Source organism: Pseudophryne corroboree, unplaced genomic scaffold (assembly GCF_028390025.1).
Source record: "Pseudophryne corroboree isolate aPseCor3 unplaced genomic scaffold, aPseCor3.hap2 scaffold_350, whole genome shotgun sequence".
NCBI classification, from domain to species: domain Eukaryota; kingdom Metazoa; phylum Chordata; class Amphibia; order Anura; family Myobatrachidae; genus Pseudophryne; species Pseudophryne corroboree.
In genome coordinates, this window is record NW_026970011.1 from 170459 (window position 1) to 661705 (window position 491247).

General features: G+C 44.1%; 285 non-coding genes and 51 pseudogenes across 285 annotated transcripts; 152 read left to right on the plus strand and 184 right to left on the minus strand.

The window, feature by feature from the left end:
• Positions 1-100239: 100239 nt before the first annotated feature.
• Positions 100240-100418, minus strand: LOC135020692 (U1 spliceosomal RNA; annotated as a pseudogene).
• Positions 100419-103147: 2729 nt separating this feature from the next.
• LOC135020438 (U1 spliceosomal RNA) lies at positions 103148-103311 on the plus strand. The gene has a single exon (XR_010217866.1). It is a non-coding gene; the product is annotated as a U1 spliceosomal RNA (small nuclear RNA).
• Positions 103312-103463: 152 nt separating this feature from the next.
• LOC135020557 (U1 spliceosomal RNA) lies at positions 103464-103626 on the plus strand. The gene has a single exon (XR_010217971.1). It is a non-coding gene; the product is annotated as a U1 spliceosomal RNA (small nuclear RNA).
• A 9857-nt stretch (positions 103627-113483) lies between these two features.
• LOC135020410 (U1 spliceosomal RNA) lies at positions 113484-113647 on the minus strand. The gene has a single exon (XR_010217838.1). It is a non-coding gene; the product is annotated as a U1 spliceosomal RNA (small nuclear RNA).
• A 654-nt stretch (positions 113648-114301) lies between these two features.
• LOC135020574 (U1 spliceosomal RNA) lies at positions 114302-114464 on the minus strand. The gene has a single exon (XR_010217987.1). It is a non-coding gene; the product is annotated as a U1 spliceosomal RNA (small nuclear RNA).
• Positions 114465-114616: 152 nt separating this feature from the next.
• LOC135020478 (U1 spliceosomal RNA) lies at positions 114617-114780 on the minus strand. Its single transcript, XR_010217903.1, has one exon. It is a non-coding gene; the product is annotated as a U1 spliceosomal RNA (small nuclear RNA).
• Positions 114781-115454: 674 nt separating this feature from the next.
• Positions 115455-115617, minus strand: LOC135020669 (U1 spliceosomal RNA). Its single transcript, XR_010218040.1, has one exon. It is a non-coding gene; the product is annotated as a U1 spliceosomal RNA (small nuclear RNA).
• Positions 115618-115769: 152 nt separating this feature from the next.
• Positions 115770-115933, minus strand: LOC135020437 (U1 spliceosomal RNA). The gene has a single exon (XR_010217865.1). It is a non-coding gene; the product is annotated as a U1 spliceosomal RNA (small nuclear RNA).
• Positions 115934-116624: 691 nt separating this feature from the next.
• LOC135020551 (U1 spliceosomal RNA) lies at positions 116625-116766 on the minus strand (annotated as a pseudogene).
• A 152-nt stretch (positions 116767-116918) lies between these two features.
• On the minus strand, positions 116919-117082 carry LOC135020758 (U1 spliceosomal RNA). The gene has a single exon (XR_010218111.1). It is a non-coding gene; the product is annotated as a U1 spliceosomal RNA (small nuclear RNA).
• Positions 117083-123845: 6763 nt separating this feature from the next.
• On the minus strand, positions 123846-123961 carry LOC135020739 (U5 spliceosomal RNA). The gene has a single exon (XR_010218093.1). It is a non-coding gene; the product is annotated as a U5 spliceosomal RNA (small nuclear RNA).
• Positions 123962-124236: 275 nt separating this feature from the next.
• Positions 124237-124352, minus strand: LOC135020730 (U5 spliceosomal RNA). Its single transcript, XR_010218083.1, has one exon. It is a non-coding gene; the product is annotated as a U5 spliceosomal RNA (small nuclear RNA).
• A 274-nt stretch (positions 124353-124626) lies between these two features.
• On the minus strand, positions 124627-124742 carry LOC135020717 (U5 spliceosomal RNA). Its single transcript, XR_010218071.1, has one exon. It is a non-coding gene; the product is annotated as a U5 spliceosomal RNA (small nuclear RNA).
• A 286-nt stretch (positions 124743-125028) lies between these two features.
• LOC135020706 (U5 spliceosomal RNA) lies at positions 125029-125144 on the minus strand. Its single transcript, XR_010218060.1, has one exon. It is a non-coding gene; the product is annotated as a U5 spliceosomal RNA (small nuclear RNA).
• Positions 125145-125414: 270 nt separating this feature from the next.
• On the minus strand, positions 125415-125530 carry LOC135020719 (U5 spliceosomal RNA). The gene has a single exon (XR_010218073.1). It is a non-coding gene; the product is annotated as a U5 spliceosomal RNA (small nuclear RNA).
• Positions 125531-125674: 144 nt separating this feature from the next.
• On the plus strand, positions 125675-125837 carry LOC135020569 (U1 spliceosomal RNA). The gene has a single exon (XR_010217982.1). It is a non-coding gene; the product is annotated as a U1 spliceosomal RNA (small nuclear RNA).
• A 671-nt stretch (positions 125838-126508) lies between these two features.
• Positions 126509-126672, plus strand: LOC135020411 (U1 spliceosomal RNA). Its single transcript, XR_010217839.1, has one exon. It is a non-coding gene; the product is annotated as a U1 spliceosomal RNA (small nuclear RNA).
• Positions 126673-126824: 152 nt separating this feature from the next.
• Positions 126825-126987, plus strand: LOC135020666 (U1 spliceosomal RNA). The gene has a single exon (XR_010218039.1). It is a non-coding gene; the product is annotated as a U1 spliceosomal RNA (small nuclear RNA).
• A 615-nt stretch (positions 126988-127602) lies between these two features.
• LOC135020368 (U1 spliceosomal RNA) lies at positions 127603-127766 on the plus strand. Its single transcript, XR_010217798.1, has one exon. It is a non-coding gene; the product is annotated as a U1 spliceosomal RNA (small nuclear RNA).
• Positions 127767-127918: 152 nt separating this feature from the next.
• LOC135020597 (U1 spliceosomal RNA) lies at positions 127919-128061 on the plus strand (annotated as a pseudogene).
• A 447-nt stretch (positions 128062-128508) lies between these two features.
• Positions 128509-128671, minus strand: LOC135020538 (U1 spliceosomal RNA). The gene has a single exon (XR_010217962.1). It is a non-coding gene; the product is annotated as a U1 spliceosomal RNA (small nuclear RNA).
• Positions 128672-128823: 152 nt separating this feature from the next.
• On the minus strand, positions 128824-128987 carry LOC135020412 (U1 spliceosomal RNA). The gene has a single exon (XR_010217840.1). It is a non-coding gene; the product is annotated as a U1 spliceosomal RNA (small nuclear RNA).
• A 698-nt stretch (positions 128988-129685) lies between these two features.
• LOC135020613 (U1 spliceosomal RNA) lies at positions 129686-129821 on the minus strand (annotated as a pseudogene).
• Positions 129822-129973: 152 nt separating this feature from the next.
• Positions 129974-130137, minus strand: LOC135020464 (U1 spliceosomal RNA). The gene has a single exon (XR_010217892.1). It is a non-coding gene; the product is annotated as a U1 spliceosomal RNA (small nuclear RNA).
• Positions 130138-133376: 3239 nt separating this feature from the next.
• LOC135020472 (U1 spliceosomal RNA) lies at positions 133377-133540 on the minus strand. The gene has a single exon (XR_010217898.1). It is a non-coding gene; the product is annotated as a U1 spliceosomal RNA (small nuclear RNA).
• Positions 133541-134210: 670 nt separating this feature from the next.
• On the minus strand, positions 134211-134373 carry LOC135020685 (U1 spliceosomal RNA). Its single transcript, XR_010218048.1, has one exon. It is a non-coding gene; the product is annotated as a U1 spliceosomal RNA (small nuclear RNA).
• A 152-nt stretch (positions 134374-134525) lies between these two features.
• Positions 134526-134689, minus strand: LOC135020432 (U1 spliceosomal RNA). Its single transcript, XR_010217860.1, has one exon. It is a non-coding gene; the product is annotated as a U1 spliceosomal RNA (small nuclear RNA).
• Positions 134690-135384: 695 nt separating this feature from the next.
• LOC135020653 (U1 spliceosomal RNA) lies at positions 135385-135526 on the minus strand (annotated as a pseudogene).
• Positions 135527-135678: 152 nt separating this feature from the next.
• On the minus strand, positions 135679-135842 carry LOC135020402 (U1 spliceosomal RNA). Its single transcript, XR_010217830.1, has one exon. It is a non-coding gene; the product is annotated as a U1 spliceosomal RNA (small nuclear RNA).
• A 692-nt stretch (positions 135843-136534) lies between these two features.
• On the minus strand, positions 136535-136676 carry LOC135020589 (U1 spliceosomal RNA; annotated as a pseudogene).
• A 152-nt stretch (positions 136677-136828) lies between these two features.
• Positions 136829-136992, minus strand: LOC135020396 (U1 spliceosomal RNA). The gene has a single exon (XR_010217825.1). It is a non-coding gene; the product is annotated as a U1 spliceosomal RNA (small nuclear RNA).
• A 615-nt stretch (positions 136993-137607) lies between these two features.
• On the minus strand, positions 137608-137770 carry LOC135020635 (U1 spliceosomal RNA). The gene has a single exon (XR_010218021.1). It is a non-coding gene; the product is annotated as a U1 spliceosomal RNA (small nuclear RNA).
• A 152-nt stretch (positions 137771-137922) lies between these two features.
• On the minus strand, positions 137923-138086 carry LOC135020496 (U1 spliceosomal RNA). Its single transcript, XR_010217921.1, has one exon. It is a non-coding gene; the product is annotated as a U1 spliceosomal RNA (small nuclear RNA).
• A 694-nt stretch (positions 138087-138780) lies between these two features.
• LOC135020670 (U1 spliceosomal RNA) lies at positions 138781-138922 on the minus strand (annotated as a pseudogene).
• Positions 138923-139074: 152 nt separating this feature from the next.
• LOC135020378 (U1 spliceosomal RNA) lies at positions 139075-139238 on the minus strand. Its single transcript, XR_010217807.1, has one exon. It is a non-coding gene; the product is annotated as a U1 spliceosomal RNA (small nuclear RNA).
• A 671-nt stretch (positions 139239-139909) lies between these two features.
• On the minus strand, positions 139910-140072 carry LOC135020634 (U1 spliceosomal RNA). Its single transcript, XR_010218020.1, has one exon. It is a non-coding gene; the product is annotated as a U1 spliceosomal RNA (small nuclear RNA).
• A 152-nt stretch (positions 140073-140224) lies between these two features.
• On the minus strand, positions 140225-140388 carry LOC135020413 (U1 spliceosomal RNA). Its single transcript, XR_010217841.1, has one exon. It is a non-coding gene; the product is annotated as a U1 spliceosomal RNA (small nuclear RNA).
• A 671-nt stretch (positions 140389-141059) lies between these two features.
• LOC135020571 (U1 spliceosomal RNA) lies at positions 141060-141222 on the minus strand. The gene has a single exon (XR_010217984.1). It is a non-coding gene; the product is annotated as a U1 spliceosomal RNA (small nuclear RNA).
• A 144-nt stretch (positions 141223-141366) lies between these two features.
• On the plus strand, positions 141367-141482 carry LOC135020720 (U5 spliceosomal RNA). Its single transcript, XR_010218074.1, has one exon. It is a non-coding gene; the product is annotated as a U5 spliceosomal RNA (small nuclear RNA).
• A 286-nt stretch (positions 141483-141768) lies between these two features.
• LOC135020715 (U5 spliceosomal RNA) lies at positions 141769-141884 on the plus strand. Its single transcript, XR_010218069.1, has one exon. It is a non-coding gene; the product is annotated as a U5 spliceosomal RNA (small nuclear RNA).
• A 274-nt stretch (positions 141885-142158) lies between these two features.
• Positions 142159-142274, plus strand: LOC135020731 (U5 spliceosomal RNA). Its single transcript, XR_010218084.1, has one exon. It is a non-coding gene; the product is annotated as a U5 spliceosomal RNA (small nuclear RNA).
• Positions 142275-142549: 275 nt separating this feature from the next.
• Positions 142550-142665, plus strand: LOC135020740 (U5 spliceosomal RNA). Its single transcript, XR_010218094.1, has one exon. It is a non-coding gene; the product is annotated as a U5 spliceosomal RNA (small nuclear RNA).
• Positions 142666-147903: 5238 nt separating this feature from the next.
• Positions 147904-148019, minus strand: LOC135020721 (U5 spliceosomal RNA). Its single transcript, XR_010218075.1, has one exon. It is a non-coding gene; the product is annotated as a U5 spliceosomal RNA (small nuclear RNA).
• A 286-nt stretch (positions 148020-148305) lies between these two features.
• Positions 148306-148421, minus strand: LOC135020725 (U5 spliceosomal RNA). The gene has a single exon (XR_010218079.1). It is a non-coding gene; the product is annotated as a U5 spliceosomal RNA (small nuclear RNA).
• Positions 148422-148691: 270 nt separating this feature from the next.
• LOC135020712 (U5 spliceosomal RNA) lies at positions 148692-148807 on the minus strand. Its single transcript, XR_010218066.1, has one exon. It is a non-coding gene; the product is annotated as a U5 spliceosomal RNA (small nuclear RNA).
• A 144-nt stretch (positions 148808-148951) lies between these two features.
• LOC135020659 (U1 spliceosomal RNA) lies at positions 148952-149114 on the plus strand. The gene has a single exon (XR_010218034.1). It is a non-coding gene; the product is annotated as a U1 spliceosomal RNA (small nuclear RNA).
• Positions 149115-149785: 671 nt separating this feature from the next.
• On the plus strand, positions 149786-149949 carry LOC135020414 (U1 spliceosomal RNA). The gene has a single exon (XR_010217842.1). It is a non-coding gene; the product is annotated as a U1 spliceosomal RNA (small nuclear RNA).
• A 152-nt stretch (positions 149950-150101) lies between these two features.
• On the plus strand, positions 150102-150264 carry LOC135020637 (U1 spliceosomal RNA). The gene has a single exon (XR_010218022.1). It is a non-coding gene; the product is annotated as a U1 spliceosomal RNA (small nuclear RNA).
• A 671-nt stretch (positions 150265-150935) lies between these two features.
• On the plus strand, positions 150936-151099 carry LOC135020379 (U1 spliceosomal RNA). Its single transcript, XR_010217808.1, has one exon. It is a non-coding gene; the product is annotated as a U1 spliceosomal RNA (small nuclear RNA).
• A 152-nt stretch (positions 151100-151251) lies between these two features.
• Positions 151252-151414, plus strand: LOC135020626 (U1 spliceosomal RNA). The gene has a single exon (XR_010218014.1). It is a non-coding gene; the product is annotated as a U1 spliceosomal RNA (small nuclear RNA).
• Positions 151415-152085: 671 nt separating this feature from the next.
• Positions 152086-152249, plus strand: LOC135020556 (U1 spliceosomal RNA). Its single transcript, XR_010217970.1, has one exon. It is a non-coding gene; the product is annotated as a U1 spliceosomal RNA (small nuclear RNA).
• A 152-nt stretch (positions 152250-152401) lies between these two features.
• On the plus strand, positions 152402-152564 carry LOC135020584 (U1 spliceosomal RNA). Its single transcript, XR_010217995.1, has one exon. It is a non-coding gene; the product is annotated as a U1 spliceosomal RNA (small nuclear RNA).
• Positions 152565-153179: 615 nt separating this feature from the next.
• On the plus strand, positions 153180-153343 carry LOC135020369 (U1 spliceosomal RNA). Its single transcript, XR_010217799.1, has one exon. It is a non-coding gene; the product is annotated as a U1 spliceosomal RNA (small nuclear RNA).
• Positions 153344-153495: 152 nt separating this feature from the next.
• Positions 153496-153637, plus strand: LOC135020590 (U1 spliceosomal RNA; annotated as a pseudogene).
• A 386-nt stretch (positions 153638-154023) lies between these two features.
• LOC135020365 (U1 spliceosomal RNA) lies at positions 154024-154187 on the minus strand. Its single transcript, XR_010217795.1, has one exon. It is a non-coding gene; the product is annotated as a U1 spliceosomal RNA (small nuclear RNA).
• Positions 154188-154882: 695 nt separating this feature from the next.
• On the minus strand, positions 154883-155024 carry LOC135020654 (U1 spliceosomal RNA; annotated as a pseudogene).
• Positions 155025-155176: 152 nt separating this feature from the next.
• On the minus strand, positions 155177-155340 carry LOC135020759 (U1 spliceosomal RNA). Its single transcript, XR_010218112.1, has one exon. It is a non-coding gene; the product is annotated as a U1 spliceosomal RNA (small nuclear RNA).
• A 692-nt stretch (positions 155341-156032) lies between these two features.
• LOC135020658 (U1 spliceosomal RNA) lies at positions 156033-156174 on the minus strand (annotated as a pseudogene).
• A 152-nt stretch (positions 156175-156326) lies between these two features.
• Positions 156327-156490, minus strand: LOC135020395 (U1 spliceosomal RNA). The gene has a single exon (XR_010217824.1). It is a non-coding gene; the product is annotated as a U1 spliceosomal RNA (small nuclear RNA).
• A 688-nt stretch (positions 156491-157178) lies between these two features.
• LOC135020655 (U1 spliceosomal RNA) lies at positions 157179-157320 on the minus strand (annotated as a pseudogene).
• A 152-nt stretch (positions 157321-157472) lies between these two features.
• On the minus strand, positions 157473-157636 carry LOC135020760 (U1 spliceosomal RNA). Its single transcript, XR_010218113.1, has one exon. It is a non-coding gene; the product is annotated as a U1 spliceosomal RNA (small nuclear RNA).
• A 692-nt stretch (positions 157637-158328) lies between these two features.
• Positions 158329-158470, minus strand: LOC135020591 (U1 spliceosomal RNA; annotated as a pseudogene).
• A 152-nt stretch (positions 158471-158622) lies between these two features.
• On the minus strand, positions 158623-158786 carry LOC135020370 (U1 spliceosomal RNA). Its single transcript, XR_010217800.1, has one exon. It is a non-coding gene; the product is annotated as a U1 spliceosomal RNA (small nuclear RNA).
• A 615-nt stretch (positions 158787-159401) lies between these two features.
• Positions 159402-159564, minus strand: LOC135020625 (U1 spliceosomal RNA). Its single transcript, XR_010218013.1, has one exon. It is a non-coding gene; the product is annotated as a U1 spliceosomal RNA (small nuclear RNA).
• A 152-nt stretch (positions 159565-159716) lies between these two features.
• Positions 159717-159880, minus strand: LOC135020541 (U1 spliceosomal RNA). The gene has a single exon (XR_010217965.1). It is a non-coding gene; the product is annotated as a U1 spliceosomal RNA (small nuclear RNA).
• Positions 159881-160551: 671 nt separating this feature from the next.
• On the minus strand, positions 160552-160714 carry LOC135020627 (U1 spliceosomal RNA). The gene has a single exon (XR_010218015.1). It is a non-coding gene; the product is annotated as a U1 spliceosomal RNA (small nuclear RNA).
• A 152-nt stretch (positions 160715-160866) lies between these two features.
• On the minus strand, positions 160867-161030 carry LOC135020380 (U1 spliceosomal RNA). Its single transcript, XR_010217809.1, has one exon. It is a non-coding gene; the product is annotated as a U1 spliceosomal RNA (small nuclear RNA).
• Positions 161031-161701: 671 nt separating this feature from the next.
• Positions 161702-161864, minus strand: LOC135020639 (U1 spliceosomal RNA). The gene has a single exon (XR_010218023.1). It is a non-coding gene; the product is annotated as a U1 spliceosomal RNA (small nuclear RNA).
• Positions 161865-162016: 152 nt separating this feature from the next.
• LOC135020415 (U1 spliceosomal RNA) lies at positions 162017-162180 on the minus strand. Its single transcript, XR_010217843.1, has one exon. It is a non-coding gene; the product is annotated as a U1 spliceosomal RNA (small nuclear RNA).
• A 671-nt stretch (positions 162181-162851) lies between these two features.
• LOC135020624 (U1 spliceosomal RNA) lies at positions 162852-163014 on the minus strand. Its single transcript, XR_010218012.1, has one exon. It is a non-coding gene; the product is annotated as a U1 spliceosomal RNA (small nuclear RNA).
• A 144-nt stretch (positions 163015-163158) lies between these two features.
• On the plus strand, positions 163159-163274 carry LOC135020713 (U5 spliceosomal RNA). Its single transcript, XR_010218067.1, has one exon. It is a non-coding gene; the product is annotated as a U5 spliceosomal RNA (small nuclear RNA).
• A 270-nt stretch (positions 163275-163544) lies between these two features.
• Positions 163545-163660, plus strand: LOC135020727 (U5 spliceosomal RNA). The gene has a single exon (XR_010218081.1). It is a non-coding gene; the product is annotated as a U5 spliceosomal RNA (small nuclear RNA).
• Positions 163661-163946: 286 nt separating this feature from the next.
• Positions 163947-164062, plus strand: LOC135020723 (U5 spliceosomal RNA). Its single transcript, XR_010218077.1, has one exon. It is a non-coding gene; the product is annotated as a U5 spliceosomal RNA (small nuclear RNA).
• A 274-nt stretch (positions 164063-164336) lies between these two features.
• On the plus strand, positions 164337-164452 carry LOC135020732 (U5 spliceosomal RNA). Its single transcript, XR_010218085.1, has one exon. It is a non-coding gene; the product is annotated as a U5 spliceosomal RNA (small nuclear RNA).
• Positions 164453-164727: 275 nt separating this feature from the next.
• LOC135020744 (U5 spliceosomal RNA) lies at positions 164728-164842 on the plus strand. The gene has a single exon (XR_010218098.1). It is a non-coding gene; the product is annotated as a U5 spliceosomal RNA (small nuclear RNA).
• A 19155-nt stretch (positions 164843-183997) lies between these two features.
• LOC135020694 (U1 spliceosomal RNA) lies at positions 183998-184176 on the minus strand (annotated as a pseudogene).
• A 2389-nt stretch (positions 184177-186565) lies between these two features.
• On the plus strand, positions 186566-186721 carry LOC135020700 (U1 spliceosomal RNA). The gene has a single exon (XR_010218054.1). It is a non-coding gene; the product is annotated as a U1 spliceosomal RNA (small nuclear RNA).
• Positions 186722-187395: 674 nt separating this feature from the next.
• Positions 187396-187559, plus strand: LOC135020485 (U1 spliceosomal RNA). Its single transcript, XR_010217910.1, has one exon. It is a non-coding gene; the product is annotated as a U1 spliceosomal RNA (small nuclear RNA).
• Positions 187560-187711: 152 nt separating this feature from the next.
• On the plus strand, positions 187712-187874 carry LOC135020587 (U1 spliceosomal RNA). The gene has a single exon (XR_010217998.1). It is a non-coding gene; the product is annotated as a U1 spliceosomal RNA (small nuclear RNA).
• Positions 187875-191178: 3304 nt separating this feature from the next.
• LOC135020409 (U1 spliceosomal RNA) lies at positions 191179-191342 on the minus strand. The gene has a single exon (XR_010217837.1). It is a non-coding gene; the product is annotated as a U1 spliceosomal RNA (small nuclear RNA).
• A 691-nt stretch (positions 191343-192033) lies between these two features.
• On the minus strand, positions 192034-192175 carry LOC135020552 (U1 spliceosomal RNA; annotated as a pseudogene).
• Positions 192176-192327: 152 nt separating this feature from the next.
• On the minus strand, positions 192328-192491 carry LOC135020357 (U1 spliceosomal RNA). Its single transcript, XR_010217787.1, has one exon. It is a non-coding gene; the product is annotated as a U1 spliceosomal RNA (small nuclear RNA).
• Positions 192492-193436: 945 nt separating this feature from the next.
• On the plus strand, positions 193437-193600 carry LOC135020459 (U1 spliceosomal RNA). The gene has a single exon (XR_010217887.1). It is a non-coding gene; the product is annotated as a U1 spliceosomal RNA (small nuclear RNA).
• Positions 193601-193752: 152 nt separating this feature from the next.
• LOC135020507 (U1 spliceosomal RNA) lies at positions 193753-193915 on the plus strand. The gene has a single exon (XR_010217932.1). It is a non-coding gene; the product is annotated as a U1 spliceosomal RNA (small nuclear RNA).
• Positions 193916-194589: 674 nt separating this feature from the next.
• LOC135020384 (U1 spliceosomal RNA) lies at positions 194590-194753 on the plus strand. The gene has a single exon (XR_010217813.1). It is a non-coding gene; the product is annotated as a U1 spliceosomal RNA (small nuclear RNA).
• Positions 194754-194905: 152 nt separating this feature from the next.
• Positions 194906-195068, plus strand: LOC135020517 (U1 spliceosomal RNA). Its single transcript, XR_010217942.1, has one exon. It is a non-coding gene; the product is annotated as a U1 spliceosomal RNA (small nuclear RNA).
• A 673-nt stretch (positions 195069-195741) lies between these two features.
• Positions 195742-195905, plus strand: LOC135020479 (U1 spliceosomal RNA). Its single transcript, XR_010217904.1, has one exon. It is a non-coding gene; the product is annotated as a U1 spliceosomal RNA (small nuclear RNA).
• Positions 195906-196057: 152 nt separating this feature from the next.
• Positions 196058-196193, plus strand: LOC135020614 (U1 spliceosomal RNA; annotated as a pseudogene).
• Positions 196194-196894: 701 nt separating this feature from the next.
• On the plus strand, positions 196895-197058 carry LOC135020420 (U1 spliceosomal RNA). Its single transcript, XR_010217848.1, has one exon. It is a non-coding gene; the product is annotated as a U1 spliceosomal RNA (small nuclear RNA).
• A 151-nt stretch (positions 197059-197209) lies between these two features.
• Positions 197210-197372, plus strand: LOC135020567 (U1 spliceosomal RNA). The gene has a single exon (XR_010217980.1). It is a non-coding gene; the product is annotated as a U1 spliceosomal RNA (small nuclear RNA).
• A 674-nt stretch (positions 197373-198046) lies between these two features.
• Positions 198047-198210, plus strand: LOC135020443 (U1 spliceosomal RNA). The gene has a single exon (XR_010217871.1). It is a non-coding gene; the product is annotated as a U1 spliceosomal RNA (small nuclear RNA).
• Positions 198211-198352: 142 nt separating this feature from the next.
• On the plus strand, positions 198353-198515 carry LOC135020508 (U1 spliceosomal RNA). Its single transcript, XR_010217933.1, has one exon. It is a non-coding gene; the product is annotated as a U1 spliceosomal RNA (small nuclear RNA).
• Positions 198516-199190: 675 nt separating this feature from the next.
• Positions 199191-199354, plus strand: LOC135020374 (U1 spliceosomal RNA). Its single transcript, XR_010217803.1, has one exon. It is a non-coding gene; the product is annotated as a U1 spliceosomal RNA (small nuclear RNA).
• A 152-nt stretch (positions 199355-199506) lies between these two features.
• LOC135020532 (U1 spliceosomal RNA) lies at positions 199507-199669 on the plus strand. The gene has a single exon (XR_010217956.1). It is a non-coding gene; the product is annotated as a U1 spliceosomal RNA (small nuclear RNA).
• A 674-nt stretch (positions 199670-200343) lies between these two features.
• On the plus strand, positions 200344-200507 carry LOC135020482 (U1 spliceosomal RNA). The gene has a single exon (XR_010217907.1). It is a non-coding gene; the product is annotated as a U1 spliceosomal RNA (small nuclear RNA).
• Positions 200508-200649: 142 nt separating this feature from the next.
• LOC135020509 (U1 spliceosomal RNA) lies at positions 200650-200812 on the plus strand. Its single transcript, XR_010217934.1, has one exon. It is a non-coding gene; the product is annotated as a U1 spliceosomal RNA (small nuclear RNA).
• Positions 200813-201487: 675 nt separating this feature from the next.
• LOC135020385 (U1 spliceosomal RNA) lies at positions 201488-201651 on the plus strand. Its single transcript, XR_010217814.1, has one exon. It is a non-coding gene; the product is annotated as a U1 spliceosomal RNA (small nuclear RNA).
• Positions 201652-201803: 152 nt separating this feature from the next.
• On the plus strand, positions 201804-201966 carry LOC135020586 (U1 spliceosomal RNA). The gene has a single exon (XR_010217997.1). It is a non-coding gene; the product is annotated as a U1 spliceosomal RNA (small nuclear RNA).
• Positions 201967-205028: 3062 nt separating this feature from the next.
• LOC135020741 (U5 spliceosomal RNA) lies at positions 205029-205144 on the minus strand. The gene has a single exon (XR_010218095.1). It is a non-coding gene; the product is annotated as a U5 spliceosomal RNA (small nuclear RNA).
• Positions 205145-205419: 275 nt separating this feature from the next.
• Positions 205420-205535, minus strand: LOC135020737 (U5 spliceosomal RNA). Its single transcript, XR_010218091.1, has one exon. It is a non-coding gene; the product is annotated as a U5 spliceosomal RNA (small nuclear RNA).
• Positions 205536-205813: 278 nt separating this feature from the next.
• On the minus strand, positions 205814-205929 carry LOC135020716 (U5 spliceosomal RNA). The gene has a single exon (XR_010218070.1). It is a non-coding gene; the product is annotated as a U5 spliceosomal RNA (small nuclear RNA).
• Positions 205930-206215: 286 nt separating this feature from the next.
• On the minus strand, positions 206216-206331 carry LOC135020707 (U5 spliceosomal RNA). Its single transcript, XR_010218061.1, has one exon. It is a non-coding gene; the product is annotated as a U5 spliceosomal RNA (small nuclear RNA).
• Positions 206332-206601: 270 nt separating this feature from the next.
• LOC135020726 (U5 spliceosomal RNA) lies at positions 206602-206717 on the minus strand. Its single transcript, XR_010218080.1, has one exon. It is a non-coding gene; the product is annotated as a U5 spliceosomal RNA (small nuclear RNA).
• Positions 206718-206861: 144 nt separating this feature from the next.
• Positions 206862-207024, plus strand: LOC135020572 (U1 spliceosomal RNA). Its single transcript, XR_010217985.1, has one exon. It is a non-coding gene; the product is annotated as a U1 spliceosomal RNA (small nuclear RNA).
• A 671-nt stretch (positions 207025-207695) lies between these two features.
• On the plus strand, positions 207696-207859 carry LOC135020750 (U1 spliceosomal RNA). The gene has a single exon (XR_010218104.1). It is a non-coding gene; the product is annotated as a U1 spliceosomal RNA (small nuclear RNA).
• Positions 207860-208011: 152 nt separating this feature from the next.
• Positions 208012-208153, plus strand: LOC135020592 (U1 spliceosomal RNA; annotated as a pseudogene).
• Positions 208154-208848: 695 nt separating this feature from the next.
• Positions 208849-209012, plus strand: LOC135020404 (U1 spliceosomal RNA). The gene has a single exon (XR_010217832.1). It is a non-coding gene; the product is annotated as a U1 spliceosomal RNA (small nuclear RNA).
• A 152-nt stretch (positions 209013-209164) lies between these two features.
• On the plus strand, positions 209165-209327 carry LOC135020691 (U1 spliceosomal RNA). The gene has a single exon (XR_010218051.1). It is a non-coding gene; the product is annotated as a U1 spliceosomal RNA (small nuclear RNA).
• A 670-nt stretch (positions 209328-209997) lies between these two features.
• LOC135020617 (U1 spliceosomal RNA) lies at positions 209998-210161 on the plus strand. The gene has a single exon (XR_010218009.1). It is a non-coding gene; the product is annotated as a U1 spliceosomal RNA (small nuclear RNA).
• Positions 210162-213400: 3239 nt separating this feature from the next.
• LOC135020490 (U1 spliceosomal RNA) lies at positions 213401-213564 on the plus strand. Its single transcript, XR_010217915.1, has one exon. It is a non-coding gene; the product is annotated as a U1 spliceosomal RNA (small nuclear RNA).
• A 152-nt stretch (positions 213565-213716) lies between these two features.
• LOC135020615 (U1 spliceosomal RNA) lies at positions 213717-213852 on the plus strand (annotated as a pseudogene).
• A 698-nt stretch (positions 213853-214550) lies between these two features.
• LOC135020481 (U1 spliceosomal RNA) lies at positions 214551-214714 on the plus strand. Its single transcript, XR_010217906.1, has one exon. It is a non-coding gene; the product is annotated as a U1 spliceosomal RNA (small nuclear RNA).
• A 152-nt stretch (positions 214715-214866) lies between these two features.
• LOC135020502 (U1 spliceosomal RNA) lies at positions 214867-215029 on the plus strand. Its single transcript, XR_010217927.1, has one exon. It is a non-coding gene; the product is annotated as a U1 spliceosomal RNA (small nuclear RNA).
• A 674-nt stretch (positions 215030-215703) lies between these two features.
• Positions 215704-215867, plus strand: LOC135020663 (U1 spliceosomal RNA). The gene has a single exon (XR_010218038.1). It is a non-coding gene; the product is annotated as a U1 spliceosomal RNA (small nuclear RNA).
• A 152-nt stretch (positions 215868-216019) lies between these two features.
• On the plus strand, positions 216020-216182 carry LOC135020526 (U1 spliceosomal RNA). The gene has a single exon (XR_010217950.1). It is a non-coding gene; the product is annotated as a U1 spliceosomal RNA (small nuclear RNA).
• Positions 216183-216856: 674 nt separating this feature from the next.
• LOC135020466 (U1 spliceosomal RNA) lies at positions 216857-217020 on the plus strand. Its single transcript, XR_010217894.1, has one exon. It is a non-coding gene; the product is annotated as a U1 spliceosomal RNA (small nuclear RNA).
• A 152-nt stretch (positions 217021-217172) lies between these two features.
• Positions 217173-217308, plus strand: LOC135020616 (U1 spliceosomal RNA; annotated as a pseudogene).
• Positions 217309-218006: 698 nt separating this feature from the next.
• Positions 218007-218170, plus strand: LOC135020448 (U1 spliceosomal RNA). Its single transcript, XR_010217876.1, has one exon. It is a non-coding gene; the product is annotated as a U1 spliceosomal RNA (small nuclear RNA).
• A 152-nt stretch (positions 218171-218322) lies between these two features.
• On the plus strand, positions 218323-218485 carry LOC135020650 (U1 spliceosomal RNA). Its single transcript, XR_010218032.1, has one exon. It is a non-coding gene; the product is annotated as a U1 spliceosomal RNA (small nuclear RNA).
• Positions 218486-219159: 674 nt separating this feature from the next.
• Positions 219160-219323, plus strand: LOC135020675 (U1 spliceosomal RNA). The gene has a single exon (XR_010218041.1). It is a non-coding gene; the product is annotated as a U1 spliceosomal RNA (small nuclear RNA).
• Positions 219324-219475: 152 nt separating this feature from the next.
• LOC135020573 (U1 spliceosomal RNA) lies at positions 219476-219638 on the plus strand. The gene has a single exon (XR_010217986.1). It is a non-coding gene; the product is annotated as a U1 spliceosomal RNA (small nuclear RNA).
• Positions 219639-220312: 674 nt separating this feature from the next.
• On the plus strand, positions 220313-220476 carry LOC135020467 (U1 spliceosomal RNA). Its single transcript, XR_010217895.1, has one exon. It is a non-coding gene; the product is annotated as a U1 spliceosomal RNA (small nuclear RNA).
• A 151-nt stretch (positions 220477-220627) lies between these two features.
• Positions 220628-220790, plus strand: LOC135020560 (U1 spliceosomal RNA). Its single transcript, XR_010217974.1, has one exon. It is a non-coding gene; the product is annotated as a U1 spliceosomal RNA (small nuclear RNA).
• A 674-nt stretch (positions 220791-221464) lies between these two features.
• Positions 221465-221628, plus strand: LOC135020444 (U1 spliceosomal RNA). The gene has a single exon (XR_010217872.1). It is a non-coding gene; the product is annotated as a U1 spliceosomal RNA (small nuclear RNA).
• Positions 221629-221770: 142 nt separating this feature from the next.
• On the plus strand, positions 221771-221933 carry LOC135020510 (U1 spliceosomal RNA). Its single transcript, XR_010217935.1, has one exon. It is a non-coding gene; the product is annotated as a U1 spliceosomal RNA (small nuclear RNA).
• A 674-nt stretch (positions 221934-222607) lies between these two features.
• On the plus strand, positions 222608-222771 carry LOC135020416 (U1 spliceosomal RNA). The gene has a single exon (XR_010217844.1). It is a non-coding gene; the product is annotated as a U1 spliceosomal RNA (small nuclear RNA).
• A 152-nt stretch (positions 222772-222923) lies between these two features.
• On the plus strand, positions 222924-223086 carry LOC135020641 (U1 spliceosomal RNA). Its single transcript, XR_010218025.1, has one exon. It is a non-coding gene; the product is annotated as a U1 spliceosomal RNA (small nuclear RNA).
• A 671-nt stretch (positions 223087-223757) lies between these two features.
• LOC135020381 (U1 spliceosomal RNA) lies at positions 223758-223921 on the plus strand. The gene has a single exon (XR_010217810.1). It is a non-coding gene; the product is annotated as a U1 spliceosomal RNA (small nuclear RNA).
• A 152-nt stretch (positions 223922-224073) lies between these two features.
• Positions 224074-224236, plus strand: LOC135020629 (U1 spliceosomal RNA). The gene has a single exon (XR_010218017.1). It is a non-coding gene; the product is annotated as a U1 spliceosomal RNA (small nuclear RNA).
• A 671-nt stretch (positions 224237-224907) lies between these two features.
• On the plus strand, positions 224908-225071 carry LOC135020497 (U1 spliceosomal RNA). Its single transcript, XR_010217922.1, has one exon. It is a non-coding gene; the product is annotated as a U1 spliceosomal RNA (small nuclear RNA).
• Positions 225072-225223: 152 nt separating this feature from the next.
• Positions 225224-225386, plus strand: LOC135020683 (U1 spliceosomal RNA). Its single transcript, XR_010218046.1, has one exon. It is a non-coding gene; the product is annotated as a U1 spliceosomal RNA (small nuclear RNA).
• A 615-nt stretch (positions 225387-226001) lies between these two features.
• Positions 226002-226165, plus strand: LOC135020371 (U1 spliceosomal RNA). The gene has a single exon (XR_010217801.1). It is a non-coding gene; the product is annotated as a U1 spliceosomal RNA (small nuclear RNA).
• A 152-nt stretch (positions 226166-226317) lies between these two features.
• On the plus strand, positions 226318-226459 carry LOC135020593 (U1 spliceosomal RNA; annotated as a pseudogene).
• Positions 226460-227154: 695 nt separating this feature from the next.
• On the plus strand, positions 227155-227318 carry LOC135020405 (U1 spliceosomal RNA). The gene has a single exon (XR_010217833.1). It is a non-coding gene; the product is annotated as a U1 spliceosomal RNA (small nuclear RNA).
• A 152-nt stretch (positions 227319-227470) lies between these two features.
• LOC135020679 (U1 spliceosomal RNA) lies at positions 227471-227633 on the plus strand. Its single transcript, XR_010218044.1, has one exon. It is a non-coding gene; the product is annotated as a U1 spliceosomal RNA (small nuclear RNA).
• A 670-nt stretch (positions 227634-228303) lies between these two features.
• LOC135020628 (U1 spliceosomal RNA) lies at positions 228304-228467 on the plus strand. Its single transcript, XR_010218016.1, has one exon. It is a non-coding gene; the product is annotated as a U1 spliceosomal RNA (small nuclear RNA).
• Positions 228468-231706: 3239 nt separating this feature from the next.
• Positions 231707-231870, plus strand: LOC135020501 (U1 spliceosomal RNA). The gene has a single exon (XR_010217926.1). It is a non-coding gene; the product is annotated as a U1 spliceosomal RNA (small nuclear RNA).
• A 152-nt stretch (positions 231871-232022) lies between these two features.
• Positions 232023-232158, plus strand: LOC135020664 (U1 spliceosomal RNA; annotated as a pseudogene).
• A 698-nt stretch (positions 232159-232856) lies between these two features.
• LOC135020417 (U1 spliceosomal RNA) lies at positions 232857-233020 on the plus strand. Its single transcript, XR_010217845.1, has one exon. It is a non-coding gene; the product is annotated as a U1 spliceosomal RNA (small nuclear RNA).
• A 152-nt stretch (positions 233021-233172) lies between these two features.
• On the plus strand, positions 233173-233335 carry LOC135020503 (U1 spliceosomal RNA). Its single transcript, XR_010217928.1, has one exon. It is a non-coding gene; the product is annotated as a U1 spliceosomal RNA (small nuclear RNA).
• Positions 233336-234009: 674 nt separating this feature from the next.
• On the plus strand, positions 234010-234173 carry LOC135020452 (U1 spliceosomal RNA). Its single transcript, XR_010217880.1, has one exon. It is a non-coding gene; the product is annotated as a U1 spliceosomal RNA (small nuclear RNA).
• Positions 234174-234325: 152 nt separating this feature from the next.
• Positions 234326-234488, plus strand: LOC135020566 (U1 spliceosomal RNA). The gene has a single exon (XR_010217979.1). It is a non-coding gene; the product is annotated as a U1 spliceosomal RNA (small nuclear RNA).
• Positions 234489-235162: 674 nt separating this feature from the next.
• LOC135020468 (U1 spliceosomal RNA) lies at positions 235163-235326 on the plus strand. The gene has a single exon (XR_010217896.1). It is a non-coding gene; the product is annotated as a U1 spliceosomal RNA (small nuclear RNA).
• Positions 235327-235478: 152 nt separating this feature from the next.
• Positions 235479-235629, plus strand: LOC135020599 (U1 spliceosomal RNA; annotated as a pseudogene).
• A 24531-nt stretch (positions 235630-260160) lies between these two features.
• LOC135020358 (U1 spliceosomal RNA) lies at positions 260161-260324 on the plus strand. Its single transcript, XR_010217788.1, has one exon. It is a non-coding gene; the product is annotated as a U1 spliceosomal RNA (small nuclear RNA).
• A 152-nt stretch (positions 260325-260476) lies between these two features.
• LOC135020553 (U1 spliceosomal RNA) lies at positions 260477-260618 on the plus strand (annotated as a pseudogene).
• Positions 260619-261309: 691 nt separating this feature from the next.
• On the plus strand, positions 261310-261473 carry LOC135020431 (U1 spliceosomal RNA). Its single transcript, XR_010217859.1, has one exon. It is a non-coding gene; the product is annotated as a U1 spliceosomal RNA (small nuclear RNA).
• Positions 261474-264779: 3306 nt separating this feature from the next.
• On the minus strand, positions 264780-264942 carry LOC135020544 (U1 spliceosomal RNA). Its single transcript, XR_010217967.1, has one exon. It is a non-coding gene; the product is annotated as a U1 spliceosomal RNA (small nuclear RNA).
• A 152-nt stretch (positions 264943-265094) lies between these two features.
• On the minus strand, positions 265095-265258 carry LOC135020494 (U1 spliceosomal RNA). The gene has a single exon (XR_010217919.1). It is a non-coding gene; the product is annotated as a U1 spliceosomal RNA (small nuclear RNA).
• Positions 265259-265932: 674 nt separating this feature from the next.
• On the minus strand, positions 265933-266088 carry LOC135020701 (U1 spliceosomal RNA). The gene has a single exon (XR_010218055.1). It is a non-coding gene; the product is annotated as a U1 spliceosomal RNA (small nuclear RNA).
• A 2389-nt stretch (positions 266089-268477) lies between these two features.
• On the plus strand, positions 268478-268656 carry LOC135020695 (U1 spliceosomal RNA; annotated as a pseudogene).
• Positions 268657-270734: 2078 nt separating this feature from the next.
• LOC135020688 (U1 spliceosomal RNA) lies at positions 270735-270898 on the plus strand. The gene has a single exon (XR_010218049.1). It is a non-coding gene; the product is annotated as a U1 spliceosomal RNA (small nuclear RNA).
• Positions 270899-271050: 152 nt separating this feature from the next.
• Positions 271051-271213, plus strand: LOC135020527 (U1 spliceosomal RNA). Its single transcript, XR_010217951.1, has one exon. It is a non-coding gene; the product is annotated as a U1 spliceosomal RNA (small nuclear RNA).
• Positions 271214-271887: 674 nt separating this feature from the next.
• Positions 271888-272051, plus strand: LOC135020476 (U1 spliceosomal RNA). The gene has a single exon (XR_010217902.1). It is a non-coding gene; the product is annotated as a U1 spliceosomal RNA (small nuclear RNA).
• Positions 272052-272203: 152 nt separating this feature from the next.
• LOC135020533 (U1 spliceosomal RNA) lies at positions 272204-272366 on the plus strand. Its single transcript, XR_010217957.1, has one exon. It is a non-coding gene; the product is annotated as a U1 spliceosomal RNA (small nuclear RNA).
• Positions 272367-273040: 674 nt separating this feature from the next.
• Positions 273041-273204, plus strand: LOC135020469 (U1 spliceosomal RNA). The gene has a single exon (XR_010217897.1). It is a non-coding gene; the product is annotated as a U1 spliceosomal RNA (small nuclear RNA).
• A 152-nt stretch (positions 273205-273356) lies between these two features.
• LOC135020660 (U1 spliceosomal RNA) lies at positions 273357-273519 on the plus strand. Its single transcript, XR_010218035.1, has one exon. It is a non-coding gene; the product is annotated as a U1 spliceosomal RNA (small nuclear RNA).
• An 828-nt stretch (positions 273520-274347) lies between these two features.
• On the minus strand, positions 274348-274510 carry LOC135020645 (U1 spliceosomal RNA). Its single transcript, XR_010218030.1, has one exon. It is a non-coding gene; the product is annotated as a U1 spliceosomal RNA (small nuclear RNA).
• Positions 274511-274662: 152 nt separating this feature from the next.
• LOC135020696 (U1 spliceosomal RNA) lies at positions 274663-274795 on the minus strand (annotated as a pseudogene).
• A 183-nt stretch (positions 274796-274978) lies between these two features.
• On the plus strand, positions 274979-275141 carry LOC135020511 (U1 spliceosomal RNA). The gene has a single exon (XR_010217936.1). It is a non-coding gene; the product is annotated as a U1 spliceosomal RNA (small nuclear RNA).
• Positions 275142-275969: 828 nt separating this feature from the next.
• LOC135020561 (U1 spliceosomal RNA) lies at positions 275970-276132 on the minus strand. The gene has a single exon (XR_010217975.1). It is a non-coding gene; the product is annotated as a U1 spliceosomal RNA (small nuclear RNA).
• Positions 276133-276284: 152 nt separating this feature from the next.
• Positions 276285-276448, minus strand: LOC135020699 (U1 spliceosomal RNA). Its single transcript, XR_010218053.1, has one exon. It is a non-coding gene; the product is annotated as a U1 spliceosomal RNA (small nuclear RNA).
• A 674-nt stretch (positions 276449-277122) lies between these two features.
• On the minus strand, positions 277123-277285 carry LOC135020578 (U1 spliceosomal RNA). Its single transcript, XR_010217991.1, has one exon. It is a non-coding gene; the product is annotated as a U1 spliceosomal RNA (small nuclear RNA).
• A 152-nt stretch (positions 277286-277437) lies between these two features.
• On the minus strand, positions 277438-277601 carry LOC135020386 (U1 spliceosomal RNA). The gene has a single exon (XR_010217815.1). It is a non-coding gene; the product is annotated as a U1 spliceosomal RNA (small nuclear RNA).
• A 674-nt stretch (positions 277602-278275) lies between these two features.
• On the minus strand, positions 278276-278438 carry LOC135020603 (U1 spliceosomal RNA). The gene has a single exon (XR_010218003.1). It is a non-coding gene; the product is annotated as a U1 spliceosomal RNA (small nuclear RNA).
• A 152-nt stretch (positions 278439-278590) lies between these two features.
• LOC135020460 (U1 spliceosomal RNA) lies at positions 278591-278754 on the minus strand. Its single transcript, XR_010217888.1, has one exon. It is a non-coding gene; the product is annotated as a U1 spliceosomal RNA (small nuclear RNA).
• A 701-nt stretch (positions 278755-279455) lies between these two features.
• LOC135020672 (U1 spliceosomal RNA) lies at positions 279456-279591 on the minus strand (annotated as a pseudogene).
• A 152-nt stretch (positions 279592-279743) lies between these two features.
• On the minus strand, positions 279744-279907 carry LOC135020512 (U1 spliceosomal RNA). Its single transcript, XR_010217937.1, has one exon. It is a non-coding gene; the product is annotated as a U1 spliceosomal RNA (small nuclear RNA).
• Positions 279908-280579: 672 nt separating this feature from the next.
• On the minus strand, positions 280580-280742 carry LOC135020518 (U1 spliceosomal RNA). The gene has a single exon (XR_010217943.1). It is a non-coding gene; the product is annotated as a U1 spliceosomal RNA (small nuclear RNA).
• Positions 280743-280894: 152 nt separating this feature from the next.
• LOC135020445 (U1 spliceosomal RNA) lies at positions 280895-281058 on the minus strand. The gene has a single exon (XR_010217873.1). It is a non-coding gene; the product is annotated as a U1 spliceosomal RNA (small nuclear RNA).
• A 674-nt stretch (positions 281059-281732) lies between these two features.
• LOC135020488 (U1 spliceosomal RNA) lies at positions 281733-281895 on the minus strand. Its single transcript, XR_010217913.1, has one exon. It is a non-coding gene; the product is annotated as a U1 spliceosomal RNA (small nuclear RNA).
• Positions 281896-282047: 152 nt separating this feature from the next.
• LOC135020711 (U1 spliceosomal RNA) lies at positions 282048-282211 on the minus strand. Its single transcript, XR_010218065.1, has one exon. It is a non-coding gene; the product is annotated as a U1 spliceosomal RNA (small nuclear RNA).
• A 673-nt stretch (positions 282212-282884) lies between these two features.
• On the minus strand, positions 282885-283047 carry LOC135020579 (U1 spliceosomal RNA). Its single transcript, XR_010217992.1, has one exon. It is a non-coding gene; the product is annotated as a U1 spliceosomal RNA (small nuclear RNA).
• A 152-nt stretch (positions 283048-283199) lies between these two features.
• Positions 283200-283363, minus strand: LOC135020387 (U1 spliceosomal RNA). Its single transcript, XR_010217816.1, has one exon. It is a non-coding gene; the product is annotated as a U1 spliceosomal RNA (small nuclear RNA).
• Positions 283364-284037: 674 nt separating this feature from the next.
• Positions 284038-284200, minus strand: LOC135020604 (U1 spliceosomal RNA). The gene has a single exon (XR_010218004.1). It is a non-coding gene; the product is annotated as a U1 spliceosomal RNA (small nuclear RNA).
• Positions 284201-284352: 152 nt separating this feature from the next.
• LOC135020461 (U1 spliceosomal RNA) lies at positions 284353-284516 on the minus strand. Its single transcript, XR_010217889.1, has one exon. It is a non-coding gene; the product is annotated as a U1 spliceosomal RNA (small nuclear RNA).
• Positions 284517-285217: 701 nt separating this feature from the next.
• LOC135020673 (U1 spliceosomal RNA) lies at positions 285218-285353 on the minus strand (annotated as a pseudogene).
• A 152-nt stretch (positions 285354-285505) lies between these two features.
• LOC135020524 (U1 spliceosomal RNA) lies at positions 285506-285669 on the minus strand. Its single transcript, XR_010217948.1, has one exon. It is a non-coding gene; the product is annotated as a U1 spliceosomal RNA (small nuclear RNA).
• A 672-nt stretch (positions 285670-286341) lies between these two features.
• Positions 286342-286504, minus strand: LOC135020519 (U1 spliceosomal RNA). Its single transcript, XR_010217944.1, has one exon. It is a non-coding gene; the product is annotated as a U1 spliceosomal RNA (small nuclear RNA).
• Positions 286505-286656: 152 nt separating this feature from the next.
• Positions 286657-286820, minus strand: LOC135020446 (U1 spliceosomal RNA). The gene has a single exon (XR_010217874.1). It is a non-coding gene; the product is annotated as a U1 spliceosomal RNA (small nuclear RNA).
• A 674-nt stretch (positions 286821-287494) lies between these two features.
• On the minus strand, positions 287495-287657 carry LOC135020489 (U1 spliceosomal RNA). Its single transcript, XR_010217914.1, has one exon. It is a non-coding gene; the product is annotated as a U1 spliceosomal RNA (small nuclear RNA).
• A 152-nt stretch (positions 287658-287809) lies between these two features.
• Positions 287810-287973, minus strand: LOC135020722 (U1 spliceosomal RNA). Its single transcript, XR_010218076.1, has one exon. It is a non-coding gene; the product is annotated as a U1 spliceosomal RNA (small nuclear RNA).
• A 673-nt stretch (positions 287974-288646) lies between these two features.
• Positions 288647-288809, minus strand: LOC135020580 (U1 spliceosomal RNA). The gene has a single exon (XR_010217993.1). It is a non-coding gene; the product is annotated as a U1 spliceosomal RNA (small nuclear RNA).
• Positions 288810-288961: 152 nt separating this feature from the next.
• Positions 288962-289125, minus strand: LOC135020389 (U1 spliceosomal RNA). The gene has a single exon (XR_010217817.1). It is a non-coding gene; the product is annotated as a U1 spliceosomal RNA (small nuclear RNA).
• A 674-nt stretch (positions 289126-289799) lies between these two features.
• On the minus strand, positions 289800-289962 carry LOC135020606 (U1 spliceosomal RNA). The gene has a single exon (XR_010218006.1). It is a non-coding gene; the product is annotated as a U1 spliceosomal RNA (small nuclear RNA).
• A 152-nt stretch (positions 289963-290114) lies between these two features.
• LOC135020462 (U1 spliceosomal RNA) lies at positions 290115-290278 on the minus strand. Its single transcript, XR_010217890.1, has one exon. It is a non-coding gene; the product is annotated as a U1 spliceosomal RNA (small nuclear RNA).
• Positions 290279-290979: 701 nt separating this feature from the next.
• Positions 290980-291115, minus strand: LOC135020674 (U1 spliceosomal RNA; annotated as a pseudogene).
• Positions 291116-291267: 152 nt separating this feature from the next.
• LOC135020535 (U1 spliceosomal RNA) lies at positions 291268-291431 on the minus strand. Its single transcript, XR_010217959.1, has one exon. It is a non-coding gene; the product is annotated as a U1 spliceosomal RNA (small nuclear RNA).
• A 672-nt stretch (positions 291432-292103) lies between these two features.
• LOC135020520 (U1 spliceosomal RNA) lies at positions 292104-292266 on the minus strand. Its single transcript, XR_010217945.1, has one exon. It is a non-coding gene; the product is annotated as a U1 spliceosomal RNA (small nuclear RNA).
• Positions 292267-292418: 152 nt separating this feature from the next.
• Positions 292419-292582, minus strand: LOC135020447 (U1 spliceosomal RNA). The gene has a single exon (XR_010217875.1). It is a non-coding gene; the product is annotated as a U1 spliceosomal RNA (small nuclear RNA).
• A 674-nt stretch (positions 292583-293256) lies between these two features.
• On the minus strand, positions 293257-293419 carry LOC135020491 (U1 spliceosomal RNA). Its single transcript, XR_010217916.1, has one exon. It is a non-coding gene; the product is annotated as a U1 spliceosomal RNA (small nuclear RNA).
• A 152-nt stretch (positions 293420-293571) lies between these two features.
• Positions 293572-293735, minus strand: LOC135020433 (U1 spliceosomal RNA). The gene has a single exon (XR_010217861.1). It is a non-coding gene; the product is annotated as a U1 spliceosomal RNA (small nuclear RNA).
• Positions 293736-294433: 698 nt separating this feature from the next.
• LOC135020608 (U1 spliceosomal RNA) lies at positions 294434-294569 on the minus strand (annotated as a pseudogene).
• A 152-nt stretch (positions 294570-294721) lies between these two features.
• LOC135020546 (U1 spliceosomal RNA) lies at positions 294722-294885 on the minus strand. Its single transcript, XR_010217969.1, has one exon. It is a non-coding gene; the product is annotated as a U1 spliceosomal RNA (small nuclear RNA).
• Positions 294886-296769: 1884 nt separating this feature from the next.
• On the minus strand, positions 296770-296933 carry LOC135020690 (U1 spliceosomal RNA). Its single transcript, XR_010218050.1, has one exon. It is a non-coding gene; the product is annotated as a U1 spliceosomal RNA (small nuclear RNA).
• Positions 296934-297085: 152 nt separating this feature from the next.
• On the minus strand, positions 297086-297249 carry LOC135020392 (U1 spliceosomal RNA). Its single transcript, XR_010217820.1, has one exon. It is a non-coding gene; the product is annotated as a U1 spliceosomal RNA (small nuclear RNA).
• A 670-nt stretch (positions 297250-297919) lies between these two features.
• Positions 297920-298083, minus strand: LOC135020595 (U1 spliceosomal RNA). The gene has a single exon (XR_010218001.1). It is a non-coding gene; the product is annotated as a U1 spliceosomal RNA (small nuclear RNA).
• A 152-nt stretch (positions 298084-298235) lies between these two features.
• On the minus strand, positions 298236-298399 carry LOC135020439 (U1 spliceosomal RNA). The gene has a single exon (XR_010217867.1). It is a non-coding gene; the product is annotated as a U1 spliceosomal RNA (small nuclear RNA).
• A 692-nt stretch (positions 298400-299091) lies between these two features.
• LOC135020636 (U1 spliceosomal RNA) lies at positions 299092-299234 on the minus strand (annotated as a pseudogene).
• A 1777-nt stretch (positions 299235-301011) lies between these two features.
• On the plus strand, positions 301012-301175 carry LOC135020480 (U1 spliceosomal RNA). Its single transcript, XR_010217905.1, has one exon. It is a non-coding gene; the product is annotated as a U1 spliceosomal RNA (small nuclear RNA).
• Positions 301176-301327: 152 nt separating this feature from the next.
• On the plus strand, positions 301328-301490 carry LOC135020513 (U1 spliceosomal RNA). The gene has a single exon (XR_010217938.1). It is a non-coding gene; the product is annotated as a U1 spliceosomal RNA (small nuclear RNA).
• A 674-nt stretch (positions 301491-302164) lies between these two features.
• Positions 302165-302328, plus strand: LOC135020755 (U1 spliceosomal RNA). The gene has a single exon (XR_010218108.1). It is a non-coding gene; the product is annotated as a U1 spliceosomal RNA (small nuclear RNA).
• A 152-nt stretch (positions 302329-302480) lies between these two features.
• On the plus strand, positions 302481-302643 carry LOC135020534 (U1 spliceosomal RNA). The gene has a single exon (XR_010217958.1). It is a non-coding gene; the product is annotated as a U1 spliceosomal RNA (small nuclear RNA).
• A 674-nt stretch (positions 302644-303317) lies between these two features.
• On the plus strand, positions 303318-303481 carry LOC135020473 (U1 spliceosomal RNA). Its single transcript, XR_010217899.1, has one exon. It is a non-coding gene; the product is annotated as a U1 spliceosomal RNA (small nuclear RNA).
• A 152-nt stretch (positions 303482-303633) lies between these two features.
• LOC135020661 (U1 spliceosomal RNA) lies at positions 303634-303796 on the plus strand. The gene has a single exon (XR_010218036.1). It is a non-coding gene; the product is annotated as a U1 spliceosomal RNA (small nuclear RNA).
• An 828-nt stretch (positions 303797-304624) lies between these two features.
• LOC135020563 (U1 spliceosomal RNA) lies at positions 304625-304787 on the minus strand. Its single transcript, XR_010217977.1, has one exon. It is a non-coding gene; the product is annotated as a U1 spliceosomal RNA (small nuclear RNA).
• A 152-nt stretch (positions 304788-304939) lies between these two features.
• On the minus strand, positions 304940-305072 carry LOC135020697 (U1 spliceosomal RNA; annotated as a pseudogene).
• A 183-nt stretch (positions 305073-305255) lies between these two features.
• On the plus strand, positions 305256-305418 carry LOC135020514 (U1 spliceosomal RNA). The gene has a single exon (XR_010217939.1). It is a non-coding gene; the product is annotated as a U1 spliceosomal RNA (small nuclear RNA).
• Positions 305419-306246: 828 nt separating this feature from the next.
• On the minus strand, positions 306247-306409 carry LOC135020562 (U1 spliceosomal RNA). Its single transcript, XR_010217976.1, has one exon. It is a non-coding gene; the product is annotated as a U1 spliceosomal RNA (small nuclear RNA).
• Positions 306410-306561: 152 nt separating this feature from the next.
• Positions 306562-306725, minus strand: LOC135020734 (U1 spliceosomal RNA). The gene has a single exon (XR_010218088.1). It is a non-coding gene; the product is annotated as a U1 spliceosomal RNA (small nuclear RNA).
• Positions 306726-307399: 674 nt separating this feature from the next.
• On the minus strand, positions 307400-307562 carry LOC135020492 (U1 spliceosomal RNA). Its single transcript, XR_010217917.1, has one exon. It is a non-coding gene; the product is annotated as a U1 spliceosomal RNA (small nuclear RNA).
• Positions 307563-307714: 152 nt separating this feature from the next.
• On the minus strand, positions 307715-307878 carry LOC135020745 (U1 spliceosomal RNA). Its single transcript, XR_010218099.1, has one exon. It is a non-coding gene; the product is annotated as a U1 spliceosomal RNA (small nuclear RNA).
• Positions 307879-308552: 674 nt separating this feature from the next.
• Positions 308553-308715, minus strand: LOC135020493 (U1 spliceosomal RNA). Its single transcript, XR_010217918.1, has one exon. It is a non-coding gene; the product is annotated as a U1 spliceosomal RNA (small nuclear RNA).
• Positions 308716-308867: 152 nt separating this feature from the next.
• Positions 308868-309031, minus strand: LOC135020390 (U1 spliceosomal RNA). Its single transcript, XR_010217818.1, has one exon. It is a non-coding gene; the product is annotated as a U1 spliceosomal RNA (small nuclear RNA).
• A 674-nt stretch (positions 309032-309705) lies between these two features.
• Positions 309706-309868, minus strand: LOC135020607 (U1 spliceosomal RNA). The gene has a single exon (XR_010218007.1). It is a non-coding gene; the product is annotated as a U1 spliceosomal RNA (small nuclear RNA).
• A 152-nt stretch (positions 309869-310020) lies between these two features.
• LOC135020463 (U1 spliceosomal RNA) lies at positions 310021-310184 on the minus strand. The gene has a single exon (XR_010217891.1). It is a non-coding gene; the product is annotated as a U1 spliceosomal RNA (small nuclear RNA).
• Positions 310185-310885: 701 nt separating this feature from the next.
• LOC135020676 (U1 spliceosomal RNA) lies at positions 310886-311021 on the minus strand (annotated as a pseudogene).
• A 152-nt stretch (positions 311022-311173) lies between these two features.
• On the minus strand, positions 311174-311337 carry LOC135020558 (U1 spliceosomal RNA). Its single transcript, XR_010217972.1, has one exon. It is a non-coding gene; the product is annotated as a U1 spliceosomal RNA (small nuclear RNA).
• Positions 311338-312009: 672 nt separating this feature from the next.
• Positions 312010-312172, minus strand: LOC135020521 (U1 spliceosomal RNA). Its single transcript, XR_010217946.1, has one exon. It is a non-coding gene; the product is annotated as a U1 spliceosomal RNA (small nuclear RNA).
• Positions 312173-312324: 152 nt separating this feature from the next.
• Positions 312325-312488, minus strand: LOC135020391 (U1 spliceosomal RNA). The gene has a single exon (XR_010217819.1). It is a non-coding gene; the product is annotated as a U1 spliceosomal RNA (small nuclear RNA).
• Positions 312489-313162: 674 nt separating this feature from the next.
• Positions 313163-313325, minus strand: LOC135020515 (U1 spliceosomal RNA). The gene has a single exon (XR_010217940.1). It is a non-coding gene; the product is annotated as a U1 spliceosomal RNA (small nuclear RNA).
• Positions 313326-313477: 152 nt separating this feature from the next.
• LOC135020434 (U1 spliceosomal RNA) lies at positions 313478-313641 on the minus strand. The gene has a single exon (XR_010217862.1). It is a non-coding gene; the product is annotated as a U1 spliceosomal RNA (small nuclear RNA).
• Positions 313642-314339: 698 nt separating this feature from the next.
• On the minus strand, positions 314340-314475 carry LOC135020609 (U1 spliceosomal RNA; annotated as a pseudogene).
• Positions 314476-314627: 152 nt separating this feature from the next.
• Positions 314628-314791, minus strand: LOC135020570 (U1 spliceosomal RNA). Its single transcript, XR_010217983.1, has one exon. It is a non-coding gene; the product is annotated as a U1 spliceosomal RNA (small nuclear RNA).
• Positions 314792-316675: 1884 nt separating this feature from the next.
• On the minus strand, positions 316676-316839 carry LOC135020662 (U1 spliceosomal RNA). The gene has a single exon (XR_010218037.1). It is a non-coding gene; the product is annotated as a U1 spliceosomal RNA (small nuclear RNA).
• Positions 316840-316991: 152 nt separating this feature from the next.
• On the minus strand, positions 316992-317155 carry LOC135020440 (U1 spliceosomal RNA). Its single transcript, XR_010217868.1, has one exon. It is a non-coding gene; the product is annotated as a U1 spliceosomal RNA (small nuclear RNA).
• Positions 317156-317847: 692 nt separating this feature from the next.
• On the minus strand, positions 317848-317990 carry LOC135020667 (U1 spliceosomal RNA; annotated as a pseudogene).
• Positions 317991-321761: 3771 nt separating this feature from the next.
• On the plus strand, positions 321762-321940 carry LOC135020686 (U1 spliceosomal RNA; annotated as a pseudogene).
• Positions 321941-328999: 7059 nt separating this feature from the next.
• LOC135020536 (U1 spliceosomal RNA) lies at positions 329000-329162 on the plus strand. The gene has a single exon (XR_010217960.1). It is a non-coding gene; the product is annotated as a U1 spliceosomal RNA (small nuclear RNA).
• A 2095-nt stretch (positions 329163-331257) lies between these two features.
• On the minus strand, positions 331258-331436 carry LOC135020687 (U1 spliceosomal RNA; annotated as a pseudogene).
• A 1782-nt stretch (positions 331437-333218) lies between these two features.
• Positions 333219-333334, minus strand: LOC135020742 (U5 spliceosomal RNA). Its single transcript, XR_010218096.1, has one exon. It is a non-coding gene; the product is annotated as a U5 spliceosomal RNA (small nuclear RNA).
• Positions 333335-333609: 275 nt separating this feature from the next.
• LOC135020733 (U5 spliceosomal RNA) lies at positions 333610-333725 on the minus strand. The gene has a single exon (XR_010218086.1). It is a non-coding gene; the product is annotated as a U5 spliceosomal RNA (small nuclear RNA).
• A 274-nt stretch (positions 333726-333999) lies between these two features.
• Positions 334000-334115, minus strand: LOC135020718 (U5 spliceosomal RNA). The gene has a single exon (XR_010218072.1). It is a non-coding gene; the product is annotated as a U5 spliceosomal RNA (small nuclear RNA).
• Positions 334116-334401: 286 nt separating this feature from the next.
• Positions 334402-334517, minus strand: LOC135020708 (U5 spliceosomal RNA). The gene has a single exon (XR_010218062.1). It is a non-coding gene; the product is annotated as a U5 spliceosomal RNA (small nuclear RNA).
• A 144-nt stretch (positions 334518-334661) lies between these two features.
• On the plus strand, positions 334662-334824 carry LOC135020647 (U1 spliceosomal RNA). Its single transcript, XR_010218031.1, has one exon. It is a non-coding gene; the product is annotated as a U1 spliceosomal RNA (small nuclear RNA).
• A 671-nt stretch (positions 334825-335495) lies between these two features.
• On the plus strand, positions 335496-335659 carry LOC135020418 (U1 spliceosomal RNA). Its single transcript, XR_010217846.1, has one exon. It is a non-coding gene; the product is annotated as a U1 spliceosomal RNA (small nuclear RNA).
• A 152-nt stretch (positions 335660-335811) lies between these two features.
• LOC135020642 (U1 spliceosomal RNA) lies at positions 335812-335974 on the plus strand. Its single transcript, XR_010218026.1, has one exon. It is a non-coding gene; the product is annotated as a U1 spliceosomal RNA (small nuclear RNA).
• A 671-nt stretch (positions 335975-336645) lies between these two features.
• LOC135020382 (U1 spliceosomal RNA) lies at positions 336646-336809 on the plus strand. The gene has a single exon (XR_010217811.1). It is a non-coding gene; the product is annotated as a U1 spliceosomal RNA (small nuclear RNA).
• A 152-nt stretch (positions 336810-336961) lies between these two features.
• On the plus strand, positions 336962-337124 carry LOC135020630 (U1 spliceosomal RNA). The gene has a single exon (XR_010218018.1). It is a non-coding gene; the product is annotated as a U1 spliceosomal RNA (small nuclear RNA).
• Positions 337125-337739: 615 nt separating this feature from the next.
• On the plus strand, positions 337740-337903 carry LOC135020373 (U1 spliceosomal RNA). The gene has a single exon (XR_010217802.1). It is a non-coding gene; the product is annotated as a U1 spliceosomal RNA (small nuclear RNA).
• Positions 337904-338055: 152 nt separating this feature from the next.
• LOC135020598 (U1 spliceosomal RNA) lies at positions 338056-338198 on the plus strand (annotated as a pseudogene).
• A 447-nt stretch (positions 338199-338645) lies between these two features.
• On the minus strand, positions 338646-338808 carry LOC135020539 (U1 spliceosomal RNA). Its single transcript, XR_010217963.1, has one exon. It is a non-coding gene; the product is annotated as a U1 spliceosomal RNA (small nuclear RNA).
• Positions 338809-338960: 152 nt separating this feature from the next.
• Positions 338961-339124, minus strand: LOC135020419 (U1 spliceosomal RNA). The gene has a single exon (XR_010217847.1). It is a non-coding gene; the product is annotated as a U1 spliceosomal RNA (small nuclear RNA).
• A 698-nt stretch (positions 339125-339822) lies between these two features.
• On the minus strand, positions 339823-339958 carry LOC135020618 (U1 spliceosomal RNA; annotated as a pseudogene).
• A 152-nt stretch (positions 339959-340110) lies between these two features.
• Positions 340111-340274, minus strand: LOC135020582 (U1 spliceosomal RNA). Its single transcript, XR_010217994.1, has one exon. It is a non-coding gene; the product is annotated as a U1 spliceosomal RNA (small nuclear RNA).
• A 3241-nt stretch (positions 340275-343515) lies between these two features.
• LOC135020359 (U1 spliceosomal RNA) lies at positions 343516-343679 on the minus strand. The gene has a single exon (XR_010217789.1). It is a non-coding gene; the product is annotated as a U1 spliceosomal RNA (small nuclear RNA).
• A 695-nt stretch (positions 343680-344374) lies between these two features.
• LOC135020671 (U1 spliceosomal RNA) lies at positions 344375-344516 on the minus strand (annotated as a pseudogene).
• A 152-nt stretch (positions 344517-344668) lies between these two features.
• On the minus strand, positions 344669-344832 carry LOC135020375 (U1 spliceosomal RNA). Its single transcript, XR_010217804.1, has one exon. It is a non-coding gene; the product is annotated as a U1 spliceosomal RNA (small nuclear RNA).
• A 615-nt stretch (positions 344833-345447) lies between these two features.
• LOC135020585 (U1 spliceosomal RNA) lies at positions 345448-345610 on the minus strand. The gene has a single exon (XR_010217996.1). It is a non-coding gene; the product is annotated as a U1 spliceosomal RNA (small nuclear RNA).
• Positions 345611-345762: 152 nt separating this feature from the next.
• Positions 345763-345926, minus strand: LOC135020487 (U1 spliceosomal RNA). The gene has a single exon (XR_010217912.1). It is a non-coding gene; the product is annotated as a U1 spliceosomal RNA (small nuclear RNA).
• A 671-nt stretch (positions 345927-346597) lies between these two features.
• On the minus strand, positions 346598-346760 carry LOC135020643 (U1 spliceosomal RNA). Its single transcript, XR_010218027.1, has one exon. It is a non-coding gene; the product is annotated as a U1 spliceosomal RNA (small nuclear RNA).
• A 152-nt stretch (positions 346761-346912) lies between these two features.
• On the minus strand, positions 346913-347076 carry LOC135020421 (U1 spliceosomal RNA). Its single transcript, XR_010217849.1, has one exon. It is a non-coding gene; the product is annotated as a U1 spliceosomal RNA (small nuclear RNA).
• A 671-nt stretch (positions 347077-347747) lies between these two features.
• Positions 347748-347911, minus strand: LOC135020703 (U1 spliceosomal RNA). The gene has a single exon (XR_010218057.1). It is a non-coding gene; the product is annotated as a U1 spliceosomal RNA (small nuclear RNA).
• Positions 347912-360639: 12728 nt separating this feature from the next.
• Positions 360640-360755, plus strand: LOC135020714 (U5 spliceosomal RNA). Its single transcript, XR_010218068.1, has one exon. It is a non-coding gene; the product is annotated as a U5 spliceosomal RNA (small nuclear RNA).
• Positions 360756-361025: 270 nt separating this feature from the next.
• Positions 361026-361141, plus strand: LOC135020709 (U5 spliceosomal RNA). Its single transcript, XR_010218063.1, has one exon. It is a non-coding gene; the product is annotated as a U5 spliceosomal RNA (small nuclear RNA).
• Positions 361142-361427: 286 nt separating this feature from the next.
• LOC135020724 (U5 spliceosomal RNA) lies at positions 361428-361543 on the plus strand. Its single transcript, XR_010218078.1, has one exon. It is a non-coding gene; the product is annotated as a U5 spliceosomal RNA (small nuclear RNA).
• A 274-nt stretch (positions 361544-361817) lies between these two features.
• LOC135020735 (U5 spliceosomal RNA) lies at positions 361818-361933 on the plus strand. The gene has a single exon (XR_010218089.1). It is a non-coding gene; the product is annotated as a U5 spliceosomal RNA (small nuclear RNA).
• Positions 361934-362208: 275 nt separating this feature from the next.
• LOC135020743 (U5 spliceosomal RNA) lies at positions 362209-362324 on the plus strand. Its single transcript, XR_010218097.1, has one exon. It is a non-coding gene; the product is annotated as a U5 spliceosomal RNA (small nuclear RNA).
• A 3679-nt stretch (positions 362325-366003) lies between these two features.
• LOC135020633 (U1 spliceosomal RNA) lies at positions 366004-366145 on the plus strand (annotated as a pseudogene).
• Positions 366146-366838: 693 nt separating this feature from the next.
• LOC135020360 (U1 spliceosomal RNA) lies at positions 366839-367002 on the plus strand. Its single transcript, XR_010217790.1, has one exon. It is a non-coding gene; the product is annotated as a U1 spliceosomal RNA (small nuclear RNA).
• A 152-nt stretch (positions 367003-367154) lies between these two features.
• Positions 367155-367296, plus strand: LOC135020646 (U1 spliceosomal RNA; annotated as a pseudogene).
• A 692-nt stretch (positions 367297-367988) lies between these two features.
• On the plus strand, positions 367989-368152 carry LOC135020361 (U1 spliceosomal RNA). Its single transcript, XR_010217791.1, has one exon. It is a non-coding gene; the product is annotated as a U1 spliceosomal RNA (small nuclear RNA).
• A 152-nt stretch (positions 368153-368304) lies between these two features.
• On the plus strand, positions 368305-368467 carry LOC135020540 (U1 spliceosomal RNA). The gene has a single exon (XR_010217964.1). It is a non-coding gene; the product is annotated as a U1 spliceosomal RNA (small nuclear RNA).
• A 670-nt stretch (positions 368468-369137) lies between these two features.
• LOC135020425 (U1 spliceosomal RNA) lies at positions 369138-369301 on the plus strand. The gene has a single exon (XR_010217853.1). It is a non-coding gene; the product is annotated as a U1 spliceosomal RNA (small nuclear RNA).
• Positions 369302-372607: 3306 nt separating this feature from the next.
• On the minus strand, positions 372608-372770 carry LOC135020545 (U1 spliceosomal RNA). The gene has a single exon (XR_010217968.1). It is a non-coding gene; the product is annotated as a U1 spliceosomal RNA (small nuclear RNA).
• Positions 372771-372922: 152 nt separating this feature from the next.
• LOC135020486 (U1 spliceosomal RNA) lies at positions 372923-373086 on the minus strand. The gene has a single exon (XR_010217911.1). It is a non-coding gene; the product is annotated as a U1 spliceosomal RNA (small nuclear RNA).
• Positions 373087-373760: 674 nt separating this feature from the next.
• LOC135020702 (U1 spliceosomal RNA) lies at positions 373761-373916 on the minus strand. Its single transcript, XR_010218056.1, has one exon. It is a non-coding gene; the product is annotated as a U1 spliceosomal RNA (small nuclear RNA).
• Positions 373917-373964: 48 nt separating this feature from the next.
• On the plus strand, positions 373965-374106 carry LOC135020554 (U1 spliceosomal RNA; annotated as a pseudogene).
• Positions 374107-376405: 2299 nt separating this feature from the next.
• On the plus strand, positions 376406-376569 carry LOC135020454 (U1 spliceosomal RNA). Its single transcript, XR_010217882.1, has one exon. It is a non-coding gene; the product is annotated as a U1 spliceosomal RNA (small nuclear RNA).
• Positions 376570-376721: 152 nt separating this feature from the next.
• Positions 376722-376856, plus strand: LOC135020601 (U1 spliceosomal RNA; annotated as a pseudogene).
• A 701-nt stretch (positions 376857-377557) lies between these two features.
• LOC135020393 (U1 spliceosomal RNA) lies at positions 377558-377721 on the plus strand. The gene has a single exon (XR_010217821.1). It is a non-coding gene; the product is annotated as a U1 spliceosomal RNA (small nuclear RNA).
• Positions 377722-377873: 152 nt separating this feature from the next.
• Positions 377874-378008, plus strand: LOC135020651 (U1 spliceosomal RNA; annotated as a pseudogene).
• A 697-nt stretch (positions 378009-378705) lies between these two features.
• Positions 378706-378869, plus strand: LOC135020400 (U1 spliceosomal RNA). The gene has a single exon (XR_010217828.1). It is a non-coding gene; the product is annotated as a U1 spliceosomal RNA (small nuclear RNA).
• Positions 378870-379829: 960 nt separating this feature from the next.
• On the plus strand, positions 379830-379993 carry LOC135020366 (U1 spliceosomal RNA). The gene has a single exon (XR_010217796.1). It is a non-coding gene; the product is annotated as a U1 spliceosomal RNA (small nuclear RNA).
• Positions 379994-394467: 14474 nt separating this feature from the next.
• LOC135020746 (U5 spliceosomal RNA) lies at positions 394468-394580 on the plus strand. Its single transcript, XR_010218100.1, has one exon. It is a non-coding gene; the product is annotated as a U5 spliceosomal RNA (small nuclear RNA).
• Positions 394581-399573: 4993 nt separating this feature from the next.
• On the minus strand, positions 399574-399686 carry LOC135020747 (U5 spliceosomal RNA). The gene has a single exon (XR_010218101.1). It is a non-coding gene; the product is annotated as a U5 spliceosomal RNA (small nuclear RNA).
• A 14479-nt stretch (positions 399687-414165) lies between these two features.
• On the minus strand, positions 414166-414329 carry LOC135020367 (U1 spliceosomal RNA). The gene has a single exon (XR_010217797.1). It is a non-coding gene; the product is annotated as a U1 spliceosomal RNA (small nuclear RNA).
• A 975-nt stretch (positions 414330-415304) lies between these two features.
• Positions 415305-415468, minus strand: LOC135020401 (U1 spliceosomal RNA). The gene has a single exon (XR_010217829.1). It is a non-coding gene; the product is annotated as a U1 spliceosomal RNA (small nuclear RNA).
• A 671-nt stretch (positions 415469-416139) lies between these two features.
• On the minus strand, positions 416140-416302 carry LOC135020576 (U1 spliceosomal RNA). Its single transcript, XR_010217989.1, has one exon. It is a non-coding gene; the product is annotated as a U1 spliceosomal RNA (small nuclear RNA).
• Positions 416303-416454: 152 nt separating this feature from the next.
• LOC135020435 (U1 spliceosomal RNA) lies at positions 416455-416618 on the minus strand. The gene has a single exon (XR_010217863.1). It is a non-coding gene; the product is annotated as a U1 spliceosomal RNA (small nuclear RNA).
• Positions 416619-417289: 671 nt separating this feature from the next.
• LOC135020577 (U1 spliceosomal RNA) lies at positions 417290-417452 on the minus strand. Its single transcript, XR_010217990.1, has one exon. It is a non-coding gene; the product is annotated as a U1 spliceosomal RNA (small nuclear RNA).
• Positions 417453-417604: 152 nt separating this feature from the next.
• Positions 417605-417768, minus strand: LOC135020394 (U1 spliceosomal RNA). Its single transcript, XR_010217823.1, has one exon. It is a non-coding gene; the product is annotated as a U1 spliceosomal RNA (small nuclear RNA).
• A 701-nt stretch (positions 417769-418469) lies between these two features.
• On the minus strand, positions 418470-418604 carry LOC135020602 (U1 spliceosomal RNA; annotated as a pseudogene).
• A 153-nt stretch (positions 418605-418757) lies between these two features.
• Positions 418758-418921, minus strand: LOC135020455 (U1 spliceosomal RNA). The gene has a single exon (XR_010217883.1). It is a non-coding gene; the product is annotated as a U1 spliceosomal RNA (small nuclear RNA).
• Positions 418922-419595: 674 nt separating this feature from the next.
• LOC135020499 (U1 spliceosomal RNA) lies at positions 419596-419758 on the minus strand. The gene has a single exon (XR_010217924.1). It is a non-coding gene; the product is annotated as a U1 spliceosomal RNA (small nuclear RNA).
• Positions 419759-419910: 152 nt separating this feature from the next.
• Positions 419911-420074, minus strand: LOC135020442 (U1 spliceosomal RNA). The gene has a single exon (XR_010217870.1). It is a non-coding gene; the product is annotated as a U1 spliceosomal RNA (small nuclear RNA).
• A 674-nt stretch (positions 420075-420748) lies between these two features.
• On the minus strand, positions 420749-420911 carry LOC135020504 (U1 spliceosomal RNA). The gene has a single exon (XR_010217929.1). It is a non-coding gene; the product is annotated as a U1 spliceosomal RNA (small nuclear RNA).
• A 152-nt stretch (positions 420912-421063) lies between these two features.
• On the minus strand, positions 421064-421227 carry LOC135020422 (U1 spliceosomal RNA). The gene has a single exon (XR_010217850.1). It is a non-coding gene; the product is annotated as a U1 spliceosomal RNA (small nuclear RNA).
• Positions 421228-421925: 698 nt separating this feature from the next.
• On the minus strand, positions 421926-422061 carry LOC135020619 (U1 spliceosomal RNA; annotated as a pseudogene).
• Positions 422062-422213: 152 nt separating this feature from the next.
• LOC135020594 (U1 spliceosomal RNA) lies at positions 422214-422377 on the minus strand. Its single transcript, XR_010218000.1, has one exon. It is a non-coding gene; the product is annotated as a U1 spliceosomal RNA (small nuclear RNA).
• A 3239-nt stretch (positions 422378-425616) lies between these two features.
• On the minus strand, positions 425617-425780 carry LOC135020640 (U1 spliceosomal RNA). The gene has a single exon (XR_010218024.1). It is a non-coding gene; the product is annotated as a U1 spliceosomal RNA (small nuclear RNA).
• A 670-nt stretch (positions 425781-426450) lies between these two features.
• Positions 426451-426613, minus strand: LOC135020680 (U1 spliceosomal RNA). The gene has a single exon (XR_010218045.1). It is a non-coding gene; the product is annotated as a U1 spliceosomal RNA (small nuclear RNA).
• A 152-nt stretch (positions 426614-426765) lies between these two features.
• On the minus strand, positions 426766-426929 carry LOC135020406 (U1 spliceosomal RNA). Its single transcript, XR_010217834.1, has one exon. It is a non-coding gene; the product is annotated as a U1 spliceosomal RNA (small nuclear RNA).
• A 695-nt stretch (positions 426930-427624) lies between these two features.
• Positions 427625-427766, minus strand: LOC135020648 (U1 spliceosomal RNA; annotated as a pseudogene).
• A 152-nt stretch (positions 427767-427918) lies between these two features.
• On the minus strand, positions 427919-428082 carry LOC135020362 (U1 spliceosomal RNA). Its single transcript, XR_010217792.1, has one exon. It is a non-coding gene; the product is annotated as a U1 spliceosomal RNA (small nuclear RNA).
• A 615-nt stretch (positions 428083-428697) lies between these two features.
• On the minus strand, positions 428698-428860 carry LOC135020684 (U1 spliceosomal RNA). Its single transcript, XR_010218047.1, has one exon. It is a non-coding gene; the product is annotated as a U1 spliceosomal RNA (small nuclear RNA).
• A 151-nt stretch (positions 428861-429011) lies between these two features.
• On the minus strand, positions 429012-429175 carry LOC135020498 (U1 spliceosomal RNA). Its single transcript, XR_010217923.1, has one exon. It is a non-coding gene; the product is annotated as a U1 spliceosomal RNA (small nuclear RNA).
• A 671-nt stretch (positions 429176-429846) lies between these two features.
• On the minus strand, positions 429847-430009 carry LOC135020631 (U1 spliceosomal RNA). Its single transcript, XR_010218019.1, has one exon. It is a non-coding gene; the product is annotated as a U1 spliceosomal RNA (small nuclear RNA).
• A 152-nt stretch (positions 430010-430161) lies between these two features.
• On the minus strand, positions 430162-430325 carry LOC135020383 (U1 spliceosomal RNA). Its single transcript, XR_010217812.1, has one exon. It is a non-coding gene; the product is annotated as a U1 spliceosomal RNA (small nuclear RNA).
• Positions 430326-430996: 671 nt separating this feature from the next.
• Positions 430997-431159, minus strand: LOC135020644 (U1 spliceosomal RNA). Its single transcript, XR_010218029.1, has one exon. It is a non-coding gene; the product is annotated as a U1 spliceosomal RNA (small nuclear RNA).
• A 152-nt stretch (positions 431160-431311) lies between these two features.
• Positions 431312-431475, minus strand: LOC135020423 (U1 spliceosomal RNA). Its single transcript, XR_010217851.1, has one exon. It is a non-coding gene; the product is annotated as a U1 spliceosomal RNA (small nuclear RNA).
• A 674-nt stretch (positions 431476-432149) lies between these two features.
• On the minus strand, positions 432150-432312 carry LOC135020516 (U1 spliceosomal RNA). Its single transcript, XR_010217941.1, has one exon. It is a non-coding gene; the product is annotated as a U1 spliceosomal RNA (small nuclear RNA).
• Positions 432313-432454: 142 nt separating this feature from the next.
• On the minus strand, positions 432455-432618 carry LOC135020436 (U1 spliceosomal RNA). The gene has a single exon (XR_010217864.1). It is a non-coding gene; the product is annotated as a U1 spliceosomal RNA (small nuclear RNA).
• Positions 432619-433292: 674 nt separating this feature from the next.
• Positions 433293-433455, minus strand: LOC135020528 (U1 spliceosomal RNA). The gene has a single exon (XR_010217952.1). It is a non-coding gene; the product is annotated as a U1 spliceosomal RNA (small nuclear RNA).
• A 152-nt stretch (positions 433456-433607) lies between these two features.
• On the minus strand, positions 433608-433771 carry LOC135020428 (U1 spliceosomal RNA). The gene has a single exon (XR_010217856.1). It is a non-coding gene; the product is annotated as a U1 spliceosomal RNA (small nuclear RNA).
• Positions 433772-434445: 674 nt separating this feature from the next.
• Positions 434446-434608, minus strand: LOC135020495 (U1 spliceosomal RNA). Its single transcript, XR_010217920.1, has one exon. It is a non-coding gene; the product is annotated as a U1 spliceosomal RNA (small nuclear RNA).
• A 152-nt stretch (positions 434609-434760) lies between these two features.
• LOC135020449 (U1 spliceosomal RNA) lies at positions 434761-434924 on the minus strand. The gene has a single exon (XR_010217877.1). It is a non-coding gene; the product is annotated as a U1 spliceosomal RNA (small nuclear RNA).
• A 671-nt stretch (positions 434925-435595) lies between these two features.
• LOC135020564 (U1 spliceosomal RNA) lies at positions 435596-435758 on the minus strand. The gene has a single exon (XR_010217978.1). It is a non-coding gene; the product is annotated as a U1 spliceosomal RNA (small nuclear RNA).
• A 152-nt stretch (positions 435759-435910) lies between these two features.
• LOC135020483 (U1 spliceosomal RNA) lies at positions 435911-436074 on the minus strand. The gene has a single exon (XR_010217908.1). It is a non-coding gene; the product is annotated as a U1 spliceosomal RNA (small nuclear RNA).
• A 674-nt stretch (positions 436075-436748) lies between these two features.
• Positions 436749-436911, minus strand: LOC135020529 (U1 spliceosomal RNA). The gene has a single exon (XR_010217953.1). It is a non-coding gene; the product is annotated as a U1 spliceosomal RNA (small nuclear RNA).
• Positions 436912-437063: 152 nt separating this feature from the next.
• On the minus strand, positions 437064-437227 carry LOC135020748 (U1 spliceosomal RNA). The gene has a single exon (XR_010218102.1). It is a non-coding gene; the product is annotated as a U1 spliceosomal RNA (small nuclear RNA).
• Positions 437228-437900: 673 nt separating this feature from the next.
• LOC135020505 (U1 spliceosomal RNA) lies at positions 437901-438063 on the minus strand. The gene has a single exon (XR_010217930.1). It is a non-coding gene; the product is annotated as a U1 spliceosomal RNA (small nuclear RNA).
• A 152-nt stretch (positions 438064-438215) lies between these two features.
• On the minus strand, positions 438216-438379 carry LOC135020424 (U1 spliceosomal RNA). The gene has a single exon (XR_010217852.1). It is a non-coding gene; the product is annotated as a U1 spliceosomal RNA (small nuclear RNA).
• A 698-nt stretch (positions 438380-439077) lies between these two features.
• On the minus strand, positions 439078-439213 carry LOC135020620 (U1 spliceosomal RNA; annotated as a pseudogene).
• A 152-nt stretch (positions 439214-439365) lies between these two features.
• On the minus strand, positions 439366-439529 carry LOC135020605 (U1 spliceosomal RNA). Its single transcript, XR_010218005.1, has one exon. It is a non-coding gene; the product is annotated as a U1 spliceosomal RNA (small nuclear RNA).
• A 3206-nt stretch (positions 439530-442735) lies between these two features.
• Positions 442736-442899, plus strand: LOC135020458 (U1 spliceosomal RNA). Its single transcript, XR_010217886.1, has one exon. It is a non-coding gene; the product is annotated as a U1 spliceosomal RNA (small nuclear RNA).
• A 152-nt stretch (positions 442900-443051) lies between these two features.
• LOC135020623 (U1 spliceosomal RNA) lies at positions 443052-443214 on the plus strand. The gene has a single exon (XR_010218011.1). It is a non-coding gene; the product is annotated as a U1 spliceosomal RNA (small nuclear RNA).
• A 35462-nt stretch (positions 443215-478676) lies between these two features.
• On the plus strand, positions 478677-478840 carry LOC135020376 (U1 spliceosomal RNA). The gene has a single exon (XR_010217805.1). It is a non-coding gene; the product is annotated as a U1 spliceosomal RNA (small nuclear RNA).
• A 152-nt stretch (positions 478841-478992) lies between these two features.
• On the plus strand, positions 478993-479134 carry LOC135020657 (U1 spliceosomal RNA; annotated as a pseudogene).
• Positions 479135-479826: 692 nt separating this feature from the next.
• Positions 479827-479990, plus strand: LOC135020363 (U1 spliceosomal RNA). Its single transcript, XR_010217793.1, has one exon. It is a non-coding gene; the product is annotated as a U1 spliceosomal RNA (small nuclear RNA).
• Positions 479991-480142: 152 nt separating this feature from the next.
• On the plus strand, positions 480143-480284 carry LOC135020656 (U1 spliceosomal RNA; annotated as a pseudogene).
• A 695-nt stretch (positions 480285-480979) lies between these two features.
• Positions 480980-481143, plus strand: LOC135020407 (U1 spliceosomal RNA). Its single transcript, XR_010217835.1, has one exon. It is a non-coding gene; the product is annotated as a U1 spliceosomal RNA (small nuclear RNA).
• A 152-nt stretch (positions 481144-481295) lies between these two features.
• On the plus strand, positions 481296-481458 carry LOC135020677 (U1 spliceosomal RNA). The gene has a single exon (XR_010218042.1). It is a non-coding gene; the product is annotated as a U1 spliceosomal RNA (small nuclear RNA).
• A 670-nt stretch (positions 481459-482128) lies between these two features.
• LOC135020588 (U1 spliceosomal RNA) lies at positions 482129-482292 on the plus strand. The gene has a single exon (XR_010217999.1). It is a non-coding gene; the product is annotated as a U1 spliceosomal RNA (small nuclear RNA).
• Positions 482293-484991: 2699 nt separating this feature from the next.
• On the plus strand, positions 484992-485155 carry LOC135020364 (U1 spliceosomal RNA). Its single transcript, XR_010217794.1, has one exon. It is a non-coding gene; the product is annotated as a U1 spliceosomal RNA (small nuclear RNA).
• A 152-nt stretch (positions 485156-485307) lies between these two features.
• LOC135020621 (U1 spliceosomal RNA) lies at positions 485308-485443 on the plus strand (annotated as a pseudogene).
• A 698-nt stretch (positions 485444-486141) lies between these two features.
• LOC135020749 (U1 spliceosomal RNA) lies at positions 486142-486305 on the plus strand. The gene has a single exon (XR_010218103.1). It is a non-coding gene; the product is annotated as a U1 spliceosomal RNA (small nuclear RNA).
• A 152-nt stretch (positions 486306-486457) lies between these two features.
• LOC135020537 (U1 spliceosomal RNA) lies at positions 486458-486620 on the plus strand. The gene has a single exon (XR_010217961.1). It is a non-coding gene; the product is annotated as a U1 spliceosomal RNA (small nuclear RNA).
• A 674-nt stretch (positions 486621-487294) lies between these two features.
• On the plus strand, positions 487295-487458 carry LOC135020474 (U1 spliceosomal RNA). Its single transcript, XR_010217900.1, has one exon. It is a non-coding gene; the product is annotated as a U1 spliceosomal RNA (small nuclear RNA).
• A 152-nt stretch (positions 487459-487610) lies between these two features.
• On the plus strand, positions 487611-487746 carry LOC135020689 (U1 spliceosomal RNA; annotated as a pseudogene).
• A 698-nt stretch (positions 487747-488444) lies between these two features.
• LOC135020450 (U1 spliceosomal RNA) lies at positions 488445-488608 on the plus strand. The gene has a single exon (XR_010217878.1). It is a non-coding gene; the product is annotated as a U1 spliceosomal RNA (small nuclear RNA).
• Positions 488609-488760: 152 nt separating this feature from the next.
• On the plus strand, positions 488761-488923 carry LOC135020610 (U1 spliceosomal RNA). Its single transcript, XR_010218008.1, has one exon. It is a non-coding gene; the product is annotated as a U1 spliceosomal RNA (small nuclear RNA).
• A 674-nt stretch (positions 488924-489597) lies between these two features.
• LOC135020427 (U1 spliceosomal RNA) lies at positions 489598-489761 on the plus strand. The gene has a single exon (XR_010217855.1). It is a non-coding gene; the product is annotated as a U1 spliceosomal RNA (small nuclear RNA).
• Positions 489762-489913: 152 nt separating this feature from the next.
• Positions 489914-490076, plus strand: LOC135020530 (U1 spliceosomal RNA). Its single transcript, XR_010217954.1, has one exon. It is a non-coding gene; the product is annotated as a U1 spliceosomal RNA (small nuclear RNA).
• Positions 490077-490750: 674 nt separating this feature from the next.
• LOC135020475 (U1 spliceosomal RNA) lies at positions 490751-490914 on the plus strand. The gene has a single exon (XR_010217901.1). It is a non-coding gene; the product is annotated as a U1 spliceosomal RNA (small nuclear RNA).
• Positions 490915-491066: 152 nt separating this feature from the next.
• On the plus strand, positions 491067-491229 carry LOC135020596 (U1 spliceosomal RNA). Its single transcript, XR_010218002.1, has one exon. It is a non-coding gene; the product is annotated as a U1 spliceosomal RNA (small nuclear RNA).
• Positions 491230-491247: the final 18 nt, after the last annotated feature.

Sequence of the window (491247 nt, forward strand, 5' to 3'; positions counted from 1 at the left end):
TACAGCATTTCCTTGCCGATATCTCTCTTTTGCAAAGAGATAGGCATTGGAAAATTCAGGGCTATAACGTGTAGATGAAGCACTAACAGGAGGCTTTAAAATTTTCATTCTAGTGTCTTTCGTTTGGGAGAAAAATGCAAAGGTACAATACAGCTTTTCCTTGCCGATATCTCTCTTTTGCAAAGAGCTAGGCATTGGAAAATTCAGGGCTATACCGCGTAGATGAAGCACTAACAGGAGGCTTTTAAATTTTCATTCTAGTGTCTTTCGTTTGGGAGAAAAATGCAAAGGTACAATACAGCTTTTCCTTGCCAATATCTCTCTTTTGCAAAGAGCTAGGCATTGGAAAATTCAGGGCTATAACGTGTAGATGAAGCACTAACAGGAGGCTTTAAAATTTTCATTCTAGTGTCTTTCGTTTGGGAGAAAAATGCAAAAGTACAATGCAGCTTTTCCTTGCCGATATCTCTCTTTTGCAAAGAGATAGGCATTGGAAAATTCAGGGCTATAACGTGTAGATGAAGCACTAATAGGAGGCTTTAAAATTTTCATTCTAGTGTCTTTCGTTTGGGAGAAAAAAGCAAAGGTACAATACAGCTTTTCCTTGCCGATATCTCTCTTTTGCAAAGAGATAGGCATTGGAAAATTCAGGGCTATATCGTGTAGATGAAGCACTAACAGGAAGCTTTAAAATTTTCATTCTAGTGTCTTTCGTTTGGGAGAAAAATGCAAAGGTACAATACAGCTTTTCCTTGCCAATATCTCTCTTTTGCAAAGAGCTAGGCATTGGAAAATTCAGGGCTATAACGTGTAGATGAAGCACTAACAGGAGGCTTTAAAATTTTCATTCTAGTGTCTTTCGTTTGGGAGAAAAATGCAAAAGTACAATGCAGCTTTTCCTTGCCGATATCTCTCTTTTGCAAAGAGATAGGCATTGGAAAACGCAGGGCTATAACGTGTAGATGAAGCACTAACAGGAGGCTTTAAAATTTTCATTCTAGTGTCTTTCGTTTGGGAGAAAAATGCAAAGGTACAATACAGCATTTCCTTGCCGATATCTCTCTTTTGCAAAGAGATAGGCATTGGAAAATTCAGGGCTATAACGTGTAGATGAAGCACTAACAGGAGGCTTTAAAATTTTCATTCTAGTGTCTTTCGTTTGGGAGAAAAATGCAAAGGTACAATACAGCTTTTCCTTGCCGATATCTCTCTTTTGCAAAGAGATAGGCATTGGAAAATTCAGGGCTATAACGTGTAGATGAAGCACTAATAGGAGGCTTTAGAATTTTCATTCTAGTGTCCTTCGTTTGGGAGAAAAATGCAAAGGTACAATACAGCTTTTCCTTGCCGATATCTCTCTTTTGCAAAGAGATAGGCATTGGAAAATTCAGGGCTATAACGTGTAGATGAAGCACTAACAGGAGGCTTTAAAATTTTCATTCTAGTGTCTTTCGTTTGGGAGAAAAATGCAAAGGTACAATACAGTTTTTCCTTGCCGATATCTCTCTTTTGCAAAGAGATAGGCATTGGAAAATTCAGGGCTATAACGTGTAGATGAAGCACTAACAGGAGGCTTTAAAATTTTCATTCTAGTGTCTTTCGTTTGGGAGAAAAATGCAAAGGTACAATACAGCTTTTCCTTGCCAATATCTCTCTTTTGCAAAGAGCTAGGCATTGGAAAATTCAGGGCAATAACGTGTAGATGAAGCACTAATAGGAGGCTTTAGAATTTTCATTCTAGTGTCCTTCGTTTGGGAGAAAAATGCAAAGGTACAATACAGCTTTTCCTTGCCGATATCTCTCTTTTGCAAAGAGATAGGCATTGGAAAATTCAGGGCTATAACGTGTAGATGAAGCACTAACAGGAGGCTTTAAAATTTTCATTCTAGTGTCTTTCGTTTGGGAGAAAAATGCAAAGGTACAATACAGTTTTTCCTTGCCGATATCTCTCTTTTGCAAAGAGATAGGCATTGGAAAATTCAGGGCTATAACGTGTAGATGAAGCACTAACAGGAGGCTTTAAAATTTTCATTCTAGTGTCTTTCGTTTGGGAGAAAAATGCAAAGGTACAATACAGCTTTTCCTTGCCAATATCTCTCTTTTGCAAAGAGCTAGGCATTGGAAAATTCAGGGCAATAACGTGTAGATGAAGCACTAACAGGAGGCTTTAAAATTTTCATTCTAGTGTCTTTCGTTTGGGAGAAAAATGCAAAAGTACAATGCAGCTTTTCCTTGCCGATATCTCTCTTTTGCAAAGAGATAGGCATTGGAAAATGCAGGGCTATAACGTGTAGATGAAGCACTAACAGGAGGCTTTAAAATTTTCATTCTAGTGTCTTTCGTTTGGGAGAAAAATGCAAAGGTACAATACAGCATTTCCTTGCCGATATCTCTCTTTTGCAAAGAGATAGGCATTGGAAAATTCAGGGCTATAACGTGTAGATGAAGCACTAACAGGAGGCTTTAAAATTTTCATTCTAGTGTCTTTCGTTTGGGAGAAAAATGCAAAGGTACAATACAGCTTTTCCTTGCCGATATCTCTCTTTTGCAAAGAGCTAGGCATTGGAAAATTCAGGGCTATACCGCGTAGATGAAGCACTAACAGGAGGCTTTTAAATTTTCATTCTAGTGTCTTTCGTTTGGGAGAAAAATGCAAAGGTACAATACAGCTTTTCCTTGCCAATATCTCTCTTTTGCAAAGAGCTAGGCATTGGAAAATTCAGGGCTATAACGTGTAGATGAAGCACTAACAGGAGGCTTTAAAATTTTCATTCTAGTGTCTTTCGTTTGGGAGAAAAATGCAAAAGTACAATGCAGCTTTTCCTTGCCGATATCTCTCTTTTGCAAAGAGATAGGCATTGGAAAATTCAGGGCTATAACGTGTAGATGAAGCACTAATAGGAGGCTTTAAAATTTTCATTCTAGTGTCTTTCGTTTGGGAGAAAAAAGCAAAGGTACAATACAGCTTTTCCTTGCCGATATCTCTCTTTTGCAAAGAGATAGGCATTGGAAAATTCAGGGCTATATCGTGTAGATGAAGCACTAACAGGAGGCTTTAAAATTTTCATTCTAGTGTCTTTCGTTTGGGAGAAAAATGCAAAGGTACAATACAGCTTTTCCTTGCCAATATCTCTCTTTTGCAAAGAGCTAGGCATTGGAAAATTCAGGGCTATACCGCGTAGATGAAGCACTAACAGGAGGCTTTTAAATTTTCATTCTAGTGTCTTTCGTTTGGGAGAAAAATGCAAAGGTACAATACAGCTTTTCCTTGCCAATATCTCTCTTTTGCAAAGAGCTAGGCATTGGAAAATTCAGGGCTATAACGTGTAGATGAAGCACTAACAGGAGGCTTTAAAATTTTCATTCTAGTGTCTTTCGTTTGGGAGAAAAATGCAAAAGTACAATGCAGCTTTTCCTTGCCGATATCTCTCTTTTGCAAAGAGATAGGCATTGGAAAATTCAGGGCTATAACGTGTAGATGAAGCACTAATAGGAGGCTTTAAAATTTTCATTCTAGTGTCTTTCGTTTGGGAGAAAAAAGCAAAGGTACAATACAGCTTTTCCTTGCCGATATCTCTCTTTTGCAAAGAGCTAGGCATTGGAAAATTCAGGGCAATAACGTGTAGATGAAGCACTAACAGGAGGCTTTAAAATTTTCATTCTAGTGTCTTTCGTTTGGGAGAAAAATGCAAAAGTACAATGCAGCTTTTCCTTGCCGATATCTCTCTTTTGCAAAGAGATAGGCATTGGAAAATGCAGGGCTATAACGTGTAGATGAAGCACTAACAGGAGGCTTTAAAATTTTCATTCTAGTGTCATTCGTTTGGGAGAAAAATGCAAAGGTACAATACAGCATTTCCTTGCCGATATCTCTCTTTTGCAAAGAGATAGGCATTGGAAAATTCAGGGCTATAACGTGTAGATGAAGCACTAACAGGAGGCTTCAACATTTTCATTCTAGTGTCTTTCGTTTGGGAGAAAAATGCAAAGGTACAATACAGCTTTTCCTTGCCGATATCTCTCTTTTGCAAAGAGCTAGGCATTGGAAAATTCAGGGCTATACCGTGTAGATGAAGCACTAACAGGAGGCTTTTAAATTTTCATTCTAGTGTCTTTCGTTTGGGAGAAAAATGCAAAGGTACAATACAGCTTTTCCTTGCCAATATCTCTCTTTTGCAAAGAGCTAGGCATTGGAAAATTCAGGGCTATAACGTGTAGATGAAGCACTAACAGGAGGCTTTAAAATTTTCATTCTAGTGTCTTTCGTTTGGGAGAAAAATGCAAAGGTACAATACAGCTTTTCCTTGCCGATATCTCTCTTTTGCAAAGAGCTAGGCATTGGAAAATTCAGGGCTATAACGTGTAGATGAAGCACTAACAGTAGGCTTTAAAATTTTCATTCTAGTGTCTTTCGTTTGGGAGAAAAATGCAAAGGTACAATACAGCTTTTCCTTGCCGATATCTCTCTTTTGCAAAGAAATAGGCATTGGAAAATTCAGGGCTATAACGTGTAGATGAAGCACTAACAGGAGGCTTTAAAATTTTCATTCTAGTGTCCTTCGTTTGGGAGAAAAATGCAAAGGTACAATACAGCTTTTCCTTGCCGATATCTCTCTTTTGCAAAGAGATAGGCATTGGAAAATTCAGGGCTATATCGTGTAGATGAAGCACTAACAGGAGGCTTTAAAATTTTCATTCTAGTGTCCTTCGTTTGGGAGAAAAATGCAAAGGAACAATACAGCTTTTCCTTGCCGATATCTCTCTTTTGCAAAGAGATAGGCATTGGAAAATTCAGGGCTATATCGTGTAGATGAAGCACTAACAGGAGGCTTTAAAATTTTCATTCTAGTGTCTTTCGTTTGGGAGAAAAATGCAAAGGTACAATACAGCTTTTCCTTGCCAATATCTCTCTTTTGCAAAGAGCTAGGCATTGGAAAATTCAGGGCAATAACGTGTAGATGAAGCACTAACAGGAGGCTTTAAAATTTTCATTCTAGTGTCTTTCGTTTGGGAGAAAAATGCAAAGGTACAATACAGCTTTTCCTTGCCGATATCTCTCTTTTGCAAAGAGCTAGGCATTGGAAAATTCAGGGCTATACCGCGTAGATGAAGCACTAACAGGAGGCTTTTAAATTTTCATTCTAGTGTCTTTCGTTTGGGAGAAAAATGCAAAGGTACAATACAGCTTTTCCTTGCCAATATCTCTCTTTTGCAAAGAGCTAGGCATTGGAAAATTCAGGGCTATAACGTGTAGATGAAGCACTAACAGGAGGCTTTAAAATTTTCATTCTAGTGTCTTTCGTTTGGGAGAAAAATGCAAAAGTACAATGCAGCTTTTCCTTGCCGATATCTCTCTTTTGCAAAGAGATAGGCATTGGAAAATTCAGGGCTATAACGTGTAGATGAAGCACTAATAGGAGGCTTTAAAATTTTCATTCTAGTGTCTTTCGTTTGGGAGAAAAAAGCAAAGGTACAATACAGCTTTTCCTTGCCGATATCTCTCTTTTGCAAAGAGATAGGCATTGGAAAATTCAGGGCTATATCGTGTAGATGAAGCACTAACAGGAGGCTTTAAAATTTTCATTCTAGTGTCTTTCGTTTGGGAGAAAAATGCAAAGGTACAATACAGCTTTTCCTTGCCAATATCTCTCTTTTGCAAAGAGCTAGGCATTGGAAAATTCAGGGCTATACCGCGTAGATGAAGCACTAACAGGAGGCTTTTAAATTTTCATTCTAGTGTCTTTCGTTTGGGAGAAAAATGCAAAGGTACAATACAGCTTTTCCTTGCCAATATCTCTCTTTTGCAAAGAGCTAGGCATTGGAAAATTCAGGGCTATAACGTGTAGATGAAGCACTAACAGGAGGCTTTAAAATTTTCATTCTAGTGTCTTTCGTTTGGGAGAAAAATGCAAAAGTACAATGCAGCTTTTCCTTGCCGATATCTCTCTTTTGCAAAGAGATAGGCATTGGAAAATTCAGGGCTATAACGTGTAGATGAAGCACTAATAGGAGGCTTTAAAATTTTCATTCTAGTGTCTTTCGTTTGGGAGAAAAAAGCAAAGGTACAATACAGCTTTTCCTTGCCGATATCTCTCTTTTGCAAAGAGCTAGGCATTGGAAAATTCAGGGCAATAACGTGTAGATGAAGCACTAACAGGAGGCTTTAAAATTTTCATTCTAGTGTCTTTCGTTTGGGAGAAAAATGCAAAAGTACAATGCAGCTTTTCCTTGCCGATATCTCTCTTTTGCAAAGAGATAGGCATTGGAAAATGCAGGGCTATAACGTGTAGATGAAGCACTAACAGGAGGCTTTAAAATTTTCATTCTAGTGTCTTTCGTTTGGGAGAAAAATGCAAAGGTACAATACAGCATTTCCTTGCCGATATCTCTCTTTTGCAAAGAGATAGGCATTGGAAAATTCAGGGCTATAACGTGTAGATGAAGCACTAACAGGAGGCTTTTAAATTTTCATTCTAGTGTCTTTCGTTTGGGAGAAAAATGCAAAGGTACAATACAGCTTTTCCTTGCCAATATCTCTCTTTTGCAAAGAGCTAGGCATTGGAAAATTCAGGGCTATAACGTGTAGATGAAGCACTAACAGGAGGCTTTAAAATTTTCATTCTAGTGTCTTTCGTTTGGGAGAAAAATGCAAAGGTACAATACAGCTTTTCCTTGCCGATATCTCTCTTTTGCAAAGAGCTAGGCATTGGAAAATTCAGGGCTATAACGTGTAGATGAAGCACTAACAGTAGGCTTTAAAATTTTCATTCTAGTGTCTTTCGTTTGGGAGAAAAATGCAAAGGTACAATACAGCTTTTCCTTGCCGATATCTCTCTTTTGCAAAGAAATAGGCATTGGAAAATTCAGGGCTATAACGTGTAGATGAAGCACTAACAGGAGGCTTTAAAATTTTCATTCTAGTGTCCTTCGTTTGGGAGAAAAATGCAAAGGTACAATACAGCTTTTCCTTGCCGATATCTCTCTTTTGCAAAGAGATAGGCATTGGAAAATTCAGGGCTATATCGTGTAGATGAAGCACTAACAGGAGGCTTTAAAATTTTCATTCTAGTGTCCTTCGTTTGGGAGAAAAATGCAAAGGAACAATACAGCTTTTCCTTGCCGATATCTCTCTTTTGCAAAGAGATAGGCATTGGAAAATTCAGGGCTATATCGTGTAGATGAAGCACTAACAGGAGGCTTTAAAATTTTCATTCTAGTGTCTTTCGTTTGGGAGAAAAATGCAAAGGTACAATACAGCTTTTCCTTGCCAATATCTCTCTTTTGCAAAGAGCTAGGCATTGGAAAATTCAGGGCTATACCGCGTAGATGAAGCACTAACAGGAGGCTTTTAAATTTTCATTCTAGTGTCTTTCGTTTGGGAGAAAAATGCAAAGGTACAATACAGCTTTTCCTTGCCAATATCTCTCTTTTGCAAAGAGCTAGGCATTGGAAAATTCAGGGCTATAACGTGTAGATGAAGCACTAACAGGAGGCTTTAAAATTTTCATTCTAGTGTCTTTCGTTTGGGAGAAAAATGCAAAAGTACAATGCAGCTTTTCCTTGCCGATATCTCTCTTTTGCAAAGAGATAGGCATTGGAAAATTCAGGGCTATAACGTGTAGATGAAGCACTAATAGGAGGCTTTAAAATTTTCATTCTAGTGTCTTTCGTTTGGGAGAAAAAAGCAAAGGTACAATACAGCTTTTCCTTGCCGATATCTCTCTTTTGCAAAGAGCTAGGCATTGGAAAATTCAGGGCAATAACGTGTAGATGAAGCACTAACAGGAGGCTTTAAAATTTTCATTCTAGTGTCTTTCGTTTGGGAGAAAAATGCAAAAGTACAATGCAGCTTTTCCTTGCCGATATCTCTCTTTTGCAAAGAGATAGGCATTGGAAAATGCAGGGCTATAACGTGTAGATGAAGCACTAACAGGAGGCTTTAAAATTTTCATTCTAGTGTCTTTCGTTTGGGAGAAAAATGCAAAGGTACAATACAGCATTTCCTTGCCGATATCTCTCTTTTGCAAAGAGATAGGCATTGGAAAATTCAGGGCTATAACGTGTAGATGAAGCACTAACAGGAGGCTTCAACATTTTCATTCTAGTGTCTTTCGTTTGGGAGAAAAATGCAAAGGTACAATACAGCTTTTCCTTGCCGATATCTCTCTTTTGCAAAGAGCTAGGCATTGGAAAATTCAGGGCTATACCGTGTAGATGAAGCACTAACAGGAGGCTTTTAAATTTTCATTCTAGTGTCTTTCGTTTGGGAGAAAAATGCAAAGGTACAATACAGCTTTTCCTTGCCAATATCTCTCTTTTGCAAAGAGCTAGGCATTGGAAAATTCAGGGCTATAACGTGTAGATGAAGCACTAACAGGAGGCTTTAAAATTTTCATTCTAGTGTCTTTCGTTTGGGAGAAAAATGCAAAGGTACAATACAGCTTTTCCTTGCCGATATCTCTCTTTTGCAAAGAGCTAGGCATTGGAAAATTCAGGGCTATAACGTGTAGATGAAGCACTAACAGTAGGCTTTAAAATTTTCATTCTAGTGTCTTTCGTTTGGGAGAAAAATGCAAAGGTACAATACAGCTTTTCCTTGCCGATATCTCTCTTTTGCAAAGAAATAGGCATTGGAAAATTCAGGGCTATAACGTGTAGATGAAGCACTAACAGGAGGCTTTAAAATTTTCATTCTAGTGTCCTTCGTTTGGGAGAAAAATGCAAAGGTACAATACAGCTTTTCCTTGCCGATATCTCTCTTTTGCAAAGAGATAGGCATTGGAAAATTCAGGGCTATATCGTGTAGATGAAGCACTAACAGGAGGCTTTAAAATTTTCATTCTAGTGTCCTTCGTTTGGGAGAAAAATGCAAAGGAACAATACAGCTTTTCCTTGCCGATATCTCTCTTTTGCAAAGAGATAGGCATTGGAAAATTCAGGGCTATATCGTGTAGATGAAGCACTAACAGGAGGCTTTAAAATTTTCATTCTAGTGTCTTTCGTTTGGGAGAAAAATGCAAAGGTACAATACAGCTTTTCCTTGCCAATATCTCTCTTTTGCAAAGAGCTAGGCATTGGAAAATTCAGGGCTATACCGCGTAGATGAAGCACTAACAGGAGGCTTTTAAATTTTCATTCTAGTGTCTTTCGTTTGGGAGAAAAATGCAAAGGTACAATACAGCTTTTCCTTGCCAATATCTCTCTTTTGCAAAGAGCTAGGCATTGGAAAATTCAGGGCTATAACGTGTAGATGAAGCACTAACAGGAGGCTTTAAAATTTTCATTCTAGTGTCTTTCGTTTGGGAGAAAAATGCAAAAGTACAATGCAGCTTTTCCTTGCCGATATCTCTCTTTTGCAAAGAGATAGGCATTGGAAAATTCAGGGCTATAACGTGTAGATGAAGCACTAATAGGAGGCTTTAAAATTTTCATTCTAGTGTCTTTCGTTTGGGAGAAAAAAGCAAAGGTACAATACAGCTTTTCCTTGCCGATATCTCTCTTTTGCAAAGAGCTAGGCATTGGAAAATTCAGGGCAATAACGTGTAGATGAAGCACTAACAGGAGGCTTTAAAATTTTCATTCTAGTGTCTTTCGTTTGGGAGAAAAATGCAAAAGTACAATGCAGCTTTTCCTTGCCGATATCTCTCTTTTGCAAAGAGATAGGCATTGGAAAATGCAGGGCTATAACGTGTAGATGAAGCACTAACAGGAGGCTTTAAAATTTTCATTCTAGTGTCTTTCGTTTGGGAGAAAAATGCAAAGGTACAATACAGCATTTCCTTGCCGATATCTCTCTTTTGCAAAGAGATAGGCATTGGAAAATTCAGGGCTATAACGTGTAGATGAAGCACTAACAGGAGGCTTTAACATTTTCATTCTAGTGTCTTTCGTTTGGGAGAAAAATGCAAAGGTACAATACAGCTTTTCCTTGCCGATATCTCTCTTTTGCAAAGAGCTAGGCATTGGAAAATTCAGGGCTATACCGTGTAGATGAAGCACTAACAGGAGGCTTTTAAATTTTCATTCTAGTGTCTTTCGTTTGGGAGAAAAATGCAAAGGTACAATACAGCTTTTCCTTGCCAATATCTCTCTTTTGCAAAGAGCTAGGCATTGGAAAATTCAGGGCTATAACGTGTAGATGAAGCACTAACAGGAGGCTTTAAAATTTTCATTCTAGTGTCTTTCGTTTGGGAGAAAAATGCAAAGGTACAATACAGCTTTTCCTTGCCGATATCTCTCTTTTGCAAAGAGCTAGGCATTGGAAAATTCAGGGCTATAACGTGTAGATGAAGCACTAACAGTAGGCTTTAAAATTTTCATTCTAGTGTCTTTCGTTTGGGAGAAAAATGCAAAGGTACAATACAGCTTTTCCTTGCCGATATCTCTCTTTTGCAAAGAAATAGGCATTGGAAAATTCAGGGCTATAACGTGTAGATGAAGCACTAACAGGAGGCTTTAAAATTTTCATTCTAGTGTCCTTCGTTTGGGAGAAAAATGCAAAGGTACAATACAGCTTTTCCTTGCCGATATCTCTCTTTTGCAAAGAGATAGGCATTGGAAAATTCAGGGCTATATCGTGTAGATGAAGCACTAACAGGAAGCTTTAAAATTTTCATTCTAGTGTCTTTCGTTTGGGAGAAAAATGCAAAGGTACAATACAGCTTTTCCTTGCCAATATCTCTCTTTTGCAAAGAGCTAGGCATTGGAAAATTCAGGGCTATAACGTGTAGATGAAGCACTAACAGGAGGCTTTAAAATTTTCATTCTAGTGTCTTTCGTTTGGGAGAAAAATGCAAAAGTACAATGCAGCTTTTCCTTGCCGATATCTCTCTTTTGCAAAGAGATAGGCATTGGAAAATGCAGGGCTATAACGTGTAGATGAAGCACTAACAGGAGGCTTTAAAAATTTTCATTCTAGTGTCTTTCGTTTGGGAGAAAAATGCAAAGGTACAATACAGCATTTCCTTGCCGATATCTCTCTTTTGCAAAGAGATAGGCATTGGAAAATTCAGGGCTATAACGTGTAGATGAAGCACTAACAGGAGGCTTTAAAATTTTCATTCTAGTGTCTTTCGTTTGGGAGAAAAATGCAAAGGTACAATACAGCTTTTCCTTGCCGATATCTCTCTTTTGCAAAGAGATAGGCATTGGAAAATTCAGGGCTATAACGTGTAGATGAAGCACTAACAGGAGGCTTTAACATTTTCATTCTAGTGTACTTCGTTTGGGAGAAAAATGCAAAGGTACAATACAGCTTTTCCTTGCCGATATCTCTCTTTTGCAAAGAGATAGGCATTGGAAAATTCAGGGCTATAACGTGTAGATGAAGCACTAATAGGAGGCTTTAGAATTTTCATTCTAGTGTCCTTCGTTTGGGAGAAAAATGCAAAGGTACAATACAGCTTTTCCTTGCCGATATCTCTCTTTTGCAAAGAGATAGGCATTGGAAAATTCAGGGCTATAACGTGTAGATGAAGCACTAACAGGAGGCTTTAAAATTTTCATTCTAGTGTCTTTCGTTTGGGAGAAAAATGCAAAGGTACAATACAGTTTTTCCTTGCCGATATCTCTCTTTTGCAAAGAGATAGGCATTGGAAAATTCAGGGCTATAACGTGTAGATGAAGCACTAACAGGAGGCTTTAAAATTTTCATTCTAGTGTCTTTCGTTTGGGAGAAAAATGCAAAGGTACAATACAGCTTTTCCTTGCCAATATCTCTCTTTTGCAAAGAGCTAGGCATTGGAAAATTCAGGGCAATAACGTGTAGATGAAGCACTAACAGGAGGCTTTAAAATTTTCATTCTAGTGTCTTTCGTTTGGGAGAAAAATGCAAAAGTACAATGCAGCTTTTCCTTGCCGATATCTCTCTTTTGCAAAGAGATAGGCATTGGAAAATGCAGGGCTATAACGTGTAGATGAAGCACTAACAGGAGGCTTTAAAATTTTCATTCTAGTGTCTTTCGTTTGGGAGAAAAATGCAAAGGTACAATACAGCATTTCCTTGCCGATATCTCTCTTTTGCAAAGAGATAGGCATTGGAAAATTCAGGGCTATAACGTGTAGATGAAGCACTAACAGGAGGCTTTAAAATTTTCATTCTAGTGTCTTTCGTTTGGGAGAAAAATGCAAAGGTACAATACAGCTTTTCCTTGCCGATATCTCTCTTTTGCAAAGAGCTAGGCATTGGAAAATTCAGGGCTATACCGCGTAGATGAAGCACTAACAGGAGGCTTTTAAATTTTCATTCTAGTGTCTTTCGTTTGGGAGAAAAATGCAAAGGTACAATACAGCTTTTCCTTGCCAATATCTCTCTTTTGCAAAGAGCTAGGCATTGGAAAATTCAGGGCTATAACGTGTAGATGAAGCACTAACAGGAGGCTTTAAAATTTTCATTCTAGTGTCTTTCGTTTGGGAGAAAAATGCAAAAGTACAATGCAGCTTTTCCTTGCCGATATCTCTCTTTTGCAAAGAGATAGGCATTGGAAAATTCAGGGCTATAACGTGTAGATGAAGCACTAATAGGAGGCTTTAAAATTTTCATTCTAGTGTCTTTCGTTTGGGAGAAAAAAGCAAAGGTACAATACAGCTTTTCCTTGCCGATATCTCTCTTTTGCAAAGAGATAGGCATTGGAAAATTCAGGGCTATAACGTGTAGATGAAGCACTAACAGGAGGCTTTAAAATTTTCATTCTAGTGTCTTTCGTTTGGGAGAAAAATGCAAAGGTACAATACAGCTTTACCTTGCCGATATCTCTCTTTTGCAAAGAGCTAGGCATTGGAAAATTCAGGGCTATAACGTGTAGATGAAGCACTAACAGTAGGCTTTAAAATTTTCATTCTAGTGTCTTTCGTTTGGGAGAAAAATGCAAAGGTACAATACAGCTTTTCCTTGCCGATATCTCTCTTTTGCAAAGAAATAGGCATTGGAAAATTCAGGGCTATAACGTGTAGATGAAGCACTAACAGGAGGCTTTAAAATTTTCATTCTAGTGTCCTTCGTTTGGGAGAAAAATGCAAAGGAACAATACAGCTTTTCCTTGCCGATATCTCTCTTTTGCAAAGAGATAGGCATTGGAAAATTCAGGGCTATATCGTGTAGATGAAGCACTAACAGGAGGCTTTAAAATTTTCATTCTAGTGTCTTTCGTTTGGGAGAAAAATGCAAAGGTACAATACAGCTTTTCCTTGCCAATATCTCTCATTTGCAAAGAGCTAGGCATTGGAAAATTCAGGGCTATACCGCGTAGATGAAGCACTAACAGGAGGCTTTTAAATTTTCATTCTAGTGTCTTTCGTTTGGGAGAAAAATGCAAAGGTACAATACAGCTTTTCCTTGCCAATATCTCTCTTTTGCAAAGAGCTAGGCATTGGAAAATTCAGGGCTATAACGTGTAGATGAAGCACTAACAGGAGGCTTTAAAATTTTCATTCTAGTGTCTTTCGTTTGGGAGAAAAATGCAAAAGTACAATGCAGCTTTTCCTTGCCGATATCTCTCTTTTGCAAAGAGATAGGCATTGGAAAATTCAGGGCTATAACGTGTAGATGAAGCACTAATAGGAGGCTTTAAAATTTTCATTCTAGTGTCTTTCGTTTGGGAGAAAAAAGCAAAGGTACAATACAGCTTTTCCTTGCCGATATCTCTCTTTTGCAAAGAGATAGGCATTGGAAAATTCAGGGCTATAACGTGTAGATGAAGCACTAACAGGAGGCTTTAAAATTTTCATTCTAGTGTCTTTCGTTTGGGAGAAAAATGCAAAGGTACAATACAGCTTTTCCTTGCCGATATCTCTCTTTTGCAAAGAGCTAGGCATTGGAAAATTCAGGGCTATAACGTGTAGATGAAGCACTAACAGTAGGCTTTAAAATTTTCATTCTAGTGTCTTTCGTTTGGGAGAAAAATGCAAAGGTACAATACAGCTTTTCCTTGCCGATATCTCTCTTTTGCAAAGAAATAGGCATTGGAAAATTCAGGGCTATAACGTGTAGATGAAGCACTAACAGGAGGCTTTAAAATTTTCATTCTAGTGTCCTTCGTTTGGGAGAAAAATGCAAAGGAACAATACAGCTTTTCCTTGCCGATATCTCTCTTTTGCAAAGAGATAGGCATTGGAAAATTCAGGGCTATATCGTGTAGATGAAGCACTAACAGGAGGCTTTAAAATTTTCATTCTAGTGTCTTTCGTTTGGGAGAAAAATGCAAAGGTACAATACAGCTTTTCCTTGCCAATATCTCTCTTTTGCAAAGAGCTAGGCATTGGAAAATTCAGGGCTATACCGCGTAGATGAAGCACTAACAGGAGGCTTTTAAATTTTCATTCTAGTGTCTTTCGTTTGGGAGAAAAATGCAAAGGTACAATACAGCTTTTCCTTGCCAATATCTCTCTTTTGCAAAGAGCTAGGCATTGGAAAATTCAGGGCTATAACGTGTAGATGAAGCACTAACAGGAGGCTTTAAAATTTTCATTCTAGTGTCTTTCGTTTGGGAGAAAAATGCAAAAGTACAATGCAGCTTTTCCTTGCCGATATCTCTCTTTTGCAAAGAGATAGGCATTGGAAAATTCAGGGCTATAACGTGTAGATGAAGCACTAATAGGAGGCTTTAAAATTTTCATTCTAGTGTCTTTCGTTTGGGAGAAAAAAGCAAAGGTACAATACAGCTTTTCCTTGCCAATATCTCTCTTTTGCAAAGAGCTAGGCATTGGAAAATTCAGGGCTATACCGCGTAGATGAAGCACTAACAGGAGGTTTTTAAATTTTCATTCTAGTGTCTTTCGTTTGGGAGAAAAATGCAAAGGTACAATACAGCTTTTCCTTGCCAATATCTCTCTTTTGCAAAGAGCTAGGCATTGGAAAATTCAGGGCTATAACGTGTAGATGAAGCACTAACAGGAGGCTTTAAAATTTTCATTCTAGTGTCTTTCGTTTGGGAGAAAAATGCAAAAGTACAATGCAGCTTTTCCTTGCCGATATCTCTCTTTTGCAAAGAGATATGCATTGGAAAATTCAGGGCTATAACGTGTAGATGAAGCACTAATAGGAGGCTTTAAAATTTTCATTCTAGTGTCTTTCGTTTGGGAGAAAAAAGCAAAGGTACAATACAGCTTTTCCTTGCCGATATCTCTCTTTTGCAAAGAGATAGGCATTGGAAAATTCAGGGCTATAACGTGTAGATGAAGCACTAACAGGAGGCTTTAAAATTTTCATTCTAGTGTCTTTCGTTTGGGAGAAAAATGCAAAGGTACAATACAGCTTTTCCTTGCCGATATCTCTCTTTTGCAAAGAGCTAGGCATTGGAAAATTCAGGGCTATAACGTGTAGATGAAGCACTAACAGTAGGCTTTAAAATTTTCATTCTAGTGTCTTTCGTTTGGGAGAAAAATGCAAAGGAACAATACAGCTTTTCCTTGCCGATATCTCTCTTTTGCAAAGAGATAGGCATTGGAAAATTCAGGGCTATATCGTGTAGATGAAGCACTAACAGGAGGCTTTAAAATTTTCATTCTAGTGTCTTTCGTTTGGGAGAAAAATGCAAAGGTACAATACAGCTTTTCCTTGCCAATATCTCTCTTTTGCAAAGAGCTAGGCATTGGAAAATTCAGGGCTATAACGTGTAGATGAAGCACTAGCAGGAGGCTTTAAAATTTTCATTCTAGTGTCTTTCGTTTGGGAGAAAAATGCAAAAGTACAATGCAGCTTTTCCTTGCCGATATCTCTCTTTTGCAAAGAGATAGGCATTGGAAAATGCAGGGCTATAACGTGGAGATGAAGCACTAACAGGAGGCTTTAAAATTTTCATTCTAGTGTCTTTCGTTTGGGAGAAAAATGCAAAGGTACAATACAGCATTTCCTTGCCGATATCTCTCTTTTGCAAAGAGCTAGGCATTGGAAAATTCAGGGCTATAACGTGTAGATGAAGCACTAACAGGAGGCTTTAAAATTTTCATTCTAGTGTCTTTCGTTTGGGAGAAAAATGCAAAGGTACAATACAGCTTTTCCTTGCCGATATCTCTCTTTTGCAAAGAGATAGGCATTGGAAAATTCAGGGCTATAACGTGTAGATGAAGCACTAACAGGAGGCTTTAACATTTTCATTCTAGTGTACTTCGTTTGGGAGAAAAATGCAAAGGTACAATACAGCTTTTCCTTGCGGATATCTCTCTTTTGCAAAGAGCTAGGCATTGGAAAATTCAGGGCTATAACGTGTAGATGAAGCACTAATAGGAGGCTTTAAAATTTTCATTCTAGTGTCCTTCGTTTGGGAGAAAAATGCAAAGGTACAATACAGCTTTTCCTTGCCGATATCTCTCTTTTGCAAAGAGATAGGCATTGGAAAATGCAGGGCTATAACGTGTAGATGAAGCACTAACAGGAGGCTTTAAAATTTTCATTCTAGTGTCTTTCGTTTGGGAGAAAAATGCAAAGGTACAATACAGCATTTCCTTGCCGATATCTCTCTTTTGCAAAGAGATAGGCATTGGAAAATTCAGGGCTATAACGTGTAGATGAAGCACTAACAGGAGGCTTTAAAATTTTCATTCTAGTGTCTTTCGTTTGGGAGAAAAATGCAAAGTTACAATACAGCTTTTCCTTGCCGATATCTCTCTTTTGCAAAGAGCTAGGCATTGGAAAATTCAGGGCTATAACGTGTAGATGAAGCACTAACAGGAGGCTTTAAAATTTTCATTCTAGTGTCTTTCGTTTGGGAGAAAAATGCAAAGGTACAATACAGCTTTTCCTTGCCGATATCTCTCTTTTGCAAAGAGATAGGCATTGGAAAATTCAGGGCTATAACGTGTAGATGAAGCACTAACAGTAGGCTTTAACATTTTCATTCTAGTGTCTTTCGTTTGGGAGAAAAATGCAAAGGTACAATACAGCTTTTCCTTGCCGATATCTCTCTTTTGCAAAGAGATAGGCATTGGAAAATGCAGGGCTATAACGTGTAGATGAAGCACTAACAGGAGGCTTTACAATTTTCATTCTAGTGTCTTTCGTTTGGGAGAAAAATGCAAAAGTACAATACAGCTTTTCCTTGCCGATATCTCTCTTTTGCAAAGAGATAGGCATTGGAAAATTCAGGGCTATAACGTGTAGATGAAGCACTAACAGGAGGCTTTAAAATTTTCATTCTAGTGTCTTTCGTTTGGGAGAAAAATGCAAAGGTACAATACAGCTTTTCCTTGTCGATATCTCTCTTTTGCAAAGAGCTAGGCATTGGAAAATTCAGGGCTATAACGTGTAGATGAAGCACTAACAGTAGGATTTAAAATTTTCATTCTAGTGTCTTTCGTTTGGGAGAAAAATGCAAAGGTACAATACAGCTTTTCCTTGCCGATATCTCTCTTTTGCAAAGAGATAGGCATTGGAAAATTCAGGGCTATAACGTGTAGATGAAGCACTAATAGGAGGCTTTAAAATTTTCATTCTAGTGTCCTTCGTTTGGGAGAAAAATGCAAAGGTACAATACAGCTTTTCCTTGCCGATATCTCTCTTTTGCAAAGAGATAGGCATTGGAAAATTCAGGGCTATAACGTGTAGATGAAGCACTAACAGGAGGCTTTAAAATTTTCATTCTAGTGTCTTTCGTTTGGGAGAAAAATGCAAAGGTGCCATACAGCTTTTCCTTGCCGATATCTCTCTTTTGCAAAGAGCTAGGCATTGGAAAATTCAGGGCTATAACGTGTAGATGAAGCACTAACAGTAGGTTTTAACATTTTCATTCTAGTGTCTTTCGTTTGGGAGAAAAATGCAAAGGCACAATACAGCTTATCCTTGCCGATATCTCTCTTTTGCAAAGAGATAGGCATTGGAAAATTCAGGGCTATAACGTGTAGATGAAGCACTAACAGGAGGCTTTAAAATTTTCATTCTAGTGTCTTTCGTTTGGGAGAAAAATGCAAAAGTACAATGCAGCTTTTCCTTGCCGATATCTCTCTTTTGCAAAGAGATAGGCATTGGAAAATTCAGGGCTATAACGTGTAGATGAAGCACTAACAGGAGGCTTTAAAATTTTCATTCTAGTGTCTTTCGTTTGGGAGAAAAATGCAAAGGTGCCATACAGCTTTTCCTTGCCGATATCTCTCTTTTGCAAAGAGCTAGGCATTGGAAAATTCAGTGCTATAACGTGTAGATGAAGCACTAACAGTAGGTTTTAACATTTTCATTCTAGTGTCTTTCGTTTGGGAGAAAAATGCAAAGGCACAATACAGCTTTTCCTTGCCGATATCTCTCTTTTGCAAAGAGATAGGCATTGGAAAATTCAGGGCTATAACGTGTAGATGAAGCACTAACAGGAGGCTTTAAAATTTTCATTCTAGTGTCTTTCGTTTGGGAGAAAAATGCAAAAGTACAATGCAGCTTTTCCTTGCCGATATCTCTCTTTTGCAAAGAGATAGGCATTGGAAAATGCAGGGCTATAACGTGTAGATGAAGCACTAACAGGAGGCTTTAAAATTTTCATTCTAGTGTCTTTCGTTTGGGAGAAAAATGCAAAGGTACAATACAGCTTTTCCTTGCCGATATCTCTCTTTTGCAAAGAGCTAGGCATTGGAAAATTCAGGGCTATAACGTGTAGATGAAGCACTAACAGTAGGCTTTAAAATTTTCATTCTAGTGTCTTTCGTTTGGGAGAAAAATGCAAAGGTACAATACAGCTTTTCCTTGCCGATATCTCTCTTTTGCAAAGAGCTAGGCATTGGAAAATGCAGGGCTATAACGTGCAGATGAAGCACTAACAGTAGGATTTAAAATTTTCATTCTAGTATCTTTCGTTTGGGAGAAAAATGCAAAGGTACAATACAGCTTTTCCTTGCCGATATCTCTCTTTTGCAAAGAGATAGGCATTGGAAAATTCAGGGCTATAACGTGTAGATGAAGCACTAACAGGAGGCTTTAAAATTTTCATTCTAGTGTCTTTCGTTTGGGAGAAAAATGCAAAGGTACAATACAGTTTTTCCTTGCCGATATCTCTCTTTTGCAAAGAGATAGGCATTGGAAAATTCAGGGCTATAACGTGTAGATGAAGCACTAATAGGAGGCTTTAAAATTTTCATTCTAGTGTCCTTCGTTTGGGAGAAAAATGCAAAGGTACAATACAGCTTTTCCTTGCTGATATCTCTCTTTTGCAAAGAGATAGGCATTGGAAAATTCAGGGCTATAACGTGTAGATGAAGCACTAACAGTAGGCTTTAAAATTTTCATTCTAGTGTCTTTCGTTTGGGAGAAAAATGCAAAGGTACAATACAGCTTTTCCTTGCCGATATCTCTCTTTTGCAAAGAGATAGGCATTGGAAAATTCAGGGCTATAACGTGTAGATGAAGCACTAACAGGAGGCTTTAAATTTTTCATTCTAGTGTCCTTCGTTTGGGAGAAAAATGCAAAGGTACAATACAGCTTTTCCTTGCCGATATCTCTCTTTTGCAAAGAGATAGGCATTGGAAAATGCAGGGCTATAACGTGTAGATGAAGCACTAACAGGAGGCTTTAAAATTTTCATTCTAGTGTCTTTCGTTTGGGAGAAAAATGCAAAGGTACAATACAGCTTTTCCTTGCCGATATCTCTCTTTTGCAAAGAGATAGGCATTGGAAAATTCAGGGCTATAACGTGTAGATGAAGAACTAACAGGAGGCTTTAACATTTTCATTCTAGTGTACTTCGTTTGGGAGAAAAATGCAAAGGTACAATACAGCTTTTCCTTGCCGATATCTCTCTTTTGCAAAGAGATAGGCATTGGAAAATTCAGGGCTATAACGTGTAGATGAAGCACTAATAGGAGGTTTTAAAATTTTCATTCTAGTGTCCTTCGTTTGGGAGAAAAATGCAAAGGTACAATACAGCTTTTCCTTGCCGATATCTCTCTTTTGCAAAGAGATAGGCATTGGAAAATTCAGGGCTATAACGTGTAGATGAAGCACTAACAGGAGGCTTTAAAATTTTCATTCTAGTGTCTTTCGTTTGGGAGAAAAATGCAAAAGTACAATGCAGCTTTTCCTTGCCGATATCTCTCTTTTGCAAAGAGATAGGCATTGGAAAATTCAGGGCTATAACGTGTAGATGAAGCACTAATAGGAGGCTTTAAAATTTTCATTCTAGTGTCTTTCGTTTGGGAGAAAAAAGCAAAGGTACAATACAGCTTTTCCTTGCCAATATCTCTCTTTTGCAAAGAGCTAGGCATTGGAAAATTCAGGGCTATACCGCGTAGATGAAGCACTAACAGGAGGCTTTTAAATTTTCATTCTAGTGTCTTTCGTTTGGGAGAAAAATGCAAAGGTACAATACAGCTTTTCCTTGCTGATATCTCTCTTTTGCAAAGAGATAGGCATTGGAAAATTCAGGGCTATAACGTGTAGATGAAGCACTAATAGGAGGCTTTAAAATTTTCATTCTAGTGTCCTTCGTTTGGGAGAAAAATGCAAAGGTACAATACAGCTTTTCCTTGCTGATATCTCTCTTTTGCAAAGAGATAGGCATTGGAAAATTCAGGGCTATAACGTGTAGATGAAGCACTAACAGTAGGCTTTAAAATTTTCATTCTAGTGTCTTTCGTTTGGGAGAAAAATGCAAAGGTACAATACAGCTTTTCCTTGCCGATATCTCTCTTTTGCAAAGAGATAGGCATTGGAAAATTCAGGGCTATAACGTGTAGATGAAGCACTAACAGGAGGCTTTAAATTTTTCATTCTAGTGTCCTTCGTTTGGGAGAAAAATGCAAAGGTACAATACAGCTTTTCCTTGCCGATATCTCTCTTTTGCAAAGAGATAGGCATTGGAAAATTCAGGGCTATAACGTGTAGATGAAGCACTAACAGGAGGCTTTAACATTTTCATTCTAGTGTACTTCGTTTGGGAGAAAAATGCAAAGGTACAATACAGCTTTTCCTTGCCGATATCTCTCTTTTGCAAAGAGATAGGCATTGGAAAATTCAGGGCTATAACGTGTAGATGAAGCACTAATAGGAGGTTTTAAAATTTTCATTCTAGTGTCCTTCGTTTGGGAGAAAAATGCAAAGGTACAATACAGCTTTTCCTTGCCGATATCTCTCTTTTGCAAAGAGATAGGCATTGGAAAATTCAGGGCTATAACGTGTAGATGAAGCACTAACAGGAGGCTTTAAAATTTTCATTCTAGTGTCTTTCGTTTGGGAGAAAAATGCAAAGGTACAATACAGCTTTTCCTTGCCGATATCTCTCTTTTGCAAAGAGATAGGCATTGGAAAATTCAGGGCTATAACGTGTAGATGAAGCACTAACAGTAGGCTTTAACATTTTCATTCTAGTGTCTTTCGTTTGGGAGAAAAATGCAAAGGTACAATACAGCTTTTCCTTGCCGATATCTCTCTTTTGCAAAGAGATAGGCATTGGAAAATGCAGGGCTATAACGTGTAGATGAAGCACTAACAGGAGGCTTTACAATTTTCATTCTAGTGACTTTCGTTTGGGAGAAAAATGCAAAGGTACAATACAGCTTTTCCTTGCCGATATCTCTCTTTTGCAAAGAGATAGGCATTGGAAAATTCAGGGCTATAACGTGTAGATGAAGCACTAACAGGAGGCTTTAACATTTTCATTCTAGTGTACTTCGTTTGGGAGAAAAATGCAAAGGTACAATACAGCTTTTCCTTGCCGATATCTCTCTTTTGCAAAGAGATAGGCATTGGAAAATTCAGGGCTATAACGTGTAGATGAAGCACTAATAGGAGGTTTTAAAATTTTCATTCTAGTGTCCTTCGTTTGGGAGAAAAATGCAAAGGTACAATACAGCTTTTCCTTGCCGATATCTCTCTTTTGCAAAGAGATAGGCATTGGAAAATTCAGGGCTATAACGTGTAGATGAAGCACTAACAGGAGGCTTTAAAATTTTCATTCTAGTGTCTTTCGTTTGGGAGAAAAATGCAAAGGTACAATACAGCTTTTCCTTGCCGATATCTCTCTTTTGCAAAGAGATAGGCATTGGAAAATTCAGGGCTATAACGTGTAGATGAAGCACTAACAGTAGGCTTTAACATTTTCATTCTAGTGTCTTTCGTTTGGGAGAAAAATGCAAAGGTACAATACAGCTTTTCCTTGCCGATATCTCTCTTTTGCAAAGAGATAGGCATTGGAAAATGCAGGGCTATAACGTGTAGATGAAGCACTAACAGGAGGCTTTACAATTTTCATTCTAGTGACTTTCGTTTGGGAGAAAAATGCAAAAGTACAATGCAACTTTTCCTTGCCGATATCTCTCTTTTGCAAAGAGATAGGCATTGGAAAATGCAGGGCTATAACGTGTAGATGAAGCACTAACAGGAGGCTTTAAAATTTTCATTCTAGTGTCTTTCGTTTGGGAGAAAAATGCAAAGGTACAATACAGCATTTCCTTGCCGATATCTCTCTTTTGCAAAGAGATAGGCATTGGAAAATTCAGGGCTATAACGTGTAGATGAAGCACTAACAGGAGGCTTTAACATTTTCATTCTAGTGTACTTCGTTTGGGAGAAAAATGCAAAGGTACAATACAGCTTTTCCTTGCCGATATCTCTCTTTTGCAAAGAGATAGGCATTGGAAAATTCAGGGCTATAACGTGTAGATGAAGCACTAATAGGAGGTTTTAAAATTTTCATTCTAGTGTCCTTCGTTTGGGAGAAAAATGCAAAGGTACAATACAGCTTTTCCTTGCCGATATCTCTCTTTTGCAAAGAGATAGGCATTGGAAAATTCAGGGCTATAACGTGTAGATGAAGCACTAACAGGAGGCTTTAAAATTTTCATTCTAGTGTCTTTCGTTTGGGAGAAAAATGCAAAGGTACAATACAGCTTTTCCTTGCCGATATCTCTCTTTTGCAAAGAGCTAGGCATTGGAAAATTCAGGGCTATAACGTGTAGATGAAGCACTAACAGGAGGCTTTAAAATTTTCATTCTAGTGTCTTTCGTTTGGGAGAAAAATGCAAAGGTACAATACAGCTTTTCCTTGCCGATATCTCTCTTTTGCAAAGAGATAGGCATTGGAAAATTCAGGGCTATAACGTGTAGATGAAGCACTAACAGTAGGCTTTAACATTTTCATTCTAGTGTCTTTCGTTTGGGAGAAAAATGCAAAGGTACAAAACAGCTTTTCCTTGCCGATATCTCTCTTTTGCAAAGAGATAGGCATTGGAAAATGCAGGGCTATAACGTGTAGATGAAGCACTAACAGGAGGCTTTACAATTTTCATTCTAGTGTCCTTCGTTTGGGAGAAAAATGCAAAGGTACAATACAGCTTTTCCTTGCCGATATCTCTCTTTTGCAAAGAGATAGGCATTGGAAAATTCAGGGCTATAACGTGTAGATGAAGCACTAACAGGAGGCTTTAAAATTTTCATTCTAGTGTCTTTCGTTTGGGAGAAAAATGCAAAGGTACAATACAGCTTTTCCTTGCCGATATCTCTCTTTTGCAAAGAGCTAGGCATTGGAAAATTCAGGGCTATAACGTGTAGATGAAGCACTAACAGGAGGCTTTAAAATTTTCATTCTAGTGTCTTTCGTTTGGGAGAAAAATGCAAAGGTACAATACAGCTTTTCCTTGCCGATATCTCTCTTTTGCAAAGAGATAGGCATTGGAAAATTCAGGGCTATAACGTGTAGATGAAGCACTAACAGTAGGCTTTAACATTTTCATTCTAGTGTCTTTCGTTTGGGAGAAAAATGCAAAGGTACAATACAGCTTTTCCTTGCCGATATCTCTCTTTTGCAAAGAGATAGGCATTGGAAAATGCAGGGCTATAACGTGTAGATGAAGCACTAACAGGAGGCTTTACAATTTTCATTCTAGTGTCTTTCGTTTGGGAGAAAAATGCAAAAGTACAATGCAACTTTTCCTTGCCGATATCTCTCTTTTGCAAAGAGATAGGCATTGGAAAAAACAGGGCTATAACGTGTAGATGAAGCACTAACAGGAGGCTTTAAAATTTTCATTCTAGTGTCTTTCGTTTGGGAGAAAAATGCAAAGGTACAATACAGCATTTCCTTGCCGATATCTCTCTTTTGCAAAGAGATAGGCATTGGAAAATTCAGGGCTATTACGTGTAGATGAAGCACTAACAGGAGGCTTTAAAATTTTCATTCTAGTGTCCTTCGTTTGGGAGAAAAATGCAAAGGTACAATACAGCTTTTCCTTGCCGATATCTCTCTTTTGCAAAGAGATAGGCATTGGAAAATTCAGGGCTATAACGTGTAGATGAAGCACTAACAGGAGGCTTTAAAATTTTCATTCTAGTGTCTTTCGTTTGGGAGAAATATGCAAAGGTACAATACAGCTTTTCCTTGCCGATATCTCTCTTTTGCAAAGAGCTAGGCATTGGAAAATTCAGGGCTATAACGTGTAGATGAAGCACTAACAGTAGGATTTAAAATTTTCATTCTAGTGTCTTTCGTTTGGGAGAAAAATGCAAAGGTACAATACAGCTTTTCCTTGCCGATATCTCTCTTTTGCAAAGAGATAGGCATTGGAAAATTCAGGGCTATAACGTGTAGATGAAGCACTAACAGGAGGCTTTAAAATTTTCATTCTAGTGTCTTTCGTTTGGGAGAAAAATGCAAAGGTACAATACAGTTTTTCCTTGCCGATATCTCTCTTTTGCAAAGAGATAGGCATTGGAAAATTCAGGGCTATAACGTGTAGATGAAGCACTAATAGGAGGCTTTAAAATTTTCATTCTAGTGTCCTTCGTTTGGGAGAAAAATGCAAAGGTACAATACAGCTTTTCCTTGCCGATATCTCTCTTTTGCAAAGAGATAGGCATTGGAAAATTCAGGGCTATAACGTGTAGATGAAGCACTAACAGTAGGCTTTAACATTTTCATTCTAGTGTCTTTCGTTTGGGAGAAAAATGCAAAGGCACAATACAGCTTTTCCTTGTCGATATCTCTCTTTTGCAAAGAGATAGGCATTGGAAAATGCAGGGCTATAACGTGTAGATGAAGCACTAACAGGAGGCTTTAAAATTTTCATTCTAGTGTCTTTCATTTGGGAGAAAAATGCAAAAGTACAATACACTTTTCCTTGCCGATATCTCTCTTTTGCAAAGAGATAGGCATTGGAAAATTCAGGGCTATAACGTGTAGATGAAGCACTAACAGGAGGCTTTAAAATTTTCATTCTAGTGTCTTTCGTTTGGGAGAAAAATGCAAAGGTACAATACAGCTTTTCCTTGCCGATATCTCTCTTTTGCAAAGAGATAGGCATTGGAAAATTCAGGACTATAACGTGTAGATGAAGCACTAACAGGAGGCTTTACAATTTTCATCCTAGTGTCTTTCGTTTGGGAGAAAAATGCAAAGGTACAATACAGTTTTTCCTTGCCGATATCTCTCTTTTGCAAAGAGATAGGCATTGGAAAATTCAGGGCTATAACGTGTAGATGAAGCACTAATAGGAGGCTTTAAAATTTTCATTCTAGTGTCCTTCGTTTGGGAGAAAAATGCAAAGGTACAATACAGCTTTTCCTTGCCGATATCTCTCTTTTGCAAAGAGATAGGCATTGGAAAATTCAGGGCTATAACGTGTAGATGAAGCACTAACAGGAGGCTTTAAAATTTTCATTCTAGTGTCTTTCGTTTGGGAGAAAAATGCAAAGGTACAATACAGCTTTTCCTTGCCGATATATCTCTTTTGCAAAGAGATAGGCATTGGAAAATTCAGGGCTATAACGTGTAGATGAAGCACTAACAGTAGGCTTTAACATTTTCATTCTAGTGTCTTTCGTTTGGGAAAAAAATGCAAAGGTACAATACAGCTTTTCCTTGCCGATATCTCTCTTTTGCAAAGAGCTAGGCATTGGAAAATTCAGGGCTATAACGTGTAGATGAAGCACTAACAGTAGGATTTAAAATTTTCATTCTAGTATCTTTCGTTTGGGAGAAAAATGCAAAGGTACAATACAGCTTTTCCTTGCCGATATCTCTCTTTTGCAAAGAGATAGGCATTGGAAAATTCAGGGCTATAACGTGTAGATGAAGCACTAACAGGAGGCTTTAAAATTTTCATTCTAGTGTCTTTCGTTTGGGAGAAAAATGCAAAGGTACAATACAGTTTTTCCTTGCCGATACTGTATCTCTCTTTTGCAAAGAGATAGGCATTGGAAAATTCAGGGCTATAACGTGTAGATGAAGCACTAATAGGAGGCTTTAAAATTTTCATTCTAGTGTCCTTCGTTTGGGAGAAAAATGCAAAGGTACAATACAGCTTTTCCTTGCCGATATCTCTCTTTTGCAAAGAGATAGGCATTGGAAAATTCAGGGCTATAACGTGTAGATGAAGCACTAACAGGAGGCTTTAAAATTTTCATTCTAGTGTCTTTCGTTTGGGAGAAAAATGCAAAGGTACAATACAGCTTTTCCTTGCCGATATCTCTCTTTTGCAAAGAGCTAGGCATTGGAAAATTCAGGGCTATAACGTGTAGATGAAGCACTAACAGTAGGCTTTAACATTTTCATTCTAGTGTCTTTCGTTTGGGAGAAAAATGCAAAGGCACAATACAGCTTTTCCTTGCCGATATCTCTCTTTTGCAAAGAGATAGGCATTGGAAAATTCAGGGCTATAACGTGTAGATGAAGCACTAACAGGAGGCTTTAAAATTTTCATTCTAGTGTCTTTCGTTTGGGAGAAAAATGCAAAAGTACAATGCAGCTTTTCCTTGCCGATATCTCTCTTTTGCAAAGAGATAGGCATTGGAAAATGCAGGGCTATAACGTGTAGATGAAGCACTAACAGGAGGCTTTAAAATTTTCATTCTAGTGTCTTTCGTTTGGGAGAAAAATGCAAAAGTACAATACACTTTTCCTTGCCGATATCTCTCTTTTGCAAAGAGATAGGCATTGGAAAATTCAGGGCTATAACGTGTAGATGAAGCACTAACAGGAGGCTTTAAAATTTTCATTCTAGTGTCTTTCTTTTGGGAGAAAAATGCAAAGGTACAATACAGCTTTTCCTTGCCGATATCTCTCTTTTGCAAAGAGATAGGCATTGGAAAATTCAGGGCTATAACGTGTAGATGAAGCACTAACAGGAGGCTTTAAAATTTTCATTCTAGTGTCTTTCGTTTGGGAGAAAAATGCAAAGGTACAATACAGCTTTTCCTTGCCGATATCTCTCTTTTGCAAAGAGATAGGCATTGGAAAATTCAGGGCTATAACGTGTAGATGAAGCACTAACAGTAGGCTTTAACATTTTCATTCTAGTGTCTTTCGTTTGGGAGAAAAATGCAAAGGTACAATACAGCTTTTCCTTGCCGATATCTCTCTTTTGCAAAGAGATAGGCATTGGAAAATTCAGGGCTATAACGTGTAGATGAAGCACTAACAGGAGGCTTTAAAATTTTCATTCTAGTGTCTTTCGTTTGGGAGAAAAATGCAAAAGTACAATGCAGCTTTTCCTTGCCGATATCTCTCTTTTGCAAAGAGATAGGCATTGGAAAATGCAGTGCTATAACGTGTAGATGAAGCACTAACAGGAGGCTTTAAAATTTTCATTCTAGTGTCTTTCGTTTGGGAGAAAAATGCAAAGGTACAATACAGCATTTCCTTGCCGATATCTCTCTTTTGCAAAGAGATAGGCATTGGAAAATTCAGGGCTATAACGTGTAGATGAAGCACTAATAGGAGGCTTTAAAATTTTCATTCTAGTGTCCTTCGTTTGGGAGAAAAATGCAAAGGTACAATACAGCTTTTCCTTGCCGATATCTCTCTTTTGAAAAGAGATAGGCATTGGAAAATTCAGGGCTATAACGTGTAGATGAAGCACTAACAGGAGGCTTTAAAATTTTCATTCTAGTGTCTTTCGTTTGGGAGAAAAATGCAAAGGTACAATACAGCTTTTCCTTGCCGATATCTCTCTTTTGCAAAGAGCTAGGCATTGGAAAATTCAGGGCTATAACGTGTAGATGAAGCACTAACAGTAGGATTTAAAATTTTCATTCTAGTATCTTTCGTTTGGGAGAAAAATGCAAAGGTACAATACAGCTTTTCCTTGCCGATATCTCTCTTTTGCAAAGAGATAGGCATTGGAAAATTCAGGGCTATAACGTGTAGATGAAGCACTAACAGGAGGCTTTAAAATTTTCATTCTAGTGTCTTTCGTTTGGGAGAAAAATGCAAAGGTACAATACAGTTTTTCCTTGCCGATACTGTATCTCTCTTTTGCAAAGAGATAGGCATTGGAAAATTCAGGGCTATAACGTGTAGATGAAGCACTAATAGGAGGCTTTAAAATTTTCATTCTAGTGTCCTTCGTTTGGGAGAAAAATGCAAAGGTACAATACAGCTTTTCCTTGCCGATATCTCTCTTTTGCAAAGAGATAGGCATTGGAAAATTCAGGGCTATAACGTGTAGATGAAGCACTAACAGGAGGCTTTAAAATTTTCATTCTAGTGTCTTTCGTTTGGGAGAAAAATGCAAAGGTACAATACAGCTTTTCCTTGCCGATATCTCTCTTTTGCAAAGAGCTAGGCATTGGAAAATTCAGGGCTATAACGTGTAGATGAAGCACTAACAGTAGGCTTTAACATTTTCATTCTAGTGTCTTTCGTTTGGGAGAAAAATGCAAAGGCACAATACAGCTTTTCCTTGCCGATATCTCTCTTTTGCAAAGAGATAGGCATTGGAAAATTCAGGGCTATAACGTGTAGATGAAGCACTAACAGGAGGCTTTAAAATTTTCATTCTAGTGTCTTTCGTTTGGGAGAAAAATGCAAAAGTACAATGCAGCTTTTCCTTGCCGATATCTCTCTTTTGCAAAGAGATAGGCATTGGAAAATGCAGGGCTATAACGTGTAGATGAAGCACTAACAGGAGGCTTTAAAATTTTCATTCTAGTGTCTTTCGTTTGGGAGAAAAATGCAAAAGTACAATACACTTTTCCTTGCCGATATCTCTCTTTTGCAAAGAGATAGGCATTGGAAAATTCAGGGCTATAACGTGTAGATGAAGCACTAACAGGAGGCTTTAAAATTTTCATTCTAGTGTCTTTCTTTTGGGAGAAAAATGCAAAGGTACAATACAGCTTTTCCTTGCCGATATCTCTCTTTTGCAAAGAGATAGGCATTGGAAAATTCAGGGCTATAACGTGTAGATGAAGCACTAACAGGAGGCTTTAAAATTTTCATTCTAGTGTCTTTCGTTTGGGAGAAAAATGCAAAGGTACAATACAGCTTTTCCTTGCCGATATCTCTCTTTTGCAAAGAGATAGGCATTGGAAAATTCAGGGCTATAACGTGTAGATGAAGCACTAACAGTAGGCTTTAACATTTTCATTCTAGTGTCTTTCGTTTGGGAGAAAAATGCAAAGGTACAATACAGCTTTTCCTTGCCGATATCTCTCTTTTGCAAAGAGATAGGCATTGGAAAATTCAGGGCTATAACGTGTAGATGAAGCACTAACAGGAGGCTTTAAAATTTTCATTCTAGTGTCTTTCGTTTGGGAGAAAAATGCAAAAGTACAATGCAGCTTTTCCTTGCCGATATCTCTCTTTTGCAAAGAGATAGGCATTGGAAAATGCAGTGCTATAACGTGTAGATGAAGCACTAACAGGAGGCTTTAAAATTTTCATTCTAGTGTCTTTCGTTTGGGAGAAAAATGCAAAGGTACAATACAGCATTTCCTTGCCGATATCTCTCTTTTGCAAAGAGATAGGCATTGGAAAATTCAGGGCTATAACGTGTAGATGAAGCACTAATAGGAGGCTTTAAAATTTTCATTCTAGTGTCCTTCGTTTGGGAGAAAAATGCAAAGGTACAATACAGCTTTTCCTTGCCGATATCTCTCTTTTGAAAAGAGATAGGCATTGGAAAATTCAGGGCTATAACGTGTAGATGAAGCACTAACAGGAGGCTTTAAAATTTTCATTCTAGTGTCTTTCGTTTGGGAGAAAAATGCAAAAGTACAATGCAGCTTTTCCTTGCCGATATCTCTCTTTTGCAAAGAGATAGGCATTGGAAAATTCAGGGCTATAACGTGTAGATGAAGCACTAACAGGAGGCTTTAAAATTTTCATTCTAGTGTCTTTCGTTTGGGAGAAAAATGCAAAAGTACAATGCAGCTTTTCCTTGCCGATATCTCTCTTTTGCAAAGAGATAGGCATTGGAAAATTCAGGGCTATAACGTGTAGATGAAGCACTAATAGGAGGCTTTAAAATTTTCATTCTAGTGTCCTTCGTTTGGGAGAACAATGCAAAGGTACAATACATCTTTTCCTTGCCGATATCTCTCTTTTGAAAAGAGATAGGCATTGGAAAATTCAGGGCTATAACGTGTAGATGAAGCACTAACAGGAGGCTTTAAAATTTTCATTCTAGTGTCTTTCGTTTGGGAGAAAAATGCAAAGGTACAATACAGCTTTTCCTTGCCGATATCTCTCTTTTGCAAAGAGATAGGCATTGGAAAATTCAGGGCTATAACGTGTAGATGAAGCACTAACAGTAGGCTTTAACATTTTCATTCTAGTGTCTTTCGTTTGGGAGAAAAATGCAAAGGTACAATACAGCTTTTCCTTGCCGATATCTCTCTTTTGCAAAGAGATAGGCATTGGAAAATTCAGGGCTATAACGTGTAGATGAAGCACTAACAGGAGGCTTTAAAATTTTCATTCTAGTGTCTTTCGTTTGGGAGAAAAATGCAAAAGTACAATGCAGCTTTTCCTTGCCGATATCTCTCTTTTGCAAAGAGATAGGCATTGGAAAATGCAGTGCTATAACGTGTAGATGAAGCACTAACAGGAGGCTTTAAAATTTTCATTCTAGTGTCTTTCGTTTGGGAGAAAAATGCAAAGGTACAATACAGCATTTCCTTGCCGATATCTCTCTTTTGCAAAGAGATAGGCATTGGAAAATTCAGGGCTATAACGTGTAGATGAAGCACTAATAGGAGGCTTTAAAATTTTCATTCTAGTGTCCTTCGTTTGGGAGAAAAATGCAAAGGTACAATACAGCTTTTCCTTGCCGATATCTCTCTTTTGAAAAGAGATAGGCATTGGAAAATTCAGGGCTATAACGTGTAGATGAAGCACTAACAGGAGGCTTTAAAATTTTCATTCTAGTGTCTTTCGTTTGGGAGAAAAATGCAAAAGTACAATGCAGCTTTTCCTTGCCGATATCTCTCTTTTGCAAAGAGCTAGGCATTGGAAAATTCAGGGCTATAACGTGTAGATGAAGCACTAACAGGAGGCTTTAAAATTTTCATTCTAGTGTCTTTCGTTTGGGAGAAAAATGCAAAAGTACAATGCAGCTTTTCCTTGCCGATATCTCTCTTTTGCAAAGAGATAGGCATTGGAAAATTCAGGGCTATAACGTGTAGATGAAGCACTAATAGGAGGCTTTAAAATTTTCATTCTAGTGTCCTTCGTTTGGGAGAACAATGCAAAGGTACAATACATCTTTTCCTTGCCGATATCTCTCTTTTGAAAAGAGATAGGCATTGGAAAATTCAGGGCTATAACGTGTAGATGAAGCACTAACAGGAGGCTTTAAAATTTTCATTCTAGTGTCTTTCGTTTGGGAGAAAAATGCAAAGGTACAATACAGCTTTTCCTTGCCGATATCTCTCTTTTGCAAAGAGCTAGGCATTGGAAAATTCAGGGCTGTAACGTGTAGATGAAGCACTAACAGTAGGCTTTAACATTTTCATTCTAGTGTCTTTCGTTTGGGAGAAAAATGCAAAGGCACAATACAGCTTTTCCTTGCCGATATCTCTCTTTTGCAAAGAGATAGGCATTGGAAAATTCAGGGCTATAACGTGTAGATGAAGCACTAACAGGAGGCTTTAAAATTTTCATTCTAGTGTCTTTCGTTTGGGAGAAAAATGCAAAAGTACAATGCAGCTTTTCCTTGCCGATATCTCTCTTTTGCAAAGAGATAGGCATTGGAAAATGCAGGGCTATAACGTGTAGATGAAGCACTAACAGGAGGCTTTAAAATTTTCATTCTAGTGTCTTTCGTTTGGGAGAAAAATGCAAAAGTACAATACACTTTTCCTTGCCGATATCTCTCTTTTGCAAAGAGATAGGCATTGGAAAATTCAGGGCTATAACGTGTAGATGAAGCACTAACAGGAGGCTTTAAAATTTTCATTCTAGTGTCTTTCGTTTGGGAGAAAAATGCAAAGGTACAATACAGCTTTTCCTTGCCGATATCTCTCTTTTGCAAAGAGATAGGCATTGGAAAATTCAGGGCTATAACGTGTAGATGAAGCACTAACAGGAGGCTTTAAAATTTTCATTCTAGTGTCTTTCGTTTGGGAGAAAAATGCAAAAGTACAATACACTTTTCCTTGCCGATATCTCTCTTTTGCAAAGAGATAGGCATTGGAAAATTCAGGGCTATAACGTGTAGATGAAGCACTAACAGGAGGCTTTAAAATTTTCATTCTAGTGTCTTTCGTTTGGGAGAAAAATGCAAAGGTACAATACAGCTTTTCCTTGCCGATATCTCTCTTTTGCAAAGAGATAGGCATTGGAAAATGCAGGGCTATAACGTGTAGATGAAGCACTAACAGGAGGCTTTAAAATTTTCATTCTAGTGTCTTTCGTTTGGGAGAAAAATGCAAAAGTACAATACACTTTTCCTTGCCGATATCTCTCTTTTGCAAAGAGATAGGCATTGGAAAATTCAGGGCTATAACGTGTAGATGAAGCACTAACAGGAGGCTTTAAAATTTTCATTCTAGTGTCTTTCGTTTGGGAGAAAAATGCAAAGGTACAATACAGCTTTTCCTTGCCGATATCTCTCTTTTGCAAAGAGATAGGCATTGGAAAATTCAGGGCTATAACGTGTAGATGAAGCACTAATAGGAGGCTTTAAAATTTTCATTCTAGTGTCTTTCGTTTGGGAGAAAAATGCAAAGGTACAATACAGTTTTTCCTTGCCGATATCTCTCTTTTGCAAAGAGATAGGCATTGGAAAATTCAGGGCTATAACGTGTAGATGAAGCACTAATAGGAGGCTTTAAAATTTTCATCCTAGTGTCTTTCGTTTGGGAGAAAAATGCAAAGGTACAATACAGCTTTTCCTTGCCGATATCTCTCTTTTGCAAAGAGATAGGCATTGGAAAATTCAGGGCTATAACGTGTAGATGAAGCACTAACAGGAGGCTTTAAAATTTTCATTCTAGTGTCTTTCTTTTGGGAGAAAAATGCAAAGGTACAATACGGCTTTTCCTTGCCGATATCTCTCTTTTGCAAAGAGATGGGCATTGGAAAATTCAGGGCTATAACGTGTAGATGAAGCACTAACAGGAGGCTTTAAAATTTTCATTCTAGTGTCTTTCGTTTGGGAGAAAAATGCAAAAGTACAATGCAGCTTTTCCTTGCCGATATCTCTCTTTTGCAAAGAGATAGGCATTGGAAAATGCAGGGCTATAACGTGTAGATGAAGCACTAACAGGAGGCTTTAAAATTTTCATTCTAGTGTCTTTCGTTTGGGAGAAAAATGCAAAAGTACAATACACTTTTCCTTGCCGATATCTCTCTTTTGCAAAGAGATAGGCATTGGAAAATTCAGGGCTATAACGTGTAGATGAAGCACTAACAGGAGGCTTTAAAATTTTCATTCTAGTGTCTTTCGTTTGGGAGAAAAATGCAAAAGTACAATGCAGCTTTTCCTTGCCGATATCTCTCTTTTGCAAAGAGATAGGCATTGGAAAATTCAGGGCTATAACGTGTAGATGAAGCACTAATAGGAGGCTTTAAAATTTTCATTCTAGTGTCCTTCGTTTGGGAGAACAATGCAAAGGTACAATACATCTTTTCCTTGCCGATATCTCTCTTTTGAAAAGAGATAGGCATTGGAAAATTCAGGGCTATAACGTGTAGATGAAGCACTAACAGGAGGCTTTAAAATTTTCATTCTAGTGTCTTTCGTTTGGGAGAAAAATGCAAAGGTACAATACAGCTTTTCCTTGCCGATATCTCTCTTTTGCAAAGAGCTAGGCATTGGAAAATTCAGGGCTGTAACGTGTAGATGAAGCACTAACAGTAGGCTTTAACATTTTCATTCTAGTGTCTTTCGTTTGGGAGAAAAATGCAAAGGCACAATACAGCTTTTCCTTGCCGATATCTCTCTTTTGCAAAGAGATAGGCATTGGAAAATTCAGGGCTATAACGTGTAGATGAAGCACTAACAGGAGGCTTTAAAATTTTCATTCTAGTGTCTTTCGTTTGGGAGAAAAATGCAAAAGTACAATGCAGCTTTTCCTTGCCGATATCTCTCTTTTGCAAAGAGATAGGCATTGGAAAATGCAGGGCTATAACGTGTAGATGAAGCACTAACAGGAGGCTTTAAAATTTTCATTCTAGTGTCTTTCGTTTGGGAGAAAAATGCAAAAGTACAATACACTTTTCCTTGCCGATATCTCTCTTTTGCAAAGAGATAGGCATTGGAAAATTCAGGGCTATAACGTGTAGATGAAGCACTAACAGGAGGCTTTAAAATTTTCATTCTAGTGTCTTTCGTTTGGGAGAAAAATGCAAAGGTACAATACAGCTTTTCCTTGCCGATATCTCTCTTTTGCAAAGAGATAGGCATTGGAAAATTCAGGGCTATAACGTGTAGATGAAGCACTAATAGGAGGCTTTAAAATTTTCATTCTAGTGTCTTTCGTTTGGGAGAAAAATGCAAAGGTACAATACAGTTTTTCCTTGCCGATATCTCTCTTTTGCAAAGAGATAGGCATTGGAAAATTCAGGGCTATAACGTGTAGATGAAGCACTAATAGGAGGCTTTAAAATTTTCATCCTAGTGTCTTTCGTTTGGGAGAAAAATGCAAAGGTACAATACAGCTTTTCCTTGCCGATATCTCTCTTTTGCAAAGAGATAGGCATTGGAAAATTCAGGGCTATAACGTGTAGATGAAGCACTAACAGGAGGCTTTAAAATTTTCATTCTAGTGTCTTTCTTTTGGGAGAAAAATGCAAAGGTACAATACGGCTTTTCCTTGCCGATATCTCTCTTTTGCAAAGAGATGGGCATTGGAAAATTCAGGGCTATAACGTGTAGATGAAGCACTAACAGGAGGCTTTAAAATTTTCATTCTAGTGTCTTTCGTTTGGGAGAAAAATGCAAAAGTACAATGCAGCTTTTCCTTGCCGATATCTCTCTTTTGCAAAGAGATAGGCATTGGAAAATGCAGGGCTATAACGTGTAGATGAAGCACTAACAGGAGGCTTTAAAATTTTCATTCTAGTGTCTTTCGTTTGGGAGAAAAATGCAAAAGTACAATACACTTTTCCTTGCCGATATCTCTCTTTTGCAAAGAGATAGGCATTGGAAAATTCAGGGCTATAACGTGTAGATGAAGCACTAATAGGAGGCTTTAAAATTTTCATCCTAGTGTCTTTCGTTTGGGAGAAAAATGCAAAGGTACAATACAGTTTTTCCTTGCCGATATCTCTCTTTTGCAAAGAGATAGGCATTGGAAAATTCAGGGCTATAACGTGTAGATGAAGCACTAATAGGAGGCTTTAAAATTTTCATTCTAGTGTCCTTCGTTTGGGAGAAAAATGCAAAGGTACAATACAGCTTTTCCTTGCCGATATCTCTCTTTTGCAAAGAGATAGGCATTGGAAAATTCAGGGCTATAACGTGTAGATGAAGCACTAACAGGAGGCTTTAAAATTTTCATTCTAGTGTCTTTCGTTTGGGAGAAAAATGCAAAGGTACAATACAGCTTTTCCTTGCCGATATCTCTCTTTTGCAAAGAGATAGGCATTGGAAAATGCAGTGCTATAACGTGTAGATGAAGCACTAACAGGAGGCTTTAAAATTTTCATTCTAGTGTCTTTCGTTTGGGAGAAAAATGCAAAAGTACAATACACTTTCCCTTGCCGATATCTCTCTTTTGCAAAGAGATAGGCATTGGAAAATTCAGGGCTATAACGTGTAGATGAAGCACTAATAGGAGGCTTTAAAATTTTCATTCTAGTGTCCTTCGTTTGGGAAAAAAATGCAAAGGTACAATACAGCTTTTCCTTGCCGATATCTCTCTTTTGAAAAGAGATAGGCATTGGAAAATTCAGGGCTATAACGTGTAGATGAAGCACTAACAGGAGGCTTTAAAATTTTCATTCTAGTGTCTTTCGTTTGGGAGAAAAATGCAAAGGTACAATACAGCTTTTCCTTGCCGATATCTCTCTTTTGCAAAGAGCTAGGCATTGGAAAATTCAGGGCTATAACGTGTAGATGAAGCACTAACAGTAGGCTTTAAAATTTTCATTCTAGTGTCTTTCGTTTGGGAGAAAAATACAAAGGTACAATACAGCTTTTCCTTGCCGATATCTCTCTTTTGCAAAGAGATAGGCATTGGAAAATTCAGGGCTATAACGTGTAGATGAAGCACTAACAGGAGGCTTTAAAATTTTCATTCTAGTATCTTTCGTTTGGGAGAAAAATGCAAAAGTACAATGCAGCTTTTCCTTGCCGATATCTCTCTTTTGCAAAGAGATAGGCATTGGAAAATGCAGGGCTATAACGTGTAGATGAAGCACTAACAGGAGGCTTTAAAATTTTCATTCTAGTGTCTTTCGTTTGGGAGAAAAATGCAAAAGTACAATGCAGCTTTTCCTTGCCGATATCTCTCTTTTGCAAAGAGATAGGCATTGGAAAATGCAGGGCTATAACGTGTAGATGAAGCACTAACAGGAGGCTTTAAAATTTTCATTCTAGTGTCTTTCGTTTGGGAGAAAAATGCAAAGGTACAATACAGCATTTCCTTGCCGATATCTCTCTTTTGCAAAGAGATAGGCATTGGAAAATTCAGGGCTATTACGTGTAGATGAAGCACTAACAGGAGGCTTTAAAATTTTCATTCTAGTGTCCTTCGTTTGGGAGAAAAATGCAAAGGTACAATACAGCTATTCCTTGCCGATATCTCTCTTTTGCAAAGAGATAGGCATTGGAAAATTCAGGGCTATAACGTGTAGATGAAGCACTAACAGGAGGCTTTAAAATTTTCATTCTAGTGTCTTTCGTTTGGGAGAAAAATGCAAAGGTACAATACAGCTTTTCCTTGCCGATATCTCTCTTTTGCAAAAAGCTAGGCATTGGAAAATTCAGGGCTATAACGTGTAGATGAAGCACTAACAGGAGGCTTTAAAATTTTCATTCTAGTGTCCTTCGTTTGGGAGAAAAATGCAAAGGTACAATACAGCTTTTCCTTGCCGATATCTCTCTTTTGAAAAGAGATAGGCATTGGAAAATTCAGGGCTATAACGTGTAGATGAAGCACTAACAGGAGGCTTTAAAATTTTCATTCTAGTGTCTTTCGTTTGGGAGAAAAATGCAAAGGTACAATACAGCTTTTCCTTGCCGATATCTCTCTTTTGCAAAGAGCTAGGCATTGGAAAATTCAGGGCTATAACGTGTAGATGAAGCACTAACAGTAGGCTTTAAAATTTTCATTCTAGTGTCTTTCGTTTGGGAGAAAAATACAAAGGTACAATACAGCTTTTCCTTGCCGATATCTCTCTTTTGCAAAGAGATAGGCATTGGAAAATTCAGGGCTATAACGTGTAGATGAAGCACTAACAGGAGGCTTTAAAATTTTCATTCTAGTATCTTTCGTTTGGGAGAAAAATGCAAAAGTACAATGCAGCTTTTCCTTGCCGATATCTCTCTTTTGCAAAGAGATAGGCATTGGAAAATGCAGGGCTATAACGTGTAGATGAAGCACTAACAGGAGGCTTTAAAATTTTCATTCTAGTGTCTTTCGTTTGGGAGAAAAATGCAAAAGTACAATGCAGCTTTTCCTTGCCGATATCTCTCTTTTGCAAAGAGATAGGCATTGGAAAATGCAGGGCTATAACGTGTAGATGAAGCACTAACAGGAGGCTTTAAAATTTTCATTCTAGTGTCTTTCGTTTGGGAGAAAAATGCAAAGGTACAATACAGCATTTCCTTGCCGATATCTCTCTTTTGCAAAGAGATAGGCATTGGAAAATTCAGGGCTATTACGTGTAGATGAAGCACTAACAGGAGGCTTTAAAATTTTCATTCTAGTGTCCTTCGTTTGGGAGAAAAATGCAAAGGTACAATACAGCTATTCCTTGCCGATATCTCTCTTTTGCAAAGAGATAGGCATTGGAAAATTCAGGGCTATAACGTGTAGATGAAGCACTAACAGGAGGCTTTAAAATTTTCATTCTAGTGTCTTTCGTTTGGGAGAAAAATGCAAAGGTACAATACAGCTTTTCCTTGCCGATATCTCTCTTTTGCAAAAAGCTAGGCATTGGAAAATTCAGGGCTATAACGTGTAGATGAAGCACTAACAGTAGGCTTTAAAATTTTCATTCTAGTGTCTTTCGTTTGGGAGAAAAATGCAAAGGTACAATACAGCTTTTCCTTGCCGATATCTCTCTTTTGCAAAGAGATAGGCATTGGAAAATTCAGGGCTATAACGTGTAGATGAAGCACTAACAGGAGGCTTTAAAATTTTCATTCTAGTGTCTTTCGTTTGGGAGAAAAATGCAAAGGTACAATACAGTATTTCCTTGCCGATATCTCTCTTTTGCAAAGAGATAGGCATTGGAAAATTCAGGGCTATAACGTGTAGATGAAGCACTAATAGGAGGCTTTAAAATTTTCATTCTAGTGTCCTTCGTTTGGGAGAAAAATGCAAAGGTACAATACAGCTTTTCCTTGCCGATATCTCTCTTTTGCAAAGAGATAGGCATTGGAAAATTCAGGGCTATAACGTGTAGATGAAGCACTAACAGGAGGCTTTAAAATTTTCATTCTAGTGTCTTTCGTTTGGGAGAAAAATGCAAAGGTACAATACAGTATTTCCTTGCCGATATCTCTCTTTTGCAAAGAGATAGGCATTGGAAAATTCAGGGCTATAACGTGTAGATGAAGCACTAACAGGAGGCTTTAAAATTTTCATTCTAGTGTCTTTCGTTTGGGAGAAAAATGCAAAGGTACAATACAGCTTTTCCTTGCCGATATCTCTCTTTTGCAAAAAGCTAGGCATTGGAAAATTCAGGGCTATAACGTGTAGATGAAGCACTAACAGTAGGCTTTAAAATTTTCATTCTAGTGTCTTTCGTTTGGGAGAAAAATGCAAAGGTACAATACAGCTTTTCCTTGCCGATATCTCTCTTTTGCAAAGAGATAGGCATTGGAAAATTCAGGGCTATAACGTGTAGATGAAGCACTAACAGGAGGCTTTAAAATTTTCATTCTAGTGTCTTTCGTTTGGGAGAAAAATGCAAAGGTACAATACAGTATTTCCTTGCCGATATCTCTCTTTTGCAAAGAGATAGGCATTGGAAAATTCAGGGCTATAACGTGTAGATGAAGCACTAATAGGAGGCTTTAAAATTTTCATTCTAGTGTCCTTCGTTTGGGAGAAAAATGCAAAGGTACAATACAGCTTTTCCTTGCCGATATCTCTCTTTTGCAAAGAGATAGGCATTGGAAAATTCAGGGCTATAACGTGTAGATGAAGCACTAACAGGAGGCTTTAAAATTTTCATTCTAGTGTCTTTCGTTTGGGAGAAAAATGCAAAGGTACAATACAGTATTTCCTTGCCGATATCTCTCTTTTGCAAAGAGATAGGCATTGGAAAATTCAGGGCTATAACGTGTAGATGAAGCACTAATAGGAGGCTTTAACATTTTCATTCTAGTGTCCTTCGTTTGGGAGAAAAATGCAAAGGTACAATACAGCTTTTCCTTGCCGATATCTCTCTTTTGCAAAGAGATAGGCATTGGAAAATTCAGGGCTATAACGTGTAGATGAAGCACTAACAGGAGGCTTTAAAATTTTCATTCTAGTGTCTTTCGTTTGGGAGAAAAATGCAAAGGTACAATACAGCTTTTCCTTGCCGATATCTCTCTTTTGCAAAAAGCTAGGCATTGGAAAATTCAGGGCTATAACGTGTAGATGAAGCACTAACAGTAGGCTTTAAAATTTTCATTCTAGTGTCTTTCGTATGGGAGAAAAATGCAAAGGTACAATACAGCTTTTCCTTGCCGATATCTCTCTTTTGCAAAGAGATAGGCATTGGAAAATTCAGGGCTATAACGTGTAGATGAAGCACTAACAGGAGGCTTTAAAATTTTCATTCTAGTGTCTTTCGTTTGGGAGAAAAATGCAAAGGTACAATACAGCTTTTCCTTGCCGATATCTCTCTTTTGCAAAGAGATAGGCATTGGAAAATTCAGGGCTATAACGTGTAGATGAAGCACTAACAGGAGGCTTTAAAATTTTCATTCTAGTGTCTTTCGTTTGGGAGAAAAATGCAAAGGTACAATACAGCTTTTCCTTGCCGATATCTCTCTTTTGCAAAAAGCTAGGCATTGGAAAATTCAGGGCTATAACGTGTAGATGAAGCACTAACAGTAGGCTTTAACATTTTCATTCTAGTGTCTTTCGTTTGGGAGAAAAATGCAAAGGTACAATACAGCTTTTCCTTGCCGATATCTCTCTTTTGCAAAGAGATAGGCATTGGAAAATGCAGGGCTATAACGTGTAGATGAAGCACTAACAGGAGGCTTTAAAATTTTCATTCTAGTGTCTTTCGTTTGGGAGAAAAATGCAAAAGTACAATACACTTTTCCTTGCCGATATCTCTCTTTTGCAAAGAGATAGGCATTGGAAAATTCAGGGCTATAACGTGTAGATGAAGCACTAATAGGAGGCTTTAAAATTTTCATTCTAGTGTCCTTCGTTTGGGAGAAAAATGCAAAGGTACAATACAGCTTTTCCTTGCCGATATCTCTCTTTTGCAAAGAGATAGGCATTGGAAAATTCAGGGCTATAACGTGTAGATGAAGCAATAACAGGAGGCTTTAAAATTTTCATTCTAGTGTCTTTCGTTTGGGAGAAAAATGCAAAAGTACAATACACTTTTCCTTGCTGATATCTCTCTTTTGCAAAGAGATAGGCATTGGAAAATTCAGGGCTATAACGTGTAGATGAAGCACTAATAGGAGGCTTTAAAATTTTCATTCTAGTGTCCTTCGTTTGGGAGAAAAATGCAAAGGTACAATACAGCTTTTCCTTGCCGATATCTCTCTTTTGCAAAGAGATAGGCATTGGAAAATTCAGGGCTATAACGTGTAGATGAAGCACTAACAGGAGGCTTTAAAATTTTCATTCTAGTGTCTTTCGTTTGGGAGAAAAATGCAAAGGTACAATACAGCTTTTCCTTGCCGATATCTCTCTTTTGCAAAGAGCTAGGCATTGGAAAATTCAGGGCTATAACGTGTAGATGAAGCACTAACAGTAGGCTTTAAAATTTTCATTCTAGTGTCTTTCGTTTGGGAGAAAAATGCAAAGGTACAATACAGTTTTTCCTTGCCGATATCTCTCTTTTGCAAAGAGATAGGCATTGGAAAATTCAGGGCTATAACGTGTAGATGAAGCACTAATAGGAGGCTGTAAAATTTTCATTCTAGTGTCCTTCGTTTGGGAGAAAAATGCAAAGGTACAATACAGCTTTTCCTTGCCGATATCTCTCTTTTGCAAAGAGATAGGCATTGGAAAATTCAGGACTATAACGTGTAGATGAAGCACTAACAGGAGGCTTTAAAATTTTCATTCTAGTGTCTTTCGTTTGGGAGAAAAATGCAAAGGTACAATACAGCTTTTCCTTGCCGATATCTCTCTTTTGCAAAGAGATAGGCATTGGAAAATTCAGGGCTATAACGTGTAGATGAAGCACTAACAGGAGGCTTTAAAATTTTCATTCTAGTGTCTTTCGTTTGGGAGAAAAATGCAAAAGTACAATGCAGCTTTTCCTTGCCGATATCTCTCTTTTGCAAAGAGATAGGCATTGGAAAATGCAGGGCTATAACGTGTAGATGAAGCACTAACAGGAGGCTTTAAAATTTTCATTCTAGTGTCTTTCGTTTGGGAGAAAAATGCAAAAGTACAATGCAGCTTTTCCTTGCCGATATCTCTCTTTTGCAAAGAGATAGGCATTGGAAAATTCAGGGCTATAACGTGTAGATGATAACAGGAGGCTTTAAAATTTTCATTCTAGTGTCTTTCGTTTGGGAGAAAAATGCAAAGGTACAATACAGCTTTTCCTTGCCGATATCTCTCTTTTGCAAAGAGATAGGCATTGGAAAATTCAGGGCTATAACGTGTAGATGAAGCACTAACAGGAGGCTTTAAAATTTTCATTCTAGTGTCTTTCGTTTGGGAGAAATATGCAAAAGTACAATGCAGCTTTTCCTTGCCGATATCTCTCTTTTGCAAAGAGATAGGCATTGGAAAATGCAGGGCTATAACGTGTAGATGAAGCACTAACAGGAGGCTTTAAAATTTTCATTCTAGTGTCTTTCGTTTGGGAGAAAAATGCAAAGGTACAATACAGCATTTCCTTGCCGATATCTCTCTTTTGCAAAGAGATAGGCATTGGAAAATTCAGGGCTATTACGTGTAGATGAAGCACTAACAGGAGGCTTTAAAATTTTAATTCTAGTGTCCTTCGTTTGGGAGAAAAATGCAAAGGTACAATACAGCTTTTCCTTGCCGATATCTCTCTTTTGCAAAGAGATAGGCATTGGAAAATTCAGGGCTATTACGTGTAGATGAAGCACTAACAGGAGGCTTTAAAATTTTCATTCTAGTGTCCTTCGTTTGGGAGAAAAATGCAAAGGTACAATACAGCTATTCCTTGCCGATATCTCTCTTTTGCAAAGAGATAGGCATTGGAAAATTCAGGGCTATAACGTGTAGATGAAGCACTAACAGGAGGCTTTAAAATTTTCATTCTAGTGTCCTTCGTTTGGGAGAAAAATGCAAAGGTACAATACAGCTTTTCCTTGCCGATATCTCTCTTTTGCAAAGAGATAGGCATTGGAAAATTCAGGGCTATAACGTGTAGATGAAGCACTAACAGGAGGCTTTAAAATTTTCATTCTAGTGTCTTTCGTTTGGGAGAAAAATGCAAAGGTACAATACAGCTTTTCCTTGCCGATATCTCTCTTTTGCAAAAAGCTAGGCATTGGAAAATTCAGGGCTATAACGTGTAGATGAAGCACTAACAGTAGGCTTTAAAATTTTCATTCTAGTGTCTTTCGTTTGGGAGAAAAATGCAAAGGTACAATACAGCTTTTCCTTGCCGATATCTCTCTTTTGCAAAGAGATAGGCATTGGAAAATTCAGGGCTATAACGTGTAGATGAAGCACTAACAGGAGGCTTTAAAATTTTCATTCTAGTGTCTTTCGTTTGGGAGAAAAATGCAAAGGTACAATACAGTATTTCCTTGCCGATATCTCTCTTTTGCAAAGAGATAGGCATTGGAAAATTCAGGGCTATAACGTGTAGATGAAGCACTAATAGGAGGCTTTAAAATTTTCATTCTAGTGTCCTTCGTTTGGGAGAAAAATGCAAAGGTACAATACAGCTTTTCCTTGCCGATATCTCTCTTTTGCAAAGAGATAGGCATTGGAAAATTCAGGGCTATAACGTGTAGATGAAGCACTAACAGGAGGCTTTAAAATTTTCATTCTAGTGTCTTTCGTTTGGGAGAAAAATGCAAAGGTACAATACAGTATTTCCTTGCCGATATCTCTCTTTTGCAAAGAGATAGGCATTGGAAAATTCAGGGCTATAACGTGTAGATGAAGCACTAACAGGAGGCTTTAAAATTTTCATTCTAGTGTCCTTCGTTTGGGAGAAAAATGCAAAGGTACAATACAGCTATTCCTTGCCGATATCTCTCTTTTGCAAAGAGATAGGCATTGGAAAATTCAGGGCTATAACGTGTAGATGAAGCACTAACAGGAGGCTTTAAAATTTTCATTCTAGTGTCCTTCGTTTGGGAGAAAAATGCAAAGGTACAATACAGCTTTTCCTTGCCGATATCTCTCTTTTGCAAAGAGATAGGCATTGGAAAATTCAGGGCTATAACGTGTAGATGAAGCACTAACAGGAGGCTTTAAAATTTTCATTCTAGTGTCTTTCGTTTGGGAGAAAAATGCAAAGGTACAATACAGCTTTTCCTTGCCGATATCTCTCTTTTGCAAAAAGCTAGGCATTGGAAAATTCAGGGCTATAACGTGTAGATGAAGCACTAACAGTAGGCTTTAAAATTTTCATTCTAGTGTCTTTCGTTTGGGAGAAAAATGCAAAGGTACAATACAGCTTTTCCTTGCCGATATCTCTCTTTTGCAAAGAGATAGGCATTGGAAAATTCAGGGCTATAACGTGTAGATGAAGCACTAACAGGAGGCTTTAAAATTTTCATTCTAGTGTCTTTCGTTTGGGAGAAAAATGCAAAGGTACAATACAGTATTTCCTTGCCGATATCTCTCTTTTGCAAAGAGATAGGCATTGGAAAATTCAGGGCTATAACGTGTAGATGAAGCACTAATAGGAGGCTTTAAAATTTTCATTCTAGTGTCCTTCGTTTGGGAGAAAAATGCAAAGGTACAATACAGCTTTTCCTTGCCGATATCTCTCTTTTGCAAAGAGATAGGCATTGGAAAATTCAGGGCTATAACGTGTAGATGAAGCACTAACAGGAGGCTTTAAAATTTTCATTCTAGTGTCTTTCGTTTGGGAGAAAAATGCAAAGGTACAATACAGTATTTCCTTGCCGATATCTCTCTTTTGCAAAGAGATAGGCATTGGAAAATTCAGGGCTATAACGTGTAGATGAAGCACTAATAGGAGGCTTTAACATTTTCATTCTAGTGTCCTTCGTTTGGGAGAAAAATGCAAAGGTACAATACAGCTTTTCCTTGCCGATATCTCTCTTTTGCAAAGAGATAGGCATTGGAAAATTCAGGGCTATAACGTGTAGATGAAGCACTAACAGGAGGCTTTAAAATTTTCATTCTAGTGTCTTTCGTTTGGGAGAAAAATGCAAAGGTACAATACAGCTTTTCCTTGCCGATATCTCTCTTTTGCAAAAAGCTAGGCATTGGAAAATTCAGGGCTATAACGTGTAGATGAAGCACTAACAGTAGGCTTTAAAATTTTCATTCTAGTGTCTTTCGTATGGGAGAAAAATGCAAAGGTACAATACAGCTTTTCCTTGCCGATATCTCTCTTTTGCAAAGAGATAGGCATTGGAAAATTCAGGGCTATAACGTGTAGATGAAGCACTAACAGGAGGCTTTAAAATTTTCATTCTAGTGTCTTTCGTTTGGGAGAAAAATGCAAAGGTACAATACAGCTTTTCCTTGCCGATATCTCTCTTTTGCAAAGAGATAGGCATTGGAAAATTGAGGGCTATAACGTGTAGATGAAGCACTAACAGGAGGCTTTAAAATTTTCATTCTAGTGTCTTTCGTTTGGGAGAAAAATGCAAAGGTACAATACAGCTTTTCCTTGCCGATATCTCTCTTTTGCAAAAAGCTAGGCATTGGAAAATTCAGGGCTATAACGTGTAGATGAAGCACTAACAGTAGGCTTTAACATTTTCATTCTAGTGTCTTTCGTTTGGGAGAAAAATGCAAAGGTACAATACAGCTTTTCCTTGCCGATATCTCTCTTTTGCAAAGAGATAGGCATTGGAAAATGCAGGGCTATAACGTGTAGATGAAGCACTAACAGGAGGCTTTAAAATTTTCATTCTAGTGTCTTTCGTTTGGGAGAAAAATGCAAAAGTACAATACACTTTTCCTTGCCGATATCTCTCTTTTGCAAAGAGATAGGCATTGGAAAATTCAGGGCTATAACGTGTAGATGAAGCACTAATAGGAGGCTTTAAAATTTTCATTCTAGTGTCCTTCGTTTGGGAGAAAAATGCAAAGGTACAATACAGCTTTTCCTTGCCGATATCTCTCTTTTGCAAAGAGATAGGCATTGGAAAATTCAGGGCTATAACGTGTAGATGAAGCAATAACAGGAGGCTTTAAAATTTTCATTCTAGTGTCTTTCGTTTGGGAGAAAAATGCAAAAGTACAATACACTTTTCCTTGCTGATATCTCTCTTTTGCAAAGAGATAGGCATTGGAAAATTCAGGGCTATAACGTGTAGATGAAGCACTAATAGGAGGCTTTAAAATTTTCATTCTAGTGTCCTTCGTTTGGGAGAAAAATGCAAAGGTACAATACAGCTTTTCCTTGCCGATATCTCTCTTTTGCAAAGAGATAGGCATTGGAAAATTCAGGGCTATAACGTGTAGATGAAGCACTAACAGGAGGCTTTAAAATTTTCATTCTAGTGTCTTTCGTTTGGGAGAAAAATGCAAAGGTACAATACAGCTTTTCCTTGCCGATATCTCTCTTTTGCAAAGAGCTAGGCATTGGAAAATTCAGGGCTATAACGTGTAGATGAAGCACTAACAGTAGGCTTTAAAATTTTCATTCTAGTGTCTTTCGTTTGGGAGAAAAATGCAAAGGTACAATACAGTTTTTCCTTGCCGATATCTCTCTTTTGCAAAGAGATAGGCATTGGAAAATTCAGGGCTATAACGTGTAGATGAAGCACTAATAGGAGGCTGTAAAATTTTCATTCTAGTGTCCTTCGTTTGGGAGAAAAATGCAAAGGTACAATACAGCTTTTCCTTGCCGATATCTCTCTTTTGCAAAGAGATAGGCATTGGAAAATTCAGGACTATAACGTGTAGATGAAGCACTAACAGGAGGCTTTAAAATTTTCATTCTAGTGTCTTTCGTTTGGGAGAAAAATGCAAAGGTACAATACAGCTTTTCCTTGCCGATATCTCTCTTTTGCAAAGAGATAGGCATTGGAAAATTCAGGGCTATAACGTGTAGATGAAGCACTAACAGGAGGCTTTAAAATTTTCATTCTAGTGTCTTTCGTTTGGGAGAAAAATGCAAAAGTACAATGCAGCTTTTCCTTGCCGATATCTCTCTTTTGCAAAGAGATAGGCATTGGAAAATGCAGGGCTATAACGTGTAGATGAAGCACTAACAGGAGGCTTTAAAATTTTCATTCTAGTGTCTTTCGTTTGGGAGAAAAATGCAAAAGTACAATGCAGCTTTTCCTTGCCGATATCTCTCTTTTGCAAAGAGATAGGCATTGGAAAATTCAGGGCTATAACGTGTAGATGATAACAGGAGGCTTTAAAATTTTCATTCTAGTGTCTTTCGTTTGGGAGAAAAATGCAAAGGTACAATACAGCTTTTCCTTGCCGATATCTCTCTTTTGCAAAGAGATAGGCATTGGAAAATTCAGGGCTATAACGTGTAGATGAAGCACTAACAGGAGGCTTTAAAATTTTCATTCTAGTGTCTTTCGTTTGGGAGAAATATGCAAAAGTACAATGCAGCTTTTCCTTGCCGATATCTCTCTTTTGCAAAGAGATAGGCATTGGAAAATGCAGGGCTATAACGTGTAGATGAAGCACTAACAGGAGGCTTTAAAATTTTCATTCTAGTGTCTTTCGTTTGGGAGAAAAATGCAAAGGTACAATACAGCATTTCCTTGCCGATATCTCTCTTTTGCAAAGAGATAGGCATTGGAAAATTCAGGGCTATTACGTGTAGATGAAGCACTAACAGGAGGCTTTAAAATTTTAATTCTAGTGTCCTTCGTTTGGGAGAAAAATGCAAAGGTACAATACAGCTTTTCCTTGCCGATATCTCTCTTTTGCAAAGAGATAGGCATTGGAAAATTCAGGGCTATTACGTGTAGATGAAGCACTAACAGGAGGCTTTAAAATTTTCATTCTAGTGTCCTTCGTTTGGGAGAAAAATGCAAAGGTACAATACAGCTTTTCCTTGCCGATATCTCTCTTTTGCAAAGAGCTAGGCATTGGAAAATTCAGGGCTATAACGTGTAGATGAAGCACTAACAGTAGGCTTTAAAATTTTCATTCTAGTGTCTTTCGTTTGGGAGAAAAATGCAAAGGTACAATACAGTTTTTCCTTGCCGATATCTCTCTTTTGCAAAGAGATAGGCATTGGAAAATTCAGGGCTATAACGTGTAGATGAAGCACTAATAGGAGGCTGTAAAATTTTCATTCTAGTGTCCTTCGTTTGGGAGAAAAATGCAAAGGTACAATACAGCTTTTCCTTGCCGATATCTCTCTTTTGCAAAGAGCTAGGCATTGGAAAATTCAGGGCTATAACGTGTAGATGAAGCACTAACAGGAGGCTTTAAAATTTTCATTCTAGTGTCTTTCGTTTGAGAGAAAAATGCAAAGGTACAATACAGCTTTTCCTTGCCAATATCTCTCTTTTGCAAAGAGCTAGGCATTGGAAAATTCAGGGTTATAACGTGTAGATGAAGCACTAACAGTAGGCTTTAAAATTTTCATTCTAGTGTCTTTCGTTTGGGAGAAAAATGCAAAGGTACAATACAGCTTTTCCTTGCCGATATCTCTCTTTTGCAAAGAGATAGGCATTGGAAAATTCAGGGCTATAACGTGTAGATGAAGCACTAACAGGAGGCTTTAAAATTTTCATTCTAGTGTCTTTCGTTTGGGAGAAAAATGCAAAAGTACAATGCAGCTTTTCCTTGCCGATATCTCTCTTTTGCAAAGAGATAGGCATTGGAAAATGCAGGGCTATAACGTGTAGATGAAGCACTAACAGGAGGCTTTAAAATTTTCATTCTAGTGTCTTTCGTTTGGGAGAAAAATGCAAAAGTACAATACACTTTTCCTTGCTGATATCTCTCTTTTGCAAAGAGATAGGCATTGGAAAATTCAGGGCTATAACGTGTAGATGAAGCACTAATAGGAGGCTTTAAAATTTTCATTCTAGTGTCCTTCGTTTGGGAGAAAAATGCAAAGGTACAATACAGCTTTTCCTTGCCGATATCTCTCTTTTGCAAAGAGATAGGCATTGGAAAATTCAGGGCTATAACGTGTAGATGAAGCACTAACAGGAGGCTTTAAAATTTTCATTCTAGTGTCTTTCGTTTGGGAGAAAAATGCAAAGGTACAATACAGCTTTTCCTTGCCGATATCTCTCTTTTGCAAAGAGCTAGGCATTGGAAAATTCAGGGCTATAACGTGTAGATGAAGCACTAACAGTAGGCTTTAAAATTTTCATTCTAGTGTCTTTCGTTTGGGAGAAAAATGCAAAGGTACAATACAGTTTTTCCTTGCCGATATCTCTCTTTTGCAAAGAGATAGGCATTGGAAAATTCAGGGCTATAACGTGTAGATGAAGCACTAATAGGAGGCTGTAAAATTTTCATTCTAGTGTCCTTCGTTTGGGAGAAAAATGCAAAGGTACAATACAGCTTTTCCTTGCCGATATCTCTCTTTTGCAAAGAGATAGGCATTGGAAAATTCAGGGCTATAACGTGTAGATGAAGCACTAACAGGAGGCTTTAAAATTTTCATTCTAGTGTCCTTCGTTTGGGAGAAAAATGCAAAGGTACAATACAGCTTTTCCTTGCCGATATCTCTCTTTTGCAAAGAGATAGGCATTGGAAAATTCAGTGCTATAACGTGTAGATGAAGCACTAATAGGAGGCTTTAAAATTTTCATTCTAGTGTCTTTCGTTTGGGAGAAAAATGCAAAGGTACAATACAGCTTTTCCTTGCCGATATCTCTCTTTTGCAAAGAGCTAGGCATTGGAAAATTCAGGGCTATACCGTGTAGATGAAGCACTAACAGGAGGCTTTTAAATCTTCATTCTAGTGTCCTTCGTTTGGGAGAAAAATGCAAAGGTACAATACAGCTTTTCCTTGCCGATATCTCTCTTTTGCAAAGAGATAGGCATTGGAAAATTCAGGGCTATAACGTGTAGATGAAGCACTAACAGGAGGCTTTAAAATTTTCATTCTAGTGTCTTTCGTTTGGGAGAAAAATGCAAAGGTACAATACAGCTTTTCCTTGCCGATATCTCTCTTTTGCAAAGAGATAGGCATTGGAAAATTCAGGGCTATAACGTGTAGATGAAGCACTAACAGGAGGCTTTAAAATTTTCATTCTAGTGTCTTTCGTTTGGGAGAAAAATGCAAAGGTACAATACAGCTTTTCCTTGCCGATATCTCTCTTTTGCAAAGAGATAGGCATTGGAAAATTCAGGGCTATAACGTGTAGATGAAGCACTAACAGGAGGCTTTAAAATTTTCATTCTAGTGTCCTTCGTTTGGGAGAAAAATGCAAAGGTACAATACAGCTTTTCCTTGCCGATATCTCTCTTTTGCAAAGAGATAGGCATTGGAAAATTCAGTGCTATAACGTGTAGATGAAGCACTAATAGGAGGCTTTAAAATTTTCATTCTAGTGTCTTTCGTTTGGGAGAAAAATGCAAAGGTACAATACAGCTTTTCCTTGCCGATATCTCTCTTTTGCAAAGAACTAGGCATTGGAAAATTCAGGGCTATAACGTGTAGATGAAGCACTAACAGGAGGCTTTAAAATTTTCATTCTAGTGTCTTTCGTTTGGGAGAAAAATGCAAAGGTACAATACAGCTTTTCCTTGCCAATATCTCTCTTTTGCAAAGAGATAGGCATTGGAAAATTCAGGGCTATAACATGTAGATGAAGCACTAACAGGAGGCTTTAAAATTTTCATTCTAGTGTCTTTCGTTTGGGAGAAAAATGCAAAAGTACAATGCAGCTTTTCCTTGCCGATATCTCTCTTTTGCAAAGAGATAGGCATTGGAAAATGCAGGGCTATAACGTGTAGATGAAGCACTAACAGGAGGCTTTAAAATTTTCATTCTAGTGTCTCGTTTGGGAGAAAAATGCAAAAGTACAATGCAGCTTTTCCTTGCCAATATCTCTCTTTTGCAAAGAGCTAGGCATTGGAAAATGCAGGGCTATAACGTGTAGATGAAGCATTAACAGGAGGCTTTACAATTTTCATTTTAGTGTCTTTCGTTTGGGAGAAAAATGCAAAGGTACAATGCTGCTTTTCCTTGCCGATATCTCTCTTTTGCAAAGAGATAGGCATTGGAAAATGCAGGGCTATAACGTGTAGATGAAGCACTAACAGGAGGCTTTTAAATTTTCATTCTAGTGTCCTTCGTTTGGGAGAAAAATGCAAAGGTACAATACAGCTTTTCCTTGCCGATATCTCTCTTTTGCAAAGAGATAGGCATTGGAAAATTCAGGGCTATAACGTGTAGATGAAGCACTAACAGGAGGCTTTAAAATTTTCATTCTAGTGTCTTTCGTTTGGGAGAAAAATGCAAAGGTACAATACAGTTTTTCCTTGCCGATATCTCTCTTTTGAAAAGAGATAGGCATTGGAAAATTCAGGGCTATAACGTGTAGATGAAGCACTAACAGGAGGCTTTAAAATTTTCATTCTAGTGTCTTTCGTTTGGGAGAAAAATGTAAAGGTACAATACAGCTTTCCTTGCCAATATCTCTCTTTTGCAAAGAGATAGGCATTGGAAAATTCAGGGCTATAACATGTAGATGAAGCACTAACAGGAGGCTTTAAAATTTTCATTCTAGTGTCTTTCGTTTGGGAGAAAAATGCAAAGGTACAATGCTGCTTTTCCTTGCCGATATCTCTCTTTTGCAAAGAGATAGGCATTGGAAAATGCAGGGCTATAACGTGTAGATGAAGCACTAACAGGAGGCTTTTAAATTTTCATTCTAGTGTCCTTCGTTTGGGAGAAAAATGCAAAGGTACAATACAGCTTTTCCTTGCCGATATCTCTCTTTTGCAAAGAGATAGGCATTGGAAAATTCAGGGCTATAACGTGTAGATGAAGCACTAACAGGAGGCTTTAAAATTTTCATTCTAGTGTCTCGTTTGGGAGAAAAATGCAAAAGTACAATGCAGCTTTTCCTTGCCAATATCTCTCTTTTGCAAAGAGCTAGGCATTGGAAAATGCAGGGCTATAACGTGTACATGAAGCATTAACAGGAGGCTTTACAATTTTCATTCTAGTGTCTTTCGTTTGGGAGAAAAATGCAAAGGTACAATGCTGCTTTTCCTTGCCGATATCTCTCTTTTGCAAAGAGATAGGCATTGGAAAATGCAGGGCTATAACGTGTAGATGAAGCACTAACAGGAGGCTTTTAAATTTTCATTCTAGTGTCCTTCGTTTGGGAGAAAAATGCAAAGGTACAATACAGCTTTTCCTTGCCGATATCTCTCTTTTGCAAAGAGATAGGCATTGGAAAATTCAGGGCTATAACGTGTAGATGAAGCACTAACAGGAGGCTTTAAAATTTTCATTCTAGTGTCTTTCGTTTGGGAGAAAAATGCAAAGGTACAATACAGTTTTTCCTTGCCGATATCTCTCTTTTGAAAAGAGATAGGCATTGGAAAATTCAGGGCTATAACGTGTAGATGAAGCACTAACAGGAGGCTTTAAAATTTTCATTTTAGTGTCTTTCGTTTGGGAGAAAAATGCAAAGGTACAATACAGCTTTTCCTTGCCAATATCTCTCTTTTGCAAAGAGCTAGGCATTGGAAAATTCAGGGCTATACCGTGTAGATGAAGCACTAACAGGAGGCTTTTAAATCTTCATTCTAGTGTCCTTCGTTTGGGAGAAAAATGCAAAGGTACAATACAGCTTTTCCTTGCCGATATCTCTCTTTTGCAAAGAGAAAGGCATTGGAAAATTCAGGGCTATAACGTGTAGATGAAGCACTAACAGGAGGCTTTAAAATTTTCATTCTAGTGTCTTTCGTTTGGGAGAAAAATGCAAAGGTACAATACAGCTTTTCCTTGCCGATATCTCTCTTTTGCAAAGAGCTAGGCATTGGAAAATTCAGGGCTATAACGTGTAGATGAAGCACTAATAGGAGGCTTTAAAATTTTCATTCTAGTGTCCTTCGTTTGGGAGAAAAATGCAAAGGTACAATACAGCTTTTCCTTGCCAATATCTCTCTTTTGCAAAGAGCTAGGCATTGGAAAATTCAGGGCTATAACGTGTAGATGAAGCACTAACAGGAGGCTTTAAAATTTTCATTCTAGTGTCTTTCGTTTGGGAGAAAAATGCAAAAGTACAATGCTGCTTTTCCTTGCCGATATCTCTCTTTTGCAAAGAGATAGGCATTGGAAAATGCAGGGCTATAACGTGTAGATGAAGCACTAACAGGAGGCTTTAAAATTTTCATTCTAGTGTCTTTCGTTTGGGAGAAAAATGCAAAGGTACAATACAACTTTTCCTTGCCAATATCTCTCTTTTGCAAAGAGCTAGGCATTGGAAAATGCAGGGCTAAAACGTGTAGATGAAGCATTAACAGGAGGCTTTACAATTTTCATTCTAGTGTCTTTCGTTTGGGAGAAAAATGCAAAGGTACAATGCTGCTTTTCCTTGCCGATATCTCTCTTTTGCAAAGAGATAGGCATTGGAAAATGCAGGGATATAACGTGTAGATGAAGCACTAACAGGAGGCTTTTAAATTTTCATTCTAGTGTCCTTCGTTTGGGAGAAAAAGGCAAAGGTACAATACAGCTTTTCCTTGCCGATATCTCTCTTTTGCAAAGAGATAGGCATTGGAAAATTCAGGGCTATAACGTGTAGATGAAGCACTAACAGGAGGCTTTAAAATTTTCATTCTAGTGTCTTTCGTTTGGGAGAAAAATGCAAAGGTACAATACAGCTTTTCCTTGACAATATCTCTCTTTTGCAAAGAGCTAGGCATTGGAAAATTCAGGGCTATAACGTGTAGATGAAGCACTAACAGGAGGCTTTAAAATTTTCATTCTAGTGTCTTTCGTTTGGGAGAAAAATGCAAAAGTACAATGCAGCTTTTCCTTGCCGATATCTCTCTTTTGCAAAGAGATAGGCATTGGAAAATGCAGGGCTATAACGTGTAGATGAAGCACTAACAGGAGGCTTTAAAATTGTCATTCTAGTGTCTCGTTTGGGAGAAAAATGCAAAAGTATAATGCAGCTTTTCCTTGCCGATATCTCTCTTTTGCAAAGAGATAGGCATTGGAAAATTCAGGGCTATAACGTGTAGATGAAGCACTAACAGTAGGCTTTAAAATTTTCATTCTAGTGTCTTTCGTTTGGGAGAAAAATGCAAAGGTACAATACAGCTTTTCCTTGCCGATATCTCTCTTTTGCAAAGAGATAGGCATTGGAAAATGCAGGGCTATAACGTGTAGATGAAGCACTAACAGGAGGCTTTAAAATTTTCATGCTAGTGTCTTTCGTTTGGGAGAAAAATGCAAAGGTACAATACAGCATTTCCTTGCCGATATCTCTCTTTTGCAAAGAAATAGGCATTGGAAAATTCAGGGCTATTACGTGTAGATGAAGCACTAACAGGAGGCTTTAAAATTTTCATTCTAGTGTCCTTCGTTTGGGAGAAAAATGCAAAGGTACAATACAGCTTTTCCTTGCCAATATCTCTCTTTTGCAAAGAGCTAGGCATTGGAAAATTCAGGGCTATACCGTGTAGATGAAGCACTAACAGGAGGCTTTTAAATCTTCATTCTAGTGTCCCTCGTTTGGGAGAAAAATGCAAAGGTACAATACAGCTTTTCCTTGCCGATATCTCTCTTTTGCAAAGAGATAGGCATTGGAAAATTCAGGGCTATAACGTGTAGATGAAGCACTAACAGGAGGCTTTAAAATTTTCATTCTAGTGTCTTTCGTTTGGGAGAAAAATGCAAAGGTACAATACAGCTTTTCCTTGCCGATATCTCTCTTTTGCAAAGAGATAAGCATTGGAAAATTCAGGGCTATAACGTGTAGATGAAGCACTAACAGGAGGCTTTAAAATTTTCATTCTAGTGTCTTTCGTTTGGGAGAAAAATGCAAAGGTACAATACAGCTTTTCCTTGCCGATATCTCTCTTTTGCAAAGAGATAGGCATTGGAAAATTCAGGGCTATACCGTGTAGATGAAGCACTAACAGGAGGCTTTAAAATTTTCATTCTAGTGTCCTTCGTTTGGGAGAAAAATGCAAAGGTACAATACAGCTTTTCCTTGCCGATATCTCTCTTTTGCAAAGAGATAGGCATTGGAAAATTCAGTGCTATAACGTGTAGATGAAGCACTAATAGGAGGCTTTAAAATTTTCATTCTAGTGTCTTTCGTTTGGGAGAAAAATGCAAAGGTACAATACAGCTTTTCCTTGCCGATATCTCTCTTTTGCAAAGAACTAGGCATTGGAAAATTCAGGGCTATAACGTGTAGATGAAGCACTAACAGGAGGCTTTAAAATTTTCATTCTAGTGTCTTTCGTTTGGGAGAAAAATGCAAAGGTACAATACAGCTTTTCCTTGCCAATATCTCTCTTTTGCAAAGAGATAGGCATTGGAAAATTCAGGGCTATAACATGTAGATGAAGCACTAACAGGAGGCTTTAAAATTTTCATTCTAGTGTCTTTCGTTTGGGAGAAAAATGCAAAAGTACAATGCAGCTTTTCCTTGCCGATATCTCTCTTTTGCAAAGAGATAGGCATTGGAAAATGCAGGGCTATAACGTGTAGATGAAGCACTAACAGGAGGCTTTAAAATTTTCATTCTAGTGTCTCGTTTGGGAGAAAAATGCAAAAGTACAATGCAGCTTTTCCTTGCCGATATCTCTCTTTTGCAAAGAGATAGGCATTGGAAAATTCAGGGCAATAACGTGTAGATGAAGCACTAACAGTAGGCTTTAAAATTTTCATTCTAGTGTCTTTCGTTTGGGAGAAAAATGCAAAGGTACAATACAGCTTTTCCTTGCCGATATCTCTCTTTTGCAAAGAGATAGGCATTGGAAAATTCAGGGCTATAACGTGTAGATGAAGCACTAACAGGAGGCTTTAAAATTTTCATTCTAGTGTCTTTCGTTTGGGAGAAAAATGCAAAAGTACAACGCAGCTTTTCCTTGCCGATATCTCTCTTTTGCAAAGAGCTAGGCATTGGAAAATTCAGGGCTATACCGTGTAGATGAGGCACTAACAGGAGCCTTTAACATTTTCATTCTAGTGTCTTTCGTTTGGGAGAAAAATGCAAAAGTACAATGCAGCTTTTCCTTGCCGATATCTCTCTTTTGCAAAGAGATAGGCATTGGAAAATTCAGGGCTATAACGTGTAGATGAAGCACTAACAGTAGGCTTAAAAATTTTCATTCTAGTGTCTTTCGTTTGGGAGAAAAATGCAAAGGTACAATACAGCTTTTCCTTGCCGATATCTCTCTTTTGCAAAGAGATAGGCATTGGAAAATTCAGGGCTATAACGTGTAGATGAAGCACTAACAGGAGGCTTTAAAATTTTCATTCTAGTGTCTTTCGTTTGGGAGAAAAATGCAAAAGTACAATGCAGCTTTTCCTTGCCGATATCTCTCTTTTGCAAAGAGCTAGGCATTGGAAAATTCAGGGCTATACCGTGTAGATGAGGCACTAACAGGAGCCTTTAAAATTTTCATTCTAGTGTCTTTCGTTTGGGAGAAAAATGCAAAAGTACAATGCAGCTTTTCCTTGCCGATATCTCTCTTTTGCAAAGAGATAGGCATTGGAAAATGCAGGGCTATAACGTGTAGATGAAGCACTAACAGGAGACTTTAAAATTTTCATGCTAGTGTCTTTCGTTTGGGAGAAAAATGCAAAGGTACAATACAGCATTTCCTTGCCGATATCTCTCTTTTGCAAAGAGATAGGCATTGGAAAATTCAGGGCTATTACGTGTAGATGAAGCACTAACAGGAGGCTTTAAAATTTTCATTCTAGTGTCCTTCGTTTGGGAGAAAAATGCAAAGGTACAATACAGCTTTTCCTTGCCAATATCTCTCTTTTGCAAAGAGCTAGGCATTGGAAAATTCAGGGCTATACCGTGTAGATGAAGCACTAACAGGAGGCTTTTAAATCTTCATTCTAGTGTCCTTCGTTTGGGAGAAAAATGCAAAGGTACAATACAGCTTTTCCTTGCCGATATCTCTCTTTTGCAAAGAGATAGGCATTGGAAAATTCAGGGCTATAACGTGTAGATGAAGCACTAACAGGAGGCTTTAAAATTTTCATTCTAGTGTCTTTCGTTTGGGAGAAAAATGCAAAGGTACAATACAGCTTTTCCTTGCCGATATCTCTCTTTTGCAAAGAGCTAGGCATTGGAAAATTCAGGGCTATAACGTGTAGATGAAGCACTAACAGGAGGCTTTAAAATTTTCATTCTAGTGTCTTTCGTTTGGGAGAAAAATGCAAAGGTACAATACAGCTTTTCCTTGCCAATATCTCTCTTTTGCAAAGAGATAGGCATTGGAAAATTCAGGGCTATAACATGTAGATGAAGCACTAACAGGAGGCTTTAAAATTTTCATTCTAGTGTCTTTCGTTTGGGAGAAAAATGCAAAGGTACAATACAGCTTTTCCTTGCCAATATCTCTCTTTTGCAAAGAGCTAGGCATTGGAAAATTCAGGGCTATACCGTGTAGATGAAGCACTAACAGGAGGCTTTTAAATTTTCATTCTAGTGTCCTTCGTTTGGGAGAAAAATGCAAAGGTACAATACAGCTTTTCCTTGCCAATATTTCTCTTTTGCAAAGAGCTAGGCATTGGAAAATTCAGGGCTATACCGTGTAGATGAAGCACTAACAGGAGGCTTTTAAATCTTCATTCTAGTGTCCTTCGTTTGGGAGAAAAATGCAAAGGTACAATACAGCTTTTCCTTGCCGATATCTCTCTTTTGCAAAGAGATAGGCATTGGAAAATTCAGGGCTATAACGTGTAGATGAAGCACTAACAGGAGGCTTTAAAATTTTCATTCTAGTGTCTTTCGTTTGGGAGAAAAATGCAAAGGTACAATACAGCTTTTCCTTGCCGATATCTCTCTTTTGCAAAGAGCTAGGCATTGGAAAATTCAGGGCTATAACGTGTAGATGAAGCACTAATAGGAGGCTAAAAAATTTTCATTCTAGTGTCCTTCGTTTGGGAGAAAAATGCAAAGGTACAATACAGCTTTTCCTTGCCAATATCTCTCTTTTGCAAAGAGCTAGGCATTGGAAAATTCAGGGCTATAACGTGTAGATGAAGCACTAACAGGAGGCTTTAAAATTTTCATTCTAGTGTCTTTCGTTTGGGAGAAAAATGCAAAAGTACAATGCTGCTTTTCCTTGCCGATATCTCTCTTTTGCAAAGAGATAGGCATTGGAAAATGCAGGGCTATAACGTGTAGATGAAGCACTAACAGGAGGCTTTAAAATTTTCATTCTAGTGTCTTTCGTTTGGGAGAAAAATGCAAAGGTACAATACAGCTTTTCCTTGCCAATATCTCTCTTTTGCAAAGAGCTAGGCATTGGAAAATGCAGGGCTATAACGTGTAGATGAAGCACTAACAGGAGGCTTTACAATTTTCATTCTAGTGTCTTTCGTTTGGGAGAAAAATGCAAAGGTACAATGCTGCTTCTCCTTGCCGATATCTCTCTTTTGCAAAGAGATAGGCATTGGAAAATGCAGGGCTATAACGTGTAGATGAAGCACTAACAGGAGGCTTTTAAATTTTCATTCTAGTGTCCTTCGTTTGGGAGAAAAATGCAAAGGTACAATACAGCTTTTCCTTGCCGATATCTCTCTTTTGCAAAGAGATAGGCATTGGAAAATTCAGGGCTATAACGTGTAGATGAAGCACTAACAGGAGGCTTTAAAATTTTCATTCTAGTGTCTTTCGTTTGGGAGAAAAATGCAAAGGTACAATACAGTTTTTCCTTGCCGATATCTCTCTTTTGCAAAGAGATAGGCATTGGAAAATTCAGGGCTATAACGTGTAGATGAAGCACTAACAAGAGGCTTTAAAATTTTCATTCTAGTGTCTTTCGTTTGGGATAAAAATGCAAAAGTACAATGCAGCTTTTCCTTGCCGATATCTCTCTTTTGCAAAGAGATAGGCATTGGAAAATGAAGGGCTATAACGTGTAGATGAAGCACTAACAGGAGGCTTTAAAATTTTCATTCTAGTGTCTTTCGTTTGGGAGAAAAATGCAAAAGTACAATGCAGCTTTTCCTTGCCGATATCTCTCTTTTGCAATGAGATAGGCATTGGAAAATGCAGGGCTATAACGTGTAGATGAAGCACTAACAGTAGGCTTTAAAATTTTCATTCTAGTGTCTTTCGTTTGGGAGAAAAATGCAAAGGTACAATTAGCTTTTCCTTGCCGATATCTCTCTTTTGCAAAGAGCTAGGCATTGGAAAATTCAGGGCTATAACGTGTAGATGAAGCACTAACAGGAGGCTTTAAAATTTTCATTCTAGTGTCTTTCGTTTGGGAGAAAAATGCAAAGGTACAATACAGCTTTTCCTTGCCAATATCTCTCTTTTGCAAAGAGCTAGGCATTGGAAAATGCAGGGCTATAACGTGTAGATGAAGCACTAACAGGAGGCTTTACAATTTTCATTCTAGTGTCTTTCGTTTGGGAGAAAAATGCAAAGGTACAATGCTGCTTCTCCTTGCCGATATCTCTCTTTTGCAAAGAGATAGGCATTGGAAAATGCAGGGCTATAACGTGTAGATGAAGCACTAACAGGAGGCTTTTAAATTTTCATTCTAGTGTCCTTCGTTTGGGAGAAAAATGCAAAGGTACAATACAGCTTTTAATTGCCGATATCTCTCTTTTGCAAAGAGATAGGCATTGGAAAATTCAGGGCTATAACGTGTAGATGAAGCACTAACAGGAGGCTTTAAAATTTTCATTCTAGTGTCTTTCGTTTGGGAGAAAAATGCAAAGGTACAATACAGTTTTTCCTTGCCGATATCTCTCTTTTGCAAAGAGATAGGCATTGGAAAATTCAGGGCTATAACGTGTAGATGAAGCACTAACAAGAGGCTTTAAAATTTTCATTCTAGTGTCTTTCGTTTGGGAGAAAAATGCAAAAGTACAATGCAGCTTTTCCTTGCCGATATCTCTCTTTTGCAAAGAGATAGGCATTGGAAAATGAAGGGCTATAACGTGTAGATGAAGCACTAACAGGAGGCTTTAAAAATTCATTCTAGTGTCTTTCGTTTGGGAGAAAAATGCAAAAGTACAATGCAGCTTTTCCTTGCCGATATCTCTCTTTTGCAATGAGATAGGCATTGGAAAATGCAGGGCTATAACGTGTAGATGAAGCACTAACAGTAGGCTTTAAAATTTTCATTCTAGTGTCTTTCGTTTGGGAGAAAAATGCAAAGGTACAATACAGCTTTTCCTTGCCGATATCTCTCTTTTGCAAAGAGCTAGGCATTGGAAAATTCAGGGCTATAACGTGTAGATGAAGCACTAACAGGAGGCTTTAAAATTTTCATTCTAGTGTCTTTCGTTTGGGAGAAAAATGCAAAGGTACAATACAGCTTTTCCTTGCCAATATCTCTCTTTTGCAAAGAGATAGGCATTGGAAAATTCAGGGCTATAACATGTAGACGAAGCACTAACAGGAGGCTTTAAAATTTTCATTCTAGTGTCTTTCGTTTGGGAGAAAAATGCAAAGGTACAATACAGCTTTTCCTTGCCAATATCTCTCTTTTGCAAAGAGCTAGGCATTGGAAAATTCAGGGCTATACCGTGTAGATGAAGCACTAACAGGAGGCTTTTAAATTTTCATTCTAGTGTCCTTCGTTTGGGAGAAAAATGCAAAGGTACAATACAGCTTTTCCTTGCCAATATTTCTCTTTTGCAAAGAGCTAGGCATTGGAAAATTCAGGGCTATACCGTGTAGATGAAGCACTAACAGGAGGCTTTTAAATCTTCATTCTAGTGTCCTTCGTTTGGGAGAAAAATGCAAAGGTACAATACAGCTTTTCCTTGCCGATATCTCTCTTTTGCAAAGAGATAGGCATTGGAAAATTCAGGGCTATAACGTGTAGATGAAGCACTAACAGGAGGCTTTAAAATTTTCATTCTAGTGTCTTTCGTTTGGGAGAAAAATGCAAAGGTACAATACAGCTTTTCCTTGCCGATATCTCTCTTTTGCAAAGAGCTAGGCATTGGAAAATTCAGGGCTATAACGTGTAGATGAAGCACTAATAGGAGGCTATAAAATTTTCATTCTAGTGTCCTTCGTTTGGGAGAAAAATGCAAAGGTACAATACAGCTTTTCCTTGCCAATATCTCTCTTTTGCAAAGAGCTAGGCATTGGAAAATTCAGGGCTATAACGTGTAGATGAAGCACTAACAGGAGGCTTTAAAATTTTCATTCTAGTGTCTTTCGTTTGGGAGAAAAATGCAAAAGTACAATGCTGCTTTTCCTTGCCGATATCTCTCTTTTGCAAAGAGATAGGCATTGGAAAATGCAGGGCTATAACGTGTAGATGAAGCACTAACAGGAGGCTTTTAAATTTTCATTCTAGTGTCCTTCGTTTGGGAGAAAAATGCAAAGGTACAATACAGCTTTTCCTTGCCGATATCTCTCTTTTGCAAAGAGATAGGCATTGGAAAATTCAGGGCTATAACGTGTAGATGAAGCACTAACAGGAGGCTTTAAAATTTTCATTCTAGTGTCTTTCGTTTGGGAGAAAAATGCAAAGGTACAATACAGTTTTTCCTTGCCGATATCTCTCTTTTGCAAAGAGATAGGCATTGGAAAATTCAGGGCTATAACGTGTAGATGAAGCACTAACAAGAGGCTTTAAAATTTTCATTCTAGTGTCTTTCGTTTGGGAGAAAAATGCAAAAGTACAATGCAGCTTTTCCTTGCCGATATCTCTCTTTTGCAAAGAGATAGGCATTGGAAAATGAAGGGCTATAACGTGTAGATGAAGCACTAACAGGAGGCTTTAAAATTTTCATTCTAGTGTCTTTCGTTTGGGAGAAAAATGCAAAAGTACAATGCAGCTTTTCCTTGCCGATATCTCTCTTTTGCAATGAGATAGGCATTGGAAAATGCAGGGCTATAACGTGTAGATGAAGCACTAACAGTAGGCTTTAAAATTTTCATTCTAGTGTCTTTCGTTTGGGAGAAAAATGCAAAGGTACAATACAGCTTTTCCTTGCCGATATCTCTCTTTTGCAAAGAGATAGGCATTGGAAAATTCAGGGCTATAACGTGTAGATGAAGCACTAACAGGAGGCTTTAAAATTTTCATTCTAGTGTCTTTCGTTTGGGAGAAAAATGCAAAGGTACAATACAGTTTTTCCTTGCCGATATCTCTCTTTTGCAAAGAGATAGGCATTGGAAAATTCAGGGCTATAACGTGTAGATGAAGCACTAACAGGAGGCTTTAAAATTTTCATTCTAGTGTCTTTCGTTTGGGAGAAAAATGCAAAGGTACAATACAGCTTTTCCTTGCCGATATCTCTCTTTTGCAAAGAGATAGGCATTGGAAAATTCAGGGCTATAACGTGTAGATGAAGCACTAACAGGAGGCTTTAAAATTTTCATTCTAGTGTCTTTCGTTTGGGAGAAAAATGCAAAAGTACAATGCAGCTTTTCCTTGCTGATATCTCTCTTTTGCAAAGAGATAGGCATTGGAAAATGCAGGGCTATAACGTGTAGTTGAAGCACTAACAGGAGGCTTTAAAATTTTCATGCTAGTGTCTTTCGTTTGGGAGAAAAATGCAAAGGTACAATACAGCATTTCCTTGCCGATATCTCTCTTTTGCAAAGAGATAGGCATTGGAAAATTCAGGGCTATTACGTGTAGATGAAGCACTAACAGGAGGCTTTAAAATTTTCATTCTAGTGTCCTTCGTTTGGGAGAAAAATGCAAAGGTACAATACAGCTTTTCCTTGCCAATATCTCTCTTTTGCAAAGAGCTAGGCATTGGAAAATTCAGGGCTATACCGTGTAGATGAGGCACTAACAGGAGGCTTTAAAATTTTCATTCTAGTGTCTTTCGTTTGGGAGAAAAATGCAAAGGTACAATACAGCTTTTCCTTGCCGATATCTCTCTTTTGCAAAGAGATAGGCATTGGAAAATGCAGGGCTATAACGTGTAGATGAAGCACTAACAGGAGGCTTTAAAATTTTAATGCTAGTGTCTTTCGTTTGGGAGAAAAATGCAAAGGTACAATACAGCATTTCCTTGCCGATATCTCTCTTTTGCGAAGAGATAGGCATTGGAAAATTCAGGGCTATTACGTGTAGATGAAGCACTAACAGGAGGCTTTAAAATTTTCATTCTAGTGTCCTTCGTTTGGGAGAAAAATGCAAAGGTACAATACAGCTTTTCCTTGCCAATATCTCTCTTTTGCAAAGAGCTAGGCATTGGAAAATTCAGGGCTATACCGTGTAGATGAAGCACTTACAGGAGGCTTTTAAATCTTCATTCTAGTGTCCTTCGTTTGGGAGAAAAATGCAAAGGTACAATACAGCTTTTCCTTGCCGATATCTCTCTTTTGCAAAGAGATAGGCATTGGAAAATTCAGGGCTATAACGTGTAGATGAAGCACTAACAGGAGGCTTTAAAATTTTCATTCTAGTGTCCTTCGTTTGGGAGAAAAATGCAAAGGTACAATACAGCTTTTCCTTGCCGATATCTATCTTTTGCAAAGAGATAGGCATTGGAAAATTCAGGGCTATAACGTGTAGATGAAGCACTAACAGGAGGCTTTAAAATTTTCATTCTAGTGTCTTTCGTTTGGGAGAAAAATGCAAAGGTACAATACAGCTTTTCCTTGCCGATATCTCTCTTTTGCAAAGAGCTAGGCATTGGAAAATTCAGGGCTATAACGTGTAGAGGAAGCACTAACAGGAGGCTTTAAAATTTTCATTCTAGTGTCTTTCGTTTGGGAGAAAAATGCAAAGGTACAATACAGCTTTTCCTTGCCGATATCTCTCTTTTGCAAAGAGATAGGCATTGGAAAATTCAGGGCTATAACGTGTAGATGAAGCACATTAGAATGAAAATTTTAAAGCCTCCTGTTAGTGCTTTAAAATTTTCATTCTAGTGTCTTTCGTTTGGGAGAAAAATGCAAAGGTACAATACAGCTTTTCCTTGCCGATATCTCTCTTTTGCAAAGAGCTAGGCATTGGAAAATTCAGGGCTATAACGTGTAGATGAAGCACTAACAGGAGGCTTTAAAATTTTCATTCTAGTGTCTTTCGTTTGGGAGAAAAATGCAAAGGTACAATACAGCATTTCCTTGCCGATATCTCTCTTTTGCAAAGAGATAGGCATTGGAAAATTCAGGGCTATAACGTGTAGATGAAGCACTAACAGGAGGCTTTAAAATTTTCATTCTAGTGTCTTTCGTTTGGGAGAAAAATGCAAAGGTACAATACAGCTTTTCCTTGCCGATATCTCTATTTTGCAAAGAGATAGGCATTGGAAAATTCAGGGCTATAACGTGTAGATGAAGCACTAACAGGAGGCTTTAAAATTTTCATTCTAGTGTCCTTCGTTTGGGAGAAAAATGCAAAGGTACAATACAGCTTTTCCTTGCCGATATCTCTCTTTTGCAAAGAGATAGGCATTGGAAAATTCAGGGCTATAACGTGTAGATGAAGCACTATCAGGAGGCTTTAAAATTTTCATTCTAGTGTCTTTCGTTTGGGAGAAAAATGCAAAGGTACAATACAGCTTTTCCTTGCCGATATCTCTCTTTTGCAAAGAGATAGGCATTGGAAAATTCAGTGCTATAACGTGTAGATGAAGCACTAATAGGAGGCTTTAAAATTTTCATTCTAGTGTCTTTCGTTTGGGAGAAAAATGCAAAGGTACAATACAGCTTTTCCTTGCCGATATCTCTCTTTTGCAAAGAGCTAGGCATTGGAAAATTCAGGGCTATAACGTGTAGATGAAGCACTAACAGGAGGCTTTAAAATTTTCATTCTAGTGTCTTTCGTTTGGGAGAAAAATGCAAAGGTACAATACAGCTTTTCCTTGCCAATATCTCTCTTTTGCAAAGAGATAGGCATTGGAAAATTCAGGGCTATAACATGTAGATGAAGCACTAACAGGAGGCTTTAAAATTTTCATTCTAGTGTCTTTCGTTTGGGAGAAAAATGCAAAGGTACAATACAGCTTTTCCTTGCCAATATCTCTCTTTTGCAAAGAGCTAGGCATTGGAAAATTCAGGGCTATACCGTGTAGATGAAGCACTAACAGGAGGCTTTTAAATTTTCATTCTAGTGTCCTTCGTTTGGGAGAAAAATGCAAAGGTACAATACAGCTTTTCCTTGCCAATATTTCTCTTTTGCAAAGAGCTAGGCATTGGAAAATTCAGGGCTATACCGTGTAGATGAAGCACTAACATGAGGCTTTTAAATCTTCATTCTAGTGTCCTTCGTTTGGGAGAAAAATGCAAAGGTACAATACAGCTTTTCCTTGCCGATATCTCTCTTTTGCAAAGAGATAGGCATTGGAAAATTCAGGGCTATAACGTGTAGATGAAGCACTAACAGGAGGCTTTAAAATTTTCATTCTAGTGTCTTTCGTTTGGGAGAAAAATGCAAAGGTACAATACAGCTTTTCCTTGCCGATATCTCTCTTTTGCAAAGAGCTAGGCATTGGAAAATTCAGGGCTATAACGTGTAGATGAAGCACTAATAGGAGGCTTTAAAATTTTCATTCTAGTGTCCTTCGTTTGGGAGAAAAATGCAAAGGTACAATACAGCTTTTCCTTGCCAATATCTCTCTTTTGCAAAGAGCTAGGCATTGGAAAATTCAGGGCTATAACGTGTAGATGAAGCACTAACAGGAGGCTTTAAAATTTTCATTCTAGTGTCTTTCGTTTGGGAGAAAAATGCAAAAGTACAATGCTGCTTTTCCTTGCCGATATCTCTCTTTTGCAAAGAGATAGGCATTGGAAAATGCAGGGCTATAACGTGTAGATGAAGCACTAACAGGAGGCTTTAAAATTTTCATTCTAGTGTCTTTCGTTTGGGAGAAAAATGCAAAGGTAAAATACAGCTTTTCCTTGCCAATATCTCTCTTTTGCAAAGAGCTAGGCATTGGAAAATTCAGGGCTATAACGTGTAGATGAAGCACTAACAAGAGGCTTTAAAATTTTCATTCTAGTGTCCTTCGTTTGGGAGAAAAATGCAAAGGTACAATACAGCTTTTCCTTGCCGATATCTCTCTTTTGCAAAGAGATAGGCATTGGAAAATTCAGTGCTATAACGTGTAGATGAAGCACTAATAGGAGGCTTTAAAATTTTCATTCTAGTGTCTTTCGTTTGGGAGAAAAATGCAAAGGTACAATACAGCTTTTCCTTGCCGATATCTCTCTTTTGCAAAGAGCTAGGCATTGGAAAATTCAGGGCTATAACGTGTAGATGAAGCACTAACAGGAGGCTTTAAAATTTTCATTCTAGTGTCTTTCGTTTGGGAGAAAAATGCAAAGGTACAATACAGCTTTTCCTTGCTAATATCTCTCTTTTGCAAAGAGATAGGCATTGGAAAATTCAGGGCTATAACATGTAGATGAAGCACTAACAGGAGGCTTTAAAAGTTTCATTCTAGTGTCTTTCGTTTGGGAGAAAAATGCAAAGGTACAATACAGCTTTTCCTTGCCAATATCTCTCTTTTGCAAAGAGCTAGGCATTGGAAAATTCAGGGCTATACCGTGTAGATGAAGCACTAACAGGAGGCTTTTAAATTTTCATTCTAGTGTCCTTCGTTTGGGAGAAAAATGCAAAGGTACAATACAGCTTTTCCTTGCCAATATTTCTCTTTTGCAAAGAGCTAGGCATTGGAAAATTCAGGGCTATACCGTGTAGATGAAGCACTAACATGAGGCTTTTAAATCTTCATTCTAGTGTCCTTCGTTTGGGAGAAAAATGCAAAGGTACAATACAGCTTTTCCTTGCCGATATCTCTCTTTTGCAAAGAGATAGGCATTGGAAAATTCAGGGCTATAACGTGTAGATGAAGCACTAACAGGAGGCTTTAAAATTTTCATTCTAGTGTCTTTCGTTTGGGAGAAAAATGCAAAAGTACAATGCTGCTTTTCCTTGCCGATATCTCTCTTTTGCAAAGAGATAGGCATTGGAAAATGCAGGGCTATAACGTGTAGATGAAGCACTAACAGGAGGCTTTAAAATTTTCATTCTAGTGTCTTTCGTTTGGGAGAAAAATGCAAAGGTACAATACAGCTTTTCCTTGCCAATATCTCTCTTTTGCAAAGAGCTAGGCATTGGAAAATGCAGGGCTATAACGTGTAGATGAAGCACTAACAGGAGGCTTTACAATTTTCATTCTAGTGTCTTTCGTTTGGGAGAAAAATGCAAAGGTACAATGCTGCTTTTCCTTGCCGATATCTCTCTTTTGCAAAGAGATAGGCATTGGAAAATGCAGGGCTATAACGTGTAGATGAAGCACTAACAGGAGGCTTTTAAATTTTCATTCTAGTGTCCTTCGTTTGGGAGAAAAATGCAAAGGTACAATACAGCTTTTCCTTGCCGATATCTCTCTTTTGCAAAGAGATAGGCATTGGAAAATTCAGGGCTATAACGTGTAGATGAAGCACTAACATGAGGCTTTAAAATTTTAATTCTAGTGTCTTTCGTTTGGGAGAAAAATGCAAAGGTACAATACAGTTTTTCCTTGCCGATATCTCTCTTTTGCAAAGAGATAGGCATTGGAAAATTCAGGGCTATAACGTGTAGATGAAGCACTAACAGGAGGCTTTAAAATTTTAATTCTAGTGTCTTTCGTTTGGGAGAAAAATGCAAAGGTACAATACAGTTTTTCCTTGCCGATATCTCTCTTTTGCAAAGAGATAGGCATTGGAAAATTCAGGGCTATAACGTGTAGATGAAGCACTAACAAGAGGCTTTAAAATTTTCATTCTAGTGTCTTTCGTTTGGGAGAAAAATGCAAAAGTACAATGCAGCTTTTCCTTGCCGATATCTCTCTTTTGCAAAGAGATAGGCATTGGAAAATGCAGGGCTATAACGTGGAGATGAAGCACTAACAGGAGGCTTTAAAATTTTCATTCTAGTGTCTTTCGATTGGGAGAAAAATGCAAAAGTACAATGCAGCTTTAACTTGCCGATATCTCTCTTTTGCAAAGAGATAGGTATTGGAAAATGCAGGGCTATAACGTGTAGATGAAGCACTAACAGTAGGCTTTAAAATTTTCATTCTAGTGTCTTTCGTTTGGGAGAAAAATGCAAAGGTACAATACAGCTTTTCCTTGCCGATATCTCTCTTTTGCAAAGAGATAGGCATTGGAAAATTCAGGGCTATAACGTGTAGATGAAGCACTAACAGGAGGCTTTAAAATTTTCATTCTAGTGTCTTTCGTTTGGGAGAAAAATGCAAAGGTACAATACAGTTTTTCCTTGCCGATATCTCTCTTTTGCAAAGAGATAGGCATTGGAAAATTCAGGGCTATAACGTGTAGATGAAGCACTAACAGGAGGCTTTAAAATTTTCATTCTAGTGTCTTTCGTTTGGGAGAAAAATGCAAAGGTACAATACAGCTTTTCCTTGCCGATATCTCTCTTTTGCAAAGAGATAGGCATTGGAAAATTCAGGGCTATAACGTGTAGATGAAGCACTAACAGGAGGCTTTAAAATTTTCATTCTAGTGTCTTTCGTTTGGGAGAAAAATGCAAAAGTACAATGCAGCTTTTCCTTGCTGATATCTCTCTTTTGCAAAGAGATAGGCATTGGAAAATGCAGGGCTATAACGTGTAGTTGAAGCACTAACAGGAGGCTTTAAAATTTTCATGCTAGTGTCTTTCGTTTGGGAGAAAAATGCAAAGGTACAATACAGCATTTCCTTGCCGATATCTCTCTTTTGCAAAGAGATAGGCATTGGAAAATTCAGGGCTATTACGTGTAGATGAAGCACTAACAGGAGGCTTTAAAATTTTCATTCTAGTGTCCTTCGTTTGGGAGAAAAATGCAAAGGTACAATACAGCTTTTCCTTGCCAATATCTCTCTTTTGCAAAGAGCTAGGCATTGGAAAATTCAGGGCTATACCGTGTAGATGAAGCACTAACAGGAGGCTTTTAAATCTTCATTCTAGTGTCCTTCGTTTGGGAGAAAAATGCAAAGGTACAATACAGCTTTTCCTTGCCGATATCTCTCTTTTGCAAAGAGATAGGCATTGGAAAATTCAGGGCTATAACGTGTAGATGAAGCACTAACAGGAGGCTTTAAAATTTTCATTCTAGTGTCTTTCGTTTGGGAGAAAAATGCAAAGGTACAATACAGCTTTTCCTTGCCGATATCTCTCTTTTGCAAAGAGATAGGCATTGGAAAATTCAGGGCTATAACGTGTAGATGAAGCACTAACAGGAGGCTTTAAAATTTTCATTCTAGTGTCCTTCGTTTGGGAGAAAAATGCAAAGGTACAATACAGCTTTTCCTTGCCGATATCTCTCTTTTGCAAAGAGATAGGCATTGGAAAATTCAGGGCTATAACGTGTAGATGAAGCACTAATAGGAGGCTTTAAAATTTTCATTCTAGTGTCTTTCGTTTGGGAGAAAAATGCAAAGGTACAATACAGCTTTTCCTTGCCGATATCTCTCTTTTGCAAAGAGCTAGGCATTGGAAAATTCAGGGCTATAACGTGTAGAGGAAGCACTAACAGGAGGCTTTAAAATTTTCATTCTAGTGTCTTTCGTTTGGGAGAAAAATGCAAAGGTACAATACAGCTTTTCCTTGCCGATATCTCTCTTTTGCAAAGAGATAGGCATTGGAAAATTCAGGGCTATAACGTGTAGATGAAGCACTAATAGGAGGCTTTAAAATTTTCATTCTAGTGTCTTTCGTTTGGGAGAAAAATGCAAAGGTACAATACAGCATTTCCTTGCCGGTATCTCTCTTTTGCAAAGAGATAGGCATTGGAAAATTCAGGGCTATAACGTGTAGATGAAGCACTAATAGGAGGCTTTAAAATTTTCATTCTAGTGTCCTTCGTTTGGGAGAAAAATGCAAGGTACAATACAGCTTTTCCTTGCCGATATCTCTCTTTTGCAAAGAGATAGGCATTGGAAAATTCAGGGCTATAACGTGTAGATGAAGCACTAATAGGAGGCTTTAAAATTTTCATTCTAGTGTCCTTCGTTTGGGAGAAAAATGCAAGGTACAATACAGCTTTTCCTTGCCGATATCTCTCTTTTGCAAAGAGATAGGCATTGGAAAATTCAGGGCTATAACGTGTAGATGAAGCACTAACAGGAGGCTTTAAAATTTTCATTCTAGTGTCTTTCGTTTGGGAGAAAAATGCAAAGGTACAATACAGCTTTTCCTTGCCGATATCTCTCTTTTGCAAAGAGATAGGCATTGGAAAATTCAGGGCTATAACGTGTAGATGAAGCACTAACAGGAGGCTTTAAAATTTTCATTCTAGTGTCTTTCGTTTGGGAGAAAAATGCAAAGGTACAATACAGCTTTTCCTTGCCGATATCTCTCTTTTGCAAAGAGCTAGGCATTGGAAAATTCAGGGCTATAACGTGTAGATGAAGCACTAACAGTAGGCTTTAAAATTTTCATTCTAGTGTCTTTCGTTTGGGAGAAAAATGCAAAGGTACAATACAGCTTTTCCTTGCCAATATCTCTCTTTTGCAAAGAGATAGGCATTGGAAAATTCAGGGCTATAGCGTGTAGATGAAGCACTAATAGGAGGCTTTAAAATTTTCATTCTAGTGTCCTTCGTTTGGGAGAAAAATGCAAAGGTACAATACAGCTTTTCCTTGCCGATATCTCTCTTTTGCAAAGAGATAGGCATTGGAAAATTCAGGGCTATAACGTGTAGATGAAGCACTAACAGGAGGCTTTAAAATTTTCATTCTAGTGTCTTTCGTTTGGGAGAAAAATGCAAAGGTACAATACAGCTTTTCCTTGCCGATATCTCTCTTTTGCAAAGAGATAGGCATTGGAAAATTCAGGGCTATAACGTGTAGATGAAGCACTAACAGGAGGCTTTAAAATTTTCATTCTAGTGTCTTTCGTTTGGGAGAAAAATGCAAAGGTACAATACAGCTTTTCCTTGCCGATATCTCTCTTTTGCAAAGAGCTAGGCATTGGAAAATTCAGGGCTATAACGTGTAGATGAAGCACTAACAGTAGACTTTAAAATTTTCATTCTAGTGTCTTTCGTTTGGGAGAAAAATGCAAAGGTACAATACAGCTTTTCCTTGCCAATATCTCTCTTTTGCAAAGAGATAGGCATTGGAAAATTCAGGGCTATAACGTGTAGATGAAGCACTAACAGGAGGCTTTAAAATTTTCATTCTAGTGTCTTTCGTTTGGGAGAAAAATGCAAAGGTACAATACAGCTTTTCCTTGCCAATATCTCTCTTTTGCAAAGAGCTAGGCATTGGAAAATTCAGGGCTATACCGTGTAGATGAAGCACTAACAGGAGGCTTTTAAATTTTCATTCTAGTGTCCTTCGTTTGGGAGAAAAATGCAAAGGTACAATACAGCTTTTCCTTGCCGATATCTCTCTTTTGCAAAGAGATAGGCATTGGAAAATTCAGGGCTATAACGTGTAGATGAAGCACTAACAGGAGGCTTTAAAATTTTCATTCTAGTTTCTTTCGTTTGGGAGAAAAATGCAAAGGTACAATACAGTTTTTCCTGGCCGATATCTCTCTTTTGCAAAGAGATAGGCATTGGAAAATTCAGGGCTATAACGTGTAGATGAAGCACTAACAGGAGGCTTTAAATTTTTCATTCTAGTTTCCTTCGTTTGGGAGAAAAATGCAAAGGTACAATACAGATTTTCCTTGCCGATATCTCTCTTTTGCAAAGAGATAGGCATTGGAAAATTCATTGCTATAACGTGTAGATGAAGCACTAATAGGAGGCTTTAAAATTTTCATTCTAGTGTCTTTCGTTTGGGAGAAAAATGCAAAGGTACAATACAGCATTTCCTTGCCGATATCTCTCTTTTGCAAAGAGATAGGCATTGGAAAATTCAGGGCTATAACGTGTAGATGAAGCACTAACAGGAGGCTTTAAAATTTTCATTCTAGTGTCCTTCGTTTGGGAGAAAAATGCAAAGGTACAATACAGCTTTTCCTTGCCGATATCTCTCTTTTGCAAAGAGCTAGGCATTGGAAAATTCAGGGCTATACCGTGTAGATGAAGCACTAACAGGAGGCTTTTAAATTTTCATTCTAGTGTCTTTCGTTTGGGAGAAAAATGCAAAGGTACAATGCAGCTTTACCTTGCCGATATCTCTCTTTTGCAAAGAGATAGGCATTGGAAAATGCAGGGCTATAACGTGTAGATGAAGCACTAACAGGAGGCTTTAAAATTTTCATTCTAGTGTCTTTCGTTTGGGAGAAAAATGCAAAGGTACAATACAGTTTTTCCTGGCCGAAATCTCTCTTTTGCAAAGAGATAGGCATTGGAAAATTAAGGGCTATAACGTGTAGATGAAGCACTAACAGGAGGCTTTAAAATTTTCATTCTAGTTTCCTTCGTTTGGGAGAAAAATGCAAAGGTACAATACAGATTTTCCTTGCCGATATCTCTCTTTTGCAAAGAGATAGGCATTGGAAAATTCAGGGCTATAATGTGTAGATGAAGCACTAACAAGAGGCTTTAAAATTTTCATTCTAGTGTCTTTCGTTTGGGAGAAAAATGCAAAGGTACAATACAGCTTTTCCTGGCCGATATCTCTCTTTTGCAAAGAGATAGGCATTGGAAAATTCAGGGCTATAACGTGTAGATGAAGCACTAACAAGAGGCTTTAAAATTTTCATTCTAGTGTCCTTCGTTTGGGAGAAAAATGCAAAGGTACAATACAGCTTTTCCTTGCCGATATCTCTCTTTTGCAAAGAGATAGGCATTGGAAAATTCAGGGCTATAACGTGTAGATGAAGCACTAATAGGAGGCTTTTAAATTTTCATTCTAGTGTCTTTCGTTTGGGAGAAAAATGCAAAGGTACAATGCAGCTTTTCCTTGCCGATATCTCTCTTTTGCAAAGAGATAGGCATTGGAAAATGCAGGGCTATAACGTGTAGATGAAGCACTAACATGAGGCTTTAAAATTTTCATTCTAGTGTCTTTCGTTTGGGAGAAAAATGCAAAGGTACAATACAGCATTTCCTTGCCGATATCTCTCTTTTGCAAAGAGATAGGCATTGGAAAATTCAGGGCTATACCGTGTAGATGAAGCACTAACAGGAGGCTTTAAAATTTTCATTCTAGTGTCTTTCGTTTGGGAGAAAAATGCAAAAGTCCAATGCAGCTTTTCCTTGCCGATATCTCTCTTTTGCAAAGAAATAGGCATTGGAAAATGCAGGGCTATAACGTGTAGATGAAGCACTAACAGGAGGCTTTAAAATTTTCATTCTAGTGTCTTTCGTTTGGGAGAAAAATGCAAAGGTACAATACAGCTTTTCCTTGCCGATATCTCTCTTTTGCAAAGAGATAGGCATTGGAAAATTCAGGGCTATAACGTGTAGATGAAGCACTAACAGGAGGCTTTTAAATTTTATTCTAGTGTCCTTCGTTTGGGAGAAAAATGCAAAGGTACAATACAGCTTTTCCTTGCCGATATCTCTCTTTTGCAAAGAGATAGGCATTGGAAAATTCAGGGCTATAACGTGTAGATGAAGCACTAACAGGAGGCTTTACAATTTTCATTCTAGTGTCTTTCGTTTGGGAGAAAAATGCAAAGGTACAATACAGCTTTTCCTTGCCAATATCTCTCTTTTGCAAAGAGCTAGGCATTGGAAAATGCAGGGCTATATCGTGTAGATGAAGCACTAACAGGAGGCTTTACAATTTTCATTCTAGTGTCTTTCGTTTGGGAGAAAAATGCAAAGGTACAATGCTGCTTTTCCTTGCCGATATCTCTCTTTTGCAAAGAGATAGGCATTGGAAAATGCAGGGCTATAACGTGTAGATGAAGCACTAACAGGAGGCTTTAAAATTTTCATTCTAGTGTCTTTCGTTTGGGAGAAAAATGCAAAGGTACAATACAGCTTTTCCTTGCCGATATCTCTCTTTTGCAAAGAGATAGGCATTGGAAAATTCAGGGCTATAACGTGTAGATGAAGCACTAACAGGAGGCTTTAAAATTTTCATTCTAGTGTCTTTCGTTTGGGAGAAAAATGCAAAGGTACAATACAGCTTTTCCTTGCCAATATTTCTCTTTTGCAAAGAGCTAGGCATTGGAAAATTCAGGGCTATACCGTGTAGATGAAGCACTAACATGAGGCTTTTAAATCTTCATTCTAGTGTCCTTCGTTTGGGAGAAAAATGCAAAGGTACAATACAGCTTTTCCTTGCCGATATCTCTCTTTTGCAAAGAGATAGGCATTGGAAAATTCAGGGATATAACGTGTAGATGAAGCACTAACAGGAGGCTTTAAAATTTTCATTCTAGTGTCTTTCGTTTGGGAGAAAAATGCAAAGGTACAATACAGCTTTTCCTTGCCGATATCTCTCTTTTGCAAAGAGCTAGGCATTGGAAAATTCAGGGCTATAACGTGTAGATGAAGCACTAATAGGAGGCTTTAAAATTTTCATTCTAGTGTCCTTCGTTTGGGAGAAAAATGCAAAGGTACAATACAGCTTTTCCTTGCCAATATCTCTCTTTTGCAAAGAGCTAGGCATTGGAAAATTCAGGGCTATAACGTGTAGATGAAGCACTAACAGGAGGCTTTAAAATTTTCATTCTAGTGTCTTTCGTTTGGGAGAAAAATGCAAAAGTACAATGCTGCTTTTCCTTGCCGATATCTCTCTTTTGCAAAGAGATAGGCATTGGAAAATGCAGGGCTATAACGTGTAGATGAAGCACTAACAGGAGGCTTTAAAATTTTCATTCTAGTGTCTTTCGTTTGGGAGAAAAATGCAAAGGTAAAATACAGCTTTTCCTTGCCAATATCTCTCTTTTGCAAAGAGCTAGGCATTGGAAAATTCAGGGCTATAACGTGTAGATGAAGCACTAACAAGAGGCTTTAAAATTTTCATTCTAGTGTCCTTCGTTTGGGAGAAAAATGCAAAGGTACAATACAGCTTTTCCTTGCCGATATCTCTCTTTTGCAAAGAGATAGGCATTGGAAAATTCAGTGCTATAACGTGTAGATGAAGCACTAATAGGAGGCTTTAAAATTTTCATTCTAGTGTCTTTCGTTTGGGAGAAAAATGCAAAGATACAATACAGCTTTTCCTTGCCGATATCTCTCTTTTGCAAAGAGCTAGGCATTGGAAAATTCAGGGCTATAACGTGTAGATGAAGCACTAACAGGAGGCTTTAAAATTTTCATTCTAGTGTCTTTCGTTTGGGAGAAAAATGCAAAGGTACAATGCAGCTTTTCCTTGCTAATATCTCTCTTTTGCAAAGAGATAGGCATTGGAAAATTCAGGGCTATAACATGTAGATGAAGCACTAACAGGAGGCTTTAAAAGTTTCATTCTAGTGTCTTTCGTTTGGGAGAAAAATGCAAAGGTACAATACAGCTTTTCCTTGCCAATATCTCTCTTTTGCAAAGAGCTAGGCATTGGAAAATTCAGGGCTATACCGTGTAGATGAAGCACTAACAGGAGGCTTTTAAATTTTCATTCTAGTGTCCTTCGTTTGGGAGAAAAATGCAAAGGTACAATACAGCTTTTCCTTGCCAATATTTCTCTTTTGCAAAGAGCTAGGCATTGGAAAATTCAGGGCTATACCGTGTAGATGAAGCACTAACATGAGGCTTTTAAATCTTCATTCTAGTGTCCTTCGTTTGGGAGAAAAATGCAAAGGTACAATACAGCTTTTCCTTGCCGATATCTCTCTTTTGCAAAGAGATAGGCATTGGAAAATTCAGGGCTATAACGTGTAGATGAAGCACTAACAGGAGGCTTTAAAATTTTCATTCTAGTGTCTTTCGTTTGGGAGAAAAATGCAAAAGTACAATGCTGCTTTTCCTTGCCGATATCTCTCTTTTGCAAAGAGATAGGCATTGGAAAATGCAGGGCTATAACGTGTAGATGAAGCACTAACAGGAGGCTTTAAAATTTTCATTCTAGTGTCTTTCGTTTGGGAGAAAAATGCAAAGGTACAATACAGCTTTTCCTTGCCAATATCTCTCTTTTGCAAAGAGCTAGGCATTGGAAAATGCAGGGCTATAACGTGTAGATGAAGCACTAACAGGAGGCTTTACAATTTTCATTCTAGTGTCTTTCGTTTGGGAGAAAAATGCAAAGGTACAATGCTGCTTTTCCTTGCCGATATCTCTCTTTTGCAAAGAGATAGGCATTGGAAAATGCAGGGCTATAACGTGTAGATGAAGCACTAACAGGAGGCTTTTAAATTTTCATTCTAGTGTCCTTCGTTTGGGAGAAAAATGCAAAGGTACAATACAGCTTTTCCTTGCCGATATCTCTCTTTTGCAAAGAGATAGGCATTGGAAAATTCAGGGCTATAACGTGTAGATGAAGCACTAACATGAGGCTTTAAAATTTTAATTCTAGTGTCTTTCGTTTGGGAGAAAAATGCAAAGGTACAATACAGTTTTTCCTTGCCGATATCTCTCTTTTGCAAAGAGATAGGCATTGGAAAATTCAGGGCTATAACGTGTAGATGAAGCACTAACAGGAGGCTTTAAAATTTTAATTCTAGTGTCTTTCGTTTGGGAGAAAAATGCAAAGGTACAATACAGTTTTTCCTTGCCGATATCTCTCTTTTGCAAAGAGATAGGCATTGGAAAATTCAGGGCTATAACGTGTAGATGAAGCACTAACAAGAGGCTTTAAAATTTTCATTCTAGTGTCTTTCGTTTGGGAGAAAAATGCAAAAGTACAATGCAGCTTTTCCTTGCCGATATCTCTCTTTTGCAAAGAGATAGGCATTGGAAAATGCAGGGCTATAACGTGGAGATGAAGCACTAACAGGAGGCTTTAAAATTTTCATTCTAGTGTCTTTCGATTGGGAGAAAAATGCAAAAGTACAATGCAGCTTTAACTTGCCGATATCTCTCTTTTGCAAAGAGATAGGTATTGGAAAATGCAGGGCTATAACGTGTAGATGAAGCACTAACAGTAGGCTTTAAAATTTTCATTCTAGTGTCTTTCGTTTGGGAGAAAAATGCAAAGGTACAATACAGCTTTTCCTTGCCAATATCTCTCTTTTGCAAAGAGATAGGCATTGGAAAATTCAGGGCTATAACGTGTAGATGAAGCACTAACAGGAGGCTTTAAAATTTTCATTCTAGTGTCTTTCGTTTGGGAGAAAAATGCAAAGGTACAATACAGTTTTTCCTTGCCGATATCTCTCTTTTGCAAAGAGATAGGCATTGGAAAATTCAGGGCTATAACGTGTAGATGAAGCACTAACAGGAGGCTTTAAAATTTTCATTCTAGTGTCTTTCGTTTGGGAGAAAAATGCAAAGGTACAATACAGCTTTTCCTTGCCGATATCTCTCTTTTGCAAAGAGATAGGCATTGGAAAATTCAGGGCTATAACGTGTAGATGAAGCACTAACAGGAGGCTTTAAAATTTTCATTCTAGTGTCTTTCGTTTGGGAGAAAAATGCAAAAGTACAATGCAGCTTTTCCTTGCTGATATCTCTCTTTTGCAAAGAGATAGGCATTGGAAAATGCAGGGCTATAACGTGTAGTTGAAGCACTAACAGGAGGCTTTAAAATTTTCATGCTAGTGTCTTTCGTTTGGGAGAAAAATGCAAAGGTACAATACAGCATTTCCTTGCCGATATCTCTCTTTTGCAAAGAGATAGGCATTGGAAAATTCAGGGCTATTACGTGTAGATGAAGCACTAACAGGAGGCTTTAAAATTTTCATTCTAGTGTCCTTCGTTTGGGAGAAAAATGCAAAGGTACAATACAGCTTTTCCTTGCCAATATCTCACTTTTGCAAAGAGCTAGGCATTGGAAAATTCAGGGCTATACCGTGTAGATGAGGCACTAACAGGAGGCTTTAAAATTTTCATTCTAGTGTCTTTCGTTTGGGAGAAAAATGCAAAAGTACAATGCAGCTTTTCCTTGCCGATATCTCTCTTTTGCAAAGAGATAGGCATTGGAAAATGCAGGGCTATAACGTGTAGATGAAGCACTAACAGGAGGCTTTAAAATTTTAATGCTAGTGTCTTTCGTTTGGGAGAAAAATGCAAAGGTACAATACAGCATTTCCTTGCCGATATCTCTCTTTTGCAAAGAGATAGGCATTGGAAAATTCAGGGCTATTACGTGTAGATGAAGCACTAACAGGAGGCTTTAAAATTTTCATTCTAGTGTACTTCGTTTGGGAGAAAAATGCAAAGGTACAATACAGCTTTTCCTTGCCAATATCTCTCTTTTGCAAAGAGCTAGGCATTGGAAAATTCAGGGCTATACCGTGTAGATGAAGCAGTAACAGGAGGCTTTTAAATCTTCATTCTAGTGTCCTTCGTTTGGGAGAAAAATGCAAAGGTACAATACAGCTTTTCCTTGCCGATATCTCTCTTTTGCAAAGAGATAGGCATTGGAAAATTCAGGGCTATAACGTGTAGATGAAGCACTAACAGGAGGCTTTAAAATTTTCATTCTAGTGTCTTTCGTTTGGGAGAAAAATGCAAAGGTACAATACAGCTTTTCCTTGCCGATATCTCTCTTTTGCAAAGAGATAGGCATTGGAAAATTCAGGGCTATAACGTGTAGATGAAGCACTAACAGGAGGCTTTAAAATTTTCATTCTAGTGTCCTTCGTTTGGGAGAAAAATGCAAAGGTACAATACAGCTTTTCCTTGCCGATATCTCTCTTTTGCAAAGAGATAGGCATTGGAAAATTCAGGGCTATAACGTGTAGATGAAGCACTAATAGGAGGCTTTAAAATTTTCATTCTAGTGTCTTTCGTTTGGGAGAAAAATGCAAAGGTACAATACAGCTTTTCCTTGCCGATATCTCTCTTTTGCAAAGAGCTAGGCATTGGAAAATTCAGGGCTATAACGTGTAGAGGAAGCACTAACAGGAGGCTTTAAAATTTTCATTCTAGTGTCTTTCGTTTGGGAGAAAAATGCAAAGGTACAATACAGCTTTTCCTTGCCGATATCTCTCTTTTGCAAAGAGATAGGCATTGGAAAATTCAGGGCTATAACGTGTAGATGAAGCACTAATAGGAGGCTTTAAAATTTTCATTCTAGTGTCTTTCGTTTGGGAGAAAAATGCAAAGGTACAATACAGCATTTCCTTGCCGGTATCTCTCTTTTGCAAAGAGATAGGCATTGGAAAATTCAGGGCTATAACGTGTAGATGAAGCACTAATAGGAGGCTTTAAAATTTTCATTCTAGTGTCCTTCGTTTGGGAGAAAAATGCAAGGTACAATACAGCTTTTCCTTGCCGATATCTCTCTTTTGCAAAGAGATAGGCATTGGAAAATTCAGGGCTATAACGTGTAGATGAAGCACTAATAGGAGGCTTTAAAATTTTCATTCTAGTGTCCTTCGTTTGGGAGAAAAATGCAAGGTACAATACAGCTTTTCCTTGCCGATATCTCTCTTTTGCAAAGAGATAGGCATTGGAAAATTCAGGGCTATAACGTGTAGATGAAGCACTAACAGGAGGCTTTAAAATTTTCATTCTAGTGTCTTTCGTTTGGGAGAAAAATGCAAAGGTACAATACAGCTTTTCCTTGCCGATATCTCTCTTTTGCAAAGAGATAGGCATTGGAAAATTCAGGGCTATAACGTGTAGATGAAGCACTAACAGGAGGCTTTAAAATTTTCATTCTAGTGTCTTTCGTTTGGGAGAAAAATGCAAAGGTACAATACAGCTTTTCCTTGCCGATATCTCTCTTTTGCAAAGAGCTAGGCATTGGAAAATTCAGGGCTATAACGTGTAGATGAAGCACTAACAGTAGGCTTTAAAATTTTCATTCTAGTGTCTTTCGTTTGGGAGAAAAATGCAAAGGTACAATACAGCTTTTCCTTGCCAATATCTCTCTTTTACAAAGAGATAGGCATTGGAAAATTCAGGGCTATAACGTGTAGATGAAGCACTAATAGGAGGCTTTAAAATTTTCATTCTAGTGTCCTTCGTTTGGGAGAAAAATGCAAAGGTACAATACAGCTTTTCCTTGCCGATATCTCTCTTTTGCAAAGAGATAGGCATTGGAAAATTCAGGGCTATAACGTGTAGATGAAGCACTAACAGGAGGCTTTAAAATTTTCATTCTAGTGTCTTTCGTTTGGGAGAAAAATGCAAAGGTACAATACAGCTTTTCCTTGCCGATATCTCTCTTTTGCAAAGAGATAGGCATTGGAAAATTCAGGGCTATAACGTGTAGATGAAGCACTAACAGGAGGCTTTAAAATTTTCATTCTAGTGTCTTTCGTTTGGGAGAAAAATGCAAAGGTACAATACAGCTTTTCCTTGCCGATATCTCTCTTTTGCAAAGAGCTAGGCATTGGAAAATTCAGGGCTATAACGTGTAGATGAAGCACTAACAGTAGACTTTAAAATTTTCATTCTAGTGTCTTTCGTTTGGGAGAAAAATGCAAAGGTACAATACAGCTTTTCCTTGCCAATATCTCTCTTTTGCAAAGAGATAGGCATTGGAAAATTCAGGGCTATAACGTGTAGATGAAGCACTAACAGGAGGCTTTAAAATTTTCATTCTAGTGTCTTTCGTTTGGGAGAAAAATGCAAAGGTACAATACAGCTTTTCCTTGCCAATATCTCTCTTTTGCAAAGAGCTAGGCATTGGAAAATTCAGGGCTATACCGTGTAGATGAAGCACTAACAGGAGGCTTTTAAATTTTCATTCTAGTGTCCTTCGTTTGGGAGAAAAATGCAAAGGTACAATACAGCTTTTCCTTGCCGATATCTCTCTTTTGCAAAGAGATAGGCATTGGAAAATTCAGGGCTATAACGTGTAGATAAAGCACTAACAGGAGGCTTTAAAATTTTCATTCTAGTTTCTTTCGTTTGGGAGAAAAATGCAAAGGTACAATACAGTTTTTCCTGGCCGATATCTCTCTTTTGCAAAGAGATAGGCATTGGAAAATTCAGGGCTATAACGTGTAGATGAAGCACTAACAGGAGGCTTTAAATTTTTCATTCTAGTTTCCTTCGTTTGGGAGAAAAATGCAAAGGTACAATACAGATTTTCCTTGCCGATATCTCTCTTTTGCAAAGAGATAGGCATTGGAAAATTCATTGCTATAACGTGTAGATGAAGCACTAATAGGAGGCTTTAAAATTTTCATTCTAGTGTCTTTCGTTTGGGAGAAAAATGCAAAGGTACAATACAGCATTTCCTTGCCGATATCTCTCTTTTGCAAAGAGATAGGCATTGGAAAATGCAGGGCTATAACGTGTAGATGAAGCACTAACAGGAGGCTTTAAAATTTTCATTCTAGTGTCTTTCGTTTGGGAGAAAAATGCAAAGGTACAATACAGCTTTTCCTTGCCGATATCTCTCTTTTGCAAAGAGCTAGGCATTGGAAAATTCAGGGCTATAACGTGTAGATGAAGCACTAACAGTAGGCTTTAAAATTTTCATTCTAGTGTATTTCGTTTGGGAGAAAAATGCAAAGGTACAATACAGCTTTTCCTTGCCAATATCTCTCTTTTGCAAAGAGATAGGCATTGGAAAATTCAGGGCTATAACGTGTAGATGAAGCACTAATAGGAGGCTTTAAAATTTTCATTCTAGTGTCCTTCGTTTGGGAGAAAAATGCAAAGGTACAATACAGCTTTTCCTTGCCGATATCTCTCTTTTGCAAAGAGATAGGCATTGGAAAATTCAGGGCTATAACGTGTAGATGAAGCACTAACAGGAGGCTTTAAAATTTTCATTCTAGTGTCTTTCGTTTGGGAGAAAAATGCAAAGGTACAATACAGCTTTTCCTTGCCGATATCTCTCTTTTGCAAAGAGATAGGCATTGGAAAATTCAGGGCTATAACGTGTAGATGAAGCACTAACAGGAGGCTTTAAAATTTTCATTCTAGTGTCTTTCGTTTGGGAGAAAAATGCAAAGGTACAATACAGCTTTTCCTTGCCGATATCTCTCTTTTGCAAAGAGCTAGGCATTGGAAAATTCAGGGCTATAACGTGTAGATGAAGCACTAACAGTAGACTTTAAAATTTTCATTCTAGTGTCTTTCGTTTGGGAGAAAAATGCAAAGGTACAATACAGCTTTTCCTTGCCAATATCTCTCTTTTGCAAAGAGATAGGCATTGCAAAATTCAGGGCTATAACGTGTAGATGAAGCACTAACAGGAGGCTTTAAAATTTTCATTCTAGTGTCTTTCGTTTGGGAGAAAAATGCAAAGGTACAATACAGCTTTTCCTTGCCAATATCTCTCTTTTGCAAAGAGCTAGGCATTGGAAAATTCAGGGCTATACCGTGTAGATGAAGCACTAACAGGAGGCTTTTAAATTTTCATTCTAGTGTCCTTCGTTTGGGAGAATAATGCAAAGGTACAATACAGCTTTTCCTTGCCGATATCTCTCTTTTGCAAAGAGATAGGCATTGGAAAATTCAGGGCTATAACGTGTAGATGAAGCACTAACAGGAGGCTTTAAATTTTTCATTCTAGTTTCCTTCGTTTGGGAGAAAAATGCAAAGGTACAATACAGATTTTCCTTGCCGATATCTCTCTTTTGCAAAGAGATAGGCATTGGAAAATTCATTGCTATAACGTGTAGATGAAGCACTAATAGGAGGCTTTAAAATTTTCATTCTAGTGTCTTTCGTTTGGGAGAAAAATGCAAAGGTACAATACAGCATTTCCTTGCCGATATCTCTCTTTTGCAAAGAGATAGGCATTGGAAAATTCAGGGCTATAACGTGTAGATGAAGCACTAACAGGAGGCTTTAAAATTTTCATTCTAGTGTCCTTCGTTTGGGAGAAAAATGCAAAGGTACAATACAGCTTTTCCTTGCCGATATCTCTCTTTGCAAAGAGCTAGGCATTGGAAAATTCAGGGCTATACCGTGTAGATGAAGCACTAACAGTAGGCTTTTAAATTTTCATTCTAGTGTCTTTCGTTTGGGAGAAAAATGCAAAGGTACAATGCAGCTTTTCCTTGCCGATATCTCTCTTTTGCAAAGAGATAGGCATTGGAAAATGCAGGGCTATAACGTGTAGATGAAGCACTAACAGGAGGCTTTAAAATTTTCATTCTAGTGTCTTTCGTTTGGGAGAAAAATGCAAAGGTACAATACAGTTTTTCCTGGCCGAAATCTCTCTTTTGCAAAGAGATAGGCATTGGAAAATTAAGGGCTATAACGTGTAGATGAAGCACTAACAGGAGGCTTTAAAATTTTCATTCTAGTTTCCTTCGTTTGGGAGAAAAATGCAAAGGTACAATACAGATTTTCCTTGCCGATATCTCTCTTTTGCAAAGAGATAGGCATTGGAAAATTCAGTGCTATAACGTGTAGATGAAGCACTAACAAGAGGCTTTAAAATTTTCATTCTAGTGTCTTTCGTTTGGGAGAAAAATGCAAAGGTACAATACAGCTTTTCCTGGCCGATATCTCTCTTTTGCAAAGAGATAGGCATTGGAAAATTCAGGGCTATAACGTGTAGATGAAGCACTAACAAGAGGCTTTAAAATTTTCATTCTAGTGTCCTTCGTTTGGGAGAAAAATGCAAAGGTACAATACAGCTTTTCCTTGCCGATATCTCTCTTTTGCAAAGAGATAGGCATTGGAAAATTCAGGGCTATAACGTGTAGATGAAGCACTAATAGGAGGCTTTTAAATTTTCATTCTAGTGTCTTTCGTTTTGGAGAAAAATGCAAAGGTACAATGCAGCTTTTCCTTGCCGATATCTCTCTTTTGCAAAGAGATAGGCATTGGAAAATGCAGGGCTATAACGTGTAGATGAAGCACTAACATGAGGCTTTAAAATTTTCATTCTAGTGTCTTTCGTTTGGGAGAAAAATGCAAAGGTACAATACAGCATTTCCTTGCCGATATCTCTCTTTTGCAAAGAGATAGGCATTGGAAAATTCAGGGCTATACCGTGTAGATGAAGCACTAACAGGAGGCTTTAAAATTTTCATTCTAGTGTCTTTCGTTTGGGAGAAAAATGCAAAAGTCCAATGCAGCTTTTCCTTGCCGATATCTCTCTTTTGCAAAGAAATAGGCATTGGAAAATGCAGGGCTATAACGTGTAGATGAAGCACTAACAGGAGGCTTTACAATTTTCATTCTAGTGTCTTTCGTTTGGGAGAAAAATGCAAAGGTACAATACAGCTTTTCCTTGCCAATATCTCTCTTTTGCAAAGAGCTAGGCATTGGAAAATGCAGGGCTATATCGTGTAGATGAAGCACTAACAGGAGGCTTTACAATTTTCATTCTAGTGTCTTTCGTTTGGGAGAAAAATGCAAAGGTACAATGCTGCTTTTCCTTGCCGATATCTCTCTTTTGCAAAGAGATAGGCATTGGAAAATGCAGGGCTATAACGTGTAGATGAAGCACTAACAGGAGGCTTTAAAATTTTCATTCTAGTGTCTTTCGTTTGGGAGAAAAATGCAAAGGTACAATACAGCTTTTCCTTGCCGATATCTCTCTTTTGCAAAGAGATAGGCATTGGAAAATTCAGGGCTATAACGTGTAGATGAAGCACTAATAGGAGGCTTTAAAATTTTCATTCTAGTGTCCTTCGTTTGGGAGAAAAATGCAAAGGTACAATACAGCTTTTCCTTGCCGATATCTCTCTTTTGCAAAGAGATAGGCATTGGAAAATTCAGGGCTATAACGTGTAGGTGAAGCACTAACAGGAGGCTTTAACATTTTCATTCTAGTGTCTTTCGTTTGGGAGAAAAATGCAAAGGTACAATACAGCTTTTCCTTGCCGATATCTCTCTTTTGCAAAGAGCTAGGCATTGGAAAATTCAGGGCTATAACGTGTAGATGAAGCACTAACAGGAGGCTTTAAATTTTTCATTCTAGTGTCTTTCGTTTGGGAGAAAAATGCAAAAGTACAATGCAGCTTTTCCTTGCCGATATCTCTCTTTTGCAAAGAGCTAGGCATTGGAAAATTCAGGGCTATAACGTGTAGATGAAGCACTAATAGGAGGCTTTAACATTTTCATTCTAGTGTCCTTCGTTTGGGAGAAAAATGCAAAGGTACAATACAGCTTTTCCTTGCCTATATCTCTCTTTTGCAAAGAGATAGGCATTGGAAAATGCAGGGCTATAACGTGTAGATGAAGCACTAACAGGAGGCTTTAAAATTTTCATTCTAGTGTCTTTCGTTTGGGAGAAAAATGCAAAAGTACAATGCAGCTTTTCCTTGCCAATATCTCTCTTTTGCAAAGAGATAGGCATTGGAAAATGCAGGGCTATAACGTGTAGATGAAGCACTAACAGGAGGCTTTTACATTTTCATTCTAGTGTCCTTCGTTTGGGAGAAAAATGCAAAGGTACAATACAGCTTTTCCTTGCCGATATCTCTCTTTTGCAAAGAGATAGGCATTGGAAAATTCAGAGCTATAACGTGTAGATGAAGCACTAACTGGAGGCTTTAAAATTTTCATTCTAGTGTCCTTCGTTTGGGAGAAAAATGCAAAGGTACAATACAGCTTTTCCTTGCCGATATCTCTCTTTTGCAAAGAGATAGGCATTGGAAAATTCAGGGCTATAACGTGTAGATGAAGCACTAACAGGAGGCTTTAAAATTTTCATTCTAGTGTCTTTCGTTTGGGAGAAAAATGCAAAGGTACAATACAGCTTTTCCTTGCCAATAACTCTCTTTTGCAAAGAGCTAGGCATTGGAAAATTCAGGGCTATACCGTGTAGATGAAGCACTAACAGGAGGCTTTTACATTTTCATTCTAGTGTCCTTCGTTTGGGAGAAAAATGCAAAGGTACAATACAGCTTTTCCTTGCCGATATCTCTCTTTTGCAAAGAGATAGGCATTGGAAAATTCAGGGCTATAACGTGTAGATGAAGCACTAACAGGAGGCTTTATAATTTTCATTCTAGTGTCTTTCGTTTGGGAGAAAAATGCAAAGGTACAATACAGCTTTTCCTTGCCGATATCTCTCTTTTGCAAAGAGATAGGCATTGGAAAATTCAGGGCTATAACGTGTAGATGAAGAACTAACAGGAGGCTTTAAAATTTTCATTCTAGTGTCTTTCGTTTGGGAGAAAAATGCAAAGGTACAATACAGCTTTTCCATGCCGATATCTCTCTTTTGCAAAGAGCTAGGCATTGGAAAATTCAGGGCTATAACGTGTAGATGAAGCACTAACAGGAGGCTTTAAATTTTTCATTCTAGTGTCTTTCGTTTGGGAGAAAAATGCAAAGGTACAATACAGCTTTTCCTTGCCAATATCTCTCTTTTGCAAAGAGATAGGCATTGGAAAATTCAGGGCTATACCGTGTAGATGAAGCACTAACAGGAGGCTTTTAAATCTTCATTCTAGTGTCCTTCGTTTGGGAGAAAAATGCAAAGGTACAATACAGCTTTTCCTTGCCGATATCTCTCTTTTGCAAAGAGCTAGGCATTGGAAAATTCAGGGCTATAACGTGTAGATGAAGCACTAATAGGAGGCTTTAAAATTTTCATTCTAGTGTCCTTCGTTTGGGAGAAAAATACAAAGGTACAATACAGCTTTTCCTTGCCAATATCTCTCTTTTGCAAAGAGCTAGGCATTGGAAAATTCAGGGCTATAACGTGTAGATGAAGCACTAACAGGAGGCTTTAAAATTTTCATTCTAGTGTCTTTCGTTTGGGAGAAAAATGCAAAAGTACAATGCTGTTTTTCCTTGCCGATATCTCTCTTTTGCAAAGAGATAGGCATTGGAAAATGCAGGGCTATAACGTGTAGATGAAGCACTAACAGGAGGCGTTAAAATTTTCATTCTAGTGTCTTTCGTTTGGGAGAAAAATGCAAAGGTACAATACAGCTTTTCCTTGCCAATATCTCTCTTTTGCAAAGAGCTAGGCATTGGAAAATGCAGGGCTATATCGTGTAGATGAAGCACTAACAGGAGGCTTTACAATTTTCATTCTAGTGTCTTTCGTTTGGGAGAAAAATGCAAAGGTACAATGCTGCTTTTCCTTGCCGATATCTCTCTTTTGCAAAGAGATAGGCATTGGAAAATGCAGGGCTATAACGTGTAGATGAAGCACTAACAGGAGGCTTTAAAATTTTCATTCTAGTGTCTTTCGTTTGGGAGAAAAATGCAAAGGTACAATACAGCTTTTCCTTGCCGATATCTCTCTTTTGCAAAGAGATAGGCATTGGAAAATTCAGGGCTATAACGTGTAGATGAAGCACTAATAGGAGGCTTTAAAATTTTCATTCTAGTGTCCTTCGTTTGGGAGAAAAATGCAAAGGTACAATACAGCTTTTCCTTGCCGATATCTCTCTTTTGCAAAGAGATAGGCATTGGAAAATTCAGGGCTATAACGTGTAGGTGAAGCACTAACAGGAGGCTTTAAAATTTTCATTCTAGTGTCTTTCGTTTGGGAGAAAAATGCAAAGGTACAATACAGCTTTTCCTTGCCGATATCTCTCTTTTGCAAAGAGCTAGGCATTGGAAAATTCTGGGCTATAACGTGTAGATGAAGCACTAACAGGAGGCTTTAAATTTTTCATTCTAGTGTCTTTCGTTTGGGAGAAAAATGCAAAGGTACAATACAGCTTTTCCTTGCCGATATCTCTCTTTTGCAAAGAGCTAGGCATTGGAAAATTTGTTCTCTGAAAAGTGTCCACAAAGCCAAGTTTCTGATTAACACCTTTGTAGGGATGGTTTTTAACCTATTACTAAATTAAACTTGCTTCATTGGAAAGGCAGCAAGATGCATCCTCATTTCAATATCTACTGAAATAATACAGGTTGACACCAGGAAACATTAACGCCACTGCATCCTTGCTGCTTTCTCATGTGGAAGTCTGTTTAATGTGAAAACAAGGTGATATCTAATTAGCACACAGGTAAGGAATTAAGAAAATCTTTATTTAAGGGTGAAGATGTTTCTCACAAAATCGTTGCCCCAATGCATCATTGAAATTCAAGCTGGAAAGATGATTTTAATATATCACTTGTACATTTTGTATTGCTCTTCTGGTGACAATGTAGTTTGTTTTTGTCAATTACCATTTTAATAATCGGGTAAAGAAAATTAAGTGGATTTTTGAAAGAAAACAATACTGTCAATATACTATTAAAACAAATTAAAATGGTAAAAGTTATTGTACTTTAAGTAAAAATAAAAGAGCAAAAATATCAATCCCAGTTTTGGTTTACTTTAATTAACAAAAAAAAATGCATATAGCAGAGGATAGTTTCAATCTGCCTACCTCTGGGTTATGGACCCAGCATGCTTCCATTACAGTACTCTGCTGCACATGTAATTGCAAGAGATCCTGAAGCACTCACTCATCATGGGAAAGTACCAATGTGTTTCTTCATTGGTTGATGGAAGAAACATCTTACAAAAACTCTCCAGATTATTGACTATTTAAAGTTTTTCTAGGAAACGTTCTAGATGAATGCTTATTAGCCTTTGTCAGTATATACTTTTGCAAAGTGTCGCTGTGGCGCAATCAGTTAGTGTGTACGGCTATTAACCAAAAGGTTAGTGGTTCAATCCCACCCAGGGACGTAATTGACCTTGTTATCAGATTTTGGTGATCTTTAAGTAGACAAGTCAAAATTTCAAACCCCCTGTTATGGTGTAGGGTACCAGGCCTTCTCTGATGTAATCAGAGTTAGATTTGATTCAGTGATTTTATAAAAACAGCTAGGAAGCACAATTTAGCAGTGGTTTGCAGAGAAAAAGAAATATGCTGGCAAAAAAATCCAATTGAGTGATTAAACAGCTCTTCATTTTCTGGCTTTATTTTTATGCTAACAAATTTGTTCTCTGAAAAGTGTCCACAAAGCCAAGTATCTGATTAACATCTTTGTAGGGATGGTTTTTCACCTATTACTAAATTAAACTTGCTTCATTGGATAGGCAGCAAGATGCATTCTCATTTCAATATCTACTGAAATAATACAGGTTGACACCAGGAAACATTAACGCCACTGCATCCTTGCTGCTTTCTCATGTGGAAGTCTGTTTAATGTGAAAACAAGGTGATATCTAATTAGCACACAGGTAAGGAATTAAGAAAATCTTTATTTAAGGGTGAAGATGTTTCTCACAATATCGTTGCCCCAATGCATCATTGAAATTCAAGCTGGAAAGATGATTTTAATATATCACTTGTACATTTTGTATTGCTCTTCTGGTGACAATGTAGTTTGTTTTTGTCAATTACCATTTTAATAATAGGGTAAAGAAAATTAAGTGGATTTTTGAAAGAAAACAATACTGTCAATATACTATTAAAACAAATTAAAATGGTAAAAGTTATTTTACTTTAAGTAAAAATAAAAGAGCAAAAATATCAATCCCAGTTTTGGATTACTTTAATTAACAAAAAAAATGCATATAGCAGAGGATAGTTTCAATCTGCCTACCTCTGGGTTATGGGCCCAGCATGCTTCCATTGCAGTACTCTGCTGCACATGTAAGTGCAAGAGATCCTGAAGCACTCACTCATCATGGGAAAGTACCAATGCGTTTCTTCATTGGTTGATGGAAGAAACATCTTACAAAAACTCTCCAGATTATTGACTTTTTAAAGTTTTCTAGGAAACGTTCTAGATGAATGCTTATTAGCCTTTGTCAGTATGTACTTTTGCAAAGTGTCTCTGTGGTGCAATCGGTTAGTGTGTTTGGTTATTAACCAAAGGGTTGGTGGTTCAATCCCACCCAGGGATGTTATTGACCTTGTCATCAGATTTTGGTGATCTTTAAGTAGACAAGTCAAAATTTCAAACCCCCTCTTATGGTGTAGGGTACCTGGCCTACTCTGATGTAATCAGAGTTAGATTTGATTAAGTGATTTTATCAAAAAACAGCTAGGAAGCACAATTTAGCAGTGGGTTGCAGAGAAAATGAAATATGCTGGCAGAAAAATCCAATTGAGTGATTAAACAGCTCTTCATTTTCTGGCTTTATTTTTATGCTAACAAATTTGTTCTCTGAAAAGTGTCCAAAAAGCCAAGTATCGGATTAACATCTTTGTAGGGATGGTTTTTCACCTATTACTAAATTAAACTTGCTTCATTGGAAAGGCAGCAAGATGCATCCTCATTTCAATATCTACTGAAATAATACAGGTTGACACCAGGAAACATTAACGCCACTGCATCCTTGCTGCTTTCTCATGTGGAAGTCTGTTTAATGTGAAAACAAGGTGATATCTAATTAGCACACAGGTAAGGAATTAAGAAAATCTTTATTTAAGGGTGAAGATGTTTCTCACAAAATCGTTGCCCCAATGCATCATTGAAATTCAAGCTGGAAAGATGATTTTAATATATCACTTGTACATTTTGTATTGCTCTTCTGGTGACAATGTAGTTTGTTTTGTCAATTACCATTTTAATAATCGGGTAAAGAAAATTAAGTGGATTTTTGAAAGAAAACAATACTGTCAATATACTATTAAAACAAATTAAAATGGTAAAAGTTATTGTACTTTAAGTAAAAATAAAAGAGCAAAAATATCAATCCCAGTTTTGGTTTACTTTAATTAACAAAAAAAAATGCATATAGCAGAGGATAGTTTCAATCTGCCTACCTCTGGGTTATGAACCCAGCATGCTTTCATTACAGTACTCTGCTGCACATGTAAGTGCAAGAGATCCTGAAGCACTCACTCATCATGGGAAAGTACCAATGTGTTTCTTCGTTGGTTGATGGAAGAAACATCTTACAAAAACTCTCCAGATTATTGACTTTTTAAAGTTTTTCTAGGAAACGTTCTAGATGAATGCTTATTATCCTTTGTCAGTATGGACTTTTGCAAAGTGTCTCTGTGGCGCAATCGGTTAGTGTGATTGGTTATTAACCAAAGGGTTGGTGGTTCAATCCCACCCAGGGATGTAATTGACCTTGTTATCAGATGTTGGTGATCTTTAAGTAGACAAGTCAAAATTTCAAAAACCCCTGTTATGGTGTAGGGTACCTGGCCTTCTCTGATGTAATCAGAGTTAGATTTGATTCAGTGATTTTATAAAAACAGCTAGGAAGCACAATTTAGCAGTGGTTTGCAGAGAAAAAGAAATATGCTGGCAAAAAAATCCAATTGAGTGATTAAACAGCTCTTCATTTTCTGGCTTTATTTTTATGCTAACAAATTTGTTCTCTGAAAAGTGTCCACAAAGCCAAGTATCTGATTAACATCTTTGTAGGGATGGTTTTTCACCTATTACTAAATTAAACTTGCTTCATTGGAAAGGCAGCAAGATGCATCCTCATTTCAATATCTACTGAAATAATACAGGTTGACACCAGGAAACATTAACGCCACTGCATCCTTGCTGCTTTCTCATGTGGAAGTCTGTTTAATGTGAAAACAAGGTGATATCTAATTAGCACACAGGTAAGGAATTAAGAAAATCTTTATTTAAGGGTGAAGATGTTTCTCACAAAATCGTTGCCCCAATGCATCATTGAAATTCAAGCTGGAAAGATGATTTTAATATATAACTTGTACATTTTGTATTGCTCTTCTGGTGACAATGTAGTTTGTTTTTGTCAATTACCATTTTAATAATAGGGTAAAGAAAATTAAGTGGATTTTTGAAAGAAAACAATACTGTCAATATACTATTAAAACAAATTAAAATGGTAAAAGTTATTGTACTTTAAGTAAAAATAAAAGAGCAAAAATATCAATCCCAGTTTTGGATTACTTTAATTAACAAAAAAAAATGCATATAGCAGAGGATAGTTTCAATCTGCCTACCTCTGGGTTATGAACCCAGCATGCTTTCATTACAGTACTCTGCTGCACATGTAAGTGCAAGAGATCCTGAAGCACTCACTCATCATGGGAAAGTACCAATGTGTTTCTTCGTTGGTTGATGGAAGAAACATCTTACAAAAACTCTCCACATTATTGACTTTTTAAAATGTTTCTAGGAAACGTTCTAGATGAATGCTTATTAGCCTTTGTCAGTATGTACTTTTGCAAAGTGTCGCTGTGGCGCAATCAGTTAGTGTGTATGGTTATTAACCAAAAGGTTGGTGGTTCAATCCCACCCAGGGACGTAATTGACCTTGTTATCAGATTTTGGTGATCTTTAAGTAGACAAGTCAAAATTTCAAACCCCCTGTTATGGTGTAGGGTACCTGGCCTTCTCTGATGTAATCAGAGTTAGATTTGATTCAGTGATTTTATAAAAACAGCTAGGAAGCACAATTTAGCAGTGGGTTGCAGAGAAAAAGAAATATGCTGGCAAAAAAATCCAATTGAGTGATTAAACAGCTCTTCATTTTCTGGCTTTATTTTTATGCTAACAAATTTGTTCTCTGAAAAGTGTCCACAAAGCCAAGTCTCTGATTAACACCTTTGTAGGGATGGTTTTTCACCTATTACTAAATTAAACTTGCTTCATTGGAAAGGCAGCAAGATGCATCCTCATTTCAATGTCTACTGAAATAATACAGGTTGACACCAGGAAACATTAACGCCACTGCATCCTTGCTGCTTTCGCATGTGGAAGTCTGTTTAATGTGAAAACAAGGTGATATCTAATTAGCACACAGGTAAGGAATTAAGAAAATCTTTATTTAAGGGTGAAGGTGTTTCTCACAAAATCGTTGCCCCAATGCATCATTGAAATTCAAGCTGGAAAGATGATTTTAATATATCACTTGTACATTTTGTATTGCTCTTCTGGTGACAATGTAGTTTGTTTTTGTCAATTACCATTTTAATAATAGGGTAAAGAAAATTAAGTGGATTTTTGAAAGAAAACAATACTGTCAATATACTATTAAAACAAATTAAAATGGTAAAAGTTATTGTACTTTAAGTAAAAATAAAAGAGCAAAAATATCAATCCCAGTTTTGGATTACTTTAATTAACAAAAAAAATGCATATAGCAGAGGATAGTTTCAATCTGCCTACCTCTGGGTTATGGGCCCAGCATTTTTCCATTGCAGTACTCTGCTGCACATGTAAGTGCAAGAGATCCTGAAGCACTCACTCATCATGGGTAAGTACCAATGTGTTTCTTCGTTGGTTGATGGAAGAAACATCTTACAAAAACTCTCCAGATTATTGACTTTTTAAAGTTTTTCTAGGAAACGTTCTAGATGAATGCTTATTAGCCTTTGTCAGTATGTACGTTTTTTAAAGTGTCTCTGTGGCGCAATCGGTTAGTGTGTTTGGTTATTAATCAAAGGGTTGGTGGTTCAATCCCACCCAGGGATGTAATTGACCTTGTTATCAGATTTTGGTGATCTTTAAGTAGACAAGTCAAAATTTCAGACCCCCTTCTTATGGTGTAGGGTACCTGGCCTACTCTGATGTAATCAGAGTTAGATTTGAATCATTGATTTTATAAAAAAAACAGCTAGGAAGCACAATTTAGCAGTGGGTTGCAGAGAAAAAGAAATATGCTGGCAGAAAAATCCAATTGAGTGATTAAACAGCTCTTCATTTTCTGGCTTTATTTTTATGCTAACGAATTTGTTCTCTGAAAAGTGTCCACAAAGCCAAGTATCTGATTAACATATTTGTAGGGATGGTTTTTCACCTATTACTAAATTAAACTTGCTTCATTGGAAAGGCAGCAAGATGCATCCTCATTTCAATGTCTACTGAAATAATACAGGTTGACACCAGGAAACATTAACGCCACTGCATCCTTGCTGCTTTCGCATGTGGAAGTCTGTTTAATGTGAAAACAAGATGATATCTAATTAGCACACAGGTAAGGAATTAAGAAAATCTTTATTTAAGGGTGAAGATGTTTCTCACAAAATCGTTGCCCCAATGCATCATTGAAATTCAAGCTGGAAAGATGATTTTAATATATCACTTGTACATTTTGTATTGCTCTTCTGGTGACAATGTAGTTTGTTTTTGTCAATTACCATTTTAATAATCGGGTAAAGAAAATTAATTGGATTTTTGAAAGAAAACAATACTGTCAATATACTATTAAAACAAATTAAAATGGTAAAAGTTATTGTACTTTAAGTAAAAATAAAAGCTAAAATATCAATCCCAGTTTTGGATTACTTTAATGAACAAAAAAAAATGCATATAGCAAAGGATAGTTTCAATCTGCCTACCTCTGGGTTATGGGCCCAGCATGCTTCCATTGCAGTACTCTGCTGCACATGTAAGTGCAAGAGATCCTGAAGCACTCACTCATCATGCGAAAGTACCAATGTGTTTCTTCATTGGTTGCTGGAAGAAACATCTTACAAAAACTCTACAGATTATTGACTTTTTAAAGTTTTTCTAGGAAACGTTCTAGATGAATGCTTATTAGTCTTTGTCAGTATGTACTTTTCGCAAAGTGTTTCTGTGGCGCAATCGGTTAGTGTGTTCAGCTATTAATCAAAAGGTTGGTGGTTCAATCCCATCCAGAGACGTAATTGACCTTGTGATCAGATTTTGGTAATATTTAAGTAGACAAGTCAAAATTGCAAACCCCCTCTTATGGTGTAGGGTACCTGGCCTTCTCTGATGTGATCAGAGTTAGATTTGATTAAGTGATTTTATAAAAAAACAGCTAGGAAGCACAATTTAGCAGTGGGTTGCAGAGAAAAAGAAAAATGCTGGCAGAAAAATCCAATTGAGTGATTAAACAGCTCTTCATTTTCTGGCTTTATTTTTATGATAACAAATTTGTTCTCTGAAAAGTGTCCACAAAGCCAAGTATCTGATTAACATCTTTGTAGGGATGGTTTTTCACCTATTACTAAATTAAACTTGCTTCATTGGAAAGGCAGCAAGATGCATCCTCATTTCAATATCTACGGAAATAATACAGGTTGACACCAGGAAACATTAACGCCACTGCATCTTTGCTGTTTTCTCATGTGGAAGTCTGTTTAATGTGAAAACAAGGTGATATCTAATTAGCACACAGGTAAGGAATTAAGAACATCTTTATTTAAGGGTGAAGATGTTTCTCACAAAATCGTTGCCCCAATGCATCATTGAAATTCAAGCTGGAAAGATGATTTTAATATATCACTTGTACATTTTGCATTGCTCTTCTGGTGACAATGTAGTTTGTTTTTGTCAATTACCATTTTAATAATCGGGTAAAGAAAATTAATTGGATTTTTGAAAGAAAACAATACTGTCAATATACTATTAAAACAAATTAAAATGGTAAAAGTTATTGTACTTTAAGTAAAAATAAAAGAGCAAAAATATCAATCCCAGTTTTGGATTACTTTAATTAACAAAAAAATGCATATAGCAGAGGATAGTTTCAATCTGCCTACCTCTGGGTTATGGACCCAGCATGCTTCCATTACAGTACTCTGCTGCACATGTAAGTGCAAGAGATCCTGAAGCACTCACTCATCATGGGAAAGTACCAATGTGTTTCTTCATTGGTTGATGGAAGAAACATCTTACAAAAACTCTCCACATTATTGACTTTTTAAAATGTTTCTAGGAATCATTCTAGATGAATGCTTATTAGCCTTTGTCAGTAAGTACTTTTGCAAAGTGTCGCTGTGGCGCAATCAGTTAGTGTGTAAGGCTATTAACCAAAAGGTTGGTGGCTCAATCCCACCCAGGGACTTAATTGACCTTGTTATCAGATTTTGGTGATCTTTAAGTAGACAAGTCAAAATTTCAAACCCCCTGTTATGGTGTAGGGTACCTGGCCTTCTCTGATGTTTAGATTTGATTCAGTGATTTTATAAAAACAGCTAGGAAGCACAATTTAGCAGTGGGTTGCAGAGAAAAAGAAATATGCTGGCAGAAAAATCCAATTGAGTGATTAAACAGCTCTTCATTTTCTGGCATTATTTTTATACTAACAAATTTGTTCTCTGAAAAGTGTCCACAAAGCCAAGTCTCTGATTAACACCTTTGTAGGGATGGTTTTTCACCTATTACTAAATTAAACTTGCTTCATTGGAAAGGCAGCAAGATGCATCCTCATTTCAATGTCTACTGAAATAATACAGGTTGACACCAGGAAACATTAACGCCACTGCATCCTTGCTGCTTTCGCATGTGGAAGTCTGTTTAATGTGAAAACAAGGTGATATCTAATTAGCACACAGGTAAGGAATTAAGAAAATCTTTATTTAAGGGTGAAGATGTTTCTCACAAAATCGTTGCCCCAATGCATCATTGAAATTCAAGCTGGAAAGATGATTTTAATATATCACTTGTACATTTTGTATTGCTCTTCTGGTGACAATGTAGTTTGTTTTTGTCAATTACCATTTTAATAATCGGGTAAAGAAAATTAATTGGATTTTTGAAAGAAAACAATACTGTCAATATACTATTAAAACAAATTAAAATGGTAAAAGTTATTGTACTTTAAGTAAAAATAAAAGAGCAAAAATATCAATCCCAGTTTTGGATTACTTTAATTAACAAAAAAAAATGCATATAGCAGAGGATAGTTTCAATCTGCCTACCTCTGGATTATGGACCCAGCATGCTTCCATTACAGTACTCTGCTGCACATGTAAGTGCAAGAGATCCTGAAGCACTCACTCATCATGGGAAAGTACCAATGTGTTTCTTCATTGGTTGATGGAAGAAACATCTTACAAAAACTCTCCACATTATTGACTTTTTAAAATGTTTCTAGGAATCGTTCTAGATGAATGCTTATTAGCCTTTGTCAGTATGTTCTTTTGCAAAGTGTCGCTGTGGCGCAATCAGTTAGTGTGTAAGGCTATTAACCAAAAGGTTGGTGGTTCAATCCCACCCATGGACTTAATTGACCTTGTTATCAGATTTTGGTGATCTTTAAGTAGACAAGTCAACATTTCAAACCCCCTGTTATGGTGTAGGGTACCTGGCCTTCTCTAATGTAATCAGAGTTAGATTTGATTCAGTGATTTTATTAAAACAGCTAGGAAGAACAATTTAGCAGTGGGTTGCAGAGAAAAAGAAATATGCTGGCAGAAAAATCCAATTGAGTGATTAAACAGCTCTTCATTTTCTGGCTTTATTTTTATACTAACAAATTTGTTCTCTGAAAAGTGTCCACAAAGCCAAGTCTCTGATTAACACCTTTGTAGGGATGGTTTTTCACCTATTACTAAATTAAACTTGCTTCATTGGAAAGGCAGCAAGATGCATCTTCATTTCAATGTCTACTGAAATAATACAGGTTGACACCAGGAAACATTAACGCCACTGCATCCTTGCTGCTTTCGCATGTGGAAGTCTGTTTAATGTGAAAACAAGGTGATATCTAATTAGCACACAGGTAAGGAATTAAGAAAATCTTTATTTAAGGGTGAAGATGTTTCTCACAAAATCGTTGCCCCAATGCATCATTGAAATTCAAGCTGGAAAGATGATTTTAATATATCACTTGTACATTTTGTATTGCTCTTCTGGTGACAATGTAGTTTGTTTTTGTCAATTACCATTTTAATAATCGGGTAAAGAAAATTAAGTGGATTTTTGAAAGAAAACAATACTGTCAATATACTATTAAAACAAATTAAAATGGTAAAAGTTATTGTACTTTAAGTAAAAATAAAAGAGCAAAAATATCAATCCCAGTTTTGGATTACTTTAATTAACAAAAAAAAAGGCATATAGCAGAGGATAGTTTCAATCTGCCTACCTCTGGGTTATGGACCCAGCATGCTTCCATTACAGTACTCTGCTGCACATGTAAGTGCAAAAGATCCTGAAGCACTCACTCATCATGGGAAAGTACCAATGTGTTTCTTCATTGGTTGATGGAAGAAACATCTTACAAAAACTCTCCACATTATTGACTTTTTAAAATGTTTCTAGGAATCGTTCTAGATGAATGCTTATTAGCCTTTGTCAGTATGTACTTTTGCAAAGTGTAGCTGTGGCGCAATCAGTTAGTGTGTAAGGCTATTAACCAAAAGGTTGGTTGTTCAATCCCACCCAGGGACTTAATTGACCTTGTTATCAGATTTTGGTGATCTTTAAGTAGACAAGTCAAAATTTCAAACCCCCTGTTATGGTGTAGGGTACCTGGCCTTCTCTGATGTAATCAGAGTTAGATTTGATTCAGTGATTTTATAAAAACAGCTAGGAAGCACAATTTGGCAGTGGGTTGCAGAGAAAAAGAAATATGCTGGCAGAAAAATCCAATTGAGTGATTAAACAGCTCTTCATTTTCTGGCTTTATTTTTATGCTAACTAATTTGTTCTCTGAAAAGTGTCCACAAAGCCAAGTATCTGATTAACATATTTGTAGGGATGGTTTTTCACCTATTACTAAATTAAACTTGCTTCATTGGAAAGGCAGCAAGATGCATCCTCATTTCAATATCTACTGAAATAATACAGGTTGACACCAGGAAACATTAACGCCACTGCATCCTTGCTGCTTTCTCATGTGGAAGTCTGTTTAATGTGAAAACAAGGTGATATCTAATTAGCACACAGGTAAGGAATTAAGAAAATCTTTATTTAAGGGTGAAGATGTTTCTCACAAAATCGTTGCCCCAATGCATCATTGAAATTCAAGCTGGAAAGATGATTTTAATATATCACTTGTACATTTTGTATTGCTCTTATGGTGACAATGTAGTTTGTTTTTGTCAATTACCATTTTAATAATAGGGTAAAGAAAATTAAGTGGATTTTTGAAAGTAAACAATACTGTCAATATACTATTAAAACAAATTAAAATGGTAAAAGTTATTGTACTTTAAGTAAAAATAAAAGCTAAAATATCAATCCCAGTTTTGGATTACTTTAATGAACAAAAAAAAAATTAATATAGCAAAGGATAGTTTCAATCTGCCTACCTCTGGGTTTTGGGCCCAGCATGCTTCCATTGCAGTACTCTGCTGCACATGTAAGTGCAAGAGATCCTGAAGCACTCACTCATCATGCAAAAGTACCAATGTGTTTCTTCATTGGTTGCTGGAAGAAACATCTTACATAAACTCTCCAGATTATTGACTTTTTAAAGTTTTTCTAGGAAACGTTCTAGATGAATGCTTATTAGTCTTTGTCAGTATGTGCTTTTTGCAAAGTGTCTCTGTGGCACAATCGCTTAGTGTGTTCAGCTATTTATCAAAAGGTTGGTGGTTCAATCCCACCCAGGGACGTAATTGACCTTGTGATCAGATTTTGGTGATATTTAAGTAGACAAGTCAAAATTGCAAACCCCCTCTTATGGTGTAGGGTACATGGCCTTCTCTGATGTAATCAGAGTTAGATTTGATTAAGTGATTTTATAAAAAAACAGCTAGGAAGCACAATTTAGCAGTGGGTTGCAGAGAAAAAGAAAAATGCTGGCAGAAAAATCCAATTGAGTGATTAAACAGCTCTTCATTTTCTGGCTTTATTTTTATGATTACAAATTTGTTCTCTGAAAAGTGTCCACAAAGCCAAATATCTGATTAACATCTTTGTAGGGATGGTTTTTCACCTATTACTAAATTAAACTTGCTTCATTGGAAAGGCAGCAAGATGCATCCTCATTTCAATATCTACGGAAATAATACAGGTTGACACCAGGAAACATTAACGCCACTGCATCTTTGCTGTTTTCTCATGTGGAAGTCTGTTTAATGTGAAAACAAGGTGATATCTAATTAGCACACAGGTAAGGAATTAAGAAAATCTTTATTTAAGGGTGAATCGTTGCCCCAATGCATCATTGAAATTCAAGCTGGAAAGATGATTTTAATATATCACTTGTACATTTTGTATTGCTCTTCTGGTGACAATGTAGTTTGTTTTTGTCAATTACCATTTTAATAATCGGGTAAAGAAAATTAATTGGATTTTTGAAAGAAAACAATACTGTCAATATACTATTAAAACAAATTAAAATGGTAAAAGTTATTGTACTTTAAGTAAAAATAAAAGAGCAAAAATATCAATCCCAGTTTTGGATTACTTTAATTAACAAAAAAAAAGGCATATAGCAGAGGATAGTTTCAATCTGCCTACCTCTGGGTTATGGACCCAGCATGCTTCCATTACAGTACTCTGCTGCACATGTAAGTGCAAAAGATCCTGAAGCACTCACTCATCATGGGAAAGTACCAATGTGTTTCTTCATTGGTTGATGGAAGAAACATCTTACAAAAACTCTCCACATTATTGACTTTTTAAAATGTTTCTAGGAATCGTTCTAGATGAATGCTTATTAGCCTTTGTCAGTATGTACTTTTGCAAAGTGTCGCTGTGGCGCAATCAGTTAGTGTGTAAGGCTATTAACCAAAAGGTTGGTGGTTCAATCCCACCCAGGGACTTAATTGACCTTGTTATCAGATTTTGGTGATCTTTAAGTAGACAAGTCAAAATTTCAAACCCCCTGTTATGGTGTAGGGTACCTGGCCTTCTCTGATGTAATCAGAGTTAGATTTGATTCAGTGATTTTATAAAAACAGCTAGGAAGCACAATTTAGCAGTGGGTTGCAGAGAAAAAGAAATATGCTGGCAGAAAAATCCAATTGAGTGATTAAACAGCTCTTCATTTTCTGGCTTTATTTTTATGCAAACAAATTTGTGCTCTGAAAAGTGTCCACAAAGCCAAGTATCTGATTAACACCTTTGTAGGGATGGTTTTTCACCTATTATTAAATTAAACTTGCTTCATTGGAAAGGCAGCAAGTGATGTCATCCAAGCAGTGGGTCAAAGTTGGCTTCAAACCTCATCTGCTTATGAAAAGAGAAAAGGGGTATGCAGGGCATGGCGGCCTTTTGCGGTGCTTGGATGACCCCTAGTTCGCATTAAATAATGCAGTCGAGTTTCCCACATTTGGGGAAATCACAGGGGTCAGCATACCCAGAATGCAATGAATGAACCGCACCCTGGGAGAACAGTATTCATGACCATGGTATCTCCTATGCAAAATAAGTATGATTTGGGATAGGGCTGGGGAGGGCCGCTGCTCAGGCACATCTCTGTCAAGTAAAGGAGATTCAACTGAGGCAGCACAAGGGAACTCTGATCTGGGGACAACAACTGCAGGGAGAACACATATTTTCAGATGAACATGGGAGGGCAGAAGGCTGCCTAATACTGAAGCACCCCCAAACAACAAACCAAATGCAACAACTAGTGCAAGCATTCCTGGGGGAAGGCCTGCAGCAGATGGATTTGCATATGGCGATGTCATCCAAGCAGTGGGTCAAAGTTGGCTTCAACCCTCGTCTGCATATGAAAAGAGAAAAGGGGCGTGCAGGGCATGGCGGCCTTTTGCGGCACTTGGATGACCCCTAGTTCGCATTAAACACCTCCACCCTCCGTCGGTGTGGGGCTCATGTTGGCTATGCCCCAGCCCCTAAAGGATTCAAGCTGATTTCTTGCAGCAGCTGGGCACTGTAACAGCTCCAGAGCTGCTCTGTAAGGCAAGTAAAAGGGTGTGGGCCCTGCAGCACTACCTGTAGTTCGCATTGTGCGAGACCCCTAGTTCGCATTAAACACCCCCACCCTCCTTCGGTGTGGGGCTCATGTTGGCCATGCCCCAGCCCCTGAAGCATTCACGCTGATTTCTTGCAGCAGCTGGGCACTGTAACAGCTCAAGAGCTGCTCTGTAAGGCAAGTAAAAGGGTGTAGGCCCTGCAGCACTACCTGTAGTTTGCATTGTGCATTGGAAGGCACAAAGTAAGCAGACGGGAGGAGAAGTCAGGATAGTGCACAAGGGTATAGACGGGAGGGGCTCAAGAAAAAAGAAGTGGAAACAGACAGCAAACTAGGCTTTCAATGCACAATGCAAACTACAGGTAGTGCTGCAGGGCCCACACCCTTTTACTTGCCTTACAGAGCAGCTCTGGAGCTGTTTAATCACTCAATTGGATTTTTCTGCCAGCATAATTTTTCTCTTACGTCCTAGAGGATGCTGGGGACTCCGTAAGGACCATGGGGGATAGAAGGGCTCCGCAGGAGACATGGGCACTTTAAGAAAGACTTTAGATCTGGGTGTGCACTGGCTCCTCCCTCTATGCCCCTCCTCCAGACCTCAGTTTACTACTGTGCCCAGAGGAGACTGGGTGCTTTTCAGGGAGTAAAATATTGTGTGGGCCCTGCAGCACTACCTGTAGTTTGCATTGTGCATTGGAAGGCACAAAGTAAGCAGACGGGAGGAGAAGTCAGGATAGTGCACAAGGGTATAGAAGGGAGGGGCTCAAGATAAAAGAAGTGGAAACAGACAGCAAACTAGGCTGGAGAAAGACCTGAGACAAAGGGTAGCTATTGAAATGAGGATGCATCTTGCTGCCTTTCCAATGAAGCAAGTTTAATTTAGTAATAGGTGAAAAACCATCCAAGAGCTGTTTAATCACTCAATTGTATTTTTTTGCAAGCATATTTCTTTTTCTCTGCAACCCACTGCTAAATTGTGCTTCCTAGCTGTTTTTATAAAATCACTGAATCAAATCTAACTCTGATTACATCAGAGAAGTCTAAATACCTAACACCATAACAGGGGGTTTGAAATTTTGACTTGTCTACTTAAAGATCACCAAAATCTGATAACAAGGTCAATTACATCCCTGGGTGGGATTGAACCACCAACCTTTTGGTTAATAGCCATACACACTAACTGATTGCGCCACAGCGACACTTTGCAAAAGTACATACTGACAAAGGCTATTAAACAATCATCTAGAACGTTTCCTAGAAAAACTTTAAAAAGTCAATAATCTGGAGTGTTTTTGTAAGATGTTTCTGCCATCAACCAATGAAGAAACACATTGGTACTTTCCCATGATGAGTGAGTGCTTCAGGATCTCTTGCACTTACATGTGCAGCAGAGTACTGCAATGGAAGCATGCTGGGCCCATAACCCAGAGGTAGACAGATTGAAACTATCCTCTGCTATATGCATTTTTTTTTTTAATTAAAGTAATCCAAAACTGGGATTGATATTTTTGCTCTTTTATTTTTACTTAAAGTACAATAACTTTTACCATTTTAATTTGTTTTAATAGTATATTAACAGTATTGTTTTCTTTCAAAAATTCACTTAATTTTCTTTTCTGTGTGCTAATTAGATATCACCTTGTTTTCACATTAAATAGACTTCCACATGAGAAAGCAGCAAGGATGCAGTGGCGTTAATGTTTCCTGGTTGTAGTGGGGGACTGTGTTTTACATGCCTTACAGAGCAACTCTGGAGCTGTTACAGTGCCCAGCTGCGGCAAGAAATCAGCTTGAATGCTTCAGGGGCTGGGGCATAGCCAACATGAGCCCCACACCGAAGGAGGGTGGAGGTGTTTAATGTGAACTAGGGGTCATCCAAGCGCCGCAAAAGGCCGCCATGCCCTGCATAACCCTTTTCTCTTTTCATATGCAGATGAGGGTTCCAGCCAACTTTGGCCCACTGCTTGGATGACATCACCGTATGCAAATCCGTCTTCTGCAGACCTTCACCCAGGAAAGCTTTTACTAGTTGTTGCATTTGGTTTGTTGTTTGGGGGTGCTTCAGTATTAGGCAGCCTTCTGCCCTCCCATGTTCATCTGAAAATATGTGTTCTCCCTGCAGTTGTTGTCCCCAGATGAGAGTTCCCTTGTGCTGCCTCAGTTGAATCTCCTTTACTTGACAGAGATGTGCCTGAGCAGCGGCCCTCCCCAGCCCTATCCCAAATCATACTTATTTTGCATAGGAGATACCATGGTCATGAAGATTGTTCTCCCAGGGTGAGGTTCATTCATTGCATTCTGGGTATGCTGACCCCTGTGATTTCCCCAAATGTGGGAAACTCGCCTGCATTTTTTGTGGTAGTGGGGGACTGTGTTTGTGTTTTCCTCTGGTCAGCTCTGGTAAAAGTCAGATTTCTTTGTCTCAGATATTCCTCTAGCCTTGTTCTTCTTTCGAGAGTTCCCTTGTGCTGCCTCAGTTGGATCTCCTTCACTTGACAGGGGGGTGCCCGAGCAGTGACCCTCCCCAGCTCTAGCCCAACTCCTACTTACCTGCCAGGTGAGATACTATGATCATGAAGGTGCTTCTCCCAGGGCAAGGCTCACCCATTGCACTCTGGGTGTGCTGCTCCTGCAATTTCCCCAAATGTGGGAAACTTGATTGCATAATTTGTGTTTCCCCTGGTCGGCTCTCGTATAATTCAGATCTCTTTGTCTCAGGTCTCTCTCCAGCCTAGTTTGCTGTCTGTTTCCACTTCTCTTTTCTGGAGCCGCTCCCTTCTATGCCCTTGCGCACTATCCTGACTTCTCCCGTCTGCTTACTTTGTGCCTTCCAACGCACAATGCGAACTACAGGTAGTGCTGCAGGGCCCACACCCTTTTAGTTGCCTTACAGAGCAGCTCTGGAGCTGTTACAGTGCCCAGCTGCTGCAAGAAATCAGCTTGAATGCTTCAGGGGCTGGGGCATAGCCAACATGAGCCCCACACCAAAGGAGGGTGGGGTTGTTTAATGCGAACTAGGGGTCATCCAAGCACCGCAAAAGGTCGCCATGCCCTGCATGCCCCTTTTCTCTTTTCATATGCAGATGAGGGTTCCAGCCAACTTTGGCCCACTGCTTGGATGACATCACCGTATGCAAATCCGTCTGCTGCAGACCTTCCCCCAGGAATGCTTGTACTAGTTGTTGCATATGGTTTGATATTTGATGGTGCTTCAGTATTAGGCAGCCTTCCGCCCTCCCATGTTCATCTGAAAAGATGTGGTCTCCCTGCAGTTGTTGTCCCCAGACGAGAGTTCCCTTGTGCTTCCTCAGTTGAATCTCCTTAACTTGACGGGGGAGGGGCTGCCCGAGCAGCCACCCTCCCCAGCCCTATCCCAACTCATACTTATTTTGCATATGAGATCTCTTGATCATGAAGATTGTTCTCACAGGGTGAGGTTCATCCATTATATTTTAAAATAGGAAGGTACAAATTACATATTTGAATTGCATCTATGTGCTGGATTCAAATGTCCCCCCCCCCTTCCTTTCTCAATTGTGCTCGTCAGCAGCTATTCTAAGGTTGCTGCCAATGGGTGTGACACATTAATTTCTTCTGTGGGGTACACTGGACTCCACAAGGATCTTGATCTGAGGCACCAACCGGCTCAAAGCTTTTGACTGTTCCCAAGATGCTCAGCGCATCCTCCTCTATAACCCCGCTTCCATGAACAGGGAGCTCAGTTTGTAGTTGGTGCCTTCAGTAGCAGGCCACTTAACAGGGGCCTGCCTCAGGCAGCCTATTCTTAGCTATTAATTTTGACAAGAAAAGAAGAACTTGTTTTATGAGAATCTACAAGGGCTGCAGCAGGCTAGGTCTAATAGACATCTTTACTGCAGCTTCATCACTCCCAGCGGCGCTGTATACTCCCGTGCCCTGGTTGCTGGGTCACTGCAGCGGAGGCTCCGGTTTCTTCCTAAGGTCAGTCACACACACACCGCCCTTCCGGATCACGAGGCCGCTGATGAAGGGGAGCATGGCCGTAGGGGGTGGACCGTGTGCGCACTGGTGTGGACACTGATTACTGGGCAGCCGCTCCACTAGCCACCAGGTACAGTTAAGGAGCACAGGTCTGGGGGTTTTTCTCCTATATTAAACCAATTTTGTACTGCCCGCAGCGCATTGTGATAGGTAATAGGGCCTGATTCAGTTTGGATTGCAATCACAATAAGCGATCCAACTGCAAAAATTGCTAAGAGCATACGCATGTGCCTGCATTTTCTGCGGCACCCCGCAGAGAATGCGATCGCCTCTGCCTGTCAATCGGGGCGGGGGGGGGGAGAGGGGGGTCAGCAACACTCCATTTCCAAGTCAGGGATGGAGCGGTGCGGGGGCAAGGCTTCAAAATGGGGTCTGCAATGGAGGAGACACAGGGGGCGTGGTCACAGCAGCTGTATGACATCACATTCAGCCGCTGTGATCACAAAAATGGTGGCGGCTTCCTGCGCGCACATACAGTCTGTACCAGCAGGAGGCTACACCATTTTTTATGATCACGCTGAACTGCAGTGCGACTGCAATTACAGCATGGTCAAGAAGGGAGGCGTCATGCTGGGTGGCAATTAGAGATGAGCGGGTTCGGTTCCTCGGAATCCGAACCCGCCCGAACTTCACCCTTTTTTGCACGGGTCCGAGCAGACTCGGATCCTCCCGCCTTGCTCGGTTAACCCGAGCGCGCCCGAACGTCATCATCCCGCTGTCGGATTCTCACGAGACTCGGATTCTATATAAGGAGCCGCGCGTTGCCGCCATTTTCACACGTGCATTGAGATTGATAGGGAGAGGACGTGGCTGGCGTCCTCTCCGTTTAGATTAGAAGATAGAGACGAGTGACATTTGATTTACTACTAATTTGGGGAGCAGTTGAACTTGTCAGGAGTACTCAGTAGTGCAGAGTTTTGCTGATAGTGACCACCAGTTTTATTATTTATAATCCGTTCTCTGCCTGAAAAAAAACGATACACATACCATATCTGTGCTCAGCCTCAGTGTGCTGCATGATATTTCATCTATGTATATCTGACTGTGCTGAGTGCTCACTGCTCACACAGCTTAATTGTGGGGGAGACTGGGGAGCAGTTATAGCAGGAGTACAGTGCACACTTTTGCTGCCAGTGTGACCACCAGTATATTGTCTGCCTGAAAAAATTAAACACTCCTGTGGTGTTTTTTTTTTTTATTCTATAAACGCATTCTGCTGACAGTGTCCAGCAGGTCCGTCATACATTATATTATATAAATATTTACCTGCAGTAGTGTTATATTTTTTTTTTCATCTCTATCATCTTTATCATCTCTATATTAGCAGACGCAGTACGGTAGTCCACGGCTGTGGCTATCTCTGTGTCGTCAGTGCTCGTCCATAATTGTATACCTACCTACCTGTGGTGGGTTTTTTTTTTCTATCTTCTTCATACTAGTAGTTTAGGAGTCTGCTGACAGTGTCCACCAGGTCCATCATTATATTATATACCTACAGTAGTAATATATTTATTATATTATCTATACTAGCAGACGCAGTACGGTAGTCCACGGCTGTGGCTATCTCTGTGTCGTCAGTGCTCGTCCATAATTGTATACCTACCTGTGGTGGGGTTTTTTTTCTATCTTCTTCATACTAGTAGTTTAGGAGTCTGCTGACAGTGTCCACCAGGTCCGTCATTATATTATATACCTACAGTAGTAATATATTTAGTATATTATCTATACTAGCAGACGCAGTACGGTAGTCCATGGCTGTACCTACCTCTGTGTCGTCACTCGTCCATAATTGTATACCTAACTGTGGTGGGTTTTTTTTTCTATCTTCTTCATACTAGTAGTTTAGGAGTCTGCTGACAGTGTCCACCAGGTCCGTAATTATATTATATACCTACAGTAGTAATATATTTAGTATATTATCTATACTAGCAGACGCAGTACGGTAGTCCACGGCTGTACCTACCTCTGTGTCGTCACTCGTCCATAATTGTATACCAACCTGTGGTGGGGTTTTTTTTTCTATCTTCTTCATACTAGTAGTTTAGGAGTCTGCTGACAGTGTCCACCAGGTCCGTCATTATATTATATACCTACAGTAGTAATATATTTAGTATATTATCTATGCTAGCAGACGCAGTACGGTAGGCCACGGCTGTGGCTATCTCTGTGTCGTCAGTGCTCGTCCATAATTGTATACCTACCTACCTGTGGTGGGGTTTTTTTTTCTATCTTCTTCATACTAGTAGTTTAGGAGTCTGCTGACAGTGTCCACCAGGTCCGTCATTATATTATATACCTACAGTAGTAATATATTTAGTATATTATCTATACTAGCAGACGCAGTACGGTAGTCCACGGCTGTACCTACCTCTGTGTCGTCACTCGTCCATAATTGTATACCTACCTGTGGTGGAGTTTTTTTTCTATCTTCTTCATACTAGTAGTTTAGCAGTCTGCTGACAGTGTCCACCAGGTCCGTCATTATATTATATATACCTACAGTAGTTATATATATTTTTTTTTATATCATTAATTATCATCTCTATACTAGCAGACGCAGTATGGTAGGCCACGGCTGTGGCTATCTCTGTGTCGTCAGTGCTCGTCCATAATTGTATACCTACCTACCTGTGGTGGGGTTTTTTTTCTATCTTCTTCATACTAGTAGTTTAGCAGTCTGCTGACAGTGTCCACCAGGTCCGTCATTATATTATATATACCTACAGTAGTTATATATATTTTTTTTTTATATCATTAATTATCATCTCTATACTAGCAGACGCAGTACGGTAGTCCACGGCTGTAGCTACCTCTGTGTCGTCAGTCACTCGTCATCCATAAGTATACTAGTATCCATCCATCTCCATTGTTTACCTGAGGTGCCTTTTAGTTGTGCCTATTAAAATATGGAGAACAAAAATGTTGAGGTTCCAAAAATAGGGAAAGATCAAGATCCACTTCCACCTCGTGCTGAAGCTGCTGCCACTAGTCATGGCCGAGAAGATGAAATTCCATCAACGTCGTCTGCCAAGGCCGATGCCCAATGTCATAGTACAGAGCATGTAAAATCCAAAACACAAAAGATCAGTAAAAAAAGGACTCAAAAATCTAAATAAAAATCGTCGGAGGAGAAGCGTAAACTTGCCAATATGCCATTTACCACACGGAGTGGCAAGGAACGGCTGAGGCCCTGGCCTATGTTCATGGCTAGTGGTTCAGCTTCACATGAGGATGGAAGCACTCAGCCTCTCGCTAGAAAAATGAAAAGACTTAAGCTGGCAAAAGCACAGCAAAGAACTGTGCGTTCTTCAAAATCACAAATCCACAAGGAGAGTCCAATTGTGTCGGTTGCGATGCCTGACCTTCCCAACACTGGACGTGAAGAGCATGCACCTTCCACCATTTGCACACCCCCTGCAAGTGCTGGAAGGAGCACCCACAGTCCAGTTCCTGATAGTCAGATTGAAGATGTCAGTGTTGAAGTACACCAGGATGAGGAGGATATGGGTGTTGCTGGCGCTGGGGAGGAAATTGACAAGGAGGATTCTGATGGTGAGGTGGTTTGTTTAAGTCAGGCACCCGGAGAGACACCTGTTGTCCGTGGGAGGAACATGGCCATTGACATGCCTGGTGAAAATACCAAAAAAATCAGCTCTTCGGTGTGGAAGTATTTCAACAGAAATGCGAACAACAGGTGTCAAGCCGTGTGTTGCCTTTGTCAAGCTGTAATAAGTAGGGGTAAGGACGTTAACCACCTCGGGAACATCCTCCCTTATACGTCACCTGCAGCGCATTCATCATAAGTCAGTGACAAGTTCAAAAACTTTGGGCGACAGCGGAAGCAGTCCACTGACCAGTAAATCCCTTCCTCTTGTAACCAAGCTCACGCAAACCACCCCACCAACTCCCTCAGTGTCAATTTCCTCCTTCACCAGGAATGCCAATAGTCCTACAGGCCATGTCACTGGCAATTCTGACGAGTTCTCTCCTGCCTGGGATTCCTCCGATGCATCCTTGAGTGTAACGCCTACTGCTGCTGGCGCTGCTGTTGTTGCTGCTGGGAGTCGATGGTCATCCCAGATAACTGAGGCCTTGGCATCCTGGGCGGTGAGAAACGTGGTTCCGGTATCCATCATTACTTCAGAGCGAACTATAGACTTGATTGAGGTACTGTGTCCCCGGTACCAAATACCATCTAAGTTCCATTTCTCTAGGCAGGCGATACCGAAAATGTACACAGACCTCAGAAAAAGACTCACCAGTGTCCTAAAAAATGCAGTTGTACCCAATGTCCACTTAACCACGGACATGTGAACAAGTGGGGCAGGGCAGACTCAGGACTATATGACTGTGACAGCCCACTGGGTAGATGTATTGACTCCCGCCGCAAGAACAGCAGCGGCGGCACCAGTAGCAGCATCTCGCAAACGCCAACTCTTTCCTAGGCAGGCTACGCTTTGTATCACCGCTTTCCAGAATACGCACACAGCTGAAAACCTCTTACGGCAACTGAGGAAGATCATCGCAGAATGGCTTACCCCAATTGGACTCTCCTGTGGATTTGTGGCATCGGACAACGCCAGCAATATTGTGCGTGCATTATATCTGGGCAAATTCCAGCACGTCCCATGTTTTGCACATACCTTGAATTTGGTGGTGCAGAATTATTTAAAAAACGACAGGGGCGTGCAAGAGATGCTGTCGGTGGCCAGAAGAATTGCGGGACACTTTCTGCGTACAGGCACCACGTACAGAAGACTGGAGCAACACCAAAAACGCCTGAACCTGCCCTGCCATCATCTGAAGCAAGAAGTGGTAACGAGGTGGAATTCAACCCTCTATATGCTTCAGAGGAAGGAGGAGCAGCAAAAGGCCATTCAAGCCTGTACATCTGACCACGATATAGGAGGTGGAATGCACCTGTCTCAAGCGCAGTGGAGAATGATTTCAACGTTGTGCAAGGTTCTGAAACCTTTTGAACTTGCCACACGTGAAGTCAGTTCAGACACTGCCAGCCTGAGTCAGGTCATTCCCGTCATCAGGCTTTTGCAGAAGAAGCTGGAGACATTGAAGGAGGAGCTAAGACAGAGCGATTCCGCTAGGCATGTGGGACTTGTGGATGGAGCCCTTCATTCGCTTAACCAGGATTCACGGGTGGTCAATCTGTTGAAATCAGAGCACTACATTTTGGCCACCGTGCTCGATCCTAGATTTAAAACCTACGTTGTATCTCTCTTTCCGGCAGACACAAGTCTGCAGGGGTTCAAAGACCTGCTGGTGAGAAAATTATCAAGTCAAGTGGAACTTGATCGGTCAACAGCTCCTCCTTCACATTCTCCCGCAATTGGGGGTGCGAGGAAAAGGCTCAGAATTCCGAGCCCACCCGCTGGCGGTGATGCAGGGCAGTCTGGAGCGACTGCTGATGCTGACATCTGGTCCGGACTGAAGGACCTGCCAACGATTACGGACATGTCGTCTACTGTCACTGCATATGATTCTCTCACCATTGAAAGAATGGTGGAGGATTATATGAGTGACCGCATCCAAGTAGGCACGTCAGACAGTCCGTACGTATACTGGCAGGAAAAAGAGGCAATTTGGAGGCCCTTGCACAAACTGGCTTTATTCTACCTAAGTTGCCCTCCCACAAGTGTGTACTCCGAAAGAGTGTTTAGTGCCGCCGCTCACCTTGTCAGCAATCGGCGTACGAGGTTACTTCCAGAAAATGTGGAGAAGATGATGTTCATTAAAATGAATTATAATCAATTGCTCCGTGGAGACATTGACCAGCAGCAATTGCCTCCACAAAGTACACAGGGAGCTGAGATGGTGGATTCCAGTGGGGACGAATTGATAATCTGTGAGGAGGGGGATGTACACGGTGATGAATCGGAGGATGATGATGAGGTGGACATCTTGCCTCTGTAGAGCCAGTTTGTGCAAGGAGAGATTAATTGCTTCTTTTTTGGTGGGGGTCCAAACCAACCCGTCATTTCAGTCACAGTCGTGTGGCAGACCCTGTCACTGAAATGATGGGTTGGTTAAAGTGTGCATGTCCTGTTTATACAACATAAGGGTGGGTGGGAGGGCCCAAGGACAATTCCATCTTGCACCTCTTTTTTCTTTCATTTTTCTTTGCGTCATGTGCTGTTTGGGGAGTGTTTTTTGGAAGGGCCATCCTGCGTGACACTGCAGTGCCACTCCTAGATGGGCCAGGTGTTTGTGTCGGCCACTTGGGTCGCTGAGCTTAGTCACACAGCTACCTCATTGCGCCTCTTTTTTTCTTTGCGTCATGTGCTGTTTGGGGAGTGTTTTTTGGAAGGGCCATCCTGCGTGACACTGCAGTGACACTCCTAGATGGGCCAGGTGTTTGTGTCGGCCACTTGGGTCGCTGAGCTTAGTCACACAGCTACCTCATTGCGCCTCTTTTTTTCTTTGCGTCATGTGCTGTTTGGGGAGTGTTTTTTGGAAGGGCCATCCTGCGTGACACTGCAGTGCCACTCCTAGATGGGCAAGGTGTTTGTGTCGGCCACTTGGGTCGCTGAGCTTAGTCACACAGCTACCTCATTGCGCCTCTTTTTTTCTTTGCGTCATGTGCTGTTTGGGGAGTGTTTTTGGAAGGGCCATCCTGCGTGACACTGCAGTGCCACTCCTAGATGGGCCAGGTGTTTGTGTCGGCCACTTGGGTCGCTGAGCTTAGTCACACAGCTACCTCATTGCGCCTCTTTTTTTCTTTGCGTCATGTGCTGTTTGGGGAGTGTTTTTTGGAAGGGCCATCCTGCGTGACACTGCAGTGCCACTCCTAGATGGGCCAGGTGTTTGTATCGGCCACTTGGGTCGCTGAGCTTAGTCATCCAGCGACCTCGGTGCAAATTTTAGGACTAAAAATAATATTGTGAGGTGTGAGGTGTTAAGAATAGACTGAAAATGAGTGGAAATTATGGTTATTGAGGTTAATAATACTTTGGGATCAAAATGACTCCCAAATTCTATGATTTAAGCTGTTTTTTAGGGTTTTTTTGAAAAAAACACCCGAATCCAAAACACACCCGAATCCGACAAAAATAATTCAGTGAGGTTTAGCCAAAACGCGTTCGAACCCAAAACACGGCCGCGGAACCGAACCCAAAACCAAAACACAAAACCCGAAAAATTTCTGGTGCACATCGCTAGTGGCCATGCCCTGTCACTGTGCAGGAGCCAGCACCGCTCACACACTAGTCCCCGGTGCAGCCCCCAACCCCCGGGACACCCGGAGCAACAAAATGTAGATTCAGGCCACCAGGCCACGCCCCTACCTATGAAACCATGCCTCCTTTTTACCATTGCGCTGCTTATCTGCGCGCACTGCATTACAATCTCCCTCGCCACCTCTCTGGGTGTCACCAGTGATAGTGACACCTCTGCTATGCTTGTAGCAGCTGGTCCTAAGATCTACGCCTCAAGCCCTGAGTGTTTGCCCTTGTGACAGATGCTTACAGAAAACTGCAGGGGCTTAGATTGAAAATAAAAAAAATTGATGGGTATAAGGTAGAGAGGAGCGGGTTCGGTTCTCCGAGAACCGAATTCCCCACGAACTCCACGTGGTTTACACTGGTCCGAGGCAGGCTCGGTTGTTCCCGCCTGACTCGGAAAACCTGAACAAGGGAAAATGTCATCATCCCGCTGTCGGATTCTCGCGAGATTCGGATTCCATATAAAGAGCTGCGCGTTGCCGCCATTTTTACTCGTGCATTGAAGAGAGAGCGGAGAGGACGTGGCTATGTTCTCTCAGTGGAAATCTCAATATCAGTGCTCAGTATCAGTGGATACTTATTGCTGCTCAGTAATACTAGTAGTGTGTCTCTCCTGCTCAGTGTCAGTTCTCAGTAGTATCCTCATCAGTGCTCAGTATCACTGCTCATTGTCTTGTGCTGCATTGTTGTGCTCAGCATACTACAGTACATTACTAATAGTCCAGTGCTGCATCTTGCTGCTCAGTGTCAGTTCTAGTATCCTCATCAGTGCTCACTATCACTGCTCATTGCATTGTGGTGTTCTGTATACTACAGTAACATAGTAATATAGTAACATATAGTAACATAGTTTTTGAGGTTGAATAGAGGCAAATTGCCCATCGTGTTCAACCTGTTTTAAGTTGTGATGATTCTACATACTTGCTGAATAATGTTTTATGACAAGTTAGCTACTACAACTCATGTTACCCCCGGATTAACCATGTTGATATTTTAAGTATTATAACCTTGGATAGCTTTTTCATTCAGAAATGTATCCATTCCTTTTTTAAATCCAATTACAGAGTCCGCCATTACCACCTTCCCTGGCAGGGAATTCCACATCCTGATTGCCCTAACAGTGAAGATCATAGTATCTCACCTGGCAGGTAAGTAGGAGTTGGGCCAGAGCTGTGGAGGATTGCTGCTCGGGCACCCCCTGTCAAGTGAAGGAGATCCAACTGAGGCAGCACAAGGGAACTCTCGAAAGAAGAACAAGGCTAGAGGAAGATCTGAGACAAAGAAATCTGACTTTTACCAGAGCTGACCAGAGGAAAGCACAAACACAGTCCCCCACTACCACAAATAATGCAGTCGAGTTTCCCACATTTGGGGAAATCACAGGGGTCAGCATACCCAGAATGCAATGAATGAACCTCACCCTGGGAGAACAATCTTCATGACCATGGTATCGCCTATGCAAAATAAGTATGATTTGGGATAGGGCTGGGGAGGGCCGCTGCTCAGGCACATCTCTGTCAAGTATAGGAGATTCAACTGAGGCAGCACAAGGGAACTCTCATCTGGGGACAACAACTGCAGGGAGAACACATATTTTCAGATGAACATGGGAGGGCAGAAGGCTGCCTAATACTGAAGCACCCCAAACAACAAACCAAATGCAACAACTAGTACAAGCATTCCTGGGGGAAGTTCTGCAGAAGACGGATTTGCATACGGTGATGTCATCCAAGCAGTGGGCCAAAGTTGGCTGGAACCCTCATCTGCATATGAAAAGAGAAAAGGGGTATGCAGGGCATGGCGGCCTTTTGCGGCGCTTGGATGACCCTTAGTTCGCATTAAACACCCCCACCCTCCTACGGTGTGGGGCTCATGTTGACAATGCCCCAGCCCCTGAAGCATTCAAGCTGATTTCTTACAGCAGCTTGGCACTGTAACAGCTCCAGAGCTGCTCTGTAAGGCAAGTAAAAGGGTGTGTAGTTTGCATTGTGCATTGGAAGGCACAAAGTAAGCAGACAGGAGGATAAGTCAGGATAGTACACAAGGGTATAAAAGGGAGGGGCTCAAGAAAAAAGAAGTGGAAACAGACAGCAAACTAGGCTGGAGAGAGACCTGAGACAAAGAGATCTGAATTATACGAGATCCGACCAGGGGAAACACAAATTATGCAGTCAAGTTTCCCACATTTGGGGAAATCGCAGGGGCAGCACACCCAGAGTGCAATGGGTGAGCCTTGCCCTGAGAGAAGCACCTTCATGATCATAGTATCTCACCTGGCAGGTAAGAAGGTGTTGGGCTTGAGCTGGGGAGGGTCGCTGCTCGGGCACCCCCCTGTCAAGTGAAGGAGATCCAACTGAGGCAGCACAAGGGAACTCTCGAAAGAAGAACAAGGCTAGAGGAAGATCTGAAACAAAGAAATCTGACTTTTACCAGAGCTGACCAGAGGAAAACACAAACACAGTCCCCCACTACCACAAATAATGCAGTCGAGTTACCCACATTTTGGGAAATCACAGGGGTCAGCATACCCAGAATGCAATGAATGAACCTCACCCTGGGAGAATAATCTTCATGACCATGGTATCTCCTATGCAAAATAAGTATGATTTGGGATAGGGCTGGGGAGGGCCGCTGCTCAGGCACATCTCTGTCAAGTAAAGGAGATTCAACTGAGGCAGCACAAGGGAACTCTCATCTGGGGACAACAACTGCAGGGAGAACACATATTTTCAGATGAACATGGGAGGGCAGAAGGCTGCCTAATACTGAAGCACCCCCAAACAACAAACCAAATGCAACAACTAGTGCAAGCATTCCTGGGGGAAGGCCTGCCGCAGATGGATTTGCATATGGTGATGTCATCCAAGCAGTGGGTCAAAGTTGGCTTCAACCCTCGTCTGCATATGAAAAGAGAAAAGGGGCGTGCAGGGCATGGCGGCCTTTTGTGGCGGTTGGATGACCCTTAGTTTGCATTAAACACCCCCACCCTCCTTCGGTGTTGGTCTCATGTTGGCCATGCCCCAGCCCCTGAAGCATTCAAGCTGATTTCTTGCAGCAGCTTGGCACTGTAACAGCTCCAGAGCTGCTCTGTAAGGCAAGTAAAAGGGTGTGGGCCCTGCAGCACTACCTGTAGTTTGCATTGTGCATTGGAAGGCACAAAGTAAGCAGAGAGGAGGAGAAGTCAGGATAGTGCACAAGGGTATAAAAGGGAGGGGCTCAAGAAAAAAGAAGTGGAAACAGACAGCAAACTAGGCTGTAGAGAGACCTGAGACAAAGAGATCTGAATTATACGAGAGCCGACCAGGGGAAACACAAATTCTGCTGTCAAGTTTCCCACATTTGGGGAAATCGCAGGGGCAGCACACCCAGAGTGCAATGGGTGAGCCTTGCCCTGGGAAAAGCACCTTCATGATCATAGTATCACACCTGGCAGGTAAGTAGGAGTTGGGCTAGAGCTGGGGAGGGTCGCTGCTCGGGCACATCCCTGTCAAGTGAAGGAGATCCAACTGAGGCAGCACAAGGGAACTCTCGAAAGAAGAACAAGGCTAGAGGAAGATCTGAGACAAAGAAATCTGACTTTTACCAGAGCTGACCAGAGGAAAGCACAAACACAGTCCCCCACTACCACAAATAATGCAGTTGAGTTTCCCACATTTGGGGAAATCACAGGGGTCAGCATACCCAGAATGCAATTAATGAACCTAACCCTGGGAGAACAATCTTCATGACCATGGTATCTCCTATGCAAAATAAGTATGATTTGGGATAGGGCTGGGGAGGGCCGCTGCTCAGGCACATCTCTGTCAAGTAAAGGAGATTCAACTGAGGCAGCACAAGGGAACTCTCATCTGGGGACAACAACTGCAGGGAGAACACATATTTTCAGATGAACATGGGAGGGCAGAATGCTGCCTAATACTGAAGCACCCCCAAACAACAAACCAAATGCAACAACTAGTGCAAGCATTCCTGGGGGAAGGCCTGCAGCAGATGGATTTGAATATGGTGATGTCATCCAAGCAGTGGGTCAAAGTTGGCTTCAACCCTCGTCTGCATATGAAAAGAATAAAGGGGTGTGCAGGGCATGGCGGCCTTTTGCAGCGCTTGGATGACCCCTAGTTCGCATTAAACACCTCCACCCTCCTTCGGTGTGGGGCTCATGTTGGCTATGCCCCAGCCCCTGGAGCATTCAAGCTGATTTCTTGCAGCAGCTGGGCACTGTAACAGCTCCAGAGCTGCTCTGTAAAGCAAGTAAAAGGGTGTGGGCCCTGCAGCACTACCTGTAGTTTGCATTGTGCGTTGGAAGGCACAAAGTAAGCAGACGGGAGAAGTCAGGATAGTGCACAAGGGTATAGAAGGGAGGGGCTCAAGAAAAAGTAGTGGAAACAGACAGCAAACTAGGCTGGAGAGCGACCTGAGACAAAGAGATCTGAATTATATGAGAGCCGACCAGGGGAAACACAAATTATGCAGTCAAGTTTCCCACATTTGGGGAAATCGCAGGGGCAGCACACCCAGAGTGCAATGGGTGAGCCTTGCCCTGGGAGAAGCATCTTCATGATCATAGTATCTCACCTGGCAGGTAAGTAGGAGTTGGGCTAGAGCTGGGGAGGGTCGCTGCTCGGGCACCCCCCTGTCAAGTGAAGGAGATCCAACTGAGGCAGCACAAGGGAACTCTCGAAAGAAGAACAAGGCTAGAGGAAGATCTGAGACAAAGAAATCTGACTTTTACCAGAGCTGACCAGAGGAAAGCACAAACACAGTCCCCCACTACCACAAATAATGCAGTTGAGTTTCCCACATTTGGGGAAATCACAGGGGTCAGCATACCCAGAATGCAATGAATGAACCTAACCCTGGGAGAACAATCTTCATGACCATGGTATCTCCTATGCAAAATAAGTATGATTTGGGATAGGGCTGGGGAGGGCCGCTGCTCAGGCACATCTCTGTCAAGTAAAGGAGATTCAACTGAGGCAGCACAAGGGAACTCTCATCTGGGGACAACAACTGCAGGGAGAACACATATTTTCAGATGAACATGGGAGGGCAGAAGGCTGCCTAATACTGAAGCACCCCCAAACAACAAACCAAATGCAACAACTAGTGCAAGCATTCCTGGGGGAAGGCCTGCCGCAGATGGATTTGCATATGGTGATGTCATCCAAGCAGTGGGTCAAAGTTGGTTCAAACACCTTTGCAAAGTTCTATAAGTTTGATACCCTGGCTGAGGAGGACCTCCTGTTTGCTCAATCGGTGCTGCAGAGTCATCCGCACTCTCCTGCCCGTTTGGGAGCTTTGGTATAATCCCCATGGTCCTTACGGAGTCCCCAGCATCCTCTAGGACGTAAGAGAAAATAAGATTTTAAACCTACCGGTAAATCTTTTTCTCGTAGTCCGTAGAGGATGCTGGGTGCCCGTCCCAAGTGCGGTCTACTTCTGCAAGACTTGTATATAGTTATTGCTTACAAAAGGGTTATATGTTAGTTTTCATCGGTCTTGGACTGATGCTATGTTGTTTTCATACTGTTAACTGGGTAGTATATCACAAGTTATACGGTGTGATTGGTGTGGCTGGTATGAATCTTGACCTTGGATTAACAAAAATCCTTTCCTCGTACTGTCCGTCTCCTCTGGGCACAGTTTCTCTAACTGAGGTATGGAGGAGGGGCATAGAGGGAGGAGCCAGTGCACACCCAGATCTAAAGTCTTTCTTAAAGTGCCCATGTCTGCTGCGGAGCCCGTCTATCCCCCATGGTCCTTACGGAGTCCCCATCATCCTCTACGGACTACGAGAAAAAAAAATTACCGGTAGGTTTAAAATTTTATTTTTTTCTCTGCAACCCACTGCTAAATTGTGCTTCCTAGCTGTTTTTTATAAAATCACTTAATTAAATCTAACTCTGATTACGTCAGAGAAGGCCAGGTACCCTACACCATAAGAGGGGGTTTGAAATTTTGACTTGTCTACTTAAAGATCACCAAAATCTGATGACAAGGTCAATTACATCCCTGGGTGGGATTGAACCACCAACCTTTTGGTTAATAGCCCATGTAAGTGCAAGAAATCCTGAAGCACTCACTCATCATGGGAATGTACCAATGTGTTTCTTACAAAAATTCTCCAGATTATTGACTTTTTAAAGTTTTTCTAGGAAACGTTCTAGATGAATGATTATTAGCCTTTGTCAGTATTGACTTTTGCAAGGTGTCTCTGTGGCGCAATCGGTTAGCATGTTTGGCTATTAACCAAAAGGTTGGTGGTTCAATCCCACCCAGGGATGTAATTGACCTTGTAATCAGATTTTGGTGATCTTTAAGTAGACAAGTCAAAATTTCAAAAAAAAACCTTATGGTGTAGGGTACCTGGCCTTCTCTGATGTAATCAGAGTTAGATTTGATTAAGTGATTTTATAAAAAAAACAGCTAGGAAGCACAATTTAGCAGTGGGTTGCAGAGAAAAAAAAATATGCTGGCAGAAAAGTCCAATTGAGTGATTAAACAGCTCTTCATTTTCTGATTTTATGTTTATGCTAACAAATTTGCTCTCTGAAAAGTGTCCACAAAGCCAAGTCTCTGATTAACACCTTTGTAGGAATGGTTTTTCACCTATTACTGAAATAAACTTGCTTCATTGGAAAGGCATCAAAGATGCATCCTCATTTCAATGTCTACTGAAATAATACAGGTTGACACCAGGAAACGTCACTGCATCCTTGCTGCTTCCTCACGGGGAAGTCTGTTTAATGTGAAAACAAGGTGATATCTAATCAGCACACAGGTAAGGAATTAAGAAAATCTTTCTTTATGGGTGAAGATGTTTCTCACAAATTGTTGTCCCAATGCATCATTGAAATTCAAGATGGAAGATGATTTTCATATATCACTTGTACATTTTGCATTGCTCTTCTGGTGACAATGTAGTTTGTTTTTGTCAATTACCATTTCAGTAATAGGGTAAAAAAAATTAAGTGGATTTTTTAAAGAAAACAATGCTGTCAATATACTATTAAAACAAATTAAAATGATAAAAGTTATTGTACTTTAAGTAAAAATAAAAGAGCCAAAATATCAATCCCAGTTTTTGATTACTTTAATTATAAAAAAAAAATGCACATAGCAGAGGATAGTTTCGATCAATCGACCTCTGGGTAATGGGCCCAGCATGCTTCCATTGCACTACTCTGCTGCTCATGGAAGTGTAAGAGATCCTGAAGACTAAATTGATTAAAGGCCTAAAAGTACTGGACTATAAGGAAAGACTTACTAGGCTGAATATTTATACACTAGAAAAGAGGTGCCTAAGAGGAGATATTATTAATATCTTCAAATATGTAAAGATACATAACAAAGAGTTATCAGAGGAATTATTTATTAAAAGAACACGTGGTCACTCGCTGCGACTGGAGGAAAGTTCAGAACGCAATGGAGGAAAGGTTTCTTCACTGTTAGGGCAATCAGGATGTGGAATTCCCTGCCAGGGAAGGTGGTAATGGCGGACTCTGTAATTGGATTTAAAAAAGGAATGGATACATTTCTGAATGAAAAAGCTATCCAAGGTTATAATACTTAAAATATCAACATGGTTAATCCGGGGGTAACATGAGTTATAGTAGCTAACTAGTCATAAAACATTATTCAGCAAGTATGTAGAATCATCACAACTTAAAACAGGTTGAACACGATGGGCAATTTGCCTCTATTCAACCTCAAAAACTATGTTACTATATTACTATGTTATTGTAGTATACAGAACACCACAATGCAATGAGCAGTGATAGTGAGCACTGATGAGGATACTAGAACTGACACTGAGCAGCAAGATGCAGCACTGGACTATTAGTAATGTACTGTAGTATGCTGAGCACCACAATGCAGCACAAGACAATGAGCAGTGATACTGAGCACTGATGAGGATACTACTGAGAACTGACACTGAGCAGGAGAGACACACTACTAGTTTTACTGAGCAGCAATAAGTAACCACTGATACTGAGCACTGATATTGAGATTTCCACTGAGAGAACATAGCCACGTCCTCTCCGCTCTCTCTTCAATGCACGAGTAAAAATGGCAGCAACGCGCAGCTCTTTATATGGAATCCGAATCTCGCGAGAATCCGACAGCGGGATGATGACATTTTCCCTTGTTCAGGTTTTCCGAGTCAGGCGGGAACAACCGAGCCTGCCTCGGACCAGTGTAAACCACGTGGAGTTCGTGGGGAATTCGGTTCTCGGAGAACCGAACCCGCTCCTCTCTACCTTATACCCATCAATTTTTTTATTTTCAATCTAAGCCCCTGCAGTTTTCTGTAAGCATCTGCTTCGCTATGATGATCAACAAGTCACAAGGGCAAACACTCAGGGTTTGAGGCGTAGATCTTAGGACCAGCTGCTACAAGCATGGCAGAGGTGTCACTATCACTGGTGACACCCAGAGAGGTGGCGAGGGAGATTGTAATGCAGTGCGCGCAGATAAGCAGCGCAATGGTAAAAAGGAGGCATGGTTTCATAGGTAGGGGCGTGGCCTGGTGGCCTGAATCTACATTTTGTTGCTCCGGGTGTCCCGGGGGTTGGGGGCTGCACCCGGGGACTAGTGTGTGAGCGGTGCTGGCTCCTGCACAGTGACAGGGCATGGCCACCCAGCATGACGCCTCCCTTCTTGACCATGCTGTAATTGCAGTCGCACTGCAGTTCAGCGTGATCATAAAAAATGGTGTAGGCTCCTGCTGGTGCAGACTGTATGTGCGCGCAGGAAGCCGCCACCATTTTTGTGATCACAGCGGCTGAATGTGATGTCATACAGCCGCTGTGACCACGCCCCCTGTGTCTCCTCCGTTGCAGACCCCATTTTGAAGCCTTGCCCCCGCACCGCTCCATCCCTGACTTGGAAATGGAGTGTTGCTGACCGACCTCTCCCCCCCTTCCCCGCCCCGATTGACAGGCAGAGGCGATCACATTCTCTGCGGGGTGCCGCAGAAAATGCAGGCACATGCGTATGCTCTTAGCAATTTTTGCAGTTGGATCGCTTATTGTGATTGCAATCCAACCTGAATCAGGCCCTATTACCTATCACAATGCGCTGCGGGCAGTACAAAATTGGGTTAATATAGGAGAAAAACCCCCAGACCTGTGCTCCTTAACTGTACCTGGTGGCTAGTGGAGCGGCTGCCCAGTAATCAGTGTCCACCGCAGTGCGCACACGGCCCACCCCCTACGGCCTCGCTCCCCTTCATCAGCGGCCTCGTGATCCGGAAGGGTGGTGTGTGTGTGACTGACCTTAGGATGAAACCGGAGCCTCCGCTGCAGTGACCCAGCAACCAGGGCACGGGAGTATATAGCGCCGCTGGGAGTGATGAAGCTGCAGTAAAGATGTCTATTAGACCTAGCCTGCTGCAGCCCTTGTAGATTCTCATAAAACAAGTTCTTCTTTTCTTGTCAAAATTAATAGCTAAGAATAGGCTGCCTGAGGCAGGCCCCTGTTAATTGGCCTGCTACTGAAGGCACCAACTACAAACTGAGCTCCCTGTTCATGGAAGCGGGGTTATAGAGGAGAATGCACTGAGCTTCTTGGGAACAGTCAAAAGCTTTGAGCCGGTTGGTGCCTCAGATCAAGATCCTACTCTACACCCCAATGTGAATCCTTGTGGAGTCCAGTGTACCCCACAGAAGAAATTAATGTGTCACACCCATTGGCAGCAACCTTAGAATAGCTGCTGACGGGCACAATTGAGAAAGGAAGGGGGGGGGACACATTTGAATCCAGCACATAGATGCAATTCAAATATGTAATTTGTACCTTCCTATTTTAAAATATAATGGATGAACCTCACCCTGTGAGAACAATCTTCATGATCAAGAGATCTAATATGTAAAATAAGTATGAGTTGGGATAGGGCTGGGGAGGGTGGCAGCTCGGGCAGCCCCTCCCCCGTCAAGTTAAGGAGATTCAACTGAGGAAGCACAAGGGAACTCTCGTCTGGGGACAACAACTGCAGGGAGACCACATCTTTTCAGATGAACATGGGAGGGCGGAAGGCTGCCTAATACTGAAGCACCATCAAATATCAAACCATATCCAACAACTAGTACAAGCATTCCTGGGGGAAGGTCTGCAGCAGACGGATTTGCATACGGTGATGTCATCCAAGCAGTGGGCCAAAGTTGGCTGGAACCCTCATCTGCATATAAAAAGAGAAAAGGGGCATGCAGGGCATGGCGGCCTTTTGCAGTGCTTGGATGACCCCTAGTTCGCATTAAACACCCCCACCCTCCTTTGGTGTGGGGCTCATGTTGGCCATGCCCCATCCCCTGAAGCATTCATGCTGATTTCTTGCAGCAGCTGGGCACTGTAACAGCTCCAGAGCTGCTCTGTAAGGCAAGTAAAAGGGTGTGGGCCCTGCAGCACCACCTGTAGTTCGCATTGTGCGTTGGAAGGCACAAAGTAAGCAGACGGGAGGAGAAGTCAGGATAGTACACAAGGGCATCCTTTTCTCTTAGTCCGTAGAGGATGCTGGGGTCACATTAAGAACCAAGGGGTATAGACGGGATCCGCAAGAGACATGGGCACTTTAAGACTTTCAAAGGGTGTGAACTGGCTCCTCCCTCTATGCCCCTCCTCCAGACTCCAGTTATAGGAACTGTGCCCAGGGAGACGGACATTTCGAGGAAAGGATTTATTGTTAAACTAAGGTGAGCATCTTACCAGCTCACACCTTAAGCATGCCGCAGAACGTGGCATTCAACAGAACACAAGCCAACGGCATGAACAATTGCAGCAAAAAGCTGACCAGAACCGTAACACAACATGTGTATAACCACAAGTAATAACTGCAGACACAGTATGGACTGGGACGGGTGCCCAGCATCCTCTACGTACTAAGAGAAAAGGATTTACCGGTAGGTATTAAAATCCTATTTTCTCATACGACCTAGAGGATGCTGGGGTCACATTAAGAACCATGGGGTTATACCAAAGCTCTTGAACGGGTGGGAGAGTGCGTACGACTCTGCAGCACCGAATGACCCAACTTGAGGTTATCATCAGCCAAGGTATCAAACTTGTAAAACTTAGCAAAAGTGTTTACTAAATAGCTGCTCGGCAAAGTTGCAATGCCGAGACTCCCCGACCAGCTGCCCAGGATGAACCCACCTTTCTAGTAGAATGGGTCTTCACCTAATTCAGTAACGGCAATCCTGCCGTGGAATGAGCATGCTGAATCTTACCACAGATCCAGCGCATAATGGTCTGCATGGAAGCAGGACACCCAATCATGTTGGGAGCATACAGGACAAACAGAGCCTCTGTTTTCCTAATCTGAACCGTTCTGGTGACATAAATTTTCAAAGTTCTGACCACAGCCAGAGACTTTGACTCAACGAAGGTGTCAGTGGCCAAAGGCACCATGTGGAAAGATGAACCACCTTCGGCAGAAATTGTTGACGTGTCCTCAATTCTGCTCTATCTTCATGAAAGATCAAATAAAGGCTCTTGTGATACTGCATGGTTAGTACTGTTTTCCATGTGCTCCCAGATCTTTCAAGCAAGTAGCATGGTCAAGAAAGTTCTGTTTGAAAAGAAACAAACATTTACTGTCATTGTTATGCAAATAAACTTACATTAAAGCTAACAAGAAAGCACACTCGTTCTGTTTTTAAACTGATAAAAGAAACCCCAATAATATGGGGCATGCAAAAATTGAGATAAAACTCAGTTTTGCTCCTCTCCACGGAAATCTTTAATAAAAGGCGAAATATTTGTTAGTTCTGAAGAGAAACCAGAGCATGACCAAGATTCCACCTGTCGCCTGAGTGCCATGCCAGCAGTTCTCATTCAGCTCAAAGTGAGCACCCAATTTGAATGAAAGAAAGCAGATTTCTCACCAGGCTTCCCCTTGCTATAAACATGGTTTGTACTCTTTTCCATGTGCTCCCAGATCTTTCAAACAATTAGTGTGGTCAAGAAAGTTCTGTTTGAAAAGAAACAAACATTTACTGTCATTTCTATGCAAATGAGCTTACATTAAAGCACACTCGTTCTATCTTTAAACCAATAAAATAAAACCCCAATAAGATGGGGCATGCAAAAATTGAGATAAAACTCAGTTTTGCTCCTCTCCACGGAAATCTTTAGTAAAAGGCGAAAGATTTGTTCGTTCTGAAGAGAAACCACAGCATGACCAAGATTCTACCTGTCGCCTGAGTGCCATGCCAGCAGTCCTCATTCAGCTCAAAGTGAGCACCCAATTTGAAAGAAAGAAAGCAGATTTCTCACCAGGCTTCCCCTTGCTATAAACATGGTTTGTACTCTTTTCCATGTGCTCCCAGATCTTTCAAGCAATTAGTATAGTCAAGAAAGTTCTGTTTGAAAAGAAACAAACATTTACTGTCATTTCTACGCAAATGAGCTTACATTAAAGCACACTCGTTCTATCTTTAAACTGATAAAAGAAACCCCAATAAGACGGGGCATGCAAAAATTGAGATAAAACTCAGTTTTGCTCCTCTCCACGGAAATCTTTAGTAAAAGGCAAAAGATTTGTTCGTTCTGAAGAGAAACCAGAGCATGACCAAGATTCCACCTGTCGCCTGAGTGCCATGCCAGCAGTCCTCATTCAGCTCAAAGTGAGCACCCAATTTGAAAGAAAGAAAGCAGATTTCTCACCAGGCTTCCCCTTGCTATAAGCATGGTTTGTACTCTTTTCCATGTGCTCCCAGATCTTTCAAGCAATTAGTATGGTCAAGAAAGTTCTGCTTGAAAAGAAACAGACATTTATTGTCATTGTTATGCAAATAAACTTACATTAAAGCTAACAAGAAAGCACACTCGTTCTGTCTTTAATCCGATAAAAGAAACCCCAATAATATGGGGCATGCAAAAATTGAGATAAAACTCAGTTTTGCTCCTCTCCACGGAAATCTTTAGTAAAAGGCGAAAGATTTGTTCGTTCTGAAGAGAAACCAGAGCATGACCAAGATTCCACCTGTCGCCTGAGTGCCGTGCCAGCAGTCCTCATTCAGATCAAAGTGAGCGCCCAATTTGAAAGAAAGCAGATTTCTCACCTGTCTTCTCCTTGCTATAAGCATGGTTTGTACTGTATTCCATGTGCTCCCAGATCTTTCAAGCAAGTAGCATGGTCAAGAAAGTTCTGTTTGAAAAGAAACAAACATTTACTGTCATTTCTATGCAAATGAGCTTACATTAAAGCACACTCATTCTATCTTTAAACCGATAAAAGAAACCCCAAAAACATGGGGCATGCAAAAATTGAGATAAAACTCGGTTTTGCTCCTCTCCACGGAAATCTTTAGTAAAAGGCGAAAGATTTGTTCGTTCTGAAGAGAAACCAGAGCATGACCAAGATTTTTATCTGAAAATATGTGTTCTCCCTGCAGTTGTTGTCCCCAGATGAGAGTTCCCTTGTGCTGCCTCAGTTGAATCTCCTTTACTTGACAGGGGGATGCTCGAGCAGCGACCCTCCCCAGCTCTAGCCCAACTCCTACTTACCTGCCAGGTGAGATACTATGATCATGAAGGTGCTTCTCCCAGGGCAAGGCTCACCCATTGCACTCTGGGTGTGCTGCTTCTGCGATTTCCCCAAATGTGGGAAACTTGACTGCATAATTTGTGTTTCCCCTGGTCGGCTCTCGTATAATTCAGATCTCTTTGTCTCAGGTCTCTCTCCAGCCTAGTTTGCTGTCTGTTTCTACTTCTCTTTTCTTGAGCCGCTCCCTTCTATGCCCTTGCGCACTATCCTGACTTCTCCCGTCTGCTTACTTCGTGCCTTCCAACGCACAATGCAAACTACAGGTAGTGCTGCAGGACCCACACCCTTTTACTTGCCTTACAGAGCGTCTCTGGAGCAGTTACAGTGCCCAGCTGCTGCAAGAAATCAGCTTGAATGCTTCAGGGGCTGGGGAATAGCCAACATGAGCCCCACACCGAAGGAGGGTGGAGGTGTGTAATGCGAACTAGGGGTCATCCAAGCGCCGCAAAAGGCCGCCATGCCCTGCACGCCCCTTGTCTCTTTTCATATGCAGACGAGGGTTGAAGCCAACTTTGACCCACTGTTTGGATGAAATCACCATATGCAAATCCATCTGCTGCAGGCCTTCCCCCAGGAATGCTTGCACTAGTTGTTGCATTTGGTTTGTTGTTTGGGGGTGCTTCAGTATTAGGCAGCCTTCTGCCCTCCCATGTTCATCTGAAAATATGTGTTCTCCCTGCAGTTGTTGTCCCCAGATGAGAGTTCCCTTGTGCTGCCTCAGTTGAATCTCCTTTACTTGACAGAGATGTGCCTGAGCAGCGGCCCTCCCCAGCCCTATCCCAAATCATACTTATTTTGCATAGGCGATACCATGGTCATGAAGATTGTTCTCCCAGGGTGAGGTTCATTCATTGCATTCTGGGTATGCTGACCCCTGTGATTTCCCCAAATGTGGGAAACTCGACTGCATTATTTGTGGTAGTGGGGGACTGTGTTTGTGCTTTCCTCTGGTCAGCTCTGGTAAAAATCAGATTTCTTTATCTCAGATCTTCCTCTAGCCTTGTTCTTCTTTCGAGAGTTCCCTTGTGCTGCCACAGTTGGATCTCTTTCACTTGACAGGGGGGTGCCCGAGCAGCGACCCTCCCCAGCTCTAGCCCAACTCCTACTTACCTGCCAGGTGAGATACTATGATCATGAAGGTGCTTCTCCCAGGGCAAGGCTCACCCATTGCACTCTGGTTGTGCTGCCCCTGTGAATTCCCCAAATGTGGGAAACTTGACTGCATAATTTGTGTTTCCCTTGGTCGGCTCTCGTATAATTCAGATCTCTTAGTCTCAGGTCTCTCTCCAGCCTAGTTTGCTGTCTGTTTCCACTTCTCTATTCTTAAGTGCCTTCCAATGCACAATGCAAACTACAGGTAGTGCTGCAGGGCCCACACCCTTTTACTTGCCGTACAGAGCAGCTCTGGAGCTGTTACAGTGCCCAGCTGCTGCAAGAAATCAGCTTGAATGCTTCAGGGGCTGGGGCATAGCCAACATGAGCCCCACACCGAAGGAGGGTGGGGGCGTTTAATGCGAACTAAGGGTCATCCAAGCGCCGCAAAAGGCCGCCATGCCCTGCATACCCCTTTTCTCTTTTCATATGCAGATGAGGGTTCCAGCCAACTTTGGCCCACTGCTTGGATGACATCACCGTATGCAAATCCGTCTTCTGCAGAACTTCCCCCAGGAATGCTTGTACTAGTTGTTGCATTTGGTTTGTTGTTTGGGGGTGCTTCAGTATTAGGCAGCCTTCTGCCCTCCCATGTTCATCTGAAAATATGTGTTCTCCCTGCAGTTGTTGTCCCCAGATGGGAGTTCCCTTGTGCTGCCTTAGTTGAATCTCCTTTACTTGACAGAGATGTGCCTGAGCAGCGGCCCTCCCCAGCCCTATCCCAAATCATACTTATTTTGCATAGGAGATACCATGGTCATGAAGATTGTTCTCCGAGGGTGAGGTTCATTCATTGCATTTTGGGTATGCTGACCCCTGTGATTTCCCCAAATGTGGGAAACTCGACTGCATTATTTGTGGTAGTGGGGGACTGTGTTTGTGCTTTCCTCTGGTCAGCTCTGGTAAAAGTCAGATTTCTTTGTCTCAGATTTTCCTCTAGCCTTGTTCTTCTTTCGAGAGTTCCCTTGTGCTGCCTCAGTTGGATCTCCTTCACTTGACAGGGGGGTACCCGAGCAGCAACCCTCCCCAGCTCTAGCCCAACTCCTACTTACCTGCCAGGTGAGATACTATGATCATGAAGGTGCTTCTCCCAGGGCAAGGCTCACCCATTGCACTCTGGGTGTGCTGCTCCTGCGATTTCCCCAAATGTGGGACACTTGACTGCATAATTTCTGGGGGAAGTTCTGCAGAAGACGGATTTGCATACGGTGATGTCATCCAAGCAGTGGGTCAAAGTTGGCTTCAACCCTCATCTGCATATGAAAAGAGAAAAGGGGCGTGCAGGGCATGGCGGCCTTTTGCGGTGCTTGGATGACCCCTAGTTCGCATTAAACACCTCCACCCTCCTTTGGTGTGGGGCTCATGTTGGCCATGCCCCATCCCCTGAAGCATTCAAGCTGATTTCTTGCAGCAGCTGGGCACTGTAACAGCTCCAGAGCTGCTCTGTAAGGCAAGTAAAAGGGTGTGGGCCCTGCAGCACTACCTGTAGTTTGCATTGTGCATTGGAAGGCACAAAGTAAGCAGACGGGAGGAGAAGTCAGGATAGTGCACAAGGGTATAGAAGGGAGCGGCTGAAGAAAAGAGAAGTGGAAACAGACAGCAAACTAGGCTGGAGAGAGACCTGAGACAAAGAGATCTGAATTATACGAGAGCCGACCAAGGGAAACACAAATTATGCAGTCAAGTTTCCCACATTTGGGGAAATCGCAGGGGCAGCACACCCAGAGTGCAATGGGTGAGCCTTGCCCTGGGAGAAGCACCTTCATGATCATAGTATCTCACCTGGCAGGTAAGTAGGAGTTGGGCTAGAGCTGGGGAGGGTCGCTGTTCGGGCACCCCCCTGTCAAGTGAAAGAGATCCAACTGAGGCAGCACAAGGGAACTCTCGAAAGAAGAACAAGGCTAGAGGAAGATCTGAGACAAAGAAATCTGACTTTTTCCAGAGCTGGCCAGAGGAAAGCACAAACACAGTCCCCCACTACCACAAATAATGCAGTCGAGTTTCCCACATTTGGGGAAATCACAGGGGTCAGCATACCCAGAATGCAATGAATGAACCTCACCCTGGGAGAACAATCTTCATGACCATGGTATCGCCTATGCAAAATAAGTATGATTTGGGATAGGGCTGGGGAGGGCCGCTGCTCAGGCACATCTCTGTCAAGTAAAGGAGATTCAACTGAGGCAGCGCAAGGGAACTCTCATCTGGGGACAACAACTGCAGGGAGAACACATATTTTCAGATGAACATGTGAGGGCAGAAGGCTGCCTAATACTGAAGCACCCCCAAACAACAAACCAAATGCAACAACTAGTGCAAGCATTCCTGGGGGAAGGCCTGCAGCAGATGGATTTGCATATGGTGATGTCATCCAAGCAGTGGGTCAAAGTTGGCTTCAACCCTCGTCTGCATATGAAAAGAGAAAAGGGGCGTGCAGGGCATGGCGGCCTTTTGCAGCGCTTGGATGACCCCTAGTTTGCATTACACACCTCCTCCCTCCTTCGGTGTGGGGCTCATGTTGGCTATGCCCCAGCCCCTGAAGCATTCAAGCTGATTTCTTGCAGCAGCTGGGCACTGTAACTGCTCCAGAGCTACTCTGTAAGACAAGTAAAAGGGTGTGGGCCCTGCAGCACTACCTGTAGTTCGCATTGTGCGTTGGAAGGCACGAAGTAAGCAGACGGGAGAAGTCAGGATAGTGCGCAAGGGCATAGAAGGGAGCGGCTCAAGAAAAGAGAAGTGGAAACAGACAGCAAACTAGGCTGGAGAGAGACCTGAGACAAAGAGATCTGAATTATACGAGAGCCGACGAGGGGAAACACAAATTATGCAGTCAAGTTTCCCACATTTGGGGAAATCGCAGGAGCAGCACACCCAGAGTGCAATGGTTGAGCCTTGCCCTGGGAGAAGCACCTTCATGATCATAGTATCTCACCTGGCAGGTAAGTAGGAGTTGGGCTAGAGCTGGGGAGGGTCGCTGCTCGGGTTCCCCCCTGTGAAGTGAAGGAGATCCAACTGAAGCAGCACCAGGGAACTCTCGAAAGAAGAACAAGGCTAGAGGAAGATCTGAGACAAAGAAATCTGACTTTTACCAGAGCTGACCAGAGGAAAGCACAAACACAGTCCCCCACTACCACAAATAATGCAGTCGAGTTTCCCACATTTGGGAAAATCACAGGGGTCAGCATACCCAGAATGCAATGAATGAACCTCACCCTGGGAGAACAATCTTCATGACCATGGTATCTCCTATGCAAAATAAGTATGATTTGGGATAGGGCTGGTGAGGGCCGCTGCTCAGGCACATCTCTGTCAAGTAAAGGAGATTCAACTGAGGCAGCACAAGGGAACTCTCATCTGGGGACAACAACTGCAGGGAGACCACATCTTTTCAGATGAACATGGGAGGGCGGAAGGCTGCCTAATACTGAAGCACCATCAAATATCAAACCATGGCCCTCATTCCGAGTTGATCGCTCGCAAGGCGATTTTAGCAGAGTTACACACGCTAAGCCGCCGCCTACTGGGAGTGAATCTTAGCTTCTTAAAATTGCGACCGATGTATTCGCAATATTGCGATTACAAACTACTTAGCAGTTTCAGAGTAGCTTCAGACTTACTCGGCATCTGCGATCAGTTCAGTGCTTGTCGTTCCTGGTTTGACGTCACAAACACTCCCAGAGTTCGCCCAGACACTCCCCCGTTTCTCCGGCCACTCCTGTGTTTTTTCCGGAAACTGTAGCGTTTTTTCCCACACGCCCATAAAACGGCCTGTTTCCGCCCAGTAACACCCATTTCCTGTCAATCACATTACGATCGCCGGAGCGAAGAAAAAGCCGTGAGTAAAAATACTTTCTTCATTGTAAAATTACTTGGCGCAGTCGCAGTGCGAATATTGCGCATGCGTACTAAGCAGAATTTCACTGCGATGCGATGAAATTTACAGAGCGAACGACTCGGAATGAGGGCCCATATGCAACAACTAGTACAAGCACTCCTGGGGGAAGGTCTGCAGCAGACGGATTTGCATACGGTGATGTAAATCCAAGCAGTGGGCCAAAGTTGACTGGAACCCTCATCTGCATATCAAAAGAGAAAAGGGGCATGCAGGGCATGGCGGCCTTTTGCAGTGCTTGGATGACCCCTAGTTCGCATTAAACACCCCCACCCTCCTTTGGTGTGGGGCTCATGTTGGCCATGCCCCATCCCCTGATGCATTCAAGCTGATTTCTTGCAGCAGCTGGGCACTGTAACAGCTCCAGAGCTGTTCTGTAAGGCAAGTAAAAGGGTGTGGGCCCTGCAGCACCACCTGTTGTTCGCATTGTGCGTTGGAAGGCACAAATTAAGCAGACGGGAGGAGAAGTCAGGATAGTGCGCAAGGGCATTCTTTTCTCTTAGTCCGGGGGCAAGGCTTCAAAATGGGGTCTGCAACGGAGGAGACACAGGGGGCGTGGTCACAGCAGCTTTTCTCTACAGTCTGCACCAGCAGGAGCCTACACCATTTTTTATGATCACGCTGAACTGCAGTGCGACTGCAATTACAGCATGGTCAAGAAGGGAGGCGTCATGCTGGGTGGCCATGCCCTGTCACTGTGCAGGAGCCAGCACCGCTCACACACTAGTCCCCGGGTGCAGCCCCCAACCCCCGGGACACCCGGAGCAACAAAATGTAGATTCAGGCCACCAGGCCACGCCCCTACCTATGAAACCATGCCTCCTTTTTACCATTGCGCTGTTTATCTGCGCGCACTGCATTACAATCTCCCTCGCCACCTCTCTGGGTGTCACCAGTGATAGTGACACCTCTGCCATGCTTGTAGCAGCTGGTCCTAAGATCTACGCCTCAAGCCCTGAGTGTTTGCCCTTGTGACTTGTTGATCATCATAGCGAAGCAGATGCTTACAGAAAACTGCAGGGGCTTAGATTGAAAATAAAAACAATTGATGGGTATAAGGTAGAGAGGAGCGGGTTCGGTTCTCCGAGAACCGAATTCCCCACGAACTCCACGTGGTTTACATTGGTCCGAGGCAGGCTCGGTTGTTCCTGCCTGACTCGGAAAACCTGAACAAGGGAAAATGTCATCATCCCGCTGTCAGATTCTCGTGAGATTCGGATTCCATATAAAGAGCTGCGCGTTGCTGCCATTTTTACTCGTGCATTGAAGAGAGAGCGGAGAGGACGTGGCTATGTTCTCTCAGTGGAAATCTCAATATCAGTGCTCAGTATCAGTGGTTACTTATTGCTGCTCAGTAATACTAGTAGTGTGTCTCTCCTGCTCAGTGTCAGTTCTCAGTAGTATCCTCATCAGTGCTCAGTATCACTGCTCATTGTCTTGTGCTGCATTGTGGTGCTCAGCATACTACAGTACATTACTAATAGTCCAGTGCTGCATCTTGCTGCTCAGTGTCAGTTCTAGTATCCTCATCAGTGCTCACTATCACTGCTCATTGCATTGTGGTGTTCTGTATACTACAGTAACATAGTAATATAGTATATATAGAGGAGCGGGTTCGGTTCTCCGAGAACCGAATTCCCGACGAACTCCACGTGGTTTACACTGGTCCGAGGCAGGCTCGGTTGTTCCCGCCTGACTCGGAAAACCTGAACAAGGGAAAATGTCATCATCCCGCTGTCGGATTCTCGTGAGATTCGGATTCCATATAAAGAGCTGCGCGTTGCCGCCATTTTTACTCGTGCATTGAAGAGAGAGCGGAGAGGACGTGGCTATGTTCTCTCAGTGGAAATCTCAATATCAGTGCTCAGTATCAGTGGTTACTTATTGCTGCTCAGTAATACTAGTAGTGTGTCTCTCCTGCTCAGTGTCAGTTCTCAGTAGTATCCTCATCAGTGCTCAGTATCACTGCTCATTGTCTTGTGCTGCATTGTGGTGCTCAGCATACTACAGTACATTACTAATAGTCCAGTGCTGCATCTTGCTGCTCAGTGTCAGTTCTAGTATCCTCATCAGTGCTCACTATCACTGCTCATTACATTGTGGTGTTCTGTATACTACAGTAACATAGTAATATAGTAACATATGGTAACATAGTTTTTGAGGTTGAATAGAGGCAAATTGCCCATCGTGTTCAACCTGTTTTAAGTTGTGATGATTCTACATACTTGCTGAATAATGTTTTATGACTAGTTAGCTACTATAACTCATGTTACCCCCGGATTAACCATGTTGATATTTTAAGTATTATAACCTTGGATAGCTTTTTCATTCAGAAATGTATCCATTCCTTTTTTAAATCCAATTACAGAGTCCGCCATTACCACCTTCCCTGGAAGGAATTCCACATCCTGATTGCCCTAACAGTGAAGATCATAGTATCTCACCTGGCAGGTAAGTAGGAGTTGGGCTAGAGCTGTGGAGGATTGCTGCTCGGGCACCCCCTGTCAAGTGAAGGAGATCCAACTGAGGCAGCACAAGGGAACTCTCGAAAGAAGAACAAGGCTAGAGGAAGATCTGAGACAAAGAAATCTGACTTTTACCAGAGCTGACCAGAGGAAAGCACAAACACAGTCCCCCACTACCACAAATAATGCAGTCGAGTTTCCCACATTTGGGGAAATCACAGGGGTCAGCATACCCAGAGTGCAATGAATGAACCTCACCCTGGGAGAACAATCTTCATGACCATGGTATCTCCTATGCAAAATAAGTATGATTTGGGATAGGGCTGGGGAGGGCCGCTGCTCAGGCACATCTCTGTCAAGTAAAGGAGATTCAACTGAGGCAGCACAAGGGAACTCTCATCTGGGGACAACAACTGCAGGGAGAACACATATTTTCAGATGAACATGGGAGGGCAGAAGGCTGCCTAATACTGAAGCACCCCCAAACAACAAACCAAATGCAACTACTAGTGCAAGCATTCCTGGGGGAAGGCCTGCAGCAGACGGATTTGCATATGGTGATGTCATCCAAGCAGTGGGTCAAAGTTGGCTTCAACCCTCGTCTGCATATGAAAATAAAAAAGGGGTGTGCAGGGCATGGCTGCCTTTTGCGGCGCTTGGATGACCCCTAGTTCGCATTAAACACCTCCACCCTCCTTCGGTGTGGGGCTCATGTTGGCTATGCCCCAGCCCCTGAAGCATTCAAGCTGATTTCTTGCAGCAGCTGGGCACTGTAACAGCTCCAGAGCTGCTCTGTAAAGCAAGTAAAAGGGTGTGGGCCCTGCAGCACTACCTGTAGTTTGCATTGTGCGTTGGAAGGCACAAAGTAAGCAGACGGGGAAGTCAGGATAGTGCACAAGGGCATAGAAGGGAGCGGCTCAAGAAAAGAGAAGTGGAAACAGACAGCAAACTAGGCTGGAGAGAGACCTGAGACAAAGAGATCTGAATTATACGAGAGCCGACCAGAGGAAACACAAATTATGTAATCAAGTGTCCCACATTTGGGGAAATCGTAGGAGCAGCACACCCAGAGTGCATTGGGTGAGCCTTGCCCTGGGAGAAGCACCTTCCTGATCATAGTATCTCACCTGGCAGGTAAGTAGGAGTTGGGCTAGAGCTGGGGAGGGTTGCTGCTCGGGTACCCCCCTGTCAAGTGAAGGAGATTCAACTGAGGCAGCACAAGGAAACTCTCGAAAAAAGAACAAGGCTAGATGAATATCTGAGACATAGAAATCTGACTTTTACCAGAGCTGACCAGAGGAAAGCACAAACACAGTCCCCCACTACAACAAATAATGCAGTCGAGTTTCCCACATTTGGGGAAATCACAGGGGTCAGCATACCCAGAATGCAATGAATGAACCTCACCCTGGGAGAACAATCTTCATGATAATGTTATCTCCTATGCAAAATAAGTATGATTTGGGATAGGGCTGGGGAGGGCCGCTGCTCAGGCACATCTCTGTCAAGTAAAGGAGATTCAACTGAGGCAGCACAAGGGAACTCTCATCTGGGGACAACAACTGCAGGGAGAACACATATTTTCAGATGAAAATGGGAGAGCAGAAGGCTGCCTAATACTGAAGCACCCCCAAACAACAAACCAAATGCAACAACTAGTACAAGCATTCCTGGGAAAAGGTCTGCAGAAGACGGATTTGCATACGGTGATGTCATCCAAGCAGTGGGACAAAGTTGGCTGGAACCCTCATCTGCATATGAAAAGAGAAAAGGGGTATGCAGGGCATGGCGGCCTTTTGCGGTGCTTGGATGACCCTTAGTTTGCATTAAACACCTCCACCCTCCGTCGGTGTGGGGCTCATGTTGGCTATGCCCCAGCCCCTGAAGCATTCAAGCTGATTTCTTGCAGCAGCTGGGCACTGTAACAGCTCCAGAGCTGCTCTGTAAGGCAAGTAAAAGGGTGTGGGCCCTGCAGCACTACCTGTAGTTTGCATTGTGCATTGGAAGGCACAAAGTAAGCAGACAGGAGGAGATGTCAGGATAGTCCACAAGGGTATAGAAGGGAGGGGCTTAAGAAAAAAGACGTGGAAACAGACAGCAAACTAGGCTGGATAGAGACCTGAGACAAAGAGATCTGAATTATATGAGAGCCGACCAGGGGAAACACAAATTATGCAGTCAAGTTTCCCACATTTGGGGAAATCGCAGGGGCAGCACACCCAGAGTGCATTGGGTGAGCCTTGCCCTGGGAGAAGCACCTACATGATCATAGTATCTCACCTGGCAGGTAAGTAGGAGTTGGGCTAGAGCTGGGGAGGGTCGCTGCTCGGGCACCCCCCTGTCAAGTGAAGGAGATCCAACTGAGGCAGCACAAGGGAACTCTCGAAAGAAGAACAAGGCTAGAGGAAGATCTGAGACAAAGAAATCTGACTTTTACCAGAGCTGACCAGAGGAAAGCACAAACACAGTCCCCCACTACCACAAATAATACAGTTGAGTTTCCCACATTTGGGGAAATCACAGGGGTCAGCATACCCAGAATGCAATGAATGAACCTCACCCTGGGAGAACAATCTTCATGACCATGGTATCTCCTATGCAAAATATGTATGATTTGGGATAGGGCTGGGAGGGCCGCTGCTCAGGCACATCTCTGTCAAGTAAAGGAGATTCAACTGAGGCAGCACAAGGGAACTCTCATCTGGGGACAACAACTGCAGGGAGAACACATATTTTCAGATGAACATGGGAGGGCAGAAGGCTGCCTAATACTGAAGCACCCCCAAACAACAAACCAAAAGCAACAACTAGTAAAAGCATTCCTGGGAGAAGGTCTGCAGAAGACGGATTTGCATACGGTGATGTCATCCAAGCAGTGGGCAAAAGTTGGCTGGAACCCTCATCTGCATATGAAAAGAGAATAAGGGTTATGCAGGGAATGGCGGCCTTTTGCGGCGCTTGGATGACCCCTAGTTCGCATTAAACACCTCCATTCTCCTTCGGTGTGGGGCTCATGTTGGCTATGCCCCAGCCCCTGAAGTATTCAAGCTGATTTCTTGCAGCAGCTGGGCACTGTAACTGCTCCAGAGCTGCTCTGTAAGGCAAGTAAAAGGGTGTGGGCCCTGCAGCACTACCTGTAGTTCGCATTGTGCGTTGGAAGGCACAAAGTAAGCAGACGGGAGAAGTCAGGATAGTGCGCAAGGGCATAGAAGGGAGCGGCTCAAGAAAAGAGAAGTGGAAACAGGCAGCAAACTAGGCTGGAGAGAGACCTGAGACAAAGAGATCTAAATTATACGAGAGCCGACCAGGGGAAACACAAATTATGCAGTCAAGTGTCCCACATTTGGGGAAATCGCAGGAGCAGCACACCCAGAGTGCAATGGGTGAGCCTTGCCCTGGGAGAAGCACCTTCATGATCATAGTATCTCACCTGGCAGGTAAGTAGGAGTTGGGCTAGAGCTGGGGAGGGTTGCTGCTCGGGTACCCTCCTGTCAAGTGAAGGAGATCCAACTGAGGCAGCACAAGGGAACTCTCGAAAGAAGAACAAGGCTAGAGGAAAATCTGAGACAAAGAAATCTGACTTTTACCAGAGCTGACCAGAGGAAAGCACAAACACAGTCCCCCACTACCACAAATAATGCAGTCGAGTTTCCCACATTTGGGGAAATCACAGGGGTCAGCATACCCAAAATGCAATGAATGAACCTCACCCTCGGAGAACAATCTTTATGACCATGGTATCTCCTATGCAAAATAAGTATGATTTGGGATAGGGCTGGGGAGGGCCGCTGCTCAGGCACATCTCTGTCAAGTAAAGGAGATTCAACTGAGGCAGCACAAGGGAACTCCCATCTGGGGACAACAACTGCAGGGAGAACACATATTTTCAGATGAACATGGGAGGGCAGAAGGCTGCCTAATACTGAAGCACCCCCAAACAACAAACCAAATGCAACAACTAGTACAAGCATTCCTGGGGGACGTTCTGCAGAAGACGGATTTGCATACGGTGATGTCATCCAAGCAGTGGGCCAAAGTTGGCTGGAACCCTCATCTGCATATGAAAAGAGAAAAGGGGTATGCAGGGCATGGCGGCCTTTTGCGGCACTTGGATGACCCTTAGTTCGCATTAAACACCCCCACCCTCCTTCGGTGTGGGGCTCATGTTGGCTATGCCCCAGCCCCTGAAGCATTCAAGCTGATTTCTTGCAGCAGCTGGGCACTGTAACAGCTCCAGAGCTGCTCTGTATGGCAAGTAAAAGGGTGTGGGCCCTGCAGCACTACCTGTAGTTTGCATTGTGCATTGGAAGGCACTTAAGAATAGAGAAGTGGAAACAGACAGCAAACTAGGCTGGAGAGAGACCTGAGACAAAGAGATCTGAATTATACGAGAGCCGACCAGGGGAAACACAAATTATGCAGTCAAGTTTCCCACATTTTGGGAAATCGCAGGAGCAGCACACCCAGAGTGCAATGGGTGAGCCTTGCCCTGGGAGAAGCACCTACGTGATCATAGTATCTCACCTGGCAGGTAAGTAGGAGTTGGGCTAGAGCTGGGGAGGGTCGCTGCTCGGGTACCCCCCTGTCAAGTGAAGGAGATCCAACTGAGGCAGCACAAGGGAATTCTCGAAAGAAGAACAAGGCTAGAGGAAGATCTGAGACAAAGAAATCTGACTTTTACCTGAGCTGACCAGAGGAAAACACAAACACAGTCCCCCACTACCACAAATAATGCTGTCGAGTTTCACACATTTGGGGAAATCACAGGGGTCAGCATACCCAGAATGCAATGAATGAACCTCACACTGGGAGAATAATCTTCATGACCATGGTATCTCCTATGCAAAATAAGTATGATTTGGGATAGGGCTGGGGAGGGCCGCTGCTCAGGCACATCTCTGTCAAGTTATGGAGATTCAACTGAGGCAGCATAAGGGAACTCTCATCTGGGGACAACAACTGCAGGGAGAACACATATTTTCAGATGAACATGGGAGGGCAGAAGGCTGCCTAATACTGAAGCACCCCCAAACAACAAACCAAATGCAACAACTAGTGCAAGCATTCCTGGGGGAAGGCCTGCAGCAGATGGATTTGCATATGGTGATGTCATCCAAGCAGTGGGTCAAAGTTGGCTTCAACCCTCGTCTGCATATGAAAACAGAAAAGGGGCGTGCAGGGCATGGCGGCCTTTTGCGGCGCTTGGATGACCCCTAGTTCGCATTAAACACCTCCACCCTCCTTTGGTGTGGGGCTCATGTTGGCTATGCCCCAGCCCCTGAAGCATTCAAGCTGATTTCTTGCAGTAACTGGGCACTGTAACAGCTCCAGAGCTGCTCTGTACGGCAAGTAAAAGGGTGTGGGCCCTGCAGCACTACCTGTAGTTTGCATTGTGCATTGGAAGGCACAAAGTAAGCAGACGGTAGAAGTAAGGATAGTGCGCAAGGCCATAGAATGGAGCGGCTTAAGAAAAGAGAAGTGGAAACAGACAGCAAACTAGGCTGGAGAGAGACCTGAGACAAAAAGAGATTTGAATTATACGAGAGCCGACCAGGGGAAACACAAATTATGCAGTCAAGTTTCCCACATTTGGGGAAATCGCAGGGGCAGCAAATCCAGAGTGCAATGGGTGAGCCTTGCCCTGGGAGAAGCACCTTCATGATTATAGTATCTCACCTGGCAGGTAAGTAGAAGTTGGGCTAGAGCTGGGGAGGGTCGCTGCTCGGGCACCCCCCTGTCAAGTGAAGGAGATCCAACTGAGGCAGCACAAGGGAACTCTCGAAAGAAGAACAAGGCTAGAGGAAGAACTGAAACAAAGAAATCTGACTTTTACCAGAGCTGACCAGAGGAAAGCACAAACACAGTCCCCCACTACCACAAATAATGCAGTTGAGTTTCCCACATTTGGGGAAATCACAGGGGTCAGCATACCCAGAATGCAATGAATGAACCTCACCCTGGGAGAACAATCTTCAAGACCATGGTCTCTCCTATGCAAAATAAGTATGATTTGGGATAGGGCTGGGGAGGGCCGCTGCTCAGGCACATCTCTGTCAAGTAAAGGAGATTCAACTGAGGCAGCACAAGGGAACTCTCATCTGGGGACAACAACTGCAGGGAGAACACATATTTTCAGATGAACATGGGAGGGCAGAAGGCTGCCTAATACTGAAGCACCCCCAAACAACAAACCAAATGCAACAACTAGTGCAAGCATTCCTGGGGGAAGGCCTGCAGCAGATGGATTTGCATATGGTGATGCCATCCAAGCAGTGGGTCAAAGTTGGCTTCAACCCTCGTCTGCATATGAAAAGAGAAAAGGGGCGTGCAGGGCATGGCGGCCTTTTGCGGCGCTTGGATGACCCCTAGTTAGCATTACACACCTTCACCCTCCTTCGGTGTGGGGCTCATGTTGGCTATGCCCCAGCCCCTGAAGCATTCAAGCTGATTTCTTGCAGCAGCTGGGCACTGTAACTGCTCCAGAGCTGCTCTGTAAGGCAAGTAAAAGGGTGTGGGCCCTGCAGCACTACCTGTAGTTTGCATTGTGCGTTGGAAGGCACGAAGTAAGCAGACGGGAGAAGTCAGGATAGTGCGCAAGGGCATAGAAGGGAGCGGCTCAAGAAAAGAGAAGTGGAAACAGACAGCAAACTAGGCTGGAGAGAGACCTGAGACAAAGAGATCTGAAATATACGAGAGCCGACCAAGGGAAACACAAATTATGCAGTCAAGTTTCCCACATTTGGGGAAATCACAGGGGCAGCACAACCAGAGTGCAATGGGTGAGCCTTGCCCTGGGAGAAGCACCTTCATGATCATAGTATCTCACCTGGCAGGTAAGTAGGAGTTGGGCTAGAGCTGGGGAGGGTCGCTGCTCGGGCACCCCCCTGTCAAGTGAAAGAGATCCAACTGAGGCAGCACAAGGGAACTCTCGAAAGAAGAACAAGGCTAGAGGAAGATCTGAGATAAAGAAATCTGATTTTTACCAGAGCTGACCAGAGGAAAGCACAAACACAGTCCCCCACTACCACAAATAATGCAGTCGAGTTTCCCACATTTGGGGAAATCACAGGGGTCAGCATACCCAGAATGCAATGAATGAACCTCACCCTGGGAGAACAATCTTCATGACCATGGTATCGCCTATGCAAAATAAGTATGATTTGGGATAGGGCTGGGGAGGGCCGCTGCTCAGGCACATCTCTGTCAAGTAAAGGAGATTCAACTGAGGCAGCACAAGGGAACTCTCATCTGGGGACAACAACTGCAGGGAGAACATATATTTTCAGATGAACATGGGAGGGCAGAAGGCTGCCTAATACTGAAGCACCCCCAAACAACAAACCAAATGCAACAACTAGTGCAAGCATTCCTGGGGGAAGGCCTGCAGCAGATGGATTTGCATATGGTGATGTCATCCAAACAGTGGGTCAAAGTTGGCTTCAACCCTCGTCTGCATATGAAAAGAGACAAGGGGCGTGCAGGGCATGGCGGCCTTTTGCGGCGCTTGGATGACCCCTAGTTCGCATTACACACCTCCACCCTCCTTCGGTGTGGGGCTCATGTTGGCTATTCCCCAGCCCCTGAAGCATTCAAGCTGATTTCTTGCAGCAGCTGGGCACTGTAACTGCTCCAGAGACGCTCTGTAAGGCAAGTAAAAGGGTGTGGGTCCTGCAGCACTACCTGTAGTTTGCATTGTGCGTTGGAAGGCACAAAGTAAGCAGACGGGAGAAGTCAGGATAGTGCGCAAGGGCATAGAAGGGAGCGGCTCAAGAAAAGAGAAGTAGAAACAGACAGCAAACTAGGCTGGAGAGAGACCTGAGACAAAGAGATCTGAATTATACGAGAGCCGACCAGGGGAAACACAAATTATGCAGTCAAGTTTCCCACATTTGGGGAAATCGCAGAAGCAGCACACCCAGAGTGCAATGGGTGAGCCTTGCCCTGGGAGAAGCACCTTCATGATCATAGTATCTCACCTGGCAGGTAAGTAGGAGTTGGGCTAGAGCTGGGGAGGGTCGCTGCTCGAGCATCCCCCTGTCAAGTAAAGGAGATTCAACTGAGGCAGCACAAGGGAACTCTCATCTGGGGACAACAACTGCAGGGAGAACACATATTTTCAGATAAAAATCTTGGTCATGCTCTGGTTTCTCTTCAGAACGAACAAATCTTTCGCCTTTTACTAAAGATTTCCGTGGAGAGGAGCAAAACTGAGTTTTTTCTCAATTTTTGCATGTCCCATATTATTGGGGTTTCTTTTATCGGATTAAAGACAGAACGAGTGTGCTTTCTTGTTAGCTTTAATGTAAGTATATTTGCATAACAATGACAATAAATGTCTGTTTCTTTTCAAGCAGAACTTTCTTGACCATACTAATTGCTTGAAAGATCTGGGAGCACATGGAAAAGAGTACAAACCATGCTTATAGCAAGGGGAAGCCTGGTGAGAAATCTGCTTTCTTTCTTTCAAATTGGGTGCTCACTTTGAGCTGAATGAGGACTGCTGGCATGGCACTCAGGCGACAGGTGGAATCTTGGTCATGCTCTGGTTTCTCTTCAGAACGAACAAATCTTTCGCCTTTTACTAAAGATTTCCGTGGAGAGGAGCAAAACTGAGTTTTATCTCAATTTTTGCATGCCCCGTCTTATTGGGGTTTCTTTTATCAGTTTAAAGATAGAACGAGTGTGCTTTAATGTAAGCTCATTTGCGTAGAAATGACAGTAAATGTTTGTTTCTTTTCAAACAGAACTTTCTTGACTATACTAATTGCTTGAAAGATCTGGGAGCACATGGAAAAGAGTACAAACCATGTTTATAGCAAGGGGAAGCCTGGTGAGAAATCTGCTTTCTTTCTTTCAAATTGGGTGCTCACTTTGAGCTGAATGAGGACTGCTGGCATGGCACTCAGGCGACAGGTAGAATCTTGGTCATGCTGTGGTTTCTCTTCAGAACGAACAAATCTTTCGCCTTTTACTAAAGATTTCCGTGGAGAGGAGCAAAACTGAGTTTTATCTCAATTTTTGCATGCCCCATCTTATTGGGGTTATATTTTATTGGTTTAAAGATAGAACGAGTGTGCTTTAATGTAAGCTCATTTGCATAGAAATGACAGTAAATGTTTGTTTCTTTTCAAACAGAACTTTCTTGACCACACTAATTGTTTGAAAGATCTGGGAGCACATGGAAAAGAGTACAAACCATGTTTATAGCAAGGGGAAGCCTGGTGAGAAATCTGCTTTCTTTCATTCAAATTGGGTGCTCACTTTGAGCTGAATGAGAACTGCTGGCATGGCACTCAGGCGACAGGTGGAATCTTGGTCATGCTCTGGTTTCTCTTCAGAACTAACAAATATTTCGCCTTTTATTAAAGATTTCCGTGGAGAGGAGCAAAACTGAGTTTTATCTCAATTTTTGCATGCCCCATATTATTGGGGTTTCTTTTATCAGTTTAAAGACAGAACGAGTGTGCTTTCTTGTTAGCTTTAATGTAAGTTTATTTGCATAACAATGACAGTAAATGTTTGTTTCTTTTCAAACAGAACTTTCTTGACCATGCTACTTGCTTGAAAGATCTGGGAGCACATGGAAAACAGTACAAACCATGCAGTATCACAAGAGCCTTTATTTGATCTTTCATGAAGATAGAGCAGAATTGAGGACACGTCAACAATTTCTGCCGAAGGTGGTTCATCTTTCCACATGGTGCCTTTGGCCACTGACACCTTCGTTGAGTCAAAGTCTCTGGCTGTGGTCAGAACTTTGAAAATTTATGTCACCAGAACGGTTCAGATTAGGAAAACAGAGGCTCTGTTTGTCCTGTATGCTCCCAACATGATTGGGTGTCCTGCTTCCATGCAGACCATTATGCGCTGGATCTGTGGTAAGATTCAGCATGCTCATTCCACGGCAGGATTGCCGTTACTGAATTAGGTGAAGACCCATTCTACTAGAAAGGTGGGTTCATCCTGGGCAGCTGGTCGGGGAGTCTCGGCATTGCAACTTTGCCGAGCAGCTATTTAGTAAACACTTTTGCTAAGTTTTACAAGTTTGATACCTTGGCTGATGATAACCTCAAGTTGGGTCATTCGGTGCTGCAGAGTCGTACGCACTCTCCCACCCGTTCAAGAGCTTTGGTATAACCCCATGGTTCTTAATGTGACCCCAGCATCCTCTAGGTCGTATGAGAAAATAGGATTTTAATACCTACCGGTAAATCCTTTTCTCTTAGTACGTAGAGGATGCTGGGCACCCGTCCCAGTCCATACTGTGTCTGCAGTTATTACTTGTGGTTATACACATGTTGTGTTACGGTTCTGGTCAGCTTTTTGCTGCAATTGTTCATGCCGTTGGCTTGTGTTCTGTTGAATGCCACGTTCTGCGGCATGCTTAAGGTGTGAGCTGGTAAGATGCTCACCTTAGTTTAACTATAAATCCTTTCCTCGAAATGTCCGTCTCCCTGGGCACAGTTCCTATAACTGGAGTCTGGAGGAGGGGCATAGAGGGAGGAGCCAGTTCACACCCTTTGAAAGTCTTAAAGTGCCCATGTCTCTTGCGGATCCCGTCTATACCCCATGGTTCTTAATGTGACCCCAGCATCCTCTACGGACTAAGAGAAAAGGATGCCCTTGTGTACTATCCTGACTTCTCCTCCCGTCTGCTTACTTTGTGCCTTCCAACGCACAATGCGAACTACAGGTGGTGCTGCAGGGCCCACACCCTTTTACTTGCCTTACAGAGCAGCTCTGGAGCTGTTACAGTGCCCAGCTGCTGCAAGAAATCAGCTTGAATGCTTCAGGGGATGGGGCATGGCCAACATGAGCCCCACACCAAAGGAGGTTGGGGGTGTTTAATGCGAACAAGGGGTCATCCAAGCACTGCAAAAGGCCGCCATGCCCTGCATGCCCCTTTTCTCTATGGAATCCGAATCTCGCAAGAATCCGACAGCGGGATGATGACATTTTCCCTTGTTCAGGTTTTCCGAGTCAGGCGGGAACAACCGAGCCTGCCTCGGACCAGTGTAAACCACGTGGAGTTCGTGGGGAATTCGGTTCTCGGAGAACCGAACCCGCTCCTCTCTACCTTATACCCATCAATTTTTTTATTTTCAATCTAAGCCCCTGCAGTTTTCTGTAAGCATCTGCTTCGCTATGATGATCAACAAGTCACAAGGGCAAACACTCAGGGTGTGAGGCGTAGATCTTAGGACCAGCTGCTACAAGCATGGCAGAGGTGTCACTATCACTGGTGACACCCAGAGAGGTGGCGAGGGAGATTGTAATGCAGTGCGCGCAGATAAGCAGCGCAATGGTAAAAAGGAGGCATGGTTTCATAGGTAGGGGCGTGGCCTGGTGGCCTGAATCTACATTTTGTTGCTCCGGGTGTCCCGGGGGTTGGGGGCTGCACCCGGGGACTAGTGTGTGAGTGGTGCTGGCTCCTGCACAGTGACAGGGCATGGCCACCCAGCATGACGCCTCCCTTCTTGACCATGCTGTAATTGCAGTCGCACTGCAGTTCAGCGTGATCATAAAAAATGGTGTAGGCTCCTGCTGGTGCAGACTGTATGTGCGCGCAGGAAGCCGCCACCATTTTTGTGATCACAGCGGCTGAATGTGATGTCATACAGCCGCTGTGACCACGCCCCCTGTGTCTCCTCCGTTGCAGACCCCATTTTGAAGCCTTGCCCCCGCACCGCTCCATCCCTGACTTGGAAATGGAGTGTTGCTGACCCACCTCTCCCCCCCTTCCCCGCCCCGATTGACAGGCAGAGGCGATCACATTCTCTGCGGGGTGCCGCAGAAAATGCAGGCACATGCGTATGCTCTTAGCAATTTTTGCAGTTGGATCGCTTATTGTGATTGCAATCCAACCTGAATCAGGCCCTATTACCTATCACAATGCGCTGCGGGCAGTACAAAATTGGGTTAATATAGGAGAAAAACCCCCAGACCTGTGCTCCTTAACTGTACCTGGTGGCTAGTGGAGCGGCTGCCCAGTAATCAGTGTCCACCGCAGTGCGCACACGGCCCACCCCCTACGGCCTCGCTCCCCTTCATCAGCGGCCTCGTGATCCGGAAGGGTGGTGTGTGTGTGACTGACCTTAGGATGAAACCGGAGCCTCCGCTGCAGTGACCCAGCAACCAGGGCACGGGAGTATACAGCGCCGCTGGGAGTGATGAAGCTGCAGTAAAGATGTCTATTAGACCTAGCCTGCTGCAGCCCTTGTAGATTCTCATAAAACAAGTTCTTCTTTTCTTGTCAAAATTAATAGCTAAGAATAGGCTGCCTGAGGCAGGCCCCTGTTAATTGGCCTGTTACTGAAGGCACCAACTACAAACTGAGCTCCCTGTTCATGGAAGCGGGGTTATAGAGGAGAATGCACTGAGCTTCTTGGGAACAGTCAAAAGCTTTGAGCCGGTTGGTGCCTCAGATCAAGATCCTACTCTACACCCCAATGTGAATCCTTGTGGAGTCCAGTGTACCCCACAGAAGAAATTAATGTGTCACACCCATTGGCAGCAACCTTAGAATAGCTGCTGATGGGCACAATTGAGAAAGGAAGGGGGGGGGGGGGACATTTGAATCCAGCACATAGATGCAATTCAAATATGTAATTTGTACCTTCCTATTTTAAAATATAATGGATGAACCTCACCCTGTGAGAACAATCTTCATGATCAAGAGATCTAATATGTAAAATAAGTATGAGTTGGGATAGGGCTGGGGAGGGTGGCAGCTCGGGCAGCCCCTCCCCCGTCAAGTTAAGGAGATTCAACTGAGGAAGCACAAGGGAACTCTCGTCTGGGGACAACAACTGCAGGGAGACCACATCTTTTCAGATGAACATGGGAGGGCGGAAGGCTGCCTAATACTGAAGCACCATCAAATATCAAACCATATCCAACAACTAGTACAAGCATTCCTGGGGGAAGGTCTGCAGCAGAAGGATTTGCATACGGTGATGTCATCCAAGCAGTGGGCCAAAGTTGGCTGGAACCCTCATCTGCATATAAAAAGAGAAAAGGGGCATGCAGGGCATGGCGGCCTTTTGCAGTGCTTGGATGACCCCTAGTTCGCATTAAACACCCCCACCCTCCTTTGGTGTGGGGCTCATGTTGGCCATGCCCCATCCCCTGAAGCATTCATGCTGATTTCTTGCAGCAGCTGGGCACTGTAACAGCTCCAGAGCTGCTCTATAAGGCAAGTAAAAGGGTGTGGGCCCTGCAGCACCACCTGTAGTTCGCATTGTGCGTTGGAAGTCACAAAGTAAGCAGACGGGAGGAGAAGTCAGGATAGTACACAAGGGCATCCTTTTCTCTTAGTCCGTAGAGGATGCTGGGGTCACATTAAGAACCATGGGGTATAGACGGGATCCGCAAGAGACATGGGCACTTTAAGACTTTCAAAGGGTGTGAACTGGCTCCTCCCTCTATGCCCCTCCTCCAGACTCCAGTTATAGGAACTGTGCCCAGGGAGACAGACATTTCGAGGAAAGGATTTATTGTTAAACTAAGGTGAGCATCTTACCAGCTCACACCTTAAGCATGCCGCAGAACGTGGCATTCAACAGAACACAAGCCAACGGCATGAACAATTGCAGCAAAAAGCTGACCAGAACCGTAACACAACATGTGTATAACCACAAGTAATAACTGCAGACACAGTATGGACTGGGACGGGTGCCCAGCATCCTCTACGTACTAAGAGAAAAGGATTTACCGGTAGGTATTAAAATCCTATTTTCTCATACGACCTAGAGGATGCTGGGGTCACATTAAGAACCATGGGGTTATACCAAAGCTCTTGAACGGGTGGGAGAGTGCGTACGACTCTGCAGCACCGAATGACCCAACTTGAGGTTATCATCAGCCAAGGTATCAAACTTGTAAAACTTAGCAAAAGTGTTTACTAAATAGCTGCTCGGCAAAGTTGCAATGCCGAGACTCCCCGACCAGCTGCCCAGGATGAACCCACCTTTCTAGTAGAATGGGTCTTCACCTAATTCAGTAACGGCAATCCTGCCGTGGAATGAGCATGCTGAATCTTACCACAGATCCAGCGCATAATGGTCTGCATGGAAGCAGGACACCCAATCATGTTGGGAGCATACAGGACAAACAGAGCCTCTGTTTTCCTAATCTGAACCGTTCTGGTGACATAAATTTTCAAAGTTCTGACCACAGCCAGAGACTTTGACTCAACGAAGGTGTCAGTGGCCAAAGGCACCATGTGGAAAGATGAACCACCTTCGGCAGAAATTGTTGACGTGTCCTCAATTCTGCTCTATCTTCATGAAAGATCAAATAAAGGCTCTTGTGATACTGCATGGTTTGTACTGTTTTCCATGTGCTCCCAGATCTTTCAAGCAAGTAGCATGGTCAAGAAAGTTCTGTTTGAAAAGAAACAAACATTTACTGTCATTGTTATGCAAATAAACTTACATTAAAGCTAACAAGAAAGCACACTCGTTCTGTCTTTAAACTGATAAAAGAAACCCCAATAATATGGGGCATGCAAAAATTGAGATAAAACTCAGTTTTATGTGCTCCCAGATCTTTCAAACAATTAGTGTGGTCAAGAAAGTTCTGTTTGAAAAGAAACAAACATTTACTGTCATTTCTATGCAAATGAGCTTACATTAAAGCACACTCGTTCTATCTTTAAACCAATAAAATAAAACCCCAATAAGATGGGGCATGCAAAAATTGAGATAAAACTCAGTTTTGCTCCTCTCCACGGAAATCTTTAGTAAAAGGCGAAAGATTTGTTCATTCTGAAGAGAAACCAGAGCATGACCAAGATTCCACCTGTCGCCTGAGTGCCATGCCAGCAGTCCTCATTCAGCTCAAAGTGAGCACCCAATTTGAAAGAAAGAAAGAAGATTTCTCACCAGGCTTCCCCTTGCTATAAGCATGGTTTGTACTCTTTTCCATGTGCTCCCAGATCTTTCAAGCAATTAGTATGGTCAAGAAAGTTCTGCTTGAAAAGAAACAGACATTTATTGTCATTGTTATGCAAATAAACTTACATTAAAGCTAACAAGAAAGCACACTCGTTCTGTCTTTAATCCGATAAACGAAACCCCAATAATATGGGGCATGCAAAAATTGAGATAAAACTCAGTTTTGCTCCTCTCCACGGAAATATTTAGTAAAAGGCGAAAGATTTGTTCGTTCTGAAGAGAAACCAGAGCATGACCAAGATTCCACCTGTCGCCTGAGTGCCGTGCCAGCAGTCCTCATTCAGATCAAAGTGAGCGCCCAATTTGAAAGAAAGCAGATTTCTCACCTGTCTTCTCCTTGCTATAAGCATGGTTTGTACTGTATTCCATGTGCTCCCAGATCTTTCAAGCAAGTAGCATGGTCAAGAAAGTTCTGTTTGAAAAGAAACAAACATTTACTGTAATTTCTATGCAAATGAGCTTACATTAAAGCACACTCATTCTATCTTTAAACCGATAAAAGAAACCCCAAAAAGATGGGGCATGCAAAAATTGAGATAAAACTCGGTTTTGCTCCTCTCCACGGAAATCTTTAGTAAAAGGCGAAAGATTTGTTCGTTCTGAAGAGAAACCAGAGCATGACCAAGATTTTTATCTGAAAATATGTGTTCTCCCTGCAGTTGTTGTCCCCAGATGAGAGTTCCCTTGTGCTGCCTCAGTTGAATCTCCTTTACTTGACAGGGGGATGCTCGAGCAGCGACCCTCCCCAGCTCTAGCCCAACTCCTACTTACCTGCCAGGTGAGATACTATGATCATGAAGGTGCTTCTCCCAGGGCAAGGCTCACCCATTGCACTCTGGGTTTGCTGCTTCTGCGGTTTCCCCAAATGTGGGAAACTTGACTGCATAATTTGTGTTTCCCCTGGTCGGCTCTCGTATAATTCAGATCTCTTTGTCTCAGGTCTCTCTCCAGCCTAGTTTGCTGTCTGTTTCTACTTCTCTTTTCTTGAGCCGCTCCCTTCTATGCCCTTGCGCACTATCCTGACTTCTCCCGTCTGCTTACTTCGTGCCTTCCAACGCACAATGCAAACTACAGGTAGTGCTGCAGGACCCACACCCTTTTACTTGCCTTACAGAGCGTCTCTGGAGCAGTTACAGTGCCCAGCTGCTGCAAGAAATCAGCTTGAATGCTTCAGGGGCTGGGGAATAGCCAACATGAGCCCCACACCGAAGGAGGGTGGAGGTGTGTAATGCGAACTAATGGTCATCCAAGCGCCGCAAAAGGCCGCCATGCCCTGCACGCCCCTTGTCTCTTTTCATATGCAGACGAGGGTTGAAGCCAACTTTGACCCACTGTTTGGATGACATCACCATATGCAAATCCATCTGCTGCAGGCCTTCCCCCAGGAATGCTTGCACTAGTTGTTGCATTTGGTTTGTTGTTTGGGGGTGCTTCAGTATTAGGCAGCCTTCTGCCCTCCCATGTTCATCTGAAAATATGTGTTCTCCCTGCAGTTGTTGTCCCCAGATGAGAGTTCCCTTGTGCTGCCTCAGTTGAATCTCCTTTACTTGACAGAGATGTGCCTGAGCAGCGGCCCTCCCCAGCCCTATCCCAAATCATACTTATTTTGCATAGGCGATACCATGGTCATGAAGATTGTTCTCCCAGGGTGAGGTTCATTCATTGCATTCTGGGTATGCTGACCCCTGTGATTTCCCCAAATGTGGGAAACTCGACTGCATTATTTGTGGTAGTGGGGGACTGTGTTTGTGCTTTCCTCTGGTCAGCTCTGGTAAAAATCAGATTTCTTTATCTCAGATCTTCCTCTAGCCTTGTTCTTCTTTCGAGAGTTCCCTTGTGCTGCCTCAGTTGGATCTCTTTCACTTGACAGGGGGGTGCCCGAGCAGCGACCCTCCCCAGCTCTAGCCCAACTCCTACTTACCTGCCAGGTGAGATACTATGATCATGAAGGTGCTTCTCCCAGGGCAAGGCTCACCCATTGCACTCTGGTTGTGCTGCCCCTGTGATTTCCCCAAATGTGGGAAACTTGACTGCATAATTTGTGTTTCCCTTGGTCGGCTCTCGTATAATTCAGATCTCTTTGTCTCAGGTCTCTCTCCAGCCTAGTTTGCTGTCTGTTTCCACTTCTCTTTTCTTGAGCCGCTCCCTTCTATGCCCTTGCGCACTATCCTGACTTCTCCCGTCTGCTTACTTCGTGCCTTCCAACGCACAATGCAAACTACAGGTAGTGCTGCAGGGCCCACACCCTTTTACTTGCCTTACAGAGCAGCTCTGGAGCAGTTACAGTGCCCAGCTGCTGCAAGAAATCAGCTTGAATGCTTCAGGGGCTGGGGCATAGCCAACATGAGCCCCACACCGAAGGAGGGTGGAGGTGTGTAATGCGAACTAGGGGTCATCCAAGCGCCGCAAAAGGCCGCCATGCCCTGCACGCCCCTTTTCTCTTTTCATATGCAGACGAGGGTTGAAGCCAACTTTGACCCACTGCTTGGATGGCATCACCATATGCAAATCCATCTGCTGCAGGCCTTCCCCCAGGAATGCTTGCACTAGTTGTTGCATTTGGTTTGTTGTTTGGGGGTGCTTCAGTATTAGGCAGCCTTCTGCCCTCCCATGTTCATCTGAAAATATGTGTTCTCCCTGCAGTTGTTGTCCCCAGATGAGAGTTCCCTTGTGCTGCCTCAGTTGAATCTCCTTTACTTGACAGAGATGTGCCTGAGCAGCGGCCCTCCCCAGCCCTATCCCAAATCATACTTATTTTGCATAGGAGAGACCATGGTCTTGAAGATTGTTCTCCCAGGGTGAGGTTCATTCATTGCATTCTGGGTATGCTGACCCCTGTGATTTCCCCAAATGTGGGAAACTCAACTGCATTATTTGTGGTAGTGGGGGACTGTGTTTGTGCTTTCCTCTGGTCAGCTCTGGTAAAAGTCAGATTTCTTTGTTTCAGTTCTTCCTCTAGCCTTGTTCTTCATTCGAGAGTTCCCTTGTGCTGCCTCAGTTGGATCTCCTTCACTTGACAGGGGGGTGCCCGAGCAGCGACCCTCCCCAGCTCTAGCCCAACTTCTACTTACCTGCCAGGTGAGATACTATAATCATGAAGGTGCTTCTCCCAGGGCAAGGCTCACCCATTGCACTCTGGATGTGCTGCCCCTGCGATTTCCCCAAATGTGGGAAACTTGACTGCATAATTTGTGTTTCCCCTGGTCGGCTCTCGTATAATTCAGATCTCTTTGTCTCAGGTCTCTCTCCAGCCTAGTTTGCTGTCTGTTTCCACTTCTCTTTTCTTAAGCCGCTCCATTCTATGGCCTTGCGCACTATCCTTACTTCTCCCGTCTGCTTACTTTGTGCCTTCCAATGCACAATGCAAACTACAGGTAGTGCTGCAGGGCCCACACCCTTTTACTTGCCGTACAGAGCAGCTCTGGAGCTGTTACAGTGCCCAGCTACTGCAAGAAATCAGCTTGAATGCTTCAGGGGCTGGGGCATAGCCAACATGAGCCCCACACCAAAGGAGGGTGGAGGTGTTTAATGCGAACTAGGGGTCATCCAAGCGCCGCAAAAGGCCGCCATGCCCTGCACGCCCCTTTTCTCTTTTCATATGCAGACGAGGGTTGAAGCCAACTTTGACCCACTGCTTGGATGACATCACCATATGCAAATCCATCTGCTGCAGGCCTTCCCCCAGGAATGCTTGCACTAGTTGTTGCATTTGGTTTGTTGTTTGGGGGTGCTTCAGTATTAGGCAGCCTTCTGCCCTCCCATGTTCATCTGAAAATATGTGTTCTCCCTGCAGTTGTTGTCCCCAGATGAGAGTTCCCTTATGCTGCCTCAGTTGAATCTCCTTTACTTGACAGAGATGTGCCTGAGCAGCGGCCCTCCCCAGCCCTATCCCAAATCATACTTATTTTGCATAGGAGATACCATGGTCATGTAGATTATTCTCCCAGTGTGAGGTTCATTCATTGCATTCTGGGTATGCTGACCCCTGTGATTTCCCCAAATGTGTGAAACTCGACAGCATTATTTGTGGTAGTGGGGGACTGTGTTTGTGTTTTCCTCTGGTCAGCTCAGGTAAAAGTCAGATTTCTTTGTCTCAGATCTTCCTCTAGCCTTGTTCTTCTTTCGAGAATTCCCTTGTGCTGCCTCAGTTGGATCTCCTTCACTTGACAGGGGGGTACCCGAGCAGCGACCCTCCCCAGCTCTAGCCCAACTCCTACTTACCTGCCAGGTGAGATACTATGATCACGTAGGTGCTTCTCCCAGGGCAAGGCTCACCCATTGCACTCTGGGTGTGCTGCTCCTGCGATTTCCCCAAATGTGGGAAACTTGACTGCATAATTTGTGTTTCCCCTGGTCGGCTCTCGTATAATTCAGATCTCTTTGTCTCAGGTCTCTCTCCAGCCTAGTTTGCTGTCTGTTTCCACTTCTCTATTCTTAAGTGCCTTCCAATGCACAATGCAAACTACAGGTAGTGCTGCAGGGCCCACACCCTTTTACTTGCCGTACAGAGCAGCTCTGGAGCTGTTACAGTGCCCAGCTGCTGCAAGAAATCAGCTTGAATGCTTCAGGGGCTGGGGCATAGCCAACATGAGCCCCACACCGAAGGAGGGTGGGGGTGTTTAATGCGAACTAAGGGTCATCCAAGCGCCGCAAAAGGCCGCCATGCCCTGCATACCCCTTTTCTCTTTTCATATGCAGATGAGGGTTCCAGCCAACTTTGGCCCACTGCTTGGATGACATCACCGTATGCAAATCCGTCTTCTGCAGAACTTCCCCCAGGAATGCTTGTACTAGTTGTTGCATTTGGTTTGTTGTTTGGGGGTGCTTCAGTATTAGGCAGCCTTCTGCCCTCCCATGTTCATCTGAAAATATGTGTTCTCCCTGCAGTTGTTGTCCCCAGATGGGAGTTCCCTTGTGCTGCCTCAGTTGAATCTCCTTTACTTGACAGAGATGTGCCTGAGCAGCGGCCCTCCCCAGCCCTATCCCAAATCATACTTATTTTGCATAGGAGATACCATGGTCATGAAGATTGTTCTCCGAGGGTGAGGTTCATTCATTGCATTTTGGGTATGCTGACCCCTGTGATTTCCCCAAATGTGGGAAACTCGACTGCATTATTTGTGGTAGTGGGGGACTGTGTTTGTGCTTTCCTCTGGTCAGCTCTGGTAAAAGTCAGATTTCTTTGTCTCAGATTTTCCTCTAGCCTTGTTCTTCTTTCGAGAGTTCCCTTGTGCTGCCTCAGTTGGATCTCCTTCACTTGACAGGGGGGTACCCGAGCAGCAGCCCTCCCCAGCTCTAGCCCAACTCCTACTTACCTGCCAGGTGAGATACTATGATCATGAAGGTGCTTCTCCCAGGGCAAGGCTCACCCATTGCACTCTGGGTGTGCTGCTCCTGCGATTTCCCCAAATGTGGGACACTTGACTGCATAATTTGTGTTTCCCCTGGTCGGCTCTCGTATAATTTAGATCTCTTTGTCTCAGGTCTCTCTCCAGCCTAGTTTGCTGCCTGTTTCCACTTCTCTTTTCTTGAGCCGCTCCCTTCTATGCCCTTGCGCACTATCCTGACTTCTCCCGTCTGCTTACTTTGTGCCTTCCAACGCACAATGCGAACTACAGGTAGTGCTGCAGGGCCCACACCCTTTTACTTGCCTTACAGAGCAGCTCACCTGGCAGGTAAGTAGGAGTTGGGCTAGAGCTGGGGAGGGTCGCTGCTCGGGTTCCCCCCTGTGAAGTGAAGGAGATCCAACTGAAGCAGCACCAGGGAACTCTCGAAAGAAGAACAAGGCTAGAGGAAGATCTGAGACAAAGAAATCTGACTTTTACCAGAGCTGACCAGAGGAAAGCACAAACACAGTCCCCCACTACCACAAATAATGCAGTCGAGTTTCCCACATTTGGGAAAATCACAGGGGTCAGCATACCCAGAATGCAATGAATGAACCTCACCCTGGGAGAACAATCTTCATGATAATGGTATCTCCTATGCAAAATAAGTATGATTTGGGATAGGGCTGGGGAGGGCCGCTGCTCAGGCACATCTCTGTCAAGTAAAGGAGATTCAACTGAGGCAGCACAAGGGAACTCTCATCTGGGGACAACAACTGCAGGGAGAACACATATTTTCAGATGAAAATGGGAGAGCAGAAGGCTGCCTAATACTGAAGCACCCCCAAACAACAAACCAAATGCAACAACTAGTACAAGCATTCCTGGGAAAAGGTCTGCAGAAGACGGATTTGCATACGGTGATGTTATCCAAGCAGTGGGCCAAAGTTGGCTGGAACCCTCATCTGCATATGAAAAGAGAAAAGGGGTATGCAGGGCATGGCGGCCTTTTGCGGTGCTTGGATGACCCTTAGTTTGCATTAAACACCTCCACCCTCCGTCGGTGTGGGGCTCATGTTGGCTATGCCCCAGCCCCTGAAGCATTCAAGCTGATTTCTTGCAGCAGCTGGGCACTGTAACAGCTCCAGAGCTGCTCTGTAAGGTAAGTAAAAGGGTGTGGGCCCTGCAGCACTACCTGTAGTTTGCATTGTGCATTGGAAGGCACAAAGTAAGCAGACAGGAGGAGATGTCAGGATAGTCCACAAGGGTATAGAAGGGAGGGGCTTAAGAAAAAAGAAGTGGAAACAGACAGCAAACTAGGCTGGAGAGAGACCTGAGACAAAGAGATCTGAATTATATGAGAGCCGACCAGGGGAAACACAAATTATGCAGTCAAGTTTCCCACATTTGGGGAAATCGCAGGGGCAGCACACCCAGAGTGCATTGGGTGAGCCTTGCCCTGGGAGAAGCACCTACATGATCATAGTATCTCACCTGGCAGGTAAGTAGGAGTTGGGCTAGAGCTGGGGAGGGTCGCTGCTCGGGCACCCCCCTGTCAAGTGAAGGAGATCCAACTGAGGCAGCACAAGGGAACTCTCGAAAGAAGAACAAGGCTAGAGGAAGATCTGAGACAAAGAAATCTGACTTTTACCAGAGCTGACCAGAGGAAAGCACAAACACAGTCCCCCACTACCACAAATAATGCAGTTGAGTTTCCCACATTTGGGGAAATCACAGGGGTCAGCATACCCAGAATGCAATGAATGAACCTAACCCTGGGAGAACAATCTTCATGACCATGGTATCTCCTATGCAAAATAAGTATGATTTGGGATAGGGCTGGGGAGGGCCGCTGCTCAGGCACATCTCTGTCAAGTAAAGGAGATTCAACTGAGGCAGCACAAGGGAACTCTCATCTGGGGACAACAACTGCAGGGAGAACACATATTTTCAGATGAACATGGGAGGGCAGAAGGCTGCCTAATACTGAAGCACCCCCAAACAACAAACCAAATGCAACAACTAGTAAAAGCATTCCTGGGAGAAGGTCTGCAGAAGACGGATTTGCATACGGTGATGTCATCCAAGCAGTGGGCCAAAGTTGGCTGGAACCCTCATCTGCATATGAAAAGAGAAAAGGGTTATGCAGGGCATGGCGGCCTTTTGCGGCGCTTGGATGACCCCTAGTTCGCATTAAACACCTCCATTCTCCTTCGGTGTGGGGCTCATGTTGGCTATGCCCCAGCCCCTGAAGTATTCAAGCTGATTTCTTGCAGCAGCTGGGCACTGTAACAGCTCCAGAGCTGCTCTGTAAGGCAAGTAAAAGGGTGTGGGCCCTGCAGCACTACCTGTAGTTCGCATTGTGCGTTGGAAGGCACAAAGTAAGCAGACGGGAGAAGTCAGGATAGTGCGCAAGGGCATAGAAGGGAGCGGCTCAAGAAAAGAGAAGTGGAAACAGGCAGCAAACTAGGCTGGAGAGAGACCTGAGACAAAGAGATCTAAATTATACGAGAGCCGACCAGGGGAAACACAAGTTATGCAGTCAAGTGTCCCACATTTGGGGAAATCGCAGGAGCAGCACACCCAGAGTGCAATGGGTGAGCCTTGCCCTGGGAGAAGCACTTTCATGATCATAGTATCTCACCTGGCAGGTAAGTAGGAGTTGGGCTAGAGCTGGGGAGGGTTGCTGCTCGGGTACCCCCCTGTCAAGTGAAGGAGATCCAACTGAGGCAGCACAAGGGAACTCTCGAAAGAAGAACAAGGCTAGAGGAAAATCTGAGACAAAGAAATCTGACTTTTACCAGAGCTGACCAGAGGAAAGCACAAACACAGTCCCCCACTACCACAAATAATGCAGTCGAGTTTCCCACATTTGGGGAAATCACAGGGGTCAGCATACCCAAAATGCAATGAATGAACCTCACCCTCGGAGAACAATCTTCATGATAATGGTATCTCCTATGCAAAATAAGTATGATTTGGGATAGGGCTGGGGAGGGCCGCTGCTCAGGCACATCTCTGTCAAGTAAAGGAGATTCAACTGAGGCAGCACAAGGGAACTCTCATCTGGGGACAACAACTGCAAGGAGAACACATATTTTCAGATGAAAATGGGAGAGCAGAAGGCTGCCTAATACTGAAGCACCCCCAAACAACAAACCAAATGCAACAACTAGTACAAGCATTCCTGGGAAAAGGTCTGCAGAAGACGGATTTGCATACGGTGATGTTATCCAAGCAGTGGGCCAAAGTTGGCTGGAACCCTCATCTGCATATGAAAAGGGGTATGCAGGGCATGGCGGCCTTTTGCGGAGCTTGGATGACCCTTAGTTTGCATTAAACACCTCCACCCTCCGTCGGTGTGGGGCTCATGTTGGCTATGCCCCAGCCCCTGAAGCATTCAAGCTGATTTCTTGCAGCAGCTGGGCACTGTAACAGCTCCAGAGCTGCTCTGTAAGGCAAGTAAAAGGGTGTGGGCCCTGCAGCACTACCTGTAGTTTGCATTGTGCATTGGAAGGCACAAAGTAAGCAGACAGGAGGAGATGTCAGGATTGTCCACAAGGGTATAGAAGGGAGGGGCTTAAGAAAAAAGAAGTGGAAACAGACAGCAAACTAGGCTGGAGAGAGACCTGAGACAAAGAGATCTGAATTATATGAGAGCCGACCAGGGGAAACACAAATTATGCAGTCAAGTTTCCCACATTTGGGGAAATCGCAGGGGCAGCACACCCAGAGTGCATTGGGTGAGCCTTGCCCTGGGAGAAGCACCTACATGATCATAGTATCTCACCTGGCAGGTAAGTAGGAGTTGGGCTAGAGCTGGGGAGGGTCGCTGCTCGGGCACCCCCCTGTCAAGTGAAGGAGATCCAACTGAGGCAGCACAAGGGAACTCTCGAAAGAAGAACAAGGCTAGAGGAAGATCTGAGACAAAGAAATCTGACTTTTACCAGAGCTGACCAGAGGAAAGCACAAACACAGTCCCCCACTACCACAAATAATGCAGTTGAGTTTCCCACATTTGGGGAAATCACAGGGGTCAGCATACCCAGAATGCAATGAATGAACCTAACCCTGGGAGAACAATCTTCATGACCATGGTATCTCCTATGCAAAATAAGTATGATTTGGGATAGGGCTGGGGAGGGCCGCTGCTCAGGCACATCTCTGTCAAGTAAAGGAGATTCAACTGAGGCAGCACAAGGGAACTCTCATCTGGGGACAACAACTGCAGGGAGAACACATATTTTCAGATGAACATGGGAGGGCAGAAGGCTGCCTAATACTGAAGCACCCCCAAACAACAAACCAAATGCAACAACTAGTAAAAGCATTCCTGGGAGAAGGTCTGCAGAAGACGGATTTGCATACGGTGATGTCATCCAAGCAGTGGGCCAAAGTTGGCTGGAACCCTCATCTGCATATGAAAAGAGAAAAGGGTTATGCAGGGCATGGCGGCCTTTTGCGGCGCTTGGATGACCCCTAGTTCGCATTAAACACCTCCATTCTCCTTCGGTGTGGGGCTCATGTTGGCTATGCCCCAGCCCCTGAAGTATTCAAGCTGATTTCTTGCAGCAGCTGGGCACTGTAACAGCTCCAGAGCTGCTCTGTATGGCAAGTAAAAGGGTGTGGGCCCTGCAGCACTACCTGTAGTTCGCATTGTGCGTTGGAAGGCACAAAGTAAGCAGACGGGAGAAGTCAGGATAGTGCGCAAGGGCATAGAAGGGAGCGGCTCAAGAAAAGAGAAGTGGAAACAGGCAGCAAACTAGGCTGGAGAGAGACCTGAGACAAAGAGATCTAAATTATACGAGAGCCGACCAGGGGAAACACAAATTATGCAGTCAAGTGTCCCACATTTGGGGAAATCGCAGGAGCAGCACACCCAGAGTGCAATGGGTGAGCCTTGCCCTGGGAGAAGCACCTTCATGATCATAGTATCTCACCTGGCAGGTAAGTAGGAGTTGGGCTAGAGCTGGGGAGGGCTGCTGCTCGGGTACCCCCCTGTCAAGTGAAGGAGATCCAACTGAGGCAGCACAAGGGAACTCTCGAAAGAAGAACAAGGCTAGAGGAAAATCTGAGACAAAGAAATCTGACTTTTACCAGAGCTGACCAGAGGAAAGCACAAACACAGTCCCCCACTACCACAAATAATGCAGTCGAGTTTCCCACATTTGGGGAAATCACAGGGGTCAGCATACCCAAAATGCAATGAATGAACCTCACCCTCGGAGAACAATCTTCATGACCATGGTATCTCCTATGCAAAATAAGTATGATTTGGGATAGGGCTGGGGAGGGCCGCTGCTCAGGCACATCTCTGTCAAGTAAAGGAGATTCAACTGAGGCAGCACAAGGGAACTCCCATCTGGGGACAACAACTGCAGGGAGAACACATATTTTCAGATGAACATGGGAGGGCAGAAGGCTGCCTAATACTGAAGCACCCCCAAACAACAAACCAAATGCAACAACTAGTACAAGCATTCCTGGGGGAAGTTCTGCAGAAGACGGATTTGCATACGGTGATGTCATCCAAGCAGTGGGCCAAAGTTGGCTGGAACCCTCATCTGCATATGCAAAGAGAAAAGGGGTATGCAGGGCATGGCGGCCTTTTGCGGCGCTTGGATGACCCTTAGTTCGCATTAAACACCCCCACCCTCCTTCGGTGTGGGGCTCATGTTGGCTATGCCCCAGCCCCTGAAGCATTCAAGCTGATTTCTTGCAGCAGCTGGGCACTGTAACAGCTCCAGAGCTGCTCTGTACGGCAAGTAAAAGGGTGTGGGCCCTGCAGCACTACCTGTAGTTTGCATTGTGCATTGGAAGGCACTTAAGTATAGAGAAGTGGAAACAGACAGCAAACTAGGCTGGAGAGAGACCTGAGACAAAGAGATCTGAATTATACGAGAGCCGACCAGGGGAAACACAAATTATGCAGTCAAGTTTCCCACATTTGGGGAAATCGCAGGAGCAGCACACCCAGAGTGCAATGGGTGAGCCTTGACCTGGGAGAAGCACCTACGTGATCATAGTATCTCACCTGGCAGGTAAGTAGGAGTTGGGCTAGAGCTGGGGAGGGTCGCTGCTCGGGTACCCCCCTGTCAAGTGAAGGAGATCCAACTGAGGCAGCACAAGGGAATTCTCGAAAGAAGAACAAGGCTAGAGGAAGATCTGAGACAAAGAAATCTGACTTTTACCTGAGCTGACCAGAGGAAAACACAAACACAGTCCCCCACTACCACAAATAATGCTGTCGAGTTTCACACATTTGGGGAAATCACAGGGGTCAGCATACCCAGAATGCAATGAATGAACCTCACACTGGAAGAATAATCTTCATGACCATGGTATCTCCTATGCAAAATAAGTATGATTTGGGATAGGGCTGGGGAGGGCCGCTGCTCAGGCACATCTCTGTCAAGTAAAGGAGATTCAACTGAGGCAGCATAAGGGAACTCTCATCTGGGGACAACAACTGCAGGGAGAACACATATTTTCAGATGAACATGGGAGGGCAGAAGGCTGCCTAATACTGAAGCACCCCCAAACAACAAACCAAATGCAACAACTAGTGCAAGCATTCCTGGGGGAAGGCCTGCAGCAGATGGATTTGCATATGGTGATGTCATCCAAGCAGTGGGTCAAAGTTGGCTTCAACCCTCGTCTGCATATGAAAAGAGAAAAGGGGCGTGCAGGGCATGGCGGCCTTTTGCGGCGCTTGGATGACCCCTAGTTCGCATTAAACACCTCCACCCTCCTTTGGTGTGGGGCTCATGTTGGCTATGCCCCAGCCCCTGAAGCATTCAAGCTGATTTCTTGCAGTAGCTGGGCACTGTAACAGCTCCAGAGCTGCTCTGTACGGCAAGTAAAAGGGTGTGGGCCCTGCAGCACTACCTGTAGTTTGCATTGTGCATTGGAAGGCACAAAGTAAGCAGACGGGAGAAGTAAGGATAGTGCGCAAGGCCATAGAATGGAGCGGCTTAAGAAAAGAGAAGTGGAAACAGACAGCAAACTAGGCTGGAGAGAGACCTGAGACAAAGAGATCTGAATTATACGAGAGCCGACCAGGGGAAACACAAATTATGCAGTCAAGTTTCCCACATTTGGGGAAATCGCAGGGGCAGCACATCCAGAGTGCAATGGGTGAGCCTTGCCCTGGGAGAAGCACCTTCATGATTATAGTATCTCACCTGGCAGGTAAGTAGAAGTTGGGCTAGAGCTGGGGAGGGTCGCTGCTCGGGCACCCCCCTGTCAAGTGAAGGAGATCCAACTGAGGCAGCACAAGGGAACTCTCGAATGAAGAACAAGGCTAGAGGAAGAACTGAAACAAAGAAATCTGACTTTTACCAGAGCTGACCAGAGGAAAGCACAAACACAGTCCCCCACTACCACAAATAATGCAGTTGAGTTTCCCACATTTGGGGAAATCACAGGGGTCAGCATACCCAGAATGCAATGAATGAACCTCACCCTGGGAGAACAATCTTCAAGACCATGGTCTCTCCTATGCAAAATAAGTATGATTTGGGATAGGGCTGGGGAGGGCCGCTGCTCAGGCACATCTCTGTCAAGTAAAGGAGATTCAACTGAGGCAGCACAAGGGAACTCTCATCTGGGGACAACAACTGCAGGGAGAACACATATTTTCAGACGAACATGGGAGGGCAGAAGGCTGCCTAATACTGAAGCACCCCCAAACAACAAACCAAATGCAACAACTAGTGCAAGCATTCCTGGGGGAAGGCCTGCAGCAGATGGATTTGCATATGGTGATGCCATCCAAGCAGTGGGTCAAAGTTGGCTTCAACCCTCGTCTGCATATGAAAAGAGAAAAGGGGCGTGCAGGGCATGGCGGCCTTTTGCGGCGCTTGGATGACCCCTAGTTCGCATTACACACCTCCACCCTCCTTCGGTGTGGGGCTCATGTTGGCTATGCCCCAGCCCCTGAAGCATTCAAGCTGATTTCTTGCAGCAGCTGGGCACTGTAACTGCTCCAGAGCTGCTCTGTAAGGCAAGTAAAAGGGTGTGGGCCCTGCAGCACTACCTGTAGTTTGCATTGTGCGTTGGAAGGCACGAAGTAAGCAGACGGGAGAAGTCAGGATAGTGCGCAAGGGCATAGAAGGGAGCGGCTCAAGAAAAGAGAAGTGGAAACAGACAGCAAACTAGGCTGGAGAGAGACCTGAGACAAAGAGATCTGAATTATACGAGAGCCGACCAAGGGAAACACAAATTATGCAGTCAAGTTTCCCACATTTGGGGAAATCACAGGGGCAGCACAACCAGAGTGCAATGGGTGAGCCTTGCCCTGGGAGAAGCACCTTCATGATCATAGTATCTCACCTGGCAGGTAAGTAGGAGTTGGGCTAGAGCTGGGGAGGGTCGCTGCTCGGGCACCCCCCTGTCAAGTGAAAGAGATCCAACTGAGGCAGCACAAGGGAACTCTCGAAAGAAGAACAAGGCTAGAGGAAGATCTGAGATAAAGAAATCTGATTTTTACCAGAGCTGACCAGAGGAAAGCACAAACACAGTCCCCCACTACCACAAATAATGCAGTCGAGTTTCCCACATTTGGGGAAATCACAGGGGTCAGCATACCCAGAATGCAATGAATGAACCTCACCCTGGGAGAACAATCTTCATGACCATGGTATCGCCTATGCAAAATAAGTATGATTTGGGATAGGGCTGGGGAGGGCCGCTGCTCAGGCACATCTCTGTCAAGTAAAGGAGATTCAACTGAGGCAGCACAAGGGAACTCTCATCTGGGGACAACAACTGCAGGGAGAACACATATTTTCAGATGAACATGGGAGGGCAGAAGGCTGCCTAATACTGAAGCACCCCCAAACAACAAACCAAATGCAACAACTAGTGCAAGCATTCCTGGGGGAAGGCCTGCAGCAGATGGATTTGCATATGGTGATGTCATCCAAACAGTGGGTCAAAGTTGGCTTCAACCCTCGTCTGCATATGAAAAGAGACAAGGGGCGTGCAGGGCATGGCGGCCTTTTGCGGCGCTTGGATGACCATTAGTTCGCATTACACACCTCCACCCTCCTTCGGTGTGGGGCTCATGTTGGCTATTCCCCAGCCCCTGAAGCATTCAAGCTGATTTCTTGCAGCAGCTGGGCACTGTAACTGCTCCAGAGACGCTCTGTAAGGCAAGTAAAAGGGTGTGGGTCCTGCAGCACTACCTGTAGTTTGCATTGTGCGTTGGAAGGCACGAAGTAAGCAGACGGGAGAAGTCAGGATAGTGCGCAAGGGCATAGAAGGGAGCGGCTCAAGAAAAGAGAAGTAGAAACAGACAGCAAACTAGGCTGGAGAGAGACCTGAGACAAAGAGATCTGAATTATACGAGAGCCGACCAGGGGAAACACAAATTATGCAGTCAAGTTTCCCACATTTGGGGAAACCGCAGAAGCAGCACACCCAGAGTGCAATGGGTGAGCCTTGCCCTGGGAGAAGCACCTTCATGATCATAGTATCTCACCTGGCAGGTAAGTAGGAGTTGGGCTAGAGCTGGGGAGGGTCGCTGCTCGAGCATCCCCCTGTCAAGTAAAGGAGATTCAACTGAGGCAGCACAAGGGAACTCTCATCTGGGGACAACAACTGCAGGGAGAACACATATTTTCAGATAAAAATCTTGGTCATGCTCTGGTTTCTCTTCAGAACGAACAAATCTTTCGCCTTTTACTAAAGATTTCCGTGGAGAGGAGCAAAACCGAGTTTTATCTCAATTTTTGCATGCCCCATCTTTTTGGGGTTTCTTTTATCGGTTTAAAGATAGAATGAGTGTGCTTTAATGTAAGCTCATTTGTATAGAAATTACAGTAAATGTTTGTTTCTTTTCAAACAGAACTTTCTTGACCATGCTACTTGCTTGAAAGATCTGGGAGCACATGGAATACAGTACAAACCATGCTTATAGCAAGGAGAAGACAGGTGAGAAATCTGCTTTCTTTCAAATTGGGCGCTCACTTTGATCTGAATGAGGACTGCTGGCACGGCACTCAGGCGACAGGTGGAATCTTGGTCATGCTCTGGTTTCTCTTCAGAACGAACAAATCTTTCGCCTATTACTAAAGATTTCCGTGGAGAGGAGCAAAACTGAGTTTTATCTCAATTTTTGCATGCCCCATATTATTGGGGTTTCTTTTATCGGATTAAAGACAGAACGAGTGTGCTTTCTTGTTAGCTTTAATGTAAGTTTATTTGCATAACAATGACAATAAATGTCTGTTTCTTTTCAAGCAGAACTTTCTTGACCATACTAATTGCTTGAAAGATCTGGGAGCACATGGAAAAGAGTACAAACCATGCTTATAGCAAGGGGAAGCCTGGTGAGAAATCTGCTTTCTTTCTTTCAAATTGGGTGCTCACTTTGAGCTGAATGAGGACTGCTGGCATGGCACTCAGGCGACAGGTGGAATCTTGGTCATGCTCTGGTTTCTCTTCAGAATGAACAAATCTTTCGCCTTTTACTAAAGATTTCCGTGGAGAGGAGCAAAACTGAGTTTTATCTCAATTTTTGCATGCCCCGTCTTATTGGGGTTTCTTTTATCAGTTTAAAGATAGAACGAGTGTGCTTTAATGTAAGCTCATTTGCGTAGAAATGACAGTAAATGTTTGTTTCTTTTCAAACAGAACTTTCTTGACTATACTAATTGCTTGAAAGATCTGGGAGCACATGGAAAAGAGTACAAACCATGTTTATAGCAAGGGGAAGCCTGGTGAGAAATCTGCTTTCTTTCTTTCAAATTGGGTGCTCACTTTGAGCTGAATGAGGACTGCTGGCATGGCACTCAGGCGACAGGTAGAATCTTGGTCATGCTGTGGTTTCTCTTCAGAACGAACAAATCTTTCGCCTTTTACTAAAGATTTCCGTGGAGAGGAGCAAAACTGAGTTTTATCTCAATTTTTGCATGCCCCATCTTATTGGGGTTTTATTTTATTGGTTTAAAGATAGAACGAGTGTGCTTTAATGTAAGCTCATTTGCATAGAAATGACAGTAAATGTTTGTTTCTTTTCAAACAGAACTTTCTTGACCACACTAATTGTTTGAAAGATCTGGGAGCACATGGAAAAGAGTACAAACCATGTTTATAGCAAGGGGAAGCCTGGTGAGAAATCTGCTTTCTTTCATTCAAATTGGGTGCTCACTTTGAGCTGAATGAGAACTGCTGGCATGGCACTCAGGAGACAGGTGGAATCTTGGTCATGCTCTGGTTTCTCTTCAGAACTAACAAATATTTCGCCTTTTATTAAAGATTTCCGTGGAGAGGAGCAAAACTGAGTTTTATCTCAATTTTTGCATGCCCCATGCAAAGTGTCTCTGTGGCGCGATCGGTTAGTGTGTTCAGCTATTAATCAAAAGGTTGGTGGTTCAATCCCATCCAGGGACGTAATTGACCTTGTGATCAGATTTTGGTAATATTTAAGTAGACAAGTCAAAATTGCAAACCCCCTCTTATGGTGTAGGGTACCTGGCTTTCTCTGATGTAATCAGAGTTAGATTTGATTAAGTGATTTTATAAAAAAAAAACAGCTAGGAAGCACAATTTAGCAGTGGGTTACAGAGAAAAAGAAAAATGCTGGCAGAAAAATCCAATTGAGTGATTAAACAGCTCTTCATTTTCTGGCTTTATTTTTATGATAACAAATTTGTTCTCTGAAAAGTGTCCACAAAGCCAAGTATCTGATTAACATCTTTGTAGGGATGGTTTTTCACCTATTACTAAATTAAACTTGCTTCATTGAAAAGGCAGCAAGATGCATCCTCATTTCAATATCTACGGAAATAATACAGGTTGACACCAGGAAACATTAACGCCACTGCATCTTTGCTGTTTTCTCATGTGGAAGTCTGTTTAATGTGAAAACAAGGTGATATCTAATTAGCACACAGGTAAGGAATTAAGAACATCTTTATTTAAGGGTGAAGATGTTTCTCACAAAATCGTTGCCCCAATGCATCATTGAAATTCAAGCTGGAAAGATGATTTTAATATATCACTTGTACATTTTGTATTGCTCTTCTGGTGACAATGTAGTTTGTTTTTGTCAATTACCATTTTAATAATCGGGTAAAGAAAATTAATAGGATTTTTGAAAGAAAACAATACTATTAAAACAAATTAAAATGGTAAAAGTTATTGTACTTTAAGTAAAAATAAAAGAGCAAAAATATCAATCCCAGTTTTGGATTACTTTAATTAACAAAAAAAAATGCATATAGCAGAGGATAGTTTCAATCTGCCTACCTCTGGGTTATGGACACAGCATGCTTCCATTACAGTACTCTGCTGCACATGTAAGTGCAAGAGATCCTGAAGCACTCACTCATCATGGGAAAGTACCAATGTGTTTCTTCATTGGTTGATGGAAGAAACATCTTACAAAAACTCTCCACATTATTGACTTTTTAAAATGTTTCTAGGAATCATTCTAGATGAATGCTTATTAGCCTTTGTCAGTAAGTACTTTTGCAAAGTGTTGCTGTGGCGCAATCAGTTAGTGTGTAAGGCTATTAACCAAAAGTTTGGTGGTTCAATCCCACCCAGGGACTTAATTGACCTTGTTATCAGATTTTGGTGATCTTTAAGTAGACAAGTCAAAATTTCAAACCCACTGTTATGGTGTAGGGTACCTGGCCTTCTCTGATGTTTAGATTTGATTCAGTGATTTTATAAAAACAGCTAGGAAGCACAATTTAGCAGTGGGTTGCAGAGAAAAAGAAATATGCTGGCAGAAAAATCCAATTGAGTGATTAAACAGCTCTTCATTTTCTGGCTTTATTTTTATACTAACAAATTTGTTCTCTGAAAAGTGTCCACAAAGCCAAGTCTCTGATTAACACCTTTGTAGGGATGGTTTTTCACCTATTACTAAATTAAACTTGCTTCATTGGAAAGGCAGCAAGATGCATCCTCATTTCAATGTCTACTGAAATAATACAGGTTGACACCAGGAAACATTAACGCCACTGCATCCTTGCTGCTTTCGCATGTGGAAGTCTGTTTAATGTGAAAACAAGGTGATATCTAATTAGCACACAGGTAAGGAATTAAGAAAATCTTTATTTAAGGGTGAAGATGTTTCTCACAAAATCGTTGCCCCAATGCATCATTGAAATTCAAGCTGGAAAGATGATTTTAATATATCACTTGTACATTTTGTATTGCTCTTCTGGTGACAATGTAGTTTGTTTTTGTCAATTACCATTTTAATAATCGGGTAAAGAAAATTAATTGGATTTTTGAAAGAAAACAATACTGTCAATATACTATTAAAACAAATTAAAATGGTAAAAGTTATTGTACTTTAAGTAAAAATAAAAGAGCAAAAATATCAATCCCAGTTTTGGATTACTTTAATTAACAAAAAAAAATGCATATAGCAGAGGATAGTTTCAATCTGCCTACCTCTGGGTTATGGACCCAGCATGCTTCCATTACAGTACTCTGTTGCACATGTAAGTGCAAGAGGTCCTGAAGCACTCACTTATCATGGGAAAGTACCAATGTGTTTCTTCATTGGTTGATGGAAGAAACATCTTACAAAAACTCTCCACATTATTGACTTTTTAAAATGTTTCTAGGAATCGTTCTAGATGAATGCTTATTAGCCTTTGTCAGTATGTTCTTTTGCAAAGTGTTGTTTTGGCGCAATCAGTTAGTGTGTAAGGCTATTAACCAAAAGGTTGGTGGTTCAATCCCACCCAGGGACTTAATTGACCTTGTTATCAGATTTTGGTGATCTTTAAGTAGACAAGTCAAAATTTCAAACCCCCTGTTATGGTGTAGGGTACCTGGCCTTCTCTAATGTAATCAGAGTTAGATTTGATTCAGTGATTTTATAAAAACAGCTAGGAAGAACAATTTAGCAGTGGGTTGCAGAGAAAAAGAAATATGCTGGCAGAAAAATCCAATTGAGTGATTAAACAGCTCTTCATTTTCTGGCTTTATTTTTATACTAACAAATTTGTTCTCTGAAAAGTGTCCACAAAGCCAAGTCTCTGATTAACACCTTTGTAGGGATGGTTTTTCACCTATTACTAAATTAAACTTGCTTCATTGGAAAGGCAGCAAGATGCATCTTCATTTCAATGTCTACTGAAATAATACAGGTTGACACCAGGAAACATTAACGCCACTGCATCCTTGCTGCTTTCGCATGTGGAAGTCTGTTTAATGTGAAAACAAGGTGATATCTAATTAGCACACAGGTAAGGAATTAAGAAAATCTTTATTTAAGGGTGAAGATGTTTCTCACAAAATCGTTGCCCCAATGCATCATTGAAATTCAAGCTGGAAAGATGATTTTAATATATCACTTGTACATTTTGTATTGCTCTTCTGGTGACAATGTAGTTTGTTTTTGTCAATTACCATTTTAATAATCGGGTAAAGAAAATTAAGTGGATTTTTGAAAGAAAACAATACTGTCAATATACTATTAAAACAAATTAAAATGGTAAAAGTTATTGTACTTTAAGTAAAAATAAAAGAGCAAAAATATCAATCCCAGTTTTGGATTACTTTAATTAACAAAAAAAAATGCATATAGCAGAGGATAGTTTCAATCTGCCTACCTCTGGGTTACGGACCCAGCATGCTTCCATTACAGTACTCTGCTGCACATGTAAGTGCAAGAGGTCCTGAAGCACTCACTTATCATGGGAAAGTACCAATGTGTTTCTTCATTGGTTGATGGAAGAAACATCTTACAAAAACTCTCCACATTATTGACTTTTTAAAATGTTTCTAGGAATCGTTCTAGATGAATGCTTATTAGCCTTTGTCAGTATGTACTTTTGCTAAGTGTAGCTGTGGTGCAATCAGTTAGTGTGTAAGGCTATTAACCAAAAGGTTGGTTGTTCAATCCCACCCAGGGATTTAATTGACCTTGTTATCAGATTTTGGTGATCTTTAAGTAGACAAGTCAAAATTTCAAACCCCCTGTTATGGTGTAGGGTACCTGGCCTTCTCTGATGTAATCAGAGTTAGATTTGATTCAGTGATTTTATAAAAACAGCTAGGAAGCACAATTTGGCAGTGGGTTGCAGAGAAAAAGAAATATGCTGGCAGAAAAATCCAATTGAGTGTTTAAACAGCTCTTCATTTTCTGGCTTTATTTTTATGCTAACTAATTTGTTCTCTGAAAAGTGTCCACAAAGCCAAGTATCTGATTAACATATTTGTAGGGATGGTTTTTCACCTATTACTAAATTAAACTTGCTTCATTGGAAAGGCAGCAAGATGTATCCTCATTTCAATATCTACTGAAATAATACAGGTTGACACCAGGAAACATTAACGCCACTGCATCCTTGCTGCTTTCTCATGTGGAAGTCTGTTTAATGTGAAAACAAGGTGATATCTAATTAGCACACAGGTAAGGAATTAAGAAAATCTTTATTTAAGGGTGAAGATGTTTCTCACAAAATCGTTGCCCCAATGCATCATTGAAATTCAAGCTGGAAAGATGATTTTAATATATCACTTGTACATTTTGTATTGCTCTTATGGTGACAATGTAGTTTGTTTTTGTCAATTACCATTTTAATAATAGGGTAAAGAAAATTAAGTGGATTTTTGAAAGAAAACAATACTGTCAATATACTATTAAAACAAATTAAAATGGTAAAAGTTATTGTACTTTAAGTAAAAATAAAAGCGAAAATATCAATCCCAGTTTTGGATTACTTTAATGAACAAAAAAAAAATTCATATAGCAAAGGATAGTTTCAATCTGCCTACCTCTGGGTTATGGGCCCAGCATGCTTCCATTGCAGTACTCTGCTGCACATGTAAGTGCAAGAGATCCTGAAGCACTCACTCATCATGCGAAAGTACTAATGTGTTTCTTCATTGGTTGCTGGAAGAAACATCTTACAAAAACTCTCCAGATTATTGACTTTTTAAAGTTTTTCTAGGAAACGTTCTAGATGAATGCTTATTAGTCTTTGTCAGTATGTGCTTTTTGCAAAGTGTCGCTGTGGCGCAATCAGTTAGTGTGTATGGTTATTAACCAAAAGGTTGGTGGTTCAATCCCACCCAGGGACGTAATTGACCTTGTTATCAGATTTTGGTGATCTTTAAGTAGACAAGTCAAAATTTCAAACCCACTGTTATGGTGTAGGGTACCTGGCCTTCTCTGATGTAATCAGAGTTAGATTTGATTCAGTGATTTTATAAAAACAGCTAGGAAGCACAATTTAGCAGTGGGTTGCAGAGAAAAAGAAATATGCTGGCAAAAAAATCCAATTGAGTGATTAAACAGCTCTTCATTTTCTGGCTTTATTTTTATGCTAACAAATTTGTTCTCTGAAAAGTGTCCACAAAGCCAAGTCTCTGATTAACACCTTTGTAGGGATGGTTTTTCACCTATTACTAAATTAAACTTGCTTCATTGGAAAGGCAGCAAGATGCATCCTCATTTTAATGTCTACTGAAATAATACAGGTTGACACCAGGAAACATTAACGCCACTGCATCCTTGCTGCTTTCGCATGTGGAAGTCTGTTTAATGTGAAAACAAGGTGATATCTAATTAGCACACAGGTAAGGAATTAAGAAAATCTTTATTTAAGGGTGAAGGTGTTTCTCACAAAATCGTTGCCCCAATGCATCATTGAAATTCAAGCTGGAAAGATGATTTTAATATATCACTTGTACATTTTGTATTGCTCTTCTGGTGACAATGTAGTTTGTTTTTGTCAATTACCATTTTAATAATCGGGTAAAGAAAATTAATTGGATTTTTGAAAGAAAACAATACTGTCAATATACTATTAAAACAAATTAAAATGTTAAAAGTTATTGTACTTTAAGTAAAAATAAAAGCTAAAATATCAATCCCAGTTTTGGATTACTTTAATGAACAAAAAAAAAATGCATATAGCAAAGGATAGTTTCAATCTGCCTACCTCTGGGTTATGGGCCCACCATGCTTCCATTGCAGTACTCTGCTGCACATGTAAGTGCAAGAGATCCTGAAGCACTCACTCATCATGCGAAAGTAACAATGTGTTTCTTCATTGGTTGCTGGAAGAAACATCTTACAAAAACTCTCCAGATTATTGACTTTTTAAAGTTTTTCTAGGAAACGTTCTAGATGAATGCTTATTAGTCTTTGTCAGTGTGTACTTTTCGCAAAGTGTCTCTGTGGCGCAATCGGTTAGTGTGTTCAGCTATTAATCAAAAGGTTGGTGGTTCAATCCCATCCAGGGACGTAATTGACCTTGTGATCAGATTTTGGTAATATTTAAGTAGACAAGTCAAAATTGCAAACCCTCTCTTATGGTGTAGGGTACCTGGCCTTCTCTGATGTAATCAGAGTTAGATTTGATTAAGTGATTTTATAAAAAAAACAGCTAGGAAGCACAATTTAGCAGTGGGTTGCAGAGAAAAAGAAAAATGCTGGCAGAAAAATCCAATTGAGTGATTAAACAGCTCTTCATTTTCTGGCTTTATTTTTATGATAACAAATTTGTTCTCTGAAAAGTGTCCACAAAGCCAAGTATCTGATTAACATCTTTGTAGGGATGGTTTTTCACCTATTACTAAATTAAACTTGCTTCATTGGAAAGGCAGCAAGATGCATCCTCATTTCAATATCTACGGAAATAATACAGGTTGACACCAGGAAACATTAACGCCACTGCATCTTTGCTGTTTTCTCATGTGGAAGTCTGTTTAATGTGAAAACAAGGTGATATCTAATTAGCACACAGGTAAGGAATTAAGAACATCTTTATTTAAGGGTGAAGATGTTTCTCACAAAATCGTTGCCCCAATGCATCATTGAAATTCAAGCTGGAAAGATGATTTTAATATATCACTTGTACATTTTGTATTGCTCTTCTGGTGACAATGTAGTTTGTTTTTGTCAATTACCATTTTAATAATCGGGTAAAGAAAATTAATAGGATTTTTGAAAGAAAACAATACTATTAAAACAAATTAAAATGGTAAAAGTTATTGTACTTTAAGTAAAAATAAAAGAGCAAAAATATCAATCCCAGTTTTGGATTACTTTAACAAAAAAAATGCATATAGCAGAGGATAGTTTCAATCTGCCTACCTCTGGGTTATGGACCCAGCATGCTTCCATTACAGTACTCTGCTGCACATGTAAGTGCAAGAGATCCTGAAGCACTCACTCATCATGGGAAAGTACCAATGTGTTTCTTCATTGGTTGATGGAAGAAACATCTTACAAAAACTCTCCACATTATTGACTTTTTAAAATGTTTCTAGGAAACGTTCTAGATGAATGCTTATTAGCCTTTGTCAGTATGTACTTTTGCAAAGTGTAGCTGTGGCGCAATCAGTTAGTGTGTAAGGCTATTAACCAAAAGGTTGGTGGATCAATCCCACCCAGGGACTTAATTGACCTTGTTATCAGATTTTGGTGATCTTTAAGTAGACAAGTCAAAATTTCAAACCCACTGTTATGGTGTAGGGTACCTGGCCTTCTCTGATGTTTAGATTTGATTCAGTGATTTTATAAAAACAGCTAGGAAGCACAATTTAGCAGTGGGTTGCAGAGAAAAAGAAATATGCTGGCAGAAAAATCCAATTGAGTGATTAAACAGCTCTTCATTTTCTGGCTTTATTTTTATACTAACAAATTTGTTCTCTGAAAAGTGTCCACAAAGCCAAGTCTCTGATTAACACCTTTGTAGGGATGGTTTTTCACCTATTACTAAATTAAACTTGCTTCATTGGAAAGGCAGCAAGATGCATCCTCATTTCAATGTCTACTGAAATAATACAGGTTGACACCAGGAAACATTAACGCCACTGCATCCTTGCTGCTTTCGCATGTGGAAGTCTGTTTAATGTGAAAACAAGGTGATATCTAATTAGCACACAGGTAAGGAATTAAGAAAATCTTTATTTAAGGGTGAAGATCTTTCTCACAAAATCGTTGCCCCAATGCATCATTGAAATTCAAGCTGGAAAGATGATTTTAATATATCACTTGTACATTTTGTATTGCTCTTCTGGTGACAATGTAGTTTGTTTTTGTCAATTACCATTTTAATAATCGGGTAAAGAAAATTAATTGGATTTTTGAAAGAAAACAATACTGTCAATATACTATTAAAACAAATTAAAATGGTAAAAGTTATTGTACTTTAAGTAAAAATAAAAGAGCAAAAATATCAATCCCAGTTTTGGATTACTTTAATTAACAAAAAAAAATGCATATAGCAGAGGATAGTTTCAATCTGCCTACCTCTGGGTTATGGACCCAGCATGCTTCCATTACAGTACTCTGCTGCACATGTAAGTGCAAGAGATCCTGAAGCACTCACTCATCATGGGAAAGTACCAATGTGTTTCTTCATTGGTTGATGGAAGAAACATCTTACAAAAACTCTCCACATTATTGACTTTTTAAAATGTTTCTAGGAATCGTTCTAGATGAATGCTTATTAGCCTTTGTCAGTATGTTCTTTTGCAAAGTGTCGTTTTGGCGCAATCAGTTAGTGTGTAAGGCTATTAACCAAAAGGTTGGTGGTTCAATCCCACCCAGGGACTTAATTGACCTTGTTATCAGATTTTGGTGATCTTTAAGTAGACAAGTCAAAATTTCAAACCCCCTGTTATGGTGTAGGGTACCTGGCCTTCTCTAATGTAATCAGAGTTAGATTTGATTCAGTGATTTTATAAAAACAGCTAGGAAGAACAATTTAGCAGTGGGTTGCAGAGAAAAAGAAATATGCTGGCAGAAAAATCCAATTGAGTGATTAAACAGCTCTTCATTTTCTAGCTTTATTTTTATACTAACAAATTTGTTCTCTGAAAAGTGTCCACAAAGCCAAGTCTCTGATTAACACCTTTGTAGGGATGGTTTTTCACCTATTACTAAATTAAACTTGCTTCATTGGAAAGGCAGCAAGATGCATCTTCATTTCAATGTCTACTGAAATAATACAGGTTGACACCAGGAAACATTAACGCCACTGCATCCTTGCTGCTTTCGCATGTGGAAGTCTGTTTAATGTGAAAACAAGGTGATATCTAATTAGCACACAGGTAAGGAATTAAGAAAATCTTTATTTAAGGGTGAAGATGTTTCTCACAAAATCGTTGCCCCAATGCATCATTGAAATTCAAGCTGGAAAGATGATTTTAATATATCACTTGTACATTTTGTATTGCTCTTCTGGTGACAATGTAGTTTGTTTTTGTCAATTACCATTTTAATAATCGGGTAAAGAAAATTAATAGGATTTTTGAAAGAAAACAATACTATTAAAACAAATTAAAATGGTAAAAGTTATTGTACTTTAAGTAAAAATAAAAGAGCAAAAATATCAATCCCAGTTTTGGATTACTTTAATTAACAAAAAAAATGCATATAGCAGAGGATAGTTTCAATCTGCCTACCTCTGGGTTATGGACCCAGCATGCTTCCATTACAGTACTCTGCTGCACATGTAAGTGCAAGAGATCCTGAAGCACTCACTCATCATGGGAAAGTACCAATGTGTTTCTTCATTGGTTGATGGAAGAAACATCTTACAAAAACTCTCTACATTATTGACTTTTTAAAATGTTTCTAGGAATCATTCTAGATGAATGCTTATTAGCCTTTGTCAGTAAGTACTTTCGCAAAGTGTCGCTGTGGCGCAATCAGTTAGTGTGTAAGGCTATTAACCAAAAGGTTGGTGGATCAATCCCACCCAGGGACTTAATTGACCTTGTTATCAGATTTTGGTGATCTTTAAGTAGACAAGTCAAAATTTCAAACCCACTGTTATGGTGTAGGGTACCTGGCCTTCTCTGATGTTTAGATTTGATTCAGTGATTTTATAAAAACAGCTAGGAAGAACAATTTAGCAGTGGGTTGCAGAGAAAAAGAAATATGCTGGCAGAAAAATCCAATTGAGTGATTAAACAGCTCTTCATTTTCTGGCTTTATTTTTATACTAACAAATTTGTTCTCTGAAAAGTGTCCACAAAGCCAAGTCTCTGATTAACACCTTTGTAGGGATGGTTTTTCACCTATTACTAAATTAAACTTGCTTCATTGGAAAGGCAGCAAGATGCATCCTCATTTCAATGTCTACTGAAATAATACAGGTTGACACCAGGAAACATTAACGCCACTGCATCCTTGCTGCTTTCGCATGTGGAAGTCTGTTTAATGTGAAAACAAGGTGATATCTAATTAGCACACAGGTAAGGAATTAAGAAAATCTTTATTTAAGGGTGAAGATCTTTCTCACAAAATCGTTGCCCCAATGCATCATTGAAATTCAAGCTGGAAAGATGATTTTAATATATCACTTGTACATTTTGTATTGCTCTTCTGGTGACAATGTAGTTTGTTTTTGTCAATTACCATTTTAATAATCGGGTAAAGAAAATTAATTGGATTTTTGAAAGAAAACAATACTGTCAATATACTATTAAAACAAATTAAAATGGTAAAAGTTATTGTACTTTAAGTAAAAATAAAAGAGCAAAAATATCAATCCCAGTTTTGGATTACTTTAATTAACAAAAAAAAATGCATATAGCAGAGGATAGTTTCAATCTGCCTACCTCTGGGTTATGGACCCAGCATGCTTCCATTACAGTACTCTGCTGCACATGTAAGTGCAAGAGATCCTGAAGCACTCACTCATCATGGGAAAGTACCAATGTGTTTCTTCATTGGTTGATGGAAGAAACATCTTACAAAAACTCTCCACATTATTGACTTTTTAAAATGTTTCTAGGAATCGTTCTAGATGAATGCTTATTAGCCTTTGTCAGTATGTTCTTTTGCAAAGTGTCGTTTTGGCGCAATCAGTTAGTGTGTAAGGCTATTAACCAAAAGGTTGGTGGTTCAATCCCACCCAGGGACTTAATTGACCTTGTTATCAGATTTTGGTGATCTTTAAGTAGACAAGTCAAAATTTCAAACCCCCTGTTATGGTGTAGGGTACCTGGCCTTCTCTAATGTAATCAGAGTTAGATTTGATTCAGTGATTTTATAAAAACAGCTAGGAAGAACAATTTAGCAGTGGGTTGCAGAGAAAAAGAAATATGCTGGCAGAAAAATCCAATTGAGTGATTAAACAGCTCTTCATTTTCTGGCTTTATTTTTATACTAACAAATTTGTTCTCTGAAAAGTGTCCACAAAGCCAAGTCTCTGATTAACACCTTTGTAGGGATGGTTTTTCACCTATTACTAAATTAAACTTGCTTCATTGGAAAGGCAGCAAGATGCATCTTCATTTCAATGTCTACTGAAATAATACAGGTTGACACCAGGAAACATTAACGCCACTGCATCCTTGCTGCTTTCGCATGTGGAAGTCTGTTTAATGTGAAAACAAGGTGATATCTAATTAGCACACAGGTAAGGAATTAAGAAAATCTTTATTTAAGGGTGAAGATGTTTCTCACAAAATCGTTGCCCCAATGCATCATTGAAATTCAAGCTGGAAAGATGATTTTAATATATCACTTGTACATTTTGTATTGCTCTTCTGGTGACAATGTAGTTTGTTTTTGTCAATTACCATTTTAATAATCGGGTAAAGAAAATTAAGTGGATTTTTGAAAGAAAACAATACTGTCAATATACTATTAAAACAAATTAAAATGGTAAAAGTTATTGTACTTTAAGTAAAAATAAAAGAGCAAAAATATCAATCCCAGTTTTGGATTACTTTAATTAACAAAAAAAAAATGCATATAGCAGAGGATAGTTTCAATCTGCCTACCTCTGGGTTATGGACCCAGCATGCTTCCATTACAGTACTCTGCTGCACATGTAAGTGCAAGAGGTCCTGAAGCACTCACTTATCATGGGAAAGTACCAATGTGTTTCTTCATTGGTTGATGGAAGAAACATCTTACAAAAACTCTCCACATTATTGACTTTTTAAAATGTTTCTAGGAATCGTTCTAGATGAATGCTTATTAGCCTTTGTCAGTATGTACTTTTGCTAAGTGTAGCTGTGGCGCAATCAGTTAGTGTGTAAGGCTATTAACCAAAAGGTTGGTTGTTTAATCCCACCCAGGGATTTAATTGACCTTGTTATCAGATTTTGGTGATCTTTAAGTAGACAAGTCAAAATTTCAAACCCCCTGTTATGGTGTAGGGTACCTGGCCTTCTCTGATGTAATCAGAGTTAGATTTGATTCAGTGATTTTATAAAAACAGCTAGGAAGCACAATTTGGCAGTGGGTTGCAGAGAAAAAGAAATATGCTGGCAGAAAAATCCAATTGAGTGATTAAACAGCTCTTCATTTTCTGGCTTTATTTTTATGCTAACTAATTTGTTCTCTGAAAAGTGTCCACAAAGCCAAGTATCTGATTAACATATTTGTAGGGATGGTTTTTCACCTATTACTAAATTAAACTTGCTTCATTGGAAAGGCAGCAAGATGCATCCTCATTTCAATATCTACTGAAATAATACAGGTTGACACCAGGAAACATTAACGCCACTGCATCCTTGCTGCTTTCTCATGTGGAAGTCTGTTTAATGTGAAAACAAGGTGATATCTAATTAGCACACAGGTAAGGAATTAAGAAAATCTTTATTTAAGGGTGAAGATGTTTCTCACAAAATCGTTGCCCCAATGCATCATTGAAATTCAAGCTGGAAAGATGATTTTAATATATCACTTGTACATTTTGTATTGCTCTTATGGTGACAATGTAGTTTGTTTTTGTCAATTACCATTTTAATAATAGGGTAAAGAAAATTAAGTGGATTTTTGAAAGAAAACAATACTGTCAATATACTATTAAAACAAATTAAAATGGTAAAAGTTATTGTACTTTAAGTAAAAATAAAAGAGCAAAAATATCAATCCCAGTTTTGGATTACTTTAATTAACAAAAAAAAATGCATATAGCAGAGGATAGTTTCAATCTGCCTACCTCTGGGTTATGGACCCAGCATGCTTCCATTACAGTACTCTGCTGCACATGTAAGTGCAAGAGATCCTGAAGCACTCACTCATCATGGGAAAGTACCAATGTGTTTCTTCATTGGTTGATGGAAGAAACATCTTACAAAAACTCTCCACATTATTGACTTTTTAAAATGTTTCTAGGAATCGTTCTAGATGAATGCTTATTAGCCTTTGTCAGTATGTTCTTTTGCAAAGTGTCGTTTTGGCGCAATCAGTTAGTGTGTAAGGCTATTAACCAAAAGGTTGGTGGTTCAATCCCACCCAGGGACTTAATTGACCTTGTTATCAGATTTTGGTGATCTTTAAGTAGACAAGTCAAAATTTCAAACCCCCTGTTATGGTGTAGGGTACCTGGCCTTCTCTAATGTAATCAGAGTTAGATTTGATTCAGTGATTTTATAAAAACAGCTAGGAAGAACAATTTAGCAGTGGGTTGCAGAGAAAAAGAAATATGCTGGCAGAAAAATCCAATTGAGTGATTAAACAGCTCTTCATTTTCTGGCTTTATTTTTATACTAACAAATTTGTTCTCTGAAAAGTGTCCACAAAGCCAAGTCTCTGATTAACACCTTTGTAGGGATGGTTTTTCACCTATTACTAAATTAAACTTGCTTCATTGGAAAGGCAGCAAGATGCATCTTCATTTCAATGTCTACTGAAATAATACAGGTTGACACCAGGAAACATTAACGCCACTGCATCCTTGCTGCTTTCGCATGTGGAAGTCTGTTTAATGTGAAAACAAGGTGATATCTAATTAGCACACAGGTAAGGAATTAAGAAAATCTTTATTTAAGGGTGAAGATGTTTCTCACAAAATCGTTGCCCCAATGCATCATTGAAATTCAAGCTGGAAAGATGATTTTAATATATCACTTGTACATTTTGTATTGCTCTTCTGGTGACAATGTAGTTTGTTTTTGTCAATTACCATTTTAATAATCGGGTAAAGAAAATTAAGTGGATTTTTGAAAGAAAACAATACTGTCAATATACTATTAAAACAAATTAAAATGGTAAAAGTTATTGTACTTTAAGTAAAAATAAAAGAGCAAAAATATCAATCCCAGTTTTGGATTACTTTAATTAACAAAAAAAAATGCATATAGCAGAGGATAGTTTCAATCTGCCTACCTCTGGGTTATGGACCCAGCATGCTTCCATTACAGTACTCTGCTGCACATGTAAGTGCAAGAGGTCCTGAAGCACTCACTTATCATGGGAAAGTACCAATGTGTTTCTTCATTGGTTGATGGAAGAAACATCTTACAAAAACTCTCCACATTATTGACTTTTTAAAATGTTTCTAGGAATCGTTCTAGATGAATGCTTATTAGCCTTTGTCAGTATGTACTTTTGCTAAGTGTAGCTGTGGCGCAATCAGTTAGTGTGTAAGGCTATTAACCAAAAGGTTGGTTGTTTAATCCCACCCAGGGATTTAATTGACCTTGTTATCAGATTTTGGTGATCTTTAAGTAGACAAGTCAAAATTTCAAACCCCCTGTTATGGTGTAGGGTACCTGGCCTTCTCTGATGTAATCAGAGTTAGATTTGATTCAGTGATTTTATAAAAACAGCTAGGAAGCACAATTTGGCAGTGGGTTGCAGAGAAAAAGAAATATGCTGGCAGAAAAATCCAATTGAGTGATTAAACAGCTCTTCATTTTCTGGCTTTATTTTTATGCTAACTAATTTGTTCTCTGAAAAGTGTCCACAAAGCCAAGTATCTGATTAACATATTTGTAGGGATGGTTTTTCACCTATTACTAAATTAAACTTGCTTCATTGGAAAGGCAGCAAGATGCATCCTCATTTCAATATCTACTGAAATAATACAGGTTGACACCAGGAAACATTAACGCCACTGCATCCTTGCTGCTTTCTCATGTGGAAGTCTGTTTAATGTGAAAACAAGGTGATATCTAATTAGCACACAGGTAAGGAATTAAGAAAATCTTTATTTAAGGGTGAAGATGTTTCTCACAAAATCGTTGCCCCAATGCATCATTGAAATTCAAGCTGGAAAGATGATTTTAATATATCACTTGTACATTTTGTATTGCTCTTATGGTGACAATGTAGTTTGTTTTTGTCAATTACCATTTTAATAATAGGGTAAAGAAAATTAAGTGGATTTTTGAAAGAAAACAATACTGTCAATATACTATTAAAACAAATTAAAATGGTAAAAGTTATTGTACTTTAAGTAAAAATAAAAGAGCAAAAATATCAATCCCAGTTTTGGATTACTTTAATTAACAAAAAAAAATGCATATAGCAGAGGATAGTTTCAATCTGCCTACCTCTGGGTTATGGACCCAGCATGCTTCCATTACAGTACTCTGCTGCACATGTAAGTGCAAGAGATCCTGAAGCACTCACTCATCATGGGAAAGTACCAATGTGTTTCTTCATTGGTTGATGGAAGAAACATCTTACAAAAACTCTCCACATTATTGACTTTTTAAAATGTTTCTAGGAATCGTTCTAGATGAATGCTTATTAGCCTTTGTCAGTATGTTCTTTTGCAAAGTGTCGTTTTGGCGCAATCAGTTAGTGTGTAAGGCTATTAACCAAAAGGTTGGTGGTTCAATCCCACCCAGGGACTTAATTGACCTTGTTATCAGATTTTGGTGATCTTTAAGTAGACAAGTCAAAATTTCAAACCCCCTGTTATGGTGTAGGGTACCTGGCCTTCTCTAATGTAATCAGAGTTAGATTTGATTCAGTGATTTTATAAAAACAGCTAGGAAGAACAATTTAGCAGTGGGTTGCAGAGAAAAAGAAATATGCTGGCAGAAAAATCCAATTGAGTGATTAAACAGCTCTTCATTTTCTGGCTTTATTTTTATACTAACAAATTTGTTCTCTGAAAAGTGTCCACAAAGCCAAGTCTCTGATTAACACCTTTGTAGGGATGGTTTTTCACCTATTACTAAATTAAACTTGCTTCATTGGAAAGGCAGCAAGATGCATCTTCATTTCAATGTCTACTGAAATAATACAGGTTGACACCAGGAAACATTAACGCCACTGCATCCTTGCTGCTTTCGCATGTGGAAGTCTGTTTAATGTGAAAACAAGGTGATATCTAATTAGCACACAGGTAAGGAATTAAGAAAATCTTTATTTAAGGGTGAAGATGTTTCTCACAAAATCGTTGCCCCAATGCATCATTGAAATTCAAGCTGGAAAGATGATTTTAATATATCACTTGTACATTTTGTATTGCTCTTCTGGTGACAATGTAGTTTGTTTTTGTCAATTACCATTTTAATAATCGGGTAAAGAAAATTAAGTGGATTTTTGAAAGAAAACAATACTGTCAATATACTATTAAAACAAATTAAAATGGTAAAAGTTATTGTACTTTAAGTAAAAATAAAAGAGCAAAAATATCAATCCCAGTTTTGGATTACTTTAATTAACAAAAAAAAATGCATATAGCAGAGGATAGTTTCAATCTGCCTACCTCTGGGTTATGGACCCAGCATGCTTCCATTACAGTACTCTGCTGCACATGTAAGTGCAAGAGGTCCTGAAGCACTCACTTATCATGGGAAAGTACCAATGTGTTTCTTCATTGGTTGATGGAAGAAACATCTTACAAAAACTCTCCACATTATTGACTTTTTAAAATGTTTCTAGGAATCGTTCTAGATGAATGCTTATTAGCCTTTGTCAGTATGTACTTTTGCTAAGTGTAGCTGTGGCGCAATCAGTTAGTGTGTAAGGCTATTAACCAAAAGGTTGGTTGTTTAATCCCACCCAGGGATTTAATTGACCTTGTTATCAGATTTTGGTGATCTTTAAGTAGACAAGTCAAAATTTCAAACCCCCTGTTATGGTGTAGGGTACCTGGCCTTCTCTGATGTAATCAGAGTTAGATTTGATTCAGTGATTTTATAAAAACAGCTAGGAAGCACAATTTGGCAGTGGGTTGCAGAGAAAAAGAAATATGCTGGCAGAAAAATCCAATTGAGTGATTAAACAGCTCTTCATTTTCTGGCTTTATTTTTATGCTAACTAATTTGTTCTCTGAAAAGTGTCCACAAAGCCAAGTATCTGATTAACATATTTGTAGGGATGGTTTTTCACCTATTACTAAATTAAACTTGCTTCATTGGAAAGGCAGCAAGATGCATCCTCATTTCAATATCTACTGAAATAATACAGGTTGACACCAGGAAACATTAACGCCACTGCATCCTTGCTGCTTTCTCATGTGGAAGTCTGTTTAATGTGAAAACAAGGTGATATCTAATTAGCACACAGGTAAGGAATTAAGAAAATCTTTATTTAAGGGTGAAGATGTTTCTCACAAAATCGTTGCCCCAATGCATCATTGAAATTCAAGCTGGAAAGATGATTTTAATATATCACTTGTACATTTTGTATTGCTCTTATGGTGACAATGTAGTTTGTTTTTGTCAATTACCATTTTAATAATAGGGTAAAGAAAATTAAGTGGATTTTTGAAAGAAAACAATACTGTCAATATACTATTAAAACAAATTAAAATGGTAAAAGTTATTGTACTTTAAGTAAAAATAAAAGCTAAAATATCAATCCCAGTTTTGGATTACTTTAATGAACAAAAAAAAAATTCATATAGCAAAGGATAGTTTCAATCTGCCTACCTCTGGGTTATGGGCCCAGCATGCTTCCATTGCAGTACTCTGCTGCACATGTAAGTGCAAGAGATCCTGAAGCACTCACTCATCATGCGAAAGTACTAATGTGTTTCTTCATTGGTTGCTGGAAGAAACATCTTACAAAAACTCTCCAGATTATTGACTTTTTAAAGTTTTTCTAGGAAACGTTCTAGATGAATGCTTATTAGTCTTTGTCAGTATGTGCTTTTTGCAAAGTGTCTCTGTGGCGCAATCGGTTAGTGTGTTCAGCTATTTATCAAAAGGTTGGTGGTTCAATCCCACCCAGGGACGTAATTGACCTTGTGATCACATTTTGGTGATATTTAAGTAGACAAGTCAAAATTGCAAACCCCCTCTTATGGTATAGGGTACCTGGCCTTCTCTGATGTAATCAGAGTTAGATTTGATTAAGTGATTTTATAAAAAAACAGCTAGGAAGCACAATTTAGCAGTGGGTTGCAGAGAAAAAGAAAAAAGCTGGCAGAAAAATCCAATTGAGTGATTAAACAGCTCTTCATTTTCTGGCTTTATTTTTATGATTACAAATTTGTTCTCTGAAAAGTGTCCACAAAGCCAAGTATCTGATTAACATCTTTGTAGGGATGGTTTTTCACCTATTACTAAATTAAACTTGCTTCATTGGAAAGGCAGCAAGATGCATCCTCATTTCAATATCTACGGAAATAATACAGGTTGACACCAGGAAACATTAATGCCACTGCATCTTTGCTGTTTTCTCATGTGGAAGTCTGTTTAATGTGAAAACAAGGTGATATCTAATTAGCACACAGGTAAGGAATTAAGAAAATCTTTATTTAAGGGTGAAGATGTTTCTCACAAAATCGTTGCCCCAATGCATCATTGAAATTCAAGCTGGAAAGATGATTTTAATATATCACTTGTACATTTTGTATTGCTCTTCTGGTGACAATGTAGTTTGTTTTTGTCAATTACCATTTTAATAATCGGGTAAAGAAAATTAATTGGATTTTTGAAAGAAAACAATACTGTCAATATACTATTAAAACAAATTAAAATGGTAAAAGTTATTGTACTTTAAGTAAAAATAAAAGAGCAAAAATATCAATCCCAGTTTTGGATTACTTTAATTAACAAAAAAAAATGCATATAGCAGAGGATAGTTTCAATATGCCTACCTCTGGGTTATGGACCCAGCATGCTTCCATTACAGTACTCTGCTGCACATGTAAGTGCAAAAGATCCTGAAGCACTCACTCATCATGGGAAAGTACCAATGTGTTTCTTCATTGGTTGATGGAATAAACATCTTACAAAAACTCTCCACATTATTGACTTTTTAAAATGTTTCTAGGAATCGTTCTAGATGAATGCTTATTAGCCTTTGTCAGTATGTACTTTTGCAAAGTGTCGCTGTGGCGCAATCAGTTAGTGTGTAAGGCTATTAACCAAAAGGTTGGTGGTTCAATCCCACCCAGGGACTTAATTGACCTTGTTATCAGATTTTGGTGATCTTTAAGTAGACAAGTCAAAATTTCAAACCCCCTGTTATGGTGTAGGGTACCTGGCCTTCTCTGATGTAATCAGAGTTAGATTTGATTCAGTGATTTTATAAAAACAGCTAGGAAGCACAATTTAGCAGTGGGTTGCAGAGAAAAAGAAATATGCTGGCAGAAAAATCCAATTGAGTGATTAAACAGCTCTTCATTTTCTGGCTTTATTTTTATGCTAACAAATTTGTGCTCTGAAAAGTGTCCACAAAGCCAAGTATCTGATTAACACCTTTGTAGGGATGGTTTTTCACCTATTATTAAATTAAACTTGCTTCATTGGAAAGGCAGCAAGTGATGTCATCCAAGCATTGGGTCAAAGTTGGCTTCAAACCTCGTCTGCTTATGAAAAGAGAAAAGGGGTATGCAGGGCATGGCGGCCTTTTGCGGTGCTTGGATGACCCCTAGTTCGCATTAAATAATGCAGTCGAGTTTCCCACATTTGGGGAAATCACAGAGGTCAGCATACCCAGAATGCAATGAATGAACCGCACCCTGGGAGAACAGTCTTCATGACCATGGTATCTCCTATGCAAAATAAGTATGATTTGGGATAGGGCTGGGGAGGGCCGCTGCTCAGGCACATCTCTGTCAAGTAAAGGAGATTCAACTGAGGCAGCACAAGGGAACTCTCATCTGGGGACAACAACTGCAGGGAGAACACATATTTTCAGATGAACATGGGAGGGCAGAAGGCTGCCTAATACTGAAGCACCCCCAAACAACAAACCAAATGCAACAACTAGTGCAAGCATTCCTGGGGGAAGGCCTGCAGCAGATGGATTTGCATATGGCGATGTCATCCAAGCAGTGGGTCAAAGTTGGCTTCAACCCTCGTCTGCATATGAAAAGAGAAAAGGGGTGTGCAGGGCATGGCGGCCTTTTGCGGCACTTGGATGACCCCTAGTTCGCATTAAACACCTCCACCCTCCGTCGGTGTGGGGCTCATGTTGGCTATGCCCCAGCCCCTGAAGGATTCAAGCTGATTTCTTGCAGCAGCTGGGCACTGTAACAGCTCCAGAGCTGCTCTGTAAGGCAAGTAAAAGGGTGTGGGCCCTGCAGCACTACCTGTAGTTCGCATTGTGCGAGACCCCTAGTTCGCATTAAACACCCCCACCCTCCTTCGGTGTGGGGCTCATGTTGGCCATGCCCCAGCCCCTGAAGCATTCACGCTGATTTCTTGCAGCAGCTGGGCACTGTAACAGCTCAAGAGCTGCTCTGTAAGGCAAGTAAAAGGGTGTGGGCCCTGCAGCACTACCTGTAGTTTGCATTGTGCATTGGAAGGCACAAAGTAAGCAGACGGGAGGAGAAGTCAGGATAGTGCACAAGGGTATAGACGGGAGGGGCTCAAGAAAAAAGAAGTGGAAACAGACAGCAAACTAGGCTTCCAATGCACAATGCAAACTACAGGTACTGCTGCAGGGCCCACACCCTTTTACTTGCCTTACAGAGCAGCTCTGGAGCTGTTTAATCACTCAATTGGATTTTTCTGCCAGCATAATTTTTCTCTTACGTCCTAGAGGATGCTGGGGACTCCGTAAGGACCATGGGGGATAGACGGGCTCCGCAGGAGACATGGGCACTTTAAGAAAGACTTTAGATCTGGGTGTGCACTGGCTCATTCTGTCCAGTGCGTCAACAGTGCAGATTTCTTCTTGTTTTTTCTCCCAAATTCTATAACAATGACAGTAAATGTTGTTTCTTTTCAAACAGAACTTTCTTGACCATGCTTCTTTCTTGAAAGATCTGGGAGCACATGGAAAACAGTACAAACCATGCAGTATCACAAGAGCCTTTATTTGATCTTTCATGAAGATAGAGCAGAATTGAGGACACGTCAACAATTTCTGCCGAAGGTGGTTCATCTTTCCACATGGTGCCTTTGGCCACTGACACCTTCGTTGAGTCAAAGTCTCTGGCTGTGGTCAGAACTTTGAAAATTTATGTCACCAGAACGGTTCAGATTAGGAAAACAGAGGCTCTGTTTGTCCTGTATGCTCCCAACAGGATTGGGTGTCCTGCTTCCATGTAGACCATTATGCGCTGGATCTGTGGTAAGATTCAGCATGCTCATTCCACGGCAGGATTGCCGTTACTGAATTAGGTGAAGACACATTCTACTAGAAAGGTGGGTTCATCCTGGGCAGCTGGTCAGGGAGTCTCGGCATTGCAACTTTGCCGAGCAGCTATTTAGTAAACACTTTTGCTAAGTTTTAAAAGTTTTAGAGTAAAGGAGATTCAACTGAGGCAGAACAAGGGAACTCCCATCTGGGGACAACAACTGCAGTGAGAACACGTATTTTCAGATGAATATGGGAGGGCAGAAGGCTGCCTAATACTGAAGCACCCCCAAACGACAAACCAAATGCAACAACTAGTACAAGCATTCCTGGGGGAAGGTCTGCAGAAGACGGATTTGCATACAGTGATGTCATCCAAGCAGTGGGCCAAAGTTGGCTGGAACCCTCATCTGCATATGAAAAGAGAAAAGGGGTATGCAGGGCATGGCGGCCTTTTGCGGCGCTTGGATGACCCTTAGTTCGCATTAAACACCCCCACCCTCCTTCGGTGTGGGGCTCATGTTGGCCATGCCCCAGCCCCTGAAGCATTCAAGCTGATTTCTTGCAGCAGCTTGGCACTGTAACAGCTCCAGAGCTGCTCTGTAAGGCAAGTAAAAGGGTGTGGGCCCTGCAGCACTACCTGTAGTTTGCATTGTGCATTGGAAGGCACAAAGTAAGCAGACAGGAGGAGAAGTCAGGATAGTCCACAAGGGTATAGAAGGGAGGGGCTCAAGAAAAAAGAAGTGGAAACAGACAGCAAACTAGGCTGGAAAGAGACCTGAGACAAAGAGATCTGAATTATTTGAGAGCCGACCAGGGGAAACACAAATTATGCAGTCAAGTTTCCCACATTTGGGGAAATCGCAGGGGCAGCACACCCAGGTGAGATACTATAATCAGGACGGTGCTTCTCCCAGGGCAAAGCTCACCCATTGCACTCTGGGTGTGCTGCTCCTACGATTTCCCCAAATGTGGGACACTTGACTGCATAATTTGTGTTTCCTCTGGTCGGCTCTCGTATAATTCAGATCTCTTTGTCTCAGGTCTCTCTCCAGCCTAGTTTGCTGTCTGTTTCCACTTCTTTTTTCTTGAGCCCCTCTCTTCTATACCCTTGTGCACTATCCTGACTTCTCCTCCCGTCTGCTTACTTTGTGCCTTCCAATGCACAATGCAAACTACAGGTAGTGCTGCAGGGCCCACACCCTTTTACTTGCCTTACAGAGCAGCTCTGGAGCTGTTACAGTGCCCAGCTGCTGCAAGAAATCAGCTTGAATGCTTCATGGGATGGGGCATGGCCAACATGAGCCCCACACCAAAGGAGGGTGGGGGTGTTTAATGCGATCTAGGGGTCATCCAAGCACCGCAAAAGGCTGCCATGCCCTGCACGCCCCTTTTCTCTTTTCATATGCAGATGAGAGTTGAAGCCAACTTTGACCCACTGCTTGGATAACATCACCATATGCAAATCCATCTGCTGCAGGCCTTCCCCCAGGAATGCTTGCACTAGTTGTTGCATTTGGTTTGTTGTTTGGGGGTGCTTCAGTATTAGGCAGCCTTCTGCCCTCCCATGTTCATCTGAAAATATGTGTTCTCCCTGCAGTTGTTGTCCCCAGATGAGAGTTCCCTTGTGCTGCCTCAGTTGAATCTCCTTTACTTGACAGAGATGTGCCTGAGCAGCGGCCCTCCCCAGCCCTATCCCAAATCATACTTATTTTGCATAGGAGACACCATGGTCATGAAAATTGTTCACCCAGGGTGAGGTTCATTCATTGCATTCTGGGTATGCTGACCCCTGTGATTTCCCCAAATGTGGGAAACTCGCCTGCATTATTTGTGGTAGTGGGGGACTGTGTTTGTGTTTTCCGCTGGTCAGCTCTGGTAAAAGTCAGATTTCTTTGTCTCAGATCTTCCTCTAGCCTTGTTCTTCTTTCGAGAGTTCCATTGTGCTGCCTCAGTTGGATCTCCTTCACTTGACAGGGGGGTGCCCGAGCAGCGACCCTCCCCAGCTCTAGCCCAACTCCTACTTACCTGCCAGGTGAGATACTATGATCTTGAAGGTGCTTCTCCCAGGGCAAGGCTCACCCATTGTACTCTGGGTGTGCTGCCCCTGCGATTTCCCCAAATGTGGGAAACTTGACTGCATAATTTGTGTTTCCCCTGGTCGACTCTCGTATAATTCAGATCTCTTTGTCTCAGGTCTCTCTCCAGCCTAGTTTGCTGTCTGTTTCCACTTCTCTTTTCTTGAGCCGCTCCCTTCTATGCCCTTGCGCACTATCCTGACTTCTCCCGTCTGCTTACTTTGTGCCTTCCAACGCACAATGCGAACTACAGGTAGTGCTGCAGGGCCCACACCCTTTTATTTGCCTTACAGAGCAGCTCTGGAGCTGTTACAGTGCCCAGCTGCTGCAAGAAATCAGCTTGAATGCTTCAGGGGCTGGGGCATAGCCAACATGAGCCCCACACCGAAGGAGGGTGGAGGTGTTTAATGCGAACTAGGGGTCATCCAAGCGCCGCAAAAGGCCGCCATGCCCTGCATAACCCTTTTCTCTTTTCATATGCAGATGAGGGTTCCAGCCAACTTTGGCCCACTGCTTGGATGACATCACCGTATGCAAATTCGTCTCCTGCAGACCTTCCCCCAGGAATGCTTGTACTAGTTATTGCATATGGTTTGATATTTGATGGTGCTTCAGTATTAGGCAGCCTTCCGCCCTCCCATGTTCATCTGAAAAGATGTGGTCTCCCTGCAGTTGTTGTCCCCAGACGAGAGTTCCCTTGTGCCTCCTCAGTTGAATCTCCTTAACTTGATGGGGGAGGGGCTTGCCCGAGCAGCCACCCTCCCCAGCCCTATCCCAACTCATACTTATTTTGCATATGAGATCTCTATATCATGAAGATTGTTCTCACAGGGTGAGGTTCATCCATTATATTTTAAAATAGGAAGGTTCAAATTACATATTTGAATTGCATCTATGTGCTGGATTCAAATGTCCCCCCCCCCTTCCTTTCTCAATTGTGCCCGTCAGCAGCTATTCTAAGGTTGCTGCCAATGGGTGTGACACATTAATTTCTTCTGTGGGGTACACTGGACTCCACAAGGATTCACATTGGGGTGTAGAGTAGGATCTTGATCTGAGGCACCAACCGGCTCAAAGCTTTTGACTGTTCCCAAGATGCTCAGCGCATTCTCCTCTATAACCCCGCTTCCATGAACAGGGAGCTCAGTTTGTAGTTGGTGCCTTCAGTAGCAGGCCACTTAACAGGGGCCTGCCTCAGGCAGCCTATTCTTAGCTATTAATTTTGACAAGAAAAGAAGAACTTGTTTTATGAGAATCTACAAGGGCTGCAGCAGGCTAGGTCTAATAGACATCTTTACTGCAGCTTCATCACTCCCAGCGGCGCTGTATACTCCCGTGCCCTGGTTGCTGGATCACTGCAGCGGAGGCTCCGGTTTCTTCCTAAGGTCAGTCACACACACACCGCCCTTCCGGATCACGAGGCCGCTGATGAAGGGGAGCGTGGCCGTAGGGGGTGGACCGTGTGCGCACTGGCGTGGACACTGATTACTGGGCAGCCGCTCCACAAGCCACCAGGTACAGTTAAGGAGCACAGGTCTGGGGGTTTTTCTCCCATATTAAACCAATTTTGTACTGCCCGCAGCGCATTGTGATAGGTAATAGGGCCTGATTCAGGTTGGGTTGCAATCACAATAAGCGATCCAACTGCAAAAATTGCTAAGAGCATACGCATGTGCCTGCATTTTCTGCGGCACCCCGCAGAGAATGCGATCGCCTCTGCCTGTCAATCGGGGCAGGGGGGGAGAGGGGGGTCAGCAACACTCCATTTCCAAGTCAGGGATGGAGCGGTGCGGGGGCAAGGCTTCAAAATGGGGTCTGCAACGGAGGAGACACAGGGGGCGTGGTCACAGCGGCTGTATGACATCACATTCAGCCGCTGTGATCACAAAAATGGTGGCGGCTTCCTGCGCGCACATACAGTCTGCACCAGCAGAAGGCTACACCATTTTTTATGATCACGCTGAACTGCAGTGCGACTGCAATTACAGCATGGTCAAGAAGGGAGGCGTCATGCTGGGTGGCCATGTCCTGTCACTGTGCAGGAGCCAGCACCGCTCACACACTAGTCCCCGGGTGCAGCCCCCAACCCCCGGGACACCCGGAGCAACAAAATGTAGATTCAGGCCACCAGGCCACGCCCCTACCTATGAAACCATGCCTCCTTTTTACCATTGCGCTGCTTATCTGCGCGCACTGCATTACAATCTCCTTCGCCACCTCTCTGGGTGTCACCAGTGATAGTGACAGCTCTGCCATGCTTGTAGCAGCTGGTCCTAAGATCTACGCCTCAAGCCCTGAGTGTTTGCCCTTGTGACTTGTTGATCATCATAGCGAAGCAGATGCTTACAGAAAACTGCAGGGGCTTAGATTGAAAATAAAAAAAATGATGGGTATAAGGTAGAGAGGAGCGGGTTCGGTTCTCCGAGAACCGAATTCCCCACGAACTCCACGTGGTTTACACTGGTCCGAGGCAGGCTCGGTTGTTCCCGCCTGACTCGGAAAACCTGAACAAGGGAAAATGTCATCATCCCGCTGTCGGATTCTCGCGAGATTCGGATTTCATATAAAGAGCTGCGCGTTGCCGCCATTTTTACTCGTGCATTGAAGAGAGAGTGGAGAGGACGTGGCTATGTTCTCTCAGTGGAAATCTCAATATCAGTGCTCAGTATCAGTGGTTACTTATTGCTGCTCAGTAATACTAGTAGTGTGTCTCTCCTGCTCAGTGTCAGTTCTCAGTAGTATCCTCATCAGTGCTCAGTATCACTGCTCATTGTCTTGTGCTGCATTGTGGTGCTCAGCATACTACAGTACATTACTAATAGTCCAGTGCTGCATCTTGCTGCTCAGTGTCAGTTCTAGTATCCTCATCAGTGCTCACTATCACTGCTCATTACATTGTGGTGTTCTGTATACTACAGTAACATAGTAATATAGTAACATATAGTAATATAGTTTTTGAGGTTGAAAAGAGGCAAATTGCCCATCGTGTTCAACCTGTTTTAAGTTGTGATGATTCTACATACTTGCTGAATAATGTTTTATGACTAGTTAACTACTACAACTCATGTTACCCCCGGATTAACCATGTTGATATTTTAAGTATTATAACCTTGGATAGCTTTTTCATTCAGAAATGTATCCATTCCTTTTTTAAATCCAATTACAGAGTCCACCATTACCACCTTCCCTGGCAGGGAATTCCACATCCTGATTGCCCTAACAGTGAAGATCATAGTATCTCACCTGGCAGGTAAGTAGGAGTTGGGCTAGAGCTGTGGAGGATTGCTGCTTGGATACCCCCTGTCAAGTGAAGGAGATCCAACTGAGGCAGCACAAGGGAACTCTCGAAAGAAGAACAAGGCTAGAGGAAGATCTGAGACAAAGAAATCTGACTTTTACCAGAGCTGACCAGAGGAAAGCACAAACACAGTCCCCCACTACCACAAATAATGCAGTCGAGTTTCCCACATTTGGGGAAATCACAGGGGTCAGCATACCCAGAATGCAATGAATGAACCTCACCCTGGGAGAACAATCTTCATGACCATGGTATCTCCTATGCAAAATAAGTATGATTTGGGATAGGGCTGGGGAGGGCCGCTGCTCAGGCACATCTCTGTCAAATAAAGGAGATTCAACTGAGGCAGCACAAGGGAACTCTCATCTGGGGACAACAACTGCAGGGAGAACACATATTTTCAGATGAACATGGGAGGGCAGAAGGCTGCCTAAAACTGAAGCACCCCCAAACAACAAACCAAATGCAACTACTAGTGCAAGCATTCCTGGGGGAAGGCCTGCAGCAGATGGATTTGCATATGGTGATGTCATCCAAGCAGTGGGTCAAAGTTGGCTTCAACCCTCGTCTGCATATGAAAAGAAAAAAGGGGTGTGCAGGGCATGGCGGTCTTTTGCGGCGCTTGGATGACCCCTAGTTCGCATTAAACACCTCCACCCTCCTTCGGTGTGGGGCTCATGTTGGCTATGCCCCAGCCCCTGAAGCATTCAAGCTGATTTCTTGCAGCAGCTGGGCACTGTAACAGCTCCAGAGCTGCTCTGTAAAGCAAGTAAAAGGGTGTGGGCCCTGCAGCACTACCTGTAGTTTGCATTGTGCGTTGGAAGGCACAAAGTAAGCAGACGGGAGAAGTCAGGATAGTGCACAAGGGTATAGATGGAGGGGCTCAAGAAAAAAGAAGTGGAAACAGACAGCAAACTAGGCTGGAGAGAGACCTGAGACAAAGAAATCTGAATTATATGAGAGCCGACCAGGGGAAACACAAATTATGCAGTCAAGTTTCCCACATTTGGGGAAATCGCAGGGGCAGCACACCCAGAGTGCAATGGGTGAGCCTTGCCCTGGGAGAAGCATCTTCATGATCATAGTATCTCACCTGGCAGGTAAGTAGGAGTTGGGCTAGAGCTGGGGAGGGTCGCTGCTCGGGCACCCCCCTGTCAAGTGAAGGAGATCCAACTGAGGCAGCACAAGGGAACTCTCGAAAGAAGAACAAGGCTAGAGGAAGATCTGAGACAAAGAAATCTGACTTTTACCCGAGCTGACCAGAGGAAAGCACAAACACAGTCCCCCACTACCACAAATAATGCAGTTGAGTTTCCCACATTTGGGGAAATCACAGGGGTCAGCATACCCAGAATGCAATGAATGAACCTAACCCTGGGAGAACAATCTTCATGACCATGGTATCTCCTATGCAAAATAAGTATGATTTGGGATAGGGCTGGGGAGGACCGCTGCTCAGGCACATCTCTCTCAAGTAAAGGAGATTCAACTGAGGCAGCACAGGGGAACTCTCATCTGGGGACAACAACTGCAGGGAGAACGCATATTTTCAGATGAACATGGGAGGGCAGAAGGCTGCCTAATACTGAAGCACCCCCAAACAACAAACCAAATGCAACAACTAGTGCAAGCATTCCTGGGGGAAGGCCTGCAGCAGATGGATTTGAATATGGTGATGTCATCCAAGCAGTGGGTCAAAGTTGGCTTCAACCCTCGTCTGCATATGAAAAGAATAAAGGGGTGTGCAGGGCATGGCGGCCTTTTGCGGCGCTTGGATGACCCCTAGTTCGCATTAAACACCTCCACCCTCCTTCGGTGTGGGGCTCATGTTGGCTATGCCCCAGCCCCTGAAGCATTCAAGCTGATTTCTTGCAGCAGCTGGGCACTGTAACAGCTCCAGAGCTGCTCTGTAAAGCAAGTAAAAGGGTATGGGCCCTGCAGCACTACCTGTAGTTTGCATTGTGCGTTGGAAGGCACAAAGTAAGCAGACGGGAGAAGTCAGGATAGTGCACAAGGGTATAGAAGGGAGGGGCTCAAGAAAAAAGAAGTGGAAACAGACAGCAAACTAGGCTGGAGAGAGACCTGAGACAAAGAGATCTGAATTATACGAGAGCCGACGAGGGGAAACACAAATTATGCAAAGGTACAATACAGCTTTTCCTTGCCGATATCTCTCTTTTGCAAAGAGATAGGCATTGGAAAATGCAATGAATGAACCTCACCCTGGGCTTTAAAATTTTCATTCTAGTGTCTTTCGTTTGGGAGAAAAATGCAAAGGTACAATACAGCTTTTCCTTGCCGATGTTGAATCTCCTTTACTTGACAGAGATGTGCCTGAGCAGCGGCCCTCCCCAGCCCTATCCCAAATCATACTTATTTTGCATAGGCGATACCATGGTCATGAAGATTTTTCTCCCAGGGTGAGGTTCATGCATTGCATTCTGGGTATGCTGACCCCTGTGATTTCCCCAAATGTGGGAAACTCGACTGCATTATTTGTGGTAGTGGGGGACTGTGTTTGTGCTTTCCTCTGGTCAGCTCTGGAAAAAGTCAGATTTCTTTGTCTCAGATCTTCCTCTAGCCTTGTTCTTCTTTCGAGAGTTCCCTTGTGCTGCCTCAGTTGGATCTCTTTCACTTGACAGGGGGGTGCCCGAACAGCGACCCTCCCCAGCTCTAGCCCAACTCCTACTTACCTGCCAGGTGAGATACTATGATCATGAAGGTGCTTCTCCCAGGGCAAGGCTCACCCATTGCACTCTGGGTGTGCTGCCCCTGCGATTTCCCCAAATGTGGGAAACTTGACTGCATAATTTGTGTTTCCCCTGGTCGGCTCTCGTATAATTCAGATCTCTTTGTCTCAGGTCTCTCTCCAGCCTAGTTTGCTGTCTGTTTCCACTTCTCTTTTCTTCAGCCGCTCCCTTCTATACCCTTGTGCACTATCCTGACTTCTCCTCCCGTCTGCTTCCTTTGTGCCTTCCAATGCACAATGCAAACTACAGGTAGTGCTGCAGGGCCCACACCCTTTTACTTGCCTTACAGAGCAGCTCTGGAGCTGTTACAGTGCCCAGCTGCTGCAAGAAATCAGCTTGAATGCTTCAGGGGATGGGGCATGGCCAACATGAGCCCCACACCAAAGGAGGGTGGAGGTGTTTAATGCGAACTAGGGGTCATCCAAGCACCGCAAAAGGCCGCCATGCCCTGCACGCCCCTTTTCTCTTTTCATATGCAGATGAGGGTTGAAGCCAACTTTGACCCACTGCTTGGATGACATCACCGTATGCAAATCCGTCTTCTGCAGAACTTCCCCCAGGAATGCTTGCACTAGTTGTTGCATTTGGTTTGTTGTTTGGGGGTGCTTCAGTATTAGGCAGCCTTCTGCCCTCCCATGTTCATCTGAAAATATGTGTTCTCCCTGCAGTTGTTGTCCCCAGATGAGAGTTCCCTTGTGCTGCCTCAGTTGAATCTCCTTTACTTGACAGAGATGTGCATGAGCAGCGGCCCTCCCCAGCCCTATTCCAAATCATACTTATTTTGCATAGGAGATACCATGGTCATGAAGATTGTTCTCCCAGGGTGAGGTTCATTCATTGCATTTTGGGTATGCTGACCCCTGTGATTTCCCCAAATGTGGGAAACTTGACTGCATTATTTGTGGTAGTGGGGGACTGTGTTTGTGCTTTCCTCTGGTCAGCTCTGGTAAAAGTCAGATTTCTTTGTCTCAGATTTTCCTCTAGCCTTGTTCTTCTTTCGAGAGTTCCATTGTGCTGCCTCAGTTGGATCTCCTTCACTTGACAGGGGGGTACCCGAGCAGCGACCCTCCCCAGCTCTAGCCCAACTCCTACTTACCTGCCAGGTGAGATACTATGATCATGAAGGTGCTTCTCCCAGGGCAAGGCTCACCCATTGCACTCTGGGTGTGCTGCCCCTGCGATTTCCCCAAATGTGGGAAACTTGACTGCATAATTTGTGTTTCCCCTGGTCGGCTCTCGTATAATTCAGATCTATTTGTCTCAGGTCTCTCTCCAGCCTAGTTTGCTGTCTGTTTCCACTTCTCTTTTCTTCAGCCGCTCCCTTCTATACCCTTGTGCACTATCCTGACTTCTCCTCCCGTCTGTTTACTTTGTGCCTTCCAATGCACAATGCAAACTACAGGTAGTGCTGCAGGGCCCACACCCTTTTACTTGCCTTACAGAGCAGCTCTGGAGCTGTTACAGTGCCCAGCTGCTGCAAGAAATCAGCTTGAATGCTTCAGGGGATGGGGCATGGCCAACATGAGCCCCACACCAAAGGAGGGGGGAGGTGTTTAATGCGAACTAGGGGTCATCCAAGCACTGCAAAAGGCCGCCATGCCCTGCATGCCCCTTTTCTCTTTTCATATGCAGATGAGGGTTCCAGTCAACTTTGGCCCACTGCTTGGATAACATCACCGTATGCAAATCCGTCTGCTGCAGACCTTCCCCCAGGAGTGCTTGTACTAGTTGTTGCATATGGTTTGATATTTGATGGTGCTTCAGTATTAGGCAGCCTTCCGCCCTCCCATGTTCATCTGAAAAGATGTGGTCTTCCTGCAGTTGTTGTCCCAGATGAGAGTTCACTTGTGCTGCCTCAGTTGAATCTCCTTTACTTGACAGAGATGTGCCTGAGCAGCTGCCCTCACCAGCCCTATCCCAAATCATACTTATTTTGCATAGGAGATACCATGGTCATGAAGATTGTTCTCCCAGGGTGAGGTTCATTCATTGCATTCTGGGTATGCTGACCCCTGTGATTTTCCCAAATGTGGGAAACTCGACTGCATTATTTGTGGTAGTGGGGGACTGTGTTTGTGCTTTCCTCTGGTCAGCTCTGGTAAAAGTCAGATTTCTTTGTCTCAGATCTTCCTCTAGCCTTGTTCATCTTTCGAGAGTTCCCTGGTGCTGCCTCAGTTGGATCTCCTTCACTTCACAGGGGGGAACCCGAGCAGCGACCCTCCCCAGCTCTAGCCCAACTCCTACTTACCTGCCAGGTGAGATACTATGATCATGAAGGTGCTTCTCCCAGGGCAAGGCTCAACCATTGCACTCTGGGTGTGCTGCTCCTGCGATTTCCCCAAATGTGGGAAACTTGACTGCATAATTTGTGTTTCCCCTCGTCGGCTCTCGTATAATTCAGATCTCTTTGTCTCAGGTCTCTCTCCAGCCTAGTTTGCTGTCTGTTTCCACTTCTCTTTTCTTCAGCCGCTCCCTTCTATACCCTTGTGCACTATCCTGACTTCTCCTCCCCTCTGCTTACTTTGTGCCTTCCAATGCACAATGCACACTACAGGTAGTGCTGCAGGGCCCACACCCTTTTACTTGCCTTACAGAGCAGCTCTGGAGCTGTTACAGTGCCCAGCTGCTGCAAGAAATCAGCTTGAATGCTTCAGGGGCTGGGGCATAGCCAACATGAGCCCCACACCAAAGGAGGGTGGAGGTGTTTAATGCAAACTAGGGGTCAGCCAAGCGCCCCAAAAGGTCACCATGCCCTGCACGCCCCTTTTCTCTTTTCATATGCAGACGAGGGTTGAAGCCAACTTTGACCCACTGCTTGGATGACATCACCATATGCAAATCCATCTGCGGCAGGCCTTCCCCCAGGAATGCTTGCACTAGTTGTTGCATTTGGTTTGTTGTTTGGGGGTGCTTCAGTATTAGGCAGTCTTCTGCCCTCCCATGTTCATCTGAAAATATATGTTCTCCCTGCAGTTGTTGTCCCAAGATGAGAGTTCCCTTGTGCTGCCTCAGTTGAATCTCCTTTACTTGACAGAGATGTGCATGAGCAGCGGCCCTCCCCAGCCCTATTCCAAATCATACTTATTTTGCATAGGAGATACCATGGTCATGAAGATTGTTCTCCCAGGGTGAGGTTCATTCATTGCATTCTGGGTATGCTGACCCCTGTGATTTCCCCAAATGTGGGAAACTCGACTGCATTATTTGTGGTAGTGGGGGACTGTGTTTGTGCTTTCCTCTGGTCAGCTCTGGTAAAAGTCAGATTTCTTGTCTCAGATTTTCCTTTAGCCTTGTTCTTCTTTCGAGAGTTCACTTGTGCTGCCTCAGTTGGATCTCCTTCACTTTACAGGGGGGTACCCGAGCAGCGACCATCCCCAGCTCTAGCCCAACTCCTACTTACCTGCCAGGTGAGATACTATGATCATGAAGGTGCTTCTCCCAGGGCATGGCTCACCCATTGTACTCTGGGTGTGCTGCTCCTGCGATTTCCCCAAATGTGGGAAACTTGACTGCATAATTTGTGTTTCCCCTGGTCGGCTCTCGTATAATTCAGATCTCTTTGTCTCAGGTCTCTCTCCAGCCTAGTTTGCTGTCTGTTTCCACTTCTCTTTTCTTCAGCCGCTCCCTTCTATACCCTTGTGCACTATCCTGACTTCTCCTCCCGTCTGCTTACTTTGTGCCTTCCAATGCACAATGCAAACTACAGGTAGTGCTGCAGGGCCCACACCCTTTTACTTGCCTTACAGAGCAGCTCTGGAGCTGTTACAGTGCCAAGCTGCTGCAAGAAATCAGCTTGAATGCTTCAGGGGCTGGGGCATAGCCAACATGAGCCCCACACCGAAGGAGGGTGGAGGTGTTTAATGCAAACTAGGGGTCAGACAAGCGCCGCAAAAGGCCACCATGCCCTGCATGCCCCTTTTCTGTTTTCATATGCAGACGAGGGTTGAAGCCAACTTTGACCCACTGCTTGGATGACATCACCATATGCAAATCCATCTGCGGCAGGCCTTCCCCCAGGAATGCTTGCACGAGTTGTTGCATTTGGTTTGTTGTTTGGGGGTGCTTCAGTATTAGGCAGCCTTCTGCCCTCCCATGTTCATCTGAAAATATGTGTTCTCCCTGCAGTTGTTGTCCCCAGATGAGAGTTCCCTTGTGCTGCCTCAGTTGAATCTCCTTAACTTGACAGAGATGTGCCTGAGCAGCGGCCCTCCCCAGCTCTATCCCAAATCATACTTATTTTGCATAGGAGATACCATGGTCATGAAGATTATTCTCCCAGGGTGAGGTTCATTCATTGCATTCTGGGTATGCTGACCCCTGTGATTTCCCCAAATGTGGGAAACTCGACTGCTTTATTTGTGGTAGTGGGGGACTGTGTTTGTGTTTTCCTCTGGTCAGCTCTGGTAAAAGTCAGATTTCTTTGTTTCAGAGCCTTGTTCTTCTTTTGAGAGTTCCCTTGTGCTGCCTCAGTTGGATCTCCTTCACTTGACAGGGGGGTGCCCGAGCAGAGACCCTCCCCAGCTCTAGCCCAACTCCTACTTACCTGCCAGGTGAGATACTATGATCATGAAGGTGCTTCTCCCAGGGCAAGGCTCACCCATTGCACTCTGGGTGTGCTGCCCCTGCGATTTCCCCAAATGTGGGAAACTTGACTGCATAATTTGTGTTTCCCCTGGTCGGCTCTCGTATAATTCAGATCTCTTTGTCTCAGGTCTCTCTCCAGCCTAGTTTGCTGTCTGTTTCCACTTCTCTTTTCTTCAGCCGCTCCCTTCTATACCCTTGTGCACTATCCTGACTTCTCCTCCCGTCTGCTTACTTTGTGCCTTCCAATGCACAATGCAAACTACAGGTAGTGCTGCAGGGCCCACACCCTTTTACTTGCCTTACAGAGCAGCTCTGGAGCTGTTACAGTGCCCAGCTGCTGCAAGAAATCTGCTTGAATGCTTCAGGGGATGGGGCATGGCCAACATGAGCCCCACACCAAAGGAGGGTGGAGGTGTTTAATGCGAACTAGGGGTCATCCAAGCACCGCAAAAGGCCGCCATGCCCTGCACGCCCCTTTTCTCTTTTCATATGCAGATGAGGGTTGAAGCCAACTTTGACCCACTGCTTGGATGACATCACCGTATGCAAATCCGTCTTCTGCAGAACTTCCCCCAGGAATGCTTGCACTAGTTGTTGCATTTGGTTTGTTGTTTGGGGGTGCTTCAGTATTAGGCAGCCTTCTGCCCTCCCATGTTTTATCTGAAAATATGTGTTCTCCCTGCAGTTGTTGTCCCCAGATGAGAGTTCCTTTGTGCTGCCTCAGTTGAATCTCCTTTACTTGACAGAGATGTGCATGAGCAGCGGCCCTCCCCAGCCCTATTCCAAATCATACTTATTTTGCATAGGAGATACCATGGTCATGAAAATTGTTCTCCCAGGGTGAGGTTCATTCATTGCATTTTGGGTATGCTGACCCCTGTGATTTCCCCAAATGTGGGAAACTCAACTGCATTATTTGTGGTAGTGGGGGACTGTGTTTGTGCTTTCCTCTGGTCAGCTCTGGTAAAAGTCAGATTTCTTTGTCTCAGATTTTCCTATTGCCTTGTTCTTCTTTTGAGAGTTCCCTTGTGCTGCCTCAGTTGGATCTCCTTCACTTTACAGGGGGGTACCCGAGCAGCGACCCTCCCCAGCTCTAGCCCAACTCCTACTTACCTGCCAGGTGAGATACTATGATCATGAAGGTGCTTCTCCCAGGGCAAGGCTCACCCATTGCACTCTGGGTGTGCTGCTCCTGCGATTTCCCCAAATGTGGGAAACTTGACTGCATAATTTGTGTTTCCCCTGGTCGGCTCTCGTATAATTCAGATCTCTTTGTCTCAGGTCTCTCTCCAGCCTAGTTTGCTTTCTGTTTCCACTTCTCTTTTCTTGAGCTGCTCCCTTCTATGCCCTTGCGCACTATCCTGACTTCTCCTCCTGTCTGCTTACTTTGTGCCTTCCAACGCACAATGCGAACTACAGGTAGTGCTGCAGGGCCCACACCCTTTTACTTGCCTTACAGAGCAGCTCTGGAGCTGTTACAGTGCCCAGCTGCTGCAAGAAATCAGCTTGAATGCTTCAGGGGCTGGGGCATAGCCAACATGAGCCCCACACCAAAGGTGGGTGGAGGTGTTTTATGCAAACTAGGGGTCAGCCAAGCGCCGCAAAAGGCCACCATGCCCTGCACGCCCCTTTTCTCTTTTCATATGCAGACGAGGGTTGAAGCCAACTTTGACCCACTGCTTGGATGACATCACCATATGCAAATCCATCTGCGGCAGGCCTTCCCCCAGGAATGCTTGCACTAGTTGTTGCATTTGGTTTGTTGTTTGGGGGTGCTTCAGTATTAGGCAGCCTTCTGCCCTCCCATGTTCATCTGAAAATATATGTTCTCCCTGCAGTTGTTGTCCCCAGATGAGAGTTCCCTTTTGCTGCCTCAGTTGAATCTCCTTTACTTGACAGAGATGTGCATGAGCAGCGGCCCTCCCCAGCCCTATTCCAAATCATACTTATTTTGCATAGGAGATACCATGGTCATGAAGATTTTTCTCCCAGGATGAGGTTCATTCATTGCATTTTGGGTATGCTGACCCCTGTGATTTCCCCAAATGTGGGAAACTTGACTGCATTATTTGTGGTAGTGGGAGACTGTGTTTGTGCTTTTCTCTGGTCAGCTCTGGTAAAAGTCAGATTTCTTTGTTTCAGAGCCTTGTTCTTCTTTTGAGAGTTCCCTTGTGCTGCCTCAGTTGGATCTCCTTCACTTGACAGGGGGGTGCCCGAGCAGAGACCCTCCCCAGCTCGAGCCCAACTCCTACTTACCTGCCAGGTGAGATACTATGATCATGAAGGTGCTTCTCCCAGGGCAAGGCTCACCCATTGCACTCTGGGTGTGCTGCCCCTGCGATTTCCCCAAATGTGGGAAACTTGACTGCATAATTTGTGTTTCCCCTGGTCGGCTCTCGTATAATTCAGATCTCTTTGTCTCAGGTCTCTCTCCAGCCTAGTTTGCTGTCTGTTTCCACTTCTCTTTTCTTCAGCCGCTCCCTTCTATACCCTTGTGCACTATCCTGACTTCTCCTCCCGTCTGCTTACTTTGTGCCTTCCAATGCACAATGCAAACTACAGGTAGTGCTGCAGGGCCCACACCCTTTTACTTGCCTTACAGAGCAGCTCTGGAGCTGTTACAGTGCCCAGCTGCTGCAAGAAATCTGCTTGAATGCTTCAGGGGATGGGGCATGGCCAACATGAGCCCCACACCAAAGGAGGGTGGAGGTGTTTAATGCGAACTAGGGGTCATCCAAGCACCGCAAAAGGCCGCCATGCCCTGCACGCCCCTTTTCTCTTTTCATATGCAGATGAGGGTTGAAGCCAACTTTGACCCACTGCTTGGATGACATCACCGTATGCAAATCCGTCTTCTGCAGAACTTCCCCCAGGAATGCTTGCACTAGTTGTTGCATTTGGTTTGTTGTTTGGGGGTGCTTCAGTATTAGGCAGCCTTCTGCCCTCCCATGTTTTATCTGAAAATATGTGTTCTCCCTGCAGTTGTTGTCCCCAGATGAGAGTTCCTTTGTGCTGCCTCAGTTGAATCTCCTTTACTTGACAGAGATGTGCATGAGCAGCGGCCCTCCCCAGCCCTATTCCAAATCATACTTATTTTGCATAGGAGATACCATGGTCATGAAAATTGTTCTCCCAGGGTGAGGTTCATTCATTGCATTTTGGGTATGCTGACCCCTGTGATTTCCCCAAATGTGGGAAACTCAACTGCATTATTTGTGGTAGTGGGGGACTGTGTTTGTGCTTTCCTCTGGTCAGCTCTGGTAAAAGTCAGATTTCTTTGTCTCAGATTTTCCTATTGCCTTGTTCTTCTTTTGAGAGTTCCCTTGTGCTGCCTCAGTTGGATCTCCTTCACTTTACAGGGGGGTACCCGAGCAGCGACCCTCCCCAGCTCTAGCCCAACTCCTACTTACCTGCCAGGTGAGATACTATGATCATGAAGGTGCTTCTCCCAGGGCAAGGCTCACCCATTGCACTCTGGGTGTGCTGCTCCAGCGATTTCCCCAAATGTGGGAAACTTGACTGCATAATTTGTGTTTCCCCTGGTCGGCTCTCGTATAATTCAGATCTCTTTGTCTCAGGTCTCTCTCCAGCCTAGTTTGCTTTCTGTTTCCACTTCTCTTTTCTTGAGCCGCTCCCTTCTATGCCCTTGCGCACTATCCTGACTTCTCCTCCTGTCTGCTTACTTTGTGCCTTCCAACGCACAATGCGAACTACAGGTAGTGCTGCAGGGCCCACACAGCGGCTGAATGTGATGTCATACAGCCGCTGTGACCACGCCCCCTGTGTCTCCTCCGTTGCAGACCCCATTTTGAAGCCTTGCCCCCGCACCGCTCCATCCCTGACTTGGAAATGGAGTGTTGCTGACCCACCTCTCCCCCCCTTCCCCGCCCCGATTGACAGGCAGAGGCGATCACATTCTCTGCGGGGTGCCGCAGAAAATGCAGGCACATGCGTATGCTCTTAGCAATTTTTGCTGTTGGATCGCTTATTGTGATTGCAATCCAACCTGAATCAGGCCCTATTACCTATCACAATGCGCTGCGGGCAGTACAAAATTGGGTTAATATAGGAGAAAAACCCCCAGACCTGTGCTCCTTAACTGTACCTGGTGGCTAGTGGAGCGGCTGCCCAGTAATCAGTGTCCACCGCAGTGCGCACACGGCCCACCCCCTACGGCCTCGCTCCCCTTCATCAGCGGCCTCGTGATCCGGAAGGGTGGTGTGTGTGTGACTGACCTTAGGATGAAACCGGAGCCTCCGCTGCAGTGACCCAGCAACCAGGGCACGGGAGTATACAGCGCCGCTGGGAGTGATGAAGCTGCAGTAAAGATGTCTATTAGACCTAGCCTGCTGCAGCCCTTGTAGATTCTCATAAAACAAGTTCTTCTTTTCTTGTCAAAATTAATAGCTAAGAATAGGCTGCCTGAGGCAGGCCCCTGTTAATTGGCCTGCTACTGAAGGCACCAACTACAAACTGAGCTCCCTGTTCATGGAAGCGGGGTTATAGAGGAGAATGCACTGAGCTTCTTGGGAACAGTCAAAAGCTTTGAGCCGGTTGGTGCCTCAGATCAAGATCCTACTCTACACCCCAATGTGAATCCTTGTGGAGTCCAGTGTACCCCACAGAAGAAATTAATGTGTCACACCCATTGGCAGCAACCTTAGAATAGCTGCTGACGGGCACAATTGAGAAAGGAAGGGGGGGGGGGGACATTTGAATCCAGCACATAGATGCAATTCAAATATGTAATTTGTACCTTCCTATTTTAAAATATAATGGATGAACCTCACCCTGTGAGAACAATCTTCATGATCAAGAGATCTAATATGTAAAATAAGTATGAGTTGGGATAGGGCTGGGGAGGGTGGCAGCTCGGGCAGCCCCTCCCCCGTCAAGTTAAGGAGATTCAACTGAGGAAGCACAAGGGAACTCTCGTCTGGGGACAACAACTGCAGGGAGACCACATCTTTTCAGATGAACATGGGAGGGCGGAAGGCTGCCTAATACTGAAGCACCATCAAATATCAAACCATATCCAACAACTAGTACAAGCATTCCTGGGGGAAGGTCTGCAGCAGACGGATTTGCATACGGTGATGTCATCCAAGCAGTGGGCCAAAGTTGGCTGGAACCCTCATCTGCATATAAAAAGAGAAAAGGGGCATGCAGGGCATGGCGGCCTTTTGCAGTGCTTGGATGACCCCTAGTTCGCATTAAACACCCCCACCCTCCTTTGGTGTGGGGCTCATGTTGGCCATGCCCCATCCCCTGAAGCATTCATGCTGATTTCTTGCAGCAGCTGGGCACTGTAACAGCTCCAGAGCTGCTCTGTAAGGCAAGTAAAAGGGTGTGGGCCCTGCAGCACCACCTGTAGTTCGCATTGTGCGTTGGAAGGCACAAAGTAAGCAGACGGGAGGAGAAGTCAGGATAGTACACAAGGGCATCCTTTTCTCTTAGTCCGTAGATGATGCTGGGGTCACATTAAGAACCATGGGGTATAGACGGGATCCGCAAGAGACATGGGCACTTTAAGACTTTCAAAGGGTGTGAACTGGCTCCTCCCTCTATGCCCCTCCTCCAGACTCCAGTTATAGGAACTGTGCCCAGGGAGACGGACATTTCGAGGAAAGGATTTATTGTTAAACTAAGGTGAGCATCTTACCAGCTCACACCTTAAGCATGCCGCAGAACGTGGCATTCAACAGAACACAAGCCAACGGCATGAACAATTGCAGCAAAAAGCTGACCAGAACCGTAACACAACATGTGTATAACCACAAGTAATAACTGCAGACACAGTATGGACTGGGACGGGTGCCCAGCATCCTCTACGTACTAAGAGAAAAGGATTTACCGGTAGGTATTAAAATCCTATTTTCTCATACGACCTAGAGGATGCTGGGGTCACATTAAGAACCATGGGGTTATACCAAAGCTCTTGAACGGGTGGGAGAGTGCGTACGACTCTGCAGCACCGAATGACCCAACTTGAGGTTATCATCAGCCAAGGTATCAAACTTGTAAAACTTAGCAAAAGTGTTTACTAAATAGCTGCTCGGCAAAGTTGCAATGCCGAGACTCCCCGACCAGCTGCCCAGGATGAACCCACCTTTCTAGTAGAATGGGTCTTCACCTAATTCAGTAACGGCAATCCTGCCGTGGAATGAGCATGCTGAATCTTACCACAGATCCAGCGCATAATGGTCTGCATGGAAGCAGGACACCCAATCATGTTGGGAGCATACAGGACAAACAGAGCCTCTGTTTTCCTAATCTGAACCGTTCTGGTGACATAAATTTTCAAAGTTCTGACCACAGCCAGAGACTTTGACTCAACGAAGGTGTCAGTGGCCAAAGGCACCATGTGGAAAGATGAACCACCTTCGGCAGAAATTGTTGACGTGTCCTCAATTCTGCTCTATCTTCATGAAAGATCAAATAAAGGCTCTTGTGATACTGCATGGTTAGTACTGTTTTCCATGTGCTCCCAGATCTTTCAAGCAAGTAGCATGGTCAAGAAAGTTCTGTTTGAAAAGAAACAAACATTTACTGTCATTGTTATGCAAATAAACTTACATTAAAGCTAACAAGAAAGCACACTCGTTCTGTTTTTAAACTGATAAAAGAAACCCCAATAATATGGGGCATGCAAAAATTGAGATAAAACTCAGTTTTGCTCCTCTCCACGGAAATCTTTAATAAAAGGCGAAATATTTGTTAGTTCTGAAGAGAAACCAGAGCATGACCAAGATTCCACCTGTCGCCTGAGTGCCATGCCAGCAGTTCTCATTCAGCTCAAAGTGAGCACCCAATTTGAATGAAAGAAAGCAGATTTCTCACCAGGCTTCCCCTTGCTATAAACATGGTTTGTACTCTTTTCCATGTGCTCCCAGATCTTTCAAACAATTAGTGTGGTCAAGAAAGTTCTGTTTGAAAAGAAACAAACATTTACTGTCATTTCTATGCAAATGAGCTTACATTAAAGCACACTCGTTCTATCTTTAAACCAATAAAATAAAACCCCAATAAGATGGGGCATGCAAAAATTGAGATAAAACTCAGTTTTGCTCCTCTCCACGGAAATCTTTAGTAAAATGCGAAAGATTTGTTCGTTCTGAAGAGAAACCACAGCATGACCAAGATTCTACCTGTCGCCTGAGTGCCATGCCAGCAGTCCTCATTCAGCTCAAAGTGAGCACCCAATTTGAAAGAAAGAAAGAAAGCAGATTTCTCACCAGGCTTCCCCTTGCTATAAACATGGTTTGTACTCTTTTCCATGTGCTCCCAGATCTTTCAAGCAATTAGTATAGTCAAGAAAGTTCTGTTTGAAAAGAAACAAACATTTACTGTCATTTCTACGCAAATGAGCTTACATTAAAGCACACTCGTTCTATCTTTAAACTGATAAAAGAAACCCCAATAAGACGGGGCATGCAAAAATTGAGATAAAACTCAGTTTTGCTCCTCTCCACGGAAATCTTTAGTAAAAGGCGAAAGATTTGTTCGTTCTGAAGAGAAACCAGAGCATGACCAAGATTCCACCTGTCGCCTGAGTGCCATGCCAGCAGTCCTCATTCAGCTCAAAGTGAGCACCCAATTTGAAAGAAAGAAAGCAGATTTCTCACCAGGCTTCCCCTTGCTATAAGCATGGTTTGTACTCTTTTCCATGTGCTCCCAGATCTTTCAAGCAATTAGTATGGTCAAGAAAGTTCTGCTTGAAAAGAAACAGACATTTATTGTCATTGTTATGCAAATAAACTTACATTAAAGCTAACAAGAAAGCACACTCGTTCTGTCTTTAATCCGATAAAAGAAACCCCAATAATATGGGGCATGCAAAAATTGAGATAAAACTCAGTTTTGCTCCTCTCCACGGAAATCTTTAGTAAAAGGCGAAAGATTTGTTCGTTCTGAAGAGAAACCAGAGCATGACCAAGATTCCACCTGTCGCCTGAGTGCCGTGCCAGCAGTCCTCATTCAGATCAAAGTGAGCGCCCAATTTGAAAGAAAGCAGATTTCTCACCTGTCTTCTCCTTGCTATAAGCATGGTTTGTACTGTATTCCATGTGCTCCCAGATCTTTCAAGCAAGTAGCATGGTCAAGAAAGTTCTGTTTGAAAAGAAACAAACATTTACTGTCATTTCTATGCAAATGAGCTTACATTAAAGCACACTCATTCTATCTTTAAACCGATAAAAGAAACCCCAAAAAGATGGGGCATGCAAAAATTGAGATAAAACTCGGTTTTGCTCCTCTCCACAGAAATCTTTAGTAAAAGGCGAAAGATTTGTTCGTTCTGAAGAGAAACCAGAGCATGACCAAGATTTTTATCTGAAAATATGTGTTCTCCCTGCAGTTGTTGTCCCCAGATGAGAGTTCCCTTGTGCTGCCTCAGTTGAATCTCCTTTACTTGACAGGGGGATGCTCGAGCAGCGACCCTCCCCAGCTCTAGCCCAACTCCTACTTACCTGCCAGGTGAGATACTATGATCATGAAGGTGCTTCTCCCAGGGCAAGGCTCACCCATTGCACTCTGGGTGTGCTGCTTCTGCGATTTCCCCAAATGTGGGAAACTTGACTGCATAATTTGTGTTTCCCCTGGTCGGCTCTCGTATAATTCAGATCTCTTTGTCTCAGGTCTCTCTCCAGCCTAGTTTGCTGTCTGTTTCTACTTCTCTTTTCTTGAGCCGCTCCCTTCTATGCCCTTGCGCACTATCCTGACTTCTCCCGTCTGCTTACTTCGTGCCTTCCAACGCACAATGCAAACTACAGGTAGTGCTGCAGGACCCACACCCTTTTACTTGCCTTACAGAGCGTCTCTGGAGCAGTTACAGTGCCCAGCTGCTGCAAGAAATCAGCTTGAATGCTTCAGGGGCTGGGGCATAGCCAACATGAGCCCCACACCGAAGGAGGGTGGGGGTGTTTAATGCGAACTAAGGGTCATCCAAGCGCCGCAAAAGGCCGCCATGCCCTGCATACCCCTTTTCTCTTTTCATATGCAGATGAGGGTTCCAGCCAACTTTGGCCCACTGCTTGGATGACATCACCGTATGCAAATCCGTCTTCTGCAGAACTTCCCCCAGGAATGCTTGTACTAGTTGTTGCATTTGGTTTGTTGTTTGGGGGTGCTTCAGTATTAGGCAGCCTTCTGCCCTCCCATGTTCATCTGAAAATATGTGTTCTCCCTGCAGTTGTTGTCCCCAGATGGGAGTTCCCTTGTGCTGCCTCAGTTGAATCTCCTTTACTTGACAGAGATGTGCCTGAGCAGCGGCCCTCCCCAGCCCTATCCCAAATCATACTTATTTTGCATAGGAGATACCATGGTCATGAAGATTGTTCTCCGAGGGTGAGGTTCATTCATTGCATTTTGGATATGCTGACCCCTGTGATTTCCCCAAATGTGGGAAACTCGACTGCATTATTTGTGGTAGTGGGGGACTGTGTTTGTGCTTTCCTCTGGTCAGCTCTGGTAAAAGTCAGATTTCTTTGTCTCAGATTTTCCTCTAGCCTTGTTCTTCTTTCGAGAGTTCCCTTGTGCTGCCTCAGTTGGATCTCCTTCACTTGACAGGGGGGTACCCGAGCAGCAACCCTCCCCAGCTCTAGCCCAACTCCTACTTACCTGCCAGGTGAGATACTATGATCATGAAGGTGCTTCTCCCAGGGCAAGGCTCACCCATTGCACTCTGGGTGTGCTGCTCCTGCGATTTCCCCAAATGTGGGACACTTGACTGCATAATTTGTGTTTCCCCTGGTCGGCTCTCGTATAATTTAGATCTCTTTGTCTCAGGTCTCTCTCCAGCCTAGTTTGCTGCCTGTTTCCACTTCTCTTTTCTTGAGCCGCTCCCTTCTATACCCTTGTGGACTATCCTGACATCTCCTCCTGTCTGCTTACTTTGTGCATTCCAATGCACAATGCAAACTACAGGTAGTGCTGCAGGGCCCACACCCTTTTACTTGCCTTACAGAGCAGCTCTGGAGCTGTTACAGTGCCCAGCTGCTGCAAGAAATCAGCTTGAATGCTTCAGGGGCTGGGGCATAGCCAACATGAGCCCCACACCGACTGAGGGTGGAGGTGTTTAATGCAAACTAAGGGTCATCCAAGCACCGCAAAAGGCCGCCATGCCCTGCATACCCCTTTTCTCTTTTCATATGCAGATGAGGGTTCCAGCCAACTTTGGCCCACTGCTTGGATGACATCACCGTATGCAAATCCGTCTTCTGCAGACTTTTTCCCAGGAATGCTTGTACTAGTTGTTGCATTTGGTTTGTTGTTTGGGGGTGCTTCAGTATTAGGCAGCCTTCTGCTCTCCCATTTTCATCTGAAAATATGTGTTCTCCCTGCAGTTGTTGTCCCCAGATGAGAGTTCCCTTGTGCTGCCTCAGTTGAATCTCCTTTACTTGACAGAGATGTGCCTGAGCAGCGGCCCTCCCCAGCCCTATCCCAAATCATACTTATTTTGCATAGGAGATACCATTATCATGAAGATTGTTCTCCCAGGGTGAGGTTCATTCATTGCATTCTGGGTATGCTGACCCCTGTGATTTCCCCAAATGTGGGAAACTCGACTGCATTATTTGTTGTAGTGGGGGACTGTGTTTGTGCTTTCCTCTGGTCAGCTCTGGTAAAAGTCAGATTTCTATGTCTCAGATCTTCATCTAGCCTTGTTCTTTTTTCGAGAGTTTCCTTGTGCTGCCTCAGTTGGATCTCCTTCACTTGACAGGGGGGTACCCGAGCAGCGACCCTCCCCAGCTCTAGCCCAACTCCTACTTACCTGCCAGGTGAGATACTATGATCATGAAGGTGCTTCTCCCAGGGCAAGGATCACCCAATGCACTCTGGGTGTGCTGCTCCTACGATTTCCCCAAATGTGGGACACTTGATTACATAATTTGTGTTTCCTCTGGTCGGCTCTCGTATAATTCAGATCTCTTTGTCTCAGGTCTCTCTCCAGCCTAGTTTGCTGTCTGTTTCCACTTCTCTTTTCTTGAGCCGCTCCCTTCTATGCCCTTGTGCACTATCCTGACTTCCCCGTCTGCTTACTTTGTGCCTTCCAACGCACAATGCAAACTACAGGTAGTGCTGCAGGGCCCACACCCTTTTACTTGCTTTACAGAGCAGCTCTGGAGCTGTTACAGTGCCCAGCTGCTGCAAGAAATCAGCTTGAATGCTTCAGGGGCTGGGGCATAGCCAACATGAGCCCCACACCGAAGGAGGGTGGAGGTGTTTAATGCGAACTAGGGGTCATCCAAGCGCCGCAAAAGGCCGCCATGCCCTGCACACCCCTTTTTTATTTTCATATGCAGACGAGGGTTGAAGCCAACTTTGACCCACTGCTTGGATGACATCACCATTTGCAAATCCGTCTGCTGCAGGCCTTCCCCCAGGAATGCTTGCACTAGTAGTTGCATTTGGTTTGTTGTTTGGGGGTGCTTCAGTATTAGGCAGCCTTCTGCCCTCCCATGTTCATCTGAAAATATGTGTTCTCCCTGCAGTTGTTGTCCCCAGATGAGAGTTCCCTTGTGCTGCCTCAGTTGAATCTCCTTTACTTGACAGAGATGTGCCTGAGCAGCGGCCCTCCCCAGCCCTATCCCAAATCATACTTATTTTGCATAGGAGATACCATGGTCATGAAGATTGTTCTCCCAGGGTGAGGTTCATTCATTGCACTCTGGGTATGCTGACCCCTGTGATTTCCCCAAATGTGGGAAACTTGACTGCATTATTTGTGGTAGTGGGGGACTGTGTTTGTGCTTTCCTCTGGTCAGCTCTGGTAAAAGTCAGATTTCTTTGTCTCAGATCTTCCTCTAGCCTTGTTCTTCTTTCGAGAGTTCCCTTGTGCTGCCTCAGTTGGATCTCCTTCACTTGACAGGGGGTGCCCGAGCAGCAATCCTCCACAGCTCTAGCCCAACTCCTACTTACCTGCCAGGTGAGATACTATGATCTTCACTGTTAGGGCAATCAGGATGTGGAATTCCCTGCCAGGGAAGGTGGTAATGGCGGACTCTGTAATTGGATTTAAAAAAGGAATGGATACATTTCTGAATGAAAAAGCTATCCAAGGTTATAATACTTAAAATATCAACATGGTTAATCCGGGGGTAACATGAGTTATAGTAGCTAACTAGTCATAAAACATTATTCAGCAAGTATGTAGAATCATCACAACTTAAAACAGGTTGAACACGATGGGCAATTTGCCTCTATTCAACCTCAAAAACTATGTTACCATATGTTACTATATTACTATGTTACTGTAGTATACAGAACACCACAATGTAATGAGCAGTGATAGTGAGCACTGATGAGGATACTAGAACTGACACTGAGCAGCAAGATGCAGCACTGGACTATTAGTAATGTACTGTAGTATGCTGAGCACCACAATGCAGCACAAGACAATGAGCAGTGATACTGAGCACTGATGAGGATACTACTGAGAACTGACACTGAGCAGGAGAGACACACTACTAGTATTACTGAGCAGCAATAAGTAACCACTGATACTGAGCACTGATATTGAGATTTCCACTGAGAGAACATAGCCACGTCCTCTCCGCTCTCTCTTCAATGCACGAGTAAAAATGGCGGCAACGCGCAGCTCTTTATATGGAATCCGAATCTCGCGAGAATCCGACAGCGGGATGATGACATTTTCCCTTGTTCAGGTTTTCCGAGTCAGGCGGGAACAACCGAGCCTGCCTCGGACCAGTGTAAACCACGTGGAGTTCGTCGGGAATTCGGTTCTCGGAGAACCGAACCCGCTCCTCTAAATATACTATATTACTATGTTACTGTAGTATACAGAACACCACAATGCAATGAGCAGTGATAGTGAGCACTGATGAGGATACTAGAACTGACACTGAGCAGCAAGATGCAGCACTGGACTATTAGTAATGTACTGTAGTATGCTGAGCACCACAATGCAGCACAAGACAATGAGCAGTGATACTGAGCACTGATGAGGATACTACTGAGAACTGACACTGAGCAGGAGAGACACACTACTAGTATTACTGAGCAGCAATAAGTAACCACTGATACTGAGCACTGATATTGAGATTTCCACTGAGAGAACATAGCCACGTCCTCTCCGCTCTCTCTTCAATGCACGAGTAAAAATGGCAGCAACGCGCAGCTCTTTATATGGAATCCGAATCTCACGAGAATCTGACAGCGGGATGATGACATTTTCCCTTGTTCAGGTTTTCCGAGTCAGGCGGGAACAACCGAGCCTGCCTCGGACCAGTGTAAACCACGTGGAGTTCGTGGGGAATTCGGTTCTCGGAGAACCGAACCCGCTCCTCTCTACCTTATACCCATCAATTTTTTTTATTTTCAATCTAAGCCCCTGCAGTTTTCTGTAAGCATCTGCTTCGCTATGATGATCAACAAGTCACAAGGGCAAACACTCAGGGCTTGAGGCGTAGATCTTAGGACCAGCTGCTACAAGCATGGCAGAGGTGTCACTATCACTGGTGACACCCAGAGAGGTGGCGAGGGAGATTGTAATGCAGTGCGCGCAGATAAACAGCGCAATGGTAAAAAGGAGGCATGGTTTCATAGGTAGGGGCGTGGCCTGGTGGCCTGAATCTACATTTTGTTGCTCCGGGTGTCCCGGGGGTTGGGGGCTGCACCCGGGGACTAGTGTGTGAGCGGTGCTGGCTCCTGCACAGTGACAGGGCATGGCCACCCAGCATGACGCCTCCCTTCTTGACCATGCTGTAATTGCAGTCGCACTGCAGTTCAGCGTGATCATAAAAAATGGTGTAGGCTCCTGCTGGTGCAGACTGTAGAGAAAAGCTGCTGTGACCACGCCCCCTGTGTCTCCTCCGTTGCAGACCCCATTTTGAAGCCTTGCCCCCGGACTAAGAGAAAAGAATGCCCTTGCGCACTATCCTGACTTCTCCTCCCGTCTGCTTAATTTGTGCCTTCCAACGCACAATGCGAACAACAGGTGGTGCTGCAGGGCCCACACCCTTTTACTTGCCTTACAGAACAGCTCTGGAGCTGTTACAGTGCCCAGCTGCTGCAAGAAATCAGCTTGAATGCATCAGGGGATGGGGCATGGCCAACATGAGCCCCACACCAAAGGAGGGTGGGGGTGTTTAATGCGAACTAGGGGTCATCCAAGCACTGCAAAAGGCCGCCATGCCCTGCATGCCCCTTTTCTCTTTTCATATGCAGATGAGGGTTCCAGTCAACTTTGGCCCACTGCTTGGATAACATCACCGTATGCAAATCCGTCTGCTGCAGACCTTCCCCCAGGAGTGCTTGTACTAGTTGTTGCATATGGGCCCTCATTCCGAGTCGTTCGCTCTGTAAATTTCATCGCATCGCAGTGAAATTCTGCTTAGTACGCATGCGCAATATTCGCACTGCGACTGCGCCAAGTAATTTTACAATGAAGAAAGTATTTTTACTCACGGCTTTTTCTTCGCTCCGGCGATCGTAATGTGATTGACAGGAAATGGGTGTTACTGGGCGGAAACAGGCCGTTTTATGGGCGTGTGGGAAAAAACGCTACAGTTTCCGGAAAAAACGCAGGAGTGGCCGGAGAAACGGGGGAGTGTCTGGGCGAACTCTGGGAGTGTTTGTGACGTCAAACCAGGAACGACAAGCACTGAACTGATCGCAGATGCCGAGTAAGTCTGAAGCTACTCTGAAACTGCTAAGTAGTTTGTAATCGCAATATTGCGAATACATCGGTCGCAATTTTAAGAAGCTAAGATTCACTCCCAGTAGGCGGCGGCTTAGCGTGTGTAACTCTGCTAAAATCGCCTTGCGAGCGATCAACTCGGAATGAGGGCCATGGTTTGATATTTGATGGTGCTTCAGTATTAGGCAGCCTTCCGCCCTCCCATGTTCATCTGAAAAGATGTGGTCTCCCTGCAGTTGTTGTCCCCAGATGAGAGTTCCCTTGTGCTGCCTCAGTTGAATCTCCTTTACTTGACAGAGATGTGCCTGAGCAGCGGCCCTCACCAGCCCTATCCCAAATCATACTTATTTTGCATAGGAGATACCATGGTCATGAAGATTGTTCTCCCAGGGTGAGGTTCATTCATTGCATTCTGGGTATGCTGACCCCTGTGATTTTCCCAAATGTGGGAAACTCGACTGCATTATTTGTGGTAGTGGGGGACTGTGTTTGTGCTTTCCTCTGGTCAGCTCTGGTAAAAGTCAGATTTCTTTGTCTCAGATCTTCCTCTAGCCTTGTTCTTCTTTCGAGAGTTCCCTTGTGCTGCTTCAGTTGGATCTCCTTCACTTCACAGGGGGGAACCCGAGCAGCGACCCTCCCCAGCTCTAGCCCAACTCCTACTTACCTGCCAGGTGAGATACTATGATCATGAAGGTGCTTCTCCCAGGGCAAGGCTCAACCATTGCACTCTGGGTGTGCTGCTCCTGCGATTTCCCCAAATGTGGGAAACTTGACTGCATAATTTGTGTTTCCCCTCGTCGGCTCTCGTATAATTCAGATCTCTTTGTCTCAGGTCTCTCTCCAGCCTAGTTTGCTGTCTGTTTCCACTTCTCTTTTCTTGAGCCGCTCCCTTCTATGCCCTTGCGCACTATCCTGACTTCTCCCGTCTGCTTACTTCGTGCCTTCCAACGCACAATGCGAACTACAGGTAGTGCTGCAGGGCCCACACCCTTTTACTTGCCTTACAGAGTAGCTCTGGAGCAGTTACAGTGCCCAGCTGCTGCAAGAAATCAGCTTGAATGCTTCAGGGGCTGGGGCATAGCCAACATGAGCCCCACACCGAAGGAGGGAGGAGGTGTGTAATGCAAACTAGGGGTCATCCAAGCGCTGCAAAAGGCCGCCATGCCCTGCACGCCCCTTTTCTCTTTTCATATGCAGACGAGGGTTGAAGCCAACTTTGACCCACTGCTTGGATGACATCACCATATGCAAATCCATCTGCTGCAGGCCTTCCCCCAGGAATGCTTGCACTAGTTGTTGCATTTGGTTTGTTGTTTGGGGGTGCTTCAGTATTAGGCAGCCTTCTGCCCTCACATGTTCATCTGAAAATATGTGTTCTCCCTGCAGTTGTTGTCCCCAGATGAGAGTTCCCTTGTGCTGCCTCAGTTGAATCTCCTTTACTTGACAGAGATGTGCCTGAGCAGCGGCCCTCCCCAGCCCTATCCCAAATCATACTTATTTTGCATAGTCGATACCATGGTCATGAAGATTGCTCTCCCAGGGTGAGGTTCATTCATTGCATTCTGGGTATGCTGACCCCTGTGATTTCCCCAAATGTGGGAAACTCGACTGCATTATTTGTGGTAGTGGGGGACTGTGTTTGTGCTTTCCTCTGGCCAGCTCTGGAAAAAGTCAGATTTCTTTGTCTCAGCTCTTCCTCTAGCCTTGTTCTTCTTTCGAGAGTTCCCTTGTGCTGCCTCAGTTGGATCTCTTTCACTTGACAGGGGGGTGCCCGAACAGCGACCCTCCCCAGCTCTAGCCCAACTCCTACTTACCTGCCAGGTGAGATACTATGATCATGAAGGTGCTTCTCCCAGGGCAAGGCTCACCCATTGCACTCTGGGTGTGCTGCCCCTGCAATTTCCCCAAATGTGGGAAACTTGACTGCATAATTTGTGTTTCCCTTGGTCGGCTCTCGTATAATTCAGATCTCTTTGTCTCAGGTCTCTCTCCAGCCTAGTTTGCTGTCTGTTTCCACTTCTCTTTTCTTCAGCCGCTCCCTTCTATACCCTTGTGCACTATCCTGACTTCTCCTCCCGTCTGCTTACTTTGTGCCTTCCAATGCACAATGCAAACTACAGGTAGTGCTGCAGGGCCCACACCCTTTTACTTGCCTTACAGAGCAGCTCTGGAGCTGTTACAGTGCCCAGCTGCTGCAAGAAATCAGCTTGAATGCTTCAGGGGATGGGGCATGGCCAACATGAGCCCCACACCAAAGGAGGGTGGAGGTGTTTAATGCGAACTAGGGGTCATCCAAGCACCGCAAAAGGCCGCCATGCCCTGCACGCCCCTTTTCTCTTTTCATATGCAGATGAGGGTTGAAGCCAACTTTGACCCACTGCTTGGATGACATCACCGTATGCAAATCCGTCTTCTGCAGAACTTCCCCCAGGAATGCTTGCACTAGTTGTTGCATTTGGTTTGTTGTTTGGGGGTGCTTCAGTATTAGGCAGCCTTCTGCCCTCCCATGTTCATCTGAAAATATGTGTTCTCCCTGCAGTTGTTGTCCCCAGATGAGAGTTCCCTTGTGCTGCCTCAGTTAAATCTCCTTTACTTGACAGAAATGTGCATGAGCAGCGGCCCTCCCCAGCCCTATTCCAAATCATACTTATTTTGCATAGGAGATACCATGGTCATGAAGATTTTTCTCCCAGGGTGAGGTTCATTCATTGCATTTTGGGTATGCTGACCCCTGTGATTTCCCCAAATGTGGGAAACTCAACTGCATTATTTGTGGTAGTGGGGGACTGTGTTTGTGCTTTCCTCTGGTCAGCTCTGGTAAAAGTCAGATTTCTTTGTCTCAGATTTTCCTCTAGCCTTGTTCTTCTTTCGAGAGTTCCCTTGTGCTGCCTTAGTTGGATCTCCTTCACTTTACAGGGGGGTACCCGAGCAGCGACCCTCCCCAGCTCTAGCCCAACTCCTACTTACCTGCCAGGTGAGATACTATGATCATGAAGGTGCTTCTCCCAGGGCAAGGCTCACCCATTGCACTCTGGGTGTGCTGCTCCTGCGATTTCCCCAAATGTGGGAAACTTGACTGTATAATTTGTGTTTCCCCTGGTCGGCTCTCGTATAATTCAGATCTCTTTGTCTCAGGTCTCTCTCCAGCCTAGTTTGCTGTCTGTTTCCACTTCTCTTTTCTTGAGCCGCTCCCTTCTGTGCCCTTGCGCACTATCCTGACTTCTCCTCCTGTCTGCTAACTTTGTGCCTTCCAACGCACAATGCGAACTACAGGTAGTGCTGCAGGGCCCACACCCTTTTACTTGCCTTACAGAGCAGCTCTGGAGCTGTTACAGTGCCCAGCTGCTGCAAGAAATCAGCTTGAATGCTTCAGGGGCTGGGGCATAGCCAACATGAGCCCCACACCAAAGGAGGGTGGAGGTGTTTAATGCAAACTAGGGGTCAGCCAAGCGCCCCAAAAGGTCACCATGCCCTGCACGCCCCTTTTCTCTTTTCATATGCAGACGAGGGTTGAAGCCAACTTTGACCCACTGCTTGGATGACATCACCATATGCAAATCCATCTGCGGCAGGCCTTCCCCCAGGAATGCTTGCACTAGTTGTTGCATTTGGTTTGTTGTTTGGGGGTGCTTCAGTATTAGGCAGTCTTCTGCCCTCCCATGTTCATCTGAAAATATATGTTCTCCCTGCAGTTGTTGTCCCAAGATGAGAGTTCCCTTGTGCTGCCTCAGTTGAATCTCCTTTACTTGACAGAGATGTGCATGAGCAGCGGCCCTCCCCAGCCCTATTCCAAATCATACTTATTTTGCATAGGAGATACCATGGTCATGAAGATTTTTCTCCCAGGGTGAGGTTCATTCATTGCATTTTGGGTATGCTGACCCCTGTGATTTCCCCAAATGTGGGAAACTTGACTGCATTATTTGTGGTAGTGGGAGACTGTGTTTGTGCTTTCCTCTGGTCAGCTCTGGTAAAAGTCAGATTTCTTTGTCTCAGATCTTCCTCTAGCCTTGTTCTTCTTTCGAGAGTTCCCTGGTGCTGCCTCAGTTGGATCTCCTTCACTTCACAGGGGGGAACCCGAGCAGCGACCCTCCCCAGCTCTAGCCCAACTCCTACTTACCTGCCAGGTGAGATACTATGATCATGAAGGTGCTTCTCCCAGGGCAAGGCTCAACCATTGCACTCTGGGTGTGCTGCTCCTGCGATTTCCCCAAATGTGGGAAACTTGACTGCATAATTTGTGTTTCCCCTCGTCGGCTCTCGTATAATTCAGATCTCTTTGTCTCAGGTCTCTCTCCAGCCTAGTTTGCTGTCTGTTTCCACTTCTCTTTTCTTGAGCCGCTCCCTTCTATGCCCTTGCGCACTATCCTGACTTCTCCCGTCTGCTTACTTCGTGCCTTCCAACGCACAATGCGAACTACAGGTAGTGCTGCAGGGCCCACACCCTTTTACTTGCCTTACAGAGTAGCTCTGGAGCAGTTACAGTGCCCAGCTGCTGCAAGAAATCAGCTTGAATGCTTCAGGGGCTGGGGCATAGCCAACATGAGCCCCACACCGAAGGAGGGTGGAGGTGTGTAATGCGAACTAGGGGTCATCCAAGCGCTGCAAAAGGCCGCCATGCCCTGCACGCCCCTTTTCTCTTTTCATATGCAGACGAGGGTTGAAGCCAACTTTGACCCACTGCTTGGATGACATCACCATATGCAAATCCATCTGCTGCAGGCCTTCCCCCAGGAATGCTTGCATTAGTTGTTGCATTTGGTTTGTTGTTTGGGGGTGCTTCAGTATTAGGCAGCCTTCTGCCCTCACATGTTCATCTGAAAATATGTGTTCTCCCTGCAGTTGTTGTCCCCAGATGAGAGTTCCCTTGTGCTGCCTCAGTTGAATCTCCTTTACTTGACAGAGATGTGCCTGAGCAGCGGCCCTCCCTAGCCCTATCCCAAATCATACTTATTTTGCATAGGCGATACCATGGTCATGAAGATTGTTCTCCCAAGGTGAGGTTCATTCATTGCATTCTGGGTATGCTGACCCCTGTGATTTCCCCAAATGTGGGAAACTCGACTGCATTATTTGTGGTAGTGGGGGACTGTGTTTGTGCTTTCCTCTGGTCAGCTCTGGAAAAAGTCAGATTTCTTTGTCTCAGATCTTCCTCTAGCCTTGTTCTTCTTTCGAGAGTTCCCTTGTGCTGCCTCAGTTGGATCTCTTTCACTTGACAGGGGGGTGCCCGAACAGCGACCCTCCCCAGCTCTAGCCCAACTCCTACTTACCTGCCATGTGAGATACTATGATCATGACGGTGCTTCTCCCAGGGCAAGGCTCACCCATTGCACTCTGGGTGTGCTGCCCCTGCAATTTCCCCAAATGTGGGAAACTTGACTGCATAATTTGTGTTTCCCCTGGTCGGCTCTCGTATAATTCAGATCTCTTTGTCTCAGGTCTCTCTCCAGCCTAGTTTGCTGTCTGTTTCCACTTCTCTTTTCTTCAGCCGCTCCCTTCTATACCCTTGTGCACTATCCTGACTTCTCCTCCCGTCTGCTTACTTTGTGCCTTCCAATGCACAATGCAAACTACAGGTAGTGCTGCAGGGCCCACACCCTTTTACTTGCCTTACAGAGCAGCTCTGGAGCTGTTACAGTGCCCAGCTGCTGCAAAAAATCAGCTTGAATGCTTCAGGGGATGGGGCATGGCCAACATGAGCCCCACACCAAAGGAGGGTGGAGGTGTTTAATGCGAACTAGGGGTCATCCAAGCACCGCAAAAGGCCGCCATGCCCTGCACGCCCCTTTTCTCTTTTCATATGCAGATGAGGGTTGAAGCCAACTTTGACCCACTGCTTGGATGACATCACCGTATGCAAATCCGTCTTCTGCAGAACTTCCCCCAGGAATGCTTGCACTAGTTGTTGCATTTGGTTTGTTGTTTGGGGGTGCTTCAGTATTAGGCAGCCTTCTGCCCTCCCATGTTCATCTGAAAATATGTGTTCTCCCTGCAGTTGTTGTCCCCAGATGAGAGTTCCCTTGTGCTGCCTCAGTTAAATCTCCTTTACTTGACAGAGATGTGCATGAGCAGCGGCCCTCCCCATCCCTATTCCAAATCATACTTATTTTGCATAGGAGATACCATGGTCATGAAGATTTTTCTCCCAGGGTGAGGTTCATTCATTGCATTTTGGGTATGCTGACCCCTGTGATTTCCCCAAATGTGGGAAACTCAACTGCATTATTTGTGGTAGTGGGGGACTGTGTTTGTGCTTTCCTCTGGTCAGCTCTGGTAAAAGTCAGATTTCTTTGTCTCAGATTTTCCTCTAGCCTTGTTCTTCTTTCGAGAGTTCCCTTGTGCTGCCTTAGTTGGATCTCCTTCACTTTACAGGGGGGTACCCGAGCAGCGACCCTCCCCAGCTCTAGCCCAACTCCTACTTACCTGCCAGGTGAGATACTATGATCATGAAGGTGCTTCTCCCAGGGCAAGGCTCAACCATTGCACTCTGGGTGTGCTGCTCCTGCGATTTCCCCAAATGTGGGAAACTTGACTGTATAATTTGTGTTTCCCCTGGTCGGCTCTCGTATAATTCAGATCTCTTTGTCTCAGGTCTCTCTCCAGCCTAGTTTGCTGTTTGTTTCCACTTCTCTTTTCTTGAGCCGCTCCCTTCTATGCCCTTGCGCACTATCCTGACTTCTCCTCCTGTCTGCTTACTTTGTGCCTTCCAACGCACAATGCGATCTACAGGTAGTGCTGCAGGGCCCAGACCCTTTTACTTGCCTTACAGAGCAGCTCTGGAGCTGTTACAGTGCCCAGCTGCTGCAAGAAATCAGCTTGAATGCTTCAGGGGCTGGGGCATAGCCAACATGAGCCCCACACCAAAGGAGGGTGGAGGTGTTTAATGCAAACTAGGGGTCAGCCAAGCGCCGCAAAAGGCCACCATGCCCTGCACGCCCCTTTTCTCTTTTCATATGCAGACGAGGGTTGAAGCCAACTTTGACCCACTGCTTGGATGACATCACCATATGCAAATCCATCTGCGGCAGGCCTTCCCCCAGGAATGCTTGCACTAGTTGTTGCATTTGGTTTGTTGTTTGGGGGTGCTTCAGTATTAGGCAGCCTTCTGCCCTCCCATGTTCATCTGAAAATATATGTTCTCCCTGCAGTTGTTGTCCCAAGATGAGAGTTCCCTTGTGCTGCCTCAGTTGAATCTCCTTTACTTGACAGAGATGTGCATGAGCAGCGGCCCTCCCCAGCCCTATTCCAAATCATACTTATTTTGCATAGGAGATACCATGGTCATGAAGATTTTTCTCCCAGGGTGAGGTTCATTCATTGCATTTTGGGTATGCTGACCCCTGTGATTTCCCCAAATGTGGGAAACTTGACTGCATTATTTGTGGTAGTGGGAGACTGTGTTTGTGCTTTCCTCTGGTCAGCTCTGGTAAAAGTCAGATTTCTTGTCTCAGATTTTCCTTTAGCCTTGTTCTTCTTTCGAGAGTTCCCTTGTGCTGCCTCAGTTGGATCTCCTTCACTTTACAGGGGGGTACCCGAGCAGCGACCCTCCCCAGCTCTAGCCCAACTCCTACTTACCTGCCAGGTGAGATACTATGATCATGAAGGTGCTTCTCCCAGGGCAAGGCTCACCCATTGTACTCTGGGTGTGCTGCTCCTGCGATTTCCCCAAATGTGGGAAACTTGACTGCATAATTTGTGTTTCCCCTGGTCGGCTCTCGTATAATTCAGATCTCTTTGTCTCAGGTCTCTCTCCAGCCTAGTTTGCTGTCTGTTTCCACTTCTCTTTTCTTCAGCCGCTCCCTTCTATACCCTTGTGCACTATCCTGACTTCTCCTCCCGTCTGCTTACTTTGTGCCTTCCAATGCACAATGAAAACTACAGGTAGTGCTGCAGGGCCCACACCCTTTTACTTGCCTTACAGAGCAGCTCTGGAGCTGTTACAGTGCCAAGCTGCTGCAAGAAATCAGCTTGAATGCTTCAGGGGCTGGGGCATAGCCAACATGAGCCCCACACCGAAGGAGGGTGGAGGTGTTTAATGCAAACTAGGGGTCAGACAAGCGCCGCAAAAGGCCACCATGCCCTGCATGCCCCTTTTCTGTTTTCATATGCAGACGAGGGTTGAAGCCAACTTTGACCCACTGCTTGGATGACATCACCATATGCAAATCCATCTGCGGCAGGCCTTCCCCCAGGAATGCTTGCACGAGTTGTTGCATTTGGTTTGTTGTTTGGGGGTGCTTCAGTATTAGGCAGCCTTCTGCCCTCCCATGTTCATCTGAAAATATGTGTTCTCCCTGCAGTTGTTGTCCCCAGATGAGAGTTCCCTTGTGCTGCCTCAGTTGAATCTCCTTAACTTGACAGAGATGTGCCTGAGCAGCGGCCCTCCCCAGCTCTATCCCAAATCATACTTATTTTGCATAGGAGATACCATGGTCATGAAGATTATTCTCCCAGGGTGAGGTTCATTCATTGCATTCTGGGTATGCTGACCCCTGTGATTTCCCCAAATGTGGGAAACTCGACTGCTTTATTTGTGGTAGTGGGGGACTGTGTTTGTGTTTTCCTCTGGTCAGCTCTGGTAAAAGTCAGATTTCTTTGTTTCAGAGCCTTGTTCTTCTTTTGAGAGTTCCCTTGTGCTGCCTCAGTTGGATCTCCTTCACTTGTCAGGGGGGTGCCCGAGCAGAGACCCTCCCCAGCTCTAGCCCAACTCCTACTTACCTGCCAGGTGAGATACTATGATCATGAAGGTGCTTCTCCCAGGGCAAGGCTCACCCATTGCACTCTGGGTGTGCTGCCCCTGCGATTTCCCCAAATGTGGGAAACTTGACTGCATAATTTGTGTTTCCCCTGGTCGGCTCTCGTATAATTCAGATCTCTTTGTCTCAGGTCTCTCTCCAGCCTAGTTTGCTGTCTGTTTCCACTTCTCTTTTCTTCAGCCGCTCCCTTCTATACCCTTGTGCACTATCCTGACTTCTCCTCCCGTCTGCTTACTTTGTGCCTTCCAATGCACAATGCAAACTACAGGTAGTGCTGCAGGGCCCACACCCTTTTACTTGCCTTACAGAGCAGCTCTGGAGCTGTTACAGTGCCCAGCTGCTGCAAGAAATCAGCTTGAATGCTTCAGGGGATGGGGCATGGCCAACATGAGCCTCACACCAAAGGAGGGTGGAGGTGTTTAATGCGAACTAGGGGTCATCCAAGCACCGCAAAAGGCCGCCATGCCCTGCACGCCCCTTTTCTCTTTTCATATGCAGATGAGGGTTGAAGCCAACTTTGACCCACTGCTTGGATGACATCACCGTATGCAAATCCGTCTTCTGCAGAACTTCCCCCAGGAATGCTTGCACTAGTTGTTGCATTTGGTTTGTTGTTTGGGGGTGCTTCAGTATTAGGCAGCCTTCTGCCCTCCCATGTTCATCTGAAAATATGTGTTCTCCCTGCAGTTGTTGTCCCCAGATGAGAGTTCCCTTGTGCTGCCTCAGTTGAATCTCCTTTACTTGACAGAGATGTGCCTGAGCAGCGGCCCTCCCCAGCCCTATCCCAAATCATACTTATTTTGCATAGGCGATACCATGGTCATGAAGATTGTTCTCCCAGGGTGAGGTTCATTCATTGCATTCTGGGTATGCTGACCCCTGTGATTTCCCCAAATGTGGGAAACTCGACTGCATTATTTGTGGTAGTGGGGGACTGTGTTTGTGCTTTCCTCTGGTCAGCTCTGGTAAAAATCAGATTTCTTTATCTCAGATCTTCCTCTAGCCTTGTTCTTCTTTCGAGAGTTCCCTTGTGCTGCCTCAGTTGGATCTCTTTCGCTTGACAGGGGGGTGCCCGAGCAGCGACGCTCCCCAGCTCTAGCCCAACTCCTACTTACCTGCCAGGTGAGATACTATGATCATGAAGGTGCTTCTCCCAGGGCAAGGCTCACCCATTGCACTCTGGTTGTGCTGCCCCTGTGATTTCCCCAAATGTGGGAAACTTGACTGCATAATTTGTGTTTCCCTTGGTCGGCTCTCGTATAATTCAGATCTCTTTGTCTCAGGTCTCTCTCCAGCCTAGTTTGCTGTCTGTTTCCACTTCTCTTTTCTTGAGCCGCTCCCTTCTATGCCCTTGCGCACTATCCTGACTTCTCCCGTCTGCTTACTTCGTGCCTTCCAACGCACAATGCAAACTACAGGTAGTGCTGCAGGGCCCACACCCTTTTACTTGCCTTACAGAGCAGCTCTGGAGCAGTTACAGTGCCCAGCTGCTGCAAGAAATCAGCTTGAATGCTTCAGGGGCTGGGGCATAGCCAACATGAGCCCCACACCGAAGGAGGGTGGAGGTGTGTAATGCGAACTAGGGGTCATCCAAGCGCCGCAAAAGGCCGCCATGCCCTGCACGCCCCTTTTCTCTTTTCATATGCAGACGAGGGTTGAAGCCAACTTTGACCCACTGCTTGGATGGCATCACCATATGCAAATCCATCTGCTGCAGGCCTTCCCTCAGGAATGCTTGCACTAGTTGTTGCATTTGGTTTGTTGTTTGGGGGTGCTTCAGTATTAGGCAGCCTTCTGCCCTCCCATGTTCATCTGAAAATATGTGTTCTCCCTGCAGTTGTTGTCCCCAGATGAGAGTTCCCTTGTGCTGCCTCAGTTGAATCTCCTTTACTTGACAGAGATGTGCCTGAGCAGCGGCCCTCCCCAGCCCTATCCCAAATCATACTTATTTTGCATAGGAGAGACCATGGTCTTGAAGATTGTTCTCCCAGGGTGAGGTTCATTCATTGCATTCTGGGTATGCTGACCCCTGTGATTTCCCCAAATGTGGGAAACTCAACTGCATTATTTGTGGTAGTGGGGGACTGTGTTTGTGCTTTCCTCTGGTTATCTCTGGTAAAAGTCAGATTTCTTTGTTTCAGTTCTTCCTCTAGCCTTGTTCTACTTTCGAGAGTTCCCTTGTGCTGCCTCAGTTGGATCTCCTTCACTTGACAGGGGGGTGCCCGAGCAGCGACCCTCCCCAGCTCTAGCCCAACTTCTACTTACCTGCCAGGTGAGATACTATAATCATGAAGGTGCTTCTCCCAGGGCAAGGCTCACCCATTGCACTCTGGATGTGCTGCCCCTGCGATTTCCCCAAATGTGGGAAACTTGACTGCATAATTTGTGTTTCCCCTGGTCGGCTCTCGTATAATTCAGATCTCTTTGTCTCAGGTCTCTCTCCAGCCTAGTTTGCTGTCTGTTTCCACTTCTCTTTTCTTAAGCCGCTCCATTCTATGGCCTTGCGCACTATCCTTACTTCTCCCGTCTGCTTACTTTGTGCCTTCCAATGCACAATGCAAACTACAGGTAGTGCTGCAGGGCCCACACCCTTTTACTTGCCGTACAGAGCAGCTCTGGAGCTGTTACAGTGCCCAGCTACTGCAAGAAATCAGCTTGAATGCTTCAGGGGCTGGGGCATAGCCAACATGAGCCCCACACCAAAGGAGGGTGGAGGTGTTTAATGCGAACTAGGGGTCATCCTAGCGCCGCAAAAGGCCGCCATGCCCTGCACGCCCCTTTTCTCTTTTCATATGCAGACGAGGGTTGAAGCCAACTTTGACCCACTGCTTGGATGACATCACCATATGCAAATCCATCTGCTGCAGGCCTTCCCCCAGGAATGCTTGCACTAGTTGTGGCATTTGGTTTGTTGTTTGGGGGTGCTTCAGTATTAGGCAGCCTTCTGCCCTCCCATGTTCATCTGAAAATATGTGTTCTCCCTGCAGTTGTTGTCCCCAGATGAGAGTTCCCTTATGCTGCCTCAGTTGAATCTCCTTTACTTGACAGAGATGTGCCTGAGCAGCGGCCCTCCCCAGCCCTATCCCAAATCATACTTATTTTGCATAGGAGATACCATGGTCATGAAGATTATTCTCCCAGTGTGAGGTTCATTCATTGCATTCTGGGTATGCTGACCCCTGTGATTTCCCCAAATGTGTGAAACTCGACAGCATTATTTGTGGTAGTGGGGGACTGTGTTTGTGTTTTCCTCTGGTCAGCTCAGGTAAAAGTCAGATTTCTTTGTCTCAGATCTTCCTCTAGCCTTGTTCTTCTTTCGAGAATTCCCTTGTGCTGCCTCAGTTGGATCTCCTTCACTTGACAGGGGGGTACCCGAGCAGCGACCCTCCCCAGCTCTAGCCCAACTCCTACTTACCTGCCAGGTGAGATACTATGATCACGTAGGTGCTTATCCCAGGGCAAGGCTCACCCATTGCACTCTGGGTGTGCTGCTCCTGCGATTTCCCCAAATGTTGGAAACTTGACTGCATAATTTGTGTTTCCCCTGGTCGGCTCTCGTATAATTCAGATCTCCTTGTCTCAGGTCTCTCTCCAGCCTAGTTTGCTGTCTGTTTCCACTTCTCTATTCTTAAGTGCCTTCCAATGCACAATGCAAACTACAGGTAGTGCTGCAGGGCCCACACCCTTTTACTTGCCGTACAGAGCAGCTCTGGAGCTGTTACAGTGCCCAGCTGCTGCAAGAAATCAGCTTGAATGCTTCAGGGGCTGGGGCATAGCCAACATGAGCCCCACACCGAAGGAGGGTGGGGGTGTTTAATGCGAACTAAGGGTCATCCAAGCGCCGCAAAAGGCCGCCATGCCCTGCATACCCCTTTTCTCTTTTCATATGCAGATGAGGGTTCCAGCCAACTTTGGCCCACTGCTTGGATGACATCACCGTATGCAAATCCGTCTTCTGCAGAACTTCCCCCAGGAATGCTTGTACTAGTTGTTGCATTTGGTTTGTTGTTTGGGGGTGCTTCAGTATTAGGCAGCCTTCTGCCCTCCCATGTTCATCTGAAAATATGTGTTCTCCCTGCAGTTGTTGTCCCCAGATGGGAGTTCCCTTGTGCTGCCTCAGTTGAATCTCCTTTACTTGACAGAGATGTGCCTGAGCAGCGGCCCTCCCCAGCCCTATCCCAAATCATACTTATTTTGCATAGGAGATACCATGGTCATGAAGATTGTTCTCCGAGGGTGAGGTTCATTCATTGCATTTTGGGTATGCTGACCCCTGTGATTTCCCCAAATGTGGGAAACTCGACTGCATTATTTGTGGTAGTGGGGGACTGTGTTTGTGCTTTCCTCTGGTCAGCTCTGGTAAAAGTCAGATTTCTTTGTCTCAGATTTTCCTCTAGCCTTGTTCTTCTTTCGAGAGTTCCCTTGTGCTGCCTCAGTTGGATCTCCTTCACTTGACAGGGGGGTACCCGAGCAGCAACCCTCCCCAGCTCTAGCCCAACTCCTACTTACCTGCCAGGTGAGATACTATGATCATGAAGGTGCTTCTCCCAGGGCAAGGCTCACCCATTGCACTCTGGGTGTGCTGCTCCTGCGATTTCCCCAAATGTGGGACACTTGACTGCATAATTTGTGTTTCCCCTGGTCGGCTCTCGTATAATTTAGATCTCTTTGTCTCAGGTCTCTCTCCAGCCTAGTTTGCTGCCTGTTTCCACTTCTCTTTTCTTGAGCCGCTCCCTTCTATACCCTTGTGGACTATCCTGACATCTCCTCCTGTCTGCTTACTTTGTGCCTTCCAATGCACAATGCAAACTACAGGTAGTGCTGCAGGGCCCACACCCTTTTACTTGCCTTACAGAGCAGCTCTGGAGCTGTTACAGTGCCCAGCTGCTGCAAGAAATCAGCTTGAATGCTTCAGGGGCTGGGGCATAGCCAACATGAGCCCCACACCGACTGAGGGTGGAGGTGTTTAATGCAAACTAAGGGTCATCCAAGCACCGCAAAAGGCCGCCATGCCCTGCATACCCCTTTTCTCTTTTCATATGCAGATGAGGGTTCCAGCCAACTTTGGCCCAGTGCTTGGATGACATCACCGTATGCAAATCCGTCTTCTGCAGACTTTTTCCCAGGAATGCTTGTACTAGTTGTTGCATTTGGTTTGTTGTTTGGGGGTGCTTCAGTATTAGGCAGCCTTCTGCTCTCCCATTTTCATCTGAAAATATGTGTTCTCCCTGCAGTTGTTGTCCCCAGATGAGAGTTCCCTTGTGCTGCCTCAGTTGAATCTCCTTTACTTGACAGAGATGTGCCTGAGCAGCGGCCCTCCCCAGCCCTATCCCAAATCATACTTATTTTGCATAGGAGATACCATTATCATGAAGATTGTTCTCCCAGGGTGAGGTTCATTCATTGCATTCTGGGTATGCTGACCCCTGTGATTTCCCCAAATGTGGGAAACTCGACTGCATTATTTGTTGTAGTGGGGGACTGTGTTTGTGCTTTCCTCTGGTCAGCTCTGGTAAAAGTCAGATTTCTATGTCTCAGATCTTCATCTAGCCTTGTTCTTTTTTTGAGAGTTTCCTTGTGCTGCCTCAGTTGGATCTCCTTCACTTGACAGGGGGGTACCCGAGCAGCGACCCTCCCCAGCTCTAGCCCAACTCCTACTTACCTGCCAGGTGAGATACTATGATCATGAAGGTGCTTCTCCCAGGGCAAGGCTCACCCAATGCACTCTGGGTGTGCTGCTCCTACGATTTCCCCAAATGTGGGACACTTGATTACATAATTTGTGTTTCCTCTGGTCGGCTCTCGTATAATTCAGATCTCTTTGTCTCAGGTCTCTCTCCAGCCTAGTTTGCTGTCTGTTTCCACTTCTCTTTTCTTGAGCCGCTCCCTTCTATGCCCTTGTGCACTATCCTGACTTCCCCGTCTGCTTACTTTGTGCCTTCCAACGCACAATGCAAACTACAGGTAGTGCTGCAGGGCCCACACCCTTTTACTTGCTTTACAGAGCAGCTCTGGAGCTGTTACAGTGCCCAGCTGCTGCAAGAAATCAGCTTGAATGCTTCAGGGGCTGGGGCATAGCCAACATGAGCACCACACCGAAGGAGGGTGGAGGTGTTTAATGCGAACTAGGGGTCATCCAAGCGCCGCAAAAGGCCGCCATGCCCTGCACACCCCTTTTTTATTTTCATATGCAGACGAGGGTTGAAGCCAACTTTGACCCACTGCTTGGATGACATCACCATTTGCAAATCCGTCTGCTGCAGGCCTTCCCCCAGGAATGCTTGCACTAGTAATTGCATTTGGTTTGTTGTTTGGGGGTGCTTCAGTATTAGGCAGCCTTCTGCCCTCCCATGTTCATCTGAAAATATGTGTTCTCCCTGCAGTTGTTGTCCCCAGATGAGAGTTCCCTTGTGCTGCCTCAGTTGAATCTCCTTTACTTGACAGAGATGTGCCTGAGCAGCGGCCCTCCCCAGCCCTATCCCAAATCATACTTATTTTGCATAGGAGATACCATGGTCATGAAGATTGTTCTCCCAGGGTGAGGTTCATTCATTGCACTCTGGGTATGCTGACCCCTGTGATTTCCCCAAATGTGGGAAACTTGACTGCATTATTTGTGGTAGTGGGGGACTGTGTTTGTGCTTTCCTCTGGTCAGCTCTGGTAAAAGTCAGATTTCTTTGTCTCAGATCTTCCTCTAGCCTTGTTCTTCTTTCGAGAGTTCCCTTGTGCTGCCTCAGTTGGATCTCCTTCACTTGACAGGGGGTGCCCGAGCAGCAATCCTCCACAGCTCTAGCCCAACTCCTACTTACCTGCCAGGTGAGATACTATGATCTTCACTGTTAGGGCAATCAGGATGTGGAATTCCCTGCCAGGGAAGGTGGTAATGGCGGACTCTGTAATTGGATTTAAAAAAGGAATGGATACATTTCTGAATGAAAAAGCTATCCAAGGTTATAATACTTAAAATATCAACATGGTTAATCCGGGGGTAACATGAGTTATAGTAGCTAACTAGTCATAAAACATTATTCAGCAAGTATGTAGAATCATCACAACTTAAAACAGGTTGAACACGATGGGCAATTTGCCTCTATTCAACCTCAAAAACTATGTTACCATATGTTACTATATTACTATGTTACTGTAGTATACAGAACACCACAATGTAATGAGCAGTGATAGTGAGCACTGATGAGGATACTAGAACTGACACAGAGCAGCAAGATGCAGCACTGGACTATTAGTAATGTACTGTAGTATGCTGAGCACCACAATGCAGCACAAGACAATGAGCAGTGATACTGAGCACTGATGAGGATACTACTGAGAACTGACACTGAGCAGGAGAGACACACTACTAGTATTACTGAGCAGCAATAAGTAACCACTGATACTGAGCACTGATATTGAGATTTCCACTGAGAGAACATAGCCACGTCCTCTCCGCTCTCTCTTCAATGCACGAGTAAAAATGGCGGCAACGCGCAGCTCTTTATATGGAATCCGAATCTCGCGAGAATCCGACAGCGGGATGATGACATTTTCCCTTGTTCAGGTTTTCCGAGTCAGGCGGGAACAACCGAGCCTGCCTCGGACCAGTGTAAACCACGTGGAGTTCGTCGGGAATTCGGTTCTCGGAGAACCGAACCCGCTCCTCTATATATACTATATTACTATGTTACTGTAGTATACAGAACACCACAATGCATTGAGCAGTGATAGTGAGCACTGATGAGGATACTAGAACTGACACTGAGCAGCAAGATGCAGCACTGGACTATTAGTAATGTACTGTAGTATGCTGAGCACCACAATGCAGCACAATACAATGAGCAGTGATACTGAGCACTGATGAGGATACTACTGAGAACTGACACTGAGCAGGAGAGACACACTACTAGTATTACTGAGCAGCAATAAGTAACCACTGATACTGAGCACTGATATTGAGATTTCCACTGAGAGAACATAGCCACGTCCTCTCCGCTCTCTCTTCAATGCACGAGTAAAAATGGCAGCAACGCGCAGCTCTTTATATGGAATCCGAATCTCACGAGAATCTGACAGCGGGATGATGACATTTTCCCTTGTTCAGGTTTTCCGAGTCAGGCGGGAACAACCGAGCCTGCCTCGGACCAGTGTAAACCACGTGGAGTTCGTGGGGAATTCGGTTCTCGGAGAACCGAACCCGCTCCTCTCTACCTTATACCCATCAATTTTTTTTATTTTCAATCTAAGCCCCTGCAGTTTTCTGTAAGCATCTGCTTCGCTATGATGATCAACAAGTCACAAGGGCAAACACTCAGGGCTTGAGGCGTAGATCTTAGGACCAGCTGCTACAAGCATGGCAGAGGTGTCACTATCACTGGTGACACCCAGAGAGGTGGCGAGGGAGATTGTAATGCAGTGCGCGCAGATAAACAGCGCAATGGTAAAAAGGAGGCATGGTTTCATAGGTAGGGGCGTGGCCTGGTGGCCTGAATCTACATTTTGTTGCTCCGGGTGTCCCGGGGGTTGGGGGCTGCACCCGGGGACTAGTGTGTGAGCGGTGCTGGCTCCTGCACAGTGACAGGGCATGGCCACCCAGCATGACGCCTCCCTTCTTGACCATGCTGTAATTGCAGTCGCACTGCAGTTCAGCGTGATCATAAAAAATGGTGTAGGCTCCTGCTGGTGCAGACTGTAGAGAAAAGCTGCTGTGACCACGCCCCCTGTGTCTCCTCCGTTGCAGACCCCATTTTGAAGCCTTGCCCCCGGACTAAGAGAAAAGAATGCCCTTGCGCACTATCCTGACTTCTCCTCCCGTCTGCTTAATTTGTGCCTTCCAACGCACAATGCGAACAACAGGTGGTGCTGCAGGGCCCACACCCTTTTACTTGCCTTACAGAACAGCTCTGGAGCTGTTACAGTGCCCAGCTGCTGCAAGAAATCAGCTTGAATGCATCAGGGGATGGGGCATGGCCAACATGAGCCCCACACCAAAGGAGGGTGGGGGTGTTTAATGCGAACTAGGGGTCATCCAAGCACTGCAAAAGGCCGCCATGCCCTGCATGCCCCTTTTCTCTTTTCATATGCAGATGAGGGTTCCAGTCAACTTTGGCCCACTGCTTGGATAACATCACCGTATGCAAATCCGTCTGCTGCAGACCTTCCCCCAGGAGTGCTTGTACTAGTTGTTGCATATGGGCCCTCATTCCGAGTCGTTCGCTCTGTAAATTTCATCGCATCGCAGTGAAATTCTGCTTAGTACGCATGCGCAATATTCGCACTGCGACTGCGCCAAGTAATTTTACAATGAAGAAAGTATTTTTACTCACGGCTTTTTCTTCGCTCCGGCGATCGTAATGTGATTGACAGGAAATGGGTGTTACTGGGCGGAAACAGGCCGTTTTATGGGCGTGTGGGAAAAAACGCTACAGTTTCCGGAAAAAACGCAGGAGTGGCCGGAGAAACGGGGGAGTGTCTGGGCGAACTCTGGGAGTGTTTGTGACGTCAAACCAGGAACGACAAGCACTGAACTGATCGCAGATGCCGAGTAAGTCTGAAGCTACTCTGAAACTGCTAAGTAGTTTGTAATCGCAATATTGCGAATACATCGGTCGCAATTTTAAGAAGCTAAGATTCACTCCCAGTAGGCGGCGGCTTAGCGTGTGTAACTCTGCTAAAATCGCCTTGCGAGCGATCAACTCGGAATGAGGGCCATGGTTTGATATTTGATGGTGCTTCAGTATTAGGCAGCCTTCCGCCCTCCCATGTTCATCTGAAAAGATGTGGTCTCCCTGCAGTTGTTGTCCCCAGATGAGAGTTCCCTTGTGCTGCCTCAGTTGAATCTCCTTTACTTGACAGAGATGTGCCTGAGCAGCGGCCCTCACCAGCCCTATCCCAAATCATACTTATTTTGCATAGGAGATACCATGGTCATGAAGATTGTTCTCCCAGGGTGAGGTTCATTCATTGCATTCTGGGTATGCTGACCCCTGTGATTTTCCCAAATGTGGGAAACTCGACTGCATTATTTGTGGTAGTGGGGGACTGTGTTTGTGCTTTCCTCTGGTCAGCTCTGGTAAAAGTCAGATTTCTTTGTCTCAGATCTTCCTCTAGCCTTGTTCTTCTTTCGAGAGTTCCCTTGTGCTGCTTCAGTTGGATCTCCTTCACTTCACAGGGGGGAACCCGAGCAGCGACCCTCCCCAGCTCTAGCCCAACTCCTACTTACCTGCCAGGTGAGATACTATGATCATGAAGGTGCTTCTCCCAGGGCAAGGCTCAACCATTGCACTCTGGGTGTGCTGCTCCTGCGATTTCCCCAAATGTGGGAAACTTAACTGCATAATTTGTGTTTCCCCTCGTCGGCTCTCGTATAATTCAGATCTCTTTGTCTCAGGTCTCTCTCCAGCCTAGTTTGCTGTCTGTTTCCACTTCTCTTTTCTTGAGCCGCTCCCTTCTATGCCCTTGCGCACTATCCTGACTTCTCCCGTCTGCTTACTTCGTGCCTTCCAACGCACAATGCGAACTACAGGTAGTGCTGCAGGGCCCACACCCTTTTACTTGCCTTACAGAGTAGCTCTGGAGCAGTTACAGTGCCCAGCTGCTGCAAGAAATCAGCTTGAATGCTTCAGGGGCTGGGGCATAGCCAACATGAGCCCCACACCGAAGGAGGGAGGAGGTGTGTAATGCAAACTAGGGGTCATCCAAGCGCTGCAAAAGGCCGCCATGCCCTGCACGCCCCTTTTCTCTTTTCATATGCAGACGAGGGTTGAAGCCAACTTTGACCCACTGCTTGGATGACATCACCATATGCAAATCCATCTGCTGCAGGCCTTCCCCCAGGAATGCTTGCACTAGTTGTTGCATTTGGTTTGTTGTTTGGGGGTGTTTCAGTATTAGGCAGCCTTCTGCCCTCACATGTTCATCTGAAAATATGTGTTCTCCCTGCAGTTGTTGTCCCCAGATGAGAGTTCCCTTGTGCTGCCTCAGTTGAATCTCCTTTACTTGACAGAGATGTGCCTGAGCAGCGGCCCTCCCCAGCCCTATCCCAAATCATACTTATTTTGCATAGGCGATACCATGGTCATGAAGATTGTTCTCCCAGGGTGAGGTTCATTCATTGCATTCTGGGTATGCTGACCCCTGTGATTTCCCCAAATGTGGGAAACTCGACTGCATTATTTGTGGTAGTGGGGGACTGTGTTTGTGCTTTCCTCTGGCCAGCTCTGGAAAAAGTCAGATTTCTTTGTCTCAGCTCTTCCTCTAGCCTTGTTCTTCTTTCGAGAGTTCCCTTGTGCTGCCTCAGTTGGATCTCTTTCACTTGACAGGGGGGTGCCCGAACAGCGACCCTCCCCAGCTCTAGCCCAACTCCTACTTACCTGCCAGGTGAGATACTATGATCATGAAGGTGCTTCTCCCAGGGCAAGGCTCACCCATTGCACTCTGGGTGTGCTGCCCCTGCAATTTCCCCAAATGTGGGAAACTTGACTGCATAATTTGTGTTTCCCTTGGTCGGCTCTCGTATAATTCAGATCTCTTTGTCTCAGGTCTCTCTCCAGCCTAGTTTGCTGTCTGTTTCCACTTCTCTTTTCTTCAGCCGCTCCCTTCTATACCCTTGTGCACTATCCTGACTTCTCCTCCCGTCTGCTTACTTTGTGCCTTCCAATGCACAATGCAAACTACAGGTAGTGCTGCAGGGCCCACACCCTTTTACTTGCCTTACAGAGCAGCTCTGGAGCTGTTACAGTGCCCAGCTGCTGCAAGAAATCAGCTTGAATGCTTCAGGGGATGGGGCATGGCCAACATGAGCCCCACACCAAAGGAGGGTGGAGGTGTTTAATGCGAACTAGGGGTCATCCAAGCACCGCAAAAGGCCGCCATGCCCTGCACGCCCCTTTTCTCTTTTCATATGCAGATGAGGGTTGAAGCCAACTTTGACCCACTGCTTGGATGACATCACCGTATGCAAATCCGTCTTCTGCAGAACTTCCCCCAGGAATGCTTGCACTAGTTGTTGCATTTGGTTTGTTGTTTGGGGGTGCTTCAGTATTAGGCAGCCTTCTGCCCTCCCATGTTCATCTGAAAATATGTGTTCTCCCTGCAGTTGTTGTCCCCAGATGAGAGTTCCCTTGTGCTGCCTCAGTTGAATCTCCTTTACTTGACAGAGATGTGCCTGAGCAGCGGCCCTCCCCAGCCCTATCCCAAATCATACTTATTTTGCATAGGAGATACCATGGTCATGAAGATTGTTCTCCCAGGGTTAGGTTCATTCATTGCGTTCTGGGTATGCTGACCTCTGTGATTTCCCCAAATGTGGGAAACTCGACTGCATTATTTGTGGTAGTGGGGGACTGTGTTTGTGCTTTCCTCTGGTCAGCTCTGGTAAAAGTCAGATTTCTTTGTCTCAGATCTTCCTCTAGCCTTGTTCTTCTTTCAAGAGTTCCATTGTGCTGCCTCAGTTGGATCTCCTTCACTTGACAGGGGGGTGCCCGAGCAGCGACCCTCCCCAGCTCTAGCCCAACTCCTACTTACCTGCCAGGTGAGATACTATGATCATGAAGTTGCTTCTCCCAGGGCAAGGCTCACCCATTGCACTCTGGGTGTGCTGCCCCTGCGATTTCCCCAAATGTGGGAAACTTGACTGCATAATTTGTGTTTCCCCTGGTCGGCTCTCGTATAATTCAGATCTCTTTGTCTCAGGTCTCTCTCCAGCCTAGTTTGCTGTCTGTTTCCACTTCTTTTTTCTTGAGCCCCTCCCTTCTACACCCTTGTGCACTATCCTGACTTCTCCTCCTGTCTGCTTACTTTGTGCCTTCCAACGCACAATGCAAACTACAGGTAGTGCTGCAGGGCCCACACCCTTTTACTTGCCTTACAGAGCAGCTCTGGAGCTGTTACAGTGCCAAGCTGCTGCAAGAAATCAGCTTGAATGCTTCAGGGGCTGGGGCATAGCCAACATGAGCCCCACACCAAAGGAGGGTGGAGGTGTTTAATGCAAACTAGGGGTCAGCCAAGTGCCCCAAAAGGTCACCATGCCCTGCACGCCCCTTTTCTCTTTTCATATGCAGACGAGGGTTGAAGCCAACTTTGACCCACTGCTTGGATGACATCACCATATGCAAATCCATCTGCGGCAGGCCTTCCCCCAGGAATGCTTGCACTAGTTGTTGCATTTGGTTTGTTGTTTGGGGGTGCTTCAGTATTAGGCAGTCTTCTGCCATCCCATGTTCATCTGAAAATATATGTTCTCCCTGCAGTTGTTGTCCCAAGATGAGAGTTCCCTTGTGCTGCCTCAGTTGAATCTCCTTTACTTGACAGAGATGTGCATGAGCAGCGGCCCTCCCCAGCCCTATTCCAAATCATACTTATTTTGCATAGGAGATACCATGGTCATGAAGATTTTTCTCCCAGGGTGAGGTTCATTCATTGCATTTTGGGTATGCTGACCCCTGTGATTTCCCCAAATGTGGGAAACTTGACTGCATTATTTGTGGTAGTGGGAGACTGTGTTTGTGCTTTCCTCTGGTCAGCTCTGGTAAAAGTCAGATTTCTTTGTCTCAGATCTTCCTCTAGCCTTGTTCTTCTTTCGAGAGTTCCCTGGTGCTGCCTCAGTTGGATCTCCTTCACTTCACAGGGGGGAACCCGAGCAGCGACCCTCCCCAGCTCTAGCCCAACTCCTACTTACCTGCCAGGTGAGATACTATGATCATGAAGGTGCTTCTCCCAGGGCAAGGCTCAACCATTGCACTCTGGGTGTGCTGCTCCTGCGATTTCCCCAAATGTGGGAAACTTGACTGCATAATTTGTGTTTCCCAGTTTTGGATTACTTTAATTAACAAAAAAAATGCATATAGCAGAGGATAGTTTCAATCTGCCTACCTCTGGGTTATGGGCCCAGCATTTTTCCATTGCAGTACTCTGCTGCACATGTAAGTGCAAGAGATCCTGAAGCACTCACTCATCATGGGAAAGTACCAATGTGTTTCTTCGTTGGTTGATGGAAGAAACATCTTACAAAAACTCTCCAGTTTATTGACTTTTTAAAGTTTTTCTAGGAAACGTTCTAGATGAATGCTTATTAGCCTTTGTCAGTATGTACGTTTGTAAAGTGTCTCTGTGGCGCAATCTGTTAGTGTGTTTGGTTATTAATCAAAGGGTTGGTGGTTCAATCCCACCCAGGGATGTAATTGACCTTGTTATCAGATTTTGGTGATCTTTAAGTAGACAAGTCAAAATTTCAAACCCCCTTCTTATGGTGTAGGGTACCTGGCCTACTCTGATGTAATCAGAGTTAGATTTGAATCAGTGATTTTATATAAAAAAAACAGCTAGGAAGCACAATTTAGCAGTGGGTTGCAGAGAAAAAGAAATATGCTGGCAGAAAAATCCAATTGAGTGATTAAACAGCTCTTCATTTTCTGGCTTTATTTTTATGCTAACGAATTTGTTCTCTGAAAAGTGTCCACAAAGCCAAGTATCTGATTAACATATTTGTAGGGATGTTTTTTCACCTATTACTAAATTAAACTTGCTTCATTGGAAAGGCAGCAAGATGCATCCTCATTTCAATATCTACTGAAATAATACAGGTTGACACCAGGAAACATTAACGCCACTGCATCCTTGCTGCTTTCTCATGTGGAAGTCTGTTTAATGTGAAAACAAGGTGATATCTAATTAGCACACAGGTAAGGAATTAAGAAAATCTTTATTTAAGGGTGAAGATGTTTCTCACAAAATCGTTGCCCCAATGCATCATTGAAATTCAAGCTGGAAAGATGATTTTAATATATCACTTGTACATTTTGTATTGCTCTTCTGGTGACAATGTAGTTTGTTTTTGTCAATTACCATTTTAATAATCGGGTAAAGAAAATTAATTGGATTTTTGAAAGAAAACAATACTGTCAATATACTATTAAAACAAATTAAAATGGTAAAAGTTATTGTACTTTAAGTAAAAATAAAAGAGCAAAAATATCAATCCCAGTTTTGGATTACTTTAATTAACAAAAAAAAATGCATATAGCAGAGGATAGTTTCAATCTGCCTACCTCTGGGTTATGGACCCAGCATGCTTCCATTACAGTACTCTGTTGCACATGTAAGTGCAAGAGGTCCTGAAGCACTCACTTATCATGGGAAAGTACCAATGTGTTTCTTCATTGGTTGATGGAAGAAACATCTTACAAAAACTCTCCACATTATTGACTTTTTAAAATGTTTCTAGGAAACGTTCTAGATGAATGCTTATTAGCCTTTGTCAGTATGTACTTTTGCAAAGTGTCACTGTGGCGCAATCAGTTAGTGTGTATGGTTATTAACCAAAAGGTTGGTGGTTCAATCCCACCCAGGGACGTAATTGACCTTGTTATCAGATTTTGGTGATCTTTAAGTAGACAAGTCAAAATTTCAAACCCCCTGTTATGGTGTAGGGTACCTGGCCTTCTCTGATGTAATTAGATTTGATTCAGTGATTTTATAAAAACAGCTAGGAAGCACAATTTAGCAGTGGGTTGCAGAGAAAAAGAAATATGCTGGCAAAAAAATCCAATTGAGTGATTAAACAGCTCTTCATTTTCTGGCTTTATTTTTATGCTAACAAATTTGTTCTCTGAAAAGTGTCCACAAAGCTAAGTCTCTGATTAACACCTTTGTAGGGATGGTTTTTCACCTATTACTAAATTAAACTTGCTTCATTGGAAAGGCAGCAAGATGCATCCTCATTTCAATGTCTACTGAAATAATACAGGTTGACACCAGGAAACATTAACGCCACTGCATCCTTGCTGCTTTCGCACGTGGAAGTCTGTTTAATGTGAAAACAAGGTGATATCTAATTAGCACACAGGTAAGGAATTAAGAAAATCTTTATTTAAGGGTGAAGATGTTTCTCACAAAATCGTTGCCCCAATGCATCATTGAAATTCAAGCTGGAAAGATGATTTTAATATATCACTTGTACATTTTGTATTGCTCTTCTGGTGACACTGTAGTTTGTTTTTGTCAATTACCATTTTAATAATCGGGTAAAGAAAATTAATTGGATTTTTGAAAGAAAACAATACTGTCAATATACTATTAAAACAAATTAAAATGGTAAAAGTTATTGTACTTTAAGTAAAAATAAAAGCTAAAATATCAATCCCAGTTTTGGATTATTTTAATGAACAAAAAAAAAATGCATATAGCAAAGGATAGTTTCAATCTGCCTACCTCTGAGTTATGGGCCCAGCATGCTTCCATTGCAGTACTCTGCTGCACATGTAAGTGCAAGAGATCCTGAAGCACTCACTCATCATGCGAAAGTAACAATGTGTTTCTTCATTGGTTGCTGGAAGAAACATCTTACAAAAACTCTCCAGATTATTGACTTTTTAAAGTTTTTCTAGGAAACGTTCTAGATGAATGCTTATTAGTCTTTGTCAGTATGTACTTTTCGCAAAGTGTCTCTGTGGCGCGATCGGTTAGTGTGTTCAGCTATTAATCAAAAGGTTGGTGGTTCAATCCCATCCAGGGACGTAATTGACCTTGTGATCAGATTTTGGTAATATTTAAGTAGACAAGTCAAAATTGCAAACCCCCTCTTATGGTGTAGGGTACCTGGCTTTCTCTGATGTAATCAGAGTTAGATTTGATTAAGTGATTTTATAAAAAAAAACAGCTAGGAAGCACAATTTAGCAGTGGGTTGCAGAGAAAAAGAAAAATGCTGGCAGAAAAATCCAATTGAGTGATTAAACAGCTCTTCATTTTCTGGCTTTATTTTTATGATAACAAATTTGTTCTCTGAAAAGTGTCCACAAAGCCAAGTATCTGATTAACATCTTTGTAGGGATGGTTTTTCACCTATTACTAAATTAAACTTGCTTCATTGAAAAGGCAGCAAGATGCATCCTCATTTCAATATCTACGGAAATAATACAGGTTGACACCAGGAAACATTAACGCCACTGCATCTTTGCTGTTTTCTCATGTGGAAGTCTGTTTAATGTGAAAACAAGGTGAAATCTAATTAGCACACAGGTAAGGAATTAAGAACATCTTTATTTAAGGGTGAAGATGTTTCTCACAAAATCGTTGCCCCAATGCATCATTGAAATTCAAGCTGGAAAGATGATTTTAATATATCACTTGTACATTTTGTATTGCTCTTCTGGTGACAATGTAGTTTGTTTTTGTCAATTACAATTTTAATAATCGGGTAAAGAAAATTAATAGGATTTTTGAAAGAAAACAATACTATTAAAACAAATTAAAATGGTAAAAGTTATTGTACTTTAAGTAAAAATAAAAGAGCAAAAATATCAATCCCAGTTTTGGATTACTTTAATTAACAAAAAAAAATGCATATAGCAGAGGATAGTTTCAATCTGCCTACCTCTGGGTTATGGACACAGCTTGCTTCCATTACAGTACTCTGCTGCACATGTAAGTGCAAGAGATCCTGAAGCACTCACTCATCATGGGAAAGTACCAATGTGTTTCTTCATTGGTTGATGGAAGAAACATCTTACAAAAACTCTCCACATTATTGACTTTTTAAAATGTTTCTAGGAATCATTCTAGATGAATGCTTATTAGCCTTTGTCAGTAAGTACTTTTGCAAAGTGTCGCTGTGGCGCAATCAGTTAGTGTGTAAGGCTATTAACCAAAAGGTTGGTGGTTCAATCCCACCCAGGGACTTAATTGACCTTGTTATCAGATTTTGGTGATCTTTAAGTAGACAAGTCAAAATTTCAAACCCACTGTTATGGTGTAGGGTACCTGGCCTTCTCTGATGTTTAGATTTGATTCAGTGATTTTATAAAAACAGCTAGGAAGCACAATTTAGCAGTGGGTTGCAGAGAAAAAGAAATATGCTGGCAGAAAAATCCAATTGAGTGATTAAACTGCTCTTCATTTTCTGGCTTTATTTTTATACTAACAAATTTGTTCTCTGAAAAGTGTCCACAAAGCCAAGTCTCTGATTAACACCTTTGTAGGGATGGTTTTTCACCTATTACTAAATTAAACTTGCTTCATTGGAAAGGCAGCAAGATGCATCCTCATTTCAATGTCTACTGAAATAATACAGGTTGACACCAGGAAACATTAACGCCACTGCATCCTTGCTGCTTTCGCATGTGGAAGTCTGTTTAATGTGAAAACAAGGTGATATCTAATTAGCACACAGGTAAGGAATTAAGAAAATCTTTATTTAAGGGTGAAGATGTTTCTCACAAAATCGTTGCCCCAATGCATCATTGAAATTCAAGCTGGAAAGATGATTTTAATATATCACTTGTACATTTTGTATTGCTCTTCTGGTGACAATGTAGTTTGTTTTTGTCAATTACCATTTTAATAATCGGGTAAAGAAAATTAATTGGATTTTTGAAAGAAAACAATACTGTCAATATACTATTAAAACAAATTAAAATGGTAAAAGTTATTGTACTTTAAGTAAAAATAAAAGAGCAAAAATATCAATCCCAGTTTTGGATTACTTTAATTAACAAAAAAAAAATGCATATAGCAGAGGATAGTTTCAATCTGCCTACCTCTGGGTTATGGACCCAGCATGCTTCCATTACAGTACTCTGTTGCACATGTAAGTGCAAGAGGTCCTGAAGCACTCACTTATCATGGGAAAGTACCAATGTGTTTCTTCATTGGTTGATGGAAGAAACATCTTACAAAAACTCTCCACATTATTGACTTTTTAAAATGTTTCTAGGAATCGTTCTAGATGAATGCTTATTAGCCTTTGTCAGTATGTTCTTTTGCAAAGTGTTGTTTTGGCGCAATCAGTTAGTGTGTAAGGCTATTAACCAAAAGGTTGGTGGTTCAATCCCACCCAGGGACTTAATTGACCTTGTTATCAGATTTTGGTGATCTTTAAGTAGACAAGTCAAAATTTCAAACCCCCTGTTATGGTGTAGGGTACCTGGCCTTCTCTAATGTAATCAGAGTTAGATTTGATTCAGTGATTTTATAAAAACAGCTAGGAAGAACAATTTAGCAGTGGGTTGCAGAGAAAAAGAAATATGCTGGCAGAAAAATCCAATTGAGTGATTAAACAGCTCTTCATTTTCTGGCTTTATTTTTATACTAACAAATTTGTTCTCTGAAAAGTGTCCACAAAGCCAAGTCTCTGATTAACACCTTTGTAGGGATGGTTTTTCACCTATTACTAAATTAAACTTGCTTCATTGGAAAGGCAGCAAGATGGATCTTCATTTCAATGTCTACTGAAATAATACAGGTTGACACCAGGAAACATTAACGCCACTGCATCCTTGCTGCTTTCGCATGTGGAAGTCTGTTTAATGTGAAAACAAGGTGATATCTAATTAGCACACAGGTAAGGAATTAAGAAAATCTTTATTTAAGGGTGAAGATGTTTCTCACAAAATCGTTGCCCCAATGCATCATTGAAATTCAAGCTGGAAAGATGATTTTAATATATCACTTGTACATTTTGTATTGCTCTTCTGGTGACAATGTAGTTTGTTTTTGTCAATTACCATTTTAATAATCGGGTAAAGAAAATTAAGTGGATTTTTGAAAGAAAACAATACTGTCAATATACTATTAAAACAAATTAAAATGGTAAAAGTTATTGTACTTTAAGTAAAAATAAAAGAGCAAAAATATCAATCCCAGTTTTGGATTACTTTAATTAACAAAAAAAAATGCATATAGCAGAGGATAGTTTCAATCTGCCTACCTCTGGGTTACGGACCCAGCATGCTTCCATTACTGTACTCTGCTGCACATGTAAGTGCAAGAGGTCCTGAAGCACTCACTTATCATGGGAAAGTACCAATGTGTTTCTTCATTGGTTGATGGAAGAAACATCTTACAAAAACTCTCCACATTATTGACTTTTTAAAATGTTTCTAGGAATCGTTCTAGATGAATGCTTATTAGCCTTTGTCAGTATGTACTTTTGCTAAGTGTAGCTGTGGTGCAATCAGTTAGTGTGTAAGGCTATTAACCAAAAGGTTGGTTGTTCAATCCCACCCAGGGATTTAATTGACCTTGTTATCAGATTTTGGTGATCTTTAAGTAGACAAGTCAAAATTTCAAACCCCCTGTTATGGTGTAGGGTACCTGGCCTTCTCTGATGTAATCAGAGTTAGATTTGATTCAGTGATTTTATAAAAACAGCTAGGAAGCACAATTTGGCAGTGGGTTGCAGAGAAAAAGAAATATGCTGGCAGAAAAATCCAATTGAGTGTTTAAACAGCTCTTCATTTTCTGGCTTTATTTTTATGCTAACTAATTTGTTCTCTGAAAAGTGTCCACAAAGCCAAGTATCTGATTAACATATTTGTAGGGATGGTTTTTCACCTATTACTAAATTAAACTTGCTTCATTGGAAAGGCAGCAAGATGTATCCTCATTTCAATATCTACTGAAATAATACAGGTTGACACCAGGAAACATTAACGCCACTGCATCCTTGCTGCTTTCTCATGTGGAAGTCTGTTTAATGTGAAAACAAGGTGATATCTAATTAGCACACAGGTAAGGAATTAAGAAAATCTTTATTTAAGGGTGAAGATGTTTCTCACAAAATCGTTGCCCCAATGCATCATTGAAATTCAAGCTGGAAAGATGATTTTAATATATCACTTGTACATTTTGTATTGCTCTTATGGTGACAATGTAGTTTGTTTTTGTCAATTACCATTTTAATAATAGGGTAAAGAAAATTAAGTGGATTTTTGAAAGAAAACAATACTGTCAATATACTATTAAAACAAATTAAAATGGTAAAAGTTATTGTACTTTAAGTAAAAATAAAAGCGAAAATATCAATCCCAGTTTTGGATTACTTTAATGAACAAAAAAAAAAATTCATATAGCAAAGGATAGTTTCAATCTGCCTACCTCTGGGTTATGGGCCCAGCATGCTTCCATTGCAGTACTCTGCTGCACATGTAAGTGCAAGAGATCCTGAAGCACACACTCATCATGCGAAAGTACTAATGTGTTTCTTCATTGGTTGCTGGAAGAAACATCTTACAAAAACTCTCCAGATTATTGACTTTTTAAAGTTTTTCTAGGAAACGTTCTAGATGAATGCTTATTAGTCTTTGTCAGTATGTGCTTTTTGCAAAGTGTCGCTGTGGCGCAATCAGTTAGTGTGTATGGTTATTAACCAAAAGGTTGGTGGTTCAATCCCACCCAGGGACGTAATTGACCTTGTTATCAGATTTTGGTGATCTTTTAGTAGACAATTCAAAATTTCAAACACCCTGTTATGGTGTAGGGTACCTGGCCTTCTCTGATGTAATCAGAGTTAGATTTGATTCAGTGATTTTATAAAAACAGCTAGGAAGCACAATTTAGCAGTGGGTTGCAGAGAAAAAGAAATATGCTGGCAAAAAAATCCAATTGAGTGATTAAACAGCTCTTCATTTTCTGGCTTTATTTTTATGCTAACAAATTTGTTCTCTGAAAAGTGTCCACAAAGCCAAGTCTCTGATTAACACCTTTGTAGGGATGGTTTTTCACCTATTACTAAATTAAACTTGCTTCATTGGAAAGGCAGCAAGATGCATCCTCATTTTAATGTCTACTGAAATAATACAGGTTGACACCAGGAAACATTAACGCCACTGCATCCTTGCTGCTTTCGCATGTGGAAGTCTGTTTAATGTGAAAACAAGGTGATATCTAATTAGCACACAGGTAAGGAATTAAGAAAATCTTTATTTAAGGGTGAAGGTGTTTCTCACAAAATCGTTGCCCCAATGCATCATTGAAATTCAAGCTGGAAAGATGATTTTAATATATCACTTGTACATTTTGTATTGCTCTTCTGGTGACAATGTAGTTTGTTTTTGTCAATTACCATTTTAATAATAGGGTAAAGAAAATTAAGTGGATTTTTGAAAGAAAACAATACTGTCAATATACTATTAAAACCAGTGGCGTAAGTTCGTCCCAGTCGCCCGGAGGCATGATACATTTTGGTGCCCCCCTACACATACACACACATACCATATGTAGCTGTCCCGCACCCAGGGTGAACAGTAGAAGGGTGCTCAGGTACCTTTCCCAATAGTAATATAGATACACATAGAAAGTGGACGCACTCCAAGTCAGTCATTACAATAAAACAGACACCAGCATACCATTATAGTACACCTACAGTGCTCCCTCACCCACCAGGTCTCCATGGAGATGCTTTGGCGCATCGGTGTGCCAATATAATTAGTGTTCACTGTAGTATTTTTTTTTTAGGGCAGGGTGCTGATCACGGGGAGGGCACATTTTTCATTCGTGAGGGTAAATTTTTAAGTTAAATGGGCAAACTTAGGTACATACTATAATGCTTGGTGCTCCCATTCCTATGGGCAAAACATGGACAGTGCGCACCGAAGGTGCGCAGCGAAAATCTAGGGGCGTTGTTTCGTGGGGAAGGGGCGTGGCCACATAATAGTGTAAATTCACATTACACCACACGGTAGTGCCCCTAATACACATTGCACCAGTTAGAACCTCCTATACACACTGCGCCAGGTAGAGGCTAGAGCACGTTATACATATTGCGCCAGATAGAGCACATTATACACATTGCGCCAGATAGAGCACATTATACACATTGCGCCAGATAGAGCACATTATACATATTGCGCCAGATAGAGCACATTATACACATTGCGTCAGGTAGGGAGCACTGAAGCACATTGCACCAGGTAGAGAGCACTGAGGAACACTGCACCAGGTAGAGAGCACTGAGGCACACTGCACCAGGTAGAGAGCACTGAGGCACACTGCACCAGGTAGAGAGCACTGAGGCACACTGCACCAGGTAGAGAGCACTGAGGCACACTGCACCAGGTAGAGAGCACTGAGGCACACTGCACCAGGTAGAGAGCACTGAGGCACACTGCACCAGGTAGAGAGCACTGAGGCACACTGCACCAGGTAGGGAGCACTGAGGCACACTGCACCAGGTAGAGAGCACTGAGGCACACTGCACCAGGTAGAGAGCACTGAGGCACACTGCACCAGGTAGGGAGCACTCAGGCACACTGCACCAGGTAGGGAGCACTCAGGCACACTGCACCAGGTAGGGAGCACTCAGGCACACTGCACCAGGTAGGGAGCACTGAGGCACACTGCACCAGGTAGAGAGCACTGAGGCACACTGCACCAGGTAGGGAGCACTGAGGCACACTGCACCAGGTAGGGAGCACTCAGGCACACTGCACCAGGTAGGGAGCACTCAGGCACACTGCACCAGGTAGGGAGCACTCATGCACACTGCACCAGGTAGGGAGCACTAATGGCACACTGCACCAGGTAGGGAGCACTGAGGCACACTGCACCAGGTAGAGCACTGAGGCACACTGCACCAGGTAGAGAGCACTGAGGCACACTGCACCAGGTAGAAAGCACTGAGATTAATGTTTACAGCTGCAAAATACTTACAAGGTTAATTTAGCCCAGGGGGACTCTCATGTACGTACCGGGTCCGGCGGCGCACGGCTGGATCCGGCGACGTGGCGGGGTCCGGCAGGCAGCAAACGGCGGGGCGGCAGGGCGCACAAAAACGGGCAGGGCGGGATTCAGCTGTCTAAAAAAGGGGCAGACACCTAGCGTGAACACTAGATATATATTAAAAAAAAGACAAACGCCTCATTCACTTAAACACACGTCTCACTTAAACACACACGCCTCTCACTTACATACACCTCTCACTTACACACACCTCTCACACACGTGCCTCTCACTTACACACACCTCTCACATACACATGCCTCTCACATACACGTGCCTCTCATATACACATGCCTCTCACTTACATACACATGCCTCTCACTTATAGGCCCTACACACATAGCGATTTCACTGCACGATATGAACGATCTTGTTCATTAATGAACGAGATAACGTTCATATCGTGCAGTGTGGAGTCCCCAGCGATGAACGATGCGCGACCCCGCGCTCGTTCATCGCTGGGGCCATGTCGGCTGTGCATGCCGGCCAATATGGACGAGATCGTCCATATTTGCCTGCAAGTCTACGGAGCCGGGTGACGGGGGGAGTGAAGAAACTTCACTCCCCCCGTCACTGCCCCCCCGCCGCTGGGTCGCTCGTCGGCCGTCGGGCACCTCGGCGGCGCATCGCCGAGTGTGTAGGGCCCCTTACATACACATGCCTCTCACACACACACACATGCCTCTCACTTACATACACATGCCTCCCACTTACATACACATGCCTCTCTCACACACACACACACACACACACACACACACATGCCTCTCACTTACATACACATGCCTCCCACTTACATACACATACATGCCTCTCACACACATGCCACTCTCACACACATCACACACACACATGCCTCTTTTACTTGAATGTACAACTTTCCTTAAAAACACACACACCTCACTTAAAAACAAGCACACACAAAACACAGTACTTCCCCCCAAATACACCTCTCCCCCACCCCCCACACAGTGCCTACCTTTGGCTATCATCCAGAGCATGGAGGAGCAGAGAGTTCTGAGCTTCCCTCGGCTGGCTTACTAAGGGCCCGGGAGGAGCTGTGCTCTGGAGCTCCCCCTAGCTGCAGCCAGTGCCATCTCTCTCTACAGGAGGCAGCTTCCGTGTCACTGACACAGCTCCTCCATCTGCAATAGCAGCGCAGTTCTCAGGCTGCGGGAGACAGTGGAGGAGATGCGCCCCCTTGTGGCCAGGAGCCCGGCGGCAGCCGACTCCACTGCCTCCCACAGTTCCGCCCCTGATTAAAACAAATTAAAATGGTAAAAGTTATTGTACTTTAAGTAAAAATAAAAGAGCAAAAATATCAATCCCAGTTTTGGATTACTTTAATTAACAAAAAAAATGCATATAGCAGAGGATAGTTTCAATCTGCCTACCTCTGGGTTATGGGCCCAGCATTTTTCCATTGCAGTACTCTGCTGCACATGTAAGTGCAAGAGATCCTGAAGCACTCACTCATCATGGGAAAGTACCAATGTGTTTCTTCGTTGGTTGATGGAAGAAACATCTTACAAAAACTCTCCAGATTATTGACTTTTTAAAGTTTTTCTAGGAAACGTTCTAGATGAATGCTTATTAGCCTTTGTCAGTATGTACGTTTTTAAAGTGTCTCTGTGGCGCAATCTGTTAGTGTGTTTGGTTATTAATCAAAGGGTTGGTGGTTCAATCCCACCCAGGGATGTAATTGACCTTGTTATCAGATTTTGGTGATCTTTAAGTAGACAAGTCAAAATTTCAAACCCCCTTCTTATGGTGTAGGGTACCTGGCCTACTCTGATGTAATCAGAGTTAGATTTGAATCAGTGATTTTATAAAAAAAACAGCTAGGAAGCACAATTTAGCAGTGGGTTGCAGAGAAAAAGAAATATGCTGGCAGAAAAATCCAATTGAGTGATTAAACAGCTCTTCATTTTCTGGCTTTATTTTTATGCTAACGAATTTGTTCTCTGAAAAGTGTCCACAAAGCCAAGTATCTGATTAACATATTTGTAGGGATGGTTTTTCACCTATTACTAAATTAAACTTGCTTCATTGGAAAGGCAGCAAGATGCATCCTCATTTCAATATCTACTGAAATAATACAGGTTGACACCAGGAAACATTAACGCCACTGCATCCTTGCTGCTTTCTCATGTGGAAGTCTGTTTAATGTGAAAACAAGGTGATATCTAATTAGCACACAGGTAAGGAATTAAGAAAATCTTTATTTAAAGGTGAAGATGTTTCTCACAAAATCGTTGCCCCAATGCATCATTGAAATTCAAGCTGGAAAGATGATTTTAATATATCACTTGTACATTTTGTATTGCTCTTCTGGTGACAATGTAGTTTGTTTTTGTCAATTACCATTTTAATAATCGGGTAAAGAAAATTAATTGGATTTTTGAAAGAAAACAATACTGTCAATATACTATTAAAACAAATTAAAATGGTAAAAGTTATTGTACTTTAAGTAAAAATAAAAGCTAAAATATCAATCCCAGTTTTGGATTACTTTAATGAACAAAAAAAAAATGCATATAGCAAAGGATAGTTTCAATCTGCCTACCTCTGGGTTATGGGCCCACCATGCTTCCATTGCAGTACTCTGCTGCACATGTAAGTGCAAGAGATCCTGAAGCACTCACTCATCATGCGAAAGTAACAATGTGTTTCTTCATTGGTTGCTGGAAGAAACATCTTACAAAAACTCTCCAGATTATTGACTTTTTAAAGTTTTTCTAGGAAACGTTCTAGATGAATGCTTATTAGTCTTTGTCAGTGTGTACTTTTTGCAAAGTGTCTCTGTGGCGCAATCGGTTAGTGTGTTCAGCTATTAATCAAAAGGTTGGTGGTTCAATCCCATCCAGGGACGTAATTGACCTTGTGATCAGATTTTGGTAATATTTAAGTAGACAAGTCAAAATTGCAAACCCTCTCTTATGGTGTAGGGTACCTGGCCTTCTCTGATGTAATCAGAGTTAGATTTGATTAAGTGATTTTATAAAAAAAACAGCTAGGAAGCACAATTTAGCAGTGGGTTGCAGAGAAAAAGAAAAATGCTGGCAGAAAAATCCAATTGAGTGATTAAACAGCTCTTAATTTTCTGGCTTTATTTTTATGATAACAAATTTGTTCTCTGAAAAGTGTCCACAAAGCCAAGTATCTGATTAACATCTTTGTAGGGATGGTTTTTCACCTATTACTAAATTAAACTTGCTTCATTGGAAAGGCAGCAAGATGCATCCTCATTTCAATATCTACGGAAATAATACAGGTTGACACCAGGAAACATTAACGCCACTGCATCTTTGCTGTTTTCTCATGTGGAAGTCTGTTTAATGTGAAAACAAGGTGATATCTAATTAGCACACAGGTAAGGAATTAAGAACATATTTATTTAAGGGTGAAGATGTTTCTCACAAAATCGTTGCCCCAATGCATCATTGAAATTCAAGCTGGAAAGATGATTTTAATATATCACTTGTACATTTTGTATTGCTCTTCTGGTGACAATGTAGTTTGTTTTTGTCAATTACCATTTTAATAATCGGGTAAAGAAAATTAATAGGATTTTTGAAAGAAAACAATACTATTAAAACAAATTAAAATGGTAAAAGTTATTGTACTTTAAGTAAAAATAAAAGAGCAAAAATATCAATCCCAGTTTTGGATTACTTTAATTAACAAAAAAAATGCATATAGCAGAGGATAGTTTCAATCTGCCTACCTCTGGGTTATGGACCCAGCATGCTTCCATTACAGTACTCTGCTGCACATGTAAGTGCAAGAGATCCTGAAGCACTCACTCATCATGGGAAAGTACCAATGTGTTTCTTCATTGGTTGATGGAAGAAACATCTTACAAAAACTCTCCACATTATTGACTTTTTAAAATGTTTCTAGGAATCATTCTAGATGAATGCTTATTAGCCTTTGTCAGTAAGTACTTTCGCAAAGTGTCGCTGTGGCGCAATCAGTTAGTGTGTAAGGCTATTAACCAAAAGGTTGGTGAATCAATCCCACCCAGGGACTTAATTGACCTAGTTATCAGATTTTGGTGATCTTTAAGTAGACAAGTCAAAATTTCAAACCCACTGTTATGGTGTAGGGTACTTGGCCTTCTCTGATGTTTAGATTTGATTCAGTGATTTTATAAAAACAGCTAGGAAGCACAATTTAGCAGTGGGTTGCAGAGAAAAAGAAATATGCTGGCAGAAAAATCCAATTGAGTGATTAAACAGCTCTTCATTTTCTGGCTTTATTTTTATACTAACAAATTTGTTCTCTGAAAAGTGTCCACAAAGCCAAGTCTCTGATTAACACCTTTGTAGGGATGGTTTTTCACCTATTACTAAATTAAACTTGCTTCATTGGAAAGGCAGCAAGATGCATCCTCATTTCAATGTCTACTGAAATAATACAGGTTGACACCAGGAAACATTAACGCCACTGCATCCTTGCTGCTTTCGCATGTGGAAGTCTGTTTAATGTGAAAACAAGGTGATATCTAATTAGCACACAGGTAAGGAATTAAGAAAATCTTTATTTAAGGGTGAAGATCTTTCTCACAAAATCGTTGCCCCAATGCATCATTGAAATTCAAGCTGGAAAGATGATTTTAATATATCACTTGTACATTTTGTATTGCTCTTCTGGTGACAATGTAGTTTGTTTTTGTCAATTACCATTTTAATAATCGGGTAAAGAAAATTAATTGGATTTTTGAAAGAAAACAATACTGTCAATATACTATTAAAACTAATTAAAATGGTAAAAGTTATTGTACTTTAAGTAAAAATAAAAGAGCAAAAATATCAATCCCAGTTTTGGATTACTTTAATTAACAAAAAAAATGCATATAGCAGAGGATAGTTTCAATCTGCCTACCTCTGGGTTATGGACCCAGCATGCTTCCATTACAGTACTCTGCTGCACATGTAAGTGCAAGAGATCCTGAAGCACTCACTCATCATGGGAAAGTACCAATGTGTTTCTTCATTGGTTGATGGAAGAAACATCTTACAAAAACTCTCCACATTATTGACTTTTTAAAATGTTTCTAGGAATCGTTCTAGATGAATGCTTATTAGCCTTTGTCAGTATGTTCTTTTGCAAAGTGTCGTTTTGGCGCAATCAGTTAGTGTGTAAGGCTATTAACCAAAAGGTTGGTGGTTCAATCCCACCCAGGGACTTAATTGACCTTGTTATCAGATTTTGGTGATCTTTAAGTAGACAAGTCAAAATTTCAAACCCCCTGTTATGGTGTAGGGTACCTGGCCTTCTCTAATGTAATCAGAGTTAGATTTGATTCAGTGATTTTATAAAAACAGCTAGGAAGAACAATTTAGCAGTGGGTTGCAGAGAAAAAGAAATATGCTGGCAGAAAAATCCAATTGAGTGATTAAACAGCTCTTCATTTTCTGGCTTTATTTTTATACTAACAAATTTGTTCTCTGAAAAGTGTCCACAAAGCCAAGTCTCTGATTAACACCTTTGTAGGGATGGTTTTTCACCTATTACTAAATTAAACTTGCTTCATTGGAAAGGCAGCAAGATGCATCTTCATTTCAATGTCTACTGAAATAATACAGGTTGACCCCAGGAAACATTAACGCCACTGCATCCTTGCTGCTTTCGCATGTGGAAGTCTGTTTAATGTGAAAACAAGGTGATATCTAATTAGCACACAGGTAAGGAATTAAGAAAATCTTTATTTAAGGGTGAAGATGTTTCTCACAAAATCGTTGCCCCAATGCATCATTGAAATTCAAGCTGGAAAGATGATTTTAATATATCACTTGTACATTTTGTTTTGCTCTTCTGGTGACAATGTAGTTTGTTTTTGTCAATTACCATTTTAATAATCGGGTAAAGAAAATTAAGTAGATTTTTGAAAGAAAACAATACTGTCAATATACTATTAAAACAAATTAAAATGGTAAAAGTTATTGTACTTTAAGTAAAAATAAAAGAGCAAAAATATCAATCCCAGTTTTGGATTACTTTAATTAACAAAAAAAAATGCATATAGCAGAGGATAGTTTCAATCTGCCTACCTCTGGGTTATGGACCCAGCATGCTTCCATTACAGTACTCTGCTGCACATGTAAGTGCAAGAGGTCCTGAAGCACTCACTTATCATGGGAAAGTACCAATGTGTTTCTTCATTGGTTGATGGAAGAAACATCTTACAAAAACTCTCCACATTATTGACTTTTTAAAATGTTTCTAGGAATCGTTCTAGATGAATGCTTATTAGCCTTTGTCAGTATGTACTTTTGCTAAGTGTAGCTGTGGCGCAATCAGTTAGTGTGTAAGGCTATTAACCAAAAGGTTGGTTGTTTAATCCCACCCAGGTATTTAATTGACCTTGTTATCAGATTTTGGTGATCTTTAAGTAGACAAGTCAAAATTTCAAACCCCCTGTTATGGTGTAGGGTACCTGGCCTTCTCTGATGTAATCAGAGTTAGATTTGATTCAGTGATTTTATAAAAACAGCTAGGAAGCACAATTTGGCAGTGGGTTGCAGAGAAAAAGAAATATGCTGGCAGAAAAATCCAATTGAGTGATTAAACAGCTCTTCATTTTCTGGCTTTATTTTTATGCTAACTAATTTGTTCTCTGAAAAGTGTCCACAAAGCCAAGTATCTGATTAACATATTTGTAGGGATGGTTTTTCACCTATTACTAAATTAAACTTGCTTCATTGGAAAGGCAGCAAGATGCATCCTCATTTCAATATCTACTGAAATAATACAGGTTGACACCAGGAAACATTAACGCCACTGCATCCTTGCTGCTTTCTCATGTGGAAGTCTGTTTAATGTGAAAACAAGGTGATATCTAATTAGCACACAGGTAAGGAATTAAGAAAATCTTTATTTAAAGGTGAAGATGTTTCTCACAAAATCGTTGCCCCAATGCATCATTGAAATTCAAGCTGGAAAGATGATTTTAATATATCACTTGTACATTTTGTATTGCTCTTCTGGTGACAATGTAGTTTGTTTTTGTCAATTACCATTTTAATAATCGGGTAAAGAAAATTAATTGGATTTTTGAAAGAAAACAATACTGTCAATATACTATTAAAACAAATTAAAATGTTAAAAGTTATTGTACTTTAAGTAAAAATAAAAGCTAAAATATCAATCCCAGTTTTGGATTACTTTAATGAACAAAAAAAAAATGCATATAGCAAAGGATAGTTTCAATCTGCCTACCTCTGGGTTATGGGCCCACCATGCTTCCATTGCAGTACTCTGCTGCACATGTAAGTGCAAGAGATCCTGAAGCACTCACTCATCATGCGAAAGTAACAATGTGTTTCTTCATTGGTTGCTGGAAGAAACATCTTACAAAAACTCTCCAGATTATTGACTTTTTAAAGTTTTTCTAGGAAACGTTCTAGATGAATGCTTATTAGTCTTTGTCAGTGTGTACTTTTCGCAAAGTGTCTCTGTGGCGCAATCGGTTAGTGTGTTCAGCTATTAATCAAAAGGTTGGTGGTTCAATCCCATCCAGGGACGTAATTGACCTTGTGATCAGATTTTGGTAATATTTAAGTAGACAAGTCAAAATTGCAAACCCTCTCTTATGGTGTAGGGTACCTGGCCTTCTCTGATGTAATCAGAGTTAGATTTGATTAAGTGATTTTATAAAAAAAACAGCTAGGAAGCACAATTTAGCAGTGGGTTGCAGAGAAAAAGAAAAATGCTGGCAGAAAAATCCAATTGAGTGATTAAACAGCTCTTCATTTTCTGGCTTTATTTTTATGATAACAAATTTGTTCTCTGAAAAGTGTCCACAAAGCCAAGTATCTGATTAACATCTTTGTAGGGATGGTTTTTCACCTATTACTAAATTAAACTTGCTTCATTGGAAAGGCAGCAAGATGCATCCTCATTTCAATATCTACGGAAATAATACAGGTTGACACCAGGAAACATTAACGCCACTGCATCTTTGCTGTTTTCTCATGTGGAAGTCTGTTTAATGTGAAAACAAGGTGATATCTAATTAGCACACAGGTAAGGAATTAAGAACATCTTTATTTAAGGGTGAAGATGTTTCTCACAAAATCGTTGCCCCAATGCATCATTGAAATTCAAGCTGGAAAGATGATTTTAATATATCACTTGTACATTTTGTATTGCTCTTCTGGTGACAATGTAGTTTGTTTTTGTCAATTACCATTTTAATAATCGGGTAAAGAAAATTAATAGGATTTTTGAAAGAAAACAATACTATTAAAACAAATTAAAATGGTAAAAGTTATTGTACTTTAAGTAAAAATAAAAGAGCAAAAATATCAATCCCAGTTTTGGATTACTTTAATTAACAAAAAAAAATGCATATAGCAGAGGATAGTTTCAATCTGCCTACCTCTGGGTTATGGACCCAGCATGCTTCCATTACAGTACTCTGCTGCACATGTAAGTGCAAGAGATCCTGAAGCACTCACTCATCATGGGAAAGTACCAATGTGTTTCTTCATTGGTTGATGGAAGAAACATCTTACAAAAACTCTCCACATTATTGACTTTTTAAAATGTTTCTAGGAATCATTCTAGATGAATGCTTATTAGCCTTTGTCAGTAAGTACTTTCGCAAAGTGTCGCTGTGGCGCAATCAGTTAGTGTGTAAGGCTATTAACCAAAAGGTTGGTGGATCAATCCCACCCAGGGACTTAATTGACCTTGTTATCAGATTTTGGTGATCTTTAAGTAGACAAGTCAAAATTTCAAACCCACTGTTATGGTGTAGGGTACCTGGCCTTCTCTGATGTTTAGATTTGATTCAGTGATTTTATAAAAACAGCTAGGAAGCACAATTTAGCAGTGGGTTGCAGAGAAAAAGAAATATGCTGGCAGAAAAATCCAATTGAGTGATTAAACAGCTCTTCATTTTCTGGCTTTATTTTTATACTAACAAATTTGTTCTCTGAAAAGTGTCCACAAAGCCAAGTCTCTGATTAACACCTTTGTAGGGATGGTTTTTCACCTATTACTAAATTAAACTTGCTTCATTGGAAAGGCAGCAAGATGCATCCTCATTTCAATGTCTACTGAAATAATACAGGTTGACACCAGGAAACATTAACGCCACTGCATCCTTGCTGCTTTCGCATGTGGAAGTCTGTTTAATGTGAAAACAAGGTGATATCTAATTAGCACACAGGTAAGGAATTAAGAAAATCTTTATTTAAGGGTGAAGATCTTTCTCACAAAATCGTTGCCCCAATGCATCATTGAAATTCAAGCTGGAAAGATGATTATAATATATCACTTGTACATTTTGTATTGCTCTTCTGGTGACAATGTAGTTTGTTTTTGTCAATTACCATTTTAATAATCGGGTAAAGAAAATTAATTGGATTTTTGAAAGAAAACAATACTGTCAATATACTATTAAAACAAATTAAAATGGTAAAAGTTATTGTACTTTAAGTAAAAATAAAAGAGCAAAAATATCAATCCCAGTTTTGGATTACTTTAATTAACAAAAAAAAATGCATATAGCAGAGGATAGTTTCAATCTGCCTACCTCTGGGTTATGGACCCAGCATGCTTCCATTACAGTACTCTGCTGCACATGTAAGTGCAAGAGATCCTGAAGCACTCACTCATCATGGGAAAGTACCAATGTGTTTCTTCATTGGTTGATGGAAGAAACATCTTACAAAAACTCTCCACATTATTGACTTTTTAAAATGTTTCTAGGAATCGTTCTAGATGAATGCTTATTAGCCTTTGTCAGTATGTCCTTTTGCAAAGTGTCGTTTTGGCGCAATCAGTTAGTGTGTAAGGCTATTAACCAAAAGGTTGGTGGTTCAATCCCACCCAGGGACTTAATTGACCTTGTTATCAGATTTTGGTGATCTTTAAGTAGACAAGTCAAAATTTCAAACCCCCTGTTATGGTGTAGGGTACCTGGCCTTCTCTAATGTAATCAGAGTTAGATTTGATTCAGTGATTTTATAAAAACAGCTAGGAAGAACAATTTAGCAGTGGGTTGCAGAGAAAAAGAAATATGCTGGCAGAAAAATCCAATTGAGTGATTAAACAGCTCTTCATTTTCTGGCTTTATTTTTATACTAACAAATTTGTTCTCTAAAAAGTGTCCACAAAGCCAAGTCTCTGATTAACACCTTTGTAGGGATGGTTTTTCACCTATTACTAAATTAAACTTGCTTCATTGGAAAGGCAGCAAGATGCATCTTCATTTCAATGTCTACTGAAATAATACAGGTTGACACCAGGAAACATTAACGCCACTGCATCCTTGCTGCTTTCGCATGTGGAAGTCTGTTTAATGTGAAAACAAGGTGATATCTAATTAGCACACAGGTAAGGAATTAAGAAAATCTTTATTTAAGGGTGAAGATGTTTCTCACAAAATCGTTGCCCCAATGCATCATTGAAATTCAAGCTGGAAAGATGATTTTAATATATCACTTGTACATTTTGTATTGCTCTTCTGGTGACAATGTAGTTTGTTTTTGTCAATTACCATTTTAATAATCGGGTAAAGAAAATTAATAGGATTTTTGAAAGAAAACAATACTATTAAAACAAATTAAAATGGTAAAAGTTATTGTACTTTAAGTAAAAATAAAAGAGCAAAAATATCAATCCCAGTTTTGGATTACTTTAATTAACAAAAAAAATGCATATAGCAGAGGATAGTTTCAATCTGCCTACCTCTGGGTTATGGACCCAGCATGCTTCCATTACAGTACTCTGCTGCACATGTAAGTGCAAGAGATCCTGAAGCACTCACTCATCATGGGAAAGTACCAATGTGTTTCTTCATTGGTTGATGGAAGAAACATCTTACAAAAACTCTCTACATTATTGACTTTTTAAAATGTTTCTAGGAATCATTCTAGATGAATGCTTATTAGCCTTTGTCAGTAAGTACTTTCGCAAAGTGTCGCTGTGGCGCAATCAGTTAGTGTGTAAGGCTATTAACCAAAAGGTTGGTGGATCAATCCCACCCAGGGACTTAATTGACCTTGTTATCAGATTTTGGTGATCTTTAAGTAGACAAGTCAAAATTTCAAACCCACTGTTATGGTGTAGGGTACCTGGCCTTCTCTGATGTTTAGATTTGATTCAGTGATTTTATAAAAACAGCTAGGAAGCACAATTTAGCAGTGGGTTGCAGAGAAAAAGAAATATGCTGGCAGAAAAATCCAATTGAGTGATTAAACAGCTCTTCATTTTCTGGCTTTATTTTTATACTAACAAATTTGTTCTCTGAAAAGTGTCCACAAAGCCAAGTCTCTGATTAACACCTTTGTAGGGATGGTTTTTCACCTATTACTAAATTAAACTTGCTTCATTGGAAAGGCAGCAAGATGCATCCTCATTTCAATGTCTACTGAAATAATACAGGTTGACACCAGGAAACATTAACGCCACTGCATCCTTGCTGCTTTCGCATGTGGAAGTCTGTTTAATGTGAAAACAAGGTGATATCTAATTAGCACACAGGTAAGGAATTAAGAAAATCTTTATTTAAGGGTGAAGATCTTTCTCACAAAATCGTTGCCCCAATGCATCATTGAAATTCAAGCTGGAAAGATGATTTTAATATATCACTTGTACATTTTGTATTGCTCTTCTGGTGACAATGTAGTTTGTTTTTGTCAATTACCATTTTAATAATCGGGTAAAGAAAATTAATTGGATTTTTGAAAGAAAACAATACTGTCAATATACTATTAAAACAAATTAAAATGGTAAAAGTTATTGTACTTTAAGTAAAAATAAAAGAGCAAAAATATCAATCCCAGTTTTGGATTACTTTAATTAACAAAAAAAAATGCATATAGCAGAGGATAGTTTCAATCTGCCTACCTCTGGGTTATGGACCCAGCATGCTTCCATTACAGTACTCTGCTGCACATGTAAGTGCAAGAGATCCTGAAGCACTCACTCATCATGGGAAAGTACCAATGTGTTTCTTCATTGGTTGATGGAAGAAACATCTTACAAAAACTCTCCACATTATTGACTTTTTAAAATGTTTCTAGGAATCGTTCTAGATGAATGCTTATTAGCCTTTGTCAGTATGTTCTTTTGCAAAGTGTCGTTTTGGCGCAATCAGTTAGTGTGTAAGGCTATTAACCAAAAGGTTGGTGGTTCAATCCCACCCAGGGACTTAATTGACCTTGTTATCAGATTTTGGTGATCTTTAAGTAGACAAGTCAAAATTTCAAACCCCCTGTTATGGTGTAGGGTACCTGGCCTTCTCTAATGTAATCAGAGTTAGATTTGATTCAGTGATTTTATAAAAACAGCTAGGAAGAACAATTTAGCAGTGGGTTGCAGAGAAAAAGAAATATGCTGGCAGAAAAATCCAATTGAGTGATTAAACAGCTCTTCATTTTCTGGCTTTATTTTTATACTAACAAATTTGTTCTCTGAAAAGTGTCCACAAAGCCAAGTCTCTGATTAACACCTTTGTAGGGATGGTTTTTCACCTATTACTAAATTAAACTTGCTTCATTGGAAAGGCAGCAAGATGCATCTTCATTTCAATGTCTACTGAAATAATACAGGTTGACACCAGGAAACATTAACGCCACTGCATCCTTGCTGCTTTCGCATGTGGAAGTCTGTTTAATGTGAAAACAAGGTGATATCTAATTAGCACACAGGTAAGGAATTAAGAAAATCTTTATTTAAGGGTGAAGATGTTTCTCACAAAATCGTTGCCCCAATGCATCATTGAAATTCAAGCTGGAAAGATGATTTTAATATATCACTTGTACATTTTGTATTGCTCTTCTGGTGACAATGTAGTTTGTTTTTGTCAATTACCATTTTAATAATCGGGTAAAGAAAATTAAGTGGATTTTTGAAAGAAAACAATACTGTCAATATACTATTAAAACAAATTAAAATGGTAAAAGTTATTGTACTTTAAGTAAAAATAAAAGAGCAAAAATATCAATCCCAGTTTTGGATTACTTTAATTAACAAAAAAAAAATGCATATAGCAGAGGATAGTTTCAATCTGCCTACCTCTGGGTTATGGACCCAGCATGCTTCCATTACAGTACTCTGCTGCACATGTAAGTGCAAGAGGTCCTGAAGCACTCACTTATCATGGGAAAGTACCAATGTGTTTCTTCATTGGTTGATGGAAGAAACATCTTACAAAAACTCTCCACATTATTGACTTTTTAAAATGTTTCTAGGAATCGTTCTAGATGAATGCTTATTAGCCTTTGTCAGTATGTACTTTTGCTAAGTGTAGCTGTGGCGCAATCAGTTAGTGTGTAAGGCTATTAACCAAAAGGTTGGTTGTTTAATCCCACCCAGGGATTTAATTGACCTTGTTATCAGATTTTGGTGATCTTTAAGTAGACAAGTCAAAATTTCAAACCCCCTGTTATGGTGTAGGGTACCTGGCCTTCTCTGATGTAATCAGAGTTAGATTTGATTCAGTGATTTTATAAAAACAGCTAGGAAGCACAATTTGGCAGTGGGTTGCAGAGAAAAAGAAATATGCTGGCAGAAAAATCCAATTGAGTGATTAAACAGCTCTTCATTTTCTGGCTTTATTTTTATGCTAACTAATTTGTTCTCTGAAAAGTGTCCACAAAGCCAAGTATCTGATTAACATATTTGTAGGGATGGTTTTTCACCTATTACTAAATTAAACTTGCTTCATTGGAAAGGCAGCAAGATGCATCCTCATTTCAATATCTACTGAAATAATACAGGTTGACACCAGGAAACATTAACGCCACTGCATCCTTGCTGCTTTCTCATGTGGAAGTCTGTTTAATGTGAAAACAAGGTGATATCTAATTAGCACACAGGTAAGGAATTAAGAAAATCTTTATTTAAGGGTGAAGATGTTTCTCACAAAATCGTTGCCCCAATGCATCATTGAAATTCAAGCTGGAAAGATGATTTTAATATATCACTTGTACATTTTGTATTGCTCTTATGGTGACAATGTAGTTTGTTTTTGTCAATTACCATTTTAATAATAGGGTAAAGAAAATTAAGTGGATTTTTGAAAGAAAACAATACTGTCAATATACTCTTAAAACAAATTAAAATGGTAAAAGTTATTGTACTTTAAGTAAAAATAAAAGCTAAAATATCAATCCCAGTTTTGGATTACTTTAATGAACAAAAAAAAAATTCATATAGCAAAGGATAGTTTCAATCTGCCTACCTCTGGGTTATGGGCCCAGCATGCTTCCATTGCAGTACTCTGCTGCACATGTAAGTGCAAGAGATCCTGAAGCACTCACTCATCATGCGAAAGTACTAATGTGTTTCTTCATTGGTTGCTGGAAGAAACATCTTACAAAAACTCTCCAGATTATTGACTTTTTAAAGTTTTTCTAGGAAACGTTCTAGATGAATGCTTATTAGTCTTTGTCAGTATGTGCTTTTTGCAAAGTGTCTCTGTGGCGCAATCGGTTAGTGTGTTCAGCTATTTATCAAAAGGTTGGTGGTTCAATCCCACCCAGGGACGTAATTGACCTTGTGATCACATTTTGGTGATATTTAAGTAGACAAGTCAAAATTGCAAACCCCCTCTTATGGTATAGGGTACCTGGCCTTCTCTGATGTAATCAGAGTTAGATTTGATTAAGTGATTTTATAAAAAAAACAGCTAGGAAGCACAATTTAGCAGTGGGTTGCAGAGAAAAAGAAAAATGCTGGCAGAAAAATCCAATTGAGTGATTAAACAGCTCTTCATTTTCTGGCTTTCTGCAGTTGTTGTCCCCAGATGAGAGTTCCCTTGTGCTGCCTCAGTTGAATCTCCTTTACTTGAGAGAGATGTGCCTGAGCAGCGGCCCTCCCCAGCCCTATCCCAAATCATACTTATTTTGCATAGGAGATACCATGGTCATGAAGATTGTTCTCCCAGGGTTAGGTTCATTCATTGCATTCTGGGTATGCTGACCCCTGTGATTTCCCCAAATGTGGGAAACTCAACTGCATTATTTGTGGTAGTGGGGGACTGTGTTTGTGCTTTCCTCTGGTCAGCTCGGGTAAAAGTCAGATTTCTTTGTCTCAGATCTTCCTCTAGCCTTGTTCTTCTTTCGAGAGTTCCCTTGTGCTGCCTCAGTTGGATCTCCTTCACTTGACAGGGGGGTGCCCGAGCAGCGACCCTCCCCAGCTCTAGCCCAACTCCTACTTACCTGCCAGGTGAGATACTATGATCATGAAGATGCTTCTCCCAGGGCAAGGCTCACCCATTGCACTCTGGGTGTGCTGCCCCTGCGATTTCCCCAAATGTGGGAAACTTGACTGCATAATTTGTGTTTCCCCTGGTCGGCTCTCATATAATTCAGATTTCTTTGTCTCAGGTCTCTCTCCAGCCTAGTTTGCTGTCTGTTTCCACTTCTTTTTTCTTGAGCCCCTCCATCTATACCCTTGTGCACTATCCTGACTTCTCCCGTCTGCTTACTTTGTGCCTTCCAACGCACAATGCAAACTACAGGTAGTGCTGCAGGGCCCACACCCTTTTACTTGCTTTACAGAGCAGCTCTGGAGCTGTTACAGTGCCCAGCTGCTGCAAGAAATCAGCTTGAATGCTTCAGGGGCTGGGGCATAGCCAACATGAGCCCCACACCGAAGGAGGGTGGAGGTGTTTAATGCGAACTAGGGGTCATCCAAGCGCCGCAAAAGACCGCCATGCCCTGCACACCCCTTTTTTCTTTTCATATGCAGACGAGGGTTGAAGCCAACTTTGACCCACTGCTTGGATGACATCACCATATGCAAATCCATCTGCTGCAGGCCTTCCCCCAGGAATGCTTGCACTAGTAGTTGCATTTGGTTTGTTGTTTGGGGGTGCTTCAGTTTTAGGCAGCCTTCTGCCCTCCCATGTTCATCTGAAAATATGTGTTCTCCCTGCAGTTGTTGTCCCCAGATGAGAGTTCCCTTGTGCTGCCTCAGTTGAATCTCCTTTACTTGACAGAGATGTGCCTGAGCAGCGGCCCTCCCCAGCCCTATCCCAAATCATACTTATTTTGCATAGGAGATACCATGGTCATGAAGATTGTTCTCCCAGGGTGAGGTTCATTCATTGCATTCTGGGTATGCTGACCCCTGTGATTTCCCCAAATGTGGGAAACTCGACTGCATTATTTGTGGTAGTGGGGGACTGTGTTTGTGCTTTCCTCTGGTCAGCTCTGGTAAAAGTCAGATTTCTTTGTCTCAGATCTTCCTCTAGCCTTGTTCTTCTTTCGAGAGTTCCCTTGTGCTGCCTCAGTTGGATCTCCTTCACTTGACAGGGGGTATCCAAGCAGCAATCCTCCACAGCTCTAGCCCAACTCCTACTTACCTGCCAGGTGAGATACTATGATCTTCACTGTTAGGGCAATCAGGATGTGGAATTCCCTGCCAGGGAAGGTGGTAATGGTGGACTCTGTAATTGGATTTAAAAAAGGAATGGATACATTTCTGAATGAAAAAGCTATCCAAGGTTATAATACTTAAAATATCAACATGGTTAATCCGGGGGTAACATGAGTTGTAGTAGTTAACTAGTCATAAAACATTATTCAGCAAGTATGTAGAATCATCACAACTTAAAACAGGTTGAACACGATGGGCAATTTGCCTCTTTTCAACCTCAAAAACTATATTACTATATGTTACTATATTACTATGTTACTGTAGTATACAGAACACCACAATGTAATGAGCAGTGATAGTGAGCACTGATGAGGATACTAGAACTGACACTGAGCAGCAAGATGCAGCACTGGACTATTAGTAATGTACTGTAGTATGCTGAGCACCACAATGCAGCACAAGACAATGAGCAGTGATACTGAGCACTGATGAGGATACTACTGAGAACTGACACTGAGCAGGAGAGACACACTACTAGTATTACTGAGCAGCAATAAGTAACCACTGATACTGAGCACTGATATTGAGATTTCCACTGAGAGAACATAGCCACGTCCTCTCCACTCTCTCTTCAATGCACGAGTAAAAATGGCGGCAACGCGCAGCTCTTTATATGAAATCCGAATCTCGCGAGAATCCGACAGCGGGATGATGACATTTTCCCTTGTTCAGGTTTTCCGAGTCAGGCGGGAACAACCGAGCCTGCCTCGGACCAGTGTAAACCACGTGGAGTTCGTGGGGAATTCGGTTCTCGGAGAACCGAACCCGCTCCTCTCTACCTTATACCCATCATTTTTTTTATTTTCAATCTAAGCCCCTGCAGTTTTCTGTAAGCATCTGCTTCGCTATGATGATCAACAAGTCACAAGGGCAAACACTCAGGGCTTGAGGCGTAGATCTTAGGACCAGCTGCTACAAGCATGGCAGAGCTGTCACTATCACTGGTGACACCCAGAGAGGTGGCGAAGGAGATTGTAATGCAGTGCGCGCAGATAAGCAGCGCAATGGTAAAAAGGAGGCATGGTTTCATAGGTAGGGGCATGGCCTGGTGGCCTGAATCTACATTTTGTTGCTCCGGGTGTCCCGGGGGTTGGGGGCTGCACCCGGGGACTAGTGTGTGAGCGGTGCTGGCTCCTGCACAGTGACAGGACATGGCCACCCAGCATGACGCCTCCCTTCTTGACCATGCTGTAATTGCAGTCGCACTGCAGTTCAGCGTGATCATAAAAAATGGTGTAGCCTTCTGCTGGTGCAGACTGTATGTGCGCGCAGGAAGCCGCCACCATTTTTGTGATCGCAGCGGCTGAATGTGATGTCATACAGCCGCTGTGACCACGCCCCCTGTGTCTCCTCCGTTGCAGACCCCATTTTGAAGCCTTGCCCCCGCACCGCTCCATCCCTGACTTGGAAATGGAGTGTTGCTGACCCCCCTCTCCCCCCCTGCCCCGATTGACAGGCAGAGGCGATCGCATTCTCTGCGGGGTGCCGCAGAAAATGCAGGCACATGCGTATGCTCTTAGCAATTTTTGCAGTTGGATCGCTTATTGTGATTGCAACCCAACCTGAATCAGGCCCTATTACCTATCACAATGCGCTGCGGGCAGTACAAAATTGGTTTAATATGGGAGAAAAACCCCCAGACCTGTGCTCCTTAACTGTACCTGGTGGCTTGTGGAGCGGCTGCCCAGTAATCAGTGTCCACGCCAGTGCGCACACGGTCCACCCCCTACGGCCACGCTCCCCTTCATCAGCGGCCTCGTGATCCGGAAGGGCGGTGTGTGTGTGACTGACCTTAGGAAGAAACCGGAGCCTCCGCTGCAGTGATCCAGCAACCAGGGCACGGGAGTATACAGCGCCGCTGGGAGTGATGAAGCTGCAGTAAAGATGTCTATTAGACCTAGCCTGCTGCAGCCCTTGTAGATTCTCATAAAACAAGTTCTTCTTTTCTTGTCAAAATTAATAGCTAAGAATAGGCTGCCTGAGGCAGGCCCCTGTTAAGTGGCCTGCTACTGAAGGCACCAACTACAAACTGAGCTCCCTGTTCATGGAAGCGGGGTTATAGAGGAGAATGCGCTGAGCATCTTGGGAACAGTCAAAAGCTTTGAGCCGGTTGGTGCCTCAGATCAAGATCCTACTCTACACCCCAATGTGAATCCTTGTGGAGTCCAGTGTACCCCACAGAAGAAATTAATGTGTCACACCCATTGGCAGCAACCTTAGAATAGCTGCTGACGGGCACAATTGGGAAAGGAAGGGGGGGGGGGGACATTTGAATCCAGCACATAGATGCAATTCAAATATGTAATTTGAACCTTCCTATTTTAAAATATAATGGATGAACCTCACCCTGTGAGAACAATCTTCATGATATAGAGATCTCATATGCAAAATAAGTATGAGTTGGGATAGGGCTGGGGAGGGTGGCTGCTCGGGCAAGCCCCTCCCCCGTCAAGTTAAGGAGATTCAACTGAGGAGGCACAAGGGAACTCTCGTCTGGGGACAACAACTGCAGGGAGACCACATCTTTTCAGATGAACATGGGAGGGCGGAAGGCTGCCTAATACTGAAGCACCATCAAATATCAAACCATATGCAATAACTAGTACAAGCATTCCTGGGGGAAGGTCTGCAGGAGACGAATTTGCATACGGTGATGTCATCCAAGCAGTGGGCCAAAGTTGGCTGGAACCCTCATCTGCATATGAAAAGAGAAAAGGGTTATGCAGGGCATGGCGGCCTTTTGCGGCGCTTGGATGACCCCTAGTTCGCATTAAACACCTCCACCCTCCTTCGGTGTGGGGCTCATGTTGGCTATGCCCCAGCCCCTGAAGCATTCAAGCTGATTTCTTGCAGCAGCTGGGCACTGTAACAGCTCCAGAGCTGCTCTGTAAGGCAAATAAAAGGGTGTGGGCCCTGCAGCACTACCTGTAGTTCGCATTGTGCGTTGGAAGGCACAAAGTAAGCAGACGGGAGAAGTCAGGATAGTGCGCAAGGGCATAGAAGGGAGCGGCTCAAGAAAAGAGAAGTGGAAACAGACAGCAAACTAGGCTGGAGAGAGACCTGAGACAAAGAGATCTGAATTATACGAGAGTCGACCAGGGGAAACACAAATTATGCAGTCAAGTTTCCCACATTTGGGGAAATCGCAGGGGCAGCACACCCAGAGTGCAATGGGTGAGCCTTGCCCTGGGAGAAGCACCTTCAAGATCATAGTATCTCACCTGGCAGGTAAGTAGGAGTTGGGCTAGAGCTGGGGAGGGTCGCTGCTCGGGCACCCCCCTATCAAGTGAAGGAGATCCAACTGAGGCAGCACAATGGAACTCTCGAAAGAAGAACAAGGCTAGAGGAAGATCTGAGACAAAGAAATCTGACTTTTACCAGAGCTGACCAGCGGAAAACACAAACACAGTCCCCCACTACCACAAATAATGCAGGCGAGTTTCCCACATTTGGGGAAATCACAGTGGTCAGCATACCCAGAATGCAATGAATGAACCTCACCCTGGGTGAACAATTTTCATGACCATGGTGTCTCCTATGCAAAATAAGTATGATTTGGGATAGGGCTGGGGAGGGCCGCTGCTCAGGCACATCTCTGTCAAGTAAAGGAGATTCAACTGAGGCAGCACAAGGGAACTCTCATCTGGGGACAACAACTGCAGGGAGAACACATATTTTCAGATGAACATGGGAGGGCAGAAGGCTGCCTAATACTGAAGCACCCCCAAACAACAAACCAAATGCAACAACTAGTGCAAGCATTCCTGGGGGAAGGCCTGCAGCAGATGGATTTGCATATGGTGATGTTATCCAAGCAGTGGGTCAAAGTTGGCTTCAACTCTCATCTGCATATGAAAAGAGAAAAGGGGCGTGCAGGGCATGGCAGCCTTTTGCGGTGCTTGGATGACCCCTAGATCGCATTAAACACCCCCACCCTCCTTTGGTGTGGGGCTCATGTTGGCCATGCCCCATCCCATGAAGCATTCAAGCTGATTTCTTGCAGCAGCTGGGCACTGTAACAGCTCCAGAGCTGCTCTGTAAGGCAAGTAAAAGGGTGTGGGCCCTGCAGCACTACCTGTAGTTTGCATTGTGCATTGGAAGGCACAAAGTAAGCAGACGGGAGGAGAAGTCAGGATAGTGCACAAGGGTATAGAAGAGAGGGGCTCAAGAAAAAAGAAGTGGAAACAGACAGCAAACTAGGCTGGAGAGAGACCTGAGACAAAGAGATCTGAATTATACGAGAGCCGACCAGAGGAAACACAAATTATGCAGTCAAGTGTCCCACATTTGGGGAAATCGTAGGAGCAGCACACCCAGAGTGCAATGGGTGAGCTTTGCCCTGGGAGAAGCACCGTCCTGATTATAGTATCTCACCTGGGTGTGCTGCCCCTGCGATTTCCCCAAATGTGGGAAACTTGACTGCATAATTTGTGTTTCCCCTGGTCGGCTCTCATATAATTCAGATCTCTTTGTCTCAGGTCTCTTTCCAGCCTAGTTTGCTGTCTGTTTCCACTTCTTTTTTCTTGAGCCCCTCCCTTCTATACCCTTGTGGACTATCCTGACTTCTCCTCCTGTCTGCTTACTTTGTGCCTTCCAATGCACAATGCAAACTACAGGTAGTGCTGCAGGGCCCACACCCTTTTACTTGCCTTACAGAGCAGCTCTGGAGCTGTTACAGTGCCAAGCTGCTGCAAGAAATCAGCTTGAATGCTTCAGGGGCTGGGGCATGGCCAACATGAGCCCCACACCGAAGGAGGGTGGGGGTGTTTAATGCGAACTAAGGGTCATCCAAGCGCCGCAAAAGGCCGCCATGCCCTGCATACCCCTTTTCTCTTTTCATATGCAGATGAGGGTTCCAGCCAACTTTGGCCCACTGCTTGGATGACATCACTGTATGCAAATCCGTCTTCTGCAGACCTTCCCCCAGGAATGCTTGTACTAGTTGTTGCATTTGGTTTGTCGTTTGGGGGTGCTTCAGTATTAGGCAGCCTTCTGCCCTCCCATATTCATCTGAAAATATGTGTTCTCACTGCAGTTGTTGTCCCCAGATGGGAGTTCCCTTGTTCTGCCTCAGTTGAATCTCCTTTACTCTAAAACTTTTAAAACTTAGCAAAAGTGTTTACTAAATAGCTGCTCGGCAAAGTTGCAATGCCGAGACTCCCTGACCAGCTGCCCAGGATGAACCCACCTTTCTAGTAGAATGTGTCTTCACCTAATTCAGTAACGGCAATCCTGCCGTGGAATGAGCATGCTGAATCTTACCACAGATCCAGCGCATAATGGTCTACATGGAAGCAGGACACCCAATCCTGTTGGGAGCATACAGGACAAACAGAGCCTCTGTTTTCCTAATCTGAACCGTTCTGGTGACATAAATTTTCAAAGTTCTGACCACAGCCAGAGACTTTGACTCAACGAAGGTGTCAGTGGCCAAAGGCACCATGTGGAAAGATGAACCACCTTCGGCAGAAATTGTTGACGTGTCCTCAATTCTGCTCTATCTTCATGAAAGATCAAATAAAGGCTCTTGTGATACTGCATGGTTTGTACTGTTTTCCATGTGCTCCCAGATCTTTCAAGAAAGAAGCATGGTCAAGAAAGTTCTGTTTGAAAAGAAACAACATTTACTGTCATTGTTATAGAATTTGGGAGAAAAAACAAGAAGACATCTGCACTGTTGACGCACTGGACAGAATGAGCCAGTGCACACCCAGATCTAAAGTCTTTCTTAAAGTGCCCATGTCTCCTGCGGAGCCCGTCTATCCCCCATGGTCCTTACGGAGTCCCCAGCATCCTCTAGGACGTAAGAGAAAAATTATGCTGGCAGAAAAATCCAATTGAGTGATTAAACAGCTCCAGAGCTGCTCTGTAAGGCAAGTAAAAGGGTGTGGGCCCTGCAGCAGTACCTGTAGTTTGCATTGTGCATTGGAAGCCTAGTTTGCTGTCTGTTTCCACTTCTTTTTTCTTGAGCCCCTCCCGTCTATACCCTTGTGCACTATCCTGACTTCTCCTCCCGTCTGCTTACTTTGTGCCTTCCAATGCACAATGCAAACTACAGGTAGTGCTGCAGGGCCCACACCCTTTTACTTGCCTTACAGAGCAGCTCTTGAGCTGTTACAGTGCCCAGCTGCTGCAAGAAATCAGCGTGAATGCTTCAGGGGCTGGGGCATGGCCAACATGAGCCCCACACCGAAGGAGGGTGGGGGTGTTTAATGCGAACTAGGGGTCTCGCACAATGCGAACTACAGGTAGTGCTGCAGGGCCCACACCCTTTTACTTGCCTTACAGAGCAGCTCTGGAGCTGTTACAGTGCCCAGCTGCTGCAAGAAATCAGCTTGAATCCTTCAGGGGCTGGGGCATAGCCAACATGAGCCCCACACCGACGGAGGGTGGAGGTGTTTAATGCGAACTAGGGGTCATCCAAGTGCCGCAAAAGGCCGCCATGCCCTGCACACCCCTTTTCTCTTTTCATATGCAGACGAGGGTTGAAGCCAACTTTGACCCACTGCTTGGATGACATCGCCATATGCAAATCCATCTGCTGCAGGCCTTCCCCCAGGAATGCTTGCACTAGTTGTTGCATTTGGTTTGTTGTTTGGGGGTGCTTCAGTATTAGGCAGCCTTCTGCCCTCCCATGTTCATCTGAAAATATGTGTTCTCCCTGCAGTTGTTGTCCCCAGATGAGAGTTCCCTTGTGCTGCCTCAGTTGAATCTCCTTTACTTGACAGAGATGTGCCTGAGCAGTGGCCCTCCCCAGCCCTATCCCAAATCATACTTATTTTGCATAGGAGATACCATGGTCATGAAGACTGTTCTCCCAGGGTGCGGTTCATTCATTGCATTCTGGGTATGCTGACCTCTGTGATTTCCCCAAATGTGGGAAACTCGACTGCATTATTTAATGCGAACTAGGGGTCATCCAAGCACCGCAAAAGGCCGCCATGCCCTGCATACCCCTTTTCTCTTTTCATAAGCAGACGAGGTTTGAAGCCAACTTTGACCCAATGCTTGGATGACATCACTTGCTGCCTTTCCAATGAAGCAAGTTTGATTTAATAATAGGTGAAAAACCATCCCTACAAAGGTGTTAATCAGATACTTGGCTTTGTGGACACTTTTCAGAGCACAAATTTGTTAGCATAAAAATAAAGCCAGAAAATGAAGAGCTGTTTAATCACTCAATTGGATTTTTCTGCCAGCATATTTCTTTTTCTCTGCAACCCACTGCTAAATTGTGCTTCCTAGCTGTTTTTATAAAATCACTGAATCAAATCTAACTCTGATTACATCAGAGAAGGCCAGGTACCCTACACCATAACAGGGGGTTTGAAATTTTGACTTGTCTACTTAAAGATCACCAAAATCTGATAACAAGGTCAATTAAGTCCCTGGGTGGGATTGAACCACCAACCTTTTGGTTAATAGCCTTACACACTAACTGATTGCGCCACAGCAACACTTTGCAAAAGTACATACTGACAAAGGCTAATAAGCATTCATCTAGAACGATTCCTAGAAACATTTTAAAAAGTCAATAATGTGGAGAGTTTTTGTAAGATGTTTCTTCCATCAACCAATGAAGAAACACATTGGTACTTTCCCATGATGAGTGAGTGCTTCAGGATCTTTTGCACTTACATGTGCAGCAGAGTACTGTAATGGAAGCATGCTGGGTCCATAACCCAGAGGTAGGCATATTGAAACTATCCTCTGCTATATGCATTTTTTTTTTGTTAATTAAAGTAATCCAAAACTGGGATTGATATTTTTGCTCTTTTATTTTTACTTAAAGTACAATAACTTTTACCATTTTAATTTGTTTTAATAGTATATTGACAGTATTGTTTTCTTTCAAAAATCCAATTAATTTTCTTTACCCGATTATTAAAATGGTAATTGACAAAAACAAACTACATTGTCACCAGAAGAGCAATACAAAATGTACAAGTGATATATTAAAATCATCTTTCCAGCTTGAATTTCAATGATGCATTGGGGCAACGATTTTGTGAGAAACATCTTCACCCTTAAATAAAGATTTTCTTAATTCCTTACCTGTGTGCTAATTAGATATCACCTTGTTTTCACATTAAACAGACTTCCACATGAGAAAACAGCAAAGATGCAGTGGCGATAATGTTTCCTGGTGTCAACCTGTATTATTTCCGTAGATATTGAAATGAGGATGCATCTTGCTGCCTTTCCAATGAAGCAAGTTTAATTTAGTAATAGGTGAAAAACCATCCCTACAAAGATGTTAATCAGATACTTGGCTTTGTGGACACTTTTCCCCAAATGTGGGAAACTTGACTGCATAATTTGTGTTTCCCTTGGTCGGCTCTCGTATAATTCAGATCTCTTTGTCTCAGGTCTCTCTCCAGCCTAGTTTGCTGTCTGTTTCCACTTCTCTTTTCTTCAGCCGCTCCCTTCTATACCCTTGTGCACTATCCTGACTTCTCCTCCCGTCTGCTTACTTTGTGCCTTCCAATGCACAATGCAAACTACAGGTAGTGCTGCAGGGCCCACACCCTTTTACTTGCCTTACAGAGCAGCTCTGGAGCTGTTACAGTGCCCAGCTGCTGCAAGAAATCAGCTTGAATGCTTCAGGGGATGGGGCATGGCCAACATGAGCCCCACACCAAAGGAGGGTGGAGGTGTTTAATGCAAACTAGGGGTCATCCAAGCACCGCAAAAGGCCGCCATGCCCTGCACGCCCCTTTTCTCTTTTCATATGCAGATGAGGGTTGAAGCCAACTTTGACCCACTGCTTGGATGACATCACCGTATGCAAATCCGTCTTCTGCAGAACTTCCCCCAGGAATGCTTGCACTAGTTGTTGCATTTGGTTTGTTGTTTGGGGGTGCTTCAGTATTAGGCAGCCTTCTACCCTCCCATGTTCATCTGAAAATGTGTTCTCCCTGCAGTTGTTGTCCCCAGATGAGAGTTCCCTTGTGCTGCCTCAGTTAAATCTCCTTTACTTGACAGAGATGTGCATGAGCAGCGGCCCTCCCCAGCCCTATTCCAAATCATACTTATTTTGCATAGGAGATACCATGGTCATGAAGATTTTTCTCCCAGGGTGAGGTTCATTCATTGCATTTTGGGTATGCTGACCCCTGTGATTTCCCCAAATGTGGGAAACTCAACTGCATTATTTGTGGTAGTGGGGGACTGTGTTTGTGCTTTCCTCTGGTCAGCTCTGGTAAAAGTCAGATTTCTTTGTCTCAGATTTTCCTCTAGCCTTGTTCTTCTTTCGAGAGTTCCCTTGTGCTGCCTTAGTTGGATCTCCTTCACTTTACAGGGGGGTACCCGAGCAGCGACCCTCCCCAGCTCTAGCCCAACTCCTACTTACCTGCCAGGTGAGATACTATGATCATGAAGGTGCTTCTCCCAGGGCAAGGCTCACCCATTGCACTCTGGGTGTGCTGCTCCTGCGATTTCCCCAAATGTGGGAAACTTGACTGTATAATTTGTGTTTCCCCTGGTCGGCTCTCGTATAATTCAGATCTCTTTGTCTCAGGTCTCTCTCCAGCCTAGTTTGCTGTCTGTTTCCACTTCTCTTTTCTTGAGCCGCTCCCTTCTATGCCCTTGCGCACTATCCTGACTTCTCCTCCTGTCTGCTTACTTTGTGCCTTCCAACGCACAATGCGAACTACAGGTAGTGCTGCAGGGCCCACACCCTTTTACTTGCCTTACAGAGCAGCTCTGGAGCTGTTACAGTGCCCAGCTGCTGCAAGAAATCAGCTTGAATGCTTCAGGGGCTGGGGCATAGCCAACATGAGCCCCACACCAAAGGAGGGTGGAGGTGTTTAATGCAAACTAGGGGTCAGCCAAGCGCCGCAAAAGGCCACCATGCCCTGCACGCCCCTTTTCTCTTTTCATATGCAGACGAGGGTTGAAGCCAACTTTGACCCACTGCTTGGATGACATCACCATATGCAAATCCATCTGCGGCAGGCCTTCCCCCAGGAATGCTTGCACTAGTTGTTGCATTTGGTTTGTTGTTTGGGGGTGCTTCAGTATTAGGCAGTCTTCTGCCCTCCCATGTTCATCTGAAAATATATGTTCTCCCTGCAGTTGTTGTCCCAAGATGAGAGTTCCCTTGTGCTGCCTCAGTTGAATCTCCTTTACTTGACAGAGATGTGCATGAGCAGCGGCCCTCCCCAGCCCTATTCCAAATCATACTTATTTTGCATAGGAGATACCATGGTCATGAAGATTTTTCTCCCAGGGTGAGGTTCATTCATTGCATTTTGGGTATGCTTACCCCTGTGATTTCCCCAAATGTGGGAAACTTGACTGCATTATTTGTGGTAGTGGGAGACTGTGTTTGTGCTTTCCTCTGGTCAGCTCTGGTAAAAGTCAGATTTCTTTGTCTCAGATTTTTCTCTTGCCTTGTTCTTCTTTCGAGAGTTCCCTTGTGCTGCCTCAGTTGGATCTCCTTCACTTTACAGGGGGGTACCCGAGCAGCGACCCTCCCCAGCTCTAGCCCAACTCCTACTTACCTGCCAGGTGAGATACTATGATCATGAAGGTGCTTCTCCCAGGGCAAGGCTCACCCATTGCACTCTGGGTGTGCTGCTCCTGCGATTTCCCCAAATGTGGGAAACTTGACTGCATAATTTGTGTTTCCCCTGGTCGGCTCTCGTATAATTCAGATCTCTTTGTCTCAGGTCTCTCTCCAGCCTAGTTTGCTGTCTGTTTCCACTTCTCTTTTCTTGAGCCGCTCCCTTCTATGCCCTTGCGCACTATCCTGACTTCTCCTCCTGTCTGCTTACTTTGTGCCTTCCAACGCACAATGCGAACTACAGGTAGTGCTGCAGGGCCCACACCCTTTTACTTGCCTTACAGAGCAGCTCTGGAGCTGTTACAGTGCCCAGCTGCTGCAAGAAATCAGCTTGAATGCTTCAGGGGCTGGGGCATAGCCAACATGAGCCCCACACCAAAGGAGGGTGGACGTGTTTAATGCAAACTAGGGGTCAGCCAAGCGCCGCAAAAGGCCACCATGCCCTGCACGCCCCTTTTCTCTTTTCATATGCAGACGAGGGTTGAAGCCAACTTTGACCCACTGCTTGGATGACATCACCATATGCAAATCCATCTGCGGCAGGCCTTCCCCCAGGAATGCTTGCACTAGTTGTTGCATTTGGTTTGGTGTTTGGGGGTGCTTCAGTATTAGGCAGCCTTCTGCCCTCCCATGTTCATCTGAAAATATATGTTCTCCCTGCAGTTGTTGTCCCCAGATGAGAGTTCCCTTTTGCTGCCTCAGTTGAATCTCCTTTACTTGACAGAGATGTGCATGAGCAGCGGCCCTCCCCAGCCCTATTCCAAATCATACTTATTTTGCATAGGAGATACCATGGTCATGAAGATTTTTCTCCCAGGGTGAGGTTCATTCATTGCATTTTGGGTATGCTGACCCCTGTGATTTCCCCAAATGTGGGAAACTTGACTGCATTATTTGTGGTAGTGGGAGACTGTGTTTGTGCTTTCCTCTGGTCAGCTCTGGTAAAAGTCAGATTTCTTTGTCTCAGATTTTCCTTTAGCCTTGTTCTTCTTTCGAGAGTTCCCTTGTGCTGCCTCAGTTGGATCTCCTTCACTTTACAGGGGGGTACCCGAGCAGCGACCCTCCCCAGCTCTAGCCCAACTCCTACTTACCTGCCAGGTGAGATACTATGATCATGAAGGTGCTTCTCCCAGGGAAAGGCTCACCAATTGTACTCTGGGTGTGCTGCTCCTGCGATTTCCCCAAATGTGGGAAACTTGACTGCATAATTTGTGTTTCCCCTGGTCGGCTCTCGTATAATTCAGATCTCTTTGTCTCAGGTCTCTCTCCAGCCTAGTTTGCTGTCTGTTTCCACTTCTCTTTTCTTCAGCCGCTCCCTTCTATACCCTTGTGCACTATCCTGACTTCTCCTCCCGTCTGCTTACTTTGTGCCTTCCAATGCACAATGCAAACTACAGGTAGTGCTGCAGGGCCCACACCCTTTTACTTGCCTTACAGAGCAGCTCTGGAGCTGTTACAGTGCCCAGCTGCTGCATGAAATCTGCTTGAATGCTTCAGGGGCTGGGGCATAGCCAACATGAGCCCCACACCGAAGGAGGGTGGAGGTGTTTAATGCAATCTAGGGGTCGGTCAAGCGCCGCAAAAGGCCACCATGCCCTGCACGCCCCTTTTCTGTTTTCATATGCAGACGAGGGTTGAAACCAACTTTGACCCACTGCTTGGATGACATCACCATATGCAAATCCATCTGCGGCAGGCCTTCCCCCAGGAATGCTTGCACTAGTTGTTGCATTTGGTTTGTTGTTTGGGTGTGCTTCAGTATTAGTCAGCCTTCTGCTCCACCCTCCTTTGGTGTGGGGCTCATGTTGGCCATGTCCCATCCCCTGAAGCATTCAAGCAGATTTCTTGCTGCAGCTGGGCACTGTAACAGCTCCAGAGCTGCTCTGTAAGGCAAGTAAAATGGTGTGGGCCCTGCAGCACTACCTGTAGTTTGCATTGTGCATTGGAAGGCACAAAGTAAGCAGACGGGAGGAGAAGTCAGGATAGTGCACAAGGGTATAGAAGGGAGCGGCTGAAGAAAAGAGAAGTGGAAACAGACAGCAAACTAGGCTGGAGAGAGATCTGAGACAAAGAGATCTGAATTATACGAGAGCCGACCAGGGGAAACACAAATTATGCAGTCAAGTTTCCCACATTTGGGGAAATCGCAGGGGCAGCACACCCAGAGTGCAATGGGTGAGCCTTGCCCTGGAAGAAGCTCCTTCATGATCATAGTATCTCACCTGGCAGGTAAGTAGGAGTTGGGCTAGAGCTGGGGAGGGTCGCTGCTCGGGCACCCCCCTGTTAAGTGAAGGAGATCCAACTGAGGCAGCACAAGGGAACTCTCAAAAGAAGAACAAGGCTAGAGGAAGATCTGAAACAAAGAAATCTGACTTTTACCAGAGCTGACCAGAGGAAAGCACAAACACAGTCCCCCACTACCACAAATAAAGCAGTCGAGTTTCCCACATTTGGGGAAATCACAGGGGTCAGCATACCCAAAATGCAATGAATGAACCTCACCTCGACTGCTTTATTTGTGGTAGTGGGGGACTGTGTTTGTGTTTTCTTCTGGTCAGCTCTGGTAAAAGTCAGATTTCTTTGTTTCAGATCTTCCTCTAGCCTTGTTCTTCTTTTGAGAGTTCCCTTGTGCTGCCTCAGTTGGATCTCCTTCACTTAACAGGGGGGTGCCCGAGCAGCGACCCTCCCCAGCTCTAGCCCAACTCCTACTTACCTGCCAGGTGAGATACTATGATCATGAAGGTGCTTCTCCCAGGGCAAGGCTCACCCATTGCACTCTGGGTGTGCTGCCCCTGCGATTTCCCCAAATGTGGGAAACTTGACTGCATAATTTGTGTTTCCCCTGGTCGGCTCTCGTATAATTCAGATCTCTTTGTCTCAGATCTCTCTCCAGCCTAGTTTGCTGTCTGTTTCCACTTCTCTTTTCTTCAGCCGCTCCCTTCTATACCCTTGTGCACTATCCTGACTTCTCCTCCCGTCTGCTTACTTTGTGCCTTCCAATGCACAATGCAAACTACAGGTAGTGCTGCAGGGCCCACACCCTTTTACTTGCCTTACAGAGCAGCTCTTGAGCTGTTACAGTGCCCAGCTGCTGCAAGAAATCTGCTTGAAAGCTTCAAGGGATGGGGCATGGCCAACATGAGCCCCACACCAAAGCAGGGTGCAGCAGAAGGCTGCCTAATACTGAAGCACCCCCAAACAACAAACCAAATGCAACAACTAGTGCAAGCATTCCTGGGGGAAGGCCTGCCGCATATGGATTTGCATATGGTGATGTTATCCAAGCAGTGGGTCAAAGTTGGCTTCAACCCTCGTCTGCATATGAAAACAGAAAAAGGGCGTGCAGGGCATGGTGGCCTTTTGCGGCGCTTGACTGACCCCTAGTTTGCATTAAACACCTCCACCCTCCTTCGGTGTGGGGCTGATGTTGGCTATGCCCCAGCCCCTGAAGCATTCAAGCTGATTTCTTGCAGTAGCTGGGCACTGTAACAGCTCCAGAGCCGCTCTGTAAGGCAAGTAAAAGGGTGTGGGCCCTGCAGCACTACCTGTAGTTTGCATTGTGCATTGGAAGGCACAAAGTAAGCAGACGGGAGGAGAAGTCAGGATAGTGCACAAGGGTATAGAAGGGAGCGGCTGAAGAAAAGAGAAGTGGAAACAGACAGCAAACTAGGCTGGAGAGAGACCTGAGACAAAGAGATCTGAATTATACGAGAGCCGACCAGGGGAAACACAAATTATGCAGTCAAGTTTCCCACATTTGGGGAAATCGCAGGAGCAGCACACCCAGAGTACAATGGGTGAGCCTTGCCCTGGGAGAAGCACCTTCATGATCATAGTATCTCACCTGGCAGGTAAGTAGGAGTTGGGCTAGAGCTGGGGAGGGTCGCTGCTCGGGTACCCCCCTGTAAAGTGAAGGAGATCCAACTAAGGCAGCACAAGGGAACTCTCGAAAGAAGAACAAGGCTAGAGGAAAATCTGAGACAAAGAAATCTGACTTTTACTAGAGCTGACCAGAGGAAAGCACAAACACAGTCCCCCACTACCACAAATAATGCAGTTGAGTTTCCCACATTTGGGGAAATCACAGGGGTCAGCATACCCAAAATGCAATGAATGAACCTCACCCTGGGAGAAAAATCTTCATGACCATGGTATCTCCTATGCAAAATAAGTATGATTTGGAATAGGGCTGGGGAGGGCCGCTGCTCATGCACATCTCTGTCAAGTAAAGGAGATTCAACTGAGGCAGCACAAGGGAACTCTCATCTGGGAACAACAACTGCAGGGAGAACATATATTTTCAGATGAACATGGGAGGGCAGAAGGCTGCCTAATACTGAAGCACCCCCAAACAACAAACCAAATGCAACAACTAGGGCAAGAATTCCTGGGGGAAGGCCTGCCTCAGATGGATTTGCATATGGTGATGTCATCCAAGCAGTGGGTCAAAGTTGGCTTCAACCCTCGTCTGCATATGAAAAGAGAAAAGGGGCGTGCAGGGCATGGTGGCCTTTTGCGGCGCTTGGCTGACCCCTAGTTTGCATTAAACACCTCCACCCTCCTTTGGTGTGGGGCTCATGTTGGCTATGCCCCAGCCCCTGAAGCATTCAAGCTGATTTCTTGCAGCAGCTGGGCACTGTAACAGCTCCAGAGCTGCTCTGAAAGGCAAGTAAAAGGGTGTGGGCCCTGCAGCACTACCTGTAGTTCGCATTGTGCGTTGGAAGGCACAAAGTAAGCAGACAGGAGGAGAAGTCAGTATAGTGCGCAAGGGCATAGAAGGGAGCGGCTCAAGAAAAGAGAAGTGGAAACAGACAGCAAACTAGGCTGGAGAGAGACCTGAGACAAAGAGATCTGAATTATACGAGAGCCGACCAGGGGAAACACAAATTATGCAGTCAAGTTTCCCACATTTGGGGAAATCGCAGGAGCAGCACACCCAGAGTGCAATGGGTGAGCATTGCCCTGGGAGAAGCACCTTCATGATCATAGTATCTCACCTGGCAGGTAAGTAGGAGTTGGGCTAGAGCTGGGGAGGATCGCTGCTCGGGTACCCCCCTGTAAACTGAAGGAGATCCAACTGAGGCAGCACAAGGGAACTCTCGAAAGAAGAACAAGGCTAGAGGAAAATCTGAGACAAAGAAATCTGACTTTTACCAGAGCTGACCAGAGGAAAGCACAAACACAGTCCCCCACTACCACAAATAATGCAGTCAAGTTTCCCACATTTGGGGAAATCACAGGGGTCAGCATACCCAAAATGCAATGAATGAACCTCACCCTGGGAGAACAATCTTCATGACCATGGTATCTCCTATGCAAAATAAGTATGATTTGGAATAGGGCTGGGGAGGGCCGCTGCTCATGCACATCTCTGTCAAGTAAAGGAGATTCAACTGAGGCAGCACAAGGGAACTCTCATCTGGGGACAACAACTGCAGGGAGAACACATATTTTCAGATGAACATGGGAGGGCAGAAGGCTGCCTAATACTGAAGCACCCCCAAACAACAAACCAAATGCAACAACTAGTGCAAGCATTCCTGGGGGAAGTCCTGCAGAAGACGGATTTGCATACAGTGATGTCATCCAAGCAGTGGGTCAAACTTGGCTTCAACCCTCATCTGCATATGAAAAGAGAAAAGGAGCGTGCAGGGCATGGCGGCCTTTTGCGGTGCTTGGATGACCCCTAGTTCGCATTAAACACCTCCACCCTCCTTTGGTGTGGGGCTCATGTTGGCCATGCCCCATCCCCTGAAGCATTCAAGCAGATTTCTTGCAGCAGCTGGGCACTGTAACATCTCCAGAGCTGCTCTGTAAGGCAAGTAAAAGGGTGTGGGCCCTGCAGCACTACCTGTAGTTTGCATTGTGCATTGGAAGGCACAAAGTAAGCAGACGGGAGGAGAAGTCAGGATAGTGCACAAGGGTATAGAAGGGAGCGGCTGAAGAAAAGAGAAGTGGAAACAGACAGCAAACTAGGTTGGAGAGAGACCTGAGACAAAGAGATCTGAATTATACGAGAGCCGACCAGGGGAAACACAAATTATGCAGTTAAGTTTCCCACATTTGGGGAAATCGCAGGGGCAGCACACCCAGAGTGCAATGGGTGAGCCTTGCCCTGGGAGAAGCACCTTCATGATCATAGTATCTCACCTGGCAGGTAAGTAGGAGTTGGGCTAGAGCTGGGGAGGGTCTCTGCTTGGGCACCCCCCTGTCAAGTGAAGGAGATCCAACTGAGGCAGCACAAGGGAACTCTCGAAAGAAGAACAAGGCTAGAGGAAGATCTGAAACAAAGAAATCTGACTTTTACCAGAGCTGACCAGAGGAAAACACAAACACAGTCCCCCACTACCACAAATAAAGCAGTCGAGTTTCCCACATTTGGGGAAATCACAGGGGCCAGCATACCCAGAATGCAATGAATGAACCTCACCCTGGGAGAATAATCTTCATGACCATGGTATCTCCTATGCAAAATAAGTATGATTTGGGATAGAGCTGGGGAGGGCCGCTGCTCAGGCACATCTCTGTCAAGTTAAGGAGATTCAACTGAGGCAGCACAAGGGAACTCTCATCTGGGGACAACAACTGCAGGGAGAACACATATTTTCAGATGAACATGGGAGGGCAGAAGGCTGCCTAATACTGAAGCACCCCCAAACAACAAACCAAATGCAACAACTAGTGCAAGCATTCCTGGGGGAAGTTCTGCAGAAGACGGATTTGCATATGGTGATGTCATCCAAGCAGTGGGTCAAAGTTGGCTTCAACCCTCGTCTGCATATGAAAAGAGAAAAGGGGCGTGCAGGGCATGGTGGCCTTTTGCGGCGCTTGGCTGACCCCTAGTTTGCATTAAACACCTCCACCCTCCTTTGGTGTGGGGCTCATGTTGGCTATGCCCCAGCCCCTGAAGCATTCAAGCTGATTTCTTGCAGCAGCTGGGCACTGTAACAGCTCCAGAGCTGCTCTGTAAGGCAAGTAAAAGGGTGTGGGCCCTGCAGCACTACCTGTAGTTTGCATTGTGCATTGGAAGGCACAAAGTAAGCAGACGGGAGGAGAAGTCAGGATAGTGCACAAGGGTATAGAAGGGAGCGGCTGAAGAAAAGAGAAGTGGAAACAGACAGCAAACTAGGCTGGAGAGAGACCTGAGACAAAGAGATCTGAATTATACGAGAGCCGACGAGGGGAAACACAAATTATGCAGTCAAGTTTCCCACATTTGGGGAAATCGCAGGAGCAGCACACCAAGAGTGCAATGGTTGAGCCTTGCCCTGGGAGAAGCACCTTCATGATCATAGTATCTCACCTGGCAGGTAAGTAGGAGTTGGGCTAGAGCTGGGGAGGGTCGCTGCTCGGGTTCCCCCCTGTGAAGTGAAGGAGATCCAACTGAGGCAGCACCAGGGAACTCTCGAAAGAAGATCAAGTCTAGAGGAAGATCTGAGACAAAGAAATCTGACTTTAACCAGAGCTGACCAGAGGAAAGCACAAACACAGTCCCCCACTACCACAAATAATGCAGTCGAGTTTCCCACATTTGGGAAAATCACAGGGGTCAGCATACCCAGAATGCAATGAATGAACCTCACCCTGGGAGAACAATCTTCATGACCATGGTATCTCCTATGCAAAATAAGTATGATTTGGGATAGGGCTGGTGAGGGCCGCTGCTCAGGCACATCTCTGTCAAGTAAAGGAGATTCAACTGAGGCAGCACAAGTGAACTCTCATCGGGGGACAACATCTGCAGGGAGACCACATCTTTTCAGATGAACATGGGAGGGCGGAAGGCTGCCTAATACTGAAGCACCATCAAATATCAAACCATATGCAACAACTAGTACAAGCACTCCTGGGGGAAGGTCTGCAGCAGACGGATTTGCATACGGTGATGTTATCCAAGCAGTGGGCCAAAGTTGACTGGAACCCTCATCTGCATATGAAAAGAGAAAAGGGGCATGCAGGGCATGGCGGCCTTTTGCAGTGCTTGGATGACCCCTAGTTCGCATTAAACACCTCCACCCTCCTTTGGTGTGGGGCTCATGTTGGCTATGCCCCAGCCCCTGAAGCATTCAAGCTGATTTCTTGCAGCAGCTGGGCACTGTAACAGCTCCAGAGCTGCTCTGTAAGGCAAGTAAAAGGGTGTGGGCCCTGCAGCACTACCTGTAGATTGCATTGTGCATTGGAAGGCACAAAGTAAGCAGACGGGAGGAGAAGTCAGGATAGTGCACAAGGGTATAGAAGGGAGCGGCTGAAGAAAAGAGAAGTGGAAACAGACAGCAAACTAGGCTGGAGAGAGCTGAGACAAATAGATCTGAATTATACGAGAGCCGACCAGGGGAAACACAAATTATGCAGTCAAGTTTCCCACATTTGGGGAAATCGCAGGGGCAGCACACCCAGAGTGCAATGGGTGAGCCTTGCCCTGGGAGAAGCACCTTCATGATCATAGTATCTCACCTGGCAGGTAAGTAGGAGTTGGGCTAGAGCTGGGGAGGGTCGCTGCTCGGGTACCCCCCTGTAAAGTGAAGGAGATCCAACTGAGGCAGCACAATGGAACTCTCGAAAGAAGAACAAGGCTAGAGCAAAATCTGAGACAAAGAAATCTGACTTTTACCAGAGCTGACCAGAGGAAAGCACAAACACAGTCCCCCACTACCACAAATAATGCAGTCAAGTTTCCCACATTTGGGGAAATCACAGGGGTCAGCATACCCAAAATGCAATGAATGAACCTCACGCTGGGAGAACAATCTTCATGACCATGGTATCTCCTATGCAAAATAAGTATGATTTGGAATAGGGCTGGGGAGGGCCGCTGCTCATGCACATCTCTGTCAAGTAAAGGAGATTCAACTGAGGCAGCACAAGGGAACTCTCATCTGGGGACAACAACTGCAGGGAGAACACATATTTTCAGATGAACATGGGAGGGCAGAAGGCTGCCTAATACTGAAGCACCCCCAAACATCAAACCAAATGCAACAACTAGTGCAAGCATTCCTGGGGGAAGTTCTGCAGAAGACGGATTTGCATACGGTGATGTCATCCAAGCAGTGGGTCAAAGTTGGCTTCAACCCTCATCTGCATATGAAAAGAGAAAAGGGGCGTGCAGGGCATGGCGGCCTTTTGCGGTGCTTGGATGACCCCTAGTTCGCATTAAACACCTCCACCCTCCTTTGGTGTGGGGCTCATGTTGGCCATGCCCCATCCCCTGAAGCATTCAAGCTGATTTCTTGCAGCAGCTGGGCACTGTAACAGCTCCAGAGCTGCTCTGTAAGGCAAGTAAAAGGGTGTGGGCCCTGCAGCACTACCTGTAGTTTGCATTGTGCATTGGAAGGCACAAAGTAAGCAGACGGGAGGAGAAGTCAGGATAGTGCACAAGGGTATAGAAGGGAGCGGCTGAAGAAAAGAGAAGTGGAAACAGACAGCAAACTAGGCTGGAGAGAGACCTGAGACAAAGAGATCTGAATTATACGAGAGCCGACCAGGGGAAACACAAATTATGCAGTCGAGTTTCCCACATTTGGGGAAATCGCAGGGGCAGCACACCCAGAGTGCAATGGGTGAGCCTTGCCCTGGGAGAAGCACCTTCATGATCATAGTATCTCACCTGGCAGGTAAGTAGGAGTTGGGCTAGAGCTGGGGAGGGTCGCTGCTCGGGTACCCCCCTGTAAAGTGAAGGAGATCCAACTAAGGCAGCACAAGGGAACTCTCGAAAGAAGAACAAGGCTAGAGGAAAATCTGAGACAAAGAAATCTGACTTTTACTAGAGCTGACCAGAGGAAAGCACAAACACAGTCCCCCACTACCACAAATAATGCAGTTGAGTTTCCCACATTTGGGGAAATCACAGGGGTCAGCATACCCAAAATGCAATGAATGAACCTCACCCTGGGAGAAAAATCTTCATGACCATGGTATCTCCTATGCAAAATAAGTATGATTTGGAATAGGGCTGGGGAGGGCCGCTGCTCATGCACATCTCTGTCAAGTAAAGGAGATTCAACTGAGGCAGCACAAGGGAACTCTCATCTGGGAACAACAACTGCAGGGAGAACATATATTTTCAGATGAACATGGGAGGGCAGAAGGCTGCCTAATACTGAAGCACCCCCAAACAACAAACCAAATGCAACAACTAGGGCAAGAATTCCTGGGGGAAGGCCTGCCTCAGATGGATTTGCATATGGTGATGTCATCCAAGCAGTGGGTCAAAGTTGGCTTCAACCCTCGTCTGCATATGAAAAGAGAAAAGGGGCGTGCAGGGCATGGTGGCCTTTTGCGGCGCTTGGCTGACCCCTAGTTTGCATTAAACACCTCCACCCTCCTTTGGTGTGGGGCTCATGTTGGCTATGCCCCAGCCCCTGAAGCATTCAAGCTGATTTCTTGCAGCAGCTGGGCACTGTAACAGCTCCAGAGCTGCTCTGAAAGCAAGTAAAAGGGTGTGGGCCCTGCAGCACTACCTGTAGTTCGCATTGTGCGTTGGAAGGCACAAAGTAAGCAGACAGGAGGAGAAGTCAGTATAGTGCGCAAGGGCATAGAAGGGAGCGGCTCAAGAAAAGAGAAGTGGAAACAGACAGCAAACTAGGCTGGAGAGAGACCTGAGACAAAGAGATCTGAATTATACGAGAGCCGACCAGGGGAAACACAAATTATGCAGTCAAGTTTCCCACATTTGGGGAAATCGCAGGAGCAGCACACCCAGAGTGCAATGGGTGAGCATTGCCCTGGGAGAAGCACCTTCATGATCATAGTATCTCACCTGGCAGGTAAGTAGGAGTTGGGCTAGAGCTGGGGAGGATCGCTGCTCGGGTACCCCCCTGTAAACTGAAGGAGATCCAACTGAGGCAGCACAAGGGAACTCTCGAAAGAAGAACAAGGCTAGAGGAAAATCTGAGACAAAGAAATCTGACTTTTACCAGAGCTGACCAGAGGAAAGCACAAACACAGTCCCCCACTACCACAAATAATGCAGTCAAGTTTCCCACATTTGGGGAAATCACAGGGGTCAGCATACCCAAAATGCAATGAATGAACCTCACCCTGGGAGAACAATCTTCATGACCATGGTATCTCCTATGCAAAATAAGTATGATTTGGAATAGGGCTGGGGAGGGCCGCTGCTCATGCACATCTCTGTCAAGTAAAGGAGATTCAACTGAGGCAGCACAAGGGAACTCTCATCTGGGGACAACAACTGCAGGGAGAACACATATTTTCAGATGAACATGGGAGGGCAGAAGGCTGCCTAATACTGAAGCACCCCCAAACAACAAACCAAATGCAACAACTAGTGCAAGCATTCCTGGGGGAAGTCCTGCAGAAGACGGATTTGCATACAGTGATGTCATCCAAGCAGTGGGTCAAACTTGGCTTCAACCCTCATCTGCATATGAAAAGAGAAAAGGAGCGTGCAGGGCATGGCGGCCTTTTGCGGTGCTTGGATGACCCCTAGTTCGCATTAAACACCTCCACCCTCCTTTGGTGTGGGGCTCATGTTGGCCATGCCCCATCCCCTGAAGCATTCAAGCAGATTTCTTGCAGCAGCTGGGCACTGTAACATCTCCAGAGCTGCTCTGTAAGGCAAGTAAAAGGGTGTGGGCCCTGCAGCACTACCTGTAGTTTGCATTGTGCATTGGAAGGCACAAAGTAAGCAGACGGGAGGAGAAGTCAGGATAGTGCACAAGGGTATAGAAGGGAGCGGCTGAAGAAAAGAGAAGTGGAAACAGACAGCAAACTAGGTTGGAGAGAGACCTGAGACAAAGAGATCTGAATTATACGAGAGCCGACCAGGGGAAACACAAATTATGCAGTTAAGTTTCCCACATTTGGGGAAATCGCAGGGGCAGCACACCCAGAGTGCAATGGGTGAGCCTTGCCCTGGGAGAAGCACCTTCATGATCATAGTATCTCACCTGGCAGGTAAGTAGGAGTTGGGCTAGAGCTGGGGAGGGTCTCTGCTTGGGCACCCCCCTGTCAAGTGAAGGAGATCCAACTGAGGCAGCACAAGGGAACTCTCGAAAGAAGAACAAGGCTAGAGGAAGATCTGAAACAAAGAAATCTGACTTTTACCAGAGCTGACCAGAGGAAAACACAAACACAGTCCCCCACTACCACAAATAAAGCAGTCGAGTTTCCCACATTTGGGGAAATCACAGGGGCCAGCATACCCAGAATGCAATGAATGAACCTCACCCTGGGAGAATAATCTTCATGACCATGGTATCTCCTATGCAAAATAAGTATGATTTGGGATAGAGCTGGGGAGGGCCGCTGCTCAGGCACATCTCTGTCAAGTTAAGGAGATTCAACTGAGGCAGCACAAGGGAACTCTCATCTGGGGACAACAACTGCAGGGAGAACACATATTTTCAGATGAACATGGGAGGGCAGAAGGCTGCCTAATACTGAAGCACCCCCAAACAACAAACCAAATGCAACAACTAGTGCAAGCATTCCTGGGGGAAGTTCTGCAGAAGACGGATTTGCATATGGTGATGTCATCCAAGCAGTGGGTCAAAGTTGGCTTCAACCCTCGTCTGCATATGAAAAGAGAAAAGGGGCGTGCAGGGCATGGTGGCCTTTTGCGGCGCTTGGCTGACCCCTAGTTTGCATTAAACACCTCCACCCTCCTTTGGTGTGGGGCTCATGTTGGCTATGCCCCAGCCCCTGAAGCATTCAAGCTGATTTCTTGCAGCAGCTGGGCACTGTAACAGCTCCAGAGCTGCTCTGTAAGGCAAGTAAAAGGGTGTGGGCCCTGCAGCACTACCTGTAGTTTGCATTGTGCATTGGAAGGCACAAAGTAAGCAGACGGGAGGAGAAGTCAGGATAGTGCACAAGGGTATAGAAGGGAGCGGCTGAAGAAAAGAGAAGTGGAAACAGACAGCAAACTAGGCTGGAGAGAGACCTGAGACAAAGAGATCTGAATTATACGAGAGCCGACGAGGGGAAACACAAATTATGCAGTCAAGTTTCCCACATTTGGGGAAATCGCAGGAGCAGCACACCAAGAGTGCAATGGTTGAGCCTTGCCCTGGGAGAAGCACCTTCATGATCATAGTATCTCACCTGGCAGGTAAGTAGGAGTTGGGCTAGAGCTGGGGAGGGTCGCTGCTCGGGTTCCCCCCTGTGAAGTGAAGGAGATCCAACTGAGGCAGCACCAGGGAACTCTCGAAAGAAGATCAAGTCTAGAGGAAGATCTGAGACAAAGAAATCTGACTTTAACCAGAGCTGACCAGAGGAAAGCACAAACACAGTCCCCCACTACCACAAATAATGCAGTCGAGTTTCCCACATTTGGGAAAATCACAGGGGTCAGCATACCCAGAATGCAATGAATGAACCTCACCCTGGGAGAACAATCTTCATGACCATGGTATCTCCTATGCAAAATAAGTATGATTTGGGATAGGGCTGGTGAGGGCCGCTGCTCAGGCACATCTCTGTCAAGTAAAGGAGATTCAACTGAGGCAGCACAAGTGAACTCTCATCGGGGGACAACATCTGCAGGGAGACCACATCTTTTCAGATGAACATGGGAGGGCGGAAGGCTGCCTAATACTGAAGCACCATCAAATATCAAACCATATGCAACAACTAGTACAAGCACTCCTGGGGGAAGGTCTGCAGCAGACGGATTTGCATACGGTGATGTTATCCAAGCAGTGGGCCAAAGTTGACTGGAACCCTCATCTGCATATGAAAAGAGAAAAGGGGCATGCAGGGCATGGCGGCCTTTTGCAGTGCTTGGATGACCCCTAGTTCGCATTAAACACCTCCACCCTCCTTTGGTGTGGGGCTCATGTTGGCTATGCCCCAGCCCCTGAAGCATTCAAGCTGATTTCTTGCAGCAGCTGGGCACTGTAACAGCTCCAGAGCTGCTCTGTAAGGCAAGTAAAAGGGTGTGGGCCCTGCAGCACTACCTGTAGATTGCATTGTGCATTGGAAGGCACAAAGTAAGCAGACGGGAGGAGAAGTCAGGATAGTGCACAAGGGTATAGAAGGGAGCGGCTGAAGAAAAGAGAAGTGGAAACAGACAGCAAACTAGGCTGGAGAGAGCTGAGACAAATAGATCTGAATTATACGAGAGCCGACCAGGGGAAACACAAATTATGCAGTCAAGTTTCCCACATTTGGGGAAATCGCAGGGGCAGCACACCCAGAGTGCAATGGGTGAGCCTTGCCCTGGGAGAAGCACCTTCATGATCATAGTATCTCACCTGGCAGGTAAGTAGGAGTTGGGCTAGAGCTGGGGAGGGTCGCTGCTCGGGTACCCCCCTGTAAAGTGAAGGAGATCCAACTGAGGCAGCACAATGGAACTCTCGAAAGAAGAACAAGGCTAGAGCAAAATCTGAGACAAAGAAATCTGACTTTTACCAGAGCTGACCAGAGGAAAGCACAAACACAGTCCCCCACTACCACAAATAATGCAGTCAAGTTTCCCACATTTGGGGAAATCACAGGGGTCAGCATACCCAAAATGCAATGAATGAACCTCACGCTGGGAGAACAATCTTCATGACCATGGTATCTCCTATGCAAAATAAGTATGATTTGGAATAGGGCTGGGGAGGGCCGCTGCTCATGCACATCTCTGTCAAGTAAAGGAGATTCAACTGAGGCAGCACAAGGGAACTCTCATCTGGGGACAACAACTGCAGGGAGAACACATATTTTCAGATGAACATGGGAGGGCAGAAGGCTGCCTAATACTGAAGCACCCCCAAACATCAAACCAAATGCAACAACTAGTGCAAGCATTCCTGGGGGAAGTTCTGCAGAAGACGGATTTGCATACGGTGATGTCATCCAAGCAGTGGGTCAAAGTTGGCTTCAACCCTCATCTGCATATGAAAAGAGAAAAGGGGCGTGCAGGGCATGGCGGCCTTTTGCGGTGCTTGGATGACCCCTAGTTCGCATTAAACACCTCCACCCTCCTTTGGTGTGGGGCTCATGTTGGCCATGCCCCATCCCCTGAAGCATTCAAGCTGATTTCTTGCAGCAGCTGGGCACTGTAACAGCTCCAGAGCTGCTCTGTAAGGCAAGTAAAAGGGTGTGGGCCCTGCAGCACTACCTGTAGTTTGCATTGTGCATTGGAAGGCACAAAGTAAGCAGACGGGAGGAGAAGTCAGGATAGTGCACAAGGGTATAGAAGGGAGCGGCTGAAGAAAAGAGAAGTGGAAACAGACAGCAAACTAGGCTGGAGAGAGACCTGAGACAAAGAGATCTGAATTATACGAGAGCCGACCAGGGGAAACACAAATTATGCAGTCGAGTTTCCCACATTTGGGGAAATCGCAGGGGCAGCACACCCAGAGTGCAATGGGTGAGCCTTGCCCTGGGAGAAGCACCTTCATGATCATAGTATCTCACCTGGCAGGTAAGTAGGAGTTGGGCTAGAGCTGGGGAGGGTCGCTGCTCGGGTACCCCCCTGTAAAGTGAAGGAGATCCAACTAAGGCAGCACAAGGGAACTCTCGAAAGAAGAACAAGGCTAGAGGAAAATCTGAGACAAAGAAATCTGACTTTTACTAGAGCTGACCAGAGGAAAGCACAAACACAGTCCCCCACTACCACAAATAATGCAGTTGAGTTTCCCACATTTGGGGAAATCACAGGGGTCAGCATACCCAAAATGCAATGAATGAACCTCACCCTGGGAGAAAAATCTTCATGACCATGGTATCTCCTATGCAAAATAAGTATGATTTGGAATAGGGCTGGGGAGGGCCGCTGCTCATGCACATCTCTGTCAAGTAAAGGAGATTCAACTGAGGCAGCACAAGGGAACTCTCATCTGGGAACAACAACTGCAGGGAGAACATATATTTTCAGATGAACATGGGAGGGCAGAAGGCTGCCTAATACTGAAGCACCCCCAAACAACAAACCAAATGCAACAACTAGGGCAAGAATTCCTGGGGGAAGGCCTGCCTCAGATGGATTTGCATATGGTGATGTCATCCAAGCAGTGGGTCAAAGTTGGCTTCAACCCTCGTCTGCATATGAAAAGAGAAAAGGGGCGTGCAGGGCATGGTGGCCTTTTGCGGCGCTTGGCTGACCCCTAGTTTGCATTAAACACCTCCACCCTCCTTTGGTGTGGGGCTCATGTTGGCTATGCCCCAGCCCCTGAAGCATTCAAGCTGATTTCTTGCAGCAGCTGGGCACTGTAACAGCTCCAGAGCTGCTCTGAAAGCAAGTAAAAGGGTGTGGGCCCTGCAGCACTACCTGTAGTTCGCATTGTGCGTTGGAAGGCACAAAGTAAGCAGACAGGAGGAGAAGTCAGTATAGTGCGCAAGGGCATAGAAGGGAGCGGCTCAAGAAAAGAGAAGTGGAAACAGACAGCAAACTAGGCTGGAGAGAGACCTGAGACAAAGAGATCTGAATTATACGAGAGCCGACCAGGGGAAACACAAATTATGCAGTCAAGTTTCCCACATTTGGGGAAATCGCAGGAGCAGCACACCCAGAGTGCAATGGGTGAGCATTGCCCTGGGAGAAGCACCTTCATGATCATAGTATCTCACCTGGCAGGTAAGTAGGAGTTGGGCTAGAGCTGGGGAGGATCGCTGCTCGGGTACCCCCCTGTAAACTGAAGGAGATCCAACTGAGGCAGCACAAGGGAACTCTCGAAAGAAGAACAAGGCTAGAGGAAAATCTGAGACAAAGAAATCTGACTTTTACCAGAGCTGACCAGAGGAAAGCACAAACACAGTCCCCCACTACCACAAATAATGCAGTCAAGTTTCCCACATTTGGGGAAATCACAGGGGTCAGCATACCCAAAATGCAATGAATGAACCTCACCCTGGGAGAACAATCTTCATGACCATGGTATCTCCTATGCAAAATAAGTATGATTTGGAATAGGGCTGGGGAGGGCCGCTGCTCATGCACATCTCTGTCAAGTAAAGGAGATTCAACTGAGGCAGCACAAGGGAACTCTCATCTGGGGACAACAACTGCAGGGAGAACACATATTTTCAGATGAACATGGGAGGGCAGAAGGCTGCCTAATACTGAAGCACCCCCAAACAACAAACCAAATGCAACAACTAGTGCAAGCATTCCTGGGGGAAGTCCTGCAGAAGACGGATTTGCATACAGTGATGTCATCCAAGCAGTGGGTCAAACTTGGCTTCAACCCTCATCTGCATATGAAAAGAGAAAAGGAGCGTGCAGGGCATGGCGGCCTTTTGCGGTGCTTGGATGACCCCTAGTTCGCATTAAACACCTCCACCCTCCTTTGGTGTGGGGCTCATGTTGGCCATGCCCCATCCCCTGAAGCATTCAAGCAGATTTCTTGCAGCAGCTGGGCACTGTAACATCTCCAGAGCTGCTCTGTAAGGCAAGTAAAAGGGTGTGGGCCCTGCAGCACTACCTGTAGTTTGCATTGTGCATTGGAAGGCACAAAGTAAGCAGACGGGAGGAGAAGTCAGGATAGTGCACAAGGGTATAGAAGGGAGCGGCTGAAGAAAAGAGAAGTGGAAACAGACAGCAAACTAGGTTGGAGAGAGACCTGAGACAAAGAGATCTGAATTATACGAGAGCCGACCAGGGGAAACACAAATTATGCAGTTAAGTTTCCCACATTTGGGGAAATCGCAGGGGCAGCACACCCAGAGTGCAATGGGTGAGCCTTGCCCTGGGAGAAGCACCTTCATGATCATAGTATCTCACCTGGCAGGTAAGTAGGAGTTGGGCTAGAGCTGGGGAGGGTCTCTGCTTGGGCACCCCCCTGTCAAGTGAAGGAGATCCAACTGAGGCAGCACAAGGGAACTCTCGAAAGAAGAACAAGGCTAGAGGAAGATCTGAAACAAAGAAATCTGACTTTTACCAGAGCTGACCAGAGGAAAACACAAACACAGTCCCCCACTACCACAAATAAAGCAGTCGAGTTTCCCACATTTGGGGAAATCACAGGGGCCAGCATACCCAGAATGCAATGAATGAACCTCACCCTGGGAGAATAATCTTCATGACCATGGTATCTCCTATGCAAAATAAGTATGATTTGGGATAGAGCTGGGGAGGGCCGCTGCTCAGGCACATCTCTGTCAAGTTAAGGAGATTCAACTGAGGCAGCACAAGGGAACTCTCATCTGGGGACAACAACTGCAGGGAGAACACATATTTTCAGATGAACATGGGAGGGCAGAAGGCTGCCTAATACTGAAGCACCCCCAAACAACAAACCAAATGCAACAACTAGTGCAAGCATTCCTGGGGGAAGTTCTGCAGAAGACGGATTTGCATATGGTGATGTCATCCAAGCAGTGGGTCAAAGTTGGCTTCAACCCTCGTCTGCATATGAAAAGAGAAAAGGGGCGTGCAGGGCATGGTGGCCTTTTGCGGCGCTTGGCTGACCCCTAGTTTGCATTAAACACCTCCACCCTCCTTTGGTGTGGGGCTCATGTTGGCTATGCCCCAGCCCCTGAAGCATTCAAGCTGATTTCTTGCAGCAGCTGGGCACTGTAACAGCTCCAGAGCTGCTCTGTAAGGCAAGTAAAAGGGTGTGGGCCCTGCAGCACTACCTGTAGTTTGCATTGTGCATTGGAAGGCACAAAGTAAGCAGACGGGAGGAGAAGTCAGGATAGTGCACAAGGGTATAGAAGGGAGCGGCTGAAGAAAAGAGAAGTGGAAACAGACAGCAAACTAGGCTGGAGAGAGACCTGAGACAAAGAGATCTGAATTATACGAGAGCCGACGAGGGGAAACACAAATTATGCAGTCAAGTTTCCCACATTTGGGGAAATCGCAGGAGCAGCACACCAAGAGTGCAATGGTTGAGCCTTGCCCTGGGAGAAGCACCTTCATGATCATAGTATCTCACCTGGCAGGTAAGTAGGAGTTGGGCTAGAGCTGGGGAGGGTCGCTGCTCGGGTTCCCCCCTGTGAAGTGAAGGAGATCCAACTGAGGCAGCACCAGGGAACTCTCGAAAGAAGATCAAGTCTAGAGGAAGATCTGAGACAAAGAAATCTGACTTTAACCAGAGCTGACCAGAGGAAAGCACAAACACAGTCCCCCACTACCACAAATAATGCAGTCGAGTTTCCCACATTTGGGAAAATCACAGGGGTCAGCATACCCAGAATGCAATGAATGAACCTCACCCTGGGAGAACAATCTTCATGACCATGGTATCTCCTATGCAAAATAAGTATGATTTGGGATAGGGCTGGTGAGGGCCGCTGCTCAGGCACATCTCTGTCAAGTAAAGGAGATTCAACTGAGGCAGCACAAGTGAACTCTCATCGGGGGACAACATCTGCAGGGAGACCACATCTTTTCAGATGAACATGGGAGGGCGGAAGGCTGCCTAATACTGAAGCACCATCAAATATCAAACCATATGCAACAACTAGTACAAGCACTCCTGGGGGAAGGTCTGCAGCAGACGGATTTGCATACGGTGATGTTATCCAAGCAGTGGGCCAAAGTTGACTGGAACCCTCATCTGCATATGAAAAGAGAAAAGGGGCATGCAGGGCATGGCGGCCTTTTGCAGTGCTTGGATGACCCCTAGTTCGCATTAAACACCTCCACCCTCCTTTGGTGTGGGGCTCATGTTGGCTATGCCCCAGCCCCTGAAGCATTCAAGCTGATTTCTTGCAGCAGCTGGGCACTGTAACAGCTCCAGAGCTGCTCTGTAAGGCAAGTAAAAGGGTGTGGGCCCTGCAGCACTACCTGTAGATTGCATTGTGCATTGGAAGGCACAAAGTAAGCAGACGGGAGGAGAAGTCAGGATAGTGCACAAGGGTATAGAAGGGAGCGGCTGAAGAAAAGAGAAGTGGAAACAGACAGCAAACTAGGCTGGAGAGAGCTGAGACAAATAGATCTGAATTATACGAGAGCCGACCAGGGGAAACACAAATTATGCAGTCAAGTTTCCCACATTTGGGGAAATCGCAGGGGCAGCACACCCAGAGTGCAATGGGTGAGCCTTGCCCTGGGAGAAGCACCTTCATGATCATAGTATCTCACCTGGCAGGTAAGTAGGAGTTGGGCTAGAGCTGGGGAGGGTCGCTGCTCGGGTACCCCCCTGTAAAGTGAAGGAGATCCAACTGAGGCAGCACAATGGAACTCTCGAAAGAAGAACAAGGCTAGAGCAAAATCTGAGACAAAGAAATCTGACTTTTACCAGAGCTGACCAGAGGAAAGCACAAACACAGTCCCCCACTACCACAAATAATGCAGTCAAGTTTCCCACATTTGGGGAAATCACAGGGGTCAGCATACCCAAAATGCAATGAATGAACCTCACGCTGGGAGAACAATCTTCATGACCATGGTATCTCCTATGCAAAATAAGTATGATTTGGAATAGGGCTGGGGAGGGCCGCTGCTCATGCACATCTCTGTCAAGTAAAGGAGATTCAACTGAGGCAGCACAAGGGAACTCTCATCTGGGGACAACAACTGCAGGGAGAACACATATTTTCAGATGAACATGGGAGGGCAGAAGGCTGCCTAATACTGAAGCACCCCCAAACATCAAACCAAATGCAACAACTAGTGCAAGCATTCCTGGGGGAAGTTCTGCAGAAGACGGATTTGCATACGGTGATGTCATCCAAGCAGTGGGTCAAAGTTGGCTTCAACCCTCATCTGCATATGAAAAGAGAAAAGGGGCGTGCAGGGCATGGCGGCCTTTTGCGGTGCTTGGATGACCCCTAGTTCGCATTAAACACCTCCACCCTCCTTTGGTGTGGGGCTCATGTTGGCCATGCCCCATCCCCTGAAGCATTCAAGCTGATTTCTTGCAGCAGCTGGGCACTGTAACAGCTCCAGAGCTGCTCTGTAAGGCAAGTAAAAGGGTGTGGGCCCTGCAGCACTACCTGTAGTTTGCATTGTGCATTGGAAGGCACAAAGTAAGCAGACGGGAGGAGAAGTCAGGATAGTGCACAAGGGTATAGAAGGGAGCGGCTGAAGAAAAGAGAAGTGGAAACAGACAGCAAACTAGGCTGGAGAGAGACCTGAGACAAAGAGATCTGAATTATACGAGAGCCGACCAGGGGAAACACAAATTATGCAGTCGAGTTTCCCACATTTGGGGAAATCGCAGGGGCAGCACACCCAGAGTGCAATGGGTGAGCCTTGCCCTGGGAGAAGCACCTTCATGATCATAGTATCTCACCTGGCAGGTAAGTAGGAGTTGGGCTAGAGCTGGGGAGGGTCGCTGTTCGGGCACCCCCCTGTCAAGTGAAAGAGATCCAACTGAGGCAGCACAAGGGAACTCTCGAAAGAAGAACAAGGCTAGAGGAAGATCTGAGACAAAGAAATATGACTTTTTCCAGAGCTGACCAGAGGAAAGCACAAACACAGTCCCCCACTACCACAAATAATGCAGTCGAGTTTCCCACATTTGGGGAAATCACAGGGGTCAGCATACCCAGAATGCAATGAATGAACCTCACCCTGGGAGAAAAATCTTCATGACCATGGTATCGCCTATGCAAAATAAGTATGATTTGGGATAGGGCTGGGGAGGGCCGCTGCTCAGGCACATCTCTGTCAAGTAAAGGAGATTCAACTGAGGCAGCACAAGGGAACTCTCATCTGGGGACAACAACTGCAGGGAGAACACATATTTTCAGATGAACATGTGAGGGCAGAAGGCTGCCTAATGCTGAAGCACCCCCAAACAACAAACCAAATGCAACAACTAGTGCAAGCATTCCTGGGGGAAGGCCTGCAGCAGATGGATTTGCATATGGTGATGTCATCCAAGCAGTGGGTCAAAGTTGGCTTCAACCCTCGTCTGCATATGAAAAGAGAAAAGGGGCGTGCAGGGCATGGCGGCCTTTTGCAGCGCTTGGATGACCCCTAGTTCGCATTACACACCTCCACCCTCCTTCGGTGTGGGGCTCATGTTGGCTATGCCCCAGCCCCTGAAGCATTCAAGCTGATTTCTTGCAGCAGCTGGGCACTGTAACTGCTCCAGAGCTACTCTGTAAGGCAAGTAAAAGGGTGTGGGCCCTGCAGCACTACCTGTAGTTCGCATTGTGCGTTGGAAGGCACGAAGTAAGCAGACGGGAGAAGTCAGGATAGTGCGCAAGGGCATAGAAGGGAGCGGCTCAAGAAAAGAGAAGTGTAAACAGACAGCAAACTAGGCTGGAGAGAGACCTGAGACAAAGAGATCTGAATTATACGAGAGCCGACGAGGGGAAACACAAATTATACAGTCAAGTTTCCCACATTTGGGGAAATCGCAGGAGCAGCACACCCAGAGTGCAATGGTTGAGCCTTGCCCTGGGAGAAGCACCTTCATGATCATAGTATCTCACCTGGCAGGTAAGTAGGAGTTGGGCTAGAGCTGGGGAGGGTCGCTGCTCGGGTTCCCCCCTGTGAAGTGAAGGAGATCCAACTGAGGCAGCACCAGGGAACTCTCGAAAGAAGAACAAGGCTAGAGGAAGATCTGAGACAAAGAAATCTGACTTTTACCAGAGCTGACCAGAGGAAAGCACAAACACAGTCCCCCACTACCACAAATAATGCAGTCGAGTTTCCCACATTTGGGAAAATCACAGGGGTCAGCATACCCAGAATGCAATGAATGAACCTCACCCTGGGAGAACAATCTTCATGACCATGGTATCTCCTATGCAAAATAAGTATGATTTGGGATAGGGCTGGTGAGGGCCGCTGCTCAGGCACATCTCTGTCAAGTAAAGGAGATTCAACTGAGGCAGCACAAGGGAACTCTCATCTGGGGACAACAACTGCAGGGAGACCACATCTTTTCAGATGAACATGGGAGGGCGGAAGGCTGCCTAATACTGAAGCACCATCAAATATCAAACCATATGCAACAACTAGTACAAGCACTCCTGGGGGAAGGTCTGCAGCAGACGGATTTGCATACGGTGATGTTATCCAAGCAGTGGGCCAAAGTTGACTGGAACCCTCATCTGCATATGAAAAGAGAAAAGGGGCATGCAGGGCATGGCGGCCTTTTGCAGTGCTTGGATGACCCCTAGTTTGCATTAAACACCCCCACCCTCCTTTGGTGTGGGGCTCATGTTGGCCATGCCCCATCCCCTGAAGCATTCAAGCTGATTTCTTGCAGCAGCTGGGCACTGTAACAGCTCCAGAGCTGTTCTGTAAGGCAAGTAAAAGGGTGTGGGCCCTGCAGCACCACCTGTTGTTCGCATTGTGCGTTGGAAGGCACAAATTAAGCAGACGGGAGGAGAAGTCAGGATAGTGCGCAAGGGCATACTTTTCTCTTAGTCCGGGGGCAAGGCTTCAAAATGGGGTCTGCAACGGAGGAGACACAGGGGGCGTGGTCACAGCAGCTTTTCTCTACAGCCTGCACCAGCAGGAGCCTACACCATTTTTTATGATCACGCTGAACTGCAGTGCGACTGCAATTACAGCATGGTCAAGAAGGGAGGCGTCATGCTGGGTGGCCATGCCCTGTCACTGTGCAGGAGCCAGCACAGCTCACACACTAGTCCCCGGGTGCAGCCCCCAACCCCCGGGACACCCGGAGCAACAAAATGAAGATTCAGGCCACCAGGCCACGCCCCTACCTATGAAACCATGCCTCCTTTTTACCATTGCGCTATTTATCTGCGCGCACTGCATTACAATCTCCCTCGCCACCTCTCTGGGTGTCACCAGTGATAGTGACACCTCTGCCATGCTTGTAGCAGCTGGTCCTAAGATCTACGCCTCAAGCCCTGAGTGTTTGCCCTTGTGACTTGTTGATCATCATAGCGAAGCAGATGCTTACAGAAAACTGCAGGGGCTTAGATTGAAAATAAAAAAAATGATGGGTATAAGGTAGAGAGGAGCGGGTTCGGTTCTCCGAGAACCGAATTCCCCACGAACTCCACGTGGTTTACACTGGTCCGAGGCAGGTTCGGTTGTTCCCGCCTGACTCGGAAAACCTGAACAAGGGAAAATGTCATCATCCCGCTGTCGGATTCTCGCGAGATTCGGATTCCATATAAAGAGCTGCGCGTTGCCGCCATTTTTACTCGTGCATTGAAGAGAGAGCGGAGAGGACGTGGCTATGTTCTCTCAGTGGAAATCTCAATATCAGTGCCCAGTATCAGTGGTTACTTATTGCTGCTCAGTAATACTAGTAGTGTGTCTCTCCTGCTCAGTGTCAGTTCTCAGTAGTATCCTCATCAGTGCTCAGTATCACTGCTCATTGTCTTGTGCTGCATTGTGGTGCTCAGCATACAACAGTACATTACTAATAGTCCAGTGCTGCATCTTGCTGCTCATGTTGGCTATGCCCCAGCCCCTGAAGCATTCAAGCTGATTTCTTGCAGCAGCTGGGCACTGTAACAGCTCCAGAGCTGCTCTGAAAGGCAAGTAAAAGGGTGTGGGCCCTGCAGCACTACCTGTAGTTTGCATTGTGCGTTGGAAGGCACAAAGTAAGCAGACAGGAGAAGTCAGGAGAGTGCACAAGGGCATAGAAGGCAGGGGCTCAAGAAAAGAGAAGTGGAAACAGACAGCAAACTAGGCTGGAGAGAGACCTGAGACAAAGAGATCTGAATTATATGAGTAGCAGACCAGAGGAAACACAAATTTTGCAGTCAAGTGTCCCACATTTGGGGAAATCGTAGGAGCAGCACACCCAGAGTGCAATGGGTGAGCCTTGCCCTGGTAGAAGCACCTTCCTGATCATAGTATCTCACTTGGCAGGTAAGTAGGAGTTGGGCTTGAGCTGGGGATGGTCGCTGCTCGGGCACCCCCCTGTCAAGTGAAGGAGATCCAACTGAGGCAGCACAAGGAAACTCTCGAAAAAAGAACAAGGCTAGAGGAAGATATGAGACAAAGAAATCTGACTTTTACCAGAGCTGACCAGAGGAAAGCACAAACACAGTCCCCCACTACCACAAATAAAGCAGTCGAGTTTCCCACATTTGGGGAAATCACAGGGGTCAGCATACCCAGAATGCAATGAATGAACCTCACCCTGGGAGAACAATCTTCATGACCATGGTATCTCCTATGCAAAATAAGTATGATTTGGGATAGGGCTGGGGAGGGCCGCTGCTCAGGCACATCTCTGTCAAGTAAAGGAGATTCAACTGAGGCAGCACAAGGGAACTCTCATCTGGGGACAACAACTGCAGGGAGAACACATATTTTCAGATGAACATGGGAGAGCAGAAGGCTGCCTAATACTGAAGCACCCCAAACAACAAACCAAATGCAACAACTAGTACAAGCATTCCTGGGGGAAGGTCTGCAGAAGACGGATTTGCATACGGTGATGTCATCCAAGCAGTGGGCCAAAGTTGGCTGGAACCCTCATCTGCATATGAAAAGAGAAAAGGGGTATGCAGGGCATGGCGGCCTTTTGCGGCGCTTGGATGACCCTTAGTTCGCATTAAACACCTCCACCCTCCGTCGGTGTGGGGCTCATGTTGGCTATGCCCCAGCCCCTGAAGCATTCAAGCTGATTTCTTGCAGCAGCTGGGCACTGTAACAGCTCCAGAGCTGCTCTGAAAGGCAAGTAAAAGGGTGTGGGCCCTGCAGCACTACCTGTAGTTCGCATTGTGCGTTGGAAGGCACAAAGTAAGCAGACAGGAGAAGTCAGGATAGTGCACAAGGGCATAGAAGGCAGCGGCTCAAGAAAAGAGAAGTGGAAACAGACAGCAAACTAGGCTGGAGAGAGACCTGAGACAAAGAGATCTGAATTATACGAGTAGCCGACTAGAGGAAACACAAATTATGCAGTCAAGTGTCCCACATTTGGGGAAATCGTAGGAGCAGCACACCCAGAGTGCAATGGGTGAGCCTTGCCCTGGGAGAAGCACCTTCATGATCATAGTATCTCACCTGGCAGGTAAGTAGGAGTTGGGCTAGAGATGGGGAGGGTCGCTGCTCGGGCACCCCCCTGTCAAGTGAAGGAGATCCAACTGAGGCAGCACAAGGAAACTCTCGAAAAAAGAACAAGGCTAGAGGAAGATCTGAGACAAAGAAATCTGTCTTTTACCAGAGCTGACCAGAGGAAAGCACAAACACAGTCCCCCACTACCACAATTAATGCAGTCGAGTTTCCCACATTTGGGGAAATCACAGGGGTCAGCATACCCATAATGCAATGAATGAACCTCACCCTGGGAGAACAATCTTCATGACCATGGAAACTCCTATGCAAAATAAGTATGATATGGGATAGGGCTGGGGAGGGCCGCTGCTCAGGCACATCTCTGTCAAGTAAAGGAGATTCAACTGAGGCAGCACAAGGGAACTCTCATCTGGGGACAACAACTGCAGGGAGAACACATATTTTCAGATGAACATGGGAGGGCAGAAGGCTGCCTAATACTGAAGCACCCCCAAACAACAAACCAAATGTAACAACTCTTAAAAGCATTCCTGGGAGAAGGTCTGCAGAAGACGGATTTGCATACGGTGATGTCATCCAAGCAGTGGGCCAAAGTTGGCTGGAACCCTCATCTGCATATGAAAAGAGAAAAGGGTTATGCAGGGCATGGCGGCCTTTTGCGGTGCTTGGATGACCCCTAGTTCGCATTAAATACCTCCACCCTCCTTCGGTGTGGGGCTCATGTTGGCTATGCCCCAGCCCCTGAAGCATTCAAGCTGATTTCTTGCAGCAGCTGGGCACTGTAACAGCTCCAGAGCTGCTCTGTACGGCAAGTAAAAGAGTGTGGGCCCTGCAGCACTACCTGTAGTTCGCATTGTGCGTTGGAAGGCACAAAGTAAGCAGACGGGAGAAGTCAGGATAGTGCGCAAGGGCATAGAAGGGAGCGGCTCAAGAAAACAGAAGTGGAAACAGACAGCAAACTAGGCTGGAGAGAGACCTGAGACAAAGAGATCTGAATTATTCGAGAGCCGACCAGGGGAAAAGACAAATTATGCAGTCAAGTTTCCCACATTTGGGGAAATCGCAGGAGCAGCACACCCAGAGTGCAATGGGTGAGCCTTGCCCTGGGAGAACAATCTTTATGACCATGGTATCTCCTATGCAAAATAAGTATGATTTGAGATAGGGCTGGGGAGGGCCGCTGCTCAGGCACATCTCTGTCAAGTAAAGGAGATTCAACTGAGGCAGCACAAGGGAACTCTCATCTGGGGACAACAACTGCCGGGAGAACACATATTTTCAGATGAACATGGGAGGGCAGAAGGCTGCCTAATACTGAAGCACGCCCAAACAACAAACCAAATGCAACAACTAGTACAAGCATTCCTGGGAGAAGGTCTGCAGAAGACGGATTTGCATACGGTGATGTCATCCAAGCAGTGGGCCAAAGTTGGCTGGAACCCTCATCTGCATATGTTGAAGATACAATTTGTGAATTGCATTTAACACTATCTCCCTTTCCTGGGGAGAAGATGGTAGGGCCGATTTGAAAAACCGGCGAGGAGGCACCTCTTTCATATTTCAGCTTGTAACCCTGAGAAACAATTTCTATTGCCTAGGGATCCACCTGCGAATGAACCCAGATGTGGCTGAAAACTCGAAGACGTGCCCCCAACTGGGCGGACTCCTTTAGCGGAGCCCCAGCGTCATGCGGTGGATTTTGTAGAGGCCGGGGAGGACTTCTGTTCCTGGGAACTAGCTGTGTTGTGCAGCTTCTTCCCTCTGCCCTTACCTCTGGCAAGAAAGGACGCACCTCGTACTTTCTTGTTTCTCTGTGATCGAAAGGACTGCATTTGATAATGTGGTGCTTTCTTAGGCTGTGAGGGAATATAAGGCAAAAAATTTGATTTACCAGCTGTAGCTGTGGAGACTAGGTCCGAGAGACCTTCCCCAAACAATTCCTCACCCCTGTAAGGTAAAACCTCCATATGCCTTTTTGAGTCGGCATCACCTGTCCATTGCCGGGTCCATAGGACTCGTCTAGCAGAAATCGACATAGCGTTTATTCTAGAACCCAGTAGACTAATGTCACTTTGAGCATCTCTCATATATAGGACAGCATCTTTTATATGCCCTATGGTCAATAACATAGCATCCTTATCTAGGGTCTCAATCTCTGCTGATAAGGTATCTGTCCATGCTGCCACCGCGCTACAACCCCGGCCGACGCAATTGCCGGTCTGAGTAAGGTACCAGAATGTGTGTAAATGGACTTTAGGGTTACCTCCTGCTTGCGGTCAGCAGGGTCCCTGATGGTAGCCGTATCCTATGGCAGCGCTACCTTTTTGGATAAGCGTGTCAATGCTTTATCCACCCTAGGGGAGGATTCCCACCGTATCCTGTCCATTGGCGGGAAAGGATACGCCATAAGAATCCATTTGGGAATCTGCAGCTTTTTGTCTGGAGATTCCCAAGCTTTTTCACATAATTCGTTCAACTCATGTGAGGGGGGAAAGGTTATCTCAGGTTTCTTTCCCTTATACATGTGTACCCTCGTGTCAGGGACAGGGGACTCTGTGATGTGCAAAACATCTTTTATTGCAATAATCATATATCGAATACATTTAGCCAATTTTGGCTGTAACTTTGCATCATCGTAGTCGACACTGGAGTCAGAATCTGTGTCGGTATCTGTGTCAACTATTTGGGATAGTGGGCGCTTTTGAGACCCCGAAGGTCCCTGCGACATAGGGACAGGCATGGGTTGACTCCCTGACTGTTCCCTAGCTTTAGCTTTGTCTAATCTCTTGTGTAATAAGTTTACATTAGCACTTAAAACATTCCACATATCCATCCAGTCAGGTGTCGGCGTTGTCGATGGAGACACCACATTAATTTGCTTTGACAGAGATGTGCATGAGCAGCGGCCCTCCCCAGCCCTATTCCAAATCATACTTATTTTGCATAGGAGATACCATGGTCACGAAGATTTTTCTCCCAGGGTGAGGTTCATTCATTGCATTTTGGGTATGCTTACCCCTGTGATTTCCCCAAATGTGGGAAACTTGACTGCATTATTTGTGGTAGTGGGAGATTGTGTTTGTGCTTTCCTCTGGTCAGCTCTGGTAAAAGTCAGATTTCTTTGTCTCAGATCTTCCTCTAGCCTTGTTCTTCTTTCGAGAGTTCCCTGGTGCTGCCTCAGTTGGATCTCCTTCACTTCACAGGGGGGAACCCGAGCAGCGACCCTCCCCAGCTCTAGCCCAACTCCTACTTACCTGCCAGGTGAGATACTATGATCATGAAGGTGCTTCTCCCAGGGCAAGGCTCACCCATTGCACTCTGGGTGTGCTGCCCCTGCGATTTCCCCAAATGTGGGAAACTTGACTGCATAATTTGTGTTTCCCCTGGTCGGCTCTCGTATAATTCAGATCTCTTTGTCTCAGGTCTCTCTCCAGCCTAGTTTGCTGTCTGTTTCCACTTCTCTTTTCTTCAGCCGCTCCCTTCTATACCCTTGTGCACTATCCTGACTTCTCCTCCCGTCTGCTTACTTTGTGCCTTCCAATGCACAATGCAAACTACAGGTAGTGCTGCAGGGCCCACACCATTTTACTTGCCTTACAGAGCAGCTCTGGAGCTGTTACAGTGCCCAGCTGCTGCAAGAAATCTGCTTGAATGCTTCAGGGGATGGGGCATGGCCAACATGAGCCCCACACCAAAGGAGGGTGGAGGTGTTTAATGCGAACTAGGGGTCATCCAAGCACCGCAAAAGGCCGCCATGCCCTGCACGCCCCTTTTCTCTTTTCATATGCAGATGAGGGTTGAAGCCAACTTTGACCCACTGCTTGGATGACATCACCGTATGCAAATCCGTCTTCTGCAGAACTTCCCCCAGGAATGCTTGCACTAGTTGTTGCATTTGGTTTGTTGTTTGGGGGTGCTTCAGTATTAGGCAGCCTTCTGCCCTCCCATGTTCATCTGAAAATATGTGTTCTCCCTGCAGTTGTTGTCCCCAGATGAGAGTTCCCTTGTGCTGCCTCAGTTGAATCTCCTTTACTTGACAGAGATGTGCATGAGCAGCGGCCCTCCCCAGCCCTATTCCAAATCATACTTATTTTGCATAGGAGATACCATGGTCATGAAGATTGTTCTCCCAGGGTGAGGTTCATTCATTGCATTTTGGGTATGCTGACCCCTGTGATTTCCCCAAATGTGGGAAACTCAACTGCATTATTTGTGGTAGTGGGGGACTGTGTTTGTGCTTTCCTCTGGTCAGCTCTGGTAAAAGTCAGATTTCTTTGTCTCAGATTTTTCTCTTGCCTTGTTCTTCTTTCGAGAGTTCCCTTGTGCTGCCTCAGTTGGATCTCCTTCACTTTACAGGGGGGTACCCGAGCAGCGACCCTCCCCAGCTCTAGCCCAACTCCTACTTACCTGCCAGGTGAGATACTATGATCATGAAGGTGCTTCTCCCAGGGCAAGGCTCACCCATTGCACTCTGGGTGTGCTGCTCCTGCGATTTCCCCAAATGTGGGAAACTTGACTGCATAATTTGTGTTTCCCCTGGTCGGCTCTCGTATAATTCAGATCTCTTTGTCTCAGGTCTCTCTCCAGCCTAGTTTGCTGTCTGTTTCCACTTCTCTTTTCTTGAGCCGCTCCCTTCTATGCCCTTGCGCACTATCCTGACTTCTCCTCCTGTCTGCTTACTTTGTGCCTTCCAACGCACAATGCGAACTACAGGTAGTGCTGCAGGGCCCACACCCTTTTACTTGCCTTACAGAGCAGCTCTGGAGCTGTTACAGTGCCCAGCTGCTGCAAGAAATCAGCTTGAATGCTTCAGGGGCAGGGGCATAGCCAACATGAGCCCCACACCAAAGGAGGGTGGACGTGTTTAATGCAAACTAGGGGTCAGCCAAGCGCCGCAAAAGGCCACCATGCCCTGCACGCCCCTTTTCTCTTTTCATATGCAGACGAGGGTTGAAGCCAACTTTGACCCACTGCTTGGATGACATCACCATATGCAAATCCATCTGCGGCAGGCCTTCCCCCAGGAATGCTTGCACTAGTTGTTGCATTTGGTTTGGTGTTTGGGGGTGCTTCAGTATTAGGCAGCCTTCTGCCCTCCCATGTTCATCTGAAAATATATGTTCTCCCTGCAGTTGTTGTCCCCAGATGAGAGTTCCCTTTTGCTGCCTCAGTTGAATCTCCTTTACTTGACAGAGATGTGCATGAGCAGCGGCCCTCCCCAGCCCTATTCCAAATCATACTTATTTTGCATAGGAGATACCATGGTCATGAAGATTTTTCTCCCAGGGTGAGGTTCATTCATTGCATTTTGGGTATGCTGACCCCTGTGATTTCCCCAAATGTGGGAAACTTGACTGCATTATTTGTGGTAGTGGGAGACTGTGTTTGTGCTTTCCTCTGGTCAGCTCTGGTAAAAGTCAGATTTCTTTGTCTCAGATTTTCCTTTAGCCTTGTTCTTCTTTCGAGAGTTCCCTTGTGCTGCCTCAGTTGGATCTCCTTCACTTTACAGGGGGGTACCCGAGCAGCGACCCTCCCCAGCTCTAGCCCAACTCCTACTTACCTGCCAGGTGAGATACTATGATCATGAAGGTGCTTCTCCCAGGGAAAGGCTCACCAATTGTACTCTGGGTGTGCTGCTCCTGCGATTTCCCCAAATGTGGGAAACTTGACTGCATAATTTGTGTTTCCCCTGGTCGGCTCTCGTATAATTCAGATCTCTTTGTCTCAGGTCTCTCTCCAGCCTAGTTTGCTGTCTGTTTCCACTTCTCTTTTCTTCAGCCGCTCCCTTCTATACCCTTGTGCACTATCCTGACTTCTCCTCCCGTCTGCTTACTTTGTGCCTTCCAATGCACAATGCAAACTACAGGTAGTGCTGCAGGGCCCACACCCTTTTACTTGCCTTACAGAGCAGCTCTGGAGCTGTTACAGTGCCCAGCTGCTGCAAGAAATCTGCTTGAATGCTTCAGGGGCTGGGGCATAGCCAACATGAGCCCCACACCGAAGGAGGGTGGAGGTGTTTAATGCAAACTAGGGGTCGGTCAAGCGCCGCAAAAGGCCACCATGCCCTGCACGCCCCTTTTCTGTTTTCATATGCAGACGAGGGTTGAAACCAACTTTGACCCACTGCTTGGATGACATCACCATATGCAAATCCATCTGCGGCAGGCCTTCCCCCAGGAATGCTTGCACTAGTTGTTGCATTTGGTTTGTTGTTTGGGTGTGCTTCAGTATTAGTCAGCCTTCTGCTCCACCCTCCTTTGGTGTGGGGCTCATGTTGGCCATGTCCCATCCCCTGAAGCATTCAAGCAGATTTCTTGCAGCAGCTGGGCACTGTAACAGCTCCAGAGCTGCTCTGTAAGGCAAGTAAAATGGTGTGGGCCCTGCAGCACTACCTGTAGTTTGCATTGTGCATTGGAAGGCACAAAGTAAGCAGACGGGAGGAGAAGTCAGGATAGTGCACAAGGGTATAGAAGGGAGCGGCTGAAGAAAAGAGAAGTGGAAACAGACAGCAAACTAGGCTGGAGAGAGATCTTAGACAAAGAGATCTGAATTATACGAGAGCCGACCAGGGGAAACACAAATTATGCAGTCAAGTTTCCCACATTTGGGGAAATCGCAGGGGCAGCACACCCAGAGTGCAATGGGTGAGCCTTGCCCTGGAAGAAGCACCTTCATGATCATAGTATCTCACCTGGCAGGTAAGTAGGAGTTGGGCTAGAGCTGGGGAGGGTCGCTGCTCGGGCACCCCCCTGTTAAGTGAAGGAGATCCAACTGAGGCAGCACAAGGGAACTCTCAAAAGAAGAACAAGGCTAGAGGAAGATCTGAAACAAAGAAATCTGACTTTTACCAGAGCTGACCAGAGGAAAGCACAAACACAGTCCCCCACTACCACAAATAAAGCAGTCGAGTTTCCCACATTTGGGGAAATCACAGGGGTCAGCATACCCAAAATGCAATGAATGAACCTCACCTCGACTGCTTTATTTGTGGTAGTGGGGGACTGTGTTTGTGTTTTCTTCTGGTCAGCTCTGGTAAAAGTCAGATTTCTTTGTTTCAGATCTTCCTCTAGCCTTGTTCTTCTTTTGAGAGTTCCCTTGTGCTGCCTCAGTTGGATCTCCTTCACTTAACAGGGGGGTGCCCGAGCAGCGACCCTCCCCAGCTCTAGCCCAACTCCTACTTACCTGCCAGGTGAGATACTATGATCATGAAGGTGCTTCTCCCAGGGCAAGGCTCACCCATTGCACTCTGGGTGTGCTGCCCCTGCGATTTCCCCAAATGTGGGAAACTTGACTGCATAATTTGTGTTTCCCCTGGTCGGCTCTCGTATAATTCAGATCTCTTTGTCTCAGATCTCTCTCCAGCCTAGTTTGCTGTCTGTTTCCACTTCTCTTTTCTTCAGCCGCTCCCTTCTATACCCTTGTGCACTATCCTGACTTCTCCTCCCGTCTGCTTACTTTGTGCCTTCCAATGCACAATGCAAACTACAGGTAGTGCTGCAGGGCCCACACCCTTTTACTTGCCTTACAGAGCAGCTCTTGAGCTGTTACAGTGCCCAGCTGCTGCAAGAAATCTGCTTGAAAGCTTCAAGGGATGGGGCATGGCCAACATGAGCCCCACACCAAAGCAGGGTGCAGCAGAAGGCTGCCTAATACTGAAGCACCCCCAAACAACAAACCAAATGCAACAACTAGTGCAAGCATTCCTGGGGGAAGGCCTGCCGCATATGGATTTGCATATGGTGATGTCATCCAAGCAGTGGGTCAAAGTTGGCTTCAACCCTCGTCTGCATATGAAAACAGAAAAAGGGCGTGCAGGGCATGGTGGCCTTTTGCGGCGCTTGACTGACCCCTAGTTTGCATTAAACACCTCCACCCTCCTTCGGTGTGGGGCTGATGTTGGCTATGCCCCAGCCCCTGAAGCATTCAAGCTGATTTCTTGCAGCAGCTGGGCACTGTAACAGCTCCAGAGCTGCTCTGTAAGGCAAGTAAAAGGGTGTGGGCCCTGCAGCACTACCTGTAGTTTGCATTGTGCATTGGAAGGCACAAAGTAAGCAGACGGGAGGAGAAGTCAGGATAGTGCACAAGGGTATAGAAGGGAGCGGCTGAAGAAAAGAGAAGTGGAAACAGACAGCAAACTAGGCTGGAGAGAGACCTGAGACAAAGAGATCTGAATTATACGAGAGCCGACCAGGGGAAACACAAATTATGCAGTCAAGTTTCCCACATTTGGGGAAATCGCAGGAGCAGCACACCCAGAGTACAATGGGTGAGCCTTGCCCTGGGAGAAGCACCTTCATGATCATAGTATCTCACCTGGCAGGTAAGTAGGAGTTGGGCTAGAGCTGGGGAGGGTCGCTGCTCGGGTACCCCCCTGTAAAGTGAAGGAGATCCAACTAAGGCAGCACAAGGGAACTCTCGAAAGAAGAACAAGGCTAGAGGAAAATCTGAGACAAAGAAATCTGACTTTTACTAGAGCTGACCAGAGGAAAGCACAAACACAGTCCCCCACTACCACAAATAATGCAGTTGAGTTTCCCACATTTGGGGAAATCACAGGGGTCAGCATACCCAAAATGCAATGAATGAACCTCACCCTGGGAGAAAAATCTTCATGACCATGGTATCTCCTATGCAAAATAAGTATGATTTGGAATAGGGCTGGGGAGGGCCGCTGCTCATGCACATCTCTGTCAAGTAAAGGAGATTCAACTGAGGCAGCACAAGGGAACTCTCATCTGGGGACAACAACTGCAGGGAGAACATATATTTTCAGATGAACATGGGAGGGCAGAAGGCTGCCTAATACTGAAGCACCCCCAAACAACAAACCAAATGCAACAACTAGGGCAAGAATTCCTGGGGGAAGGCCTGCCGCAGATGGATTTGCATATGGTGATGTCATCCAAGCAGTGGGTCAAAGTTGGCTTCAACCCTCGTCTGCATATGAAAAGAGAAAAGGGGCGTGCAGGGCATGGTGGCCTTTTGCGGCGCTTGGCTGACCCCTAGTTTGCATTAAACACCTCCACCCTCCTTTGGTGTGGGGCTCATGTTGGCTATGCCCCAGCCCCTGAAGCATTCAAGCTGATTTCTTGCAGCAGCTGGGCACTGTAACAGCTCCAGAGCTGCTCTGAAAGGCAAGTAAAAGGGTGTGGGCCCTGCAGCACTACCTGTAGTTCGCATTGTGCGTTGGAAGGCACAAAGTAAGCAGACAGGAGGAGAAGTCAGGATAGTGCGCAAGGGCATAGAAGGGAGCGGCTCAAGAAAAGAGAAGTGGAAACAGACAGCAAACTAGGCTGGAGAGAGACCTGAGACAAAGAGATCTGAATTATACGAGAGCAGACCAGGCGAAACACAAATTATGCAGTCAAGTTTCCCACATTTGGGGAAATCGCAGGAGCAGCACACCCAGAGTGCAATGGGTGAGCCTTGCCCTGGGAGAAGCACCTTCATGATCATAGTATCTCACCTGGCAGGTAAGTAGGAGTTGGGCTAGAGCTGGGGAGGGTCGCTGCTCGGGTACCCCCCTGTAAAGTGAAGGAGATCCAACTAAGGCAGCACAAGGGAACTCTCGAAAGAAGAACAAGGCTAGAGGAAAATCTGAGACAAAGAAATCTGACTTTTACTAGAGCTGACCAGAGGAAAGCACAAACACAGTCCCCCACTACCACAAATAATGCAGTTGAGTTTCCCACATTTGGGGAAATCACAGGGGTCAGCATACCCAAAATGCAATGAATGAACCTCACCCTGGGAGAAAAATCTTCATGACCATGGTATCTCCTATGCAAAATAAGTATGATTTGGAATAGGGCTGGGGAGGGCCGCTGCTCATGCACATCTCTGTCAAGTAAAGGAGATTCAACTGAGGCAGCACAAGGGAACTCTCATCTGGGGACAACAACTGCAGGGAGAACATATATTTTCAGATGAACATGGGAGGGCAGAAGGCTGCCTAATACTGAAGCACCCCCAAACAACAAACCAAATGCAACAACTAGGGCAAGAATTCCTGGGGGAAGGCCTGCCGCAGATGGATTTGCATATGGTGATGTCATCCAAGCAGTGGGTCAAAGTTGGCTTCAACCCTCGTCTGCATATGAAAAGAGAAAAGGGGCGTGCAGGGCATGGTGGCCTTTTGCGGCGCTTGGCTGACCCCTAGTTTGCATTAAACACCTCCACCCTCCTTTGGTGTGGGGCTCATGTTGGCTATGCCCCAGCCCCTGAAGCATTCAAGCTGATTTCTTGCAGCAGCTGGGCACTGTAACAGCTCCAGAGCTGCTCTGAAAGGCAAGTAAAAGGGTGTGGGCCCTGCAGCACTACCTGTAGTTCGCATTGTGCGTTGGAAGGCACAAAGTAAGCAGACAGGAGGAGAAGTCAGGATAGTGCGCAAGGGCATAGAAGGGAGCGGCTCAAGAAAAGAGAAGTGGAAACAGACAGCAAACTAGGCTGGAGAGAGACCTGAGACAAAGAGATCTGAATTATACGAGAGCAGACCAGGCGAAACACAAATTATGCAGTCAAGTTTCCCACATTTGGGGAAATCGCAGGAGCAGCACACCCAGAGTGCAATGGGTGAGCCTTGCCCTGGGAGAAGCACCTTCATGATCATAGTATCTCACCTGGCAGGTAAGTAGGAGTTGGGCTAGAGCTGGGGAGGATCGCTGCTCGGGTACCCCCCTGTAAACTGAAGGAGATCCAACTGAGGCAGCACAAGGGAACTCTCGAAAGAAGAACAAGGCTAGAGTAAAATCTGAGACAAAGAAATCTGACTTTTACCAGAGCTGACCAGAGGAAAGCACAAACACAGTCCCCCACTACCACAAATAATGCAGTCAAGTTTCCCACATTTGGGGAAATCACAGGGGTCAGCATACCCAAAATGCAATGAATGAACCTCACCCTGGGAGAACAATCTTCATGACCATGGTATCTCCTATGCAAAATAAGTATGATTTGGAATAGGGCTGGGGAGGGCCGCTGCTCATGCACATCTCTGTCAAGTAAAGGAGATTCAACTGAGGCAGCACAAGGGAACTCTCATCTGGGGACAACAACTGCAGGGAGAACACATATTTTCAGATGAACATGGGAGGGCAGAAGGCTGCCTAATACTGAAGCACCCCCAAACAACAAACCAAATGCAACAACTAGTGCAAGCATTCCTGGGGGAAGTTCTGCAGAAGACGGATTTGCATACAGTGATGTCATCCAAGCAGTGGGTCAAACTTGGCTTCAACCCTCATCTGCATATGAAAAGAGAAAAGGAGCGTGCAGGGCATGGCGGCCTTTTGCGGTGCTTGGATGACCCCTAGTTCGCATTAAACACCTCCACCCTCCTTTGGTGTGGGGCTCATGTTGGCCATGCCCCATCCCCTGAAGCATTCAAGCAGATTTCTTGCAGCAGCTGGGCACTGTAACATCTCCAGAGCTGCTCTGTAAGGCAAGTAAAAGGGTGTGGGCCCTGCAGCACTACCTGTAGTTTGCATTGTGCATTGGAAGGCACAAAGTAAGCAGACGGGAGGAGAAGTCAGGATAGTGCACAAGGGTATAGAAGGGAGCGGCTGAAGAAAAGAGAAGTGGAAACAGACAGCAAACTAGGTTGGAGAGAGACCTGAGACAAAGAGATCTGAATTATACGAGAGCCGACCAGGGGAAACACAAATTATGCAGTTAAGTTTCCCACATTTGGGGAAATCGCAGGGGCAGCACACCCAGAGTGCAATGGGTGAGCCTTGCCCTGGGAGAAGCACCTTCATGATCATAGTATCTCACCTGGCAGGTAAGTAGGAGTTGGGCTAGAGCTGGGGAGGGTCTCTGCTTGGGCACCCCCCTGTCAAGTGAAGGAGATCCAACTGAGGCAGCACAAGGGAACTCTCGAAAGAAGAACAAGGCTAGAGGAAGATCTGAAACAAAGAAATCTGACTTTTACCAGAGCTGACCAGAGGAAAACACAAACACAGTCCCCCACTACCACAAATAAAGCAGTCGAGTTTCCCACATTTGGGGAAATCACAGGGGCCAGCATACCCAGAATGCAATGAATGAACCTCACCCTGGGAGAATAATCTTCATGACCATGGTATCTCCTATGCAAAATAAGTATGATTTGGGATAGAGCTGGGGAGGGCCGCTGCTCAGGCACATCTCTGTCAAGTTAAGGAGATTCAACTGAGGCAGCACAAGGGAACTCTCATCTGGGGACAACAACTGCAGGGAGAACACATATTTTCAGATGAACATGGGAGGGCAGAAGGCTGCCTAATACTGAAGCACCCCCAAACAACAAACCAAATGCAACAACTAGTGCAAGCATTCCTGGGGGAAGTTCTGCAGAAGACGGATTTGCATATGGTGATGTCATCCAAGCAGTGGGTCAAAGTTGGCTTCAACCCTCGTCTGCATATGAAAAGAGAAAAGGGGCGTGCAGGGCATGGTGGCCTTTTGCGGCGCTTGGCTGACCCCTAGTTTGCATTAAACACCTCCACCCTCCTTTGGTGTGGGGCTCATGTTGGCTATGCCCCAGCCCCTGAAGCATTCAAGCTGATTTCTTGCAGCAGCTGGGCACTGTAACAGCTCCAGAGCTGCTCTGTAAGGCAAGTAAAAGGGTGTGGGCCCTGCAGCACTACCTGTAGTTTGCATTGTGCATTGGAAGGCACAAAGTAAGCAGACGGGAGGAGAAGTCAGGATAGTGCACAAGGGTATAGAAGGGAGCGGCTGAAGAAAAGAGAAGTGGAAACAGACAGCAAACTAGGCTGGAGAGAGACCTGAGACAAAGAGATCTGAATTATACGAGAGCCGACGAGGGGAAACACAAATTATGCAGTCAAGTTTCCCACATTTGGGGAAATCGCAGGAGCAGCACACCAAGAGTGCAATGGTTGAGCCTTGCCCTGGGAGAAGCACCTTCATGATCATAGTATCTCACCTGGCAGGTAAGTAGGAGTTGGGCTAGAGCTGGGGAGGGTCGCTGCTCGGGTTCCCCCCTGTGAAGTGAAGGAGATCCAACTGAGGCAGCACCAGGGAACTCTCGAAAGAAGATCAAGTCTAGAGGAAGATCTGAGACAAAGAAATCTGACTTTAACCAGAGCTGACCAGAGGAAAGCACAAACACAGTCCCCCACTACCACAAATAATGCAGTCGAGTTTCCCACATTTGGGAAAATCACAGGGGTCAGCATACCCAGAATGCAATGAATGAACCTCACCCTGGGAGAACAATCTTCATGACCATGGTATCTCCTATGCAAAATAAGTATGATTTGGGATAGGGCTGGTGAGGGCCGCTGCTCAGGCACATCTCTGTCAAGTAAAGGAGATTCAACTGAGGCAGCACAAGTGAACTCTCATCTGGGGACAACATCTGCAGGGAGACCACATCTTTTCAGATGAACATGGGAGGGCGGAAGGCTGCCTAATACTGAAGCACCATCAAATATCAAACCATATGCAACAACTAGTACAAGCACTCCTGGGGGAAGGTCTGCAGCAGACGGATTTGCATACGGTGATGTTATCCAAGCAGTGGGCCAAAGTTGACTGGAACCCTCATCTGCATATGAAAAGAGAAAAGGGGCATGCAGGGCATGGCGGCCTTTTGCAGTGCTTGGATGACCCCTAGTTCGCATTAAACACCTCCCCCCTCCTTTGGTGTGGGGCTCATGTTGGCCATGCCCCATCCCCTGAAGCATTCAAGCTGATTTCTTGCAGCAGCTGGGCACTGTAACAGCTCTAGAGCTGCTCTGTAAGGCAAGTAAAAGGGTGTGGGCCCTGCAGCACTACCTGTAGATTGCATTGTGCATTGGAAGGCACAAAGTAAGCAGACGGGAGGAGAAGTCAGGATAGTGCACAAGGGTATAGAAGGGAGCGGCTGAAGAAAAGAGAAGTGGAAACAGACAGCAAACTAGGCTGGAGAGAGCTGAGACAAATAGATCTGAATTATACGAGAGCCGACCAGGGGAAACACAAATTATGCAGTCAAGTTTCCCACATTTGGGGAAATCGCAGGGGCAGCACACCCAGAGTGCAATGGGTGAGCCTTGCCCTGGGAGAAGCACCTTCATGATCATAGTATCTCACCTGGCAGGTAAGTAGGAGTTGGGCTAGAGCTGGGGAGGGTCGCTGCTCGGGTACCCCCCTGTAAAGTGAAGGAGATCCAACTGAGGCAGCACAATGGAACTCTCGAAAGAAGAACAAGGCTAGAGGAAAATCTGAGACAAAGAAATCTGACTTTTACCAGAGCTGACCAGAGGAAAGCACAAACACAGTCCCCCACTACCACAAATAATGCAGTCAAGTTTCCCACATTTGGGGAAATCACAGGGGTCAGCATACCCAAAATGCAATGAATGAACCTCACCCTGGGAGAACAATCTTCATGACCATGGTATCTCCTATGCAAAATAAGTATGATTTGGAATAGGGCTGGGGAGGGCCGCTGCTCATGCACATCTCTGTCAAGTAAAGGAGATTCAACTGAGGCAGCACAAGGGAACTCTCATCTGGGGACAACAACTGCAGGGAGAACACATATTTTCAGATGAACATGGGAGGGCAGAAGGCTGCCTAATACTGAAGCACCCCCAAACATCAAACCAAATGCAACAACTAGTGCAAGCATTCCTGGTGGAAGTTCTGCAGAAGACGGATTTGCATACGGTGATGTCATCCAAGCAGTGGGTCAAAGTTGGCTTCAACCCTCATCTGCATATGAAAAGAGAAAAGGGGCGTGCAGGGCATGGCGGCCTTTTGCTGTGCTTGGATGACCCCTAGTTCGCATTAAACACCTCCACCCTCCTTTGGTGTGGGGCTCATGTTGGCCATGCCCCATCCCCTGAAGCATTCAAGCTGATTTCTTGCAGCAGCTGGGCACTGTAACAGCTCCAGAGCTGCTCTGTAAGGCAAGTAAAAGGGTGTGGGCCCTGCAGCACTACCTGTAGTTTGCATTGTGCATTGGAAGGCACAAAGTAAGCAGACGGGAGGAGAAGTCAGGATAGTGCACAAGGGTATAGAAGGGAGCGGCTGAAGAAAAGAGAAGTGGAAACAGACAGCAAACTAGGCTGGAGAGAGACCTGAGACAAAGAGATCTGAATTATACGAGAGCCGACCAGGGGAAACACAAATTATGCAGTCAAGTTTCCCACATTTGGGGAAATCGCAGGGGCAGCACACCCAGAGTGCAATGGGTGAGCCTTGCCCTGGGAGAAGCACCTTCATGATCATAGTATCTCACCTGGCAGGTAAGTAGGAGTTGGGCTAGAGCTGGGGAGGGTCGCTGTTCGGGCACCCCCCTGTCAAGTGAAAGAGATCCAACTGAGGCAGCACAAGGGAAATCTCGAAAGAAGAACAAGGCTAGAGGAAGATCTGAGACAAAGAAATATGACTTTTTCCAGAGCTGACCAGAGGAAAGCACAAACACAGTCCCCCACTACCACAAATAATGCAGTCGAGTTTCCCACATTTGGGGAAATCACAGGGGTCAGCATACCCAGAATGCAATGAATGAACCTCACCCTGGGAGAAAAATCTTCATGACCATGGTATCGCCTATGCAAAATAAGTATGATTTGGGATAGGGCTGGGGAGGGCCGCTGCTCAGGCACATCTCTGTCAAGTAAAGGAGATTCAACTGAGGCAGCACAAGGGAACTCTCATCTGGGGACAACAACTGCAGGGAGAACACATATTTTCAGATGAACATGTGAGGGCAGAAGGCTGCCTAATGCTGAAGCACCCCCAAACAACAAACCAAATGCAACAACTAGTGCAAGCATTCCTGGGGGAAGGCCTGCAGCAGATGGATTTGCATATGGTGATGTCATCCAAGCAGTGGGTCAAAGTTGGCTTCAACCCTCGTCTGCATATGAAAAGAGAAAAGGGGCGTGCAGGGCATGGCGGCCTTTTGCAGCGCTTGGATGACCCCTAGTTCGCATTACACACCTCCACCCTCCTTCGGTGTGGGGCTCATGTTGGCTATGCCCCAGCCCCTGAAGCATTCAAGCTGATTTCTTGCAGCAGCTGGGCACTGTAACTGCTCCAGAGCTACTCTGTAAGGCAAGTAAAAGGGTGTGGGCCCTGCAGCACTACCTGTAGTTCGCATTGTGCGTTGGAAGGCACGAAGTAAGCAGACGGGAGAAGTCAGGATAGTGCGCAAGGGCATAGAAGGGAGCGGCTCAAGAAAAGAGAAGTGTAAACAGACAGCAAACTAGGCTGGAGAGAGACCTGAGACAAAGAGATCTGAATTATACGAGAGCCGACGAGGGGAAACACAAATTATACAGTCAAGTTTCCCACATTTGGGGAAATCGCAGGAGCAGCACACCCAGAGTGCAATGGTTGAGCCTTGCCCTGGGAGAAGCACCTTCATGATCATAGTATCTCACCTGGCAGGTAAGTAGGAGTTGGGCTAGAGCTGGGGAGGGTCGCTGCTCGGGTTCCCCCCTGTGAAGTGAAGGAGATCCAACTGAGGCAGCACCAGGGAACTCTCGAAAGAAGAACAAGGCTAGAGGAAGATCTGAGACAAAGAAATCTGACTTTTACCAGAGCTGACCAGAGGAAAGCACAAACACAGTCCCCCACTACCACAAATAATGCAGTCGAGTTTCCCACATTTGGGAAAATCACAGGGGTCAGCATACCCAGAATGCAATGAATGAACCTCACCCTGGGAGAACAATCTTCATGACCATGGTATCTCCTATGCAAAATAAGTATGATTTGGGATAGGGCTGGTGAGGGCCACTGCTCAGGCACATCTCTGTCAAGTAAAGGAGATTCAACTGAGGCAGCACAAGGGAACTCTCATCTGGGGACAACAACTGCAGGGAGACCACATCTTTTCAGATGAACATGGGAGGGCGGAAGGCTGCCTAATACTGAAGCACCATCAAATATCAAACCATATGCAACAACTAGTACAAGCACTCCTGGGGGAAGGTCTGCAGCAGACGGATTTGCATACGGTGATGTTATCCAAGCAGTGGGCCAAAGTTGACTGGAACCCTCATCTGCATATGAAAAGAGAAAAGGGGCATGCAGGGCATGGCGGCCTTTTGCAGTGCTTGGATGACCCCTAGTTTGCATTAAACACCCCCACCCTCCTTTGGTGTGGGGCTCATGTTGGCCATGCCCCATCCCCTGAAGCATTCAAGCTGATTTCTTGCAGCAGCTGGGCACTGTAACAGCTCCAGAGCTGTTCTGTAAGGCAAGTAAAAGGGTGTGGGCCCTGCAGCACCACCTGTTGTTCGCATTGTGCGTTGGAAGGCACAAATTAAGCAGACGGGAGGAGAAGTCAGGATAGTGAGCAAGGGCATACTTTTCTCTTAGTCCGGGGGCAAGGCTTCAAAATGGGGTCTGCAACGGAGGAGACACAGGGGGCGTGGTCACAGCAGCTTTTCTCTACAGCCTGCACCAGCAGGAGCCTACACCATTTTTTATGATCACGCTGAACTGCAGTGCGACTGCAATTACAGCATGGTCAAGAAGGGAGGCGTCATGCTGGGTGGCCATGCCCTGTCACTGTGCAGGAGCCAGCACAGCTCACACACTAGTCCCCGGGTGCAGCCCCCAACCCCCGGGACACCCGGAGCAACAAAATGAAGATTCAGGCCACCAGGCCACGCCCCTACCTATGAAACCATGCCTCCTTTTTACCATTGCGCTGTTTATCTGCGCGCACTGCATTACAATCTCCCTCGCCACCTCTCTGGGTGTCACCAGTGATAGTGACACCTCTGCCATGCTTGTAGCAGCTGGTCCTAAGATCTACGCCTCAGGCCCTGAGTGTTTGCCCTTGTGACTTGTTGATCATCATAGCGAAGCAGATGCTTACAGAAAACTGCAGGGGCTTAGATTGAAAATAAAAAAAATGATGGGTATAAGGTAGAGAGGAGCGGGTTCGGTTCTCCGAGAACCGAATTCCCCACGAACTCCACGTGGTTTACACTGGTCCGAGGCAGGCTCGGTTGTTCCCGCCTGACTCGGAAAACCTGAACAAGGGAAAATGTCATCATCCCGCTGTCGGATTCTTGCGAGATTCGGATTCCATATAAAGAGCTGCGCGTTGCTGCCATTTTTACTCGTGCATTGAAGAGAGAGCGGAGAGGACGTGGCTATGTTCTCTCAGTGGAAATCTCAATATCAGTGCTCAGTATCAGTGGTTACTTATTGCTGCTCAGTAATACTAGTAGTGTGTCTCTCCTGCTCAGTGTCAGTTCTCAGTAGTATCCTCATCAGTGCTCAGTATCACTGCTCATTGTCTTGTGCTGCATTGTGGTGCTCAGCATACTACAGTACATTACTAATAGTCCAGTGCTGCATCTTGCTGCTCATGTTGGCTATGCCCCAGCCCCTGAAGCATTCAAGCTGATTTCTTGCAGCAGCTGGGCACTGTAACAGCTCCAGAGCTGCTCTGTAAGGCAAGTAAAAGGGTGTTGGCCCTGCAGCACTACCTGTAGTTTGCATTGTGCGTTGGAAGGCACAAAGTAAGCAGACAGGAGAAGTCAGGAGAGTGCACAAGGGCATAGAAGGCAGGGGCTCAAGAAAAGAGAAGTGGAAACAGACAGCAAACTAGGCTGGAGAGAGACCTGAGACAAAGAGATCTGAATTATACGAGTAGCAGACCAGAGGAAACACAAATTATGCAGTCAAGTGTCCCACATTTGGGGAAATCGTAGGAGCAGCACACCCAGAGTGCAATGGGTGAGCCTTGCCCTGGTAGAAGCACCTTCCTGATCATAGTATCTCACTTGGCAGGTAAGTAGGAGTTGGGCTTGAGCTGGGGAGGGTCGCTGCTCGGGCACCCCCCTGTCAAGTGAAGGAGATCCAACTGAGGCAGCACAAGGAAACTCTCGAAAAAAGAACAAGGCTAGAGGAAGATCTGAGACAAAGAAATCTGTCTTTTACCAGAGCTGACCAGAGGAAAGCACAAACACAGTCCCCCACTACCACAATTAATGCAGTCGAGTTTCCCACATTTGGGGAAATCACAGGGGTCAGCATACCCATAATGCAATGAATGAACCTCACCCTGGGAGAACAATCTTCATGACCATGGAAACTCCTATGCAAAATAAGTATGATATGGGATAGGGCTGGGGAGGGCCGCTGCTCAGGCACATCTCTGTCAAGTAAAGGAGATTCAACTGAGGCAGCACAAGGGAACTCTCATCTGGGGACAACAACTGCAGGGAGAACACATATTTTCAGATGAACATGGGAGGGCAGAAGGCTGCCTAATACTGAAGCACCCCCAAACAACAAACCAAATGTAACAACTCTTAAAAGCATTCCTGGGAGAAGGTCTGCAGAAGACGGATTTGCATACGGTGATGTCATCCAAGCAGTGGGCCAAAGTTGGCTGGAACCCTCATCTGCATATGAAAAGAGAAAAGGGTTATGCAGGGCATGGCGGCCTTTTGCGGTGCTTGGATGACCCCTAGTTCGCATTAAATACCTCCACCCTCCTTCGGTGTGGGGCTCATGTTGGCTATGCCCCAGCCCCTGAAGCATTCAAGCTGATTTCTTGCAGCAGCTGGGCACTGTAACAGCTCCAGAGCTGCTCTGTACGGCAAGTAAAAGAGTGTGGGCCCTGCAGCACTACCTGTAGTTCGCATTGTGCGTTGGAAGGCACAAAGTAAGCAGACGGGAGAAGTCAGGATAGTGCGCAAGGGCATAGAAGGGAGCGGCTCAAGAAAACAGAAGTGGAAACAGACAGCAAACTAGGCTGGAGAGAGACCTGAGACAAAGAGATCTGAATTATTCGAGAGCCGACCAGGGGAAAAGACAAATTATGCAGTCAAGTTTCCCACATTTGGGGAAATCGCAGGAGCAGCACACCCAGAGTGCAATGGGTGAGCCTTGCCCTGGGAGAACATTCTTTATGACCATGGTATCTCCTATGCAAAATAAGTATGATTTGAGATAGGGCTGGGGAGGGCCGCTGCTCAGGCACATCTCTGTCAAGTAAAGGAGATTCAACTGAGGCAGCACAAGGGAACTCTCATCTGGGGACAACAACTGCCGGGAGAACACATATTTTCAGATGAACATGGGAGGGCAGAAGGCTGCCTAATACTGAAGCACGCCCAAACAACAAACCAAATGCAACAACTAGTACAAGCATTCCTGGGAGAAGGTCTGCAGAAGACGGATTTGCATACGGTGATGTCATCCAAGCAGTGGGCCAAAGTTGGCTGGAACCCTCATCTGCATATGTTGAAGATACAATTTGTGAATTGCATTTAACACTATCTCCCTTTCCTGGGGAGAAGATGGTAGGGCCGATTTGAAAAACCGGCGAGGAGGCACCTCTTCGAATTTCAGCTTGTAACCCTGAGAAACAATTTCTATTGCCTAGGGATCCACCTGCGAATGAACCCAGATGTGGCTGAAAACTCGAAGACGTGCCCCCAACTGGGCGGACTCCTTTAGCGGAGCCCCAGCGTCATGCGGTGGATTTTGTAGAGGCCGGGGAGGACTTCTGTTCCTGGGAACTAGCTGTGTTGTGCAGCTTCTTCCCTCTGCCCTTACCTCTGGCAAGAAAGGACGCACCTCGTACTTTCTTGTTTCTCTGTGATCGAAAGGACTGCATTTGATAATGTGGTGCTTTCTTAGGCTGTGAGGGAATATAAGGCAAAAAATTTGATTTACCAGCTGTAGCTGTGGAGACTAGGTCCGAGAGACCTTCCCCAAACAATTCCTCACCCCTGTAAGGTAAAACCTCCATATGCCTTTTTGAGTCGGCATCACCTGTCCATTGCCGGGTCCATAGGACTCGTCTAGCAGAAATCGACATAGCGTTTATTCTAGAACCCAGTAGACTAATGTCACTTTGAGCATCTCTCATATATAGGACAGCATCTTTTATATGCCCTATGGTCAATAACATAGCATCCTTATCTAGGGTCTCAATCTCTGCTGATAAGGTATCTGTCCATGCTGCCACCGCGCTACAACCCCGGCCGACGCAATTGCCGGTCTGAGTAAGGTACCAGAATGTGTGTAAATGGACTTTAGGGTAACCTCCTGCTTGCGGTCAGCAGGGTCCCTGATGGTAGCCGTATCCTGGGATGGCAGCGCTACCTTTTTGGATAAGCGTGTCAATGCTTTATCCACCCTAGGGGAGGATTCCCACCGTATCCTGTCCATTGGCGGGAAAGGATACGCCATAAGAATCCTTTTGGGAATCTGCAGCTTTTTGTCTGGAGATTCCCAAGCTTTTTCACATAATTCGTTCAACTCATGTGAGGGGGGAAAGGTTATCTCAGGTTTCTTTCCCTTATACATGTGTACCCTCGTGTCAGGGACAGGGGACTCTGTGATGTGCAAAACATCTTTTATTGCAATAATCATATATCGAATACATTTAGCCAATTTTGGCTGTAACTTTGCATCATCGTAGTCGACACTGGAGTCAGAATCTGTGTCGGTATCTGTGTCAACTATTTGGGATAGTGGGCGCTTTTGAGACCCCGAAGGTCCCTGCGACATAGGGACAGGCATGGGTTGACTCCCTGACTGTTCCCTAGCTTCAGCTTTGTCTAATCTCTTGTGTAATAAGTTTACATTAGCACTTAAAACATTCCACATATCCATCCAGTCAGGTGTCGGCGTTGTCGATGGAGACACCACATTAATTTGCTCCTGCTCCTCTCTAGGAGAGCCTTCTACCTCAGACATGTCGACACACGTGTACCGACACACCATACACTCAGGGAATCCTCTTATCTGAGGACAGTTCCCCAACAAGGCCCTTTGGAGAGACAGAGAGAGAGAGTATGCCAGCACACACCCCAGCGCTATATGACCCAGGAAAAAAACACAATAATTTTATGTTTACCCAGTAGCGCTGTATTTCCATATATATATGCGCCTAATTATGTGCCCCCCTCTTCTTTAAGACCCTCTTTCTACCGTGGTATAAGCAGGGGAGAGTCCGTGGAGCTTCCCCTCAGCGGTGCTGTGGAGAAAATGGCGCTGGTGAGTGCTGAGGGAGAAGCCCCACCCCCTCAGCGATGGGCTTCTGTGCCGCTCAAATATAGTAAAAAAATGGCGGGGGCTCTTATATATATATACAGTGCCTAGCTGCATATATATTTATTTTGCCAAAGAGAGGTCTATATTGCTGCCCAGGGCGTCCCCCCTGCGCCCTTCACCCTTACACTGACTGCCGTGTGTGAGGTGTATTGGAGCAATGGAGCACAGCTTTACTGCTGTGCGTTACCTCAGTGAAGATCATGAAGTCTTCCGCCGCCTCTGAAGTCTTCTTTTCTTCTCATACTCACCCGGCTTCTATCTTCCGGCTCTGCGAGGGGGACGGCGGCGCGGCTCTGGGATGGACGGCGAGGGTGAGACCTGCGTACCGATCCCTCTGGAGCTAATGCTGTACAGTAGCCTAAGAAGCAGAGCCTATCAACTCACAGAAGTAGGTGTGCATCTCTCCCCTCCGCCCCTCGATGCAGGGAGTCTGTTGCCAGCAGGCTCCCTGAAAATAAAAAAATCTAACAAATATACTTTCTGTCAGGAAACTCAGGAGAGCTCCCTGAAAAGCACCCAGTCTCCTCTGGGCACAGTAGTAAACTGAGGTCTGGAGGAGGGGCATAAAGGGAGGAGCCAGTGCACACCCAGATCTAAAGTCTTTCTTAAAGTGCCCATGTCTCCTGCGGAGCCCGTCTATCCCCCATGGTCCTTACGGAGTCCCCAGCATCCTCTAGGACGTAAGAGAAAAATTATGCTGGCAGAAAAATCCAATTGAGTGATTAAACAGCTCCAGAGCTGCTCTGTAAGGCAAGTAAAAGGGTGTGGGCCCTGCAGCACTACCTGTAGTTTGCATTGTGCATTGGAAGCCTAGTTTGCTGTCTGTTTCCACTTCTTTTTTCTTGAGCCCCTCCCGTCTATACCCTTGTGCACTATCCTGACTTCTCCTCCCGTCTGCTTACTTTGTGCCTTCCAATGCACAATGCAAACTACAGGTAGTGCTGCAGGGCCCACACCCTTTTACTTGCCTTACAGAGCAGCTCTTGAGCTGTTACAGTGCCCAGCTGCTGCAAGAAATCAGCGTGAATGCTTCAGGGGCTGGGGCATGGCCAACATGAGCCCCACACCGAAGGAGGGTGGGGGTGTTTAATGCGAACTAGGGGTCTCGCACAATGCGAACTACAGGTAGTGCTGCAGGGCCCACACCCTTTTACTTGCCTTACAGAGCAGCTCTGGAGCTGTTACAGTGCCCAGCTGCTGCAAGAAATCAGCTTGAATCCTTCAGGGGCTGGGGCATAGCCAACATGAGCCCCACACCGACGGAGGGTGGAGGTGTTTAATGCGAACTAGGGGTCATCCAAGTGCCGCAAAAGGCCGCCATGCCCTGCACGCCCCTTTTCTCTTTTCATATGCAGACGAGGGTTGAAGCCAACTTTGACCCACTGCTTGGATGACATCGCCATATGCAAATCCATCTGCTGCAGGCCTTCCCCCAGGAATGCTTGCACTAGTTGTTGCATTTGGTTTGTTGTTTGAGGGTGCTTCAGTATTAGGCAGCCTTCTGCCCTCCCATGTTCATCTGAAAATATGTGTTCTCCCTGCAGTTGTTGTCCCCAGATGAGAGTTCCCTTGTGCTGCCTCAGTTGAATCTCCTTTACTTGACAGAGATGTGCCTGAGCTGCGGCCCTCCCCAGCCCTATCCCAAATCATACTTATTTTGCATAGGAGATACCATGGTCATGAAGACTGTTCTCCCAGGGTGCGGTTCATTCATTGCATTCTGGGTATGCTGACCCCTGTGATTTCCCCAAATGTGGGAAACTCGACTGCATTATTTAATGCGAACTAGGGGTCATCCAAGCACCGCAAAAGGCCGCCATGCCCTGCATACCCCTTTTCTCTTTTCATAAGCAGACGAGGTTTGAAGCCAACTTTGACCCACTGCGTGGATGACATCACTTGCTGCCTTTCCAATGAAGCAAGTTTAATTTAATAATAGGTGAAAAACCATCCTTACAAAGATGTTAATCAGATACTTGGCTTTGTGGACACTTTTCAGAGCACAAATCTGTTAGCATAAAAATAAAGCCAGAAAATGAAGAGCTGTTTAATCACTCAATTGGATTTTTCTGCCAGCATATTTCTTTTTCTCTGCAACCCACTGCTAAATTGTGCTTCCTAGCTGTTTTTATAAAATCACTGAATCAAATCTAACTCTGATTACATCAGAGAAGGCCAGGTACCCTACACCATAACAGGGGGTTTGAAATTTTGACTTGTCTACTTAAAGATCACCAAAATCTGATAACAAGGTCAATTAAGTCCCTGGGTGGGATTGAACCACCAACCTTTTGGTTAACAGCCTTACACACTAACTGATTGCGCCACAGCGACACTTTGCAAAAGTTCATACTGACAAAGGCTAATAAGCATTCATCTAGAACGATTCCTAGAAACATTTTAAAAAGTCAATAATGTGGAGAGTTTTTGTAAGATGTTTCTTCCATCAACCAATGAAGAAACACATTGGTACTTTCCCATGATGAGTGAGTGCTTCAGGATCTTTTGCACTTACATGTGCAGCAGAGTACTGTAATGGAAGCATGCTGGGTCCATAACCCAGAGGTAGGCAGATTGAAACTATCCTCTGCTATATGCATTTTTTGTTGTTAATTAAAGTAATCCAAAACTGGGATTGATATTTTTGCTCTTTTATTTTTACTTAAAGTACAATAACTTTTACCATTTTAATTTGTTTTAATAGTATATTGACAGTATTGTTTTCTTTCAAAAATCCAATTAATTTTCTTTACCCGATTATTAAAATGGTAATTGACAAAAACAAACTACATTGTCACCAGAAGAGCAATACAAAATGTACAAGTGATATATTAAAATCATCTTTCCAGCTTGAATTTCAATGATGCATTGGGGCAACGATTTTGTGAGAAACATCTTCACCCTTAAATAAAGATTTTCTTAATTCCTTACCTGTGTGCTAATTAGATATCACCTTGTTTTCACATTAAACAGACTTCCACATGAGAAAACAGCAAAGATGCAGTGGCGTTAATGTTTCCTGGTGTCAACCTGTATTATTTCCGTAGATATTGAAATGAGGATGCATCTTGCTGCCTTTCCAATGAAGCAAGTTTAATTTAGTAATAGGTGAAAAACCATCCCTACAAAGATGTTAATCAGATACTTGGCTTTGTGGACACTTTTCAGAGAACAAATTTGTAATCATAAAAATAAAGCCAGAAAATGAAGAGCTGTTTAATCACTCAATTGGATTTTTCTGCCAGCATTTTTCTTTTTCTCTGCAACCCACTGCTAAATTGTGCTTCCTAGCTGTTTTTTTATAAAATCACTTAATCAAATCTAACTCTGATTACATCAGAGAAGGCCAGGTACCCTATACCATAAGAGGGGGTTTGCAATTTTGACTTGTCTACTTAAATATCACCAAAATCTGATCACAAGATCAATTACGTCCCTGGGTGGGATTGAACCACCAACCTTTTGATAAATAGCTAAACACACTAACCGATTGCGCCACAGAGACACTTTGCAAAAAGCACATACTGACAAAGACTAATAAGCATTCATCTAGAACGTTTCCTAGAAAAACTTTAAAAAGTCAATAATCTGGAGAGTTTTTGTAAGATGTTTCTTCCAGCAACCAATGAAGAAACACATTGGTACTTTCGCATGATGAGTGAGTGCTTCAGGATCTCTTGCACTTACATGTGCAGCAGAGTACTGCAATGGAAGCATGCTGGGCCCATAACCCAGAGGTAGGCAGATTGAAACTATCCTTTGCTATATGAATTTTTTTTTTTGTTCATTAAAGTAATCCAAAACTGGGATTGATATTTTAGCTTTTATTTTTACTTAAAGTACAATAACTTTTACCATTTTAATTTGTTTTAATAGTATATTGACAGTATTGTTTTCTTTCAAAAATCCACTTAATTTTCTTTACCCTATTATTAAAATGGTAATTGACAAAAACAAACTACATTGTCACCATAAGAGCAATACAAAATGTACAAGTGATATATTAAAATCATCTTTCCAGCTTGAATTTCAATGATGCATTGGGGCAACGATTTTGTGAGAAACATCTTCACCCTTAAATAAAGATTTTCTTAATTCCTTACCTGTGTGCTAATTAGATATCACCTTGTTTTCACATTAAACAGACTTCCACATGAGAAAGCAGCAAGGATGCAGTGGCGTTAATGTTTCCTGGTATCAACCTGTATTATTTCAGTAGATATTGAAATGAGGATGCATCTTGCTGCCTTTCCAATGAAGCAAGTTTAATTTAGTAATAGGTGAAAAACCATCCCTACAAATATGTTAATCAGATACTTGGCTTTGTGGACACTTTTCAGAGAACAAATTAGTTAGTATAAAAATAAAGCCAGAAAATGAAGAGCTGTTTAATCACTCAATTGGATTTTTCTGCCAGCATATTTCTTTTTCTCTGCAACCCACTGCCAAATTGTGCTTCCTAGCTGTTTTTATAAAATCACTGAATCAAATCTAACTCTGATTACATCAGAGAAGGCCAGGTACCCTACACTATAACAGGGGGTTTGAAATTTTGACTTGTCTACTTAAAGATCACCAAAATTTGATCACAAGGTCAATTACGTCCCTGGATGGGATTGAACCACCAACCTTTTGATTAATAGCTGAACACACTAACCGATTGCGCCACAGAGACACTTTGCAAAAACTACATACTGACAAAGACTAATAAGCATTCATCTAGAACGTTTCCTAGAAAAACTTTAAAAAGTCAATAATCTGGAGAGTTTTTGTAAGATGTTTCTTCCAGCAACCAATGAAGAAACACATTGGTACTTTCCCATGATGAGTGAGTGCTTCAGGATCTCTTGCACTTACATGTGCAGCAGAGTACTGCAATGGAAGCATGCTGGGCCCATAACCCAGAGGTAGGCAGATTGAAACTATCCTTTGCTATATGCTTTTTTTTTTTGTTCATTAAAGTAATCCAAAACTGGGATTGATATTTTAGCTTTTATTTTTACTTAAAGTACAATAACTTTTACCATTTTAATTTGTTTTAATAGTATATTGACAGTGTTGTTTTCTTTCAAAAATCCAATTAATTTTCTTTACCCGATTATTAAAATGGTAATTGACAAAAACAAACTACATTGTCACCAGAAGAGCAATACAAAATGTACAAGTGATATATTAAAATCATCTTTCCAGCTTGAATTTCAATGATGCATTGGGGCAACGATTTTGTGAGAAACATCTTCACCCTTAAATACAGATGTTCTTAATTCCTTACCTGTGTGCTAATTAGATATCACCTTGTTTTCACATTAAACAGACTTCCACATGAGAAAACAGCAAAGATGCAGTGGTGTTAATGTTTCCTGGTGTCAACCTGTATTATTTCCGTAGATATTAAAATGAGGATGCATCTTGCTGCCTTTCCAATGAAGCAAGTTTAATTTAGTAATAGGTGAAAAACCATCCCTACAAAGATGTTAATCAGATACTTAGCTTTGTGGACACTTTTCAGAGAACAAATTTGTAATCATAAAAATAAAGCCAGAAAATGAAGAGCTGTTTAATCACTCAATTGGATTTTTCTGCCAGCATTTTTCTTTTTCTCTGCAACCCACTGCTAAATTGTGCTTCCTAGCTGTTTTTTTATAAAATCACTTAATCAAATCTAACTCTGATTACATCAGAGAAGGCCAGGTACCCTACACCATAAGAGGGGGTTTGCAATTTTGACTTGTCTACTTAAATATTACCAAAATCTGATCACAAGGTCAATTACGTCCCTGGATGGGATTGAACCACCAACCTTTTGATTAATAGCTGAACACACTAACCGATTGCGCCACAGAGACACTTTGCGAAAAGTACATACTGACAAAGACTAATAAGCATTCATCTAGAACGTTTCCTAGAAAAACTTTAAAAAGTCAATAATCTGGAGAGTTTTTGTAAGATGTTTCTTCCAGCAACCAATGAAGAAACACATTGGTACTTTCCCATGATGAGTGAGTGCTTCAGGATCTCTTGCACTTACATGTGCAGCAGAGTACTGCAATGGAAGCATGCTGGGCCCATAACCCAGAGATAGGCAGATTGAAACTATCCTTTGCTATATGCATTTTTTTTTTGTTCATTAAAGTAATCCAAAACTGGGATTGACATTTTTGCTCTTTTATTTTTACTTAAAGTACAATAACTTTTACCATTTTAATTTGTTTTAATAGTATATTGACAGTATTGTTTTCTTTCAAAAATCCAATTAATTTTCTTTACCCGATTATTAAAATGGTAATTGACAAAAACAAACTACATTGTCACCAGAAGAGCAATACAAAATGTACAAGTGATATATTAAAATCATCTTTCCAGCTTGAATTTCAATGATGCATTGGGGCAACGATTTTGTGAGAAACATCTTCACCCTTAAATAAAGATTTTCTTAATTCCTTACCTGTGTGCTAATTAGATATCACCTTGTTTTCACATTAAACAGACTTCCACATGAGAAAGCAGCAAGGATGCAGTGGCATTAATGTTTCCTGGTGTCAACCTGTATTATTTCAGTAGATATTGAAATGAGGATGCATCTTGCTGCCTTTCCAATGAAGCAAGTTTAATTTAGTAATAGGTGAAAAACCATCCCTACAAATATGTTAATCAGATACTTGGCTTTGTGGACACTTTTCAGAGAACAAATTCGTTAGCATAAAAATAAAGCCAGAAAATGAAGAGCTGTTTAATCACTCAATTGGATTTTTCTGCCAGCATATTTCTTTTTCTCTGCAACCCACTGCTAAATTGTGCTTCCTAGCTGTTTTTTTTTATAAAATCACTGATTCAAATCTAACTCTGATTACATCAGAGTAGGCCAGGTACCCTACACCATAAGAAGGGGGTTTGAAATTTTGACTTGTCTACTTAAAGATCACCAAAATCTGATAACAAGGTCAATTACATCCCTGGGTGGGATTGAACCACCAACCCTGTGATTAATAACCAAACACACTAACAGATTGCGCCACAGAGACACTTTACAAACATACATACTGACAAAGGCTAATAAGCATTCATCTAGAACGTTTCCTAGAAAAACTTTAAAAAGTCAATAATCTGGAGAGTTTTTGTAAGATGTTTCTTCCATCAACCAACGAAGAAACACATTGGTACTTTCCCATGATGAGTGAGTGCTTCAGGATCTCTTGCACTTACATGTGCAGCAGAGTACTGCAATGGAAAAATGCTGGGCCCATAACCCAGAGGTAGGCAGATTGAAACTATCCTCTGCTATATGCATTTTTTTTTGTTAATTAAAGTAATCCAAAACTGGGATTGATATTTTTGCTCTTTTATTTTTACTTAAAGTACAATAACTTTTACCATTTTAATTTGTTTTAATAGTATATTGACAGTATTGTTTTCTTTCAAAAATCCAATTAATTTTCTTTACCCGATTATTAAAATGGTAATTGACAAAAACAAACTACATTGTCACCAGAAGAGCAATACAAAATGTACAAGTGATATATTAAAATCATCTTTCCATCTTGAATTTCAATGATGCATTGGGGCAACGATTTTGTGAGAAACATCTTCACCCTTAAATAAAGATTTTCTTAATTCCTTACCTGTGTGCTAATTAGATATCACCTTGTTTTCACATTAAACAGACTTCCACATGAGAAAGCAGCAAGGATGCAGTGGCGTTAATGTTTCCTGGTGTCAACCTGTATTATTTCTGTAGATATTGAAATGAGGATGCATCTTGCTGCCTTTCCAATGAAGCAAGTTTAATTTAGTAATAGGTGAAAAACCATCCCTACAAAGGTGTTAATCAGAGACTTGGCTTTGTGGACACTTTTCACAGAACAAATTTGTTAGCATAAAAGTAAAGCCAGAAAATGAAGAGCTGTTTAATCACTCAATTGGATTTTTTTGCCAGCATATTTCTTTTTCTCTGCAACCCACTGCTAAATTGTGCTTCCTAGCTGTTTTTATAAAATCACTGAATCAAATCTAACTCTGATTACATCAGAGAAGGCCAGGTACCCTACACCATAAGAGGGGGTTTGAAATTTTTACTTGTCTACATAAAGATCACCAAAATCTGATAACAAGGTCAATTACGTCCCTGGGTGGGATTGAACCACCAACTTTTTGGTTAATAGCCTTACACACTAACTGATTGCGCCACAGCGACACTTTGCAAAAGCATATACTGAAAAAGGCTAATAAGCATTCATCTAGAACGTTTCCTAGAAACATTTTAAAAAGTCAATAATGTGGAGAGTTTTTGTAAGATGTTTCTTCCATCAACCAATGAAGAAACACATTGGTACTTTCCCATGATGAGTGAGTGCTTCAGGATCTCTTGCACTTACATGTGCAGCAGAGTACTGTAATGGAAGCATGCTGGGTCCATAACCCAGAGGTAGGCAGATTGAAACTATCCTCTGCTATATGCATTTTTTTTGTTAATTAAAGTAATCCAAAACTGGGATTGACATTTTTGCTCTTTTATTTTTACTTAAAGTACAATAACTTTTACCATTTTAATTTGTTTTAATAGTATATTGACAGTATTGTTTTCTTTCAAAAATTCACTTAATTTTCTTTTCTGTGTGCTAATTAGATATCACCTTGTTTTCACATTAAATAGACTTCCACATGAGAAAGCAGCAAGGATGCAGTGGCGTTAATGTTTCCTGGTGGTAGTGGGGGACTGTGTTTGTGCTTTCCTCTGGTCAGCTCTGGTAAAAGTCAGATTTCTTTGTCTCAGATCTTCCTCTAGCCTTGTTCTTCTTTCGAGAGTTCCCTTGTGCTGCCTCAGTTGGATCTCCTTCACTTGACAGGGGCGTACCCGAGCAGCGACCCTCCCCAGCACTAGCCCAACTCCTACTTACCTGCCAGGTGAGATACTATGATCATGAAGGTGCTTCTCCCAGGGCAAGGCTCACCCATTGCACTCTGGGTGTGCTGCTCCTGCGATTTCCCCAAATGTGGGAAACTTGACTGCATAATTTGTGTTTCCCCTGGTCGGCTCTCGTATAATTCAGATCTCTTTGTCTCAGGTCTCTCTCCAGCCTAGTTTGCTGTCTGTTTCCACTTCTCTTTTCTTAAACCGCTCCCTTCTATGCCCTTGCGCACCTTAATTAAATCTAACTCTGATTACGTCAGAGAAGGCCAGGTACCCTACACCATAAGAGGGGGTTTGAAATTTTGACTTGTCTACTTAAAGATCACCAACATCTGATCACAAGGTCAATTACATCACTGGGTGGGAACCTTTTGGTTAATAGCCCATGTAAGTGCAAGAGATCCTGAAGCACTCACTCATCATGGGAAAGTACCAATGTGTTTCTTACAAAAATTCTCCAGATTATTGACTTTTTAAAGTTTTTCTAGGAAACGTTCTAGATGAATGCTTATTAGCCTTTGTCAGTATGTACTTTTGCAAAGTGTCGCTGTGGCGCAATCAGTTAGTGTGTATGGTTATTAACCTAAAGGTTGGTGATTCAATCCCACCCAGGGACGTAATTGACCTTGTTATCAGATTTTGGTGATCTTTAAGTAGACAAGTCAAAATTTCAAACCCCCTCTTATGGTGTAGGGTACCCGGCCTTCTCTGATGTAATCAGAGTTAGATTTGATTAAGTGATTTTATAAAAAACAGCTAGGAAGCACAATTTAGCAGTGGGTTGCAGAGAAAAAAAATTATGCTGGCAGAAAAGTCCAATTGAGTGATTAAACAGCTCTTCATTTTCTGATTTTATGTTTATGCTAACAAATTTGCTCTCTGAAAAGTGTCCACAAAGCCAAGTCTCTGATTAACACCTTTGTAGGAATGGTTTTTCACCTATTACTGAATTAAACTTGCTTCATTGGAAAGGCAGCAAGATGCATCCTCATTTCAATGTCTACTGAAATAATACAGGTTGACACCAGGAAACATAAACGTCACTGCATCCTTGCTGCTTCCTCATGGGGAAGTCTGTTTAATGTGAAAACAAGGTGATATCTAATCAGCACACAGGTAAGGAATTAAGAAAATCTTTCTTTATGGGTGAAGATGTTTCTCACAAAATTGTTGCACCAAGGCATCATTGAAATTAAAGCTGGAAAGATGATTTTAATATATCACTTGTATATTTTGTACTGCTCTTCTGGTGACAATGTAGTTTGTTTTTGTCAATTACCATTTTAATAATAGGGTAAAGAAAATTAATTAATTAATTAAGTGGATTTTTGAAAGAAAACAATACTGTCAATATACTATTAAAACAAATTAAAATGGTAAAAGTTATTGTACTTTAAGTAAAAATAAAAGAGCAAAAATATCAATCCCAGTTTTGGATTACTTTAATTAACAAAAAACAATGCATATAGCAGAGGATAGTTTCAATCTGCCTACCTCTGGGTTATGGACCCAGCATGCTTCCATTACAGTACTCTGCTGCACATGTAAGTGCAAGAGATCCTGAAGCACTCACTCATCATGGGAAAGTACCAATGTGTTTCTTCATTGGTTGATGGAAGAAACATCTTACAAAAACTCTCCAGATTATTGACTTTTTAAAGTTTTTCTAGGAAACGTTCTAGATGAATGCTTATTAGCCTTTGTCAGTATGTACTTTCGCAAAGTGTCTCTGAGGCACAAACAGTTAGCGTGTTCAGTTGTTAACCAAAAGGTTGGTGGTTCAATCCCACCTAGGGACGTAATTGACCTTGTTATCAGATTTTGGTGATCTTTAAGTAGACAAGTCAAAATTTCGAAAACCCCTGTTATGGTGTAGGGTACCTGGCCTTCTCTGATGTAATCAGAGTTAGATTTGATTAAGTGATTTTATAAAAAAAACAGCCACGAAGCACAATTTAGCAGTGGGTTGCAGAGAAAAAGAAATATGCTGGCAGAAAAATCCAATTGAGTGATTAAACAGCTCTTCATTTTCTGGCTTTATTTTTATGCTAACAAATTTGTGCTCTGAAAAGTGTCCACAAAGCCAAGTATCTTATTAACACCTTTGTAGGGATGGTTTTTCACCTATTATTAAATTAAACTTGCTTCATTGGAAAGGCAGCAAGTGATGTCATCCAAGCAGTGGGTCAAGGTTGGCTTCAAACCTCGTCTGCTTATGAAAAGAGAAAAGGGGTATGCAGGGCATGGCGGCCTTTTGCGGTGCTTGGATGACCCCTAGTTCGCATTAAATAATGCAGTCGAGTTTCCCACATTTGGGGAAATCACAGGGGTCAGCATACCCAGAATGCAATGAATGAACCGCACCCTGGGAGAACAGTCTTCATGACCATGGTATCTCCTATGCAAAATAAGTATGATTTGGGATAGGGCTGGGGAGGGCCGCTGCTCAGGCACATCTCTGTCAAGTAAAGGAGATTCAACTGAGGCAGCACAAGGGAACTCTCATCTGGGGACAACAACTGCAGGGAGACCACATCTTTTCAGATGAACATGGGAGGGCGGAAGGCTGCCTAATACTGAAGCACCATCAAATATCAAACCATATCCAACAACTAGTACAAGCATTCCTGGGGGAAGGTCTGCAGCAGACGGATGTGCATACGGTGATGTCATCCAAGCAGTGGGCCAAAGTTGGCTGGAACCCTCATCTGCATATAAAAAGAGAAAAGGGGCATGCAGGGCATGGCGGCCTTTTGCAGTGCTTGGATGACCCCTAGTTCGCATTAAACACCCCCACCCTCCTTTGGTGTGGGGCTCATGTTGGCCATGCCCCATCCCCTGAAGCATTCATGCTGATTTCTTGCAGCAGCTGGGCACTGTAACAGCTCCAGAGCTGCTCTGTAAGGCAAGTAAAAGGGTGTGGGCCCTGCAGCACCACCTGTAGTTCGCATTGTGCGTTGGAAGGCACAAAGTAAGCAGACGGGAGGAGAAGTCAGGATAGTACACAAGGGCATCCTTTTCTCTTAGTCCGTAGAGGATGCTGGGGTCACATTAAGAACCATGGGGTATAGACGGGATCCGCAAGAGACATGGGCACTTTAAGACTTTCAAAGGGTGTGAACTGGCTCCTCCCTCTATGCCCCTCCTCCAGACTCCAGTTATAGGAACTGTGCCCAGGGAGACGGACATTTCGAGGAAAGGATTTATTGTTAAACTAAGGTGAGCATCTTACCAGCTCACACCTTAAGCATGCCGCAGAACGTGGCATTCAACAGAACACAAGCCAACGGCATGAACAATTGCAGCAAAAAGCTGACCAGAACCGTAACACAACATGTGTATAACCACAAGTAATAACTGCAGACACAGTATGGACTGGGACGGGTGCCCAGCATCCTCTACGGACTAAGAGAAAAGGATTTACCGGTAGGTATTAAAATCCTATTTTCTCATACGACCTAGAGGATGCTGGGGTCACATTAAGAACCATGGGGTTATACCAAAGCTCTTGAACGGGTGGGAGAGTGCGTACGACTCTGCAGCACCGAATGACCCAACTTGAGGTTATCATCAGCCAAGGTATCAAACTTGTAAAACTTAGCAAAAGTGTTTACTAAATAGCTGCTCGGCAAAGTTGCAATGCCGAGACTCCCCGACCAGCTGCCCAGGATGAACCCACCTTTCTAGTAGAATGGGTCTTCACCTAATTCAGTAACGGCAATCCTGCCGTGGAATGAGCATGCTGAATCTTACCACAGATCCAGCGCATAATGGTCTGCATGGAAGCAGGACACCCAATCATGTTGGGAGCATACAGGACAAACAGAGCCTCTGTTTTCCTAATCTGAACCGTTCTGGTGACATAAATTTTCAAAGTTCTGACCACAGCCAGAGACTTTGACTCAACGAAGGTGTCAGTGGCCAAAGGCACCATGTGGAAAGATGAACCACCTTCGGCAGAAATTGTTGACGTGTCCTCAATTCTGCTCTATCTTCATGAAAGATCAAATAAAGGCTCTTGTGATACTGCATGGTTAGTACTGTTTTCCATGTGCTCCCAGATCTTTCAAGCAAGTAGCATGGTCAAGAAAGTTCTGTTTGAAAAGAAACAAACATTTACTGTCATTGTTATGCAAATAAACTTACATTAAAGCTAACAAGAAAGCACACTCGTTCTGTTTTTAAACTGATAAAAGAAACCCCAATAATATGGGGCATGCAAAAATTGAGATAAAACTCAGTTTTGCTCCTCTCCACGGAAATCTTTAATAAAAGGCGAAATATTTGTTAGTTCTGAAGAGAAACCAGAGCATGACCAAGATTCCACCTGTCGCCTGAGTGCCATGCCAGCAGTTCTCATTCAGCTCAAAGTGAGCACCCAATTTGAATGAAAGAAAGCAGATTTCTCACCAGGCTTCCCCTTGCTATAAACATGGTTTGTACTCTTTTCCATGTGCTCCCAGATCTTTCAAACAATTAGTGTGGTCAAGAAAGTTCTGTTTGAAAAGAAACAAACATTTACTGTCATTTCTATGCAAATGAGCTTACATTAAAGCACACTCGTTCTATCTTTAAACAAATAAAATAAAACCCCAATAAGATGGGGCATGCAAAAATTGAGATAAAACTCAGTTTTGCTCCTCTCCACGGAAATCTTTAGTAAAAGGCGAAAGATTTGTTCGTTCTGAAGAGAAACCACAGCATGACCAAGATTCTACCTGTCGCCTGAGTGCCATGCCAGCAGTCCTCATTCAGCTCAAAGTGAGCACCCAATTTGAAAGAAAGAAAGCAGATTTCTCACCAGGCTTCCCCTTGCTATAAACATGGTTTGTACTCTTTTCCATGTGCTCCCAGATCTTTCAAGCAATTAGTATAGTCAAGAAAGTTCTGTTTGAAAAGAAACAAACATTTACTGTCATTTCTACGCAAATGAGCTTACATTAAAGCACACTCGTTCTATCTTTAAACTGATAAAAGAAACCCCAATAAGACGGGGCATGCAAAAATTGAGATAAAACTCAGTTTTGCTCCTCTCCACGGAAATCTTTAGTAAAAGGCAAAAGATTTGTTCGTTCTGAAGAGAAACCAGAGCATGACCAAGATTCCACCTGTCGCCTGAGTGCCATGCCAGCAGTCCTCATTCAGCTCAAAGTGAGCACCCAATTTAAAAGAAAGAAAGCAGATTTCTCACCAGGCTTCCCCTTGCTATAAGCATGGTTTGTACTCTTTTCCATGTGCTCCCAGATCTTTCAAGCAATTAGTATGGTCAAGAAAGTTCTGCTTGAAAAGAAACAGACATTTATTGTCATTGTTATGCAAATAAACTTACATTAAAGCTAACAAGAAAGCACACTCGTTCTGTCTTTAATCCGATAAAAGAAACCCCAATAATATGGGGCATGCAAAAATTGAGATAAAACTCAGTTTTGCTCCTCTCCACGGAAATCTTTAGTAAAAGGCGAAAGATTTGTTCGTTCTGAAGAGAAACCAGAGCATGACCAAGATTTTTATCTGAAAATATGTGTTCTCCCTGCAGTTGTTGTCCCCAGATGAGAGTTCCCTTGTGCTGCCTCAGTTGAATCTCCTTTACTTGACAGGGGGATGCTCGAGCAGCGACCCTCCCCAGCTCTAGCCCAACTCCTACTTACCTGCCAGCTGAGATACTATGATCATGAAGGTGCTTCTCCCAGGGCAAGGCTCACCCATTGCACTCTGGGTGTGCTGCTTCTGCGATTTCCCCAAATGTGGGAAACTTGACTGCATAATTTGTGTTTCCCCTGGTCGGCTCTTGTATAATTCAGATCTCTTTGTCTCAGGTCTCTCTCCAGCCTAGTTTGCTGTCTGTTTCTACTTCTCTTTTCTTGAGCCGCTCCCTTCTATGCCCTTGCGCACTATCCTGACTTCTCCCGTCTGCTTACTTCGTGCCTTCCAACGCACAATGCAAACTACAGGTAGTGCTGCAGGACCCACACCCTTTTACTTGCCTTACAGAGCGTCTCTGGAGCAGTTACAGTGCCCAGCTGCTGCAAGAAATCAGCTTGAATGCTTCAGGGGCTGGGGAATAGCCAACATGAGCCCCACACCGAAGGAGGGTGGAGGTGTGTAATGCGAACTAGGGGTCATCCAAGCGCCGCAAAAGGCCGCCATGCCCTGCACGCCCCTTGTCTCTTTTCATATGCAGACGAGGGTTGAAGCCAACTTTGACCCACTGTTTGGATGAAATCACCATATGCAAATCCATCTGCTGCAGGCCTTCCCCCAGGAATGCTTGCACTAGTTGTTGCATTTGGTTTGTTGTTTGGGGGTGCTTCAGTATTAGGCAGCCTTCTGCCCTCCCATGTTCATCTGAAAATATGTGTTCTCCCTGCAGTTGTTGTCCCCAGATGAGAGTTCCCTTGTGCTGCCTCAGTTGAATCTCCTTTACTTGACAGAGATGTGCCTGAGCAGCGGCCCTCCCCAGCCCTATCCCAAATCATACTTATTTTGCATAGGCGATACCATGGTCATGAAGATTGTTCTCCCAGGGTGAGGTTCATTCATTGCATTCTGGGTATGCTGACCCCTGTGATTTCCCCAAATGTGGGAAACTCGACTGCATTATTTGTGGTAGTGGGGGACTGTGTTTGTGCTTTCCTCTGGTCAGCTCTGGTAAAAATCAGATTTCTTTATCTCAGATCTTCCTCTAGCCTTGTTCTTCTTTCGAGAGTTCCCTTGTGCTGCCTCAGTTGGATCTCTTTCACTTGACAGGGGGGTGCCCGAGCAGCGACCCTCCCCAGCTCTAGCCCAACTCCTACTTACCTGCCAGGTGAGATACTATGATCATGAAGGTGCTTCTCCCAGGGCAAGGCTCACCCATTGCACTCTGGTTGTGCTGCCCCTGTGATTTCCCCAAATGTGGGAAACTTGACTGCATAATTTGTGTTTCCCTTGGTCGGCTCTCGTATAATTCAGATCTCTTTGTCTCAGGTCTCTCTCCAGCCTAGTTTGCTGTCTGTTTCCACTTCTCTTTTCTTGAGCCGCTCCCTTCTATGCCCTTGCGCACTATCCTGACTTCTCCCGTCTGCTTACTTCGTGCCTTCCAACGCACAATGCAAACTACAGGTAGTGCTGCAGGGCCCACACCCTTTTACTTGCCTTACAGAGCAGCTCTGGAGCAGTTACAGTGCCCAGCTGCTGCAAGAAATCAGCTTGAATGCTTCAGGGGCTGGGGCATAGCCAACATGAGCCCCACACCGAAGGAGGGTGGAGGTGTGTAATGCGAACTAGGGGTCATCCAAGCGCCGCAAAAGGCCGCCATGCCCTGCACGCCCCTTTTCTCTTTTCATATGCAGACGAGGGTTGAAGCCAACTTTGACCCACTGCTTGGATGGCATCACCATATGCAAATCCATCTGCTGCAGGCCTTCCCCCAGGAATGCTTGCACTAGTTGTTGCATTTGGTTTGTTGTTTGGGGGTGCTTCAGTATTAGGCAGCCTTCTGCCCTCCCATGTTCATCTGAAAATATGTGTTCTCCCTGCAGTTGTTGTCCCCAGATGAGAGTTCCCTTGTGCTGCCTCAGTTGAATCTCCTTTACTTGACAGAGATGTGCCTGAGCAGCGGCCCTCCCCAGCCCTATCCCAAATCATACTTATTTTGCATAGGAGAGACCATGGTCTTGAAGATTGTTCTCCCAGGGTGAGGTTCATTCATTGCATTCTGGGTATGCTGACCCCTGTGATTTCCCCAAATGTGGGAAACTCAACTGCATTATTTGTGGTAGTGGGGGACTGTGTTTGTGCTTTCCTCTGGTCAGCTCTGGTAAAAGTCAGATTTCTTTGTTTCAGTTCTTCCTCTAGCCTTGTTCTTCTTTCGAGAGTTCCCTTGTGCTGCCTCAGTTGGATCTCCTTCACTTGACAGGGGGGTGCCCGAGCAGCGACCCTCCCCAGCTCTAGCCCAACTTCTACTTACCTGCCAGGTGAGATACTATAATCATGAAGGTGCTTCTCCCAGGGCAAGGCTCACCCATTGCACTCTGGATGTGCTGCCCCTGCGATTTCCCCAAATGTGGGAAACTTGACTGCATAATTTGTGTTTCCCCTGGTCGGCTCTCGTATAATTCAGATCTCTTTGTCTCAGGTCTCTCTCCAGCCTAGTTTGCTGTCTGTTTCCACTTCTCTATTCTTAAGTGCCTTCCAATGCACAATGCAAACTACAGGTAGTGCTGCAGGGCCCACACCCTTTTACTTGCCGTACAGAGCAGCTCTGGAGCTGTTACAGTGCCCAGCTGCTGCAAGAAATCAGCTTGAATGCTTCAGGGGCTGGGGCATAGCCAACATGAGCCCCACACCGAAGGAGGGTGGGGGCGTTTAATGCGAACTAAGGGTCATCCAAGCGCCGCAAAAGGCCGCCATGCCCTGCATACCCCTTTTCTCTTTTCATATGCAGATGAGGGTTCCAGCCAACTTTGGCCCACTGCTTGGATGACATCACCGTATGCAAATCCGTCTTCTGCAGAACTTCCCCCAGGAATGCTTGTACTAGTTGTTGCATTTGGTTTGTTGTTTGGGGGTGCTTCAGTATTAGGCAGCCTTCTGCCCTCCCATGTTCATCTGAAAATATGTGTTCTCCCTGCAGTTGTTGTCCCCAGATGGGAGTTCCCTTGTGCTGCCTTAGTTGAATCTCCTTTACTTGACAGAGATGTGCCTGAGCAGCGGCCCTCCCCAGCCCTATCCCAAATCATACTTATTTTGCATAGGAGATACCATGGTCATGAAGATTGTTCTCCGAGGGTGAGGTTCATTCATTGCATTTTGGGTATGCTGACCCCTGTGATTTCCCCAAATGTGGGAAACTCGACTGCATTATTTGTGGTAGTGGGGGACTGTGTTTGTGCTTTCCTCTGGTCAGCTCTGGTAAAAGTCAGATTTCTTTGTCTCAGATTTTCCTCTAGCCTTGTTCTTCTTTCGAGAGTTCCCTTGTGCTGCCTCAGTTGGATCTCCTTCACTTGACAGGGGGGTACCCGAGCAGCAACCCTCCCCAGCTCTAGCCCAACTCCTACTTACCTGCCAGGTGAGATACTATGATCATGAAGGTGCTTCTCCCAGGGCAAGGCTCACCCATTGCACTCTGGGTGTGCTGCTCCTGCGATTTCCCCAAATGTGGGACACTTGACTGCATAATTTCTGGGGGAAGTTCTGCAGAAGACGGATTTGCATACGGTGATGTCATCCAAGCAGTGGGTCAAAGTTGGCTTCAACCCTCATCTGCATATGAAAAGAGAAAAGGGGCGTGCAGGGCATGGCGGCCTTTTGCGGTGCTTGGATGACCCCTAGTTCACATTAAACACCTCCACCCTCCTTTGGTGTGGGGCTCATGTTGGCCATGCCCCATCCCCTGAAGCATTCAAGCTGATTTCTTGCAGCAGCTGGGCACTGTAACAGCTCCAGAGCTGCTCTGTAAGGCAAGTAAAAGGGTGTGGGCCCTGCAGCACTACCTGTAGTTTGCATTGTGCATTGGAAGGCACAAAGTAAGCAGACGGGAGGAGAAGTCAGGATAGTGCACAAGGGTATAGAAGGGAGCGGCTGAAGAAAAGAGAAGTGGAAACAGACAGCAAACTAGGCTGGAGAGAGACCTGAGACAAAGAGATCTGAATTATACGAGAGCCGACCAAGGGAAACACAAATTATGCAGTCAAGTTTCCCACATTTGGGGAAATCGCAGGGGCAGCACACCCAGAGTGCAATGGGTGAGCCTTGCCCTGGGAGAAGCACCTTCATGATCATAGTATCTCACCTGGCAGGTAAGTAGGAGTTGGGCTAGAGCTGGGGAGGGTCGCTGTTCGGGCACCCCCCTGTCAAGTGAAAGAGATCCAACTGAGGCAGCACAAGGGAACTCTCGAAAGAAGAACAAGGCTAGAGGAAGATCTGAGACAAAGAAATCTGACTTTTTCCAGAGCTGGCCAGAGGAAAGCACAAACACAGTCCCCCACTACCACAAATAATGCAGTCGAGTTTCCCACATTTGGGGAAATCACAGGGGTCAGCATACCCAGAATGCAATGAATGAACCTCACCCTGGGAGAACAATCTTCATGACCATGGTATCGCCTATGCAAAATAAGTATGATTTGGGATAGGGCTGGGGAGGGCCGCTGCTCAGGCACATCTCTGTCAAGTAAAGGAGATTCAACTGAGGCAGCGCAAGGGAACTCTCATCTGGGGACAACAACTGCAGGGAGAACACATATTTTCAGATGAACATGTGAGGGCAGAAGGCTGCCTAATACTGAAGCACCCCCAAACAACAAACCAAATGCAACAACTAGTGCAAGCATTCCTGGGGGAAGGCCTGCAGCACATGGATTTGCATATGGTGATGTCATCCAAGCAGTGGGTCAAAGTTGGCTTCAACCCTCGTCTGCATATGAAAAGAGAAAAGGGGCGTGCAGGGCATGGCGGCCTTTTGCAGCGCTTGGATGACCCCTAGTTTGCATTACACACCTCCTCCCTCCTTCGGTGTGGGGCTCATGTTGGCTATGCCCCAGCCCCTGAAGCATTCAAGCTGATTTCTTGCAGCAGCTGGGCACTGTAACTGCTCCAGAGCTACTCTGTAAGACAAGTAAAAGGGTGTGGGCCCTGCAGCACTACCTGTAGTTCGCATTGTGCGTTGGAAGGCACGAAGTAAGCAGACGGGAGAAGTCAGGATAGTGCGCAAGGGCATAGAAGGGAGCGGCTCAAGAAAAGAGAAGTGGAAACAGACAGCAAACTAGGCTGGAGAGAGACCTGAGACAAAGAGATCTGAATTATACGAGAGCCGACGAGGGGAAACACAAATTATGCAGTCAAGTTTCCCACATTTGGGGAAATCGCAGGAGCAGCACACCCAGAGTGCAATGGTTGAGCCTTGCCCTGGGAGAAGCACCTTCATGATCATAGTATCTCACCTGGCAGGTAAGTAGGAGTTGGGCTAGAGCTGGGGAGGGTCGCTGCTCGGGTTCCCCCCTGTGAAGTGAAGGAGATCCAACTGAAGCAGCACCAGGGAACTCTCGAAAGAAGAACAAGGCTAGAGGAAGATCTGAGACAAAGAAATCTGACTTTTACCAGAGCTGACCAGAGGAAAGCACAAACACAGTCCCCCACTACCACAAATAATGCAGTCGAGTTTCCCACATTTGGGAAAATCACAGGGGTCAGCATACCCAGAATGCAATGAATGAACCTCACCCTGGGAGAACAATCTTCATGACCATGGTATCTCCTATGCAAAATAAGTATGATTTGGGATAGGGCTGGTGAGGGCCGCTGCTCAGGCACATCTCTGTCAAGTAAAGGAGATTCAACTGAGGCAGCACAAGGGAACTCTCATCTGGGGACAACAACTGCAGGGAGACCACATCTTTTCAGATGAACATGGGAGGGCGGAAGGCTGCCTAATACTGAAGCACCATCAAATATCAAACCATGGCCCTCATTCCGAGTTGATCGCTCGCAAGGCGATTTTAGCAGAGTTACACACGCTAAGCCGCCGCCTACTGGGAGTGAATCTTAGCTTCTTAAAATTGCGACCGATGTATTCGCAATATTGCGATTACAAACTACTTAGCAGTTTCAGAGTAGCTTCAGACTTACTCGGCATCTGCGATCAGTTCAGTGCTTGTCGTTCCTGGTTTGACGTCACAAACACTCCCAGAGTTCGCCCAGACACTCCCCCGTTTCTCCGGCCACTCATGTGTTTTTTCCGGAAACTGTAGCGTTTTTTCCCACACGCCCATAAAACGGCCTGTTTCCGCCCAGTAACACCCATTTCCTGTCAATCACATTACGATCGCCGGAGCGAAGAAAAAGCCGTGAGTAAAAATACTTTCTTCATTGTAAAATTACTTGGCGCAGTCGCAGTGCGAATATTGCGCATGCGTACTAAGCAGAATTTCACTGCGATGCGATGAAATTTACAGAGCGAACGACTCGGAATGAGGGCCCATATGCAACAACTAGTACAAGCACTCCTGGGGGAAGGTCTGCAGCAGACGGATTTGCATACGGTGATGTAAATCCAAGCAGTGGGCCAAAGTTGACTGGAACCCTCATCTGCATATGAAAAGAGAAAAGGGGCATGCAGGGCATGGCGGCCTTTTGCAGTGCTTGGATGACCCCTAGTTCGCATTAAACACCCCCACCCTCCTTTGGTGTGGGGCTCATGTTGGCCATGCCCCATCCCCTGATGCATTCAAGCTGATTTCTTGCAGCAGCTGGGCACTGTAACAGCTCCAGAGCTGTTCTGTAAGGCAAGTAAAAGGGTGTGGGCCCTGCAGCACCACCTGTGGTTCGCATTGTGCGTTGGAAGGCACAAATTAAGCAGACGGGAGGAGAAGTCAGGATAGTGCGCAAGGGCATTCTTTTCTCTTAGTCCGGGGGCAAGGCTTCAAAATGGGGTCTGCAACGGAGGAGACACAGGGGGCGTGGTCACAGCAGCTTTTCTCTACAGTCTGCACCAGCAGGAGCCTACACCATTTTTTATGATCACGCTGAACTGCAGTGCGACTGCAATTACAGCATGGTCAAGAAGGGAGGCGTCATGCTGGGTGGCCATGCCCTGTCACTGTGCAGGAGCCAGCACCGCTCACACACTAGTCCCCGGGTGCAGCCCCCAACCCCCGGGACACCCGGAGCAACAAAATGTAGATTCAGGCCACCAGGCCACGCCCCTACCTATGAAACCATGCCTCCTTTTTACCATTGCGCTGTTTATCTGCGCGCACTGCATTACAATCTCCCTCGCCACCTCTCTGGGTGTCACCAGTGATAGTGACACCTCTGCCATGCTTGTAGCAGCTGGTCCTAAGATCTACGCCTCAAGCCCTGAGTGTTTGCCCTTGTGACTTGTTGATCATCATAGCGAAGCAGATGCTTACAGAAAACTGCAGGGGCTTAGATTGAAAATAAAAACAATTGATGGGTATAAGGTAGAGAGGAGCGGGTTCGGTTCTCCGAGAACCGAATTCCCCACGAACTCCACGTGGTTTACATTGGTCCGAGGCAGGCTCGGTTGTTCCTGCCTGACTCGGAAAACCTGAACAAGGGAAAATGTCATCATCCCGCTGTCAGATTCTCGTGAGATTCGGATTCCATATAAAGAGCTGCGCGTTGCTGCCATTTTTACTCGTGCATTGAAGAGAGAGCGGAGAGGACGTGGCTATGTTCTCTCAGTGGAAATCTCAATATCAGTGCTCAGTATCAGTGGTTACTTATTGCTGCTCAGTAATACTAGTAGTGTGTCTCTCCTGCTCAGTGTCAGTTCTCAGTAGTATCCTCATCAGTGCTCAGTATCACTGCTCATTGTCTTGTGCTGCATTGTGGTGCTCAGCATACTACAGTACATTACTAATAGTCCAGTGCTGCATCTTGCTGCTCAGTGTCAGTTCTAGTATCCTCATCAGTGCTCACTATCACTGCTCATTGCATTGTGGTGTTCTGTATACTACAGTAACATAGTAATATAGTATATATAGAGGAGCGGGTTCGGTTCTCCGAGAACCGAATTCCCGACGAACTCCACGTGGTTTACACTGGTCCGAGGCAGGCTCGGTTGTTCCCGCCTGACTCGGAAAACCTGAACAAGGGAAAATGTCATCATCCCGCTGTCGGATTCTCGCGAGATTCGGATTCCATATAAAGAGCTGCGCGTTGCCGCCATTTTTACTCGTGCATTGAAGAGAGAGCGGAGAGGACGTGGCTATGTTCTCTCAGTGGAAATCTCAATATCAGTGCTCAGTATCAGTGGTTACTTATTGCTGCTCAGTAATACTAGTAGTGTGTCTCTCCTGCTCAGTGTCAGTTCTCAGTAGTATCCTCATCAGTGCTCAGTATCACTGCTCATTGTCTTGTGCTGCATTGTGGTGCTCAGCATACTACAGTACATTACTAATAGTCCAGTGCTGCATCTTGCTGCTCAGTGTCAGTTCTAGTATCCTCATCAGTGCTCACTATCACTGCTCATTACATTGTGGTGTTCTGTATACTACAGTAACATAGTAATATAGTAACATATGGTAACATAGTTTTTGAGGTTGAATAGAGGCAAATTGCCCATCGTGTTCAACCTGTTTTAAGTTGTGATGATTCTACATACTTGCTGAATAATGTTTTATGACTAGTTAGCTACTATAACTCATGTTACCCCCGGATTAACCATGTTGATATTTTAAGTATTATAACCTTGGATAGCTTTTTCATTCAGAAATGTATCCATTCCTTTTTTAAATCCAATTACAGAGTCCGCCATTACCACCTTCCCTGGCAGGGAATTCCACATCCTGATTGCCCTAACAGTGAAGATCATAGTATCTCACCTGGCAGGTAAGTAGGAGTTGGGCTAGAGCTGGGGAGGGTCGCTGCTCGGGCACCCCCCTGTCAAGTGAAGGAGATCCAACTGAGGCAGCACAAGGGAACTCTCGAAAGAAGAACAAGGCTAGAGGAAGATCTGAGACAAAGAAATCTGACTTTTACCAGAGCTGACCAGAGGAAAGCACAAACACAGTCCCCCACTACCACAAATAATGCAGTTGAGTTTCCCACATTTGGGGAAATCACAGGGGTCAGCATACCCAGAATGCAATGAATGAACCTAACCCTGGGAGAACAATCTTCATGACCATGGTATCTCCTATGCAAAATAAGTATGATTTGGGATAGGGCTGGGGAGGGCCGCTGCTCAGGCACATCTCTGTCAAGTAAAGGAGATTCAACTGAGGCAGCACAAGGGAACTCTCATCTGGGGACAACAACTGCAGGGAGAACACATATTTTCAGATGAACATGGGAGGGCAGAAGGCTGCCTAATACTGAAGCACCCCCAAACAACAAAACAAAAGCAACAACTAGTAAAAGCATTCCTGGGAGAAGGTCTGCAGAAGACGGATTTGCATACGGTGATGTCATCCAAGCAGTGGGCCAAAGTTGGCTGGAACCCTCATCTGCATATGAAAAGAGAATAAGGGTTATGCAGGGAATGGCGGCCTTTTGCGGCGCTTGGATGACCCCTAGTTCGCATTAAACACCTCCATTCTCCTTCGGTGTGGGGCTCATGCTGGCTATGCCCCAGCCCCTGAAGTATTCAAGCTGATTTCTTGCAGCAGCTGGGCACTGTAACTGCTCCAGAGCTGCTCTGTAAGGCAAGTAAAAGGGTGTGGGCCCTGCAGCACTACCTGTAGTTCGCATTGTGCGTTGGAAGGCACAAAGTAAGCAGACGGGAGAAGTCAGGATAGTGCGCAAGGGCATAGAAGGGAGCGGCTCAAGAAAAGAGAAGTGGAAACAGGCAGCAAACTAGGCTGGAGAGAGACCTGAGACAAAAAGAGATTTGAATTATACGAGAGCCGACCAGGGGAAACACAAATTATGCAGTCAAGTTTCCCACATTTGGGGAAATCGCAGGGGCAGCAAATCCAGAGTGCAATGGGTGAGCCTTGCCCTGGGAGAAGCACCTTCATGATTATAGTATCTCACCTGGCAGGTAAGTAGAAGTTGGGCTAGAGCTGGGGAGGGTCGCTGCTCGGGCACCCCCCTGTCAAGTGAAGGAGATCCAACTGAGGCAGCACAAGGGAACTCTCGAAAGAAGAACAAGGCTAGAGGAAGAACTGAAACAAAGAAATCTGACTTTTACCAGAGCTGACCAGAGGAAAGCACAAACACAGTCCCCCACTACCACAAATAATGCAGTCGAGTTTCCCACATTTGGGGAAATCACAGGGGTCAGCATACCCAAAATGCAATGAATGAACCTCACCCTCGGAGAACAATCTTCATGACCATGGTATCTCCTATGCAAAATAAGTATGATTTGGGATAGGGCTGGGGAGGGCCGCTGCTCAGGCACATCTCTGTCAAGTAAAGGAGATTCAACTGAGGCAGCACAAGGGAACTCCCATCTGGGGACAACAACTGCAGGGAGAACACATATTTTCAGATGAACATGGGAGGGCAGAAGGCTGCCTAATACTGAAGCACCCCCAAACAACAAACCAAATGCAACAACTAGTACAAGCATTCCTGGGGGAAGTTCTGCAGAAGACGGATTTGCATACGGTGATGTCATCCAAGCAGTGGGCCAAAGTTGGCTGGAACCCTCATCTGCATATGAAAAGAGAAAAGGGGTATGCAGGGCATGGCGGCCTTTTGCGGCGCTTGGATGACCCTTAGTTCGCATTAAACACCCCCACCCTCCTTCGGTGTGGGGCTCATGTTGGCTATGCCCCAGCCCCTGAAGCATTCAAGCTGATTTCTTGCAGCAGCTGGGCACTGTAACAGCTCCAGAGCTGCTCTGTACGGCAAGTAAAAGGGTGTGGGCCCTGCAGCACTACCTGTAGTTTGCATTGTGCATTGGAAGGCACTTAAGAATAGAGAAGTGGAAACAGACAGCAAACTAGGCTGGAGAGAGACCTGAGACAAAGAGATCTGAATTATACGAGAGCCGACCAGGGGAAACACAAATTATGCAGTCAAGTTTCCCACATTTGGGGAAATCGCAGGAGCAGCACACCCAGAGTGCAATGGGTGAGCCTTGCCCTGGGAGAAGCACCTACGTGATCATAGTATCTCACCTGGCAGGTAAGTAGGAGTTGGGCTAGAGCTGGGGAGGGTCGCTGCTCGGGTACCCCCCTGTCAAGTGAAGGAGATCCAACTGAGGCAGCACAAGGGAATTCTCGAAAGAAGAACAAGGCTAGAGGAAGATCTGAGACAAAGAAATCTGACTTTTACCTGAGCTGACCAGAGGAAAACACAAACACAGTCCCCCACTACCACAAATAATGCTGTCGAGTTTCACACATTTGGGGAAATCACAGGGGTCAGCATACCCAGAATGCAATGAATGAACCTCACACTGGGAGAACAATCTTCATGACCATGGTATCTCCTATGCAAAATAAGTATGATTTGGGATAGGGCTGGGGAGGGCCGCTGCTCAGGCACATCTCTGTCAAGTAAAGGAGATTCAACTGAGGCAGCATAAGGGAACTCTCATCTGGGGACAACAACTGCAGGGAGAACACATATTTTCAGATGAACATGGGAGGGCAGAAGGCTGCCTAATACTGAAGCACCCCCAAACAACAAACCAAATGCAACAACTAGTGCAAGCATTCCTGGGGGAAGGCCTGCAGCAGATGGATTTGCATATGGTGATGTCATCCAAGCAGTGGGTCAAAGTTGGCTTCAACCCTCGTCTGCATATGAAAAGAGAAAAGGGGCGTGCAGGGCATGGCGGCCTTTTGCGGCGCTTGGATGACCCCTAGTTCGCATTAAACACCTCCACCCTCCTTTGGTGTGGGGCTCATGTTGGCTATGCCCCAGCCCCTGAAGCATTCAAGCTGATTTCTTGCAGTAGCTGGGCACTGTAACAGCTCCAGAGCTGCTCTGTACGGCAAGTAAAAGGGTGTGGGCCCTGCAGCACTACCTGTAGTTTGCATTGTGCATTGGAAGGCACAAAGTAAGCAGACGGGAGAAGTAAGGATAGTGCGCAAGGCCATAGAATGGAGCGGCTTAAGAAAAGAGAAGTGGAAACAGACAGCAAACTAGGCTGGAGAGAGACCTGAGACAAAGAGATCTGAATTATACGAGAGCCGACCAAGGGAAACACAAATTATGCAGTCAAGTTTCCCACATTTGGGGAAATCACAGGGGCAGCACAACCAGAGTGCAATGGGTGAGCCTTGCCCTGGGAGAAGCACCTTCATGATCATAGTATCTCACCTGGCAGGTAAGTAGGAGTTGGGCTAGAGCTGGGGAGGGTCGCTGCTCGGGCACCCCCCTGTCAAGTGAAAGAGATCCAACTGAGGCAGCACAAGGGAACTCTCGAAAGAAGAACAAGGCTAGAGGAAGATCTGAGATAAAGAAATCTGATTTTTACCAGAGCTGACCAGAGGAAAGCACAAACACAGTCCCCCACTACCACAAATAATGCAGTCGAGTTTCCCACATTTGGGGAAATCACAGGGGTCAGCATACCCAGAATGCAATGAATGAACCTCACCCTGGGAGAACAATCTTCATGACCATGGTATCGCCTATGCAAAATAAGTATGATTTGGGATAGGGCTGGGGAGGGCCGCTGCTCAGGCACATCTCTGTCAAGTAAAGGAGATTCAACTGAGGCAGCACAAGGGAACTCTCATCTGAGGACAACAACTGCAGGGAGAACACATATTTTCAGATGAACATGGGAGGGCAGAAGGCTGCCTAATACTGAAGCACCCCCAAACAACAAACCAAATGCAACAACTAGTGCAAGCATTCCTGGGGGAAGGCCTGCAGCAGATGGATTTGCATATGGTGATGTCATCCAAACAGTGGGTCAAAGTTGGCTTCAACCCTCGTCTGCATATGAAAAGAGACAAGGGGCGTGCAGGGCATGGCGGCCTTTTGCGGCGCTTGGATGACCATTAGTTCGCATTACACACCTCCACCCTCCTTCGGTGTGGGGCTCATGTTGGCTATTCCCCAGCCCCTGAAGCATTCAAGCTGATTTCTTGCAGCAGCTGGGCACTGTAACTGCTCCAGAGACGCTCTGTAAGGCAAGTAAAAGGGTGTGGGTCCTGCAGCACTACCTGTAGTTTGCATTGTGCGTTGGAAGGCACGAAGTAAGCAGACGGGAGAAGTCAGGATAGTGCGCAAGGGCATAGAAGGGAGCGGCTGAAGAAAAGAGAAGTAGAAACAGACAGCAAACTAGGCTGGAGAGAGACCTGAGACAAAGAGATCTGAATTATACGAGAGCCGACCAGGGGAAACACAAATTATGCAGTCAAGTTTCCCACATTTGGGGAAACCGCAGAAGCAGCACACCCAGAGTGCAATGGGTGAGCCTTGCCCTGGGAGAAGCACCTTCATGATCATAGTATCTGTCGAAGTCAGAAAAATGTCTCAATGCACACTGCCATATTTGCACCGCACACTGGTCCGTGCTGCGCATGCGTACGCTCTCCCGTGGAAGCGCATACCCGCAATAGCGTGCACTCGCACGCGCAGTATGCGCATTTACGGTAGAGTTTATGTGATCGTAGCGTGCGACTCATTCGTTACAAAGGTTCACAATTAATGTCGTTTATAGATCATGTTCCCCTCAATAGTTTCTGTAAGTTTGGTTTAGATAGAATGTCCCTGAGCGGAGGAATCCCTCTTTGTATTGCACGAAGGGTCTAACAGGAGTCATACAGCAGTGTTTGATACCCATCGGAAGAGTATTTAATTAGCAATATTCCGGTGTTGGTTTGGAGCGTATTAATCGCTCGTGCGAATAGTTATGAACATAAGAAGTTTATGTCCATTTCTATTATTTACCCATACTCAGGTATGCGGCGGGAAACCCAGTTTCCCACCCACCTGAGCCGTTTAAACTCAGCACAGCCCACCTGTATGAATCAACCTATGACCTTTGGTTACAGTACAGGGCCGAATTCCTGTGTCCAATAAACTGAAGGATTGTAGGACCAGGAGATTGCATTGTGTGTGGGGCATAAATAGGCAGGCCGACCACATCCAGCTCTCACTCTCTCATCAACGGTTATCTGCTGATAATCGGGAGCTGGATATCGAGGCGCAGGCGATCATACCCTTTGTGCGTAAGTTCTCTCCGTAATCATTGTCTTTCTGTGAGCCAATTCCTCTCTCTCCCTCTGTGTCTATTTCTCTCTCTCTATTTTCTCTTTTCTCTCGTAACTCCCCTAGACTAAACTTTATAGTATTGTATTGTATTGTGTTAGGCCAGGATAGTATTGTAGTTTATCCCTTAGTTAGGTGTTTGGTTAGGAAGGCTTTGTTATATTGTAGTGTATCATTTGTACTGTGTTACTCTTTTACAAGTATACTAGATATAATACAGATAATAGGCTTTGGAACCCTAAAACAGTATCTGTGTATTTACTATAGTGTTAAGTGTTCACTTGAGCGTCGGTGACGCTCAAACAGCTTTGTAGGTAGTCAGGCTACACAAAGTTGCATTTACACCCTGTATTCACATTAAGGTATATAGCGCATTACATTGTTAAAAGGTTTAAATATAAAGGTATTGTGCTGTGAGCGTCTGCACCGCTGGTGACCTCCTCGTGGTCTCGAGCGTACGCTACGTTACAGCGAATCTTTCCCCTAGACATAACCAATAACGTGTCCTGTGATCACTAGGCCGTGAGCGAACGTGACGCTTGAGCGTCTCGCCTACGGCTGAGCGATCGCTACGCAGATAGCGTACCATTACGGTACTTCTTAAGCAAACAGCGTACAGTGTTCTTAGCTTCGTAAGGGTTGATTATACGACAAAGGAATTTAGCATTGTCAATTGCGGGCTCGTCCGGTCCTTTTCACATCTGCACTAGGTAGATCAGCAGACTTTATCCCCCAGCAAAAGGGTGGGAGGTTGTCTCACAGTTGCTGACGGGATAAGCGTCTGCTTCGCTTAGGTAAAGAGTGCTGAAGGAATCCGGTAACCGGAAGTAAGAACAAAACGCTTGTCTTTTAAAAAACTGTTTATTTGTCTTTTGTCTTGCGTACGCACGCATATATCTGCATTTCTGTTCCATTTTTCGTATATCACTATTCCTGTTTGCCAAATTTTATAGTTGATAGAAAGTGCTAAAAGGAGATTTGCTGTTATTTAATAAATAGAGGTAATAGTTAAAGAATAGAACAACACACGGCTTGTCCGAGAGACGAGGCAGCCAGTGTGCAGTGTGGATTGCGGTAGATGATCAGGGATCATCTACATTGATAAAATATATATTGTGTTACGGTGGATCCTTTGCATTGCGTACACGTGTCGCTAACAAAGACTAGCGTACGCAATCCGAAAGGCAGACGCACGCAGCGTACATTACGCAACGTAGCGTCTGGTTACGCCCACGTAGCTCAAGTTGTGATAAAGTTGAATTAGCGCAAAAGCGATAAGTAGCGCAAAAGCGATAAGTAGCGCAAAAGCGATAAGTAACGCACAGCGGTAGATAACGCGACGCGGTAAATAACGCAAATCTATTTTTGGAAAATCTGAAATTTAGTTTAACAGATCCTGCTCCTAATTGGTAACACTCTTGGCCTGAAGACAATTTCTGCGCAGAAATAGATATAGAAACAAAAGTGTACATGTGTTGAGTGAGTGTGTTTTGTATACAAAAGTTTATATAACTTTAAGGTGGAACCAAAAGGAAAGTCGGGTACTCGTTAAGGAACATACGTGTAAGTGACATATACGGTGGCCAGGGAGGCATCTCTGGTTAAATAATATTTGAGCATTAGAGTATAGCGGACCATAAGGTGTAACAAGACCAGGAGGTCATAAGGTAACAAGACCAGGAGGTCATAAGGTAAAAAGGTCCGCTATAAAAGTCCAGTGGCACAACGCCTGGGGTGTTGGTGCAGAACCCATATAGGCCATTAAGCTCTGGCTGAAGGAATTCGCAGCCGAAATTTTCGATTCCACTGGTCGCTCCGCACATAAGATTAGTTGCTTATGTGCTGAACGATTGTACCGCACGTAATTGTGTGCATTGGTAAACCTGACCGGTACTATTTGTGTACGAAGGTCATAAACGCTATTTGTACATTCTGACGTGATTTGTGTAATTTTTTATTTTTGGAAGGGAAGTTCGCTGGTCACTCAGGAACTATCCAACAACCTAAACTTTACTGGAAAGAGTAAGTGTCCTGCGGGTATCCCTCATATGTTCCAGTAAACTGAAGGTTCCATAGGGGCCCTGTATCGAGTACGCCAGCACCATATCGGTGTGATCAGGTCGTATTGGTCGAGGTGGGCGAGTGAGTGGGGTACTCGGTAAACCGCCACCGCCGGCCTACTGTGGAGTAATTTGGTTGTCTGTAAAGGCTTGCTGAAAACCTTGATACAGAAAATCCAAGGAGGACTAAGCAACACCTACAGACGATGGGGGCCAGTTGCTCAGGTAGGGGGCGATCAACCCTGGTTCAGGTTGATTCTGTGAACCGACCAGTTGGGTCGGCACGATATGTAATGTGTGAAAAATATGGAATTCACACCGAATCTTTATGTGATGAATGGGAGAGAATGACTGTACAAGACAGGGACAAGTTCCCAAGAATAGGTAGCTTCAGTCCGGAAGTGTTACAAAATTTAAGGAGGAGGATATGTCTCGTAAAACCAACAAAGAGACGAATTCAGCATTATGATTATTTACAGTTGTGGCACCAGGAAGGTGAGATACAGAGAGGTTTGGCTCTGGCGGCAGGATCTGGGGCAGTCAGGAAGTTGATTGCCACAGCTCCTCCTCCACCATATATTGCAGGAGAGAAGTTGATTGCGGAGAGAAACGCACTGGGTTGTAAAACACAAACTCTTAGTAACCATGTTAATGTTAATGATGTTAACCAAATAACCCATGCAAGTATTAACCCGTGCAAGTTGTACCCTGTTTTGAACCTTCCCCAGGAGTGTGATCAAGAAGACGATCCATCAACAATTTCAGCTCTCTCTCTTGCAGCCACCATTTCAGAGACTACAGTAGGCACATCAACAGCCACGAGATTAGTGAAGGCCCCTAGCGGAGGGATAGGTGAGGTCGTGTCATCAGGTAAGTACGGCACCATGCATTACACTGAAACACTTACACCCCAAGCTGTAGAATCTACACAGAGTGAAGTTATAAGAGTTAATCCAGTTAAGGTGATAGTAGTTCCCAATGGGAAAACAGATGCATCAGGAGTCACACCCATCAGGAACATCGCCATGTATTGCCCGTTCACTAGAATGGAATTAAGGACCATAGTGTCTGAATTCCCAGACCCCAGAAAGGATTTAGTGGCAAGCCAAAAATATATCAGGGATCTAGGAAACACTTTAGAGCCCAATAATAAGGATTGGCAGGTAGTGCTAAGAGCTTGCTTACCCCCCAGTGTCGACCCAGTTAAATTCTTGGCTGATTGTGGACTAGACAAAGAGGTACCACTTACAGATGTGTACGACCAGGATAATGTAAAAAGGATAAATTTGCAGCTAAAAGAATATTTCCCAGCCGTTGCTAAATGGAATAAACTATTTTCCATCAAACAAAAAGAGTCTGAAACGGCAGCAGAATATTTCCACCGGGCATTATCAGAAATGGCAAAATACACTGGTATAGAAGACATAAAGACCAACCCAAACCATCGAGAAGTAGCAGTATCTGTACTGATGGATGGTTTGAAAGAAACATTAAAGGCTAGGGTACAGACCACGCAGCCATGCTGGCGAGGTCTGTCAGTGTCCACTTTGAGAGAGGCTGCTGTTGATCACGACAAAAACATCACTAGGCACAGGGAGTCGCAAAGTGATAAGTTGATGTCCGTAAGTATACAGGCGCTGACCACAAGGCAGCCTGCGTATGTACCACCGAATCCTGTGGATAAGGCAAGTATGATAACATGTTTTTCTTGTAACAAACCAGGACATTTTGCACGAGACTGTAGAGTAAGAAATGTACAAAGATCTTTTCAACCCCCTAGACAACAACACCACACACGACATTGGGAGCAGGGTCCACAGAGGCGGAGTTTTGAGCCACATACAGGGGAAACAAAAAGATATCCCCCAAACAGAGATTGGCATGCCTCTGGTAGTTCCCAGCTAACCCCCGCACAAGTAGTTGCTGCCAATGGGATTCAGGGCGGTCAGCATACCCAATAGGGGTGTGGCCATACCTGTAATCTGCAACCAGTTAAATTGATTGCCAGTCTTGGAAGCGAACCAGAGATTGCAATCAATGTGGCTGGTAAAACTTTAAACTTTCTTGTAGACACAGGGGCGGCCAAGTCAGTGATAAATTCGACAGTGGGCATGAGAACCACTGGTAGGACAGTTCCAGCCATGGGAGTAACAGGAGTAGTCCAGCATTACCCTGTTAGCAAACCAGCAGAGATTACAATAGGACCTTTGCATACCAAGCATTCCTTTTTGCTGGCTGCATCGGCACCTACCAATCTCCTGGGAAGAGACTTACTATGTAAAATGGGTTGCGTCATTTATTGTACTCCTGAAGGTGTATTCTTGGACATACCTGAGAATCACGCTCAAGAAGTACGAGATATGTTAGACTCCCCATCAAAATTAGTGTCACATTCCATTATGACAAATAGGAACCCATCCCAGGTAGAAGAGATGACATCTCAGATACCAGAGTCACTTTGGACAAAAGATGGACAGGACACTGGATTAATGGCAAACGTAGCTCCAGTAGTAGTACAAGTAAAAGATGGTAGGATAGCTCCAAAAATCCCACAGTATCCTCTGAAGCCAGAGGTGGAGTTAGGAGTTTTTCCCGTAATAGAGCGCTTGCTACAACAGGGCATTCTAGTAAGAACGTCCAGCACAGCAAATAGTCCCATCTTCCCTGTTAAAAAGAGTGGGGGGAGGGGTTACAGGCTAGTGCAGGATCTAAGGGGGATTAACAAAATAGTCGAGAGTCAGTTCCCCGTAGTGCCTAATCCAGCTGTCATCCTAATGCAAATTCCTCCCACTGCCAAATTTTTCACTGTTATTGACCTCTGCTCCGCTTTCTTTTCGGTACCTCTGCACCCTGACAGTCAATATTTGTTTGCATTTACATACAGAGGAGTCCAATACACGTGGACTCGATTACCCCAAGGTTTCATAGATAGTCCAAGTATATTTTCTCAGGCTTTGCATGATTGTTTACAGTCTTTTCAACCAGAAAGTGGATCAGTGTTGATACAGTATGTGGATGATCTACTACTGTGTTCTGATTCATTGGAGGCATCCCTGAAAGATACGAAACAGCTCCTGTTTCATCTTTCAGACACAGGTCACAAGGTCTCCAAAGACAAGTTGCAATTATGCCAAGCTAAGGTAAAATATTTGGGACACTGTCTAACACAAGGACTGAGACACCTGACCGCTGATAGAATCCAAGCCATTAGAGACATGACACTACCACAAACCCAGCAACAGATCAGAACGTTTTTAGGGATGTGTGGGTATTGCCGTAATTGGATCCCAGGGTTTTCCATATTGGCACTACCTCTGCAGGAAATGGTCTCCTCAAACAAACCTGATCGGATTTCGCATACAGACGAATCTGAAACGGCATTTGAGAGACTCAAACAGTGTCTAACGCAGGCACCTGCACTAGGTATGCCAGACTATGGGAAACCCTTTGAACTATACGGAACAGAAAGTGCTGGGTGCGCAGCAGGTGTACTAACACAAAAACACGGTGACGCCAGCAGGCCAGTTGCATACTACAGCGCTCAGCTAGATACGGTAGCGCGGTCCCTCCCCACATGCTTGCGTAGCGTTGCGGCGATAGCATTGCTAGTGACGAAAAGCGAAGATGTCGTGCTAGGCCACAACCTCACAATCCATACACCACATGCAGTATCTGCCTTATTAAATTCTGCCCAAACCAGACATGTCTCATCAGCAAGGTTTACGAGATGGGAATTGGCATTAATGGCCCCAGTAAACATCACCATAAGGAGATGCAGCGCATTAAACCCTGCAACATTTCTCCCAGGTGTGCCTGGACAGGCACAAAGGGTGGGAGGTGAGAGTGATGGGGAAGGAGGATTTTATACAAAGGAGGATGCACATGATTGTATGGAATATTTGACCCAAAATTTTACCGCAAGGCCTGACATCAGTGACAATCCACTAGAAGATGCAGAACTCACGTTCTACACGGACGGTAGTTGTCACAGACAGTCAGACTCGGGAGACTTGTGTACTGGATACGCAGTCGTAGATGACCAAGACACCATAGAAGCGGAACCGCTAGGCCCACCTCACTCAGCCCAGGTTGCTGAACTGGTCGCCCTAACCAGAGCATGTGAATTGGCTAAGGGTAAGTCTGCCAATATCTACACCGATTCTAGATACGCGTTCGGGGTAGTCCATGATTTCGGAGCCCTATGGCGGCTCAGAAATTTCATGACGGCAGCTGGCACACCGATAGCGCATGCAGCGTATATAAAAAGGCTTCTAACAGCGATACAGGAACCCGACAGAGTGGCTGTTATCAAATGTAAAGCACATACGTATAGCCAAGACCCAGTATCCCTTGGTAACAGCCGAGCAGACGAAGCTGCAAAGCTTGCAGCTGCTACCCCCATACGGACAGACACCACACAGTTGATGGTATTTAATACCATCAACACACAGAAGTTGTGTGAGATGCAGAATTTGTGTTCCACTCAGGAAAGAGCAGTCTGGAAGGCAAAGGGATATGGCCAGGAGTCCTCAGGGCTCTGGACGGATGGACATGGTAAACCAGTGGCCCCCAGGGCATACCTTCCATGTCTGGCTGAAGCAGCTCACGGGCTGACTCATCTAGGCAAGGAGGGGATGTGCAAATTGGTAAGAGCATACTGGTGCGCCCCAGGATTCTCCTCTCATGCTGGTAAAAGAGCAATGTCATGCCTTACCTGTCTGAGAAAGAATATTGGAAAGGCAATACCTACAGAACCCTCCCATATCCCACCTGCCGGCGGCCCTTTCCAAGTAATACAAATTGACTTCATCCAATTGCCCCCATGTAGAAACTTAAAGTATGTACTTGTTTGTATAGATGTTTTCTCGAATTGGGTCGAAGCTTTTCCAGCAGCTACAAATACCGCTATGTTTACAGCTAAGAAAATTGTGCAGGAATTTGTATGTAGATATGGTATCCCTAGAATCATTGAAAGTGATAGGGGTACCCATTTTACAGGTGATGTCTTCCAAGGAATGTGTAAGTTGATGGGAATTGATAGCAAGCTGCACACTCCGTACCGTCCACAGGCGAGTGCGAAGGTCGAAAGAGTGAACAGCACTATTAAAAATAAATTGAGTAAAGTAATGGCAGAGACAGGATTGACGTGGCCAGAAGCTTTACCCATTGTTTTATATAGCATCAGAACCACTCCCAGGTCCCCTCTTAATCTGTCTCCTTTCGAAATTCTGTTTGGTCGACAACCGCATGTCATGATTAACCCCCAGGATGATTTGAAATGTAACAATGAAGTAACTGTAAAGTACTTGATTAACATGAGTAAGCAGTTGAGGAGTCAAAATGATAATCTGAAGTTGGTGATTCCTGATTTACCAGATAGTAATTGTCATGACATTGAACCTGGGGATTATGTAATGATACGAAATTTTCTACGCTCAGGTTGTCTTATTGATAGATGGGAAGGACCATACCAGGTCTTATTGACTAGCACCACAGCATTGAAGGTTGCTGAGAGAGAGACTTGGGTCCATTCATCCCACTGCAAGAAGGTTGCTGACCCAGAGAAGTCCCGTGATAAGGAACAGACGGTAGAGGTTGTATCACTGGAGTGTCTGTTCCAGGAGGACTGAGGCGGCACCTGAGCCTTGAAGATCGAAAGCAGTTGTCGACTCCCTTCTCCCTTTTATTGTTTTTCTCCACTTCCCATCCCTTCTCCCTTGATATTTCTTTTTCCCCTTTCTCATTCTTCTCCATTTCCTCCTCAAAGATGGACTTGCCCAAAGAGACTGTGATCCGGATTTTGATGTTAACCATGATGTTGACCAGAGCAGTCTGTTCCGGCGAGAGTACCATAGAGGTCGAGAGAGGTTCTGGAATGGGTTCCGATTATGATGATGGAGGCGTAGTTTTCCAAGATCAACCAATCCAACAAGCAAAGGCGAGTATCAGAAAACGATCCGATAGAAGAAATTGTGATGGATTGTTAGCTGAGGAAAATTGTATCTGTAGGCTCTGTGGTAATCTGGTTGAAGATGGATGCATAAAGCAATGCCAATCTAGTTTTAATATCCATATGGACCGGCATCCATTGAGTGACTATCACTCTCTAGTGGGTAACGTGTTGAACCAAACAGATTGTTGGGTATGCTCTCAAGTACCTCAGGGTCACAGCAAATCAGGGCTAGTACCATTTCCTTTAACGTTAGGGGAAGTACTTGAGCTAAGTGGTGGGAGACCGGTGGACCGGAGGTTTAACATCTCCAGCCCTCCTAGTTTGAAGCTCCACCAATACCATGTGGATAGGTCCCTCTTATGTTTTAACATCTCCAATCCTAGAAAACCGGGAAATTGGGAAGTGTCATGGAGCAACCTTTCCATGACCTTTTCACACAGAGCAGATAGAATGCCTACAGATACAGAGCTCGTACGCCACATAGCCAGTAGAGGAAAATCTTTTCGGTATCGATATACCTTAGGAAATAGGATTACTAGAGTTGGAGAGGTATCACCAGGATACTGTGCACATATCGTACAGACCGATACGTGCATTAGGCAGATGGAAGAATTAGGGTCAGGAGATTTCACCTGGAAGGTTTGTAACATGGTCATGTCCTTCTCCGTCCCTTATGTTCTCCCCGATGATGCATATTTCATATGCGGGAGAAAGGCGTACAAGTGGCTTGCCCCAAACTCTGAAGGATTGTGTTATATTGGAAAAGTATTGCCTGAAGTGATGACTGTAACACATGACAAAATGAAAGACATACACCGTGGTGCCCAAGCTCCTTATACTCACACTCACTACGAACACCGAGTTAAAAGACAACTGTCAGAAAGGTTAGAGCATCCGGCCTCTGATCTTATCCATGAATCCACCGGGATTCAGGTTCTGGTAGCGTTAGATTTCACTCGTACCGCTCGAGGAGTGATGAATTATAAATACATTTCCGCACTCGCCAATTTGTTAGACAATATCACTGAAATGTATGATGACACGTTTAGATACACTGGAAGAGAACTTCAAGCTTACAAAACAGAACTAGTTCAGCATAGGATGGTTCTTAATTACCTTACAGCAGTAACAGGCGGATATTGTGTTACATTGGCAACACAGTACGGTATAAAGTGTTGCACGTATATCACAAATAACACCGAGGATCCGGTAGAGGTCATAGACCAAAAGATGGACGATATTCTGCAATTAAAGTGGGAATTTCGTCGGAAACACAATCTCACCCTTGCTGCTGTAGGTAATGAGCTGACTGGTTGGGTGTCATGGTTGAACCCGCGAAATTGGTTCTCCGGTTTAGGAGACTGGGCTCAAGGAGTCATAATGGATGTTGGAAAGTTTCTCCTATGTATTTTGGGTGTCGTTATATCTATTGGATTGATATTTAGATGCGGGCAGGCTTTAATGAGGTGCAAACAAAGTACGAAAGTGATGAGCTTGAGGAGTGAGGAAACTGTAATTAACCTGGATTTGATTTATGACCCAATGCTAGAAACCATGACGTAATGATGTAATGAGTATACGGTCCGTCTTTCACCCATTACTATGTTTTCCTCCGAGGTACAAAGACCCACGTAGACGAAGGACCTGATGAGCCAAGGGGCCGACAACGGAAAGATGGAAAGAAGAAGAGCAGACGACCTGATATACAAGATTTTATGGACAATGCCATGGGTACCCCAGTTTCCCTAGGAACTTTAAAATCACGCTAGCCCAACATTTTTTTGTAAATCCATGGACGTTGTTTGCTTTACTCACGATTTATGAGCAAAAGCACAAAGAAGAAGACTGCAATCAAACGACACCAATCAGGACCTCAATCGACGAACGTACATTAACCTGACATAGAATATCATTGCATTTTTCGTAAGTGTTCTTTATCTTCATCTCTGCAACCCTCAGGTAATAACACACATAGTCGATAGGGAATACAGGCACAGATAGCAGCAACCACATACCCCCCCAATTCATGTATCATCAACTAAAATGTGCATCCCCATTGTGTTACAACCACAGCCGAAATGAGCTCGGTAGAGTTTGACAGCCCATCCACAGACCTGTACCACAGGATAAGAAGGAATTCAAATGTATACTTCGCAATACCTCGAAGCTTGATTTACCACACGTACGGCACGATGATACATGACCCCCCCAAACATGGACTCATACACACATGCTCCTGCTTTCTCACTAGGTCATACTCTCTTCACACCTACTCCATTCTTCCTCCTTTCCCCACCATGGAAATCAATTAACCCCTGACTTACATTTTTCTCCTTAAATATTTTGTGGCAGTTATTATTGACTGCCAAAGGGTGGACTGTCGAAGTCAGAAAAATGTCTCAATGCACACTGCCATATTTGCACCGCACACTGGTCCGTGCTGCGCATGCGTACGCTCTCCCGTGGAAGCGCATACCCGCAATAGCGTGCACTCGCACGCGCAGTATGCGCATTTACGGTAGAGTTTATGTGATCGTAGCGTGCGACTCATTCGTTACAAAGGTTCACAATTAATGTCGTTTATAGATCATGTTCCCCTCAATAGTTTCTGTAAGTTTGGTTTAGATAGAATGTCCCTGAGCGGAGGAATCCCTCTTTGTATTGCACGAAGGGTCTAACAGGAGTCATACAGCAGTGTTTGATACCCATCGGAAGAGTATTTAATTAGCAATATTCCGGTGTTGGTTTGGAGCGTATTAATCGCTCGTGCGAATAGTTATGAACATAAGAAGTTTATGTCCATTTCTATTATTTACCCATACTCAGGTATGCGGCGGGAAACCCAGTTTCCCACCCACCTGAGCCGTTTAAACTCAGCACAGCCCACCTGTATGAATCAACCTATGACCTTTGGTTACAGTACAGGGCCGAATTCCTGTGTCCAATAAACTGAAGGATTGTAGGACCAGGAGATTGCATTGTGTGTGGGGCATAAATAGGCAGGCCGACCACATCCAGCTCTCACTCTCTCATCAACGGTTATCTGCTGATAATCGGGAGCTGGATATCGAGGCGCAGGCGATCATACCCTTTGTGCGTAAGTTCTCTCCGTAATCATTGTCTTTCTGTGAGCCAATTCCTCTCTCTCCCTCTGTGTCTATTTCTCTCTCTCTATTTTCTCTTTTCTCTCGTAACTCCCCTAGACTAAACTTTATAGTATTGTATTGTATTGTGTTAGGCCAGGATAGTATTGTAGTTTATCCCTTAGTTAGGTGTTTGGTTAGGAAGGCTTTGTTATATTGTAGTGTATCATTTGTACTGTGTTACTCTTTTACAAGTATACTAGATATAATACAGATAATAGGCTTTGGAACCCTAAAACAGTATCTGTGTATTTACTATAGTGTTAAGTGTTCACTTGAGCGTCGGTGACGCTCAAACAGCTTTGTAGGTAGTCAGGCTACACAAAGTTGCATTTACACCCTGTATTCACATTAAGGTATATAGCGCATTACATTGTTAAAAGGTTTAAATATAAAGGTATTGTGCTGTGAGCGTCTGCACCGCTGGTGACCTCCTCGTGGTCTCGAGCGTACGCTACGTTACAGCGAATCTTTCCCCTAGACATAACCAATAACGTGTCCTGTGATCACTAGGCCGTGAGCGAACGTGACGCTTGAGCGTCTCGCCTACGGCTGAGCGATCGCTACGCAGATAGCGTACCATTACGGTACTTCTTAAGCAAACAGCGTACAGTGTTCTTAGCTTCGTAAGGGTTGATTATACGACAAAGGAATTTAGCATTGTCATATCTCACCTGGCAGGTAAGTAGGAGTTGGGCTAGAGCTGGGGAGGGTCGCTGCTCGAGCATCCCCCTGTCAAGTAAAGGAGATTCAACTGAGGCAGCACAAGGGAACTCTCATCTGGGGACAACAACTGCAGGGAGAACACATATTTTCAGATAAAAATCTTGGTCATGCTCTGGTTTCTCTTCAGAACGAACAAATCTTTCGCCTTTTACTAAAGATTTCCGTGGAGAGGAGCAAAACCGAGTTTTATCTCAATTTTTGCATGCCCCATCTTTTTGGGGTTTCTTTTATCGGTTTAAAGATAGAATGAGTGTGCTTTAATGTAAGCTCATTTGCATAGAAATTACAGTAAATGTTTGTTTCTTTTCAAACAGAACTTTCTTGACCATGCTACTTGCTTGAAAGATCTGGGAGCACATGGAATACAGTACAAACCATGCTTATAGCAAGGAGAAGACAGGTGAGAAATCTGCTTTCTTTCAAATTGGGCGCTCACTTTGATCTGAATGAGGACTGCTGGCACGGCACTCAGGCGACAGGTGGAATCTTGGTCATGCTCTGGTTTCTCTTCAGAACGAACAAATCTTTCGCCTTTTACTAAAGATTTCCGTGGAGAGGAGCAAAACTGAGTTTTATCTCAATTTTTGCATGCCCCATATTATTGGGGTTTCTTTTATCGGATTAAAGACAGAACGAGTGTGCTTTCTTGTTAGCTTTAATGTAAGTTTATTTGCATAACAATGACAATAAATGTCTGTTTCTTTTCAAGCAGAACTTTCTTGACCATACTAATTGCTTGAAAGATCTGGGAGCACATGGAAAAGAGTACAAACCATGCTTATAGCAAGGGGAAGCCTGGTGAGAAATCTGCTTTCTTTCTTTCAAATTGGGTGCTCACTTTGAGCTGAATGAGGACTGCTGGCATGGCACTCAGGCGACAGGTGGAATCTTGGTCATGCTCTGGTTTCTCTTCAGAATGAACAAATCTTTCGCCTTTTACTAAAGATTTCCGTGGAGAGGAGCAAAACTGAGTTTTATCTCAATTTTTGCATGCCCCGTCTTATTGGGGTTTCTTTTATCAGTTTAAAGATAGAACGAGTGTGCTTTAATGTAAGCTCATTTGCGTAGAAATGACAGTAAATGTTTGTTTCTTTTCAAACAGAACTTTCTTGACTATACTAATTGCTTGAAAGATCTGGGAGCACATGGAAAAGAGTACAAACCATGTTTATAGCAAGGGGAAGCCTGGTGAGAAATCTGCTTTCTTTCTTTCAAATTGGGTGCTCACTTTGAGCTGAATGAGGACTGCTGGCATGGCACTCAGGCGACAGGTAGAATCTTGGTCATGCTGTGGTTTCTCTTCAGAACGAACAAATCTTTCGCCTTTTACTAAAGATTTCCGTGGAGAGGAGCAAAACTGAGTTTTATCTCAATTTTTGCATGCCCCATCTTATTGGGGTTTTATTTTATTGGTTTAAAGATAGAACGAGTGTGCTTTAATGTAAGCTCATTTGCATAGAAATGACAGTAAATGTTTGTTTCTTTTCAAACAGAACTTTCTTGACCACACTAATTGTTTGAAAGATCTGGGAGCACATGGAAAAGAGTACAAACCATGTTTATAGCAAGGGGAAGCCTGGTGAGAAATCTGCTTTCTTTCATTCAAATTGGGTGCTCACTTTGAGCTGAATGAGAACTGCTGGCATGGCACTCAGGCGACAGGTGGAATCTTGGTCATGCTCTGGTTTCTCTTCAGAACTAACAAATATTTCGCCTTTTATTAAAGATTTCCGTGGAGAGGAGCAAAACTGAGTTTTATCTCAATTTTTGCATGCCCCATATTATTGGGGTTTCTTTTATCAGTTTAAAGACAGAACGAGTGTGCTTTCTTGTTAGCTTTAATGTAAGTTTATTTGCATAACAATGACAGTAAATGTTTGTTTCTTTTCAAACAGAACTTTCTTGACCATGCTACTTGCTTGAAAGATCTGGGAGCACATGGAAAACAGTACAAACCATGCAGTATCACAAGAGCCTTTATTTGATCTTTCATGAAGATAGAGCAGAATTGAGGACACGTCAACAATTTCTGCCGAAGGTGGTTCATCTTTCCACATGGTGCCTTTGGCCACTGACACCTTCGTTGAGTCAAAGTCTCTGGCTGTGGTCAGAACTTTGAAAATTTATGTCACCAGAACGGTTCAGATTAGGAAAACAGAGGCTCTGTTTGTCCTGTATGCTCCCAACATGATTGGGTGTCCTGCTTCCATGCAGACCATTATGCGCTGGATCTGTGGTAAGATTCAGCATGCTCATTCCACGGCAGGATTGCCGTTACTGAATTAGGTGAAGACCCATTCTACTAGAAAGGTGGGTTCATCCTGGGCAGCTGGTCGGGGAGTCTCGGCATTGCAACTTTGCCGAGCAGCTATTTAGTAAACACTTTTGCTAAGTTTTACAAGTTTGATACCTTGGCTGATGATAACCTCAAGTTGGGTCATTCGGTGCTGCAGAGTCGTACGCACTCTCCCACCCGTTCAAGAGCTTTGGTATAACCCCATGGTTCTTAATGTGACCCCAGCATCCTCTAGGTCGTATGAGAAAATAGGATTTTAATACCTACCGGTAAATCCTTTTCTCTTAGTACGTAGAGGATGCTGGGCACCCGTCCCAGTCCATACTGTGTCTGCAGTTATTACTTGTGGTTATACACATGTTGTGTTACGGTTCTGGTCAGCTTTTTGCTGCAATTGTTCATGCCGTTGGCTTGTGTTCTGTTGAATGCCACGTTCTGCGGCATGCTTAAGGTGTGAGCTGGTAAGATGCTCACCTTAGTTTAACAATAAATCCTTTCCTCGAAATGTCCGTCTCCCTGGGCACAGTTCCTATAACTGGAGTCTGGAGGAGGGGCATAGAGGGAGGAGCCAGTTCACACCCTTTGAAAGTCTTAAAGTGCCCATGTCTCTTGCGGATCCCGTCTATACCCCATGGTTCTTAATGTGACCCCAGCATCCTCTACGGACTAAGAGAAAAGGATGCCCTTGTGTACTATCCTGACTTCTCCTCCCGTCTGCTTACTTTGTGACTTCCAACGCACAATGCGAACTACAGGTGGTGCTGCAGGGCCCACACCCTTTTACTTGCCTTATAGAGCAGCTCTGGAGCTGTTACAGTGCCCAGCTGCTGCAAGAAATCAGCATGAATGCTTCAGGGGATGGGGCATGGCCAACATGAGCCCCACACCAAAGGAGGGTGGGGGTGTTTAATGCGAACTAGGGGTCATCCAAGCACTGCAAAAGGCCGCCATGCCCTGCATGCCCCTTTTCTCTTTTTATATGCAGATGAGGGTTCCAGCCAACTTTGGCCCACTGCTTGGATGACATCACCGTATGCAAATCCTTCTGCTGCAGACCTTCCCCCAGGAATGCTTGTACTAGTTGTTGGATATGGTTTGATATTTGATGGTGCTTCAGTATTAGGCAGCCTTCCGCCCTCCCATGTTCATCTGAAAAGATGTGGTCTCCCTGCAGTTGTTGTCCCCAGACGAGAGTTCCCTTGTGCTTCCTCAGTTGAATCTCCTTAACTTGACGGGGGAGGGGCTGCCCGAGCTGCCACCCTCCCCAGCCCTATCCCAACTCATACTTATTTTACATATTAGATCTCTTGATCATGAAGATTGTTCTCACAGGGTGAGGTTCATCCATTATATTTTAAAATAGGAAGGTACAAATTACATATTTGAATTGCATCTATGTGCTGGATTCAAATGTCCCCCCCCCCCCCTTCCTTTCTCAATTGTGCCCGTCAGCAGCTATTCTAAGGTTGCTGCCAATGGGTGTGACACATTAATTTCTTCTGTGGGGTACACTGGACTCCACAAGGATTCACATTGGGGTGTAGAGTAGGATCTTGATCTGAGGCACCAACCGGCTCAAAGCTTTTGACTGTTCCCAAGAAGCTCAGTGCATTCTCCTCTATAACCCCGCTTCCATGAACAGGGAGCTCAGTTTGTAGTTGGTGCCTTCAGTAACAGGCCAATTAACAGGGGCCTGCCTCAGGCAGCCTATTCTTAGCTATTAATTTTGACAAGAAAAGAAGAACTTGTTTTATGAGAATCTACAAGGGCTGCAGCAGGCTAGGTCTAATAGACATCTTTACTGCAGCTTCATCACTCCCAGCGGCGCTGTATACTCCCGTGCCCTGGTTGCTGGGTCACTGCAGCGGAGGCTCCGGTTTCATCCTAAGGTCAGTCACACACACACCACCCTTCCGGATCACGAGGCCGCTGATGAAGGGGAGCGAGGCCGTAGGGGGTGGGCCGTGTGCGCACTGCGGTGGACACTGATTACTGGGCAGCCGCTCCACTAGCCACCAGGTACAGTTAAGGAGCACAGGTCTGGGGGTTTTTCTCCTATATTAACCCAATTTTGTACTGCCCGCAGCGCATTGTGATAGGTAATAGGGCCTGATTCAGGTTGGATTGCAATCACAATAAGCGATCCAACTGCAAAAATTGCTAAGAGCATACGCATGTGCCTGCATTTTCTGCGGCACCCCGCAGAGAATGTGATCGCCTCTGCCTGTCAATCGGGGCGGGGAAGGGGGGGAGAGGTGGGTCAGCAACACTCCATTTCCAAGTCAGGGATGGAGCGGTGCGGGGGCAAGGCTTCAAAATGGGGTCTGCAACGGAGGAGACACAGGGGGCGTGGTCACAGCGGCTGTATGACATCACATTCAGCCGCTGTGATCACAAAAATGGTGGCGGCTTCCTGCGCGCACATACAGTCTGCACCAGCAGGAGCCTACACCATTTTTTATGATCACGCTGAACTGCAGTGCGACTGCAATTACAGCATGGTCAAGAAGGGAGGCGTCATGCTGGGTGGCCATGCCCTGTCACTGTGCAGGAGTCAGCACCGCTCACACACTAGTCCCTGGGTGCAGCCCCCAACCCCCGGGACACCCGGAGCAACAAAATGTAGATTCAGGCCACCAGGCCACGCCCCTACCTATGAAACCATGCCTCCTTTTTACCATTGCGCTGCTTATCTGCGCGCACTGCATTACAATCTCCCTCGCCACCTCTCTGGGTGTCACCAGTGATAGTGACACCTCTGCCATGCTTGTAGCAGCTGGTCCTAAGATCTACGCCTCACACCCTGAGTGTTTGCCCTTGTGACTTGTTGATCATCATAGCGAAGCAGATGCTTACAGAAAACTGCAGGGGCTTAGATTGAAAATAAAAAAATTGATGGGTATAAGGTAGAGAGGAGTGGGTTCGGTTCTCCGAGAACCGAATTCCCCACGAACGCCACGTGGTTTACACTGGTCAACTGCATTATTTGTGGTAGTGGGGGACTGTGTTTGTGCTTTCCTCTGGTCAGCTCTGGTAAAAGTCAGATTTCTTTGTCTCAGATCTTCCTCTAGCCTTGTTCTTCTTTCGAGAGTTCCCTTGTGCTGCCTCAGTTGGATCTCCTTCACTTGACAGGGGGGTACCCGAGCAGCAACCCTCCCCAGCTCTAGCCCAACTCCTACTTACCTGCCAGGTGAGATACTATGATCATGAAGGTGCTTCTCCCAGGGCAAGGCTCACCCATTGCACTCTGGGTGTGCTGCTCCTGCGATTTCCCCAAATGTGGGACACTTGACTGCGTAATTTGTGTTTCCCCTGGTCGGCTCTCGTATAATTTAGATCTCTTTGTCTCAGGTCTCTCTCCAGCCTAGTTTGCTGCCTGCTTCCACTTCTCTTGTCTTGAGCCGCTCCCTTCTATGCCCTTGCGCACTATCCTGACTTCTCCCGTCTGCTTACTTTGTGCCTTCCAACGCACAATGCGAACTACAGGTAGTGCTGCAGGGCCCACACCCTTTTACTTGCCTTACAGAGCAGCTCTGGAGCTGTTACAGTGCCCAGCTGCTGCAAGAAATCAGCTTGAATACTTCAGGGGCTGGGGCATAGCCAACATGAGCCCCACACCGAAGGAGAATGGAGGTGTTTAATGCGAACTAGGGGTCATCCAAGCGCCGCAAAAGGCCGCCATTCCCTGCATAACCCTTATTCTCTTTTCATATGCAGATGAGGGTTCCAGCCAACTTTGGCCCACTGCTTGGATGACATCACCGTATGCAAATCCGTCTTCTGCAGACCTTCTCCCAGGAATGCTTTTACTAGTTGTTGCATTTGGTTTGTTGTTTGGGGGTGCTTCAGTATTAGGCAGCCTTCTGCCCTCCCATGTTCATCTGAAAATATGTGTTCTCCCTGCAGTTGTTGTCCCCAGATGAGAGTTCCCTTGTGCTGCCTCAGTTGAATCTCCTTTACTTGACAGAGATGTGCCTGAGCAGCGGCCCTCCCCAGCCCTATCCCAAATCATACTTATTTTGCATAGGAGATACCATGGTCATGAAGATTGTTCTCCCAGGGTTAGGTTCATTCATTGCATTCTGGGTATGCTGACCCCTGTGATTTCCCCAAATGTGGGAAACTCAACTGCATTATTTGTGGTAGTGGGGGACTGTGTTTGTGCTTTCCTCTGGTCAGCTCTGGTAAAAGTCAGATTTCTTTGTCTCAGATCTTCCTCTAGCCTTGTTCTTCTTTCGAGAGTTCCCTTGTGCTGCCTCAGTTGGATCTCCTTCACTTGACAGGGGGGTGCCCGAGCAGCGACCCTCCCCAGCTCTAGCCCAACTCCTACTTACCTGCCAGGTGAGATACTATGATCATGAAGATGCTTCTCCCAGGGCAAGGCTCACCCATTGCACTCTGGGTCTGCTGCCCCTGCGATTTCCCCAAATGTGGGAAACTTGACTGCATAATTTGTGTTTCCCCTGGTCGGCTCTCATATAATTCAGATCTCTTTGTCTCAGGTCTCTCTCCAGCCTAGTTTGCTGTCTGTTTCCACTTCTTTTTTCTTGAGCCCCTCCCTTCTATACCCTTGTGCACTATCCTGACTTCTCCCGTCTGCTTACTTTGTGCCTTCCAACGCACAATGCAAACTACGGGTAGTGCTGCAGGGCCCACACCCTTTTACTTGCTTTACAGAGCAGCTCTGGAGCTGTTACAGTGCCCAGCTGCTGCAAGAAATCAGCTTGAATGCTTCAGGGGCTGGGGCATAGCCAACATGAGCCCCACACCGAAGGAGGGTGGAGGTGTTTAATGCGAACTAGGGGTCATCCAAGCGCCGCAAAAGGCCGCCATGCCCTGCACACCCCTTTTTTCTTTTCATATGCAGACGAGGGTTGAAGCCAACTTTGACCCACTGCTTGGATGACATCACCATATGCAAATCCATCTGCTGCAGGCCTTCCCCCAGGAATGCTTGCACTAGTAGTTGCATTTGGTTTGTTGTTTGGGGGTGCTTCAGTATTAGGCAGCCTTCTGCCCTCCCATGTTCATCTGAAAATATGTGTTCTCCCTGCAGTTGTTGTCCCCAGATGAGAGTTCCCTTGTGCTGCCTCAGTTGAATCTCCTTTACTTGACAGAGATGTGCCTGAGCAGCGGCCCTCCCCAGCCCTATCCCAAATCATACTTATTTTGCATAGGAGATACCATGGTCATGAAGATTGTTCTCCCAGGGTTAGGTTCATTCATTGCATTCTGGGTATGCTGACCCCTGTGATTTCCCCAAATGTGGGAAACTCAACTGCATTATTTGTGGTAGTGGGGGACTGTGTTTGTGCTTTCCTCTGGTCAGCTCGGGTAAAAGTCAGATTTCTTTGTCTCAGATCTTCCTCTAGCCTTGTTCTTCTTTCGAGAGTTCCCTTGTGCTGCCTCAGTTGGATCTCCTTCACTTGACAGGGGGGTGCCCGAGCAGCGACCCTCCCCAGCTCTAGCCCAACTCCTACTTACCTGCCAGGTGAGATACTATGATCATGAAGATGCTTCTCCCAGGGCAAGGCTCACCCATTGCACTCTGGGTGTGCTGCCCCTGCGATTTCCCCAAATGTGGGAAACTTGACTGCATAATTTGTGTTTCCCCTGATCGGCTCTCATATAATTCAGATCTCTTTGTCTCAGGTCTCTCTCCAGCCTAGTTTGCTGTCTGTTTCCACTTCTTTTTTCTTGAGCCCCTCCTTCTATACCCTTGTGCACTATCCTGACTTCTCCCGTCTGCTTACTTTGTGCCTTCCAACGCACAATGCAAACTACAGGTAGTGCTGCAGGGCCCACACCCTTTTACTTGCTTTACAGAGCAGCTCTGGAGCTGTTACAGTGCCCAGCTGCTGCAAGAAATCAGCTTGAATGCTTCAGGGGCTGGGGCATAGCCAACATGAGCCCCACACCGAAGGAGGGTGGAGGTGTTTAATGCGAACTAGGGGTCATCCAAGCGCCGCAAAAGACCGCCATGCCCTGCACACCCCTTTTTTCTTTTCATATGCAGACGAGGGTTGAAGCCAACTTTGACCCACTGCTTGGATGACATCACCATATGCAAATCCATCTGCTGCAGGCCTTCCCCCAGGAATGCTTGCACTAGTAGTTGCATTTGGTTTGTTGTTTGGGGGTGCTTCAGTTTTAGGCAGCCTTCTGCCCTCCCATGTTCATCTGAAAATATGTGTTCTCCCTGCAGTTGTTGTCCCCAGATGAGAGTTCCCTTGTGCTGCCTCAGTTGAATCTCCTTTACTTGACAGAGATGTGCCTGAGCAGCGGCCCTCCCCAGCCCTATCCCAAATCATACTTATTTTGCATAGGAGATACCATGGTCATGAAGATTGTTCTCCCAGGGTGACGTTCATTCATTGCATTCTGGGTATGCTGACCCCTGTGATTTCCCCAAATGTGGGAAACTCGACTGCATTATTTGTGGTAGTGGGGGACTGTGTTTGTGCTTTCCTCTGGTCAGCTCTGGTAAAAGTCAGATTTCTTTGTCTCAGATCTTCCTCTAGCCTTGTTCTTCTTTCGAGAGTTCCCTTGTGCTGCCTCAGTTGGATCTCCTTCACTTGACAGGGGGTGCCCAAGCAGCAATCCTCCACAGCTCTAGCCCAACTCCTACTTACCTGCCAGGTGAGATACTATGATCTTCACTGTTAGGGCAATCAGGATGTGGAATTCCCTGCCAGGGAAGGTGGTAATGGTGGACTCTGTAATTGGATTTAAAAAAGGAATGGATACATTTCTGAATGAAAAAGCTATCCAAGGTTATAATACTTAATATATCAACATGGTTAATCCGGGGGTAACATGAGTTGTAGTAGTTAACTAGTCATAAAACATTATTCAGCAAGTATGTAGAATCATCACAACTTAAAACAGGTTGAACACGATGGGCAATTTGCCTCTTTTCAACCTCAAAAACTATATTACTATATGTTACTATATTACTATGTTACTGTAGTATACAGAACACCACAATGTAATGAGCAGTGATAGTGAGCACTGATGAGGATACTAGAACTGACACTGAGCAGCAAGATGCAGCACTGGACTATTAGTAATGTACTGTAGTATGCTGAGCACCACAATGCAGCACAAGACAATGAGCAGTGATACTGAGCACTGATGAGGATACTACTGAGAACTGACACTGAGCAGGAGAGACACACTACTAGTATTACTGAGCAGCAATAAGTAACCACTGATACTGAGCACTGATATTGAGATTTCCACTGAGAGAACATAGCCACGTCCTCTCCACTCTCTTCAATGCACGAGTAAAAATGGCGGCAACGCGCAGCTCTTTATATGAAATCCGAATCTCGCGAGAATCCGACAGCGGGATGATGACATTTTCCCTTGTTCAGGTTTTCCGAGTCAGGCGGGAACAACCGAGCCTGCCTCGGACCAGTGTAAACCACGTGGAGTTCGTGGGGAATTCGGTTCTCGGAGAACCGAACCCGCTCCTCTCTACCTTATACCCATAATTTTTTTTATTTTCAATCTAAGCCCCTGCAGTTTTCTGTAAGCATCTGCTTCGCTATGATGATCAACAAGTCACAAGGGCAAACACTCAGGGCTTGAGGCGTAGATCTTAGGACCAGCTGCTACAAGCATGGCAGAGCTGTCACTATCACTGGTGACACCCAGAGAGGTGGCGAAGGAGATTGTAATGCAGTGCGCGCAGATAAGCAGCGCAATGGTAAAAAGGAGGCATGGTTTCATAGGTAGAGGCGTGGCCTGGTGGCCTGAATCTACATTTTGTTGCTCCGGGTGTCCCGGGGTTTGGGGGCTGCACCCGGGGACTAGTGTGTGAGCGGTGCTGGCTCCTGCACAGTGACAGGACATGGCCACCCAGCATGACACCTCCCTTCTTGACCATGCTGTAATTGCACTCGCACTGCAGTTCAGCGTGATCATAAAAAATGGTGTAGCCTTCTGCTGGTGCAGACTGTATGTGCGCGCAGGAAGCCGCCACCATTTTTGTGATCACAGCGGCTGAATGTGATGTCATACAGCCGCTGTGACCACGCCCCCTGTGTCTCCTCCGTTGCAGACCCCATTTTGAAGCCTTGCCCCCGCACCGCTCCATCCCTGACTTGGAAATGGAGTGTTGCTGACCCCCCTCTCCCCCCCTGCCCCGATTGACAGGCAGAGGCGATCGCATTCTCTGCGGGGTGCCGCAGAAAATGCAGGCACATGCGTATGCTCTTAGCAATTTTTGCAGTTGGATCGCTTATTGTGATTGCAACCCAACCTGAATCAGGCCCTATTACCTATCACAATGCGCTGCGGGCAGTACAAAATTGGTTTAATATGGGAGAAAAACCCCCAGACCTGTGCTCCTTAACTGTACCTGGTGGCTTGTGGAGCGGCTGCCCAGTAATCAGTGTCCACGCCAGTGCGCACACGGTCCACCCCCTACGGCCACGCTCCCCCTCATCAGCGGCCTCGTGATCCGGAAGGGCGGTGTGTGTGTGACTGACCTTAGGAAGAAACCGGAGCCTCCGCTGCAGTGATCCAGCAACCAGGGCACGGGAGTATACAGCGCCGCTGGGAGTGATGAAGCTGCAGTAAAGATGTCTATTAGACCTAGCCTGCTGCAGCCCTTGTAGATTCTCATAAAAAAAAGTTCTTATTTTCTTGTCAAAATTTATAGCTAAGAATAGGCTGCCTGAGGCAGGCCCCTGTTAAGTGGCCTGCTACTGAAGGCACCAACTACAAACTGAGCTCCCTGTTCATGGAAGCGGGGTTATAGAGGAGAATGCGCTGAGCATCTTGGGAACAGTCAAAAGCTTTGAGCCGGTTGGTGCCTCAGATCAAGATCCTACTCTACACCCCAATGTGAATCCTTGTGGAGTCCAGTGTACCCCACAGAAGAAATTAATGTGTCACACCCATTGGCAGCAACCTTAGAATAGCTGCTGACGGGCACAATTGAGAAAGGAAGGGGGGGGGGGGGACATTTGAATCCAGCACATAGATGCAATTCAAATATGTAATTTGAACCTTCCTATTTTAAAATATAATGGATGAACCTCACCCTGTGAGAACAATCTTCATGATATAGAGATCTCATATGCAAAATAAGTATGAGTTGGGATAGGGCTGGGGAGGGTGGCTGCTCGGGCAAGCCCCTCCCCCGTCAAGTTAAGGAGATTCAACTGAGGAGGCACAAGGGAACTCTCGTCTGGGGACAACAACTGCAGGGAGACCACATCTTTTCAGATGAACATGGGAGGGCGGAAGGCTGCCTAATACTGAAGCACCATCAAATATCAAACCATATGCAATAACTAGTACAAGCATTCCTGGGGGAAGGTCTGCAGGAGACGAATTTGCATACGGTGATGTCATCCAAGCAGTGGGCCAAAGTTGGCTGGAACCCTCATCTGCATATGAAAAGAGAAAAGGGTTATGCAGGGCATGGCGGCCTTTTGCGGCGCTTGGATGACCCCTAGTTCGCATTAAACACCTCCACCCTCCTTCGGTGTGGGGCTCATGTTGGCTATGCCCCAGCCCCTGAAGCATTCAAGCTGATTTCTTGCAGCAGCTGGGCACTGTAACAGCTCCAGAGCTGCTCTGTAAGGCAAATAAAAGGGTGTGGGCCCTGCAGCACTACCTGTAGTTCGCATTGTGCGTTGGAAGGCACAAAGTAAGCAGACGGGAGAAGTCAGGATAGTGCGCAAGGGCATAGAAGGGAGCGGCTCAAGAAAAGAGAAGTGGAAACAGACAGCAAACTAGGCTGGAGAGAGACCTGAGACAAAGAGATCTGAATTATACGAGAGTCGACCAGGGGAAACACAAATTATGCAGTCAAGTTTCCCACATTTGGGGAAATCGCAGGGGCAGCACACCCAGAGTGCAATGGGTGAGCCTTGCCCTGGGAGAAGCACCTTCAAGATCATAGTATCTCACCTGGCAGGTAAGTAGGAGTTGGGCTAGAGCTGGGGAGGGTCGCTGCTCGGGCACCCCCCTGTCAAGTGAAGGAGATCCAACTGAGGCAGCCCAATGGAACTCTCGAAAGAAGAACAAGGCTAGAGGAAGATCTGAGACAAAGAAATCTGACTTTTACCAGAGCTGAACAGCGGAAAACACAAACACAGTCCCCCACTACCACAAATAATGCAGGCGAGTTTCCCACATTTGGGGAAATCACAGGGGTCAGCATACCCAGAATGCAATGAATGAACCTCACCCTGGGTGAACAATTTTCATGACCATGGTGTCTCCTATGCAAAATAAGTATGATTTGGGATAGGGCTGGGGAGGGCCGCTGCTCAGGCACATCTCTGTCAAGTAAAGGAGATTCAACTGAGGCAGTACAAGGGAACTCTCATCTGGGGACAACAACTGCAGGGAGAACACATATTTTCAGATGAACATGGGAGGGCAGAAGGCTGCCTAATACTGAAGCACCCCCAAACAACAAACCAAATGCAACAACTAGTGCAAGCATTCCTGGGGGAAGGCCTGCAGCAGATGGATTTGCATATGGTGATGTTATCCAAGCAGTGGGTCAAAGTTGGCTTCAACCCTCATCTGCATATGAAAAGAGAAAAGGGGCGTGCAGGGCATGGCAGCCTTTTGCGGTGCTTTGATGACCCCTAGATCGCATTAAACACCCCCACCCTCCTTTGGTGTGGGGCTCATGTTGGCCATGCCCCATCCCATGAAGCATTCAAGCTGATTTCTTGCAGCAGCTGGGCACTGTAACAGCTCCAGAGCTGCTCTGTAAGGCAAGTAAAAGGGTGTGGGCCCTGCAGCACTACCTGTAGTTTGCATTGTGCATTGGAAGGCACAAAGTAAGCAGACGGGAGGAGAAGTCAGGATAGTGCACAAGGGTATAGAAGGTAGGGGCTCAAGAAAAAAGAAGTGGAAACAGACAGCAAACTAGGCTGGAGAGAGACCTGAGACAAAGAGATCTGAATTATACGAGAGCCGACCAGAGGAAACACAAATTATGCAGTCAAGTGTCCCACATTTGGGGAAATCGTAGGAGCAGCACACCCAGAGTGCAATGGGTGAGCTTTGCCCTGGGAGAAGCACCGTCCTGATTATAGTATCTCACCTGGGTGTGACAGGGGGGTGCCCGAGCAGCGACCCTCCCCAGCTCTAGCCCAACTCCTACTTACCTGCCAGGTGAGATACTATGATCATGAAGATGCTTCTCCCAGGGCAAGGCTCACCCATTGCACTCTGGGTGTGCTGCCCCTGCGATTTCCCCAAATGTGGGAAACTTGACTGCATAATTTGTGTTTCCCCTGGTCGGCTCTCATATAATTCAGATCTCTTTGTCTCAGGTCTCTTTCCAGCCTAGTTTGCTGTCTGTTTCCACTTCTTTTTTCTTGAGCCCCTCCCTTCTATACCCTTGTGGACTATCCTGACTTCTCCTCCTGTCTGCTTACTTTGTGCCTTCCAATGCACAATGCAAACTACAGGTAGTGCTGCAGGGCCCACACCCTTTTACTTGCCTTACAGAGCAGCTCTGGAGCTGTTACAGTGCCAAGCTGCTGCAAGAAATCAGCTTAAATGCTTCAGGGGCTGGGGCATGGCCAACATGAGCCCCACACCGAAGGAGGGTGGGGGTGTTTAATGCGAACTAAGGGTCATCCAAGCGCCGCAAAAGGCCGCCATGCCCTGCATACCCCTTTTCTCTTTTCATATGCAGATGAGGGTTTTAGCCAACTTTGGCCCACTGCTTTGATGACATCACTGTATGCAAATCCGTCTTCTGCAGACCTTCCCCCAGGAATGCTTGTACTAGTTGTTGCATTTGGTTTGTCGTTTGGGGGTGCTTCAGTATTAGGCAGCCTTCTGCCCTCCCATGTTCATCTGAAAATATGTGTTCTCACTGCAGTTGTTGTCCCCAGATGGGAGTTCCCTTGTGCTGCCTCAGTTGAATCTCCTTTACTCTAAAACTTTTAAAACTTAGCAAAAGTGTTTACTAAATAGCTGCTCGGCAAAGTTGCAATGCCGAGACTCCCTGACCAGCTGCCCAGGATGAACCCACCTTTCTAGTAGAATGGGTCTTCACCTAATTCAGTAACGGCAATCCTGCCGTGGAATGAGCATGCTGAATCTTACCACAGATCCAGCGCATAATGGTCTACATGGAAGCAGGACACCCAATCCTGTTGGGAGCATACAGGACAAACAGAGCCTCTGTTTTCCTAATCTGAACCGTTCTGGTGACATAAATTTTCAAAGTTCTGACCACAGCCAGAGACTTTGACTCAACGAAGGTGTCAGTGGCCAAAGGCACCATGTGGAAAGATGAACCACCTTCGGCAGAAATTGTTGACGTGTCCTCAATTCTGCTCTATCTTCATGAAAGATCAAATAAAGGCTCTTGTGATACTGCATGGTTTGTACTGTTTTCCATGTGCTCCCAGATCTTTCAAGAAAGAAGCATGGTCAAGAAAGTTATGTTTGAAAAGAAACAACATTTACTGTCATTGTTATAGAATTTGGGAGAAAAAACAAGAAGAAATCTGCACTGTTGACGCACTGGACAGAATGAATGAATCATAAAATATAACCTTTATTAAGTATGTATTAAAATTGGATAAATATTAATATTATTATCCCAAACTGCAGTGAAACATAAAGGTTAAAATCACAGAACTAACATACATGTGCATAAGAAGAATAAAGAGATGTGAAAAAAAGGTTTAAAAAGCGTGTCCGTGTGTGATTATTTTTGAAGGCACAACCCTGGCGGGGTTGTTTATATAGATATATATGTTGCTAATAATCACTTTCTAGCGTAATGTTATTAAATAGCTGTTAGTATCTATGTCGTCAGGTACCACTCGGTCGTATCCTATATACTCCTGTGGGAAACTTGACTGCATAATTTGTGTTTCCCCTGGTCGGCTCTCGTATAATTCAGATCTCTTTGTCTCAGGTCTCTCTCCAGCCTAGTTTGCTGTCTGTTTCCACTTCTCTTTTCTTGAGCCGCTGCCTTCTATGCCCTTGTGCACTCTCCTGACTTCTCCTGTCTGCTTACTTTGTGCCTTCCAACGCACAATGCAAACTACAGGTAGTGCTGCAGGGCCCACACCCTTTTACTTGCCTTACAGAGCAGCTCTGGAGCTGTTACAGTGCCCAGCTGCAGCAAGAAATCAGCTTGAATGCTTCAGGGGCTGGGGCATAGCCAACATGAGCCCCACACCGACGGAGGGTGGAGGTGTTTAATGCGAACTAGGGGTCAGCCAAGCGCCGCAAAAGGCCGCCATGCCCTGCATGCCCCTTTTCTCTTTTCATATGCAGACGAGGGTTGAAGCCAACTTTGACCCACTGCTTGGATGACATCACCATATGCAAATCCATCTGCGGCAGGCCTTCCCCCAGGAATGCTTGCACTAGTTGTTGCATTTGGTTTGTTGTTTGGGGGTGCTTCAGTATTAGGCAGCCTTCTGCCCTCCCATGTTCATCTGAAAATATGTGTTCTCCCTGCAGTTGTTGTCCCCAGATGAGAGTTCCCTTGTGCTGCCTCAGTTGAATCTCCTTTACTTGACAGAGATGTGCCTGAGCAGCGGCCCTCCCCAGCCCTATCCCAAATCATACTTATTTTGCATAGGAGATACCATGGTCATGAAGATTGTTCTCCCAGGGTTAGGTTCATTCATTGCGTTCTGGGTATGCTGACCTCTGTGATTTCCCCAAATGTGGGAAACTCGACTGCATTATTTGTGGTAGTGGGGGACTGTGTTTGTGCTTTCCTCTGGTCAGCTCTGGTAAAAGTCAGATTTCTTTGTCTCAGATCTTCCTCTAGCCTTGTTCTTCTTTCAAGAGTTCCATTGTGCTGCCTCAGTTGGATCTCCTTCACTTGACAGGGGGGTGCCCGAGCAGCGACCCTCCCCAGCTCTAGCCCAACTCCTACTTACCTGCCAGGTGAGATACTATGATCATGAAGTTGCTTCTCCCAGGGCAAGGCTCACCCATTGCACTCTGGGTGTGCTGCCCCTGCGATTTCCCCAAATGTGGGAAACTTGACTGCATAATTTGTGTTTCCCCTAGTCGGCTCTCATATAATTCAGATCTCTTTGTCTCAGGTCTCTCTCCAGCCTAGTTTGCTGTCTGTTTCCACTTCTTTTTTCTTGAGCCCCTCCCTTCTACACCCTTGTGCACTATCCTGACTTCTCCTCCTGTCTGCTTACTTTGTGCCTTCCGATGCACAATGCAAACTACAGGTAGTGCTGCAGGGCCCACACCCTTTTACTTGCCTTACAGAGCAGCTCTGGAGCTGTTACAGTGCCAAGCTGCTGCAAGAAATCAGCTTGAATGCTTCAGGGGCTGGGGCATGGCCAACATGAGCCCCACACCGAAGGAGGGTGGGGGTGTTTAATGCGAACTAAGGGTCATTCAAGCGCCGCAAAAGGCCGCCATGCCCTGCATACCCCTTTTCTCTTTTCATATGCAGATGAGGGTTCCAGCCAACTTTGGCCCACTGCTTGGATGACATCACTGTATGCAAATCCGTCTTCTGCAGACCTTCCCCCAGGAATGCTTGTACTAGTTGTTGCATTTGGTTTGTTGTTTGGGGTGCTTCAGTATTAGGCAGCCTTCTGCCCTCCCATGTTCATCTGAAAATATGTGTTCTCCCGGCAGTTGTTGTCCCCAGATGAGAGTTCCTTTGTGCTGCCTCAGTTGAATCTCCTTTACTTGACAGAGATGTGCCTGAGCAGCGGCCCTCCCCAGCCCTATCCCAAATCATACTTATTTTGCATAGGAGATACCATGGTCATAAAGATTGTTCTCCCAGGGTGAGGTTCATTCATTGCATTCTGGGTATGCTGACCCCTGTGATTTCCCCAAATGTGGGAAACTCAACTGCATTATTTGTGGTAGTGGGGGACTGTGTTTGTGTTTTCCTCTGGTCAGCTCTGGTAAAAGTCAGATTTCTTTGTCTCAGATCTTCCTCTAGCCTTGTTCTTCTTTCGAGAGTTCCATTGTGCTGCCTCAGTTTGATCTCCTTCACTTGACAGGGGGGTACCCGAGCAGCGACCCTCCCCAGCTCTAGCCCAACTCCTACATACCTGCCAGGTGAGATACTATGATCATGAAGGTGCTTCTCCCAGGGCAAGGCTCACCCATTGCACTCTGGGTGTGCTGCTCCTGCGATTTCCCCAAATGTGGGAAACTTGACTGCATAATTTGTTTCCCCTGGTCGGCTCTCGTATAATTCAGATCTCTTTGTCTCAGGTCTCTCTCCAGCCTAGTTTGCTGTCTGTTTCCACTTCTCTTTTCTTGAGCCGCTGCCTTCTATGCCCTTGTGCACTCTCCTGACTTCTCCTGTCTGCTTACTTTGTGCCTTCCAACGCACAATGCAAACTACAGGTAGTGCTGCAGGGCCCACACCCTTTTACTTGCCTTTCAGAGCAGCTCTGGAGCTGTTACAGTGCCCAGCTGCTGCAAGAAATCAGCTTGAATGCTTCAGGGGCTGGGGCATAGCCAACATGAGCCCCACACCGACGGAGGGTGGAGGTGTTTAATGCAAACTAAGGGTCATCCAAGCGCCGCAAAAGGCCGCCATGCCCTGCATACCCCTTTTCTCTTTTCATATGCAGATGAGGGTTCCAGCCAACTTTGGCCCACTGCTTGGATGACATCACCGTATGCAAATCCGTCTTCTGCAGACCTTTTCCCAGGAATGCTTGTACTAGTTGTTGCATTTGGTTTGTTGTTTGGGGGTGCTTCAGTATTAGGCAGCCTTCTGCTCTCCCATGTTCATCTGAAAATATGTGTTCTCCCTGCAGTTGTTGTCCCCAGATGAGAGTTCCCTTGTGCTGCCTCAGTTGAATCTCCTTTACTTGACAGAGATGTGCCTGAGCAGCGGCCCTCCCCTGCCCTATCCCAAATCATACTTATTTTGCATAGGAGATACCATTGTCATGAAGATTGTTCTCCCAGGGTGAGGTTCATTCATTGCATTCTGGGTATGCTGACCCCTGTGATTTCCCCAAATGTGGGAAACTCGACTGCATTATTTGTGGTAGTGGGGGACTGTGTTTGTGCTTTCCTCTGGTCAGCTCTGGTAAAAGTCAGATTTCTTAGTCTCAGATCTACCTCTAGCCTTGTTCTTTTTTTGAGAGTTTCCTTGTGCTGCCTCAGTTGGATCTCCTTCACTTGACAGGGGGGTGCCCGAACAGCGACCCTCCCCAGCTCTAGCCCAACTCCTACTTACCTGCCAGGTGAGATACTATGATCAGGAAGGTGCTTCTCCCAGGGCAATGCACTCTGGGTGTGCTGCTCCTACGTGTTCCCCAAATGTGGGACACTTGATTACATAATTTGTGTTTCCTCTGGTCGGCTCTCGTATAATTCAGATCTCTTTGTCTCAGGTCTCTCTCCAGCCTAGTTTGCTGTCTGTTTCCACTTCTCTTTTCTTGAGCCGCTCCCTTCTATGCCCTTGTGCACTATCCTGACTTCTCCCGTCTGCTTTCTTTGTGCCTTCCAACGCACAATGCAAACTACAGGTACACCCTTTTACTTGCTTTACAGAGCAGCTCTGGAGCTGTTACAGTGCCCAGCTGCTGCAAGAAATCAGCTTGAATGCTTCAGGGGCTGGGGCATAGCCAACATGAGCCCCACACCGAAGGAAGGTGGAGGTGTTTAATGCGAACTAGGGGTCATCCAAGCGCCGCAAAAGGCCGCCATGCCCTGCACACCCCTTTTTTATTTTCATATGCAGACGAGGGTTGAAGCCAACTTTGACCCACTGCTTGGATGACATCACCATATGCAAATCCATCTGCTGCAGGCCTTCCCCCAGGAATGCTTGCACTAGTAGTTGCATTTGGTTTGTTGTTTGGGGGTGCTTCAGTATTAGGCAGCCTTCTGCCCTCCCATGTTCATCTGAAAATATGTGTTCTCCCTGCAGTTGTTGTCCCCAGATGAGAGTTCCCTTGTGTTGCCTCAGTTGAATCTCCTTTACTTGACAGAGATGTGCCTGAGCAGCGGCCCTCCCCAGCCCTATCCCAAATCATACTTATTTTGCATAGGCGATACCATGGTCATGAAGATTGTTCTCCCAGGGTGAGGTTCATTCATTGCACTCTGGGTATGCTGACCCCTGTGATTTCCCCAAATGTGGGAAACTCGACTGCATTATTTGTGGTAGTGGGGGACTGTGTTTGTGCTTTCCTCTGGTCAGCTCTGGTAAAAGTCAGATTTCTTTGTCTCAGATCTTCCTCTAGCCTTGTTCTTCTTTCGAGAGTTCCCTTGTGCTGCCTCAGTTGGATCTCCTTCACTTGACAGGGGGTGCCCGAGTAGCAATCCTCCACAGCTCTAGCCCAACTCCTACTTACCTGCCAGGTGAGATACTATGATCTTCACTGTTAGGGCAATCAGGATGTGGAATTCCCTGCCAGGGAAGGTGGTAATGGCGGACTCTGTAATTGGATTTAAAAAAGGAATGGATACATTTCTGAATGAAAAAGCTATCCAAGGTTATAATACTTAAAATATCAACATGGTTAATCCGGGGGTAACATGAGTTATAGTAGCTAACTAGTCATAAAACATTATTCAGCAAGTATGTAGAATCATCACAACTTAAAACAGGTTGAACACGATGGGCAATTTGCCTCTATTCAACCTCAAAAACTATGTTACTATATGTTACTATATTACTATGTTACTGTAGTATACAGAACACCACAATGTAATGAGCAGTGATAGTGAGCACTGATGAGGATACTAGAACTGACACTGAGCAGCAAGATGCAGCACTGGACTATTAGTAATGTACTGTAGTATGCTGAGCACCACAATGCAGCACAAGACAATGAGCAGTGATACTGAGCACTGATGAGGATACTACTGAGAACTGACACTGAGCAGGAGAGACACACTACTAGTATTACTGAGCAGCAATAAGTAACCACTGATACTGAGCACTGATATTGAGATTTCCACTGAGAGAACATAGCCACGTCCTCTCCGCTCTCTCTTCAATGCACGAGTAAAAATGGCGGCAACGCGCAGCTCTTTATATGGAATCCGAATCTCGCGAGAATCCGACAGCGGGATGATGACATTTTCCCTTGTTCAGGTTTTCCGAGTCAGGCGGGAACAACCGAGCCTGCCTCGGACCAGTGTAAACCACGTGGAGTTCGTCGGGAATTCGGTTCTCGGAGAACCGAACCCGCTCCTCTCTACCTTATACCCATCAATTTTTTTATTTTCAATCTAAGCCCCTGCAGTTTTCTGTAAGCATCTGCTTCGCTATGATGATCAACAAGTCACAAGGGCAAACACTCAGGGCTTGAGGCGTAGATCTTAGGACCAGCTGCTACAAGCATGGCAGAGGTGTCACTATCACTGGTGACACCCAGAGAGGTGGCGAGGGAGATTGTAATGCAGTGCGCGCAGATAAGCAGTGCAATGGTAAAAAGGAGGCATGGTTTCATAGGTAGGGGCGTGGCCTGGTGGCCTGAATCTACATTTTGTTGCTCCGGGTGTCCCGGGGGTTGGGGGCTGCACCCGGGGACTAGTGTGTGTGCGGTGCTGGCTCCTGCACAGTGACAGGGCATGGCCACCCAGCATGACGCCTCCATTCTTGACCATGCTGTAATTGCAGTCGCACTGCAGTTCAGCGTGATCATAAAAAATGGTGTAGCCTCCTGCTGGTGCAGACTGTATGTGCGCGCAGGAAGCCGCCACCATTTTTGTGATCACAGCGGCTGAATGTGATGTCATACAGCCGCTGTGACCACGCCCCCTGTGTCTCCTCCGCTGCAGACCCCATTTTGAAGCCTTGCCCCCGCACCGCTCCATCCCTGACTTGGAAATGGAGTGTTGATGACCCCCCTCTCCCCCCCCCCGCCCCGATTGACAGGCAGAGGCGATCGCATTCTCTGCGGGGTGCCGCAGAAAATGCAGGCACATGCGTATGCTCTTAGCAATTTTTGCAGTTGGATCGCTTATTGTGATTGCAATCCAACCTGAATCAGGCCCTATTACCTATCACAATGCGCTGCGGGCAGTACAAAATTGGGATAATATAGGAGTAAAACTCCCAGACCTGTGCTCCTTAACTGTACCTGGTGGCTAGTGGAGCGGCTGCCCAGTAATCAGTGTCCACCGCAGTGCGCACACGGTCCACCCCCTACGGCCACGCTCCCCTTCATCAGCGGCCTCGTGATCCGGAAGGGCGGTGTGTGTGTGACTGACCTTAGGAAGAAACTGGAGCCTCCGCTGCAGTGACCCAGCAACCAGGGCACGGGAGTATACAGCGCCGCTGGGAGTGATGAAGCTGCAGTAAAGATGTCTATTAGACCTAGCCTGCTGCAGCCCTTGTAGATTCTCATAAAACAAGTTCTTCTTTTCTTGTCAAAATTAATAGCTAAGATTAGGCTGCCTGAGGCAGGCCCCTGTTAAGTGGCCTGCTACTGAAGGCACCAACTACAAACTGAGCTCCCTGTTCATGGAAGCGGGGTTATAGAGGAGGATGCGCTGAGCATCTTGGGAACAGTCAAAAGCTTTGAGCCGGTTGGTGCCTCAGATCAAGATCCTACTCTACACCCCAATGTGAATCCTTGTGGAGTCCAGTGTACCCCACAGAAGAAATTAATGTGTCACACCCATTGGCAGCAACCTTAGAATAGCTGCTGACGGGCACAATTGAGAAAGGAAGGGGGGGGGGGACATTTGAATCCAGCACATAGATGCAATTCAAATATGTAATTTGTACCTTCCTATTTTAAAATATAATGGATGAACCTCACCCTGTGAGAACAATCTTCATGATCAAGAGATCTCATATGCAAAATAAGTATGAGTTGGGATAGGGCTGGGGAGGGTGGCTGCTCGGGCAGCCCCTCCCCCGTCAAGTTAAGGAGATTCAACTGAGGACGCACAAGGGAACTCTCGTCTGGGGACAACAACTGCAGGGAGACCACATCTGTTCAGATGAACATGGGAGGGTGGAAGGCTGCCTAATATTGAAGCACCATCAAATATCAAACCATATGCAACAACTAGTACAAGCATTCCAGGGGGAAGGTCTGCAGAAGACGGATTTGCATACGGTGATGTCATCCAAGCAGTGGGCCAAAGTTGGCTGGAACCCTCATCTGCATATGAAAAGAGAAAAGGGGCATGCAGGGCATGGCGGCCTTTTGCGGTGCTTGGATGACCCCTAGTTCGCATTAAACACCCCCACCCTCCTTTGGTGTGGGGCTCATGTTGGCCATGCCCCATCCCCTGAAGCATTCAAGCTGATTTCTTGCAGCAGCTGGGCACTGTAACAGCTCCAGAGCTGTTCAGTAAGGCAAGTAAAAGGGTGTGGGCCCTGCAGCACCACTGTCATGCCTTCAGCATTTGCTTTGTGTAGATCTGATTACTTTTACTACAGAAAGTTGTATTATTGCCCCATCTAGTGGTCAGTCCCATCAATTAATTTGACCCTCATAGCCTCTTGTAGCCAGTCTTGCAATGCATTCTGGGATGAAGAAGCTGGGATCAGCCTTTCTACTTCCCTCATGGTCCCAGACAGTCATGCTTTACATGGGTCCAACTCTCATATAGCATTCGATGGTGAGTTTGTATATTAAATGTCTCATCTCAACCTGTTTAGCCAGTGAGTAATGTTAGCTGCACTGTAGTTTATACTTGCACATGTAATCACATGTTTGCACAGCCTATGTTATATGTACTTGTGTATATCCATTTTGCTTTTCACATGCATATCATAATTGCATATTCTTGTTTCATTAACAGTTTTACCTCATTATCACATATCATCATATCGTATTGTACATCAAATCAACGCATCATATCTGTGATCCCTTTACTGAATAATAAAACACCGTTCTACAAACACCTCTTCTGAACAGATTATTGAAAAGTAAAGGTGGTTATACTGTAGGCTTCAAATTTGCCAGAAAGGGCTTAGTGAGAAGCTGAACAGTAAAACATCGAATGCTACAAGCAGATGGACTCTCTTACACTGACTCCGTCAGTAAATCATTGCCTGTCAGCAGTGGGGACATATACTGACTTACAGAGCCGTTACACTGCCAGCCACAGCTATCTGCATATGACAGCCACACAGTTTCTATACAGTCTACCAACTATGGCAGCTCAGCAATAGGAGTACCGCCATTTGACTACACAGAAACCTGTACAAGTCAGTGCAGCCACGCTTATAAGGCAACACAACAGTCTCTTCACAGTCAAGCAGCTTCATAACAGTTCAAAGATACTGACTCCTCAGAGATCTGCGACCAGTCTGAACAGTTACTTGCAGACAGCATTACAGCAGTCTCTACACAATCAAACATCTCTACCAGATCACCATGTCACAGAAAACGATATCCTCATACAAAACAAGGCCCCAAGTCTCTGGTTCCTCCAAATCCTTGTCTGTCAGTAATGCAGCCATCATGGCACGTGCAAAAGCGGAAGCCGCAAAAGTAAGGGCTAACTTTGCCGAGCAGGAGATGCAATTAAAAATCGAGAGCAAACGCTTAGAAGCAATCGGCGAGAAGCTCGCTGCAGAGAAGGAGGCAGCGGCTGCCATAGCTGAAGCAGAAATCTTGGAGACTGCAGAACTCCCTGATATAAGAAGAACCAATGTACTTGACACAGAGAATGGATCTCAGGATTCACTGCAACGCACATCAGAATACGTACGTCAAGTCTCAAAAAGGAGTAGCAACCCTCCATCTTTACAAGGTACGCATTCAGACCTCATGCAAACAAATCAAGTACACTCTACAGCGCCACCACCAGTGGACAACAGACCACACATTTGCAAGCAAGAGAATCCTAGACACTGTGAACCTATGAGGGACAACTCTTCCCCACCTCAGATGTCTGAATCTGCAAACTCCAAGAAAGACACAGCCTACTTCACACAGAAGCGGTGTGATACCAACCGTCGGGAACCAGACAACACTAACAGGTATGACTACACACCATATACCTACCGTGTTAATGTACCGACATCTCCAAGAGCCAATCAGGACACATTAGACTTTGCTAAATTTCTCACCCGCCGTGAATTAGTCACGATTAGTATTTCAAAGTTCAATGATCGCCCTGAGAACTTCAGAGCCTGGCAGTCCTCTTTTCAAAACGCTATCAGAGGAATAGACCTTTCACATAGTGAAGAGATAGACCTCTTAATTAAATGGCTTGGGAATGAATCTGCAGAACATGCTAGAAGGATAAGAGTGATTAACATTAACCACCCTGAGAATGGACTTAGGATGATCTGGGATAGACTTAATGAGTGCTATGGCTCACCAGAGATAATAGAGAGTGCTCTGTTCAAAAGAATAGACGATTTCCCCAGGTTACCCAACAAAGGCTATCAGAGACTCAGAGAACTAAGTGACTTACTAAAAGAACTTCAAGTAGCTAAATGTGAGGGAGATTTACCAGGACTTGCCTTCCTTGACACAGCCAGAGGCGTTAACCCTATAGTGCAGAAACTACCGTATAATCTGCAGGAACAATGGATCAACCATGGCTCCAAATATAAGCGGCAGAACAAAGTGCAATTTCCACCATTCTCAGTTTTCGTGGACTTTGTACACCAGCAAGCTATGACCAGGAATGATCCTAGTTTTGCCTTTACCTTGACAAATACTGCACCTATGGTACCTAACCCCCGCAAAACATCAGTTGCAGTTCACAAGACTAATGTGCATTATTCAGATTCTTTCCGCAGGTCTACCAGCTTTAATCGCCAAGAGACCACAGACAAAGATCCAGCCAAGCAATGTCCTCTGCATCACAAACCGCATCCTCTCCTGAAATGCAGAACCTTCAGAGAAAAGTCCCTGGAGAACCGCAAAGCCTTCTTAAAGGAGAATAGGATCTGCTACAAGTGCTGTTCCTCCACATCACCCCTCGCCAAGGACTGCAAGGTTAGTGCTAACTGCACAGAATGCCACAGCACAGACCACAATACCGCTCTACACCCTGGTCCTCCCCCATGGGCTTTGCAACACAGTTATACCGATACAGAGCATGGCGGGGAGCACAGTGTAGAACAAAAAGACACTGTTGCAGTCACACCAGAAATAACTTCACAATGTACCGAAGTCTGCAAAGATGCCATTAGCGGTAGATCCTGCTCCAAAATATGTTTAGTCAAAGTTTACCCCAAAGGCCATCCAGACAAAGCCGTTAAACTTTATGCAATCCTAGATGACCAAAGTAACAGGTCTCTAGCCAGATCAATCTTCTTTGAGACCTTTAATGTTAAAGGACCCAGCACTCCTTACTCCTTAAGATCCTGCGCAGGGAGTTTTGAGACAACAGGAAGGAGAGCAACTGGCTATCAAATTGAGTCCTTGGATGGGAAGACATGTCTCTCTTTACCAACTATCACAGAGTGTGACGAGATTCCAGACAATAGGAGTGAGATTCCTACACCAGATGTAGCTAAACACCATACACATTTGAAACGCATAGCACATCTGATACCAGAACTGGATCCACATGCCCAAATAAATCTACTCATTGGGAGGGATATCCTACAAGTCCACAAAGCCAGAAGTCAGATTAATGGTCCACATAACGCACCTTACGCTCAAAGACTGGATCTGGGATGGGTAATAATAGGAGAAGTATGTCTTGGAGATGTGCATAAACCAGATTCTGTCAACAGCATGCTTACCTGTACTTTAGAAAATGGACGCCCTTCTCTATTCCAGCCATGTCATAACCATTTCCTCATAAAGGAATTACCACACTGTACCTTCATAGACTCAACTAGTGACAACCATATCTGTGACAACTATCAAGATCATCTGGGACACGCAGTCTTCCAGAGAACAAAGAAGGATGACCAGGTGGCAATGTCCATAGAGGACAAACTATTCTTGGAAATAATGGAGAAAGGACTAGTCAAGGATGATGCCAACAGCTGGGTTGCTCCTCTACCCTTTAGAACACCCAGACAACGCCTTCCTAATGACAGAGAACAAGTACTCAAACGCTTCTCTTCACTTAAACACAACTTTCACAGGAAACCAGAGATGAAAGATAATTTCTTCTCCTTTATGGCTAAAATATTTGAGAATGGTCACGCCGAGATAGCTCCCATTCTTAAAGACACAGAAGAATGCTGGTACCTGCCAATGTTCGGAGTATATCACCCGAAGAAACCAGGTCAGATAAGAGTGGTGTTCGATTCCAGTGCCCAGTTTGAAGGTGTTTCTTTAAATGACGTACTCCTGACAGGACCAGACCTTAACAACAAACTCCTAGGAGTACTCATCCGTTTCCGAAAAGACTCTATTGCCTTCACAGCTGACATTCAACAAATGTTTCATTGCTTTCTTGTGAGAGAAAAAGACAGGAATTTCCTAAGATTCTTCTGGTTCAGAGACAATGACCCCTCAAAAGACATCACGGAGTATCGCATGAAGGTACACATCTTTGGTAACAGCCCTTCACCTGCAGTTGCCATCTATGGACTCAGACGTTCAGCTCAAGAGGGTGAGCTAGAGTATGGTTCTGATGTTAGACAACTTGTAGATAAAGACTTCTACGTGGATGACTGCCTAAAATCTATGCCAACAGCCGAGACAGCAATCAGCCTCCTCAAAAGAGCTCAGGAAATGCTTGCTTGTTCAAACCTGAGGCTTCACAAAATAGCTTCCAACAGCAAAGTAGTGATGGAAGCCTTCCCTTCCCAAGATCATACCAGCGATTTAAGAGACTTGGATTTAGGAACCGATTCCCCACCAGCTCAACGTAGCCTTGGACTCTTGTGGGACTTAAAATCTGACACCTTTACCTTCCAAGTAAACAGCGAAGAAAGACCCTTCACTCGCAGAGGTGTTCTCTCTACTCTAAACAGCTTGTACGACCCCTTAGGATTTGCAGCTCCTGTCACTATCCAAGGTAAAGCTTTGCTCAGAGACCTAACCTGTGAGTCAATTGACTGGGATGCCCCACTGCCTCCCCAGAAAAGAAACTTGTGGCAAGAGTGGAAAGATTCTCTATCTACCTTAACCAACCTCCGCATTACACGTCCATATGCCCCCGTGCCTTCTACAGCAGTACAAAACCAGAGACTATGTGTATTCTCTGATGCCTCAACCCAAGCAATTGCTGCAGTTGCATATCTTAAGACCATGGACATCAAGGGACAATGTCATATTGGATTTGTCATGGGCAAAGCAAAGTTAGCTCCACGTCCAGAACACACAGTGCCCAGACTTGAACTTTGTGCTGCAGTACTAGCTGTAGAATTAGCTGAGCTCATTTCATCTGAGTTACCAATTGGACTCTCTGAAGCAGATTTCTACACAGACAGTAAGGTAGTATTAGGCTACATATGCAACGAGACCAGACGGTTCCATGTTTATGTCAGCAATCGTGTGCTAAGAATCAGAAGATCCACCAATCCAAAACAGTGGCACTATGTATCTACTGCTCACAATCCAGCAGATCACGCTACAAGAGCTGTCCCAGCCAGTATCCTCAAAGACACTACATGGCTCAGAGGACCTGAATTCCTGTACAAGGCAGATTCGAACAATCCTGAAAGTAGCATATTCAAGCTAGTAGACGCAGACTCAGATGTTGAAATTCGTCCACAAATAACTACAATCCATACCGTAACTTCAGATTGTCAACTTCAGCCTCACAGATTCCAAAGATTTTCAACTTGGAAATCACTTGTCAGAGCCATTACCTGCTTAACTCACATAGTCCATTCATTTAAACGCAACGCATCTGTAAGTGTGAATGGATGTAAAGGTTGGCACCACTGTCAAAATGTTTACGCACCAGAAGAAACACAACGATCCAAGAACCTTATCATCCGTGTTGTGCAGCACCAAATCTTTTCCGGAGAGATCGACTGCATTAACAGTGGAAATCCTATTCCCAAAGACAGCACCTTAAAAAAGCTAGACCCTTTTCTTGATGAAAATCATTTATTGAGAGTAGGAGGCCGTCTTCAAGAAGCAAACTTGGAGACAAATGAGAAAAATCCTTTAATCATTCCTGGGAGTCACCACATAGCTTCTTTAATTGTGCAACACTATCACAACGAAGTCAAACACCAAGGACGATTGTTTACCGAAGGAGCTCTACGATCAGCTGGGTTCTGGATTATTGGAGCGAAAAGGTGTGTAAGCAGCACAATCTTCAAATGTATCATTTGCCGTAGACTTCGTGGTACTTCCCAAACTCAGAAGATGGCTAATCTTCCAACAGACAGACTTAGTACAGACGCTCCTTTCTCCAATGTTGGTCTTGATGTATTTGGTCCATGGACTGTCATCACACGACATACTAGAGGTGCGAATGCGAACAGCAAGCGCTGGGCGGTTGTATTCACTTGTATGAGCATCAGAGCTGTTCACATCGAAGTTATAGAATCAATGGACACTTCAAGCTTCATCAATGCCTTTAGACGCTTCATTGCTATCCGTGGCCCAGTAAAACACATCCGGTCCGACAGAGGTACCAACTTAATTGGAGCAGCCAAAGAATTACAAATTAATTCGAACATTGACACTAAAAGCATAGAGAGATATCTCAGTGAGCAAGGTTGTACATGGACCTTCAACCCGCCTCATTCTTCTCATATGGGAGGTGCCTGGGAAAGGATGATCGGCATGATACGCAGAATCCTTGATTCCATATTCTTGCAAGTGGGAACTGCAAGACTTACTCACGAGAGCTTAACAACCTTCATGGCTGAAGTCTCAGCTATTGTCAACGGAAGACCATTGACTTCAGTGTCTAATGACCCAGAAGACCCACTTCTACTTACTCCGGCCACTCTTCTTACACAGAAGACCGGGATTACCTATGCTCCTCCTGGAGAATTCAATACCAAAGACCTGTTCAAACGTCAATGGAGACAAGTTCAAAGCCTTGCAAACACCCTTTGGGACAGATGGAAAAGACAATACCTTTCTACCCTGCAGTCAAGGAGCAAGTGGCAAGTTGCCAAACCCAACTTAAAACCAGGTGACATTGTGCTCGTCAGAGATTGCCAGTCACAACGCAACGAATGGCCTTTAAGTCTTGTCACCAAGACGTTCCCAAGCAAGGATGGGAAGGTTCGTAAGGTTGAGGTCAAGATCTGTAAGCGAGGAGAGACTAAGTTGTTCCTCAGACCAGTGACTGAACTATTCTTATTGTTATCTGTTTAGAGTTTAAAATATGGTACCAGTGATACCAGACGGGGAGTGTCATGCCTTCAGCATTTGCTTTGTGTAGATCTGATTACTTTTACTACAGAAAGTTGTATTATTGCCCCATCTAGTGGTCAGTCCCATCAATTAATTTGACCCTCATAGCCTCTTGTAGCCAGTCTTGCAATGCATTCTGGGATGAAGAAGCTGGGATCAGCCTTTCTACTTCCCTCATGGTCCCAGACAGTCATGCTTTACATGGGTCCAACTCTCATATAGCATTCGATGGTGAGTTTGTATATTAAATGTCTCATCTCAACCTGTTTAGCCAGTGAGTAATGTTAGCTGCACTGTAGTTTATACTCGCACATGTAATCACATGTTTGCACAGCCTATGTTATATGTACTTGTGTATATCCATTTTGCTTTTCACATGCATATCATAATTGCATATTCTTGTTTCATTAACAGTTTTACCTCATTATCACATATCATCATATCGTATTGTACATCAAATCAACGCATCATATCTGTGATCCCTTTACTGAATAATAAAACACCGTTCTACAAACACCTCTTCTGAACAGATTATTGAAAAGTAAAGGTGGTTATACTGTAGGCTTCAAATTTGCCAGAAAGGGCTTAGTGAGAGGCTGAACAACCACCTGTAGTTCGCATTGTGCGTTGGAAGGCACAAAGTAAGCAGACGGGAGGAGAAGTCAGGATAGTGCGCAAGGGCATCCTTTTCTCTTAGTCCGTAGAGGATGCTGGGGTCACATTAAGAACCATAGGGGATAGACGGGATCCGCAAGAGACATGGGCACTTTAAGACTTTCAAAGGGTGTGAACTGGCTCCTCCCTCTATGCCCCTCCTCCAGACTCCAGTTATAGGAACTGTGCCCAGGGAGACGGACATTTCGAGGAAAGGATTTATTGTTAAACTAAGGTGAGCATCTTACCAGCTCACACCTTAAGCATGCCGCAGAACGTGGCATTCAACAGAACACAAGCCAACGGCATGAACAATTGCAGCAAAAAGCTGACCAGAACCATAACACAACATGTGTATAACCACAAGTAATAACTGCAGACACAGTATGGACTGGGACGGGTGCCCAGCATCCTCTACGGACTAAGAGAAAAGGATTTACCGGTAGGTATTAAAATCCTATTTTCTCATACGACCTAGAGGATGCTGGGGTCACATTAAGAACCATGGGGTTATACCAAAGCTCTTGAACGGGTGGGAGAGTGCGTACGACTCTGCAGCACCGAATGACCCAACTTGAGGTTATCATCAGCCAAGGTATCAAACTTGTAAAACTTAGCAAAAGTGTTTACTAAATAGCTGCTCGGCAAAGTTGCAATGCCGAGACTCCCCGACCAGCTGCCCAGGATGAACCCACCTTTCTAGTAGAATGGGTCTTCACCTAATTCAGTAACGGCAATCCTGCCGTGGAATGAGCATGCTGAATCTTACCACAGATCCAGCGCATAATGGTCTACATGGAAGCAGGACACCCAATCCTGTTGGGAGCATACAGGACAAACAGAGCCTCTGTTTTCCTAATCTGAACTGTTCTGGTGACATAAATTTTCAAAGTTCTGACCACAGCCAGAGACTTTGACTCAACGAAGGTGTCAGTGGCCAAAGGCACCATGTGGAAAGATGAACCACCTTCGGCAGAAATTGTTGACGTGTCCTCAATTCTGCTCTATCTTCATGAAAGATCAAAGATCAAAAGCTCTTGTGATACTGCATGGTTTGTACTGTTTTCCATGTGCTCCCAGATCTTTCAAGCAAGTAGCATGGTCAAGAAAGTTCTGTTTGAAAAGTAACAACATTTACTGTCATTGTTATAGAATTTGGGAGAAAAAACAAGAAGAAATCTGCACTGTTGACGCACTGGACAGAATGAATGAATCATAAAATATAACCTTTATTAAGTATGTATTAAAATTGGATAAATATTAATATTATTATCCCAAACTGCAGTGAAACATAAAGGTTAAAATCACAGAACTAACATACATGTGCATAAGAAGAATAAAGAGATGTGAAAAAAAGGTTTAAAAAGCGTGTCCGTGTGTGATTATTTTTGAAGGCACAACCCTGGCGGGGTTGTTTATATAGATATATATGTTGCTAATAATCACTTTCTAGCGTAATGTTATTAAATAGCTGTTAGTATCTATGTCGTCAGGTACCACTGGGTCATATCCTATATACTCCCTTCACTCAATAGGGGTTACCTCCCGGGAAGCCATCCCCATTGGCGAATTTGTGGGGGTGATTGAGTATAACCGGTAAGCTAACCTCCAATTTGTGGGGTGCTTAGGTAGATGGGGATCACTTATTTCTCTGTGTCCCCTAAGACTATATTCCTAAATTCAATACCATAGGGGGATAGCTTTCTATATCGGATAAGGAATCACTTGATAGGGAAATCTCTATGCATCATGGAAAGATCATATTTATTAATATCCAAACTAAAAAAAATGATGAATAGCTTTAATTTAGCTGTTTAGATATAGTTAATTGGCGAGATATACCAACAGGTGCGGTTGCCTTAAGGAATATGGCAATTCCAATATAAATAGCAGCCCTCCTTCATATAATCAGCCAGATCTTATTAAATCTGGTCCAGATATAGCCGTTCAGATATACTTAATTGACAACATATATCAATCGGTGGGGTTGCCTTAAGGAATATAGCAATTCCAATTCTCATATAAATAGCAACCTTCCATCATATATTCAGCCAGATCTTATTTAATCTGATCTAGGCGTAGGCAATAATGCTTTCCTTAGAGGTATAGCCACCTCAATTCTTATTAGGAAGCAAAGTGTCTGTCATAATGGTTTATCCAATTCATCTAAGAAATAATATATTCCATGTGTCAGAGATTCATTACTCTCTATTTACACTGTTAAAGAGTTAATTCTTATTATGTTACAGTGTAATGAAATTATCATATAGGGAGATGTGGCAATTCCATGTGCTATATATATAATAACCCTTAGTGGTCCAGATTCCACAATGAGGAATTTTCTTATAAACCGCTGAAACACACAGCTGTTTGACTGACTTCCAAATATATCTATCTCACTTTGTAACAGTCTTATGATAGAGAAACTGTTACATATTCGGTCACTTAGTTATCTAAAGGTAAACAGACTCAATGTGAGGGTAATATAATATATCAAATGCGCTGTCAATAATCGTGGTAACTGGTGTAATAATGTGGTATATTGAGTATGCTAGTAAGGCATATAACTGCTCTCCAGCCTTTAAGTGTTACCAATCAATTTGTTACACTGTAAAGGATTTATGGTGTCCTGTTAGGACATGCAGCTGCTAGGCTGACTCAAAGATTTATCCATTTGTAACAATTATGTAACAGTTATATACATGTTACTGGTATTACATAGAAATAGTATGACACAGGCCAGCAGTCCCATGTGTCTAGATTCCACAATAGGAGATTTTCTTTGTCTTATAAACTGCTGGAACACACAGCTGCTAGACTGACTTCAAATATATATATTACTTTGTAACAGTCTTATAGTAAAGAGACTGTTACACACTGTCATTTAGTTATCTCAAGGTTAGCAGATTCTGTGTGAGGATAGTGTTCTGTTAGAACATGCAGCTGCTAGGCTGACTCATAGAAAATGTATCCATTTGTAACAAATGACACATATATCATCTGGGGACAACAACTGCAGGGAATAGCCTAATAGCTGTGGGGGCGCTTGTCACAAAAAGAGGCAGCAGCAGGTACTGATGCGGGAGCCGGTCGCGGGATTGGGGGGGTAGCGCGGATAACAATTTGCACTGGATTGTAGGGAGAGGCGGCGCCCGATGCGGCAGCAGTGCGGACCAGGCCAGCGGGTGACTCTCCTTCATGTGCCCTGTGCCCAAATGCAGGGGTGATGGGGGGGGGGACGCGGCGCGGGAGACCATCGCGTGGGGGAGCGGCGGGTAGTCAGTGATGCGGAGCGGACCAGGCCAGCGGGTGACTCTCCTTCATGTGCCCTGTGCCCAAATGCAGGGGTGATGGGGGGGGGCGCGGGAGACCATCGCGTGGGGGAGCGGCGGGTAGTCAGTGATAGGCTGATACTGTGGGACCCGAGACCCCGGACTCAGGAGCACAGGCGGCAGCAGGCTGCACATAGCCCACATAACATAGTGGAATGTGTTATGATCGCAGAGGTGGGGGGGCGGCGGCACGGCAGGGTTGCAGAAGTAGGCACACAGTCATTCAAATCACTTTTGAAGGCAGAGTCAGACAGACGTGGTGGGCGCACACGAGCAGCTCCTCTGTTTCTGCTGAGGCACATGATAAAAAAGTGTTCTCTTTCACTTTCGTTCACTAAGCAGTGCCGCCCTCCAGTGGTCGCCGCCCATAGGCAGCTGCCTAAAGCTGCCTAGTGGTAGCGCCGGCCCTGGCTGAATGAGAACTGCTGGCATGGCACTCAGGCGACAGGTGGAATCTTGGTCATGCTCTGGTTTCTCTTCAGAACTAACAAATATTTCGCCTTTTATTAAAGATTTCCGTGGAGAGGAGCAAAACTGAGTTTTATCTCAATTTTTGCATGCCCCATATCATACCTCCCAACTGTCCCGATTTTCGCGGGACAGTCCCGTTTTTTGGGGACTGTCCCGCTGTCCCACCTGCGGGCCGCAGTGTCCCGCGGTGGGGAGGACAGTTGGGAGGCTCTGTCTGTCGCTGCCCTGCTTAGCAGAGCAGCGGTGAATAGACGCTGTGCGCATGCGCACAGCGTCTATTCACTGAAGTCAGAGGGAGAGGTGGCATGCCAGCGGCTCACAGAGCGCTGGGCATGCCCCCTCAGTGCCGAAAACGGGGGCGTGACTCGCGATCGCGGGTCCTCCCGCGAAGCCACACCCCCTTTTACTTAGGTCACGCCCTTTTTGGGAGCGCGCGCGACTTCGCCGCGTGTGTGTCCCTCTATGCGAGCCGACAAAGTTGGGAGGTATGCCCATATTATTGGGGTTTCTTTTATCAGTTTAAAGACAGAACGAGTGTGCTTTCTTGTTAGCTTTAATGTAAGTTTATTTGCATAACAATGACAGTAAATGTTTGTTTCTTTTCAAACAGAACTTTCTTGACCATGCTACTTGCTTGAAAGATCTGGGAGCACATGGAAAACAGTACAAACCATGCAGTATCACAAGAGCCTTTATTTGATCTTTCATGAAGATAGAGCAGAATTGAGGACACGTCAACAATTTCTGCCGAAGGTGGTTCATCTTTCCACATGGTGCCTTTGGCCACTGACACCTTCGTTGAGTCAAAGTCTCTGGCTGTGGTCAGAACTTTGAAAATTTATGTCACCAGAACGGTACAGATTAGGAAAACAGAGGCTCTGTTTGTCCTGTATGCTCCCAACAGGATTGGGTGTCCTGCTTCCATGCAGACCATTATGCGCTGGATCTGTGGTAAGATTCAGCATGCTCATTCCACGGCAGGATTGCCGTTACTGAATTAGGTGAAGACCCATTCTACTAGAAAGGTGGGTTCATCCTGGGCAGCTGGTCGGGGAGTCTCGGCATTGCAACTTTGCCGAGCAGCTATTTAGTAAACACTTTTGCTAAGTTTTACAAGTTTGATACCTTGGCCGATGATAACCTCAAGTTGGGTCATTCGGTGCTGCAGAGTCGTACGCACTCTTCCACCCGTTCAAGAGCTTTGGTATAACCCCATGGTTCTTAATGTGACCCCAGCATCCTCTAGGTCGTATGAGAAAATAGGATTTTAATACCTACCGGTAAATCCTTTTCTCTTAGTCTGTAGAGGATGCTGGGCACCCGTCCCAGTCCATACTGTGTCTGCAGTTATTACTTGTGGTTATACACATGTTGTGTTATGGTTCTGGTCAGCTTTTTGCTGCAATTGTTCATGCCGTTGGCTTGTGTTCTGTTGAATGCCACGTTCTGCGGCATGCTTAAGGTGTGAGCTGGTAAGATGCTCACCTTAGTTTAACAATAAATCCTTTCCTCGAAATGTCCGTCTCCCTGGGCACAGTTCCTATAACTGGAGTCTGGAGGAGGGGCATAGAGGGAGGAGCCAGTTCACACCCTTTGATAGTCTTAAAGTGCCCATGTCTCTTGCGGATCCCGTCTATACCCCATGGTTCTTAATGTGACCCCAGCATCCTCTACGGACTAAGAGAAAAGGATGCCCTTGCGCACTATCCTGACTTCTCCTCCCGTCTGCTTACTTTGTGCCTTCCAACGCACAATGCGAACTACAGGTGGTGCTGTAGGGCCCACACCCTTTTACTTGCCTTACAGAACAGCTCAAGAGCTGTTACAGTGCCCAGCTGCTGCAAGAAATCAGCTTGAATGCTTCAGGGGATGGGGCATGGCCAACATGAGCCCCACACCAAAGGAGGGTGGGGGTGTTTAATGAGAACTAGGGGTCATCCAAGCACTGCAAAAGGCCGCCATGCCCTGCACGCCCCTTTTCTCTTTTCATATGCAGATGAGGGTTCCAGCCAACTTTGGCCCACTGCTTGGATAACATCACTGTATGCAAATCCGTCTGCTGCAGACCTTCCCCCAGGAATGCTTGTACTAGATGTTGCATATGGTTTGATATTTGATGGTGCTTCAGTATTAGGCAGCCTTCCGCCCTCCCATGTTCATCTGAAAAGATGTGGTCTCCCTGCAGTTGTTGTCCCCAGACGAGAGTTCCCTTGTGCTTCCTCAGTTGAATCTCCTTAACTTGACGGGGGAGGGGCTGCCAGAGCAGACACCCTCCCCAGCCCTATCCCAACTCATACTTATTTTGCATATGAGATTTCTTGATCATGAAGATTGTTCTCACAGGGTGAGGTTCATCCATTATATTTTAAAATAGGAAGGTACAAATTACATATTTGAATTGCATTTATGTGCTGGATTCAAATGTCCCCCCCCCCCCCCCCTTCCATTCTCAATTGTGCCCGTCAGCAGCTATTCTAAGGTTGCTGCCAATGGGTGTGACACATTTATTTCTTCTGTGGGGTACACTGGACTCCACAAGGATTCACATTGGGGTGTAGAGTAGGATCTTGATCTGAGGCACCAACCGGCTCAAAGCTTTTGACTGTTCCCAAGATGCTCAGTGCATTCTCCTCTATAACCCCGCTTCCATGAACAGGGAGCTCAGTTTGTAGTTGGTGCCTTCAGTAGCAGGCCACTTAACAGGGGCCTGCCTCAGGCAGCCTATTCTTAGCTATAAATTTTGACAAGAAAAGAAGAACTTGTTTTATGAGAATCTACAAGGGCTGCAGCAGGCTAGGTCTAATAGACATCTTTACTGCAGCTTCATCACTCACAGCGGCGCTGTATACTCCCGTGCCCCGGTTGCTGGGTCACTGCAGTGGAGGCTCCGGTTTCATCCTAAGGTCAGTCACACACACACCACCCTTCCGGATCACGAGGCCGCTGATGAAGGGGAGCGTGGCCGTAGGGGGTGGACCGTGTGCGCACTGGCATGGACACTGATTACTGGGCAGCCGCTCCACTAGCCACCAGGTACAGTTAAGGAGCACAGGTCAGGGGGTTTTTCTCCTATATTAACCCAATTTTGTACTGCCCGCAGCGCATTGTGATAGGTAATAGGGCCTGATTCAGGTTGGATTGCAATCACAATAAGCGATCCAACTGCAAAAATTGCTAAGAGCATACGCATGTGCCTGCATTTTCTGCGGCACCCCGCAGAGAATGCGACCGCCTCTGCCTGTCAATCGGGGCGGGGGGGGGGATAGGTGGGTCAGCAACACTCCATTTCCAAGTCAGGGATGGAGCGGTGCGGGTGCAAGGCTTCAAAATGGGGTCTGCAACGGAGGAGACACAGGGGGCGTGGTCACAGCGGCTGTATGACATCACAAGCTGTTCTGTAAGGCAAGTAAAAGGGTGTGGGCCCTACAGCACCACCTGTAGTTCGCATTGTGCGTTGGAAGGCACAAAGTAAGCAGACGGGAGGAGAAGTCAGGATAGTGCGCAAGGGCATCCTTTTCTCTTAGTCCGTAGAGGATGCTGGGGTCACATTAAGAACCATGGGGTATAGACGGGATCCGCAAGAGACATGGGCACTTTAAGACTATCAAAGGGTGTGAACTGGCTCCTCCCTCTATGCCCCTCCTCCAGACTCCAGTTATAGGAACTGTGCCCAGGGAGACGGACATTTCGAGGAAAGGATTTATTGTTAAACTAAGGTGAGCATCTTACCAGCTCACAACTTAAGCATGCCGCAGAACGTGGCATTCAACAGAACACAAGCCAACGGCATGAACAATTGCAGCAAAAAGCTGACCAGAACCATAACACAACATGTGTATAACCACAAGTAATAACTGCAGACACAGTATGGACTGGGACGGGTGCCCAGCATCCTCTACAGACTAAGAGAAAAGGATTTACCGGTAGGTATTAAAATCCTATTTTCTCATACGACCTAGAGGATGCTGGGGTCACATTAAGAACCATGGGGTTATACCAAAGCTCTTGAACGGGTGGAAGAGTGCGTACGACTCTGCAGCACCGAATGACCCAACTTGAGGTTATCATCGGCCAAGGTATCAAACTTGTAAAACTTAGCAAAAGTGTTTACTAAATAGCTGCTCGGCAAAGTTGCAATGCCGAGACTCCCCGACCAGCTGCCCAGGATGAACCCACCTTTCTAGTAGAATGGGTCTTCACCTAATTCAGTAACGGCAATCCTGCCGTGGAATGAGCATGCTGAATCTTACCACAGATCCAGCGCATAATGGTCTGCATGGAAGCAGGACACCCAATCCTGTTGGGAGCATACAGGACAAACAGAGCCTCTGTTTTCCTAATCTGAACCGTTCTGGTGACATAAATTTTCAAAGTTCTGACCACAGCCAGAGACTTTGACTCAACGAAGGTGTCAGTGGCCAAAGGCACCATGTGGAAAGATGAACCACCTTCGGCAGAAATTGTTGACGTGTCCTCAATTCTGCTCTATCTTCATGAAAGATCAAATAAAGGCTCTTGTGATACTGCATGGTTTGTACTGTTTTCCATGTGCTCCCAGATCTTTCAAGCAAGTAGCATGGTCAAGAAAGTTCTGTTTGAAAAGAAACAAACATTTACTGTCATTGTTATGCAAATAAACTTACATTAAAGCTAACAAGAAAGCACACTCGTTCTGTCTTTAAACTGATAAAAGAAACCCCAATAATATGGGCATACCTCCCAACTTTGTCGGCTCGCATAGAGGGACACACACGCGGCGAAGTCGCGCGCGCTCCCAAAAAGGGCGTGACCTAAGTAAAAGGGGGTGTGGCTTCGCGGGAGGACCCGCGATCGCGAGTCACGCCCCCGTTTTCGGCACTGAGGGGGCATGCCCAGCGCTCTGTGAGCCGCTGGCATGCCACCTCTCCCTCTGACTTCAGTGAATAGACGCTGTGCGCATGCGCACAGCGTCTATTCACCGCTGCTCTGCTAAGCAGGGCAGCGACAGACAGAGCCTCCCAACTGTCCTCCCCACCGCGGGACACTGCGGCCCGCAGGTGGGACAGCGGGACAGTCCCCAAAAAACGGGACTGTCCCGCGAAAATCGGGACAGTTGGGAGGTATGATATGGGGCATGCAAAAATTGAGATAAAACTCAGTTTTGCTCCTCTCCACGGAAATCTTTAATAAAAGGCGAAATATTTGTTAGTTCTGAAGAGAAACCAGAGCATGACCAAGATTCCACCTGTCGCCTGAGTGCCAAGCCAGCAGTTCTCATTCAGCCAGGGCCGGCGCTACCACTAGGCAGCTTTAGGCAGCTGCCTATGGGCGGCGACCACTGGAGGGCGGCACTGCTTAGTGAACGAAAGTGAAAGAGAACACTTTTTTATCATGTGCCTCAGCAGAAACAGAGGAGCTGCTCGTGTGCGCCCACCACGTCTGTCTGACTCTGCCTTCAAAAGTGATTTGAATGACTGTGTGCCTACTTCTGCAACCCTGCCGTGCCGCCGCCCCCCCACCTCTGCGATCATAACACATTCCACTATGTTATGTGGGCTATGTGCAGCCTGCTGCCGCCTGTGCTCCTGAGTCCGGGGTCTCGGGTCCCACAGTATCAGCCTATCACTGACTACCCGCCGCTCCCCCACGCGATGGTCTCCCGCGTCCCCCCCCATCACCCCTGCATTTGGGCACAGGGCACATGAAGGAGAGTCACCCGCTGGCCTGGTCCGCTCCGCATCACTGACTACCCGCCGCTCCCCCACGCGATGGTCTCCCGCGCCGCGTCCCCCCCCCCCATCACCCCTGCATTTGGGCACAGGGCACATGAAGGAGAGTCACCCGCTGGCCTGGTCCGCACTGCTGCCGCATCGGGCGCCGCCTCTCCCTACAATCCAGTGCAAATTGTTATCCGCGCTACCCCCCCAATCCCGCGACCGGCTCCCGCATCACTACCTGCTGCTGCCTCTTTTTGTGACAAGCGCCCCCACAGCTATTAGGCTATTCCCTGCAGTTGTTGTCCCCAGATGATATATGTGTCATTTGTTACAAATGGATACATTTTCTATGAGTCAGCCTAGCAGCTGCATGTTCTAACAGAACACTATCCTCACACAGAATCTGCTAACCTTGAGATAACTAAATGACAGTGTGTAACAGTCTCTTTACTATAAGACTGTTACAAAGTAATATATATATTTGAAGTCAGTCTAGCAGCTGTGTGTTCCAGCAGTTTATAAGACAAAGAAAATCTCCTATTGTGGAATCTAGACACATGGGACTGCTGGCCTGTGTCATACTATTTCTATGTAATACCAGTAACATGTATATAACTGTTACATAATTGTTACAAATGGATAAATCTTTGAGTCAGCCTAGCAGCTGCATGTCCTAACAGGACACCATAAATCCTTTACAGTGTAACAAATTGATTGGTAACACTTAAAGGCTGGAGAGCAGTTATATGCCTTACTAGCATACTCAATATACCACATTATTACACCAGTTACCACGATTATTGACAGCGCATTTGATATATTATATTACCCTCACATTGAGTCTGTTTACCTTTAGATAACTAAGTGACCGAATATGTAACAGTTTCTCTATCATAAGACTGTTACAAAGTGAGATAGATATATTTGGAAGTCAGTCAAACAGCTGTGTGTTTCAGCGGTTTATAAGAAAATTCCTCATTGTGGAATCTGGACCACTAAGGGTTATTATATATATAGCACATGGAATTGCCACATCTCCCTATATGATAATTTCATTACACTGTAACATAATAAGAATTAACTCTTTAACGGTGTAAATAGAGAGTAATGAATCTCTGACACATGGAATATATTATTTCTTAGATGAATTGGATAAACCATTATGACAGACACTTTGCTTCCTAATAAGAATTGAGGTGGCTATACCTCTAAGGAAAGCATTATTGCCTACGCCTAGATCAGATTAAATAAGATCTGGCTGAATATATGAAGGAAGGTTGCTATTTATATGAGAATTGGAATTGCTATATTCCTTAAGGCAACCCCACCGATTGATATATGTTGTCAATTAAGTATATCTGAACGGCTATATCTGGACCAGATTTAATAAGATCTGGCTGATTATATGAAGGAGGGCTGCTATTTATATTGGAATTGCCATATTCCTTAAGGCAACCGCACCTGTTGGTATATCTCGCCAATTAACTATATCTAAACAGCTAAATTAAAGCTATTCATCATTTTTTTTTAGTTTGGATATTAATAAATATGATCTTTCCATGATGCATAGAGATTTCCCTATCAAGTGATTCCTTATCCGATATAGAAAGCTATCCCCCTATGGTATTGAATTTAGGAATATAGTCTTAGGGGACACAGAGAAATAAGTGATCCCCATCTACCTAAGCACCCCACAAATTGGAGGTTAGCTTACCGGTTATACTCAATCACCCCCACAAATTCGCCAATGGGGATGGCTTCCCGGGAGGTAACCCCTATTGAGTGAAGGGAGTATATAGGATATGACCCAGTGGTACCTGACGACATAGATACTAACAGCTATTTAATAACATTACGCTAGAAAGTGATTATTAGCAACATATATATCTATATAAACAACCCCGCCAGGGTTGTGCCTTCAAAAATAATCACACACGGACACGCTTTTTAAACCTTTTTTTCACATCTCTTTATTCTTCTTATGCACATGTATGTTAGTTCTGTGATTTTAACCTTTATGTTTCACTGCAGTTTGGGATAATAATATTAATATTTATCCAATTTTAATACATACTTAATAAAGGTTATATTTTATGATTCATTCATTCTGTCCAGTGCGTCAACAGTGCAGATTTCTTCTTGTTTTTTCTCCCAAATTCTATAACAATGACAGTAAATGTTGTTACTTTTCAAACAGAACTTTCTTGACCATGCTACTTGCTTGAAAGATCTGGGAGCACATGGAAAACAGTACAAACCATGCAGTATCACAAGAGCTTTTGATCTTTGATCTTTCATGAAGATAGAGCAGAATTGAGGACACGTCAACAATTTCTGCCGAAGGTGGTTCATCTTTCCACATGGTGCCTTTGGCCACTGACACCTTCGTTGAGTCAAAGTCTCTGGCTGTGGTCAGAACTTTGAAAATTTATGTCACCAGAACAGTTCAGATTAGGAAAACAGAGGCTCTGTTTGTCCTGTATGCTCCCAACAGGATTGGGTGTCCTGCTTCCATGTAGACCATTATGCGCTGGATCTGTGGTAAGATTCAGCATGCTCATTCCACGGCAGGATTGCCGTTACTGAATTAGGTGAAGACCCATTCTACTAGAAAGGTGGGTTCATCCTGGGCAGCTGGTCGGGGAGTCTCGGCATTGCAACTTTGCCGAGCAGCTATTTAGTAAACACTTTTGCTAAGTTTTACAAGTTTGATACCTTGGCTGATGATAACCTCAAGTTGGGTCATTCGGTGCTGCAGAGTCGTACGCACTCTCCCACCCGTTCAAGAGCTTTGGTATAACCCCATGGTTCTTAATGTGACCCCAGCATCCTCTAGGTCGTATGAGAAAATAGGATTTTAATACCTACCGGTAAATCCTTTTCTCTTAGTCCGTAGAGGATGCTGGGCACCCGTCCCAGTCCATACTGTGTCTGCAGTTATTACTTGTGGTTATACACATGTTGTGTTATGGTTATGGTCAGCTTTTTGCTGCAATTGTTCATGCCGTTGGCTTGTGTTCTGTTGAATGCCACGTTCTGCGGCATGCTTAAGGTGTGAGCTGGTAAGATGCTCACCTTAGTTTAACAATAAATCCTTTCCTCGAAATGTCCGTCTCCCTGGGCACAGTTCCTATAACTGGAGTCTGGAGGAGGGGCATAGAGGGAGGAGCCAGTTCACACCCTTTGAAAGTCTTAAAGTGCCCATGTCTCTTGCGGATCCCGTCTATACCCCATGGTTCTTAATGTGACCCCAGCATCCTCTACGGACTAAGAGAAAAGGATGCCCTTGCGCACTATCCTGACTTCTCCTCCCGTCTGCTTACTTTGTGCCTTCCAACGCACAATGCGAACTACAGGTGGTTGTTCAGCCTCTCACTAAGCCCTTTCTGGCAAATTTGAAGCCTACAGTATAACCACCTTTACTTTTCAATAATCTGTTCAGAAGAGGTGTTTGTAGAACGGTGTTTTATTATTCAGTAAAGGGATCACAGATATGATGCGTTGATTTGATGTACAATACGATATGATGATATGTGATAATGAGGTAAAACTGTTAATGAAACAAGAATATGCAATTATGATATGCATGTGAAAAGCAAAATGGATATACACAAGTACATATAACATAGGCTGTGCAAACATGTGATTACATGTGCGAGTATAAACTACAGTGCAGCTAACATTACTCACTGGCTAAACAGGTTGAGATGAGACATTTAATATACAAACTCACCATCGAATGCTATATGAGAGTTGGACCCATGTAAAGCATGACTGTCTGGGACCACGAGGGAAGTAGAAAGGCTGATCCCAGCTTCTTCATCCCAGAATGCATTGCAAGACTGGCTACAAGAGGCTATGAGGGTCAAATTAATTGATGGGACTGACCACTAGATGGGGCAATAATACAACTTTCTGTAGTAAAAGTAATCAGATCTACACAAAGCAAATGCTGAAGGCATGACACTCCCCGTCTGGTATCACTGGTACCATATTTTAAACTCTAAACAGATAACAATAAGAATAGTTCAGTCACTGGTCTGAGGAACAACTTAGTCTCTCCTCGCTTACAGATCTTGACCTCAACCTTACGAACCTTCCCATCCTTGCTTGGGAACGTCTTGGTGACAAGACTTAAAGGCCATTTGTTGCGTTGTGACTGGCAATCTCTGACGAGCACAATGTCACCTGGTTTTAAGTTTGGTTTGGCAACTTGCCACTTGCTCCTTGACTGCAGGGTAGAAAGGTATTGTCTTTTCCATCTGTCCCAAAGGGTGTTTGCAAGGCTTTGAACTTGTCTCCATTGACGTTTGAACAGGTCTTTGGTATTGAATTCTCCAGGAGGAGCATAGGTAATCCCGGTCTTCTGTGTAAGAAGAGTGGCCGGAGTAAGTAGAAGTGGGTCTTCTGGGTCATTAGACACTGAAGTCAATGGTCTTCCGTTGACAATAGCTGAGACTTCAGCCATGAAGGTTGTTAAGCTCTCGTGAGTAAGTCTTGCAGTTCCCACTTGCAAGAATATTGAATCAAGGATTTTGCGTATCATGCCGATCATCCTTTCCCAGGCACCTCCCATATGAGAAGAATGAGGCGGGTTGAAGGTCCATGTACAACCTTGCTCACTGAGATATCTCTCTATGCTTTTAGTGTCAATGTTCGAATTAATTTGTAATTCTTTGGCTGCTCCAATTAAGTTGGTACCTCTGTCGGACCGGATGTGTTTTACTGGGCCACGGATAGCAATGAAGCGTCTAAAGGCATTGATGAAGCTTGAAGTGTCCATTGATTCTATAACTTCGATGTGAACAGCTCTGATGCTCATACAAGTGAATACAACCGCCCAGCGCTTGCTGTTCGCATTCGCACCTCTAGTATGTCGTGTGATGACAGTCCATGGACCAAATACATCAAGACCAACATTGGAGAAAGGAGGGTCTGTACTAAGTCTGTCTGTTGGAAGATTAGCCATCTTCTGAGTTTGGGAAGTACCACGAAGTCTACGGCAAATGATACATTTGAAGATTGTGCTGCTTACACACCTTTTCGCTCCAATAATCCAGAACCCAGCTGATCGTAGAGCTCCTTCGGTAAACAATCGTCCTTGGTGTTTGACTTCGTTGTGATAGTGTTGCACAATTAAAGAAGCTATGTGGTGACTCCCAGGAATGATTAAAGGATTTTTCTCATTTGTCTCCAAGTTTGCTTCTTGAAGACGGCCTCCTACTCTCAATAAATGATTTTCATCAAGAAAAGGGTCTAGCTTTTTTAAGGTGCTGTCTTTGGGAATAGGATTTCCACTGTTAATGCAGTCGATCTCTCCGGAAAAGATTTGGTGCTGCACAACACGGATGATAAGGTTCTTGGATCGTTGTGTTTCTTCTGGTGCGTAAACATTTTGACAGTGGTGCCAACCTTTACATCCATTCACACTTACAGATGCGTTGCGTTTAAATGAATGGACTATGTGAGTTAAGCAGGTAATGGCTCTGACAAGTGATTTCCAAGTTGAAAATCTTTGGAATCTGTGAGGCTGAAGTTGACAATCTGAAGTTACGGTATGGATTGTAGTTATTTGTGGACGAATTTCAACATCTGAGTCTGCGTCTACTAGCTTGAATATGCTACTTTCAGGATTGTTCGAATCTGCCTTGTACAGGAATTCAGGTCCTCTGAGCCATGTAGTGTCTTTGAGGATACTGGCTGGGACAGCTCTTGTAGCGTGATCTGCTGGATTGTGAGCAGTAGATACATAGTGCCACTGTTTTGGATTGGTGGATCTTCTGATTCTTAGCACACGATTGCTGACATAAACATGGAACCGTCTGGTCTCGTTGCATATGTAGCCTAATACTACCTTACTGTCTGTGTAGAAATCTGCTTCAGAGAGTCCAATTGGTAACTCAGATGAAATGAGCTCAGCTAATTCTACAGCTAGTACTGCAGCACAAAGTTCAAGTCTGGGCACTGTGTGTTCTGGACGTGGAGCTAACTTTGCTTTGCCCATGACAAATCCAATATGACATTGTCCCTTGATGTCCATGGTCTTAAGATATGCAACTGCAGCAATTGCTTGGGTTGAGGCATCAGAGAATACACATAGTCTCTGGTTTTGTACTGCTGTAGAAGGCACGGGGGCATATGGACGTGTAATGCGGAGGTTGGTTAAGGTAGATAGAGAATCTTTCCACTCTTGCCACAAGTTTCTTTTCTGGGGAGGCAGTGGGGCATCCCAGTCAATTGACTCACAGGTTAGGTCTCTGAGCAAAGCTTTACCTTGGATAGTGACAGGAGCTGCAAATCCTAAGGGGTCGTACAAGCTGTTTAGAGTAGAGAGAACACCTCTGCGAGTGAAGGGTCTTTCTTCGCTGTTTACTTGGAAGGTAAAGGTGTCAGATTTTAAGTCCCACAAGAGTCCAAGGCTACGTTGAGCTGGTGGGGAATCGGTTCCTAAATCCAAGTCTCTTAAATCGCTGGTATGATCTTGGGAAGGGAAGGCTTCCATCACTACTTTGCTGTTGGAAGCTATTTTGTGAAGCCTCAGGTTTGAACAAGCAAGCATTTCCTGAGCTCTTTTGAGGAGGCTGATTGCTGTCTCGGCTGTTGGCATAGATTTTAGGCAGTCATCCACGTAGAAGTCTTTATCTACAAGTTGTCTAACATCAGAACCATACTCTAGCTCACCCTCTTGAGCTGAACGTCTGAGTCCATAGATGGCAACTGCAGGTGAAGGGCTGTTACCAAAGATGTGTACCTTCATGCGATACTCCGTGATGTCTTTTGAGGGGTCATTGTCTCTGAACCAGAAGAATCTTAGGAAATTCCTGTCTTTTTCTCTCACAAGAAAGCAATGAAACATTTGTTGAATGTCAGCTGTGAAGGCAATAGAGTCTTTTCGGAAACGGATGAGTACTCCTAGGAGTTTGTTGTTAAGGTCTGGTCCTGTCAGGAGTACGTCATTTAAAGAAACACCTTCAAACTGGGCACTGGAATCGAACACCACTCTTATCTGACCTGGTTTCTTCGGGTGATATACTCCGAACATTGGCAGGTACCAGCATTCTTCTGTGTCTTTAAGAATGGGAGCTATCTCGGCGTGACCATTCTCAAATATTTTAGCCATAAAGGAGAAGAAATTATCTTTCATCTCTGGTTTCCTGTGAAAGTTGTGTTTAAGTGAAGAGAAGCGTTTGAGTACTTGTTCTCTGTCATTAGGAAGGCGTTGTCTGGGTGTTCTAAAGGGTAGAGGAGCAACCCAGCTGTTGGCATCATCCTTGACTAGTCCTTTCTCCATTATTTCCAAGAATAGTTTGTCCTCTATGGACATTGCCACCTGGTCATCCTTCTTTGTTCTCTGGAAGACTGCGTGTCCCAGATGATCTTGATAGTTGTCACAGATATGGTTGTCACTAGTTGAGTCTATGAAGGTACAGTGTGGTAATTCCTTTATGAGGAAATGGTTATGACATGGCTGGAATAGAGAAGGGCGTCCATTTTCTAAAGTACAGGTAAGCATGCTGTTGACAGAATCTGGTTTATGCACATCTCCAAGACATACTTCTCCTATTATTACCCATCCCAGATCCAGTCTTTGAGCGTAAGGTGCGTTATGTGGACCATTAATCTGACTTCTGGCTTTGTGGACTTGTAGGATATCCCTCCCAATGAGTAGATTTATTTGGGCATGTGGATCCAGTTCTGGTATCAGATGTGCTATGCGTTTCAAATGTGTATGGTGTTTAGCTACATCTGGTGTAGGAATCTCACTCCTATTGTCTGGAATCTCGTCACACTCTGTGATAGTTGGTAAAGAGAGACATGTCTTCCCATCCAAGGACTCAATTTGATAGCCAGTTGCTCTCCTTCCTGTTGTCTCAAAACTCCCTGCGCAGGATCTTAAGGAGTAAGGAGTGCTGGGTCCTTTAACATTAAAGGTCTCAAAGAAGATTGATCTGGCTAGAGACCTGTTACTTTGGTCATCTAGGATTGCATAAAGTTTAACGGCTTTGTCTGGATGGCCTTTGGGGTAAACTTTGACTAAACATATTTTGGAGCAGGATCTACCGCTAATGGCATCTTTGCAGACTTCGGTACATTGTGAAGTTATTTCTGGTGTGACTGCAACAGTGTCTTTTTGTTCTACACTGTGCTCCCCGCCATGCTCTGTATCGGTATAACTGTGTTGCAAAGCCCATGGGGGAGGACCAGGGTGTAGAGCGGTATTGTGGTCTGTGCTGTGGCATTCTGTGCAGTTAGCACTAACCTTGCAGTCCTTGGCGAGGTGTGATGTGGAGGAACAGCACTTGTAGCAGATCCTATTCTCCTTTAAGAAGGCTTTGCGGTTCTCCAGGGACTTTTCTCTGAAGGTTCTGCATTTCAGGAGAGGATGCGGTTTGTGATGCAGAGGACATTGCTTGGCTGGATCTTTGTCTGTGGTCTCTTGGCGATTAAAGCTGGTAGACCTGCGGAAAGAATCTGAATAATGCACATTAGTCTTGTGAACTGCAACTGATGTTTTGCGGGGGTTAGGTACCATAGGTGCAGTATTTGTCAAGGTAAAGGCAAAACTAGGATCATTCCTGGTCATAGCTTGCTGGTGTACAAAGTCCACGAAAACTGAGAATGGTGGAAATTGCACTTTGTTCTGCCGCTTATATTTGGAGCCATGGTTGATCCATTGTTCCTGCAGATTATACGGTAGTTTCTGCACTATAGGGTTAACGCCTCTGGCTGTGTCAAGGAAGGCAAGTCCTGGTAAATCTCCCTCACATTTAGCTACTTGAAGTTCTTTTAGTAAGTCACTTAGTTCTCTGAGTCTCTGATAGCCTTTGTTGGGTAACCTGGGGAAATCGTCTATTCTTTTGAACAGAGCACTCTCTATTATCTCTGGTGAGCCATAGCACTCATTAAGTCTATCCCAGATCATCCTAAGTCCATTCTCAGGGTGGTTAATGTTAATCACTCTTATCCTTCTAGCATGTTCTGCAGATTCATTCCCAAGCCATTTAATTAAGAGGTCTATCTCTTCACTATGTGAAAGGTCTATTCCTCTGATAGCATTTTGAAAAGAGGACTGCGAGGCTCTGAAGTTCTCAGGGCGATCATTGAACTTTGAAATACTAATCGTGACTAATTCACGGCGGGTGAGAAATTTAGCAAAGTCTAATGTGTCCTGATTGGCTCTTGGAGATGTCGGTACATTAACACGGTAGGTATATGGTGTGTAGTCATACCTGTTAGTGTTGTCTGGTTCCCGACGGTTGGTATCACACCGCTTCTGTGTGAAGTAGGCTGTGTCTTTCTTGGAGTTTGCAGATTCAGACATCTGAGGTGGGGAAGAGTTGTCCCTCATAGGTTCACAGTGTCTAGGATTCTCTTGCTTGCAAATGTGTGGTCTGTTGTCCACTGGTGGTGGCGCTGTAGAGTGTACTTGATTTGTTTGCATGAGGTCTGAATGCGTACCTTGTAAAGATGGAGGGTTGCTACTCCTTTTTGAGACTTGACGTACGTATTCTGATGTGCGTTGCAGTGAATCCTGAGATCCATTCTCTGTGTCAAGTACATTGGTTCTTCTTATATCAGGGAGTTCTGCAGTCTCCAAGATTTCTGCTTCAGCTATGGCAGCCGCTGCCTCCTTCTCTGCAGCGAGCTTCTCGCCGATTGCTTCTAAGCGTTTGCTCTCGATTTTTAATTGCATCTCCTGCTCGGCAAAGTTAGCCCTTACTTTTGCGGCTTCCGCTTTTGCACGTGCCATGATGGCTGCATTACTGACAGACAAGGATTTGGAGGAACCAGAGACTTGGGACCTTGTTTTGTATGAGGATATCGTTTTCTGTGACATGGTGATCTGGTAGAGATGTTTGATTGTGTAGAGACTGCTGTAATGCTGTCTGCAAGTAACTGTTCAGACTGGTCGCAGATCTCTGAGGAGTCAGTATCTTTGAACTGTTATGAAGCTGCTTGACTGTGAAGAGACTGTTGTGTTGCCTTATAAGCGTGGCTGCACTGACTTGTACAGGTTTCTGTGTAGTCAAATGGCGGTACTCCTATTGCTGAGCTGCCATAGTTGGTAGACTGTATAGAAACTGTGTGGCTGTCATATGCAGATAGCTGTGGCTGGCAGTGTAACGGCTCTGTAAGTCAGTATATGTCCCCACTGCTGACAGGCAATGATTTACTGACGGAGTCAGTGTAAGAGAGTCCATCTGCTTGTAGCATTCAATGTTTTACTGTTCAGCCTCTCACTAAGCCCTTTCTGGCAAATTTGAAGCCTACAGTATAACCACCTTTACTTTTCAATAATCTGTTCAGAAGAGGTGTTTGTAGAACGGTGTTTTATTATTCAGTAAAGGGATCACAGATATGATGCGTTGATTTGATGTACAATACGATATGATGATATGTGATAATGAGGTAAAACTGTTAATGAAACAAGAATATGCAATTATGATATGCATGTGAAAAGCAAAATGGATATACACAAGTACATATAACATAGGCTGTGCAAACATGTGATTACATGTGCAAGTATAAACTACAGTGCAGCTAACATTACTCACTGGCTAAACAGGTTGAGATGAGACATTTAATATACAAACTCACCATCGAATGCTATATGAGAGTTGGACCCATGTAAAGCATGACTGTCTGGGACCATGAGGGAAGTAGAAAGGCTGATCCCAGCTTCTTCATCCCAGAATGCATTGCAAGACTGGCTACAAGAGGCTATGAGGGTCAAATTAATTGATGGGACTGACCACTAGATGGGGCAATAATACAACTTTCTGTAATAAAAGTAATCAGATCTACACAAAGCAAATGCTGAAGGCATGACAGTGGTGCTGCAGGGCCCACACCCTTTTACTTGCCTTACAGAACAGCTCTGGAGCTGTTACAGTGCCCAGCTGCTGCAAGAAATCAGCTTGAATGCTTCAGGGGATGGGGCATGGCCAACATGAGCCCCACACCAAAGGAGGGTGGGGGTGTTTAATGCGAACTAGGGGTCATCCAAGCACCGCAAAAGGCCGCCATGCCCTGCATGCCCCTTTTCTCTTTTCATATGCAGATGAGGGTTCCAGCCAACTTTGGCCCACTGCTTGGATGACATCACCGTATGCAAATCCGTCTTCTGCAGACCTTCCCCCTGGAATGCTTGTACTAGTTGTTGCATATGGTTTGATATTTGATGGTGCTTCAATATTAGGCAGCCTTCCACCCTCCCATGTTCATCTGAACAGATGTGGTCTCCCTGCAGTTGTTGTCCCCAGACGAGAGTTCCCTTGTGCGTCCTCAGTTGAATCTCCTTAACTTGACGGGGGAGGGGCTGCCCGAGCAGCCACCCTCCCCAGCCCTATCCCAACTCATACTTATTTTGCATATGAGATCTCTTGATCATGAAGATTGTTCTCACAGGGTGAGGTTCATCCATTATATTTTAAAATAGGAAGGTACAAATTACATATTTGAATTGCATCTATGTGCTGGATTCAAATGTCCCCCCCCCCCCCCCTTCCTTTCTCAATTGTGCCCGTCAGCAGCTATTCTAAGGTTGCTGCCAATGGGTGTGACACATTAATTTCTTCTGTGGGGTACACTGGACTCCACAAGGATTCACATTGGGGTGTAGAGTAGGATCTTGATCTGAGGCACCAACCGGCTCAAAGCTTTTGACTGTTCCCAAGATGCTCAGCGCATCCTCCTCTATAACCCCGCTTCCATGAACAGGGAGCTCAGTTTGTAGTTGGTGCCTTCAGTAGCAGGCCACTTGACAGGGGCCTGCCTCAGGCAGCCTAATCTTAGCTATTAATTTTGACAAGAAAAGAAGAACTTGTTTTATGAGAATCTACAAGGGCTGCAGCAGGCTAGGTCTAATAGACATCTTTACTGCAGCTTCATCACTCCCAGCGGCGCTGTATACTCCCGTGCCCTGGTTGCTGGGTCACTGCAGCGGAGGCTCCAGTTTCTTCCTAAGGTCAGTCACACACACACCGCCCTTCCGGATCACGAAGCCGCTGATGAAGGGGAGCGTTGCCGTAGGGGGTGGACCGTGTGCGCACTGGCGTGGACACTGATTACTGGGCAGCCGCTCCACTAGCCACCAGGTACAGTTAAGGAGCACAGGTCTGGGAGTTTTACTCCTATATTATCCCAATTTTGTACTGCCCGCAGCGCATTGTGATAGGTAATAGGGCCTGATTCAGGTTGGATTGCAATCACAATAAGCGATCCAACTGCAAAAATTGCTAAGAGCATACGCATGTGCCTGCATTTTCTGCGGCACCCCGCAGAGAATGCGATCGCCTCTGCCTGTCAATCGGGGCGGGGGGGGGAGAGGGGGGTCAACAACACTCCATTTCCAAGTCAGGGATGGAGCGGTGCAGGGGCAAGGCTTCAAAATGGGGTCTGCAGCGGAGGAGACACAGGGGGCGTGGTCACAGCGGCTGTATGACATCACATTCAGCCGCTGTGATCACAAAAATGGTGGCGGCTTCCTGCGCGCACATACAGTCTGCACCAGCAGGAGGCTACACCATTTTTTATGATCACGCTGAACTGCAGTGCGACTGCAATTACAGCATGGTCAAGAATGGAGGCGTCATGCTGGGTGGCCATGCCCTGTCACTGTGCAGGAGCCAGCACCGCACACACACTAGTCCCCGGGTGCAGCCCCCAACCCCCGGGACACCCGGAGCAACAAAATGTAGATTCAGGCCACCAGGCCACGCCCCTACCTATGAAACCATGCCTCCTTTTTACCATTACACTGCTTATCTGCGCGCACTGCATTACAATCTCCCTCGCCACCTCTCTGGGTGTCACCAGTGATAGTGACACCTCTGCCATGCTTGTAGCAGCTGGTCCTAAGATCTACGCCTCAAGCCCTGAGTGTTTGCCCTTGTGACTTGTTGATCATCATAGCAAAGCAGATGCTTACAGAAAACTGCAGGGGCTTAGATTGAAAATAAAAAAATTGATGGGTATAAGGTAGAGAGGAGCGGGTTCGGTTCTCCGAGAACCGAATTCCCGACGAACTCCACGTGGTTTACACTGGTCCGAGGCAGGCTCGGTTGTTCCCGCCTGACTCGGAAAACCTGAACAAGGGAAAATGTCATCATCCCGCTGTCGGATTCTCGCGAGATTCGGATTCCATATAAAGAGCTGCGCGTTGCCGCCATTTTTACTCGTGCATTGAAGAGAGAGCGGAGAGGACGTGGCTATGTTCTCTCAGTGGAAATCTCAATATCAGTGCTCAGTATCAGTGGTTACTTATTGCTGCTCAGTAATACTAGTAGTGTGTCTCTCCTGCTCAGTGTCAGTTCTCAGTAGTATCCTCATCAGTGCTCAGTATCACTGCTCATTGTCTTGTGCTGCATTGTGGTGCTCAGCATACTACAGTACATTACTAATAGTCCAGTGCTGCATCTTGCTGCTCAGTGTCAGTTCTAGTATCCTCATCAGTGCTCACTATCACTGCTCATTACATTGTGGTGTTCTGTATACTACAGTAACATAGTAATATAGTAACATATAGTAACATAGTTTTTGAGGTTGAATAGAGGCAAATTGCCCATCGTGTTCAACCTGTTTTAAGTTGTGATGATTCTACATACTTGCTGAATAATGTTTTATGACTAGTTAGCTACTATAACTCATGTTACCCCCGGATTAACCATGTTGATATTTTAAGTATTATAACCTTGGATAGCTTTTTCATTCAGAAATGTATCCATTCCTTTTTTAAATCCAATTACAGAGTCCGCCATTACCACCTTCCCTGGCAGGGAATTCCACATCCTGATTGCCCTAACAGTGAAGATCATAGTATCTCACCTGGCAGGTAAGTAGGAGTTGGGCTAGAGCTGTGGAGGATTGCTACTCGGGCACCCCCTGTCAAGTGAAGGAGATCCAACTGAGGCAGCACAAGGGAACTCTCGAAAGAAGAACAAGGCTAGAGGAAGATCTGAGACAAAGAAATCTGACTTTTACCAGAGCTGACCAGAGGAAAGCACAAACACAGTCCCCCACTACCACAAATAATGCAGTCGAGTTTCCCACATTTGGGGAAATCACAGGGGTCAGCATACCCAGAGTGCAATGAATGAACCTCACCCTGGGAGAACAATCTTCATGACCATGGTATCGCCTATGCAAAATAAGTATGATTTGGGATAGGGCTGGGGAGGGCCGCTGCTCAGGCACATCTCTGTCAAGTAAAGGAGATTCAACTGAGGCAACACAAGGGAACTCTCATCTGGGGACAACAACTGCAGGGAGAACACATATTTTCAGATGAACATGGGAGGGCAGAAGGCTGCCTAATACTGAAGCACCCCCAAACAACAAACCAAATGCAACTACTAGTGCAAGCATTCCTGGGGGAAGGCCTGCAGCAGATGGATTTGCATATGGTGATGTCATCCAAGCAGTGGGTCAAAGTTGGCTTCAACCCTCGTCTGCATATGAAAATAAAAAAGGGGTGTGCAGGGCATGGCGGCCTTTTGCGGCGCTTGGATGACCCCTAGTTCGCATTAAACACCTCCACCTTCCTTCGGTGTGGGGCTCATGTTGGCTATGCCCCAGCCCCTGAAGCATTCAAGCTGATTTCTTGCAGCAGCTGGGCACTGTAACAGCTCCAGAGCTGCTCTGTAAAGCAAGTAAAAGGGTGTGGGCCCTGCAGCACTACCTGTAGTTTGCATTGTGCGTTGGAAGGCACAAAGAAAGCAGACGGGAGAAGTCAGGATAGTGCACAAGGGCATAGAAGGGAGCGGCTCAAGAAAAGAGAAGTGGAAACAGACAGCAAACTAGGCTGGAGAGAGACCTGAGACAAAGAGATCTGAATTATACGAGAGCCGACCAGAGGAAACACAAATTATGTAATCAAGTGTCCCACATTTGGGGAACACGTAGGAGCAGCACACCCAGAGTGCATTGCCCTGGGAGAAGCACCTTCCTGATCATAGTATCTCACCTGGCAGGTAAGTAGGAGTTGGGCTAGAGCTGGGGAGGGTCGCTGTTCGGGCACCCCCCTGTCAAGTGAAGGAGATCCAACTGAGGCAGCACAAGGAAACTCTCAAAAAAAGAACAAGGCTAGAGGTAGATCTGAGACTAAGAAATCTGACTTTTACCAGAGCTGACCAGAGGAAAGCACAAACACAGTCCCCCACTACCACAAATAATGCAGTCGAGTTTCCCACATTTGGGGAAATCACAGGGGTCAGCATACCCAGAATGCAATGAATGAACCTCACCCTGGGAGAACAATCTTCATGACAATGGTATCTCCTATGCAAAATAAGTATGATTTGGGATAGGGCTGGGGAGGGCCGCTGCTCAGGCACATCTCTGTCAAGTAAAGGAGATTCAACTGAGGCAGCACAAGGGAACTCTCATCTGGGGACAACAACTGCAGGGAGAACACATATTTTCAGATGAACATGGGAGAGCAGAAGGCTGCCTAATACTGAAGCACCCCCAAACAACAAACCAAATGCAACAACTAGTACAAGCATTCCTGGGAAAAGGTCTGCAGAAGACGGATTTGCATACGGTGATGTCATCCAAGCAGTGGGCCAAAGTTGGCTGGAACCCTCATCTGCATATGAAAAGAGAAAAGGGGTATGCAGGGCATGGCGGCCTTTTGCGGCGCTTGGATGACCCTTAGTTTGCATTAAACACCTCCACCCTCCGTCGGTGTGGGGCTCATGTTGGCTATGCCCCAGCCCCTGAAGCATTCAAGCTGATTTCTTGCAGCAGCTGGGCACTGTAACAGCTCCAGAGCTGCTCTGAAAGGCAAGTAAAAGGGTGTGGGCCCTGCAGCACTACCTGTAGTTTGCATTGTGCGTTGGAAGGCACAAAGTAAGCAGACCGGAGAAGTCAGGAGAGTGCACAAGGGCATAGAAGGCAGCGGCTCAAGAAAAGAGAAGTGGAAACAGACAGCAAACTAGGCTGGAGAGAGACCTGAGACAAAGAGATCTGAATTATACGAGAGCCGACCAGGGGAAACACAAATTATGCAGTCAAGTTTCCCACATTTGGGGAAATCGCAGGAGCAGCACACCCAGAGTGCAATGGGTGAGCCTTGCCCTGGGAGAAGCACCTTCATGATCATAGTATCTCACCTGGCAGGTATGTAGGAGTTGGGCTAGAGCTGGGGAGGGTCGCTGCTCGGGTACCCCCCTGTCAAGTGAAGGAGATCAAACTGAGGCAGCACAAGGAAACTCTCAAAAAAAGAACAAGGCTAGAGGAAGATCTGAGACAAAGAAATCTGACTTTTACCAGAGCTGACCAGAGGAAAGCACAAACACAGTCCCCCACTACCACAAATAATGCAGTCGAGTTTCCCACATTTGGGGAAATCACAGGGGTCAGCATACCCAGAATGCAATGAATGAACGTCACCCTGGGAGAACAATCTTCATGACAATGGTATCTCCTATGCAAAATAAGTATGATTTGGGATAGGGCTGGGGAGGGCCGCTGCTCAGGCACATCTCTGTCAAGTAAAGGAGATTCAACTGAGGCAGCACAAGGGAACTCTCATCTGGGGACAACAACTGCAGGGAGAACACATATTTTCAGATGAACATGGGAGAGCAGAAGGCTGCCTAATACTGAAGCACCCCCAAACAACAAACCAAATGCAACAACTAGTACAAGCATTCCTGGGAAAAGGTCTGCAGAAGACGGATTTGCATACGGTGATGTCATCCAAGCAGTGGGCCAAAGTTGGCTGGAACCCTCATCTGCATATGAAAAGAGAAAAGGGGTATGCAGGGCATGGCGGCCTTTTGCGGCGCTTGGATGACCCTTAGTTTGCATTAAACACCTCCACCCTCCGTCGGTGTGGGGCTCATGTTGGCTATGCCCCAGCCCCTGAAGCATTCAAGCTGATTTCTTGCAGCAGCTGGGCACTGTAACAGCTCCAGAGCTGCTCTGAAAGGCAAGTAAAAGGGTGTGGGCCCTGCAGCACTACCTGTAGTTTGCATTGTGCGTTGGAAGGCACAAAGTAAGCAGACAGGAGAAGTCAGGAGAGTGCACAAGGGCATAGAAGGCAGCGGCTCAAGAAAAGAGAAGTGGAAACAGACAGCAAACTAGGCTGGAGAGAGACCTGAGACAAAGAGATCTGAATTATACGAGAGCCGACCAGGGGAAACACAAATTATGCAGTCAAGTTTCCCACATTTGGGGAAATCGCAGGAGCAGCACACCCAGAGTGCAATGGGTGAGCCTTGCCCTGGGAGAAGCACCTTCATGATCATAGTATCTCACCTGGCAGGTATGTAGGAGTTGGGCTAGAGCTGGGGAGGGTCGCTGCTCGGGTACCCCCCTGTCAAGTGAAGGAGATCAAACTGAGGCAGCACAATGGAACTCTCGAAAGAAGAACAAGGCTAGAGGAAGATCTGAGACAAAGAAATCTGACTTTTACCAGAGCTGACCAGAGGAAAACACAAACACAGTCCCCCACTACCACAAATAATGCAGTTGAGTTTCCCACATTTGGGGAAATCACAGGGGTCAGCATACCCAGAATGCAATGAATGAACCTCACCCTGGGAGAACAATCTTTATGACCATGGTATCTCCTATGCAAAATAAGTATGATTTGGGATAGGGCTGGGGAGGGCCGCTGCTCAGGCACATCTCTGTCAAGTAAAGGAGATTCAACTGAGGCAGCACAAAGGAACTCTCATCTGGGGACAACAACTGCCGGGAGAACACATATTTTCAGATGAACATGGGAGGGCAGAAGGCTGCCTAATACTGAAGCACCCCAAACAACAAACCAAATGCAACAACTAGTACAAGCATTCCTGGGGGAAGGTCTGCAGAAGACGGATTTGCATACAGTGATGTCATCCAAGCAGTGGGCCAAAGTTGGCTGGAACCCTCATCTGCATATGAAAAGAGAAAAGGGGTATGCAGGGCATGGCGGCCTTTTGCGGCGCTTGAATGACCCTTAGTTCGCATTAAACACCCCCACCCTCCTTCGGTGTGGGGCTCATGTTGGCCATGCCCCAGCCCCTGAAGCATTCAAGCTGATTTCTTGCAGCAGCTTGGCACTGTAACAGCTCCAGAGCTGCTCTGTAAGGCAAGTAAAAGGGTGTGGGCCCTGCAGCACTACCTGTAGTTTGCATTGTGCATCGGAAGGCACAAAGTAAGCAGACAGGAGGAGAAGTCAGGATAGTGCACAAGGGTGTAGAAGGGAGGGGCTCAAGAAAAAAGAAGTGGAAACAGACAGCAAACTAGGCTGGAGAGAGACCTGAGACAAAGAGATCTGAATTATATGAGAGCCGACTAGGGGAAACACAAATTATGCAGTCAAGTTTCCCACATTTGGGGAAATCGCAGGGGCAGCACACCCAGAGTGCAATGGGTGAGCCTTGCCCTGGGAGAAGCAACTTCATGATCATAGTATCTCACCTGGCAGGTAAGTAGGAGTTGGGCTAGAGCTGGGGAGGGTCGCTGCTCGGGCACCCCCCCTGTCAAGTGAAGGAGATCCAACTGAGGCAGCACAATGGAACTCTTGAAAGAAGAACAAGGCTAGAGGAAGATCTGAGACAAAGAAATCTGACTTTTACCAGAGCTGACCAGAGGAAAGCACAAACACAGTCCCCCACTACCACAAATAATGCAGTCGAGTTTCCCACATTTGGGGAAATCACAGAGGTCAGCATACCCAGAACGCAATGAATGAACCTAACCCTGGGAGAACAATCTTCATGACCATGGTATCTCCTATGCAAAATAAGTATGATTTGGGATAGGGCTGGGGAGGGCCGCTGCTCAGGCACATCTCTGTCAAGTAAAGGAGATTCAACTGAGGCAGCACAAGGGAACTCTCATCTGGGGACAACAACTGCAGGGAGAACACATATTTTCAGATGAACATGGGAGGGCAGAAGGCTGCCTAATACTGAAGCACCCCCAAACAACAAACCAAATGCAACAACTAGTGCAAGCATTCCTGGGGGAAGGCCTGCCGCAGATGGATTTGCATATGGTGATGTCATCCAAGCAGTGGGTCAAAGTTGGCTTCAACCCTCGTCTGCATATGAAAAGAGAAAAGGGGCATGCAGGGCATGGCGGCCTTTTGCGGCGCTTGGCTGACCCCTAGTTCGCATTAAACACCTCCACCCTCCGTCGGTGTGGGGCTCATGTTGGCTATGCCCCAGCCCCTGAAGCATTCAAGCTGATTTCTTGCCGCAGCTGGGCACTGTAACAGCTCCAGAGCTGCTCTGTAAGGCAAGTAAAAGGGTGTGGGCCCTGCAGCACTACCTGTAGTTCGCATTGTGCGTTGGAAGGCACAAAGTAAGCAGACAGGAGGAGAAGTCAGGATAGTGCGCAAGGGCATAGAAGGGAGCGGCTCAAGAAAAGAGAAGTGGAAACAGACAGCAAACTAGGCTGGAGAGAGACCTGAGACAAAGAGATCTGAATTATACGAGAGCCGACCAGGGGAAACACAAATTATACAGTCAAGTTTCCCACATTTGGGGAAATTGCAGGAGCAGCACACCCAGAGTGCAATGGGTGAGCCTTGCCCTGGGAGAAGCACCTTCATGATCATAGTATCTCACCTGGCAGGTAAGTAGGAGTTGGGCTAGAGCTGGGGAGGGTCGCTGCTCGGGTACCCCCCTGTAAAGTGAAGGAGATCCAACTAAGGCAGCACAAGGGAACTCTCGAAAGAAGAACAAGGCTAGAGGAAAATCTGAGACAAAGAAATCTGACTTTTACCAGAGCTGACCAGAGGAAAGCACAAACACAGTCCTCCACTACCACAAATAATGCAGTTGAGTTTCCCACATTTGGGGAAATCACAGGGGTCAGCATACCCAAAATGCAATGAATGAACCTCACCCTGGGAGAAAAATCTTCATGACCATGGTATCTCCTATGCAAAATAAGTATGATTTGGAATAAGGCTGGGGAGGGCCGCTGCTCATGCACATTTCTGTCAAGTAAAGGAGATTCAACTGAGGCAGCACAAGGGAACTCTCATCTGGGGACAACAACTGCAGGGAGAACACATATTTTCAGATGAACATGGGAGGGCAGAAGGCTGCCTAATACTGAAGCACCCCCAAACAACAAACCAAATGCAACAACTAGTGCAAGCATTCCTGGGGGAAGTTCTGCAGAAGACGGATTTGCATACGGTGATGTCATCCAAGCAGTGGGTCAAAGTTGGCTTCAACCCTCATCTGCATATGAAAAGAGAAAAGGGGCGTGCAGGGCATGGCGGCCTTTTGCGGTGCTTGGATGACCCCTAGTTCGCATTAAACACCTCCACCCTCCTTTGGTGTGGGGCTCATGTTGGCCATGCCCCATCCCCTGAAGCATTCAAGCTGATTTCTTGCAGCAGCTGGGCACTGTAACAGCTCCAGAGCTGCTCTGTAAGGCAAGTAAAAGGGTGTGGGCCCTGCAGCACTACCTGTAGTTTGCATTGTGCATTGGAAGGCACAAAGTAAGCAGACAGGAGGAGAAGTCAGGATAGTGCACAAGGGTATAGAAGGGAGCGGCTGAAGAAAAGAGAAGTGGAAACAGACAGCAAACTAGGCTGGAGAGAGACCTGAGGCAAAGAGATCTGAATTATACGAGAGCCGACCAAGGGAAACACAAATTATGCAGTCAAGTTTCCCACATTTGGGGAAATTGCAGGGGCAGCACACCCAGAGTGCAATGGGTGAGCCTTGCCCTGGGAGAAGCACCTTCATGATCATAGTATCTCACCTGGCAGGTAAGTAGGAGTTGGGCTAGAGCTGGGGAGGGTCGCTGTTCGGGCACCCCCCTGTCAAGTGAAAGAGATCCAACTGAGGCAGCACAAGGGAACTCTCGAAAGAAGAACAAGGCTAGAGGAAGAGCTGAGACAAAGAAATCTGACTTTTTCCAGAGCTGGCCAGAGGAAAGCACAAACACAGTCCCCCACTACCACAAATAATGCAGTCGAGTTTCCCACATTTGGGGAAATCACAGGGGTCAGCATACCCAGAATGCAATGAATGAACCTCACCCTGGGAGAACAATCTTCATGACCATGGTATCGCCTATGCAAAATAAGTATGATTTGGGATAGGGCTGGGGAGGGCCGCTGCTCAGGCACATCTCTGTCAAGTAAAGGAGATTCAACTGAGGCAGCACAAGGGAACTCTCATCTGGGGACAACAACTGCAGGGAGAACACATATTTTCAGATGAACATGTGAGGGCAGAAGGCTGCCTAATACTGAAGCACCCCCAAACAACAAACCAAATGCAACAACTAGTGCAAGCATTCCTGGGGGAAGGCCTGCAGCAGATGGATTTGCATATGGTGATGTCATCCAAGCAGTGGGTCAAAGTTGGCTTCAACCCTCGTCTGCATATGAAAAGAGAAAAGGGGCGTGCAGGGCATGGCGGCCTTTTGCAGCGCTTGGATGACCCCTAGTTTGCATTACACACCTCCTCCCTCCTTCGGTGTGGGGCTCATGTTGGCTATGCCCCAGCCCCTGAAGCATTCAAGCTGATTTCTTGCAGCAGCTGGGCACTGTAACTGCTCCAGAGCTACTCTGTAAGGCAAGTAAAAGGGTGTGGGCCCTGCAGCACTACCTGTAGTTCGCATTGTGCGTTGGAAGGCACGAAGTAAGCAGACGGGAGAAGTCAGGATAGTGCGCAAGGGCATAGAAGGGAGCGGCTCAAGAAAAGAGAAGTGGAAACAGACAGCAAACTAGGCTGGAGAGAGACCTGAGACAAAGAGATCTGAATTATACGAGAGCCGACGAGGGGAAACACAAATTATGCAGTCAAGTTTCCCACATTTGGGGAAATCGCAGGAGCAGCACACCCAGAGTGCAATGGTTGAGCCTTGCCCTGGGAGAAGCACCTTCATGATCATAGTATCTCACCTGGCAGGTAAGTAGGAGTTGGGCTAGAGCTGGGGAGGGTCGCTGCTCGGGTTCCCCCCTGTGAAGTGAAGGAGATCCAACTGAAGCAGCACAAGGGAACTCTCGAAAGAAGAACAAGGCTAGAGGAAGATCTGAGACAAAGAAATCTGACTTTTACCAGAGCTGACCAGAGGAAAGCACAAACACAGTCCCCCACTACCACAAATAATGCAGTCGAGTTTCCCACATTTGGGAAAATCACAGGGGTCAGCATACCCAGAATGCAATGAATGAACCTCACCCTGGGAGAACAATCTTCATGACCATGGTATCTCCTATGCAAAATAAGTATGATTTGGGATAGGGCTGGTGAGGGCCGCTGCTCAGGCACATCTCTGTCAAGTAAAGGAGATTCAACTGAGGCAGCACAAGGGAACTCTCATCTGGGGACAACAACTGCAGGGAGACCACATCTTTTCAGATGAACATGGGAGGGCGGAAGGCTGCCTAATACTGAAGCACCATCAAATATCAAACCATGGCCCTCATTCCGAGTTGATCGCTCGCAAGGCGATTTTAGCAGAGTTACACACGCTAAGCCGCCGCCTACTGGGAGTGAATCTTAGCTTCTTAAAATTGCGACCGATGTATTCGCAATATTGCGATTACAAACTACTTAGCAGTTTCAGAGTAGCTTCAGACTTACTCGGCATCTGCGATCAGTTCAGTGCTTGTCGTTCCTGGTTTGACGTCACAAACACTCCCAGAGTTCGCCCAGACACTCCCCCGTTTCTCCGGCCACTCCTGCGTTTTTTCCGGAAACTGTAGCGTTTTTTCCCACACGCCCATAAAACGGCCTGTTTCCGCCCAGTAACACCCATTTCCTGTCAATCACATTACGATCGCCGGAGCGAAGAAAAAGCCGTGAGTAAAAATACTTTCTTCATTGTAAAATTACTTGGCGCAGTCGCAGTGCGAATATTGCGCATGCGTACTAAGCAGAATTTCACTGCGATGCGATGAAATTTACAGAGCGAACGACTCGGAATGAGGGCCCATATGCAACAACTAGTACAAGCACTCCTGGGGGAAGGTCTGCAGCAGACGGATTTGCATACGGTGATGTTATCCAAGCAGTGGGCCAAAGTTGACTGGAACCCTCATCTGCATATGAAAAGAGAAAAGGGGCATGCAGGGCATGGCGGCCTTTTGCAGTGCTTGGATGACCCCTAGTTCGCATTAAACACCCCCACCCTCCTTTGGTGTGGGGCTCATGTTGGCCATGCCCCATCCCCTGATGCATTCAAGCTGATTTCTTGCAGCAGCTGGGCACTGTAACAGCTCCAGAGCTGTTCTGTAAGGCAAGTAAAAGGGTGTGGGCCCTGCAGCACCACCTGTTGTTCGCATTGTGCGTTGGAAGGCACAAATTAAGCAGACGGGAGGAGAAGTCAGGATAGTGCGCAAGGGCATTCTTTTCTCTTAGTCCGGGGGCAAGGCTTCAAAATGGGGTCTGCAACGGAGGAGACACAGGGGGCGTGGTCACAGCAGCTTTTCTCTACAGTCTGCACCAGCAGGAGCCTACACCATTTTTTATGATCACGCTGAACTGCAGTGCGACTGCAATTACAGCATGGTCAAGAAGGGAGGCGTCATGCTGGGTGGCCATGCCCTGTCACTGTGCAGGAGCCAGCACCGCTCACACACTAGTCCCTGGGTGCAGCCCCCAACCCCCGGGACACCCGGAGCAACAAAATGTAGATTCAGGCCACCAGGCCACGCCCCTACCTATGAAACCATGCCTCCTTTTTACCATTGCGCTGTTTATCTGCGCGCACTGCATTACAATCTCCCTCGCCACCTCTCTGGGTGTCACCAGTGATAGTGACACCTCTGCCATGCTTGTAGCAGCTGGTCCTAAGATCTACGCCTCAAGCCCTGAGTGTTTGCCCTTGTGACTTGTTGATCATCATAGCGAAGCAGATGCTTACAGAAAACTGCAGGGGCTTAGATTGAAAATAAAAAAAATTGATGGGTATAAGGTAGAGAGGAGCGGGTTCGGTTCTCCGAGAACCGAATTCCCCACGAACTCCACGTGGTTTACACTGGTCCGAGGCAGGCTCGGTTGTTCCCGCCTGACTCGGAAAACCTGAACAAGGGAAAATGTCATCATCCCGCTGTCAGATTCTCGTGAGATTCGGATTCCATATAAAGAGCTGCGCGTTGCTGCCATTTTTACTCGTGCATTGAAGAGAGAGCGGAGAGGACGTGGCTATGTTCTCTCAGTGGAAATCTCAATATCAGTGCTCAGTATCAGTGGTTACTTATTGCTGCTCAGTAATACTAGTAGTGTGTCTCTCCTGCTCAGTGTCAGTTCTCAGTAGTATCCTCATCAGTGCTCAGTATCACTGCTCATTGTATTGTGCTGCATTGTGGTGCTCAGCATACTACAGTACATTACTAATAGTCCAGTGCTGCATCTTGCTGCTCAGTGTCAGTTCTAGTATCCTCATCAGTGCTCACTATCACTGCTCAATGCATTGTGGTGTTCTGTATACTACAGTAACATAGTAATATAGTATATATAGAGGAGCGGGTTCGGTTCTCCGAGAACCGAATTCCCGACGAACTCCACGTGGTTTACACTGGTCCGAGGCAGGCTCGGTTGTTCCCGCCTGACTCGGAAAACCTGAACAAGGGAAAATGTCATCATCCCGCTGTCGGATTCTCGCGAGATTCGGATTCCATATAAAGAGCTGCGCGTTGCCGCCATTTTTACTCGTGCATTGAAGAGAGAGCGGAGAGGACGTGGCTATGTTCTCTCAGTGGAAATCTCAATATCAGTGCTCAGTATCAGTGGTTACTTATTGCTGCTCAGTAATACTAGTAGTGTGTCTCTCCTGCTCAGTGTCAGTTCTCAGTAGTATCCTCATCAGTGCTCAGTATCACTGCTCATTGTCTTGTGCTGCATTGTGGTGCTCAGCATACTACAGTACATTACTAATAGTCCAGTGCTGCATCTTGCTGCTCAGTGTCAGTTCTAGTATCCTCATCAGTGCTCACTATCACTGCTCATTACATTGTGGTGTTCTGTATACTACAGTAACATAGTAATATAGTAACATATGGTAACATAGTTTTTGAGGTTGAATAGAGGCAAATTGCCCATCGTGTTCAACCTGTTTTAAGTTGTGATGATTCTACATACTTGCTGAATAATGTTTTATGACTAGTTAGCTACTATAACTCATGTTACCCCCGGATTAACCATGTTGATATTTTAAGTATTATAACCTTGGATAGCTTTTTCATTCAGAAATGTATCCATTCCTTTTTTAAATCCAATTACAGAGTCCGCCATTACCACCTTCCCTGGCAGGGAATTCCACATCCTGATTGCCCTAACAGTGAAGATCATAGTATCTCACCTGGCAGGTAAGTAGGAGTTGGGCTAGAGCTGTGGAGGATTGCTGCTCGGGCACCCCCTGTCAAGTGAAGGAGATCCAACTGAGGCAGCACAAGGGAACTCTCGAAAGAAGAACAAGGCTAGAGGAAGATCTGAGACAAAGAAATCTGACTTTTACCAGAGCTGACCAGAGGAAAGCACAAACACAGTCCCCCACTACCACAAATAATGCAGTCAAGTTTCCCACATTTGGGGAAATCACAGGGGTCAGCATACCCAGAGTGCAATGAATGAACCTCACCCTGGGAGAACAATCTTCATGACCATGGTATCTCCTATGCAAAATAAGTATGATTTGGGATAGGGCTGGGGAGGGCCGCTGCTCAGGCACATCTCTGTCAAGTAAAGGAGATTCAACTGAGGCAGCACAAGGGAACTCTCATCTGGGGACAACAACTGCAGGGAGAACACATATTTTCAGATGAACATGGGAGGGCAGAAGGCTGCCTAATACTGAAGCACCCCCAAACAACAAACCAAATGCAACTACTAGTGCAAGCATTCCTGGGGGAAGGCCTGCAGCAGACGGATTTGCAAATGGTGATGTCATCCAAGCAGTGGGTCAAAGTTGGCTTCAACCCTCGTCTGCATATGAAAATAAAAAAGGGGTGTGCAGGGCATGGCGGCCTTTTGCGGCGCTTGGATGACCCCTAGTTCGCATTAAACACCTCCACCCTCCTTCGGTGTGGGGCTCATGTTGGCTATGCCCCAGCCCCTGAAGCATTCAAGCTGATTTCTTGCAGCAGCTGGGCACTGTAACAGCTCCAGAGCTGCTCTGTAAAGCAAGTAAAAGGGTGTGGGCCCTGCAGCACTACCTGTAGTTTGCATTGTGCGTTGGAAGGCACAAAGTAAGCAGACGGGGAAGTCAGGATAGTGCACAAGGGCATAGAAGGGAGCGGCTCAAGAAAAGAGAAGTGGAAACAGACAGCAAACTAGGCTGGAGAGAGACCTGAGACAAAGAGATCTGAATTATACGAGAGCCGACCAGAGGAAACACAAATTATGTAATCAAGTGTCCCACATTTGGGGAAATCGTAGGAGCAGCACACCCAGAGTGCATTGGGTGAGCCTTGCCCTGGGAGAAGCACCTTCATGATCATAGTATCTCACCTGGCAGGTAAGTAGGAGTTGGGCTAGAGCTGGGGAGGGTCGCTGCTCGGGTACCCCCCTGTCAAGTGAAGGAGATCCAACTGAGGCAGCACAAGGAAACTCTCAAAAAAAGAACAAGGCTAGATGAAGATCTGAGACATAGAAATCTGACTTTTACCAGAGCTGACCAGAGGAAAGCACAAACACAGTCCCCCACTACAACAAATAATGCAGTCGAGTTTCCCACATTTGGGGAAATCACAGGGGTCAGCATACCCAGAATGCAATGAATGAACCTCACCCTGGGAGAACAATCTTCATGATAATGGTATCTCCTATGCAAAATAAGTATGATTTGGGATAGGGCTGGGGAGGGCCGCTGCTCAGGCACATCTCTGTCAAGTAAAGGAGATTCAACTGAGGCAGCACAAGGGAACTCTCATCTGGGGACAACAACTGCAGGGAGAACACATATTTTCAGATGAAAATGGGAGAGCAGAAGGCTGCCTAATACTGAAGCACCCCCAAACAACAAACCAAATGCAACAACTAGTACAAGCATTCCTGGGAAAAAGTCTGCAGAAGACGGATTTGCATACGGTGATGTCATCCAAGCACTGGGCCAAAGTTGGCTGGAACCCTCATCTGCATATGAAAAGAGAAAAGGGGTATGCAGGGCATGGCGGCCTTTTGCGGTGCTTGGATGACCCTTAGTTTGCATTAAACACCTCCACCCTCAGTCGGTGTGGGGCTCATGTTGGCTATGCCCCAGCCCCTGAAGCATTCAAGCTGATTTCTTGCAGCAGCTGGGCACTGTAACAGCTCCAGAGCTGCTCTGTGAGGCAAGTAAAAGGGTGTGGGCCCTGCAGCACTACCTGTAGTTTGCATTGTGCATTGGAAGGCACAAAGTAAGCAGACAGGAGGAGATGTCAGGATAGTCCACAAGGGTATAGAAGGGAGCGGCTCAAGAAAAGAGAAGTGGAAACAGGCAGCAAACTAGGCTGGAGAGAGACCTGAGACAAAGAGATCTAAATTATACGAGAGCCGACCAGGGGAAACACAAATTATGCAGTCAAGTGTCCCACATTTGGGGAAATCGCAGGAGCAGCACACCCAGAGTGCAATGGGTGAGCCTTGCCCTGGGAGAAGCACCTTCATGATCATAGTATCTCACCTAGCAGGTAAGTAGGAGTTGGGCTAGAGCTGGGGAGGGTTGCTGCTCGGGTACCCCCCTGTCAAGTGAAGGAGATCCAACTGAGGCAGCACAAGGGAACTCTCGAAAGAAGAACAAGGCTAGAGGAAAATCTGAGACAAAGAAATCTGACTTTTACCAGAGCTGACCAGAGGAAAGCACAAACACAGTCCCCCACTACCACAAATAATGCAGTCGAGTTTCCCACATTTGGGGAAATCACAGGGGTCAGCATACCCAAAATGCAATGAATGAACCTCACCCTGGGAGAACAATCTTCATGACCATGGTATCTCCTATGCAAAATAAGTATGATTTGGGATAGGGCTGGGGAGGGCCGCTGCTCAGGCACATCTCTGTCAAGTAAAGGAGATTCAACTGAGGCAGCACAAGGGAACTCCCATCTGGGGACAACAACTGCAGGGAGAACACATATTTTCAGATGAACATGGGAGGGCAGAAGGCTGCCTAATACTGAAGCACCCCCAAACAACAAACCAAATGCAACAACTAGTACAAGCATTCCTGGGGGAAGTTCTGCAGAAGACGGATTTGCATACGGTGTTGTCATCCAAGCAGTGGGCCAAAGTTGGCTGGAACCCTCATCTGCATATGAAAAGAGAAAAGGGGTATGCAGGGCATGGCGGCCTTTTGCGGCGCTTGGATGACCCTTAGTTCGCATTAAACACCCCCACCCTCCTTCGGTGTGGGGCTCATGTTGGCTATGCCCCAGCCCCTGAAGCATTCAAGCTGATTTCTTGCAGCAGCTGGGCACTGTAACAGCTCCAGAGCTGCTCTGTACGGCAAGTAAAAGGGTGTGGGCCCTGCAGCACTACCTGTAGTTTGCATTGTGCATTGGAAGGCACTTAAGAATAGAGAAGTGGAAACAGACAGCAAACTAGGCTGGAGAGAGAACTGAGACAAGGAGATCTGAATTATACGAGAGCCGACCAGGGGAAACACAAATTATGCAGTCAAGTTTCCAACATTTGGGGAAATCGCAGGAGCAGCACACCCAGAGTGCAATGGGTGAGCCTTGCCCTGGGATAAGCACCTACGTGATCATAGTATCTCACCTGGCAGGTAAGTAGGAGTTGGGCTAGAGCTGGGGAGGGTCGCTGCTCGGGTACCCCCTGTCAAGTGAAGGAGATCCAACTGAGGCAGCACAAGGGAATTCTCGAAAGAAGAACAAGGCTAGAGGAAGATCTGAGACAAAGAAATCTGACTTTTACCTGAGCTGACCAGAGGAAAACACAAACACAGTCCCCCACTACCACAAATAATGCTGTCGAGTTTCACACATTTGGGGAAATCACAGGGGTCAGCATACCCAGAATGCAATGAATGAACCTCACACTGGGAGAATAATCTTCATGACCATGGTATCTCCTATGCAAAATAAGTATGATTTGGGATAGGGCTGGGGAGGGCCGCTGCTCAGGCACATCTCTGTCAAGTAAAGGAGATTCAACTGAGGCAGCATAAGGGAACTCTCATCTGGGGACAACAACTGCAGGGAGAACACATATTTTCAGATGAACATGGGAGGGCAGAAGGCTGCCTAATACTGAAGCACCCCCAAACAACAAACCAAATGCCACAACTAGTGCAAGCATTCCTGGGGGAAGGCCTGCAGCAGATGGATTTGCATATGGTGATGTCATCCAAGCAGTGGGTCAAAGTTGGCTTCAACCCTCGTCTGCATATGAAAAGAGAAAAGGGGCGTGCAGGGCATGGCGGCCTTTTGCGGCGCTTGGATGACCCCTAGTTCGCATTAAACACCTCCACCCTCCTTTGGTGTGGGGCTCATGTTGGCTATGCCCCAGCCCCTGAAGCATTCAAGCTGATTTCTTGCAGTAGCTGGGCACTGTAACAGCTCCAGAGCTGCTCTGTACGGCAAGTAAAAGGGTGTGGGCCCTGCAGCACTACCTGTAGTTTGCATTGTGCATTGGAAGGCACAAAGTAAGCAGACGGGAGAAGTAAGGATAGTGCGCAAGGCCATAGAATGGAGCGGCTTAAGAAAAGAGAAGTGGAAACAGACAGCAAACTAGGCTGGAGAGAGACCTGAGACAAAGAGATCTGAATTATACGAGAGCCGACCAGGGGAAACACAAATTATGCAGTCAAGTTTCCCACATTTGGGGAAATCGCAGGGGCAGCACATCCAGAGTGCAATGGGTGAGCCTTGCCCTGGGAGAAGCACCTTCATGATTATAGTATCTCACCTGGCAGGTAAGTAGAAGTTGGGCTAGAGCTGGGGAGGGTCGCTGCTCGGGCACCCCCCTGTCAAGTGAAGGAGATCCAACTGAGGCAGCACAAGGGAACTCTCGAAAGTAGAACAAGGCTAGAGGAAGAACTGAAACAAAGAAATCTGACTTTTACCAGAGATAACCAGAGGAAAGCACAAACACAGTCCCCCACTACCACAAATAATGCAGTTGAGTTTCCCACATTTGGGGAAATCACAGGGGTCAGCATACCCAGAATGCAATGAATGAACCTCACCCTGGGAGAACAATCTTCAAGACCATGGTCTCTCCTATGCAAAATAAGTATGATTTGGGATAGGGCTGGGGAGGGCCGCTGCTCAGGCACATCCCTGTCAAGTAAAGGAGATTCAACTGAGGCAGCACAAGGGAACTCTCATCTGGGGACAACAACTGCAGGGAGAACACATATTTTCAGATGAACATGGGAGGGCAGAAGGCTGCCTAATACTGAAGCACCCCCAAACAACAAACCAAATGCAACAACTAGTGCAAGCATTCCTGAGGGAAGGCCTGCAGCAGATGGATTTGCATATGGTGATGCCATCCAAGCAGTGGGTCAAAGTTGGCTTCAACCCTCGTCTGCATATGAAAAGAGAAAAGGGGCGTGCAGGGCATGGCGGCCTTTTGCGGCGCTTGGATGACCCCTAGTTCGCATTACACACCTCCACCCTCCTTCGGTGTGGGGCTCATGTTGGCTATGCCCCAGCCCCTGAAGCATTCAAGCTGATTTCTTGCAGCAGCTGGGCACTGTAACTGCTCCAGAGCTGCTCTGTGAGGCAAGTAAAAGGGTGTGGGCCCTGCAGCACTACCTGTAGTTTGCATTGTGCGTTGGAAGGCACGAAGTAAGCAGACGGGAGAAGTCAGGATAGTGCGCAAGGGCATAGAAGGGAGCGGCTCAAGAAAAGAGAAGTGGAAACAGACAGCAAACTAGGCTGGAGAGAGACCTGAGACAAAGAGATCTGAATTATACGAGAGCCGACCAAGGGAAACACAAATTATGCAGTCAAGTTTCCCACATTTGGGGAAATCACAGGGGCAGCACAACCAGAGTGCAATGGGTGAGCCTTGCCCTGGGAGAAGCACCTTCATGATCATAGTATCTCACCTGGCAGGTAAGTAGGAGTTGGGCTAGAGCTGGGGAGCGTCGCTGCTCGGGCACCCCCCTGTCAAGTGAAAGAGATCCAACTGAGGCAGCACAAGGGAACTCTCGAAAGAAGAACAAGGCTAGAGGAAGATCTGAGATAAAGAAATCTGATTTTTACCAGAGCTGACCAGAGGAAAGCACAAACACAGTCCCCCACTACCACAAATAATGCAGTCGAGTTTCCCACATTTGGGGAAATCACAGGGGTCAGCATACCCAGAATGCAATGAATGAACCTCACCCTGGGAGAACAATCTTCATGACCATGGTATCGCCTATGCAAAATAAGTATGATTTGGGATAGGGCTGGGGAGGGCCGCTGCTCAGGCACATCTCTGTCAAGTAAAGGAGATTCAACTGAGGCAGCACAAGGGAACTCTCATCTGGGGACAACAACTGCAGGGAGAACACATATTTTCAGATGAACATGGGAGGGCAGAAGGCTGCCTAATACTGAAGCACCCCCAAACAACAAACCAAATGCAACAACTAGTGCAAGCATTCCTGGGGGAAGTTCTGCAGAAGACGGATTTGCATACGGTGATGTCATCCAAGCAGTGGGTCAAAGTTGGCTTCAACCCTCATCTGCATATGAAAAGAGAAAAGGGGCGTGCAGGGCATGGCGGCCTTTTGCGGTGCTTGGATGACCCCTAGTTCGCATTAAACACCTCCACCCTCCTTTGGTGTGGGGCTCATGTTGGCCATGCCCCATCCCCTGAAGCATTCAAGCAGATTTCTTGCAGCAGCTGGGCACTGTAACAGCTCCAGAGCTGCTCTGTAAGGCAAGTAAAAGGGTGTGGGCCCTGCAGCACTACCTGTAGTTTGCATTGTGCATTGGAAGGCACACAGTAAGCAGACGGGAGGAGAAGTCAGGATAGTGCACAAGGGTATAGAAGGGAGCGGCTGAAGAAAAGAGAAGTGGAAACAGACAGCAAACTAGGCTGGAGAGAGACCTGAGACAAAGAGATCTGAATTATACGAGAGCCGACCAGGGGAAACACAAATTATGCAGTCAAGTTTCCCACATTTGGGGAAATCGCAGGGGCAGCACACCCAGAGTGCAATGGGTGAGCCTTGCCCTGGGAGAAGCACCTTCATGATCATAGTATCTCACCTGGCAGGTAAGTAGGAGTTGGGCTAGAGCTGGGGAGGGTCGCTGTTCGGGCACCCCCCTGTCAAGTGAAGGAGATCCAACTGAGGCAGCACAAGGGAACTCTCAAAAGAAGAACAAGGCTCTGAAACAAAGAAATCTGACTTTTACCAGAGCTGACCAGAGGAAAACACAAACACAGTCCCCCACTACCACAAATAAAGCAGTCGAGTTTCCCACATTTGGGGAAATCACAGGGGTCAGCATACCCAAAATGCAATGAATGAACCTCACCCTGGGAGAAAAATCTTCATGACCATGGTATCTCCTATGCAAAATAAGTATGATTTGGAATAGGGCTGGGGAGGGCCGCTGCTCATGCACATCTCTGTCAAGTAAAGGAGATTCAACTGAGGCAGCACAAGGGAACTCTCATCTTGGGACAACAACTGCAGGGAGAACATATATTTTCAGATGAACATGGGAGGGCAGAAGGCTGCCTAATACTGAAGCACCCCCAAACAACAAACCAAATGCAACAACTAGTGCAAGCATTCCTGGGGGAAGGCCTGCCGCAGATGGATTTGCATATGGTGATGTCATCCAAGCAGTGGGTCAAAGTTGGCTTCAACCCTCGTCTGCATATGAAAAGAGAAAAGGGGCGTGCAGGGCATGGTGGCCTTTTGCGGCGCTTGGCTGACCCCTAGTTTGCATTAAACACCTCCACCCTCCTTTGGTGTGGGGCTCATGTTGGCTATGCCCCAGCCCCTGAAGCATTCAAGCTGATTTCTTGCAGCAGCTGGGCACTGTAACAGCTCCAGAGCTGCTCTGTAAGGCAAGTAAAAGGGTCTGGGCCCTGCAGCACTACCTGTAGATCGCATTGTGCGTTGGAAGGCACAAAGTAAGCAGACAGGAGGAGAAGTCAGGATAGTGCGCAAGGGCATAGAAGGGAGCGGCTCAAGAAAAGAGAAGTGGAAACAAACAGCAAACTAGGCTGGAGAGAGACCTGAGACAAAGAGATCTGAATTATACGAGAGCCGACCAGGGGAAACACAAATTATACAGTCAAGTTTCCCACATTTGGGGAAATCGCAGGAGCAGCACACCCAGAGTGCAATGGGTGAGCCTTGCCCTGGGAGAAGCACCTTCATGATCATAGTATCTCACCTGGCAGGTAAGTAGGAGTTGGGCTAGAGCTGGGGAGGGTCGCTGCTCGGGTACCCCCCTGTAAAGTGAAGGAGATCCAACTAAGGCAGCACAAGGGAACTCTCGAAAGAAGAACAAGGCTAGAGGAAAATCTGAGACAAAGAAATCTGACTTTTACCAGAGCTGACCAGAGGAAAGCACAAACACAGTCTCCCACTACCACAAATAATGCAGTCAAGTTTCCCACATTTGGGGAAATCACAGGGGTCAGCATACCCAAAATGCAATGAATGAACCTCACCCTGGGAGAAAAATCTTCATGACCATGGTATCTCCTCTGCAAAATAAGTATGATTTGGAATAGGGCTGGGGAGGGCCGCTGCTCATGCACATCTCTGTCAAGTAAAGGAGATTCAACTGAGGCAGCACAAGGGAACTCTCATCTTGGGACAACAACTGCAGGGAGAACATATATTTTCAGATGAACATGGGAGGGCAGAAGGCTGCCTAATACTGAAGCACCCCCAAACAACAAATCAAATGCAACAACTAGTGCAAGCATTCCTGGGGGAAGGCCTGCCGCAGATGGATTTGCATACGGTGATGTCATCCAAGCAGTGGGTCAAAGTTGGCTTCAACCCTCGTCTGCATATGAAAAGAGAAAAGGGGCGTGCAGGGCATGGTGGCCTTTTGCGGCGCTTGGCTGACCCCTAGTTTGCATTAAACACCTCCACCCTCCTTTGGTGTGGGGCTCATGTTGGCTATGCCCCAGCCCCTGAAGCATTCAAGCTGATTTCTTGCAGCAGCTGGGCACTGTAACAGCTCCAGAGCTGCTCTGTAAGGCAAGTAAAAGGGTCTGGGCCCTGCAGCACTACCTGTAGATCGCATTGTGCATTGGAAGGCACAAAGTAAGCAGACGGGAGGAGAAGTCAGGATAGTGCACAAGGGTATAGAAGGGAGCGGCTGAAGAAAAGAGAAGTGGAAACAGACAGCAAACTAGGCTGGAGAGAGACCTGAGACAAAGAGATCTGAATTATACGAGAGCCGACCAGGGGAAACACAAATTATGCAGTCAAGTTTCCCACATTTGGGGAAATTGCAGGGGCAGCACACCCAGAGTGCAATGGGTGAGCCTTGCCCTGGGAGAAGCACCTTCATGATCATAGTATCTCACCTGGCAGGTAAGTAGGAGTTGGGCTAGAGCTGGGGAGGGTCGCTGTTCGGGCACCCCCCTGTCAAGTGAAAGAGATCCAACTGAGGCAGCACAAGGGAACTCTCGAAAGAAGAACAAGGCTAGAGGAAGATCTGAGACAAAGAAATCTGACTTTTTCCAGAGCTGACCAGAGGAAAGCACAAACACAGTCCCCCACTACCACAAATAATGCAGTCGAGTTTCCCACATTTGGGGAAATCACAGGGGTCAGCATACCCAGAATGCAATGAATGAACCTCACCTTGGGAGAACAATCTTCATGACCATGGTATCGCCTATGCAAAATAAGTATGATTTGGGATAGGGCTAGGGAGGGCCGCTGCTCAGGCACATCTCTGTCAAGTAAAGGAGATTCAACTGAGGCAGCACAAGGGAACTCTCATCTGGGGACAACAACTGCAGGGAGAACACATATTTTCAGATGAACATGTGAGGGCAGAAGGCTGCCTAATACTGAAGCACCCCCAAACAACAAACCAAATGCAACAACTAATGCAAGCATTCCTGGGGGAAGGCCTGCAGCAGATGGATTTGCATATGGTGATGTCATCCAAGCAGTGGGTCAAAGTTGGCTTCAACCCTCGTCTGCATATGAAAAGAGAAAAGGGGCGTGCAGGGCATGGCGGCCTTTTGCAGCGCTTGGATGACCCCTAGTTCGCATTACACACCTCCACCCTCCTTCGGTGTGGGGCTCATGTTGGCTATGCCCCAGCCCCTGAAGCATTCAAGCTGATTTCTTGCAGCAGCTGGGCACTGTAACTGCTCCAGAGCTACTCTGTAAGGCAAGTAAAAGGGTGTGGGCCCTGCAGCACTACCTGTAGTTCGCATTGTGCGTTGGAAGGCACGAAGTAAGCAGACGGGAGAAGTCAGGATAGTGCGCAAGGGCATAGAAGGGAGCGGCTCAAGAAAAGAGAAGTGGAAACAGACAGCAAACTAGGCTGGAGAGAGACCTGAGACAAAGAGATCTGAATTATACGAGAGCCGACCAGGGGAAACACAAATTATGCAGTCAAGTTTCCCACATTTGGGGAAATCGCAGGGGCAGCACACCCAGAGTGCAATGGTTGAGCCTTGCCCTGGGAGAAGCACCTTCATGATCATAGTATCTCACCTGGCAGGTAAGTAGGAGTTGGGCTAGAGCTGGGGAGGGTCGCTGCTCGGGTTCCCCCCTGTGAAGTGAAGGAGATCCAACTGAGGCAGCACCAGGGAACTCTCGAAAGAAGAACAAGGCTAGAGGAAGATCTGAGACAAAGAAATCTGACTTTTACCAGAGCTGACCAGAGGAAAGCACAAACACAGTCTCCCACTACCACAAATAATGCAGTCAAGTTTCCCACATTTGGGGACATCACAGGGGTCAGCATACCCAAAATGCAATGAATGAACCTCACCCTGGGAGAAAAATCTTCATGACCATGGTATCTCCTATGCAAAATAAGTATGATTTGGAATAGGGCTGGGGAGGGCCGCTGCTCATGCACATCTCTGTCAAGTAAAGGAGATTCAACTGAGGCAGCACAAGGGAACTCTCATCTTGGGACAACAACTGCAGGGAGAACATATATTTTCAGATGAACATGGGAGGGCAGAAGACTGCCTAATACTGAAGCACCCCCAAACAACAAACCAAATGCAACAACTAGTGCAAGCATTCCTGGGGGAAGGCCTGCCGCAGATGGATTTGCATATGGTGATGTCATCCAAGCAGTGGGTCAAAGTTGGCTTCAACCCTCGTCTGCATATGAAAAGAGAAAAGGGGCGTGCAGGGCATGGTGACCTTTTGGGGCGCTTGGCTGACCCCTAGTTTGCATTAAACACCTCCACCCTCCTTTGGTGTGGGGCTCATGTTGGCTATGCCCCAGCCCCTGAAGCATTCAAGCTGATTTCTTGCAGCAGCTGGGCACTGTAACAGCTCCAGAGCTGCTCTGTAAGGCAAGTAAAAGGGTGTGGGCCCTGCAGCACTACCTGTAGTTCGCATTGTGCGTTGGAAGGCACAAAGTAAGCAGACAGGAGGAGAAGTCAGGATAGTGCGCAAGGGCATAGAAGGGAGCGGCTCAAGAAAAGAGAAGTGGAAACAGACAGCAAACTAGGCTGGAGAGAGACCTGAGACAAAGAGATCTGAATTATACGAGAGCCGACCAGGGGAAACACAAATTATACAGTCAAGTTTCCCACATTTGGGGAAATCGCAGGAGCAGCACACCCAGAGTGCAATGGGTGAGCCTTGCCCTGGGAGAAGCACCTTCATGATCATAGTATCTCACCTGGCAGGTAAGTAGGAGTTGGGCTAGAGCTGGGGAGGGTCGCTGCTCGGGTACCCCCCTGTAAAGTGAAGGAGATCCAACTAAGGCAGCACAAGGGAACTCTCGAAAGAAGAACAAGGCTAGAGGAAAATCTGAGACAAAGAAATCTGACTTTTACCAGAGCTGACCAGAGGAAAGCACAAACACAGTCCCCCACTACCACAAATAATGCAGTTGAGTTTCCCACATTTGGGGAAATCACAGGGGTCAGCATACCCAAAATGCAATGAATGAACCTCACCCTGGGAGAAAAATCTTCATGACCATGGTATCTCCTATGCAAAATAAGTATGATTTGGAATAGGGCTGGGGAGGGCCGCTGCTCATGCACATTTCTGTCAAGTAAAGGAGATTTAACTGAGGCAGCACAAGGGAACTCTCATCTGGGGACAACAACTGCAGGGAGAACACATATTTTCAGATGAACATGGGAGGGCAGAAGGCTGCCTAATACTGAAGCACCCCCAAACAACAAACCAAATGCAACAACTAGTGCAAGCATTCCTGGGGGAAGTTCTGCAGAAGACGGATTTGCATACGGTGATGTCATCCAAGCAGTGGGTCAAAGTTGGCTTCAACCCTCATCTGCATATGAAAAGAGAAAAGGGGCGTGCAGGGCATGGCGGCCTTTTGCGGTGCTTGGATGACCCCTAGTTCGCATTAAACACCTCCACCCTCCTTTGGTGTGGGGCTCATGTTGGCCATGCCCCATCCCCTGAAGCATTCAAGCTGATTTCTTGCAGCAGCTGGGCACTGTAACAGCTCCAGAGCTGCTCTGTAAGGCAAGTAAAAGGGTGTGGGCCCTGAGCACTACCTGTAGTTTGCATTGTGCATTGGAAGGCACAAAGTAAGCAGACGGGAGGAGAAGTCAGGATAGTGCACAAGGGTATAGAAGGGAGCGGCTGAAGAAAAGAGAAGTGGAAACAGACAGCAAACTAGGATGGAGAGAGACCAGAGACAAAGAGATCTGAATTATACGAGAGCCGACCAAGGGAAACACAAATTATGCAGTCAAGTTTCCCACATTTGGGGAAATTGCAGGGGCAGCACACCCAGAGTGCAATGGGTGAGCCTTGCCCTGGGAGAAGCACCTTCATGATCATAGTATCTCACCTGGCAGGTAAGTAGGAGTTGGGCTAGAGCTGGGGAGGGTCGCTGTTCGGGCACCCCCCTGTCAAGTGAAAGAGATCCAACTGAGGCAGCACAAGGGAACTCTCGAAAGAAGAACAAGGCTAGAGGAAGAGCTGAGACAAAGAAATCTGACTTTTTCCAGAGCTGGCCAGAGGAAAGCACAAACACAGTCCCCCACTACCACAAATAATGCAGTCGAGTTTCCCACATTTGGGGAAATCACAGGGGTCAGCATACCCAGAATGCAATGAATGAACCTCACCCTGGGAGAACAATCTTCATGACCATGGTATCGCCTATGCAAAATAAGTATGATTTGGGATAGGGCTGGGGAGGGCCGCTGCTCAGGCACATCTCTGTCAAGTAAAGGAGATTCAACTGAGGCAGCACAAGGGAACTCTCATCTGGGGACAACAACTGCAGGGAGAACACATATTTTCAGATGAACATGTGAGGGCAGAAGGCTGCCTAATACTGAAGCACCCCCAAACAACAAACCAAATGCAACAACTAGTGCAAGCATTCCTGGGGGAAGGCCTGCAGCAGATGGATTTGCATATGGTGATGTCATCCAAGCAGTGGGTCAAAGTTGGCTTCAACCCTCGTCTGCATATGAAAAGAGAAAAGGGGCGTGCAGGGCATGGCGGCCTTTTGCAGCGCTTGGATGACCCCTAGTTTCCATTACACACCTCCTCCCTCCTTCGGTGTGGGGCTCATGTTGGCTATGCCCCAGCCCCTGAAGCATTCAAGCTGATTTCTTGCAGCAGCTGGGCACTGTAACTGCTCCAGAGCTACTCTGTAAGGCAAGTAAAAGGGTGTGGGCCCTGCAGCACTACCTGTAGTTCGCATTGTGCGTTGGAAGGCACGAAGTAAGCAGACGGGAGAAGTCAGGATAGTGCGCAAGGGCATAGAAGGGAGCGGCTCAAGAAAAGAGAAGTGGAAACAGACAGCAAACTAGGCTGGAGAGAGACCTGAGACAAAGAGATCTGAATTATACGAGAGCCGACGAGGGGAAACACAAATTATGCAGTCAAGTTTCCCACATTTGGGGAAATCGCAGGAGCAGCACACCCAGAGTGCAATGGTTGAGCCTTGCCCTGGGAGAAGCACCTTCATGATCATAGTATCTCACCTGGCAGGTAAGTAGGAGTTGGGCTAGAGCTGGGGAGGGTCGCTGCTCGGGTTCCCCCCTGTGAAGTGAAGGAGATCCAACTGAAGCAGCACAAGGGAACTCTCGAAAGAAGAACAAGGCTAGAGGAAGATCTGAGACAAAGAAATCTGACTTTTACCAGAGCTGACCAGAGGAAAGCACAAACACAGTCCCCCACTACCACAAATAATGCAGTCGAGTTTCCCACATTTGGGAAAATCACAGGGGTCAGCATACCCAGAATGCAATGAATGAACCTCACCCTGGGAGAACAATCTTCATGACCATGGTATCTCCTATGCAAAATAAGTATGATTTGGGATAGGGCTGGTGAGGGCCGCTGCTCAGGCACATCTCTGTCAAGTAAAGGAGATTCAACTGAGGCAGCACAAGGGAACTCTCATCTGGGGACAACAACTGCAGGGAGACCACATCTTTTCAGATGAACATGGGAGGGCGGAAGGCTGCCTAATACTGAAGCACCATCAAATATCAAACCATGGCCCTCATTCCGAGTTGATCGCTCGCAAGGCGATTTTGGCAGAGTTACACACGCTAAGCCGCCGCCTACTGGGAGTGAATCTTAGCTTCTTAAAATTGCGACCGATGTATTCGCAATATTGCGATTACAAACTACTTAGCAGTTTCAGAGTAGCTTCAGACTTACTCGGCATCTGCGATCAGTTCAGTGCTTGTCGTTCCTGGTTTGACGTCACAAACACTCCCAGAGTTCGCCCAGACACTCCCCCGTTTCTCCGGCCACTCCTGCGTTTTTTCCGGAAACTGTAGCGTTTTTTCCCACACGCCCATAAAACGGCCTGTTTCTGCCCAGTAACACCCATTTCCTGTCAATCACATTACGATCGCCGGAGCGAAGAAAAAGCCGTGAGTAAAAATACTTTCTTCATTGTAAAATTACTTGGCGCAGTCGCAGTGCGAATATTGCGCATGTGTACTAAGCAGAATTTCACTGCGATGCGATGAAATTAACAGAGTGAACGACTCGGAATGAGGGCCCATATGCAACAACTAGTACAAGCACTCCTGGGGGAAGGTCTGCAGCAGACGGATTTGCATACGGTGATGTTATCCAAGCAGTGGGCCAAAGTTGACTGGAACCCTCATCTGCATATGAAAAGAGAAAAGGGGCATGCAGGGCATGGCGGCCTTTTGCAGTGCTTGGATGACCCCTAGTTCGCATTAAACACCCCCACCCTCCTTTGGTGTGGGGCTCATGTTGGCCATGCCCCATCCCCTGATGCATTCAAGCTGATTTCTTGCAGCAGCTGGGCACTGTAACAGCTCCAGAGCTGTTCTGTAAGGCAAGTAAAAGGGTGTGGGCCCTGCAGCACCACCTGTTGTTCGCATTGTGCGTTGGAAGGCACAAATTAAGCAGACGGGAGGAGAAGTCAGGATAGTGCGCAAGGGCATTCTTTTCTCTTAGTCCGGGGGCAAGGCTTCAAAATGGGGTCTGCAACGGAGGAGACACAGGGGGCGTGGTCACAGCAGCTTTTCTCTACAGTCTGCACCAGCAGGAGCCTACACCATTTTTTATGATCACGCTGAACTGCAGTGCGACTGCAATTACAGCATGGTCAAGAAGGGAGGCGTCATGCTGGGTGGCCATGCCCTGTCACTGTGCAGGAGCCAGCACCGCTCACACACTAGTCCCCGGGTGCAGCCCCCAACCCCCGGGACACCCGGAGCAACAAAATGTAGATTCAGGCCACCAGGCCACGCCCCTACCTATGAAACCATGCCTCCTTTTTACCATTGCGCTGTTTATCTGCGCGCACTGCATTACAATCTCCCTCGCCACCTCTCTGGGTGTCACCAGTGATAGTGACACCTCTGCCATGCTTGTAGCAGCTGGTCCTAAGATCTACGCCTCAAGCCCTGAGTGTTTGCCCTTGTGACTTGTTGATCATCATAGCGAAGCAGATGCTTACAGAAAACTGCAGGGGCTTAGATTGAAAATAAAAAAAATTGATGGGTATAAGGTAGAGAGGAGCGGGTTCGGTTCTCCGAGAACCGAATTCCCCACGAACTCCACGTGGTTTACACTGGTCCGAGGCAGGCTCGGTTGTTCCCGCCTGACTCGGAAAACCTGAACAAGGGAAAATGTCATCATCCCGCTGTCAGATTCTCGTGAGATTCGGATTCCATATAAAGAGCTGCGCGTTGCTGCCATTTTTACTCGTGCATTGAAGAGAGAGCGGAGAGGACGTGGCTATGTTCTCTCAGTGGAAATCTCAATATCAGTGCTCAGTATCAGTGGTTACTTATTGCTGCTCAGTAATACTAGTAGTGTGTCTCTCCTGCTCAGTGTCAGTTCTCAGTAGTATCCTCATCAGTGCTCAGTATCACTGCTCATTGTATTGTGCTGCATTGTGGTGCTCAGCATACTACAGTACATTACTAATAGTCCAGTGCTGCATCTTGCTGCTCAGTGTCAGTTCTAGTATCCTCATCAGTGCTCACTATCACTGCTCATTGCATTGTGGTGTTCTGTATACTACAGTAACATAGTAATATAGTATATATAGAGGAGCGGGTTCGGTTCTCCGAGAACCGAATTCCCGACGAACTCCACGTGGTTTACACTGGTCCGAGGCAGGCTCGGATGTTCCCGCCTGACTCGGAAAACCAGAACAAGGGAAAATGTCATCATCCCGCTGTCGGATTCTCGCGAGATTCGGATTCCATATAAAGAGCTGCGCGTTGCCGCCATTTTTACTCGTGCATTGAAGAGAGAGCGGAGAGGACGTGGCTATGTTCTCTCAGTGGAAATCTCAATATCAGTGCTCAGTATCAGTGGTTACTTATTGCTGCTCAGTAATACTAGTAGTGTGTCTCTCCTGCTCAGTGTCAGTTCTCAGTAGTATCCTCATCAGTGCTCAGTATCACTGCTCATTGTCTTGTGCTGCATTGTGGTGCTCAGCATACTACAGTACATTACTAATAGTCCAGTGCTGCATCTTGCTGCTCAGTGTCAGTTCTAGTATCCTCATCAGTGCTCACTATCACTGCTCATTACATTGCTCTGGAGCTGTTACAGTGCCCAGCTGCTGCAAGAAATCAGCTTGAATGCTTCAGGGGCTGGGGCATAGCCAACATGAGCCCCACACCAAAGGAGGGTGGAGGTGTTTAATGCAAACTAGGGGTCAGCCAAGCGCCGCAAAAGGCCACCATGCCCTGCACGCCCCTTTTCTCTTTTCATATGCAGACGAGGGTTGAAGCCAACTTTGATCCACTGCTTGGATGACATCACCATATGCAAATCCATCTGCGGCAGGCCTTCCCCCAGGAATGCTTGCACTAGTTGTTGCATTTGGTTTGTTGTTTGGGGGTGCTTCAGTATTAGGCAGCCTTCTGCCCTCCCATGTTCATCTGAAAATATATGTTCTCCCTGCAGTTGTTGTCCCCAGATGAGAGTTCCCTTTTGCTGCCTCAGTTGAATCTCCTTTACTTGACAGAGATGTGCATGAGCAGCGGCCCTCCCCAGCCCTATTCCAAATCATACTTATTTTGCATAGGAGATACCATGGTCATGAAGATTTTTCTCCCAGGGTGAGGTTCATTCATTGCATTTTGGGTATGCTGACCCCTGTGATTTCCCCAAATGTGGGAAACTTGACTGCATTATTTGTGGTAGTGGGAGACTGTGTTTGTGCTTTTCTCTGGTCAGCTCTGGTAAAAGTCAGATTTCTTTGTCTCAGATTTTCCTTTAGCCTTGTTCTTCTTTCGAGAGTTCCCTTGTGCTGCCTCAGTTGGATCTCCTTCACTTTACAGGGGGGTACCCGAGCAGCGACCCTCCCCAGCTCTAGCCCAACTCCTACTTACCTGCCAGGTGAGATACTATGATCATGAAGGTGCTTCTCCCAGGGCAAGGCTCACCCATTGTACTCTGGGTGTGCTGCTCCTGCGATTTCCCCAAATGTGGGAAACTTGACTGCATTATTTGTGTTTCCCCTGGTCGGCTCTCGTATAATTCAGATCTCTTTGTCTCAGGTCTCTCTCCAGCCTAGTTTGCTGTCTGTTTCCACTTCTCTTTTCTTCAGCCGCTCCCTTCTATACCCTTGTGCACTATCCTGACTTCTCCTCCCGTCTGCTTACTTTGTGCCTTCCAATGCACAATGCAAACTACAGGTAGTGCTGCAGGGCCCACACCCTTTTACTTGCCTTACAGAGCAGCTCTGGAGCTGTTACAGTGCCCAGCTGCTGCAAGAAATCAGCTTGAATGCTTCAGGGGCTGGGGCATAGAATGAAAATTTAAAAGCCTCCTGTTAGTGCTTCATCTACACGGTATAGCCCTGAATTTTCCAATGCCTAGCTCTTTGCAAAAGAGAGATATTGGCAAGGAAAAGCTGTATTGTACCTTTGCATTTTTCTCCCAAACGAAGGACACTAGAATTAAAATTTTAAAGCCTCCTGTTAGTGCTTCATCTACACGTTATAGCCCTGAATTTTCCAATGCCTATCTCTTTGCAAAAGAGAGATATCGGCAAGGAAAAGTGTAATGTACTTTTGCATTTTTCACCCAAACGAAAGACACTAGAATGGAAATTTTAAAGCCTCCTGTTAGTGCTTCATCTACACGTTATAGCCCTGCATTTTCCAATGCCTATCTCTTTGCAAAAGAGAGATATCGGCAAGGAAAAGCTGTATTGTGCCTTTGCATTTTTCTCCCAAACGAAAGACACTAGAATGAAAATGTTAAAGCCTACTGTTAGTGCTTCATCTACACGTTATAGCCCTGAATTTTCCAATGCCTAGCTCTTTGCAAAAGAGAGATATCGGCAAGGAAAAGCTGTATTGTACCTTTGCATTTTTCTCCCAAACGAAAGACACTAGAATGAAAATTTTAAAGCCTCCTGTTAGTGCTTCATCTACACGTTATAGCCCTGAATTTTCCAATGCCTATCTCTTTGCAAAAGAGAGATATCGGCAAGGAAAAGCTGTATTGTACCTTTGCATTTTTCTCCCAAACGAAGGACAATAGAATGAAAATTTTAAAACCTCCTATTAGTGCTTCATCTACATGTTATAGCCCTGATTTTTCCAATGCCTATCTCTTTGCAAAAGAGAGATATCGGCAAGGAAAAACTGTATTGTACCTTTGCATTTTTCTCCCAAACAAAAGACACTAGAATGAAAATTTTAAAGCCTCCTGTTAGTGCTTCATCTACACGTTATAGCCCTGAATTTTCCAATGCCTATCTCTTTGCAAAAGAGAGATATCGGCAAGGAAAAGCTGTATTGTACCTTTGCATTTTTCTCCCAAACGAAGGACACTAGAATGAAGATTTAAAAGCCTCCTGTTAGTGCTTCATCTACACGGTATAGCCCTGAATTTTCCAATGCCTAGCTCTTTGCAAAAGAGAGATATTGGCAAGGAAAAGCTGTATTGTACCTTTGCATTTTTCTCCCAAACGAAGGACACTAGAATGAAAATTTTAAAGCCTCCTGTTAGTGCTTCATCTACACGTTATAGCCCTGAATTTTCCAATGCCTATCTCTTTGCAAAAGAGAGATATCGGCAAGGAAAAACTGTATTGTACCTTTGCATTTTTCTCCCAAACGAAAGACACTAGAATGAAAATTTTAAAGCCTCCTGTTAGTGCTTCATCTACACGTTATAGCCCTGAATTTTCCAATGCCTATCTCTTTGCAAAAGAGAGATATCGGCAAGAAAAAGCTGTATTGTACCTTTGCATTTTTCTCCCAAACGAAAGACACTAGAATGAAAATTTTAAAGCCTTCTGTTAGTGCTTCATCTACACGTCATAGCCCTGCATTTTCCAATGCCTATCTCTTTGCAAAAGAGAGATATCGGCAAGGAAAAGCTGCATTGTACTTTTGCATTTTTCTCCCAAACGAAAGACACTAGAATGAAAATTTTAAAGCCTCCTGTTAGTGCTTCATCTACACGTAATAGCCCTGAATTTTCCAATGCCTATCTCTTTGCAAAAGAGAGATATCGGCAAGTAAATGCTGTATTGTACCTTTGCATTTTTCTCCCAAACGAAAGACACTAGAATGAAAATTTTAAAGCCTCCTGTTAGTGCTTCATCTACACGTTATAGCCCTGCATTTTCCAATGCCTATCTTTTTGCAAAAGAGAGATATCGGCAAGGAAAAGCTGCATTGTACTTTTGCATTTTTCTCCCAAACGAAAGACACTAGAATGAAAATTTTAAAGCCTCCTGTTAGTGCTTCATCTACACGTTATAGCCCTGAATTTTCCAATGCCTATCTCTTTGCAAAAGAGAGATATCGGCAAGGAAAAGCTGTATTGTGCCTTTGCATTTTTCTCCCAAACGAAAGACACTAGAATGAAAATGTTAAAGCCTACTGTTAGTGCTTCATCTACACGTTATAGCCCTGAATTTTCCAATGCCTAGCTCTTTGCAAAAGAGAGATATCGGCAAGGAAAAGCTGTATTGTACCTTTGCATTTTTCTCCCAAACGAAAGACACTAGAATGAAAATTTTAAAGCCTCCTGTTAGTGCTTCATCTACACGTTATAGCCCTGAATTTTCCAATGCCTATCTCTTTGCAAAAGAGAGATATCGGCAAGGAAAAGCTGTATTGTACCTTTGCATTTTTCTCCCAAACGAAGGACAATAGAATGAAAATTTTAAAACCTCCTATTAGTGCTTCATCTACATGTTATAGCCCTGATTTTTCCAATGCCTATCTCTTTGCAAAAGAGAGATATCGGCAAGGAAAAACTGTATTGTACCTTTGCATTTTTCTCCCAAACAAAAGACACTAGAATGAAAATTTTAAAGCCTCCTGTTAGTGCTTCATCTACACGTTATAGCCCTGAATTTTCCAATGCCTATCTCTTTGCAAAAGAGAGATATCGGCAAGGAAAAGCTGTATTGTACCTTTGCATTTTTCTCCCAAACGAAGGACACTAGAATGAAGATTTAAAAGCCTCCTGTTAGTGCTTCATCTACACGGTATAGCCCTGAATTTTCCAATGCCTAGCTCTTTGCAAAAGAGAGATATTGGCAAGGAAAAGCTGTATTGTACCTTTGCATTTTTCTCCCAAACGAAGGACACTAGAATGAAAATTTTAAAGCCTCCTGTTAGTGCTTCATCTACACGTTATAGCCCTGAATTTTCCAATGCCTATCTCTTTGCAAAAGAGAGATATCGGCAAGGAAAAACTGTATTGTACCTTTGCATTTTTCTCCCAAACGAAAGACACTAGAATGAAAATTTTAAAGCCTCCTGTTAGTGCTTCATCTACACGTTATAGCCCTGAATTTTCCAATGCCTATCTCTTTGCAAAAGAGAGATATCGGCAAGGAAATGCTGTATTGTACCTTTGCATTTTTCTCCCAAACGAAAGACACTAGAATGAAAATTTTAAAGCCTTCTGTTAGTGCTTCATCTACACGTCATAGCCCTGCATTTTCCAATGCCTATCTCTTTGCAAAAGAGAGATATCGGCAAGGAAAAGCTGCATTGTACTTTTGCATTTTTCTCCCAAACGAAAGACACTAGAATGAAAATTTTAAAGCCTCCTGTTAGTGCTTCATCTACACGTAATAGCCCTGAATTTTCCAATGCCTATCTCTTTGCAAAAGAGAGATATCGGCAAGTAAATGCTGTATTGTACCTTTGCATTTTTCTCCCAAACGAAAGACACTAGAATGAAAATTTTAAAGCCTCCTGTTAGTGCTTCATCTACACGTTATAGCCCTGCATTTTCCAATGCCTATCTTTTTGCAAAAGAGAGATATCGGCAAGGAAAACCTGCATTGTACTTTTGCATTTTTCTCCCAAACGAAAGACACTAGAATGAAAATTTTAAAGCCTCCTGTTAGTGCTTCATCTACACGTTATAGCCCTGCATTTTCCAATGCCTATCTCTTTGCAAAAGAGAGATATCGGCAAGGAAAAGCTGCATTGTACTTTTGCATTTTTCTCCCAAACGAAAGACACTAGAATGAAAATTTTAAAGCCTCCTGTTAGTGCTTCATCTACACGTAATAGCCCTGAATTTTCCAATGCCTATCTCTTTGCAAAAGAGAGATATCGGCAAGGAAATGCTGTATTGTACCTTTGCATTTTTCTCCCAAACGAAAGACACTAGAATGAAAATTTTAAAGCCTCCTGTTAGTGCTTCATCTACACGTTATAGCCCTGCATTTTCCAATGCCTATCTCTTTGCAAAAGAGAGATATCGGCAAGGAAAAGCTGCATTGTACTTTTGCATTTTTCTCCCAAACGAAAGACACTAGAATGAAAATTTTAAAACCTCCTGTTAGTGCTTTATCTACACGTTATAGCCCTGCATTTTCCAATGCCTATCTCTTTGCAAAAGAGAGATATCGGCAAGGAAAAGCTGCATTGTACTTTTGCATTTTTCTCCCAAACGAAAGACACTAGAATGAAAATTTTAAAGCCTCCTGTTAGTGCTGCATCTACACGTTATAGCCCTGAATTTTCCAATGCCTATCTCTTTGCAAAAGAGAGATATCGGCAAGGAAAAGCTGTATTGTACCTTTGAATTTTTCTCCCAAACGAAAGACACTAGAATGAAAATTTTAAAGCCTCCTGTTAGTGCTTCATCTACACGTTATAGCCCTGAATTTTCCAATGCCTATCTCTTTGCAAAAGAGAGATATCGGCAAGGAAAAGCTGTATTGTACCTTTGCATTTTTCTCCCAAACGAAGGACAATAGAATGAAAATTTTAAAGCCTCCTATTAGTGCTTCATCTACACGTTATAGCCCTGAATTTTCCAATGCCTATCTCTTTGCAAAAGAGAGATATCGGCAAGGAAAAACTGTATTGTACCTTTGCATTTTTCTCCCAAACGAAAGACACTAGAATGAAAATTTTAAAGCCTCCTGTTAGTGCTTCATCTACACGTTATAGCCCTGAATTTTCCAATGCCTATCTCTTTGCAAAAGAGAGATATCGGCAAGGAAAAGCTGTATTGTACCTTTGCATTTTTCTCCCAAACGAAGGACACTAGAATGAAGATTTAAAAGCCTCCTGTTAGTGCTTCATCTACACGGTATAGCCCTGAATTTTCCAATGCCTAGCTCTTTGCAAAAGAGAGATATTGGCAAGGAAAAGCTGTATTGTACCTTTGCATTTTTCTCCCAAACGAAGGACACTAGAATGAAAATTTTAAAGCCTCCTGTTAGTGCTTCATCTACACGTTATAGCCCTGAATTTTCCAATGCCTATCTCTTTGCAAAAGAGAGATATCGGCAAGGAAAAACTGTATTGTACCTTTGCATTTTTCTCCCAAACGAAAGACACTAGAATGAAAATTTTAAAGCCTCCTGTTAGTGCTTCATCTACACGTTATAGCCCTGAATTTTCCAATGCCTATCTCTTTGCAAAAGAGAGATATCGGCAAGGAAATGCTGTATTGTACCTTTGCATTTTTCTCCCAAACGAAGGACAATAGAATGAAAATTTTAAAACCTCCTATTAGTGCTTCATCTACATGTTATAGCCCTGATTTTTCCAATGCCTATCTCTTTGCAAAAGAGAGATATCGGCAAGGAAAAACTGTATTGTACCTTTGCATTTTTCTCCCAAACAAAAGACACTAGAATGAAAATTTTAAAGCCTCCTGTTAGTGCTTCATCTACACGTTATAGCCCTGAATTTTCCAATGCCTATCTCTTTGCAAAAGAGAGATATCGGCAAGGAAAAGCTGTATTGTACCTTTGCATTTTTCTCCCAAACGAAGGACACTAGAATGAAGATTTAAAAGCCTCCTGTTAGTGCTTCATCTACACGGTATAGCCCTGAATTTTCCAATGCCTAGCTCTTTGCAAAAGAGAGATATTGGCAAGGAAAAGCTGTATTGTACCTTTGCATTTTTCTCCCAAACGAAGGACACTAGAATGAAAATTTTAAAGCCTCCTGTTAGTGCTTCATCTACACGTTATAGCCCTGAATTTTCCAATGCCTATCTCTTTGCAAAAGAGAGATATCGGCAAGGAAAAACTGTATTGTACCTTTGCATTTTTCTCCCAAACGAAAGACACTAGAATGAAAATTTTAAAGCCTCCTGTTAGTGCTTCATCTACACGTTATAGCCCTGAATTTTCCAATGCCTATCTCTTTGCAAAAGAGAGATATCGGCAAGGAAATGCTGTATTGTACCTTTGCATTTTTCTCCCAAACGAAAGACACTAGAATGAAAATTTTAAAGCCTTCTGTTAGTGCTTCATCTACACGTCATAGCCCTGCATTTTCCAATGCCTATCTCTTTGCAAAAGAGAGATATCGGCAAGGAAAAGCTGCATTGTACTTTTGCATTTTTCTCCCAAACGAAAGACACTAGAATGAAAATTTTAAAGCCTCCTGTTAGTGCTTCATCTACACGTAATAGCCCTGAATTTTCCAATGCCTATCTCTTTGCAAAAGAGAGATATCGGCAAGTAAATGCTGTATTGTACCTTTGCATTTTTCTCCCAAACGAAAGACACTAGAATGAAAATTTTAAAGCCTCCTGTTAGTGCTTCATCTACACGTTATAGCCCTGCATTTTCCAATGCCTATCTTTTTGCAAAAGAGAGATATCGGCAAGGAAAACCTGCATTGTACTTTTGCATTTTTCTCCCAAACGAAAGACACTAGAATGAAAATTTTAAAGCCTCCTGTTAGTGCTTCATCTACACGTTATAGCCCTGCATTTTCCAATGCCTATCTCTTTGCAAAAGAGAGATATCGGCAAGGAAAAGCTGCATTGTACTTTTGCATTTTTCTCCCAAACGAAAGACACTAGAATGAAAATTTTAAAGCCTCCTGTTAGTGCTTCATCTACACGTAATAGCCCTGAATTTTCCAATGCCTATCTCTTTGCAAAAGAGAGATATCGGCAAGGAAATGCTGTATTGTACCTTTGCATTTTTCTCCCAAACGAAAGACACTAGAATGAAAATTTTAAAGCCTCCTGTTAGTGCTTCATCTACACGTTATAGCCCTGCATTTTCCAATGCCTATCTCTTTGCAAAAGAGAGATATCGGCAAGGAAAAGCTGCATTGTACTTTTGCATTTTTCTCCCAAACGAAAGACACTAGAATGAAAATTTTAAAACCTCCTGTTAGTGCTTTATCTACACGTTATAGCCCTGCATTTTCCAATGCCTATCTCTTTGCAAAAGAGAGATATCGGCAAGGAAAAGCTGCATTGTACTTTTGCATTTTTCTCCCAAACGAAAGACACTAGAATGAAAATTTTAAAGCCTCCTGTTAGTGCTGCATCTACACGTTATAGCCCTGAATTTTCCAATGCCTATCTCTTTGCAAAAGAGAGATATCGGCAAGGAAAAGCTGTATTGTACCTTTGAATTTTTCTCCCAAACGAAAGACACTAGAATGAAAATTTTAAAGCCTCCTGTTAGTGCTTCATCTACACGTTATAGCCCTGAATTTTCCAATGCCTATCTCTTTGCAAAAGAGAGATATCGGCAAGGAAAAGCTGTATTGTACCTTTGCATTTTTCTCCCAAACGAAGGACAATAGAATGAAAATTTTAAAGCCTCCTATTAGTGCTTCATCTACACGTTATAGCCCTGAATTTTCCAATGCCTATCTCTTTGCAAAAGAGAGATATCGGCAAGGAAAAACTGTATTGTACCTTTGCATTTTTCTCCCAAACGAAAGACACTAGAATGAAAATTTTAAAGCCTCCTGTTAGTGCTTCATCTACACGTTATAGCCCTGAATTTTCCAATGCCTATCTCTTTGCAAAAGAGAGATATCGGCAAGGAAAAGCTGTATTGTACCTTTGCATTTTTCTCCCAAACGAAGGACACTAGAATGAAGATTTAAAAGCCTCCTGTTAGTGCTTCATCTACACGGTATAGCCCTGAATTTTCCAATGCCTAGCTCTTTGCAAAAGAGAGATATTGGCAAGGAAAAGCTGTATTGTACCTTTGCATTTTTCTCCCAAACGAAGGACACTAGAATGAAAATTTTAAAGCCTCCTGTTAGTGCTTCATCTACACGTTATAGCCCTGAATTTTCCAATGCCTATCTCTTTGCAAAAGAGAGATATCGGCAAGGAAAAACTGTATTGTACCTTTGCATTTTTCTCCCAAACGAAAGACACTAGAATGAAAATTTTAAAGCCTCCTGTTAGTGCTTCATCTACACGTTATAGCCCTGAATTTTCCAATGCCTATCTCTTTGCAAAAGAGAGATATCGGCAAGGAAATGCTGTATTGTACCTTTGCATTTTTCTCCCAAACGAAGGACAATAGAATGAAAATTTTAAAACCTCCTATTAGTGCTTCATCTACATGTTATAGCCCTGATTTTTCCAATGCCTATCTCTTTGCAAAAGAGAGATATCGGCAAGGAAAAACTGTATTGTACCTTTGCATTTTTCTCCCAAACAAAAGACACTAGAATGAAAATTTTAAAGCCTCCTGTTAGTGCTTCATCTACACGTTATAGCCCTGAATTTTCCAATGCCTATCTCTTTGCAAAAGAGAGATATCGGCAAGGAAAAGCTGTATTGTACCTTTGCATTTTTCTCCCAAACGAAGGACACTAGAATGAAGATTTAAAAGCCTCCTGTTAGTGCTTCATCTACACGGTATAGCCCTGAATTTTCCAATGCCTAGCTCTTTGCAAAAGAGAGATATTGGCAAGGAAAAGCTGTATTGTACCTTTGCATTTTTCTCCCAAACGAAGGACACTAGAATGAAAATTTTAAAGCCTCCTGTTAGTGCTTCATCTACACGTTATAGCCCTGAATTTTCCAATGCCTATCTCTTTGCAAAAGAGAGATATCGGCAAGGAAAAACTGTATTGTACCTTTGCATTTTTCTCCCAAACGAAAGACACTAGAATGAAAATTTTAAAGCCTCCTGTTAGTGCTTCATCTACACGTTATAGCCCTGAATTTTCCAATGCCTATCTCTTTGCAAAAGAGAGATATCGGCAAGGAAATGCTGTATTGTACCTTTGCATTTTTCTCCCAAACGAAAGACACTAGAATGAAAATTTTAAAGCCTTCTGTTAGTGCTTCATCTAAACGTCATAGCCCTGCATTTTCCAATGCCTATCTCTTTGCAAAAGAGAGATATCGGCAAGGAAAAGCTGCATTGTACTTTTGCATTTTTCTCCCAAACGAAAGACACTAGAATGAAAATTTTAAAGCCTCCTGTTAGTGCTTCATCTACACGTAATAGCCCTGAATTTTCCAATGCCTATCTCTTTGCAAAAGAGAGATATCGGCAAGTAAATGCTGTATTGTACCTTTGCATTTTTCTCCCAAACGAAAGACACTAGAATGAAAATTTTAAAGCCTCCTGTTAGTGCTTCATCTACACGTTATAGCCCTGCATTTTCCAATGCCTATCTTTTTGCAAAAGAGAGATATCGGCAAGGAAAACCTGCATTGTACTTTTGCATTTTTCTCCCAAACGAAAGACACTAGAATGAAAATTTTAAAGCCTCCTGTTAGTGCTTCATCTACACGTTATAGCCCTGCATTTTCCAATGCCTATCTCTTTGCAAAAGAGAGATATCGGCAAGGAAAAGCTGCATTGTACTTTTGCATTTTTCTCCCAAACGAAAGACACTAGAATGAAAATTTTAAAGCCTCCTGTTAGTGCTGCATCTACACGTTATAGCCCTGAATTTTCCAATGCCTATCTCTTTGCAAAAGAGAGATATCGGCAAGGAAAAGCTGTATTGTACCTTTGAATTTTTCTCCCAAACGAAAGACACTAGAATGAAAATTTTAAAGCCTCCTGTTAGTGCTTCATCTACACGTTATAGCCCTGAATTTTCCAATGCCTATCTCTTTGCAAAAGAGAGATATCGGCAAGGAAAAGCTGTATTGTACCTTTGCATTTTTCTCCCAAACGAAGGACAATAGAATGAAAATTTTAAAGCCTCCTGTTAGTGCTTCATCTACACGTTATAGCCCTGAATTTTCCAATGCCTATCTCTTTGCAAAAGAGAGATATCGGCAAGGAAATGCTGTATTGTACCTTTGCATTTTTCTCCCAAACGAAGGACAATAGAATGAAAATTTTAAAACCTCCTATTAGTGCTTCATCTACATGTTATAGCCCTGATTTTTCCAATGCCTATCTCTTTGCAAAAGAGAGATATCGGCAAGGAAAAACTGTATTGTACCTTTGCATTTTTCTCCCAAACAAAAGACACTAGAATGAAAATTTTAAAGCCTCCTGTTAGTGCTTCATCTACACGTTATAGCCCTGAATTTTCCAATGCCTATCTCTTTGCAAAAGAGAGATATCGGCAAGGAAAAGCTGTATTGTACCTTTGCATTTTTCTCCCAAACGAAGGACACTAGAATGAAGATTTAAAAGCCTCCTGTTAGTGCTTCATCTACACGGTATAGCCCTGAATTTTCCAATGCCTAGCTCTTTGCAAAAGAGAGATATTGGCAAGGAAAAGCTGTATTGTACCTTTGCATTTTTCTCCCAAACGAAGGACACTAGAATGAAAATTTTAAAGCCTCCTGTTAGTGCTTCATCTACACGTTATAGCCCTGAATTTTCCAATGCCTATCTCTTTGCAAAAGAGAGATATCGGCAAGGAAAAACTGTATTGTACCTTTGCATTTTTCTCCCAAACGAAAGACACTAGAATGAAAATTTTAAAGCCTCCTGTTAGTGCTTCATCTACACGTTATAGCCCTGAATTTTCCAATGCCTATCTCTTTGCAAAAGAGAGATATCGGCAAGGAAATGCTGTATTGTACCTTTGCATTTTTCTCCCAAACGAAAGACACTAGAATGAAAATTTTAAAGCCTTCTGTTAGTGCTTCATCTACACGTCATAGCCCTGCATTTTCCAATGCCTATCTCTTTGCAAAAGAGAGATATCGGCAAGGAAAAGCTGCATTGTACTTTTGCATTTTTCTCCCAAACGAAAGACACTAGAATGAAAATTTTAAAGCCTCCTGTTAGTGCTTCATCTACACGTAATAGCCCTGAATTTTCCAATGCCTATCTCTTTGCAAAAGAGAGATATCGGCAAGTAAATGCTGTATTGTACCTTTGCATTTTTCTCCCAAACGAAAGACACTAGAATGAAAATTTTAAAGCCTCCTGTTAGTGCTTCATCTACACGTTATAGCCCTGCATTTTCCAATGCCTATCTTTTTGCAAAAGAGAGATATCGGCAAGGAAAACCTGCATTGTACTTTTGCATTTTTCTCCCAAACGAAAGACACTAGAATGAAAATTTTAAAGCCTCCTGTTAGTGCTTCATCTACACGTTATAGCCCTGCATTTTCCAATGCCTATCTCTTTGCAAAAGAGAGATATCGGCAAGGAAAAGCTGCATTGTACTTTTGCATTTTTCTCCCAAACGAAAGACACTAGAATGAAAATTTTAAAGCCTCCTGTTAGTGCTTCATCTACACGTAATAGCCCTGAATTTTCCAATGCCTATCTCTTTGCAAAAGAGAGATATCGGCAAGGAAATGCTGTATTGTACCTTTGCATTTTTCTCCCAAACGAAAGACACTAGAATGAAAATTTTAAAGCCTCCTGTTAGTGCTTCATCTACACGTTATAGCCCTGCATTTTCCAATGCCTATCTCTTTGCAAAAGAGAGATATCGGCAAGGAAAAGCTGCATTGTACTTTTGCATTTTTCTCCCAAACGAAAGACACTAGAATGAAAATTTTAAAGCCTCCTGTTAGTGCTTCATCTACACGTTATAGCCCTGCATTTTCCAATGCCTATCTCTTTGCAAAAGAGAGATATCGGCAAGGAAAAGCTGCATTGTACTTTTGCATTTTTCTCCCAAACGAAAGACACTAGAATGAAAATTTTAAAGCCTCCTGTTAGTGCTGCATCTACACGTTATAGCCCTGAATTTTCCAATGCCTATCTCTTTGCAAAAGAGAGATATCGGCAAGGAAAAGCTGTATTGTACCTTTGAATTTTTCTCCCAAACGAAAGACACTAGAATGAAAATTTTAAAGCCTCCTGTTAGTGCTTCATCTACACGTTATAGCCCTGAATTTTCCAATGCCTATCTCTTTGCAAAAGAGAGATATCGGCAAGGAAAAGCTGTATTGTACCTTTGCATTTTTCTCCCAAACGAAGGACAATAGAATGAAAATTTTAAAGCCTCCTATTAGTGCTTCATCTACACGTTATAGCCCTGAATTTTCCAATGCCTATCTCTTTGCAAAAGAGAGATATCGGCAAGGAAAAACTGTATTGTACCTTTGCATTTTTCTCCCAAACGAAAGACACTAGAATGAAAATTTTAAAGCCTCCTGTTAGTGCTTCATCTACACGTTATAGCCCTGAATTTTCCAATGCCTATCTCTTTGCAAAAGAGAGATATCGGCAAGGAAAAGCTGTATTGTACCTTTGCATTTTTCTCCCAAACGAAGGACACTAGAATGAAGATTTAAAAGCCTCCTGTTAGTGCTTCATCTACACGGTATAGCCCTGAATTTTCCAATGCCTAGCTCTTTGCAAAAGAGAGATATTGGCAAGGAAAAGCTGTATTGTACCTTTGCATTTTTCTCCCAAACGAAGGACACTAGAATGAAAATTTTAAAGCCTCCTGTTAGTGCTTCATCTACACGTTATAGCCCTGAATTTTCCAATGCCTATCTCTTTGCAAAAGAGAGATATCGGCAAGGAAAAACTGTATTGTACCTTTGCATTTTTCTCCCAAACGAAAGACACTAGAATGAAAATTTTAAAGCCTCCTGTTAGTGCTTCATCTACACGTTATAGCCCTGAATTTTCCAATGCCTATCTCTTTGCAAAAGAGAGATATCGGCAAGGAAATGCTGTATTGTACCTTTGCATTTTTCTCCCAAACGAAAGACACTAGAATGAAAATTTTAAAGCCTCCTGTTAGTGCTTCATCTACACGTTATAGCCCTGCATTTTCCAATGCCTATCTCTTTGCAAAAGAGAGATATCGGCAAGGAAAAGCTGCATTGTACTTTTGCATTTTTCTCCCAAACGAAAGACACTAGAATGAAAATTTTAAAGCCTCCTGTTAGTGCTTCATCTACACGTTATAGCCCTGCATTTTCCAATGCCTATCTCTTTGCAAAAGAGAGATATCGGCAAGGAAAAGCTGCATTGTACTTTTGCATTTTTCTCCCAAACGAAAGACACTAGAATGAAAATTTTAAAGCCTCCTGTTAGTGCTGCATCTACACGTTATAGCCCTGAATTTTCCAATGCCTATCTCTTTGCAAAAGAGAGATATCGGCAAGGAAAAGCTGTATTGTACCTTTGCATTTTTCTCCCAAACGAAAGACACTAGAATGAAAATTTTAAAGCCTCCTGTTAGTGCTTCATCTACACGTTATAGCCCTGAATTTTCCAATGCCTAGCTCTTTGCAAAAGAGAGATATCGGCAAGCTTACCTTTGCATTTTTCTCCCAAACGAAAGACACTAGAATGAAAATTTTAAAGCCTCCTGTTAGTGCTTCATCTACACGTTATAGCCCTGAATTTTCCAATGCCTATCTCTTTGCAAAAGAGAGATATCGGCAAGGAAAAGCTGTATTGTACCTTTGCATTTTTCTCCCAAACGAAGGACACTAGAATGAAAATTTTAAAGCCTCCTGTTAGTGCTTCATCTACACGTTATAGCCCTGAATTTTCCAATGCCTATCTCTTTGCAAAAGAGAGATATCGGCAAGGAAAAGCTGTATTGTACCTTTGCATTTTTCTCCCAAACGAAGGACACTAGAATGAAAATTTTAAAGCCTCCTATTAGTGCTTCATCTACACGTTATAGCCCTGCATTTTCCAATGCCTATCTCTTTGCAAAAGAGAGATATCGGCAAGGAAAAGCTGCATTGTACTTTTGCATTTTTCTCCCAAACGAAAGACACTAGAATGAAAATTTTAAAGCCTCCTGTTAGTGCTTCATCTACACGTTATAGCCCTGAAATTTCCAATGCCTATCTCTTTGCAAAAGAGAGATATCGGCAAGGAAAAGCTGTATTGTACCTTTGCATTTTTCTCCCAAACGAAAGACACTAGAATGAAAATGTTAAAGCCTACTGTTAGTGCTTCATCTACACGTTATAGCCCTGAATTTTCCAATGCCTAGCTCTTTGCAAAAGAGAGATATCGGCAAGGAAAAGCTGTATTGTACCTTTGCATTTTTCTCCCAAACGAAAGACACTAGAATGAAAATTTTAAAGCCTCCTGTTAGTGCTTCATCTACACGTTATAGCCCTGAATTTTCCAATGCCTAGCTCTTTGCAAAAGAGAGATATCGGCAAGGAAAAGCTGTATTGTACCTTTGCATTTTTCTCCCAAACGAAGGACACTAGAATGAAAATTTTAAAGCCTCCTATTAGTGCTTCATCTACACGTTATAGCCCTGAATTTTCCAATGCCTATCTCTTTGCAAAAGAGAGATATCGGCAAGGAAAAACTGTATTGTACCTTTGCATTTTTCTCCCAAACGAAAGACACTAGAATGAAAATTTTAAAGCCTACTGTTAGTGCTTCATCTACACGTTATAGCCCTGAATTTTCCAATGCCTAGCTCTATGCAAAAGAGAGATATCGGCAAGGAAAAGCTGTATTGTACCTTTGCATTTTTCTCCCAAACGAAAGACACTAGAATGAAAATTTTAAAGCCTCCTGTTAGTGCTTCATCTACACGTTATAGCCCTGAATTTTCCAATGCCTATCTCTTTGCAAAAGAGAGATATCGGCAAGGAAAAGCTGTATTGTACCTTTGCATTTTTCTCCCAAACGAAGGACACTAGAATGAAAATTTTAAAGCCTCCTATTAGTGCTTCATCTACACGTTATAGCCCTGAATTTTCCAATGCCTATCTCCTTGCAAAAGAGAGATATCGGCAAGGAAAAGTGTATTGTACTTTTGCATTTTTCTCCCAAACGAAGGACACTAGAATGAAGATTTAAAAGCCTCCTGTTAGTGCTTCATCTACACGGTATAGCCCTGAATTTTCCAATGCCTAGCTCTTTGCAAAAGAGAGATATCGGCAAGGAAAAACTGTATTGTACCTTTGCATTTTTCTCCCAAACGAAAGACACTAGAATGAAAATTTTAAAGCCTCCTGTTAGTGCTTCATCTACACGTTATAGCCCTGAATTTTCCAATGCCTATCTCTTTGCAAAAGAGAGATATCGGCAAGGAAAAACTGTATTGTACCTTTGCATTTTTCTCCCAAACGAAAGACACTAGAATGAAAATTTTAAAGCCTCCTGTTAGTGCTTCATCTACACGTTATAGCCCTGAATTTTCCAATGCCTATCTCTTTGCAAAAGAGAGATATCGGCAAGGAAATGCTGTATTGTACCTTTTCATTTTTCTCCCAAACGAAAGACACTAGAATGAAAATTTTAAAGCCTCCTGTTAGTGCTTCATCTACACGTTATAGCCCTGCATTTTCCAATGCCTATCTCTTTGCAAAAGAGAGATATCGGCAAGGAAAAGCTGCATTGTACTTTTGCATTTTTCTCCCAAACGAAAGACACTAGAATGAAAATTTTAAAGCCTCCTGTTAGTGCTTCATCTACACGTAATAGCCCTGAATTTTCCAATGCCTATCTCTTTGCAAAAGAGAGATATCGGCAAGGAAATGCTGTATTGTACCTTTGCATTTTTCTCCCAAACGAAAGACACTAGAATGAAAATTTTAAAGCCTCCTGTTAGTGCTTCATCTACACGTTATAGCCCTGCATTTTCCAATGCCTATCTCTTTGCAAAAGAGAGATATCGGCAAGGAAAAGCTGCATTGTACTTTTGCATTTTTCTCCCAAACGAAAGACACTAGAATGAAAATTTTAAAGCCTCCTGTTAGTGCTTCATCTACACGTTATAGCCCTGAATTTTCCAATGCCTATCTCTTTGCAAAAGAGAGATATCGGCAAGGAAATGCTGTATTGTACCTTTGCATTTTTCTCCCAAACGAAAGACACTAGAATGAAAATTTTAAAGCCTCCTGTTAGTGCTTCATCTACACGTTATAGCCCTGAATTTTCCAATGCCTATCTCTTTGCAAAAGAGAGATATCGGCAAGGAAAAGCTGCATTGTACTTTTGCATTTTTCTCCCAAACGAAAGACACTAGAATGAAAATTTTAAAGCCTCCTGTTAGTGCTTCATCTACACGTTATAGCCCTGAATTTTCCAATGCCTATCTCTTTGCAAAAGAGAGATATCGGCAAGGAAATGCTGTATTGTACCTTTGCATTTTTCTCCCAAACGAAAGACACTAGAATGAAAATTTTAAAGCCTCCTGTTAGTGCTTCATCTACACGTTATAGCCCTGAATTTTCCAATGCCTAGCTCTTTGCAAAAGAGAGATATCGGCAAGGAAAAGCTGTATTGTACCTTTGCATTTTTCTCCCAAACGAAAGACACTAGAATGAAAATTTTAAAGCCTCCTGTTAGTGCTTCATCTACACGTTATAGCCCTGAATTTTTCAATGCCTATCTCTTTGCAAAAGAGAGATATCGGCAAGGAAAAGCTGTATTGTACCTTTGCATTTTTCTCCCAAACGAAGGACACTAGAATGAAAATTTTAAAGCCTCCTATTAGTGCTTCATCTACACGTTATAGCCCTGAATTTTCCAATGCCTATCTCTTTGCAAAAGAGAGATATCGGCAAGGAAAAGTGTATTGTACTTTTGCATTTTTCTCCCAAACGAAAGACACTAGAATGAAAATTTTAAAGCATCCTGATAGTGCTTCATCTACACGTTATAGCCCTGCATTTTCCAATGCCTATCTCTTTGCAAAAGAGAGATATCGGCAAGGAAAAGCTGCATTGTACTTTTGCATTTTTCTCCCAAACGAAAGACACTAGAATGAAAATTTTAAAGCCTCCTGTTAGTGCTTCATCTACACGTTATAGCCCTGCATTTTCCAATGCCTATCTCTTTGCAAAAGAGAGATATCGGCAAGGAAAAGCTGCATTGTACTTTTGCATTTTTCTCCCAAACGAAAGACACTAGAATGAAAATTTTAAAGCCTCCTGTTAGTGCTTCATCTACACGTTATAGCCCTGAAATTTCCAATGCCTATCTCTTTGCAAAAGAGAGATATCGGCAAGGAAAAGCTGTATTGTACCTTTGCATTTTTCTCCCAAACGAAAGACACTAGAATGAAAATGTTAAAGCCTACTGTTAGTGCTTCATCTACACGTTATAGCCCTGAATTTTCCAATGCCTAGCTCTTTGCAAAAGAGAGATATCGGCAAGGAAAAGCTGTATTGTACCTTTGCATTTTTCTCCCAAACGAAAGACACTAGAATGAAAATTTTAAAGCCTCCTGTTAGTGCTTCATCTACACGTTATAGCCCTGAATTTTCCAATGCCTAGCTCTTTGCAAAAGAGAGATATCGGCAAGGAAAAGCTGTATTGTACCTTTGCATTTTTCTCCCAAACGAAGGACACTAGAATGAAAATTTTAAAGCCTCCTATTAGTGCTTCATCTACACGTTATAGCCCTGAATTTTCCAATGCCTATCTCTTTGCAAAAGAGAGATATCGGCAAGGAAAAACTGTATTGTACCTTTGCATTTTTCTCCCAAACGAAAGACACTAGAATGAAAATTTTAAAGCCTACTGTTAGTGCTTCATCTACACGTTATAGCCCTGAATTTTCCAATGCCTAGCTCTATGCAAAAGAGAGATATCGGCAAGGAAAAGCTGTATTGTACCTTTGCATTTTTCTCCCAAACGAAAGACACTAGAATGAAAATTTTAAAGCCTCCTGTTAGTGCTTCATCTACACGTTATAGCCCTGAATTTTCCAATGCCTATCTCTTTGCAAAAGAGAGATATCGGCAAGGAAAAGCTGTATTGTACCTTTGCATTTTTCTCCCAAACGAAGGACACTAGAATGAAAATTTTAAAGCCTCCTATTAGTGCTTCATCTACACGTTATAGCCCTGAATTTTCCAATGCCTATCTCCTTGCAAAAGAGAGATATCGGCAAGGAAAAGTGTATTGTACTTTTGCATTTTTCTCCCAAACGAAGGACACTAGAATGAAGATTTAAAAGCCTCCTGTTAGTGCTTCATCTACACGGTATAGCCCTGAATTTTCCAATGCCTAGCTCTTTGCAAAAGAGAGATATCGGCAAGGAAAAACTGTATTGTACCTTTGCATTTTTCTCCCAAACGAAAGACACTAGAATGAAAATTTTAAAGCCTCCTGTTAGTGCTTCATCTACACGTTATAGCCCTGAATTTTCCAATGCCTATCTCTTTGCAAAAGAGAGATATCGGCAAGGAAAAACTGTATTGTACCTTTGCATTTTTCTCCCAAACGAAAGACACTAGAATGAAAATTTTAAAGCCTCCTGTTAGTGCTTCATCTACACGTTATAGCCCTGAATTTTCCAATGCCTATCTCTTTGCAAAAGAGAGATATCGGCAAGGAAATGCTGTATTGTACCTTTGCATTTTTCTCCCAAACGAAAGACACTAGAATGAAAATTTTAAAGCCTCCTGTTAGTGCTTCATCTACACGTTATAGCCCTGCATTTTCCAATGCCTATCTCTTTGCAAAAGAGAGATATCGGCAAGGAAAAGCTGCATTGTACTTTTGCATTTTTCTCCCAAACGAAAGACACTAGAATGAAAATTTTAAAGCCTCCTGTTAGTGCTTCATCTACACGTAATAGCCCTGAATTTTCCAATGCCTATCTCTTTGCAAAAGAGAGATATCGGCAAGGAAATGCTGTATTGTACCTTTGCATTTTTCTCCCAAACGAAAGACACTAGAATGAAAATTTTAAAGCCTCCTGTTAGTGCTTCATCTACACGTTATAGCCCTGAATTTTCCAATGCCTATCTCTTTGCAAAAGAGAGATATCGGCAAGGAAAAGCTGCATTGTACTTTTGCATTTTTCTCCCAAACGAAAGACACTAGAATGAAAATTTTAAAGCCTCCTGTTAGTGCTTCATCTACACGTAATAGCCCTGAATTTTCCAATGCCTATCTCTTTGCAAAAGAGAGATATCGGCAAGGAAATGCTGTATTGTACCTTTGCATTTTTCTCCCAAACGAAAGACACTAGAATGAAAATTTTAAAACCTCCTGTTAGTGCTTCATCTACACGTTATAGCCCTGAATTTTCCAATGCCTATCTCTTTGCAAAAGAGAGATATCGGCAAGGAAAAGCTGCATTGTACTTTTGCATTTTTCTCCCAAACGAAAGACACTAGAATGAAAATTTTAAAGCCTCCTGTTAGTGCTTCATCTACACGTTATAGCCCTGAATTTTCCAATGCCTATCTCTTTGCAAAAGAGAGATATCGGCAAGGAAATGCTGTATTGTACCTTTGCATTTTTCTCCCAAACGAAAGACACTAGAATGAAAATTTTAAAGCCTCCTGTTAGTGCTTCATCTACACGTTATAGCCCTGAATTTTCCAATGCCTAGCTCTTTGCAAAAGAGAGATATCGGCAAGGAAAAGCTGTATTGTACCTTTGCATTTTTCTCCCAAACGAAAGACACTAGAATGAAAATTTTAAAGCCTCCTGTTAGTGCTTCATCTACACGTTATAGCCCTGAATTTTTCAATGCCTATCTCTTTGCAAAAGAGAGATATCGGCAAGGAAAAGCTGTATTGTACCTTTGCATTTTTCTCCCAAACGAAGGACACTAGAATGAAAATTTTAAAGCCTCCTATTAGTGCTTCATCTACACGTTATAGCCCTGAATTTTCCAATGCCTATCTCTTTGCAAAAGAGAGATATCGGCAAGGAAAAGTGTATTGTACTTTTGCATTTTTCTCCCAAACGAAAGACACTAGAATGAAAATTTTAAAGCATCCTGATAGTGCTTCATCTACACGTTATAGCCCTGCATTTTCCAATGCCTATCTCTTTGCAAAAGAGAGATATCGGCAAGGAAAAGCTGCATTGTACTTTTGCATTTTTCTCCCAAACGAAAGACACTAGAATGAAAATTTTAAAGCCTCCTGTTAGTGCTTCATCTACACGTTATAGCCCTGCATTTTCCAATGCCTATCTCTTTGCAAAAGAGAGATATCGGCAAGGAAAAGCTGCATTGTACTTTTGCATTTTTCTCCCAAACGAAAGACACTAGAATGAAAATTTTAAAGCCTCCTGTTAGTGCTGCATCTACACGTTATAGCCCTGAATTTTCCAATGCCTATCTCTTTGCAAAAGAGAGATATCGGCAAGGAAAAGCTGTATTGTACCTTTGAATTTTTCTCCCAAACGAAAGACACTAGAATGAAAATTTTAAAGCCTCCTGTTAGTGCTTCATCTACACGTTATAGCCCTGAATTTTCCAATGCCTATCTCTTTGCAAAAGAGAGATATCGGCAAGGAAAAGCTGTATTGTACCTTTGCATTTTTCTCCCAAACGAAGGACAATAGAATGAAAATTTTAAAGCCTCCTATTAGTGCTTCATCTACACGTTATAGCCCTGAATTTTCCAATGCCTATCTCTTTGCAAAAGAGAGATATCGGCAAGGAAAAACTGTATTGTACCTTTGCATTTTTCTCCCAAACGAAAGACACTAGAATGAAAATTTTAAAGCCTCCTGTTAGTGCTTCATCTACACGTTATAGCCCTGAATTTTCCAATGCCTATCTCTTTGCAAAAGAGAGATATCGGCAAGGAAAAGCTGTATTGTACCTTTGCATTTTTCTCCCAAACGAAGGACACTAGAATGAAGATTTAAAAGCCTCCTGTTAGTGCTTCATCTACACGTTATAGCCCTGAATTTTCCAATGCCTATCTCTTTGCAAAAGAGAGATATCGGCAAGGAAAAACTGTATTGTACCTTTGCATTTTTCTCCCAAACGAAAGACACTAGAATGAAAATTTTAAAGCCTCCTGTTAGTGCTTCATCTACACGTTATAGCCCTGAATTTTCCAATGCCTATCTCTTTGCAAAAGAGAGATATCGGCAAGGAAATGCTGTATTGTACCTTTGCATTTTTCTCCCAAACGAAGGACAATAGAATGAAAATTTTAAAACCTCCTATTAGTGCTTCATCTACATGTTATAGCCCTGATTTTTCCAATGCCTATCTCTTTGCAAAAGAGAGATATCGGCAAGGAAAAACTGTATTGTACCTTTGCATTTTTCTCCCAAACAAAAGACACTAGAATGAAAATTTTAAAGCCTCCTGTTAGTGCTTCATCTACACGTTATAGCCCTGAATTTTCCAATGCCTATCTCTTTGCAAAAGAGAGATATCGGCAAGGAAAAGCTGTATTGTACCTTTGCATTTTTCTCCCAAACGAAGGACACTAGAATGAAGATTTAAAAGCCTCCTGTTAGTGCTTCATCTACACGGTATAGCCCTGAATTTTCCAATGCCTAGCTCTTTGCAAAAGAGAGATATTGGCAAGGAAAAGCTGTATTGTACCTTTGCATTTTTCTCCCAAACGAAGGACACTAGAATGAAAATTTTAAAGCCTCCTGTTAGTGCTTCATCTACACGTTATAGCCCTGAATTTTCCAATGCCTATCTCTTTGCAAAAGAGAGATATCGGCAAGGAAAAACTGTATTGTACCTTTGCATTTTTCTCCCAAACGAAAGACACTAGAATGAAAATTTTAAAGCCTCCTGTTAGTGCTTCATCTACACGTTATAGCCCTGAATTTTCCAATGCCTATCTCTTTGCAAAAGAGAGATATCGGCAAGGAAATGCTGTATTGTACCTTTGCATTTTTCTCCCAAACGAAAGACACTAGAATGAAAATTTTAAAGCCTTCTGTTAGTGCTTCATCTACACGTCATAGCCCTGCATTTTCCAATGCCTATCTCTTTGCAAAAGAGAGATATCGGCAAGGAAAAGCTGCATTGTACTTTTGCATTTTTCTCCCAAACGAAAGACACTAGAATGAAAATTTTAAAGCCTCCTGTTAGTGCTTCATCTACACGTAATAGCCCTGAATTTTCCAATGCCTATCTCTTTGCAAAAGAGAGATATCGGCAAGTAAATGCTGTATTGTACCTTTGCATTTTTCTCCCAAACGAAAGACACTAGAATGAAAATTTTAAAGCCTCCTGTTAGTGCTTCATCTACACGTTATAGCCCTGCATTTTCCAATGCCTATCTTTTTGCAAAAGAGAGATATCGGCAAGGAAAACCTGCATTGTACTTTTGCATTTTTCTCCCAAACGAAAGACACTAGAATGAAAATTTTAAAGCCTCCTGTTAGTGCTTCATCTACACGTTATAGCCCTGCATTTTCCAATGCCTATCTCTTTGCAAAAGAGAGATATCGGCAAGGAAAAGCTGCATTGTACTTTTGCATTTTTCTCCCAAACGAAAGACACTAGAATGAAAATTTTAAAGCCTCCTGTTAGTGCTTCATCTACACGTAATAGCCCTGAATTTTCCAATGCCTATCTCTTTGCAAAAGAGAGATATCGGCAAGGAAATGCTGTATTGTACCTTTGCATTTTTCTCCCAAACGAAAGACACTAGAATGAAAATTTTAAAGCCTCCTGTTAGTGCTTCATCTACACGTTATAGCCCTGCATTTTCCAATGCCTATCTCTTTGCAAAAGAGAGATATCGGCAAGGAAAAGCTGCATTGTACTTTTGCATTTTTCTCCCAAACGAAAGACACTAGAATGAAAATTTTAAAGCCTCCTGTTAGTGCTTCATCTACACGTTATAGCCCTGCATTTTCCAATGCCTATCTCTTTGCAAAAGAGAGATATCGGCAAGGAAAAGCTGCATTGTACTTTTGCATTTTTCTCCCAAACGAAAGACACTAGAATGAAAATTTTAAAGCCTCCTGTTAGTGCTGCATCTACACGTTATAGCCCTGAATTTTCCAATGCCTATCTCTTTGCAAAAGAGAGATATCGGCAAGGAAAAGCTGTATTGTACCTTTGAATTTTTCTCCCAAACGAAAGACACTAGAATGAAAATTTTAAAGCCTCCTGTTAGTGCTTCATCTACACGTTATAGCCCTGAATTTTCCAATGCCTATCTCTTTGCAAAAGAGAGATATCGGCAAGGAAAAGCTGTATTGTACCTTTGCATTTTTCTCCCAAACGAAGGACAATAGAATGAAAATTTTAAAGCCTCCTATTAGTGCTTCATCTACACGTTATAGCCCTGAATTTTCCAATGCCTATCTCTTTGCAAAAGAGAGATATCGGCAAGGAAAAGCTGTATTGTACCTTTGCATTTTTCTCCCAAACGAAGGACACTAGAATGAAGATTTAAAAGCCTCCTGTTAGTGCTTCATCTACACGGTATAGCCCTGAATTTTCCAATGCCTAGCTCTTTGCAAAAGAGAGATATTGGCAAGGAAAAGCTGTATTGTACCTTTGCATTTTTCTCCCAAACGAAGGACACTAGAATGAAAATTTTAAAGCCTCCTGTTAGTGCTTCATCTACACGTTATAGCCCTGAATTTTCCAATGCCTATCTCTTTGCAAAAGAGAGATATCGGCAAGGAAAAACTGTATTGTACCTTTGCATTTTTCTCCCAAACGAAAGACACTAGAATGAAAATTTTAAAGCCTCCTGTTAGTGCTTCATCTACACGTTATAGCCCTGAATTTTCCAATGCCTATCTCTTTGCAAAAGAGAGATATCGGCAAGGAAATGCTGTATTGTACCTTTGCATTTTTCTCCCAAACGAAAGACACTAGAATGAAAATTTTAAAGCCTTCTGTTAGTGCTTCATCTACACGTTATAGCCCTGCATTTTCCAATGCCTATCTCTTTGCAAAAGAGAGATATCGGCAAGGAAAAGCTGCATTGTACTTTTGCATTTTTCTCCCAAACGAAAGACACTAGAATGAAAATTTTAAAGCCTCCTGTTAGTGCTTCATCTACACGTTATAGCCCTGAATTTTCCAATGCCTATCTCTTTGCAAAAGAGAGATATCGGCAAGGAAATGCTGTATTGTACCTTTGCATTTTTCTCCCAAACGAAAGACACTAGAATGAAAATTTTAAAGCCTGCTGTTAGTGCTTCATCTACACATTATAGCCCTGCATTTTCCAATGCCTATCTCTTTGCAAAAGAGAGATATAGGCAAGGAAAAGCTGCATTGTACTTTTGCATTTTTCTCCCAAACGAAAGACACTAGAATGAAAATTTTAAAGCCTCCTGTTAGTGCTTCATCTACACGTAATAGCCCTGAATTTTCCAATGCCTATCTCTTTGCAAAAGAGAGATATCGGCAAGGAAATGCTGTATTGTACCTTTGCATTTTTCTCCCAAACGAAAGACACTAGAATGAAAATTTTAAAGCCTCCTGTTAGTGCTTCATCTACACGTTATAGCCCTGCATTTTCCAATGCCTATCTCTTTGCAAAAGAGAGATATCGGCAAGGAAAAGCTGCATTGTACTTTTGCATTTTTCTCCCAAACGAAAGACACTAGAATGAAAATTTTAAAGCCTCCTGTTAGTGCTTCATCTACACGTTATAGCCCTGCATTTTCCAATGCCTATCTCTTTGCAAAAGAGAGATATCGGCAAGGAAAAGCTGCATTGTACTTTTGCATTTTTCTCCCAAACGAAAGACACTAGAATGAAAATTTTAAAGCCTCCTGTTAGTGCTGCATCTACACGTTATAGCCCTGAATTTTCCAATGCCTATCTCTTTGCAAAAGAGAGATATCGGCAAGGAAAAGCTGTATTGTACCTTTGCATTTTTCTCCCAAACGAAAGACACTAGAATGAAAATTTTAAAGCCTCCTGTTAGTGCTTCATCTACACGTTATAGCCCTGAATTTTCCAATGCCTAGCTCTTTGCAAAAGAGAGATATCGGCAAGCTTACCTTTGCATTTTTCTCCCAAACGAAAGACACTAGAATGAAAATTTTAAAGCCTCCTGTTAGTGCTTCATCTACACGTTATAGCCCTGAATTTTCCAATGCCTAGCTCTTTGCAAAAGAGAGATATCGGCAAGGAAAAGCTGTATTGTACCTTTGCATTTTTCTCCCAAACGAAGGACACTAGAATGAAAATTTTAAAGCCTCCTATTAGTGCTTCATCTACACGTTATAGCCCTGAATTTTCCAATGCCTATCTCTTTGCAAAAGAGAGATATCGGCAAGGAAAAGCTGTATTGTACCTTTGCATTTTTCTCCCAAACGAAGGACACTAGAATGAAAATTTTAAAGCCTCCTGTTAGTGCTTCATCTACACGTTATAGCCCTGAATTTTCCAATGCCTATCTCTTTGCAAAAGAGAGATATCGGCAAGGAAAAGCTGTATTGTACCTTTGCATTTTTCTCCCAAACGAAGGACACTAGAATGAAAATTTTAAAGCCTCCTATTAGTGCTTCATCTACACGTTATAGCCCTGCATTTTCCAATGCCTATCTCTTTGCAAAAGAGAGATATCGGCAAGGAAAAGCTGCATTGTACTTTTGCATTTTTCTCCCAAACGAAAGACACTAGAATGAAAATTTTAAAGCCTCCTGTTAGTGCTTCATCTACACGTTATAGCCCTGAAATTTCCAATGCCTATCTCTTTGCAAAAGAGAGATATCGGCAAGGAAAAGCTGTATTGTACCTTTGCATTTTTCTCCCAAACGAAAGACACTAGAATGAAAATGTTAAAGCCTACTGTTAGTGCTTCATCTACACGTTATAGCCCTGAATTTTCCAATGCCTAGCTCTTTGCAAAAGAGAGATATCGGCAAGGAAAAGCTGTATTGTACCTTTGCATTTTTCTCCCAAATGAAAGACACTAGAATGAAAATTTTAAAGCCTCCTGTTAGTGCTTCATCTACACGTTATAGCCCTGAATTTTCCAATGCCTAGCTCTTTGCAAAAGAGAGATATCGGCAAGGAAAAGCTGTATTGTACCTTTGCATTTTTCTCCCAAACGAAGGACACTAGAATGAAAATTTTAAAGCCTCCTATTAGTGCTTCATCTACACGTTATAGCCCTGAATTTTCCAATGCCTATCTCTTTGCAAAAGAGAGATATCGGCAAGGAAAAACTGTATTGTACCTTTGCATTTTTCTCCCAAACGAAAGACACTAGAATGAAAATTTTAAAGCCTACTGTTAGTGCTTCATCTACACGTTATAGCCCTGAATTTTCCAATGCCTAGCTCTATGCAAAAGAGAGATATCGGCAAGGAAAAGCTGTATTGTACCTTTGCATTTTTCTCCCAAACGAAAGACACTAGAATGAAAATTTTAAAGCCTCCTGTTAGTGCTTCATCTACACGTTATAGCCCTGAATTTTCCAATGCCTATCTCTTTGCAAAAGAGAGATATCGGCAAGGAAAAGCTGTATTGTACCTTTGCATTTTTCTCCCAAACGAAGGACACTAGAATGAAAATTTTAAAGCCTCCTATTAGTGCTTCATCTACACGTTATAGCCCTGAATTTTCCAATGCCTATCTCCTTGCAAAAGAGAGATATCGGCAAGGAAAAGTGTATTGTACTTTTGCATTTTTCTCCCAAACGAAGGACACTAGAATGAAGATTTAAAAGCCTCCTGTTAGTGCTTCATCTACACGGTATAGCCCTGAATTTTCCAATGCCTAGCTCTTTGCAAAAGAGAGATATTGGCAAGGAAAAGCTGTATTGTACCTTTGCATTTTTCTCCCATACGAAGGACACTAGAATGAAAATTTTAAAGCCTCCTGTTAGTGCTTCATCTACACGTTATAGCCCTGAATTTTCCAATGCCTATCTCTTTGCAAAAGAGAGATATCGGCAAGGAAAAACTGTATTGTACCTTTGCATTTTTCTCCCAAACGAAAGACACTAGAATGAAAATTTTAAAGCCTCCTGTTAGTGCTTCATCTACACGTTATAGCCCTGAATTTTCCAATGCCTATCTCTTTGCAAAAGAGAGATATCGGCAAGGAAATGCTGTATTGTACCTTTGCATTTTTCTCCCAAACGAAAGACACTAGAATGAAAATTTTAAAGCCTCCTGTTAGTGCTTCATCTACACGTTATAGCCCTGCATTTTCCAATGCCTATCTCTTTGCAAAAGAGAGATATCGGCAAGGAAAAGCTGCATTGTACTTTTGCATTTTTCTCCCAAACGAAAGACACTAGAATGAAAATTTTAAAGCCTCCTGTTAGTGCTTCATCTACACGTAATAGCCCTGAATTTTCCAATGCCTATCTCTTTGCAAAAGAGAGATATCGGCAAGGAAATGCTGTATTGTACCTTTGCATTTTTCTCCCAAACGAAGGACACTAGAATGAAGATTTAAAAGCCTCCTGTTAGTGCTTCATCTACACGGTATAGCCCTGAATTTTCCAATGCCTAGCTCTTTGCAAAAGAGAGATATTGGCAAGGAAAAGCTGTATTGTACCTTTGCATTTTTCTCCCAAACGAAGGACACTAGAATGAAGATTTAAAAGCCTCCTGTTAGTGCTTCATCTACACGGTATAGCCCTGAATTTTCCAATGCCTAGCTCTTTGCAAAAGAGAGATATTGGCAAGGAAAAGCTGTATTGTACCTTTGCATTTTTCTCCCAAACGAAGGACACTAGAATGAAAATTTTAAAGCCTCCTGTTAGTGCTTCATCTACACGTTATAGCCCTGAATTTTCCAATGCCTATCTCTTTGCAAAAGAGAGATATCGGCAAGGAAAAACTGTATTGTACCTTTGCATTTTTCTCCCAAACGAAAGACACTAGAATGAAAATTTTAAAGCCTCCTGTTAGTGCTTCATCTACACGTTATAGCCCTGAATTTTCCAATGCCTATCTCTTTGCAAAAGAGAGATATCGGCAAGGAAATGCTGTATTGTACCTTTGCATTTTTCTCCCAAACGAAAGACACTAGAATGAAAATTTTAAAGCCTTCTGTTAGTGCTTCATCTACACGTTATAGCCCTGCATTTTCCAATGCCTATCTCTTTGCAAAAGAGAGATATCGGCAAGGAAAAGCTGCATTGTACTTTTGCATTTTTCTCCCAAACGAAAGACACTAGAATGAAAATTTTAAAGCCTCCTGTTAGTGCTTCATCTACACGTTATAGCCCTGAATTTTCCAATGCCTATCTCTTTGCAAAAGAGAGATATCGGCAAGGAAATGCTGTATTGTACCTTTGCATTTTTCTCCCAAACGAAAGACACTAGAATGAAAATTTTAAAGCCTGCTGTTAGTGCTTCATCTACACATTATAGCCCTGCATTTTCCAATGCCTATCTCTTTGCAAAAGAGAGATATAGGCAAGGAAAAGCTGCATTGTACTTTTGCATTTTTCTCCCAAACGAAAGACACTAGAATGAAAATTTTAAAGCCTCCTGTTAGTGCTTCATCTACACGTAATAGCCCTGAATTTTCCAATGCCTATCTCTTTGCAAAAGAGAGATATCGGCAAGGAAATGCTGTATTGTACCTTTGCATTTTTCTCCCAAACGAAAGACACTAGAATGAAAATTTTAAAGCCTCCTGTTAGTGCTTCATCTACACGTTATAGCCCTGCATTTTCCAATGCCTATCTCTTTGCAAAAGAGAGATATCGGCAAGGAAAAGCTGCATTGTACTTTTGCATTTTTCTCCCAAACGAAAGACACTAGAATGAAAATTTTAAAGCCTCCTGTTAGTGCTTCATCTACACGTTATAGCCCTGCATTTTCCAATGCCTATCTCTTTGCAAAAGAGAGATATCGGCAAGGAAAAGCTGCATTGTACTTTTGCATTTTTCTCCCAAACGAAAGACACTAGAATGAAAATTTTAAAGCCTCCTGTTAGTGCTGCATCTACACGTTATAGCCCTGAATTTTCCAATGCCTATCTCTTTGCAAAAGAGAGATATCGGCAAGGAAAAGCTGTATTGTACCTTTGCATTTTTCTCCCAAACGAAAGACACTAGAATGAAAATTTTAAAGCCTCCTGTTAGTGCTTCATCTACACGTTATAGCCCTGAATTTTCCAATGCCTAGCTCTTTGCAAAAGAGAGATATCGGCAAGCTTACCTTTGCATTTTTCTCCCAAACGAAAGACACTAGAATGAAAATTTTAAAGCCTCCTGTTAGTGCTTCATCTACACGTTATAGCCCTGAATTTTCCAATGCCTAGCTCTTTGCAAAAGAGAGATATCGGCAAGGAAAAGCTGTATTGTACCTTTGCATTTTTCTCCCAAACGAAGGACACTAGAATGAAAATTTTAAAGCCTCCTATTAGTGCTTCATCTACACGTTATAGCCCTGAATTTTCCAATGCCTATCTCTTTGCAAAAGAGAGATATCGGCAAGGAAAAGCTGTATTGTACCTTTGCATTTTTCTCCCAAACGAAGGACACTAGAATGAAAATTTTAAAGCCTCCTGTTAGTGCTTCATCTACACGTTATAGCCCTGAATTTTCCAATGCCTATCTCTTTGCAAAAGAGAGATATCGGCAAGGAAAAGCTGTATTGTACCTTTGCATTTTTCTCCCAAACGAAGGACACTAGAATGAAAATTTTAAAGCCTCCTATTAGTGCTTCATCTACACGTTATAGCCCTGCATTTTCCAATGCCTATCTCTTTGCAAAAGAGAGATATCGGCAAGGAAAAGCTGCATTGTACTTTTGCATTTTTCTCCCAAACGAAAGACACTAGAATGAAAATTTTAAAGCCTCCTGTTAGTGCTTCATCTACACGTTATAGCCCTGAAATTTCCAATGCCTATCTCTTTGCAAAAGAGAGATATCGGCAAGGAAAAGCTGTATTGTACCTTTGCATTTTTCTCCCAAACGAAAGACACTAGAATGAAAATGTTAAAGCCTACTGTTAGTGCTTCATCTACACGTTATAGCCCTGAATTTTCCAATGCCTAGCTCTTTGCAAAAGAGAGATATCGGCAAGGAAAAGCTGTATTGTACCTTTGCATTTTTCTCCCAAACGAAAGACACTAGAATGAAAATTTTAAAGCCTCCTGTTAGTGCTTCATCTACACGTTATAGCCCTGAATTTTCCAATGCCTAGCTCTTTGCAAAAGAGAGATATCGGCAAGGAAAAGCTGTATTGTACCTTTGCATTTTTCTCCCAAACGAAGGACACTAGAATGAAAATTTTAAAGCCTCCTATTAGTGCTTCATCTACACGTTATAGCCCTGAATTTTCCAATGCCTATCTCTTTGCAAAAGAGAGATATCGGCAAGGAAAAACTGTATTGTACCTTTGCATTTTTCTCCCAAACGAAAGACACTAGAATGAAAATTTTAAAGCCTACTGTTAGTGCTTCATCTACACGTTATAGCCCTGAATTTTCCAATGCCTAGCTCTATGCAAAAGAGAGATATCGGCAAGGAAAAGCTGTATTGTACCTTTGCATTTTTCTCCCAAACGAAAGACACTAGAATGAAAATTTTAAAGCCTCCTGTTAGTGCTTCATCTACACGTTATAGCCCTGAATTTTCCAATGCCTATCTCCTTGCAAAAGAGAGATATCGGCAAGGAAAAGCTGTATTGTACCTTTGCATTTTTCTCCCAAACGAAGGACACTAGAATGAAAATTTTAAAGCCTCCTATTAGTGCTTCATCTACACGTTATAGCCCTGAATTTTCCAATGCCTATCTCCTTGCAAAAGAGAGATATCGGCAAGGAAAAGTGTATTGTACTTTTGCATTTTTCTCCCAAACGAAGGACACTAGAATGAAGATTTAAAAGCCTCCTGTTAGTGCTTCATCTACACGGTATAGCCCTGAATTTTCCAATGCCTAGCTCTTTGCAAAAGAGAGATATTGGCAAGGAAAAGCTGTATTGTACCTTTGCATTTTTCTCCCATACGAAGGACACTAGAATGAAAATTTTAAAGCCTCCTGTTAGTGCTTCATCTACACGTTATAGCCCTGAATTTTCCAATGCCTATCTCTTTGCAAAAGAGAGATATCGGCAAGGAAAAACTGTATTGTACCTTTGCATTTTTCTCCCAAACGAAAGACACTAGAATGAAAATTTTAAAGCCTCCTGTTAGTGCTTCATCTACACGTTATAGCCCTGAATTTTCCAATGCCTATCTCTTTGCAAAAGAGAGATATCGGCAAGGAAATGCTGTATTGTACCTTTGCATTTTTCTCCCAAACGAAAGACACTAGAATGAAAATTTTAAAGCCTCCTGTTAGTGCTTCATCTACACGTTATAGCCCTGCATTTTCCAATGCCTATCTCTTTGCAAAAGAGAGATATCGGCAAGGAAAAGCTGCATTGTACTTTTGCATTTTTCTCCCAAACGAAAGACACTAGAATGAAAATTTTAAAGCCTCCTGTTAGTGCTTCATCTACACGTAATAGCCCTGAATTTTCCAATGCCTATCTCTTTGCAAAAGAGAGATATCGGCAAGGAAATGCTGTATTGTACCTTTGCATTTTTCTCCCAAACGAAAGACACTAGAATGAAAATTTTAAAGCCTCCTGTTAGTGCTTCATCTACACGTTATAGCCCTGCATTTTCCAATGCCTATCTCTTTGCAAAAGAGAGATATCGGCAAGGAAAAGCTGCATTGTACTTTTGCATTTTTCTCCCAAACGAAAGACACTAGAATGAAAATTTTAAAGCCTCCTGTTAGTGCTTCATCTACACGTAATAGCCCTGAATTTTCCAATGCCTATCTCTTTGCAAAAGAGAGATATCGGCAAGGAAATGCTGTATTGTACCTTTGCATTTTTCTCCCAAACGAAAGACACTAGAATGAAAATTTTAAAGCCTCCTGTTAGTGCTTCATCTACACGTTATAGCCCTGAATTTTCCAATGCCTATCTCTTTGCAAAAGAGAGATATCGGCAAGGAAAAGCTGCATTGTACTTTTGCATTTTTCTCCCAAACGAAAGACACTAGAATGAAAATTTTAAAGCCTCCTGTTAGTGCTTCATCTACACGTTATAGCCCTGAATTTTCCAATGCCTATCTCTTTGCAAAAGAGAGATATCGGCAAGGAAATGCTGTATTGTACCTTTGCATTTTTTTCCCAAACGAAAGACACTAGAATGAAAATTTTAAAGCCTCCTGTTAGTGCTTCATCTACACGTTATAGCCCTGAATTTTCCAATGCCTAGCTCTTTGCAAAAGAGAGATATCGGCAAGGAAAAGCTGTATTGTACCTTTGCATTTTTCTCCCAAACGAAAGACACTAGAATGAAAATTTTAAAGCCTCCTGTTAGTGCTTCATCTACACGTTATAGCCCTGAATTTTTCAATGCCTATCTCTTTGCAAAAGAGAGATATCGGCAAGGAAAAGCTGTATTGTACCTTTGCATTTTTCTCCCAAACGAAGGACACTAGAATGAAAATTTTAAAGCCTCCTATTAGTGCTTCATCTACACGTTATAGCCCTGAATTTTCCAATGCCTATCTCTTTGCAAAAGAGAGATATCGGCAAGGAAAAGTGTATTGTACTTTTGCATTTTTCTCCCAAACGAAAGACACTAGAATGAAAATTTTAAAGCATCCTGATAGTGCTTCATCTACACGTTATAGCCCTGCATTTTCCAATGCCTATCTCTTTGCAAAAGAGAGATATCGGCAAGGAAAAGCTGCATTGTACTTTTGCATTTTTCTCCCAAACGAAAGACACTAGAATGAAAATTTTAAAGCCTCCTGTTAGTGCTTCATCTACACGTTATAGCCCTGAAATTTCCAATGCCTATCTCTTTGCAAAAGAGAGATATCGGCAAGGAAAAGCTGTATTGTACCTTTGCATTTTTCTCCCAAACGAAAGACACTAGAATGAAAATGTTAAAGCCTACTGTTAGTGCTTCATCTACACGTTATAGCCCTGAATTTTCCAATGCCTAGCTCTTTGCAAAAGAGAGATATCGGCAAGGAAAAGCTGTATTGTACCTTTGCATTTTTCTCCCAAACGAAGGACTCTAGAATGAAAATTTTAAAGCCTCCTGTTAGTGCTTCATCTACACGTTATAGCCCTGAATTTTCCAATGCCTATCTCTTTGCAAAAGAGAGATATCGGCAAGGAAAAGTGTATTGTACTTTTGCATTTTTCTCCCAAACGAAAGACACTAGAATGAAAATTTTAAAGCCTCCTGTTAGTGCTTCATCTACACGTTATAGCCCTGCATTTTCCAATGCCTATCTCTTTGCAAAAGAGAGATATCGGCAAGGAAAAGCTGCATTGTACTTTTGCATTTTTCTCCCAAACGAAAGACACTAGAATGAAAATTTTAAAGCCTCCTGTTAGTGCTTCATCTACACGTTATAGCCCTGAATTTTCCAATGCCTATCTCTTTGCAAAAGAGAGATATCGGCAAGGAAAAGCTGTATTGTACCTTTGCATTTTTCTCCCAAACGAAAGACACTAGAATGAAAATTTTAAAGCCTACTGTTAGTGCTTCATCTACACGTTATAGCCCTGAATTTTCCAATGCCTAGCTCTTTGCAAAAGAGAGATATCGGCAAGGAAAAGCTGTATTGTACCTTTGCATTTTTCTCCCAAACGAAAGACACTAGAATGAAAATTTTAAAGCCTCCTGTTAGTGCTTCATCTACACGTTATAGCCCTGAATTTTCCAATGCCTATCTCTTTGCAAAAGAGAGATATCGGCAAGGAAAAGCTGTATTGTACCTTTGCATTTTTCTCCCAAACGAAGGACACTAGAATGAAAATTTTAAAGCCTCCTGTTAGTGCTTCATCTACACGTTATAGCCCTGAATTTTCCAATGCCTATCTCTTTGCAAAAGAGAGATATCGGCAAGGAAAAGCTGCATTGTACTTTTGCATTTTTCTCCCAAACGAAAGACTCTAGAATGAAAATTTTAAAGCCTCCTGTTAGTGCTTCATCTACACGTTATAGCCCTGCATTTTCCAATGCCTATCTCTTTGCAAAAGAGAGATATCGGCAAGGAAAAGCTGCATTGTACTTTTGCATTTTTCTCCCAAACGAAAGACACTAGAATGAAAATTTTAAAGCCTCCTGTTAGTGCTTCATCTACACGTTATAGCCCTGAATTTTCCAATGCCTATCTCTTTGCAAAAGAGAGATATCGGCAAGGAAATGCTGTATTGTACCTTTGCATTTTTCTCCCAAACGAAAGACACTAGAATGAAAATTTTAAAGCCTCCTGTTAGTGCTTCATCTACACGTTATAGCCCTGAATTTTCCAATGCCTAGCTCTTTGCAAAAGAGAGATATCGGCAAGGAAAAGCTGTATTGTACCTTTGCATTTTTCTCCCAAACGAAAGACACTAGAATTAAAATTTTAAAGCCTCCTGTTAGTGCTTCATCTACACGTTATAGCCCTGAATTTTCCAATGCCTATCTCTTTGCAAAAGAGAGATATCGGCAAGGAAAAGCTGTATTGTACCTTTGCATTTTTCTCCCAAACGAAGGACACTAGAATGAAAATTTTAAAGCCTCCTATTAGTGCTTCATCTAGACGTTATAGCCCAGAATTTTCCAATGCCTATCTCTTTGCAAAAGAGAGATATCGGCAAGGAAAAGTGTATTGTACTTTTGCATTTTTCTCCCAAACGAAAGACACTAGAATGAAAATTTTAAAGCCTCCTGTTAGTGCTTCATCTACACGTTATAGCCCTGCATTTTCCAATGCCTATCTCTTTGCAAAAGAGAGATATCGGCAAGGAAAAGCTGCATTGTACTTTTGCATTTTTCTCCCAAACGAAAGACACTAGAATGAAAATTTTAAAGCCTCCTGTTAGTGCTTCATCTACACGTTATAGCCCTGAAATTTCCAATGCCTATCTCTTTGCAAAAGAGAGATATCGGCAAGGAAAAGCTGTATTGTACCTTTGCATTTTTCTCCCAAACGAAAGACACTAGAATGAAAATGTCACGTAGGTGCTTCTCCCAGGGCAAGGCTCACCCATTGCACTCTGGGTGTGCTGCTCCTGCGATTTCCCCAAATGTGGGAAACTTGACTGCATAATTTGTGTTTCCCCTGGTCGGCTCTCGTATAATTCAGATCTCTTTGTCTCAGGTCTCTCTCCAGCCTAGTTTGCTGTCTGTTTCCTCTTCTCTATTCTTAAGTGCCTTCCAATGCACAATGCAAACTACAGATAGTGCTGCAGGGCCCACACCCTTTTACTTGCCGTACAGAGCAGCTCTGGAGCTGTTACAGTGCCCAGCTGCTGCAAGAAATCAGCTTGAATGCTTCAGGGGCTGGGGCATAGCCAACATGAGCCCCACACCGAAGGAGGGTGGGGGTGTTTAATGCGAACTAAGGGTCATCTAAGCGCCGCAAAAGGCCGCCATGCCCTGCATACCCCTTTTCTCTTTTCATATGCAGATGAGGGTTCCAGCCAACTTTGGCCCACTGCTTGGATGATATCACCGTATGCAAATCCGTCTTCTGCAGAACTTCCCCCAGGAATGCTTGTACTAGTTGTTGCATTTGGTTTGTTGTTTGGGGGTGCTTCAGTATTAGGCAGCCTTCTGCCCTCCCATGTTCATCTGAAAATATGTGTTCTCCCTGCAGTTGTTGTCCCCAGATGGGAGTTCCCTTGTGCTGCCTCAGTTGAATCTCCTTTACTTGACAGAGATGTGCCTGAGCAGCGGCCCTCCCCAGCCCTATCCCAAATCATACTTATTTTGCATAGGAGATACCATGGTCATGAAGATTGTTCTCCGAGGGTGAGGTTCATTCATTGCATTTTGGGTATGCTGACCCCTGTGATTTCCCCAAATGTGGGAAACTCGACTGCATTATTTGTGGTAGTGGGGGACTGTGTTTGTGCTTTCCTCTGGTCAGCTCTGGTAAAAGTCAGATTTCTTTGTCTCAGATTTTCCTCTAGCCTTGTTCTTCTTTCGAGAGTTCCCTTGTGCTGCCTCAGTTGGATCTCCTTCACTTGACAGGGGGGTACCCGAGCAGCAACCCTCCCCAGCTCTAGCCCAACTCCTACTTACCTGCCAGGTGAGATACTATGATCATGAAGGTGCTTCTCCAAGGGCAAAGCTCACCCATTGCACTCTGGGTGTGCTGCTCCTGCGATTTCCCCAAATGTGGGACACTTGACTGCATAATTTGTGTTTCCCCTGGTCGGCTCTCGTATAATTTAGATCTCTTTGTCTCAGGTCTCTCTCCAGCCTAGTTTGCTGCCTGTTTCCACTTCTCTTTTCTTGAGCCGCTCCCTTCTATGCCCTTGCGCACTATCCTGACTTCTCCCGTCTGCTTACTTTGTGCCTTCCAACGCACAATGCGAACTACAGGTAGTGCTGCAGGGCCCACACCCTTTTACTTGCCTTACAGAGCAGCTCTGGAGCTGTTACAGTGCCCAGCTGCTGCAAGAAATCAGCTTGAATACTTCAGGGGCTGGGGCATAGCCAACATGAGCCCCACACCGAAGGAGAATGGAGGTGTTTAATGCGAACTAGGGGTCATCCAAGCGCCGCAAAAGGCCGCCATGCCCTGCATAACCCTTTTCTCTTTTCATATGCAGATGAGGGTTCCAGCCAACTTTGGCCCACTGCTTGGATGACATCACCGTATGCAAATCCGTCTTCTGCAGACCTTCTCCCAGGAATGCTTTTACTAGTTGTTGCATTTGGTTTGTTGTTTGGGGGTGCTTCAGTATTAGGCAGCCTTCTGCCCTCCCATGTTCATCTGAAAATATGTGTTCTCCCTGCAGTTGTTGTCCCCAGATGAGAGTTCCCTTGTGCTGCCTCAGTTGAATCTCCTTTACTTGACAGAGATGTGCCTGAGCAGCGGCCCTCCCCAGCCCTATCCCAAATCATACTTATTTTGCATAGGAGATACCATGGTCATGAAGATTGTTCTCCCAGGGTTAGGTTCATTCATTGCATTCTGGGTATGCTGACCCCTGTGATTTCCCCAAATGTGGGAAACTCAACTGCATTATTTGTGGTAGTGGGGGACTGTGTTTGTGCTTTCCTCTGGTCAGCTCTGGTAAAAGTCAGATTTCTTTGTCTCAGATCTTCCTCTAGCCTTGTTCTTCTTTCGAGAGTTCCCTTGTGCTGCCTCAGTTGGATCTCCTTCACTTGACAGGGGGGTGCCCGAGCAGCGACCCTCCCCAGCTCTAGCCCAACTCCTACTTACCTGCCAGGTGAGATACTATGATCATGTAGGTGCTTCTCCCAGGGCAAGGCTCACCCAATGCACTCTGGGTGTGCTGCCCCTGCGATTTCCCCAAATGTGGGAAACTTGACTGCATAATTTGTGTTTCCCCTGGTCGGCTCTCATATAATTCAGATCTCTTTGTCTCAGGTCTCTCTCCAGCCTAGTTTGCTGTCTGTTTCCACTTCTTTTTTCTTGAGCCCCTCCCTTCTATACCCTTGTGGACTATCCTGACATCTCCTCCTGTCTGCTTACTTTGTTCCTTCCAATGCCCAATGCAAACTACAGGTAGTGCTGCAGGGCCCAAACCCTTTTACTTGCCTTACAGAGCAGCTCTGGAGCTGTTACAGTGCCCAGCTGCTGCAAGAAATCAGCTTGAATGCTTCAGGGGCTGGGGCATAGCCAACATGAGCCCCACACCGACGGAGGGTGGAGGTGTTTAATGCAAACTAAGGGTCATCCAAGCACCGCAAAAGGCCGCCATGGCCTGCATACCCCTTTACTCTTTTCATATGCAGATGAGGGTTCCAGCCAACTTTGGCCCACTGCTTGGATGACATCACCGTATGCAAATCCGTCTTCTGCAGACCTTTTCCCAGGAATGCTTGTACTAGTTGTTGCATTTGGTTTGTTGTTTGGGGGTGCTTCAGTATTAGGCAGCCTTCTGCTCTCCCATTTTCATCTGAAAATATGTGTTCTCCCTGCAGTTGTTGTCCCCAGATGAGAGTTCCCTTGTGCTGCCTCAGTTGAATCTCCTTTACTTGACAGAGATGTGCCTGAGCAGCGGCCCTCCCCAGCCCTATCCCAAATCATACTTATTTTGCATAGGAGATACCATTATCATGAAGATTGTTCTCCCAGGGTGAGGTTCATTCATTGCATTCTGGGTATGCTGACCCCTGTGATTTCCCCAAATGTGGGAAACTCGACTGCATTATTTGTTGTAGTGGGGGACTGTGTTTGTGCTTTCCTCTGGTCAGCTCTGGTAAAAGTCAGATTTCTATGTCTCAGATCTTCATCTAGCCTTGTTCTTTTTTCGAGAGTTTCCTTGTGCTGCCTCAGTTGGATCTCCTTCACTTGACAGGGGGGTGCCCGTACAGCGACCCTCCCCAGCTCTAGCCCAACTCCTACTTACCTGCCAGGTGAGATACTATGATCAGGAAGGTGCTTCTCCCAGGGCAAGGCTCACCCAATGCACTCTGGGTGTGCTGATCCTACGATTTCCCCAAATGTGGGACACTTGATTACATAATTTGTGTTTCCTCTGGTCGGCTCTCGTATAATTCAGATCTCTTTGTCTCAGGTCTCTCTCCAGCCTAGTTTGCTGTCTGTTTCCACTTCTCTTTTCTTGAGCCGCTCCCTTCTATGCCCTTGTGCACTATCCTGACTTACCCGTCTGCTTACTTTGTGCCTTCCAACACACAATGCAAACTACAGGTAGTGCTGCAGGGCCCACACCCTTTTACTTGCTTTACAGAGCAGCTCTGGAGCTGTTACAGTGCCCAGCTGCTGCAAGAAATCAGCTTGAATGCTTCAGGGGCTGGGGCATAGCCAACATGAGCCCCACACCGAAGGAGGGTGGAGGTGTTTAATGCGAACTAGGGGTCATCCAAGCACCGCAAAAGGCCGCCATGCCCTGCACACCCCTTTTTTATTTTCATATGCAGACGAGGGTTGAAGCCAACTTTGACCCACTGCTTGGATGACATCACCATATGCAAATCTGTCTGCTGCAGGCCTTCCCCCAGGAATGCTTGCACTAGTAGTTGCATTTGGTTTGTTGTTTGGGGGTGCTTCAGTATTAGGCAGCCTTCTGCCCTCCCATGTTCATCTGAAAATATGTGTTCTCCCTGCAGTTGTTGTCCCCAGATGAGAGTTCCCTTGTGCTGCCTCAGTTGAATCTCCTTTACTTGACAGAGATGTGCCTGAGCAGCGGCCCTCCCCAGCCCTATCCCAAATCATACTTATTTTGCATAGGAGATACCATGGTCATGAAGATTGTTCTCCCAGGGTGAGGTTCATTCATTGCACTCTGGGTATGCTGACCCCTGTGATTTCCCCAAATGTGGGAAACTCGACTGCATTATTTGTGGTAGTGGGGGACTGTGTTTGTGCTTTCCTCTGGTCAGCTCTGGTAAAAGTCAGATTTCTTTGTCTCAGATCTTCCTCTAGCCTTGTTCTTCTTTCGAGAGTTCCCTTGTGCTGCCTCAGTTGGATCTCCTTCACTTGACAGGGGGTGCCCGAGCAGCAATCCTCCACAGCTCTAGCCCAACTCCTACTTACCTGCCAGGTGAGATACTATGATCTTCACTGTTAGGGCAATCAGGATGTGGAATTCCCTGCCAGGGAAGGTGGTAATGGCGGACTCTGTAATTGGATTTAAAAAAGGAATGGATACATTTCTGAATGAAAAAGCTATCCAATGTTATAATACTTAAAATATCAACATGGTTAATCCGGGGGTAACATGAGTTATAGTAGCTAACTAGTCATAAAACATTATTCAGCAAGTATGTAGAATCATCACAACTTAAAACAGGTTGAACACGATGGGCAATTTGCCTCTATTCAACCTCAAAAACTATGTTACTATATGTTACTATATTACTATGTTACTGTAGTATACAGAACACCACAATGTAATGAGCAGTGATAGTGAGCACTGATGAGGATACTAGAACTGACACTGAGCAGCAAGATGCAGCACTGGACTATTAGTAATGTACTGTAGTATGCTGAGCACCACAATGCAGCACAAGACAATGAGCAGTGATACTGAGCACTGATGAGGATACTACTGAGAACTGACACTGAGCAAGAGAGACACACTACTAGTATTACTGAGCAGCAATAAGTAACCACTGATACTGAGCACTGATATTGAGATTTCCACTGAGAGAACATAGCCACGTCCTCTCCGCTCTCTCTTCAATGCACGAGTAAAAATGGCAGCAACGCGCAGCTCTTTATATAATATCCAAATCTCGCGAGAATCCGACAGCGGGATGATGACATTTTCCCTTGTTCAGGTTTTCCGAGTCAGGCGGGAACAACCGAGCCTGCCTCGGACCAGTGTAAACCACGTGGAGTTCGTGGGGAATTCGGTTCTCGGAGAACCGAACCCGCTCCTCTCTACCTTATACCCATCAATTTTTTTTATTTTCAATCTAAGCCCCTGCAGTTTTCTGTAAGCATCTGCTTCGCTATGATGATCAACAAGTCACAAGGGCAAACACTCAGGGCTTGAGGCATAGATCTTTGGACCAGCTGCTACAAGCATGGCAGAGGTGTCACTATCACTGGTGACACCCAGAGAGGTGGCGAGGGAGATTGTAATGCAGTGCGCGCAGATAAACAGCGCAATGGTAAAAAGGAGGCATGGTTTCATAGGTAGGGGCGTGGCCTGGTGGCCTGAATCTACATTTTGTTGCTCCGGGTGTCCCGGGGGTTGGGGGCTGCACCCGGGGACTAGTGTGTGAGCGGTGCTGGCTCCTGCACAGTGACAGGGCATGGCCACCCAGCATGACGCCTCCCTTCTTGACCATGCTGTAATTGCAGTCGCACTGCAGTTCAGCGTGATCATAAAAAATGTTGTAGGCTCCTGCTGGTGCAGACTGTAGAGAAAAGCTGCTGTGACCACGCCCCCTGTGTCTCCTCCGTTGCAGACCCCATTTTGAAGCCTTGCCCCCGGACTAAGAGAAAAGAATGCCCTTGCGCACTATCCTGACTTCTCCTCCCGTCTGCTTAATTTGTGCCTTCCAACGCACAATGCGAACAACAGGTGGTGCTGCAGGGCCCACACCCTTTTACTTGCCTTACAGAACAGCTCTGGAGCTGTTACAGTGCCCAGCTGCTGCAAGAAATCAGCTTGAATGCATCAGGGGATGGGGCATGGCCAACATGAGCCCCACACCAAAGGAGGGTGGGGGTGTTTAATGCGAACTAGGGGTCATCCAAGCACTGCAAAAGGCCGCCATGCCCTGCATGCCCCTTTTCTCTTTTCATATGCAGATGAGGGTTCCAGTCAACTTTGGCCCACTGCTTGGATAACATCACCGTATGCAAATCCGTCTGCTGCAGACCTTCCCCCAGGAGTGCTTGTACTAGTTGTTGCATATGGGCCCTCATTCCGAGTCATTCGCTCTGTAAATTTCATCGCATCGCAGTGAAATTCTGCTTAGTACGCATGCGCAATATTCGCACTGCGACTGCGCCAAGTAATTTTACAATGAAGAAAGTATTTTTACTCACGGCTTTTTCTTCGCTCCGGCGATCGTAATGTGATTGACAGGAAATGGGTGTTACTGGGCGGAAACAGGCCGTTTTATGGGCGTGTGGGAAAAAACGCTACCGTTTCCGGAAAAAACGCAGGAGTGGCCGGAGAAACGGGGGAGTGTCTGGGCGAACGCTGGGAGTGTTTGTGACGTCAAACCAGGAACGACAAGCACTGAACTGATCGCAGATGCCGAGTAAGTCTGAAGCTACTCTGAAACTGCTAAGTAGTTTGTAATCGCAATATTGCGAATACATCGGTCGCAATTTTAAGAAGCTAAGATTCACTCCCAGTAGGCGGCGGCTTAGCGTGTGTAACTCTGCTAAAATCGCCTTGCGAGCGATCAACTCGGAATGAGGGCCATGGTTTGATATTTGATGGTGCTTCAGTATTAGGCAGCCTTCCGCCCTCCCATGTTCATCTGAAAAGATGTGGTCTCCCTGCAGTTGTTGTCCCCAGATGAGAGTTCCCTTGTGCTGCCTCAGTTGAATCTCCTTTACTTGACAGAGATGTGCCTGAGCAGCGGCCCTCACCAGCCCTATCCCAAATCATACTTATTTTGCATAGGAGATACCATGGTCATGAAGATTGTTCTCCCAGGGTGAGGTTCATTCATTGCATTCTGGGTATGCTGACCCCTGTGATTTTCCCAAATGTGGGAAACTCGACTGCATTATTTGTGGTAGCGGGGGACTGTGTTTGTGCTTTCCTCTGGTCAGCTCTGGTAAAAGTCAGATTTCTTTGTCTCAGATCTTCCTCTAGCCTTGTTCTTCTTTCGAGAGTTCCCTGGTGCTGCTTCAGTTGGATCTCCTTCACTTCACAGGGGGGAACCCGAGCAGCGACCCTCCCCAGCTCTAGCCCAACTCCTACTTACCTGCCAGGTGAGATACTATGATCATGAAGGTGCTTCTCCCAGGGCAAGGCTCAACCATTGCACTCTGGGTGTGCTGCTCCTGCGATTTCCCCAAATGTGGGAAACTTGACTGCATAATTTGTGTTTCCCCTCGTCGGCTCTCGTATAATTCAGATCTCTTTGTCTCAGGTCTCTCTCCAGCCTAGTTTGCTGTCTGTTTCCACTTCTCTTTTCTTGAGCCGCTCCCTTCTATGCCCTTGCGCACTATCCTGACTTCTCCCGTCTGCTTACTTCGTGCCTTCCAACGCACAATGCGAACTACAGGTAGTGCTGCAGGGCCCACACCCTTTTACTTGCCTTACAGAGTAGCTCTGGAGCAGTTACAGAGCCCAGCTGCTGCAAGAAATCAGCTTGAATGCTTCAGGGGCTGGGGCATAGCCAACATGAGCCCCACACCGAAGGAGGGAGGAGGTGTGTAATGCAAACTAGGGGTCATCCAAGCGCTGCAAAAGGCCGCCATGCCCTGCACGCCCCTTTTCTCTTTTCATATGCAGACGAGGGTTGAAGCCAACTTTGACCCACTGCTTGGATGACATCACCATATGCAAATCCATCTGCTGCAGGCCTTCCCCCAGGAATGCTTGCACTAGTTGTTGCATTTGGTTTGTTGTTTGGGGGTGCTTCAGTATTAGGCAGCCTTCTGCCCTCACATGTTCATCTGAAAATATGTGTTCTCCCTGCAGTTGTTGTCCCCTGATGAGAGTTCCCTTGTGCTGCCTCAGTTAAATCTCCTTTACTTGACAGAGATGTGCATGAGCAGCGGCCCTCCCCAGCCCTATTCCAAATCATACTTATTTTGCATAGGAGATACCATGGTCATGAAGATTTTTCTCCCAGGGTGAGGTTCATTCATTGCATTTTGGGTATGCTGACCCCTGTGATTTCCCCAAATGTGGGAAACTCAACTGCATTATTTGTGGTAGTGGGGGACTGTGTTTGTGCTTTCCTCTGGTCAGCTCTGGTAAAAGTCAGATTTCTTTGTCTCAGATTTTCCTCTAGCCTTGTTCTTCTTTCGAGAGTTCCCTTGTGCTGCCTTAGTTGGATCTCCTTCACTTTACAGGGGGGTACCCGAGCAGCGACCCTCCCCAGCTCTAGCCCAACTCCTACTTACCTGCCAGGTGAGATACTATGATCATGAAGGTGCTTCTCCCAGGGCAAGGCTCACCCATTGCACTCTGGGTGTGCTGCTCCTGCGATTTCCCCAAATGTGGGAAACTTGACTGTATAATTTGTGTTTCCCCTGGTCGGCTCTCGTATAATTCAGAACTCTTTGTCTCAGGTCTCTCTCCAGCCTAGTTTGCTGTCTGTTTCCACTTCTCTTTTCTTGAGCCGCTCCCTTCTATGCCCTTGCGCACTATCCTGACTTCTCCTCCTGTCTGCTTACTTTGTGCCTTCCAACGCACAATGCGAACTACAGGTAGTGCTGCAGGGCCCACACCCTTTTACTTGCCTTACAGAGCAGCTCTGGAGCTGTTACAGTGCCCAGCTGCTGCAAGAAATCAGCTTGAATGCTTCAGGGGCTGGGGCATAGCCAACATGAGCCCCACACCAAAGGAGGGTGGAGGTGTTTAATGCAAACTAGGGGTCAGCCAAGCGCCGCAAAAGGCCACCATGCCCTGCACGCCCCTTTTCTCTTTTCATATGCAGACGAGGGTTGAAGCCAACTTTGACCCACTGCTTGGATGACATCACCATATGCAAATCCATCTGCGGCAGGCCTTCCCCCAGGAATGCTTGCACTAGTTGTTGCATTTGGTTTGTTGTTTGGGGGTGCTTCAGTATTAGGCAGTCTTCTGCCCTCCCATGTTCATCTGAAAATATATGTTCTCCCTGCAGTTGTTGTCCCAAGATGAGAGTTCCCTTGTGCTGCCTCAGTTGAATCTCCTTTACTTGACAGAGATGTGCATGAGCAGCGGCCCTCCCCAGCCCTATTCCAAATCATACTTATTTTGCATAGGAGATACCATGGTCATGAAGATTTTTCTCCCAGGGTGAGGTTCATTCATTGCATTTTGGGTATGCTGACCCCTGTGATTTCCCCAAATGTGGGAAACTTGACTGCATTATTTGTGGTAGTGGGAGACTGTGTTTGTGCTTTCCTCTGGTCAGCTCTGGTAAAAGTCAGATTTCTTTGTCTCAGATCTTCCTCTAGCCTTGTTCTTCTTTCGAGAGTTCCCTGGTGCTGCCTCAGTTGGATCTCCTTCACTTCACAGGGGGGAACCCGAGCAGCGACCCTCCCCAGCTCTAGCCCAACTCCTACTTGCCTGCCAGGTGAGATACTATGATCATGAAGGTGCTTCTCCCAGGGCAAGTCTCAACCATTGCACTCTGGGTGTGCTGCTCCTGCGATTTCCCCAAATGTGGGAAACTTGACTGCATAATTTGTGTTTCCCCTCGTCGGCTCTCGTATAATTCAGATCTCTTTGTCTCAGGTCTCTCTCCAGCCTAGTTTGCTGTCTGTTTCCACTTCTCTTTTCTTGAGCCACTCCCTTCTATGCCCTTGCGCACTATCCTGACTTCTCCCGTCTGCTTACTTCGTGCCTTCCAACGCACAATGCGAACTACAGGTAGTGCTGCAGTGCCCACACCCTTTTACTTGCCTTACAGAGTAGCTCTGGAGCAGTTACAGTGCCCAGCTGCTGCAAGAAATCAGCTTGAATGCTTCAGGGGCTGGGGCATAGCCAACATGAGCCCCACACCGAAGGAGGGTGGAGGTGTGTAATGCGAACTAGGGGTCATCCAAGCGCTGCAAAAGGCCGCCATGCCCTGCACGCCCCTTTTCTCTTTTCATATGCAGACGAGGGTTGAAGCCAACTTTGACCCACTGCTTGGATGACATCACCATATGCAAATCCATCTGCTGCAGGCCTTCCCCCAGGAATGCTTGCACTAGTTGTTGCATTTGGTTTGTTGTTTGGGGGTGCTTCAGTATTAGGCAGCCTTCTGCCCTCACATGTTCATCTGAAAATATGTGTTCTCCCTGCAGTTGTTGTCCCCAGATGAGAGTTCCCTTGTGCTGCCTCAGTTGAATCTCCTTTACTTGACAGAGATGTGCCTGAGCAGCGGCCCTCCCCAGCCCTATCCCAAATCATACTTATTTTGCATAGGCGATACCATGGTCATGAAGATTGTTCTCCCAAGGTGAGGTTCATTCATTGCATTCTGGGTATGCTGACCCCTGTGATTTCCCCAAATGTGGGAAACTCGACTGCATTATTTGTGGTAGTGGGGGACTGTGTTTGTGCTTTCCTCTGGTCAGCTCTGGAAAAAGTCAGATTTCTTTGTCTCAGATCTTCCTCTAGCCTTGTTCTTCTTTCGAGAGTTCCCTTGTGCTGCCTCAGTTGGATCTCTTTCACTTGACAGGGGGGTGCCCGAACAGCGACCCTCCCCAGCTCTAGCCCAACTCCTACTTACCTGCCAGGTGAGATACTATGATCATGAAGGTGCTTCTCCCAGGGCAAGGCTCACCCATTGCACTCTGGGTGTGCTGCCCCTGCGATTTCCACAAATGTGGGAAACTTGACTGCATAATTTGTGTTTCCCCTGGTCGGCTCTCGTATAATTCAGATCTCTTTGTCTCAGGTCTCTCTCCAGCCTAGTTTGCTGTCTGTTTCCACTTCTCTTTTCTTCAGCCGCTCCCTTCGATACCCTTGTGCACTATCCTGACTTCTCCTCCCGTCTGCTTACTTTGTGCCTTCCAATGCACAATGCAAACTACAGGTAGTGCTGCAATGCCCACACCCTTTTACTTGCCTTACAGAGCAGCTCTGGAGCTGTTACAGTGCCCAGCTGCTGCAAGAAATCAGCTTGAATGCTTCAGGGGATGGGGCATGGCCAACATGAGCCCCACACCAAAGGAGGGTGGAGGTGTTTAATGCGAACTAGGGGTCATCCAAGCACCGCAAAAGGCCGCCATGCCCTGCACGCCCCTTTTCTCTTTTCATATGCAGATGAGGGTTGAAGCCAACTTTGACCCACTGCTTGGATGACATCACCGTATGCAAATCCGTCTTCTGCAGAACTTCCCCCAGGAATGCTTGCACTAGTTGTTGCATTTGGTTTGTTGTTTGGGGGTGCTTCAGTATTAGGCAGCCTTCTGCCCTCCCATGTTCATCTGAAAATATGTGTTCTCCCTGCAGTTGTTGTCCCCAGATGAGAGTTCCCTTGTGCTGCCTCAGTTAAATCTCCTTTACTTGACAGAGATGTGCATGAGCAGCGGCCCTCCCCATCCCTATTCCAAATCATACTTATTTTGCATAGGAGATACCATGGTCATGAAGATTTTTCTCCCAGGGTGAGGTTCATTCATTGCATTCTGGGTATGCTGACCTCTGTGATTTCCCCAAATGTGGGAAACTCAACTGCATTATTTGTGGTAGTGGGGGACTGTGTTTGTGCTTTCCTCTGGTCAGCTCTGGTAAAAGTCAGATTTCTTTGTCTCAGATTTTCCTCTAGCCTTGTTCTTCTTTCGAGAGTTCCCTTGTGCTGCCTTAGTTGGATCTCCTTCACTTTACAGGGGGGTACCCGAGCAGCGACCCTCCCCAGCTCTAGCCCAACTCCTACTTACCTGCCAGGTGAGATACTATGATCATGAAGGTGCTTCTCCCAGGGCAAGGCTCACCCATTGCACTCTGGGTGTGCTGCTCCTGCGATTTCCCCAAATGTGGGAAACTTGACTGTATAATTTGTGTTTCCCCTGGTCGGCTCTCGTATAATTCAGATCTCTTTGTCTCAGGTCTCTCTCCAGCCTAGTTTGCTGTCTTTTTCCACTTCTCTTTTCTTGAGCCGCTCCCTTCTATGCCCTTGCGCACTATCCTGACTTCTCCTCCTGTCTGCTTACTTTGTGCCTTCCAACGCACAATGCGAACTACAGGTAGTGCTGCAGGGCCCACACCCTTTTACTTGCCTTACAGAGCAGCTCTGGAGCTGTTACAGTGCCCAGCTGCTGCAAGAAATCAGCTTGAATGCTTCAGGGGCTGGGGCATAGCCAACATGAGCCCCACACCAAAGGAGGGTGGAGGTGTTTAATGCAAACTAGGGGTCAGCCAAGCGCCGCAAAAGGCCACCATGCCCTGCACGCCCCTTTTCTCTTTTCATATGCAGACGAGGGTTGAAGCCAACTTTGACCCACTGCTTGGATGACATCACCATATGCAAATCCATCTGCGGCAGGCCTTCCCCCAGGAATGCTTGCACTAGTTGTTGCATTTGGTTTGTTGTTTGGGGGTGCTTCAGTATTAGGCAGCCTTCTGCCCTCCCATGTTCATCTGAAAATATATGTTCTCCCTGCAGTTGTTGTCCCAAGATGAGAGTTCCCTTGTGCTGCCTCAGTTGAATCTCCTTTACTTGACAGAGATGTGCATGAGCAGCGGCCCTCCCCAGCCCTATTCCAAATCATACTTATTTTGCATAGGAGATACCATGGTCATGAAGATTTTTCTCCCAGGGTGAGGTTCATTCATTGCATTTTGGGTATGCTGACCCCTGTGATTTCCCCAAATGTGGGAAACTTGACTGCATTATTTGTGGTAGTGGGAGACTGTGTTTGTGCTTTCCTCTGGTCAGCTCTGGTAAAAGTCAGATTTCTTTGTCTCAGATTTTCCTTTAGCCTTGTTCTTCTTTCGAGAGTTCCCTTGTGCTGCCTCAGTTGGATCTCCTTCACTTTACAGGGGGGTACCCGAGCAGCGACCCTCCCCAGCTCTAGCCCAACTCCTACTTACCTGCCAGGTGAGATACTATGATCATGAAGGTGCTTCTCCCAGGGCAAGGCTCACCCATTGTACTCTGGGTGTGTTGCTCCTGCGATTTCCCCAAATGTGGGAAACTTGACTGCATAATTTGTGTTTCCCCTGGTCGGCTCTCGTATAATTCAGATCTCTTTGTCTCAGGTCTC